The sequence below is a fragment of the Desmodus rotundus genome, chromosome 7, assembly GCF_022682495.2.
Source record: "Desmodus rotundus isolate HL8 chromosome 7, HLdesRot8A.1, whole genome shotgun sequence".
NCBI lineage: Eukaryota > Metazoa > Chordata > Mammalia > Chiroptera > Phyllostomidae > Desmodus > Desmodus rotundus.
The window spans coordinates 96438503-96871136 of NC_071393.1; the positions used below are offsets into that span (position 1 = coordinate 96438503).

General features: G+C 43.3%; 2 protein-coding genes, 1 non-coding gene and 2 pseudogenes across 15 annotated transcripts; 3 read left to right on the top strand and 2 right to left on the bottom strand.

Moving 5' to 3' along the window:
• The first annotated feature begins 3355 nt into the window (after positions 1-3355).
• MAP2K5 (mitogen-activated protein kinase kinase 5) lies at positions 3356-254112 on the top strand. Of its 13 annotated transcripts, none has more exons than XM_053928531.2 (23): positions 3356-4187; positions 10394-10442; positions 25528-25595; positions 40795-40864; positions 44690-44730; positions 45719-45786; positions 52389-52437; positions 59190-59254; positions 89229-89268; positions 101847-101915; positions 102007-102088; positions 114367-114428; positions 119957-120005; positions 148555-148628; positions 149596-149646; positions 158904-158975; positions 178950-178979; positions 198443-198469; positions 198781-198813; positions 210355-210516; positions 216029-216090; positions 219111-219156; positions 230256-230405. In XM_053928531.2, the coding sequence occupies exons 1-23, from the start codon at positions 4053-4055 to the stop codon at positions 230388-230390; spliced, it is 1539 nt and encodes a 512-aa protein (XP_053784506.1). In that variant the 5' UTR covers positions 3356-4052; the 3' UTR covers positions 230391-230405. The 13 variants fall into 13 exon arrangements, with proteins under 13 accessions (XP_053784506.1, XP_053784507.1, XP_053784508.1 ...); XM_045201535.3 differs by lacking the exon at positions 210355-210516 and adding an exon at positions 197865-197909 and having other exon boundaries at positions 3357-4187; XM_045201537.3 differs by lacking the exons at positions 210355-210516; positions 230256-230405 and adding exons at positions 197865-197909; positions 253671-254112 and having other exon boundaries at positions 3360-4187.
• On the bottom strand, positions 92449-96462 carry LOC112311573 (small ribosomal subunit protein uS4-like; annotated as a pseudogene).
• An 18301-nt stretch (positions 254113-272413) lies between the features above and the next one.
• On the top strand, positions 272414-281507 carry SKOR1 (SKI family transcriptional corepressor 1). The gene is made up of 9 exons (XM_053928629.1): positions 272414-272613; positions 272837-275051; positions 276163-276253; positions 277124-277231; positions 277753-277824; positions 279217-279291; positions 279519-279593; positions 280102-280167; positions 280674-281507. The coding sequence occupies exons 1-9, from the start codon at positions 272507-272509 to the stop codon at positions 280766-280768; spliced, it is 2904 nt and encodes a 967-aa protein (XP_053784604.1). The 5' UTR covers positions 272414-272506; the 3' UTR covers positions 280769-281507.
• Positions 281508-286250: 4743 nt separating this feature from the next.
• LOC112312029 (U6 spliceosomal RNA) lies at positions 286251-286357 on the bottom strand. The gene has a single exon (XR_002975488.1). It is a non-coding gene; the product is annotated as a U6 spliceosomal RNA (small nuclear RNA).
• Positions 286358-351197: 64840 nt separating this feature from the next.
• Positions 351198-352818, top strand: LOC112311008 (small ribosomal subunit protein eS4-like; annotated as a pseudogene).
• The last annotated feature ends 79816 nt before the right edge of the window (positions 352819-432634 follow it).

Genomic DNA, 432634 nt, shown 5'->3' on the forward strand with positions numbered 1-432634 from the left:
CTTTTCTTAAAAATCAAGTAATCAATATGTACAAGGAGGGGGACCCAAACCTCCCCATAATTTATTGATAAAAAATTGTGTATTTATTCTTACATGTTTGAATTGCAGTCACCTTCAAAGTACTCTCCATTTGATGTAATACACCTATTAAGACGTTTTCCCCGCTGCTCAAAAGTTTTTGAATTCATCGATTTTGATACCTTTTAGTGCTTCTGCCATTTTTTGTTCCACTTATTTCACGTTGGCAAAATGTTTCCCTGTGTGGACTTTTTTCATCTGGGGGAACAAAAAAGAAGTGGCTCGGGACAAGATCAGGCGAATAGGGAGGGTAGGGCGTGGGGGTCGTGCCGTTTTTGGTCAAAAACTGCTGAACCCTCAGTGTGGTGTGGGCAGGTGCCCTCGTAAATCACCCATCATGAAATGAACAAATGGGTTGAAAGAGTCTTCAAAAGATTTTTTTTTTGCTGAAGCCAAACACAGTGCCCCACAACAATGCCAGCTGGTACACTGACACAGATGGGTTCCTAGAACACTCACCCAGCAGTGGAAGTCTGTACTACAAGGTACCTGCCCTCCAGAAGATAATTCCAGTTTTGGGGGGTCCCCCCTCATATTTGAGTGTTATACTCAAGCGCCCACATTCAGCACTGAAGGCGACAAGTGGAACTCTTGAACATAGCATCATCATGTTGAGATTTCGTTAATTTGTGGTTCAGTGGGAGTCTATAATGGTTGTCTCAGTCTTGGTGGTAATGGTGGTGGAAAGGCAGAGGAGCAGGTGAGGCTCAAGACCGGCAGGAGAGGCGGATGGTAGTTACATTCCTATTGCTCAATCCACTTTGCCTCCAAAACCCACTCATTCATTCAACAAAAATTATTAAAGTGCCCACTGTGTGCCAGGTACTGTTTTAGGTGGCAGGAATATGGCAGTGAAGACAACACATACAATCCCATCTCCTCATGAGGTTACAGTTGAGTGTGGAGACAAACACATGAGTAAAGCATGTGACACGTTAAATAAGTGCCAGGAGAGAAATAACCTAGGGAAGGGTACTAGAAGTTGTGTACACCAGTGTGCGTGGATCAGTGGGTGGGGTGGTTTGGGGGCTGGTTTGAAGTTTTCAACAGTGCGTTAGGGAAAGCCTCAGCAAGAAGGTGACATTTAAGTCAAGACCTGCGAGTCCAGAGTGTGAGGGAGTGAGCCATGCGGATACTGGGGATAAGAGCAATCCAGGCAGAGCAAATGGGAAATGCAAAGGCCCTGAGGTGCGATGTCTAAGTTCAAGGAACAGTGAAAAGGAGGCTGGCGAGAATGAGGAAGAGTGGTAGGAGGTGAGGTCTGAGACTTCAGAAGTAGTGGAGTTTTGTAGGTCAAGGAAAGGACTTTAGTTTTTACTCTGATCACGTGGGGAAGCCATCTGAAGAATTTTCACCAAAGGGGTGACTTGATCTAAACTTGGCAAAGGGGTTGACAATAGACTGTTGAAAGTAGGGGCAAGGGTGTAACCAGAAGATTAGGAGAGAAATATGGTAGTTTGGACTATAGCAGTGAAGTGGTGGGAAGGGGTCAGATTCTCGGTGAATGATTCATGATTGAGAGGGAGGTAAAAAGACGAAAGAAAACCTCTCTGAATTTATAGTAGTAAAATGTAATTTTCTCATTAAAAAAGTCACTTTATCACAACAAAAAGATAAATTACTGGGTTTAAAAATGGGCAAAGGACTTGAATAGACAATTCTCCAAAGAAGATAAACAAATTGCCACAAGCATGTGAAAAGATGCTCAGCATCACTTATCATTAGGAAAATGCCAATCAAAATCACATACCCATTAGAATGGCTACTACCAACAATACAGAAAATAAATGTTGGTGAAGATGTGAAGAAATTGGACCCCTGTCCACTGTTTGTGGGAATATAAAATGGTGCACGTTGTGGAGGTTCTCCCAAAAGAAAATCAAAATTAGAATTACCACATGATTCAGCAATTCCACTTCTGGATATATATCCAAAAGAATTGAAAGTATAGATTGAGTTGGTTTTCCCCACAGTACTATGAATAAAAAAGCTGTTTTAACAAATCTCAGGTTCTTAGAAAATCTCTAGTTTTGTGGTCTATTTTCTCTAATAATAGGAAATGAACTTTCAATAAAAGTACATTGGAACCTAGAACAAATGGTTTATTTTTCACAGGACTGAAGTGCAGGTGGAAAGGGGCAGTTTCTAGAATATTTGGAGGATCTGAGTAAATGAATTTCTACCTAAGCTACTAATTTACAATAACTGAAAAGAGATCATGTGTCTCCTACAATGGAGTTCCAAATTAAATATAAGAGAAACTCAGGCAGAGAAAATATATGCAGAAAAAAATTTGGTGCTCTACCAAAGCTAACCAACAGTTAAAATATTTTTTCTCTTGCATAAACTCTATCTGTTAGAAAAAAATGACACTTCTCCCACCAGTTTATACAAAATTCAGCCCCAAAGTAAAGTGGTATGTGCACTTTCATTAGAAAGAGATAAAGGACAAACCTACACTTGCAATTTTTAAACAAATGTCTGTACAGGCGCCATGAATCAACAAAATTACACACTTTAAAATTTGAGGTTAACAAGACACTTCAGAAATAACCAAGAGTTATTTCTACTGCCTGTGACAACACCGATTGCGTAAACATTGCTATCTACTTGTCAAGTTATGGACTAGGCAGGGTATTTTTTGCAACCGTTTAATAAGAGAGGATGATGTCACTACTGCAGCTGTCTCCAGGCAGTTAAAACTCTGCATTTCTGTCCGGTATTTCCGAGCAATCGTGGGGTAAAAAACCTCACTGAAAGAGCCACATAAGCTTTGCTAACGTGGGAGAAAGTTGACAAGCCTCTGGATATGTGACTCGGACAAGGAAACAACAACTAATTTTTGTTTTGTTTTGTTTTTGCCTCGCTCTTGCTGAGTTGGTGCACAAAACCTAAAGAATGTTTTGGTACAAGGCTTGACGAAGTCTGGAGAAACAAGAGCAGCAGCTCTGGCTTTTTGAGACGTCTGTAAAGACAAACAGTACGCAGTTTTCAGCAGCCATCAGTTTACGAAGGACTACACCGCTGGTTCAGATTCCTCCTTCGTTTCTTAGAAGTTGTCATCTCGCTGCCTCCTACGACGGTTGGGAAACAAAACGCATTCACTCGGGGTCGCGGACAGTCAGCCGACGCCTTCGGGTCTCGCGAGTGGGCAGACCCAGCTGTACCCGCCTTCTGGCCCACGTGCCCGGCGCCCACGCCTCCGGGCCCGCCCCCCTCGCACGCGGGGGCGGGGCCGGCCGGGAGCTGCCCTCTTCCAACATGGCGCCGCGGGAGGCGGGTTCCGCAGCCGGCTCCGGTGGTTCCGGCGCTGAGCATTTTGGTTCCGGAGTAACTGTGCTCTCGCTGCCGCCCTTCTTCTCCGTCCGCTGCTGCCGTCGGGACGCGCGGCCTCGGGCGGCCGGGGCTGAGCCCGCGTGCGCCGCGCCCTGTGGCTCGGCTTGGGGCAAAGGACTCTCCCGGATCCTCCCGCGGAGGGCCTCCCACCCTCGGCGTTCTCGTAGTCTGGCGGCCCCGCGGCTTCTTCCTAAAAGCCTTGGACTGAGTCCCCTTCAGTCTGGGAACCCCCCCCCCCGCCCGCGCGTCGCCCTCTAAGGAGGAGTGGACACCTGCCGCTGCATTCCTCTAAAACGGCGGTTTCTCTCCGCCGATTCCTGACACCCACACTGACGGCCGAGAGCTGCACTGTCCCGCTTTGCCTTCTTTTCCCGACTCTAGAACCTCCTGACCTCCACTAGTTCCTACTGGTCCCTGCCCCTAGCTCCGTCCACACTCTAAGGGAGACATCCCACAACCCCATACGCCCGGGCCTGGGTCGGCGCCTGCGGGCCCCTTCCTGATCACTCCACCTCTCTCATACCCCTCACCCTCTGTCTGTCCTCTGCCCTCCGTCCGCCTGTCACCCCCTGGAGCCTCCGCCTAACCAGGGGCCATGGATACCCCCTACCCCCCGATGTGAGCCCCTTTAACCTGTAATGCTGTGGCTGGCCTTTGGCCCCTTCCATGCCATGGAGAACCAGGTGCTGGTGATTCGCATCAAGATTCCAAATAGGGGCGCGGTGGACTGGACAGTGAACTCCGGGCCGCAGTTGCTCTTCAGGGATGTGCTGGTGAGTGTTAATTTCAGAGTTCAAATCCCAGCGAGCGGGGCGCAGGGATCTGTGGAGGAGTCAGCACCTGACTCTGGTGGCCTGAGCTAGTGGCACTGGCCTGGCCACTCCTGGCTTCCTACGGGGTCAGTTTATATATTGCTTCAGCCACATGCATTGATTAGTCGTATGGGCTGAAATCTGGCAAATGTGCAGGGCCCTGGGGAAATAGAGATGATCAGATTGAACCCCTGCCCTCAAGTAGCTCACAGCCTGGACTGGGACACAGGCACAGAAGTACCCAACTGGGTTACAAAAGGCAGAGCCTAGAAGAGAGTTTTTCTCCAAGTGTTTTCTTGGAATGTCCCTGGCCAGATTCCATCCATATCTTTCCATCAAGTTCCGTGAACTTGGTGACCAGCAGGAAAGGGAAACAAGGCAGCTGTACCCTATCATGTTTCATCAAACATAAGATGTCGTATGTTTAAAGATAATATTCTTATATACTACTAGGGAAAAAAAAACGCTGCCCATTGAACTGTGACATGCCACACATTGTACAAAAACAGTCTGATTTCAGAGATACTAAAGGAGGGGGAAATGTACGTTTTCGAATCAGTGATGCATCCTTGCTTTCATAATAAATACTCGGGATGCGTTTGAAGTAAAATCATGGAATGCGAGAGCTCGGTGTAACCTGCTTGGAGGTGGCTTGTTGAGCCCTGTTATCTTTTGTGCAGATAGTTATTGAGGAGCAGTGAGGTGAAATGACTTTTCCAAAACTTATTGCTTGTGAGTTGGGGAGTGAGTAGCAGAGCTCAGATGTCTTCCCTCTTGCTCAGTATTTATTTCCACATACTGTAGTGCCCTTCTCATCTTTTAGCATTCATTTGAGGCAGACAGTGTATTGTGCCTATTTTATTGAATAACTGAGGTATCAAAGGCGGAGCTGAGGTACCAAGAAGCACATTACAAATACCAGATGTGTAGTGGAATTTACCTGTAGACAAGATAGGGCTGGGTGGAGTTTCTTGCCAGCGGGAGGAAGGTCTGTGATGCGATTTTTGGTTGTCAGAGGTTACCCAATCACCATTTGGTTTTTGTACCTTTGAGTTCTGGATGTTACGGACCACCCAGGCCATATAGGTTGTCAGGTGTCTGGGCCAGGCGTGCAGGGAATAGGGTAAACCAGCAGCCTCCACTCCTGGACACCAAATTTCATCCTCTTTGCACCCAGAGTTCTCCACACACTCACAGGCACATAGGTGTTCCCTCATGATAAGGTCCAGACTCCTTACTATATAGTCCTCTGGACCCATCTTGATTGGCTCATACTTGCCCAGTGTCAGTTTCAGGTCTCATCACAGCCCAGTGAGCATTTTGGGCTCCAGGCATGCCGAGTTAACCTTGAGTTCTCCCAGATGCCCACTCGGCTCCTCTTCACCTGACCAAATCCTGCCTGTCCACAGCCCAGCTTCACTCTTCCTTCTCGTTAGTCTCGGGTACTTGCCCCTGCCCTGTGTTCCCACCGCTTTGTTCTGGCAAAGCACGTAGGTTATGCCATAATTTTGTCTGTCTCCTCCACCAGATGGTGAAGTTTGGAGATGGCCATCTCTGGTTCTCCTCTGTTTCTGGTGCTTCATAGGACACTGAAATATTTGTTAATGAGGGAGCTTCATAGAGGATGCATGCAATTATGGTTTTGTGGGCGGCACACTAGGTTTTGAATTAAAAAAAAATTGGGTTTAAGACAGGGATGTCAAACTCATTTTCACTGAGGTCCTTGCGGTTGCCTTCAAAGGGCTGAATGTAATTTTAGGACTGTATAAATGTAACTACTCCTTAACTAGGGGCAAGGAGCTTGGCGCTGCTGCTGGGTAGAAACAAGGTGCGGGACCGGATAAAACAAGGTGGAGGGCCTTGTGTTTGCCACCTGTGGTTTAAGGGATTTCCAACCTTTTGGTGTCGCTGGGCCACACTGGAAGAAGAAGAGTTTTCTTGGGCCACACATTAAATATACAAACACTAATGAAAACTGATGAGCAAAAAAAGAAGGTTTTAAGTGAATTTACACTTTTGTGTTGGGCCACGTTCATAGCTATCCTGGGCTGTGGGTTGGACACCCCTGGGAGGCAAGCAGCTCCATCTTTCTGAGCCTCAGTTTCCTTACTTGTAAAATAGGAATAATGATACCTGCCTCAAAGGCTTGTGAGGACCACATGAGATTGTTTCTATGAGAGAAACGTGGGTTTCTTTCACTTATTTGAGATACCAGAAGTTACTAAGTGGAATGGTGCCATGTCTAAAAACAAACTCTGGAGCCAGACTTCTTGGGTCTAAATTGCTAGCCCTGTCTGGCTCATTTGGGCGAGTGTTTTCTGTGTCTCAGTTTCTTCATCTGTTATTTAAAAGAACAGGGACTGGGGGTATAAAGAGAGTGCCTACCTCACAATTCTGAGGACTACTGGAGTTGCTACATGTAAAAGCACTTAGAACAACGTGGAACATAGCAAGTGCTCTATAGTGGTGGGGTTAGGACAGAAGGGGTAGGGTCTGGGTCTTCTACTTCCCAAGCATCTCTCCGTTGTGCTTCAGTTCAAGGCCGACTGGCCTACAAGTAAACTTTGCACTAATGGTCCCACCACCTAGAGCACAGAGAGCCATGTGGCCCCACGCACGCTTGCTCAGGGAAGCACAGGTGCGGCAGCCTCTGTCGGGAAGGCCTGCTGAAGGGCTTGTGGCGGTGGGTGCTGCCCTGTCTCCTCGTGCTCCTTAAAGTTTTTTGCACTCGAAGCCCAGATCCTCGAGGGCTCCTGTGGTCTGTTCTCCGGGTTTATCTTATCTCTGCCTCAAGAAATTGGCAAAATACCACCAGATACATCAGCAGCTCTGGCTTGGAACTTTACAAATTAAAGCCAAATGAAACCTGAAATCATCCCCTTCATCTAACAAAACCCACTTCACCCCAGTTTTCAAGTGAGGAAGCATGAACCCCGGAGGGGAAGAATGCTAAAGTCACACGGCTAGATTTTGGCCGAACCAGACAGAAGCCAGAAAAAAAAATTGTAGTCATTGAGTCAACTGTAACAGAGATTATTTTGGGACAGGAGTCAGTAGTTGAGGCCTCCAGGCACAGCTTGGTCAAATAGCTGGGAGACCCTGGGCAAGTCACTTGGCCACTTTGGGCCTGTGCCCTTTGAGTTAATTAGGGACTGGCTGCAATGTGAAGCAGACCTAGCTGGTGCTCAAGGGCAGAAACATTTGGGTTATCTGTTTTTCAGCTCTGTGTGCTTCTCTTCTTCCTTGGAGACAGAGCCTGTAGTTCTGGGGGAGTTGTGCAGGAGTTCTGAACCTCCTGAATTGGGGAGTGCTAGGAGAGCATGTCACGCCTTTCCTCTTGCTGTTCCAATCCTGTCTCCCAAGTCCCAGCTCAGACTGCCCGCATCTGTGTGAAATTCCTGTTTATACTGAGTCCGATTTTCCTTCCTCCAGAGTCAGCAAATACTACTTGCTACTTTTATATATTTTTTGCTTGGCTGTTACCATACTGTAAGTACTCTGGATTGTTAGTGTTCTAGGTTTGTCTTTATCTCTGTGACCAGATTGTGATCTTGTAATTTTCCTAAATCCTATTTTTCTATCGCCTCAATCTGTGTGTTCTTTGTGCTCCTGATACATTGTAGATGTTTACTTATACTTTTGGCCTGTCAGATTTTTGACTGATTTATTGGAAGGAAGGAGAAGGAAAGGATGAAGAAATGATCACTGTCAAGATATTTCAACAAGTTTTCTTTGAAACCTCTTTAGGGTAGGTAAATGTTATGTTGAAAAGAAGACTGGGTTGCTTCAAATTAAATCACTTAAAATAAACTGGGAAATATGAATAAAATTGTTAAAGTGCCCTGCTTAGAGATGGCCAGTAGATACTAATTTTCAGCCTTTTTAGGTTTGACCATTATGCTTGCCCTCTTCAATTCCTTTAACAAAACAAGATGATTCTCGCAAGCCGGTTTGCTTTTTCTTTCTCCTTTCCCCAACATTAAATGCAGAGCACATGTGGCTCCTTGTTTATGTCGATGGGCGAAGGATGCCATTGCTGCCCAGCAGGGTTTTCAGCTAGTTATTAGAGATTGGCTGTTCCATGGGGCCTGCTATTCATAGGCAGGAAACGTCCTGAATGAGTTTGCTACCACTGTCGAGTTCGTATCTCAGGCCTGGTGGTCTGAGTGCCTTGAGCTCCTGGGAGTGACCAGTGGTAACCTAGACTTGGAGGATTGGGAGTAGAGTCCTCTGTTCGATTGTTTCTTGTTTTTCACCCGTACTGGCTAGAAAAGGTCCTCAGTAAGGACTGTGGAAGGCTGAAGCAAGTGAGTGAGTGGCCATCCTCCACTGGTTGTCGGTGCTGAAATTTAAGGTTTCCTTTCAAGGTCAGCTTTGGAATGTTCCAGTCCTCAGTGACTTGTTTTATTTAACAGACACTAATATGGGTACATGCTAGACAATCCTCTAAGCACTTCACAAATACCAGCTCATTTAGTCCTACTAGGTTGGTACCGTTGTGATCTTATCTTACACAGAAGGAAACTGAGGCTTTGTCACTCAGCTAGTGCGTGCAGAGCCAATGCCCAGCTGTAACCTTCTGGCTCCAGTGACACTCTCAGGCTTTACACTGATGGTCTGTCTGGTCTATTTCATACTCGCTCTACAGTTACCATTTACCTGTCAATAAATACTTCCCACCTACAGGTGTGTAGAAAGACTTAAAATTGTTTTTTCATTTATTGATTTTTAAAGAGAGAGAGAGACTTCGATTTGTCGTTCCACTTATTTGTGCACTCATTGGTAGAGTCTTGCACAAGCCCTGACCGGGGATCTAACCGGCAACCTGGGAGTATCCGGATGACGCTCTAACCATTTGAGCACCCGGCCAGGGCTAGAAAGAACTACTATTATTTTTAACATTAAATTCTTCAACAAATAATTCCTCTAAAAGTTGATGTTTCACTTGCTAAGAGGAGTCAGAGGGAAAAATCATCTCCTTTGGCCCTAAGACTGAGGGCTGCTGAAGATAGTCCCTCGGATCAATTTTATATGCAGATTATTTTGGGGGGGGGGAGCACCATAGAGTGAAGACTATTATGCAAATTGCCACTGCAGCAGAAGCTTCTAAAGAACTGCTTTTAGAAGGAAGTTGCAGCCCACACTCTGCTCAGTGCCCCGCTTGGAGGGGTTGTGGGCTCCCTGCTGAGAAATAGCCCCTGCTCCTCTCGTCCACCGGCTGCCTGGTGCCAGTCCTGGCACAGCCCGGGAGGGACGTTGTGGCAGAGCTGCTGGCGAGCGGTGCGGTTTACAGGCCATTGGGGTTGGGTGGACATGGTGGAGGGTCACGTTTCCCAGACCGGACTAGTTCTCAAGGGTGTTCTGTGCCTCTTCAGCTGTCTCTGTAGACTAGTTTTCAAGTCTTTTCAACTTCGTAGACTCATTTAAACATTGATACTGGATTATGTAGTTTAAAATTAAAGTTATTGTAGGCTAGACCACCTTAATTTTAGTGTCATTAAATATATATTTTTCAGTTGCTTAAGAGTAAAGGTTGATACAAATTGTATTAAATATAGCTTTATAGGTTTATGTCATCACAGAACTTGTTTTTTGAGCTTTTCCCACTATGAATGCAAGTCAGGGTGTTGCTAGTTACACATCAGGGATTACATTTGTTCATTGTCTACAATGTGTTAGGATAGCTTATATTAATTATATTTATAATTTAATTTTTACAGTACTTCTGTAAGTATTACTGGGCCCACATTGGGGGATAATCAAATTGAAGCTCAGAGAGGTTAAGTAATTTGTTCCCAATCACACAGCTAAGTAAGTGCAGAGCTGAAATTCAAACCCAGGCCAGTACACCCCTAAACCTCTTAGTCTTTCTACTGCAATACAGTCCACAGCCTCCTGTAGAAGAAACCAAATTAGAAAAGATTTCGTAAAGATCCTCCCCCTGCCCCGCACCCCAGCTCCTGCACCCCAGCTCCCGCCCCCCGTTGAGATTTAAGCCCTGGGTTTACATTGCTAGGCTAAGTGTGATTATGAGCTAATGTTTTTATAGTTTATGCCCACATCGTGTCAAAAATCTTTTCTAGGTTCTCATATTTCCTCTAGGATTTGCCACATGTTAGCGATAAAGAAGATGGCTAATTGTGTTTCTTTATTCTTTCTTTGTTTAGGATGTGATAGGCCAGGTTCTGCCTGAAGCAACAACCACAGCATTTGAATGTGAGTCTGGCTTGTATACTTTCTTGACTGTTTCCCTTCTGCAGTAATTTTTCAAAGGGTTTATGGGTTGCATTACTTTAGAAACTGACAAAAACAGATTATTTATGATCATCATATGGTACATTTAAATATTTATAAATTAATGCAAGTTTAATGATGATACTCAACGGGTAATATTTTCTTATTTAATCATATCTTGGGTGTGCATATTTCTATAATATAGCTTTAATTACCAACATGACCTTTATCTGCTCTTGCTCTTCACTGTAATAATATTGTGGGGTAAAATGAAACCTGTAAACAACCTGTAGGCCAATGATTATTGATTAAGAGGTTTTAATCCATTGCTGCTTGGTAACAGCAACAGAGTGGAGCTTTTCAGTGAACGTTGAATGGAATAGTTCTGTTTCAGTGGGGTTTGGCAAGGCTGCTAGATGATGTTAGCAACACTCCAGGTCTTGAGTCTCTTCTCCCACCACCCTCCACACCAAACCAGTTGGCCTAGGGACTGGGGGCAGGGGCAGGGTACTAGGAAACTGGTTTGGACACGAGCCAGGTCGGTGCAGGAAAGGTCAGAGTCTGAGTAATGTTGAGAGTTCAGTCAGCAGCTCTGGCGTTGAGAAGGATAATGGATTGTAACTGTAGCTCCGATCTTTTTTTTTTTTTGAAGATGAGGGCCACTTTCCATATGGAAAAAATATACGGCTTCTCCACACGATGGTGTACATTTTGTTCTTATATTTTAAGCAGGTGGTTAATGACAAAGAGTACATTATCCTCTGTTTTATTTGTGTTCTTTTTGAAGGACAATTTCGCAGTACTTACCAAAATATAAAATGTGTAAAACCTTTGACTCAGCAGATTCACTCTTAGGAAGCTGTCCAACTGAAAGACCTAGACATAGGTTGAATGCCCTTTAAACAAAGTGTTCTTTGTGGGATTTACGTGTTTATGTGTGTGTGTGTGTGTGTGTGTGTGTATATGTATATATATATATATATGTATGTATGTATGTATGTATTTATTAAAATCCTCACCCGAGGGTATGTTTGTTGATTTGGGGGTGGGGGAGAGAGAGAAACATAGCTGTGAGAGAGAAACATCGAATGGTGGATATGCACCCCGCCCGAGGACAGAGCCTGGAACCTTTTGATGTTGCTGCAATTAACTGAGCCACATGGCCAGGGCTGGAATTATTTTTAATAGCAAAAAATTAAAAGTAAATTAAATGCCTAAAATAACAGATTAATAAATTACTTATCCATAATTTGAATCATCAAGCAGTGGCTATAAAGCACAAGTTAAGATTTTATACATTGACATGGAAAGATTTATGATATACTATTGAATAAACAAATAATACATGTGATATGATCCCATTTTGTGAAAAAGCTAATCCGTCCTCCTTCCAACTTTATGAATATATTGAGAGACAAGGATCTGAAGTTGCCCACTACAGTGCTTTCCAGTGCTTTCCCCTAGAAAGGTGACTTGGGGGCTGGAGCGGGGGAGGGTTGGCTGAATGAGCATACTTTTTACGTTATATATTTCTCTATTGTTTGAATTTCCAGTAATTACTACATGTTTTTAAAGGCTACTTGAATAGAACTCTTAAAATAATTACTATTTTATTAGCCACACTGGACTCTGTAAACTATTGAAAAATAGCACATATATCTGAAATACATATTAGTACTGCAAGCACTTTGGACCCCTCACAGTAACTCCTTGGGGGTGCCAGGGATTTCACGGACAGTGTGGTAGTTAACATTTGGAGTACTTACTGTTGCCAGATGCTGTGCTAAGAGCATTCCGTGGGTTATCTCATTTCATTTAACCTTCACAAGATCCCCATGAAGTATTAATACTTCGGCAGACTGTTATTAGCTCTGTTTTAGTTGAGGAAAGGGCATCTCTAAGCAGCCTGCTCAGAGTCTTACAGCTAGTAAATGGTAAAGTGGAATTGCTGGAGTAGACTCCTATATATATATAAATTTATATATATATATAAATTTTTTTTAACCACTACTGAGACTTGTTTTCAGAGTTGTCATAATTTTTGAGGTCATGTGTTCTGATTGTTCTTAAGTGTGGCAGAAAAGAAGCTTTGTATTTTCTACTTCTTGCTTTCTGGTTCCCCCAAAGTGGCTCAGCATCCCTGTGCCCCACGCAGGCTTCAAAAGTTAGGTTCATGGTAGTAACCCTGATTACCTTCACTGTCATTTATTGATGGCCTCTCTGTGCCCGTCCGTGTACTACGGGATTTACTTAGACTGTTGCTCATCTTTACTACAAGTCCGTGAGGTAGGGAAATTATGCCTGGGAGGAGATGGAGCGCTGAGACATGCAGTGATTGCCAAAGTTGACTGGCTGGGAAGTGTGGAGCCCCGATTCAGACACGGTTCTGTGTGAGCGACGGACCGAAAGGTGTGTCCAGTGTGTGTTATGCGGTTTACGGAGTTTACGGTTTATGAGTGTGATGGAACAACTTTTGAAAAATTAAACGGATCAAAGAAGTATTGATGGTATTATACTTAATATTGAAAAGTATACCTAGCTCTGAGAGGAAAGAAAATAACAGTTAACTTTCTAGGTTGAAGTTCTTGGACATCTCTTTCCTTTCTTTCTCCAACACAGCAGCAGCTCTGTGCCCGTCTGCATCTGGACCAGTGTTAGGTGGAAAAAAACACCCCAAAACAAAAACCCGCACAGACAAGATAGAGAGATTTATTGTGCTTAGATTATTGAGTACTTTCCATGATAGACTTAAAATTCTAAGCTGGCTTTTTTCATGATTGTACATAGTGACCGTATTTTCTGAAACAAAAATCTGAACTAATAAGTGGAGTCTATGTAGAATAGTTGGAAAGATGTAGTTTGTAAGCTAATTTATGATGTTTTTGAGCTGTTTCAGTGGTTTATGGGTATGTTAGAACAACTCTTGAATACATAAAACTTTAATCAAAGACATATTTGTGGTAGTATATTTATTAATGAAAAGTATACCTAGCACCAATTGATTGCTTATACAAAAGAGATGGTACTGTGTTTAGTTATGTGAATGTAGCAACAGGAGAAAGGGCAGGCACTGTCAAATTGACCTGTTGTACATAAATGTAGAGAAAAGGATTTGAGAAAGTGGAAAAGAGGGAAAAGTTCAGGTAATCATACGGATTCTTCAGCTCTGAGAAATGCCGCCTCTTCGGTGAGATGTCTGGTCCTCCAGATGTGGTTGATTTCTCTGTGCACCTTTATGGGAGCAGGTTGCCCTTTGGCCCTGCCTTCTGGTTGCGTGTATATCTTCCCATTTCCTCACTAGATTTCAGTGACTCGGTGACAGGGACCATGTTTTATTTCACTCTTGCTCTCTTCTTAGTACTTAGCTTAGTGCCTTATAGAAACCCCCTTGTTAAATAAAATGGAAGTTTTATGTCTGTATTCAAATGGAATTATAAAATGCATGTGACCTAAAGCCAAGTAATTTGCTTTTTTGGATTCTTTGTGCTGTTGCCCAAGCACAGGATATAATTGGTTGGTGGTGGACAATTCCTACTCCAAATCCAAATCCCCACAGGTGACTGGGCCCCATGTCCTGAGAGGACTGAGGGTCAGCAGGGGCTGTATTCTCTCTGGCTTCTGTCCCCGGGGTTGGCTTTTCTGAGGGGACCTGGGCTGGGTGAGGGGAGGGAGGCCCATTTGTGCTGAATTTACCTCTTAGACTGATGGCCCTAAACCTCTTCTTCTTATTATTCCTTCTCGTTTTTTCCTTCCTTATGAGAACACAAATGAAAGTACTTTTCAATAGTTAAGTGTTTGACTTTTTTTAATTAAGAAGATATAGATGATCTTTAAAAACATTCAAATAGCAAAGAGTAAAGGAAAATGTAAAAGCCCTCATTTCCCCTGAGTCACTAGTTAATAGTTTCTTCTGTATCTCTGCAGAAGTTTTCTCTGTACGTGTTACATACTATATTGGAACTAGTTTCTCCTGCCTATACTTCGTAGTATACATTGGGCTACCTGCCAGCGTTAGTGTGCACAACCTCGTTCTTTTGGATGACTGCATTATACTTAATTTTATCTATGGCTTAACTTACTTAACCTATTGATGGGCCAGTTTTAAGTTTGTTACCGGTAATTTGGTGTTAGACAAAAATGCTGCAGCCAGCAGCATTGTTTTGTATCTTTTCCACATTGTGGGAATATGCTTGTGGGATAAATTCCTAGGAGCTATAACTACTGAGACAAATAATACCTATATTTTACATATTACCATATTTTGCCATCTATAATACGGACTTTTTTGCCCAAATTTTTGAGGGGAAAATAAGGATGTGCATTATACATGTGTAGAATGCTTGCATACCATGGGTATAATAATGGGGTATAATAATCCCATGTATAATATGTACAAAAACATGGGTGCATGTTATATACGGCAAAATATGGTAATAGCTGTTACCATGTTGCTGTGCTGTCAAAAAGGTAGAACCAATTTACACTCCCAGCAAAAATGTTCAAGAACGGCCATTTCTCTCTACCCTTACCGACTCGGTGTTAGCAAACTTTTTAGTCAATGTCAATTTGATAGGTGAAAAACATTAATTATTGTTTTATTTTGTATGTCATCAATTATAAATGAGGCTGAGCATTTTTTTCATTTGTAGTTTGGTCATTTGTATTTAATTTCTGTGAACTATTACCTTTGCCAATTTTTCTATTAGGTTATTTGTCTTTTTCTGATTTAAAGGCATTCCAATATTAAGAAAATTGGCCCTTTGTCTTATATGTTACAGATATTTTTGTGTAGTTTATTTCTTTTCTTTGAGGTAGTTTTGGTCTTTTTTGGTCCTCTTCTTTTTTTCCATGGAGAAGTTGAACATTTTTACATGGTCAGGTTTATCATATTTCCCTTTGTGACTTCTAGATTTATGTCAAGCCTAGAAATGTCTTCCACATTCCAGGATACTGAAAAACACTCATCCACGTTTTTTTTCCTACTTTAATGGGGTTGACCACAAACACACACGTGTGTTAATGTTGTTTTTTTTTTTAAACGGCGTGCATTTCTGTTACAAAGGGGTTTTTGGTACTATATTCCATTTATTTTGGTGAAAGTCGTCAGATGGAGATAAAACTTTTGTTTTTCAAGCAGATAGACAGTTGACCCCTTATTGGTTATTGAAAAATTCCTCTTTTTCCAGATGTGAGAATACTCCTGAGACAAAGCCACATTCCATAGCCATAAACAATCTTGCGTATTCGCATGTGCGGGCCCTGCATATGTTGTGGGGGCTTGACATTTATACAGGCCCGAAGACCCCTGCCGGCGTTCAGTTTTGTTAGCAGATGAATGAGTACACCAACACACGAGGTGATGAATATCAGCTATGCCTACCAATGAGCTCCCTGAACGTATCTGTACCTGCATTCCCCTCCTTGAGTTTTCTCTTGACAAGCTACTGCTGTAAAACGGCTGTCGGGCTGGTTGCTGGAGAGTAAGATCTTACTGGTTACTTGAGAGCCTGCATAGACACGTGCTGACTTCTACCTAGAAATGTCTTATAGCACCACTTTCCCGTGACACTCTGACCACGTATTTTGGTCATACTTGTCAGTATGAAGATGTTAGCTCAGAAAAATGGTTATAGAATAAATCTTCCCTTATGTCTGTCTTCAACCATGACCCTCCCTTTTTTTTTTTAAATCCTCACCCGAGGATGTATATCCATTGATTTTAGAGAGAGACGAAGGGAGGGAGGGAGGGAAGGAAGGAGGTGCAAAGGAAGAGAGTGCGAGACATATTTATTTGATAGAGAAACATCGATCAGCTGCCTGCTGCACACTCCCTGACCACTGGGGATCAACCCAGAACCTTTGGTGCACAGGGTGATGAGCCACCCAGCCAGGGCATGACCATTTTTATACTCACTTCTTACTGAATACAATACTCTTCTGTTTTATAAATTTCTGGAAGATTATTTTGGGTGGAAATTTTAAACCCGGTACATCATACCTCATTTTAAATTTAGCATAATATGACCATTTAAAGCAAAATTGCAATTATATGAGTTATATATGAATTATGTAAATTCTTAAGAGTATAGAAAACAATTACAGCTGATTACTGGAAAGATACTTGTAGGAGACATTCCTCATGTTCAAATAGCAAAGGCAATCTCGTTAAGAATAATTGGGCCCTGGCTGGGCTCAATTGGAGCGTCATCCTGAGCACCAAGAAGTTTTCAGGTTCAATCCCTGGTCTGGGCGCATACCACAGGCAACTGATCGATGTTTCTCACATCAATGTTTCTCTCTTTTCCCCTTCCTCCCTCTCTAAAATTAGTAAACATATCCTCAGTTGAGGATTTAAAAGAAAAAAAAGAATGGTAGGGTGGGAACCCCTTTTTGCTTTGGAGAAAAGTCAAAGTCATAAAATACATGGAAATCATAAAATATTTGGAAAATGAAGTTTATTTTCTTAAACTATATAGTAAATGTAGAAGACAAGTGGTTGCTTCTATGTAAAACTAGGTAGGTTAATGAAAAGTTGTGATTCACAATAGACCTGAGTATAAAAATTATTTAACAGGTAAGGGTTACTTGTGCATTCTAGAATTCGAGACGATTTGAAGAAAGCTTTAATTTATTGGAATTTTGGTTCCTAATATCATTGATACAAAAAGTCCAAAGACTTTTTAGTCTTATGAGAGTAGTTGTTTATGAGTAGTCTTTTCATTTTGCATGGGAATTAAGAAGCTCAATTCCTTTACTCAAGCACCAGGCTGGTTGTTTCTTGAAGGCAGTAGAAAATGCTGCTCATTTTTGAATCCCTGGCAAGCTTAGCATAGTCCATGACTGATAGTACTCACTCAGTATGTGTTTCTAGAATGCATGGGTGTTTGAAGGAATGAAGTAATAGGACAAGCGTTTCAAATCTCATCCACCAGCAAATTCTGTGAGCTCTATCTTCTATGTCACGACAGCTCAAACTCTCAGCTTGATTTAGGCCACTGTCCTATCTCACCTGGACTGGATCATTCACTGATTCCCGAGCTGGTCTCCCTGTTTCTGCTTTTGCCTCCATACAGCAGCCAAAGTGGTCCTTTTAGAAGTTAAGTGAGATCATTTAACACTCAAAATGCTCTGGTGATTTCCAACTTACTCAGGAGTAAGAGCCAAGTCCTTAAAATGCCCTACAGGGCCCTGCATTTTCTCATCAGCCCCCAACTCTGTTCCACCATTGTTTCTTGGAACTCATCTATTCCTCTCCCTCCTTTCATTCTGTTCCGTTTGCTCTGGCTTTCTTCCAGTCTCTCAGATATCCTTCTGCCTCAGGGCCTCTGCGCTGGAACACTGTTTCCCAGATACCTGTACAGCCCTCCTTCCCTGCAGTCTCTCAACTGCAGGGAAAGCTCCATGAGATCAGGTTTTCTTTTTTCTACTGCCGTTGTCCCCAGTGCTCAGAAAATTGCCTGCTACATAGAGAAGAAGGGAGCAAAGAACTGAAGGAGTCAGGAAGTGGGAGGCATGAAGCTAAATTAAACTCTTGGATATGAAGATTTGTCCACAGAAACTGACTTCTAGTCCTATTCAGATCTTAGATTCCACAACCAAGAAGGACTCCAAACTTGGCATCTTTTCTTTCTTTCTTTTTAAAATTTTATTTATTGATTTTTAGAGAAAGGGGAAGGGAGGGACAAAGGGGAGAGAAACATTTATCGTTTGCCTTTTGCACGCCCCCAACCAGGGACCTGGCCTGCATGTGCCCTGATTGGGAATTGAACCAGAGACCTTTCGGTTCACAGGTCGGCACTCTATCCACTCAGCCACACCAGCCAGGACTTGGCAACTTCTCTGGTAATTTCTCCTATTGATGTCTTTCTAACATCTACAATTATGTTTTCATGTCTTTCCTCTTGCCTTGGAAAAATGTCTTTGCTGTAGTTCTAATTGACTCTCACCTGGCACTGAAGGAATGACAAATGACATACAATATATGGCCTTAACTTTCTGTTGCTCTTTGTAGAAGCTAGATTGTTTCTCTCCAAAGCCGACCTGAGTCCTGTCACTGCAGTGGGTGCTGTTTGGCTGAGACCTTCAGTGTCTGCTGTTTACTTGGTAGGCACTGAGCTTGCCATTCTGACCGCCCTTACCTGAGGCTGCCTCTCCTCCTCTGTCGGGTCTTTATGTTCCTTCTCTTGGTTTTTCTTTTGGATTGCATGTTGCCTCAAATAAAATTGCTAACAACATATGGCCTGTTATGATTCTCTTTTCCCAAACTCTGCCATTTTGTATATTTGTGACACACTGCAGATTTTGTGAAGATTGCTTCATAATATTTGTTTACCATCTGCTGCACTCTATTTGGTATCTTGCTAGGATTTTTTCCTCCATTTTAAGTGACATTAACAAAATCCAGCCAGTACATAGACTTTCTGGTTCTACTTTTGCTTCCCTAATGTGCTGGAAAATCATATTACTATGCTCCGGGCAACTAGAGAAGCCTGGAATTCGCATTGTGAATCAGTGTATCAGATCTATTGCACCCCCCCCCCCCTTGGTCATATCTGTAATGCTTTTTTGGTCAGATGGCAAAGAACCTCCATGTATAAGACAAAGAGTTCAAATTATTTTTTCTACTTCTCTCTTAGTACCACTACTATCTGTTGTTTTTCACTAATATATTTATACTTCGGAAACTCTGCACCATTTTAGTAAGTTTTTATGATTTATCATCCCAGTTTTAGTGTACTTTTTATAGCTAATCCAGCTTGATGGGCAAATAGCCAGAGTCTCTGCTACATAGGCTGTGCATGTCCAACTTCTTATTGAAATGAGTATTTTAAGTTATTGTCATACTAAATTGCTTGGTAATGGTTTCTACTTTTTTACCCTTTATTAACTTATCATACCTGTCAAGTCATTGTCTTTATTTTTTAAATTTTTTCCCAGCTTTATTGAGATGTAATTGACATATAACATTGTGTAAGTTTAAGGTGTACAATGTGCTGATTTGATACAGTTATATGCTGCAAGATGATTACCTCTGTTCCATCACATAATTACCATTTCTTTGTTGCGGTGAGAAGATTTAAGATCTACTATCTTAGCAGCATTCAGGTATATAATACATTGTTAATAGCTGTACTCACCATGGTATACATTAGATCCCCAGACCTTGTTATACTTATAAATGGGAGTTTCTACCCCTTGACTGGTTGACATCTCTCCATTTCCCCAACCCACCCCTTTACTCTTTGTTTCTCTAAGTTTGAGTTTTTTAGATTCCACATGTAAGTGATAGTGATATTTGTTTTTCTCCGACTGACTTATTTCACTTCGCATAATGCCCCCAAGTTTCATACAGTTGTCACAAATGGCAGAATATCTTTATTTTTCATGGCTGAATATTCTGTTGTGTGTGTGTGTGTGTGTGTGTGTGTAGCCTCTTTATCTGTTTATCCGTTGATGGATGTTTAGGTTGTTTCCATATCTTGGCTATTATGAATAATGCTGCAGTGAACATGGGAGTACAGGTATCTCTACAAGATCCTGATTTCATTTCCTTTGGATATACAAGGTCTATCCTGAAAAAGTCCAGCCATTGCTAATATAATGGGAATGGTTTGCGCAACATTGATATAACCTGGCAGCCAAGGAGAGTGGACTGGAATGCTCATGTGTGAACAATGGCAACCTCACTGTACTAGTCAGTGGGGGCGGCAGATGCTGTTCAGTGAGCACGTGCACTGTGTGGCCATCACATTCAAAATGACTGAGCGAGTAGAGTCTGCATCAAATTTTGCATTAAGCTTGAACTTTCCTCTGTGGAAACTATTTGGATGATTCAGAAGGCCACAGCTATGGTAACTGGTGACTGGCAGCTTCATCACGACAACACATCTGCTCATGCATCATGTCTTGCGCAGTTTTTTGGTGAAATGTCAAATCAACCCAGGTGACTTGGCCCCACTTATAGCCCAGATGTGGCGTGCTGTGTCTTCTGGCTTTTCCAAAGACTAAAATTATCTTTGAAAGGGAAGAGATTTCAGACCATTGATTAGATTCAGGAAAATATGATGGGACAGCTGATGGCTGTTGGGAGAACTGTGTGGGGTCCCAAGGTGCCTACTTTGAAGGGACTGAGGCATCATTGTCCTTTGTACAATGTTTCTTGTATCTTCTTTAAGAAATGTCTCCATTTTTTCATATTTCATGGCTGGATACCTTCTAGACAGACCTTGTATACCCAGAAGTAGGATTGCTGGATCCTATGGTAATTGTATTTTTAATTTTTTGAGGAACCTCCATAACGTTTTTCTGTTGTTTTTTTTTTTTAAGATTTTATTTATTTATTTTTAGAGAGAGGGGAAGGGAGGGAGAAAGAGGAGAGAAACATTAATGTGTGATTGCCTCTACAGTGCCCTCTACTGGGGACCTGGCCTGAAACCCAGGCATGTGCCCTGACTGGGAATTGAACTGGTGACCCTTTGGTTCGCAGGCTGGCTCTGAATCCACTGAGCCACACCAGCCAGGGCCGTAATGTGTTTCATAGTGGCTGCACCATTTTTCATTCCCACCATTAGTTCATAAGGGTTCTCTAAATCACTACCAATACTTGTTATCTCTTGGCTTTTTAATAGTAGCCATTCTAACAGATACGAGCTGATATCTCATTGTGGTTTTGATTTTCATTTCCCTGATGATTAGTGATGTTGAGCATGTTTGCTTGTACCTGTTGTATGTTTTCTTTGGTCATTGTCTTTAGAGATAAGTGTATGAGGTCTGTTTAGAAAAAGTCTAGCCATTGTTAATATAACAAGAATGGTTTGTGCGACATCAGTGTAACCTGGCAGCCAAGGAGAGTGGACTGGAATGCGCATGCATGTATAATGATGACTTCACTGTACTAGTTATTGTACTAGTCAGCGGTAGATACCGCTGAGTGAGCCTGTGCACTGTGTGGCCATCACATTCAAAATGACTGAGCGAGTAGAGCAACAAATCTGCATCAGATTTTTGTTAAGCTTAAATATTCCTCCATGGAAACTATTCAGATGATTCAGAAGGTTTTCGGGGACAATGCAGTGAGTGCAGCACAAATAAAAGTGTGGCACAGATGCTTCAAAGATGGTCAAGAGTCTGTTGAAAGTGATCAACATTCTGGAAGGCCTGCAACAAGCAGAACACCTGAGAATGTTGAATGTGTACGGGCTGCAGTCAACAAAGATTAGAGACTAACAGTACAAAAACCAGAAGCTGATCTGGGGATTCCAAAAACTACTGTGTCTGAGGTTTTGATGCAGGATCTTGGCACGAAATGTGTTGTGACAAAATTCATTCCATGGCTTCTGCTACCAGAGCAGAAGGAACATCGTGCTGCAGTTGCTAATGACTTTATTCAAACCGCTACCAGTGAACCAGATTTCCTGAAGAAAGTCATAACTTTGAAAAGGATCGAGGTGTCATTGTCCTGTGTACATGTATTTTTTATCTTGTATCTTCTTCAATCATTGTCTCAATTTTTCATAGTACATGTCTGGATACTTTTTGGACAGACCTTGTATTCTCACTTTATTTTTTATGTTTTAAAAGATTTTATTTATTTTATTTTTAGAGTGAAGGGAAGGTTGGGAAAAAGAGAGGCATAGAAACATAGATCCCCAGGCCCACAACCCAGGCATGTTTCCTGACCAGGAATTGAACCGGTGACCTTTCACTTTGTGGGACAGGACCCTACCAACTGAGCCACACCGATCAGGGTGGTATTGTACTTCAGACATCATAGCTAGTGGTTTGTTTCGGGGCTGCCCTCAGGGGTTAGATTGCCTGGATTTTGTATTTTGGCTGGAATCATCAGTCTTTTCATAAATGCGATTACTTTTCCAACTTAGCCTCCTCTTTGACAGGAACAAGGAGTCTTCATTAAAACTAATAACCACAATTATTAAAGTAAATCAGACAGTCCCTCAAAGCGAATTTGTAAAGAAAACCAATACGTACGTAAAATGGGGTCTTTTATTGATCCTTGAGAACTGTTAATCACTGTGTTATATGAAGCCTGATTTTATCCTCAGGCTTTATTAGAATGCCTCTTTCAGCTTCTCAGAACCCTTCTCTTGGAGTCAGACCCCTTCTGGGGCAGCACTCAACACCACCACTCAAGTGGCTCTTTTGGCCTTTTGGTCTCAGCTTTCTTTTCACTTAAAGCAAAACACCCCTGTGGTGTTTCATTGCTGCTTTTTATGGAACCGCTGGATAAGAAATTATTCTGGTGGCTGACTTCCCTCAGTTTTGTGCTGAAATAATCAGTAAGCGATTTCATAGAATTCTAGAATTCCAGACTCTTTTGTTTTAAGTAGCCTTAGAGATTCAAGGCTGGTTTTGAGACTTTAGAGAACTCTTTGTTGATGTTCTTCCTGATGTGCAGAGACCATGATTTAAATGGTTCTTCTGGAATCCATCTCCTCTCTTTACAAAATATAAAAAGAATTTTCCCCTGTTTTATTAAACTCCAAGAACTTCCACATCCCACGTGAGCAGCACTTGTTTGAGGTCTTTTTCATGTTAAAATCTGAGTACGAGCAGCCCCTCTGTAACCACCATCTCTGTAGCTGGCTCTGGTGGAGGAATGAGTTGTACAAAAAGCTGCTTTGTTCAGGTTGGAAGTACTCCCAAGTTCAGGCCTTTATCAGGAACAAATCAGTTTAGCCCACATCGAAAAAGAGAATTTGAGTTGGCTTTAAAACAAAAATGTAAAGTGCTCTCATGTGAGATAATATGCAACATTATAGTCCCTTTATTCGTATCTGATTTTCCCCCTTGTTTCTTGAATTTGTAAGAAAAATTTTTGACTTAACCTTGAAAATATAAGTTTCTAGAAGCTATGTAGAAGCAAAACTAGAGTGGCATTTTTCCTCCAATTTGGCTTTACAGGTTCTGTAACTTAAAAAAAAGAAAAGAGCCCTGGTTGATGTGGCTCACTTGGTAGGAGCGTTGTCCCATGGACCAAAAGGTTATGGACTTGAACCTGGTCAGGGCACATACCCAGGTTGTGGGTTCAATCCCTGGTGGCAGCACGTATGAGAAGGCAGCTGATCACTGTTTCCCTCTCACATCGATGTTTCTCTCCCTCTCTTCCTCTTTCCCTTTCACTTTCTCTAAAAGCAATGAAAAAAAATTGTCTTCAGGTAAGGCTAAACAGAAAAAACAAGAAAGAAGGAAAATGATAGATTCCTATATATCCTTTTTATGTGAAACATTCCTAGGAATGCGCTACCCTTGTTACTGAACACGACCACTGTGTGCCTTGTATACTGAAAATAAGCAGCTTTTGGTAGCATGATGCCAACAGTGACTTTGGATAGTGTCTACCTGTGTAGATACGCAGTGTGACTCGATGATACTGATTTACATTCCGTTGGGAACTCTCTACAGGTGAACCAAGATCCAGGAATAAATGCTTTGGAGAGAAAGCCCCAGCAAGAGCTGTAGGCTTGATCACTGAGCAGGGCTGGCTCAAGTGCTGGTTTCTATCATGATGTCAGATTGCTTAGTGGCTACTGAAGAGAAAAAGGAAGTCGCATTTTGCTCTGAAATAGGCTAATTGGGAACGACAGGCTCCCTCCTAGGGTTCCCAGAGCCTGGTCAGTGAACTGGGGGATATCTTCAGAACTGCTGCTGGACAAGAGGGAGGTCTGGTGGGCGAAGAGCCTCGTGCTGAACTGAACTGGTGCTGTTTTTTCAGTAAGAATCCCCAGAGCAGGTGATATAAGCTTATTCTCTTCATGAGGAAGGATTCGTCTGTTTCTCCAGGCCTGTGATCAGTTTCTCTGCATCTGATCAAATCAGCAATTAGATACCCAAGAGTGACCAAATTAAATAAATAATACGTCTGATTTAATAAGCACACCAGAGCCGCGATATCCCAATGAAAGAGCGCTGCCCCATCCAAGTTTTCTCCGGGAGGCTGTTACTTCTTCCAGCAGTGCTGCTGCTGCTGCTGCTAAATGTTTTTGGCATTTTTCTTTCAGCCATACAGTTAGAGTCTACCGCGTAGGCTGTTCTTCTGCTGGCAGATCTTTATCTTTAGAAAGATGAAGCAGCCCACTAAATATTTAGAAATAGCCAAAAGCCATTCTGAGTTCTGCTTGACAGGTTAGTGCAGGTGAGTGATCAGGAACAGCTTTGTTTAGGGTTAAAAATGAGATGTGATGTTTTCACGTGGTCTATCTGCTAGTTCTTAAAGCAGGTTACGAACAAGATATTTCAAAATTATTTTGAATCAGAGAAGTATAGTTGAAATAAGTACATTGTTTCTGGATGTGGCTGCTTTGATGATACACTTAGTCAAATTTATAGATTCTGGTCATGTATTTTGTAGTCTTATTATCCTCTAATTTCAAGACTGTTTCAAAATACCATGAATCGCCATGTGAGAGTTCCCAGTACAAATGAAACTGTTCAGAAAGAGAAAGAGCTACTAGATAGGGCAGAATATGGGGAGAATTGTGTTAGAAATGCTTTGCAAGTTAATCTCATACAAGGCTTCCGATTTTTCCTTTTGCAAGAAGGGAATGATAAGGCACACTGTCCACATTATAGGATCATTGTGAGGTTTTTCAGGAAGTAACTTACTGCATGCGAAGCTCAAATCATAATGCCTTGTGTATAATGTCATTGAATAAATGTTAGCCATTTTTATCATGCTGTTGTGACATGTTGGCGTGCCTGGAAGAGAGGAAGGAAAAAAAGTACTGATAGAAAAGGCCTGGCCTGTCTCTGGTTTTTACAGTCCTCCCAACCAAACCTGTTTTAGTAATACTCCTAAATACATGTCACGAATGGCATCGGCCATATTTTATTTTTCAGCTGTCCCAAAAAATCTTATTGAGATTCTGATTGTATTCTCAACAAAAAAAAACAAAACAAAATGACAAACCTCAGTATCCCCCAAAATAGGATGTTGAGGATTTGGATATCAGTTTGTAAAAACTAAGTGTATCCTGTTTCCAGCTGACGTGGTTTTTGTACATTAGAAAATGCAAATCTTATTACTTGCATTATGTTGCTTTTTAAACAGATGAAGATGAAGATGGTGATCGAATTACAGTGAGAAGTGATGAAGAAATGAAGGCAATGCTGTCATATGTAAGTATATTACAAATGAGGACTATCTTAAAAATGTTACTGTAATCGAGGATGCTGTTTCTTGGCAGAGTGAAGATATAAAAGTAAATCACAGTTGCCATAACATTTTTTCTACATAGTATATAAGGTTTTCAAAGATTTCCTTATGTGAAAGTTAAGGGCATTCTTTGCAAAAGACACTTACTGATCATATCATGAACATTAAGAATAATGCATCTTAATGACTGTTGCATTAGGTATGGTGCAGACTAAATGGACTATCAATTTCCTGTATTTTTTATGCAGTACTTAAAGTAACGGCTCATTAAAAATGAACCCCTGGGCTCTAAAAAATTTTTCAAAATCTACTTTCTACTGGAGATGTCTTTCACCCTTCCAAACAGACTATAGTTATTATGTAGCTGCAGGCTTCATCCGGATACACGATTTAAAGATATACTCTCAGTTATTTTACCGCCCCCTACACCCATCCCAAGATGAACTCCTCTGGGGTTACTTATTGAATCCAAGTGATTTAAATATATCCTGAGATGACTTTTCTTTTGTGTTTTGGATTTCAGTGAAAATTTGCATTGATGTTTCAGGACTGAAGTAGATAAACAAGAGAAAAGACTACATTTTTAAAACTTTAGTTCTAAGTTTGAAAAATTCAGCTGTAATAAAGAGACATACAGCTTCCCTGAGCCCCGATTTGCGCTTTCCTCATTTTGTTTTTTTTCTTCTTATTTGTCTTATTTGTTTTATCTGAGTTTGCCATGCATTTACAAAACCGTCTCTACTGGCCTGGTGGGGAGAGCAGTGGACTGGAAGTCGGGAGAGCACTGCTCTCTTCTGGCGTCCTGGCCTTAGGCAGATCGCTTAACCTTTCAGTGCTGTCGTTGCCTCATCTGTCAATTGTGGATAATAATACTTGTCTTTTCTGTGGCACAGGGTCATTGTAATGATCAAATGGGGGAACAGCCTGGAAAGCCCTTTGCACATACAAACGTTCTATACAAATGCAAAGTGGTATTATGGTGGAAATGATAGACTTGAGGCCCTTGCTTTTCAGTGAGACTCTAAACTTAGCGAACAGCTAGGCTGTAGGTTTTTGATAGACTTCAACTTCAACCCAAGGTATTGTTTCATCGTAATGAAAACAATAAAATATCTGTGTGGGTTTCCGCCAATAGTTTTAATTTAGGGTAGGAGGAAAGAGAACAAGAAGAATGGCATGATTAACAGAGCGTTGCATTCAGAGCTGCACAGAGTAGGAAAAGTCAATTTCCCATTGACTTCCCATTAACTTCTTTGAGAGTCCTTGTGCTTTGAGAATTTAGACCAGGGCTCATCAGCACCTTGAAAGGCGGAGCAGGATGGTCTCCTGAAAGGTCTAGCACTGGTATTGATTGCTGACTCTCCTGAGAGTGTGACATGCTTATTTTTAGAAAACACACACACACAGATGGGTTCTAGTTTTTTCGTATACGTCTATTGCAGAGTACATTACTGACATTGGTGTGCTTTCATTACGTCTGAGCCCCCCTAAACCACACTTGTGTTTTAAAAAAATGTACTTTGGGGAAGATCTGGCAAATTGTGCCTTTCAAAGAATGTTGCTGCATGTGATCATAATAATAATAGTCATTTCTATTTTTTTAGGTGCCTAGTCTATGTTCTAGATACTTACAGTATTTAATTTCATTGGTTTTAATAATCACTCTGTGAGGTAGACATTATCATTCCTGTTTTTTAGATGAGGAAGCTGTGGTTAACAGACATGCTAAAGGTCATGTACTAATGAATTTGAATGTGGAATTTAAGCTCAGTTTCTCCTTATGCCAAAGCCCATAATCCTTTACTTTTTTACACTGTTTCTCTCCCATCCACCCCCTGCACATTAGTTTTGGGATCTTTCTCTGTTACCACCGCTATTAAATTCTGAATGATTCATGTTTATATAACACCTTATATAGCTGTCATATGTATTCCTTATGATTTGCGCTTATTTTCTCAAGTGTAGTGTTTATTTTGGTGTTGTAGGAAAATATTAGAGTTATGTAATTATCTTTAAACTTAAAAGTTTCTCAGCTTTGTTGAGAGTCTGAACAGAAATCATCTAGCTCATTGATCCAGCTATTTGGATTTCATGAACTAATCACTTTTTCATTTTTAGGTTGGAGGATAGACATAGGCATGGTAGGGGTTAATTTCACCAAATAAAAACATTAACACATAAACTAGTAAAATTATCTACTATTAACCATTATTTTGTTAATAAAGAAAAAAGTGGAAGTTATTTAAAAATTAAAACATTGGCCATTACATAATCTCAAAAGTAAAAATGACCATTAAAGTGAGTAAATTTAGTTTTAATGTGAAAACTCAATGCATTATTCTTTGTATTAATTTTCTACGGATGGTGAAACTTTTTTAATGAATTGGTAGTGGTCTGTGGATTGTGGTCAGTCTGATGAGGCTCAGGTTTTCTCATTAATTCACTTAACAAATATTTAGAGGTGGAACCTGAGGCACCCAAAGAATTTTAACTTAAAGTAGATCTCCACTTATCTCATTCTGAGTGCTTGAGCAAAGTATTTTTAAGTGAAAATATCCCTGAGGGATAAGTTTTAAGTCATTTAAAGCCTAAGCGGGTTTTTGTTCTTTTGCGTGTTGCGGTAGCCCTGACCGTCACACAGCCTTTGTTTGTGTTGCACCAGGCGCTGGGTAACATGAAAAACAGAGTAAGTGAATCCCTTTCTCAAAATCGCAAAAGACATTGGTTGGCTGTCATGTTGATCTGTCTTGGTTCTCATGGTTGAAATTCCTTTTTGTTCCAGTTCTGCCATCAAGAGAACCACTTGGACCTAATCTTGCAATAGGTTTTGGTTGATAGTTCTCAGTTGCCAACCTGTTATTAAAAACCCGCATTGGTCTTTATTTTTTAGGTTCAATTTGGCTCTGGAAAACTTTGCTTCCAGGATTGGGTGCTAACATACTGACAGATGACTGCGTATTTACTGTAAAACAAATAAACAAAAACCCTAACAAAACAGCTTAGTTTTTCATGCAGTCAATATTTTGCAGCCACCTTAGTGTTTCTTTAACATAGGCAAAGCAAAACTAGAGACACTTTACCATAAATCCTTTCATTATTCTTCTCCATTGATTACAAAGGTTACATGAATAAACAACATGAGTCTCTGCCTAAAGTTTATTTAAAATTGCACTGTCTAAAGTGTAACTTGCAGGATTACTTTTTTAAAACAATCCATTGGATACAAGCACTTTCTGGCTTTGGGCCAATAGTAGCATAACTTTGCTTTTTTTTTTTTATCAGTAATGTAAACAGATTTTTTTGTATTAGACCTGAAAATGTTGCCTTTTTAATTGAAAACTTATCAATTATTTAAATTGCTAGCAGCCTTGGGCTGTTAATTTTGTGTGTGCCCTAACAATGGCATGCAGCGGTTTCTGATCCATGTGACGCGCGGATATCGAACTGTGGTAAGGGTTTGTCACGGCAGTCGGTTGCCGGGTGCCATTTGAATGGTAACCAGCACAGTAAAGTCTGTCGTCACACATCAGTACCATTTTATGTAAGTTATGTAGAAGTTGTATTTTCTTCATTAGATGTATTTTTAAGAGATAATGAGAAGAAAACAAAGCTATAATAAATTGTCTTTTAGGAAAATTTAACGTAATTCGGTCTCCAAGGACATATTTAATGTATTGATAGGACTCAGCAGCCAAGCGTTATTACCGGTGCGACAGCTCTGTGCGCTTTGTTACGAGTTTGTGTTAATCAACAATCTGTTTTTATGGTGTAGTTCCTTGTAAGTTATGTTGTTAGAATATTCCACTTCTGGGATCATGGCTTTTGCTCTGCCATTATTGTGCCTTTTTTAATTTCTCTATAAAGTATTTTTTTAATTAGAATTTGAAATGCTTTATTAGGAAACAATCAACCCAAACTACATATTCTGAACACTGCATACGTGATTATTGCTAATTTTTTAAAGGACCCTGTTAAAAATTCCCTTAATGTGGTGTACATTTTTGTTTTGTTTTGTTTTCTCTGTCATTTTGTGGAAAGACTAAAGATAGTATGCTGTTTTTCTCCGTCCATCTTTTTGCATCTGTTGTTTGGTAGTGCTGGTTTCATTTCCTTATAGCATCAAACAGCAATGCTGGGTCTTGTTTACTGGTTCATCTTAAGCTTTTTCTATCACTGAGGTCCAGTTATACAAGGGGGGGGGTATTTTAATGTTAACCTCCGCTCTTGGGTGATCTTTCATTGAGAAACTCAGCAGTACATCTTACTTTTGTAAATGGATGCATACTTGTTTCTGCTCCGTCCTATGTCTAGTAAAGGATCACACCTGGTTCCCTCCATACTGAGGCACTTGTATGAGTATAGCACAATAGTTACAAGAATAATTTTCTTCATTTTGCCTATTCTGTCTCTTTATATCATTTTTTTCCACATTGCCAGAAAGGTGTGGGATGAGTTTAACTGTAATGCCTCCCATTACGGCTGAGCCCTTGTGTTTTAGTAAAGTGTGAGTATTTCCTGTGGCACGCTTGACCACAGCGCACCTTGTTGGACGTTGAGCACCGTGAGGAAGAATGCTTTTTGACCTCCATAGCACTTGGTGAACTGAGATATGATTAGCTTTACCCTACGTAGTATGCACGGCTTGGAGATTGCAGGGTTGGAAGGGAGGCTTAGAGGTCCTGTCCAACTGTTGCATTTTACAGAGAAGGAAACGGAGGCCCAGTGAGATCAGATCGAATTGGAGGTCACTTTGGTGATAAATAGGAAGGTCTAGTCACAGAGCCAGGTCTTTGGCTCCCAGCCTCTTCACTCCTGGTGGTTTCAGGAGTGAAACCACCTGTTTTGGCATCTATTTTGTTTTGGCATCTATTTTGTTTTGGCATCTATTGAGGTAATACTATTAATATCATTGAATATAAAAAATACTCTGTGAGCTTCTAAAGTTTTTAAGATTTTCTCCTTGCCTTTTAGGCCCAGTTTTACCCCCAAATTTCTTGCCCAGTTAGGAGTTGAACATTTAAGAGCTGCAGGGCCTTTGTCATTAGAAAGTTTCCTTTGAAGAGCAAAGAGATTGAAAAAGCTCATTTTGCCTTGGTGCTTTTAAATATTCCCCATATTAAGCAGGTCCTACTTTGGACTTAGGTTGTAAGTAGAAAACCAGCTCAGTCAAAATCAGCTCAGTCTTCAGTGAGCACTTGCTCCCCTAATTCAATGCCAGTTCATCCAAAGGAACTGATGATAAGGTTTTCTCCTAGCAGGGTGGAGGAATGGTGAAAAGAGTGAGAAACTGAGTGAAATAAATAAATTGCCTTAGAAATTATTTCACTTTTTTCTCAAATAATAACATGTAAGTAAAGTCTAAGCTGTAAGTAAATGAATGAGCTCATTTTAGTCAATGAATAAAGCATTTTTTATGAGGCTGATTATTTTAACTCCCTCCTCTATTTTGTCTGGGACTTTTGGATGACCTTGCACTAGTGACAAAAATGCAGCAGCCCCTTATTTAGCCCCTGTTGTGAAGTATCTTGTGGTACCTGTACTGGCAAGAAGCAGAAGCACACTCAAATTTACATCAAAACAATAGGTTTGTTATGTGGCTTGTGGGAGCAAAGGAAGAAATGAGCCCAAGCAGGCCTCAGCTGCGGTAGTGACTGTATTTTGTCATCAGTGTGGCTGTGTTTCCAGTTCAGCTCCGGGTTGCCTGTAGGTTGATTCCTCTAGGGTCCTGTGTCACCCCAGCCGCACGAAGGAGCAGAACCCTGTTGTACGTCACTTGCTCCTTGGGGACTATGGCTGGGAGGTCCTCTTCAGAGGAGATGGCGGGCCTCTGGCAGCAGGATTGCTGTGGGGCACGGCCATGGTGTAAGGCCGTGCTGGCAGCTCTGGGTGAACCTCTGTGCTCTCAGGGCCAGTTTTACTGGCAACAAGAGGGGTGGCTTCTTTATATATCTGAAAGGTAGTACAAACTTGCTACAATAAAGTTAGAGGAATTCAGTAAATTATCAACCTAGAAAAATAGATCCAAAAGGGCATAAACTGATACGTAGTTAACATACAACATTACATTAGTTTCAGGCATACAACTTAGTGATTTGACATTTACAGTAAGTGTAGTAACAAAGTTACTGTGATAATTGACTATATTCCCTGTGCTGTACACCCTGTGACTTACATATTTTATAATTGGAAGTTTGTACCTCTTAAACCCCTTCACCCTTTCTCTAATTCCAACAACCCCCTCCCTCTGGCAGCCACTAGTTCGTTCTCTGTATCTGTAAGTCTGTTTCTATTTTGTTTTGTCTTTTTCTTTTTAGAGCATATATAAGTGAAATCATATAGTATTTGTCTTTTTCTGTCTGACTTATTTCCTTTAGCGTAGTATCCTCTAGGTCCATTCAGGCAGTTGCAAGTGGCAAGACTTCATTCTTTTTTATGGCCGAGTGAGTTTCCATTGTATATATTGGGCTGGCCAAGAAGTTCGTTTGATTTTTTCTATAAGATGGCTCTGGTAGCACTCAGCTGTTTTTAACTTCATTCAAAACAATTTTGTTAGATTGTATTGTGACAGCTGTCATCAGTGTGCATTTAAAAAATAATCAAAGTTGAAGATGGAAGAAAATACACATTTTTTGACTTATTATGCTTTATTATTTCAAGAAAGGTAAGAGTTTAACTGAAATGCAAAAAACAAGGTTTGTACAGTGTGTGGAGAAGATGCTGTGACAGATAGAATGTGTCAAAAGTGGTTTGTGAAGTTTTGTGCTGGAGATTTCTCACTGGATGGTACTCCATCATCCGGTAGGCCAGTTGAAGTTGATAGCTATCAAATCAAGGCATTAATTGAGAACAATCAACATTTTACCATGTGGGAGATAGCCAACATACTCAAAATATCCAAATCAATAAAATTATTGGTGAAAATGAAACATTATCTTTCTTTTACAAAAAAAAACCATACGGACTTTTTGGCCAACCCAGTGTATCATCACATTCTTTATCAATTCCTCTCTTCATGGACACCTAGGTTGCTTCCATATCTTGGCTATTGTAAATAATGCTGTAATAAACATGGGGGGGGTCTATATATCTTTCAAATTCAGAGGTTTTTTTCCTTCGGATAAATACCCAGAAGTGGAATTGCTGGGCTGTATGATAGTTATATTTTTAATTTTTGAAGACCCTCCATACTGTTTTCCATAGTGGCTGCACCAATTTACAATCCCACACACACTGCATGAGGGTTCCCTTTTCTTCACATCCTCACCAAGACTTGTTTTATTTATTCATTCATTCATTCCTCCATTCATTCCTTCATGCAACCCTCCCTCACCCAAGGACATTTTTTCATTGCTTTCAGAGAGAGAGGGACAGGGAGAGAGAGGAAGAGAGGGAGAAACATTGATTGGTTGCCCTCTCATTTGTGCCCTGGCTGGGGATAGAGCTCGTGACCTTTCGGTCTGCAGGACGATGCTCCAGGCAGCTGAGCTGCACAGGCCAGAACTGATTTATTTATTTATTTTTTTAATAGCAGGTTAGCAGTAGGCAGGATCTTTATCAAAGTACTATTGGAACTGGCTAAATAAGCAGTCTGTTTGTAAGGCATGTCCCATTTGGCCTGCTCTCTGCATGGCCTGATGGTCCTGTTTTATTTAAGTGGCAGGTTCCCTGAAGCTACCATTTAAACTTCTGCTTTAGAAGTTTAGCAGAATTGCTGCAGCCTAGCAATAGGTGAAAGGTTAGTGTAGTCACTGCCTCAAGCTAACTGTGCTGATGACTCTGAAAGCTTCAGCTGAGAGGATCCTACAAGTTTTGGACCCATTGCTGAATACACATTCAAACTCCTCTGCAGACGTGCATTACCTCAAACTTGTCCAAGTTGAACTTCATCTGCTGTTGGCTGCCCAAACCTCTATTAAGACCATCTGGAGCTCTCCAACATCCTTTACAGTTTTACTATCCAAAACAAATAGTGTTGTCATTAAACTTGGCCAAATTACTGTCTTTTCCATTTTCAAATCATTAATAAATACATCTATCGAATAATAGTAGCCTGTACACAGGCCCCAGAGTTGTTCCCTGTCAGCCTTTCACTGAGGACTTTTCATTGTGCTTTATCATCATCTAGTTAATCCGTGACCACAGGTGGATCTCTGGTCTAGGGTCATTTAAGGAAGAACATGCACACACCGTAGTTACCTCTGCAGGGGCAGTGAGGGGAGTGAGGAGTGGGGGGACCTGAAGCCAGGTAAGCAGGTAAATCTTGTAGCTATTAATTTGGTATTCAAAACAGATTGGCTTCATATGCTGTTTTCGACCACTGGAGCAGTTCTGTGCTTCCCGAAAGGTCAGCATCGCAGAGGGAAAGCCTCTTAGTGTGAAGTATCAAAAATAACTGAAAGAAGGCACAACGGATGACACATCTGAGCGGTGTTGTAATTGAATCTGCAGTTATTTGACAGAGTTAAGATTGTTGGGTTCTTCACTGGGGAAACTAATAAATTAACTATGGACTGCAAATAGCTGGTTAGTTTATTGATTATTGCTGTAATTACTGACCGAGCCACATATAATGGGGTGTGCTTGCAGTATTGACAAAACAGGAATTTGAAACTTTTATCATTGTTAGGAAAAAACCAGCATGCTGTTCCTTATAAGTTGAAACACTGCGCTAATTATGTTGTCTGTTAGAAGGCATGCTAGGAGCGATTTAGGAGACTGTTTTGTTATAAATGTATAGAATAATAAATAAACCTTTTTTGATAGGCAAGGTTTGCCACTGAGTAATTTAGAGTGTTTGGCCAATGAGAGTAGTTATCACGTCTGCTATTAGTTCCCATCTGCCTCCTTCCCTTAAACATTTGGGGAGCACTTATGTGTAAGGCACAGCGGTAGGCATTGTGTGGCAGATACAGACCTTTTAGAAAATGTGGAAAATTGTTTATTCTTTTCCCAGAAAATTTACACAATGTGACATTTCAGATAATTTTAGGAACTTACAGATTTCCTAAGGCTCATGTATAGGCCACATGGTAATACCTCTGCATTAAGAGAAAATACTCAAGACGTGGTCTCTGCCCTTGATGAACTTTCAGAAAAAAAGCAATGTTCCTTATAATACCCCTTGTACTTATTTTATTTTACTTACATAGTACTGTAGTAATTGAGGGAAAAGGAAGGGATACTGACTCAGTCTTTGTAAATTAATTACTTAAGTTCTTGTATTTCTTTCTGTATTTGGTCTAAACATTTCAGTGATCTTGTTTAGTGGTTTCTCTGTCACCCTATTGTTATAAACACTTTTCTATGTACTATTACTTGGAAGTGGGAGATTCATGTACTGTGCCTACTTCCAGATTTTTTCCAAATGCTTTATAAGAAGGTTTCTCTATACCAGCTCCTTTGATTTTGATCTTCTAACACCTTTATGAGGTGAGAAGGGAGGTATTTTTCCCATTTTTACAGCTGAGGTTACTGAGGCATAAACAAACCACATGCCTTTGTGAAGGTCACACAGCCAGTAAACGTCCCTGAGATCACTCACTCCTTGATTTGTCATCTTATTTGTACAGCCCATTTTTCATACAGTAAATATTTATGGGATGGCAGCTATCTGGCTAAGTGCTGTGCCCGGTGGTGGAGGTGCAATGAACATATACGTAGTTTCTTTCTTAAAGGAACTCATGGTCCGGTCAGGGAGAGTAACACGAAAGGAAACAGTGCTCATTGTGGGAGGACGAGAAAAGCTCATAATTACCAGGCTGAGGGATAAATACTATGAAAAGTTTAAGTGTTACAAAGAAGGAGCATCTGATCTAGCTTTGGGGACGGAGAAGCCTTCCTGAAGAGGGAGATGCCTAGGCAGAGTAAGCTAGGATAAGGGGACTGGGAAGGGTGTTGGGGGCAGAGAAAAGAGTATAATTAAAGGCTTGGGTGAAAGGATGCCTGGTGCTTTCAGGACAAGCTGTTGTGATTCTGTGAGGCATGGGCAGTGAGTGCAGGGGGAAGGAAAGATAGGAGATGAGGTTGAGCAGGAAGGTGGGCTAGATCACGAAGGGCCCTAGCTTGAGGGGTTTGAGAAGATGCAGAGTGAATAGGACCAGTGATTGACTGAGCGTGGGGAAGAAGGAAAGAGATGCTCTGGATAACTTCTGGTTTGGAAAACTAGGTCACTGTGTTGTCATTTGCTGAGATGGTGAACCCAGGTGGCAGGAGACAGGTCTAGGGCATGAAGGAGGGGTGGGAGAGGTAGGGACCTGTTGAATTTGAGGAGCCTTTGGACAACCAGTTGGGTATGTTTTGAATCTTAGGAGAGAAATCTGGGCTGAAAATAAAGATTTGTGATTCATCAGCTCCTAATTAGTCTCAATGACTCCTCTGGTAATTGCAACCTTTGAAGTGGCTGCAGTTAACTTAAGGAGAGTCTAAAATAAGAAGAGAAGGTTGATGAACAGCTGTGGGGAACTCCAGCATTTAAAGGAGGGGTAGGGAAAGAACCACCTACAGGAAACTGAGTAGAGTGATTAGGGAGGTAGGAAAACCAGAGAGTCACTGAAAAAGAGGACGAGGTCCCTTGTCAGTACAGGAATCTTTGCATCGCGCCATGCTGCCCTGTGCATCCCAGCCTCCAAAAGATCAGGTGGCATGGCCCAACCCACACATGGTATGAATGAGGAAGCCAGCAGTCCACCCGGTAGCTCACTTTATTTAGTTAAATGTTCTGAGGTACGAGAAATAGGAGATAACTTGCCTTTTGGCTCTTAAAGGGTAAACATAACATTTCAGGTTCTGAGTGCATGGACTAGAATGAAAGAAGCATTTTTCTTGATTCACTGAGAAAACCTTTATTTTGTCTGTGAAATACAGGAGTGATGATCCTCTCAGAATAGAATAGGGTTGTGACAAATTAAATGAATAAGCATAAATAAGTAGTACTGCGCCTATACACAGTAGGTACTCAATGAGTGATAGTCGCTTCTCTGTGTGTGTTGCTCTCTCTTTGTCTCTCTCCTTTCTCTCTTTTAATAGAAAACGTGTGCCTTGTAAAATTAAACTGCTGTTTTGGAGCTCAAGTTTTTCATGTGGCAGATTTCCATGAAGAAAAAAATGTTGTAATTATTGATTGAATTGTGCTGTTAGAATTAGAATTGGGTTCCTAACAAATAGGAACACTGTTTGATAAACTTGCAAACAAAACAAAGCCAAAAATTGTACTTGCTATCCCCTAGTTGATTCTGGCCCTCTGTTTCAAATTAATTAGATTTTTGGATAACTGTGCTAAACTTTGTCACATCCTTATTAAAATTGTTTAAGGGTTTTGAAGAACATCTCAGAGGGATCTGAAACTAATCTGAGTCTGGTTTTGCAGATTCCATTAGCAATCACAAAACTGATTAATCTTTTACTCAGTTAGCTTATTGATTATTGCTGCAATTACTACATGTAACGGATTCTGCAAGGGACACCAGCAGAAAACACATTTTATAACGCTGCTGATACATTCGGTTTGAGCACAATACTGCGTACTTTTTATACATAACTATTTCTGTATTTTTAAATGCTAGAGCACTTCTCAAACAATGTTGTGCTTAATATTGTTACAGTATTAAGTGGATCACTTTTTAATTTCTCAACTACTAACAATGCATCACACTTAACAACGTGCCTTCACTAATTCTATTGCTACCGTTTAATTTCCAGCGTCACACTAATCATATGGCATAGAATAAATCTCTTTACTCTCATTTGGAGGAGCCTAAGGCTCACCGAGGTTAAATGATTGTTTGAAGGCCACTACAAGTTAATAAGCGGCAGAGTCGAGTTGGACCCCATTTCAAACAATACATATTTATCATGAACCTACTATGTACAGGGATTTGTATTGGGGGTAATGAAAACCAAGATAGGATTATGGAGAATAAGGTCAGGAAGTTATTTAGGTAACTTCAAATTATGACTTCCTTAATGTTACAGTGATTCACTTTGTTTCTTTTCTGTCTGAACCATGTTAAGCATCTTGGCATACAAGATTTAGGCTTTTGTTCGTTTGGTTAGTTGCTTTTTCAGTTTGTTTTTGTCTAGTAGAAGTCTTTGTCATCATTGTTTACATTTTATCACTATTCGGGACAAAATGGGCAAGAATCCCTTTAAAGGGAGAATATATAAAAACCTTGAGAGGATCAAGATCTGCAGCTCATTAGGTGCTGTCTTAATATTTTCTCATGTAAGTCCCACGTTAACCCTGTGGATAGATACTGTGTTCATTTTACAGATGAGGAAGCTGAGGGGCAGTGCTTCTCACTGAGATGCTGTGCTGAAGCATGGCCAGTGCTGAGCCTCCGGGGGTTGAGTCCTCTAACTCCTTCACGTTCCTGCTCATTTTACTGGGCAGCGTAGGCCTTGTGGTCCCTTAGGACTTCTCTGTTCCGGGAGGTACTGTTTGTGGCCTGCATTTTATCCTGTCCCTTAGGGAGTGCCATGTAAGCCGTAGCCTGAGCTCCTAGGCCTGGTGCCTTGTTGGTGGCCCCTGGTCCTCACCAGGCCTGTTCCTCGGAGGTCATTTGCCCAGAGTAGGCCTGCACCATGGGTTTAATTACTGCCCTTTATAGTCTGTCCTTGGTGGTGAAGTCCTTTCCTCTGGGGAACACAGATTCTCTGTTAATACAAACCCAGATCAAACCCCGTATTTCAGCCAGAAAAGATGTTCCCTGAGTTTGGAAGAATTGGAGAAAACAAAATACAAGTCCTAACTGCTTGGTTTAGAGAAACTGGCAAGTGGCATACTTAATGTCATTACGGCAACTGACTGAATTATATAGTACAAGAGATGCTTATAGATTGCTTAAAAATTCTTACAAGGATTATAAAAATATATATAGTTTACCAGTTGATTTGGCACAGGTCTGAAATAAAAGGGAAACCATTCTTTTAAAATATATGTATTTTAATCGTTACTCAAGGAAATTTGTTTTTTGTTGCTTTCAGAAAGAGAAGAAGGGAGAGAGAGAAACATTGATTGGTTGCTTCCTGAATGCCCCTGAACTGGGGAACAAACCCACAACCTGGGTATGTGCCCTGACTGGGAATCAAACCCGCAACCTTTCTGTTAAGGGATGGTGCTCCAACCAACTGAGCCATACCAGCCAGGGCAAGGGGGAACTGTTTTTTTAAATTTATTTTGTGAGGTAAATAAATAAAGTTGGAAAACAGGTCAATTTCATGCATGCAAGGTTTTATAGCAGGAAAAAAACGCAGTGCCCCTGTCTGACCCTTTGCATTGGAGGTGGTTCGTGTTCAGCCTTGACCACAAGCACTGGTTTCAGAGAACTCCATAATAATTTGTTAGATGGAGCATAAGGATATTGTCTTTGTTTTGATTTTAGGACTGTGGTAAAGTAGTAGCTGCAACTACTAACCTATTGTACATAGCAGTTAATTAAAGTAAAGCATTAACTATAGGTGAACGCCACCACTGCTGTTGTCTTGTATCAGTATAAAAAGGCAGTGATTTTTTTGACAGCCACTGATTGGAAAGTTGCTCGCAGCCTTCCAGAAGCAAGGGGGTACATGCTGTGGATCAATAACCGGCAAATTTTCCATTAAAAAGAATACCTGAGCAATGTTCCAAATAGCCACTGGCATCTTAATTTTCCATGGAAACCTCAAACACTGGTGTGCCGGGAACAAGTCATTTTCGGACAATTTTTCCAGACTACTTGTTAACAGTTATTGCTGTCCCAAAAGGTTGACAGCCTGCATGATTGATATTTCATTTACTTGTCATCACTGTTTGAGTAATGGCGAGCACTCTATTTCTGTGGTTTTAAGGAATAGAGTCTCCTGAAAGACATGCACCTTAGAATGTATTCCAGAGAATATCACGTGTGTTTATACTGTATGTATATGTCTTTACATACCTAGAAGGAGAGGATCAGTTTCCTTTACAGTTCGGAAGCCCTTGGAGAGCAGGGTACGCTTATGTCAGTCTACGTCTGTCAAAAATTCATCTTCACTTTGTTTGGGGGGCCAAGAGCCTTAGCCTTGTTAACGTACGATTTCCAAGATGATGTAGAAATAATTCTCTTTATTACTAAGGGAAGAAAACTTGATCTTGTAATAATGTAATGTACATAAGAGCAATAAGATATATGTCTGTATCTTCTAAAAAGAAACTTAAGAGTGTCAGCAAATAATGGTCGAGGAGAAATTTTCTGAAAATGTAGTAGTAGATACAACATCTACTCTACATCTGCAGGTTTTTACTATAAAAACAGCAAAGATTAAAGGGGAGTCCTGCTCTGCAGCAGCCCCTCAAACACAAAACCAGCTGTTTTCCTTGTTGATGTTTTGCCACCAAGAGCCTCACTTTGTTGTTTGTCCAGTTTAAGGACGTGGGGGCCCGGAAGCCATCTTCAGGTGAGGTGGACGCAGGCTCCCTGATGAGCTTGTTAGGAAAACTGGGAATCAGGCTGTAATACACCCTACTGAATGAATCTGTTTCTGAAGGAGTGTGAAAACTTTTTTTTCATGCGCAGACTTTATTTTTTGCAGGCAGAATTTTAAAGTGAAATTGGATCTGTACGAAAGTATTTATAAGATTAAAGCATAAAAGGTGTGTTTGCTTGCAACTGGGCTGCCTTTTTATCTAGCTGTCCTGTCATCTTTGGATGGATCGTATCTTCTTTGCTCGTCCCGCAGTCTCTGTGACCTAGATTTCCATTATCTGTGAATTTTATACACAAATATGAATACGTGTGATTAACTGGCAAAGAAGTTCAAGCTAAATGTGAGGCATCTTTATTTTGCTTTGCAAAATCCAGGGAAAAAGAATAAGAGGCGATTTGAGAAATGTCCACTAAAAATACTTTGTGTTTTTTAAAAACACTTATCATTTTCAAAATACTTCTACAGATCAAATACTAATCTAAAGTCCTGATCAACAGTTTCACTTTTAAAGATAAGTGACAGTGTGAAGGCTAACAGCACTGGGCTTTCAGTACTGAATATTCACAGTTGTCATTTTAATGCGCAGACGAGGGACAGAATGTTCTGTGGCTGATGTATATACCAGCAATTTTCAAAAGTACTGTGAGCTAAACAACCCATGAGTGCCCGTGCCAGTATTCACACATTACTGAGTAATCTCTTTCTGTGATCTCTTTGCAGTATTATTCCACAGTAATGGAACAGCAAGTAAATGGACAGTTAATAGAGCCTCTGCAGATATTTCCAAGAGGTAATGTTGAACAAATTCTAATCAACAATGATTATTTCAGTAAACTGTGTCATCAACAGTTATGTTTTCCAAAGGTTTAAATGCACATACCATGATGTTTAGCTCTTAATTTGAAAAAAAAAAAACAAAAGAAGCATTCGTTATCATGGGGATTGCAGGCTGTATTATACTTATGGCAGATAAAATATCTAATTTACTAGAGTAAATTAAACTAACTAGATTGTATTTTTGTTTTTGAAGTACATACTTACAGTCGCTTAAAGAACTCTTTGGGGGTCCACATGGTTTAAAAACCAAGGCAAATGAATGACTTTAATTTTGGGTATTTATAAATTGTGGCTCGTGATAGCAGCCAGCGCTGCTGTTGTGGAGAAGCTTCCAGGCCGTACAGAAGCTGGGGTTTGCCAAGGAGCCTTAGGAGAGAATTTTTGATAGAATGTTTGGTGCTTGGTTTTGGGGCTGGCGTTTTCTAAATAAGGGAAAGTCCTCATAAATGGGGATTTAATTGTTAAGTCTTCAAAAATATAAGCTGATGAAGGTAAGTCTGGGTGAATCACCTGTTCAAATAGTGTGCTTTTCCCTTTTAGGTTTGTCACCACTGGCCTTATATCAGCTATGAATGTGCCCCTGTATATGCACGTTCCCTCAAAATCCGAATAATGGAGAAAAAGAACCGTTTAATTACATAAACTGCTAAGTCTTCACCCATTACACGTTGTCCCCCTTGGGGTCCCCATTTTCTAACTGATGGAACAGATAAGGAAATCTCTAAGTAACTCTTCTAGAAATAACTGAAATAATGAAAGGTTAAACTTAGTTTTGTTAACTGATACTGTACAAATAATCCTGGTACGAGTTTTCCAATTAAACATTCTAGACTTTCATTACCGATAACACTCTGAAGATTGAGTGGCTCAGTTAACTGCAGGCTCTGATTTGCACTGATAAAGTCTCCAAAGGCAGCTGACTCCGCCAGCCCACAAGCTCTGGGTTCAAGAGTGGCGCCTCTTCTAGCGTTAATGTAGGCAGTGGGGTTGAGAGTACTTAGTGAATTATTAATAACAAATTACTAAAGAGCAAGTAGATAAAATTGGGCTATTGATACTGTGTCTGGAACAAGGATTATGATTAATCCAATTCTCTTACACCTGAGGACTAAAACTAAAACAGAAAAAAAAGAAAAGGAAATGTTGCCACTTTTGTATATTAGACCAATAACAAGGATGCAGATTATTTTGTGATATTTTTAGTGACTGGAGAGTTTGGTCAAGTGTCAAAATTGTTTTTCCACAAGGAATATTTTTTTACCTGCTGAAAAATTTCCATTAATTGCTTCCCTACTTGATGGCATTATGTTATAGCTCTGCTGTTACAGCAAACCCTAGTACAGTATCTTGGATAATTATAGGCCCAGTGCCGTGGGCCTTTTATTTTTCAATAAAATATTTACCGTTTATATTTAAAATCTTTTCAAGTTTTTTTTTTTTTTTTGAGCAGCCCCCGTCAGTGGCACTATCTGTCTCTGTTACTGTCTGTGCCATTGTCCCCCCTCTTGTGGTAATAACAGCCGTTTTTAGACATCTGCTCTGCTCAGGCACTGATATTGCTCTAAGTTCCATTATTTCTAATTTTCCCAACCGTTTTGCCTACTAGGTATTACTGCTTTCATTGTTTACGTGAGGATAGTGAAGTTCAGGGAGGTTAAGTAATTTCAGAATCACACAGCTGATAAGTGGTTAATGTACCCTTTGAGTAAGAATTTTGTTTAAAATATAATTTGCTGAAAATAGAAGGACATGTAAGTGAAAATATTGGTGGTAGGGGGGGTCGTTTGGAGGGGTTTGTAGGAGTGTGGAGAAGAGTAAAAGGATCCTGGAAAGAAGAAAGTAAATGAAATGTATCACACATATTCCTACGCAGAGCTTCTTAGGCTCCAATAAATTATTAAATAAAGTTCTTCCAAGCCAAATTTACATTTTCAAAATTAGGAGACTCAATCACTCTTCCCCTATGGTTTTTTTATGCATGCTATTGTACAATGTTTTTGGTTTTTTGTATTCTTTTGCTTACTTAATTACATCGTATCTAGATAAGTGAGATTATGCAAACTTGTACGATTAGGATATAGACATATTGGGTGTATTAACAGGGTCTACATAGTTGGTTAGAGGCCCCAGACCACCTCCTGTGGTCAGGCCCCTTGTTAAAAGGAATCTGTAGACAGAATAAGTGAGGAAGACAGGAGGTAAAGTTTCTGTTCTAACATCAAATGTTCTCCTCATTCCAAGTAGGACAGTTGCTTTGGATGGTAACTCCCAGCTCATGACTGAGTCCTTTCTGTTGTTAAAAAATACGTTATATGTTAGTAAGTATGAAAATTTACTAGCTTTATAGTAACTTCTGACTTATAACTTTAGGGAATATGAGGTACTAGGTTTTTGAATACTGTTTAGATTTTCAGTAATAAAGGTTTAAGAAGCCAATTGAGGAGAGAGGCAGAAGTTAAGGTAGGCAATGAGTTGATTTAATCTTTATTGTATTTTTTTCCCCATTACCATTAGTCCTCTTATACCCCCCACTCCTCAGCAACCACCACTCTTGGGGGAAAAAAAGAGTTGATGCCTGTCTCTAAGTCCTTAGTTAGCCCCTTTCTTATTAAATGAAATTTTTGGAAGCACTGGGTAGTTCAGGAAAACACTCTGAAATGTAGTCTTAGGAATGGTCCCCCAAGGACTGAGCATCAAATGTATGTGACTGTTGTTTTGTTCAAAAATTTAATTTCCATTTTAAGTAAAGAAGATTTGGAGTCATGATTTTAATGTATTTTAGGAAAACAAATAAAAATTCTTTATTAAAGTTTAGGTATATTTTCGAGGAAAATAATAAATTTGAATACACTTGAAATATATAAAATCAAAGCTACTGATGGGCTTTGTAATTGTTACTCACACGTTATTATTAAATAGCTGTATTTCTTGTTGTCAGAAACAGGAAACATACATGTACATCTGAGAGAGGAGCAAAAAAAAATCAAATTCATCCTTCCCCAAACAATCTATCAAAATTGACAGCCCCTTAACATATAATATGTAGGGCACTGTAGTTTTCAGATGGAAGCAGGCTGTAACAGGGGCAGGAAGCTTTTGTATTTTTAACATTTGATGAAGAAGCATTTGCTGAATTGGAAAAATACTAACATCTAACTCAGTATGGTGTCAGGAAATTAATGTTATTTTTCTTGGCACTGCTTTATCTTTAGACTTAAACATTACCAGATGTCAGGATTTGCGAGCAATGTTGTAAAATTAGTGATATCTCTGTATTTTAATAAATTTGACTGCTTATTGCTGTGCAAACTAATACTATTCAGACTTGAATATTCCATCTTAGAATCTCTGACAATCGTTTTGGCATTAAAAGACCTTGCTCCCACTCCTCTGCTCCCCCCCCAAAACCTAGCCATTTTCAAAGTAGTTTAAGTGATAGCAGATACACAATGTAATAGAGTGAGGAAAGGTTGCAGAAATTTGAATTATGAAAGGAATTTAATCATTTTAGCTCAGTTAACTTGATTTTTATATGTTTTAAGCAGAAATTGGAATTTGTATGAGGCGGTGTCAGGAAGCTCTTTGCATTTATAAATGCTCACTCCTGCAAGTTAAAAACCCTGGTTCATAATTCCCACTTTGGGTCTTGGGAGCCACTTTTCAATCATTTCTCTCTGCTAATTTTGGTGTCACCCTCATTTCTTTTTAAACGATTCATTTTGAGCAAATTTGTAAATGGCCCTGATGTGTTCTACAATTTAGTCAATTACTGTTTCAGCCTGCAAGCCTCCTGGGGAACGGAACATACATGGCCTGAAGGTACGAATTTCAATAATTGTTTCAGTAAAGTTAGATGGATTTGTAATGCTGTGTTCCACTTATTGAAATGTCAAATAAAACTGCACTTTCTCAAGCTCTGACAAGCGATCCCTTTTTTTTTCTTTTGCCTTTTTTTTTGTGGAAAGTGGAGGGGGATTTTTCTGTAGTAGATGCTTAATATTTGTATGTGTTTGGATACAGGGGTTTTGTTGTTAATGTATTTTATTATTTGGAATTGTTTTGCTGGTCTGTTTCTTCAGAATGATCCTGGGTACTGGTCTCCACAAAGATTCACTTAACTGAAAATGCAGACTTCGTTTCAGTAATCAATTAAGCACATAAGCATAGTGCATACAGAATACCCACCCTCTCTTCTTTTGACATATTTATGCTAAAAACATATACTATTTAATGTCTTTTAATTATCCTCTGTATTTTGAATTCTGGATTTCTGTTTAAGGCTTTACATTTGAAAGAAAAGCTGGCTTTTAGATTCAAACATTTTATAGTTAATTACTTGGACTTCATTTTTTAGTGAACATGGAACATTCTCCAGTGTTCTGCTTGGTTTTAGAGCTGGACGGATATGACATCTTGAGGTTCACTACAAACCCCTGGGTTTATTCTTAATGTGCTTTTTTGAACATATGAAGCTTGGTTTTTTGTATATGAAACAAAACAAAACAGTAAGTGGAATTTTTCTCTAGAATTGAACTCAATTCTAGACAATGAGTTGAAAATTTTCCCTATTTATCTCTCCTTTTCTCCAGCACTGTTTATTTGAATGATGACAGTAATGGAGTATTATGTAATATACAGGTTGTATAGTTCTGTAACCTATATACTAAATAGACTTGAACCATGGGTCTGTCTGGCAACAAGCTAATTAACCTTCATAGTGAAATGAGAAATTTGTGGCAAATTATAGGTTAATTAGAACTGTATCCTCAGAACAGAAAACTGATCAAGAGTCTTTCCTTACTTGCAGGTGAATACCCGGGCTGGACCCTCTCAACACAGCAGCCCAGCAGTCTCGGATGCACTTCCAAGCAATAGGTAAGGGCAAGCGAGTGACGTGTGCCCATACGCATGATTATCTGCAAAGTTGGGGAGAGGGGAAGAGGGGTGGGGGTGTCACCTCTTCTCTTGAAGACCAAAAAAATGTATATGTGGCTAAGGAGAAATTTGAGCAGTTAGGTAACCCTAGCTACATACTGACTGAAGAGAGAAAACCTACCTCATAGAGAACGATGAAATTCAGTGTGTTAAACTGTTACTTTTGGTCTATGGAGTGATTTTCCTTCAATTACCAAGTTAGATAGCAAATTCAGTGATTTGGTTATTTTATGCCTTGATGGTCTGGTTTATGAAATTTTTAATGCTTTTTCTTTTTATTTTTTTTTACCTTGGTCGTTCATCTTTCAGCAGTATCTTAATCAGAAGGGCAAGGAAAGAGTGAAGTGGTAAAACTTAGATTGACCAGCCTTGTTGCTCATTTTTGTATCTTTGGTTGCATAGGAGATTGAAGCTATTTTGGAATGAAAACAATTCCCACTAATTCATACTAACATTGCCCCACACTGTGATGGATACTACTAGAGACGTGAGCCTTTTAAAATGTGTCTTTCTGACAGGCTCGAGAACTTGCAGACTCTCCCAGTGCTCCAGTAGAAGGAGTGACCTGCTTCAGTTGATAGCATTCTAGGTCGTCTTTGTTGTACATTCAGTTACTCAGCTAGTAAACGTGTTCTAGACCACAATAAAGGAAATAATGCAATAAAGCAAGTCACACAAATTTTTTGGTTTCCCAGTGCATATAAAACTTACGTTTACACTATACTGTAGTCTATTAAATGTGCAGTATCATTATGTCTAAAAATGCACAGACCTTAATTTAGAATGACTTTATTGTTACAAAATGTCAACCATCATCTGAGCCTTGAGCAAGTCCCAATCTTTTTGCTGGTGGAGGGCCTGGCCTCGATGCTGCTGGCTGCTGACTGATCAGGGTGGTGGTTGCTGAAGGCTGGGTGGCTGTGGCAGTTTCTTAAATGTGATGACAGTGAAGTGTGCCACACTGATTGACTCTTCCTCTCACGAATGATTTCTCTATAGAGTGTGATGCCGTTTGGTAGCATTTTACCCACAGGAGATCTCCTTTCAAAACTGGAGTCACTTCTCTCAAACTTTGCCAGCTATTTTGTCGACTAAGATTATAGAATGTTCTGAATCTTTGTGGTCATTGCAACAGTCTTCACGTCATTTTTACCAGGAGGAGATTCCATCTCCGGAAACCACTCCCTTTTCATACATAAGAAACAACTCCTCATTCGTTAAAATTTTAGCGTGAGTTTGCAGCCATTCACTCACATATTCAGGCTCCACTTTCAATTCTAGTTCTCTTGCTGTTGCCACTACATCTGCAGTTACTTCCTCCACTGAAGTCTCAAACCTCTAAAAGTCACCCATGAGGGTTGGATTCAACTGCTTCTAAGCTCTTGGTAATGTTAATATTTGACCTCTTCCTGTGAGTCACAGATGTTCTTAATGGCATCTAGAAGGGTGAATTACTTCCAGAAGGTTTTCAGTTTACTTTGCCCATATCCATCAGAGGAATCACTATCTATGGCAGTTACTGCCTTACAAAATGCATTTCTTAAATAAGAGTTGAAGGCCAAAATTACTTTGATCCATGGGCTGCAGAATGGATGTTGTGTTAGCAGGCATGAAAACAACATTAATTTCGTGTACATCTTTATCAGAGCTCTGGGGTGACCAGGCACATTGTTAATGAGCAGTAATATTGGGAGAGATTATTTTTTTGCATAGTAGATCTCAACAGTGGGTTTAAAATATTCAGTAAACCATGTTGTAAACAGACGTGCTGTCATCCAGGCTTTGAGGTCCCATTTACAGAGCACAGGCAGAGTAGATTTAGCCTAATTCTTGAGGGCCCTAGGATTTTCAGAATGGGAAGTGAGTCCTGGCTTCACCTTAAATTCACCAGCTACATTAGCACCTAACAAGAGAGCTTGCCTATCCTTTGAAGCTTTGAAGCTTTGAAGCTTTTATTGACTTCTCTCTAGCTATCTCTTGAACACTTAGAGGCAATTGTAGGGTTATTAATTGGTCTAATTTCAATATTGTTCTGTGTCAGAGAATAGGGAAGCCAGAGGAGGGAGGGAGAGAGAGACAGACACACAAACACACAGACACAGGGGAGTGGCCAGTCAGTGGAACAGTGAGAACACGTGCATTTATTAAGTTTGCTGTTTTATATGGGTGTGGTTCTTGCCTCCCCCAAACAATTACAATAGTAACATCAGAGATCACTTATCACAGATCACCATGACAATACACTAATAATGACAAACTTTGAAATGTTGCGGGGATTACCAGAATACGACACAGACACAAAGTGAGCAAATGCTGTTAGAAAAATGGTGCCAATAGACTTGATTGACACAGGGTTGCTGCAAACTTCCAATTTGTAGGAAAAACACAATATCTTCAAAGTAAAATAAAGCAAAGCACAGTCAAACAGCTTGCCTGTACTTAAGATGACCCTGTGAAGGTGATTGCTCTGCATGAACGTATGAATTCACATTGGTGACTGACCGGCCAATATCAAACCACAAAAGCTTCCCATTCTTTGCCCAGGTTTTCCTGGGTTTAGGGCTATAGCCCCTATTTGCACAGCCCTTCATCAGCTGAGATGCAGTTTAGGCTTCTACTTTCCCTTCGATACCTCTCCCCTCCCTCTTAGCCCCGAGTCTTGGTTTTGGTTTTTGTGTTTTTGTGTTTTTGTCAGGGGTCTTCACTGTATAGGTAATTTAAAGTCTCTCCTTCCGACTCTATCTTTACACTCCTGTCCCCTCCCCGAAAGTCACTTCCTTGGTTGCTGTATTACAATGTTGGTGTATCTACGCATCAGCTTTCCTGCTGTGAACACACCGCTCTTAAAGTGGGTTTCCTTCTTAAACGATGCATTCTGTCTGAAAATACAGCCCGGTTGTTCACCAGTGGACAGTCTGTCTTGTGGTCATGGGGGTAGGTCTTTTAGTTCTCATCCAGGGACTTGGCCTGTAGTCTCTTTCTTCCTGCTTGCTGAGCATGTGCGCCATGGCCCAGCAGAGTGAAGGCGTGGGGACTGAAGGTCACTCGTCACACTCAGTTCAAAGAGGGCAGGGCATTTAACTACCACTGCTTCCAGAAAAGATGTTCGTGCAGGCTGACCATGAGCCTTGAGGGAAAACCAGGACTTTCCCTGGTGTTTTACATAAAATCTTACTGTGACATAAAAAGAGGGTAGAGTTGAAAAAAATTGTAAGATAGAGAAGAAGTAGGATAACTTTTCGGTTCTCTCAGATTTGGTTTTAAAAACATGAGTGAACTGGCTTGGCTTTTTAAAAAGTGTCATTTATATTCACAGAATATAGTGAAGTCTTTGGGTTGGACAGAGGCTGTCTGATCTAGTGGTTTTCGGCTTTTTGTTGCAGCATCTTCCCATAGGGCGTGACAGCCTCCCTAATAGCAACAATAGTTTGCCCCAGTAGGGGTTTCTGTCATGGGGGGAATGCAATTTGAAAAAGTCCTCCAGGTGACTTTAATATGCCACCCTGGGTTGGCCGTGTTCTGTGCCCCATGTTGATAGCTAATCAGAAGTATTTGAGTGCCTTCTTATTCATTCGGTGCTATCCTACACACTAGGAATATAGTGTGGTCCTTGTCTTTTGGAGGTTGCTATCTTATAGGCACACAGGCAAAAAAAAAATCCAAATATACAATTAATTATACTTTATAATTAGTTATAAAGGAAACAGGCAAGTTTTGAAGGGAGAGCACACTAGGCAGGAGTATGTTTAGATTTAGACTGGGTGCTCTGGGAAGACTCTCTGGGGAAGAGTGATCTTCCCCAGAAGGATGAGAAGGATGAAGCCATGACAAGAGCCAGAGAAGGGCCTTTCAGAGGTAGGGGAGAACATAGGTGAACACCCTGGGGTGGAGAAGGAGCTCAGCATGTTTGTAAGTAGGCCAGCTTGGCTGGTGCACAGGGAGGGGTGCTGAGCTGGGGGAAGGTACAGAGAGAGGGGAGGAAAGCAATAGGAGTGATGGGAGAAAAGGAGGTAGGCACGAGCCACATCACACAGGCCTTGTGTTTGAATTTTCCTCACTGAATCAGCAGACCGTTAGACGACAGGAGAGTGCCATTGCCAACTCTGTGCTGATAAGAGACTCCGTGCCTGTGATGCGGAGAATGAGAACGGGAAGCCCAATCTATTCCTGCTCTCCTTAGATGCTCGACTCACTCCTGGCCGGGTGGTCATCCAGGCTCTTCCTGGGCAGCTCTGTGGCAGGAATGCACTCTATTGGCTGGTGCAGCCCCTTCCATTTTCATGTAGCTAAATCTTAGAACGTTCTTTTCCATGAGCTGAGATTTGTCTCCCTTTACTACCTATTCATGAAGATTTGGGAATTGGACAATGAATATGTGACAGTCACTGCCCTCTGGGGACAGAGGTGGTTATAATACAATGTGCTAACTGCTACAGTAAGGCAAGCACAGGGGGTTACAGGAATTCATAGAAGGGGTACATGGCAAGTACAGGGCTGAACAGGGCTGTTCTCTCTTCTAAGTGATAACTCTTCCAATTGTCTTCCCTCTAACCATACTTCTCCTAGATGTCCTCTCTCGGTAAATGCTCCCATATCTATTCAGTTGCTTACTCCAGATGACCTGCCAGTATCCTGCACTGCCTCCCGGGCTCCCCTCAGCCCCACATTCAGTCAGCTCCTACGCTTGTAGGTTCTGCCTTCTGAGTCACTCTGGAGTCTGTCTGCTTGCCAGCACCGGGCTCTAGATCACTGCTGCAGCCTCCTAGTCATTTCCTCCCTCCAGTCTTGCCCCATCGAAGTCCCTCCTTCACACCGAATCAGAATGATCTTGCTACTGTGAGCTCTGAGCCCATTATCTCCACTTTTACTGCTTCTCACAGTCTTCAGGGTGAAGCGTACCCTCCACAGCAGGTGAGCCCTGGCCCTCCACATGTGGGTCCCCATTCCAGCCCCTCAGCCTGCCACTCCTGCTCCTTCTTGAGTGACATTCTAGGTCTGCTGATACAGAGAGGTACCCTTAATGGATCACAGTTCTTCTCTCTCCTGTTGGGTTTTCACATCTGCTGCTGCCTCTTTCCTGCTTTGCTCCTCTTTTAACCCCCTCTTCCGCCTTCAGTCTGGCTAACCTTGGTCATCTTTGAGGAACAAAGCTGTTACCTTCATCTAAAAACCATCCCTGATTATTATGTACTTGCCATGTACCCCTTCTATGAATTCCTGTAACCCCCTGTGCTTGCCTTACTGTAGCAGTTAGCACATTGTATTATAACCACCTCTCTCCCCAGAGGGCAGTGACTGTCACATATTCATTGTCCAATTCCCAATTTCTAGAATGATGCTTGGGACATAGGAGATAGTAATGCTTGAATGAATGAACGAATGAATGAATGAATGAACAAAGTAGCTAACTAATTAACTGACTTAGATGCCCTTTAAGTCTTATCTCTGGATGAAATTGTCCAAACTCCTTCAGCTTTTCTGATATGACATTATTTCTAGACCTCTCACTCTGTTATTCTTCTTTGGCTGTCTCAGTGTCCCTCTTAAAGTATCATAACCAGGTTATAATTGTATCACATTTAAATTTTAAAAAGATTTAAAAAATGAATTTTAAAAGTCACTATGACCATACCAATAAACAAAATACCAGGTCAACCGGGGCACAAAGAAAATGCCAGAATACATAGAAATACTTTTCTTTTTTTTACCGAAGTTGGTAACCAGATATTGGCATGATGAACGGAACCAATTTTTTCCTCCGCTACCTCAGAGCATGAATCGGGCTTTGCCTTAGGTGCACGACTGCCGTTAAACTGAGCTCACTAATCCACGTGGCATTTCTGGGCCGTAATTATGGAGTTCAAGTCCCACTGCCAAGGCAAGGCCTTTCCAAACGTCCTGTAAAATTAGGATGATTAGACTTTCTGCATATCTACCTCTGGTGTTAGAAGATTCCCGACGTTGTACCAAGGAATCACATATTGTTTCTTGGATGAAAAGTATTTTGTAAATGCCGTGAGTCAAAATGTTGTTATTTCAAGTTGTATGATAAGATGGAATATCTGTAGAGAAACATTACCCAGGCATTGTTTGGTTATTTCTGTTTTTACAATAATTGCAGCTATTAAATTGGGAGTTATCTGGGGGAACAGAGGGACCTAAACGTTTCTCAGGGAGAAAAGTGTGTGTTTAAGAGAGGTAGACTGACTTTGAGCAAAGTCTGTACCTTAGTGGGATTTTTGGTTTGGTTTGGTTTTGTAAATTAAGAGTAATTATATGCCACAGGCCAGTTTCTCTAAACTCATGCACAGGTGTACAGTTATTGGAAGGGTTAAATCAGGGTAATAAGTAATAGCATTTAGCACCATGCCTGGCACATGGGCATCACTCAGTAAATGGAACTGCTATTATTATTTTTTTTAACTGGATGATTTAAGGCAGCTGTTTATTTTTTGGCATATGTTTCAGCTTTTACTCTGGAACTTTCAGTGGTGTTCAAAGGTGTCAATCTTCCCATTAAAAATTATGTCTTCCCTTTTCAGCTTAAAGAAGTCTTCTGCTGAACTGAAAAAAATATTAGCCAATGGCCAGGTAGGTATCATTACAGATTAATATTTTCATATAGTAGTAACTGATTACTGTCTAGTTTTTGTATCCATAAACTTAACGAACATATAGAGTCTGTGAATTCTTTCCTGTCATAAATGAATTACATGGCTTAATTTGATTGGCAGAACAATCTGCAGCACGTTTTTCAAACTGTGCTAATGGGTTTCACTCCCGGCAGATTGAAGTACCATGCACACACCCTGCTGCCTTCTCAGTTCAAAAAAAGTTAATCAGTTCTGAACAAGTGTGTCAACCCACGGGTTGCTGAAATGGCCCCCGTATCCTGAGGTGACTATTTCTTTCATTATCTTTGGGGAGAAAAGGTAAACCAAACTGTTACTTTCTCACCTTAGCACAGTTCTTTTGTCCTGAGACTAACACTGGCTTTTCAGAGAAATAGAATAACAAGAGATTGTCGGCATTTAAAATTCCTGGGCTTCAGGAGCCCTGGTCTGCCTGGTCCACAGGCCGCCTTAAAGCTGCATGACCTAACCCACCCAGTGAGGAACAAACAGGCCTGCGGGCCACTTATTTCTCTCTAATTTTGGTTCAAGTAAATGGACACATCTGAAATAGTGTACTGCTTTTAAACATACACTGGTAAATTAAGCTACCTACAGGGTCCTCGATTCTTCAATAGCAACATAAATGCGTTTTAATGTTTGTTATAGAGGAAGCCCTTTGATAGCCTTGGAGGCAGGCGCCTGTCTACTGCGATTAAGCCTGCCTATTAGGCTCTATTGACTGAGACATCTGTGTCACTGCAAATAAAAGACTCTTATTGATTTTCTTAACTGCTGTTCACTTCCCGTCCATGTTTCGAAGGCTGAAATCTTAATTATCTCAGATGCTTATTCAGTGCCTTCACACGCTGACCTCTCCAAGCCTCATTGGCATTTCATGAATCAAGGACTTGTAGTGGAGCATGTCAAGAAGACAAAGCTGGGTCCTCATGCTTGTCCTTTAATATCACCTGTAACTTTGTGGCCTAATAGATTTGTGTGCCTTAAAACGGTGACTGTATAGTGGTGCTTCTGGAAGCCTTCCTTATCTAGCACACAGTCCCTTGACTACAGTTAGAAGAAGTAAGTGGGTGTGGTTTTGACATGCGATCATCATCCGGAGTGTGAATTCTAGTTCTTCCCCATTGTATACACAGCTGAGGAGACTCTGGCATTACATGTGTAATCCATACGGTCTCAGAATTTTGGATCGCATTTATCTAGTATTTTTAACTTGAAGCAGTCAAAGGTTTGTTTAGATTGAGGTTCACGTGTGTGCCCCTCTGGTACTCTGTGTTCAGAACCAGTATGAAACAAAACTGGACTGTAAGAAATATTGAGCCTAGGATATTTATTTATCTTCAACATCTTGTTACTAATTGTAATTTATGTATGAGTCATTTGTGTTCTTCAGCTGGAAAATATATTTCAAAATTGACGTAAATTAAGAAGCTTTAACTACATTTGTTCAACTCAGGCAATGGAAAATAACCTGTCATAGATTACCCTTTCAAAAATGAAAAAGAGTTTATTTCTACTGCAAAAATAAACATTCAGAAATGTTTGGTGTTTTAACACCAAACCTACTATCACAAACATCTTAATGTGCTCGGTTTTGAGGTTCTGGAGGATGTTATGGCAGTGATTTCTGACACTTGAAGACTGTTTATTGCTTTCCCTTGGGAATGTGATAACCCCGCATTAAATAGGGTGGCACTTTCTTTCTCTTAAGGATTAGCCTTTTATATTTTCTTTCATTTACAAAAGCAAACAAAACACCCCTCCTACCACCACCATTGGAAATCTTCAAAAATGCCTTTTTCTTCCTCTGATCCCTCAGTTTGTTGGTGCTACAGGGTAACTAAAGCGTGAGCGAGAGGGCGCTGCCGCACGTAATGCGCACAGTTGCGGGCATCCATAAATTTCTGGGCTGCGCACTAACGCCACTTGGTAGGGAAGATGTAAGTCACATTTAACGATACTTTAACACTTGAGCGTAGTTTTTTATTTTAGTGGTTTATGCTCTCAAGCATTAATAATGATTTGCCTTTCCACTAGCCTCCACTTAGATTTAATAAGGAATTCATATTAATCATTAAAAGAAAGGGACATGATTCTTCAAGATAATCAAATATTGACAGGTTAGAAATAGCTTTCAGCCTGGGTTCATTGATATAGGTTATGTGATATAAATATTTATTTCTTTTCTGTCACTCAGAGTAAATGCCACCAATTGATTCCACATTGATATAGTGTCAACAGTTCATAAGAAACATTTGACTGGCTTGTATTTTCCGATTAGTCTCTGCTCTCTAAAGTGGGATTTACTAAATCTCTCCAATTGTCTGCTCATAGAGTGTGACTGCTTTCTGAAACCATTATTGCTTCGATTTGTGAAGCAAAGGTCTACTGATAGGACTAGTTTCTATCAGACCTTTACATATAAAATAAGGATTAATTGAGCATTTTTATTTTAATGATTTATCAGCGATAGGTACTGATTCTTCTCAACACAGGCAGACAATAAACAAAGAATATTTTCTTTGCTGATCCATAATTGAATTCCATTTCATTTTCCCCATTAATTTCATTAATATTATAGTAAATCAAGCACTTTTTTAAAAAAGTTTAACGTTTAGTCTTTGGAATAGAGACACCATTTTTCTGTTATTGCTTAAACAGAGGATTCCTTTTTTTCCAGCTTTAAAAGTATTTTAAATGCCTAAGGTATTTTTGGCATGTTTTACTTGGGACTGTAAGTCAGTACCGATTGTGTGTTTTCTGCATGTGTTACTCCCTCTGTAGTTTAACACTGGCCCTTGATTTGAAACTGATTAAAAATGGTTCGGTGGGTCAATTTAAAGGATTTAAAAAGTGCACAGTTATTCCAAGTATGTGTAACTTTGACCTTTGCATTTCTAAAGTTGTTTTTCCTCATTTTATGTTTGAGATCTTGTAGGAGATTTTGTGACAGAATTTTTTTACTCTTCATAAATCAAGTGTAAATGTACTGAGAAGTCACAGATCTGACTAATTCTGATCTTGCTGCATTTTGTACTTGCATTTGGAGAACTTCAGATGCCTTTGGAAAAGTTTTTGTGTTTCAAAAAAAAAAGGAGGAAGAAAAATAGGTATTGTACTGTCAAATTAGCTTTAAAACTTAAGTCTCACCAGCATATAAAACTTAGATTCTTACAGCTCATCTTAGGTTCCATCTGAAGACCGAAACATAAATGAGACTGTGTATGTAAGTCCAAACTACAAGACTTCTCTACCCACACAAACATACCTGTTCCGCCCTGGTTTTCATGTTTGCATTTCTTCCACGGTGCCTGCCTCTCTTGCAGCAGGGGCAGGGCCCGGCGCCTGCCATTTCTCCCAGGTCGTTTGCCTCCTTGGCAGTTGACATGTAATTGTAACTCTCATGGCTTTTCCTTCCTCTCTCCACCCTCACGTCTACCTGTTAGTTTGTCTTTTGTTTGCTTTTTTAAATTTTTATTTAAAATTGATTTTGGTATATTTATTGAATAAAAATTTTATTTCACCTCTTTTCTATGTAAAGAGCTCTGTGATTTAAAAAACAGTTTTCTTCTTAGACACAAATGCCATACCTAACGAAATTGCTTTTACCTGGTGAGTGCCCTCCAGCTGATGGCTTTTCTTCCTGTGGGCCAGGGCCCGTGGGCGGAGGGGTGCCCCTCCGTGCTTACACGTGAGACCAGCTGCTGAGGTGCAGCCTCCAGAGGAGTATGTGCAAGACTGAGTTCCAGCCCTGACTGGTTGTGCTTGCCTAGTTGTGTACCCTGCTTGAATTAGGCTATGTGCTTACAGTGCTGTAAAATGTGCTTTTTATGGCGTCTGACCCTGTCGTATTTAAATGTACTCTGTGGCTTTTAAAACACCACTTTTCCATCATAATGAGCACTCTACCTGTGCTTCATTTTGAAAAGTTGGATTAATGTGCTTATCTAAACTAAAAGGACAAAATGTTATTAGCTATTTGTTGATTCCTTTAATGATTTTTCATAGTTGAAATCAGTTAAAGTAATACATTTTGATCAGAGCTAGGAAGTTCTGAAAATTTTGTTTGTAATCAATTCATGAAGTTGGCTCTAATAGTTTTCCTTTGTGAAACTTTTTTTATATCAATAATATTTATATACCATATAAAATTAGAAAAATTCAAATAAGTAAAAAGAAAAAGAATCTGATATTTCAAAATATAAAAATCTATCAGTGAGTTCATAGGTCAGGCAAAGGTCTATAGAACTTTAATAAAACAACGTAGGAACACTTTGCCCATTTTTTTTATGGATACTGTCTTTTTTAAGTGACATCGTTCCAGAATTTATTCAAAACCATTTTTATCTTGATACAACATTTACAGTCTTCCTCATTATCTGAGGTATTCCAAGTTCCTATCCTTGAATTTACTTACACAGTACTTAGCACACACATGCACACACACAACGTACAACATTCCCAATCTGTGATCATTGGGGATGCCTACCACACCTGCTTAGGTTGTAGTACTGGGAATGCTGGGATGCTGCGGGGGAGGGCTGTTTCCCTTTTCTTTCCAACATGATAGGTAGTAGAGGTAAAAATTCTATGATGTCGGGATTATAATGGTTGAAGCTGCTCAGAGACATGCCCTACTTACTCCTTTGCCTCCTTTTCCCCCAACAAAAGACCACAAAGTCAAACACCCTCCGAAGTCGTAGGTCTATTGCAGTGCATCATTGGAAATGTGTAATATCAATATGTCTTGGTGTATATATTTTTCTGAGGGGAAACTACTGGTCCTTTTACCTGGAAGGCCCTGATGGAGTAGTGGAGGTGGAGGGGACATGACCATACTCCACAGCTGCAGCCTGTTTGCCCTTCAACCTCAATGCCACTAATTCAGAATTTGTAGACTTGAGTGAAATCTCTCTCTCCTAGAAATTTACTTCCAACTGTGATGATGGTGCAGCTTGTTAGGCAAGCTAATGGTACAACTTAGGTTGTTAGAGTGTTCTTTAGAATAAGAACTATTTTAAAGGAATTAGCCTATTTCTGCCCACCAGTAGATACAGGTGTTTACATATGTATCCTTCACACCCATCCATCAAAGTCAACCCAACGGCAACTCTGCTGGTTTAGCATCACAAGTTGCTTTATGTGCTCTTTTTTCTTTTAATGCTGTCTTAAAATTTATTATTTGGCCCAGAATAATGAGGTTCTCTTCATACCACATCTTTTACACAGGTTAAAATACTTATAAAAAATATTAGTAAAATGAAGGTAGTGAAGAACAGAATTTCCCTGAAATAAGGAAATAGTTGCCAGTTTTTCCACTGACCCTAAATATAGTGATTAGCTAACAGCAAATTGCATCAGTTAGGTTGTACTGCAGTTAAAATGGGTGCAGAACTGGCCTTCACACGTATATCTGCCAGTATTCTTCTAGGGGTTCGGCAAAATGGCTTGGAAGGGAAGCTGGTTTTGTTACCTGCGCTGTACTTCTAATTACAACAGTTTTCTGAAGCTTCAGCCTCAGAAATGTATAGAAGAAAATATTTCCCTTGATAAATGAAGCCTTGCTTTGTTCAGTTGGTGGAAGTGTAGAGCGCAGCAAACTAGTTAAAGCTTTACTATAATGGTCTGAAAGCAAACTGTTTTTTTCCAGGTGATATTGAATTAAAAACTCCATCCATTTTCTGCTCATGCAAGGCAGTTCAATTCCCTGGAAATTGATTTTTTTTTCAGGGCTTAGTATGGCTTTTCCCAAGCTTTAGCTATATGGAAAATAGCACTTTTATTGAAGCCACTTAGTGAATAAAGTTGGCAGTTAATTTTTAAGCAAGTGGACCAGTGTGTAGAAAATTACTCAATGCATCAAATATAATCTGATAAATAATTATTTAGGGAGTTCTTTAGAACTCTAAAACATTATTTTGTGAGCACTAAAATAATTCACTACTATTTGCGATACAAGTGAGAGCAGTATTTGTGGTATGAAAGTTTTACAGAACCTGGGGAAAATGTGTGTGCTGTTATATATTTTAAATTATGGAAACAACTTTATTAAAATCATATGCTTATGTTTTTCCTTTATAATATTTGACTATATGTGCATTTTAAAGTGCATTATTTGGCACTTTTCTATCAGCATATGATCTCTACCCATTTATTGCTGTGTACTAATTTATCATTTCCAAGAAAAAGCTGTATGTACTCTAGGAGAACCATCAACATTACTCAGTTAGTTTAGTGTTAATTATAGCGTCACCTGAGGACTTTTCAGGGGCTGATCTATTTACAGATCGTGAATTAGATTACTGAGGGGGTGTGTGTGTGTGCGCGCGCGCGCGTTGGCTTCCCGAGTTTGACTTTGCTTATGTGCAGCGCTCTGTGGCACTGGTTACATGCAGTGCTGGAGACTGTGTTCTGATCGCTGTCTCTGACCTGACCCTTTTGAGCTATGTTATATCATTCCATTTTGACACCTTTTATCAAACTTTAATGAAATGACCCAGGCAAACAAATTGTCATTAAACTTTCCATCACTTTGTCCCCTGGTATCGTCTTTTATAAATTGGACAGCAAATGTTGTATTGATCTTCTCGTTCTTGCAGCTGAACTTGAAATGACCCAGACTGCTTGTTGTTTATGGCCCAGAGTTGCTTTTCCTTGACATTTTCATCCACAGCATGACACCCTTTTTGTTTTTCTTTCTTTCTTGTGGAGATGAATGAACAAGACATACGGTATCGAGACACTCTTGGCCATGGCAATGGAGGCACAGTCTACAAGTGAGTAGTGAATTCCATTTAAACTTTCTGTCACTTTTGCCTCGTGTGGGTCTCCAGGTTCTCCTTGGCAAAGATTTTTAAATGACCACCAGTGCTTAGATTTTATTTCCACATTTGACTCCCAAATTCTGCAAGGCATCTATTTTCTCAGGAATTGCTTGAAAAGGTGCATTTATATAGCCTTTTTTAATATTTCTGAATCTGCATCTCTCCTGGGTGAGCCATTAATAGTCCACCATTAGCAAGTGTACCTTTAACTGGCCTGAAGTTGAATATGTTTTTTTCTTTGCTCTTTAACACCATGATTTTTTTTTTTAACTTGCTACCACCCTGTGCTAGTCCCCTGCCTGTTTACAGCTGTGCCCAGTGGAAGACGAGCCTTACTGCCTTGCCCTGTGTCGACACTCTAAGTTAGTAGAAAGCCTTCTCCCTGTTGTATTTCTTTCTCTCCTTACCCTACTCCCCTGAGAGAATTTCTACACATTGATGAATATGTTAAGTTATAAAATTCTCCCAAATTCCAGTTGCAGTGATCTTACCCTAAAGGAGTGTTCATTTTCATATTAAAAAATGCTAACCATAAAAAATAGTTCTCTCGACAGGGAAGTCTTTCTTATGCAGTAGTGCAAAGTTTAAACTACATAATGTAATATCTGGTACTTAATAGTCTGCAATGGTGTATGAAAAATATTCTACCAGGAATTAAAAAATCCATACTCTGTAAGAAAGCCCCGAGGGGATAATAAAGCTTTCCTCCAGAGAGCTGATTTCCATACATACGCTAACCTTGCAACACGTTGTGATTGTGTTTTTACCTCAGATGTTTCAACGTTGATATTAATATATGTTTTCAAAGTTGTAAAATAATTTATTTTATAATTGGTTACTAATGGTTCTTGGAAGTTTACGTTCTAATCAGCCACATGAGTACAGATAAAAATTGCCCTATGGCCCTATGACCATGAAGGGTCACATCCTAAAATCCCAGACATACCTCCACATGTAGGTGCAGCCTTGGCATAGAATTAGAATCCTCAGGGTTAGAAGCTGCTTCAGAGACATCTGCTCCAATCCCACCCAGGGCTTCAGTCCTCTCTTCAAGTAAGCCAGGGTGGGAGTCCTTTCTCCTGAATACAGTCTTTTAAGAACTGACATTTACATATTTGGATTATTTTTTCCTACAGATGACTGGGTACTGTGAATGGTTGCTCTGAATGTTAAGTGCTTCCACTGTGGTAATTCAGAGAATTAAGTGATGACATATTTCTGATATAGTCCTTGGGTCTTGCCTTTAAAATGCTTGATGGCTAATGTGTCTAATAAGTTGGAGGCTGCTATTGACCTTCCCTGGATCATACTAGCATCTCTTCCCATGCAGCTCCCAGTTCTGCACAAATAACATCTCTTTGTTTTAGTCTGTTCCTCCTTACTGTTTTTTAAAAGATTTTATTTATTTATTTTTAGAGAGAGGGGAATGGAGGGAGAAAGAGGAGAGAAACATCAATGTGTGGTTGCCTCTCATGTGTTGCCTACCAGGGACCTGGCCCGCGACCCAGGCATGTGCTCTAGACTGGGAATTGAACCAGCGCCCTTTAGGTTTGCAGGCTGGCGCTCAAGCCAGTGAGCCACACCAGCCGGGGCTCCTCCTTACTCTTATCTGACTTGAATTTTTACCCTGTTCTTAAGATTCTTGGGTTCAGGGACCCCTAGAAAGGAAAGAAAGAATGTGTACACTCCAATTTCCTTCTCTTGAGTTCCCAGAAGGGAGAAGTTTTCAAAGCCTCAACCTTTCTTCTTAATGTTTTCATGATGATAGCCAGATATAATAATACAGGAAAGATTTCTAGCTACTCTTTGGATTCCTTTTATTGGCTTCAAATGGAAGCCAAAAACAATTAGACTCCTAATGCATTTCTTCTTTGTGCTATTTCGCCAAATGTTAACTGTCAAGTGTGTTTGTATTTTTGTAATTGAAGGCTTGTTGTGAATTTACTACCCTGGTTTGTTCTAGAAGGGAGAAAACACAAGACCACCAAACACTAGCAGATAATGTTTATTAGAAATAGTACTCTAATGTTAAAATTCCGATCTTTTACCTTAAAACACAGGTTTATATATAAAAAGGGAGGATACAGGGAAATTGAAATAACATGCCTACCCAGCAAAGAAAAATTAGAACAAAATTATGTTAGTATTTTTTAAATATTATTTTTAACTGTGATAAAACACGTAACATAAAGTTTGCCGTCTCAGTCATTTTTAAGTCTACGGCTCAGTGGTACTGAGTGCACTCACATTGTTCTGCAGCCATCAGCACCGTCCGTCCGCAGAGCGCTCTTCATCCGGCAGGTCTGGCCCCCTTGCCCATTAAGTAGTAACTCCCCGTTCCCCTGGTTAATGTTGTTTTTAGCAAGAAGCATGGCTGCAGCTCCTTTGATGGGGGCCACAGTATCTAAGGGAACGTCCTCCCACATTCATGCCCCGAGCCCAAGTTCCCCAATGTGCCAGAACGCTGCAGTGATGTTAGCAGTTTATCCTGAGCTCATGGAGCTACCATTTCTTAGGTTCAATATGCATTGTTTTAAGATTTAATGTTTTTGACAGTGGTTGTCTGTGGAGGGTGAGTGGCAGCATTACGATCATTTTAGTACTTTTTGTGTGTATTTGATTTCTTATAGAAAGAGGACATTTCATTTATCATATTGCCCAGGTGATTCTTAAGGGGAAAGGGCATGAAAATGCCAAATTGTATAACCACTTGTCATCACTGGTCACTGGCCTTCATTTCTTCCTGGGATTCACCCTATGCTGTGTTTATGTCCCTGGCTTTGAGTTCAGCACAAAGAAATCGTATAATCATGAAGAAATGAAGATTACTTTACTAAAGTCTCTATAAAATCAAATATTTGATGTGTTATGATTGACTTTCTCCTACACTATGTTTACCTTAATGGTGTTGACTATAAAAATTGTGATTTTTTTTTCAAACAAAATGATTACATTACAGGCTATGCTACATAAACTAGATGAAGAAAATATTGGAAAATCCACTCATTGGTAACAAAACTGCCTAATGGGCCTATTTACGTTTTTTATAAAGTATAATAAAGCTAATAAATGCAAAGCAAAAGCTTAATATTTCAGTCTTATTTGCTTCACTTGATGGGATATTGTGATTTTCAAGGGATAACCTGCAATATATATTATTTAATGGTTGATCACATCTTCATCCCTTGAGTCTGGATGTTCTCGCGGTCATGCAGTGCGGCGTTCTGGGCCCAGGCATTTGGACAGATGGGGAGTTCTCTGCGTTGTGATAGTGACCTAGGCAGATCATCTGAGGTGGGTATTTCTTGGATTACTGATTTGGGTGAAATGAATCATAAAGGAAATACCTTAGACTAAAATAGAGCCCAAGCCTAGGAGGCAGAATAATTTAGGCAAAGGAAATGAATGCACTTTTCATTATTGCTCCATTTACCAAAGTGCTGCAGGTTGTTCCAAAAAAATTAATTCAGGAGAGACACATGTTCTATTCCCCTGGGAGAGATTCGTAGTGAATTTCAAAAACTTTGAGAAAGCAGAGAGCAGTAAGTGTTGTGGTTAAGTGTGGGGGCTGCGAGGTTTGGAGCCCCGCATCTGCCACTAACTAGCCATGTGGCCTTGGGAAAGTTATATAATGTCGTCTGCCTCGGTTTCCCCATGTGTAGAACAGGGATGACAGTAATACCTGTCTTACCGAACTGTTGTGAGGTTAAGTGAGCTGACCCCTTGAAGAGGCTTACCGCTCTGACTGACCCAGAATGTCCGCCACTGGTAATGGTCCGACTAGTAACAGAAAAATCGTCCAGCCCTGTGCTTTCTATGCTTACTTGGCCGTGGGATTCTTTTTCTGAGATACACCTATGAACATCTCACAGAATTAGAGTTGTGTTGAATTAACTTTGAGAAATTCTCCGTTGTGTTATGATATGTAGTATACTTCTGTGTTTTTGTCCATTCTCTAGTCATTTCATGAATATAATTTATTATATCTTACATATTATTTTACATTGATTTTTTTGGAAGTTTCAGAGTGTTTTCTCTTGTCATAGTCAGTTTTGTTCATTTCTGTAGGACAGCTGGTAGGTTTGGAGCCCCGCATCTGCCACTAACTAGCCATGTGGCCTTGGAAAAGTTATATAATGTCGTCTGCCTCAGTTAAGCCCATTGTACCGCTGGAGAAAGCCGAGGCTCGCGTTCCTGTGACCGTTCAGTAGCAGAGCCGGGGCTCCTCACAGCACCTCTTCCTCTCGCTGTTGTTCCCCCAGGCAACGTTCCTTCTCAAGGTCAAGCAGAGTCCATTGTGTTTCCTTGTATTTTCTAGTGTACCCAGCATAGTCCTGAGGATAGAATAGATGCTTTGTACACGTTAGCTGGAATGGAATGAGGCAAGCAGAAGTTTTTACAAGCAGGTTTTAGTAAGGCTCTTTAATTGGGTCCTTCCCCTTATCTAGCTTATTTTAGACCCTTCCTAATTCAGAGGCTTCATAATTGTTTTAGAACATTAAGCTAGAAGAGTAGGAATTTCTGAACTAAGGGTATATACTTAAATGATTAATCATCTTTCAAATGTTAAAACTTTGAGTACTTAGCACTCATTAACCCAACATACTAGTTAATGTTCTCTTTTTTTGGAGAGTACTTCACATTGAAATGAAAGTACTTAACAGTCTCAGTTACTTTGGAAACATTCTCTAATAATGAAGGCCAGTCACTCAGGTTCTTTGCTCCCTCCTCACAGTTTGATGGAGTCACTTAAGCTTTGGTTCCAGAAGTGAAGTAATGTTTAACTCTTAGGACTTAAGTCATGGTAAGTCAGTTAGCCAACAAGCTCTTAAGGATCATCTTTGTATTTTTTTTACTTAATGCAAATTATTTAGGCTAAGACTCAAGTTGTCCGCTTTGTGGCCATGTATTCTAGTCTCTAGGTGTTTAAAAACAATAATGAATTTTCTACCTCCAGCTGCTTCCAGATCTAACCTGGCTTTGAGGTAGAATTTTTCAGTGATATGATGGCTAGCATATATGCTGCCTACATGGTGTTTTGAGGATTGGATATATGCCATTATTTAAGAATTGATTTGATCCTATCTAGAGACAAGAAGAAGAGGGAAGGGTTAATAATTCTCGAAGGTGTTGGTCTCTCCTCCTTTATGTCGTTTCATCTATTTCATGAGATATTTGTCGGGCAGTAGGGTGAGGATGGTCCTCGGAGATGGCAGCTGAGCTCATGCGAACTCTTACGTTGGATTCTGCCCTTGTGGTATGTATGACACTACAGACTGACTGAAACATTACCTTTGTATTTTGCCCCTGGAATTATATCAGGTAAATGGTTTATTTTATGAAAATTAGAACCTCTGGTGGTCAGTTATATAAAATGAGAAAGTACATTGTTGTCTAATTAATGCTGTTTAATAAACAAAAAATTTCAAATCATGGGAATCCTAAGGGGAAACATAATAAAAAGAGTCCTTGGTGAAAGCTATGTAGAACCACATAGTACCCAGACAGCTTTCACTTGCTCTTGTACCAGCTGACCCTAAGGTGCCAAACCTGGGCAGCAGCCGGTCTGATTCCAGCTTCTGTACTGATTGCAGCTGGACCTCTTCCCCCCAGCACTTTCTCTTCTCTTTGAAGTGCATCTTATAAATTAAGAGTACTTTTTAAATGGTCTTAATATTGACCCAAGAGTAAGGTGATGATTTGATTTATTTTAACTTTAAATTTCCAATCCAATGAAGAGCATTTTCCTTGTAGCCAAGATTATATTTTTAACAAGCAAACAAGACATCATCTAGATGCAAAATTAAATACTTATATATGGCTGGATTGCATTATAGTATCATGTGACAAGCAAGGATATTAATATTTCCAGAAAATCAATGAGTGTTTGTCAAATAAAATTAATTATGTATGCTTTCCTCTCTCCCTATCTCAGCTCTCACTGTTATAGGTTTGTTTCCTCTAACAGTATGTATCGTATTGATTAGAATCTAAAGAATGAACTTGAGCTCATGATTCCCTATACTTTTCCCACCTTTACTTCCCCCTCCACGTTCCTATAGCTTCACACACACTCATATCCATTATTGCAATGATGGATTATTGGCATCCAGGCAACATGACAGGATGTCACAGGTCACTGAGCAGAGATTTTCAGACTCTGTTTCCACCCGAATTAACTATTATTGAAATAGTTTATTGAGATTGAAGTATTGATCATTTTCTGCTAACCTTGGCTTAAGGGAAGGAAGAGGAGGTGATGGTGTTTTTGAAAGACACTAAATTTCATTTTAAAAAATCTCATTTATTTAGGCTTTTCTTCTTCCTATTTTATAGCCCCTATTGTTTTATTGCTTGGAAAAGTGTGTCTTGGCTTTATTTTTATGACAATATAATTATACTTCAGAAATGCACTTGATTACTATGGGTAACAAAATTGTTCTAGTATATTGTTTTGGCCAATATTGCTATACAAACAACTTTTCAGTCAATTGAGTCTGGTAAAAATCAATACATTATAGTAATATTTTAAGTATGAATTTGCTGAATCTAAGTATTTCAACACCATTTCCTTTCAGGGAAAAATAGTTTTAAAGTGGCAAGACTTCTAATATCTTCTAATACTTTATGTTTCTAAAAATGTCTTCTTGCCCTGGCTGGGTGGCTCACTTGATTGGAGTATTGTTCTGATGCATCAGGGTTGCAGTTCGATCCCCGGCCAGGGCACATACAGGTAGCAACCCATGAATGCATGGATAGGTGGAGCAGTGAGTCAATCTCCCTCTCTCTCTCTCTCTCTCTCTCTCTCTCTTTCTCTTTGTCCTCCCCACCCCTTTCATCTCTCTCAAAAATTACTTTAAAAAAATGCTTGCTTTATAAAGACATTTAAAGTCCCCAGCAGAAGTGGCTGTGAGCAGATAAAAACATGAGACTACTTCTGTTTTTATGGGGTGGAAGAGATCTAGTTTCCATTTGAAATCTATTCTCTGGCTGCATTAGGAGGGTATAACATCTTGCAGTATGCCTCTTTCAGATTCAGAAGTGTTTGGTTCTGGATACTGAGTTTACAGAGAAATGTGGGTAGTCCAGAGGCCACCTAGCGGAGCGTGGAGAGAACGAGAAGGGGTCTGGGAACTGTGCCTGTCCAACCCTCCTTCATTCGATTGTTGAGCCATCCTGTTCTGAGCATGTGCTATGTGGAGGGCAGTGTATTGGCTACGGGACAGCTGGCTCTCGTTGGGCCTGTGTCCAGAGGGTGGAGAAGCTCAAGGATGGGTTGTGTCCGGATCAAATGAGTGGACATCCTCACAGGACTCACAGCACTGCACCTCACCTACTGTAGGCACTTAGTGTTTCAGGGATTAACCTACAGAAGCAGATTCCTCACAAGCTAAGCAAGGATGGACACCAAGTGTTGTCCACTCACTCTGGGAGGGGGGGTGAATTCTCCCACTGTAGGCAGAACGGCATGGCTCTTTGCAGAACCGCTGAGGGAAGAACTCCCACTTTGACCCGGACACGACATGACTGCAGAGGTTACTCTTGAGTCTGAAGTTCCAAAACCAGATTCATTGTTCAGCCACCATAAAAATATTATGTCAGGTGTTGCTTGGTTTTGTTCTTTTAAATTTTACCTTACTGTAGATTCATTTATTCATGGAACAAACGCCCACTGGAGGGTTTCTCTGTGCGAAGGACTCACCCGAGCACGTGCAGCTCAGTAGGGACCAGGACGGACAAGTTCTCTGCGCCCCTGGACTCACACTAGTGGGGTAAGCAGGCAGTAATCAAGGAAATGAATACCTGAGAAAGGTGATACCAGACTTTGCAAGTGCTGTGAAGACTGTAAAGTAGGGCCTGGCCAACGTGGCTTAGTTGGTTGGAGTGTGGTCCCATAACTGAACGGTTGAGGGTTCGATCCCTGGTGTGGGTGCCAGCCAATGGGCGCTTCTTCCTCACATCAATGTTTCTTTCTCTCTTCTTTCCTCCCTTTATTCCTCTTTCTCTAAAATCAATGAAAAAATGCCCTCAGGTGACAGTTAAAAAGAAGAAAGAATATAAAGTGCTCAGCAAGGCTTATGAGAGGTGATATTTGAGCTAAGACCTGAGGACAGGAAGGAGCCAGTCACAGAGAAATCCAGGAAAAGAGCCTTCCAGGCAGAAGGAACCACTCTTGGCAAAAACCCTAAGATGAGTGTGAGCGTGTGTCTAGGCCAGCGTGGTTGGAGTCGTGAGTCGTGTGAGCTCAGGGGAGAGCAGAGATATGGGCAAGGCCTGGCTGTTCTGGATCTTCCAGACCTTGCTGAGCCCATGCTGAGAAGGCGTGGTCAGTCTGGTTACCACCCCACCTTTTTTTTTTTTTTTTTAACCAGTCAGAAAGACAAGGCTTGGAAGGGTTGAGTGGCATGCCCAAGTCAAATCAAGACTAGAACTCAGTAGCAAACATCAAGTTGTGCACGTTAAATATATATTGTTTTTATTTGTCAATTTTGCCTTAATATGAAAGATGGAAGGGAAAAGAAAGACTCGAACTCCGGTCTTCTGACACCTCGGTCAGGACTTGAGAATACTTCTCAAGCCAGGGTTTTCTGTTTCACTCTCTTGAGTTTCCCGATCTTTAACCCAGATTACGTTTGAGTGTAACATATAAATTAATAGATAATTCTGAAACTCAGTGATGTGCCGTCGCTAGTTGTTAATCTTAGAGACTTTTTAGTAGATGTTAAAACAACCATTCCTTGGCTAATAGAATTATTGCAACTTGTTATTTGGTTTACCCTTTGGGTCTCTTTACTTTCAAAATCTAGAATTTAATAATTAAATACTGAGATTAATTGTATGGTTATGCTACTGGAGGTGGTGCATTTCTTGATTTATAAGGCATATTAATTTTTTTAGCAGTTTCACAGTATATGTTAGAAAACTGTAATCTTTTGGTTGGCATATAGCACAAGCAAATATTTGTATACTGTAGCATCTAGGGTATTTACTTAAATTGCTTTTTTGGAAAATAATTCACTGGAAAGTCCAAAAGGCATTTGCTGTGTGTAACTTTCTGCCACAGTTTTTTTCATTGCTCTGTGGTTGGTTACTTTGATATAGGAGACCATGTTTCCATTAAATTGCTGCCTTACTGGAGTGAAATATGCTTAGGTCCTGACTTGTGCACTCACGTTAAATCAGAGGAATGGATGACTAAATTAGAGGAGAAATAGCAATAAAGACTTGGGCTGTAGATATTAACCATAAAGTTATTTTAATATTAATTTAGTTTTAAATGCGACTTGGTGTTCTCTAAAATTTTTATACTGTTTCTTGTCAGTATTACAAAAGAAAAAAATGTGCAGTATTATTTCTAAAAGCAGAGTTAGTGGTTTTGTTTTGTGAGTTCAAATAATGAAATAAAAAATGTTCAGACAAAATTAGAACTTGCTTTAGGGCATAATCAATATAGCATTTTAACAAGCTTAGCGTATTTGGAAAATATGTATTGTATAAGGTTCTCCAGCATACTGATTCTATTACGACTGCTAACTGTAGCAGCAAAATGTAACAATATACTTAGTCAATAAACATAAAGCTCTGATAAAACCATAATTAAGCTCTCAGAAAAGTTATCTAAAAACTATGAAAAATACATATTTACATTTCTCAGCCATAAAATGTATAGCTACTGAAGCTTTATAGTGGTAGGAAAAATTTAGTGGGAGGTAGATGTGTCAGATGACATTTAGAATGAATTTTTACCACAGACACATATACCAAATTAAGTTTCTGTACACCACTTATTTCTTCTTCTTTTTAACTGGTTTTGAAGGTATTCTTAGTGTTGCAGAGTGTAACAGCTGGGGTAAGAAACCAAAAGGGCAAATGAAAAGTTTCCCTGCTTCCCTGGAAACCTTAGTAAAATGTTCCCAGGCCCCGCCTGCCTGCGCACACTCAGGGCACAGGAGGTGCTCAGAGCCGTAGTGGCTGCATCTCCACTTCCACACTGGGCCCATTCACGCCCAGGGCGAGTCCCCCTGCAGCAAGGAATGGAGCTGGGTGGAGTAGGCATCACGCTGAAACGCAATACTTTCTTATTTCTTAATCCCTTCCTAGTAACTAATTTCATTTTGGTTCTGGGAGGAGAGCTAAGGTAAGCAGACTATGTGCAAACATATGGATTTCTGCTGGCATTTTCTAGCAAAGTATAACTACAGTTATACTTTTTATTTTTTGTCCTGGGTGCTTGTACCTTACAGATGACCCGTACGAACAAACAGCTGTCTTTCTTCTTTCCTCCTTCCCTGGAACTTGTATTTGAAGTAACTGATTTAATCCAATGTCAAAAACGTCACTTCACTGTGTGATTCTCCAGAAATTATATCTTTGGGTTTTTTCATTGCCCATGATTTTGAGAGTCTTATTTTTGTATATTTAAATCACTGGAATCTTGTTGGTGCTTTGGCTACTGGTCTTTGTAAAGATGTTAGTTTTCCTTCTACTGCACAGACCCCGCTTCCTCTCTCCTCCCATTAATCTTGCTTTAAAAAGAAGTGTGACATTGTTAAACCTTAATCTCTTGAATGGATTGGAAAATACCACCTTTTCTTGACTAATTGCAGAGGCTGTAAAGCAAAATGTTGCTTAATTTTTGAAGAGGATATTCTAATATAGTTTATGTATTTTTTGGAAGTCATTACAGGTATCTCAAAAAAAAATTGTGTAATTGCATTTAGAATCCAAATACTTTATGTTTGTTGTCCAAAATACAGCTCCTCAACATAGAGGCACAGTGCCCTGTGCAGGGAAGTCACTCAAATTCCTTCTTGTTTGGGGGTTTAAATATGACTATAATATGACTTCCCCAACTTCCAGATGGTGGAAGTTACAATGGCAGTTTGAGTGTCCAGTTTTTAAGTTAAAAGAAATAGTCCTTTCTGGTTCGTTTTGACCCTAGTCATGATATGCCCATTTCATGAAGTCTGTTATGCACAAAAGTGCACAAAATGAAGATAAAGTGCCTCTCTTCAGCCTGACAAAAGCTATTCCTTTGCAGAATGGTAGCTGCAGCGAAAGTAAATAAATGAATGGACAGCAATCACAGCCTAGTTGATGAAACTCTTCAATTAAAGCACAGGCATTTACATGGTGTAATTTCCCTAAATTGCCAATGAGCCCCTTTAGACACAACCAGTGTTCAAATTGATTTCAGCATTGATTTTGGCTGAAGCTGATAAATTTCTGCTTGTTAGTTAAAGTAATTTTGCAGAAGACTTTGTACTGCAGTATTGAAGTGTTCATTTAGCTGATGGTTAAAAGAGGAGTTATTTACAGAGGCCTCTACTGTTGTTCTGAGATGGGGCAATTCCCCGATCATCTTTTACTTTTAATTTTTTAGGCTTCAGTATACCAATCAATAGGTGATTGAAACTGATTAAAACTTATCCAACCAGCTGCCTATGGCAGTTTAATTAGAAGCTGGATGATTCTTAAATTAAAGTTGTCTTATTTTCATTGCATAGCCATCTTACAGAAGAGTAAGGGACTAACAATGCTGAAAACTTAAAGTTTGGCTTTGTTAAGGTATCTTGCAAATGTTAACTCAATAGCTATTTCTAAGGCAACTCAAAAATGTATTCAGAGTATTTTGCCTTTATAGAGATTAGAAGTAATAATATACTTACTTGCGAGCCAAGGAATTTTTTTTCAGGCAAGGGATAACCTGTACTATAATGAGATATATGAAAGAAAAGCTGTTTGTGATATGTACCTTATTTCATAAGCAAGATAAGTGCTTAAGCTTATTTTTTAAATACTATAGTACAGGATGAAACTAGCCTTCACAATTTCCTATGCATCTCCCCCTGAAAACCATTAGCTTTGAGTTTATATTTTTCTGTTTTGAGATCTGGATTAAAATCAATCTCCAATGAATTAAAAAAAAACATTTTCATATAATTACATGTTGACTTTGCAGCAATATTGTGGGCAGGGTTATAGAAAAGAGATTGTTCCTTTTTTTCCCCCCAGGGAAGCTTCCTCATACTCATTTTCTTTAGTGTGGGACAATTTCTTGAGTTTTTAATGGAAATGGGTTAATATTTCTGTCATAGGGGACATATTACATCTGGTACTACAGGGGAGAAGGGAATAAATGGCTCACTCTTCAGAGGTGCATTTACTGTTTGACCCACTAGGGTCCTATTTAGTGTTCTAGGAGAGGTAATTTAGTAAATTGTACTCTTGTGGCCTGAAAAAGTTAATGCAACTCTGAAAAGTGAGTCACTCAATCGATTCTTCCTATTGCTTTTTAAAAATCAACACTGACCATATCCAGAGAACCTTGAAGACAACTGGAGTTAGAGGATCTAGAAGCAGCCAGTTTATATGTTCACAGGGGCTTTTGGGGACAGGCAGTGGATTTGGCTACAGAGAACTTGAACCTACTTCCCACTCCAATGCTTATCAGATAAGAACCTGAAGCAGTTGTTAGCATCACCAAGCCTTCCTTTCCTTACCTACCAAGTGGGGGTAACAAGAATATCTACCCTACACATGATTTTGCAAATCAAGTAGCTTCTCTCTATAAAAAACTTTTTATAAACTATAAAGCACAATAGAATATTATTAGTAGAAGGAAGTGTTTTTTAAAAAGATTTTATTTATTTTAAAGATTTTTAGAGAGAGGGTAAAGGAGGGAGAAAAAGAAGGAGAGAAACATCAGTGTGTGGTTGCCTCTCATGTGCCTCCCACCAGGGACCTGGCCTGCAACCCAGGCTTGTGCACCAACTGGGAACTGAACTGGCGACCCCTTGGTTCACAGGCAGGCACTCAATCCACTGAGCCACGCCAGCCAGGACGGAAGTGTTTTGAAAGACATTTTTGTACCTGATTTTGGAAAGTGATATATTACTGGCTTTCCACCAACAAACTGTGAGCAGAGATTACATTGTAATGAAAACATTTCAGGAGAGAAATTGTCTAGCTAGTTAATCCTCAAGGTATTCCTATTTTCCCTACATGTATTGCCTAACTACTCCATTCCTTTCTTTCATTCTTATCATCAGGCTTTATTTCTCGTCTCTGTTTTTCCCATTACATTTTTTCAGAACCTTTGATAAGGGATCACTGTGATGGTAGCTTCCTTGATCTCAAAGGTATTTAGGCCATATATTAAAAGACATCACTCTAGTTGGTCTGGGGAGTGTTAAAGGCTTAAACCAGGCCCATCAGTTTATGGAAGAAATATGTAGGCAGTGATGACCACGTTAACTTTGAGACAGGTGTGAGAGTAAAAAGGGGCATATAACCAGAGTAAATAGAAAGAAGAAGACATGATAAAATGTAGAGTTATAGTAGCTTTTCTCTAATTAGAAATTTTTCTAACCCAGCCAAGTTCCCCATATCACATGTCAGGTTGGTTTGTAAGCCCTAAGTATGATCTCCAGTTTGAGAGAGCTGTTAATACCTGTAACCTAATAACATGTTTGGTTTGATACTTAAACTCTCTGCAGCGGTGGGGAGTGTTGTTTAACAACAAATTATTTTGCAATCAGTAGTCAAGCATCTGTAATGGGTTGTTTATGCGGAAGGAAGGTTGGCATGGACTGTTATTTGAACTAGTACAGTCTACATAAAAGCGTCTTTCTACAACTGCTGTTTACTTTGGATTTCCTATTTTAACAGCTAGAGCCTGGCTAATGTGTTTATCTATTATGGAAGGCAACAACTGTCAGTGTTGATTTCCCTGAAACCATGTGAATTCTGTGGATGGCTATTTTAGTATGTAACATATTGGTAAAATCCACCCCAAAGAAACCTGCGAAGAGAACAAATCTCTAAAACGATCAAAGCAATAAAACAAGTTTTTCATTAACTGAACCACAGCTAGTTTACATTTGGTTACTGAAAACATTTTGTTGCGTTAAAAGATGACATGGGGGTGTTAATTAATCTCACAAGATAACAAAAGGTTTTTGTTTTGCTTACGTGTGTGTGTGTATATACTCACAGGCATTTATGCACTTTTATAAGGAGAAGAAGGATACTGTTAGTTTGGTGTAGGCTTCAGAATTGTTCAGCCTTCTAATCTTTTGGGATAATGGAATACAGCTGACTCTCAGGTTCCTTTCCTTAAATAGGAGACTCAAAATGTATCACCTCTGATGAATGACCCATAGACTTGGACAGCGGTGTGGGGATTGACTGTGAAGTAGGGGAGGTGGGCTGGGCGGAGGAGGGCAAAGGGAGAAAAATGGGACAACTGTAATAGAATAACAGTAATTTTTTTTTAAATGTATCACCTCATGTTGGGTATTTATCTCCTAGTGGTGCATTTAGCCCTTTAATGTCTATCATCTCCTTTCTTTTTGTTGTAATTTTCTTTTGTGGCAAGGCTAGAAAGTGTTGGAATGAAAAAGACTTTCATTGGTTATTCTAAATTTACATAAAATCAGAGTTACTTTTTGGGGGGAAATAAATCAAATGTGATCTTACGAGCAAGAAAACAGCATCTGTAAGTTAAGTATGTAACCAATAATTTTATATCATACTGCCTTTAATGGATACCATATATTTGTAATAAGGAAGTAGATTTAATAATTAAAGCTCAGTATGGCCAACTCTTTTTATGCTAACAAGAATTAAGAACTGCATAAATAATTAAAATGGATAACCAGTCAGAAATGTTATTTTAGACCACGGTCTCTCTACTCCCAGTCAGACCTTTTGGCACAATGAGTCAGATCTCAGAGAGGTTTCTCTTTCACCTGTCTCCTTTCCTTTGTCCTGCCTTTGCTCTGCTTCTAGTGGGCATCCTGCTTGGCATTCAAAGAGCAGAGAATCAGGGAATTCACAAGCTGTCAAATTTTTGCCTGAAAAACAGAGAACTGATTTTATCACTTAGGAGAGCTGTTACTATCTCTGAAGCAAGCTAATAACACAAATGCATTTGTAACTTCTATTTACTTTAAAACAGCCTTTGCTTACCGTCTTTCTTGCCTCCTACCTGTTCTCTAAGAGACCCAGGGAGCAAAATAAAGACACATCACATTCTTTCCTGCTTACCTAGAATAAGACCATTCTTTTCTAATTACTGGTTATTTGTTAAGCCAGTTCCTAACTACTCCTTTCACCATTTTCATAACTGGAGTATTTTCTTAGGTTTCCCATTCATTTAGAGGATTGTCCAACCATTGATAGCACACTATAAATAATTTGTACAATAATTGTGTCCCTCTTTTCACAACCTTCTCCGAAGTATGCTATGTGAGAAATAGAACATAAGTCAGTGACATTTCTTCCACGTGGCATGTGAATGAATTGCCCTGCTCCCTTCACAAGAAAGGTGTTTCAGTGTTCTCGTTCTGCCATTGGGATTGAAAGTCATCATACATGCGTCTTGAGGTTCTTGCTCCAAGAAGCAAAATGGGGAAATGTGTTTCCCTACTCACTTTGATGGCCATTTTGCTAACAAATTGACATTTATAACATATTATCATTTATGCTGAAATATGAAATATTTACATTTGGGTCATAGGTCAGCCCCTCTATTCTTAAATTACATTCTACCTCACAGTCACTAGAGAATCACAGATATTCCCTATTATAAATTACTTCTCATAATTTAAAGTAACTTGATTAGGATGTTTGGAAATTAACATGCAGAATAGCACCAAAGAAATTAGATGCCTAATTTAATTGTTTGAGATTGTACGAGCTTTATCAGAAAATATATGATCAGCTCTAGGTTATTTATTTTGTGAACAGGAGTCAGCTGGGACGATTCTTATTTTTTTGGTTCTCCTAGAATTTGAAATTCTAAGCATAAATACTTTCCGTAAACATTGTAAAATACAGATGCAGTTGATTTACGCGTGACATAAACTGGTGTGGGGTCCAGATGTTGGAACGTGAACACAGGTTGTTTCTCCCTTATGTCCTGTGTGAATGTAGGACTTTAAAAAATTTCTTTTCCTTTCTTTCTTATTTTTAAAGATTCTTGAAGAAGTTCAGTTTATTCTTTGGGAATGATGTATCTTTGCAAAAATTCTCATTAGTATTTGCATGAAGGTGAGCATAACCTCTAGCCTTTTATGTACTGTACTAGGCCCATACTTAAAATTTCAGCACATGTTAGACTCAATTTTATTTGTCTCCAAGTAGAACTTTTAAAATCAGTCACGTTTTCTTTTTTTAATTTAGTCTTTATTGTATTTTTTTTCCATTACCATTTAGTCCCCTTATAGCTCCCTGTCCCCAGCAGTCACCACACTGTTGCCCATGTCCATGAGTCTTTTTTCCTTTTTGCTCAATCCCTCCACTGCGTAACAGCCCCCTACTAGCTGTCATCTGCTCTCTGTCTATGAGTCTCTGTTTTGCTCATTAGTTCAGTTGGTTCATTAGATTCTACATATGAGTGAAATCATATGGTATTTGTCTTTCTCTGACTGGATTATTTCACTTAGCATAATGTTCTCCAGGTCCATCCATACTGTTACAAAGGGTAAAATTGTCTTTTTTACAGCTGAGTAGAATTCCATTGTGTAAATGTCCAATAGTTGTTTTATCCACTCATCTACTGATGGACACTTGGGCTGCTTCCATATCTTGGTGATTGTAAATAATGCCGCAGTGAACGTGGGGGTGCTTCTGGTTCTTCTGAATTAGTGTTTTGGGTTCCTTCAGATGTATTCCCAGAAGTGGGATCTCTGGGTCAAAAGGTAGATCCATGTTTAATTTTTTGAGCTATCTCCATACTGCTTTGCACAGTGGTGTGACCAGTCTGCATTCCCACCAACACTGCAGAAGGGTTCCCCTTTCTCCACATCCTTGCCAGCACTTGCTGTTTGTTGTTTTAATGATGATGGCCATTCTGACCAGTGTGAGATGGTATCTCATTGTGGTTTTAATTTGCATTTCTCTAATGATCAGTGACATTGAGCACCTTTTCATATGTGTATTGGCCATCTGTATTTCCTCTTTGGAAAAGTGTCTATTCAGGTCATTTGCCCGTTTTTTAATGGTTTTTTTTTTTTCTGGTATTGAGTTTTGTCAGTACTTGATAAGTTTTGGGATATGAACCCCTTATCATATGTATCAGCAGATTTGTTCTCCCATTCTGTGGGTTGTCTTTTTCTTTTGTTGATGTTTTCCTTTGCTGTGCAAACAGTTTTCAGTTTGATGTAGTCCCATCTGTTGACTTTTTTCTTTTGTTTCCCTTGCCTGGGGAGATATATCCAATAAAACACTTCTACGAGCAGTACTCTGCCTGTGTTTTCTTCTGAGATTTTTATGGTTTGGGGTCTAACATTTAAGTCCTTGATCCATTTTTAATTTTTTCTTGTGTGTGGTGTAAGAAGGTGTGTGGTTTCATTTTTCTGCACTTATCTGTCCAATTTTCCCCACACCATTTATTGAATAAGCTATCTTTAGCCCATTGTGTGTGTCTGCCTCCTCTGTCGAATATTGACTATAAAGGTGTGGTTTTATTTCTGGACTCTCTATTCTGTTCCATTTATCTATGTGTCTGTTTTTATGCCAGTACCAGGCTGTTTTGATTACTGTGGCCTTGTAGTACAGTTTGATATTAGGTAGTGTGATTCCTCCAACTTTGTTCTTCTTTCTCAGGATCACTGTTGCTATGTGGAGCCTTTGTGGTTTCATATAAATTTTTGAAATAATTGTTCTAGCTCTGTGAAATACATCATTGGAATCTTGATAGGAATTGCATTGACTCTATAGATTGCTTTGGGTAGTATGGACATTTTAATGATGTTAATTCTTCCTATCCATGAGCACAGTATGTACTTCCATTTATTTGTATCTTCTTCCATTTCTCAGTGTCTTATAATTTTCCATGTACAGGTCTTTTACATCCTTGGTTAGGTTTATTCCTAGGTATTCTATTCTTTTTTAAGCAATTGTGAATGGGATTGTTTTCTTAACTTTCCTTTCTCTTAGTTTATTATCGACATGTAAAAATGCAACTGATTTCTGGATATTAATTTTGTATCCTGCTATTTTGCTGAATTCATTTATCAGTTCTAATAGTTTCTTGGTGGAATCTTTGGGGTTCTCTATATACAATATCATGTCATCTGCAAATAAAGACAATCTTACTTCCTTTCCAACTTGGATGCCTTTTTATTTCTTCTTCTTGTCTGACTGCTGTGGCTAGGACTTCTAGTACTATGTTAAATAAGAGAGGTGAAAGTGGACATCCTTGTCTTGTTCCCAATCTTAAGGGGAACACTTGTAGTTTTAGCCCATTGAGTATGATGCTGGCGGTGGGTTTGTCATATACGGCCTTTATTATGTTTAAATATGTTCCATTTGTTCCCATTTTGCTGAGAGTTTTTATCATAAATGGGTGTTAGATTTTATCAAAAGCTTTTCCTGCAGTTATTGATAGGATCATGTAGTTTTACCCTTCATTTTGTTTATGTGGTGAATCACATTTATTGATTTGCAAATGTTGTACCAACTTTGCATTCCCAGAATAAATCCCACTTGATCATGCTGTATAATCTTTATGATGTATTGCTGTGTTCAGTTTGCATTTTGATGTATTGCTGTATTCAGTTTGCATTTCAGTTAATATTTTGTTGAAGATTTTAGCATTTATGCTCATGGGGGATAATGGCCTATAATTTTGTTTCTTTGTAGTGTTTTTATCTGGTTTTGGAATTAGGGTAATGCTGACCTTGTAAAATGAGTTTGGGAGCCTTCCCTACTCTTGAATTTTATGAAGTAGCTTGAGAAGGAGAGGTGTTAGGTCTTGGAATGTTTGGTAAAATTCAGCTGTGAAGCCATCTGGTCCAGGGCAATTGTTTGTTGGTAGTTTTTTGATTACTGCTTCAATTTCAGTAGGGGTAATCTATCTGTTCAGATTCTCTGATTGTTACTGATTTATTTTTGGACTGTATGTTTCTAGGAATTTACCCATTTCGTCTAGGTTGTCCAGTTTGTTGGTATGTTTATTCATAATATTTTCTTAAATCCTTTGTATGTCTTTGGTGTCAGTTGTTATTTCTCTCTTTCATTTCTGATTTTATTTATTTGGGTCCTTTCTCTTTTTTTCTTGATAAGTCTGATTAAAAGTTTGTCAATCTTGTTTATCTTTTCAAAGAATCAGCTTTTGGATTCATTGATCTTTTGTATCATTTTTTTAGACTCTATTTCATATATTTCTGCTCTGATCTTTATTTCCTTCTATTCATGTTGGTCTTTGTTTGTTGTTCTTTTTGAACTTCCTTTAAATGTGAAGTTAGATTATTTATTTGATCTTTTTCCTGTTTTTTTGAGATAGGCCTGTAATGCTATGAATTTCCCTCTCGTTATTACTTTCCCAGTGTCCCACAGATTTTTGAATTGTTGAATCCTCATTTTCATTTGTTTCAAGGTATCTTTTGATTTCTTCCTTGATCTCATTGTTGACCCACTCATTGTGTAATAACGTGTTATTTAGCTTCCATGTCTTTGTGTGTTTTTCAGTGTTCTTGTGATTGATTTCTAGTTTCATAGCATTGTTGTCAGAGAAGATGCTTGATATGATTTCAATCTTATATTTATTGAGACTTGTTTTGTGTCCCAGCATGTGGTTTATCCTAGAAAACATCCATTTGCACTTGAAAAGTATGTATATTCTGTTGCTTTGGGGTGAAATGCTCTGAAGATATCGATGAAATCCATTTGGTCTAGTGTGTTGTTTAAGGCTGCTGTCTCCTTGTTGATCTTCTGCCTGGAAGATCTATCCATCAAAGTCAATAGGGTGTTTAAATCCGCAACTATGACTATATTTCTGTTGATCTCTCTTTTTATGTCCATCAGGATTTGCTTTACATATTTAGGTGCTCCTGTGTTGGGTGCGTAAATGTTTACTAGGGTTATATCCTCTTGTTGGATTGTTCCCTTCATCATCATGTAGTGCCCTTCTTTGTCTCTTACTATAGCATTTGTTTTAAAGTCTATTTTATCGGCTGTAAGTACTGCTACCCCAGCCTTTTTTTTCTTTTCCATTTGCATGAAACATCTTTTTCCAACCCTTTACTTTTAGTCTGTGTGTATCTTTCCATCTGATTGGGTCTCTTGGAGCCATCATATATATGGGTCTTGTTTTCTTATTCATTCAGCTACCCTATGTCTTTTGGTCGGGGCATTTAAGCCATTTACATTTAAGGTAATTATTGATAGATAAGTATGTAGTGCCATTTTATTGTTAGATTGTTTTCCTCTGGGTTTTTTCCCCTCTTTTTCTCCTCCTTCTTAAAGCAAGCCCTTTAACATTTGTTAACACTGGTTAGGTGTTAACAAACTCTTTTAGCTTTTTCTTGTCTGGTAGGCTCCATATTTCTCCTCCAGTTTTAAATGATAGTCCTGCTGGGTAAAGTATCCTTGGTTGTAGGTCCTTGCTTTTCGTCACCTTGAATATTTCATGCCATTCCCTCTGGCCTGAAATGTTTCTGTTGAGTAATCAGATGCTGGTGTAATTGATGCCCCCTTGTAGGTCATTACCTGCTTTTCTCTTGTGGCTTTTAGGATTCGCTCCTTGTCCTTAAGCCTTGACATTTTAATTATGATATGTGTCAGTGTAGGCCTCTTTGGGTCTAACTTGTTTGGGACTCTGAACTTCCTGGACTTGTGTGACGTTTTCCTTCACCAGATTGGGGAAGTTTTCAGTTCTTATTGCTTCAGATAGGTTCTCAATCCCTTGCTCACTCTCTTCTCCTTCTGCTATTCCCCTGATGCAGATATTGTTATGTTTCATGTTGTCCAAAATGTTTCATAAGCTCTCCTCATTTTTTAAAATCTTTTTTCTTTATGCTGCTCTACCTGAATGTTTTTTCCCTACCTTGTCTTCCAAATCACTTGATTCAGTCCTCTGCTTCATCTAACATACTGTTTATTCCTTCCAGTGTGTTACTTATCACAGATATTGCATTCTTTATTTCCGACTGGACCTTTTTATGGTTTCTATGTCATTTTTCATGCTGTTGAGTATCCTGATAATCATTACTCTAAACTCCGATAAATTGCTTGCCTACATTTCATCTAATTTTCCTGGAGAATTCTCTTGTTCTTTCATCTTGGGATCTGTTTCTTTTCTTTCCATTTTGGCTGCTTCTTTGTATTTTCTGCCTTAGGTGTTAACTCATCAGCTATCAGTCTGATTGGTTGTACCTAACCAAGGTGTAATCAGCATAATCACTCAGTTTAAGCAACACAGGGTGGGGCAGAGTAATTCCTGTGGGCAGGGTTGTTGCTTCCCCTCAGACTGATGCCACTTGGAGGGGAGTGCTCTGCCTGAGAAAGATGGCCCCTGCAGTATGGAAATGACTCAGCATAGGGATCCTGGTAGCTGTTCCTTCAGTTCTCTCCCCAGAGCCACCAGTTCCAGACTCTCCTCAAGCATCTCTAGTTCATTCTGCCCTCCTGCTAGAGCCCAGGGTAAGTGGCTGCAAAAGAAATTTTGTGTGTTGGCTCTTTAAGAGGCTGTCTATATCTCTAGCTGTTTCTCCTTGACAGACAGAAACCGTGCTGCTTTTCACAGGGGGATGTTATCTGGGTTCCTTTCCAGCTCTGGTACTGTAGGCTGTGAGCCCATCTTGGGGTTTAACCCCCACACTTCTCAGGGGGAACCCCCCTGGCCATTGAACTATCCCTCCAGCACTTCAGCTGCTGCATGTGGGAGCCCAGCCAGCCTTCTTGCATCTCCTCTGCACTGTGTGCCAGTCATGTTGTGGTGAATTGGCTTCTTCTGTCTGTCGGTGGTTATAAGCTTCTCATTCGGGTGGTTATTCTGGATACTTTCTGTACAATTTTGTTGCAATTCCAAATTATTCCTGGGAGGAGGTTAGTGTTGCTTCCATTCACTCTTCCTCTATCTTGGATCTCCCACATGTTTCTTGAATATCTGTTCTCTGCAAGGTAGTGCGCTTAGCAGTGTGGGAACTATAATACAGCACCAATCAATATTCACGGCCTGAGGGACACTGTTCTCAGGGTTCTGTTGCTGGCTTCCTGTCTGCACCTGCTCATATCCTTTACTGGCTCCCTCTCACCTTCCTGACTTCTGAATTTGGAGTCCCTCAAGTCCAGTCCTCAGACCTTTTCTCTATTTAATGTAAGTCCTAAGAGAGCTTTTCTAGTTCCGTAGCTTTCCATAGCATCTTCTGTTGATGAAGCCCTGTCCTCGGTCCTGAACTTTAGGCTTATATCTATCTACTTACCAGTTAGACGTCTTTTAGGCATTTCAGAATTTAGGTAGAACCGAACTCTGGATTTCCTCTGAAACCTACTCCTTTTATTGTTCTTCCACTCTCAGTAAATGGAAGCTCTGTTCTTCAAGTTGCTCATTGCAAAACCTTTGCAGTCACTCTTAATCCTCCGTTGTCTCTCAGACCACCAGATTCATCCTCAGATGTTGTTGGCTCTTCCTCACAATTATTTTAAGAAGCCAACCACCTCTCACCTCTCTTTTCCTACCACCCTATTCCCAACCTCTAGTATCTCTTGCTAGGATTATTACAGTAGCCTCCCAGTCTCCCAGTTTCTATCCTTACTTTCCTATGGTGTGTTCTCTTTACCCAGCAACCAAAACGATCTTTCTAAAATATGTATAAGCTTTCCTTCCTCTCACCATGGCTCTCATATCACTGAGAATAATAGTCAAAGTCTTCCCATTGGCCTAAATGGTGCCACACAATCTGTCCTCCCCTTTCCTTTCTAACCTCATCTCTTACAACTAGCCCCCTTGCTTATTCCACTTCCATGCACACCACACACACACTTCCACGTTACAGCCTCTGAACACACCATCTCCTCTGTCTGGGGTCCTTTTCCTCCAGATATGTAAATGTTGCACCCCTTTGCTGTTCACAGGTCACCTGCTGAGAGAGGCATCCCCTGACCTCCCCACCCTAATATAAAAAAGCATACCTCTAATTGCGGTCACTCTCTGTGTCCTTAGCTTTCATTTTCATTGCACTTCCACTGCCTGACATATTGTAGTCAGAAAAAGTGACCTGTGTGTTACAGATTTTATTGACCTGCTTTATGCTCTAGTTTTTTTAAAAAATAAATTTTATATACCTGGAAATATGGATATTCTCAGTTTGATTGACAAAGAGGTCCGTATAGGATCAGTGACCAGCCTGTTAATTATGATGTTAAGATCTTCTATACCTTATTAATTTTGATCTGATTGGTCTATTGATTACTGAGAGACATTCTCCCACTTTGTCTATGGGTTTATCAAGTTTTTCTGTAATTCTCTCTGTAATATGTAGGTCACTTTTTCTGACTGTAATACAATTAGTTTAGAAATCAATAAGTTAACCCCCTTATACATTTGGAGATTAAAATACACATATAAATAACTTATGGATCATAAAATACATTGGTGATAGAAATAAAAATATTTACAACTGAAGAATAAAAAAATACCATATATGAAAACTCATGGATGCAGCCAAAATCTTACTTAAAGGATGGGGGTTTTTTTACATACATTAGAAAAGAAAAACAATATTAATAGGCTCAGCAGCTGCCTGAAGAAAGTTTTTAAAGGGAGGGGGGTTAAACCTGAAGGAAATGGGAGGAAAGAAATACTACAGAAAAAAATATTAATGAAATTAAGATTCAAGAAACCCAAAAGCTGGTTTCTAGGAAAAACTGATCAAGTATAACAGAGAGAACACACACACACACACACACACACACACAAATTAGGATTTAAAAAGGCAAAGGGGAAGAAAGGGGGGAATAGGAGAAAGATGGTCAAAAAGTACAAATGTTCAGTTATGAGATAGATAAATAGAAGGCATGTAAGGGACAGCACGTGACCACAGTGAATTTAGGTGTGACTATTAGGTGTGACAATTTAGCAGTGACTTGCACTGCTGTGTGACACAGAGAAGGCATCAAGAGAGTAAATCCCAAGACTTCTCATCACAATGCAAATATTTTTTCTTGTTTTGCTGTCTCTTTTTATTGTATCTGTATGAGATGATGGATGCTAACTAAACTGATAATGGTAATCATTTTACAATGTAAATAATTCAAACCACTATGCTGTACACCTTAAACTTACACAGTAATGTATGTCAATTGTATCTCAAAAAATCTGGTGGAGGGGGGGATGTATTTCTAGACAGAGCAGAGATTTTAAAAATAAGAGGACACTATGAATAAGTTTATAACAACAAATTGGAAAACAGAAAATGGCCAATTTTCTAGAAAATTTTAAAACTGTCTTAAGAAAAATAAAAAACAAAAATAAACCTAAGCAATTAAGGAAATTTATTCATTCAGTCAACAAATATTTATAAAATGTGTCCAGCAGTTTCAGACACTGGAGATGTAGCAGTGAACAAAACAAGAAAAAAAAATGAAAGTCCATGTTTTCATGGAGCCTGCTTTCTAGTGGTGGGAGGCAAATAATAAATTAGATGATGGTGAATTCCGTAAAGATTCAAGAACAAGAGAATGAGCTGTTTTACATAGCATAGTCAAAGAACGAACATTGGACTTGAGGGAAGGGATGGAGCAAGCCAAGTGGTTCCGGCCTGAGGGAGGATGGTGTTTGGTGGAACAAAGTGAGCATTGTGCCTAAGGGAGATTGGGAGAAGGAGGGATTGGTGAGCTGACCGAGGTCTAGATTGTGAAGTCCTTGTAAGGACTTTTGATTCACCAGTTAGAAATACACCCAAATGGGGATGATGATAATAGCTCCTACTCATGTTACATATCAATTATATCTCAGTAAAGCTGAGGAGAAAATAAATCCTTTTTCATAAGATTATGGAATTAATTAAATGTTTGTAGAATTTCTTTATAAAATACCATCCAAGTGGTAGAGTTCTGTTTCATCCAGAAGAAATAATAATTTGTTGAATGTTTATTAAATAGAGAGCACCTACCATGGGCCAGGACTTGTACAAAGCATTAAAAAAAATGATATAAAGATGTGGTAGTTCTGCCAAGTATGGGAGACAGACTCGAGCAGTGTTTCTGCGTTGTACTCTAGGAGTTATAACAGAGCTACTAAAATCTGAAGACTAGGAAAGGACTCAAAATTTTACAGCTTATGAATTGACCCTTGAACAACACTAGTTTAAACTGTGTGGGTCCACTTATATGTAGATTTTTTTCCCCAGTAAGTACCTGAACCATATTTAATCGACTATTGGGAGTCCAAAGGTGTGGAGGACTGACTGGATGCATTGTTCTGTACCATTTTATGCATGGGGCTTGAGCATCCATGGATTTTGGTACCCATGGAGGTCCTGGAACCAGTCTCCCTCGGATACTGAGGGTGGTTAAGTTTGGGGGAAGTCAAAAGTTATACGTGGATTTTCGACTGTGTAGTGGGTAGGCACCGCCACTACCTGCTGTTCGAGAGTCAACTGTATATTAAAGGAAGGTATGTGGATTCTTTTTAGGGTAACTTACATTTTTCCTATTCATTTAACCCAAGAGGAATGGAAAATGTAAGCTGCTCATTTAGCCATGGCGATTGCAGGTGGTGTTTCTGCTGAGATGAGCACCTCAGCAGATGTGGCCCTGACCACGTCTGTCCGCGACATAAATAAGTTACAGCAGCGGGCACGAGAGAAGCATGGTAAGGAGTCTAGAATCTGAATCACGGTGTAACCGCTGCATGGCAGGTGCCTATTTTAATTCTTTGTCCTCAAAGTTGGTTCAACATGAGGTCATTCTACTGGTTTTTCTTAATAAATGATATGTTGCAGCCATTTGCCAGTCTTCATTGTCAAAGCTAACTTGTTGTCAGTCTGTTTCAGTAGGTTCTACTCTCAGAACACCTAGCTACTCTAAAAACTTTCAGTTTCTTAAAATATAATGCATGCCAGCCCTGTCTTCAATGCTTTACCTATGTTACCTCACTGAATCCTCACAACTCTGTAATGTGGGGACCGACTTTCCCATGCCAGACTTGAGACAGCTGAGACAGAGTGAGGTTTGCTAATAGTCCGGGTTTACGTTGTTGAGAAGTGGCAGAGCTGGGATCAGAACCCAGGCAGTGACTTCAGAGCCTCCGCCCTTCGCTCCGCCTGCCCAGATAGATGGGCGGTGGGTGCAGGGCACCTCATTGTCTGGAGAGGTCAGGTGTGATGGTGCTTCGCCTGATTGAAGTAGGCCAGCACCTCTGTGAGTTTGGAATGATGAGTTTCCCTGTTTAGAACACAGTGAGGAAAACTTAAACATCACTATATGATTCCTTTAGGTACTAAAATATGTGTATTCTGCCACAGTTCCAGTCTTCGCTTTGCCATTGACTAGGGTGTGAGTTTAGACAAGTTTTTTTTAACCTGGGTTTTGGGTGTTTCCACTGTAAAGGGAAAGGAGTAACCAGACAAGTCTCTGTATTTCCTACTAGCTCAGTAAATTTTCTGAATCTACTCTACTAGAGTTAACAGTTGGCATCACCGTTTTTATCAGTCATCTGGAACCAATTGTTCCAAATGAAAAAAGAAAGGAAGTATGGAAAATAAGTGTTATTCTCTTTTGCTGGGCTCTTTTTTATTTTAAATGCTCAAAAAAATTATACCAAGGTACTAGCTTTTGCCATCTTCAAGTATATTAGTTAGTTTTAAGGGCTGGGAATATTCCCTAAAGGTCTGTGTTGGTCTCAAGCAAAATGGAACACTCAAGACTAAGCACTAAAAATGTCTCATAAAATGCTTTCTCCATGCACTCATTGGAACAGGTAATTACTGTGGCAACAACAAACTAATTTGAAGTGTTAGCTGTTAATTAAAAGAATGCAGAGGTGTATAGTTGTCTTTTGGTGTAACCAGAGCCTCCATTCAAACTTCATTAATCACTTTACAGTTAATGTGTTGCAGAAGGTCAAGCCTATTGAGATGCAGTATCCGTTGAAAGTAAACAAATTCCTTTTCTCCAGGTGGAATGCCATTTGCAAAGTTAAGGGGCACACTGCACTCATACCTGGCATTGCCTTTGTCATCCACTTCTCCTTGATGATTAAATGTTAAATTGGCACTGTCATCACACTGTAAACCAAACCACATGGCATCTTTATTGCTCGAAATCGAACCCAAAATTCCATGGATGAATTGGCGTGCATCATAATTAAATCATCAAGCCTCCCCTTGTATTTCACGTGGAAATAAGAGACCTTTCTTTTGGAAAAGAGATCGGCTTTCTTGACAAGCTAATTAAGTTACCAGACTGTTCAGTATGGTGTATGTATATTAGACTGTCCGCTGATCACTCACTTATCGCTGCTGTTGGTCTCAAAAGTCCGGGTTGTTGTCCAGAGTAACAGCACTGTTCTTTTTATAAGTTTTGAATCCTTGTGCCTGCATTCAACTGTTAGTCTTCACATGTGAGTCTTTGGTCAGCGATTCTAATAGAGAGTGTTTTTAAAAGTTGAAATTGGAGGAGTCTGTGGTATACAAGAGGAAAAATAATATATCATTATTAAATTTTACATGTTATGTTACCTGTTTACATGGAATAAAGTTACTAAGTTCCTTCGAATCACATTTCAAATTAGGTTAGTCCAACAACTTCTCTGCCAGGCACTGAGGAAAATACAGTGTATGTCTTTATATGTCAATTTATTACATGAATTCAGATACATAATGAATCAAATCATAACCTGAAAATGTGGTTTCATGTTGTAAAGTCTGATGTTAACATTGATAGTGAAGTAAGTGGTAATTTGTTCTAAACCCTTTATAATATAGGGGTTCCACTTATAAAACATATCACTTTATACAAAGTATAAAATATTTTAAATAATTTAAGTTTTATAAACTTAATATTATTTATATATACTAGGGCAGTTGACATGTAGAGAAAGTCTGTAGGTACTTTTATAGATGAAAGAACTCTTTGGTAAAGTGAACAGTTGCCAAATTTTATAATCTTGCTTTTCCTTTAAATGAGATATAAATTCTCTATAATTGATCAAATAAAGGCTAAGTTTACCAAAATTGGCTCAACCTTTGTCCACTCAAGAAGGAAAAGCAGAATGAATTTTTTATTACACTCACATACATTGACATGTTTTTCCTAGCCTTACCTGAATTTGTAACATTATTATATGTGAAAAATTATAAATCCTTCTAGTTTCTTAATAACTAAATTATATCTGTAAGCCTGTCACTTTAAAAATACTTGTCAGTGATTGCACAGTTCTGTGAATTTACTAAAAATCATTGAATTATACACTTAAAACAACTGAACTTCATCATATATAATTACACCTCAATAAAGCTGTTTAAAAAGTTTGTTAGAATAACCACACAAATACTTCTGTCAAAACAACACAAAATGATATTTTCATTTGATAATAATGGAATGAGTATTTTTTTTTGTAATCATGTATGGTGATAGATGTTAACTAGACATGTTGGGGTGATTTGTTTGTAATATACATATACAAATATCAAATCATTGATATATACCAGAAATTAAGATAATGTTACATGTCAGTGATATCTCCAAAAAATAATAAAATAAATGAGCAATTTTTACTACTAAGCAAAAATTGGAAACCTGGTAAATTTTGCACCTTAGCATCTGAGGACCAGGAATTCCTGGCAAGTTAAATTACATTCCTCCCCACGTCCCCTGCCCCCTCACCACTTAACTCTAGCCAGGTGAGAGGAAGAACAGTCAGCTCTTGACTAACGTGCAGAATCTTCTGTGGAGCAAGACTTGAATTCTTCCAACATAATTTTCTTCATCCTCTCACGGTCTTGCAGTAACAGGGCTTGTTCAAGTTGTGTGCTTCCCTCTGAATTCTTTATGTGAGGCAGGTTGTTTCCGGGTATGTTCAGAATGTATAGTCCTTGCAGAACATGTATGAAAGGCCACATTTCACGGAGACACAGAAGGTCTTGGTGAAATAATGGTATTTATTTCCACAGACCTTACTCTGTTTTATGAATGAATGTATTCTAGATTAAATTGTAGTTATTTCACTGTATCTCATTACTTGAGCTTTTCTCTCTTCTGAAGCTTTTTAATATTGAGAGATGCCAGTTTTAGGAAAGGGTGAACCACATATTGGAACCTTATCACCCTGTGACTTCTTATAAGAATTTATATCTTAAGCTATAGCTAATTCCATTTTATTTTGATGAAATGTGGGAATATAGTTGATTTGTATATATAATTGAAATAAACAAAAGGAAAACCTCCCATTTGTATGGCTTTGTCTAGTGCTTAGCATGGAGCTATAGAAGACCTCCGCACACTCCCACACTCCCACTGACACACTCCCACACTCCCACTGACACACTCCCACACTCCCACACTCCCACTGACACACTCCCACACTCCCACACTCCCACTGACACACTCCCACACTCCCACACTCTCACTGACACACTCCCACACTCCCACTGACACACTCCCACACTCCCACACTCCCACACTCCCACTGACACACTCCCACACTCCCACTGACACACTCCCACACTCCCACACTCCCACACTCCCACTGACACACTCCCACACTCCCACACTCCCACTGACACACTCCCACACTCCCACTCCCACACTCCCACACTCTCACTGACACTGACTGTGCTGTGAAGGAAGTAGAGCCAGAAGGCCTGGATCTGAAGTAAGTTCTGCCACTTACTGACTTTGTGCCATTAGGCAAACTACTTAACTTTTCTGTGCTTCAAAGTTCTCATCCATAAAAGGAGGATAATAATGCCAGTATTACTTTAGAGGGTTACTTTAAGGTAACGTGTGATGAATCATTTTGTAAACCATTATGCTCACTAGAAATGTAAACTACTGATGTTATTAGTATTCTTTGCAAGTGTCATACATCCCATTGCTGCAGATGTGTTCAGGTTTACACTTACGTCCTTAACCATCTTCTAGGTTGTTTAGTGATCTCAAGTAATTTTGTTACTGTTCTTTCTCCCCATAGAGCATATCATGTCCCAAGTGGGAAAATACTAGCCGTAAAGGTAAGTGGTGGGTACATTTCATGCAATTCATGACACTCTTGATGCTTCTGCACCCCCTCCCACTTCTCCACGTTTAGCTTGAGTCACAGGCAGTCGTGAAAGGAAATGAAACGGTTTTAGGTTTGACTGGTAGGTGGCGGGAGCTGTGGCACTGCTGTGACATTCAGCTCCTGAAGATGTTTTAAGTAGCGCCTTGGCGCGGTGAGTCTTCCCAACACTGTTGCCTCCACTTCTTTCTCTGTTTCCTGCTGGGCGGCATCACTGTCTTCCTGGTCTTGCAGCTCAGAACCTTAGTAGTTACTCGCTCCTTCTTTTCCTTTATCTCCGACATCTTGTAAGTTACCATAACCTGTCGGAAATTTTCCCTGAAATGCGTCCATTTTTCACTTCCTTTCTGTTCTCATCCTCACTGTCTGGGCCTTGTATCAGGCTCACCTACCCCATACCTGGACTTTTTATAACAATTTCATCATTGTACCTCGATCTTTTTCTTCCCCTGTCCCCCTTTACTCTGCCACCAGAGTTGAGAAATTGAATCACAGATCTGACCACGTCACTGTCTTGGCACCCACCCCACCCCCCATCGTGTACATTGTAAAGGCTAAGGTGTCTGACCCTTTACCGGATTCTGAAATAGCCCAGCACCACACCCAACAGTAGGCAAGCTGCACAACCTCGTGGATGTGCTGGGCGGCTACCTAAGATACTCCTCGCCTGCTGCCCCCCGTTTGCACTTTACACCTCATCGCTGCCATACTCCAGCATCCCAGCCCTGCCCTGGCACTTGGGGCTTAATCTCTGGCATTGGCTGTTGGAGCTTCATCTTCCCCTCATTTTATCTGAGATTTTCCCAGTGGGCTCTCTTGAACTGTACCTCTGACCGAACCCTAGGCTTCCTCAGGTTCCACAGAACCCCACTTCTAACCCTCTAACCCTGGGTTCTTAGCTAACGGACTGGTTAGGCTTGCTTTGTGCCTCACCCCAACAATGAATGGGCCAGGCCCTCTTCAGATCAGCCCCTCCCACTTTACAGCCACACCCTCTGTATTACCTGTCTCTGACCTTCTGTCACGCCCTGCATCTCTAGTCTCTGGACCCTTAATAATGAAAGCTGTTATTTTTGGTGTGACTGGCATATATGCCAGGTGCTATGCTAGATGTCATATAACTATTATCTGTGATCCTTAAAAACTGCAAAGTAAGCCTGTGCATTTTAGATTTGAGAGGACGGAGACTCAGAAAGCTGAATTGTTCCAGATAACACAGTTGAAACAGCCAGGGCCAGGATTTAAAACAAAATCCATTTGACTCCAAAGTGCGTGTCCTCTGCCTCACCAGGAAGCCTTTATACACGTATTACCATTGCTCCTTTTTCTGATTTCCGTCTATCCTTTCATGGTTCATCTCCTCCATGATGCTTTCTTAGCTATTCCCAGTGAGAACTCAGTCTCTTTCCCTTACACTTATGTAGTATGTATTTCTGCATCTTTTATCTTATCTAGCAAGCTAGGAATCTGAACAATTAAATTGCAATTGATTATACCTTTTAGTAAGGTTAAACCAAAGGGAAGACTCAGTGTAGTCGAGAGTTCTTTTTCCATACCACACCTAGTACAACACCTGTAATACGTTATGTGGCATTATAAAGTCCAGTTTTAATAACTCAAGTAGCTTTAGGTGAGGAGATACAACAGAGCCCTCTCTTGGGATATTTTCTTTGATAGTCCAACCAAATAGGCTCATAGAATGCTAGAACTGAAAGAGATCTGAGAGGTCATCTGTGGAAGCCCCACATTTGACAGAGGAGGAACCTGAGGTTCAGAGAGTGCCCAGCGTAGGTACAGTAGAGCCTGTCTCTATCACAGCCTTCCCGAGCTCACCGCACCTTCCTGAGTTCTGATGCACCACCCCGGCATCAGGTTGTCTTTTCCGTACCTCCTGCGCTCCCTGTCCACCCAGAGGACACCTCAGCACTCGGGCAGTGTTTTCCTTTCTATCAAGGTGGTTGTCCTTTAATGTCAAAACTCTTAGATCATTGCCAATGATCTATTTAAAGACAGTCAACTTTAGGTAATTCACTCCAAGAGAGGGGAGCACTGCTCTAAATCAACCACAAAAACCTCATTTGGCTTGTGCATGTACATTACAATTATTCATAATTTCATACATTTTGAATTATGTTTAACCCAGGCTAACATTAAAATTCTTGAGCATGACTATATGGGTATGGCAAAGGTGTTACAATTGTTTCTGGAAAGGATTAAAGCAGGTGTAAAGAAGACACATTTTAAAAGAGGTGTTAAAGCAGAGACTTTCAATAAGTAAAAACAGTAGAGGTTTGTAAATACACAGTTCATTAGACCCGACCATAAAACTGGGCTTTACACCAAGGACTGTGTTGCGTTCACTGTGCATCTCTAAATCCTACAACGTGCTGGACGGTCGAGCCGAGCCGAGTGAGAGACGGATCTAAGAGTAGATGTGATTGTTCTGTTGACTCTTTTTTGCTCATCGCTGAGCTTTGGGCAGTGAAGGCAAAAACATGTTGCTTATATAATAGTCATAATCTAGAAAAAACAAATGTACCATTACTTCAAAACTGGTGGAGTTTTTCATTAAATTTTGGAAGTGGTTAGTTCCCAAATATGTGGGGGTTTTCCAAATAACTTTGTTATTGATCTCTAATTTAAATCGGTCATGGTCAGGAGAATACATTGTATAACTGGAATTATTTTAAATTTATTGAGATTTTTATGGCCCAGAATATAAATTATTTTGGTGTTTCCTGTACACATGAAAAGAATGTATCGTCCGTTATAAAGTGTGTTGTATAAATGTTACATTAAGTTGTCTGATAGTGTTGTTTAAAATTTCTTTATCTTATCTTTATCTTCAACTTGTCTATCAATTGTTGAAAAAGGGATATTGAAATCTCCAGCAATAATTGTGGACTTGTCTGTTTTTTCCTTACAGTTCTATTTTGGTTTACTTAAAATTTTTTGAAGATCTATTAGATACATTTAGGATTGTTATGTCCTCTGGGTGAATTGGCCCCTTTATCGTTACGAAGTGACCTTTTTTGTCCATGGTATTATTCTTGGCTCTGAAATCTGCATTTTCTGATATTAATACAGCTACTCCAGCTTTGATTGGTGTTAGCATGATAAGCTTTTACTTTTAACCTGCTGGGTCTTTGTATATGACATGGACTTCTCATAGGCAGCATGTAGCTGGGTCTTGTATTTTAATCTAGTCTGATCATCTCCACTTTTACTCGGGGCAGTTAGATCATTTACATTTCATGTGATTGTTGATTCAGATCTGTCAGATTTGATCAGATTTGGTCAGATTCAAATCTGTCATTTTGCTCTTTGTTTTCTATGTGTTCTGTCCTTTTTTTTTTTTTTAGCAGTTGTCTTAAAGTTACTTTAACTTCTTATAGTATACATTCAAGTACTATTGTACCACTTTGTAGTATGAGAACTTTATATAATATGCTTTACATAGTACGTAGTGTACTTTGCTTTTCCTCATCCTGGCCTTTGTAGTCATACATTTTATATACTCATGTTATAAACCCCAAAACACATTGTTGCTATGCTTGCTTTAGACTTGTCTTTTAAAGACATTGAAAAAGTAAGAAAATGTTTATATTTACTCACATTTTCAACAATTCCAGTGCTCTTCATTTCTTTGTATAGATCCAGATTTTCATCTGGTATAATTTCCTTTCTGTCTGAAGACCCTCATTTTACCTTTCTTTCTTTTTTTAAGTGTTGATCTGTTTTATTATTTGACTGGAAAACTAGACACTCCACCAGTTCAGGGAGATGTGTAGTTTTAATCCTCCTTTTCATCACTGGCTCCAGCCCTACATTGGCCCTTCTTGGCATTGGCCACCCCCAATGGGGACAAGAGGGAGAAGTGGAAGTGCTTGAGGGAGTCCAGGCAGACAGTGAAGGGCGGATGTTTACCACCTGCTCACAGACCCGAATGTGGAGCTGGCGAATCAGCACCTGGATGTGGTGGATGGACTTGGCTAACTAAGCCCAGTTTGAATACCTGGGTCTGTAGGTGCCTCTTTGAGAAATCCTTGATCTTCAGGCCTAGGATGTAATTTGGCTTCATCCTGGCCTCGTCCAGCACCCATACAGACCAGGCACCACAATAGGGCACCGCCTTCAAACAGACACTGTGGGGCTTTCTCATCCAGCGTCAGTCAGCAGCCCCTAGGCAGCCTTGCGGACCTTGGCCAGGGTAGATTTGGCCCTCCAGACCTCCCATTGGTTCCAAAGCCCATACTCGCCCATCAGCTTCAGCTCTTGGTCAAGGTAGAGATTTCTTGAAGAGTCTCTGCGGGGTCACATAGGTTTTGCAGCAAACCCATCTCTGGGCCCCCAGTGTGTTGGCTCCCTTGTAACTGAGAAAGAGCTCTTTTACATTTCTTATAATGCACGAGTCTTCTGGCAGTAAATCCTTTCTGCTTTTTCATATCTGCAGAATGTATATTTGACTGTGATTTTGGAAGGTATTTTTGCTAGAGAGAGAATGCTAGGTTGACTGCTCTTTCGGTATTTTAAGGATGCTATTTTACTGTCTTTTGGCTTTCATTCTTTCCAATGAAAAGCTTACTGTCATTTACAATCTTTATTCCTTTCCCTGGCCAGGTGGCTCAGTTGGATGGAGCATCATCTCATGTACCAAAAAAGGTTGCAGGTTTGATCCCAGTCAGGATTCATATGGGAGGCCCCTGATCGATGTCTCTCTCTTTCAAATCAATTAACATATCCTTGAGCGAGGATTAAAAAATAATAATAATATAATAAAAATCTTTACCCCTCTGTACATTAGGACTTACCTCTCTGGCTCACTTTAAGATTGATTTTGATGAGCTTTTAATATAATTTCCCTGATAATTCATGTACTTAGGATTTGTTGAGCTTGTTGGATCTGTGTATTTTTAGTTTGCATCAAGTATGTACAGATTTTAGCCATTATTTCCTCATGTCTTCCCCCCGACTTTGGGAAGTGAAATTGCTTATACAGGGTCCAGCAGAAGTAACGCCTGCTTCAGTGTGGTTGGTAGGGTAATAATATGGGTTTAATAAGTTAGAGTTTTAATTTGAACATTTCACCTAAAATGTCAGATGGTGTGCTTGAGTGTGATATTGTTGTGTTACAGAATCACACACTTATGATTTTGTAATAAAAAAGAGGTGTTCTTTGTGCCGGACACTGTATACTAGGTTAATTGAGGCTGTTCCACCACAAAATGATGCACTGTTGTTTGTTTTAGTCTTTTCTTTCTCTCTCTAATGTTTCATTTTTGGGTAATATCTGTTGTCAAATAGTAAGTTTCATCTTTTCGTCTGCATTGTCTAATCTGCTATTAATCTTGTTCAGTGTATTTTTCCTTTCAGATATTGTACTTTTTTTCCTTAGAAGCTTACATTGGTCTTTTTCACATATTCCATGTCTCTACTTAATATGCTCAATCTTTCTTTCACTTTCTTGAATATATAAATATAGTTACGATAACTGAATTAATCATCTTGTCTATTAATTCTACCATAGATGCCACTTTAGTCTTTTTTCATATTTAGATATTTTCATTTATAAAAAATAACATTTAAAATTTATAAAAGCATACAAAGCCAGTGAAAATAGGTTAACACGTCGCCATTGTGTGTGTGAGGGCCGAAGCAGGTGGGTACACAGGTGTTCACCGAAGTGTTTCCTGTGGAGCAGTGGCACGCGGTTTCACCCCTGGGTGGGAATCTTAGGGAGCTACTTCATCCCTGAACCTCTAAGAGTTCTTGTGTGAGCCCACTGGAAGCAGGAAGCACCAGAGGAGACAGGCACCTGCCCTCCTGGGAGACACCTCTCTCCGCAACGCCATCTGAGGTCAGCGTTCTCTGCAGTAGCCCCCTGTTCTCTGTTTGGCTGGACGGCTCTGATTCTTTCCTTCTCTGTCTTTGTTACCAATTGGGCACTGACCTCTTCTTCTCCAAGGCCATTAAAGAACTCTTATGCTGAGGAAGGATCTGATTCTGAGCTGGAGGAGGAGTTATTACTGTCAGAATCTGTTATTTTTACCTTTTTCAGGGGAGCTGCTCAAATCGATTAAGGAAGCAATTTTGTTGACATGCTTCTTCATAGGTCTTTTTTTTTTCCTGGCTTTCACATTATTCTTCTTTGTAAAGCTCTTAAATGTCCACTCGTCATCACTGCGGGACATCTTGGAGTCGGAGAACACGGGCTGGCACACGGGCACCTCGCTGTCCTCAGTCACTTTGTTCACACTTTTCCAGCGCTCCGAGCGAGGCTCTCGTCCCTGCCGAGGACTTTCTGCCTCTCACCATTGCAGGCAGACAGGCCACTCAGGGTCAGTGCTGACTGATCGCCTTTTCTTCTCATTTGGGGTTGTATTTTCTTGTGTGTGTATGTTGTTTTAATACTTATAATTGTTTTTATTGGATGCCAGTCATGTGGCGTAGGTGCCAGATATTTCTGCATTTCTATAAACATTCTTGACCTTTATTCTGAGATGCTGTTTAGTGACTTTGAACAGTTTGATCCCTTCAAGGATTGCGTTCAGTGTGTTAGATGGGCCCAGCCCAGTGGTTAGTTTGGAGCTGGTTTTCCTCACTCAGCTGAGGCACTAGCCTTTTGAATACTCTCCCCTGTGCCCTAGCAATTGCAAGGTTTTCCACCACGGCTGGTGAGAACACAAATTCTCTCTTAGTGTGAGGGCTGGAGGTTGTTTCCTCTGGTCTTTTCTTTCCCTGTCCTCAGGTATTTTCCTGACACCCATGTGCTGATCATTACTCAGCAGAAGACTCCGGGCCCCCTCTCCAGATCTCTGGGAGCTCTGTCCCTTTGCTGCTCTGCCAGTGACCTCTCGCTGCCTTGGCCTTCTCAGACTCCCAGCTCCGCCCTCTCGACTCAGGGATGTGGCTGATCTCTGCCTGGGCTCCCCTCCCTGCACTGGGGCCTGGAGATCTCTCTAGTCAGTCAGCTGGCCAGTCACAGGATTCATCTGTCTTGTTTGTCCATCTCTCCAGGATCACTGTCCTGTTTTGGCTACTGTCAGATACCTGGGAGCCTGTTGATTTTTCCCTGTTTGTTTTTAATGGCACTTCCTTTCTTGTCACCACTGTAATCCAGATGCTCATTTCGTCTCTTGTCAGACATGTGGACCAGCCTCAAACTGTTCTCCCAGAAATAGGAGCCACTGTGTATCGATCATTTCCACTGTGCTAAGCACTTTGCATCCATTTCCCTCATTTAGCACAACCACCTTCTGCTGTTGTTTCCATCACTGACCCCCCCTTTACAGGTGCAGAAGCTGAGGCATGGAGAAATTAAGTAGTTTGCCCAAAGTCCCACAACTAATAAGTAATGGAACCAGGATTTCAGCCCAAGCAGGTTTTGCCCCAAGACCCTGCTCTTAATCTCTGTACCATATTACCTCTCACCCTCAGATTTGGCCTCCCGAAGCGTAGTTCTGGTACATCTCTTTTCCACTCAAAGTATTCAAAGGCTTCACATTGTTTCCCAATAAACAGAAAGCTCTGTGGGGTGGAACTCAGGATCTTCCACAGTATGTCATCAGCCTCCTTTGCAGCGTTATCTTGTATGACCGCATCGTGCGCTGCTTTTAAGTTGAACCTGCTGCCTTATCTGAACCCGGGTACTGTTCACTTCAACAGTTTGATTCGAGTATTTTTTCTATAAGAATGCCTTCACCTGTGTCTCCACCTGCCAGAATCCTTAACACCCTCCAAGGGTTGGCTCCAAAGCTACTCTTTTGAAGTTACTTAGATACATTATGTCACATCTGCTATATCTATCTCTTACTCATTCTCTTTGAATTTCTCTAGAATTCTCTGTGTTTCCTTATGGGTGGTATCACATGCTGCCTGTAGTTTGCTATGAGTATACACGTATGTTTGCCCTATCATATTGAAATCTCCTTGTAAGTGGAGAACAGACCTTATCCTGTTTCACGTATTGATTCACGCAGAACATTGCATTGACGACCCAGTGCAGGGTGCTGTATGTAATGTGTGCAGAGTGCTAGGTGTTCGACGCATAATTTGGTGAATTATTCAATAAATAAATTTTGTTATTTTGTTTGGGTTTTTTTGTTTACTCACTCATCTCTTGAAGTAACATCTTGAAAGCAGGTTCAGCTCACATTCAAAATATCCCATAGTGTTCTTTGTATGGACCATTGCTCTCAGCCAGAGTATTTCTTAGCTTTCTTTATATTAAAGGGTGAAATGAAAGGTTAGGAGTTAGAAGTGCATTTGATCTTTTCCTGACCTTTTCCTGATTTTTGTGTGACTTCAGGCATGTCACTTGAACCTCTCAGTGACCTCAGCTGTGAAACGGGGCTGCCTGGTGTCACAGAGGGATTTCGAAGAGCAGCAAATCACAGTCCTTGTCTGAACGGAATCACCTGCGGGGCTCTGATGCCTGCGTGGGCTGATGAGGGAAATACAATTTCCCAAGTCAGTGGTCAGCTGGACCAGTACTTTGAGTAGCTCTGGAAGCAACTAGATGGGAGTCCTTGAAGATCTGTTACTGTTCCTACTCAAAATATTTTTACTTTTTGTACTTCTGAATGTTTTTTTTAAAACAAGGAAACTATATTGTCATGTTTCCCTTTTCAGACTTTAAAGGTGGGAAAATATCACTTCAGATAATTTCATAAGCAAGTAGAATTTTGGGAAGAATAGAAGTACTGTGCATTTTTATTTTATGCTACTGAATATAGAAAAACTTCTGCCTCTAATAGAGCATTTTAAAAATGATACTAACACTTTAAAAATAAGTATTTGATATGACTGTATGTACCTGACTCATGAAATGTGTTTCTAACTAACATTTTTTGGCAGAGAGTGTTGGAGGTAAGTGAGACAACTGCAAACAAGTAGAGCAGAAAACAAATAAAATACTATTAGCCATCTTGCAAAGAGAACCTTTTTATACCATGAATATATCCTATAAAAGCTTTAAAAGAATAGAGCTTAATAGAATTTCCCAGTATCGTTTATTTTCTCATTGGGAAAGGTCTGTTCAACAGGAAATTTCTTAGCATTGCATATAGCATGTACTGATTATCATTCTCGGACTGTTTTGGGTTTCTGCTGCTTTTAAACTAGCATTTAAATGGACCATTTGATTAATCATTTGTATACTGACTGTAATCCTCCCAAATTTCCTTTCTGAGTTGTACATACTGTAAAAGACAATTATGTTGGCACAGATTAAATAAGCGAATTAAAACAGAATAGCAGCTTAATTTGACCTGTGATTTTGTTCTCCTTCCCTTTAGTGGAGTGTATGCCACTCCAGCAAATAAATGAAGTCATCCATGACAGGTTGTGATGAATTGCCGTATTTATACTGTATATTTTAATAGCCTCACACTAATTTAAATTGAGCACAGAGTAAATTATAATTCAGTCACTTGACTGCTTATATTTAACTTGACAACTCATCCTTATTTGTCCTGGAGGTGTAGCGAAGAGCAGTGGGGACGCACTCAGGTGTTTCAGTCTCACTTAACCCTTTCTCCACGAAGCGGTTTGCGTTCAGAGTCTCTCCAGTTTGAAAAATGTAGCTCTTCCTAAGGAGAAAAACAGTGATAATAATGAAAACTTAGGAAGCCCATACTTCCCTTGTACTTCAAAAAGAAAATTAGGATTTCCATGCTTTCTCCCATTGCCTTCAAAAAGGGAATTGGACTTGTTTATTTTTAGCAGTTTTAAAGCTCACTCACAAGAATGCCCGAGGGGAGGAGAATTCACCTTCCGCCTCGAGAGCCAAGTCTCCCAGAAAATAGGAGAGCATTTCAGTAGCTATTTTAAGGTGGATTTTACTTTCCCTCTCAAGTCCCCAGAAATTACTTTACTGGCTTTTCTACCAATATGGAACCTCCACTGTTCTGGACTATAGCGACTAGGGAGGATGATGAAGACCTGTGAGAGTGCAATGGACTGGCTCCACAAATACAGCATTACTTGCTACATTTTAGGCCACAGTGGTACTTTCATTTATTTTGGTGTTTCTGTCTTTGGTTTTAAATCCAGTTTTAGAAGTCAAGCAATCCATTTCCTTTCTGTCTAGAAACAGCATCTTATTTAGAGGATTATGGTTGTAAGGAGCAATTCAATTAAATCTCATACCATTTAATGGCCACTAGTGTAAGACCCTATGCAGGGTGTCGGGTGTGGTGCAGGGGGCTAGAGAAAGATGCACAAGACCCACCCTTTGTCCTTAAGGGGCTCACACCACTCTTTACTCTTTAGACTTCTATTTTTAGAAGGAGAGTCAGGGATGCTAAAGAAAAATGTGGTAAGAAGAAAAGCAAAGGGCCAAGCTAGAGATAAATTCTGCTGGAGGGCCTTGGGGCTGGCTTCCTGAAGGTGGTGGCAGCATTCAAGCTGATTGTAAAAGACAGAAAAGGTGTTAAGGTCGGTGACTGTGGGGTGGAGAGAGGAAGTACACCTCAAGTGGAGGGAACAGCAGTAGCAAAGACTGGAAGTGGGGGGAAGTCGCAGGATGTGTGCAGGTCAGTGAAAATCATCTGGTTTCCCAATGAGGACTGAGCTTGTGGTGGAGAGTAGTGAGAGGAGCTAGAATAACAAGTTGGAACTAGATTGCAGAAGAAATCCTTGAATGTCATGCCAGAATTTTAATGTTATGCTAAGCCATGGGAACCCAGTTAGGGTTTTTGATCAAGGGAACGATGCGTTTACAGCTAGTAGTTTGAGATCAATTCCAGTGTGTTGGCTGGCCATGTGGAATCATGTCATTTTTAGATCGGGAGCCTGGAGATGCAGTATAGCTTAGTAGTCATACTAAGCACTGAGCAAATGTATTTTTGAAACCTTACATAAGGGGTTCTCAACCTTACTGTGCATTAGAAATCACCTGACAAGTATTTTTAGGAATACTGAGAGGTAGGTCCTACTTCAGAGATTCTGATTCCATTATGCCTATGCATCAGGGTTTATTTAAAGCGCCCTTATGTATTTATGTAAATACTTTTAAATAAAGGTAATTATAATATGGGCCAGGGTTGAGAACCACTGCTTTAAGGTAAATAATAACTTAATTCCATTTAGCAGAGTTTACTGGGTTGAAAGATTCACCGTCCTTGACATATAGTAGTGTGAGTGGTGCCAGTATCTCATAGCATAGACTTAAAACAGTAGGTGAGTTTATTTTGTTGCTAAGTTTTACACAGGAACAAAAATGTTAAGTGAATATTGTGGGCAAAATGACTGTTGACCTGGAGAAGTGTTTCTTGGCAGTTCTGTGTTACACTTACAGACTACTTTAGTGCGAGCTTTTATAAATAACCCTAAAGCATGCTCTGGACAGAAACTGGCTATGTCTTTTTTTTTCTCTTTCCCCTCCCCCAAACAGGTGTCATTACTATAAAATGTGTAGAATTATCCTTTCCTTTTTCTGTCAGGAGTTTACAGTTCATAATTCATGGATTTTCCCTCCTATGTGAGTGTACGCGTATGTGTTCTGCAGTTGTAACACAGCATGTAGTTCAGTGCTGGGTGGTGCGTAACTACACTGTCGTGGCAAACCTAGGCGTTCGGTCCTTATCTGGAAACATCTAGAGCCACAAACTGCCACAGATCTGAAAATTGTCTTCCAACTATTTTATTCTCATCACTGTCTTTTTAAGTCAAAAACAGTTTCTCTTGAGTTGGCTTCATTGAAGCATTAAGTAAAATTTGAACAGTTGATGGTCTTCTTTCTTTAAAAAAATAGTGTTTGAAATAAACTAGAATTCTAGGTTAAGTTTATAAATAGTGTTTTCCATTTCTGCATTATAAATCTGCCTCAGCAGTTGATGTTTTAAGGAGAACCGTAAAGCATCAGTACGTGCTGGAAAGTCCTCAGCGTCAGAAAGGGCCCGACACTGCCGGGCTGCAGGGCTCCTCAGAAGCTCGGCTTCCTCCTCTAAAAGAAAGGGATGAGGTGAAATAATTTCTGAATTTCCTTCAAGCTCCAACATTTTATAACATGATTAGCCAAGAAACATTGTGCAGCTGGAAGCATAAAAAAAGAAGATAGATTTTAAAAACTTCTTACTTCCTCTTAAAACTAAAAACCCTACTTTAAATGCCATTTTTACTCATTATGTTCTTCTGCTTATTGCCTTGTGTCTGAATTGCAAGGCAATTTTTTTAATGGTTTCAGGGTCACTCCTATCTTTCTCTTCTGAAAATAACCAATGTGGCCAAAATGGGGTGTATAAATTAAGGGTGTTATAACTTAACTGACTTTTAAAGCCATTAATACTGACCTTTAAGACCTGGCTTTTTCCTTGGTCCCATCAATCACTTCCCTACCACCTCCCCCAATACAAAGGGTTAGACAGATGTGGATACAGTTTACATCACTGGGGGTTATAACGGTGGGGAGGAGAAGGGGGAAATGAATCAAGGAAACACCGTATTTTCAGTTTTATATTTCATAGTGAGTATCGCTATATTTAATTAAAAGGTGAATAAATGAGTCAGTGTATTCCTTTCCACATTTAGGTCATACTACTAGATATTACACTGGAACTTCAGAAGCAAATTATGTCTGAATTGGAAATTCTTTATAAGGTAATTTTTTCTTTGTCATTTTTTCTTATAAATCATACCTATGGTATTGACTTGCAGGTTTTTAACTACTTTTGTCTTATTTTTGTTACAGTGTGATTCTTCATATATCATAGGGTTTTATGGTGCATTTTTTGTAGAAAACAGAATTTCAATATGTACAGAATTCATGGATGGTGAGTTTTCCCTTTTATAATACTTCAAAAATGATTTTTGGGGGGAGTGCTTTATAACCTGGTTTTGATATAAATGTCAATTAGAATGAAAAATAATTAAAATATACAAATAATTTTCTTATTTATACTCTGAAGCATCTTAGGAGTTTCTGGTGTTAAATATTTATAGGTGACCTATAATTTCAAGAATGTAATTTCATTTACTTTTATTGAAAATTTAAATAGAACAAATTAAATACCAGTCTGATCGGTGGTTTGATATTTGATTCTTCCATACAATCTGTCTTTACTTGCAACACAGATGTTCTGTTCTTTAATGTTTCAATAGCCAAAACAGATTTAGTTTTAAAGAAATCTATTAACCCAATGTCCTGTGTCTTTTAGAAAGAAAACTGTTAATTGCAAGACAAATTGTTTTTCAACACAGCTGTTGAGCCAAGATGTGTTTAGTTGTCTTTGGACTCTAGCCCTTTCTCTTCTTCTTTATTTTTTCATTCATTTCCAGTTTGGTAACTCTTTCTCGATCTGAATATTATGGTAAAATGCAGATTTCTTGGTACCCTATCAGTGAAATTATGTCATCATTGTTATTTTTTACCCATTTTAAATCGAAGAAGTCTTGAAATTGTACATACTTCTGCAGCGTCTGACCCATTCAAATTCAACATTTTAAAATATACTTAGTTCATTTTGGTAATTCTCAGGATATTACTGAAGCAGTTATTTCATGCTCTGCAAGACTTTTTAATTAGCCAACATTGATACCTGTAATAAAGTATATGGTGTGCTCTACATCAGTTACAGCGATGCTAAGATCACAACTCATAACCATAATGAGCAGTGTAACAATTGCAATTCCAGGAGACCGACTAGAAAAAGTGGGTCCATAGAGCCAGTACATGTTGTTATTTTATGACTTTTTATAAAATCATAAAAATGATTTTGTTCTTTTTTGAAGTATTTAATTTTTCAGTTACATTAAAAAATTTCTTTATTGAGATGGTATGTTCAAATACCAGAAAATTCACCCTTTTAATGTGTACAAATTCAGTGGGTTTTAGTATATTCACAAAGTCATACAACCATTATCATTGATTCTAAAACATTTATAAACATACTCCCTACCAATCAGCAGTCACTTCCCACTCCCCCTTCCCTCTAGTCCCTGGTAACCATTAATCTATTTTTTTTCTCTGTGGATTTTCCTATTTTGGACATTTCACACAGATGGATTTATATAATACGTGGCTTTTGTGTCTGGCTTCTTTTGCTTAGCACAGCAATTTTCAACCAGTGTGCTGCAAGAATTTTTAAAACATGCAATACCTGACTACTTAGTCAGGGGCGCTGACCTCTTTTCCCTTAGACAAATAAAAAATGACAACACAACAATCGCTCTCCAGTGTGAATGTCTTGCCTTGAACCATAAATACTTAAGTCATATAATGGAGTCACATCTTATTGGTCACATCGCATAATAAGGTTACATCTGATTGGTTTATTCTTGGTAGCAGAAATCCTTATATACAAGGCACCTGGTTTTTTAAAAAGTAACTTCAGAGCAAAAAGGGTAGCTAATTACTATTAGTATTATTTTTTGTAAATCAATCAAAATCATACCTATTTTTTTGTCCAATCAGCAAGAAATGTTTTTTTGGTGTGCTGCAGAATTTCAGTAATTAGTTTATGTGTGCCTTGGGATGAAGATAAGGTGGAAAAATCTCTGACTTAGCATGATGTTCTCAAGGTTTATTCATGTTGTCTTATGTGTTACTACAGCCACGTGCCATATAACAGCATTTTAGTCTATGTTGGACCATAAGAAAACAACAGTGGTCTCATAAGGTTATCTTGAAGCTGAATTTCCATTAAGAATTGGAAAGACATGTGGTTCAGAAGGAATTGCCTCCCCTCTGGTGGGCGCAGTGTCTGTGGGGCTGGGCAGTACATTCCCTCTCACTCACAACACTGCATGTTGAGTGCACAGACTATATCCCAGCCAGCCAGCCACTGCCCTGCTCCAGCACAAAGGACTGCCCCTCCCTGCCCTGCATATTCAGAGGGGGCTTACCACCCTCCCCAATCAAGCTGATGGGCTTCAGAGTAATTCGCTGTACATTCTCCATTGAGGATCTAAGATCCTGTGCAAGGACACAGGTCCACAGGAGCGACCTTAACAAGTCTTACATGCTACTACCACTCGACTAAAAGCCTTCTCTGGTAGTGCGGGGCTAGCCTGTGCCTGTATTTTGGAAATATTTTCGGGTTGAAATGATACAGAGCATAGATAAGTTTTATTTCTTCCATCATTTCATTGCTAGAGAGAGCCCTTTGTGCCAGATAGGATCAGTGGAACCAAATACAAATTTCTAAAGTCAGAAACATTGAGTCCTCAGTTCTATACCCTCGCCATGTTAAACACCCTCTATTTTAGTGAACACCACAAAGTTCCTTAATCTGACCACTGCTCAGCATGCAGTAGCCAAAACCACATGGCCATAGCAATCCTCTATGTTCCTTTATCTCTCCATCTTGATTTCTTTTTTTTAAATATTTTATTTATTTACTTTTAGAGAGAGGGGAAGGGAGGGAGAAAGAAAGGGAGAGAAACATCAGTGTGTGGTTGCCTCTCGCATGCCCCCTACTGGGGACCTGGCCCGCAACCCAGGCATGTGCCCAGACTGGGAATCGAACTGGTCACCCTTTGCTTCGCAGTCTGGCAGTCAATCCACTGAGCCACACCAGCCAGGGTTCCATCTTGATTTCTTATTCCTTCTGATCCTCTAGAAGGATCATTTTCATTTCCTCCCTAATGGTGATCTATGCCAGTTTCTCCTTGGTATTTCCAATCAATCTAGTCCACATTGCTGTACATTTAGCAGCATTGACAGCTTTGAGGTTTTATATTTGGCCCTATTATGAGGAAGCAAGGAGAGGGCTTGTGGGAAAGTGTTTATAAAGTCTACAGTAGTGTACAGTGACATCCTAGGCCTTCACAGTTCACTCCCCCCTCACTCACTGACTCACCCAGAGCCACTTCCAGGCCTGCAAGCTCCATTCATGGTAAGTGCCCTGTATAGGTGTACCACTTGTTATCTTTTATGCTGTATTTTTACTGTTCCTTTTCTATGCTTAGATACACACGTACTTTTGATTGTGTTACAGTTGCCTACATTGTTCAGTACAGTAACATGCTGTGTAGCTTTGTAGCCTAGGAGCAATAGACGACACCATACAGCCTCAGTGTGTAGTGGGCTGTGCAGCCTAGGTTTGTGTAAGTGCCCTTGGCGACGTTCACTGGGTGAAATCGCCTAATGGTGCATTTCTCAGAACGTACCCCGTCTTTAAGGGATACAGGACTACACTTCATTCCTTTTCATGACTGAGATTTTGTTTAATAATGTATTAGTTGATGGACATGGGAATGTTCTTAGTTTTTAGCCTCATGAACATTGCTGCTGTGTACACTTGTGTTCAGGTTTTTGTATGGACATGTGTTCCGTTCTCTTGAGTATATACCAGGGAGTGGAATTGCTGGGTCATGTAGTAACTCTGTATTTAACTTTTTGAGGAGCCACCTGTTTCTTTTTATTTCACACCAGTTTGCATTCACACCTGCCGTGCATAAGAGTTTCGGTTTCTCCACATCTTTGCCAACACCTGTTACTGCGTGTCTTTTTTATTATAGCCTGGTAGATATAAAATGGTATCATATTTTAGTTTTGATTTAGACTTCCCAATGACGTTAACCATCTTTTCATGTGTGTATCTTCTTTGCAGAAATGTGTTCATATCCTTTGTCTATTTTCTTGCATGGGTTATTTGTGTTTTTATTGTTGAACTGTAAGAGTTCTTTATGTATTCTGGATATCAGGCTTGTATCAAATGTGGTATTTGCAAGTATTTTCTCCCATTCTGTAGGTTGTCTTTTCACTTTCTCAACAGTGTTCTTTGATTCACAAAACGTTTTAAATTTGATGAAGTTCAGTTCACCCGTTCTTTCTTTGGTTGCTTATGCTTTAGATGTCATAGATAAGAAACCATTCTTTAATCCAAGGTTGTGAAACTTCACACCTGTTTTCTTCTAAGAGTTTTATAGTTTTAGCTCTTACATTTAAGTCCTTGATTCATTTTGAGTTAATTTTTGTTGTATATGGTGTGAGCTGAGGTCCAAAGTTATTCTTCTGCATGTGGGTATCCGGTTGTCCCAGCACCATTTGTTAAGGTTATTTTTACTGAATTTTCTTGGCCGTCTTGTTGAAAATTAATTGACCATAAAATGTATTTGTGTTCCTTCAATTCCGTTCAATTCTATTTTTTTTGTTCTTGTCTCAGTACCACCCTGTATTTGCTCACTTTTACTTAATTACTCTAGATCAGCAATTTTCCACCTTTTTCATCTTATGGCATAAATAAGCTAATTACTAAAATTCTTTTGGCACACCAAAAGATACATTTTTTTGCCTCACGAACAACAAAAATAGGTATAATTTTAATTCATTCACACCAGATAACTATTGTTGTGTTGGCTGTTGTCATTTTTTTAATTTGAAAATCTAAGGGGAAAGAGGTCAGTGCCCCCAACTAAACAGTCAAGGGTTGCGTGCTTTAAAAATTCTTGCGACACACCAGTTGAAAGTTGCTGTCCTAGATGATTGTAACTTGTGGTAAATTTTGAAATTGAGTATTCAGGTTTTATAATTCTTTTCTAAATACTTTATTGTGATGTTATTAATAATTTAAACTTTTTTAATTTCATTTTTGGATAGTTCATCACTAGTATAAAGAAATACAAATGATTTTTGTATATTGATTTTATATTCTCGTACCTTGCTAAACTCACTGAATTCTGATAGCTTTTTGAGGATTCCTTAGGGTTTTCTGTGTAGAACTTCATGTAAATAGAGGTCGTTTTGCTTCTCCCTTTCCAATCTGGATGCCTTCTTAAAAACATTGCCCTGGCTAGAAACTTCAGTGCCGTGTTGAGTAATAGAAGTGGTGAGAGCAGACACCCTTCCTTTCATTGCTGACCTTAGAGGGAAGACTTTCAGTCTTCCACAATTTAAGTATGATGTGGTTTGGTAGATGTTCTTTACCAGGTTGTTGAAGTCCCTTTCTCTTCCAACTTTGTTGATTATTTTTATCACGAAAGGGTGTTAGATTTTGTCAAATGCTTTTTCTGTGTCTACTGAAGTAGACATGTGTGTTTTGTCCTCTATTTCATAATTATGATGTGGTATATTAATTGATTTTTGCATGTTGAACCAATCTTGCATTCCTGGTCATGATGTACAATCCTTTTTATATGTTGCTAGATTCAATTTGCTAGTATATTTTAAAATTATATTTATTTAAATTATATATATATTTTACATATACATATATTTTATTATATATAAATATATAATATATAACATGTAACAATGTCTGGATTTATTATAAACATTTGGTATCTTTGCAAACATTCTAATGATTTCTTTTTTTTAATTTTTAATTTTTATTGTTATTCAGTTACAGCTGTATGCCTTTTCTCCCCATCCATCCACCCCGCCCCAGCCTAACCCACCTTCCTCCCCCCACTCCACCCTTCCCCTTGATTTTGTCCATGTGTCCTTTATAGTAGTTCCTGTAATCCCCTCTCCTCACTGTCCCCTCCCCACTCCCCCTTGGCTATTGTTAGATTGTTCTTAACTTCAATGTCTCTGGTTATATTTTGTTTGCTTTTTTCTTCTGTTGATTATGTTCCAGTTAAAGGTGAGTTCATATGGTATTTGTCCCTCACCATCTGGCTTATTTCACTTAGCATAAGGCTCTCCAGTTCCATCCATGCTGTTGCAAAGGGTATAAGCTCCTTCTTTCTCTCTGCTGCATAGAATTCCATTGTGTAAATGTACCATAGTTTTTTGATCCACTCATTTGCTGATGGGCACCCTGGTTGCTTCCAGTACTTGGCTTAAATTATATTTTTAAATTTAATGTATTGTTAAGAGATATTGATCTGTGACTTTCTTGTAATATTGTCTGGTTTTGGTATTGGGTAATACTGTCCTCAAAGAATGAGTTGGAAGGTGTTCCCTCATCTTTTGTTTTTTGAAGAGTTGTGAAGGATTGATGTTAATTCCTCTTTAAACATTTGATAGAATTCACCAGTGAAGTCACCTGGTCCTGGGAGGTGGGGGTTGTTTTCTGTTTTTGTGGTTAGTTGGCCTCTGTTGCCTATTACCAGGATAAGTCCCAGCACTAGATTGAACAATGCTTTACTCACATTTAAAAAAGAGAGACAGAGAGATCAGCTTCAGTAGTGAGTGTCAGTCCATGGCCGTTGGCAGCATCCCCCCAGTAGCCTCTGCAGACTGTAGGCCCCTACACGCCCCGCTTGTTCTGGGCACTCCCACCACGCTCCTGTGGAGTCAGAAATGCTGAAAGCTGGGGACATGCCTGAGGATCACTGAAATACACACGTAAGCAAGACAAAGGAGTACGTATTGAGTCTGAAACTGGGAAAGATATTCCCAAAGAGGTAGCCCAGCACAGGCCATGTGGGCCCTTTCTCTCAGTAAGCAAGTGTTCTAGGTCGAAGGCTCATTCCTCTGTGGCCTAGCAAGGTTTGAAAGACTGTGCTCATAAAACTCTTTTTAACAGTTTTTCTTTAAATTGTAGTATAATACCTGGACAGTATATTGCAGTATAATACATATGACATGATTTACCCTATTAACCACTTGTAAGTGTTTAGTTCAAAAGCACTGAGTACGCTCACATTGCTGTGCACCCACCACCACCCTTGGTCTCTAGAGCCTTTCCATCTTGCAGGACTGAGACTGTACTGTTAAACGCAACTCCTTATTGAATTAGTGTTTAAATTAGAGTGTTTAATTCAAATGAGAGTGTTTTCTGTAAGACTTTGTCTTTCATGTTCCTCTAGACCTCCATTACCACCTTCTTTTATGTTAAATATTTTCTAATATAGCGTTTACATTCTCTTTTCTTTGACTATATTTTTTGAGTTTTATTTTTGGTTTCTCTAGAGATTGCAATTAACATTTTAACCGACAACATATTTCAAATTACTACCAACTTCCTTTCAATATTGTACAGAAACGTTGCTTTTGTATAGCCCCATTTCTTCCCTATCTTTGAAAAGTCTTACACGTATGCATGTCCTAAATTCCTAAGAATATGTTAGAGCTTTTCAAAGCCTCTATGGACATCCTATTCCCCAGCTTTTTCTTTTAATGATTTTGGTTAGCTGTTGTTTACCTCAACTGTTATCCACCACTTCAGTCAGTTACAAAGTTAATCAATTGCTTTTTACTATTTTCAACAAATGCCCCTAAGGAAAAAGCTTTTTGTACTAGGCAAGCTCCAGGTCAGATGGAATAAAGACAGAATTGCAAGTGGTATCTTCCAGGGGAGTGATGTGACATGCCTTCTCATTAAGTCAAAGCTGAATCCACTAAGAAACGCCCAAATGCATCTGAGAATATGTGCACATGTATTTGGATTACTATCATGGGAATAAATTGTTTTCCCAAAAACCCATGTTGCAAAGAAAGAAAGGGCTTTTTACTTTTTCAATTAGCAAACACTAAGAGAGCTTCTTCTGAAATTTTTGCTTATCGGTTCAGATTTCAGTTTTGTTATTAATAATAATTATGGTTATTTTAGGGAAACTGTTGCTTTTTGTTCATTTTTTTATCCTACATGCAAGATGCTACTTTCTACTTTAGACCCTTATAGGATCAGCACATACCTTACCCCGTGAGTCCTTTTGGTGTAGTTGCGTGAAGGTGATAGCCCTAATTCATCAACAGAAACATGTAGTTGTTTGGCAGCTGAAATTGGGTTTTTGCTAACCTGCTAGCACTCTTCCTCCTGGTTCCTGTGGCAGATAGTGGCATACAATGAAACAATGGGCTAGGGATGATCTGAGGCCAGGGGACACTGGGAAATGACAGGTCGCAGGTAGCAAACCAGTGACTTTGGAATCATGAGCAAACAGTTCAAACTAACTTTGCCACAGATAAGTGAGTTTCTAAATGCCCAGAATACCAACATCTCAGCTAAGATTAGACTATCTTTCTGAGTACACAAGGTCTATCCATAAAGTATCCAGCCATATAATATGAAAAAATACAGACATTTCTTGAAGAAGATACAAGAAACATTGTACATAAGACAATGACACCTCAGTCCCCTTCAAAGTAGGCACCTTGAGACCTCACACAGTTCTCCCAGTATCTCTTCCACCATTCAAAACATTCTGCAAAATCCTCCTTGGAATCACCATCAACTGCTCTGTCGTATTTTCCTGACTCTCGTCTGTGGTTTGAAATCTCTTCCCTTCCAAAGGTGATTTTAGTTTTGGGAAAAGCCAGAAGTCATAGGGTGCCAAATCCGGGCTATAGGGGGTCTGAGTTACATGGGTGATTTGAGGTTTCACCAAAAAAACTCTACGTGAGACGTGATGCATGAGTGGGCATGTTGTGATGAAGCTGCCAGTCAGCAGTTGCCCATAACTGCAGCCATTTTGGTTGTATCGCATCTCTCAGCCAATGAAGAACATTGAGGTAGTACTCCATATTAATTGTTTGGCCTGGAGGAGCGTACTCATGATGGACAACACCTTCCCGATCAAAAAACACAGTTAACATGGTCTTGATCTTGCTGCAACTTTGCTGTACCTTCTTTGGGCATGGAGAACCAGACTGCTTCCATTGGGATGACTGGGCCTTCATTTCTGGTTCATAGCTGTAGATCTACGAATTCACCTCTGGTTATGACCTTCTTGAGGAAATCTGGTTCATTGGTAGCGGTTTGAATCAAGTCATTAGCAACTGCAGCATGATGTTCCTTCTGCTCTGGTAGCAGAAGCCACAGAATGAATTTTGCCACAACACATTTCATGCCAAGATCCTTCGTCAAACTCTGGGACATAGGATCTTTTGGAACCCCCAGATCAGCTTCTAGTTCTCGCACGGTCAATTCCCGGTCTTTGTTGATTGCAGCCTGTACACGTTCAACATCCTCGGGTGTTCTGCTTGTTGCAGGCCTCCCAGAACATGGATCACTTTCAAGAGATTCTCAGCCATCTTTGAAGTGTTTGTGCCACACTTGTATTTGCGCTGTACTCATTGCATCGTCCCTGAAAGCCCTCTGAATCATCCAGATAGTTTCCTCAGAGTAATGTTCAAGCTTAACACAAAATTTGATGCAGATTTGTTCCTCTATTTGCTCAGTCATTTTGAATGCAATGGCCACACAGTGACATGCTCACTCAGTGGCGTCTACTGACTAGTTCAGTGAAGTTGTCATTGGCCGCGCATGTGCATTCCAGTGCACCCTCCTTGGCTGCCAGATTACGTGGATGTCACGCAGACCATTCTTGTTATAATAACAATGGCTGGACTTTCTCCAGACAGACCTCTTGTATGTTATAATAGCACATTGCAGTGGGACTTTTTAAACTATAAAAAGTTTACATGTGATTCTCAAGCTATGTGATGTTGTAGGGAAACCTTTTAGACCTTTGCAGTTCTAGGAGTTCAAAAGCTCAGGTCTTTTCTGAGCTCTGCCGTCGACTGACTCATGGTCATGGCTAGAATACTCACTTCTCTGGGGCTCAGTTTCCTCCACCTGTCAAATAAAGTCATTGCAGTGACCTTTAGTGCCCCTCCAGCACTAATGTTTGATGAATCTAAAAATTGTCTTTTGGGAATAGGCCTATAGGATAGATATTACTCAGTAGAACTGAGTAAAAATTTAACCGAAAACCTTCTGCCACTGGTAATCTAGTAAGAGTTATTTAACTGTACCAAGAGAACTCATCAGGCTTACCGGGAACTCTTCTGAATGGATCTGCCACATCTTTTTTCTTTTCATTCATTCATTCATTCATTCATTCATTTTGCCTCTGACAGTTATCTCTGATAACTATGTCAAGGACAGGATGGATCTGTGATGACACAAAGCCAGGTGTAAAATTTCCCTGTATGGATGGCTAAGGAGAGTGGGATGTAAACGAACATTTACAAAAACCAGTGAACTACCTCAAAATAGGATTCTCTTTTCACTTGTTCTACTGATAATGGTAGTAATATAATCTTTGGCTTTTTGTTTAGCTTATTGAATATTGTCCATTCAGCTAATTATAATTAAGCCCTGATTTATATCCTATGTAAAAATAAATTTCCTCTTAGGACTTACTAGTATATGTGAGTGAATTTACACCTCCTAGTTTTGGGCCACTCCAGCTATTCACTTCATAAGGGATTGGTGCAATAAACAGCCTTTGTCAGTATTTCAAACACCAGCATGTGAAGTTTGATCTTCTTGAGACTGTTCATGCTTGCAACTGCCAATTCATCTGAAAGATCAATGAGAACATAACATTTTTTTCTACCATACTTTAACTTTTATTGCATGTATAATAAAAATGCTATTTTAGTAAGTAAAGATGGTTCGGCTCACTGTGGAACTGTGTTTTTTCAGTGTCTTCCCAGTAGTACCCAGAGCCAAAGCACAGGTCTTAATCATTAGAACTGTGGTTTTCCAGTGTCTGTCAGAATCTGGAAACTACAAGGCAAGTTAACTAAAGAAGTGATCATTTTCCCGCTTTAAACAGGATAAATACAAAACCAGTAGCTTTATTTATATATTTTTACAGGAAAAATTACTTAATATTTTTCTCTGACGTTCAGCTTTAGAAAACCTTGACATATAAAATTTTTCTTTTTGCAAAATAGACAAGTTCATTTCAGGAGAATAACGTCTTCCATGCTAATCCTTTATGAAGTATATTTTAAAATCATCCGGTAGTATAGTGTAGTATAGTAGAGGTTAAAAATCCATATTTAACCTCTGATAGAGAAAAGTTATTTCTCAAATATCCTGGCTAATTCCACTGTAAACTGAAAGACCATACACCTCAATTGGACTGAAAGGAAAACTAGTACATATTGTTAAAACAGTGCTCAAGTGATCACATCATTAATATGAGTAAAGTAGTGGTTCTTTGAATATCTTCCTAAAATTAATGAGTGTACACAAATTTATACTTTCAAGTATAAATATTGAGTATTGGTGTCTTTAAAATAGTTACCGAGGAAAGTTATGCAGTTATTTCAGTGATGTTATTGGTGCTGTGAATGGTTTGCTGTCTCTTCTTACTAAATTACTCTGAGAGCAACTGTGCTTACCTGGTGAAATTCATGGTGATTTTTATTTATTTATGTATTTATCTGTAAGATATTTATTGAATATCTCTTATTTGCTAGTTGTGCTAACTTCTGGGTTGATGGAAATCAAAAAACAAGCAAACAGCATGGCCCTTGCCTTTATGATGTCATTCCTAATCTAGTGGTTTTGATTTTTAGAATCTGCTAGAAGCTGAACCGGTAAAGGTTAAGGGTATTAGTGAATACCATTTTAGTGAAAAATGGTATGACGTAGGAGATTGGTTTTTCTCTTTTATCCCATTAAGTGGTTTTCAAAGAGAATTTCAAAAAATAAAAATAAAACAAAACCCATTTTGAACTGAGATCTTTGGAAGACATCGGTGCTTGTCTTGGTAACTAATTTAAAGGGTTATGTTCATTTAGGGAGATGTTAAATGAGTACTTTATTAGGTTTTGTGTGCATTTTGGACCTTATATTCACCAACTTTGTTTGGTTAATGGAAAATTGAAGGTAGGGTTCCAGTTTACATTTGAGAAAACTGACACGGGCAGATACCTAAATGTGGCCGTCCTATTGATCTTCAGTTTTGTGTATGTATTTAAATTTACATAAAGTTCAGTTTCTTAGCCTGCTGTTGACTCGTTTCTTCAGTATTGCATGTAAATCATTATACACTTGGGAATAAAATGGAAGTATCTAGTTATGCTTCATCTGGAAGTGTGATTATGTTATAAATCACAGGTGGCAAACATAAGGCCCACCAGTCGAATCCAGCCCTCCACCTTGTTTTATCCAGCCTGGCACCTTGTTTCTACCTGGCAACAGCACCGAGCTCCTTGCTCCTAGTTAAGGAGTAATTTATACAGTCCTAAAATTACATTCGGCCTTTTGAAGGCAACAGCGAGGCTATTGTGGCCCTTGGTGAAAATGAGTTTGACACCCCTGTTTATAAATAAAATTGGACAAAAACCAGTTTTACCCCAGACATTTAATGCATAAGATGAGAAAAAGAAATTCTTACAAAGAATGCACAGAGGAGGAGCCCGGTGCACTGTTCCAGTCATTTCACTTGTAGTAACACAGCATGTTTGTCTCTGCAGGGGGATCTCTGGATGTGTACAGAAAGATTCCAGAGCACGTCCTCGGAAGGATTGCAGGAGCTGTGAGTACATGGCTTCAACCTCGTGCAGTCTGGGTGATTTCATCTCTAGTCAAGCCTGATCCTCCTTATATCCTCGGGGTGTTCTGGGTTTCTTCAATTCCTATTGACAGCGAGGGTCTTCTTAACCTTCTTTTCCTATCATGTCTGTGCTTTCTTCTTTTCATAGACCAACCCGCAGTAAGTACACGGTCACGTGACATCTTTCAGGCTTACAGGTACTCTCACCTGTTCTACTTTCATGTGTTTGCAGGGACCTTAGTGCTCTTGCTCACCAGTAAAATTTCCATGTTCTTCGAAAAGAAAACCAGTTTTTGGACATTTTATAATTATAGGCATATTAGAAAATACTTTTAAAGTCTTAAGTTATTAAAATAAAACAGTGTATAGGAAAATACTACTTTATTCTTAAAGATTTTCACAGACATTTTATGCTCTTGGGTTTTCATTTTTTTCACCCACTACATCTAAGATTATTTTCTTTGTGATTAAAAGCAGTTTTCCTATTTTCCATATTTGCTAATAAACTGATGAAATATAACAACTAAACTAAATTACTATATAAGCCCCAGATCTCCAGTGTGGAATAATGTAGGCTGAACAGTGTCTAAGAGAAGTCTCTGGGTGGTGTAATAGTAAACAATTGCTGAACTAAAGGCACTCTGATAACGTAAGCAGTTTAATGCAAAGTGATTATACCATGTACCATTTAATTAAATGGCTGATTTTCACATTCGTTATACTTCAGGCTGTCAACTCAAATCCTTTAATCCAATGTGGACACTTATTTAGTTTTAGTTCATTGTAATTCACAGCTTTCCTTTTTTCTTTCTAATTATTAGTGTGAACTGCCCAGGGTGATGAGAACTTCCTTTTTCTGATGCTATTGCTGTTAAGTAGCTTCTAATCTACACGTTTAGGCAGATTAGTTTAGTATGAAATTTGAGTACTTAAATCACTATTGTAGGTGAAAATAAAAATGTTTCCTTTCCTCTTTTAATCTCAGGGGAGAATGAATTCTTTGTGGCTTTTGGCAGTTCTTGGCTCTAATGTTTAATAACACATATAATAAAGGAGGGGGAAGGTGAGGATACCAATTGAAAATGAAAAAAAGTGTAGGAGTTCTGTATACTCAATTATTTATTGAACTTGGCTAAAGTAGGAACCTGCCTCCTTCAGTAGAGGAGCATGCCTTTCTTGGACTTCATAAAGCTTGCCTTTGTCTGTGCAGGGCACCCACACAAGGCCACTGGCCTTTTAAGTTCTGCTGGAGTGGGGAGCCAGGGAAGTCAGGGGGGAAAAAATAATAATAACAATAATCCAGTTTCAAATACAGGGCTTACCTATGGGTAATTGAAAATAAGACAAACGTTATTTTAGCGAAAGGCATTTAAAATAAGTGTTAGCCCAAAGCATTGTTTACATTTGCCCTTACATTTTTAAAGGAGCCTTTTTTTCTTTCTAGAATGTGTCCAATTGCTCCAACTTTTATGGCTCATCAGGTCATAGTCATGAAAACTGCCTGCGCCCTGAGTAGGAAAAATGCTTTTGATAATTGCGCTCTTCATCTGCCACTTTTTATAAAACTCTCCTGGGGCCTAAGCTTGTGAATGCCTGCAAAGTGTATTTTTTAATGTAATTTGAGGAGGCTACAAACTTGGATAACCCTTTGTTGCTGCTGACAAAAACCAATGGAAGAATTACCAGTCAAAAAGTAAGACTAGCAAATCGATGATGGGTCGTAGGCCATGATTTGTAAAGTCAGTGTCCTCTTAGCCTGACTGGGTTCCTGGTATCCTTGCTTATCTCTCCTCTTATGTTCTGAGGACAGCTCAGCATCATTCCCTTCAGTTCTCCCAGTGAGGCCAAGAAACCACAGTGGGCACCATTTTCAAATCAGAATCAATGGAGTTATAGAGAAGAGGGAAATAGGTGTGTAGTGAATACTTTCTTGTGCCAATCATTGATAAATGTTTTACCTACAAATACTGTCATTCAGTCTAAACAGCAACTCTGCAAAAAAGAAATGTAGGTTATTGTACCTATTTATACATGTATAAGATGAGGTTTAGAAAAGTTAAATAACTTGCCCAGAGTTATCATATGACTAGTGAGTCATGATTTGAACCCAGGGCTGTTTGACTCCAGGCCTCATGTTCTTTCACTCTACTTTCCTAAGAGAATGAGAACAAAGAAGAGGAAGGAGTGAAAGGGAGAACAAGGTTAAAAAGAAAAAAAAAGAAAGAGAAGAAAAAAGGGAAGTATAATATGAATGAGAGAATAATGGAATAACGCATGCTGTTGCCTCAGATTCTTTTCATGTCTTAGAAACACATCAAGGCATCGCTCGCTCCACAAACTGACTTTACTTTTCAAAGCTCTGGGGCTCATTATAGGATGGACCCCTGTCAGCCTTTATGATATGTGGTTCAAATTTTCTCTTGTAGGACGTATGGCAAGAGAATATTTTTCCCAGAAAAAGAAATCTACGTAAACTGGCTGAATTGAGCCTTCCAGCTTGCTCCATGATTTTTATTCACTTTGCATCTGAATTTGGTCTCCTTTCTGTCCAAATGCCGCCCTGTCTTTCCCTGGCACCTAACACATTTTATTTTTCCGCTCATTGCTGAAGCAGTGACATTGTGTACTCTGTGTTGATTGAAGTTGTCCCTGAGAAGACGTGCACTTGACACGTCAAGGAGTGAGTGATTGACGGCAGATCTAAGCGCTTTCGGTGTCAAGGCTTTGCGGAGCCACCGTTGTGAAGCCCGGCCTGTCGTGCACCGAGAATACCCGCTAGATTCCCATCAACAGTCCTCTAGCTCCCTCCCCTTTGATTCTCATATGCTGATACAGGAGAATGTAGTCTGTTTTGACAAAGTTGGAAGAATTATATTTTTTAGTCTTTAGCAAAATTTATAATTTTAGCTATCTTTAATGGGAAAGGTTTATAATATGTAATGAAGCTTATAATTGAGAAGTTTAACCCTACTTCCAGAACTCAGAAGACAGTTACCTCATGCTAAATAAGATGACCTTATTCTGCTACTCAAAAAGAAAACTATTTATATTATTGATGGTATTTTTTATAAGCATTTAAGGAAATATTTTTGTCCTGTTTCCTCCTTTTGTGTTCAAGTTATCATTATTACTGTTTTGGTATTTTCTTTTTTTATGGCCTTACTGTTTAGAAAATGTGTGTTTTATTGTAATGCCACTTATCCTAAACCCTAGAAGAAGTTATTTGCTGTAAAAATACATTCTATTCCCCTAAAATAGGCAAACGTGCAATTGCTTATACTGTGTTAGGAAATCTTTCAGCAGTACATTCCACTCTATGAGAACAATTAAAATATGTTAACTTCTGCTCAGCATTAATTGACATAGAATTTATCTTCTTCTAGACCTTTACTATTTGGAAATCGGGTTTCTCCCTTTGCATTTCTGGTTTTAATATTACTCGTAATCGTTCCTGACCGACTTAAACCCTGGCTTCCTCAGCCCCCAACCCTCTTGTCACCACTTCAAGAGCTGTGGCTCACTCAGTGACTTCTCCTAATGCGAGCTCTTCCTGTTCTTACAGTCCCGACCCACCTGAAATTTCTTACAGTGATAGGTACTTTTAAATTCTTACAGTAAATTTGAGTGATAGGTGTTCATTTATTGTATCTGATACCTAATTATGAATAGCCAGCCTTGAAATTGGCAAGCCCACACTCATGTACGTACAGTCAATGGGCATAAATAAAAATATGTGCATCTCTTTTTACAACGATTTCTATATGAAGGTTTTTAAAGCTTTTAATGGTTAAATTTCCCACCTAGCAGGTAGCACTTGTAACCCATGTACTTAGGGTCTTAGAAATACTTTATTTTTCCAGTATCTTATTTGACTAATTTTTTAATTTATTGGGATGGCATGGGTTAATAAAATTATACAGGTTTCAGGTGTACAATTGTACAGTACATCATCTGTATGTTGTATTGTGTGTTCACCACCCCGTGACTAATTATTCTTAACGCAGGCTGTTAAATTCTGAAATCTAAATCTAATTCAGTCGTTTATCTTCTCTCTTTACTTCCTTGACTTGCTCTTTCAGCATCACCTACGCAATTGCACCCTGTTGCTCGCATCAGCCAGATGGGCTACTTTGTTACTTCTCACCCCAATATCATTTAAAACATTTTTGGGAAACTTTTTATTTTGAAATTATTTAAAACTTTCAGAAACTTATTATGGTGAGAATAATACAAAGAATTCCCACAGATGCTTCACGTAGACTCCGCAGTTGTTAACAGTGAACCACCTTTCATTTACACACACACAGTTGACCCTTGAACAACACAAGATTCTAGGGGCACCAACTGTTGTGTAGACAAAAATCTGAGTATAACTTAAGTTGGCCCTTCATATATGTGGGTTCCCAACCGCAGAGCGAAACTACTACGTATTTTTTCCTTAGACATTTGAGAATAAGTTACAGCCATCATGGCCCCTTGCCCCTAACTACTTCAGGTGTACATTTCCTAAGAACAAGGACGTTCTCTTAGATTATCACTATACACTGATCAAAATTAGGAAATTAGCATTGATACATTACTATTATCTAATCAACATTCCTTATTCAGATTTGCCAATTGTCCAGTAATACCTTTATAGGCCAAAGGGAAAAAATTTCTGATTCAGCATCCAGTCTAGGGCTGTGCGTTGCTTTTAGCTGTCCTCTGTTTTTAATCTCTCTTAATCTGGAACAGTGTCTCAGTGTTTCTTTCCCGACCTTGGTATTTTTGAAGAGTACACTGCCCAAATACTTTGACTATATATTCTTACCTTGGCCTGAATGCTTTCTCCTCTTTTTTTTCACATCAGTTACTCAAAGCCCAGCACCTTGGTAAAGCTTCCTGATTACAAGCAGGAAAAACAATCTCTTTTTTACCCATTGCCTTAGTTAGCCAACTTTTTTAAAATGTCCCTTTTTGGTCATAAATGTCATGACCTGTGAAAAAAATTTACATATAGAAGTATAGAAAAATAAAAAATGAAAGTCTTCGTCCCTTTTTCCTGTCCCTCTCCACGGAGAACTTAGTAGATGTCCTTCCTCGTCATTTTATGCGCGTACAGTTAATCCTCGCCTTTCTCATACCTTATACTCAGAACACTGAAAGTCCAGTAAAGGGAAGAACCTGAAGCTTGTACTTTGGCATTCTCACAGAACCTGACACGGAAGTGAGGCTCAGTGGGTTGGGCGTCATCCCACAAAGCTCAGTGTCGCCAGTTCAATTCCCAGTCAGGGCTCAGGCCTGGACTGTGGGCCACGTCCCCGGTTGCGGGTGGGCAAAAGACAGTCGATAGATGTTTCTCTCGCACATTGATGTTTCTCTCCCTCTTTTTCTCCTTCCCTTGCCGTCTCTCTGAAAATAAATAAATAAAATATTTTTTTAAAGAATTACACTTGATAAGATTATATGTTTCATGTACAGTGTTCCTTATGAAAACCATCATTGTGTTGTTTTCTCTTTCTCAATTTTAGGTTGTTAAAGGCCTTACCTATTTGTGGAGTTTGAAGATTTTACATAGAGGTATGTACTGCGCTTGCAAACTTGGACTTAATGCGAGTGGGGTGGGGAGCTCTACAGATCCCTTGACTTTTAAAGTAAGTGATATGGTATTTAAGCCAGCCAATATATTTGGTAGTCAAAAAGTTTCTTTCTTTTTTTCTCACTCAAATGCTCTGAATTAGATTATAAACTTGGTATTGTATTTTTGTGGATAATATTTACCAAACAGGTAAAAACATATTTCATGTTATCTTAAAATGACAGTATCTTATTTTTCTTACTTAACTCAAGTTAATGCACAACCCTCACTTCTGTACAGTTGCATCCCTTCTTTTTAACATTTCAAATATCATCATACACAGTTCCTTAAGACATTGTTTCACATACCTTGAAAGTATGTGAACCTTTAAATAAGGAATTGGTGAAAGGTAAAAGCATCAGAAATTAGTATCCTAGTCTGTTAATGGAATCTGTGAGGAGAATAATCAGATAACTGTTGAATGTTGCAAAAGGAACCTCCCTTTGCATTTTTTAATGTTCCCAAAATGTCTGAATTCATTTGGAACAAGCTAATAAGTGAGATACAAATTACAACAAAGCAACTTCAGGGCCTAATGTTACTAACAGTACTGCTTAATTTTCCACATCTGTTCAGCCTAGCTTAATGCACATTTAGGGAAGGCAACAGCATACACATTAGGTGTGATTAAAGGAAGTTTTTTTTGTTTTTTGATTCTTTTTTAAGAAAAGGTATAAACTATAAGAGAGCGAAAACAACTGAAGTCTTCAATTTTAGTACCACATCTGTCACTAAGGGTTGTTTTTTGTTTTTCATATCTTGGTGATTCCAATTTCTTAATTCCTCCTTCCTTTTTTGATGAGGATATGTAGATTTTGACAAAATATCAGTTCAGTCCTTGAAGGTATTTATGCTGATTAAATGGAATCGTAAACCAAATTTTTCTTTAAAGCCAGCCCACCCTATTTCTAGAGTGTAGTTGGTGCAAAATGTAAATGTAGGGAAAGTTAGTATTACCCTTCCTGGGTATGAACAAGCATGTTACACATCTGGCGGGTGGGAGAAAAATGAAGCATTTTCACCACCCAGATGAAAAGAAATGGCATTTCACGTAGTATGACGTGTATTGCTTCTACTCCCTGTATTCCCACATCCACACACTCACCAACTCATAAAGTGGTTATAGCCATTCTAATAGGAATTAACATGGTGGTCAGTTCTTGTCATCTTACTGATTTTTATGGGCATCTGCTCTTCATTGACAAAGGAACTCAAGGAAGTCATCAGTTCTCACTCAGCAGCAGAGCTTTTATTAGGAGGACCGTGCATGGACATGCAGTGTTGTTGTTAAATTGATCCTAGGACCATCCTTCACTCTGGACATACAGCACGATTCTGGCTTATACTGAATCAGTGAGGAATCTTAGCACTAAGAACTAGAGTAGGCGGGAAAATACTATTTAGTTATTCTGCAATGATTTTTTATTTTTCTTTTTTAAAATCAGAAATCAGTAGATATTGATAAATAGATATACCTCTAGAATTTCCTGTATCCCAATTATTTGGTTTTAGTTTTACTCTTTGTTTTGGAGAAATAATTGAATTTTTCATTTGAAGTGGGTTCTTCATAGTCATGTTTCAGATGGAGTTATGTCTGGATCTAAAAGTAAACTCTAAAGGGTTGGTGAGATTTCCAGAACTGCCACCCTATAGTCACTGTGGGCAACTGTTGTTGCCTAGAGCCCCTCAGAGGCAGGTAGGGCCCTCTTCCCAGCTCCGAGGCAGCTTGGACTAAGAAAAGGTTCTTTGATTAGTGACAGACAAGGGCCGATTTGACTGACTGAGAACATGGAGCTTTCATAAAGGAATCCTGAGCTTGTACTTCTCTTTCCAGTTTATGCTGACCGACCCAGTTCCTTCAGAGGGTAACCCACAATAAAATGCCCGCCAGGGGCTGCGCAGCAGAAGTGGTAGTGGGCCAACCAACCCTCTCGAGGGGTTTTAGTTGTAGATAAATACCTGTGAGTGAATGTGCAACTGCGTTTGTCTAGATGGAAAGACTAACGAATTACAGCGCAAGTGAACGGTTATTCCCCAGTAGTTATGGGCACCCAACTATAGAAACGATACACCGTGGCAATATACCTCATTAAATATATGTTTAGCCTTTCAGTTTCCTAGTTATTTGTGGAAACTTCTACCTTCTGGATTTAAAAGCATGTGTTTTTATTGAAGAGTAGAATAAGCTAAGTTTTCTTGAAAACTTCTGTAAAGCGTTATAATGAGAAATTTACTCTAGATTGAGTTGTTAATTTAGTATCTTAGAGGATTTTGTCCATATTTAATAACTTGAATTCCATAAAAATAAGATTAAAGATGCCTTTTTTCCCCAAAAAGCTATTTAATTTTTTCCTTGATTAAAAAATTGTAGCTTTTTAGATCAGTTCAATCAGGCAATTAAAGATCAGAGCTTTAAGTTCAGCTAAGGCAATTACATAGGTAATATACTTGTTTATACACTTTTGCTGTATAAGCTCATTGCTGTACCTTCTTAAAAGCACATATACTCAGTTTTGCTTTCTTTAAATGAATGATGATGAGAATTATAGCTAATATGTGTCACATTGTCAAATCAAAGACAAGTGTCCTTCTGCAAAAGGAAGAACCTGGTACAGGCGCTCTTAGAAGATAGGAATGAAAGGAAGACAGCAAAAGAGAATTACTAATGAGGAATCTAAGCCTCTTTCTCCTTTGTCTTTGTCTAAGTACCTCTGTTCTCCTCTGACCATCATTTTCTTCCCTGCAAAATGCTTCTCCTGAAAAACAGGGTCTTGTACTTACAAGCACAGATTTTAAAAGGTGAGAAGTAGAGATGTATTGAGTTAACTAATGAGAAAAGAGAACATACTATTTCTCACATTTAAATTACTTCCTTGGAATACACTGTTCCTATATTTTTAGCTGTTAAAGAATATATATACATATATATTTATACATATGTAATATAAATATACACACACACACACAGTGTATTGTGGGATTTATAAAACATAGTTGATGACTGCCAAACATGCTGTTGAAAATCAGGTCTTTCCTGTAGTGCATTTCCAGTGAGGATTGTAAAGTCGGATGAAATCTGAGCACCAGGCAGTGACAAACCACCCGTCCCATGAGGCTTATTAATCTGGTACGGTTTTTTTATCTGATGGCGTATTACGTCAGCTGGTAATATTTTAAAAATTGAAGTAAAACAATGACTATTCATAGTGGATCATCAAATATTATATTCAGTCAGGTTTTACAATTTGTGTTTTTAAGAATTGATTGAGTTGATATATATGAAATACTTTATGAACTATTAGATAACCAGGTATATTTTTTATTATAGAGTAACTATGAATCAATCACTTTATCTAGTTAATAAGCATACCCCACTCCCAAATCAAGCCAGGGAGAGAGTTTATTATACTTTGTATTATGGTGTCCCAATTACAAAACTATTTTCTCTAAGATAAACTTCCATATATCACATGAAGGCATAATTATTATTTTATTTTTAATTATATTTTATTAATTTTGCTATTACAGTTGTCCTGATTTTTCCCACTTTGCTCTCCTCCACCCAGCACTGCTCACTCGCTCAGGCAATCCCCCCACCCTTGTTCATGTTCATGGGTCATGCATGCAAGTTCTTTGACTACTCCCTTCTCTATACCGTACTTTACATCCCCATGGCTATTCTGTACCTACCTATTTGTACTTCTTAATCTCTTTACCTCTCACCCATTCTCTCACACCCCTGCATCTCTTTATCTTTAACCTTTGTTATTTTAATTATGATGTCTCTTGGAGTGGGCCTCTTTGTGTCCACCTTATTTGGGACTCTCTGTGCTTCCTGGACTTGTATGTCTGTTTCCTTCACCAAAGTAGAGAAGTTTTCTTTCATTATTTTTTCAGATAGATTTCCAATAGCTTGCTCTTTCTCTTCTTCTGGCACCCCTGTGAAGCAAATGTTGGATTGCTTAAGGTTGTCCCACAGGCTGCTAACACTATCCTCATCTTTTTGTATTCTTTTTTCTTCTCGTTGTTCTGATTGGTTGATTTTTGCTTCCTCATGTTCCAAATCATTGATTTGATTCTCTGCTTCATCCACTCTACTGTTGTTTCCCTATAAATTGTTCTTTATTTCAAGTAGTGTATCCTTCATTTCTGACTGGATCTTTTTTATGCTGTTGAGGACCTCACTAAGTTCCTTGAGCATCCTTATAACCAGTGTTTTGAACTCTGCATCTGATAGATTGCTTATCCCCATTTTGTTTAGTTCTTTTTCTGGAGTTTTGATCTGTTCTTTCATTTGGGCCATATTTTTTTGTCTACTTATTGGCCTCCCTGTGTTTGTTTCTATGTAGTAGGTAGAGCTGCTATGACCCCCTGTTTTGGTAGCATGGCCCAATATGGTAGGTGTCCTGTAGGGTCCTGTGGCACAGCCTCCCCTCTCACCCAAGCTGGGTAGTTGAGGAGTGCCCTTCATGTGGGCTGAGTACACCCTCCTCTGATAGTTGAGCCTTGGTTGCTGTTTGCTGTTGGTAGGGCAATGAGAAGGATTACCTAGGCCAGTCAGCTGCAAGGACTGGCTGTGACTACCGACAACCAACCTCCACCCTCCATGGAGGATCATCTGTGCAGGGGCAGGGTGGTGGTGCTCTGATGTGGTCTGTAGCTGTCCACTGGGTGTGCAGGCTCTGGGGTTTCCGGGGTGGTGCAGGCCAAGGTCAGCCCCCACCAGTGTTTTGCCCTGGGCCACCCTGCCTGAGGTGTAAAGCAATCTGAGATGACTACTACTTGTGCTGGGCTCAGAGATTTCCCGGTGAAGCCAGGCTGTGAATCTAGGCTGATAATTGTGGGCCTGGGGCTCACTAAGGCCAGCTGCTGCTTGTTTGAGAGGATTTAGGAAGTTGTGAAGCATGAGCCAAGACCAGCCGTTCACATGGGAAAGCAGCTTGGGTGGTCCCATATGTGGGGTGGAGTCTCTGGGTATCTCTAAGATGGGTCAAACAGTGTTAGCCAGGTTGATGGAATCTTAGTCTGCCAGCTCAGTCTGGATGGAAGTTGTCACACTTCCATTCATCTCAATCTGTCAGTTCTGAGTGATGGTTCTCTATTTTAGTTGTAATTTTATTGTGGTTATGTGAAGTGTCAAGCCATGTCTGCCTACACCACCATCTTGACCGGAAGTGAAGACATAATTATTAAAAATGTTTGAAACTTCTACCAATGTTAACTACTGTGGGAAAATTATCTTTATGAAAAATGCATATGTAAGGCCTGTAAGCATAGCATGTACTGACAGGGTAAAAACAAAGAAAATGAACAGTGAGAAAGTCTGTTAGGCCAGATCTGACATTACAGCAAACACTGCAGCTGAACTTCAAAACATACATCGCCACTAATGAGGTGAGAGCCCTGCATATTAATACACCTACGGCTCCAGTCATAGCCGTCATTACCCATGTCAAACATAAATGCAAGATTAACACCTATGCCATCTCTTTGGAAGAGGTGAGAATGCCCCAGCAGTAACTGCTCTCTCTTTCCCTGAGGATAAAAAATAGAAATGGAAGGGTAGTGAGATTAGAACTTAGATTAAGAAAATAAAATTGGCAATCAAGCTGGGGCAATCTTACACAGATGGAAAAGTTTATAGAAAGAAACAACCTAGATAGTTGGTGTCCTGAAAATTCTTTATATTTATGAACCTGGTGAGTTTCATTTCTTTTCTTTTTAATTTTCATTTATTGACTTTAGAGAGATAGAGAGGAAGGGAGAAAGAGAGACATAATTTGTTGTTCCACTTATTTGTGCATTAATTCGTTACTGCTTGTATGTGCCCTGACTGGGGATCGAACCTGCAATCTGGGCCTGTGGGGATGATGCTCTAACCACCTGAGCTACTCAGTGAGGGCTCATGTATTTTTTCTAATAAAAGACCTTTGTAACATTTTTTTATACATTAAAAAAAATTATATTATTCTGAAGGCAAATGCTACGCAAACAGATTGTGTTCAGAGAAACTAAGTGTTATGGTTTCAACATGAATGTTTGAAATTTTATCTTCTACTCCAGGCTTTACTTTGTATAAACCTGTCCTCACACAGTACCTTGAAAGCCAAAACCAGTATTGTTAGTTCATTTTTTCATCTGGCAACTATTTATTGTATACCCAGTATGTACCAAGCACTGGTGTGAGTACTTGGAATACATCAGTATATAAAACAAAAGATTCCTACAATCATGGAAGTTATGTTCTAGCAGGAGTGGGTTATGGTTGGGAAACAGCCCATAAATAATCAGTATAATGAAAAAGTAAATACAGTATGTGTTAGAAGGTGGTTAGTAATATGGAGAAAAGAAAAAGTAGATCAAGCTTAGGGGAGGCAAAACATGGCTTGCATTGTTTATTAGGTAGACCTCGAAGAGGAGAGGAGATTGGAGCAAAGATTCGCAGGAGCAGAGTTACTCATCAGATTAGGTGTATGGTGGGGAGGAGGACAGTAAGAGAGCAAAAGACACCAGGTGAGATGAGCCTGGAATGCTTATGGAACAGAGAGATGGCCAGCGTGCCTGCGGCCAAGAATAGGGCAAGGGTAGACTCAGCTGTTAGGAACTGTGGCAGTCAGTAATCCAGGTGAGTTATAGAGGCTCAAATCAGGGAGACTATCATGAAGATGGGAAAAGTGGTCAGATTCTGGATACATGAGGTCTGTCCAGAAGGTATCCAGCCATGTACTATGAAAAAGAGGCACTTACTGGAGAAGATACAAGAAAGGTCTCCTTCAAAGTAGGCACCTTGGGACCTCACACAGTTCTCCTAATCGCCACCAGCTACCCTGTCATATTTTCCTGAATCTCATCAATAGTCTGAAATCTCTTCCCTTTCAAAGGTGATTTTAGTTTTGGGAAAAGCCAGAAGTCGCAGGGCGCCAAATCTGGGCTGTAGGGGCGCTGAGTCTCCTGGGTGATTTGATGTTTTGCCAAAAATCTCTGCACAAGACGTGATGCATAAGGGAGCAGGTTGTTGTGATGAAGTTGCCAATCAACAGTTGCCTGTAGCTGCAACATTCTGAGTCATCGAAATAGTCTGTGAAGCATCGTTCAAGCTTAATGCAAAATCTGATGCAGATTTGTTGCTCTACTCAGTCATTTTGAAGGCAATGGGCCACACAGTACACATGCTCACTAATGGCATCTACCACCCCTGTGACTAGTGCAGTGAAGTCCTCATTGTCATGCATGCACGTTCCAGTCCACTCTCCTTGGCTGCCAGGTTACATCAGTGTTGTGCAAACCATTCTCGTTATATTAACAATGCTGGACTTTTTCCGGACAGACCTTGTATTTTAAATATAGAGTCAATAGATTTTCTGATGGATTGCTTGTGGGTCTTAAGAGAAAGAGAGGAGTCACTATTGTTTTAACTTTTAGCAGAAGTTCAGTGTGTTTTAAAAATATGTTTTCCACTTTTTTCTGTTCAAAGAGAGACCTTTGGCCCTGGCTGGTATGGTTCAATGGGTTGGGTGTCATCCTGCAAAGTGAAAGGTTGCCGGTTCTATTTGGTGTCACGGCACGTGCCTGGGTTGCAGGTTTGGTCCTCAGTCAGGTGCACTCAAGAAGCAACTGATCAATGCTTCTCTCTTACATTAATGTTTCTCTTCCTCTCTTTCTCCCTCCCTTCCCCTCACTCCAAAAATAAATAAAACCTTTAAAAACAGAGAGAGAGACGGTCACTAAGATTAAAGGAAAATAGTATCAAGTGCTGACAAGAATATAGAGCAACTGAAACTCTCGTACATTGCTGGTGGGAATATAAATTGGTACAGCCAGTTTGGAAAATAGTTTGGCACGTTTCTTGCAATGTGATCCACCAATCACCCTCCTGGTGGCTTCATTCCTAATGCCGCAAACTGGAAACAACCCAACTGTGATAGACTGATACAATGGAGTACGGCTCAGCAATAACAGGCCACCCATTGCTGATGCGCACAGCATGGGTGAATGTTAAATACTCTATGCTGAGTGAAGGAAGCCAGACTGAGAGGGCAACCTAATGTGTCATTCCACCTACGTGACATTCTAGAAAAGGCAAAACTATAAAAATGGGAAGTACACCAATGGTTGCCAAATGATACAGGAACAGGTAACAATAAGCTATGACAGAATTGGGCAGAAGGATGCTGGAATTGTTCTGTATCTTGGTTTTGGTGGTGGTTATACAACTGTACACATTTGTCAGACCACATAGACCTGTACATCTAGAAAGGGTAAATTTTGCTACCCATTAGTCTTAAGTCAATCAAACTTTTTTTAAAAAAGGAAGAGCCCTGGCTAGTGTAGCTCAGTGGATTGAACACAGGCCTGTAAACCATAGGGTCTCTGGTTCAATTCCCAGTCAGGGCCCATGCCTGGGTTGCGGGCCAGGTCCCCAGTAGGGGACACGTGAGAGGCAACCACACGTTGATGTTTCTCTCCCTCTGTTTCTCCCTCCCTTCCCTTCTCTTTAAAAATAAATAAATAAAATCTTTTTTTTAAAAAAAGGAAGAGAGCCCTGGCTGGGTAACCCAGATGGTTAGAGTGTCCTCCCAGTAAGCCAAGGTTGTGGGTTTGATCCCCACTCAGTCAGAGCGCATACAAGAATCAACCGATGAATGCATCAATGAGTGGAACAACAAATGAGTGTTCCTGTCTCTCTCCCTCTCCCCACCTCCTTCCTTCCCTCTCTCCCTCGCCCCCTTCCTCTCTCTAAAATCAATAAATTTCAAAAACAGGAAGAGAAAGAAGGCATTCTTAGCAGTATGGTAGAAGCTGTACTTTGGGAAGAAATTTCCCCTTCCAAAAAGAAAAACCATTCTTTCAAAGGGTCTCAGTAATTCTGTTGTTAATCACCGTATCTCACAGTTCCTGAAAAAATCCTACCTAGGTTTGGTCTAGCAGCGCAGCAGTTTGAAAACAAAGAAATCCTTCATGATTTAAAGGACATTTGTAATGTCAGAAAAAGAGAGAGAGGGTGGGAGGGAGAGAGAGAAATTTCAAAGTTGCTGTTGTCACTGGCCAGCAGTTTGGAGTATCTGGAAATTGCACGCCATTTTCTCTCCTTAGTTACACAATTTTTCCCCTCAGATAGTATTAAAGAACAACACAGGTGCAGCACTGGCTTGGACGACTTAAAAAGCTCAGTTTCTGAGTAAGAATGAAGCTTTATTTGAATTTCCAGTTCAGTCCCAATGACCGACTGCCTCCTTGTGTGACCTGGAAGAGCAGGCTGTTCCTGCTTTCTGGGCCTCCGATTCCTCATATGCAGTGAAGGGATAGCTACATGGTCACTCAGGTTCCTTTAAGCATCAGGATTCTGGATCGTGTGATTTGTGACTAAAGGAAGTTTGACATGTTGGCAAGATAAGAGAACAGCAAATTAGAGAGGCATATGGGAAGAAAGAAAAAGATTGAGAATAATAATGAAAATAGTATTTATTAAGCACTTATTCTATATCAGGCACTGTTCTAACTGCCTAACATGTACAATCTATTTTGTGTCCCTTCAAAGTGGAGATTCTAGGAAATATGAAGTGTAGAACTGCAGATAAGAGACTGAAATGCAAACAGGTGGAGAATTACAGCAGTGTGACTTGGCTAAGAAAATGGTTGCTTCCTAAACCAGAGCCACGTAATTAAAGCAGAAGACATTTTTAAGGGGAAAGGGTTTTAAACTATAACGTATACTGAAAATAAAGTTTTATCATTAACAAAGAATTATTGAAAGGACATGTAGAATAATAACTTAGATGGAAAGCAAAAGCATTCTTTTTTTAAAAATCTTTTTATTTTGAAATGATTGTTGATCCGCAAGAAGTTGCCCCCAAAATGGTACAAGAAAGTCCCCGTGCAAGGGCGCCCTTTTTCAGGAAGGAGTTTGGGAGAAAATTGGAAGCTGACAGTCCAGAAGAGTGTAGGCAAATAAATGTTACACGTATTTGCTGATGCCTTTTAAATGAGGTCAGTAGAAATTTTAAGATTTAAAAAATGTTACAAGAGTATTTGTATTACATCACCAACTCATTTTATTAGACTTATTAAATGAGAGAAGAGGAATGATATGGTAGAAGTAAAACCTTTTAATTAGTTTGGAAAGAAATTGGGATGTCAAGGTGGTAGTGTTAAAAGAATACCCTAGTCTATGTAAAAGTTAAGATTTGTGACAAAAATAAATTCAAGGAATGATCATTTGCTGGGTAAGGTGATCCTTTAGGGAGAACATTGTTGGAAAGCATTGCTCTCAATAGAAAAGTAACCTGATTAACTTTGAGTAACTTATGAAGAAATGAAATGTGCACAAAACTTGCATAACAACCTCTTTTGCAGAGATTTAAAGTTTGTGCTTTCTCATAGGTTATAGTGAGTTTTGAAGTAACCTAAGCCATATTTTTGCCATCTGGAGCACCAGACACAGTTTTTTAAGAGGACTGATTAGTGTTTGAACAACCCAAGTCATTTTGGAAGGAATCATCCGCAGCTGGTTTTACATTGCAGCACAAGAGAGCTGGGTGGCGTGACTCCCTCCCTGAGCTTTGTGACTACTTCTTCCAGCGTGCCTGGAAGCGGGGCGTTCCTGTTAAGCAAGTGCTCATGCTAGGAGCACAGCTACACCTTGGCTCCTGGTTTTACATCCTTTAAATGCTGTCCTTTAAATGTGATTATTAATCACATGCCAATGCTGTAGGAGATCACCACTTATGAACATTTGTTTTTGAAAAAAATAGACTTGGCCCATTAACTGAGGTAAACAAACTAGTTTAATGACTGGGTCATTGGTTTTTCTGCAGCGTTGACTGTCCACACAATGAATGTCTGTGGAAACAAAGCCTCCATCCCCCCATTGGTTGTTCGTTCTGTTTGTCTCGGGTAATCACTGAAGGTTTCTGCATTTGTGATAATGATTTTCAAAAGACGTGAGACCCTGTGTGGTATTACCAAAGTGTTCTTTTAAAGAATGTCTAGAATATGTGAGGAACTCTCAAAACTTAACAGTAAAAAACAATTAAGTTAGGAAATGAGCAAAAGGCATAAAGACATATTCCACTGAAGAGAACCTACAAATGGCAGGTAAGCACGTGAAAGGGTGTTCAGCATCGTTAACCATTGAGGAAATGCAAACTAAAATCACAAGGACATTATTACTACACACCTACCAGAGTGGCTGAAATAAGATAGTGACAACACCAAATGCCGTCGAGGATACAGAGGAATTAGATGACCAATGCGTTGTTGATAGGAATGTAAAATGATACAGCCCCACTGGAGATCAATTTGCATTCCTTAAAATCGAAACATGCACCTACCGTGCGACCCAGCATTTGCACTCCTGGGCGTTTATCCCAGAGAAATAAAAGACTTAGGTTCCCACAAAAACCGAATCGTATACAAATGTTTATGGCACAGCTTTATTCATAATAGTCCAAAACCCAGATGCTCTTTAATGAGTGAATGGTTACATAAACTGGGGGCCATTCATACCATATGATACTACTCAACAATAAAAAGGGAGGAATTGCTGATACACATAACCTGGATGAATCCCCAGGGAATTATGCTGAGTGAAAAAAAGTATCCCAAAAGGGTACGTACTATATGATTTCATTTTTCTAACATTCTTGAAATGATAAAATTGCAGAAGTGGATTGCAGATTAGCCGTCTCCAGGGGCTAATGAGAGGTTGAGGGGGTGGGAGGAAAGCAGGTGTGGCTATGAAGGGACATGGTAATAGACACAGTCTCTGTCTTGGCTGCGTGAGCGTCAGCACGCCGTGACGTGGGGACGGACAGAGGGTGTACAGGGTGCCTGTGTTACTTCTCAGTAGCATCTGAGTCTGCAATTGTCTCAAAATAGAAAGCTTCATTATAAAAATATGTGATCTTTCTATAGTTTCTATATTTGGGCAGTCTGCTTAATTAGGAATGGTTGTCCTGGACTTGGTCCCCCCCAGCCCTCCCCCCTAACCCCCCACCCCCCGTGCATCTGTGATAAAATTTGTCATAAATGTCTAAGAGGATGAGGAACCCAGGGGAATTACCATGCAGGCCACCTCTTCCCATTCTGAAAATGAGGATCAGTAAAAGCCGTAGAGGAGAGAGAAGAAAAGAGGTCCTGTGCTATACAGGGAAGGAATGCAGATGGGAGAGGGGTCCTTGGTGCCCCTATAACGTCCCCCAACATCGTCTGCCTTGCTGGGCATCGAGATTAAAGCAGACCATATGATCATTGTGTATTTGACTCATGGGCCTTTATGGTACCCTCACGTGAGCCCCTCACCTTTTTGGTGACCCCTATTCAACCATCCAGCAAGATGCATTCTGCATGTGGTCTGCTGAATATTTAATTCACCAGACTCCACAGATAGCTCTGATTATAGCTTTGTTTCTTAAGCAAACCTTGACGTTTAGGAGCTCATCAGAAGGGGAGGGAGAACAGCTGTAGGCTGAGCCATGTCTTTTGGCAGAGATTGGAGGCCACAGTTAATTTATGGCAATGACTATATGCCACATGCACACTTTTTGTAGTGTAGCTTAATCGAAAGTCATCCTTTGTTCTCCTTTCTAGTGGTAAAGCAAGATATTTATCCTCAGATAGAACACTCTGCCTAAGAAGGTTTAATAGTTAGAAGACCTCTCTAAGGCTGTCTCTTTCTCCAAAGGCAAGGTTTAAGGTGATCAGCACCATGGAAATCAGATCCATTCCTTTGCAGTTGGAGGATTGAGTTCCTTCTGGATTAGGTGCAATAATAAGTATTGTTATTTTCATCCACTGAGTGCCTTCTATGTACTCCTGCAGCAGATCTTTTATTTTATTTAAGCTTCATGATAACCTTGCAAGGAAGGTATCGTTGTACCCTATTTTTAGCTGAGAAAACGAAGTCTCAAAAAGGATTAAAAAAAAAAAAACAGAGTCATAAGAAAGGCAATAAAGTGCTTGGTAGCCTAACAGAAGAGCTCTAGCATTAGGGTCAGCAGTCCCAGATTTAAGTGCTGCTTATGCCTCTTAATTGAATTCATTTATATGACCCTGGGTCAGTTCTTTAACCTCTTTGAGTCACAGTGTTGTATCTGGCATGTAATAGCTACTATTAAAGTTCAAATAACTGCTTCTCAAGAGAAGCAGCAAGAGATCAAGAGGATAGTTAGAACCTTCCCCAAACTTTCCTTCTATAACTGCTTTTCTGTGAGAAGCAGAACAATCTAAAAACCTGTAAAGGTCAGCCAGCTCTTCAGTGCCAAAGCTAGAATAATAACCCAGCCCATAAATTCAGATGAGATTTATCTCATAAATATAATGCAGTTTGTTAAGGTGTAAGAGTTAGTTGTGTGGCCTTGGGCAACTAATTTCATTAATTTGATTCTCAATGTATTCACCTATAAAATGGGTTTAATAGTATCCATCAAGGGTTATAATGGTAATGAAATGAGTTAAGGCATGTGATAATAATGCATTCAGCCCAGTGCCTGGCATGTAGCAAGTGCCAAAGAAGTGTTGTCTGCTATAATTTTTATTGTATCTGTTTGCCAGAGCTGGTCTTCTGGACATGCTACTCCAAGTCAAATCTACAATCAAAATGTATCTTAAATTTATGTATGCATTTAATGTAGTGTCCCAATGGATTTTTTTTTTGTTCATTTCCTTTTTCACTGAAAAGCTTTTGTAGTCAGTAGGAGCCTTAAATTAGTGATATTTTAGACTCATGGGAGTAGGTTGTCCCAGAGCTGGGACAGAATGTAGATTCCCTCTGACTCCCCGGAGCTTGCTCCACCACACCTGGTGTTTCCATAGACAGACCAGAAGACGTACATGTAGCCAGGTAGGAGTCTAAGACCCCCCATGTACGCAGGGAATTTCTTGTACTTGCAGGGAAAGGATTGAGGAAGGCAGAATGGAGAAGCCCAGGCCTTTTGCCCTTGTTCTCAGGCTGGAAAATGCTGCACGTGTTCTGCCTTTATCATACATGAGGGAGGAAAACCATGTTTGTCGCCTCCATTCTCAACTGAATCATGAGACTCTAGACAGTAACAGCTATTAAGGATGGCTAATTATGCTACTTAATTTTATTTAAAGCTTTTTGCAAGAATATTTGGATGACCTACCCTTTATTATGTAACGGAATGATTAGAATAACTTTTATATTGCATTGTGGTTTTCTCTTAAGTGTGTTCCTGTTGTGCACAGATGAATTTGTAATGCAGAATGTCAGCATAGTCTATATTTAATTGTACCTGCTGTTCTCATTCATTAGAATGCAATCCCCAAGAAATAACTAGATAGATATATTAGTTGTTGGCTTTTCATAAGATAATTAAGCATAATGAGAGAAGGTTGCTGAAGCACCCCGGCACAGTGCTAGGAGAGATTGCTAAGAGTGGAGACCTGCTAATGTGTCCTCTGGCTCCTGATGTCCTCAACACTGTCAGCCTTGAGAGTGGCTTCCTGGCATTCAAGCAAAACAGTGTAATTGCTGTGTATAGGGGAAAAGGTGAAGTTCATTTCTGTCTTCTAAGAATTGTACCATGCCCATTTCTAAAAGCACTCGGTGTGACTTACACATAAAGCACAGAGCAAACTAAATATTTTAAATACAATATAAGATGGAGACCGAAGGGGAGCAGAAGTGGGAGATGCCACCAGCACCTGATTGGAATAGATCACAGCAAAAAGAGAACCCTCAATTTGCATGGTTTTCCTTTCCTGAAAAGAAAGGGTGTGTAGAAGCATGTGCAAAGTCATGATCTTCTTTGGAACTCCTCTTGCCGGGAAATTGACTTATAGGTCCCTACACAAAGCATGTTGGGTAACTGCAGCTGTAGTGTTGTGAAAGCTTTTATTTTTCTGTTTTGAACAGCGTCCTTGGCACCCAGCCATATCCTGACCCAGGGTAGCCTCCCTGTCTGCCCCAGATTGTGGTGGCGGTGGGGGCTGGGCATTGGGCAGAGGAGCCTTTTGTAAAGAGCTGCAGAAAGCACAGGCTCTGGCCTTTATTAGTGAGCTTTAGCTTGCTGCTGTTTGTGTGGGTTGTTTAATGGCTAATTGATGCAGCGTGTGTGTAGATAGAGTTTCCTACATGAGGCGGTTATGGGTGGCAACATGGGTTGTCTCAACACGATACCAATTTCCACAGTCAATTTGGTCAATTCAGTGAAAGAAAAGAAAAAGAATCAGTCCAGCCTGAAATCAGTCAGAGCAGTTACTGGAGGTTATCGAGGCATCTAGGTTCTTGACGAAGTTTGTCATATTTGAATCAGTTGTTTTCCCACTTGTATACATAGCCTTAAGTCATTTGGGGAAATAATCTTAAAAATACAATAGTGACATTTTAAAATGTCCTTCTTTAAATATTTATAATCACCAGGCCATCTAGTGTATGTCAGTTTTGAGAGGGAATAACCCTTTTACCATTGATACAATAATGTGTTATCAGTGTAATTAATTGGTGTTTCATATTTTATTACAGAGTAGCAAAATGACCACAGTGACCACAAAGCCCTGGAAAACTTTGGAAAGTTAATAAGTCAAATTGTGTTTGAGGCTGATTTTTTAAAGAGATTTATTGATATGTAACTAACATGTCAAATTAATCCATCTTTGAGTGATTTAGGGATTTTTAATAAGTTACAGAAGTGTACGAGCATCACCGTAATGCATTTTAGAACATGTTCCCCACCCCAGCGAAGAACCCCGGTGCCCACGTGCGGTCAGTCCCTGCTCCCAGCCCTGACCCCGGGCGGGACTAGTACTCTGTCTGACGGCATAGATTCGCCCTTTCTAAGGCATTTTTTTGTAAATGGAATGAACCAGTATTTTCTTTTCTATCTCACTGCTTTCCTGCAACATAATGTCTGCGTTTCCTCTGTGTTGTAGCGTGTGTCAGCAGTGCATCCTTTTTTTTCAAATACCTTTTTATTGAGGTGTAGTTGACATGCAACATTGTATTAGTTTCAGTGTGCAACATAAAGATTCAATGTTTGTATATATTGCAAAATGGTCACCACAAAAAGTCTAGCTAATATCCATCACTATACGTAGAATTTCTTTCTGGTGATGAGAGCTTTGAGGATTACTCCCTTACCAACTCTCAGATACAAGGTACAATGCTATTAACTACAGTCACATGCTGGGCATTACATCACCGTGACTTAATTTATCTTCTGACTAGGTTTTCACACCCTTCTCCCCCCAGTCCTCACCTCTGGCAGTCACCAGTCTGCTCTCTGTATCTATGACCTTGATAGTGTTGGGGGGTTTTTTGGTTTGGTTTGGTTTGGTTTAGTATTTTGTGAGGCGTTTACGTATAGTTATTTGCCGTTCTCTGGTTGACTTATTTTACTTAGCATGATACCCTCTAGGTCCATCCACGTTGTCTCAAGTGGCAAGACTTCGTTTTTGTGGCTGAATAACATTTCATTGTGTATGTATACCATATCCCCTTTGTCCACTGCCTGTCAGTGGACACTTGTGTTGTTATCATATCTTGGGTATTGTAAATAATGCTGCAGTGGCCATGGTGTGCCTACGTCTTTTGGGTCGGAGTTTTCATTTTCTTTGGATAAGTACCCAAAAGTGGGGTTCCTGGATCATGTGGTACTTGTCTTTTTAATTTTAAAAAATATTTTTTATTTTTCAATTACAGTTTATGTACAGTATTAATTAGTTACAGGTGGACAACCCGTGACCAGACATCCACATGACCTACGTAGCGATCATCCTGGTAACTCTACTACCCGTCCGACACCGCACACAGTCATTACATTTTGCCTGTGTTCCTGTATTGACTGTGTTGCGGTGCTTACATCCCCATACCCATTCTGTGACTACCAACTTCTTTTTTCTTTAATATATACCAATTTCTAATCCGTAATCCCTACACCTTTTCTGCTCATCCAACCAACCCCCATCCCCATCAAAATGTTCTCTGGATCTATTTATGTTCTGCTTGTTCACTTATTTTGCTTTTTAGACTCCACATTTACGTGAAATCATATGGCATTTGTCTTCCTCTGTTGGACTTACTTCACTCGGCACAGTATCCTCTAGGTCAGTTCATGTTGTTGCAGACGGCAAGATTTCATTCCCTTTTTTTTTTTGAGGAACCTCCAGACTGTTTTTCATCGTGGCTGCACCAATGTACATTTCCACCAAAAAAGGTTCCCTTTTCTCCACATCCTTGACAATACTTGTTATTTCTTGTCTTTTTGATAATAGCCATTCTCACAGGGGTGAGGTGATACTCACTGTGGTTTCGTTTTGCATTTCCCTGGTGATTAGTCATGTTGAGCACATTTTTATGTGTCGGTTGGCCTTTGTATGTCTTCTTTAGAAAAATATCTATTCACATCCTCTGCCCACTTTTAACTTGAATTGCTTGGGGTTTCTTGTTATTAAATTGTATGAGTTGTTTATGTATTTTAGATATTAACTGTTTATCAGATAAGTATTTTGCATATATTTTCTCCCATTCAGGAGGTTGCCTTTTCATTTTGTTGATGGTTCCCTTTGCTGTGAGGAAGCTTTTTAATTTGATGTAGTCCCACTCGTTTATCTTTGCATTTGCTGCATTTGCTTTTGGTATCAAATTCAAAAAATCATCGCCAAGACCTCCTGTCAAGAAGCTTATTACTGCCTATATTTTCTTCTCGCTGTTTTATCGTTTCAGATCTTACATTCAAGTCTTTAATCCGTTTTGAGTTAATTTTTGCTTATGATGTGAGATAGTGCTCCAGTTTCGTTATTTTGCATGTGCCTGTCTAGTTTTCTCAACACTATTTATTTCCAATGGGGAAGAAACTGTTATTTCCCCATTGTATATTCTTGGCTTCTTTATTGTAAATTAAGTGCCCCTATGTGCCTGGGCTTATTTCTGGGCTTTCTATTCTGTTTGTTTGATCTGTGTGTCTGTTCTTAGGCCAACACCATACTGTTTAGATTACTGTGGTTTTTAATATAGTTTGAAATCAGGGAGCATGATGCTTTCAGATTTGTTCTTCTTTCTCAAGATTGCCCTGGCTCTTTGGCGTCTTTCGTGGTTCCAACACATTTTAGTATTGTTTGTTTTATTTGTGAAAAATTACATTGGAATTTTGATAGAAATTACACTGAGTCTGTGGATTGCTTTGTGTAATATGGACATTTTAACATTAATTCTTCCAAACAATGAGTACAGATTATTTTCACATTTATTTGTGCTTCAGTCTCTTTCATCAGTGTCTAATAATTTTCATTGTACAGGTCTTTCATCTCCTTGGTTAAACTTATTCCTAGATATTTCATTCCTTTTGATGCAATTATATATGGAATTTTTAAAATTTCTCTGTGGACGTTGAACCATCCCTGTGTCCCTGGAGTAAATCCCACTTGATCCTGGTATGTGATGCTTTTAATGTGTCATTGAATTCGGTTCGCTAGTATTTTGTTAAGGATTTTTGCATCTATGTTCATCCGCAATATTGGTCTGTAATTTTCTTTTCTTGGTATCCTTGTCTGGTGTTAGTATCAGGGCAATGCTAACTTCATAAAATGGAAGTGTTTGGAAGTGTTTTCTTCTGTTTTCTGGAAGAGTTTGAGAAGGTTTGGTATTAATTCTTCTTTCAATCTTGGGTAGAGTTCACTAGTTGAAGCTGTTAGGCTGTGGACTTCGGTTTATAGGGAGTTTGTAAATTACTGGTTCAATCTCCTCGCTAGAAATTGGCCTGCTCAGATTTTCTGTTTCTTCATGACTCATTCTTAGAAGGTTATATATTTCTAGGAATTACCTATTTCTTCTAGGTTGTTCATTTCTCTGACACAATTGTTGTTGTCTCTTATAATCCTTTGCATTTCGGTGGTAACAGTTTTAATGTCTCTTTTATTTCTGATTTTATTTCATTGAGCATCCTCTCTTTTTTGTTGGTAAGTCTAGCTAAAGGTTTTTCAATTTTGTTCCTCTTTTCAAAGAACCCACTCTTGGTTTCACTGACCTTTTTTGTTGTCTTTTTTGTCTCTGTTTCATTTATTTCTGCTCTGATCTTTGTTACTTCTTTCCTTCTACTAAGTTTTGGCTTTGTTATTCTTTCTAGTTTCTTAAGGTTGTTTGAGGGGTTTTTCATCTTGAGATAGGCACTTACGCTATGAACTTTTCTCTGAGAATCACTTTTGCTGCACCCCATAAGTTTTGGTGTGTTGTATTTCCAATTTTATTTGTCTCGGTGTATTTTTTATTTCATTTTGATTCCTTCATAGGCTTATTGGTTGTTGCATGTTGTTTAATCTCCACATATTTGTGAAATTTCCAGTTTCTTGAAATTTAGGTATAATATCATACCATTGGGAAAAGATGATGGACATGATTTGACTCCTTAAATTTCTTAAGACTTACTTTGTTGCCTCCCATATGATCCATCCTGGAGAATGTTCTATGTGCATTTGAAAAAAGGTGTGTTCTGTTGCTCTGGGGTGGAAGGTTCTCTGTATATCTGTTAAGTTCACCTGGTCTAATGTGTCATTTAAAGCTGATGTTGCCTTATTGATCTTCCTGTGAATGATCTTTTATTTATTGATGTAAGTGGGGTATTAAAGTTCCCTACTATTATTGTAGTGCTATTTCTCCCTTTAGGTCTGTTACTCTTTGCTTTATATATGTAGGTAGTCTCATGTTGGGTGCATACATATTTAAAAATATTATATCTTCTTATTGGATTGATCCCTTTATAAATATGCAGTGGCCTTGTCTTTTATTACAATCTTTCCATTTCTCCTTATTGTGGAATAATAGTTTATTATATGGGTAGATCTCATTTTGTCCATCCATTTACGTAGAGCAACTTTTGGATTATATCCAGTTTGGGGCTGTTGTGACTAATGCTGCTATTCACATACAAGTCTTTATTTGGTTCTATATTTCCGTTTCTCGTGAGTAGATACCTGGGAGTTGTTAGCTCCACAATTATATGTTTAAATATTTGTAGTCACAGTGAATCAGGTCATCTAGTACACATCAGTTTTCAGAAGAAATTACCATTTACCATTATTACATAGTGTATGATTAGTGTAATTCACTGATATTTCACACATTGTTAAAGATAGAATAGGAAAGTGATGACAAAGGTTGATTTTTATTTAGTTACAGATTCCTGCAGGAAATCTATTATCTTCCGCATGACACACAGACTCTATTCATACTTTCTTGTATTCTTCCCACTCCCTGATATTTTTCTAATAATCTCCTAAGCCCTTCAAATTATTCAAGGGAACTGCATCATAACTACCTGTGGTCTGTGTGGCTGTCACTGCTGTAATTCAAATATTCGTCACATCATCATTAAAAACTGAGCTCACTGTGAAGTCTCAATGAAGGAATGGGAAAATGTTGCGACAGGACACACCTGCTGGGTTGGGTATTGTTCACCCTCCTTTGAACAGCACTTACCATTCTGGGGGAAGCCGGCCTTCAGGTAGCACTCGTGTGATGAAAGTGAACTCTGTTTAGCATGTGGGCCTGGTCCAGTACTAGGTGAGCTACATGCTGACTTTCTAGGGCAAGAGGCCTTGTCATAAGCGGTTCTACAAAGCAGTAGCTTCCAGTATATATAGCACATTCAGGTTTGCAAAATGTTTTTTCCATTTATTTGATTCACTCAACAAATCATTGAGTTCCAGATCCATGACCGGCCCTGCTAAGCAGCCTGTCTCTGTTCACTCCCACAGCAGCCTTGTCACTGTAGGAAGATGAGGTGCTTCCCTTCACCTTCTGTATCACACGTGCACACACAGGTTCAAGCACAGATCACTTTCCGTGTCATTTCTGCTTCCCCCGAGAGGCTCTGACCAACAGGAATCTAGTCTGATTCCTAGAAAAGTCTCTGTGCACACAATGACCGAATTGTTTCTAAGATGGAAGATAAAGAGCTGATATGAAAAGTGGGTCACTTTGCACTGTACCTTTATCTCACTTCCTGCAACATGGCATTGACCTCTTGGCCAAGATAGATTAAAACCAAATAGCAAATTAGGGAACATCGAAACATGGTATTTCATATGTAATACAAAGGAGATTAGAGTTAATTTAGTTCTTCACTATAGGCTTATGTTTTACGTTAGACAAAGCTTACTTCTTCTAGTGGTGTGAAAAGAACCTGTAATTCCAGGATTCTACACACCTCATTTGTATTTTCCTTGAGAAAATGTCCTAGTTAAAATCAATGCCCTAGTATTCATTTAAGCTCCCTTGCCCTCAATAAAACTAATTGATAAACCCTAATAATTAATGGCCTGATTAAAGCAAAATGACTTACATCTGCCCTGATGATTGCCATTTATAATCAGTCACTTTAATGACTCATCTTTTCTCCGCTTTGCTTGCAGAAGAAAGGCTACGATGTTTTCAAGTGAGCTGAGTGAGAAGCTTGCATGCCTGAGATTGTTGTTGTTTTCTCTAACTTGAGATTGCATTAAAATAAGCGTGAATACAACTACTTCTTTAAAAGTACTCCCTCTCCCTTACGTGTTGTGCTATTGTCCATGGCTTTGAGTGACATTGAAAACATCCCCTCCCCCTGTACAAGGAAACGAAATTAAATTATTTGAGTGTTCCTGGAGCTATTCTTCAGCGTTGTAGCATTTGTGTGTTTTAGACAAAAATTTGGAAATAGTAAGTTGAGTGGCTATATACTAGGATTGTTTATTCCTCAAATATCAGCTGGAATATTTTATTGGGATAAAGTGAAACTTAAATCACAGGAGTATCCTCGTTCCAACATTGAAAAAGATTTCATTTGCCTAATGTTCTGCCACATGAATTCAGGTTTAGGCTACCTAAATAAAATCCTAATATTATTTGTACCCTATCTGTTTTGAAAAAGGGTTTCAGGCAGCTTCAAATATGAGGTCAAAACAATGAACAAAAGGCAAAAAATAAGAATTTTAAGATAAAGGGATATTTTCACTTCTGCCTAGGAAGGAATCACTGCAGTGGGACTTGCCCTCCACCAGAAATAACTGAGAAACTGGACAAAGCCCATGAAACATCTGTCTTCAGACATTCGATCACAAGCAGTGCAGGACTGCGGTCCCTGAGAGAAGGGAAACGGATGGGTGAGCTGCGTAGCCACCCGAGCTTCCTGCCTGCAGACGATTTCTGGGCTGCAGCATAGGGAGAGGAAATTCATACGTACCCCAAAGGTCTTCCTGAGGTGAAGAAACAGAGTTTAGAGATCAAGAAGGCCAAAATGACTAGAATTTATGAGGAAGAGTCCTAGAGAGGCGGAAACTATGCAGGAAGAAGAACTCACAAAATTGTATCAGAATCTCCTTAAGTTTTAGGCCATATATCAACCTATGGGTTCATAGGATGAAATCTTACAAATCTAGACAATGAACTACTAGCTGAGAAAGAAAACTGGGGGGGCAGCTATAAGCTAAACAATTTTCAAAGCTTACACAGGTTGGGAATTTTCAGAATTCCAACCAGCAGGAGTGGAGAGACCTTGTTGGAGCATTCAAGAGAGACTTCAGAAGGGGCATGCTCTAATAGTGGGGCTACACTAGCCCTAAAGCAGGGGTCACTATCGGTTGTGTGTTAAAAAAGAGCTCTGAAATAAGATTCAAAATGACCTAGCTATCTGCAAGTAAGGTTACTACCTGCCAGTATGTAGTAAATACATTGGACAACCATAAGAAGGATCACAACTAACCCCAGAACAAAAAACACCCAGAACTGCCAGAAAATCAAACTGTATGGAAGTCTGACAACCAAGGATTTAAAGAAGCCACATTCATCCAGACGAGTAGGGGGGATGGAGACAGGAAGCTGGGGCAGAGACAATGTGGTGTGGCAGTAGTGAGGTGGCTGGTGGAACAGGTGGTCCCACATTCACATGTGGTGGATAAAATCAAGAGGGATACCTTGGTAGCAAGTGACCGTAGCCCCAGGCCAGACCACGCAGCCCAGGGTTCCAGGACCAGGAAAATAAAGCCTCATAACTTCTGACTGTGAAAACCAGTGGGAGTTGGAGTGGCAAAAGAAACTGCCGGTCTCTCAGGAAAGGTCATTTATAGAGCCCACATAGTCCTAAAATGAACACAAACCCACCCACTCTGGGAACCACCACTGGGGCAGGAACTAGAGGGGCACCAGTTGCATATAGGAAGGGTGTGAAGTGACTAGAAATGGAATGAGTGCTGAGCAGTCCTCAGTGGCATTGTCCCCTCTCTGACCCCTGCCCCACATACAGAGCCACAAAGTGCTAAAGCAGGTCATCCCACCCTGGCAAATACCTAAGGCTCCACTCCATACAACTTACTAGGTGTGCTAAGACAGGGCATTGAAGCAGCTCTACCTAATACACAGAAACAAACACAGGGAGGCTGCCAAATCAAGGAGACAAAGAATTATGACCCAAGTGAAAGAACAGAACAAAACGCCAGAAAAAGAAGTAAGCAGAAAGGACATGCCAACCTATCAAATTCAGAGTTCAAAACACTGGTGATAAGGATGCTCAGAGAACTCACTGACTATGGCAAAAGCATAAAGGAAAAAATGTAGGCTACACTAAGTGAAATAAAGAAAAATCCACAGGGACCAACCATGAAGAGAAGGAAACCAGGGTTCAAATCAATGATTTGGAACATGAGGAAGAAATAATCAACTAGAACAGAAAGAAGAAACAAGATTTAAAAAAAAAAAAAAAGAATAAGAAGACTCCGGGAAATCTCCAAAATTGCCAACATCCAAATTATAGGGATGCCAAAAGGAGAAGAGGAAGAGCAAGAAATGGCAAACTTATTTGAAAAAAATAATAAAAGAATACTTCCCTACTTTGGTGAAAGAAATAGATGTACAAGTCCAAGAAGCACAGAGTCCCAAACAAGATGGGCAAAAAGAGGGCCACACCAACAACATCATAATTAAAATGCCAAAGGTTACAGATAAGGAGAGAATCTTAAAAGCAGCAAGAGGGAAGCAGAGAGTTACCTACAAAGGAGTTCCCATAAGACTGTCAGCTGATTTCTCAAAAGAAACCTTGCAGGCAAGAAGGGACTGTCAAGAAGTATTCAGTGTGATGAAAAGCAAGGACCTACAACCTAGATTACTGTACCCAGCAAAGCTGTCATTTAGAATGGAAGGGCAGATAAAGTGCTTCCCAGACAAGGTAAAGCTAAAGCAGTTCATCATCACCAAGCCCTTATTATATGAAATGTTAAAGGGACTTATTTAAGAAAATGAAGATCAAAACTATGAACATCAAAATGACAACAAACTCACAAGTATCAACAACTGAATCTGAAAAACAAAATCAAGCAAACAACTAGAACAGAAACAGAATCATAGAAATGGAGATCATATGGAGGGTTATCAGTGGGGAGGGAGTAGGGGGAGGATGGGGGAAAAATTGGTAGGTACATAATAGACAAGGGGAGGGTAAGAATAGTATAGGAAATGGAGAAGTCAAAGAACTTATATGTATGACCCATGGACATGAACTAAAGGTGGGGAGGGTGGATTGCTGGAGGGAAGTGGGATACTGGATGGAAGGGGCCAAAGGGGGGAAAATTGGGACAACTGTAATAGCATAATCAATAAAATATACTTTAAAAAGAAATTATTCATTAATGGTGAAATGTATTTATTCTGAAGTATATGTCATTAAGTATGGAAAAGATGCAGCTCCTTCTCAGGCCAAATTCATGCTTCTCTGGATGAACATGTTTGCCCTTCTGCTTAATAGAGGTATCGTTCATTCACCATTTGCTCAACAAATATTCTTTCTTGTCTGCACCAGGCACCATTCGATATATAGTAGAGAACAAAACAGATCGAGTCTCTGCATTTATGGAGCTTCCTTCTCTCAAAAGGGGAGGACTGTGAGGGAAAAGATTTATTTATGCAGATATGGTGTGTTGATGGTGCTAAATGTTAAAAACAACATTGAAACAGGACAGAGGGAAAGAGGTATCTGGGGTAGAGAGGTTCTGCTGTTCATGCTGGGTGTCTGGGGAAGCCTTCTCTTAAAAAGGTAACATTTGAGCAGAAACCTAAAAGGAATGAAGGAGCATTCCAATCTTTATTCCGTGTGTGTGTGTGTATGGAAGTGGAGTATTCCAGGGATATGGAACCTCAAAGCAGGAGCATGCCTGGCAGGGAAAGGAGTAGGGAAGAAGAGAGCCAAAGGTAGTGGAGGGCCAGCTCAGGAAAGGCCTTCGACATTATCATAAGGACTTTGCATTTTGCATTGAGTTGCAAAGCCCTTGGAGGTTTTAGGGAGAGAAGTGGTATGATCTGATTGGCTTTAATAGGATCACTAGCTGCTGTGTTCAACACCAATAATAGCAGAGCAAACGTAGAAATAGGGAGACGGGTTCAGCAGCCTTGTTGAGGCATGAGTGTGTAGGCCTATCAAAAATGCTTCCTCATAATCATTACACTGGTTTTATAGTTCTACTTACTGGGTTTTGGAAATTATTTTTATTCAGCTGGTACTTTACTCAAATACAGCTTAAATTTGCTACAGTAGCAATAGAAATAATTTTCTAAATATAATGAAATATACCACTGTTATAGCTTAGTTGATTACCAATGGAAAATAACGATACCGTACAATCATAAAGTGTTTGAAAGTTTAAACAGCAATTTTTATTCATTATTTCATCTAGTCCTCATAGTTTTTTTAAAGATCGCCGCAATGGCTGTTACCTCCCTACAGAGGTGGAAACTGAAACAGCACATGCCAAGTTTGCGGCAGGGCACCCAAATAACTAAAGCCCAGCTCTCTCCTGCTTATCTGAATCCACTGGATTTGTTTAAAGTGGTCAGTTCCATTCAAATGATGTCTCAAGATGTTGGTGGGAAGTGGGATGCTTAATATAGCAAATTTAGTATATTGGAAAAAACATCAGCTAGTGAGCAAGATACTATGCTTGGAAGGGATGCAGTCAAAGATGTATAAAGCATGTTCCTACCCCGTGAACTTACTACTTGGGATGATTACACTTGTAACAGTAAATATGATAAGTGACTGCTAGTTTTAAAAAAAAGTCATATACTCAGTTTCAGACAAATGGTACAAACAGTAAAATAGTAAATGCTTTACAGTTCAAAGGAAGTAGTGATTTTAACAGCCGGGGTAGTTAGGGCAATAGAGGGGCAGGGCACCCGAGTTGAAGTTGAGCAGGATTCCCTTAGAAAAGATTGAAGAAGAGTTTCTAAACAGGGGGTGGGGGTGGGGGTCAGGGGACAGGAAAGCATGTAGAATGAATAAAGGCTTCGCAATGGAGCTTTTTGAGTTGCTTGGGGATTGTTTTTATGAGGCAGTGATTAGTTTGGTCAGAAAACAATGGTTGGTTTGAGGATAACTGGATGACTACCACTTTTCATACATAAAATATTCCTGAAAACTAGGCTAAGAGGTGAATGTATATATGTCATACAGGTGAGTTAAACAAGATGTCAGAGGGCTGAAAAATCCAGTTAAGTTCTTATTTACCCTTTCTATACAATTTAGCAACTTTATGGCTTCATTCTGTCTGTCTCTATTGATCCACTTAAGTCAAATATGTGTCTGATTAAAGCTAAAGATTTGTTAATTTTAGCATAACTTGTGATTTCCAGGCAGCTCCTCCCAGGAGTTTAAAATATTCATTAACTGTGTCCATCTGACGGGGTGGCTTAAGAGTGGTTTAAGGGTGTCAATATATCAAAGAGCAGATTGTCAGAAAGAAAAGTATTCAGCGTTGAGGGTCTATAATGAGAATTAGGTTTGGAAAAAAAGACCAGGCTATGAAGAGGCTAACATTTCTTTCAGTTCTGCAAATGAGTGTCTGCGGTGGCTGTCTATGATTTATATGTATTGTGCAAAATACTGGGGCACATGTGAAAGCACAGCCCTATTAAGTAGTTCACATATTGGTGGGGGCAGGGGGAGTGTCAGAGAATATTTAGTTTCCTCCTCTAGGAGAGAAGTGATGTAGTGAAAGTGCTGTATTTAATATGTTGGTGGTGTGAGATTTAGACTGAAGTTGAGGGAACTGAAGGCAGAAAAATTGTTGGCAAAAGAGTTTGCACATGCTTGCGTTTAGAGACCACCCCCCACCCCGCAAAAGGAAGTATACAGTGTGTGTTATCTGAAGGGCATGCTCCAGAAGCATGTTCTATGTCTACCCCCGATCACCGAAACAGAACCATCCACATGAAGTCACACTGTTTGTTCATGTGTTCCATCGTTTATTTTCCCCCCTACTCAACAACTATTTATTACCTGTGTGCCGGGCACTCTTCTAGAGCCTGGGGACGTAGTAGTCAATAAAAAAGTAAGCTCTGCCTTCGTGGAGTTTACATTCTACTGTCTGTCAGGCAACACTAAATAGCTAATGTATGAGACAGTACCTAGCATATTGACTGTCACATAGTAGGTAGGGTGCAGTAGTTGTTAATTACAGAGTTTGAACTTGAAGTTTGAGTTAAGTACCTACTCTTGACAGGCTAGTTTGTTGGGACCCTCTTGCAGAATAGAGGGGAGGAGGAGATTAACTCATTTGCAGATTTTTTTTAAGTGTTACCATTAAAAAGTACACGTCCCTTGTTCAGTTTTGGGGTAACTAAGATTATATGCTATATTAAATATAACAAGTGTGTTCCTGACCACTTTTGCAATTGAAGATGAAACGGTGAAGCAGGTGCTGTTCTGTGCCATCAAAAGCAGTGTGCTCTGGTCCTGCTTGCATGGTTTTTGTAGGCTCCCTGAATTCCTGAAAAGGCTCATTGTTGTCACTGGCGATGCTTCACAGAAACCCTTTGTGTCATTATTTAGCAACTGACTGCCTTGGCAAAGGCTATGTCAATTCTTTTGTTAACTCTAACAGCAGTCCAGAATGAGGTAAGGGAGGAAAAGGGTAAATGAAACAAAGACCGATAGGTGCATGCACACATATACACATCTTTTAGATCAATTTTTGAGTGTCATCTGAAGAAGCATTTGTCACATAAAACCAGGAAAAAGCAATACTGCATTTATTTTTTCATTGTTTTGTTCAGCTATGACCTGTTACCAGCAACATACAAATGCCTTTTTTCCTTGTTGGCTTCCCTTTGGCCTTGCTGTTTATTAAATGGGACTAATAGTTTCACACCAAGAGCAAAATAAGGCCTTTTGTGCAAATTCTTTGTAAGATCACATTTTCTTTTCTACCCACTTTTCCTAAGAAGCAGGGGATAGGATGATGGGTGTATTTACTGTTGTTGGAAGCCAAGATTTTTGACTTTCATTTGAAATAAACCCTTGCTTCTATAGAAACCCAAAATAGTTGGAAGTGGAGTTAGGAGCTTGCATTTACTTGCCTCCAGACAAAATGCTCAGCATTAAATCTGTTACTAGAACTCCAAGTTGAACACATGATGTCATTTCTGCAGTATAGCATGGTGTGCGTGTGCTTAGTTTTACAACAAGCACTGTAGATACGGAATTAGTTATGTGGACTTCTCTCATCCCTTTTTAGATGTGAAGCCCTCCAATATGCTAGTAAACACGAGAGGACAGGTCAAGCTGTGCGATTTTGGAGTTAGCACTCAGGTAGGTCTCTTTTTCCTCCCCATCTGCTCTCCTCTCCGCAACACCCACTTGTCATTTTCAGTCGACTCTCTGGATTGAAAAATCACCTAGCTGCCAGACAAACAGAACTCTGCGTCTTCTCCTCGGCTGGGAGTGTGTTATTCATTTTTAATCTCCGAGCGAGTTTCCTTCATCAGGATATGATTGTTCATTGTTTAATGACAGTAAAAACTGCTGATATTGTAATTACTACTTACGAATAGCAAACTTCATTGATATGCAGCTTTGATATGAAAGCGTTTTGGCCAGACAAAAGGGAGGGCAGAGTGGGAGCTGTGCCTGGGGAGCCCAACTGGCCCACAATAAAAATTAATATTGGGAGCAACAATGGTGGAGGGCCATTACAATGTGCAGCACAAATTTTAATTAATTTCCATTTTGGGCCTCCCCCGAGAACCCCGGTGATAGTGACCCATGAGCGTGCTGTGATGTTGATTTGAATTGCAGCCACCTTTACTCCCAGCCAAACACGGAAACCAAAGCGAAGGTCATCGTTGTATTATGAGTTGTCAAAGTCTGTTATCCCTCCAGCGTATTTAGTGTTCGTTCCGTTCTAGTAATGCACGGGGCTGCCTTCACATCGTGAGCCATTTGACTAAAACATGAGTGTGTTCAAATTCTACTTCAAATTGACTTTTTATATACCAGGCGGGTTTGGGGTACTAAAGCGATAAGCATCCTGCTTAAGTGGATTGTTTAAGGTTATCTGCTGTAAACCGTAATTCTGTGCTTGTGTAAATTGGAAATCACATTCAAAAGAAAAGAGAGATTTAGCCATTTTTAATGCCTTTGCAGATAAATTTGTTCCCCTTTACATAATTTTTAGTTGATTTGTAGAAATGATGATTGTAGGTTAAATGAGGAATAATTGCCCATTTTATTTCCACATTATCTTTATATTCTTCTAACAGACTGTTTTGTCTCGTAGCTGGTGAATTCTATAGCCAAGACGTATGTTGGAACAAATGCTTATATGGCAGTAAGTAAACTTATGCAAAAATAACATTTAAAACCAACATCTTTATGTACGTGGAAATGTATAATTCTTGAATTAATTCCACAGCCTTAGCCTAACAGATCATAAATTACAAAGTCAATTCAGTCATGGCTCGATTTTTAAGCCTTTCTAAAAGACATTAGGATTTGTATAGGAGCTACAAACTTACCCGACTTTGTCGACTTAACTGGTTGGCTCAAGTGTGAAATCGCTGAGTTTTGAAGTTTAATCCAACAGAAAAATTGCACCTTATAGCATATTGGCTACTTTGCCACATTGCTTATTTAATTAATCCTCAAGTATACCAAATTGTCAGTCAATAAGATTGGTTGTTTTTTCCAGGAACGCAAACATGCTTTGTCACCAGATCAACATTAAATTATTGATGGGACCAACTCTTACTTATGGATCTCTGACTGTAATGGTTTAGCAAGCAGTTCTCGTTAGGACTTTCACATCTATATTCTATTTATTTGTTGAGTTCATGACTACTATAGGATAACTTACTTAGTTCCACTGAAATAAATCTACCAAGAATAAAAAGTAGAAGCGTGGAACTGTCTTCAAGGACCAGTGTGGACTTGGCTTTGACCTTATTCATACCTTTCAAGAAAGGAAGTTATTTGTGTCCATAAAAATGTTTTTGTTTATTGATTTCCACAGTCACATCAGGAGTTGGGGTTCAGGGGAGAGACAAGCAGGAAGTTTATCTAGTATCATTTTTGGAGCAAAGTTTTAACATCTTAAGGTGTTCTTTTTTTTAATTAAGGGTTTTATATTTATTCAGATAGCCCATTTCATTTCCAGTAGTGTTTTCTTATATATCAAAAAGTTAAATCGTGTTAGTATGGGTGGAACCCAGGATTCTGTTCTCAGCAATCTTTGTTCGTATATTATCTTGATAAAAAATCTTAATATTGATCGAACCCTGGATCCTATTCTCAAAACAGTACTGATCATTTTTTTTAAATTGAGATACCAGAATAGTTAATTTTTGTCCTCTATTATTTTTTTAAAAAACATATTCTTTATCATTTTTCTAGATAATATGAAAAAATAGATACTAACCTCTAAAGTCATCCTATGTGTTTTTATAAAACTTAATCACCCTCCTGGCTCTACCAGGTTAGCTGAAATTGGTGAGCCACCTTTACAATGAACAAAACCCTGCCAAATGCCACAGTTTTGGTCTTTGAAAGAATTTGGAACTCTGTGATTTAAAAAAAAAAAAAAAACTATAAATGAAATAACTTCTCAAATACCCATCGTGTTCTTAGTAGTTTTAAATTGCTCTAATAATTAAATTGCATTACATTTGAATGTACAAATTCAGATCACAATTGTCTTTCCCAGGTGTACATTAAAGAAATTACTTTTTCATTTTTGTTTATGGATGAATGTGATGCATCCATCTGTTAATTGAAATGTGAGGATTAAAATTATGAAACGCTAGCTCAGATTGGCAAAGCTAAAATTGCTTTGCTTTGCTTCTTGGGTGAGTGAATTCTAGTCATCAGCTTTTTAGCGCGAGCTAAAGAAAGCTTAGGATACCTAGGAGGCGAAGGGTAAGAGCCTGATAGTGAGCTTCGCTCAATTCAGCAGGTTACTGCAGGCCACATACTTTCCTAACTGATGCGAGATCAGAGGTTGAGAATGGGGGAAAGTAGAAATAATATTTATTCTTCTGTTACGGGTATGTATCCCTACCTTTTGTCTGCTGGCAGTCTCATGAGGGAGAAGGGCTGGGCTTTTTTTTTTTTTAAACCACAGTTGGTTCCCATTTTTGCTGGTCTACTTTGTAACTTTGAGTTATACATGACAGTTTCTTCCAGGTGTCCGTGAACTACCTATAGTTCTCAAGCCAAATTCAGCTTACTGCTCGCTTTTGTAAAGAAAGTTTTAACACAGTACTGCCCTTGCTGGATAGCTCAGTTGGTTAAGAGTGTCATCCCGATATGCCAAGATTGCGGGTTCAGTCCCCCATCAGGGCACATACAAGAATCAACCAGTGAATGCACAAAGAAGAACAGCAAATCGATGTTTCTCTCCCTTTCTCTCTCTCTCAAAACCAATCGAAAAAACCACACGGTACTGTATAAACAAACACAAATGAGGACACGTAGAACCAGGGAAATCTGAATAGATGCTGTAATTGCACCGGCATCAGTTTCCTGGTTGTGATATTGTATTATAGTACTACCATTAGGGGGAACTGGGTGAAGCATACACAGAATCTTCCTACACATTACATATATCTGCATATATGTAACATTTTAATATATATTTTAATATATATATATATTTTTTACTTGTGAATCAATAAGTATTTCAAAATAAAAAGTTAAATTAAAAAACAACAGCTTTATTGGAACACGGTCATACCCACTTGTTTGCAGATTGCCTGTGGCAGCCTTAGCCCTCCAGTGGCACAGTGGAAGAGTTGTGACAGTGGCAGCGAAGGCCACATGGCCCACAAAGCGACAAATATTTAGTATCTGGTCCTTTACAGAAAGCGTGTGCGAGCCTCTGACCTGTGCCAGTGAGGGCTGTGTCTGACACTGAGCACCCTCAGCCAGCCAGCATTGAGTAAGCACCTTCTCTGCTGTTAGGCGCAGTGGGGCCACTCTGCAACCCACATAAGCCATGGGCAAAGTAGGAACTTGGTATCGTATGTGGCCGTATTATGTGTGACGTGAGGAAGATTTAAGTTGTGCCAGAAACACATGAGAGAGTAAGAGGAGTACAAGGTATGAACTTAATGCTTCAAGCTGTGTGTGAAAATGGCACTTGCAGGAGAGAGATCACTGTGGAAAGATGAGCAGCGACTCAGAAGTAGGAGGTTATGTGTCATGGGTAGGGGGAATAGGTGGGTAGAGGACAAATAATGAATTGTGGAAATTATAATTAGAGGTCATCTGATGTAATGCCTTCGATCTACATCCATTGCCCTCACTTTATAATTTATACGTACTTCTATACAGTGATGATAATAGCAAAATAATAGCAACAATTTACACTATGTGCCAGTTGCTCTTACATATATTAACTTTTTAAATCCTCACAACAGCCCTATGAGGTAGGTAATACTCTCATTTTACAGATGAAGAAGTAGAAGGATAGAGAAGTTAGTGACTTACCCATCAGACTGCAGAGACTAAACCCTTCACTGCTGTGCCTCTCACTGTGCATCTAAGTAACCTGTGTTGCCCCAAATCTAAAGCATGATCTTCGCGGGGCAAGATTTATGTGGCCCAGTCTCTGTACCGCGTCCCTCATACAGTGCTGAATGAATGAATTCCTAAATGCTGCATTTCACACGACTCTTTCACTAATTATAAGCAAACCAGTTTTTTCATGTTAAGTATCTTACTTTCATTATAGGGTAGAGAAGACCCCAAATTACTCAGCTACAGATAGTTAGGGTGCTCAAATATTGAAAAGGAAATAAACCAATTCCCAGTCAGGGCACATGCCTGGGTTGCAGGCCAGGTCCCTGGTGAGGGGCCCCCAAGAGGCAAACACACATTGATGTTTCTCTCCCCTTCTTTCTTCCTCCCTTGCCCTCTCTCTAAAAATAAATAAAATCTTAAAAAAAAAAAGGAAAGAAACCAAAAGAATAGTCCTGCATGTGCAGATGACTTCATTCTCCTATAACCGGAAGTATAAGATACAAGAAAATGGTAACTACTAAAATGACAAGGAGGCTCTTCTAAGGTCCTGAAGCATTAAAAAATCATCATAACAACAACTCATGGGCACATGAGCAGTGACCACGTAGGAGACTTGGAAAGTCATTGACTGGCGAGGGGACTGAGACCCCGAGGGTGAAGGGGCGCGTTCAGGGACACGGCACCCTTCAGAGGCGGCTGGCTGGCGTCTACAGACTTTTCAGTTCAAAGAAAAGTTTCCAACTCCACTTTGAAAAGACTTTATTCAGAAGGATTACAAAAGAGATCCAGAAGGCTTTGGGGGCTTTTATTAAATTAAACCATTTCTCATAAATTCTAATTACTAAAAAGGTTACTCTATTTTAAAGATAGAAGTCCCTGAAACTGTAACCCGCTCTTCAGTCACTGTGATTTGCTTATTGTAATTTTTAAATCACATATAAAAGCTTGACAATTTTATGAATAACTGAAGATTTGAAAAAAAAAAAAATGTTACCCAGGTATGTGTTTCTTGGGATCAGACAGTCAATCTAAATGACTTTTTTAATCTCCTGAACAATTTTTCCCACCCAGCCTTTTTCTGTCCTTGGAAATTATCTTTACCCGAATAAGCCCTCCTGTGCCCCTTACATAACCCAGCTCCACTGGCCGTGCACGTGCGGTGGTGGCAATGGCAGCGGCGATTGTTGGAGGCGGCTCACATTTACCGAGCTTCCCCCGTGACATGTGCTGAATCCAGCACATCACATGGACATTTAATCTTCACACGAGCCCGTGAGGAATACATGTTACTATGACTGTTGTTTTGCAGGTGAGGAAACCAGGGCTGGGGTCACCTGAACCAGCCCAGGGTCTGGGTTGGTGAGTACTGAGAGTCAAGATTTCATTAGGACACCAGCTTCTAGTCTCCTGTATTAGAGTTTAGGTTATTTGGACCAGCTCTTCTACTGAAAATGCTAGTTAAAATAATTCTTAAATGATGTCAAAGCTAAAAAGATGATGGAAACTCTCAGGACAACTTTCAGACGGAATCCTGCAACAGAGGAGAAAGCAGAATATTGGAGCACCAAAGCTACTTATTCCTGAGGGCGTTTTCCTGTACCACAGCTGTGCCCTAACACGGAGGGTCCTTCCCATATGGAAGCCTGAAGGACTTGCCCTCCGTGTGAGAGCAAATCAGAGCTGAAGCTGCCTCTCCTCTCGCAGTTCCCGTGAATGGAAAAGAAGGCTTCTTGGACATAGAAAAGGAGGCTAAAAGGGGAGAGGGGGAGAGCTGTAGCCATAGACTAACTCTGGCACGGATCTGCACCCTGGGGATTTGTTTACGTGACCTGAGTTGGAAAAGGAGCTTGCGTCATGCTTAGAACTTGGTTTGAGGAGGGCATACCCATCTTAGGCCTCAGACAACCTCTCCTCAATGTTTTTTTTCAAGAGCAAACTCTAGCAATTAGTCAAAGAAAACCAGGCACACTAGGGAACAAGGCAAAATGAAAAAGAACCAGCAGGAGCAGCAGACAGCAAAAACAGCTGCACACACACTTCGACCACAAATTAAGAGTGATGTAGTAGAACCACTAGATTAAAACTTAACACTCAGTATTTGGTAGCACGCTGGACATAGCAGAAGAGCGAACTGGTGAACTGAGAGACAGATTGTGTTACAGCAGTCTGACTTCAGAACCCTCGTTCAACCAGTGTGCCCTGCTGCCCACACGGGGATCTTTTCAGCCTAAAAAAACCCCCATAGCTTGGTAACATGTTTTGATTTCATACTAACCTAAGGTATTTGTGTGTACTCCCATAGTTTTCTGAGTAGCTTAACGAAACAAATTCCTGTATCAGAAGAGATAAGGGGTGTGCCTTGGTATCTTCCTGCTTTGGGCAAGTGAACCCCAGGGCACTGTGCTGTAAACAGGGACAGTTGTGGAATGAGTTAACTGAGTGTGGGTCAGGGGTAAATGCCAGGTCACAGGGGGTAGCTGAAAGGAGTGAGTGGCATGCCCGCTCGGAGCCACTGCCCTTTAAGACCCTCTGTGAACTCTGCTTTTTATCTCATCATCACTCCTTACTGTTACTGGGAAGGACAGATCAGGGTTTGGTCACCTGGACACCTGCCCTTCAGTGCAGAGGCCCTTCAGATGAGAGTTGTGTTTTCCCTATTATTTAGCTTTCCGTGTCAGGAAGTGACCAGCTTTAGCTTGCTAACTGCAAAGGGTCCATCACAGGTCTTCTACCAGTAGTGCCGTACCTGAGGGTTGGGTTTGTTTTGCTTTAAAGGGGAGAGACAGACCAAGCCGCCTTGGCTTCAAGTGTGAGGACAGCTTTGAATTTTCCAGCCTCAGGCCACCAAGTCCTGGCTTCATAAATCTAGAACGTACTGGAGCCTAACTTGTGGCTGTCAGATTCAGGGGCCTGAGCGCATTGCCGGTCCCTACCCTCTGTGTGAATTCTTTAGGGTGGACCTGGGGAGCTGGTTTTGCTGAGCACGTGTCCTCGAGTACCGCATCACAACAGTAATCTTGTTTTGTTAGCTTCTCCTAAGAGTAATGTCTCCGCTGAGAGGTTGTCAGAATCGTGTCCTTAAGGAGCTAGTTCTCTTATTTGCCACCTGATATCTGTGACCATTATCACGTTTTTCTTTTTTAATTTAATTTTTCTGTGCTTTATTTTCAGCTAACAGATTGCACTTGTTTGGTAGTTCAGTGAGCAAATCTTATGAATGTGTTTAATATTACTGTTGGTCCTGCCAAAGTATTTTGTGTGCGGGTTCCACTTTTATTTGTTTTGCCTGTACTCTGCCTGAAGCACTATATACTGAAAACCGTCAGCTAGTGGAATGAAGGAAAGAAAGGCAAGGAAGAAGAGACTGGGAGAAAGGCCACATTTGGTTGTTTCTTTAAGAATTCTCGAGGAGTTTAGGACTTTCATGTTTGCCAGAAGTTCTTGATGGGCATGAATGGCAATATGAGGGGAGCTACATTAGCAGGGAACATCCAGTAGTAATTAGTTCATACGTAAAACCGAATGTGCAGTAAGCATGTAATGCACGCCTTCAGTCGGCACACATTGGTCGTGCACCAGCCAGGTGCCAGGCATGATGCCAGCTGTGACATGAATCAGACACTCTCCTTGCCTCGTAGGAGAAACAGACTAGCAAATGGATGGTTACAACACAGTGCGGTAAATTAACATTAAAGTTACAAACAACTTTTTAATGAAGTACGGCGGCAGGAATTTGTAATGCTCCCTGAGGAGTAGAGGAACTTTTCACCAAAGAAAGGTGGCCCCTGACTAGGGCCCATAAGAGAAACATTCACTAAACAGAAGAGAGGAAGGTAGGTCATTGCCTCTGCAGGGAGCATGAAAATATTTAGTGACTGGAGCTGAGTGTACCAAAGAATCACCCAGAGAAATTATTTTTGAAATGAAGATCCCCAGAGCCGCCCCAGAGACTCTGATTCTGGAAGTTCATTTGTAATAAGCACCTCAGGCAGTTCTGTGATGGCTAGTCCGAAGTCTGCATTTTGAGAAATACCGACCAGATCCATACTAGCGTGTGGCTTTTCTGACTCCTGGTTCTGGGGCAGTTTGCCACGCTGGAAAGAACCCTGATACTGCGATCAGACACACCCGGGTGTGTTCCTGAACAACACAATTTATGGCACCCCATAGCTGTAGACTCTGACAAGTCAGTTAATTCACTAAGCTGCAGTTTTTATATCTATAAAATAAGAGCGATATAAGTAACTTTGCAAGATTTTTCCGAAGTATGGAGTATGCAAAGTATCTAGCTCAGTGTTGGGCACATGTTGTACTAGGTGGCAATTGAGAGATAACTATTGCTGTCCTTATATACAGCCTATAAATTAAACCTCTGTGCCCCATTTTTCTCGTCTGTTAAATGGAGATGATAATAGCACCAATCTTTGTATTTATGAATTTGAAGTAAGACATACATGAAAAGCACTTAAAATGATGCCTAGCAAATGGAAATTCTTCAATAAATGCACAATGATATTCTTGATGAAGATGATGGTGTTCCTCCTATAACTAGCTGCCCAGTTCCATATGAATACATCCTAGAATCTATTGAACTAGCAAGAATTGGATAAATGAGAAATGATGGGTGTGGGGGATTAGAACACAAAGGAAAAAGTGGTAGGGGATTGGAATGACCATGTCTATTAGCAGCTGGGAGAAATGGTCACATGATCTATGGCCCTTGGGAAGAATCATTCTTGATAGGAAAGGGGTTTTACAAATTAAAGAAATAAATAAAGGAAGGGAAATAAGACAATCCATCTTCTTCCTCAGGGCAGGGTTTTATGCAGTTTTATAGAAAGTGGTCCCAGGAGAAGGCAGGAGTACATCAAGGTAGCCTGGTAGGTGGGAATGGGGGGGCAGTTACAAAGTTTTGGGTCCCTGCTAAGCCAGCTCCCCAAGATGCAGGACTGTGCCAACTCACCTGAGAGCATCTGGCCCTCATCTTGCACACCCCCGGCGTAGCTGCTGCTGGTGAACGGTGGACGCCCACTTCCTCCTTCTCCAGTGGAGCAGGCTGACCCCGACCCTGTTACTCTTAAAGGACTTGCATGAGATGTCCTGAAGGATGATGACTGCGGTGGCTGCCAGAAACTCCTGGGACAGTACAAAGAATATAATGCTGTCCTGAGGGGTCCAAGAGATGTGGGTTATGATCCCAGCCCTGCCCCGCTGAGCTCTGTAACCGTAAGCAGCCATTCCACCTCCGTGAGACTTACTCATTTGTTCCTGTGGTCATTCAAAAGACTGCTGTGAAGTACCCTACTGAACGCCCAGTCCTGGCGGGCCAGGGACAACGGGCAGGCGGCGCCCACCTCAGTAGGAAGTCATTCTGTTGAAGTCGAGACTGCATGTACCGATTTTCTAGACCAGGTATTTGCTACACACCTTGAACGGAGGACCTCCATTCCCAAACAGACCTTTCAAACTGTTCATTCATATCAACAGACACCCTGATACATGGAATAAAGTGTTAAACAGGTGAATCTGGGCAAAGGAAATCTGAGTGATCTTTGTACTCACCTTAATCTTTCAACTTTCCTAAAATCTGAAAGTATTTCCAAATAAAAAGATTTTAAAATTTTAAAATGAAAGAATTTCTAGGGATCCACACCCATCTCTCAAAATGCAAATAAGTGATAGCATATAATGTTGTGTAATCTGTCACTCCACACCCCAGACCTCCTACCTGTGGAGCGAGAGGACCTGGATTCCATCTGGGCTCATCCCCAGCCTAGGACTTCGCCTCACTGTCTTCACTAATCTGAATCTGCATCTTCTTCACCTGTAAAATAAAGATAAGGTTTTCCTCAAAGGGACTTTGTGAGGATTCAGTGAGATCATAATTACTTATAATCTATATAATTTCTATATATTATCTACATAATACACATGTCATATAAAATTACTTTGTTCTTCATAATGTGCTATGCAGATGTGGCTGCCGCGCCATAGCTGAGTCCATGCCCGTGCGTGCGATTCCTGGAGGAGCTTACACCAACTCACAAGCTCCCTTCTGTTTCCTTACAGCCTGAAAGAATTTCCGGGGAGCAGTATGGAATCCATTCTGATGTGTGGAGCTTAGGAATCTCTTTCATGGAGGTAGGTATTTTGTAAGTACATGTTTCTGTGTATATCTGTAGCAATACAAGGGAGGACCCCCAAAATGGAATTATCGTCTGGAAGGTGGGCCCCTTCCAGGTGAGTGTTCTAGGAACCTGTCTGTATCAATGTACCAGCTGGCATTGTGAAATTGTGCTTTCAGCTTCAGCGAAGTGTTTTTGAAGATTCTTTTAGGGCATTTGCCCATTTCCTGATGGGTAATTTACAAGTGCACCTGCCCACACCATGCTGAGTGTTCAGCAGTTTTTGACCAAAAATGGCATGACCCCTATGCCCCATCCTCCCTATTCACCCAGTCTCGCCTCTAGCTACTTTTTTTGTTTCCCTGGATGAAAAAATTAAAATCTCCAGTTACATATACATGTGTGTCCACAGAGTTTAAAGTTGTAACTTTGATATCCTTGCAAGGCTTGTGAACCAACTATTCTAAAGTGCTGTTTCTCGCAGATCACGTGTATAAAAGTTAACCTGGAGTGCTTCTTAAAAAGACAGCTTCCCAGGCTCCATCCAAGACCAATTAAGTTCATGTCTCTTAAGAATCTGCATTGTTAACATGTTCCACAAATCTGGAGACACTGTGTTCTTAAAGGGAGAGTTCAGAAAAATTCTGTGATGCTCGCCTGGCTGGAATGCATATATAACTTCCGAAGGTGATTACTTTAAAGACCACAGCCATACTCATTTGGATGTATAAGTTCTATATGGTTGTTTAGAAAGAAAAAAGCCACCTTGTTCCAACATAGTCATATCATATGTGGAGGGATGGGGTATGATCTGATCTGGGGGAAGGTAATGGGTATGTATTTAACACAACTTAATGTCTTCACTCTTTATAGCCGTATTTAGAATGGGCTTTCTCTCAGTGTGCTACCTGTAGCCCCACTAGAATTCCGTGGAGGTTTCTAAACCATGGCCCTTGACCTATAAGGAAATGCATATAGTTTATATTAGGAGAACATGTGGACCAGCGTGGATTACAGTAGGACAGAGTCGCATACTCATAAATGCTTCCAGAACTGCTTCTCACATACATTGACTCGGGTAAAGGAAGTCTTTAAAAAGTAGAAAGGACTGCTTAAATAATAAGATCGTGGATAGGGTTGCATTCACACTTTCATCACCTTCCTTCAGTCAAGTACTTTTCCTGTGATTTTCGTAACGCACGAATGCAGCTGAATTTGTGAGGAAATATCTTCAGATTCAGTTCACCGGCACTATAGGAAAGGAAGCAAAAATGAAGTAGTCAATGTTTGTTAAACCATATTCTTCTACTTCTTCATAAGAGGTCATCTAAGAGAAAATTTGATGTGTGTGCATCAGCTTATTGGTGAGCCGTAATAGTGGACAGGTGCTCAAAACTGAGTCTCCCAACAGAATACTGAAGGGATTGTTCCATTAGCCTGTTCTGGGGGAAACTAGTGCTTTTAATATGTGGGGCTCAGGCCTTGCTGTTACGTAACTTCCCTTTGCACGTGTTAAATCATTGTCACTGAATGTAGTTAATGACCAGACAGAGTGCGGCACATCTGTGACGCTGCGTGGGTAGAGATAAGAATCCTGAATTAGGAGTGGAAGACCTGGACCGCAGTTCCAGCTTTACCGCTGGTTTTGGAGGGGCCTGTGCGAGCCTCACCTTGGGCCTCAGCTTCTTTATCTGTAAAGTAATGATCTCTAAGCCCCTTTCCAGACTAATGTTCTTTGACTCCGGGCAGTCCGCTATCATCTCTCTTTAGCCTGCTGCGACAACTCTAGAGCTGTGTGACTAGACAGTGGTAGGCCCTGGCAAGGCATGACTGCAGAGGTGTAGCAATACTGTGAGAGAGCATAACTAATGGATTTAAGGTCTAGAGCACGTATAACTATTCACCATTCACTCCGTCCACAGCTACCTTTCGTGTATTGAGGTTCTGCAGTGCCTGCTGATAGGCAGTGCAGATAGAGTAGTAAACGGACACTCCAGACTTGACTCTCATGGAGCCGCATGTGGTGAGGGGTGGGGTGTGAAGTGAAAGACAAAACATTTGCTGTTCCACCGACCCATGAAATCACTGGTTGATTCTTGTATGTGCCCAGAAAGGGATCAAACCCACAACCTTTGCCTATGGGGACAATGCCCTAACCCACTGAGCTCTCCGGTCAGGGCCTGTTTATCCTCACTTTTAAAAACAAGATTCCCTTCCTATGATTTCACTCTGAAGAATATAAACTTTCATTCATTCAATAATTATTATTTTAGCAATTATCATGTGCTAGGCCTTGGGGAGTGGCACGTGCAAAGCTGACAAAAGCCTGCCTGTGACAGAGAAGACAGACACCTAACACCCAGAACAGTGTGACGAGGCTTCAGGAAGATGTGTGTGGAGGGCCCTGAGCCATGGACGGGTGGGTGAAACAGTTCTCAAAGGAGTTGACCATTGAGTTGGGTCGGTCTTGAGGGGAGGTTGCCATTGGGAGAAAGAAGGAAAAGGTGGAGGAGGCCCTCCCCATCCCCAGCACTCTCTAAGGTGGCTCTCTGTAAACCCTTCAGGAGAGATCGCTCGTCAAAGTATGCAAGGTCTCAGGCCATTTTACTGCCTATTTGTGTGGAGGCCTTCCTCCAAATGTTTTAACTCAATCAGTTTATTCCTCAAAGGTGCTAGGTGTAAAGAAAAAATAGGATAAAACTATAGGAAACTAAGCAAAGGAGTTTTCCTAAAATTACACAAGAATCAAATAGAGGCAAAATGGGAACTAGAATTTTCTACCTCCACCTAGCAACCCCCAACCCCCACCCCAGCAGTTTCATAAGCTCTTGACCCACCCCTGAGGTTTGGTGATGCAGAAATCAGAAGGTTGCCTTCATTGTTTTAAACTCCTAACATAACAAGGCTCACCCCTGCTTGCCTGCTTCATACTGCCTCTTCCCTTGTTAATGTGCTGTCACTGTCCCCATGGGGAGTCATAACAAGGCCTCTCGCCACACTCTTTCATAAAAGATGATGCTACACGCCACTAAAATGTGCCATTTAAAAAGTCACAGACAGGTACATTTGTGCCTTAAGCAAAGAACCTTTAATATCAGGCTGTCTTTTATCTAGGGACAGAACTGCCCCATCTCCTCAGTTCAGCATCCCTCTGTTCATGAGATAAAGTGGGTCTCTTCCAGAATCTTGTCAGCTGTGTGTAATATTTGGAATTGGCAGAAGTAATATGAAAATGGAGATTACCCTTTAGAAGGGAAAAAATGAGATTATTCAGCTTGACTGGAGCAGGGAAGAATTTGGCCCCTTTCTATGTTTTTGGCTGATGGTTTTCAACTCAGATCTTTGAATGTGTTGCAGTTCTCCTTGTGTGGATTAGTTATGGAGTCATACATGTGGTTTGGTGGGCTCACACTGTAATGGGGAAAAGAACCCAACTGGACCTGAACCTTTCCCTTGAACCTTCGTGACAGGAATTCGTATGGAAATGCAGAAGAAAAAAGAAGTAAGACCCACTAACAAGGGTACAAAATTCCTGAAGTAGGCAAACAGGGAGGATTAATCCTGCCCCCGGATTTTTGACTCTTCTAGAAAGCTCGTAATGGTTCAGTTGACTCGGTCTATTCACCCTGCTGGTTGCTACTCAAGACTTCAGAGCTAAACTTTAAAATGAAAATGAGTTTGGTACACACTATGGGCTTTGTTTTACCAAGTTTGATGATTTAATTTAATTCTTCAAGGTGGACAATACCTAAAAGATTTTAAGGCACAATTTCTTAATTTCGTGGGCAGCTCAGCATTTCTCTTTTATCCCACAGTGTCTTGCGGCGGGAGTCCCACTGTTGTGCTTCAGTAATTAGTCGCCCCGTGGACATTTTTGTGTCATTTGAGTCACAACAGATCTGTAGGTGGGAGGTAAACAGCCACAGTTGTAAAAGCTAGATTTTTAGTTGGCCTTTCCTTGAGTCAAAACATAAGTGAACAGTACACCCTTCCCTAGCCTTGCATTTGCAGTACCCAGGACGATGCATATACATTTAAAAAGGCACCAGGCGAGTCCTGTAATGTTCTTAGTACACTCTACAAGTTCATGTTCTGGCGTATTGTTCTGTCTGGTGGGCAGTTAAAACCCCTGTTAAGATCGGCGACAGGTAACCTCCTGCCAGGCGCTTCCGCAAGGGTCCCACGGAAGGTCTTCAGCACATGCGTTTTGCTCTTTTCACTCGGGTCCTTGCTCTTTCCGCCTTTGTTTGCCTTCTCTCTCTGTCAGTCTCTCGAGTCCAGGACGTAGAATGATCCGGCTCCATGTGTTTGGTTAATTGGAGTGCCATCTAGTCCTCCGAGACCCCCCTTCGGCACGATCCCTGTTTTACTGAAGCGGTTCGAATGGTGTGTTAAATGAGGAAAGCAAGGCCCATGGCTTAGAAAAATATCGCTAGGTAGGTGAAGAGCACACTCAGAGGACCAGAAAAGGTCGTCGTCGTCAACGTAACGCCATCTTCTGAAGATTTCTGTGGGTTCTGTTATTTTGACGGGGAGAGTTTTTCTTGTGAATTTTAGAATTACCTTTACCAAATTAAAAATAAATCCACGGAATAACTACTGTGCCATTCACTGTACATGGAATATCCTTAAGATTTAAATACCCATAGTTCATGAGTCCAACCCTGGTCTCTCCAGCTGAAAATACCTTCTCCTGACCTTGCCCCACATCTTTGCTGCGGCACGTGGATTTTCCATTTTGTGTGGCAATTATGTCGTAGCTCCTTATGATGAGGGTTCACGTGCCTTCCTCTAACTCCCCTGCACTCTCTAGCGCAGTTCCACTGCCCTCGTGGGTACTTACTCAAAAAAATCTTTTTGGCTCAGTTTTTTTCCATACTTTTATAATGGTTTTAAAGCAGTTTCTGAAAGTAAAGATCAGAGTTTAATATTTGATTGGAGCCATTAACATAAGCGCTCATAAATGTTTGCTAAGTATATCACAAATGTTTTGCATTTGAAGAAGGGTTTTCTGTTTGCCAAAGGAGCAGACCTGGATTCATCTGTCACCTCTGCCAGTACGAAACTACAGGTCCTAGGATAAGTCATTTGAACTCCTGAGCCTGTGGCCTGTCTTTAAGTGGAATCTTACTTCAGAGCTTCTAGACAATGGTCACAATGAGAAAATTGAGCCATTATCCCCCCTCTTGAAAAGGGATTACCTTTGGAAATGTTTCTGTTTGGTTCAAAAGGACTACTAATTTGGTGAAAGCATGGAATGCATGTTTTAGCTTCCATTCTCACCTAAAACTCCAATAAAAATAACCATGAAGGAATTTTTTAAGGCTTAGTATCATAAAGGCAGAGCAAAAGGGAAGGGAGACAAAAGCAACCAAATTTTGGATGTGGGGAAGCAGACGAACCCCAGTAAACAAGTTAGCAGAGGCGAGAGTGCTGAAATACCAAGCAGCAGTAAAGAAAGTAGGAAGCTCTGGTTTTCGGCAGAACTCCCCGGAGTCTCAGGAATGGTGGGTCCAGATATCTGGACCTAAGAGTGCATGTGGGACCAAAGAGTAGACAATTGTTCTAAAGTCGGCCGGAGAAACAGTTACTCTGTTTGACCCACAGACTCTCTCCCTAACTCAGCACAGCAGACAGTTGCCTCTCCCCAACTCTAACACAAGACTGGGCAGAGGGGTTTTCCTTGAAAAGAATAAAGTGAGTGACACCAGCCCTGACTGGTGTGATTCAGTGGGTTGGGTGTCGTCCCGCAAAGCAAAGGTTGCCAGTTGATTTCCCACTGGGGCACATGCCTGGGTTGCGGGTTTGATCCCTGGTTGGGGTGTATGAGGTACAAGAGGCAACCAAATGATGTTTCTCTCTCACATCGATGTTTTCTCTACCTGCCCTTTCTCCCTCCCTTCCCCCTCACTAAGAAAAATAAATAAAATCTTTTTTTAAAAAAGTGCTACTTGGCACTGTGTAGAAGACTGCATCCCATTCCTGAGTACAGACACATTGAGTAGGAGTTTGGGTTTTAAATTGAGATCTCCTAGCCTTCTCACCACACCCTGTTCTTAGGCCTCGCAGCCAAGATAACCTGTCCGGCAGGAGACTGGAAGAGACTTTCTGTAGTGGAATCTGACCGAGTCTTAAAGACCTAGACATTGGAGGTCCCCCGAGGAAACAGCCCAGCTAGACCGAGTCACCTCAGCCTGCAGGCTCCGCCAAAGGGCGCAGTGTTTCCCATCGGATGTGCGTTGGACTTGCGGCGCCTTACTCTTAGCAAGGTACTTGCTGAAAGCCTTTAAGGCGAGAGCAGAGACCTAAAGTAAAGAATAAAATAAAATAAAATAAAATAAAATAAAATAAAATAAAATAAAATAAAATAAAATAAAATAAAGTAACTTGGAGGGCCTTGCAGAGACAAACTCAAATGAATTACTATGATGTTCTCGGAGAGGTAAAACAGATATCGCACCCAGGAAAGTAAGAATGGGACTGCGGTAACAATGGGACTTTCAGAGAAAAACAACAAACAGAGAAATTAAAATTAGGGACCTAGGTCAGTAAGTCTAACATACGAAAAACAGAAGTTTGAGGAAAAAAGACTAGAGAAAGCGGAGGGGAGGAAATCACCAAAGAAAATGTTTTCATTTTAATTTTTTTTTAATTTTTATTGTTACCCAATTACAGTTGTATGCCTTTTCTCCCCATCCCTCCAACCCAGCCCAGTCATTTTAATTTTATAACATGAGAAATATTTATATGTCATTTGAGATTGCCCTCCTCTTAGTATTCCCACAGCAAAAACAAAAAATCCAAAACCTAAATTTTTTTCTAAATGACCTATATCAATGCTTTGGCCCAGAGAAAGTTTTTTGGGAAGAATAGTAAATTTTTAAATTTTCTATAGATATAACAGAATTTTTCCCAAACAAAATTTAGCATTAAAAGTACAAACAGTAGGATACAACTATGCTGTCCTTTGGAAATGTTAAAAGCTGTGAACACACCTCATTTTTTTACATTTTGCCTTTGTATATATTGTTTAATGGATGTCTGGTAAGACTCATTAGATACCGAGAAAATGAAGTGTCATCTACTTTTACAAACACATGAAGTTATGTGAAGTGAAAATAAAAGTATTGAAAAAATGGCGTGGCTCACTCAGCCCAGTACAGAAGTTTCTGGAGAAGTTTGAGGAAGAGCATGTGATTTTATTTTATGGTACCATTTCCAGATTCAAGGGCTGTCCTCATCCCACTTCCTGAACTGTTCAAGTACTCAGACTTTGGATGACCAGATGTATTGGCACCGCCACTTACTGTCAGTGCGGCCCTGGCCGAGTCACTTGGTCACTCCAGCTGGCAGCTTCTTATCTGTAAAATGAAAGTAGCGTCAGAACTCATCTCCTTCTCCAGTACTTATTGCGCAAGCACTGTTACGTGTTTGTGCTCAAGAGCATTATGTGCCCGACGCTTTAGTAAGTGCGAGGGGTCCAGTGGTAGTGAAACAGGCATGCTCCTTTTCCTTATTGAACCCGCAATGTCATGAGGGACGCGGATGATAAACAGCAGTAAACACATTTTTTGAAAGTGAGCAGTCTTCAGTGTTCTCAGCTCTTTTATAAACACTTTCCTTTAACTCTAACAACCCCATAAGGTTACTTTGAGAAGTAAGCTTTTCTTTGAAATAACATCCTCCTCTGTGTATTGGGTGTTTACCAGGTGACAAGAATATGGAGCATTATCTAGACTCGATTCCTGCCTCCTAAATACAAATACAGAAGGACCCATTGCCCCTCTCCACAAAAAGGACGTGGAGACACAGCTGTGTCTAGTGGTCTACAGCTGCGGCTTTGTTTGCCTCTCCAGCCCTTGGTGATTACAAACCTGGGCTGAGGGATGACGGATGGCTCTGGATGTCCCGTGAGCAGCTGCTGTCAGCTTCTTGGGACCATAAAAACTTGGCATTTGCTGTGATCCACTTAAATTCTGATATTTTCTCCTCTTCCTTTTACAATTATTGTCAATATCATGAGTGGAAGTTGAGTCTTATTATAGTATGTTCAGTCTGCTGCTCCATCTAGTGAAACATCTTACCTGTTGGTCCGAAATTTCTTCGGAAAACCATCCAAAGGCAAAAGGATCAAGGCTGAAAGGGTCCAAACACCGAGGAAATTGCAGTGGAAGATTGTATAGGAAGGCGGGCAGGAGTGGCAGACCTGATCTCGGGCCTCCTTCCCCTGGCCGAGGAATGCCGAGAAATAGAGCCTGGACCGGTTTCTGTCACTCCTTGCTCCTCATATACATCCCCATGTACATCCCCTTTTTGTAATTCTGTCTTCACTTCGCTTTTTTCATTGTCATTCCTGGTTTGTTTGGTTTTTTTGTCTAAAATTTTTTGTAACTTATTGCAAGAAGGAGCTGTTAAAATGACCATTGGAAATGATGGATTGAGTAGTTCGGCCCTTTGCAAGGTCTGTGAAGGGATTCAGCTGTCTCAGATTACCGTGCCTAAATGTGCATTTTCCAAGGCTGTCAGCGGCTGTCGTGAGTGTGAAAGTGGCGGACAAAGTGAAGAGTTTCCCACTGAATGAGGCATTGTTGAGCCTCTTTGTGCTCGAAGCTGTGGGGAACAACCGTGAGATTAACAAAACAAGATGGAACAGGTGCTAGCAGTCCCCGCTAAGCATTTTATTATTTTGATGGATTTCAGACTGATTTAAAAGTTTTTCCAACAGCACATGTCCAAATTGTGTATGCACACAAACACACAATTTGGACTTTTAAAGAAACTATTAAATCAACAGTTTTGATATGAAGAATAAAGAGAAGACAAAGCAAGCACTTGACAACCCACATTCAGATGTTTGAAGGCTTGTCAGCAGAGAAGAGGCAAGCTGCTGCTTTATGACTGGCAGGCTGAACTTTTTATAGCTAACAACTACAAAAAAATCACATGGGTTTCTATTCAATATAAAGAATTATCTAATGGATAGATCCCTATAGACCCTTCCTCCTCTCAGAGTGGAATCATTGCCTTTAGAGGTAAAACTGACCCGTCCCTTGGGGGCATTTAAGTATTGACTGAATAACCACTTGTCTCATGGTTTTTGTTATGTTTGAAAGGGGAAAAATGCTTTGTAGAAGAGACAAATATAAGGTTAGACAAGATGCACTCATTTATTTGTTAGCTACTCAGAAAATTTTTGTTGAGTGGCTCTTATGTGGCAGGTACTGTAGTAGTTACCCGGGACAGTGTTGTGAATGAAGCTGACAACATCCCTGCCTTCATGGAGCCTACATTTTACCCAAGGGTGCTTGACAATAGTAACTTGGTAGACAGAAGCAGCCTATCTCCTAGGGGTAACTGAGTGAGGTGGAGTTCCTTTTGAGTTGAGATCCAAAAGATAAGGGGCCAGTCTTCTAGTGATATCTATCAACTGTGAAATTCCGTGAGTGCGATAATTTGGGAGACCCTGCTGCTGCCTTTGAAATACCCAGGGCTAAAAACCACTGCTCCCAGAATTCTCCCAACACGCAAAACCCAGTGACCTGGAGTTGGCTTTAAAGAAACACTCAAAGATCCTCCAGACCATATTACATACTTTGGTTCTGAACTGGGTAATAGCTTTCATATTTCTGTAGCATTTACCTAGAAAATTCTTTTACACATTTTGTCTTGTATTTAGAGACTAGAATGTTTGTTGATTCTTTTTTAAGTAGAGAGTTTAGAACTCGTTAATCAGATCCCTCCCCTTAGCAGTGCAGAAGCTCAGCCCAGAGAAGGGAGGGAATGTGCCTGCAGTTAGGGCACACAGCTAGTACTGCGCTGAAGGGCCTGGAATCTGGACTTCCCGTGGGAAGTCTAGTGCTCTTCCCTCTTATTCCTGGCTGTTGGCATCTTGCTGGGTGTCATTCTAACAAGAGGATAACAACACAACATTTTATGTGTACGTAACACTTAACAACCATTTCATACTCATTATCTCATTTGAGCTTCCTCCCACTGTGATGGGAAATGACTGAAGAATCAGTAGTTTAAGGCACCCAGGATTTTTCCGTTGTGTGAGCATCAGTGTTCCCATTTTGCAAATGAGGAAACTGAGGTCCAGAGAAACTAAAGGACTTTGCTAGAAAGTCTAATTCACTAAAACACGTAGCAGCAGTCACGTATTTTGAGTCTCCTTCCTCCATTATGCTATGGAAAGGAAGTAGATCAAGTAGTTTGAAAAAAGAATATGTAAAATAGATGTGAATGAGCAGGAAGTGAAAGAACGTAAAGGACTGGTTTATCGTGACTCTGCTCATCAGTCAAGACTGCTTGTCACAGGATCGCTGCCTACTCTGTCCCTATAGGTGGTTCGGGTTCACTATATTTTGAAATGTACAGTTGGTGTTGTTTTTCAGAAACTAAGGCCTAGGTGATTTAAAACAAAATACAAAAATTAAGCTAATCTTTAATATTTTGCTATAATTAAAAAAAGTGGGTAGGTGAGAATCCATCCAGACGTTATGTAGTGCTACCCTGTGTTGGCAGTAAGGATACAAACAATGCCCTGAGAAGCTTCTTGACCAGTAGGGAGGAAGGTCAGTTCTGTTCAATAGACAGAAGTGCATAGGACTGGGCAGGGAAAAGGGAAGGCTGACATCAATGTCAAAGAAAGCATTCCAGTTATCTGTTTCTCTTAATAAACTGCCTAACATGAGTGGTTTAAATAACAACCTTTTATTTACTTAGGATTCTGTGGGTCAGGAATCCTGGCAGGACTCAGCCATTCTGCATAGCATCCCCAGGGACCGCTGGTGAGAACACAGTCTGACAGTGGTTCAGAATGGAAGGTCCAAGATGACTCTTCCTGCATGCATGGCGTGGTGGTGGGGATGGCCATCCAAATCTCTCTCTCTCTCTCTGTTTCTCTCTCTCTCTCTGGCTGGAGCAGCAACATATACAAAGCCAGAACTATGAGAATATTACCTGATTATACTCCTTGACTTTGAAATGTCTAGAAATAGAAGTGTAGACTAGGTTGAGCTCAGTAGACTATACCCTATGTACCCTAGCACTGATGTTAGGTACCCACAGCTGCATGACTCCAGGGGGCAGTTTAGAAGTGGAGACACCCCCCAAGCTAGGTCTCTAGAGACTGTTAGAATTAAAGCTGCCCACTGTCAGAGGACACGGGTCAGCATTACGAAAACATATTGAAAGGGTGTCATGTCGGAATTCTTACTATGAATATCAAAATGGTTATTAAGCACACGAGATGGATTTGGGGCTGTTAACTCTAATCTTTTCCCTTCTTACAGCCCTTTAGTCTTTAATCAGAAATAAGCCACCTAAATTAATCATAATGCTTAAATATGTGCAAGTGATTATTCTAAGCAGTGGTGTGTAAGAGGGCCCTGTTAGTGAAGACTATCAACCTCCAATACTGAAGAGTGTGTATACTGTGGTCATTAAGGTATTGTAGCATAGGAACAACCCAGCTGTGCGCCCCCAGGTTGTCCAGGCCCTAGGAGACTCCACCATCAGCAGCGTTATCATAATCAACAAATGCTTAGTGTCCATCTACTGCAAAGTACTATTTCTGGTGTCATAGAGAACATATCTCAGCTTATGACTTCAACAGTTTACAACTTACCTGCCGGTAGAGACACGGGAAGATGTAGAACCCTGGGAACTGTCGCCAGATGTGGGGTGTGACACACTGCAGGGAGCGGTGTGAATTCTGTCCTCAAAATTGTCTTCTGGGACTGACTCCTGAAAGAGGAGGAGGAATTTGAACCAAGTCCTGAAAGATAGGTAGCTTGGAGTTCCACCTGCTCATCTGTTACAGCATCTCAGGTTCCAGGTAGGGAAACTGCCCTCGGTATTGCATTTTGAGTTGCGCGAAAATTTGAAGAACATTCCTTTTCCTGTTGGAAGAGTAGGATGCTTGCTTTCATCTGTCATGACTAAAGTGTGTCTTTAATTCAGAGTCTCTCACGGAATTTCTTCAGTGCGCAGAACACCATCAAAAGAGACCTTTGCGGTTGTTTTTAAGTGACTTTTTGGAGATTTAGTTGTATACAGCTGTTCTAATTAGCATCACCCTGGGTAAAGCTACTAATGGAAATCAACCTGGAATGATTAGAGTGTCTTCAAAGCTTTGACAGAGTGGATCTCTTTAAATGGTGGGGAGTTTCCCCCGGTTTTTAAAGAATCAGGTAGCTGCTCCTCATATTTACTGTGGCCTAGACGAAGTTATATATTGCATTTAAACCATAATATTCAACCAAAAACATAATTCAGTCAGAGTTTTTGGTTTAATATAGTACAGATAGATTGATATATACACACATACAAACACATAAATACATACATGTATACATAACACACACACATACATACTTGTTTTTAAGGAAAAAAGTGATGCGATTAAAATAGCATTATGGGAGAGGAAGGAGAATTATGTGTTCTGGGACAGCAGGGTTAGAAAGACCAAGCGACGTTTTAAAGATTCAAACAATAGCATTTAGCATGAAATCTCCTTTTTATCATCCTTACCCAGCCATCAAAATGAAGAAAGACAGTGTCCAGCTGTAGCAGTAGTTTGGTAGCAGGAGAATTAGAAGTAAAGGTACTGGTGCCTGAGGGGTGGGTCATGAATTAATAATTGCTGTGTGGCGGATGAGCCCCGTCAGAAGAGCTGAAAATGAGGAAGTTGCCTTGCAGAGCGCTATCAATCACTCAGTGACCATAACTTCCAGTAATTAGTGTATTTTATGGGCCTTTGCTTCAGTGGCTCGAAAGCACAGACGCCCCAGTCACAGCTAAACTTTGCCGGAGTAATATTCCAGGATGATTTATCCTCCTGCTGCACTGGGATATAACCCTATATTAGGTGAAGATTGTGAACTAAGCTGCAATAAAGTGTAAGTTTAGGTACAGTTTGCCCAGGTTGAGACCTCAATGCATCATGCTTTCAGCATTCATGGGTAGGCTACAGCAAGCAATCATTTTTAACAGTGAAACAAATAAAGCAATTAAAGGAACAGCGTTAGGATATTGTACTTGTGAATTACTGTTGCCCTCTCCTCATTTAAGTGTCCACTGTAATAAGCCCGTTTCTAATTTTTTTAAAAAACCCTATTAGAAACATTTATTTGTAATGACGTCTGTTCTCTATTATTAGTAGTAGTAATCTGTAGGACAGCATGTAGGACCTTCTGAATGATGGAGAATTGCTTGATTTATTTCATTGTGCTGCTGTGTTTAGGCTCCTTAAGTTAAAATAAATTCTCTTTTTATCAGTGGACTCGGGTGAGAGCAAGTAGGAGTAGTTCTTTTGAAAACGTCGGCACACGGAAGAAGCACGCCTGGTGGGAACCTCACGTTTAGGCCCTTTCCACACAAAGAAAACGGTATTTTCGAGCTCTCAGGAGCACTTGGCACTTTCTGCACAGGCATAAGGAGTTATTTGCGGGAGCTCACCCACCGCACTAGAAACCTCTGGGGCCTTTGCAGACGGGGGCCTCTGCCATTGCTACAACATCTGTAGAGCCCAGAGTTCCTAGTAATCTAACAAGCTTTGCCACCAACCTGCAGTATGACCTTGGGCAAATTAATTAAGCTTCTGGTGCCTCCGTTGGGCCATAATTCTGTTTGTGTTAAAGAAATCCTGAGAGTTTATAGGGAAGTGTTATGTGAAAAGAAGAATAAATTGAATAAGGAAAAGACGTGCATGGTTTCACTGTATTCTTTTTAGAGTACAATGTTTCTGCGCCACTTTTAACGCTGGTGCCCTTGAATTTCCTTAAATAGAAAACAGTCACAAGCTAATTTCCTCAGGCATGGGTGGAAAGGTGTGCACAGTTTGATGCTTTCGTTATATTTATTATCACATCTTTAATTTGCAACGTATTATAATATAATACAAGTTAAAACAATGATAGTAAAACAAACTAATTGTCTTTAATTAAAGTGAATTAGGTTTTGATTTTAATATATTTGATGTAGTGAGAACTGATAATGTAGAAGGTCCCAAAGGTTATTAGGGCATATTTCTGTTGGGCCTGATGGTGTTAGTAATAACCCTCTTCCTCATAGTTCTAGACATGAACAAATATGCCACTTCATCAGTCTCTGTTACTCGCACTTATGCCCCTCCGCAGGGGTTGCAGATTCCACAAGTTATCAGCTAATGGCGTTATACATTAAAAATTGAAGCTTTTCTCACTCCAAGGCCTTTCAAGGCTTTGTTCTTAAGCCCTAGACACTTTAGAGTGCAGCTGCAAACTATAGGCAGAAGATTAAATTAATTTGTAACTCTTTTTTTTTTTTTGGTCCTGCATTACTAAATCCTCCACATTTAATTGAAACCCTACTTCAACACGCTTTGTGTTTCTGTGTTCTTTGTTGTCACTTTAACCTCCGAAGTACTTTAACACTGGTAAATTGCTGTTATATCCTTGGGATTGTTTTTAAAGCATTCAGTAAGAGGACAGTGAAATTGATACATGAGAAGAAAAGTAAAATCTTAGGGTAGATTTTGAGGTATTTAATATTTATTATGGTTCTTCGCCAGCATAGTTTCAGCTGATTTAAACTCTCTCTAGGACTGTGAAAACTGGCCTTGGGATGATGTCTTACCGAGGGAATTTTATGTAATCCAGTAGTTAAGTCTGATTTTTTTAAGTTTCCCTGTGTCTGAACGTCCCAAAGTAGCTGCTGCATTTCTATAAAATGAAGGTTTAACCGCAATGCACAATCTAAATGCAAAGTCCTTAGATGGAAATTTAATTGTGTGAAATGTACACAAGGTAATTAAGAACAAATTTGAGAACATTTCAGACTATAAAGTCCTCCTTCAGCTAGATCATTGGCTATATTGAAAATGCTTATTTTCAATTTGCAGTTATGCCAAGAAACATAGAATATGCCTAAATTAAGAATAAAAAATTCAGTGCTCTTCAGCATAACAGTAAATTTAACACTACTCCCACACTGTTGATGTTCTAAGTGGGAGACGATCCCCAAAAACATACCCTGAATTTCTGGGTTGTGTCCTGCGTTGACTTTCTGGCCACAGCGAATGTGTTCTCTTTATCACTTGCGACTGAACGGCGGTAAGTCCTCTTATTACCAACACAGGCCGTTTTGTTGCTTTGTAATAAATATCCTCACTTTAACTTTTCGTTGATATACAGAGGTTTCTGTCGTGCATTATTATGTATTTGGCAAATGTTATGATCACACCTGCATACATACATGTGTTAATTAAGTTAGAAATTCCAAACATACTCAAGCGCTAGTAACTCAAGAGCATTTCATAAATTATGGTTGGACAAATCAAAGATCAATAACAGGACACTAAGGAACAGTCCTCGTTTTCAGTGAAATGTTAGCGTTTAATGTTATTGAAATGTATTCCCAAATGGTAAATGCTGTCAGAGTGTTCTTTTTCTGCCTTTTACATAGTAACCTGCCACAAGAAGCAGAGTAGCAGTTTGCTGAGTCTTAAGTGTTTGGAATTACAGTGTACTTTTTATTTAACATTAACTAGAATCCTCTCCCTGCCCCATCTCTCCCTCCACGTCCCCCCCAAAATAAATAAATAAAGCCAAGTCTTTCCCAGTGCAAGCTGGTCCGCTCCTGGGAGTGAAAGGGGGTGAGACCGGGGTGATGAATTGCTGGCACTTACGTGAATCCACAGTTTTCAATGCACTTTTTTTAAAAACTGGACTTAAGCTGCCTGTATTTAGATGCTTCTTTTGTAAAGATGATAAAGAGAGCAAAGATTTCTATTGGCTCAGTCCTAATCTGTTTGCTTTGTTGTGATTTTTTTTTCTTTAACTGTTAACCTATTTATAAATCTAAATCTACATACAGAGGTCATTGGTTGGCTGAACTTAAACCATTTTACTCAGTAAATTTAATTAAGAAAATACAGTGCACCTCATAAGCAAATGAGTTTTTTCCTAGTTTTAAACCAAACCACCCTCTTGAGTGCTGATTGCCTTGCCCGACCCCTGGTGATACAGAAACAGGCAAAATTAAAAAGGACATTAAAGCTTCATTAAATCTGAAACACATTTAGTACAGTGACATATCTGCAGGCCATTTCAGGGAAGATTACATACCCTCTTTTGTAAGTTTCCTAATTTATAATACCTTGACAATAGAAACCGGGGAAATGCAAGTAGATTAATAGACCAGTAGGGGTAAAAGATACAGAAGAGCCCCGGCTCACCTGTCTCTGAAACATTCAGTCATTGCGTGCGTGCTGACTCCTCCCCGTGAGGGTCCCGTGTTTATTTTGACTTGGCAACAGCCTCTTGAAGACCCTGTTCTTCATGCAATCATATCTAAGAACCCTGTTCCTTTTTCACCTTCTCCTAATTGAACTTGACAAAAGGGTTGTAGGGCCTGGCTATATATTTCCTTCTCTTTGCCACAAGACAAATAGTGTGGAACCTAAACACTGCAGCTGCATTAAACCTGGAAGGACAGGGACAGACGTGGAATGCAGCTCCCTCTCTTGGGGCCTTAAAACGACTGCTTTTGGTGCCAGCCTAATCGTGCCGCTGCCAGTTTGCACTGGTGCGGAACTGGAACCCTTGACCTGCGCTGGAGCAGCCCAGTAGTGACACTATGAAGAGAGGAAATTATTGTTGTGTTGCTTTGGTCAAGGTCAAGGAACCATTCTCTGTCCTTTGACCCAAAAGAAGTTAGACCTGCAAGATATCTTAGAGAAGTCCTCCAAGGACTGTGGTTGACAAGTCGGACTGAGGAGGTCAGGAAAGTGCATACAAGTCAAAGCCAGTCCCACGAATGATGAATTCACTAGTTCAGTCAAGCACGGCCACCTGTTCCCAAGCAGACTCGTACTGGGCGGCTCCCAGCTGGCCAGCCGGCACTGAATTTTCTCTGTGTTCTCCTGCATAGTGATACCTCACACAGTAAACGCATGACATCAGCCATCCTTGTTACTTCGTACCAGTCGTGATAGAGGGGCCCAAGTAGATGAGGGCATGTTCACAAGCCCACCCACCGTAGCCTGGCCTCACCATGGAACTGTAATGACTTGAGAATGTGGAACTTTGTGCTGAAATGGGGAAAGTTCACATTTTTCCCCATATTCCACTTTTTTTGTTAAGCCTTCTGTTTATTACCTCTTAGTTCTGTAAACTGCAAGAACCAGTGCTAGTTTGGCACCTGCCGCCTAGTTCAGACCTTGACTGTATGTATGGCGGGCACGTTTCTTCCACTGGTGAGTTGTGTGGGCCGGGTTCTCCCATAGACCCTCATGGCGTTGTTCAACCTGTACCCAAGCAAATGGCACAGCATCCACAGGAAGGCTTGGGACAGAAGGTTCCCAGTGTTTTCCAGTAGGTAGGAAGCTGTCAGCTTTTTAAATGAGAGATGCTTCTCTTGGTAGTGTTCTAACTCCAAATGCAGGAATATGCAAAACTTGTGACTGCAGCTCAGTGTGATGGTAGGTCACAGCCCTAATGAGCTGTCACCGCCTGTCAGTTCAGTACAAACTGGCTCAAATGCCCAGTCCACCGGTCACCACCTCAGTAGACCGCGGCAGCTCCTTCTGAACCATCCTGCGTGCTCTCCTTAGCCAGGAACACATTGTGTTTACAACATAAAGTAAATCAACGGCCTGCTTTGTGGGGGTGGAGTAGGGGCCGTGGAGAACTGAGTCCCTCCCCTTCCTAATTAATAACAGTACATAGACAATAAACATAGTCACACAAAACTAAAAGGAGTTTGATTAACATTCATATTCTCTTTCCCTCACCCCATTTTGTGATGTTTTTGTTATTTATACTTGAAGGGAGTAACGATATCCACCAAATGAAATAATACTTTATATCTTCAAAGTCATTGAACTCTGAATATACAAGAAATGAGTACAAGGTAATAAAACTTATCAGGTAGTCCATATATGTGTATATATACATCCAAATGAGTATTGGCCCTTTTAAAGTAGTCACCTGACATGTTATATGGTTTATTCCTATCACATTGCTGTTGTTCAAACTGGTTTTAGAACTTTGAAAATTAAATCTCAGCCCCTTTGTGTCTATCCTTAGTAAGGAACAAAATACTTATTCTTTGAAAGTGGAGTTGGGTGCACCCCTGTGTTCACTGCAGTGTTATTTACAGTAGCCAAGATTTGGAAACAGCCCAAGTGCCCATCAGTAGATGAGTGGATTAAAAAAAAGCTGTGGTACATTTACACAATGGAATACTACTTGGCCATAAAAAAGAAAGAAATCTCACTTTTTGCCACAGCATAGATGGACTTGGAGAGTATTGTGCTAAGTGAAATAAGCCAGCCAGAGAAAGACAAATATCACCCTAAGGATTGCACTTAGATGTAGAATCTAATGAGCAAAATAGAAAGAGACTTTATAGATAGAGAACTGACAGCTGTCGGAGGGGAGGGAGATTGGGGGGGCTGGGTGGAAAAGGTGACAGGATTAAGCAAAGAAAAGAAAAACCTCATAGAAACAGACAACAGCATGGTGATTACCAGAAGAAAAGGGCAGGGTGGGTGGAGGTAGAAGAGAGTAAGGGGGAAGAAATAGTGATGGAAGGAGACTTGACCTGGGGTGGTGAACACACAATACAACATACAGATGACATATTATAGAATTGTACACCTGAAACCTATATAATCTTATTAAACCAGTGTCACCCCAATAAATTCAATAAAAAAAAATTTTTTAAGTGGAGTTGGGTCTCGGTAATACCCATAAGCTATTCAAACTTTTGTCAACAAATAATTTACACAACCAAAAAGGTGAGGGGTATAATTTATCTTGGGATGGTCCAAGATATGCAATTCTAATAAAATGAGGTAGGGTTCTCCTGTTAAATCATTCTAAACATAATTCCAAAAGGAGGAGCTCAAAAATGTTTAGTAGTATCAGTGTCTTTGAAATAAATGTACAATTTCTCAAGATCTATAAAAGTGGTATAATATGCTGTAAAGAACACTGGATTAAGCTGCAAGGTTTGGGGTCAGTCCCTTGGTTTCTACTGATGAACTGTGTGCAGACTTCTTCAGTGGGACTCTGGGGTTCTAATCTGTAAAATGGGTTGATGCTCTCTTGGATCCACTGCAGCTTCCAAGTTCCCTGATGTAGCAGTTCTACTTTGAAAGTAGTTACAAATACATATAAAGGGTTTTAGGCATGAGGATGGGCCACATTATGCAGTTGCAAAATTTTGCCACTATTTTCTTTAAGTGAGACATAGTGTGTTTGGTAAATCCAGTCTTGTTGCTTTATATCAATCCCATTCCTGGTCGAATCATTTTGTTTTTACAGGTGAGGATCCAAAGACCAAAATTAAGTGACTGGTCCAGAAACACATAGCAGTTTACAAATCAAGCAAAATTGGAAGCACTAAGGATTCGCTTTCACAATTTCAGACTCTGACCTGTAGTTCTGACTTCAATCTCACTCAAAATGACCATTTTCCCACTTGTAGTAGCTTTTTCCTTCTAACTGTAGATAGAAAATGGATGAAAAAGCTAACAAATAGATGGAAATAATGGCAAAATTTTTTATTTCATGTGTTTAATTTTCCATTTTGTACAACCCTTCCTATCTGTTTACTTGTAATTGAAAGTGGTTCCATTTTACAAAAAGAAAAGCCAACAGCCTCCTTCTACAGTTTTACGACTCTGTGTGGAAGAAACTGTCACACACGTAAACGTGAATAACGCCCCGGTAGCCGAGAGTGTTCCTAACAGAAGCCATGTCAGGGTGATGGTTAGTTGTTAAAATTAGAGTGTATTACTGGGGATGTAACATTGTCCATAGAAAACATTCACTCTAAATACAACTCAATGTAATTACAGTAATACTTTAGCTTGTGTATTTGAGGTTGTGAGCTCTTTATATTTGCCAGATGCAATTCTGAAATTTAGTACTTGTCTGTCTTAAGGAGATCTGCCCTGCATGCAAATCTATAACTAGACAAATATTATTTCCTTTCCCAGCTTGCTCTTGGGAGGTTTCCATATCCTCAGGTAAGATTGTTCATTACTGCCGTTTGCCACTGTGACATTCATTCCTATGTATGAAGGTGCAGGGAGCAATTGTGAGCATTTGAGCCACATACAAATAAATCTGTCCTGTTAAATTGAAAAGTGATATCTTAAAGGCGTCATTTAGAAGTCTCTATTGATTTTTGATTTTTTTTAAACTCCAGATTTTTCCCCCTTTGTTAAAGGTTGAAAGCCCCTCCTTTGTGTGACATCGGTGGCGGGTTCCCTTCTAACCTTGCTCCGTGTGCTCATGTTTAGATTGGGAGAGGGGCACAGCCTGTTCTTGATACACCGTTTGAGCCTTTACATTCATTAGAAGTATTTGAATTAAAGGATTGAGACGAAGGGTAAAAATATCTAAATAGGCAATTATTTTTGATAAACAAATAAACGGCCCCCAGTTTCATGGGAGTGTGATTTTGAACATAATCTTTTTTAAAAATTTGCCCCTTCCTCTCCACGTATCTAAGAAAACAAACTATCCAATTGCTGGTGATAACCTTTACAATTTCTTTAAGATTTTTATTATAGATGAGTGCTAGCATTTAAAATATAAAGCTATTTTGTGGTTTGAAAACGATTCCCCAGTGTGTGTGGAGAAGGAAGTGAAATGTCTGCGGGGATGAAAAATGAGCGGTTTGACTGGCTTCCTCTGGCTGATGCTCGCTGTTTCTCTGGCAGCGTGGTCTGTACAGGCCAGAGTGCCTGGAGGCACGTCTGATTTAAAGGTGGTGTTGGTCTCTGCTCTTTAAGCATCTATTAACTTGCTATTATTATGCAAATAAGTGTTGTATTACACATACTAATTTATGCATGGTTAGATTATGCAGATGAATCACAAACATGGTTATTGAATAATAGGATGGGATTCATTCTCTCTACCATCTTTTTAAGCGATTTTAAGCAAATTCTCTTGGTACCCATGTGGACATATAAAGACCCTTCACTCGCTGAAATGTCTGTTTTGTATCCTTTTTCTTTTACAGTTAAAGCCATCGGATAAGAAAAATTGTCCAAGTTGTTGGATTCAAGAGTGTTTAGCTCACTTCTCAGATTTATAGGCTTCTTTGTTTAAACATACTCTTTTCCTTAAAGAGAACGTCCACACCGCAGTGCTCGCCTGGCTCGCACGCTGGCGTTTCACTGAGGCTCCGGCGTGTGTAGTGGCTGCTTAGCTCTAGGTAGCCCATCAAGTTAAAATCACATTTTCAGGATTTATATAGCCCATTAGAATATTTATCTCTGTAAGCCTCTTATTCTGTCAGTAATTTTTAAACAATTCACTGTTCAGCCAATATGTGAAACTCCCTAAAATTCAGTAAATCCAAAGAAGAGGCCATATATACATCTTTCACACAAGTCATAGTGGAAAACTTGCAAGCCATCTAGTAAAAATGCCAAAGATTGGGAATATACCTATATTCTTGAGGTTCCCAATTAGCAGTGAGACTGGGTAAGTGACGGGTCTAAGAAACATATTGCCATTGCGTGTGACAAATGGAGCATGTGCAGACTGGTAAGATTTGGGAAGAGGCTATATACATACCTTTGCTATATCACCTGCTTGAATGTCTGAGTAGAAGGTGGAAAATCATGGCACACTGAATTCCTTAGTTAGCAATAACCTTTATGCCAGAGAGAGAGAGAGAGAGAGAGAGAGAGAGAGAGAGAGAGAGAGAGTGTGTGTGTGTGTGTGTGTGTGTGTGTGTGTGTGGCAGGGGCAGGGGGAGGGGTGGTGATCCTTGAATCACAGTAGAATATTGTCACCAAATTGGGACTTTTACTTCAAATAGTAGAAGCGGCTGTGATGCCATCAGGCCTATTTCCCAGATTTTTCAACGGAAGTTGGTGTGTTTCATTGCTAGAATCAATAATGACTTTTGGTAGAGTTGGCATTTATTTTACAGGCTTTGCACTATAGACTGAAGATAGGGAAAGAGTACTTTATAAATTCCTTTCTCGACCCCTCTCTTTTGCCATCAGATAAAGCACTTGAAGGAAAACATTCATTTTTATAGTATTACAGAGACTGGGCTATGAAGTAATACCTTCTCTGTGGTCCATATTACCCCATTTGAACCCCCAGCTACCCCATGAGATAGCCTCCCCTCATAGATCGGGCAAACAGAATGGCTGATTTCTCACTACTGAACTGCGGAGAGTTTGGTGCCACTGAATCCCAAATGGAGTAGCCCGTAGTGAATAGTAGACTCCTGGGATTGGGAGCGACCTCAGGCATCACTGAATTAAACCTCTCCACAGTGTAAGAAAAGCAAATATCCACACTGCGCTTGACGCCCCCAGTGATAGGAAACTCAGTACTTTCCAAAGCAGCCATCGAGTCAAAGCAGTGTTGTTTCTTGAGCTGGGAGCTGCCTCATCCCATTGGTTGCCCTTTCCCGTCTGATTACAGGAAGTATGCAGATTAAATGAGATGGATATAAAACCACTCGGGGAAGAACATGGGGCCACCCACTGGTCTTGATGTTGGGCTATAGCACAAAACAGTTTCTAATCATCAACCAAGGGTTGCAGAAGGATGTGCTGAGCAACCTGCCAGCTGCATTCGGAGCTGAGTGTGAACTGAGCAGAGGTGAAAGTAGGGAGGAGAGGCCAGCTTCACGACTCTTCTTCCCCCAGCCCAGCATCAGTGCTGCTGACAGCGTCGTTAGCAGCGCCTCTTCCTGCCGCTGACACAGTATATATACCCAGTGGGGACACAGCTAAGGTGGGGGGAGGGTGTTGGAAAGATATCAAGGAGAGTCAGTGGCCTGGGACCAACATAAAGGTTAAAGGACTGGATTTCTGTTGAAATAATCATTCTATATGAATTTCATTGTTTTGTGGGTTGGGTTTTTATTTGGTATTTGAGAATACTATATATTTTAGTTTCCTTTAGGCCTTAACGTTGCATAACCTCATTGGCATGCACTTTAGAACTCTATAGAAAAAAAGTGGTATAAAGAGCCACTAAAAATGCAATCTGGTTACTGTAGCTTATACTGGGAAGAACAATGTCTTGGATTCACCCAGCACCGTCCCCATGGAGCTCCAGAGCTCTTTCTGTTATGTGACTCTGGCAGTACCTGCAGGGACTGTTATTCCCAGGCTGCAGGTGAGCGGACTGAGGCTCAGAGCGGCAACACACACTGTCTCCGTGATGAATGGGTACGCACAGTCAGGCCTAGGATTGCAGGCAACTAAACCAGATGACTGGCTCTGTGTACTCTGGTTGGGTATTCGTACCACTGCTCTTCCCCCTCGGCCCCACCAAGCCTTCCACTTCTCTCGTTTGCCTTCTCTGCCCTAGGGAGGCCTCTTGTGTAGATGAGAAATGCTGAACATCGGGGGGTCGTGCCATTGTAGATGATGACAAGACCATTCCCTAGAGCCCTTTTGTTTTTCTTACTGTGTGTTTAGCAGAGTGACAGGAGGGTCCGGAGGGCCTCCGAGTGCTGACTGACCCCAGTGCCAGTAAATTCTGGGTGCCTGTGAAACGTACTCTGCAGTAGGATAAAGGAAAATTGTGTTTGCAAACATCTTGCAACCAGATGTATCTCAATTTCTTGAACAATTTAGCTTTAATAGTAATTGGTAAGGTGCGCGGGTCTGGACAAGGACTGGAACTGTGCGTAGTTAGTTAATCATGTAGATCCAGATTCCGCTGACTTAAAAAACATGATGGTAGGCAATGGTTCGTTTAATGACACCATAATTCAGCAGAAATGAAAAAGATGGTGTGCTAAAAATCATCATCCTTCATTCAAACTTTACAGTAGTTCCCTGCATTAGGATGCCAGTAAATCCATTAAGGAGACTTCTCAGGGGATGCACCAGCTCTGGCATTTGGGAATTTGGTAAGCAAGGTGCCACAGGAAAGTGAAGATAATACAGATACAAATGTAGTTAAAGTACTTTTGCAAGTATAAAAATGTTCTTCTTTTGGCCATATTTCCTGATCTTGGTTAATAAATTATATCAAAATGACCTGAAGTTAAAAAAAGGAAAAAAATCTGAGCAAATAGTGCCCCTGGTATTGTAAAGCTTTGAATGTTTTCACACCCCATTAATTTATTACTTCTCTTTCTTCATCTTTAAATTTCATTTTTTTTTCAAAAATTCCGACTTCCCGCTGCTGCAGTGATTTTCATCTTGTTGTTAATTTTCCCTGCTCCATATGGAGCTCCAGACATTTCACCTGGAGGCTGTACTAGATTTTGCTGTAGTGATCGTACTTCCGGAGGCCAAACTGTCATTTAGGGTTCCTGGTGCATCTGTCTGCGCCAGGCTTTTCACTGGCATGGGAGAGTGCGAATAACAAATTGGATGCACCTGAGATTCAGATGATTAGTGTGTTTTGTGAATCTCCACAACTTGTAAGCAGATAGCTCTGGGGGGGGTATGGGAGGGCTAAACAGCAACTGTGGGTGAATCTGTACTCACACCTTACATTTGGGGCTTTGCAAGGGAAGTGCAGACATCCTAGGCCGTCTGAGTGCGGGGAGAGTAACAAATATTTCATCCTGCCTTGTCATTGATTAGAAAAGAGCCTTTAATTTCATTTCACCCCATGTTGTGATTAATTTGCATTCTTTGTCAGAAGTTAATGGAGTTTTTTATGGTTCACTCTGAAATCCTTGAAGACATCAGACTTGATCTGATGTTTATACAACCGCCAGCGGAATTTTTTCATTTGATTGATGGCAAGCTTGATGTTATTCCAAACGGCTTTTTAAGCTGTTTTTAAGAATTATTTGAATAAAATGCAGGCAAGATATTGTTGTAAGATCAAGATTATCTGTTAAAAATCTGTTTCAAATGAAGAAGATAAGTAGTAAAAAGGATCAAAAACATAAGAGATATAGTGAATAGTGATGTTATTTGTTAAAAATACATTAAGGATGGCATTCAGATAAATTGTTGCAATATGTAGAGATCACTTTTATTTAAAAAATATACCATCATCTAGGCAAATAGAATGATTAAGACTAAGGTAAAAGGTAAGTCTTGATGTTTAGGATTAAAAACCTTTACTGCCAATCGGCTAATTGTCATTTATTCCGCCAGCTCTTGCCACCACCGTACGAAATAGAGAGCTACTGTTCTTTAACTCAAGCAGACAGGGTCTGTCAGGCCTGTTAGCTGAACAAAATGATGACATATTACTCATCTCAATAAAGAGGCATTCTTAAATCCCAATACAAATTAAACATAAGTGGATAATAGAGGATTTTGAGTGAAAGACATCTATTCTTAATAATATAACGACTGACCTTTTCCACAAGGCAGTACAGAAATTGTACTATTGTGGTTAAAAGCAAAATACCTCAGTTATTCATGAGTAAGAGAAATGTGTTCATACCCCTATGTACTATGTATCAAAATATGAGAGAAGCTGTAGGTGGCATTTGCTCAGAACCCCTGCTACAAACAAGGAAGTATGTGTTGCAAATGCTTCTTGATTACTAATAGCATTCGCTTGATTTGGGGGCCTTGCTTCGCTTCAGCAGACTCTTGCTTTGCTGTGATTGCTGCCAGTGAGACTTACTCACAGGCCAACAAGGTACTTGTCTGAGCATTTCATTTAAGGCAGATTAATTTATTTGCTGTATCTGAAAGTTTGCTAAATAATTGGGTGGTTTTAATTGAAGTTACTGCCTTCTGATCCTTGTATTAACATGATCTAAGGTCCTTTTTATTATATGCAATCCATATTATTGACCAGATTTGCCCTGTTTGCATTTAAATGTAAGCAGCTTGTCAGAGAGAAAATATTTTGTTTAACTTGGCTTGGAAACCTGCTATTTTAATGTGTTTTTTTTTTCAATTGACAGACTGTCTTTTAAACATTCACTTATTTTGTAGTAACATACCGTGCTCTGGAGAGAGTATTTACCTCATAATAGAGTAGAAAGCATATGATCGGAAAACTATTTTCAGATATTTTAAAATATTACTTTAAAAAAGCTAAGGTCAAAATACTTGAATTTTTACACTGTATTTTGTTCCTGCTTTAAAAGCCTTTGACTACAGTGTTAGTAATACTAATTTCAATTAATTTAATATTGCATATAGTCGATGTTAAATTTAGACCATCGCTATCACTATCACTATCCTGACCTATTAATGTACTAATCATGTCTGGACCTACAATTGCAAAATAATACCCAAAAAGTTTGCCTCCTTTGAAGAGAGGTGTTTGGGATCTATTCTTTGTTGCATGACTGTTTGAAGTTCAGAACATCAGGATTTTAGCAAATTTTAGGTATCCACGTTTTTGTGTGATATCTCTAATCAAAGAAAATAACAGCAATGAGTAATACCCCAAATTTCACATACTCGTCTTTACTTGACAAGCGTCCAGAAGGGCAATATGCAGGCAGTTTGTTTCCTGAGCTGATCTCTACTCTGAATGTTTTAATTCATGGCTGATTTTTGTCCTCGCTCTCTAGGATATAAACACTTAAAATGTGCTGATATTTTAAGCCATAGAGTCAGAGTTTATGTTCCGTAACATGCAGAGGTGAAATTTAAGTGATATGAAGATGTTTACTTTTACACATTTGCTTCTTCCCAGGAATCCTTTAACTGCCATGTCAAATTCTCCCAGTATCTGTCTCATGCTTATCAAGAGGTCTCATAATTTTATTTGCTTATCCTATGCCAAATACAGGAGGTAGGTTCCTAGTATATCTTTATTTTTTTTAGTATATTTTATTATGTTATTACAGTTGTCCCACTTTTTCTCCCTTTGCCCCCCTCTGCCCAGTACACCTCTTCCCTCCAGCAATCCCATCCCTTGGTTCATGTCCCTGGGTCGTGCATGTAAGTTCTTTGGTGTCTCCATTTCCTATGTTATTCTTAACATCTCCCTGTCTATTTTGTACCTACCAATTATGCTTTTTAATCCCTGTACCTTTTCCCTCATTCTCCGCTCCCCCCTCCCAATTAATAACTCTCCAAATGATCTCCATACCTATGATTCTATTCCTGTTCTGGTTGTTTGCTTAGTTAGTTTGTTTGTTATTTGTTTAGTTTTGGGGGGATATTTTTGGTTTTGGGGGGTTTTTTTAGATTCAGTTGTTGATAGCTCTGAGTTTGTTGCCTTTTTAATGTTCGTAGTTTTAATCTTCTTTTTCTTAAATGAGTCCTTTTAACATTTCATGTAATAATGGCTTGGTGATGATGAACTGCTTTAGCTTTACCATATCTGGGAAGCTCTTTATCTACCCTTCCATTCTAAATGATAGCTTTGCTGGATACAGTAATCTTGGATGCAGGCCCTTGCTTTTCATCACTTTGAGTACTTTCTTGCCAGTCCCTTCTTGCCTGCAAGGTTTCTTTTGAGAAATAAGCTGATAATCTTATGGGAACTCCTTTGTAGGTAACTCTCTGCTTTCCTCTTGCTGCTTTTAAGATTCTTTCTTTATCTTTACCCTTTAGCTTTAGTTTTAATTATGATGTGTGTTGGTGTGGTCCTCTTTGGGTCCAACTTGTTTAGGATGCTCTGTGCTTCCTGGACTTGTATGTATATTTCCTTCACCAAATTAGGGAAGTTTTCTTTCATTATTTTTTCAAATAAGCTTTCAATTTCTTGCTCTTCCTTTTCTCTTTCTGGCATCCATATCATTCGGATGTTGGCACATTTGGAGATGTCCCAGAGTCTTCTTATTCTCTTCTTGTAATTTTGAATTCTTGTTTCTGTCTGTTCTTGTTGATTATTTCTTCCTTATATTCCAAATCATTGAGTTGAATCCTGCCTTCCTTCCCTTCACTGTTGGTTCCCTGTGGATTTTTCTTTATTTCATGTAGTGTAACCTTCATTTCTTCTCTTATGTTTTTGCTGTCCTCGATGATTTCTTTGAACATCCTAATCACCAGTGTTTTGAACTCTGCATCTGATAAGTTGGCTATCTCTGTTTCATTTAGTTCTTTTTCTGGGGTTTTGTTCTGTTCTTTCATTTGGGCCATGTTTCTTTGTCTCTTCAATTTGGCAGCCTCCCTGTATTTGTTTCTGTGTATTAGGTAGAGCCGCTTTGACTCCCTGTCTTAGCACACCCATCTAGATGAAGTTGGCTTCTTCAAATCCATAGTTGTTGGACTACAAGTTCAATTTTCTGGCAGTTCTGGGCGTTTTTTGTTTTGAAGTTAGTTGTGATTCTTCTTGTGGTTGCATGAGGAGGCAAAGCGTGTCTACCTACATCTCCAACTTGACTGGAAGTCCCGTAGTATATCTTTAAAATAGAAATGGAAGAGAAATCACCCCCAAAGTGTGGGTAGCTTAGGGATGTGAGATTTTCCATGAAAGATAAATTACTTGTTAATACCCCAATTGAGGTATATCAATTGGGATAGTTAGTCAGCTATGTTAGTGATTTCAGTCTTTTTTTTTTTTTTTAAGCAATGACCCCATGGTTTGATTTTATAGCACCTTCTAAACTATTGTATGATGTACATCTCAATTTACTTCAACATATATTTGTCATTGGGCCTCTACTCTGTACCTGAACACTGTGCTAGGCACTGGGCATACAGAAATGAGACAGACATGGTTGCTACTCTCAAAGAGTCTAATCCATTGGGGGATGGGAGGGGGAAGCATAGACAAATAACAGTTGATGTAAAAGGAACCCTACAAGAGGTGGTATGCTATGGCCTCAAGAGGAAGAGGTCAGCTCACTTCAGGAAGCCATGAGGGTTTCCCGGAGTGGCCGAGGCTTGAGCTGAGGCTCTGAGGCTACAAGGATGGGAAGACACTTCCCAGGCATTTTAATCAAAAGGAGAATCATCTAGTCAAAGACGAAGGTCTAAAGCAGCATGTTGTATTTGGTGTCTTTCTAGCACTTCAACTCAGTAGGGTACTACTACTATCATTCCCTTCACTTCCCTAGCAGTTTAGGAATTTATGTAAATACCTTTTTTAGCAACACTGGGAGGGAAGTCAGAAAGGGGAGGGAAGAACGGTAGTGGAGAGAGATGGTGTCGCAGGATGGAGATGACAAGTGTAGCAAAGACCAGGTAAGGACATTGGGTTTGAGAATTTCAGGAATCCCTTTGAGATGACAGGGAGCCAGCTGAGGTTAGAAATCACTGCATTTTAGGACCTCTGTCCTTGAGGTCCGTTGGCACATGGCTCTGAGAGGTTCCCGGCCACCCTCTGTGAATTTGATTTGGCACACTTTCTACACTGCTGGAGGCAGGGGTGGGGGCAGGAGTGTCATGATTAAATAAGCTAATGCCTAAGAGAGCACTTTGAAAAATAAAGGTGATAAACAAGAGCAAGGTAATATTATTATTATTTATATTTCCAGAAAGTACTTTAGGGATTTACCTGTGTAACTCTGAAAATATATGACCATGTCTCACACCAGGTAGGACTAAAATAAATTACTTTTCTGATCCCATAAGAGCCTTCCTTTACAGCCTTTCTTTTTTGAGTTATAATTTATCATTCACAATCACAATCATAGTATATGGAATTATACCCAATCTAGTCATTTTTAGTTCAGTAACTGGGAACCATGATTCTTTTACAATTTTTAAATAATCAGTTTAGCCCAGAAATAGAACTAACATTTGAAATGATACACCTGGTGCCCAGGTTGGCTTTCAGGTGGTGACTGTCACCTTCTCTTTCTCTTGGGCTCCGTGATCTGGGAGGCCTTCCATTATTTCCCCTTTGGTCTTGTTGGTAGTGTCCGCTACTTCATGGAATCATAGAATTTTAGGATATAAGAGATATTACAATGATCTAGTCTAACTCCTTTATTTTATAGTGGGGTAAATGAGGGTCCATAGCCATTAAATTACTCACGCTCATGATTACCAGGTCTTCAGCAGCAGGGTCAGACTGTCCCCCCACATTAGAGGGACAGTGGGGAGAGAAAGTGAAGGAAGGCACCCAAGGGCTTTGAGCCCGAATGGCCACCCTTATTTTTATACACCCATCCATCCAGTCAAGTACTGCCTCCAACTGGTGTGTTTGCAGAGATGTAAATTACTACCTCAGGATGCTCCATGCCTGCCAGGTAATTGCTGATGGGTATGGGTCCCTGGGGGGGAAGTGGTCCCCAACAGTGGGTAGTAGTAGCAGAAGACAAAGACATCAACTTTTATTGTACTCCAGTGTTTTACTTATCACCATTCAGTATAGCAAACTTGGGTAGATTTGGGACTGGGAGGTTCATTGACAGCCGAATTAAAAAGGGGGCAGACCCAGCCAAGCTTCGTTTGAGCACAGATTACTTTTTAGATGTTCAACAGTTCTGGATTAATGCTGGGGGTGGGGAGAGGATTCTTCTTCAACTAAAGTGTTCATGATGCTAAGACCCCAACCTTCTCTAGTGCAGTAAAACAGACATGCTAAGTTCATTGAAAAATCAATGATTTGCCTGAAAGGAGGAAAGAGCTGAGATTAGAAAGGAGTTTAGAGCTAGAGATTGCCCAGGACACACCAGATGGAAAGAGCGTTCCAGGGACCATGAGGAGGCAGTTGTCTGTTTACACACAGAGCCAAGGTGTCGTCTCTGAGGAGCTGTGGGGAACTGCGGTAGCCGGTTGGAACCAAGTGTGGACTCCTACACTGTGGACACTGTCAGGGCCTATAGATGGTGACCATCAAGAGAGACCAGAGGGGTAATGAGGCTTGTCGTGTTTTCCGACCAGAAATGGGTTGCAGAGAGCACTGTTCTAGGCGCGAGGAGACCTGGACTGTAGCCCTCATTCTAGTTTGGTAAAATACAGTGAAACCAAGGAAAGTTCCAGCCAAAGGCCCCGGTCCAGACCCTGCTATTTGGACAGTGCTGTGCCTCCTCAGTAGCCAGGCAGCTGGAGACACTCAACGACTCAGGGCAGAGGGAACCAGGAGGCAGCAGGTGACACACCCAACAAGTCACTAATTAAATTATTTTTTTAAGATTTTATTTATTTTTGGAAAAAATGGAAGGGAGGGAAAAAGAGAGAGAAACATCTATGTGTGAGACAAACATCAATCGGTTGCCTCTCTCACACCCTCAACAGGGGACCTGGCTTACAACCCAGGCAAGTGCCTTGCCTGGGAATCAAACCAGTGACCTTTCAGTTTGCAGGATGATGCCCAGCCCACTGAAATACACCAGTCAGTGCTGCAGATTAAATCATTGTCAGTACAGTATTTGCCAAACAATGTCGTCAAACATATTATGGTTAAAAAAATAAAAATTGCCTGTCAGGAGAAGCTGTCTTAGAAGTCTACAGTGCCCTGAAACTAGCAAATTGTATTTTGTCCAAATATCGAGTGGCATTTAGAGAGTGCAAGCCCTGAGCTTATGTCTTAGTTCTGCCACTGAGTCTCAGGGGCTTTAGTTATTTGGTTTAGTGGTTGTATCTTACCCGTCTTCTGGGTCCTAGAGTCTAGTGCAGTGCCTGGCGTAGAGTGAGTACTTCAGAGATACAGCTGCATCACAAATTAATGACAGTTTACCTTTTTACATGTCAGCATAGCCTATTTTAGAATCAGGAGGGACTAGAATCAATACACATCCTTAGACAGAACTAATTAATAATTTTGTTGCTCTCTTCCATGTCCATGCTCCCACTCGACCCTGCCAGCATTAATGCCTGAAGCTTCCAAGGAGATATGATCGTTGTCTTCAGATATTTGAGGGTTCTCGTAGGAGAAAAGATGTGGATTTGTACTGTTGGGGGTAGACTGAACAAGAGATCAGAAGACTTAAGCTCCCCGTCACTTTGACACATTCAGACAGAAGCCTGAACAAATCAGGAGTAAAATGTAGAAGGTGTTCAGGGATCGGACAGGGGTGAGGAGCTAGGTCAGATTAAAATCCTTTTAGGCCACCTGGCCAGTGTGGCTCAGTCAGTTTGGTGTCACCATGTAAACTGAAGGGCCACGGGTTTGATTCCCAGTCAGGGCACATGCCTAGGTTTCAGGTCCAGTCCACAGTTAGGGTGCATCTGAGAGGCAACCAATTGATGCTTGTCTCTCACATCGATGTTTCTCTCCCTCTTTTTTCTCCCTGCCTTCCCCTCTAAAACCAATAAGCATGTCCTTGGGGGAGGATCTTTTTTTTTAATCCGTTTAAGCTCCAAGTGTCTGCGATTCTGCTTCAGTGTTGGCCAGTTCTCTCCTCAGCTAAACAATTAAAAGGCTGATGTAGTTCTTCTGTCTGTTGCAGGGGAAAGGCAACAGGGTAGAAACTTCATCCGACTTGTCTAGATTCTATAATTGGTTTAACCATTCACTCATTTTGGCTCTCAAATACTCTGTCAGTATAAAACACATAAGAAATAAAAGAGTACTGGGAAGAATAATTCTTTTTCAGTCCAAGATTTTTGTACTTCCCTGTTTCTCTCAGTTAAGCCAGCTACGTGATACGGCTATCAAAAATGTGCATGCACTTGTAGAGTCCACAGCTTTCTACTGAATAGTATATAGTGTCCAGAACGAGATGATCTAAGCCAGTCAGTCGGAGGTGTGTTCAGGCATGGATGTCATGCTGGAAGGCATTTAGAGAAAGGTGGCTACAGTGGTGGAAAATGTGAAATCATGGGTCCTTCCAGGCAGCTGGGTTCAAGGAGCAGAAAACCCAACTCAGTTGCTTCAGCCACAAGGGCAGTTTATTGAATTTCATAATCAAAAAGCCTAGTATTGCTAGTTTTGGTAGAATTTGATCCGACAACTCACTTTTGGCTCTAAGGAGGCTTCTCCCTTCACAGGCTGAGATTGGCTGTTGGGTGACCTGCTTCCTGGTTTACTAGGGAAGAGCATGCCTCTTTCCCTCACGCGTAACCAGGGGTCCTGGGTTTCAGTTCGATTGGACCCATTGAACTTCCTGCACCCAGGGGATTTTCGATGATGCTAACCAATTAAGCTGTAACTACACAGCTCACCTGAAGCTGGGGGTGAAGTTGTCTTCCCGTGAAGCACATAGGGGCTGCGTGGGGGAAGAAGAATGTTGTCAGAGTGTCCTTGCTAATGGAACGGGGGAGAAAAGGCACAATGAGACATAGCTAATGATCATAGAAAAGAGGATGTTCGTTCAAGAAAGAGAATATTGCAGAGATGTGACAACTGTCTTCAAATATGTGAAGAGCTGTCATTAGGAAACCTGTACCGCTCCCGACCACGTGCACATCTTCCAGGAAGACAAATTCGGACTCGAAATAAGGAAGAACTTTCCCACAGTTTCAGCTGCCCAAGGTGGAGTCATCAGACTCCCGTCACTAGACGTCTGCTAGCCCAAGACAATATGCCTGTCTGGCAGGAATAGTCTAAAGTGGGTTTCTTTATGGGGCAAGGAATTGACCTCTGACCTCTAACATCTTTCTGGGTTCTATGGCCTGTGGAGGATGTAAGCTAATGAAGAGGCAAACTAAATGATAACTCCAGAAAACCATTTCAGTTTGGTGCATCTAAAAACAAAATCTTGTGCTACTGCAGATTTATTTGACCGTGAAAGTGGAATGGTCAACAAGCCTTTCTTAGAAGAAACGGCGCCTCCCCCGCCGTCACCCTCACATACACGCAACCGCTAAACTAGATTCCGAAATGAGGCCACCCTTTTTTGGAACCAAGAAAAGTTTGATAAAGCAGATGTCTAAAATCTTCTTCAAAAGGAAAATGGTTAATGGGTTCCTTTGCCAGACCTTGTACCATTCGAGAAAAGGTTAATTTTGTAGTTCACATTGATCATTTTGAACTGTGGTTCTAAGGCTCCTGCTTTTCTCACAAAATTTAGGTTCTAAACGTTAAAACTTGCATGTGCCCTGAGGATGATTTACTCCGGCTTCTCCACACCTGTGTGAAGTAGGACATGAGCTATGTCAGTTTTAAATACTCAAGGGCTGAGAAAAGAGTGTCGCCCGGCAGTCGGGGCCCTTCTTCTCCACTCACTGACTGGCAGACCCCCCAAATGAATCACGTCACACCGCACCCTGGTGCTCTGGCTGCTGCGCTTTGTGTGGAAACGCATTGTCCTCGGTGCTCGGGAAGCTTCAAGAGCCAGGTGATGTCATTTATGGTCCCATCTGATTGGTGCCCTCCTCTGGGCATCTTAGAGCCTTTCTCTCCCACCCAGCTCTTGGTTAAGTTCAGGGATGTAGCCTTCAGCCCTGCAACACTAGTCCCTCCCGAGCGCAGCACCCACTGGAGTCTGACATGTCGTAGAGAGAAGGTGCCGAAGTGGGTCTCGGGATGTGGGGCTGATCGTGACTTTCTTACACCCTGTTGAGTATTCTCTGCTAAATCCTCTCATGGCTGACTCTTATTTTAAGTCCTTTTTGTTTGTCTAAGTGAGTCTTCTTACCTGGTCTCTGGTTGTGCACTGTACAGACATGCTAACAGACTCACAGACACGATGAGGACGCGCACCATGTCAGAGGCTGGGCCAGGGAGGTGGGGTGGCACCAGTGAATATGCCTGTTCGTTTTGTATCATGAGAAATAATATATAGTGTTCATTTATTTCATCGCATAATCAGTATCTAAAAATGTCAGTTTGCCAAAATTCCCATTTGTAGTTAACCGGAATAAATTTCATTCTCTTTTTTTCAAAACACTCTTCTGTTTTGGAACTCTTGCTTTAAATTAGTGGTACAAAGCAGTGTGTATGCAGATATTCAGCTTGTGGTCATGTGGAAGTGGGTTTTTTTCCTCTTATTGAAGACTGTTTGAGATTTGGGCACTATTTTTGTGTGTGTTGTTTGCAGGTTATGATAGATTGGAGGTGGTACGTTCCTAAGGTTTAGCACCCAGCGCAGTGCCAGATAAGAGGAGATCGAGTGCCAGTACTGTTCTCCCTCAAGTAGGAAAAAGGCCATGGCACCTGCATGGAAAGCTCTGCCTTTGAGGGGTCTTCGGGCTCCTCTCACTCACCCCTCCACCTTGTAGACTTGAACCCTAACGGAGCCGAGTGACGGGAGGGCCCTTCTAAGGCCACGGGGAGTTCCGGGGGCCGGAATTCCAGAGGTCTTTCTGACTCCAGAGTTCATTCCTTTTCCCTGCACTGGGCAGCCTCCCAGGTCAGCCGTCTGTTACAGGCCATATCCTGTCTTTGACCCTGGGTGCTCCCCTCTGAGCCTCAGTTTCCCTAACAGCAAAATGAGTGGTCAAACTAGGTCGTCCGAGGTCCCTTCCATTTCAAAAATGCTTTAGGTCATTCCTCGCATTTAGAATATGAAAGTCTTAGTTCACCTTAATCCCTGTTTATATTTAGCTTCATGCATCTGATTTGAAGGGGGAGCCTTTGCAAAATAGCTACAATTCCTGAAATTTGAAGTTTAAAAAAAGAATAAAGAAGAGGTCAACGCAGAAAGCTAGAATGTGATGTCAGAAGCATAACAAATAAAAATGATTTTTTTTTAAATTCCAACCATAGAATTTAATTTTATATCTCTTTTTTCTATTTAAGAAAAAAATAACACAAGCTTGAAAAGCAGTAAATATGTAAAGAGAAAATTTGTCAACTGATATTGGAAGATCCGACCTAGGTCACACATAAAGCTCTCAGACAAGAGCTGCAGGGCAAGCTGTAATTTCAGAGAGTGAAGGAGGAAATGAAAGCTATCGCGGTGTCGTCTCGACATTACACAGGTGGATTCATTTCAGCTTTCTGATTGTGCTTCCAAATATAATGTGGAAGGGCTGGTAGCCAAGTTGGTTTGACCACTATCTGTGCAAAATACCTTTACAGATAGAGAAGCATAACGTGAGACTTCCAAAGTTGCTTTTTATCACCAGAGTGAAAGCCCCTTGAGAAAACTTTTGCATTGGCAATTTCTTTTCCAGGCTCAATTTCCAAACTCTTAAGTCATGTTATAGGAGCTTTTCTAATTGCCAATTACGTAGTGCTTGCAAGTAATACATGATAAATGTTACTGCAGTAACATCCTAATACCTAACTGATAATTTGCCTGTTAGGAAGCCATTCTTCCCCCTTTTAAACACATGAGGGTCCGTCTTACATTAGAATAAGGCACAACTAACCCTTGTGAATGTAGTGTAAAATCTTGGATCTCAGGGCTGGCAAAAAGAAAAAAGCTATGTCCAGAAGGGGGAAGAGGTTCATCTAATTAGTGTATCAAAATGCTACTGGTTCTAGAGACTAACTAGCAAAGGGTTTGACTGGAGCAATTACTATTCATTGTCCCAAAGTACTAGTTAGACATAGAAAACTCAACACAAGCAAAACGTACAAGCAAGAACGTGGACTTGGACAAGTTAGTTATAAACAGCATTTCATATGCTGTGAGGTGCAGGCAATACGTCAGCCCTAACAATGTTATTGTGTTCCTCTGAACTCTGCTCTCACAGCTGAGCATCTGGAAGGCAGACCCAGAATAAAGAGAGGCATCCACGAAACTCGCATGTTATACTGAGTGCCCTTAGCACCACTTTCAATGTGCTGTAAAACTAGGGGCTTCACTGTGTCTTGAACTGTGCGCCAAAGCAGAGGCAGTGACTGGAGGGTGACTTCGTTTGGGTCTGTTTTATGGTTGCCGCGCCTGTCCTGCAATGTGATCTTGGAAAAGGTAAACAACAAAGAGTTTAGCGGTGAAAAATATGCCTAATATAAATGCAGTCAAGTACATGGCAGATCGGAATGTGAAAAACAGGACTGTGGCATTAAATTTTCTGGCCGAATTAACAGAGGAACAGAAGATAGCCTTTAAGGCAATATATCTGAGACAGAGAAAGGAGACAATACATCTGACGCTATGGGCTGCGTGGCAGTCATATAAAGAAAAGCACAGTAGCTTTATTTAATTGAGAAAATGAATCAATTACAATGATGTTGCATCATCAAATTCTTATGAAATAGAAGATATAAGTCACCACATTGTGTAACAGTGGTGAAAAGTAATTGAGTATCTTAAGCATTTTGAATCAATTTCAGGTACTGGCACTGCTACCTTAATACAAAATTTATGAAGATGATTTCGTATAATATGTTACTATCAAAACTGTGTAATAAAATCTGGTAACAATGTCTCTCTTTAAAAATCTGGGCAAACAGTGTAGTTATAAGATCATAAAAAAAAAGACTCTGATATTTCTGTTTCTCCCTTTCTTACAGTAAAGAGCCAGCATTAAAATAGTACAGTTTTGTCTTAAAGCATGCATTAAACCCACAAAATTAGGAAAGGTGGAGGCCTTCTCCAAGACCTCAGTTCATAAGGAAATGTCCTCCTTTTACTCATTTTGTTCCTATCACTCATGGCATTGGGAGCAATGTCTCATAATCCCTTCCTGAATTCATGTTGAAACATCTCTCTCAGAATGTTTGCCACATGTTTTCCTCAGAGAATGTTGTATTCCCCATGACTGTTGGAAATTTGTAAAAAACATTCTCTTTGAGGTCAAACGGATTTTTGATTCTTTGTTCATTACGAGTAACTCTCCCGTTGAAGTAGATTTATCTTACCACGAGTGGGAGCAGGGCGGAGTACCCACATGCCCTTAAAAATATATAAAAGCAAAGTTACCTGGGCTTTTCAGGACTTTTTAAAAGGTGGTATAGCTTGTTACTAAAATCCTTAACCACTCCAGAGTGGTAGTTAAACAGCTCTGTCTTCCTTTTTAATATAAATCTTCACTCACTCACAGAGCCTTATCCAGAAGTTCTCATTGACTAGAGCCAGGGTGTCAAACTCATTTTCACCGGGGGCCACATCAGCCTGTGGTTGCCTTCAAAGGGCCGAAATAATTTTAGGACTCTGTAAATATAACTACTCCTTAACTGTTAAGGAGGTGAAATTACATTCGGCCCTTTGAAGGCAACCTTGAGGCTGATGTGGCCCCTGGTGAAAATGAGTTTGACACCCCTGGACTAGAGGATCAAACAGCAATAACTGAGATAACATTAAGTAGACTAAGACTACACCTGAAACTAATATACTACTGAATGTCAACTGCAATTGAAAAAAAATTTTTTTTTAATTTTTAAGTAGGCTAAAAGCCAGTTAGCCTGGGACAGAGGTGTTTGGGAGCAGTGTCTGGGGAGAGAAGGGGTGACAAAGAGCCAGGAGCTGTGATGGTGGACACCGTGTTCAGTCAGTGCTATACACGGAACAGCACTTTCTAAAACACTCAAGCCCTAGGTGCAGGGGTCTGCTGATCAGCCATACGGATGGATGCACAGGAAATGAAGAAAGCATAGCTTCTGTCTTTCAGAAGCTTACAGTCTAGTTGAGTAAAACCCATATGCCAGAATTGAGAATTCATCAAATTCACCGTTCCAAGTATATATTAACTCTGATTGTTTGTAAGTCATCCTGTGACCATAGGCAGATACACTGGAGATGCTGCAGAGAAAGGAACACCGGAGAAGACCCAGCACAGCCACAGCCTGTTCCTATGGCCCCTCCCTCTGAGCGGCCCAGTTTTCCCATCGCAGAATAGAGATGATCGTCCCTGCCAACCTCAGGGTGGCTGTGGAGGTCAAATGGGGACGTGTGTGTGAAAGAACTTGCAAAGGTACCATTAAAAACATAGGGGACTATTACTGTTTTCCCTATGTGGTACCCACTGGTTGCCGCTCAGTTACCCCAGCAACCCACTGACCGTCGGTTGTATTGCATTTCTGAAATTTTTCTTCTTAGGAAATTTATACCTGGGACTCCATTTTCATTGAGCTTGTAGTAACTGCAGGCATGGGGGAGGTGCACCGAAGTGTTTAATACTTTAATTACAGTGGATGTTTTATTAATTTGGTGTCACATTTTAGTGACTTTCTAAGAGAGATGGTTTGTTGGTATTAGATGTGTGAGTGGCCTGCCTTTAGAATGTTGATTAGGAAAAGGCATTTGTTACCGCACTGTACTTGATCCCCTGAAAAACAGTGTAAAACTTGCATGGATTTTATTTTCCCAGAGAGCTTTGCCGCCCTGGAAACAGGCTGAAGGAACTTTGGAAAAGGTGGAGTCTTCACCCCACTCCTGAGTTAGAGACAAATACTTCAACCACATAATTAAAGTTTTCTTCACAAAATAGGGGATTGTGAGCAAACACTGGCAGGAATCCAAAATTCTAATTTCTGACTATGATTTAATTTCAATTTTAAATAAATCGGTTTTTAATTTAAAAAGAGTGAGCTTCATAACATTAGCAATGATTGCAACATTAAACCCAGTGTTCACAATCTAGCAATATAAAACATTATTTATATCTGAATCGTAAACAGCCTTTTGAAATGGATTATGGTTTTCCTCCCTATTCTAATACAACCTGGAGGGTACTAAAAAGTGTTGTGTGAAATTAACATTCTGCTGACTTTCGCCTATAAATGAGAAGCGAGCTATTAACATTTGTGTATTTTCATTATGTAAATTGTGTTAACACATGCCCACAAATTGCCACCAGCAATGCAATAATTTTCTCTCAGTGATCATAATGTGTCCAAGTGAGTCATTTTGATTATGACATGCTAATTACATATTGCCTTTTTTCAGATTCAGAAAAACCAGGGATCTTTAATGGTAAGCTTTATGAGTTCAGAAAAAAATTCACTTTTCTTTTTCCTGATGGCTGCTTCCTTTGCATGCTTGAATGCCTTGTTTTAAACTTAGCAAATTGCATTTTGAAGAAAATGCAAACCTTTAACTGCCTGTATTAGATTAGGTACCATTAGAAATAATAGAACATCCTGAGCATCAATGTTTTTATAAGAGTTTGCTGTTGTTGATTAATCTTGCTATATTTTATTGCATTAATGATTTTTTCTTTCCACTCCACTGTAAAGATATTGCATGGAGGCTAATACTTTTTCCTCTCTTCCTTCCCATTGCAGCCTCTCCAGCTTCTGCAGTGCATTGTTGATGAGGTGAGGCATCGTCTTATGTGCTTTCACTCCTAAAGTCATTCCTAATGGTGTGGAAAGCTTATATTTTGTTTCCTAATGAAGCACAATGCCCAACATCCTCGGAGCAAGTTGTGCTGCCTGGCTCTGGGCTGCGTTACGTGGACGGGCCCTGTCCTGAGTCTGGTTCTGGCGGAGAGTCCCACAGGCTCGTCCTCGGGGCTGTCAGATGCCCTGCAGACAAAACGTGATAACGTTAATGTGTCCTCTCCCTGGCCAGATGGGTATGGAGCCGGAAATTAAAGTGGTACCATTTTTTTTCCGTAACAGATATTTAAAGTCATTCAGTAGGCAAGGGTCAGAGCTGAAAAGCAAATATAAGCCAGATAAAATTTGTCTTCCTTGCTTTATTTACCCAAAGCCTATCAGAGTGATAAAAATTGTTCAAAAGCTCCAGGTCGACAGTTCAGCTGTAATTCCCTAATCAGGCATTTTTCCCAGAATACACTCCTGACTTCTTGCACTTTGAACTAGTATTCCCACATGCTAAGTCATCCTGCCTCTGGTCCCCCTTAGCCGATTTCCACTGTCCCTTTGCCCTCGTGGAGCTGATATGTCTACCTTTCTTTCTTAATCAAGTTTGTCTGCTTTTTATTCTGACTTTAAATTCATTTCTTTTCCTGTAAATTAGTCTTACAGTACACAAGGCTCTCAATTAAACAATAATGTTTTTTAAAAACTTGAGTTTTTCTAGACTTGGGCTTGCCTACTAGCAATGTTTATTTTTTAACTTTAATTTTACAATATTTAAAACACTTGTAATGAAAGCGATAAATGAGTCAAATAGGAAAGTTTGAAAGAAAAAAAAACAAATCGTAATTCATAATTATTCCTCTCAATTAAACATCTGTATAAGCAGTTATGAGATTTGGGGGGAAAAATAAAGATCCTCGTAGGAAAAAAATAAATGTGAACACATATCCCAATAATAGTAAGAATGGGGCTCTAAGATCCTTAATGGCTGCATCAGTCAGTCCGTATACCCCCTGCAAGCCATAAGCCGTGTTGGTGCAAAAATGAGGGCATCGTCCTGAAACGAATGGAGCCCCCGTTATCTCAGATATCAGATGGCCTTCTGGATCTCACAGCTCGTCATATCTTCTGTCACCTGAGATTCCAAAAGCATCCTATCCCCATCAGAATCCTCCCAAATAAACTGATTTTCCTGAGGTCCCCCCCCAGGATCGCTTAAGAATGTGCCCAGGGAAACTTGGCCTGTCTGGTCAAGTGCACAGCCCGCCGTGCTTCCGGGGCTCTCCTGTGCTGGGTCTGCCAGGCCCCTGGCCATCAGACCAGTCAGGTACAGATGTTCTTCACCAGTAGTTATACATGTATTACTTACTGGAGAGCTTGTCTGAAGGTTTTCTAGATCAAATGGATATTTTCATTTCTTATTTAAAGCAGCAGTAATTGATACTAAATTTTAAGTATTTTACTTTTTTGATTTGGGCAAAATCCTGAAACTCTTGAAACTATCCTAGGGAGACGTTCTGTCTAAGGCAGGGAGGTCTGTGTGATAAGGGACAAGGGTGTGGAACTTAAATCATATGTGTTTCTTTCTCCCTATATAAAATTATAACTTAGACACCTATTCTTACTTCCTCTAAAACATGAAAACATCTGCCCTGGCTGGTGTGGCTCAGTGGACTGAGCGCTGGCCTGCGAACTGAAAGGTTGCTGGTTCAATTCCCTGTGCAACACGTGCCTGGGTTGCAGGCCAGGTCCCCAGTTGGGGGCGCACAAGAGGCAACCACATATTGGTGTTTCTCTCCCTCTCTTTCTCCCTTCCTTCTCCTCTCTCTGAACATAAATAAATAAAATCTTTTTAAAAAATAAAAATTAAAAACATGAAAATATCTTATTTATGGGAACTTGGAAAATTCACATGGTCTTCACCAAAACAAACATAAGTTGGTCTTGCACCTGAGCTGATTGATATTCAGTGTAAGAGCATTAGGAAGGGGTGGCCGGATGACCTTTAGGCAAGGTGCGTCAGAGTTTCTAAGAAAGAGAGGGGCAGTGGGGCCCCTTCATCACAGTGCCTGTCGCATGTTCACCAGGTGTCTCGTCACTGTGACCCAGGGTTTCTGAAGGGCGGTCCCAGGGCCAGTGGCTTGGTGTACCTAAGGCTCTTGCTAAAAAGGTACCATGTCTTCGGACTATAAGACGCGCCGGACCATAAGACGCACCTAGGTTTTAGAGGAGGAAAATAGGGGGGAAACCCCACTCTACAGCTGCCAGCCAGGTAAGCTACATTCAGACTGTAAGACACACCTCCATTTTCCTCCCAAATTTGCAGGGTGCGTCTTATAGTCCAAAAATATGGTACATGCTTGCAGCCAGATTGCTGAATTAGACTTTCCAGGTGTGCAGCCTATGAAACCACATTTTTACTGGCTTCCCAGGTTACTCTGCACAATTAAAGTGTGAGGACCTCTTCCATAATGGCGTTTTAGGCTAAGACCAACTGTCCTTTTAGATCCCAGAAGGCGGTGAATTATCTTCATTTGCATCTGACTTTTAGGGCTCTTATTCCTGAGTGAATACAACCTGCCAGGATTTGAGCCATTTTACTACTTGGGCATCCATTGTGAAAAGGATGCTATTTCCATTAGAGAAAAGTCAGATCAAAAAGTATCTCCTTTAAGGGAGCCCAATTCAGACAAGATGGATGTATTTGGAGTCATATACAAAACGGCAAGCAAAGTCCAGTGTAACATACTTCATTATTATGTGAATGCAGCTTGATCTCCTGACATAGCCTGGCAAGGCATAAAGAAGTAGTAAAACAAGGCCAAGAGGGCAGGAGCCAGCCCTGGAGCGGACAGAAGTGAATGTCAGAGCCACTCTGGGACTCGGGAGATGGAATTGTGGGGCAAATCCAGAGTCAGACACCAGATGTCCAAATAGATAACGCCAAAAGTTTAGCAGAAGAGTAAGAATCACGAACATGAAACTTGGACCACAGAATAGGAACTAGAAGGGTAGCCAAGGTAATAGGAGAATCAAGTTCCAATCAGAAATCTGGGCAACCCAGTTTACTTTTGGTGGGTGGAGTTTAGTCTGGTTTGGGGCTAACTTACTCAGGATATGACGCCATCTTATGCCTCAGAGTTGCTTCTCTTGGAAGAACTTCTTACTTTCAAACCTCAGGTTTTAATCGGGCCTTCTCCAAGTCCCTGAATACCTGTCACAAAGAACTTGGGTGTATTGTAAGTGATGCGTGTCTGCGTGTGCTGTGACGCCTTCACCACCTGATGCCTTTGGAGAACAAGGTGGCCCTATTGTAAATAACTGCAGTTTACTACTTGAAGCTCTAACAACAATGAGAAAATTTGCATTTTTAGAAAGAGATGTTTCTAAAATGTATTTGCTCTTGGCAGCCTGTTGACAGAGTGTTGAGTATCATTTAACCTTTTCTTGACAACTCAGGTCCGTGGTTTGAACGTGGTACTTTGATGTATTGACACCGTCCAGAGCTACAGAGTTGTGTGGGGCTTGCCTCGTTCTTGCACTGAATCTCACCAGCCATTTGCCTGTGTGTTTGGCCTCGGCACTCAGTGACGCGCTGGGCCCCTTGAAGTGTGTAGAGCTATTTGCTCCCAGGCTAAATGGCCCTACGTGGCTGTGCTGCTCTGCGTGGTGGTTTTCCTCTGTTCTCTCCTGTGATTGCCTCTATTTTCTACGGTCACCCCTCATTCTTGTCAGTGACTACCTACTGCCCCAGTGATCTGACCATCTGTCTTCAGTCTTTGCACTCCTAATAATGACCTTAGCAAAAATAAGAGTGACAAATGAAATCAGATACCTATAGAATGGTCTCCATATCCATGATTCTGTCTCTGTTCTTCTTGTTTGCTTAGTTTGTTTTTTATATTCAGTTGTTGATAGGTATGTATTTATTGCCATTTCATTGTCCATAGTTTTTATCTCTTCATGGTTGCCAGATGGGAGGGAGCTGTGGGGGGAATGGGTGAAGAGGTGAGGGGATTAAGAAGTACAAACAGGTAGTAACAGAATAGCCATGGGGATGTAAAGTACCATATAGGAAATGGAGTAGCCAGAGAACTTATATGCTTGACCCATGAACAGGACCAATGGTGTGGGGATTGTCTGTGGGAGTGGGGGGTGCTGGGCGGAGGGAGGCAAAGGGGGGAAAGTTGGGACAACTATAATAGCATGATCAATAAAAAATAATTTTTAAAAAAGAAATCAGATACCTAAGTGGTATGTGTAAGGTCAAACACACTCATCTGAGAAGAAAGATAGTGCTTAACCCCTTCTTTAATGAAGTAAGATTAAAGTGGGCTTCTGTTCCTTCATTCAGCAAATAGTTATCGAAAACGTACACTATGTGCTCAAGTTGTACAGGTCTTGGTCAGGACAGCTTCCAAGCCTACAGAGACTGCACTAACAGGCAGGGCACCCAGGCCAGCTGCAAACTGGGTCTGTGAGTCAGGGTAGGAAGGCAGAAGTACATCCCAAATCCTGGTCCAACACGATGTGTTGGGACTCAGGGGCTGTGTAGCTATCTCACCCTCTACCCAGCCTTTGGGCTCCCAGTTTGTCCCACAACACAGGGCTGGCCACACTGGTGGTGTGGCAGGTGGAAGTAGAGCAGTGGTGTCTGAGTCGCCAAATCCCAGGTCAGCTGGAGCCAGTGTGGGGGTGATCAGTGGATTGAGGTGTGGGAATTGCAATGAATAAAGTGGGACTCCCCCCTTGACCTGCCCCCCAGTAGTTCATAGCCTTGGAAAAGATATGGACTTGGAAATGGATAATTATTTCATTGTAAGGTGTGTGCTACACAACCCTAAGACAAGAGGGTTAGCTCAGTCAGGACAGTTTGTTCCGGGGGTGGATTAGGAGATGCCCCTCAGGGGAGGTGGCATTTAAGCTAGGACCAAAAGGATGAACAGAAGTTTACCAGGTCAAGAAAGGAAAAAAGTAAACGTCAGAAGGGCTTCAAACTTTCTCGTGAATCATTTTTGAGTCCGGAGATGTGTTTGGGAATGTTTGGGTTGTCTAAAATATGGCAACCAGAAAAATAGGTTATTACTCTAAGTATATATCTGTATCGAGCATATTACAGCTAAAAATAAATTTCTAACATCTGTAGGTGCTTAGCAGGACAATTAGCAAATCCTTGATTTATACTTCTGTTTATTCATTTTAGTAGTAAAAAGTGAATTCAAATAAGTCATGTTTTATACCTGATCAGAAGTATCTTCTACATGAAAGTGTTGATTTCCTAGTAAGAACTAACTGTAAGATTTGTGAACTACCAAAATGGTTCTGGAAGAAAAGCAGAACCTTAGTGGTCAGCAATGACCTACAGTGCCAGAAATATAAACAAATAACGGGCTTGGTTGTTTAAGGTGCTAGCTGAATAACTCTAAGTTATACTGCCTGTGCTTCCCTGATAAGGATAGAAAGTAAGTAGGGTTTGGTCTCAGGAATAGACATATGGAATAGACTTGTGAGCCCAGAAATTAACCCATATATCCGTGGTTAATTGTTTTTCATATAAATCTCACATTAATTCTACAAGGAAATTATGGACAGGTGCTCAGGAATCCCGGAGATCTGGTAATGGGGGAGATGATGATGGCCCAGAGGGCTCTGCGGAGAAGGGGAGCCCGGAGGGCCAGTAGGAGTTAGCCTCAGAGGTACCTGAAGCCCCTGCAGGAATTTACTGTGGCCGCAGTGCTTGGCGGAACATTAAGAGATGAGACAAGAGCCACATTTCGAAGGATCTTTAACACACACCATGCCTGAAGGCATTTCTGGGCAGGGTGGGGGTTAGGGGAGGGCTGAAAGTTTTCAGCAGAAGATCAACAGAACCAAATTTGTGTTGCAGAAAAATCACTCTGACAGGGTTGTGGAAGAGGGATTATTGGGAAGGGCAGGTAGGAAGCTAAAGTTCTGGTCAGAAATTATGAGGGCTTTAATTAGGACAGCTTTGGCATGCATGGAAGGTATTTAGGAGATGGAGTAAGCTGGATTTGCTGAGAAACTGGTGAAGGGAAGGGGGAGAGGCAGGGCCAGGGATGAAGCACAGAGCGAGGACTGTCGGCCTGCAGTGAGATGGGGCACACACACTTCCTGGGAAGGTGATTAGCATTCATAGGAGAGCGCCAGGTGCCTCATTCAAAACTATAATCCCTGTTTCACACCCAATTATAGGAAGTTTATCAACTGGACTCTAAGTGCCTGAGCTTTCCGTCTTCCTAGGGCTGCATGTAATATACAGTGGTCATTCATAAGTACCTGTTAAATGAAGTTGATGTGTAATTGTAAGAACTTACGGGTTGTTTCTTCAAGACCTCAGAAAAACAAATTCAAGAAGTAGAACGTGACGAGGAGGTACTTAGCTAATGTATGTGGTCCTTTATCAAAATTTACAAGTCTTGCCTTAACTTACTTGGTTTACAGAACGTTTCCCAAGGTTTCCTTAGGTCCCGTTGCTTCCCACACACTCCACATCACCAATGAGGAAACTGAGTGGCAGTGGGACTCTTTGTACTGTGTTATAATTGACCTTGGTGGCAGCAAAAAGGGACAGCTGAACATTTTGGCATCAAGGGGAGAGATTATTGTATTTTAGAAGTTATAAAAGCAGACAACATAGGAAGCACTGCAGACATGCCCCAAGGGCGTAGGTATACTGCAACACAGTTCATTTTCACTGCCTGTCAGAGTACTCCATGTCTCTAAGAAAGAATTGAGTCCTGCTCTGCATATTCTGTTTAAGTTAGCAGGGAGGAGCTTGGCCCCATTTAGAAAGACGGATATATACAAAAGGCTAGGCTCTTGAACCACTGTTGTCTTAACAAATGAATTCGTGCAGAATCACTCATGGCCTGGTTAGCTGAGAGACCGCTGGGCTGTGAACATAGCAGGTGCTCTCTGGGGCTGGGGCGTGGGAGCATAAGAGTGGTTGCCTAACAGTACCTCCCTGGGATTCAAAAAGGAGCAGTAACCTACTCAAGGGAGTAATATTCACGCAGTTACTTGGCGGTAATCCTGGCTTCTAAAGTTAGCAAACAGTAGACTGGATGCCGCCGCCGCCCCCGCCCCCCTGTGTCCTGCTGCTCCCCGCACCCTGAGGATGGCCTGTTTCTTTCACGACACTTAACTGCAGGTTTCCCAGCGAAACGAAACTTGCCGGCCTGAGCTCTCCAAAGACCTGTGCAGTGACTAACGCTCTGCCATTGGCACAAATGATGTGGGATTTCATGATGTTTGCAACTTGTATGAGTTAATGACTGAGGCATTAGAAACCTGATAAATTAATCCAAGTGGATACACAATAGTCTTGTCCTCCGGTGAGATTAGCTAGACCCTGTCTTGGAAATATATCATTGGGAGCCTGAAAACCGATATTCCTCTTTTATGTAAGGCAATCTTCAGAAATCTAATACCTCCTTTGAAAAGTCCAGTATGTTTAAATTAATGCAGTTTGGCTGGTTTGAAGATTGAAAATAGGTTAGCATTAAGGCCATGATTTCTTTAGTAATTACTTTTTCTATTGATAATAACCGTTTCTTTAGAAATGACATTAACATTCTACCAAAACACAGCAGTAATCCAAAAGTTAATGTTCTGTTCATTTATAATTATATTTAATTCATATTTATGAGTTGTTGGGAGGGAGGAGGAAGAAAGGAAGTGAGTTTTAAGAATGTAACAGAGGAAACAAGTTAAAAGCAAAATTTCTCCTGATAGTCTGAAGGATATGCAAAGTCAGTTAAAATGGGAAAAATTAATTTCTTAAGTAGTTATCAGATTTTTTAGCTACTATTGAAAAAAGCTGTATTTTATTATCTGCTAGCATCAGTGAGTGGATCCAGTGGATAGATGTCCCCGTTTCTTCTTTTTTACTGAGCCAGGTATTAGCATAAATATCCCTATGACTTTGATTTCAGTAAGTCAATTGGATTTGTTTTTCTTTCTTTTTTTTCAACCAAGAAAAATCCTGCATCCTTAGGCAGTCGCTGAACAAGTAGCTTTGTGTTGTTTTCTTTGAATTGTCCATGAAGCCTGATGTATTATTAATGAATTAATTTCTTGGGGGTGGAGGCCTATGAATAGCATTCTGTGAATGGGCAGTTGCCTGGCGGGGCCGGTTTTGGCTGCTGTCATTTAACATGTGTTGCTCCATTGTGAAGTCTTAGCCAGCCGTAGGACAATGCTCATTTAATCCACCATGATGGGACCTACACACCCTGAGCCCAAGTTGGACGCCAGGGTCAGTTACCCAGCAGCGCCGGCTGGGGCCCTGCTCTGCCTCACTGCCTAGTCACTGCAGTCATTTTGCCTACCGCTAATTTTCCTAGACCGGGGAAAACGCATCTGTGAGCAGTGCGGATGTTCTCAAAAGGGATTCCAAACGGGTGGGCTGGGGTGCTGCTTTCATTCCAGAATGGAGGCAGCATTCCAGGGAGTGTGAGTTCCTTCCTTCCTCCTGGAAATGAAAGCGTCTGGGCCCACGAGATCCCTGATGTTCGGAGGTCCAGGGTAGCAGATGGCATTATGATTTTCCAAATCCTGATGAACATTCTAACTGAACTTGTTCATTTCACAGTGTGTAGTTCTGTTTTTTTCCACTTCCTCTCCCTCCCTCCCGATCTCCCTCTCTTTGTTCCTCCCACATTGACTAATTTTAAACTGAGGTGGTGTCTCCTTCAGCCAACTTTAAATTCCCTTCTCTCTGCGTGTACCGTATGGAACCAGGAAGGGCACAGTTTCACATATACTTCTCAGCCTTGGAGTCACCGCTGGCGTAACCTTCTAATTCGCTTACAGAAATGTGTAAGCAAGTACCGCCTTCCCTCCTACACCATGCAGCCACTGGGAGTTCTGCTTTCCCCCTTTTCCATAGCTGGCAGTGCAGGTTGCGAATGGCAGTAATTATCTTCACCAACAGTCCAGTGAACATTCCAGAGGATGTGCACTGTGGCGCGTGGACTTCGGCTTTCCCTGAGTTCTGCCTGACTTGGGAGTGTTGTGGCTTGTTGGTTTTCCAGGACACGGGCCTGCCAGGTGCTTGCCCTTGATCAGTGCGTGGCTGTAGTTCAGATGTTTCAGTGCTCACCCCTCACCTGTGAAAAGAGGAATAATTCCTTTCATTTAGGAAACAGATGTGGGTTCCTTTTCTCTTCCAGATGTTCCTCTTTTTTCCTAATGTACTGCACGATCTACCTTCCACATTGCTTTTAGTCAGTACTTCTGCGCACAAAACCTGGTGAAACACCAGCGTGTATATTAACATTATAATTTAGGTCCTGAATCAAACGTGTAGCTGGACTTCTCCTGAGGAAAAAAAAAATTGACCTTACCAGTGTATGAAATTCAAACACTATATAGGGACAAGGTAAAACCACAGGTAGGAATTGCTGAATAATTACCTTTAGACCAGCCTGAGCACAGGCGTCCCACGAGGGTGAGCTCATTTAATGGTTCCTAAAACTCAATCTCGTGGATGTCAATGGTCATGCTTGATTATTTGCAGGAGTGTTTTATGAAAAAGCAATAGAAATACATTGGGAGGCCACAGAGAGAGAGGACAATAACGGATTTTACTTTTGTAAATGAAATCCCTTTGGCATGAGACAAGCATGCTTTTTGCTGCCTGCCTATGCCATTGAGAAGGGAGACGTGTGTGGGTGTCAGCGTGTGAGAGGGTGTGTGCACTTTTCACGTAGGCGCCTCTAATAACGCTGCGCACGATAGCTTATGGCAACAAGAAACCTGAAATAAAGAGAAAAATAGATGTTCATTGGCTTTAGAAAGGAAGCAGTTTTGCAAATACAGTTGAAAAGATGGATGCATTTGCCCTGACTGGTTGGCTCGGTTGGTTGGGCATCATCCAGCAAGGCGAAAGATTGCAGGTTCGATTCCCAGTCAGGGCACATGCCCGGGTTATGGGTTTGGTTCCCAGATGGGGCATGTGTGAGAGGCAACAGGTTGATGTTTTTCTTTCGCGTTCTTTCTCTCCCTGTTTTCTCCTTTCCTTCCCCTCTCTCTAAAAATCAATATCTTTTTCTTAAGATATTTTTTTTAATTTTTAGAGAGAGGGGAACATCAATGTGCGGAAGATACATTGATCTTCTGCCTCTTGCCTGCCCCCCACTGGGGACCCGGCCCGAAACCCAGGCATGTGCCCTGACTGCGAATCAGACCGGTGACCTTTGGGGTGCATAGGCTGGCACTCAATCCACTGAGCCACACCAGCCGGAGCAATATCTTTTTTAAAAACGTTTTTTAAAAGATGAATGTATCTTCCAGTTTTCTACCTATTTATTTTCAAGGAATTTTATAAAACACCAAGAACTTTGCCTTATGTTTAGAAAATGTCTGAGTAAATGTGGGTCTTTTAAATGACAAAAAATTGGTAGACAAACTGATGGCCTAGTTTTGATATTAGTAACAACGTTTGTTCCTCTTCTCTCGTATTTCAATATTGAGGAACTTCTAAAACATATTTAGGAGAAAGCGAAAATGGGCAAAGTCTTTATCATCTCAAATTTCAGTTACCTAGGAACAGATTCCTTTAGCCCTGTTCATTTAAATGCGTCGTGTTATGCCAGCATATGGTTGCAGTGTTCACTGGGCCAACAGCTGGTTCTCCCTTGATTTAAGGGTTTATAGATAAGGTAAGGTAGGTGCTGAAGTGGCAGAAACTCATGCCTTCTCTTCCTGGTTCCAGGTCCATCTGAGACAAGTTAAATGAGCTGCTACTGTCAGCTCGGACCCAGTGGACAGAACTTCACACCAAAATGCCCACACATGTAATTTGTCACATCTGGCAACCCGGAGCACGGGGCCACCCAGTGTGGAAATTGAATCATCTTTCACTTTCTCTGCTCAGGGCTTGGTGTGGAGTGGGATGAGTAAAAGGAGGCTTTCTGGTCCCCAGCGGAGGAGGGTCTGCGGCTTTCTTTTCTGATGATGTCCACCTGCAGGCCTTCCCAACCTGAAAGCCTCATTCCCACCCCAGTGCTGTTCCTTCCGCTGCCCGACAGACCAAACGCACACACAGTGCGAGAATACCCATTGCTCCCTCACAGAGCGGCCACGTTTGTGAGTGAGTGTCTTTAGTAAGCACTGATGAAATTTTTATAAATCTGATGTGTAGTTATGGTTTACTCATATCTTAAACCAGGCTGTCTCGTTCTCTGACCGACCAGGAGTACCTGTCCACCTATTTCCCACCTTTCGCTCTCTGATAAGATGTGACTGCTTTTTTTTCCTGGCAATAGTCTGTTATAGCAGAAACATACAGATATGAACATTGAGGGCTTTCAGAATATTAAAAACTGAGCTAATTTCCCAAATCTACCGTTGGATTACACTTTGGGCAGCTGGATTTGGGGTTTGTAGATTAGCTTCTGCAGGTATCTTTAAAGGTGAGGGTCCAGGGGTTTTTTGTTTTGTTTTATGCTTGGGGTTTTTGGTTTATGTGTCTTTTTTTTTTCCAAACAAACTACGTTTCCTCCCCAGGGGAGAGCAGATTTGTCCTCTGGACTCTGCCAGTTGTCTCACAGCGACGTTGAGGCAGTGAACAATGGAGAACCGAAAACCAGTGTGGGGTCCGACAAAGCAAAATGCCGTCTGCCTGACAGGAAGCTACTGGAATCACAAGTGACCTTTGATCCCAGCCTTGTGGGTGGATTGCAGCGACCTAAGAAAGCTGTTCCCATTAGTAGGAATCCGCATGGGAATGACCAGAAATTGTTGGGCCAGGCCAAAGAAACATCACACTTGAAAGATTTATTTTTTAAATATTAGAGCATAACTCTCAACAGTGGTCAGGCTCCAGGTGTTCTGTGATGTAACCACCTGTTGGTTGGATGGCTCGAGACCGTGAAGTCTAGAAATGGGCTATTTTTAAAAGTTAAGAAGGCTTGCCATATTTTATTTAACTAGCCAGGCTGGTTTAATCTAACCACAGCACAGCTGACCTTAGAATTCAGCAGTGTAGCCAACACCCTGATTGAAAAGTTGCCTTTCTATCTTCCTTGTGTTTTGCTGCTAATAAATCTAAAATCTTAATTTGAAGGAATGTCTGTTTTGCACAAGGAGAAGAGAACAGGACACAGATTAAGATGGTCATGGTTCCTTCACCCCCAGGTGTTGTCTAGAGTGACGAAGGAAGAAAATAGGAGAGCAAAGAAGGTGTCTCACAGCCCCCACACTGAGATTTTGTTCTCATCCCTCTCCTCTCTGAACTCGGGTACCAGCCAAACTGCATTGGACCCTCAGTTCTGCCCAGCACAGGCTGAGGGCCCAGCCTTGGTGCTCTTACTTGGCCACTTCCTCCCTCTTGTAGGGCTGTTTACTAGGAATACATGTCTTAACCTCCGAACAATACACAAATTCTGCCCTGGTGGTGTGCCTCAGTTGATCGAGGGCCAGACTGTGAACCACAGGGTTGCAAGTTCAATTCCCAGTCAGGGCACATGCCTGTATTGCTGGCCAGGGCCCCAGTAGGGAGGTGCCTGAGAAGCAACCACATGGCAGTGGTATTTCTGTCCCTTTCTTTCTCCCTCCCTTCCCCTCTGTCTAAAAGTAAATGAAATATTTTTTAAAAATGCACAAATTCTTTGAGGATATGTATTCAATATCAATCATCCCACAATGCCAGGCTCAGTACCTTTGACATGGTAGGAAGTCAAGAAAATTGTTGAATGAATGAAATAATTAAGTAATGAATGATTGCATCATTTTTACCCAATTTTCCATCTCTGCCCTATCAGTGTTTGAATTGACCCCACATCATTGTCAATCAATTATGAATTAAAGGCAAAAATTAAATCCTCGCGTAATTTTTTAAGCAAAGGTCCCTTAACCTTAACATTTTTCCACTTATTATGCCAAGCTTCTTCCTTATATAGCCAAGCTCCTCTAAGAATCTGGACCTCACTAGAGGTTTTGAAACTAGCTCCTAACCTTTCTCTTTTTAAACTTTCCATTCTGACATCACCGTAGATTCACATGCAGTTGTGAGAAGTAATACAGAGAACCCCGCATAACCTTCACCCAGTCTCCTCCGTGGTAACCGGCCCGTGAGTGTAGTACAGTACCAAAACCGGGAAGCCAGCGTGGGTTCAATCACTAATGTAACACAGATTGTGTGTAAACAGCAATGACACAGGTCCTTTCAAAGCCAGGAATCATCATAGTTTCAAAAAAACTGTGTCTCTAAAATAATGTTCTCCCCTTTAAGTGAGTCAATTCAAAACCATTTTTCTTATTTATGTTTTCTGCATTTGGAGTATTCAACGTGCTTGCCTGCTCTCGAGGTCACAGGTGTACTTGTGGGCACATTTACTCTGCAAGTGAACTCGGAGCAGCTGTGGTTGGAATTGGACCTCCTTCTCCCTCCCCCCTCCCCACCTCTTTGAGCGCCCAGGTACACACACACACTCGGATTTCCTGCTGCTTGCCTTTTTTTTTTTATGCCTGAGTACCTTGCTGACAAGTGCTAATAACAAAATACCCAGAGAGTCCAGTCGAAGTTAGCATACATTAAACATTCTGAACTTGTCCTTTTGCTCATAGATTGTGCATAATTAATAATTAAACAGTTTCAGTTGTAATGGGTTGACCTTCCTGAACTGTTCATTATTCACAAGGCAAAGGCATCACTCAAACTTTTTTCCCCGCTGTCCTTCGCTGCTCTCTAGCGTGCCGCCTGCTTGTGTTCCTGGTGCTTAGCAAAAGGCGGCGACCAGGTGGTCACTGAAACCTCAGAGACTTGGAGACGTCCTCCTTGATGGCCAGAATCAGTTAAGGTTGTGTCCACTGTCTCATACCATATCTTCATGCTTAGAAGCCCATCCCCAAAAAGCCCTTAAGGTGAAGTATGGCACCCAGCGTCTTAAAGTGAGTGACTGTTACTAACAATTTAGAGTCTGTTTCAGCTGGTCCTGAGAGTTATTAGTGTAACTGCTTCTCCAATTTATGTTTTTATTTTTGAAATATGTTTCTTCATCTGGCCTGAACCAATATTTCACAGAGAACAGTTTTGATAAGTGGCAGTGACTAGCGTCCTGGCCCATCTGAGCCCGTGGCACGGTTCTCAGTGCCCCCCCTCGCCCTGTGCGGACCGAGTGCTTTCCCTGCCTGGGAGCGTCTGTGAAACTGGAGCAGCTTCCCCATGAGCCTCCCACCCTCCTTCATACAGATTTGAATTACATAATGGAACGACAGGTTCTTGGAAGTTTTTCACTTGCTTAAAAATGAAAAAAGTATCCTTCAAAAATCCTCCAGCGTCGTGCACACTGTCAGGTCTCTGCATGTTCCTCCCTCTGGAGTGCTCACAGCCGCGTGCTGCTCCGGCGTTGGGGGCTCTCAGAGGACTCCTCTGCCCGTGTTTCTCTGTGGCACTCTGACCGCCACCACCCCTTGTCAGTTTTCGGTATCAGAAAATTCTGCTTTGAGGGATGCAAGAGCCATAGACTAAAATGAAAAGAAATGGCTGGCGTTGTGTGTGTGAGATTAGAATCCCGCCCCGTCCCTCCCCCAACCCCATCTCTGATGAGAGATTCTTCCCAGGCACCACTGAGATGAGAATCCACTCCCTGGTTCGGCAGACTCGACGTGGGCTGGCGATTTCACGAGTGAAATAAATTATTCATGGGTACCACCCAGTGCTCCTTAGTTTTATGTTATGAGGAACTTAACAGGCTACAATATCAGGTCTTAAATAAAATTAACTGTCCATGCAAAGATGTCACATTTCCTCATTTTGTTTCTCATCCATGTTAAAATGACATCTTCATCAAGTTGTCTAGTCTATAATTCATTAATTTACTCGTGGTAGCATACCTTGAAATAAGGCCCACATTAGCATCATGTTTTATACCAGAATCTTCGTAGAAAACCGGTCCAGAATTTTAACCATCTTGGTAAATATTCAGCCACATCGAGGCAGTAGGCTTTCCTTTCCCTAAACATTACATTTTAAAGCAGCTGTTATTCCCACACTTCCAGTACTGCAGCCACCAAAAACATTTCAGGAATGAATGACTTAGAAAACTAACAACCTGAGCAGAGTCCGTAATTTTGTAACTCAGACTTGGAAGTCTCTTTTTATAAATAGTTTTTGTTTGAGACAGTGAAACATCATGTCTTGAAGTGGGCCTTGTCAGACCGTGCAGGCCTGGCGATACAGATGGCTTCCCTAAAACGGGCTGGGCTGAAATTGATACCGTGTTTTATTTTTGCTCTTCAAGCCGATGAGACTTCTGTGACCATTTTATAGTACCTTTATCGAAGACTTGTCATATTATCGTGTGTCTTGTTTCTGTCGAGCAGACGATTTCATCGTCCCTCCCGTTTCCATGTCCTCGCCGTGTAATGCTGCATGTAATCCTTTGAACTTGGCAAGATTTTATTTCATTTTCCTTTGTTTTCCTTTCCTCTCGGAAGCCTTTCTCTACTGATGAGAATTTTAAGTTTACAATTACTAACCTTCCCCTCCTCTGGATGAATAGAGTACATTCAAAGAGGACAGATAGGCAAAAACTAAGAAACATTTTGTTCACATTTCTTTTCTTTTAACCTCTTAGGGAATTTTTTTATTTTTATTTGTATTTACTTTTTTTTTTTTTTTTTTTTTTTTTTTTGCTGCTTTGACCCCCTCAGTTCCTTTTGATTAAGTTGTATTTTCAAGCAGTTTCCAATTCTTTGAATTGGAAACAAAGCCTTAATAAGAGTTCTAGTTAATCTTCTGTCTTGTAATTACCGATCTCATTTTTCTGATAATTGGCCACAGCAATTATATGTATATTTACTAATCACATAGGGGCTGTACGATTGTATCTATCTGCCACCATTGATAATGACACGCATATTGCAGAGGTGCTTTTATCATCTTCTTTTTTCCACTACATCAAAGCCATTTCCTCTCGTTCTCAATAATGAATACATGCATGCATTTGACACAGTTGTGTGCTAGAGAAATTGTTTGGCTCCCACCAAATGCCGCATGCTCTGAGTTTCTTGCCTGCAGCGCTGGAAGGTTGTATGTAATGATATATTGCTCATCCAAATGGCCAAAGCACTCCAAAGCACAGTGAGATTAAAATAAGTCATTCCTTTGTTAATTTAAATAGGTGCATGTATCATACTTTGCAGGGCACTTTGTGTAGGGATGTCAGGGAGGAAAAAAGCCGCCGAAAGGTATTTTTAATAGCAAATGAGAATAGATGAGAATGGAGTCATTTGCAGCTGCCTACTGTATGTGGCTCTCTTGTTCCAACCGTAGGTCTAATGAGACGACTGTTGAAGTACTCTGCAGTATAATTTCATTACATCCTGAGCCGTTACACTATAAACACAGTGGCGCGCTCTGTCATTCTTGAAAAAACTCCTAAATTCTTAAAGCCTTCCTTTGCAAATGGTGATGGGGTTTGCTCCCTGTATTGCGCAGTTGTCGTCTAGCATTTGTTGCTGTGTGGTTTTCTGCTCTTTACAGTGACGCCACCTCCTCCCCAGTTCTGTTTGGTGGTCAGGGTGGGAGTTTTTCATTATGTCCTTAACGCACTGCCTTCCTCCTATGACAAATTTGCCTAGACTGGCAAATAGGCTGGAAATCTTTTCCAGGAAACAACTTTCCCTAAAAGCCTTTCTATTAAATTTAAATATATATATATACACGCATATCTGGCCCAAATGATTCTGTTAGGGGCAAACAGTTAAGAGCAGTTGAATATATAAATAAATGTAAATAAAAAGGAAAGTGTAAATAAATAGCAAATCCAGTAAAAGAAACAAAGGTCAACACAAGAATAATTTAACAGCTCTTTGTTAATTACAAGACCATTTGTGTGTTACTTAAATAATCATTAATTTCTCATTTACACTTTCTACCTTCTTTCCTGCCCTGTGGCTATCATTGTCCTTTTTTCACCTCCCCTCCCTCTTTGTGCTCCTGTTTCTCACAATCGTAAAATGCGTGTGGCTTTAAATTTGGCATTTTACCTAAGCATATGGAAGACGGTGCAGGCAACCTTTTTAATTGGATGAGGCCTTATTTTTGTTCCCACTGGCTGGTGAATCTTTGTTATATATTCATCTTCAGACTGTTACTTTGGTGGGGGGAGGAAGGGCATAAAGAAAGAAAAGGAATTGTTGTGACTTTTGGTGACTTGTTTTTCCTCCATCCCAGGATTCACCCGTCCTTCCGGTTGGAGAGTTCTCCGAGCCATTTGTACATTTCATCACTCAGTGGTGAGCCTGTTTGCAGACATGCCATGCCCTCAATGTAAATGATACATGCCATTAACTCGGAGGCTCCGTGAGACCTTATGGCTCTCCCTGCTTCCTTTTGGAGATGGGAGGGACTTCAGGGCCTTGGGCAGATGGGGCGGCAAAGCTGAAGAAATCGTTTAAATTATGTAAACATTATTTACACAAAGGATTGTACTTCAGAGACATTTTCTGTTTTAATAAACTGAGAATCAGGCTACTTCTTTGAGTACAGATACTGCTGCTATCCACTTTTTATTTTTGTAAGAAATACACAATTTTATAGCCCCCAATGAGCAGACATGTGAAGCTTATTTTTATTAATGTAACCTCAAGTTACCCATAAAACTGTCCGTCACTAAGTGGAAGCAGCATAGTTTATTAATTTATTGGATTTTCAGTAAATAACTTTTATCTTTGATTGTATTTTAAACGCGATACTGATGTCCCATTTCAATGAATTTTGATGTTTGAAAGACTATGAAAACATGGTTCTATTGGGTCCACTTGGACCATTAAGGACCTGAGAAGAACCACAGGATTTGGGTCAAAGGGGCGCTCGGAGTCTCCAGGCAGCCCCTTGTCATCTTACACCTGAGGAAACAGGCGTTTTTCTGCCAAGGGTTCTTTTTCAGCCTTCTGCCTTTTTCCTCCCAGTAAAATGACTTTTCCTTTATTAGCCCTTCACATCATCCACCTCTCCCCTGTTCGTTCGGCAGCACGTATGTGGCCTTGGAAGGCCCCGTTGCTCCACTGCCCTCCCCGTGCCCTCGCCCTCACCCCAGCACAGGGAGAGAAGGAATCAGGAGCAGAGGGGTGACCACCCCAAGGCAGGAGACAGAGCCAGCAAGAAACTGACCTGGACATGCTGGAGCTCCTCCATAACTACCTTCGCTTCTCTTTTCTCCCTTCACCGAATTCCTCGTGGCATCGCCCCTTCCAAGTCGTGTCCACTGGTGGAAAGTGAACCCCTCGTCCTGTGGTGCCACAAAGTGGCGCTAAACCGAAACGGCTGCACACTGTCCCCGTCCCTCCCCCGTGATCCATCTGATGCTTACGCTAAAGTGAAACCAAGAAGTAGTCCTCAGTCTAAATGTCAAGCTTTATCACCTTTTTGACTAATATGTTACCTCTTAATAAAAATGTCTCATACAGTTTACATTCCATAGAAAAATATGTAGAGAAGAGATTTTTCCCCCTGACTTTTGAAATTTTATTAACAGTTTCTATTTATTTAAAATACTTACATAATACTCTGTAAGTTTTAAAAACTGTTTTCACTCTACAGACACTTTTTTCCCAAATCATGCCATGTTGGGAAAAACATACATGCAGGGTAAACACTGGAATCCTGACTTCATTAGTATTACAGCCATTATTCAGAAATACGCATTAGTCTTTCTCTCTTAGTTTCCCTTGCATGAAATTCCTAGAAACATACAGAAGCGCATCCTGGGAACGCCCCATTTAAAATGCAGAACTTGAAAGACAAACCGTGCGATTCCTAAACTGCCCGGAGAGCCTGGACCACGCTTCTCTCTGTCCCACTGTGTGGCCCGAGACCACCCTGGGGGTGGGGCCGGTTCTGAGCAGACAGGGATAAAAGCAGATAAAGCTTTGCCTCCCCTGTCCAAAAAATTAATCAGCTGTTATATAAAAGTTTTATGGAGACAGAGGGAGGTATAACCTGTGTTGAAATTTCCACAGATGTCAAGCCGAAACAGAAATGATAGTGGGTAATAGCCTTGTTTTCCCAAGAGATACAGCTACTTTGGAATGTCAGATTAGGGCTGTTACCAACTCCACTGGAGAGACAGCTTGAATTCCTTGCTAATGGATGCAGTATTTGAGAGGTGCATATGGTTATTTATAGGGAAGGCAAACGTCCTTGATGCCATTTATGGTTCATAGCTAGGGTTCTTGTTTACCATATGATCATTAAATCTCTCCACTTAAAAAAAATACTGTCAGCAAATGTGAAGATTGTATGAAGGTCAGAGGTTGCCTTATAGAAAGAACAGCCGCCTGTGATTTTCGAGCAGAAGCAGCAACCTCTCTTCATGACTTCATCCCACAGACACACGGGGTTCTGTACAAACAGTCATCTCAGTCTCGGGTGGGGGCTTCAGCACGCAGCTAAGTGCATGCTGCAGCTACTAATTATACCTATGGCATGTAAGATAAGACATATTTTGCATGAGCAGTGTGATTCATTAAGCAGTTTAAACAAACTTAACTTTCCCACAACTGTTTAATGAATTTGTCGACTTGCATTGTAGCCAAAATAAAGTCGAGATAATGCAGTAATAACCCATTTGTAATTTCTGTGGCATTATATAGATTCCTGACCTGTTTTATATATTGTTATTTGGAGTAACAATGATGGAATGAGATTTTTTCTCATTTGAGCTAACAGTCACGTGTCTTTTATTGTGTTATCCCAATTACCAAAAAAGAAGTATATTGTTCCCTAAATTTAAATTTGAAATTAATTGACAACTGAATCAGGAAGAGAATATTGCTGCTTTTTTTCACAGTGGTTTTGAAAATAGAAGTAGGATACATTTAAATTCATTCTTTATCTGTATTGCAAGAGTAATTTTTAAAAAGTCTTTGTATTTCTGATTCTTGAGATCCCCCCAAATCTGAGTAAAGGCCAAAGTAAAAGAAAGGGCACCCGCACCCTAGTGCAGGCGCGCCCCAGAGACACTGCGGGCTGGGCCCCAGCCAGACTGCGCAGCACACAGCGCCACAAGCAAGTCGTAATCTTTTTGCTGGTGAAGCGTCTTACCTTCAGTTTGTATAAAAATGCAACATCTGTGAAACGCAATAAAGTGAAGCACATTAAAACGAGATGTGTCTGTACTTTGGCCAAAAATTGAACATGACAAATTTTAATAACATCCCAGTTCCAGGACAAGTAGTCAATGATGGAAATTACAGCATCAACTTAGAAGTGATCGAGGTAATAGGCGTTTTTGTGTTTTTCTTTTCTCTTACAGCATGCGAAAACAGCCAAAAGAAAGGCCAGCACCTGAGGAATTGATGGTGAGTAAATTTTTTTAGTTATAATGCATTAGAATTCTCCATTTATATATCTATGCTTAACATTCTGTTAAAAGGACCAGGATGGAATTTAAAACATCCACAGGTTCTGGAGATGCAACAGTATTTACTTAATTTGGGTAGGTGCATTTGAAGCTCAGCTCCTCACATAGCAGTTTTTACTTTTTAAAAACCCACCGCCGGTTTGGAAGTTAATGCAGAGCTCTTTTCCTTTGCCTCCCGCTCACGGGTCGTAGGTTACTCCAGGCTACGCCTCGTCCTCAGTTGCTCTTACAGCCTCTCAGCATTCAGAGGACTGGGCACAGAGGAGATAGTCAGCATATGAAGTGTTTAGTGCAGCCCTACAGGAAATTCTGAATGTGGCGTGGAGCCCTCTTGGATTCATGCAGAATGAAATTAGATTGGCTGCAAAAGATCAAGCTAATGCGAATCTTTGGTCTTTCCTCAGAAAGAGACACTATGAGGCTGTTGGCGCTCTGTTCTCAGCTCCAGGGCCACTTTCTTTGATTGCAAATGACAGTTTTTAGTCCAGCAGGGAGAGGAACAGAGGTGCTCCTAACAATTCCCAAGCGGTCATTTATTTAGTGCAGATTGTTGGTTTGACAATGCACAGGCTGTTAAAGCAACGTTAGACTCGCGCATTAGTAAATAATAATTATAGTCTGCTCTTCCTAATGTTCCGCACACCGTTCCGTCTCAGATTATCACGGTCAGAGCAAATCCCACCCAGCTTCCTTTCACCACTTTAAACAATACGCATTTTAGAGATGCGGCTCAGAAGTTTTCCTCCTCTGTATGTTATCCTCATGAGCACCTGAGCACGCAAACTTCTGTATCTGCAGCTTTCAGCCCCAAAATAAAATAGTAGTCTGCGTCTTTTTCGCCATGAGTGCTGTCCAGGAAGGTAGTTTTCTCCTTCCTATCACCCCTGGAGCAAAATTTCTTTTTTCAGGGTAGTTTCAAGTTAAAGAAAGTTCACCCCTAAAACCTCTGTGCTTTGTAGTTGTACAGGTTTCGTGTCTGGAATAAACTGGTCTTGGTGGGGGTAGAGGGTCTCTTTGAGGGTTGGGAAACCCTTGCAGTTAGTCACATTTGAGGAAACCGGGAACGGGTTCTAGAGATGGAGACCCATTTACCTTGTACATTATTACGCTACGGCTGGGTAGCTCGGCTATTAAAACAAAGGAATAGGGTTTCATAAAACAGATAATGCTTGTAGGTGCATGATTCAATACTGCACTGAGTTGGCCACTTACAAATAAAACATCTGCAGGTGGTATAGGCTGACGTATTTACTGGTAAGGATCGCCATTCTAGGGCGGCAAGTCATAAAGATACGGTTAGGGTGGGTCCTCCAGTGCCTAAGCACACGTGTGCGCACGCGAGTGTGGGGGCGTGGGGAGAAAGAGAGACAAGGATATGTATCTCGATATATCTCTTTACAACTATACATCCTGGTGTGTGCTGTCCCACATTTTTAATTAATAAGTATCAATAAATCAATAAAACACAATGAAAATTTAGTCACAGGAAGCAGCATCCTATACTTAATTTAACATTTCTAGTGCTGCTCACAGTCTGACTTAAATGAATGGACTCCCTCAGGTGTAGCAGTAGTGACGCTCCCCCTGGCTTAGAAAGGGCTCCGTGGAGAGGCAGGAGAGGGTGAGTGTGTGTAAGGCCCTGTGGTCAAGGAGGTTGTGCCCTGCCCACCTCTGGCCAAAATAGTGGGCTTGTAGGGGATGGGAAAGAAGTGGATTGTCCCTGGCTTGAAGAACCTGAGTCACATCCCAGGGACCCAGTCTTAAGGAACCAGTCTCTTTATTCCTTCTAGCATATTAATGGCTTTAATTTTTCCTTTCCCCTCTCTGCCTGCAACTATTTGATGGTGCTCCCATCTGGAAGCTGAGAGCATCCTCTGGAATGCATGAACTGTAGAGCCCATTTGTCACTGTGGGTGGGGGCCTGCCTTTCACAAAAAGAGCAGTTTATCTCCCAAGCACAGTAACTCCAGGCAGCAGGGTACCAATGTGGTCTGCACAGCGTGGGCTGCATCGGCTGTGAGACCTGCAGGATTGTCGAGGTTTCCCTATGGGCCTGCGTTTTCCAAAGCAAAGGAAGAAGCTCAGATGGGTTGGGGGGTATACTGAGAGTTACAGGTTCACCACTGGGAGGCTTTTAAGTGAACTCCGGTGTGGCCCTGGCCACTGGTAAACGCAGCGAGTCCCTGCCTGAGTAAATCTGACTGCAGGGAGGTGTGCGCCGTGCACACAGTGGGTACTCAAGCAGTTGTTGTCATTCGATTTGGTGGGATCATCTTACATCTAGAACACCCAAGAATTACAATCATTGCCTTTGCAGGTTTTGACCATGTCAGTCTCAAAAGATGAAAAGTACAACTCAAGTTTAGTCTCTTGAGGCCACTAAAATCCCAGCGTTAGAATGAACTTGGTTGTTTAGCTGCTCAGTTTTGTCTGTATGGTGTGGCTGTTCCTAAGATGATTATAGGTTTTTATGTTCTAATTGGAAATATTTTAACACTGGACCAAGACATTTCCTCAACACTTAATTTTGGGAAGGCAGGGGTCCGTGTGCGCCGGCGCACTTTTCTGGCAGAGCCGTTGAGATTGAGCTACGTAAAGAATTTACTGAGAAGTTTTATCACCAGGATCCGCATCATCTTGAGAGATCTCAGAACTAGGCACACAAGTGAATTCAGCGGATGTCTACACACCACACGTGCAAAGTCTTATGCCAGACCCAACGGAAGATACCAAGAGCAGCCCTGTGCACGCAGTGTTGCAGGGGATACAGCAAGTACACAGATAACTCCGTAAAGGAACTGCTGTGACGAACTGCACAGGCTGTGGGGATCCGTCTGGGGAAACGGGGAAAAGCTACGTGGAGAATGTAACGTTTGAAAAGGGCCTTTGGAGGGTGGATTGAATTTTAATAGAGAGTTTTCAAGAGGACAGTCTAGGCAACGCGTGCATGTGTGGGAGCTCCAGACCTTCAGAGCAACGTGAAACCTCTGCTGTCTGCTGGACTAGAGATCCCTTCGGCATTGGACTCGTGGAGTCCCACACCCACAAAGCCAGAGTTCAGAGAGACAACATGCTCACTGCCAGCTAGGCGGTCTGTTCAGACATTCCCTTTCTATGGGAGGAGCCCTAGTGTCCAGGCCTGAAAACTTCGACCTGACATAGAAGCCGCACAACCGCCCACACATACCTTTTTCCACGACTGAGTTCTCTGGAGTAGACTCCCATTCGAGTATAGGGAAGTCCTTCCTCCTGGGAAGGATCTGGCCTTTCTTCAGTTCTCCTAAGGGCTGTTGCACAAATCAGGAGTCGGCTTTAAACCTAGCACAGGAACACCCGCTGTGCGGGCAGCCAAGGACATTTGGCGTGCTGGCACAACCAGACGGGCGCCCACACCCCCGCTGTCTGCTCCTGAGAGACGGACGCCATTTTGAAAGAACCCACTTTCAAATCCCCCTGATGGGCATCGCAGGAACACCTTGTGTCAGCGCTGCCCCAGCCCTGTGACCTGGGTCCAGCAGACTTAGCGTTCTCAGGCTGCGGCAACTCTGTGGAGGGGACAGGCAGAATGTTCGGAAGGCTTCAGACAGCCAAGCAGGGATGGCACTGCTCCTGTGAAGGAAAAAAAAAAGACAAAAACAGCCTCTGCCAGTCAGAGAGGACTGGTGAAACCGTGAGAGAGGGGAGGGCGATAATGCAAAGGTGGTAGAGGAATTCTCCCAAAACGCCTACAGTCAGACCGAGGGAAGCGAAAACATAAAAATCAGACCCTTAAACTCGGGGACAGAAACAGCCTAGGTGGGAGCATTGAGATGGAGCGGTTCGAGTCTGGCTTTGCTATCAGGGTATGTGTTTAAGTATTTTTAAGTAAAGGGACCCAAAGAGAAACACTGTAGTATGGGCCACTTGCTGTGTGAGCCATAGACCCCCTGCAGAATGGGTCTTCCTTTCAGGCAGGCCGTGACTGCAAGGAAAGCCCCCACACTTCCCTTCCCTTAGCGACTCCCAGTTCCCTCCCACTGCAGTGTCTTCATCTGCAAAACAGAGGGGTGGACTAGGTCCCCAGTCCTTGACCTGGGGTCTCTGACCTCAGGAAGTCTGTGAGAGGCCCTGAAATTACATCCCAAATTCTGCATGCATGTGGGGATTTGCATTTTTTTCTGAAAAGAAGGATTCATGGCTGTCATCAGTTTTTCAAAGGGACCATGACCCTGAATGATTGCGAAGTTCCCTCGCTACCTTCCCATTCTGTTAGTTAGAGCTGTCGAGCTAGGACCAGACAGCAGGCAGCTCTGGAGAGAGGCATTCACTCGGAGGCGACTTGCTTGGCGTGGGGGTTGGAAGGGAAAGGCCTGGTCTGCTGGACTGGGCAGTGCTTCCCACCAGCTGTCAGGAGCCCTTTAACCTCCCAGCCGATCCTGACTATGGGCCTTGCCTTGAACAGGGAGGGTGTGGGCTGTGGACACCTCTGCAGTTACAATGGGGGTTCAGAATACTATAGATCCTTGTATGCATTTAAAGCATTTCCAGAAGCTTTCCATGTCTAAGCTCTATTTAATGGAATCTATGCATAGTAAGTAATCAGGTCAGAAGAAGCAGCACCCGGTTTGAGATCAATCGCTGGCTAATACTTTATCTAGGCCACTTTATTATCTCATGCTGATCCGATTCCCATTCTCCTCCGCCTTTGTGGCACGCACTTTGGCTGTGGTAAAAGTACGTGTCGCATACATATTAAAAACATATACCCATTCTATCTGTATGTAAATGCGCGAGGCACAGCTGGATATTGCAGAGGAGTTTGATTTACTAATAGTTATTATCTGTTCTAGCTGTTCAGTGGCAGAGAGAATTTCAGAGAAACAAGCTGGCGCAGGAATTGTCTTTATGCTATTACTACACTGCGTTAGTAATTGTTTAAAAACATGGGTTTCCTCCTTCGGTTCTAATAATGCCTGTTATTTTGTGCGTTTCCTTGCATTCTGGAATAGGGTGTCCTCGTTTAGCACTTTCTCAAGTTTGGTTTTCCGTTCAGGCTCCTAAGAAGAAACACAAAGTGCAGTTTGCAATTAAAATTTGACGTTTTACTTAGGAAGCAAGTAGATGGCGTGGCTGGGAACACATGACACAGAGGGTCCCCGGGGGAGGGGGCCAGTTACGAGCAAAGGATCACTTTCAGGTTTTTCCCTTCTAAAGCCAGCAGCTGCAAACTTGAAGGCGTCTCATTTCTCAGAGAAGGCTTTATGTGTAAGAGGTGGTATTGTTTGGGGGCTAATAAACACCAAACTGCTCCAGAAAAATCTGTTTAAACATTTAATTACTTGCAAAGAGATGTTAACTTGTTTAACTCCTCTAAATTAAATTGTCACTGGCAGCTTTTCTGCTTACCCAAACCTGATTGTAATTACATTTTCAGATAATTTCGTCGGTTGTTCTCTCGGTTAATCAAAGTATGTGGTAAATTGGACATCTATGTGGTCCCTTTTAAAAATTGGAGAAATCACCACGTTAGATTTTGTCCCTCCACTCAAATTCCAGTGTGACTTTTGGGCTTACACCCAAATGGCTTCGTTCACCTTTGTTAGACCTTCACCTTTTGACCAGTCTGAAAGACAAAATGCACTGGAAAATGAAGGAAATTGTTTTATTCAGTCTGTTGCAGTGGGGAGAATGTTTGTTCATGAAGAATGTCTCAAAGAAGGGGGAGGCAGGTAAACAAGGAGGTCGGCGGTCAGTCCCGGGGAGGTCCTGAGGAAGGGTGGAAAAAGGTCTTCTCTCTGGGCAATCGGGGTGGTCCTTTGTGGTGGACAAAAGAGTGGGGCGAGTCCCTACCTGTCACTCCTTCTGGGAGCACAGAGGCCCGGATAAAACCCAACAGTATCACCGCTTTCTAGTGAATGGAGCAAAGAGGAGTTTCCACTGATTTTGGTCCAGGGCCCACACGTGCCCTAAGCACAAGAATGAGGACAGCCACATTTCTCCAGCTCCCTTGCACAGTGCTCATGGATCACTGTGCTTGCAATCCTGACTTTCTAAGATACTAATGATGGTTTAATAAGCAGTTTTGAACTTGGTTGTAGTTGATTACATTTAGCTATTGCCTATGTCATATAGGTCACATTTTAAAATAGACTGTTAGGGCCAGACTCACACATGTCTCTTGTTGCCCACCCTTAAAGATATTTTTGCTTTTTGTTATTCATCTGGAGGTGCAAATCAGCTCATTAGTACGGCACCCAGAAACTGCAGGGAGAAACCCTGGCTGGGATTATAACGGAAGCGTGGGACTCCACATAGGGGCCAGTTGACAACCATGTAATGATTTTCTTTCTATTATTTTCAAGTTCTGAAGGCCATTAAAATCATCTGTTTATGTCTGCTTATAAATAGGAATCCACTAGTAAGAAGTTGACTTTAGCTTTTTAATTGCACATAATTACAACAGCAGAATCGCTCGCTGTCTGGACGCTTGAGATCGCGCTAAATCAGACAGCTTTAATTTGAATTTTTGATGACACGTTAGCACTTCAGCAAGAACAGAGAGATTATAACCCCAGAAAACAAGCTTTGTTTTTCCATAAACATGACTGCTTAATCTTTTCACAAGACTTCAGCAAATAAACGTGTGTGAGGGTTTGTGTACATGCACCTAGAGACAGACACAGATAGATAAAATCTGTCATTCCTTGATCACGGCAATCTGACGGTTTTAATTTCCCAGCTAAGGATAACTTTCTTCCTCCATCAGTCAAGTCAGGGCTCTTAACATAGTGATGATTTGCCTGCTTAAGACTGCGGTTGTTTGAGCTCCTGCCTGCAATGCTGCTTTCCCGTCTTCCTGGGCCGGCGGTCATCTTCCCAGCGTCGAGTTTCAAGGCACAATGAGGCGGGGTCACCTTGACCTCGAAGTAGTTTGGTTACCCGGGACGCAGTATAGTGGATCCATCAGGTCGCTCTTCGACGTCGTGCCACCTTCACGGGGGCTAAACTGCCCTTTGGAGTACGTCAGACATTAGTCCCTCGCTGGTGCTACTGGGCTCCTGGGCAGTTTCTGTGGTCCTGCTGTGGCCTCCTCTCCCCTGTCCGTGAGGGTCTGCGTCCTCCGCCTGCGTCTCTTCCCCGCCCTTCCCCTTCACCGTGCGTACTCTGCTCTGAAGCCCTCAGAATTTCTTGTCTCTAACTTGGAACAGCGCTTAATTACATGAATTACATATTCACCTTATATTTACAAGTGGGTTCATGTAGTACAGTGGTTTCTAACCCCAGCAACTCATCAGAATCGTCTGAGTAGGTTAAAAAAAAAGAAAAAAAATGTCTGGATCCCAACCCCAGTCAGGGGATCTCTGGCATTTGGACCAGGGAGAGGGTACTTTTTTACTTGTTAAAGCTCTGCAGGTAGTTATAGGGAGCCGGCAGAGGTGAAACTCACTGACTTAGTGCCTTTTTTTGCCAGCTAGAGTATGAGTTCCTTGAAGGTAGTTCACTATCTCAGAGCTTGCTGCCTGACTTGGTTCTGTGCTACTGGCTTCTATTCAGGTGAGGTCTCTGCTGTAATTAAGAGACACCAGCACTGATTACACTTTTCACGTGCTATTCTCTCTAATCCATTTCAAAAAAAAAACACCTCACCAGACTTTGAATAGGTAAAGACAAAGGCACTTCCCTTGTTCTCCAGAAACTCACAGAGTGACACTTAGGAGACCGACCAGAAAAGAAGCAAGCCACCCCTGGGCTCTGCGATGTTCGGTGGAAGTTAGGATGAACACACCAGAATAAATACACGGTCAATGGTTTCTGTTTGGCCGCCTTTTAGGACAGGTCCTATGGTAAAATAATTTGGTGCCAAAATTAAAGAATCTCTACGATCTTGCAGTGTTTGCAGGGATAATTTTTCAAAGCATTTATCAACCAGCACAGCTTGGGCCTGACCAGTCAGAACAGGCACTGGGAGTCAGCTCTTCTGCCCTGGAAGTCTGGGAAGAGCAAGAAGGTGTCAAGCCCGTGTTGCTCCGCAGCATCTGTGGGCTTTGGCTTGAGTTCTGACCACCACGACTACCAGAGAATTCACCTCCAATAGTTGATTTCGAATCGGGAGGTAATCAGAGAGCCAAAACCCAGAGGAGGCCACCTGGCCAGCACCGTCTCTGCCTGGGTAGATGGATGGCAGGGGACCCCGAGGTCTTTATCTAGCAGCACGTCAGATGCATGCCCTCCTACCTCCCCTGCCCCCCAGCTCTTAGGAGTAATGGATTAGGTTGAAAAAGACCAGAGACATTTAGCCACTTGTCAGAGAAATAGAAAAGGATCTTGAAGCCTGGTCTCTGTGATTTGGGAATTACTATTGAAGACAGCAAACTTGTTTTCCTGTGAGTACACTCCAATAAATAGATGCAATTCTTGTCAATAATTAATGAGTATCCAGGAATTTCAAGGGCTGAAAAAATCTCAGAAGCTTCCTATTTACAGTTGCAACCAGCTGGATTTGTGTAATGGGTTGTTTGCTTTTTAATTTGTAGCAGTTTTGAGAGAGACCTACGGGGACCGTAAGTCTTGTGGTTTCAGTTATTTTGGGGGGCCAAACTATCTGCCTACAGATAGTTTGAGGTTCACTTGGCCATTTGGAGACAGCAGAAAGGCAGTAGAGACATTTGGGCCTTCTGTCCTCTACTTAATTTTCAAGATTAGAATTAAATGTTAGGCCTTGGTCTACCGAGGGACATTTGCCGGGGCATGGACTAGTTTCTTTCCAGTATCCTGGTTTACCGCTTCTCTGTTCTCCTAGTATAAATGGTCACTGACTCCGAAGTAGGAGAATAGGTACCGTTTGTTTATTCTTGCAAAGGTTCCCTTGACACAAATAAAATTGGAATTTTCAAATGGAACCCGATTAACTCTTAATTGTATACCAATAGCCTGCATGAGTCTCAGCCCCCTCAAAAGGTTTCTGAGTGGCCTGCATCTCTTTTGAACTTGGGGGGAGGGGGATTCAATTAATAGCAGGACTTTCTAATTGTGGGATTGGTGTGGGGTTGACAAAAATTTGTATAAATACGGTACATTTTTCCACTTAAGAGGGCTGTGCTGAAACATTTTTAATTGGATTTTCATGGTGATTGACAGCATCTGATTATGACAGTAACTTTATTTGGCTGGACTGCTTTAGCCTCTGGTTCAGATTTTTCCATCAAAGCTCCTTTTTATCCTCTGAATCCCCAGTGGAGCAGCAGTCATTGTGGAAGAGCCTTTTAGCACCTTTGTTGTCACCATCCCTGGTGACGATTGGGCCCAGCTGGTAGTAGATAAGAAAATGTTCCTTTCACAAAGAGGCTGTGTCTCCCGCCTCTGCGGTTTCAATAATTTTAAGAGCGCCCAAAACCTGTTGAGGATTAGAAGTAGCTTTAGATGTGAAATGAGTGTTAAGTATTAGTAATCGGGAGATTAGGGCCCCAGGGACAATGAGAGATAAACAACTGCAATTAAGGCAAATCTGCCGATGTAAACAAAATTTAGCAGAAACAGATGCCCTAACCATTTTGGGGGATTGATTTGAGGGCACCAAGGAATCGATTTTTGTCTTGTTTACACTTTCAAACCCCTGTGATATACTGGAAGGCTAAATATTTCATACAGCCTGATTTTAGTTAATTTTTTTTCCAGCGCCTCACAGTAGGTGCCTCTCTCCTCGCAGTGACCAGGCCTGAGTTGATTCAGCGTTCACAGGGAGCAGCTAATTGTCTATGAAGGGCCCCCATGTTTAAATGGGCTTGACAGGAATTTAAATTTTGTTTCAATCAACCCCTGTGCTCACAGTCTGCTCCAGTTTCTAATTTTTAAATTAAACATGATTTTTTTTTTTAAGCCACAGTCTTGCCTCTGGAATACATTGGCGAAGGCCATTCGGCCACCCTGGAATGCCCGTGTATGCAGGGCCTGAGGCTGGAAAGTCCTTTCCCCTAAACAAGCTTTCCCTCCCCTGTCAGGGAGGTCGGTGGAGCTTTGGCCGGGCACAGTCCCCTCCCTGCCTTCGGAATGGCCCCCTCCCGGCCCTCCTGTGCAGGCACCAGCGCCGCTTCATCTGGAAAGTGGGTTAAGCACCAGAGGAAGATGCAGGCTAGCTTTTAGGCAGCTGGCTGAATTACAACTCACTGCACGTCCGGCGCAGATGAGTTTTTCAGCCGTTTCTGCTGTTGTGAGACAGGAGAGAACACGCTTTGAGTGTCACAGTGCGCACCTCGGCACGCACTCGCCATTTTCGTGTCGCCCTCTGCGCAGAGCATCCCACCTGAGGCTGAGGAAGCGGTGTGTGTGTCAGCCCTGAGTCCTGACCTCAGCCGGCTGACAGTCTAGCAAGGAAGGTGAGGACGTAAACAGCCAAGCACAGGGTAGAACGTCAGACTCGCCAAAGGCCCTGTCTTGCCACTGCCCACCTTCCCCTGCCCCTTCCACCTCATGGCACTCCCTTCCACGCACCCTGTACTCTACCTTTCTAACGGTCCCCAAATGCTTGAGACATTCTTGCATGATCGGATCTCTGCTTGGGCTTTTTCCTCAGCCAGGAATGCCCTTTCCCCGTGTCCACATGGTGAACTCCCATTCAGCCTTCAAGACCCCACTGACTCAGCCCCTAGGAAGCGCTCCCAGGCGTGTTTCAGTAGGGTTGATGATTTCCTGTTGTTATGTGCCCTCCTTCTGGCAGGTACCTCTGTTGGTGCCCTTTTCACACTTTGAGGCAGTAGCTTGTTTGCATAACTGGTAGCAGCACATAAATAAGACCAGGAGTTCCTGGAGGACAAGATCACATCTAATTTATCTGCGTAGCCTTAGCACACAGCCTGGTCCTGAGCCCCAAGTGGACAGCTCACTAAAGAGTTACTAAGTTGAAGTGATACGGATTTAACAAGTAAAAAAAAGTTCTGGGAAGGCAGGATTTCTTTCAGCCAGAGTTTTCTGGAGAGACTTTGTGAATGGGGTAACAGATGAACCAGGCCTCGCAGGCTAACACTTGGGTACTTACGTGAGTGTGTTACTTTCCACACCCAGTGTGAGGCACGGCTTGGATCATGGGGAAAAGTACCAGACCCTCCACTGTCCACACCAGCCAAAATCCGTACCACAACGTCTTCTCCGAACGTACTCCGAAGAAATTGGTGTAACAATGGCATGCAACTTGGATAAGCTGCAGATAAATTCCGAAAGTCTTCTGTTCTTTAACCTTTAAAAAGATTTATTATAGAAAAAAGATTAAATAGTATTTTTTAAACACTGAGCTTGTAGAGTTTTTTCAAATAGTTATCTCATTTGACCTTCACACAACCACTATGAGGATTTTTCTTATTCCCATTTTACTGACGTGTTAAACTGGGGCTTAGAGGTTACTTGAGGTGCCGGGAGTCACGCAGCCAGGAAGAACACGGACTGTTCTGCATTCCCTCAGAGCTTATCTGTTGTGCACGGTGGGCAGGGCACTGTTACCGTGGTTGTGAGAATTTCAGTTCAGTGGGACTATTTCTTGCCATCAGAAATACACTAAGTGCAGATACCGCGCAAAGAAACGTGTAGGGCTGCAGTGCTCAGTGTTTGTGACACCAGGACGCCGCTCTGGGATGATCGTTCATCACTCCTGTGGCCCTCTGTGCAAGCGAACCGAACAGGGGGAGAAGTAATCACCAGCAGTTTGCTCCTGTTCTGTTAGCTGGTTATCTGAGGGGAAGCTGTGGGAATTTTTGTTACTGTTTTTTTGGTTTTGTCAACTTCCAGCAAACACCGAGGGTGGAGTATGTTCTGTCTGCCACTTACCCTGCCGCAGACCTGCTCTCTTTCCAGTGCTGCCTCCATGGTTACGGAAACAAGCAGCTTCCAAGGCACATTGTTCCCCATGTTTGGGAGAAATTTTTTTTCCAGCAAACTTTACGGAGCACATTCTATGTGCAGAATGCATTGCTAGGTGCTACAGTTGCATACTACCCAACGATGGACCAGAGACTGGTGGTGGTACCTGAGCTGTTTCTTGAACACCAGGTAAGGAGTTTGTGCCAAAGTATGAGTCAAGCCTGTTTCAAAGTGTTCTGTTTACTTTGGCTGATTTTTTTGTAGCAAAACTTTCTCACCGAAGGAAGCTACGTGCTGATGGACACTGTGACATAGCTGCTTATCTTGTCGGAAACCAGTAGCAAACAGTTCCCAGAGCAGCTGCCTGAGTTGCACAGCTGCAGGGGACCCAAAGCTGGTCAGACACTAGCCTCCCCTTCCAGAGCCTGCCACGCGGTGAGGAAGTACAGCTTTCCCGCAGCCGCTGAATTTCCTGCAGCCAGCATGGCATAAGGCACCGAGAAGCTGTTCGATCCAAACGAACTACGTGAAAGACAGCCTGCAGAATAGGGAGAGATATAATCGCCAATGAGGAGCGAATATCCAAAATACAGAGAGAACTGATACGACTCAGCAGCAAATAAGTAAATAATTAATTTTAAGATGGGCAAAGGATCTGAAGAGACATTTTCCCACAGAAGTCATATGGATGGCCAGCAGGTGCATGAAAAGGCGCTCAACATCACTAATCAGAGGGAAGTCCAAAGAAAAACCACCTCCTGCCTGTCGGAATGGCTGTCATCAAAAAATCAATAGCAAATGTTGGCAAGGACGTAGATAAAAGATTGGAGCCCTCATGTACTGTTGGTAGAATTGTAAACTGGTACAGCCACTCTGGAAAACAGTATGGAGGCTCCTCAAAAAATTTAAAACAGAACTACCACATGACCCAGCGATTCCACTTCTGGGTATATATCCAAAGGAAATGAAAACACCGTCAAAGAGCTATCTGCACCCCCACGTTTATAGCACCGTTATTCACAGTAGTCAAGTTGGGGAAACAAGCTAAGCATCCATCAGAGGATGAATGGATGAAGACGTCACACACACACACACACACACACACAGTGGAATATTACCCAGCCGTAAAACAAGGAAACCCTGCCATTAATGAAACAGGGATGGACCTTAGCACTGTGCTAAGTGAAGTAAGTCAGAGGAAGACAAATATCGTATGATCTCACTTACATGTGGGATCTATTTTTAAAAACACTCATAAAGAACTTGGTGGTTACCAGAGGTGGGGGAATCGGATGACGGTGGCCAGAAGGTACGAACTTCCAGTGCAAAGTACTAGGGATGTACTGTACTTCGTGATGGCTGTAGTCAGCACTGCTCTGTGGCATATTTGAAAGTTGAGAGAATAAAGAGAGTTCTCACTACCAGGAAAAAAAACTTTCTTTTGTATCTGTGTGAGATGATGAAAGTTGACTAAACTTATTGTGGTAATTATTTCACAATATATATAAGTGAAATCTTACACTGTGCGCCTAAAACTTAAAACACTGCTGTATGTCACTTGTATATCAATAAAACTAGGGGTCGGAGAGCTAAGTGAAATAGAAGGCAGACTGGGGAGTGCCTGAAGAGACAAAGTAGTTGGGTCACACAGATTAGGGAGCCCAACAGAGTTCAGGGTCCATCAGGAAAGCAGCCAGGAAGCAGACCGAGGCTGGAGGACAGCCCGCGGTGTCCGCACCAACGCAGGCTTCAGGGAGTGGGAGCCGCGGGAGTGCAGGCACTGCCCCAGCCCCACTCATTCTGTGGTCAGGGTGGGAGAACTGCAGAGTGGGGAAGGTTTGTGTCAGACAGCTGGCAGGACAGACTCTGTCCCCTGAGTGAAGTCTGGAGAGGCTGGGGATAGGCTCTAGGACTTGAAAATGACTCTACCGTGACCATGAGACAAGAAGCAACAGGGTAAACTGGAGAGAGCATTGATGTGGGTATGAGAAGACAGGATTTCAAGTAAAGTCTCTGCCCCTAAGTAACTGGGTGATCAATTTATTTAGCTTACCTGAGCCTCAGCTTCTTCATCTATAAAATGGAGGTGGTGATACCAACCTTGAACAATTTTTTTTAATTAGATAAGTTGATTAAAGTGTGTTTGTAAACTGTGAAGGGCTAGACATGTGGAACCCTAAATCATCCAGCCACTTTGGGTCATGATTGTCTTGTCTAATGTTCTGGGCATTTCTGACTAGTAACTTCTTGGAAAATAGATGTGTTTAGTGTAGCTGAATGTCACTTAGAACAAAGTATATGAATGTTGGATGTTTACAGCTGGTGTCCAAGAAATCGGTCATTTCTTAGGGGTGGATGGACCTCTGTGGATTATTCCTCCCAGACATTAGAAAGCCTTCACGTTTTGTGTCTGTCCTGTTATTGGTAAGATGTAAGGAGCATCTTTTTGGACGGAGTTATTGTGAAACAGTCAATTGTTCAAGAGGTATTTGTTGTCTGCCTCTGTGAGGTGCTGTGATGGGTTCAAATGGGCCAGAAGAAACGTCAGGTCCTGAAGGAGCAGACTAGACGCGCCCACAGGAGCCATTCAGAGAAGGCAGGATGGGCTGTGTGCTGCTGGTTTGCACCCGCACCCCCCGCCCACCGTGAGTGCTCAGTGGTCAGGGAGGCAGCTTGGCTCCAGCTGGACCTGGAGGGTTGTTAGAATCTGTCTGAATACAGAAATTAGAAAGTGGTGGCTCAGCAGAGCCAGCTCCTCCCATCCCTCCACCTCTCCTTTATTAGCTACTCATCTTCAGACATGTTACTGACTCTCACACTCAGGCTCCTCGCCTATAAAAATTGGGTCTCACAAAGCAGATCATTTAAGTAAAAGTGTGTTATGCTTAGCACAGTGTCTGGCATAAATAAGTACCCGATGAATGGTTAACCAGTAGTATTATCATCACCACTGTTTGTAGCAACAGAAGGTGTTCCAGGAAGAAGCAGCAGCACAAGCTGAGACCAGAGGAAATGAAAGGGGTAGAGTTAGCTGGTGAGGTGGATCCAGGGTCTGGCAGGGCTTTGCACACCGGAGAGGAAAGCGGCTGCAACACCGCGTTGCTGGCCCGTAAGCAGAGCAGTGGCTATGCGAGGCTGCCACGACAGGTGGAGGGCTGGTCTCCACCTGCTCCACTGGACCAGATGATCCGGCTGGAACTGGTTTATGAATAGGGATGTCCTAACGCTCTGGCTCTTTCTGAAATTCCGTGAAGGTCTCCAGCCAAAAGAATAGGAAACTGAGTTCAGAGCCCGTAGCTTCTTGGCAACATGTCACTTGTCTCTCTTTCTGCATCTTCTTCTCAGTGTCCTTTCTGTCACTCTCAGGGAAAATCATTAGTATGCTAATCTAGCTAGCCGTCATTTTAACACTGACCTTTGCTAACCTGCCTTTGCAATTTCAGGAACTATGCTTGACTTCTCTAAAAGTAACCTTAAATTGTGGTCTTGTAAGAATTCCAGAGCTGTATCCTTCACTCCTTCTTCTAATGAGGTTATGACCAAATGCTCATTATAATTGCTTTAGACTCCTTTTAATTTTCAAGCTTATTAATCATAAGAAGAGTTATTTAAAATTGCATAAATTAATCTTAGATTAAAAGCCCATCAAAGCCTTGAAACAATTAAGAATAAGTAGGATTTCCCTGGGGCAGCAAGTTTTATTTTAATATTGTAGTCAGGTGGATATCAGAACCTTGAAGTGTGGTAGTGATTAATGTATGCAAAATTTAAATGAGATTTTTTTAAATGGCAAATCTAAATCACATATTGACCTAACTGTAGGCTTTAACTGCATTGTCTGTCATATACGGAAACTGTTTACTAATCAACATCTTAATTACAGTGTGTGCTGGCAGACCCTAGGACAAATAAAATCTAGTGTTTTAAAATGTCGCTGCAAAGTCTGTTACCCGAAAATCACAAGACTGCTTTATTGGGAAGAATGGAGGGATGAGAAAACACAGAGCTAACTTCCTGCAGCGACCAAAGACTTGGCACAGACAGGCCTTACGTGGGGGCTGCCTGGGGGCTCCCACCACGCTCCCAGGCCCCGCCCTCACCCTGTGATTCCCTGGTCTGCAGCAGCACCACTCCCTGGAACCGCAACTGCATCTGCTTTGAAGCTGATGTAGTTTTAATTAGGGAAGCGCTTCCCTTCATGTGCTTGAGCCCTGCTTGCCGAGTGTTGTTTACTTGAACAGTGTGCAGCCCTGGGGTCCCTAGGGCCCCTCCTCTTCTGAGGTATGGAGGTATTTCCAGAAATTGGATTCAAGCTCGGCCACCATCAGCAGCCTTTTGTCTCGTCTTCTTGCCGACCTCCTGGATTGCCACCTGGTTAGGCGAGCAGTCCCCAGGATGGTGGCAGGGGGCTGCCCCAGTTTGGAAAGAATTTCCCTATTTTACAAATGCTCTGTCTCATATTGAAGGAAGATGGATAAGGGGGGGTACCCTGAACAAGTTCTTTTGCCCCTTGAAACTTCAGTTTCTGCCTCCTGGGAAAGGGTCCTAGTGCCCAACCCACGGTCCCTGCAGATACAGACAAGGCGAAGCGCAGGCAGCACTCAGCAGGTAGTTGGAAAAGAAGAGGTTCCCTCAAAATGTTTGCTCCTGCCTCATCACTTTCTACAAGTAGTTTTTAAATTATGGCTAAGCATTCAGGTGGTATATAAGGATACACGATAAGAAGTTAATGTTCCTCCCACCCCCGCCATGGCCTCCAGCCCCACACTCCAGAGTTAAGCACTGTCAATAGTAGTTGGTGTTTTCACCCAGAATTTTTAATGTTACTTTCTATACCTTGCTTTTTCACTTATGTCTTTGAGAATTTCCCGCGTCATATAAAAGCCTACCTCATCCTTTTAAATGGCTACGTGGCATTCCATAACACGAATATGCCATACTTACTTAACTGGGACCCTGTCATAGAACCTTTTGACCATTCCCAGATCTTTGCTGTTAAGGCAGCGACCGTTCCCATCTACACCTGTCTTTGTGTGCTGGCAAGAGAATGCCAGTTCCCCTCACCTCCCCTGGTGTTAAATTACCAGACTTTAAACTTTGCCAATCTGCTACATGGTAAATGGTGTCAAGCTGTAGTCTTAGTTTTCTTTTTTTCCTCTAAATTTCTAGAAGACTATTCCAAGAACCTGATATCTCTCTCTTTTTTTTTAAAGATTTTATTTACTTATTTTTAGAGAGGGGGAAGGGAAGGACAAAGACAGGGAAAGAAACATCGATGTGTGGTTGCCTCTCGTGCGCCCACTACTGGGGACCTGGCCCAAAACCCAGGCATGTGCCCCAACTGGGAATTGAACCGGCGACCCCTTGGTTCACAGCCCGCGCTCAGTCCACTGAGCCACACCAGCCAGGGCTGTAGTCATGATTTCCATTCTCTTATTTTAAGTATGAAGTTGAGAACTTTTCACATGCTTATTTGCCATTTGTAATTTTTATCCACACACTTTGCTCATTTTTCTGTTGGATAGATAGCTCTTCCTTCATCTTTTTGAGCCTTGATTTCCCCACCTAGAAAGTGAGGGAGGTGGGCACACAATCTCCGAGGCCCCTTCTGCCTCGCTAGTCTGTGGTCCAGGCTGAGTGCCCTGTGGGCAGCTTTTACGCTTGCAAAGGTGCCCGTCTGCTCGTGACCTTGCTGAGCCAGCGTTGAGGTTGCATAGCCAGTGACTGGGGGTAAACTGCAAGAGGGCCGTTTTCTTCTTTTCTTTAGTTGTGTATCTTCCTCTCTTAAAAAAGCAGGCTTGGAAATTACAAGGCAGAGAGCTGGGATTGAACTTCCCTTAAAGCTGCCTGTGGACATCAGGAATATTTATTTTCTCTCTTTGTTTTAAGCCTGGGAAGACTGCGTGGTTTTCTCAACACTGTCCTGATGGAGCCCTGACCAGCAAGCGTGCAATGCCCCTAGCCCTAATGTGCCATTAATGATAGGTTAATGTACAGTATAATGTTTTGGGGACTACGGGTTTATTACACTTCTGAGTGTGAGGTCTTTCCACAGAGCGCCCAAGGTCCCATTGCATTATATCATGCAATAAAAACACCCCTTTCATATCACACACTAATAAACTGTATTTGAAATGCTGTCCGAGGGCACAGCCGTCTTGTCTGTAGTCTGTGTGCGGGTGCAACAGTTGGGATGCCTTTTTCCTGTTTTGTGATTTAGTTACATGGAATTCTGAACCCAGGGAAGACTGTTCATTCTTGTTTTAAAGGGGGAGCGAATTGGGTCTTTAGGCCTGAGGCTCAACAGAGGCACTGCTCAGTGAGCGGTGAGGGTCCATACTTAATACATGGAGAGCAAGGCCCCTGACTCTCCACTGCCCATCCGACCACACGCACACAGCTGTCAGGAGAGATGGTCCGGAGTCTTCCACACATGGCAGTGCACGTGTGTTAGGTGTCACACAATGTCCTTGGAAACGGACTGTAAGTCCTGCCGAGTGCAGGCCGTTGATGGTCAGACTACGGAGCTGTTCCCACAATAGCCTCTGTGCTAGGAATTTCTCACGCACAGTCCTCCTACGAAGCGGGCGCTGCTCTCCTTGGTTTACAAGAGACAAAGTTCACAGAGCCGGGGGCAAAGCTGCACCCTGGAGAATGAAATCCACAGGCTCCCAGGAGCCCCTCACACTGAGAACTCTGATCACCCAGGAGGTCAGAGCGGCGGCCGGCCGGGGCAGGCATCGTCTCTTCAAACGCACACAGCCCCGTGCTCTCGCTAGCCACTCAGCCCTTCCTGTGAGTCGTTGAAGCAGATGGTTTTCCTCTCAACCGTTTGCTGGCAGCAGCAGAGCTGATTTTGAAGGTTGGGAAACTATGGAAAGGAGACTCTTCTACACTGAAAAGGAAGAGGGCACGAGAATTTAGGGACGAGGCAAAGACTGAGATCGGAGCATTTTGAATTGCCTGTTCCATACTTTTCCCCAGGGCGGCCCACGGGACCTGTGCTTTGTTCGGCAGGGGTTGCTTCTCCCGGTTGAAAAGAGTGGGGGAAAAGGGACAGCGTGAGGTCCAAGAGCCTGGGCTCAGGCCAGCCCCGCAACTCTGGCCGGCAGCCCACTCCTCACAGCCTTGGAGCTCCGTTTCCTGTTTATAAAATAATGTCTACTTCTGACAGGGCTGGGGATTGTATGAAATAATGCAAATAAAGGACATCATTAGTCCCAGGCACAGGGTTGGTGCTCACACTGTCAGCTATTGTATTGCTGCTAATACCATATTATGACAAAGGACACACGCTTTGGAGCCGACGTCCAGTTTGAATCCCAGCTCTTCCTTTGCCAAATCACTTAAATCACCTGAACCTTGTTTTCAAATTCACAAATTGGAGATAATAACAGTAATGCTATCCAGCTACTTCTTGGGGTGGGTTATGACACTTGAATTAAGTAATGGCCTTGAAAGTACTTTGTGGACTCAAAAACCCTACTCAAGTGCTGGTATCTATAAATACATCTATTTCTCTCTCCAAATCAACATCAAGCATTTATCTTTGAATAAATACTGGGTTGGCCAAAAAATCCGTGTGGTTTTTTCCATAAAATGAAAGACACAGTTTTCATTTTCACCAGTCACTTTATTGATCTGGATATTTTGAGTGTGTCGGCTCTCTCCCGCATGGCAGAATGTTGATTGTTCTAAATTAACGTCTCAATTTGATCGCTATTAACTTCAACTGCTCTACCCAACCGTGGAGCATCGTCCAGCGAGAAATCTCCAGCAGAAAACTTGGCAAACCACATTTGACAAGTTAAGTCACAGCACCTTCTCCATACAAGGCACAAACCTTTTTTTATGTTTCAGTTGCCTTTTTACCTTTCTTGAAGTAATAAAGCATAATATGCCAAAAATGTTGCATATTTTCTTCCATCTTCAATATTAAGATGGCTACACAAAAATTCATTAATTTTGATCATCTTTTTTAATGCACACTGATATGACAACTGTCACAATACAATCTAACAAAATTGTTTCAAATGAAGTTAAAGACAACTAAACACTACTAGAGCCATCATACAGAAAAACTAAACAAACTTTTTGGCCAACCCAATATAAGGACAGCTATTAAAAAGATTGATCTGTTCCTCTCACCACCAGGGAGCATGTCTTGGACAAAACGTATACTTACAATAGCACAAGTCATATCCCACGTCCTCATAACCACAGAGCAGCAGAGCGGAGCGTGAGCACTGTCTGCTCACCTGAGTGGGTGCACGGGAACCGGTACCTGCCCGAGCTGGGCAGTATTGCTGAGGACAGTGACAGAAAGATCAGAGGACCATGCCGAAGGGCTGAGTTGGTCTGGGGAGCCAAGAAAATGATGGGAAGGAAAAAACAGAAGTTGCTGAGACTGTCCTGCAAAAGAGTGGACCTTTTGGCTCTAGGCAAAGTTCCCTTAATTGTTAGGAGAAAAGTATTTAAGTTTTGAAGATAATTAGTTTTTCTTCTCAGGGTTATAGTGTTGGACTAAGTCTTTTTGTTTTCAGAACACTTAGGTGAGCCTCTGAGGGGTTAAATCGGTCTTTAGGACTACCAGGACTTGAAAAATGTTACCCTGTGTCAAGAAAACCAGAAGTGACAAGTTCATTTAAAAAGCCCGGTTTGTCATTGTTTATCTAATTTTCAGAGTTGACACAGAAAATTAAACCAGCTGACACTCACTCTCTGACCGTCTCCCGAGCTCATTTCCCTGGTCCTTCCCTACCTGACCTTTGCAAGTACAAAATGCTCCAAACCCCAAAATACAGCACTTCCCACTGAGTTTCCAAGTTGCCCTGCAGTCATGCCAAGATTCGGTCATAGGATGTCATCCACAATGTTACTAGAAAATAAAAAATCCAAGATGAGGTCATAAATCTGCCCTGTGAGGTATTTCTTTTCTTCCTCCACGTTGACCATAAATCTTAGAAATAATCAAACTCTCTGCAAAGGAAGCCAAGATAAACTTGGGCCCTACGTGGCCCTGTCTGTCTGCCCTGCATTCAGAGGGTCTGAGTGCTCGTCTGCCCAGCGGCATCGCACGCTGCAGAGGGGCAGCTGGGAGGGGTGAGGCCCCTCGCCGTGCCGGACACCAACACTAACACTCGGGCGCACGTCTGTCGTGCAGCAGCGAGGTGAATAAGCTGTTCCACGTAAGGAAACACTCAAATAACTGAAGTTTATTCTTTTTTAAATCAGAACTTTCCAAAAAAAAAAAGTATAGGTAAGAGGTCTCCTTAAATGCATGACACGCTTCCTGTCCTCTGAAACAGACGGTGCACATTGAGATTTAGCTTTTTCACAGAATTTCTTCGGCTTGTCGTTATGGACACTGCCCGTCGGCTGGGTTCCGCTCTGCCCTGGGTGACCCCAAGCTGGTTTTCTGTTTCGCTGTGTGGTGTTGCCAATAGGTGTCACTTCTTAATTCTGCCCTTCTTCCTGCAACAGACCTCCCTGCTTTCTCTGTCACTTGACTGTTTCTTTTCTGCTTTATACTGGGAAGCCAGATACTAAGCTTATTAGCATTGAGTCTGAAATACCAGAAACTTGGCTTGAATTAAGGCCCGAGGGACTAGCTCAAAGAAAAGTGTTCCAGTTTTAGTTTAACTTTCAGATTTTTAGTCTTAGCTAAGGATATCAAATGATGGGGACCTGTCGCTGTGTAAAGTGCCGCTAGGTTTGAAACCAGGCCGTCTCCCTGAGTAGGAAACAGACCGCTGGACGATGCTGCCTGTATTGAATAAACTGCCCGAGTTTGAAACAACATGACCACCTTGCTCTTGAATCGGTAATTCGGGTAGGCTTCAGATTGTTAAAGTTTGTTGTTCCTGCGGGGGCAGCTAAGCCAGGGAGATGCCAGGGGACGTTCTTCGGCTCTAAAAGCCAGTTGCAGAGTCAGGCGCGCAGAAGCCTCTCAGTACATCCACACTGAACTTCGTGGCCTCTAAGTCTCTGTAAACTGCCGCAGAACTACCGGAGAAGCAGGCTCGTGCGAGAATCCGCTGTCCTTCTCCACGGTGGAAACCGACTTTGGCTCCACAAGGGAACCAGCTGACTGGGGACTCGGTGAAGTGCGCGTCCTCAGTCCTTCCGCTGCGCCTGCGCCCAGGGACAGCGCCTCACAAGGCACAGGGCGCCGCGTTCAGCGCCACGAAAACGCATTTCAGGCTTCCGTACATTTAATTTTCCTCCACATTACCTTGCAAACCACAGTAAATCAATAACAGAGTAGTTAAGTACCACATGTTCTTTGTGTTTTGTTTTAGAAAATATTGCTCAAGGCTAAAAGTGGGCTGTACTGATGATTTTTATTTGCTGCCGAGACTCAAAGTGATCAGAATTTTCAAACGCTTTGCTCCCTTTTGCGGCCCCCCTTCCAGGGGCGGGCCGGGCAGCTTCAGACGGGAACCCCGCGTGCTGACAGCAGCAACTCCAGGCGGACGGACGGACGGGGCTTTTCGGGCCTGCAGTTAGCAGACCAGGCTGACAGCTTTGGCCTTGGGTCTGCTCTTACCTCAAACTTTCTGGAAGGGCGGCCCCAGCCCGCCCCTTGGGCATCGCGCACTCACCCCAATAGGGACCCATTGCGTTGACTTGAGTGGGACTCACGTGATGGGGGTACCATAGCTTAAACCAGTAAAAATGGTGGCACTTCAGTTCAAGTCAAGTGCCCAAAATTTTTCTCTCTGATGGCTTTAGCAATTTTTTGTCTGTTTTTGTTGTTGTTAATTTAATAGCAACAAAAAATTTCCACTTTGGCCTCAGTCTTCGAATGGTTTTTTCTCCTTATTAAGAAACTAGAAAAGCTTTTACTAAGGTAGATCTTAAGAGGCAGCAGCTTTTACTCAATTGGATGCTTCTCAAAGTCAGATGAGACAGTGAATATGAAATGCTTTGAAGAGTTAAAGGTGTGACGCCAGGGCTCAGAACCCTGTGACTCACCTGCCGGGTGATACTGTGTCAGTGCTTGTTGGCACCTCCCAGTCACCACGCTGGTCACCCTTCCCACTGCCCCCAGCGCGTGCACGTGGGCGCTCTCTCTCTCTCTCTCTCTCTCTCTCTCTCTCTCTCTGGTGTTGAGTCATGACTCTGCATTTTCAAATATGCTGACCTCGTACCATTCATATGGTGTGTCATTAATTTTAAGTTTTTACCAGATTTGTGATTATGTATTCTTTTATCATTCCTGGTGCTTCCTTGTGTCCTCTCATTACCAATTTTGTCAGGGGATAATACACTTTGCTGTTTTTAAAGAACCAGTGTTTTATTGAATTGGTCATTTCTTGATATCTTTCTATTTAATTCATTCGTGTTTTTATTACCTGTTTTATGTTTTCTTTGGATTTTTGTTCTGTTTATAATTTATTGAATTGGATAGTTAGCTCATAAATTTTCAATCTTTTTTCCCTAATAATCTGTATAAAGCTATAAATTGTCTCCTAGGTATTACTTTAGCTGCATCTCACAAATACTTATATGGAGTCTTTTTATTGTCATTTGCATCTAAGAAATTTCCAGTTTCAGTGAGGATTTCTTTTTTGACTCAGGAATTATTTAGAAGTATTTGTTTATTTGCAAATGCTCAGAGGTTTTTGTTGTCTTCTGGTTGCTGTCTACTTTTCGTGCACCATGGCCAGAGAACATGGTTCGTATAATATCAGACCTTTGTTATTTGTTGAGCTTCCCATATTACGTGGTCAGCTTTTTTCTCTTCTTGAAAGGAATGTGTATTCGCTAATTGTTGAATGTACTGTCCTGTTTACATCCTGTAGATCAAACGTGTTGTGTTAGTCAAATATTTTATGGCCTCCCTACTTTCTACCCGCTTTATCTATCAGTTACTAAAGGAGTTGTGTGGAAATATATTTTCTTTCTCCTCGCAGTTCTGTCAGTGTTTGTTTTAAGGTGGGGATGGTAGGTACTTATGTCAAAATATCATTTTATTTCAAAGTGTTTCTTTTATCTTTATGTGATAACTCTCTATCTCTAATATATTTTGCTTTAAATTTTATTTCTGTTTGATATCAGTATACCTATGCTATGTTCTTTTCATTAGTATTTATCTGCTATGTGTTTTACTATCTCTTTGTTTTCATCATTTCTGTGTTGTTTTATTTTGAGTGAATCTAGGCATTTTGTTGCTGTTTTTAATTTTATCTAAGGCTTTCTTTTAATTGATCAGTTTAATCATTTATATTTATTGCTTATTGATATACTTAAATATTTTCTATATCCATTTTTTGCTTTCTACAATACTTTTGATTTTTTTCTTTACTCTCACATTCATTTTTTTCTTCCCTTTTATTCTTTGCATTGATTTAGAAATTATATTCTATTTCTAGCTACTTATTGATCATCCCTGAATTTTTAACTTAATTTAGCAATACCTAAGGTGAATCACTAAATATACCCTCTTTCCAGACAGTAATCAGCCTTAGGCTCGATCTCTTCCCTTTCTGTTAGCTAGAACTAGCTTCAGCTGCATATGACAAAAAGCAAACAACAGCTGAGATAAGACAGCAGGGTATTTTCCTGTCACGCAAAAGAAGGCAGGAGGTAGAGCACCCAGACTAGTTGGGCAGCTCCTTCTATCTCACCAGCCAAAGGGCATCTGAGCCCCAGCCAGCAGCAGTGAGAAAGGAAACCTTGCCCCCTCTTTTAGGGACAGTTCTAGGAATTGGCACACAGCCTACGTGCTCACATGACGTTGGGCAAAAATAGCTGCAAGGGAGGCAGGGAGGGCAGTTGCTTTGCTAGGTGACAGTGTTCCTTGTTACAATCAAAATTCATATCACTAAGGAGGAAGAGAGAATGCCTGCTGAGAGGCACTAGCTGTCTCTGCCACAGCCCCTCTGTCCCCAGACATGAGGACCTTAAAAGTATCAGATCAGCCCCTTCCTCTTACCTGTAATGACAGTTCAGGATTTATTGTCACCTTGTTTTGAGATCTTTAAAATTAATAATTACTATTGTTATCATTTTACATAATGTTTGTTTATACGTATGCATGTGTTTGCCACGTATTCATTCCTTCCTGCTAGAGTGTCCTACTTCTCCTCCTGAGTTCTGTTTTGGGCTGCTTTGTTTTGTCAGAGGTACGTTAAGAGTTCCATCAGTAAACGTCTACGGGCGGTAAAACTGAGTTTTGTTCCATGACTGCGTTCACTTTGCCCGGACTCTGGATTGGGTTTAGAGGTTTAGGTTGACAGTTTTCCCAGGGCCTTGAAGGTGTTGTGTCGTCCTCTGGCTTCTACTCCTGCTGGTGAGAGTCGGCGGAGTGCCTAGTCCCTGCCCTTTGTGGGCAACATGTCTGTCTCTCCGCTTTTGACATCTCTGGTGTCGGTACTCTGCAGTTTCTCTGCAGTTCTGTAGGCATAGAGTTCATCATACGTAGTCTGCTTGACGATCATTATGATTTTTGAGGACTCCAACAAGGCTTGGAGTCCTCAGCCTTGTTGGAGCAAGGCCCTACTCTCCGCTGTGCACCCTCTGATCCCGACTCCCCTGGGCATCTTCCCAGCTCGAGACTGGCATTCCCCCTACTGTCCCCCAGGCCTGTCTCAGGGCTGGACTCAGAGCTTCACGCCTCTCATTGGTTCTCAGAATTTCCTGCTGTTATCTCTCTGGATACTGCCCCTCTCCAACTACGTGTAGCCTTCTCCCAGTCTTTCCTCTGCACCTTACTCGTTAACATTTCAAACACAGTTTTTTCTCTCTCTCTACTGCAGTCTGGGTAATTTTCTCAGACTATTCTTCCAGCTTACTGGCTCTCCCCTCAGCTCTGTCTAATCTGATGCCTGGCTCATTCACAGAGAGTTCCTTTCGTTTTTTCCCAGTGACTGTAGGTTTTATTTCTACATTGCGTGTGATTAGTTTTCAAATCTCTATTCTCTTTTCCATAATGTCTTGTTCTTAGTGTCTCAGTTTCTCCTTTTGTGTCTTTAATCTTTTTGACTGTACATTTTTTTACATTTCTTTCCAATTTCTCTTCTGTTATCTCAGTTCTGAGAGCTCTAATCTTTCTGTGTGTTGTATCTGCTGATCCTTGTCCATTATGAATTGTTTCCTCACGTGTTTTGGAATTTTTACCATAAGCTCATACTGAGTGAGGCTTATTACTGTGGAAATGACTGAAGTTCAGAAGCTACTGCCCCAGAATGGTTTCCTGTGTGTTTCCGAGAGGCGCTTCAGAGCAGCGCCAGGTCACGATCAACGTCATAACAGTGCATCAGCCTGGGTGGGGTTCTCAGACCTACGAGTACATGAGGCTCGGCGTCATTTTTGTATTTGGGGGCGACTCCCCTCAAAGCCACCTTACATCCCCTTTGCTGATAGGCGGACTTCTAGGTTACCCCGCCTGTGGTCCCAGCTTTGTTCAGGGTCTCAGGGCTGCCTCCCCAGGGGGGTCTTGTCTCCTCCTGTTTCTTCTTAGTTCCTCGTGCTGCCCGGGTTCTACGCGCCTGGACCCAGTAGCTCCCCTTCAGAGCCACAAGACTTGCACTCACACACTCACAATTCCGGTTTGCAGTTCCCTCTTTATTTTTAGCACTTGCAGACTCACCCTCTTTTTTATGAGTTCAGCTTTGCTTTTAACAAATGTCCCGTTTTATCTGTCATGACGAGGGTTTTGTAGTAGGAAGGCTTCTGGGCCGTCTCAGTCTCACATCATCTCTCCGTTTACTCCCTGTCAGAGTCACTCCATCCTGCTTTCTTCAGCACACTTACTGAGCTCCCCTCGTGTGCCAGAAACCGTGCTGGTTCTCACTGTCTCTTTCCTGCCCTCTGTACACTCACACACCCACGTACACACACACGTGAACTCATGCACCTGTCTACAGCCGGGGTCTCAGAGCTCAAGTCCCCGGAGGTAAACAAAAAGAAAAGAGTGGGAGAGAACCCATCCTTCTGAGCCCTCCATCTTTAAACCTCACCGCTCCACAGCCACTACCCCAACGACAAACCTCGAACATCCAGGCACCTATAAGCGGCCCCATAGTCACTGCTTGGACCTGCTGCAGATTCAGCCTCTCGGGCGAGTCCTCAGCCTTGTCGGAGCAAGGCCCCTACTCTCCGTTGTGCACCTTCTGATCCTGACTCCCCTGGGCATCTTCCCAGCCTGAGGCCGCTGGAGGAGCTGGCATCCTCCCTGCTGTCCCCCCAGTCCTATCTCAGCTCCCTGCCAGGGTACACCTCACAGTTCCCTTGAATGGGCCAGAGGCACCACCCTGCCTCTGAGATAGCTCAGCCCTCTGACCATGGCTCACTGGAGCCATCCCATGCCCCTCCCCACAGCACACTGTGCTGGTCCTGCGGCTGCCCTGCCGGCACAGCCCTGCAGTGCCTCACAGAGACCTCGGGAACACTGTGTTCTCTCGATGGGCCACTTCCTGACCAATTACTCGGTGTAGGAACACATAGATCTGCTCAGATGAAAGGTAGAGAGCTCCTTGACCTCCTCAGATGCCTGTGTATAGTCTAGGATGGCTAGAGGTAAGCAATTTGCTGCTAATAATTGAATATTTGGGGAGAAACATCTATTTCTGTAGCAGTTGTGAAGAATAAACTCAAGGTTGATTGAAATGGCATGTCACAGCTGCAAGCCATTTCTGAGGTCTTAAAAGAAAATGAAGGGCTGGAAGAGACCCCCTGCCCCACCTCTAGCCATTGAAAAGCTTTAGAAAGTCGAAGCTGGGAAAGCACAGTCTCAGAACAGCCTTTGTCTCGGAAAGCTCTGCACCCTGGCATTTGCCCAGTTAAGGCAGGCTAGGTAGACAGGCGGATTCCACACGGGCTGCAGAGACAAGGCTCCTGCCCACCTTACTGCCAGGCCCCCAGATGGGTTCTGTGCGGAGAAATAACAAACACCCCTCTGGCTGCCCAGCGTATGTCTGTGAAGCACCACCTGCAGACGGGCCCCTCATTTGGTCCTCACAGCCCGCCCCAGAAGGAGGAGAGAACAGTGGTATTTATTTGGTGGGGGTAAGGAGGCCAGCACACAGCTGCCCGTGCTCAAAACCAACTGAGGAATAAGGCTCAGAAGGTGACAGAATGGAAGCATTGGCTTCGCTTCTATAAGGAGCTGGATTGAATGGTGCTCGCCTGTGTGGCCCAAATGGCCTCACTGGGAATTTCATCTGAGTCCCAGTAAGAGGTGAAGAACCGCAGGCCCCATCGGGTTCAGAGCCTGCCTGGAGAGCTGGCCAGACCCAGCCCTCCCTGCAGGCTGGTGTGACCTGCTCAGTCCTTCCTCCCAATGTTGGCTCCCCTCCTCCCTGGCGGCAGGGCCCAGGAGTGTGATAACACTAATCCTTCGGTGCAGAAGGGTGGAGCCAGGGTAATGGCGGCTGCCCCCCCCCCCCCCCCCGTAGTCTCTCCTATAGGGGAGGCACTGTGGCCCTTCCCAAGCCTCCCCGACTCCTGGGATGGTGAGAGGAGGTTTGCTGGTTCCTTGCATCACCCCACAGAGGGGCAGAGAAGGATTTTTATTGAGATGCCTGAGCTTCTCCTGCTGAGTCACTCCTGGGGGCCCCACCTCCTTCCTTGACTCCCCCTGCTGCTGCTGATGAGCCTGGAAGGAAGAGTTGACCCGAGGGAGGATCACGTAATTCATATTATGAGGGCTTCCGCCACCCTACCACTCGTCAGCAGTTTAGCAGACACTGGGCGTCTGGGCGCCCTTCCATAAACCTCTGAACTTCTCTAACCAGGTGCTGTGTCCTGGGTGAGCAGGCGTCAGGTAGTTGTGAACCTTTAGCCGTGAAGAGCTTTCTAAATTGTGTGAAAGTAATGCGGAGCCTCCGTATTACTGTAGAAAAAGGCGGGTGATTTTAGCACGAATGTGATGGTATTTCATCGTAGACACTTCTTTATAAAGGCACCCCCGAGACCTCGACACTTTGAGTTGAACATAGATGAGTGTGTATGTTATTTTTTGATTATATACAGATAAAAATATTCCTTAACAATTTGGATCAAACACCTGTAGAGGCCCCACCCACCTCCTCCCCTCTGACTCAGTGGGTCTCAGAGGTCCCATCTAACCCTACCTCCTGCGTTATTGCTGAGTAGGGACTGAGTGTTCCCCCTGGCACTAGGGCTGGAACCCTAAAGGGACGTGCAGAGAGCCTTCGAACGAGGCTTGCAGGCCCACCCAGGGAACATGAAGTGATGGGCAGCGCAGTGACACGGGCACCCCCCCCTCACCCCAGCCTCACAGGCACTGCCCCTGCCCCCTGTTTCGGCAGCTTGTTGGGCCACTTGTTTTGGACTTGGCTGGTGTGTGACTGGCCAGGCCTGATCTCCTAAAACAGCCTGGTGGGTCCCTAACAATTCTCTGCATGGCATTCTCTCCCCTGCAGAGTCCTCGGTGGGAGAGGAGGGTGCTGGTGGCCTGGGGCTGTCCCTGAGGGAGGGGCGTCCTGTGGTCCAGAGAGGGCCCCCAGGGTCCAGAGCAGCCTCAGCTTGTGGAGCTTTCTCCCTAGGCCCCCCGACCCCGCAGGTGATGCTGCTCAGCCCAGCATCAGGCTTCCGGGGACGCGCTGTCACGCGCTGTCACGCGCTGTCAGTCCACCCAACTTGTCTTTGGCGGCTGCACTGTGCTTACCCCTCAGGGGGCTCCCGGTGTAGTGTTAGGGTTAGGTGGGCTCAGAGAGCGGTGCCACACAGCAAATATGTGCATGCTCAGGAGGGGCTTGCCAGGCGTTCGTACAGTCCCGTCCCTAAGAGATGGCATCTCCTGGGAGGCGACAGGTAGAAAGGCTTCTAGAATAAAGACCACCCAGGCTGTGCTCTGAGGGTGGGCCATCCTACAGGGCAGTGCCAGCCCCTGGCCCCGACACCTAGGAGAAGGGACAGTGTGGAGACTAAGAACACGGTTGGGCTCTGTGGCCTTGGACAGGTTCTGTAATCTCTCTGTGCTTTACTTTTCTCATCTATAAAATGGGGATAATTTTAATAATTAATAGAGCTGCTGAGTGTTGAATAAGTTACTTGACGAGCAGTGCCTGACCCATACAACTTTGAACTGGGAGGACACAGGTAGGCCTTTCTGCCATCCTGAGTTCAGTTTATCAGGTAAAAATTACTTGGTGAGCACCTATAACGTCCTAGATACTCTCTTTAAAATGTAGACATTTGAAACTCACTGTCCCGACCTCAGAGAGCACAGTAGTGGTGTCCCGAGTGCGCGCTCTGACTCGGCCACTGGCGGGCTCTGGAAGCTGCCCTGCGAGGTGCCCTGCCTTGGCACCTCGGTTTCTTTTGTATAAATGGGGGTTCGAGGTCACGTGCAGAGGCCAGGCAGCCCGAAGGCACACAGCAGGTGCCTGGGGAACAGGCGCGGACACCCAGGACACACAGCGCTGCTAGGCCGCGGGACCACTAACTGAGAGCCTGCTCCGTGCCAGGCCTTGTGGCCACAGTAGCAGGTTATTGAACGGCTTCGGTGCGTGGTTTTCTTCAGGAAGTTATCTGAGAGAAGTGTGGAGACCCCAGATATGTACGTTTCTACTTGGGAAGAAACTCGAAAACCCACTGAGAGCAGAGAGAGAGATGTCAGCGAACGAGCACTGGACTAGGAGTCCAGACACCTGAGCCCCAGCAGCGCTTCCCACCACAGCGGGTGGGCACGTGACACACACACACCCCACCCCCATCCCTGCCTCCTTCAGTAGACAGGTAGGGCGCTCCCACTCGGGAGGCACTTGGCAGTATCCTGCCGTCAGTCACCAGGAAGGTGTCTCCTGAAATGAGGGGGCAAAAAATGCAGGACATCACTGCGGAAGGAGGGTCAGACCCCAGTGGAACTCTGGACGCCGTGCCCAGACGGAGGAGAGAGTGTGCGGGCCACTGCGTCCCTCTTCACGGGGTGCTGGGTTCTCACCGGCACCCTTCACTGCGCCATTCTCAGCCCCACACGTGGGGGCGTCTGCACCAGGTGACTCCAGCTGTCTTCGGTGGTTGTTGACTCGTGTCTTTCCCCCCCCACCCCCGTGTCCCACTTTTGGATCCATCCAGCCTCTTACAGCCCCATCCTTCCCCTTCATTATGGCCCCATCTTCTGTGGCGAAGTTTGTGGACCATAATACTCCAACCCGCACCAGTTTAATTGTCACAATTGGCCCTGAGAGAATCGAGGAAATGAGCGTGGCTCCTGCTGCCTGGTGAGGAGGCCGGCGAGATCATCCCGCGGCTCCAGCCTGGCACGCACCCCGCCAGCCTCTGCAGAGTGGCCGCTGACACGCTCTCTGCGTGGACACAGGCCCGGGTGTCCGGGGCAGTCACCTGGAGTGGGGGTGCTCCTGACAAGCAGCATGTGGGTGGGTGTGCTGGCTCCAGGGAGGCCATGCTCGACTCCCGCGTTCGCTGTAGCATGGCAGGGCTGAGAGCTCGTCCACACCGACTTCCTCTGCCTGGGAGGGATGTGCATTTCACCCACGTGCCACAGGGGCCGGAGCCCTCCTCCCCGGGCCTTCACGCCTCCGGAGAGGGGCCTGCGAGGCCAGCCTCTGGTCGCAGGTGCAGGTGAACACAGGGTGGAGCTTGGCAGTGGGAGTCAGGGGACTCACAACGTGAGTCCAGCCAGCCATTTGCTTCCATGACCTCGGATGGGTCCCTGAGTGTCTGCCTCCTCATCTGGTAGGTGGAGGCGCACAGCTGTGTGCACCTCCAGTGAGAGTGGGACGTAGTGTAGGAATCAGGACAGAGCCCTTGGCAGACACCTGGCCCGCAGCACTCAGTCCACGGTGCTGCTGTCAGCCCGGGTGCTCCCGCTGTGCCGTTTCCAGCCACCTGCAGACAGGGTTCCCCGGTTAGCCGTCAGGGTCTGTTCGCTTGCGCGCTAAGCTCCTGCGGAATCCTTGCACTGCACGTCACAGAGCGGGAGGGGGTCAGCCATACTCCGGGGAGGAAGGGGACACAGGGCTTCCAGGGAACACAGTCCAGCCCTGAGAAGGTACCAGAGTAGAAACCAGGAATCTGAGTTCAGCCCCAGCACTTAACCAGTCACTTCACCTCCCCAGGCTGTTTCCTCTTCTGTGAAATGGGGCCTGCCACTGCCACAGAGCACTCTCCCAGTGTGGCCAAGGGACAGCGCTGGCTCTGTCCTGCCTCTGGTCAGGCAGGGCTGAGTCACGTGGTACAAATAAGGTCAGGGGAGATGGCAACTGGATGTCGATTCTCCCACCTTGCCGCCCCAGGTCAGCCCAGGGAGAGCCCCGGCAGTGGGTTGGGGTTACAGAGACTTCTGATCCAGTCCCAGCTCGGGGAGCCCAGGCAGGTCAAGCATTTCCTCATTTGTAAAGTGCCCACCCACGTGACTGTGAGGGGCTCACGGACCCTGCTGCAGGCAGGGAAGCTGCCAGGCCCAGGTACCGTGGCCCCGGGGTGTCCTGCACTGTTCTGCCATGCCCGCGCTGCTTTCCTCCGGCAGCTGTCTCTACCCCAGCTCCCTGCACACCGGCTTCTCGGTATGTTCCATATGTGGTGGTCCATGCTGCCAGCAGCCCCCAAATTCACATGTTACCACCGGGGTGCCTCCCCTCTATGTCTGTCTGCCCCTTTCTGTGATTCCCCCCTCACTTCTCCCAAACCAGTCAACAGTAGCTAGGGACAGAACCTCTTATCCAGGCCACTCCCTGGCAAGGTGGGGTGAAGCATCAGGGATACGCAGGAGATGGGAGTCACCTCCCAGCCAAGGAGGGCAGGAAAGGGACAGAGTCTCCCCCAGAGCCAAGGATGCTCACCCTCTCCTCCTCCCTCCCTCGCCTCCCAGGGCACTTGGGCAAAGTGCTTCCCTGCAGTGCGGCCATCAGCCTTCCCAACTGGAGGAATGCCTCCACTCCCCTCCCGCAGTTCCGCTCTGCTTGCTCCCGAACAGATGATAGCAGAGATGGAACATATGGGCCCCAAAGTCACCGGGCATTCTGGGAAAGTGACACCGCTACCCTGGGCTTGGCGGGAGGGGCCCCTCGGCTCCTGAGCACAGCTTCTCCCTTTGTTCTTCACAAGGGCACAAGGTCACCTCTCCTGAGCCTCCTGAAAAGGAAATGCACACACTGACTTCAGGAAGAACTCCCTCTGCCTAGGCAGCACTGTAGGAAGGCAGGTGGAGGCTGGACATATATGGCATGGAGGGGGGGCTTCTGCCTCCTATGGGTCACCCACCCAACCTGGTCTCTGCCTCCCCTTCCCAGCAGCGGTCTGAACCAGGCCCCTGCTCCCTTGGGGTCCTGCAGGTATGTTCAGAGCCCCCACAGAGTGACGTGGGCGGATCACAAGAGGCGCCCAGCTGGGCTCCAGGCCCAGCTCCCCCATGGCCTTGGTGAGGCCCTGCCTTGGGCTTGGTGCCCTCAGCTCTCTGCAAGCTGACTTTCCTCCCCCTGCACCTCCGACAGGCTCTGTGCGCCTCTGAGCTAGACCATGCAGGGTTGTCCAGAGACAGTTTTCCGTGCCCAAACTGGGAAAGCTGGTCAGCCCAGGGCGAGGAAGCCTGACATCTGGGCACCTCAGCCATCTGAGCCCTGGGCCCCCACCCCTCCCAGACATGCAGTGAGCTCTTTTGGAAGAAGCTCGGAGCTTCGAGCCTTTGGCCAGGGGCTGGCCAACCTCTGGGCCTGCAGCTCAAGACTGGCGTGGATTGGGAAAGCAGCCCTGAGGGCCCAGCTGGGAGCTCAGGAGGCAGGAAGAGACCCAAGAAGGGGACAGAAAGCAGATACGGAGCAGCGCAGCTGGAGCTGGAAGTCTCGAAGGGAGGGAAAGAGCTAGGGAATGAAAGGCACAGGGAGCCCGTGCTCTCCACTCACCACTGCAGCTTCCTGAGTCTCAGGCTTCCGCTCTCGGTCAGGGAGGAAGCTGCCAGGTGTTCATTCCTTAGCAGAGAAGCCTCTTGGTGAGAAGGAGGGAAGAGAATGCTTTTCTGATTTCTTTCCATCTTTGACCTGTGGCCAGCATGGCCCCGTGGCCATCCCTGCTCTTTTCTGCCTTCCCTGGGAACTCCCAGGGAGCCCTCAGATTGTGAGTGTAAACCTTGATTCTTCAGGGCAGCAGGGGAGGGCACTGGCTAAATATAACCTGGCTGGCCTGTGGGCTAACTAGGTTAGAGCCCAAGACGGCCCGTGGAGACAGTCCCGGCCCCTCCAAAATCCAGCCCCCAACTCCCCACCAGGAACCAGAGCGGATCTGCACACACCAGCACTTCCCTCCTCCCTCTGACACACCTGCCTTCCCTCCACTCTGAGGTCGTGACCTGCTCATAGAGGGTTAGACAGTGAGAGAAACTGGGAGGGATTAACACAGCCTCTGCAGAGTGACCTGTGGCCCCCAGGCAGCAACTGGCCTGGAACACCTGCAGCTCAGGAGCCAGGCCTTGGCCAGCCAACTGTTGGAGCAAGGCTGGGCCAAGGAAGGGCAGGCCAGTTGCAACATCAGGAGAGGGTAGCCAGGCCTTGGTCACCAGCTGTGCAGTGGGGCCGATTGCTCCCTCCGTGCCTCACAGGGCTGCTAGGGACAGGAAGCAAGACCCAGGCCGAGGCAAATACAATGAAGCACAAAGTCTGGGGACTGCCTTTCACAGCCTACTCCTCTTCTCCACAGGGCCACCCGTTCATCGTGCAGTTCAATGACGGAAACGCCACCGTGGTGTCCATGTGGGTGTGCAGGGCACTGGAGGAGAGGCGGGGCCAGCAGGGGCCCCCCTGAGGCCTCAGAGGGGTGCTGAAAGCCAGGACTGGTCGCCAAGGGGAAAGCCCGCCTGTCACGCCACCCCCTTCCGTTTGCTGTCTGCAGCAGAAGAGCTTTGCTGGGCCCAAGCCTCCTTGCTCTGACCCTCGGCTGTGCTGGCAGATGCCCTGGCCAGGAGGAGCTCTCGCCTCTCCAGTCAGGAGGAACTGATTGTGGGGAGGGTCGAGGGTTTGGAGGCATCGAGAACAGAGGCTTCCTTTGCCGCTGCCCCTCTTCCTTCTTGCTAACAGTTTTTTGTAAAAGGTCAGGTGCTGTCAGCATCGCTGATGGGAATAAAAGTATTACTGCTTTGTGACTGCCTCCCCCATGAGGGATGTACTGTTCAGGGTGTCTGTCGCTCATCCAAGGCTGGAGGTGGGGCAGGGGCTCCCACATCAGCAGGGGTATGTGGCAGCACCAGCCCACTGACAAACCCAAAACCCAGGCGCGGCATCCTAGAGCAAAGTCCCTCGGCAAGGAGCCAGGGCTGGGCCCACGTTGCGTGCTCCCTGCAGGACTGGGGTCTGCCCCACACAAGAAGGCTGGCTGTCCCACCAGCAACAGAGGCTCCGACACAGTGATCTGACCACAAGGGGTGGGTGAGTGGGACCCAAAGCACAAGAGTTGGAAAAAGGCCCTGGGGCAGGGGGATAAGTTCTGAAAGGCCCTCTTCCACCTTCCACTCCCGTCCCCCAACACCCACCCCTCTCTACAGCAAGCTGCCCCCAACACCCTGCGAACCTCATTCATCTCGGGCCCTTCACAGCTATCCTCTCAGGTAATCTTCTCAACTGCCTGCCAGGTGAGTGTGGCTACCACCCCCACTTCACAGACGTGGAACGGAGGCTCAGCGAGGCTCAGGTTTCCGCTTGGAGGTCTGAGTGAGGCCCCAGCCTGTCCAGAAACCGCTGATGCCACACCCACCTTGAGAACCTCCTCTGCCGCCTTATCTCCGCCCTCCCGGGGCCCGAGGTATATACTGGGACTTGACCGTGACTCCTTTCTCTCTCACACCCCACATCTAGCCCACCTGGAAGTCCTGTTGTCTTCACCTTCAAAATGTATTAATTCCACCATTTCCCATCCTATCCAAGGCCCCATGCCTGGACCACTGATGGCCACAGCCTCCTACCAAGCCCTGCATCCCCTACCCCCTGCCTGCAGTCTAGTCTCCACACAGCTGCTGGAGGGAGCCAGTTCAAACAAGATGGATCATGTCCTTCCCAGTCGCAGAACCTCCAGGGGCTCCTCTTTCACTCAGAGGACAAGCCAAAGGCCCAAGACTGGCCTGTGTGCCGCTCCACAGTCGGCCCCACCATCTTGATCTCAACTCCCATCCCCTCCAGCTCACTCCACTGCAGCCACCTGGCCTCCTCACTGATCCTTGAACATCCAGGTGCACCCCTGTCAGGCCACAGAAGAGACAGCCGACTCCCCGGAGGTTCCTGCCCCTCCGTGGAGTAGGGCTTTTACTGGAAAGCCACTGCCCGGCCCCGGGACATTTGACAGGAGCCATGTGACTAGTCGATGGAATGAGAGCAGGTAGTAGGTTGCTTTCTGGCCAACAAGCTTAGATGCAGATGTGCCTTCTCCGCTACCAGCTTCTCCACTTCCTATTACATGAAAAACATGCCTGTGGCAGGAGTGGGGGAAGGCTGAGCCACGAATGGAAGGGGCCTGAGTCCCTGACCCACTACGTGGAGAACAGGCCAGCCAGGGAACGCCGGCGCTGGCTGGTGCGGGTGCTGGCCCCACACCACTTTGTCGGGGTGCCAGCATTGACATGGCCTTTGTCCTTGCAGCAGGAACACACTTCCCCCACGCACCCACCCACCCGTCTCCCTTCTGCACCCCTGAGATCTCTGTTCAAATAGCACCTCGGTGAGTCCTGCCCAGACCGGTGTGGCCCAGTGGGTTGGGCACCATCCCACAAACTGAAAAGTCACCTTCAATTCGATCAGGGCACCTGCCTGGGCAACAGGTTTGGTCCTGGTTCAGGCTGTGCAAGAGGCAACCAATTGATGTTTCTCTTGCATATCATTGCTTCTCTCCCTCTCTTCCCCTCTCTCTAAATGTAAATAAAATCTTTTAAAAATAAAAATAAAATGGCAACCCTCCCACAACTGTCCCTGGGACTCACGCTCCCCTCGCTGGCACCATTTCCTCCATTGCTGTTACCAAGTGACAAACCACTGATGTCGCAAGTCCTCCTACCTCCTGTCTCCTCACTTCCCCACCCCCATGTACGCTCCACAAGGGCGGAGATGCTGGCGTTTGCTTCACATGGTAACCCCAGCACCCAGAACAGCGGGCCTGGCCTCGCAGGAGCCCAATAACCGTTCGCCGGCTGAGTGGCCAGAGCGGCGGGGCTGTGGTTTCCAACACAGGCTCAGTCATTGCCCATGAGGGGCCCGCCCTAGGGGAGGCATCATTTTGTTTTCTCAGGCAGTCAGGGGTCGTCATCGTTTTAGCAACACTTTCCAAGGCGGCACAGGCCTCCTACTGCCCCGGGCCTCGGACCCTGTATCTGTCTCCTTACTGAGTGGTTCCGGGGGCTAGGGAGGTCACAGGGTTGGATGAGTTGCAGGGCGTGCCAGGCCCAGAGGGTCCCGGCCAGCCCGGAATGTGAGCCAGCCACCACGCAGACTTAATTCTGGCCCTCACTTTGAGAAGATGCGCCCAGCAGACCTGTCATCCCCGAACCCCAAGCCAGAGGTGGTGGGGAAAACGAGCAGGTCCCTGCCAGCACTGGGCTGAGGGCCTGCTATCAACTCCTTTAATCTTCACAGCCATCCTCGAGGGAGGTGATGTTGTCTGGCCCATTCTACAGATGCAGAAACTGAAGCACAGAGAAGCCAAGAGACTTGCCTAAGTCACTCACCAAGTAGCAAAGCACAGTTTGGCACTCATTACCCCACCCTTAACCACAGCTTCCGAAGCCAGCTCTCCAAGCACTACCTCTGTGCGTGTGAGCACACACACTCCCGTCCTCTAGCAGAGTTTGCATCTCCTGTGGGCAAAGATACAGCTTTGCGACGTCCAGACAGGGGCCCCTCTGATGGCCATGCGGAACACTGCTCCAGAGGGCCATCGAAGCCCTGGACCAGAGACTGATTTCCAGGCTGACCTCAGACGGCGTGTCTCCGCCTGAGCTGCAGCTGCCTCATCAGTGGATGCGGGGGCTCCTCCCAGCCCTGAGGCTCTGGAGCAAGAGCTCCTGCCCCTGGGGGCCACGGACCCTGTGAGCGACCTGTGAAAGTGACAGAGCCTTGCCCCAGAGTAACGTGCACCCAAAGTGCACACACACACAGAGTTCTGTTCACAACGGATTGTGGAGCCCCTGCTTTGGGGCAGCCCCCCAGAAGTCTACATTTCCCTCCGTGTGAAGATTTTGGAAGATGGGGAGGTGTGTCACCCCTCAGGGGTTCTGCAAAGATCCCTCTGGCTGGAAGGCGGGGCCCTCTTTGGCCTATTTAGGCTCAGTAATCCCTCCAGCCACCCTTGGCAGCCCTGAGGCCAAGCTGTTGGTGCCTTCAAGGGTCAGGGGAGGGCCGAGACCTGGAACACAGACAGGAGTGAGCACTTCCCTCTGCCCAGAACACCACACCACCCATCATCCTCACTCTCGCCATGCAGCCGGCTCCCACACCTCCCTTCAGGACTCTCTCCAATAGCATTTCCTCTTGAAAGTTTCTTTATTCCCCCTCTGGGTACAGGACTGGTGCATGGAAGGCACACCAAGGGGTGGAAGAGCTGGTGGGATGGAAGGAGGGGCCCTCAGGCGCAGCTCCCCTGCCCCAGGGCAGCCCCATCCTGTTCTTGCTCCAACTCCCCACCACCCCATGTGCCTTCTGACCAGAGCCTCCTGGGGGCCGGACCCCCATGGAAGGAGCCTCAGGCCTCTCAGACCTGCAGGGGAGCCTGGAGGGGACCATTTCTGGGACAGGAGCGTCCGTCCTCACAGGCCCCCAGGTCACATTGAGAAGCAGGTGCCACCCTGGTTTGGAGGATGGAGGCCCCTCAGCCCACTGTCCCTTCCTGGATCTGTCCCTTGGTTTTCTTACCTGGCAAATAGTTCCCAGAATCCAGGACTTTGGAGACCCTCTAAAAAGGCAATGGGGACCGAGGGAGGGCAGGTGCAGCCCTTGTCTCCCAGGTGTTGTTAGTCCTTGTGGCCCAGAACAGTGACCAAGAGCCCCGACCTGAGGCTCAGCCCAGTTGGGGTTGGTGAGGCCTAAAAGGTGAATTGGGCACCTTAACCTGGCTGAGTGGGGGAAGCTGCCAGTGTCCTGCTGGAGGCCAAGGCCCTGACACCTTGGGCTCACGCTGAACAGACCCGCAACTTTCTGGGAAGGCATGTGCCTCCAGACCTCTGCGCACTCAGGGCTGAAGGCCAGAGAATGTGCTCAGCATGAGGCCCCAGGGTGGGACTAGGCATGCCCCTCTACCACACGGGTTGGGAATGGACAGCTAGTTGGGGGAGCCCGGAGAGGCTGCCACGCTGCCTCAAAGACATCTCCATCCCTGCTGACTGCTGCCCAGGTTCCCCGCTGGAGTGCCATCCATTAGCTAAGTCTGGGCCCTATCAGGATGGAGCCTCTATTCCCACTGTGGAGCGAGGCTGGGGAGGGAGAGAGCATGGCCCGGGATGGGGCAGGGGGGCAGTCCCGGGCAAGCCTTCGCAAGGGCAAGAAGGGAGGCCACGCTGATGCCTCACAGTTGCGCAGGCTGCCAGCAGTGTCCTGCAGCCACACTGCAGCCAGGTGGACGCCCAAGACTGTACCTGACCAACTCCCAACTTCCACATCCAGGGGTCAGGGTGTTTCCACTTCAAGCAGCCAGAAAAAGCTCCATCCAAGGGCCGGAGAGACCAGCACTGGCTCCCAAGGCTACGTGGGGAAGGGAGTGGGTATGGCGATGTAGGGAGGAGTTAGTGGGGCACCCCAGGCAGGTGGAGGAAGTCCGTGGCTCAGGAGGAGCCCGGAGCCTGGACCCCTGTGGGCACTGGCCACTAGCAGTGGACGAGGGGACCAACAGGGAAGCGGGAGGAGGTCAGCCAGCCCTTCCGGGCTAGGCTGTTTCTATGCCACTCTCTGGCTTTGTCATGACTCCTTTCTGGTGGGCAGCAGGTGTGTCCCTGATCCACCAGAGACCTTCATAAACTAGGGTGCAGGCAGAGGGGTGCGGCTGGCAGTGGGTGGGAACCCTCAGTGGAAGGCCAGGTGGAGTCCCCAGAGACAGCGGGAACTGGCACAGCCACCGAGATGGATTATAATGTGGTGCGAGTTTGGGGGTTGTTGGGGGCAGGGAGCAGCAGAGCCCGGGCCTTGTAATGACAAATTTTCTGCTGAACAACTACAAATATTCACTGTGACTTTGGACAGAGTCTGAAAAAGACTTCGTTTCCTCCCTTGGCGGTATCATTTGTCTTGTTTTGAAGCCGGGAGATTGCAGGCACGAACTTATAGACTAAAGTTTGTCTTAATTGCTGCGGTGTCACCACCTCTCTGGCAGATAACAGCACTATGAACGAGTCGATGGGGCTGAGCCCTCCAGGTCCTTCTTCTAAAGTGAGACAAATTTCCCCCCTTCAAGCCCAACAGTCCATTGGCAGCTCTGTCATTTATTTATCTCCCTAACAGTTTGCATTAACTTGCAAGGGATAAAAAGTCTCCCGCCTGCAGACTTAGTTAAAAAGATCCAGTCGGGGAAGTCAGGCTGGGCTGTGGGTCCTTCCTAAGAATTTGCTTTTTGTTCCCCCCCTTCTTTGAGGGGGGTCCTGGGGGTCACAGAACAGCAGTGCGGGCACTTTGCACCGGGAAAGGCAGCGAGAGCAGTAGGGTGGGTTCACAGAGCCCCCGCATCCAGATCGCTGGGGTTCTGAGAAGGAAAACAAATACTACTTATTGTCTTGCGACATCGCCCACCCTGGGCATGGTGAACTGTCCTCACCCTTGCCTCATTTGGTCCTCCCAGCCCCATGCAAAAGGGGTACACAGTTACCCCACCTCTGTCCCCAACTCCACGTCCCTATCACAGAGGGTGATGCTCTGCTCCCTGAATGAGCCAAGCCCTCTCTGCCTCTGAGCCACTGCACAGGCTGTTCCCTGCGCCCAGCGCACCCTTCCCTACCATCCCACTGTCTCCTGCCCAACTCCTACTCATCCTCCAAGGCTCAGCTGAAATGCAGTTCCTCTAGGGAGGTCTTTTCAGCACCCCACCTGGCCCCCTGTGGGCCCCAGGGTCCCCCATCACTGCCCCACCTCCCTGTATTGGCCTTCTCTGTTTTCTTACACCATCTGTCCGTCTGTTTATATCATTCCAGTGAGAGCCCCAGGAGGGCAGGAGCTGGGTCAGAGCCTGGCATTTGGCAGATGCTCCTGAGAAATAGCAGTTAAATAAATGGAGGGGGGAGGGCGGGGCTTCAGAGAACTCGTGACTGGCCTCCACCCTCCCTAATGACTGCTGCAAAGATGGGGTGTGTCCTCTTTAATTTCCTCTCTACTGTTTTGCATTTTTCTAATGTGACACAATGAACATGTATCATTTTTATAATAAAAATATATTTTTTTAATATTTTAAATCTCTTAGTCAGCTGGCCGTAGGAGAGGCGGCATCCAGTGCGAGTCTCTGCCACCCACCCCGAGCGCCTCTCCCCCACCCCACAGTGCCTGGGGTCCCTTTCAGGCAGCCCTGTGGGGAAGGCGGTGGAATGCAGGGAGGAAAGGCCTGCACCGGGAGTCACACAGCCTGGCCCGAGTCCTCACCCCCCACTGACTCATCACTGTGTGACCCTGGACAGGATGCCCAACCTCTCTGGGTCTCATTTCCTCATGGGTGAAATGGGGCAATGGCAGTGTCCTCCTCCTGGGTGTCGGTGTCATTACGAAACATCCTTGCTGGTGACCGTGACGCGCACAAAACACCTCCAAAGGACTGGTTTCCTTCCCTGTGCCCCCGCCAGGCACCCCCGCCCCCTACGCACAGACCCACGCGCTGCCACTCCTCAGTCCATGTGACTCCCACTTTTTCATCTGCCTCTCACCCTCCAGGTCTGGAGAAAAGGACAAAAGATGAGGACATGAGGAGTGTCACCTCCAGCCAGGGCCTGGCACGTGTGTTCTGGGCTCTAATGGCAGTGCCTGCAGGTGACCACACCGGTCCCCACCAGTGGACCCTCAGCCCCCACCCAGGGCTGCCTTGGCTTCCCTGGGGGGCCTGCGCAACTCAGTGCAATAGCTCCAGGCTCAGGCAGTGACTCAGCGGGCCGACGAAGCGGGCAGAAGTACCCTCCCGCCAACCCCAGCACACGGATGCTCTCACCGTGAGCCATCCGTCAAGTTCCCCACACGCACTCCATCTCCCAGCAGCCTCTTCTGTTAGAGGCATCTGCAGAGGGTAGAACATGACCGCCCCTGCCCCCGCCCCCGGCCCCGCCCGAGAGGTCCACATCCTGATAACTAGACACTGTGAATATACCCGTATTATATGGCAAAGGGGGATTAACGTCGCAGATGGAACTAAGGTTGCTAATAGCTGACCTTAAAATAAGATTATCCTGAATCATCCAGGTGGGCTCAATGTAACCACGAGAGTCCTTGAAAGTGGTAGGGGGAGGCAGGAGAGCAGCAGCAGAGTCAGAGAGAGATCTGAGGATGCTCCCCTGCTGCCTGCGAAGATGGAGAAAGGAACCAAGGCCAAGGAATGCAGGCTGCCCCCCGGAGCTGGAGAAGCGAGGAGACAATTCTCCCTGGGCCTCCAGGAGGAATGCAGTTACAGCGCCTTGACTTTAGCCCAGTGACCCCCACTGCCAACTTCTGACCTCCACAATTGTGAAATAATAAATGTGTGCTGTTTTAAAATGCCACAGTAGCCCTGGCTGGTGTGGCTCAGTGGATTGAGTGCCGGCCTGCAGACCAAAAGGTTGTCGGTTCAATTCCCAGTCAAGGCACAAGCCTGGGTTGCAGGCCAGATCCCAGTTGGAGGTGTGAGACAGGGAGCCAATGGCTGTACCTCTCACGTCAAGTTTCTCTCCCTCTCTGTCTCCCTCTTTTCCCCTCTAAAAATAAATAAAAACCTTGAAAGAAAGAAAGAAAGACCATAGTAATTTGTTATAGCAGCAATAACAAAATAAAAGACTGTTTCCTCTCCACCTCCAGCCCACTGTACCAAATGCTTTGGAACAAATGCTTCCATGTGTCCATCCCTTTGCAGCTTACAAAGCCCATGTTCCAGGCCCCCATCCTCAACTTTCCTACGAACCAGCCTGCCCACGCTGACACACACTCTCCCAGCCCATGCACCCAGCACCACAATCTCTATTCTTCAAGAGTAGGGCTCCCTCTGGCCTCCAGCTCCACTCCCCTCCCCATTCCATCTCCAGGGTTCAGCCTCCCTGAGCCCCAGAGGCTGGGCCCTTAGAGCTCCTCATCAGTCCTGGGCACCAGGTAGAGTGGGCGATGCCCCCAGGGCCTCTCTGAATTATCTGCAGGGCCCAGCACAAGCACTGGAAACAATATTTATTCAACAGAACTTCTTCAACCCCTCCAGCATGCCGGCAGCTGGGGACACAGCAGCAACTGAGGCAAGCTAGTCCCTGTGCACTGGAGCGGACACTCCAGCATGCGAGACAGACAAGAAGGAAGCCGGTAATTTCAAGTGGGGACAATCGCCATGAAGGATAAATAAAGCAGGTGAAAGGGTGGGGAGGGATGGGGTTGGGGGTGGGGAGGCAGCAGTGGTGTTGGAAGGAAGGTCACTTTCCTATTTCCATTGATACCAGCTCAGGGAACTTGAGCCCCTACTGTGTGCCGGGCACTGGGCAGGGCCCCCGGCATCTCTCATCTTGGTTAGTTCTCCCAACAGTCCTATGATGCCAGTGTGTCAATTCTATGGTTTAGGAAGCTAAGGATCTGCCCTGGCTGGTGTGGCTCAGTGGATTGAGTGCCGGCCTGCAAACCAAAGGAAGCTAAGGATCAGCGAGTTGAAGTGATTCCCCAAAAGCAACACATCTAGTAAGTTGTTGCCTAAGATTCAAACCCAGACCTGTCTGAAGTAAAGGCTATTTCCTCAGCAACAGCTGCCTTCATGTAAGATGCAGGCCGTGTTCTCCTAGGACTCTCACCCCTGTAAGAGAGACAGAACACCCACGGTCGCTCCATCCCAGGCTGGTGTGGGGACAGAGGCACGTGCCACAGTGCGCTGTACATCAGAAGGTGGAAGACAGAGTGAATTGTCAATGGGGAGGGGGAAATGGGGGAAGTCTCAACCGTTTTTGCTGGCGACTAACTGCTTCCTGAATGCTGAGCAGTTACAGTGAACTTCCATTTGCACCTTCAGAGGATGGAGGCCAGGTGGCCCCTCTCTGAGGAGACCTGATGCAGAAAGGAGGGTAGCCATTTCTACAGATCAGAGAAGATAGGAAGGTGCGGAGACAAAGTAGTAGAGAGAGTGATCTTTTCAACAAACAGTGCTGAGACAATCGGATATCCCTGAGCAAAAGACTGGCTTTGGATCCTCACCTCCCATCATACACAAAAATTAATTCAAAATGGATCATAGCACTTCTGTTCAAGATGGCGGCACAGGTAAATACGGCTCGCCTCCTCGCACCACAGCAAAATTACAGCTAAACTATAGGACACCCATTGCTCAGAACTGTCAGAAATCGAGTTGAACAGACGTCTGGCAACTACAGAATTAAAGAAACTACATCCATCCAGACTGGGAGGAGGGGCACAGACACGGAACAGGTTGGTCCCACATCCATGTGGTGTGGATGAAAATTCAAGAGGGATATCTCATATGTAAGGAGCCCCAGCCCCACAACCCAGGGTTCCAGTGCCAGAAAGATAAGTCCCCATAACTTCTTGCTGCAAAAACCAACAGAGACTGAGTCGGTAGAAGAAACTTCTGGAGTCCCAAAAAGTTCCCTTTAAAGAACCCACACACAGACTTATTCAGACTCACTCCCTCTGAGCTCCAGCACGAGGGTAGCAACTTGAAAGGCACCACAGAGAGAAAGTGAAGTGTCTGTCATCAAGGTGAGAGCTGGGGTCTCTAAAGATAAATAAAAAAACTTAAAAAAAAAACAAAAACGGATCATAGGCATAAATGTAAGCTAAAACTACAAAGCTCTTAGAAGAAAATATAGGAGTAAATCTTACAACCTTGAGGTCAGATATGACACCAAAAACACAAGCAGCAAAAAAATAAAATAGATAAAGTGGATCTCATCAAAAATAAAAGTATTTGTGCTTCAAAGGACATCATTAAGAAAGTGAGAAGACAACTCAAATAACATATTTGCAAAACCTATACTGATAAGGAGCTTGCACCTAGAATATATAAGGAACTCCTTTAACTCAATAATAGCATTACAGATAACCCAACTGAAAAAGTGGGCAAAGTCTTCGAATAAACATTTCTCCAGAAAAGATGTACAAATGGCTAATAACCACATGAAAACACACTCGAAATCATTAGCTACCAGAGAGTGCAAGGCTAGACCACAATGAGATGCTATTTCACACCGCTAGGATGGCTACAACAGAAGAGAAATAGTAACGAGTATCGTCAAGGATGTGGAGAAAGCAGAGCCCTCACTGACTGGTAGAACTGTGAAGTGCTTCGGAAAAACAGTCTGGCGGTTCCTTAGAAGGACAAACACACTCACCGTATGACCCAGCAGCTCTACACCTAGATGTAATTAAAAATACAGCCACACAGAACCTGTCCGTGAGCGTTTGTAGCACCATCATTTATAACAGGCAAAAAGTGGAAGCAACCCAAATGTTCATCAAAGGATGAACAGGCAGAACGTAAGCTCTCCGTACAATGGAATATTATTTGGCAATAATGAAATGCTAGGGCTAAAAATGAGGACAACTGTGACTGGACAGCAATTAATAAAAAAGAAAAAGAAAAGAAAAGAAAACGGGATGAAGTACTGATGCTACAACATGGATGAGCCTGAAAACAGTAAACCAGGTGAGAGAAGCCAGTGACGAAGGACTACACATTCCATATTTCCATTTATATATAAAATGTCCAAACTAGGCAAGTCTATAGAGGCAGGAAGTAGTGCTTGCCTTGGCCTGGGGAAGGTGGGGAGACAGGGGTGATAGCGAGTGGGTAGGGGGTTTCTCTTTGTGGTGGCGAAGCATCCCCAGAGTGACATGATGGTTGCACACCTCCTTGAATATGTGAAAAGCCACTGAATCACACACTTCAAATAGGTGAATTATGTAGTGTGTGAATCATACCCCAATAGAGCTCAGCCTGCCCCGGCAGCGGACGGGACTCCAACAGCGCTCAGGGGCTATGCTGACTGAGGTGATCTGCAGCTGGCAGGGAAGGAGGCATCAGCTTGTGCAGGGCTGTGACTAGGAGGAGGGTTTCCGTAGCCCTGAGAATGAATGCCTCCTTAAATTCGGCACCCTCGGCGCCTCACTCTAGTCCCAGGCCTGGCTGTGTGCCGTACACTTAGCACCTTATTTCATCTCTATCACATCCCTGAAAAGCCCCCCATGCCTGCTTTACAAATGCAGGTTTGGAGACTCAAACAAAGCAGAGCTGGGAGTTGAATGAACCGAGGTCTTGCTGGCTCCAGAGTCTGTTCCCCTACACTGCTGAGTGGAGGAGGAGGCCCTGGCAAGGAAGCCGCTTGCAACCAAGGAGAGCTCAGCAACCTTCCCGCTGCTCCCCCCCTCCCCACCTACCTGCCAGGACCCATCCCCACCTCCTAAGAGAACAAGCCTTCAAGGCTCTGCCTGAGGACCCCTGCCTGAATCTGTGTGGAAGGTGGGACTCCCAAGACCTCCTAGGCATCACCAGGGAACACAGAACCTTCTACTCTGGAAGAACCTGATTGGCCAGCAGACACCAATGGCACCATTCAGTCACTGCGGGCAGCAAGTCATCTGGGACCCAGGCTGTTCACTCACTCATTCAACAACCACGTTGAGTTCCTACTAAGTATTAGGCAGACAAAACATCCCAGGGGGGATACAGAACACTCCCAAACAAATTACTAATAAGGAAATATTAACCAGTGAACAATCCAATAGTGAAAATAAAGCAGCATGAGACAGGGCGTATAAGGGGTCCAGCCAACAGGAAGGCTCAGAGGGGTGCCGTGCAGCACCCAGGAGCGGCCTCTGCAGCTTCTGAAAGGCAGGCCCTGAAGACAGAAGTCAAGGCAGTCTGCTCTGTGCAGCAGAAGCTTCTAGATGCCTTTAAATCTTCTTGATGTGTTTTCCTGAGTTGGTTAGAAATGTCAAGGTGCCCCAGGGTCTTCTCTGTGCTGAGAGAAAGCCTGGCTAAACTGGGGCTAACAGGAGGGGAGCCCTTGGGCCGGCAGGTGGGTGGGTGGTGTGGATGAGCTAGGATATGGGCAGGGACCCAAACTAGAGGCTTGAGGGGGTAGGGGGTCCTGGGAGCAGCTGAGCCATTCACCCGTCCTCTTTCCCCAAAACTTCTGCTCAGGCCTTAGGGGCTTGTATGTCCGGTTAGGGGTCCCTCCTCAGTCCCTCCCAGCCAAACTTGCCTCCCCAACAGCAGAGAGAGCCCCAGGATGGGCAAAGCCAGTCCCCCATGACCTCTGAACCACTCCTAAGGCCTCCCCCAAGAAACCTGCACCCAGCCAGTCCTCCCCTCTCAGGGTTCCGGAAGAAGGCTGTTCATCTGTAGTGCCCTCGGTCCTGGGCACAGTCAATCCTTCACCTCCACAAAGTGCCAAGCAGTGTGTCCATCCTACAGATGCAGGTGTTGAGGCCAGGGTAAGGTCCATGGTCACTCAAGTGGTCAGTAGAAGAACTGGATCTGGGCCTAGACTTTTTTCGCTCCTTTTTATGCCCCAGGAATGAAGAGTCCTCCCCACGGAGGAGCGCTGGCCTGGCCTCTGATCCTAAAGAGCCCGTCCGGGCTGCTGGAACCTGGAGTCCGTGGCCTCCTGCCAGTCCCCGGCCTCGCCCGGCCTCAGTCTTCCCCTTGGCACCTAGAGCGAGGGGGCCCGGGGTTCTGAGCACCTTCCAGCATGCTCACCTCTGCTCTGGGGCGGCCTCAGGCCTCGCCCAGCCGCTTTCACTCGCCTGGGCCTGGCCACAGCGCGGGCCTCCAGTCTATCTGGCTGTCGGATTAATATCCAGATATTAAGTAAACAATAAATTAGCAAAACTACAAGAAAATTTTACAGCCCTTTGCATTTGGTAATCATTGAGTGTTAATTAGAAATTCATTACAATTAAAACCCTGCCTAAACAGGGCCTGCGCGCCTTAATTACATCTGATTTTTAATTCAGAATACGTGTTTACACAGTAAGCGCTACGTACCCCATGATTATCCCCAATCCTCTTTATACTGTACTAATTATGTAAATTAAACCTAATTAACTGACGAAAACTGCCGTTAATTCAACTGGTAAAAGATATGTGCTTTCGGAGGAGGCGCGGCCGCCCAGCCCCAGCCCCAGCCCAAGACGGAGCGGGAATGGGCGCAGGACGCTAGGCGGCTTGGCCCGGTCGCCTGGGACGCGGAGGCAGCGCAGTCCCCGCTCGGGTGGGGGGAGCACGTGATCCAGAGCTCGGTCCTCCGACTCTAGTGCCAATAGCAACGGATGAAAGAGGGAGAATCTGGGCTAACGGAAGTCAGTAAGGCCAAGGGCACCGACTTCCCTAGGCTCCCGAGGCTCTGCACAGGGCCATAGGACCCAGAGCCCCCTCTGATGAAGAAGGGTTCCGCCCTGTCACATCTGAGCCTGAGTTCAAGCCCCAGCGCCACCTGGCACTGGCTGCCCGCACCGGAGCAGTGACCTGGCTGAGACTGCGTGCGTCCTCCGCACGGGGCGCTGAGAGGGGGGCTGATGACGGCGTCTCCTGGTCCGCCTTCCCTTCCCACATGTGGCCCAGCCGGCAGGGTGCAAGGCACGGTAGTTAGGGCCTGGGAGACCAGCCTGCGTCCCTTATTGGCGTAGGAACCTGGGTTGGCTTCCACTGCCTGGCCCTCAGTTTCCTGCCTGTACAATGGGAATAAATAAATGGCAGCTACTTATTGCCTGGGTCATTGGGAGATCCAGCTCTGAAAACTGTTACGTGCGGTTTGTGCTGATACTAACTAACTGGACGCTGGTCCAGAGCAGAGCCCAGGCCCGACCCCCGAGACCCGTTCCCCAGAGACCACTACCCCTCCCGTGAGCGGTGGCGCCTCCCCAGCCTCTCTTCCCGTGCCTTCCGTCTTTCTGCAGCTCAGACCTGCGTCTGAGAGCTGCCTGGGTCGCCGACGCCACAGACGGGCTCAGGGAGCTGTCCGCAGCTTTGTGCTAAACCGAGGCACAAAAGAAACTGCACGCCCCTAGAGCAGGAAACCAGAAAGGGAACTTTTGTCCGAGAGGTCCCCGGGCCCCGCGGACAGGGCGCTGAGAACGCCCTACAGGCCGCCCCGAAGGCGTTGTTGGCCCTCATAGGACAATAGGGTCGGGACAGGCAGGCCCTGGTCCGGGGACCCTGTCCATCCTCTTTTCTGGCTCTGCGATCGTTGATCGTTGTCAACCATCACACCGGATTCTGAGATGCCTTTTAAAAAATCATTAGGAGGCCAAGAATAATTACCGAGTGGGATTGTAATTATGGGGTGGGGGAGACTGAGGGAGGGAGCAGGGAAGAGCAGGTGGAGGCTGAGGGTAGCTCTCGGACTGGGAGGGAAAAAAGGTTCCTGTTTTTCTCCGAGGGAAGAGGGGAAAGACAAAGGCAGAGTTAGAGCGGGACAGAGGGGCCAGACACAGAGAAAAGAGCTGAGCAGGCTCTGGGAGAAAAGAGAGAAAGGCAGGGAGATCCAAGAGAGACAAAGATGAAAACCGAGGGAGGAGAACGAGCAAGAACTCTGCAAAGAACACAGAGCCCTCAAACTTGGGGGCAGTTTTCAGAGATCCGTTAGCCAAGGAGAGGAGGCGGCAAACGAGTCCTCAGGCAGGGCCTAGCGGCCCCCTCTCTCCCAAGGCGAGGCCTGAGTGATCCGCGCACCCCCAGAGCTTTTTTCCAGGGCCCTTAGGAGCCAGCGGAGAAAAGAAAAACGAGAGGCGAGAAGTGGAGAAGGGGCGATGAAGCCCAGAGGAGCTGGAATGCGGGAGCGGAGAGGGCCTGAAACCTGGAGCTAGAAGGAAAACGAGGGGGGCGGGAGTGAGGGCGTCCCGGAGCTGCTGGCCACGGAAGATTTATTGCGCCGCCCCGGGTTCCAAGGACGCGCTAAACTCACCGCTGCTGCCAAAGTCGGTAACCGCAGTGGCCGCTGCGCCCCCTGCCCGGCAGCCCACCGCGCCCCAGGCCATCCCTGCCATTATTAACTTCTGTTTCATTAGGGTAATTGTTCAAACTTGGGCTGGACAGTATGATTAATTACAGTTTAATTAATGTGTCCATTAAGGACACTTAATACCACTTGGGGGAGGGGAGGGCCAGAGGGTGCCTGGGTGCGGGAGAAGAGGTAGGGAGTGCGACTGATAACTCAAATGAAGTAGAGCCGGCGATTAAGAGACGGAGAATACGCGGACGCAACGGAGTCGTGGGAGAAAAGAACGGTGAAGACAGAAACCAACAAACAGAGGGAAGAGGATGGAGAGACACGGAGCTGTGAGAAGAGAGAATACGCCCAGGGGTGTCTGCAGCGGCAGAGGGCTAGACCCCCACCACGGGGAAATGAACTAGTAGGAGAGCTGGAGAGTTTAGCAATCAACTAGAGGGCATTCTCTCTGTCCAAGGTGCAGCCCCCCACCCCGCAGGGAAAAAAAAAAAAAAAACCTAGAGTCCAACTGCTCAGTGCAGGAGGCAGGAGGTCGCTGCTCCCCAGGCTGAAGCTGTCCTGACGCCTCCGATCGAAGAGACAAGCGGGGGCCGGGGTAGGGGGCGGGTGGAGTTGGTTCTGCCCCTTCCCAGCGGCCACCCCGCACCCCCAACTCCCGTGGTTTCTGCCCCAGGACCCTGGTAACCCTACATGCTTTCCAGGGCCACTCTCGGGCTCCACTGCCCGGGCCGGAAAGTGCGGTACCCCTCCCTGCGAATCTTCTGCCTGAACCGTCCTTAGCCTCGGCATCCAGGCCTGACCTGGCCCGCTCCTGGCCCCTAGATGAGAAGCACCTTCCCACTTCGTTCTTGGGGACAAACTTCGCGGCCCGGGGCCCTTTCTCCCTCCTGGCCCCTTTGGCCAGCGCGGGCCTCAGGTGCTGGGCGCAGGTGTGCGACCGCTTACCTGGGTCGCATGGGCCGGGGACTGTGGGGAGGCGGCGGGCACGGCGCGTGGCCGGCAGGCTAGCTGGCCCCGGGAGGGCGCAAGTGACTGAGCGGGCGGTGGGTGTGGCGCCCCGGCTCGCAGCTGTCAGGAGTGCCCGCCCCGCGCCGGCCTCGCCACTCGCACTGTGACCGCGCTGTGCCCGTCGCCGCGCCATGCGCTCCAAGCTTCATCCTCCGCTCCGGGCCCTTCCGGGGCCTTGGGGGCAGCGGCCCAGGGCACAGGTCTCCTCGCCCCCGGCTCTGGTGCCCCACACCTGCTGAGAGCCCGCGTCGCGCGGGAGGGGCTGGCGGGGCCGCGGGTGTGAGCGCGGGGAGCCCGGGAGCGCGGCTGTGCGCGCGCGCGGGGAGGGGCCGTGCCGTCACCCGGAGAGCCCGGCGGATCCCGGACTCCGCCGCGCACCTCCGTTCACCGCTCGCCCGGCTCCAGCCGCCGCCGCCGCACGGTGAGTATCCGCGTCTTGTCGCCCCCCCGCCCCCGCACCCTGCCCCTAAAGCTTCCTTCGTTTAGTACCGATTCGGGTTCTTGTGGCTGTTGTTATTATCATACCTAAAGACTCCATCACCTCACTCCCACCGCTGCCCGCCTCTCACCTCGTCGCCCTCTCCTAGCTCACCCCTCAAGCCCCGGGAGCCGGCGAGGGCTCCCTGGGCTGCCTTAGCCGCTGCTCCTTGTCGCTGCGCACAGCCCTTTGGCGGGGCTTTCTGCTTTGGTCCTCGAAATTTGGTTCCTTTCTTATGTCCCCCTTCTCCTGGCCCCAGGACCCTGGGCCTCCTCCTTCCACTCGGGAAAACTCCACGGGGACCACAGACCCTCAGCTTGAGGAGGACACCCGGGGCTCGAACGGTCCCTTCATTGCATGCGGGCTGGGCACACTTGCCTGCCGATTTGGGGAAACCGAGAAGACATCGTCATTTCCCAGGACCGTGGATCCCGCCACCCCCGGACACCTCCCCAGCCCACCAGAGAGCCCTTCAGGGGGGCGCGGGGAATGTCTTGCCGACCCCTCCTCTGGGGAGTTAGGACAGGGGTTTTGCCTCCTAAAATGTTACCGAGGGACCTCAATGCAAAAGGAGGGTCAACTTGTTTCCATTCGATCCACAGAGATAGGGATGAAACAGACAGATAACAGATAAATAGCTTGATACTTGAAGAAGGTATGAAGACAGATGGGAGAAAGAGGAGGGAGCTGGGAGAGACAGACAGCTGAGGGACGATAAGATCGACAGATGAGGGACACCTAGGCAGAGAGGGAGGGAGACGGACCGTAGATTTCAGTCTTCTTGATGAAGGCTTTTGAATTCGGATTCCCTGTCCGTCTGGAGCTGCCCCTCTGAAAGTGGGGTTTTATTTCCCACTGAGTTAGATTAGGGGCCCTCAGGCTGGACTGCCTGGGCCACGGGAGCGCCCGCAGCAGTGGGCCGGGTGGGAACGTTTGGTGTCTGAAGACACGTGGCTGGTCCCGGCCACCTGGAGATCTCCACTCATCAGTCTCCCAGTCCTCCCACTGGTGAGGTCCGCAGGCACAGCTGCCTCCCTCCTTCCATGCGAGCAAAACATGGAAACAGCAGCAACTTTTGACCTGGAACCTTGTAGTGGCTTTGGATACTGGCCAGGATTCCCCTCAACCCGTAGGAGCCGGGATAGCCTGGCACAAAGGATACTCAGAGAGGAGTCGCCACCACCTCCACTACCACCACCACCACCACCAAAAAAAGGAGGAAGCCCAGAGCCCAGAAAGACTGCACTTGGCCTGAGCAAGAACTTAGGGAGTGGGCAGTTAAAAGCGAAGAAGTGGTCCTAAGAAACTTCCTTGAGAACCTCTACGTCTTATGCGCTGACCCGGATGGAAACCAGCTTTGGTCTAGAATGCAGCTAAAAATGCAGAAAATGTGGTTAGAAACTGCCTGACCCTGTTCCCCCTGATGGCTGCAATGGAAACCATTTCTATTTCCGAGCAGAATCTTTCTGCCTAACGAACACGGGACTCCGGAGATGAGAGGAGAAGCTCGGGTTTGTGGAAACAAGTGCTGTTATCCCGGGGAGCTGGCTTGGCACGAAGTTGTGTGACCGGGGGTGGGGGTGGGGGCCGTCCTGGGGTTGGGCGCGCACAGTGTGCTTTGGAGAGAGCCGGGTTCAGCACCGCGAACAGCGGTCTCCTCAGACTCTCCCCCAACCCCCTCCCTCACAGCCTGGAGACCCTCCCCCTTTTCCTCCCGCTCCCCACCCCCGCCCCCTGCTGTCTGGAGCGGGGCAGTGACCGCCCCTCCCCCAATCCCTCCTCGCTCGGCGCCCGCCCGCTGGCTTGCACTACTGAGCAAAGGGGAGGCCGGTCCCCGAAGTCCAGGCTTCAGGACCTGGGCGGGTAGGGCAGGCTGAGAAAGTGCTCAAAGGCGCACGGATCTCGGCACCGGGAAGCTGGGTTTTGGCAATGTCTTTGCTGTGTGGCCTTGGGCAAGTCACTCTCCGTCTCTGGGCTCCACTTTCTCCCCATTCCGAAAACGGGATTGCGTTCCTAGCTGCCCGGGCACTCCTGAGGTCTCAATTACCCCTTTCTGCTCCCCCAAACCCCGAGGGCTTTTGTTCCAGTGCCAGCACGCATCTGAATAACAAAAGGCGCCCGTCTAGGGGGCGAATGAGCTTGGACTCCCCATTGCCAAGATTCCCCCGCGCGCCCGACACGGTGCGCCCTGCTGGGCGGGCCCGAGCAGAGGCGGCGCTGAAAATGGCTCATCTGCTCTCTGCTTTCTCTGTTTCGCAGGAGCGGCGGCATGGAGGCTCTCACCACTCAGCTGGGGCCGGGTCGCGAGGGCAACTCCTCGCCCAACTCGAAGCAGGAGCTGCAGCCCTATTCGGGCTCCAGCGCTCTCAAACCCAACCAAGTGGGCGAGACGTCGCTGTATGGGGTGCCTATCGTGTCTCTGGTCATCGACGGCCAGGAGCGCCTGTGCCTGGCGCAGATCTCCAACACCCTCCTCAAGAACTACAGCTACAATGAGATCCACAACCGCCGTGTGGCCCTGGGCATCACGTGCGTGCAATGCACGCCGGTGCAGCTGGAGATTCTGCGTCGGGCTGGGGCCATGCCCATCTCATCGCGCCGCTGCGGCATGATCACGAAGCGCGAGGCCGAACGCCTGTGCAAGTCCTTCCTAGGCGAGCACAAGCCACCCAAACTGCCCGAGAACTTTGCCTTCGATGTGGTGCATGAGTGTGCTTGGGGCTCGCGTGGCAGCTTTATTCCTGCGCGTTACAACAGCTCGCGTGCCAAGTGCATCAAGTGCGGCTACTGCAGCATGTATTTCTCGCCTAACAAGTTCATTTTCCACTCGCACCGCACACCCGACGCCAAGTATACTCAGCCCGACGCCGCCAACTTCAACTCGTGGCGCCGTCACCTTAAACTCAGTGACAAGTCGGCCACAGACGAACTGAGCCATGCTTGGGAGGACGTCAAGGCCATGTTCAATGGCGGCACTCGCAAGCGGACCTTCTCGCTGCAAGGAGGCGGCGGCAGTGGTGCTAATGGAGGGTCGGGTGGGCAGGGGAAAGGTGGCGCAGGCGGCGGCGGTGGAGGAGGTCCAGGGTGCGGTGCGGAGATGGCCCCAGGCCCACCGCCCCACAAAAGCCTGCGTTGTGGTGAAGATGAGGCTGCCGGGCCTCCGGGGCCGCCTCCTCCCCACCCTCAGCGGGGACTTGGTCTGGCAGCTGGAGCCGGCGTTCCCGCAGGTCCTGGAGGGCCTGGCGGAGGCACTAGTGTCCGTAGCTACCCGGTGATCCCCGTGCCGAGCAAGGGCTTTGGCCTCTTGCAGAAGCTGCCCCCGCCGCTCTTCCCTCACCCCTACGGCTTCCCCACGGCCTTCGGCCTCTGCCCCAAAAAGGACGACCCGGTGCTCGGGGCCGGTGAACCCAAGGGCGGCCCAGGCACCGGGAGTGGCGGGGGCGCGGGCACAGGTGGAGGCGCCGGCGGCCCAGGAACCGGCCACTTGCCCCCGGGGGCTGGGCCCGGCCCAGGTGGAGGCGCCATGTTCTGGGGTCACCAACCCTCCGGGGCCGCCAAGGACGCTGCGGCCGTAGCTGCAGCGGCCGCCGCAGCCACTGTATACCCGACGTTTCCCATGTTCTGGCCGGCGGCAGGCAGCCTCCCGGTGCCGCCCTATCCAGCTGCGCAGAGCCAAGCTAAGGCCGTGGCGGCCGCTGTAGCGGCGGCAGCGGCAGCAGCGGCGGCGGCTGCGGGTGGCGGCGGCCCCGAGCCCCTGGACGGTGCCGAGCCGGCCAAGGAGGGCGGCCTGGGTCCAGAGGAGCGCTGCGCGAGCGCGCTGTCCCGCGGGCCACTAGACGAGGACGGCGCGGACGAGGCGCTGCCACCGCCCCTGGCCCCGCTGCCCCCGCCTCCGCCGCCCGCGCGCAAAGGCTCCTACGTGTCGGCCTTCCGGCCTGTGGTCAAGGACGCCGAGAGCATCGCCAAGCTCTACGGTAGTGCCCGCGACGCCTACGGCGCGGGTCCCGCTCGGGGGCCGGGGCCGGGGCCGGGCTCGGGACCCGCCGGCGGCTATGTGAGCCCGGACTTTCTGAGCGAGGGCAGTTCCAGCTACCACTCCGCCTCGCCAGACGTGGACACTGCCGACGAGCCCGAAGTGGACGTGGAGTCCAACCGATTCCCCGACGACGAGGGCACCCAGGACGAGACCGAGTCTGGCGCCACCGGCGCGCCCAGCACAGGAGGCGGCCCGGACGGCGACCAGCCCGCTGGGCCCCCGTCTGCCACCTCCTCGGGCGCCGACGGTCCCACAGACTCTCCCGATGGCGGTAGCCCTCGCCCCCGGCGCCGCCCCGGGCTACCCCAAGCCAGCCGGTCCGTATTTGGGGACCTGGCGGCCGACGACGTGGTGCGCAGACCTGAGAGGAGCCCGCAGAGCAGCGGCTATGAGCTGCGAGAGCCTTGCGGGCCGCTGGGGGGCCCCGTGCCGGCCAAGGTGAGCCCAGCGCCCGCCCCACTGGTGGCGCCTCCTTGCTTGCCCCTCGGCACCACGGGGATGTGGGGCCGGCCCTGGCCGGGTAGGGGACGGGAGTTTTGTTCTGAGCGGGCCCTGGAGCAGCAGGCCTCGGCTGTTCTGAGTAGGCCCAGCTTTGAGAGCGCGGGGCCCCCTTTGGAGCTGGGCGCGCTGGGACCCCCAGATGAGGGTTTCGGAAGATGGGGGCGAGGGACGGGCCTGAGAAACGCGTCTGCTGTGTTCTCATTGATGGGAATGAGGAGGAGACAGGCAGAGAGCGTCAGTCACGCAGAAGCAGAAAGAGACAAAAGGGGTCTGGAGGAAGAAAGCAAAGGAGAGAAAGGGACCCAAAGCCAGAGAGGAGCGCGGGTGAGGCCGTACCCGTAGCCCGCCCGTCCGGGTGGGGGCCCGAGCCCCGGAGGGAAAGTAGCGGGTGGGGAGAGGGCGGCCTCTCCCCCAAAGCCGGGCCATTGCAGAACGCGGCCCCGGAATCTTCTTCCGCCCCGACTTGCAGTTGTCCGAGTCTCTTCCAATTCCCGCCTGGAAGACCTCAGGGTTCGCGGTGGGAAGCTGTCGAGACGGGGTGCGGGGTGGGAGAGGGGCTCTCGGCGTGGTGGGGCCGCGGGCTCGGGTGGGAGGGGGGCAGCTAAGCCGGAATTGTTGGCCATTTGAAAGTGGGTGCGTACGCTTGTGTATTCACATTCGGTCCATTAAAACACGAATCGTTAGCCAGTTGCGAAGGGCGTCATTTATGCCTGGGGCCGGGCGCTGGAGGGAGGAAGACGCCGAAAAGGAGGCGGGCGAGAAGAGCGGGGGCGGCTTTGAATGGCCCTTGTCTCGGGAGCCGCTTCGTGTGTTGGATAATTTTCTCGAGGGCGCTAGTAATTACCCTGAAGCCACCACAGTGATGCAGCCCCCAAGGGTGCGAGGCTGTGCCACGTGCGTCACCGCCGCCCGGGGCGCTCCAGTCCCGCCCGCTAGCCGACCTCCGCCGCCCCCCAGCTTTCCCTCTCGGCCGCCGCGCACGGCTACGCGGCTTCCCGGCCGCCTCCAAGCGGCCCGCTAACCGCCTGTCGTTTCTCGGCCGACGCAGGTGTACGCGCCCGAGCGGGACGAGCACGTGAAGAGCGCGGCGGCGGCGCTGGGGCCCGCGGCCTCCTACCTCTGCGCCCCCGAGGCCCACGGTAAAGCCCCCAGCCCCTCCGAGGAGGTCGCTGGCCAGGACAATGGGGGGACCGCAGGCAGAGAGCCGGGGCCAGGGGAGGTCTGTGAGGGAAGAGGAGGGGAGAAAAAGGCAGAGAAAGCAAGAGAAAGAGGAAAACGGAAGGACAATGAAAGAAAAAAAGAAACTAAGCGAGAACTTCCTACAACTTCCATCGTTGGTTTACCTAATAGCAACAAACCTTCTCCAGCACATAAACACAGCTCCCGTACACCTTGTACACTGGTTAAAGCGTTTTTAAAGCCGAGCCTGGCACCCCTTTCAAGTGCTTTCACTTATAAAGCAAGGGGTTTTGACTGCGAGGCACCCCCATGTTCAGGCTGGGTCCGGTGAGTGGAGAGGCGCTAGGCTGCGCGCTCGCGTGCACCTGCAGGCGCTGCGGCAGCTGCGGCCCACGCTCGAGGGACCCAGTGGCTCGCAGAGGCTGAGGGCTGAAGGGATCCGGGCCAGGCCAAGCCCAGGAGTGTGTGTCCCCCGCCGCCACCAGTCCGCAGTCACAGCCTGGGCCGCGTTCGCGGCGGCCACGCGCGCTCGCGGTGCCCCAGTATCTGCGCGCGATGTAGGTCGCTAGTCCCTGGTGGGCTCGGCTGTTCGTATTGCTCTTTTCTGAGGGGCTGGGGAGGGGGCGTGGAGCCGGAGAAAAGCAGACCGCGCGCGGGGGAGGGAATGCCGGGCCCAAAGCCTGAGGGTGCGAGCCCGGGCGCACAGCATGGAACAGCGGCGGCCGCGATGCTTTTAATTAGGACTCGGGCGCCCGGACTGCGGCAGCTCTGGCCGTATCGGGGTCACGGTTTCTTTGCCTCTCCTTGAAACTCGGTTTATTGCCTTTAAGAACCAGATAAGGAAGACAATCACTCGACCGCCGACGATTTGGAAACGAGGAAATCCTATCCAGACCAAAGGAGTATCTCCCAGCCAAGTCCTGCAAATACAGACCGAGGTGAGCCCTAGGAACCTCGAGCACCAAGCCCGGTCGGGAGTTGGTGTCCCGGTCGCCCAGATTCCCACCGGCCTTGGCTTGTGGGCACGGTTTTCGATCAAGCGTAAGCGGCTGCGGGTCCTCTTCTGCGGCCGGCAGATAAATATTGAAACAGCCCCGGGGAAGGTGCAGGCCAAGTTTCCTGAGTTGCTTACTTCCTCGGGGTGGGGGTGGGGGGCTCTTCCGGGTAAGAGAAGAAGGCATTGTAGAAGGAAGTGAAAACAGGTGAAAAGGCACCTCCTGCCCTCAGATAACCTGTCCACCCTGGGGCTCCTCCAATGGGCCACTCTCTGAAGTTATGGCCACATCCCTAAAACGGTGGCTTGCAAGGTGGGTAGTACTAGATGCCTGTCACTGTCTCCTCTGTGGCAGAGTGTTTGGAGTAGGTCCCTGACTTAGCCCAGTTCCCAGGAAGCTCACTCCTCCCCTCCCAAGGCCTGTGTCCCAGGCCAGGACACCTCTTACCTGCCCTTGTATCCCAGGCGAAGATGGGCTCACCCTGGATGTCACGGCAGCTCAGCTAGTGGAGAAGGATATCGAGAACCTGGCCAGAGGTGAGGTTAAGTCTCTGAAATGGGACTACACTGTGCTGGAGCTTTTCTTGTAAAGGGGTGTTATTCACGCAGAAGTGTGTGTGAGAAGACAGGGCTCTCGGGGGATTGGTTTTCACTGCGTGGAAAGGTGATCCCCTGGGCACCTTGTCCTGGCACAGAGGTATGTGTGGGAGTAAGGGGTGACTAGAGGGAGCCAAACCCCCAGAGGTTCACTGGAAGTTTGGGTTCTAAAGCCTGGTCTGTCTGAATAGCCCAGTGAGAAGGAGAAGTGCGTGAAGACCCTGGGAGCCTGATGCATGTGGACAATCAGACAAGACCATCTGGGTCTCCCAAACTCACCCGAACACATGGCTTCTGAATAGCAAGATTCCTAGGAAGCATTTACTTTAGGAATGTCTAAGAGGTTAACTTTTCCCTCTTGAATTAATGCATAACCACTCACCCCACCCTAAATGGGGTGAAGATGCAGCTTGCTTGGAGCACAGGAGCCTGGGGTTGTTGCTCAGCCTGCAAGGGGTAGAGTGTGACTTCAGGCCCAGGAGAAGGGAGCCTCTAGCCCCACTTTGCTCCTCTAGCTCACATTTTTGTGTTTTGAGCACCTGCTAGGGAAGGGCTTCTCGGAGACCCTCCCCACGGGGAGGACCCAGGTACCGATAGCTGCAAAGTCGGGGGAGCTCTCTGCCACTTCTCTCGAGCTGATTTCTGAGGGCACTCACAGGGCTTTCCACGCCTTCCTGCTTCTCTCTCCCCACACCAGTCAGGATGAGCTTCGAAACTACTGTGGGGAGAGAGGAAAGCATTGGTGGCCTTCCACTCTGCATAGTTACAAATTTTCCATGATTTGCAATTACCTTGAAAACATCCGTGCTTTATATGAGTGTTCTTAGCACAGACTTGGGGTCTAGGGATGTCCTGAAATTGTAAGCAAAATGTTGTGAGTATATGTATTTTTCCAGGGCTGGGGGGGGGGTGGGGTGGGGAGGGGGTCAAGGCTTTGACCAGATTCTCCCTGCTCTGTATTATTGAAGGGAGGGGTTAGGCCTGACTTCTGAAGGGGTAAATCGAGCCCTACTGGGCTAGCGTCTAAGATTAGGGAGTTAAAAACAACATAAAGCAGATGCCACTCTGCTTAGTGCCTTGAGCCAGGACCTAGAAGCGGAGAATGCATTCTACCAACCTATCTGATTCTCATGGGCCATTTATCCCCTAGCCCCTTTTCCTCACCCAAATCCTTCAGAAGCAAATGGGTAAACTGAGTGCTGTGGGCCTCCACCCACGGGCTCCATCACCCCAACTATCTCAGAACTATCGGCCAGGGCAGGGCCTGCGGCCTCTGGGCCCCTGAGCCCCGCACACCTCCCTCCTTCACGTCCCACTCTCGCCCCTTCACAGACGAGCTGCAAAAACTGCTCCTGGAGCAAATGGAGCTCCGCAAGAAGCTGGAGCGAGAATTTCAGAGTCTCAAAGGTACCCCATCTTGACCCAACCCTGGCCAGAACCTTCTTCCCTGGTGCCCAGCCAGGTTCTGGGCAAGGAGCTGCCCTGAGCTCCTGCGGGAGCCTCGGAGCCCCCTCTTCCTGGGGTTTCCCACGAGGCCAAACACTGAAGGGGGTGGGGGTGGGGGTGGGGAGTAGGGAGATGGGGCCCAGGGAGGGGGCTGTGCTTAGCAGCTCTCACTTAATCAATCTGCACAGATAATTTTCAGGATCAAATGAAGAGGGAATTGGCTTACCGAGAAGAAATGGTGCAACAGCTGCAAATTGTCAGAGGTGAGACGGGAGTCAGGCGCGCGCGCGCGGCCCTACCTGCCTCTCGTCTGGCAGGGGCCGCAGTGCTGCCTCAGTCATCTGGGTTTAAATGGAAGGTAATTTAACAATTTTTTTTATTTAATATCCTTTGTAGACTCTGATTAGCCTCAGAATGGCAAGCGGGCCCAGCAAACGGCTTGCAGGCATCATTACATGGAGTGATTGAACTTCTTATCGCGGCAATTTCCATGGTTTCTAAATTAAAAATCGAGGCGTAAAATTACCTGGGAAGTAATGCCTAAGTTTGCTTTAATTTTGGTTAGATCCGTCTGCTTTTAAGCACTATCCCAGGCCATTTTTTTCCCTCCGCCAGTCTGCAGTTGGGAACGTTGCTGTCCCCGCCCTCAGTCCCTCCAGTCGTTGTCGCGAAGGGCTGAGAGCTGGGAAGAAGGCGAGGCCGCGGCTGTGACCCCGCCGCCTGCCCGAGTGTAGGCTCCTCTCCTCACCGGCCCCTCCCCGTGTCTTCCAGACACTCTGTGTAACGAACTCGACCAAGAGCGGAAGGCGCGCTACGCCATCCAGCAGAAGTTAAAAGGTGCGGGAGCCTTGGAACAAAGATAGGAGTGGCGCCAGCCCCCGGCTGTGCTGGGGGGTGAATGAGGGAGCGAACGAGTGAATGAGTGAATGGCGGGGCTAGAGAGAGAGGGGGACCAGGTCTACATGGATTAGAAGTTGAGAGGAGGAAAATAGGATGTGTTTCTAATGAGGAAACGGTTTCACAACGGGTGGGATAGAAGAAAGGGCCCCTGAGGCTCTGGGCTTTGGGAAGCCTGCCCCCGGGTCCAAATCTGGCCTCAGGCAGATGTCCCTAAAATGGGGCTATTGGACCGGAGCAGTGGTTTTGAATGGCCAGGGTCTGTCTTCTACGCCCCCCCCCATGTTCTTCCCCGTCTTCTTCTGATTCGCCCCCTTGAGAACCCCTGAGCAGCCAGTAGAGGGTGGGGGAGATCCTGGCGGACAGAGGCGGGGGTCGGGTGGGCCGCTCAGGGGGAAGCCACACAGGTGAGGCACCCGACGCGGCTGGCCTGGCTGTCTCCGCAGAAGCCCACGATGCCCTGCACCACTTCTCCTGCAAGATGCTGACTCCCCGCCACTGCACGGGCAACTGCTCCTTCAAGCCCCCGCTGTTGCCCTAGGGCCGGCCCGGCCGCGCCCACGCGCCCTCAAGCCATGCTGCTCTCTTCTTGTAAATACCCGCGGCCGAGGCGGCCGAGAGCGAGGAACAAGCCATTCGGACCGGACCGCTGTAAATACAGCCTCCCGCCTGCCCGTCCTGCTCCCGGAAGCCTGGGCCTGGCCCGCGCACCCCCGGGCGCCCCGGCCCGGGGCCCTCGTCTCCGTTTCCGAGTGTAAATACCAATTTCGCCCCACGGTTGAACTCCAAGGCATTGGGCCTCATGGGGTTAACTGGACAGAAGGGGATAATAAAGGGGAGAGGGGGGCCCCTCTTCGCCCCTGTACAGCCTCGGACCCCAATTGTGATTACAATGTAGCAATTTCGCTGGCGCTGGCCCCGCGCTCCCCGTCCCGTCCACTTCTGAAACTTGTTCCTAATGACAAAGTGGCTATGTGCAATGGATATAAATGTACTGTGAGTCTCTTGGTTCAGTATTGAGTTTACCTTAATTTATTTATGCCGTATGTTATTTTGCTTCCTTTCCATGGACCTACTTCCTGTCCCGTTTTACAGTCCCTTTGGGTTTTGCTTTGTTTATTTTTTGTTGTAATCTCTTGATGTAACAGCACTTTAAAAAAAGGGCGACAACTGACTCACGAGATGGAGACCACCTTGAGCCTGTTTGAGGAGACCACCCTGTATCCGTGACTTTTGTTTTGTTTTTAATAATAAAAAAAAAATCTGTCACTTCCTGAGGCAGTGGAAGTGGGGGCTGGGCCTGGGGGAGTGCGGTCAGGTGGTCGGAGACGAACTAAGGGCTGCGCAACAGGTGGAGCGTGGGAAGAGCAGCACGGGTTCTGGGGCGCCTGGGCTGGGAATTGCACCCGCTCAGGGGGGCGGCAGCGAGCATATGACCTCGCCCCCGGTCCTGGAGGCGCACCCCACAGGGCAACCCCTTTCGGCGTTTAGGGCCCTCCTTTGGTCCCACGCCCGGGTAAAGAGGACGACGACAGCATGGTTCCTGGAGCCGTGGTCTCTGACTCTTCTCTCGAGCGCTCTCGGCGGACGGAAGTGTTTATTCGTGTCATTTCTAGCCTGCCCCACCTGGGAGGTCACCTCCAGGGCGCTCAGAGACGGGGCGCTGCCCGGAATCCGGGAAGGAGGGTTGCCAGAAGGCGCGGACACAGCAGACCTGGTCCTGGAGGATGGGGCTGGGAGGGGTAGGCCTGGAAAGGCTAGAGGAGACTCGACGGCGGGGCACAGACGCTCCCCGACGGGAAGGAGCCTTGGAAGAATTTAACACACCGTACCTTTTAGTACGAGTGGGTTTGAGGACGTGGAGGGTGAAGCCTAGCAGCCGCAGAGGTCCAGGTCGCCGAGCTCGCCAGGCCCCGAGGGGATGGGGGTGGCAGGGCGTACCGGCCGCGGTTAACCAGGCCTCACCTGACCCGGGACCTCAGTTTCCACAACGCACCTGCTGGTGGGGCTACAGGTAAAGAATGGAAACTGCAGCGCACTTTTTGCAGTGGGGGAACAGGAAAGTGTGAACGCATTGGGAGAGGGCACAGTATTGGGAACCACGCAGGCCTGGCTTCCAGTTTCACCTCCTTGGCTGACTAGCGGGGGTGCCCTGTTCCTAGGCCTCGGATCCGGCCCTTGTAGAATAATATGCAGGCCCCTCTCTCGGTGGAAGCGCTCTGGAAGGGAAGCAGAGTGCAGGGCAGCAGCGGCCCGCGGACCCCGCCCTCCCGACACACTCGGGCTCTCCGGGTGCGTGGGTCTCCGGGAAGCGCGGGGCGCCCGGCGCGGAGACCCTGGAGACCGGCGTGCGGGTCCACACCGCCCGGAAAGCATCTGGGGCCGGTAAGTTTGACGGTGGGTCGTCTAGAGGGCCTGGAGCGTAGCTGGCGAGCAGGGGTGCGCGCTCGAAGCCGCCAGGAAGGGTTGCAGCCGGGGAGCCCATCGCGCGGTCAAGGCAGGTAGCCAGTCCCCAGGGCATCCTGCACTGGGGGCCGGAGTCCTCCAGCCCCAGGTTACTACGAGGGCTAGACAGAGAGGGCACCTGAGAGAGAATGGTGGTGAGGGCGCCAGGTAAAGGTGAGGCGTCGCGGAGGGAAGTGGCCCCGGGACGCACGACTTCCTGCAGGGACCCTTCAGGGCGTGGGAACAATTCCTATGAGTGGGGTGGACCACATTCGTCTGCATCGTACCGACGGTGAAATCAGGGTCCAGAGAGGAAGCGATCGCGTGCTCCCGGCGCGCGGGGGGCGCTGGGGCCCCGCTGGGCCGCGCCGGGGTTGAGGGGTGCGCGCGCCTTCCCCCCTCGGCGCAGCCGCACCTTTGGAAGCCGCGCTTAGGTGCTTTCTCGGTAAATGGAAAAACTGACTACCCAGGCCGCAAGTTCAGTGGCTGCGGCCCACACAGAGGACCCTAACAAACACTCCTTTTCACCTTTCCTTTCCGAATTCCCCAAAGTGGAGGGGGAAAGCCGTGGGCGGCGGGGGCCTTGACGGAAAGGGCGCCCCTTTCGGACCGGAATCTCCGCGAGCTGGAGGTGTAGACGGATCCGACCCAGAAACTCTGTCGCAAAAACCCTCCTGCACTCCCTTCAGAAGTGGTTTGTTCCCCCCAAAATGTTAATAACCAAACGATTGGTATGGATGTAATTCTCAATAATTATACGAATTATTGCTGATTGCGGGGCTCGTAGCTACTTTAATTAGTTTACCACATTCTAATTAAGTTAAATGAAACATTAATAGGGAAAATATGCTTTAAAAAAACTCAGAATTTTTTCGTGTATTTCTCGCCACAATGTTGCCACCTTGCGACGTATTTTAGGCATTACATCCAGGGTCCGAAGGCCAAAATCTGAGGCGCCTTGTCTTAGGGAGAAAAAGTGGGACTTGGAGAATTGGGAACGCGCTGCGGGGCACAGAATGTCCTCCCAGCAGTTCTTTCTGGGTATTTAGTTCCGCACCCCGACCCCCGGCTGTGCCCACAGGAGGTGTGACTCTGGTGTCCGAGGTCAGGGGGGTAAAGAACCAGATAAACCATGTGCCTCCAACCCCCTTTTTCAGCAGGGGAACTTCGGTCCCCTGACAGGGAGGTGCTGTGGGACAGATGGTCTCTGTCATCACCTGTCCCAGCACATCCAGGGTGAGACACTGAGCGAACCGAAGCTAGGGGAGCCGGTGGAGTCAACATCAGGTTGCTTGATTTTTCACTCCCCTGGGAGAAACCAGTAGGTTGCTCCCTACCTCCATTTCCTCTGTAAATTGGGGTAACCGGTAGGCAAAAGACACCTGGAAGACCCCTGGATTCCTGGGACTAATCCCTGTGTTCCCATGAGACTTGGTTCTTGAGGCTAACAGGGTTCGTTCATTCGCCTGAGTTATGCTTGGTTGTGTGTCTGTTTCCCATAGGGCTTAAGCACCCCTGCAACGAGGACCGAGACTTGCTCTTCCTCATGACCTCCAGCACAAAGTCCGGTGCCCCACAGGTGCTCAAGAGTTGTCTAATGAATGGGTTCTAACTCTGTGGTTCATCTAGGTGCTGGAAATGTCTGAGGGAAAGAATCCCTAGATGCTTCTGGTCAGTAGCTACAGGGAAGCAATTAAGCTCATTTGCATAAGATTAATTAAGCACACATTTACTGCTCAGAAGATCCTTCATCAATAGGATTAGTTTGGGGGGCAGGTGTCAGGTAAGTGATTATCAACCTAGAACAGGAAAACTTCCTCTTCCAACTGCATCCCCAAGAGGGTGCTCCTTCGCTCTCTCACATTTCGCCAGGTCACTGGGCACATACCAGTCCCAGCTACCTGGATCTAAAGTATAGCCTTCATCCTTCGCAAAAATACAACTCCTGCCCTGTAATTCAGAACACTGATAAAGGCAGCCTGGACTTGCATATGTTACCATTAATTCTAAACATCCTTATCACCCACTCTCCACTCCCCACCTGGCCTACCAAGGTGCTTAGTGTTTGGTTAACTTCACAAACTCTATAGCTAGAGTTCCTGAGTCTCAGTTCCCTCTCTGCCACTGACAAGTTGTGTGACATTGGGCAAGTTGTTGAATCTCTCTGTGCCTCAGCTTCCCTATCTATAATATGAGGCACAAAGAATACCTACTTCACAGAACTGTGCATAGCCGGGAGAGCCAGCCAGCATTCTGGCTTTTCCGGGACTAGGAATTGCCTGTCTTTCCTAATTTCTGCTCCGAGACTGGTCATGCCAAGAATGATGAGTTTCTTCAGAAGGAGAGAGAGCCACACCAACATTGGTTGTCTCCTTATTTGGCATCCCAGAAAGAGACATTTAAAACCACTCACCTAATTGCTCAAGTGGCCTCCAAAGAAGAACCACAGGCACCTTTGGAGGAAGAAAGGAAAACCAAAGATTGTCCTCTAACTCCATGCATTGGAAGCCATGAGCGGAGGAGTAGGCGCAAGGGGGAGTCCCACAGACAGACCCCTATTCTCAGCTGTTACCTCAGAAGGATCATTTCACCCCCACTGAAGAGAGCAGAAATGGATCCTGGATCGAACACTGCATGGCAGCTCCAAGCGCCCACCGGGAGCTACCCTCCACTGCCCCTCCTAGACACTGGGGCTCTGCCTCTGACTGCCTGTTTTGACTGTCCTGGCACAGAGGCTGGGAACTCTGCCACCACTGGAGGCCCTCCGACTGGGCTCCCAGAGGCTGCAGGGACCACCCAGAGGACTATGTGCATGCTCAGGCACCATCAAAGATTAAGCACCAACACTTTTCTCCTAGGAAAAAAATTGATATTTCAATAAAACGTTGACAGTCATCACAGGAAACATGAACTTTGTTGGACTTTTTTTCCTTCTCACTTTACTAGTTAGGAGTGTGATTTTTGCGATTGAATTGTCCGGGGGTAGGTCTCCCATCTTTTCAGGTCTGTGTCTTTAAACATCTCAGGCCTTGCCTCAGCCGCTTACTAGTTACATAACCTTGCCCAGGTCACTGTAACTCTCAGTGTCTCCTGTAAAATAGTGACAGGGCAAGGCTGTCAGAAATATTAAAATGAGATATTAGTGAAGCCCTTGGCACGTGTTATATGCCCAATGAGAAGTAGGCATCATCATCATCATTATTATTATTAAGGTTCAGGGGCAGTATAAGGGGTCAGTCTTGGTCCAAGTTCCTGTTTTGGATCGCTTTATGTGCACCGTAGCACTAAAGTCCTGTTATGTTTTTGGACCTGTCATGGATCAACTTTGGTAAGGCCATTTGCTTAGGTGTACGAGACGGCAGAACTCAGGATAATGCAGAGGAACGCAGAGGCAAGATGCAAAAGATAAGGCTGGGCTTCAAAGGCCAGATGGGAAGGCACGCAAACAAACGAATCTACCCACCATCCCTCTTCCCTTCTCCTGGGACTAGTTTCCTTCGTGACAAACAAAAGAACCTGTAAGTGAACAATGTGTGCATCCAGAAGCTTACTGTGCACCCGGGTAAACCTCTCAACACAAAAATATGGAACGCTTCACGAATTTGCGTGTCATCCTTGCGCAGGGGCCATGCTAATCTTCTCTGTATCGTTCCAATTTTAGTATATGTGCTGCCGAAGCGAGCACGGTTGTAAGGCCTTGTTACAAAATATATAAAGTCCATGGTGTCAAAACTTTTACACTTATGGTGGCTATACTGTGTACTTTATTTAGACTCCAAAATGTTTAACTTACAGTTTCCTGTATAATGCCTACTGTAATTATATTTTTGTGATTATTTTCCTGTTAAATCTAATTGTCTTCCTAACGCTGTTCATTATATATGCAAACGAAGGGACCATGGGAAATTGGCTCTCCAACGCCCGACCTCTCAGCGGCCCTCGGAAGACACTAGCAGTCACGCTAGGTCACGTGGAGCGTGCCGCGGCCCACCTCTTCCGCGCCAGTCCAATTAGGCGCGGAGGAGTCGGTCTGGAGCTCCTCCCCGAGCGCGGAGGAGGGAACGCGGCGGCCGAAACGCGGCAGCGCAGAGGCCCCGAAACTACGTGGTGCAGCTTGTGCGCGGCGCGAATGCACTTTTTTAGGCTAGAGGCTATATGGTGCCTCTGAAATTCCTACAGAATCCTGGTCCGAGGCCCCGAAACGTTTTCGAGATGCTGTTCGGGCTGGTCCATCCCACGCGCCTGGACCCGTGACCCTTGGGAGAGCTGGAGCCGTCGATCGTGAACCGGAAGGGGCTGCGTAGGGGCGACCGCCACCTTGGGATGGGCCAGGGCGCGCCGCCCCTTCCCCTGGGGTTCTCAGGGCCAGCGCTCCCCGCCCCGTACCCCCCCAGGCTTTCCATTGTGTGACTCGGAGGACGGGGGGGGGGGGGTGGCTGTCGGGGAAAGGACACCACCCTTTGATCCAGCACCGGGACAGACCCTTACTGCCATTCCCGTTAATGCCAGTAGTAGAAGAAGTTGGGGTTCCGATGCAAGTCTGGTTTCAGATACTGATCTTTTCCCTTTCACTGTGGAACTCAGAAAAGATTTGGGACCAGGAGTGCGGTCTCCTTTTTACCTCTTAGGCAATATTCCCCAGGCCTGATCAGCCCCGACTTTACTTCCTGCCTTCATTCGTTCACCAAATGTTGAACACCTGAGATGTCAGCGCTGGGGCCACAGGGGTGAACAAGTGGTTAGGGTTGCTGTGGAAATGGAGCTTCCATTCCAGCAAGGGAGCCAGGAAAGAGCATTCTCAGGGCTGAACCCGGCTAGAAAGAAAAAACATGGGGCGTAGAGAGTGAGTGGGGAGTGAAGGCCGCCTTAGTGGGTGGGCAGGGGACATTTAAGCTGTCATTTGATAATAGGGAGACAGCGTGAGAGTTCCAGGCAGAGAAAGACCTTGGAGCCACCTGAGTCAGTTTCACCCACCCGGGCCAGTCTTTAAGGGGAGGCGGCTGTGGAGGTATTTCGTGCACTGTGGGAGTGGAGGGCCCCATTCAGCCACAGCCAGGGAGCTCCGGGCCAGGCTTCTGGGGACTTTGGAGGCCCCTCCCCCACCTGTCTTTAGTGAAATGGAAATCGGGCTCAGGCTGCCCAACTTCTCATCTGACCTCTCTCTAAGCAGTAAGTGAACGCAAATCTCAGAGTGCTAATATGGCTTTTATTGAGCGAAAAGAGCTAATTTGGGCAATGATGTTTCCCTCAGATTTACAAAAGGGAATTGCAAATAACGGAAAAGCGTATTAGCATTGATGGGAGATGATGCTAATCTTCAATTACATTTATTTGGAAGGAGAGGCTTTTCGACACAGTCGATGCACACACGTGTCATGGTGACAGGTACATCCTGTGGGTTCATAACCGCCTTATTGCAGAAAGCAGCAGGAGATGGACCAGGATGTTCATTTCTGCCACACGATCGTGTTATTTTGAGCCAGAGGTGGGTTTTTTGTTTGCCTGTTTGTTTTTTTGTATTGAGCAATTGTGGTACAGAGGAGAGAGCTGAGTTGTGGTTCCTGTCCCTCCCTACACCTGTCTGTGACCTTGGCCAACTGCCAGGCCCTCTCTGGTCTTCTTTTGTCTCCTGCAAAGTGGGGAACTTCTCTAGAGATTATCTTTAGCATCTCTTTCAGCTTTGAATTGCTGTGATTTTTGTAACTGGGTAACTGAAGAACTTTTTTTGAGACTGTAATTAGCAACATGTAAAAATTCAACCTTCTTTTGTTTTCTATTCTAGAAGGGTGGGGAATGCTGGTCATCCGTGGGGCATGAAAACCCCAGGAATAGTCCACAGGGGCTGTTGTGGACCGAGGGTCTGGTCCTGCTGAACCATATAACACTTGCCCCTGAGCCCTGAAGGCCCGTTGTGGAGGAGGCGGGTGGGAGGCGAGAGGGAAGGAAATGGGTTTTATGTGGCATGAAGCTGCAGGAGAGGAGATACATGGAGGGATTCAGTGAGGGTCAGCCAAAGGGATCATGACTTCCAGGGAGGTCTAAGCTCCCAAAGACCCCCCGAGGGGACAGATGCTAAAGGAGTGTATAGGGGCCAGAGAGGACTGACACTGGTCAGCAGTCTCAGCGCTTCGGGTTAAGCAGGCTCCTGCCAGCTCTCAGAGCTGTTGGCTTCTCTCCACTCTGTACTCTTGAGGCTGCCCGAGTCCCAACAGCCTTCCCTGAGTATCCTGAGCTGCAGCACCCCAAGAGATGAGAAGTGGTTCTCCTGATCCTGTCTGAAGTGGCACTTCCCACCACTCTAGTGGGAGTGGACAAAGCCAGCTTTAATTTGATTTTGAACAATGAAGAGTTGTGTAGTTTCATAGAGAAACTATGTCAGTGGAGACATGAGATCTTAGAATTCTCTAAAGTGATGGTATTCTCCCTGCAGCCAGAGAACATCGAGTGTTTTCATATATCATTTCATTTGAAGTGAGAAGGTCAAGGGACTCCCATCAGCCCCAGTAGAGGGAAGAAGAAGCAGGGACGTGGAGAGACGCAGCCTTGGCCTTCTCCGTACTGGGAACTCTGGGGGTGAAAGGCATTGGTGGCTTTCCTGGATTTTAGGGCAGGAACGTGCCAAGTTCACAGGCCCGACACAGAAGCTCCAACGGCCCAGACCCACACCCTAGGCTGCCAGAAGCCCCTCTGAGCAGCTCATTCTCTGATTTAAGCCGTGTCATTGTAACATTTTCCAGTGTACTCTCTCACCTAAACCACTTCAGCATGAATGAGTTTTTCCAAAGTTTCCTCCTTTGCCTCCCAGGAAAGGGGGTTGGGAGGAGAGGTGAGGCAGGTAAAACAGGGTCTGTGAGTCCACAGCTCAGAAGGTGGCCTGAGGGAAGAGGTGGGGTCTGCTGTGGCCAGCAGACCACTCATGTGAGGACTCAGAGGGAGTTTCTCCTGAACTGTGTCCTGGAGTTCTTGCTTTTCTGGTTTGGCCCCTACTGTGGTTAGATCAATTATACTAATCCATCCCAGATTCCCAATCGCAGTGGTGCCCTTTAATCCTGCCCATTCCCCAGTTTGCATCTGGAGGCAGTGCATAGCCCAGACCACGCCTTTCACTATTCCCCAGATCTCTTCTCTGTGCGAATCTGGCTGCTTTCCCACCTGTAGGATGAGAACTCAGCTGCCTGCTTAGCAGGGCTATTTGAAGATTAAATGCAGGATTGAATGGGAAAGGCCCTAGCATGTTAGATGAGCTGATTCATGTGAAATATTATTAGACTAGGTCTTGGGCATGTGGGAAGTACATGGTAGGTATAAAAATACTCAATACATAACCACTTCCTTACTCCCCTTTTCCTTTTCTGAATTTTGCAACTGTGGATGAAACACAAGTTTTTGAAAAGTAAAAAAAACTCCCCACCCCCTTTTACCCACTATGGGTACTTTTTTTTAGCTACAATGAAATTTTCTTTTCTAGTACCTCATTTTCTTAGCGTTTTTTATTTCTCCTTTTCTTAGCTACTATGAGGGCTGTTTTCACCCAGAAGTCTCTAATCCTTTGAGTCTGAGTTACAGAAGAGCCTGGTTAAAATGCAGTTATGTTGCCAGAAAGGGACACCACATAGACTCGCTGACTCCTGTTCACTCAGCTGCATATGAGTCCTTGCCCTTTAAGACCAACACAGGGTCTTCTGATGTTCTACTTCATTCCAATGTCTCCAAGACAGGTACAGGGGAGTTTATGATTTTTGTTTTACTGATGGGGAAAACCTAGGCCTAGGGGGGCAAAGTGGCGCAGCTGGTCAGTCACACTGGAGTTTGCTCTCTGATCTCTCTCAGCTCTTTGCACCTACATGAAAATGGAAGTACAATTTCAGGGGTCCGGGAAACTCTAAAATCTCTCTTTCTGTTGGGAAACTCTAAAATCTCTCTTTCTGTTGTTGTAAAGCCTCCATTGATGCCTGATTATTTTGAGCTGTTACTATATTAAGGGTTCACCACGATTTAGTTTAAGACTCCCTTCTCTGTCAATCCCAGGGTGGCCTAAGAGCGTGAGGTGTTTAGGTTTAGGTTTTAGAAGGTACTCTCTGAAAGAGGGTCCAAAAGAAATGCCAAGTCCAAGTTCAAGATCTGCCAGCATCTTGGTGGCTCTGTCCGTTTCTCTTTGTGAGGTTGCAGGGTAGGAGAAGAGCGACACCTTGTCCAAATCCTTGCTGCCCCACGTCACGCTGACAGCCACTGTGGTGTGGGGCAAAACTGCAATGGCTTTGAGCCAAGAAGAGCCATATTTATGGCATAGCAATAAGCCTCAGTTCCCTCATCTCTCAAATGGAAATAATGATTTCCCTTTTTGCTTTCATTGGGTCATGAAGCCCCATGGGAAATTCCAGTGTGAAGTGCTTCGTGGCAGAAGGTAGGAATATTGGCTTGTTAGACACCCATTCTAGCCCCAGGCAGTTAAACGCTTCCCTCACCTGGTGAGTGAGGCTTGTGTGCATCTGGAGCAGACCTACAAAATACAAGCACCAAGATGAACCATCACATTGTATTAATATTTTCACACCACTTAACTCTCATTAAAATGTACTTTGCTGAATTTAATATGTGATTTCAAATGACACAACATATTAAGTGCTTAATATACTAGAAATTATGAAACTATTATCGTCGATGCCACATGAAATAATTAGACTGAATTAAACTTTAGCAGCCAAGTGAAGGAAAGACTTCAACTTATAATGTCTTAAAGTAGCTTAAGCCACCACTGTAATCCCCAAAATAAACGTCCAGAAATTAGGATCTTTAAATAAAAACTGAAACCTAATCTCTCCCTACTCCCAACTGTTCTGGGCTTTGGGGGTGCTGAGTGTTGTTGCCTTGGGGAAGTGAGGGGCTCTGGGACCCACCCCGGGCAGGGTGTTAGGGGCAGGGCTCCAGCGTCCTCCTCCCCTGGCCTGGTGGGAATGACTCACGTGGCTAGAGTAAGGAGGAAGGCCTTCTGCCGAAGTGACAAACTGGTCTTCTTTACCCCAAATTAGTCTAATGACAAATTAAAAATGAAAAGAAAACCACCTTATTTAACACTCATTGAGTGTTAATAAAAAGGCATATAAACTACCAGGCATTTTATGTACACATTCTCATTTAATCCTCATTATACATCCATGTTGTAAACCACTGTATTCAGATGAAGAAACTGAGGCTCAGAAAGATTAAGTGAATCTTCTATGCCTCACACTCAGACCCACAGTGTCCACCCCGCATCACGTGCGGCCTCATTAGAGTTCGTGCAGCGTGTGTTTGTGTGTGCGCATGCGCGCGCCACTTTCTGTTTTAATAGCGATTCAGCAACCAAGCACATTAACCCAAAAGCTGACAGCAACTTACGGCCTATCTCTTCCAGTCATGGAGAGTACAGACCCTGACTTAAGAATCTCTCTCTGAACAGGGAACAGCCTGGCTAATTACGCAGGACATTCTCTGTGAATATTTGATGCTAATTCTATTGGAAAAGAATGAATTTATTATCTCCCAAGTATCCTGACATATGCCTACGTGTAGCTGTTATAAACAAGTCAACTTATTAACAAGAGGAAGGAATACTTTCTTTTTTAATTTTTTAATATTTAAAAGATCTTTATTATATTTTTTCTATTACCATTTATTCCCACTATAACCCCTCCCCCACTGCAGCCACCACACTGTTGTCCATGTCCATGAGTCCTTTTTCCTTTTTGCTCAGTCCCTCCACCCCCACGCTCCCTCAACCCAGTAGCTGTCATCCTGCTCTCTATGAGCCTCTTTATATTTTGCTTGTTCAGTTTGTTCACTAGATTCCACATATGAGTGAGATCATATGCTATTTGTCTTTCTCTGACTGGTTTATTTCACCTAGGATATTGTTCTCCAGGACCATCCATACTGTTGCAAAGGGTAAAATTTTCTTTTTTTTTTACAGCTGAGTGGTATTCCATTGTGTAAATATCCCATAGTTGTTTTATCCATTTGTCTACGGATGGACACTTGGGCTGCTTCCGTATCTTGGTGATTGTAAATAATGCTGCAGTGAACATAAGGGTGCTTATGTTCTTTCAAATTAGTGTTTTGGGTTTCTTTGGATATATTCCCAGAAGTGGGATCTCTGGGTCAAAAGGCAGTTCCATATTGAATTTTTTGAGGTATCTCCACATTGCTTTTCACAGTGGCTGCATCGATCTGCATTCCCAAGGAATATTTTCTATCATAGGGAATACTAATTTCTTGCCTATTTAAGACACTATGTCTCAATTACTCTGATATCAGCTTGAAAATACTGATTCTGGGTTGTTTGAAAAATATAAATTTGAATGTGGAGACTAATATGTTATCATTTACTGACCAGCAAAAATGATTTTAATGGAAGCAGGAAAACTAACCTCAAGCAGATACATGATTTTATTTAACCAAAAACATATACTTTCTTTAAGTGTCAGGATTAGGTTCTGCCTCATATACTAGAAAACCAAATAACAGTGGCTCTAAGATGACAGAGATTAACTTCTCTTTTGCATGAGATAACTTGTCTTTCAAGGTCTTAGGGCTCTACTGTGGCACAGGGCCAGGCTCTTTTATCCTTCAGAGCGATGGCCCCAGGTCCAAGGCGGTTGCTGGAGCTCCAGGTTCCAGGCAGGAGGAAGGAGGGAGGTGGCAGAGGCAAAGGACACACATAAGTGCCCTGAATAAAATCTGCAACTAAGAGAGAAGGAAATGGCAAAGGATGGGCAATGGGTCGTCCTTGGTGCACAACCTGGCGTGCAGGTAGCAGTCGGTCAGTGCCACTCTTAGTTGTTGCCCTTCTGCCTTCCTGCAGAGTGTCAAGAAGGAGAAAGGTCAGTAATGTTCACTAATAGCACACAGGGTTCCAGCGACCATGCTGGCCATTAACCCGATATCTCATGCAGTTGTCATAATCCTGTGCGGGCGGCATGGCAGCGGGTCAGGGAAGAGGGGTTGCTGTAACGTGGGGCGACCCTCTCTCCACACATGGAGGTAGGAAGTTGGAGGAGGAAAGTCGGAATGTTTGTAAGAGAAGCCCAGGGGTTCTGGGAAGGAAGGGTCTAAACATCCAACACTTGTTCTTTGAGATGCAAGTTATTAAAAATTTTCAGGGTATTAAAAATTTTAGGTGGTGTTGACCAAGGTCCACTGGCAGGAAAGTGAACACTGTAGCTTTAAAATAAAATAAAATACCCATGAGTGAAGAAAGGAAAGAGATTTAAAAATTAAAAAGGTAACAATAGAAAAATTGGCAAAGAACTTGAACAGGCACTTTACAAATGGGAGTTCCAGATAGCCAGTGTGAAAGCGTACTCAACGCATTAGTCACCAGGGAAATGCAGAATAAACTACCTCCTAGTGAACAGGGAGAAGTCTGTTAGTACCAAGTGCTGGTGAAGAAGTAGAAGGGAGGAGATATGAAAATACATGGCTGGTGGGGGGCAATCGATGCCACCACTTTGGAAAATCATTTGCATGTCTTCTAAAATCTAAGATAAGCTTACCCTGTGACTCATTTGTCCTATTTCTAGTTACAAACCCAGAGACACTCGCGGTGCACGTGCGCCGAGTTACAGGTGAAAGAGTGTTCAAAGCGGCATCATTTGCAGTGGCCCCAAGCTGGAAGCAACTCAAGTGCCCATCATCAGCAGGCGGATACATACATTGTGGTGTATTCATGCAAAGAATACCCTGCAGTAATGACAATGAGTGAAGCACAGTTACATCCAGTGCTACGGGCTGAATTGCAGCTCCCACCCCCCAGTTCATATGTTAAAGTTCTAACACTCCCCCCCCCCCGCCCCGCCTCCCCGTACTTTGGGGTGTGACCAGACTTGGAGACAGGTTACATCGGTAATTAAATGAAAATGAGGTCAAGTGGGTGGGCCCTAATCCAAGATAACTCCGGTTCTTACAGAAGGAGGGAACTTGGATGTAGAGAGGTACAGCGGGGAAGATGAGGATGCAGGGAGAAGGCGGGCTGTCTGCAAGCCCAGGACAGGGGCCGGAACAGACCCTTCCCTCGTGGCCTTCAGAAGGAACCAACCCCATGACACCTTATCTCGGACTTCTAGCTTCCAGAGCTGTGAGAAAATTAATTTCTGACATTTAAGCCATCCATTCTATTGTACTTTGTTACGGAAGCCCCACACTAATACTGTATTTTGCCGTGTATAATGCGCACCCACGTTTTGTGCAGATATACACAGGATTATTATACCCATTATTATAATACCCATGGTATGTAATCATTGTACCCATGTATAATACACATCCTTATTTTTCCCTCAAAAATTTGGGCAAAAAAGTGTGCATTATACATGGCCAAAAATGGTATATCCAGAAACATAGGTAAATCTTATAAACAGGATGCTGAATGAAAGAAGATAAAAAGAGTATAGAGAGAGTTATACCATTTATATAAAGTTCAAAATGAGATAAAACTAAACTATATTGTTTAAGGACACATATGTAGGTGGTTAAATGATAAGAAAGCAAGGAAGAGGTTGCCCCAGATGAAAGAAAGGGTAAGGAACACATGAAGGTTTCTGGGGGTGGCTGGAATGTTCTACTTCTTCACTTGGGCGCTGGTTACTCAGGCATTCTCCCCATCATTACTCATTGAACTGGACCTTTATGTTTTTATGTGTGATAAACTTCCCAGTGTTTATAATAAAGTGTTGTACAAACAAGAAGAAGAAGGAGGTGGGGGAGAGAGAGAAGAAGGGGAGGACAGAGGAAGAGGAAAAAAGGGGGAGGGGAAGAAGTAAAGTGAGGGAACCAATGGGCTGACCACCTGGTACCAAGAGGGCTGGTCTGAGGGTCTGTGAGACCACAACTGTCTGTGAGCGGAAGGCCTAAGAGTAAGGTACGGCCTGCAAGTACATCACCTGAGCCCAGGATATCAGGAGGAACACCCTCCCCGGAGATGCCTTGGGACCTTTATAATCTAGAGAAAGACACTGCCCTTCTCTGAGGTGTGTTTCTTCTTCTTTAGACTGAGGAAACCTCACTAAATGTAAGGCTCACAGTCTTGCTAATTCAGGTCTCTGCTCAATGTCACCTCCTCCAGGATGCCTTCCTTAACCACACTTCTAACAACAGCACTCCCTTTCATTTTTTTTCCCATTTATTTTTCTTCTCAGTACCTAACACTGGTGATAAGTGTTTATCACTGAAATTATGTCAAATATTTATTTGTGCATGAGGAGCAAGATTTTCGCTGTTTACCACTGTATCTCCTGTGTCTAAAACAGCATTTGGCACATAGCAGGTGCTCAGTAAATATTTGCAGAGTTACAAAGATTAGAATGCCCTGGAGTGCTTGGCACCAAATAAACACTTAGAGATGTTAGTTTCCTCCTCCCCTGTTAGCCGAGACCGCACCCACATTTCCCAAGGCTGCAACCAACCAGGACCTGCCCCAGCTGGGACTGAGAAAATGCCTACACTTGCCTCTCTGGCCATTAGCACTATTTGACTTTAGGTAACTGTCAGAGGCCTCAAAGTCCTCAGGTCTGGGGACTCCTGCGTGGTGCCGCCTCACCCCGGGCCACCACTTTGACCTCGACCCAATGTGACCCATTTCATCTGTCCCCTCCTCACACCCCTGCCAAGAATCACCACCTGTCTGCCCCAGGGGGAGGGTCCTTCCCCTCAGGGTGGTGCAGCTGCCCCTGATGACCCAGACTCTAGATGCTGACTGCACCTCGGGCAGGTGTGTGGGTCGTCTCCTCCCTTTGTAGGTTACTCTCGTGGGCCCAGAGCAAGGCCCCGCAGACTCCCCAGAAAGCCTTCTCCCATTGCTCCATTAGCATTCATTGCGCTCACTTCCCTGTTCTTGCCGCCCAGTGCCTGTATTTAACGTTTAGTTTCTCTGCCTAGTGTCAGAGTTAGTCTTCACTTACCTGCCCCCGCCCTGCCCCGCCCTGCCCCGCCCTGCCCCGCCCCCGCCCAGACCCTGAGCACCTCCCCAGGGCACAGGCCAGACCTCCTTATCCACCTCGCAGCGCTTGGCACCGCACCTGATGTTTAATATGCACATTTTCGGGAAAAAAGCTTCTCCTATTAAAAATGACAGATTATAGGATTTTAGAGTTAAGGTGACATAAGAATAATCTTCCTTATTATAAACCATCTCCCAACTTCCCAATTTAAAAGCTAATTAAGACATAGAAAAAGACAAAAACTTAGAGCCTTTCAGAAAAAGTGGCAAACTGTTGGCAGGGCTCCAGGAGGAATGTTCCTTAATGACTAGCCGGTGGGCCGGGGCCAAGTCACACAGGCACGCATGCGTTGTCTTCCACCCTGGCCCAGAACCTCCCGACAGAAAGCCCGGCGGAGGAAGGTCCTACCTCACTCACTGTCCTGGGTTGCTCCGCCAGAAACCTGGGCGGCACCTCCTGTCCCGCAGGTAGGCTTTCTGAGGTGGCCCTTTCTGTTGGCCTCGCTCTTCCATCAGACTCAGTCTGCCCATGTCTGCCTGGAGACCAGCTCTAGGCACCTGCAGGCACAGAGCAGGGTGGGCCATCCAGGTGTGCTGGCGGAATGCGCAGATGCTACAGATAAAAAGAGTGTGGTTTCATTTCGCTATACCTTATCTACTACAGTTACATGGATGTATTCTAGTGACTAAATTGTATTCACTTGGTTGGAGGGTCTTTGGCTGTTAGTAGGGGAAGGCAGTGCATTTGTATTTACTCTGGCAAGTTTGGTCTGATTTTCATGGTTGGGCTTCATTTTCTTGTTTTGGTCTACGCTTCCTCTTTTTTATGTTTCTTTAGCTTTTTGCCGTCTGTGGTATGCACAGTGATTTATTTGTTTTTATTTTCTGTGAGTTGGAAAGAGTAGCGCCTATTGTTTTAATTCTGTTGACACCTTCAACATTGTGAAAACCTTTCTTGAACCCACGTTTCTCTAACTATCAGACCCCAGACGTATCTGTCGTTTTTGTCTCCTCACAAGATAAGGTGGGGAGTTTCCCAGCTCTCTACTTCCATGCCTCTCCGTTAAAGGCTCGGGTTATCATATCTCTTTTTAAAAAACTATATAGGTCTTGTTTTTTCAAAAATTGGTTTTGAATTTGACATTCAAGTTTTCACCATGTTTATGATAATTATTTAAATTGAACTCTCTATGTTTACATGGTTTCCATATACATGGCATGCTTCAGTGGCTGTGGCTTCTCAGATTATCCTAAAACACAATGGCTTAGAACAATAATCATTTATTATCTCTTGCAGTTTCTGTGCATCAGAAATTTACACAGGGTACAGGCGGGACGGCTTGTCTCTCTCCCACATTATCTGAGGCCTCAGCAGGAAGACTCAAAAGCTCAAGTCTCCAGCATGGCATTGGCATTCTGAAGGCTGGTTCACCTGCGATTGGTGCTGGCTGTCAGCCCGCTGGGGGCCTGGCTGGGGCTACTAACCAGCACCCCCACACAAGAGCTCGTGTGTCGCCGCGCCTTCCTCACAGTATAGCAATCTAGTAGCGGCTGAGTTCTAAGGGCAAGTTTCATACACACACACCCAGAGCGAGAGCCAGGTGGAGGCCATAGTGCCTTTGTGTCTAAACTTCAGAAATCATTCAGTGTCGCTTCTGCCGCATCTTGCTGATTGGGGCAGTTCCAGAGTTCTGCCCACATTCAATGGGAGCATGTCAACTTCACTCTGGAAGACCAACATGTGGAATGCTCATACTTACACACACGTCGTGTGCCTATTTTTAGCCTAAAACTAAAAGGCCTTTCAGAGTGAGAGGCAACGAGCATTTATTTGAGATCGAAATGAATGGTCTTTCAGGGACCATTAGTTCAGGCAGAAGTCCAAATGACGTTCTGATGACAAGACAACGGTGATAGTATTTCTGAGGAAGGGAAGGGGACAGTCACACCAACAGAAGGAAGGCGTTTCCATTGGTGCAGACAGTATAACATAGTGACACCAATTCTTTTTTAAAATTTATTTTGAGAGAGAGAGAGAGAGAACCATTCATCTGTCATTTCACTGACTGATGCATTCATTGGTTGCTTCTTGTATGTACCGTGACTGGAGAACGAACCCGCAACCTTGGTGTATCGGGGCCCCTCCAACCCACTTAGCCACCTGGCCAGGGCCGGTGACACCAGTTCTAAAAAATGTTTTTAGTTTTCAGTCTGGTAGTCATCAGTCTGGTAGTCATGACATCTGCTTTCTCATTGCCCTTGCCAACGGTTCTCTAAGACACAAGGTTGCCGTAGACCCAGGTCGGGGGTTGCTCGGCCCTGCTTTGACATTCCGGAAGTCTGAGGCGGAAGATGTGCGAGGCAATTCCCCTGGCTGGCGGCTGCCACGCCATTTAAAAATGTCCATTTATCATACATTTAAACATAATACATACACAGACATGTGTGTTGCTGTGGTCATGTCTGAAAAACACACTGCATTTCCTTAAGTCTTGATTTTGCATTATGTTTCGGTGTTGATTTTGCATTATGTTTCAGGCAGTTGGAGTATATATTTGAGTAATTTTTTCAGGAAGATTGCATGAATGAATACATGAAAGCATCCATAAAGTCCTAATGTGTACCATGTAAAACCACCATCGACTCCCTTATTTTAAAAATTATAAAAGTAATATAGCATCACTTTAAATAATTCAAACATTGCCAAAAAAGAACCTCTCAAAGGTAGTGAAATCTTTAATAGCCCCACCTAGCATATATTGTTATTACTCTTTTTTAAGAAGATTTTATTTATTTCTAGTGAGAGTGGAGGGAGAAAGAGAGATAGAGAAACGTCAGTGTGTGAGAGAAACATCGATGGGTTGCCTCTCGGCCGGCAACCCAGGCATGTGCCCTGACTGGGAATCAAACCAGTGACCGTTTGGTTCACAGGTTGGTGCTCAATCCGCTGAGCCACACCAGCCAGGGCTATTACTACTCTTAAGAGGGATCACACTATCCATATTGTTTTTTAACATGCTTGATGGAGTGGATTCCCCTTCTACCGCACTTCTGTAAGTGACCTGAGTGTTTCTTCCTGGCAATCTTGAGTAGCAGGACCAGTTGGATCTGCTCTGTTCATCTGAAATTGTATGATGCTTTCATCCTGGAGTAGCAAACCAACTGTACAGGATATTCTGGGATGGCAATCTTCCACAGTACAATGGATGAGCCCAACCAACAGCAGAAACATTTAGGGACCTACACAGGAAGATCCAGTCCAGCTCACCTCCCTCCTCACTGCAGCAACAGCCGGCTTTGCCTCCGTTTGCACGTTCACTTCAGCGTTCCCGGTCTTCAGGGTGCCTGTTCTCTGCACTCATCTGTGAACTGGTTGTAGCGTCTTACTGAGTCCCAGTTCATAATTAGTTAAATAAAGTCTTTAACGTGTTCATTTTGTATTTTTATGAGTTATTATTTTACTTTTTTTTAAAAAAGCTATCCTTTAACAGCTCTTGAAATGTTGAGAAGTGATGTATTTAGCATACATGGCAAATATGATATAATGCTACTTATGAACAGTAGAATTTAAATATGTGGATACAGTATGATTGGAACTACATTTATCATTCTTAAGGGGAAAAAAGACTAAAAAAGACAAACCAAAGTGTTTAGACTGCTTGATATTTGTCATTATTATATCTTCCAAAATTTTTGCAATCCAGGATGATGCTACCTCCATTACATAAGTCCAGTGAGGCTAAAAGTGAAGCTTTTGTTTTATTAATGGAGTATGATGGTTTTATGGATCTTGAAGGACTGGAGAGGGGCATCCAGTCCTCTGCATAACCCCTGGGGTCAGCAGCAAGTTCTGCTGGGGAGTGAGGAGGCATATGATGGTAGTAATAGAAATAATAATAATGAAATAATGAGCATGTACATGGTCCCAGATATCTAATTTAACCTGCACAATAACCCTTTGAAGTAGGTACTATGGTATTCCCAGTCAGATGCAGAAACTGAGGGAGTAAGGAAATTAAGGAGGTGAGTGAGGTCATTTGCCCAACTAGTACGTGGTCAAGTGGGTGTTGAAGCTCCGGCTAAGACCCTTGCTGCCCTGTGTCATGTGAGAAACATGGGGAAGTGCCCTCACCCTCACGGCTCAGTAGGGTGGGCGTCCCCCCACAGAGCGAGAGCCGAAAGGTCCTAGTTTCAATTCCCAGTTGGTGCACGCCTGGGTTTCGGGTTCAGCCCGCAGCCAATCAGTGTTTCTCTTTCCTCCTCCCTGCCCCTCTCTCTAAAAATCAATAAATAAAATCTTAAACTGCTGGAAAGGCAGTCCTGGGACCTGCTTCTGAAAAATCACCCCACTGCCGAATCCACGGCACTGTGACTTTCCGATTTTACCCTTACAGGGAGCTTTAAACTGCAGGTTGGGGTCTCCTTGCCTCTTGGTACCTTCAGGTGGAAATCTTGCCTCAGCCACTAAAACTCACAGTTGGTGACGTGAGCTTCACTTTGCTCGCCTCTTAAATGGCCATCCTGCAGCGTGCTTCCTTTGTTATGACAACGCTGCATTTCATCTGAGTCCTGTGCTCCCAAAAGGCAGCGATGATTAAGAAACCCCCTCCCTCTTTAAGTTCTGGGGAAATAACTAACCGCAAAGAACCACCTTGCTCTCACATATTCCAAGAAACTAAACCCCCTTCGTCCTTTCTTCCTATTACCATAGGACTCTCTGAGGACTCCCTTGCTTCCCTGTCTCTCCAAACCTCAGTGCTGTTTTTCCCGGAGACCTTCCTCATTAATGAACAGTCTCCATATTGGAATAGTCTGAACAACATCTCCTTCATCGTCTGGCACCTTTTGCTTTCAGAGTTACCAGAGGTGGCTGTCAGCGTCGATTGGGTGGGTACCCAGAGCCCCAGGTTCCAGTCTCGACTCTTCGGAGACTGGCAGGCGGCAGGCCTCGGTTGAGAGCTCATCAGGGCCCCTCGCTTGCAGGATGCTGAACCGCTGAACCCCGCGCGGCAAGGCGGCGCCCGCGAGCAGCTGTAACTTCTGCACGCCGCCACCAGAGGGCGGCAGCTCCTCGCAGGATGGCCCTGGCCTCGGCACTCCTACGCTCCCGCAGAGCCTTTAAAATACGCTTTGCAAGTGGACGCCACGCGGTGTTTTCAGCCCTCCAGATCTCCTTAGTCCCCGCTCCCGCACCTAGATAGACGTCCTCTGCTGAGATCCTCGCAAGATTCTTGAATTCGAGAGCGGGGATGGGGCTCAAAAGCCAGCCTGCAGCCTGGGGGCCTCTACTGCTTATCTGCTGACAAGGTCCCTTCCCCTCTGGAGGCCCTCTGGCCGCCCTCTCGAGACAGGAAGAATTCCTGAGGCAGCTGGGGAATGGGGAAGAGAGGCAGAAAGGAGGAGCCCCAGGAGTGCTGCTTTGGGCGCAGCACTTAACTTGTCCCGTCCAGCAGCTCGTTGGAACACTGCAATGTCCCCTTATAGTGGGGGAGGCACTTTTCTCAAGGCCCCCTGAGAAAAAGGGATTACCCCCTGGTTGCACAGCTAGTAAGTGGTAGAATAGGACAGGAACTCAGTTCTCCAGGCCCCAAAGCCAGAACCCTTGGGGTGACAGGCAAAGTCAGCAATCGGCAAATTAAACTTGGGCCGCTCCAGAAAGGGGCCTAAGGCATCTCAGGATAGAGACCAAAACGCAGAGGCTTAAAGGTTTGAGTTTTATGTATTGACATGGTAAGATGATCTTGTTTCCTTTTTAAAGTGTGTATGTCTATATACACATTTTAAAAGCAAATATGAAAAGAAAAGCCAAACTGTCCACAGTGGTTGTCTCTGATGGTTAGAATAGCAGTGTTACCTGATGGGACCTGGCCCAGAGCGGGTCTGCCTTCAGCCAGCCAGTAGTGTGTGGGTTCATCATGTAGGAAAGACTTTACAACATGAGTCCATGTGATTTTTAGAGGACGTTTATTAAAGCTGGGAACAGTGAAACGAGGAAGGGCTTAGTATAGAAGAAGCAACAGGTGAGAGCCTAGAAAAATCAGAGAAAAGCGAGCCTTGGAGACAGGTTCAGGGGCTTAGCCCGGCCCAGCTAATGCTACCCATTGCTCTGCTGGTTGCAAGTCTTGTGGGGGCCTTTAGAGCTTAGGAGATTCCAGCCTGTGGGGGAGGAATAAGGGGAAGGTGTGGGGATGTTCCAGAGGGAGAGTGCATTCTGGGTCCTTTGTCTTGAGGGTTTTTATCTCTGTATTGCAGGCAGGAATCTTAGGGGGAATTCTGGGGGGGTGGGATGCCTCAGCAAAACATTCATTAGTTTTCCAGGTGTGCTCTTTTAGGGTAGTGGTCTCTACTGATTGGTCAGTGCCAGGGCAGGGGGTCCTTCGTCATTGCAGCTGGTCCTGGAGTTGCCCACCTGGGTTTGCTGCTTTTCTGGGCCGGGAGCTGGACTACAGCAGAGGCCTAGACGTTACCTCTAGGGAGGTGACCTTCTGATTCTGGCTGCAAATTGCTCTGCCAGTTTATTCAGCCGTCTCGGTTTGCCCATTGTAGTGTCTAAGGGATTTTCCTAGCTTCTTACTCTCCTGCCTCAGCAGTAGTAGGAATAGGATTTTCATTTTCTCTGTACTGTTCAAATTATTTGTTACTAGCATATGTAAACTAGAAAGAAGAAGAATGATTCAGTAGTTCTGTTTGACAAAAAGTAATACATACTCTTTAAAGAACTGGAAAACACAAAAGAGAATGAAGAAAATAAGGTCCATCACCCATGATCCTCCCCCCACAGGTATGGATGTTTTAATTTCCAGTCGGTTTCTTTCCCTACGAAATGTAAGTAACAGCACTAACTGTACAGGAGTGTTGTGGAGGCCGAGTGAGAGAATGTATATGCTAGCTAGCATTCCAGAAGTGTTAGCTACTTTTCTATATCACAAACTCAGCACCATACTGTATGTCTCATTTATGTGTTTCTGTTTTCACTTACAACATCACTTCATGAACAGTTTCTCATGTCAACTATTCTTTAAAAATTATATTTTTAGTGATTGCACATTTCATTCTATTTAAAGTACAATGCATTTAACCTGTCCCCTATTGTTGAACCTTTAGATTGTTTCCAATTTTTGCTGTTAAAATAACAGTGAGATTAACATCTTTAAACATCTCTCCTTGTCAGCATTTCTGATTACTCCTTTAGATGGATTTCTAGAAGTAGGATTACTGGGACAAAGGGTGCAAATATTTTTCAGGCTTTTGATTCAGGTTACCAAATTGCTTCCCAGGAAGATCTTGCCAATTTGCACTCCCACCTGCAGTGTGTGAGAAGGCCCGTTCCACAGCACACAAAGGAGGGATTTTGGGGGGATGAGTGAGATTTGATTATGTTGTTGGACTGAGGAGAAGCAGTCCTGTAGGGAGAGAGAGTCTAAATTTCAGGAGAGACAGGGGATGTCTAAAGGAGTGTGATCCCTGGGAGAAAGGGACAGGATGTTGGAGCACGTTTGTAGGGCTTGCCTTGGACTTGAGAAGGGGCCACTCGTTTTCCGAGACTGGTGGAAGGAAGCGTTATTGGATGTGGATAACGGTCAGTGCAAGTGGGTAGGTGCGGTTCAAGAGAGCTAGTCCTGTGGGGGTCCCTTTAGAGTCGTCAATTCAAGGGTTAGGGTGAGGGCTAAAGGGGGGGGTGCGGTTTGAGGAGAGGGATGCAACTTTTTACTTAAGGAGAGTAAAAGGGTTACAGTGAGTTGAAGTGGTTGACATTTTTTGTGGTGGCACCAATTTTTTTTTTTTTTTTTAGGGAAAGAGAGAGAAACATTGACCTGACTGGGAATCAAACCTGCAACCTTGGCATATCAAGATGGTACTCCAACCAACTGAGCTACCTGGCCAGGGCCTATGGCACATTCGTAAGGGCTGTGGGGGGGGGGGTCACGGTGTACTATCTCTACAGGGTGTAGCCATCTGGGAAAGAAAAAGGTGCCTCCTTATTAATTTAAACCAGATTTTTCCAAACATGTGTTAATAGTAGAAAACAATGTGGTTGAGGGATTCGAGGTAGAGAAAAATTTATGAATTTCTGGATTTGTACCAAACTTTCAAGGAACAGTTAATTCCTATTTTATGTGACTTTTTTTCAGAAAAGTGAGAAAAGCTGCCCAAATTATGTTATGAAACCAGTGTAATCTTGGTTCCAAAACCAATAAGGACAAACCAATGACTGAAAACAAAAATAGGCTCATCTTACCTAACATCTAGCTAGAAAAACCCTAACTAAAATATGAGCCGCCCTGGCCAGGCGGCTCAGTCGGTTGGAGCACCGTCCCGGACACCAGAGTGTTGCAGGTCGGATCCCCGGTCAGGGCACGTACTAGGTTGCGGGAGGCGACTGATCGATGTTTCTCTCTTACATTGCTGTTTCACTCTCTCTCCCCCACTCTCTCTCAAATGAATGAATACATCCTCAGGCGAGGATTAAAAATATATATGTGTGAGTTAACTAACACAATTATATATTCTAAAAAATAAATTTTGATGAAGTAGAGTTTATCCCAGGAACTCCAAGTTGCCTCAACATCAGAAATCACCTCCTTAATAAAGGACAATTGATGAAAGAAAGCATTTGGAAAAGTCCATCACGTATTTATAGTTAAGTAATAACTTAGCAAACTAGATACAGGAGACACACCCTTAACTTGCTAAAGGTTATACAGCAAAAACTGTCATAACACTTAATGAAGAAACTTTAGGTGCATTCTCTTTAAGGTCTGGAATAAATAAGGGAATCTAACTATCCTGTACCACTTGGTATATAATAATGGACGTTCTAGACAAAGCTACTGGTGAAAAAAGAATAAGAGGCATAAGGGTTAGATTAGAGATCAAATTATTATTATGTAAAGATAATATTTTCATTTGCTTGAAAAATAAAGAGAATCAACAAACAGAGTGTTAAAACTCTTATTAAGAGAATTCAATAAAATCATTACATACAAGATTAAGAAACCTAAGAAACCCTGGCTGAAAAACTCAGTGGGTTAGAGCATCATCCGGATACGCCGAGGTTGTGGGTTCAATCCTCAGTCAGGGCACTGAGTTTCTCTCTCTCTAAAAAAATCAATCAATAATTTTTTTTAATTTTTATTGTTATTCAATTACAGTTCTATGCCTTTTCTCCCCATCCCTCCACCCCACCCCAGCTGAACCCACCTCCCTCCCCCACCTCCACCCTCCCCCTTGGTTTTGTCCATGTGTCCTTTATAGTAGTTCCTGTAATCCCCTCTTCCCACTGCCCCCCCCCCCGGCTATTGTTAGATTGTTCTTAACTTCAAATAAATTTTTAATAAAAAGATTAACCTAAGAAAATAAATCCATAACACTTTTCCTCACCAGCAGTAAACAACTTCTATTCACAGTAACAAAAAAGCGTATACAATATTGAGGAATGAACTTAACCAAGAATATACAAGAAACCTATGGAGAAAATTTTAAATCTCCAATAAAGGGTGTAGGAATTAACCTGAAAAAATGGAGGGAAGTTTTATGCTCTTAGATGGAATGACTTAATATTATACAGGAATCAGTTTTTTATGAATCAGTCTATAAATACAATAAAATTCCAATGAAAATTCCTTGTGTACTTTCCAAGAACTTGATAAACTCATTCTAAACTTTATATGGACAAACAGGACAAAGTCAACCTTAAAAAAGAAGAGTGAGGAGCAGTGGGCTGCAAAGCACGTGAAAAGCTGAAGAAGCAGAGCAACAACACCGTCTGGCGCAAGGGCAGACCGACACGACCTGGGACAGAAGAGGAAACCCAGAGTCACACCATGAGTAAGTACGTGGTGGGAGGCGTCACACGTCAGTGCAGAAGGGGCAGATTCAACCAGCTTACTCTAAGGAGCAAATAAAGCAGTGTGCCTGCCTGATGCCAAATAAGAAGATACACTCTAAATGACAAAAGACCTCAATATGAGAAAAAAAACTCTAAAGTTCACAGAAGAAAATATGAGAGTATCTCTGAGACCTGGGCTGGGAAAGGGACTCCTTCCGTGAAACCACGGAACCACGAACCAGAAGGAAAAACCATGAACCAGAAGGAAAAAATGATAAATTTGATGACAGCAAAATTAAAGGGTTTTGTTCAAAAGAGGATACTATGGACAGACAATAGGTGATAGAATGGGATAAGATATTTGTAAATCCAAAAATGATAAGGGATTCATACATAGAATACACAAGTAACTCATGAAGACCGATAAACAAAAGAAGAGACTTTTTGGTCTAGCAAGTGACGAGCTTGGGAGTCTGCATTCTGTCTTAACAAGGGAGAAGCTGAACAAGTCGAAAATAACCCTTCCTCTGTATGTCAGAGAATCAGGGACTTCCACACCGCTCTGTCAGAAATGAAGAGTTCTATGAGGCAGAAAATCAGTAAGGACAGGGCCGAGTGGAACAACATCGCCCATCTGGTGGCTGCAATTGATGTCCGTAGACGATTTCAGCTCGTAACTGAAGGATACACTTTCTCCCCAAATTCACACAGAGTACTCGACAAGATACACCACATTCTGTGTGATAAAACACACCTTAACGAACTTAAAACATGGAAATGATACGATGTCTGTTCTCAGCAGGCAATGGAATTGAACTAGAAATCAGTAACAGAGACGGTCAGAAAACATGAAGACACTGGAGATCAAACAACACGTGTGACACGTGGGTCGAAGAAGATAATTTCAAGAGAAATTTAAAAATGTTTGGAACTCAATGAAAATGAAGCTGTGACTAATCAAAAACTGTGAGACAGCAAAAGCAGCACTTAGAAACGTACAGCATCGCTGCCTAAGGAGAAAAGAAGGAAGATCTAAAATGTTCGAAGCTTCCATCCTAGGAAAGTCGGAAAAGAAAAGCAAATTAAATCCAAAGTAAGCAAAAGGTAGCAGGCCCTAAAGAAAAATGGGCAGTTTATCAACAGGCAATTTATAAAACTGGTAACCTGAACAGATGTAGGAAGAGATTTATTAGGGATTAAAGTCATCAGTAATCAGAGAATTTCAAATAAAGACAACAATGAAATCACCTTACGCCTATTAGACTGGCAAGAGTTAGAAAGCTGGAAAAAGCCACGTGCTGAAAGGTGTGTGGAGAGGCAGGCTTCTTCATGAGTTGCTGGCAGGGATGCAGAACAGGCCACCTTTCTGGAGAGCCGTTTGGCCCCACGTAGAGAGTGGATGTATGCATAGCCAAGGACCCTGTGAGTCCCTCCTCAGTGGGTTTACCACACAAGTGGTCACAGAGGCCCATCGGGGGATATGGATAGAATGTTTACGGCTGTGTCAGTTCCCAAAATGGGCAATCATAGACAATCCATTGTCCAACTGTAGAGAGAAGGTGAGTAAAACGTGGAAGGTGCATACGATAGAATACAGCAGGATCTCGAACAACGTCATTTTGTTCAACGTTGTTTCATTGTAGTGTTGATGAGATGCTACGGAAATCTAACTCTTGTTTAGTCAGTTAGCATATGTTAAAACTTATTTTGCTATATCTTGTTTTACTCTCTCAAAGACATTGAGTTTTACTATACTACCCAGTAGTTAGAGAAGCAAGGGGTATAGCAATGTGAGTGGACCTTAAAAACAGTGCTGAGTGATAAAAGTAAGAAGCAAAATGAGATAAATAACTCAATGCCATTTACATAAATTAAAATACAGACACATACTTTTGTAATTTATTGAATATATGCATTTTAAAAATCAATTTAAAGAATGCATATGGGGGCAAGGGGAGATGAACAGGAAGGGCACAGAGGACTTTTAAGGCAGTGAGAACAATCTGTAAGATACCAACACTGATGGATACACGTCATTACACATCTGTCCAAACCCACAGAATGTACAACACTCAGGGTGAACCCTAATGTAAACTATGGACTTCAGGTGGTTACGATGTGTCGGCGCTGGTTCATCAGTTACAACAAATGTACCCTCTGGTGGGGGTGCTGTAAATGGAGGAGGCTCTGCCTGTGTGGGAAATCTCTGTACCTTCCTTACTTAATTTTGCTGTGAACCTAAAACTGCTCAAAGAAAAATAAAGTCTTTTAAATGTTTTCTAAAAAGTAAAATTTGAGGAATGCATATACACGCAACTTGAAATGGTTCATAAACCTAAATCTAGGAGCTAAGACTGTTGAATCTCTGGAAAAAAATAGGAGCCCTGGCCAGGTAGCTCAGTTGGTTAGAGCATCCATCATCCCATACGCCAAGGGTGTGGGGTTTGATTCCAGTCAGGGCACATGCAGGGAACAACCAATGAACGCATAAATAAGTGGAACAGCAAATCGATATTTTTCTCTCTCTCTCCCTCTCTAAAAAAAAAAGAAGGAAGAAAAATCATCAATAAATAGGGGGAAATAAGATAAGGTAAAGAATATAAGATAAAGAATTTTGTGCCAGTCATCAAGTTATTGCTTCTCAGCTCCAAATTCACCCTTCTTTGTCTGTGCTGAGATAATGGAGGTGGGCTGGGTAAACATTTCACCTGTGACTCTGGTGTGGTTGTGGCAGGAGAGGGTGTTGGAGAGACTCTGGAGGAGGAAGGCGTTTTCTCGGCCTGTTTCCCATGTCCTGCAGCCAGTTCTCCTGCCCTGGGCTCCTGCAGGCCACAGCTTTCTCCACTGCTTGGCTGTAGTTCTCCCAGCACCCAATTCTGGTAGCACACAGCACCCAGCTGTGCCCACCTGCTAGAAGCTTCCCTCAGCACTTTTCAAAGTGGTATGCCCCAACACGGCACGTGACAGTGAACTGCTGCCCCCAGAACTCCTCCGGTGACTGTGCAGCGAGTTCCAGGGTATGGCAAGTCCCCAATACCTGAGACGGCAGATTTCTAGTATCCACCGGTGAGCCATGCCGTGCTCTTTCCAGCAGGCCTGGAGCTCCTCCTCAGGCAGGCTCCCTCAGCCCCGCCAGGATTGGCTGTCCTGCCTTTGCTATTTCTGTATTCGTCAGACTCATCTTTAACTCTTATGAGTCGACTCCCCATTACTGCAATCTTCTGTTAATAATTCTCCTGATTGGACCCTGGCTGATACTGACTTATACCCAGAATATCTGAAGGAACCTCACAACTCAATGATAAATAAAACAAACATCTAAAAACAAACAAAAGATTTAAACACCCCACCAAATAAAACATATGGATGCCAGATAAGCACATAAAAAGATTTCCAGTATGATTAGTCATTAAGAATTGCAAATTAAAACCACAATGAGATGCTACTACATCACAAAAAACACTCAAATCAAAAATATGACAATACCTACTACCATTAAGGATGCAAAGCAACTGGAACTCATATATTGTTGGTAGGAATGCAATAAAAAGTGGTTCGTTACTTTAGAATATAGTTTGGCAATTTTGTGTAAAGTAAAATGTAAACTTATGGCCCTGGCTGGTGTGGCTCAGTGGACTGAGTGCCAGCCTGCGAACCAAAGGGCTGCTGGTTAAATTCCCAGTCAGGGCACCTGCTTGGGTTGTAGGCCAGGCCCCCAGTAGGGGTTGTGAGAGAGGCAACCACACACAGGTGTTTCTCTCCCTCTCTTTCCCCCTCCCTTCCCCTCTCTCTGAAAATAAAGAAATAAAATATTTTAAAAAATACACTTATGAATATACCTCATTGTTTTAATTTGCAATTCCTTAATGACAAATGATGTTGAGCATCTTTTTATGTGTGTATTTGCTATCTGTTTATTTTCATGATGAGGTAGGTGTCTGCTGAGATGTTCTACCCATTTTTAAATTGGGTTGTTTGGTTTTTTACTGTGGACTTTTAAGAATTCTTTTTTATATTTTGGATACAAGTGCACTATCAGATATGTGTTTTATAGATGACTTCTCTCAGGCTGTGACTTTTTCACTCTCTAACAGTGTCTTTTGTAGGACACATGTTTTTAATTTTAATAAAGTCCAACAAATTTTTTGTTTCATGATTCATGCTTTTGGTGTTACATCTAAAAATTCATTGCTAAACCCAAAAGCTACCTGATGTTGTCCTAGCTTCCTCTGTAACTTTTATAGTTTTGCATTTTACATGTAGGTCTAGTGAAACTGGAAATCTCGCTGTTCATACGGCCTGTCACTACCAGAACCAATCAGTAGAGACAAGGATTGAGTCTGTATGGGAGCTTTATTCAGATACCTGCGATCTGAGAAGACTGCAGTTATGTGCCTCAAAAACCATCTTAACATCTCATGTTACCTTTTTCTAAGAGGAAGAAAGGGTACATAAGGGGTTTGGAAAAAAGGCTAATCAGATAAGAGTTGCAGTTTGGGGGTGATTTTCCTAGTACTCCTTTATCTGTTGGTCAACAACTCAGATACCATGTCCATCACTTGCAGACCCCCTGGGGCACAAAGGTTGAATTTCTTGTAGACCTCCTGGAGTCATACATTCCAGTTCCTGGAACAACAGCTTTCCACAACTAAAGTTGACCTCAACAAGGAGTTTTGCTTACCCTCCTTTGGCCTTCCAATAGCCCACATAATGGGGTTTACCTGATTCTCAAGCTCTTCTAGCCAGGGTTGTTTTCTTCCTTCTTCCCATGGTTTCATAAGGAACTGCCAAGTGTGCTCTGGAGGGACCTGTAGGTGGGGCTGTTGTTCTTCTGGAGAGAAAGTGATTTGAGCATGGAGTTTCAACGAAGATCTCATCCCAGAAGAGAAAGACTGTATCTCCCAGAGCACATTCTAATGGCTTCAAGAAAAATGGGCTTTCGGGCTTCTAGAAATTTCAGTTACAGTTCAGTTAGAAGTGTATTGACCATGGAATGTGTCACTTCAGTATCAATGAAAAAGGTCTACAATTTGTCCCCCCACTGTTACTTTTACCCAAGTTCTCAGACTCTGACCTCCTTTGCCCTCACTTGGGGCACTCATTTTTCCGGTGCCCTTTTCCCTTGCAGTATGATTGCCCTGCCCCAGTAGGGGCTTGTCCTCCACTGAATTTGGTTCCCTGACAGGTTGGAGAGACCAGTTCAGGTTCATCTCCTTCTGCTCCCTCAGCCAAGTAAGGAGGAGGACCCCACAGGGCTAGAGGTGCCGTGGGGACCCTGACCATGCTCACAGCAGCCATCCTGATCTTCCTGATCCCGCTCTTCTGAGCTTCTACTATCTGCCACAGGCAAATTCCCTCTCTTCTGGATCATTTTCCCATTTCCTTGATCTTTGGCAAAATGACTCTAGTTGCAGTATAGTACAGTAGTTTAAAGACCTGCTCAGCGACCAGCATTCTTCTGAGTCCGGATTATACATAAGCCAAGCAGTATTACAATAAAAAGCCATTTTCTTAGGTTCATAAGCACAGGTTTAAAGGGCTATTTCTCAGAATGGAGGCACCCCCCCATTCTACCAGACAGAGCTCTGTAATATCATACAAACAACATGCACCTTAATTCTGACTGCTATTCTTAGTTGTGACCCAGGACTACAATTCTGTCAGACAGAGCTCTATAACACCACACAAACCAGAAGTCACCTTAATTCCTGACGGCTATTGTAAGTCACAACCTGGGACTGCAGTTCTGAACCAGAAAGTGTAGTGATTCAACCAAAAGTGAAGGTGACGGGGAGTGCTGAGAATCAGAGAAGAGACCCCAAGTGAAATCACTTGGCAGGTACTAGGGAGTCTCCAAATCTGCACCCTGGTGCCCCCCAGTCCAGGCACCCAATAGGACTCCCCGTCAAATACTGAGACTTACAGGAGAATCTGGAAAGCATCCCACCAGAGTCACTAGAAAAATGAAACCAGAAAATTCAGAGTTTGTGTTTCCTGTCACTACCAGAAACAACAATTAGAGACAAGGATTGAATCTTTATGGGAGCTTTATTCAGATGCTGGCAATCTGAGAGGATGGCAGTTATGTACCCTCAAAAACCAGTTTAACATCTCATCTCAAGCTGACCTTTTTCTAAGGAGAAGAAAGGGTATGTAAAGTGTTTGGAAAAAAGGTTAATTGGAGAAGAGTTGCAGTTCAGGGGCAATTTTCCTAGTACTTCTCTATCTGTTGGTCAACAACTCAGATACAATCTCCATTCCTTGCAGACTCCCTGGGGTGCAAAGGTTGAATTGCTTGTGGACCTTCTGGAGTCCTATAGGTCATGCATTCCAGTTCCTGGAATAAGAGCTTTCCACAGGCATTAATCACTTAAGCCTATTGACTAAGGCTAAAATCTTAACTCTTGAGATCCCATATCACTAGGATGAATTTTGAGTTAATTTTTTAAAAAATGGAAAGCCTATGTCTAGATTCTTTTTTCTTCTCTATGGATATGTGGTTGTTCCTTTGTCAAAGATCGGTTGACTATTACTTAATGTAAATTTTACTTCAATAAAATTGACTCAAAAATACATGCAACTAAAAAATACATAGTTTTCAAAACTATAAAAAAGTATGTACTTTAAACACAGTAGTGGGATTGCAAGGTCAATGAGAGGGTGTGTGGTTTGCCTATAAAAGAGAGTGAGTGAATGAATGAAGAGAAACAAGTAAGGAGCCTGGCACAGACCACTGATGACAATTTTTGCAGATTAATGGCTAAACTATTCTTTCCTTCTTTGTGGGCCCCAGGCAACTTGGCTGGCTACAGAAACTACATTTCTCAGTATTACCACCCCCTTATCTCCTCCCCTTGCTATTTGCTGCATGTGATTAAGTTCTCACCATTAGGATGTGAGTAGAAGTGACAGTATGATTTCTAATTTAATATTCTTGAAGATACTTGCTCTGTACTCTATCCTTCTTTCCTTCCTGCTCATCAGAAATGGTCACAAGTGGAGCAGTCTTAAAAGCCATGTATTAGGGGACTTCCAATCAAGACAGACATGTAGGTGAACATGACTCAACTCCTCACACATCCACAGCAAAAACTACAACTAAACTACAAAACAACTATCACCCAGAATCTTCAGAAAAGCAACATATGGAAGTCCAACAACCAAGGAATTAAAGAAGTCACATTCATCCAGACAGGTAAGAGGGACAGAGACATGGAGACATGGGACAGGTGGTCCCACATCCACGTGTGGTGGATAAAAATCAGGAGGGACACCTCGGGAGCAAGGGATCCCAGTCCCACACCAGACCACCCAGTCCGGGGTTCCAGTGCCAGGAAGATAAGTCCCCATAACTTGTGACTCTAAAAACCAGTGTGAGCTGGGGCAGCAGAAGAAACTGAGAGATTCTCAGGTGTTTCCTCTAAAAGGGCCCACAATAGACTTAGGACTTACTCAGATTCACTCCCTTTGGGCTCTAGTACCAGGGAAGCAGCTGGAAGGGAACCAGTAGCATACAAGGAGAAATGAAGTGTCTGGCATCAGGGTGAGTGCTGTGGGACAGCATCCCCCTGGACAAAACTCCAGAAGCCAGGCATCAGCATTATCCCTTTTCCGAGCCCTTCCCCACACAGCCACAGAACAGCAACGCCATATTGGAGACTCCATCAACCTGGTTCACTCAGGTTGATTACCTAAGGCTCCATACCATCCAACTTACTGGTGTGCTTTTCTACAATAGGCTGCACTAAGACAGGGAGTCAAAGCAGCTCTGCCTAATGAATAGAAACAAATACAGGGAGGCTGCCAAAATGAGGAGATAAAGTAACATGGTCCAAATGAAAGAACGGAACAAAACTCCGGAAAAAGAACTAAACAAAATGGAGATAAGCAATCTATAAGATGCAGAGTTCAAAACACTGGCTTTTAGGATGCTCAAGTAACTCATTAGGTACTTCAACAACATAAAAAAGGCCCAGGCAGAAATGAAGCTTACACTAAGTGAAAAAAAAATTTACAGGCAACCAACAATGGAGTGGGTGAAGCTGAGAATCAAGTCAATGATTTGGAACATAAGAAAGAAAAAAATTCAATCAGAACAGCAAGAAGAAAAAAGAATTTAAAAAATGAGGATAGTTTAAGGAGCCTCTGGGACAACTTCAAATGTATCAACATTCAATTCATAGGGGTGCCAGAAGAAGAGGAAGAGCAAGAAATGGCAAACTTATTTGAAAACAAAATGAAAGAAAACTACCTAATTTGGTGAAGGAAATAGACATGCAAGTCCAGGAAGCACAGAGAGTCCCAAACAAGATGGATACAAAGAGGACCACACAAAGAACATCATCATTAAAATGCCAAAGGTTAAAGATAAAGAGAGAATCTTAAAAGCAAGCAAGAGAAAAGCAGAGAGTTACCTACAAAGGAGTTCCCATAAGACTGTTTCCATAAGCTGATTTCTCAAAAGAAACTTTGCAGGCAAGAAGGGGCTGGCAAGAAGTATTCAAAGTGATGAAAAGCAAGGACCTGTAACCAAGATTACTCTATCCAGCAAACTGTCATTTAGATTGGAAGGGCAGATAAAGAGCTTCCCAGACAAAGTAAAGCTAAAGGAGTTCGTTATCACCAAGGCATTATTACATGAAATATTAAAGGGACTTATTTAAGAAAGAAAAGAAGATAAAAACTGTGAACATAAAATGGCAATAAATTCACAACTATCAACAACTGAATCTAAAAAAGCAAACTAAGCAAACAACTAGAACAGAAACAGAATCATAGATATGGAGATCGTTTGGGGGCTTATCAGCTGGGAGGGGAAAGGGGGTGAATGGGGGAAAAGGTGCAGGGATTAAGAAGTACAAATTGGTAGGTACAAAATAGATAGTGGGATGTAAAGTACAGTAGGAAATGGAGTAGCCAAAGAACTTATATGTTTGACTCATGGACATGAACTTGGGGGCAGGGGGATTGCCAGAGGGAATGGGGTGTCCCAGGTAGTGTGGGGCAATGAGGTAAAAATTAGGACAACTGTAATAGCATAATCAATAAAAAATATTTAAAAAGATGTATTGAAGATAGTGGAGCTGCCTTGCTTGTCTGGGTTGCTGCCTGTCTTCGATGAGCAGATGGTCACATTGGAGAAGTCAGACCATCTTCCTGGAAGGAGAGACGGCATCAGTGCCTGTGGGAATGGCCAGAGTGCGGATAAACTGGGGCTGAGTGAGATCAAGAATTGTTCCTACCTGAGCCATGACTGGTGTGGCTCAGTTGGTTGGGCTTTGTCCCGTGCAGTGAAAGGTCACTGGTTCAATTTCCAGCCAGGCCACATGCCTGGTTGCAGGTTTGGTCCCTGGACAGTGTGCGTACGAGAGGCAACGGAGCGATGTTTCTCTCTCTCTTTTTTTCCTCCTTTCCCCTCTCTCTGAAAATAAATAAATAAAATCTTTTAAAAAATTGTTCCTCCCTGGAAAACAGCCTTTCCCATCCAAACCTCCCATGCTTCACTCTTAACAGCTATGCCAATAGTTCTGGGCCTGGCGTCCTAGAGATCCAAAATCTATTCTGAAAAGCCTTTGGCACGTGTGGCTTTCTCTGGCCTCAGAGGGGATGTATTCAGGTTCTGCTTGTGGTACAGGACGAAAATGAGCGGCACCCTCCTGCTCACCCTTCCGCCAGCCCATGCAAACGTCACGACACTGGATTCCTGGGCACGTAAAGGAGAGGGGCAGTCGTGAAGGAGTCAGAGGTTTAGCATATAGTTTGCTACTACAGCCAGGTCCGTGCTTAATCACTATATTCTGGTGTTCTATTAGAAGTTATTGACTGCCACCACCACTCCCCAAACTGAAAAGTACGTACCACAGTGACACTTATAACTCCCATGAAGTTAGGGTTACAGTATTGTATGCTTTTTGAACCTTTTTGTATTTGTTTTGTTTGGGTATGTCTCTTATAAGAGGCAAATAATTGTTTTAAAATTTTTTTATCAATTGATTTTAGAGAGAGAGAGATAGAGAAAAATATTGATCTCTTGTTCCAGTAATTTATGCTTTCATTGGTTGAGTCTTGCATGTGCCTTGACCGGGGATCAAACTCGCAACCTTGGGGTGTCAGGGTGATGCTCTGACCAGCTGAGCTACCAGCCAGGGCTTGACTAATTTTTTTTTACCTAAACTTTGATTCTTTGTTTTCCAATAGGTGGTTTAGCCCATTTACATTTATTATTTAAATTATGTATTTGGTTTTAGGTAATCTTGCTTGTTATTCATGCTCGTTTATGATTCTAATTACTTTTCTGTCTTTTATTGTGCAGATTGTGTTTGGTTTTACTTTTATCTGGCTGTGATTTAGAAGATAGATATCTTATTTTTAAATTCTACTAGGTTTAAGTGTTTTAAAAGATGTTTTATTTCAATAAGACACAAACATCTTTATTATTAAGCCTATTCAAAGCCTAATAAAGTACTTCTAAGAAATATATTTATTCATGTCTATATCTTAGCAAGCCACCTCCCAATGGGATGATACAGATTTTTTGGCTCAGGGGTAGTATGGTTAAGAATTTTAGACTTGGTACAAAATACATATGTAATTTATGACACACACTGCTACTCAGAATCCAGCTGTGCTCTTCCTCAGTGACCCTTCTAAATTGCAACTGATCTTATTATTGGTTTTATTAGAATTTATCGATAAGGTGGGAACTTTTGTTTCTCAGCCTTATTTACCCAATGACATCACATTCTCCTGTACATAATCTGTCTTTGAGGAACAGTAAACATTTCATAGACAGTAAAATAAATAGCCTCTCATACATTTTCGGCATGATATTTATAATTAATTAATTTATTTTTATTGTATATTTTTCCATTACCATTTAGTTTCCTTATGGCATGATATCTATTATGCACTTTGTAACATATGAGTTGTAAAATCAGCCCTTGAAAATATTTTTCAAAACCTTGTCGTTTTATAAGGTAGGTACATAAATATAACCAACTTGATTTTTTTAAATATGAAGCTTCATTTATTTTATTTTTTAAGTATAAAAAAATTATAATAAATATAAATATTTTATTATTCATGCTATTACAGTTGTCCCAGTTTTTCACCCTTTACCCTTCTACACCCAGTACCCCCTTCCCTCCAGCATTCCCTCCCTTAGTTCATGTCCATGGGTCATGCATATAAGTTCTTTGGCTTCTCCGTTTCCTATCCTATTCTTAACATCCCCCTGTCTATTTTGTACCTACCACTTATGCTTCTTAATCCCTGTACCTTTTCCCCCCTACCCCCTCCCAGCTGATAACCCTCCAAATGATCTCCATGTCTATGATTCTATTCTTGTTCTAGTTGTTTGCTTGTTTGTTTTTGTTTTTTTTAGGTTTAGTTGTTGATAGTTGTGAGTTTGTTGTCATTTTACTGTTCATAGTTTTGATCTTCTTTTCCTTAAATGAGTCCCTTTAAATTTCATATAATAAGGGCTTGGTGATAATGAACTCCTTTAGCTTTACCTTGTCTGGGAAGCACTTTATCTGCCCTTCGAATCAAATGACAGTTTGCTGGATAGAGTAATCTTGGTTACAGGTCCTTGCTTTTCATCACTTTGAATACTTCTTGCCAGCCCCTTCTTGCCTGCAAAGTTTCTTTTGAGAAATCAGCTTATGGGAACAATCTCATGGGAACTCCTTTGTACATAACTCTCTGCTTTTCTCTTGCTTGCTTTTAAGATTCTCTCTTTATTTTTAACCTTTGGCATTTTAATGATGATGTTCTTTGTGTGGTCCTCTTTGTATCCATCTTGTTTGGGACTCTCTGTGCTTCCTGGACTTGCATGTCTATTTCCTTCACCAAATTAGGTAGTTTTCTTTCATTTTGTTTTCAAGTAAGTTTGCCATTTCTTGCTCTTCCTCTTCCCCTTCTGGCATCCCTATAACTTGGATGTTGGTATGTTTGGAGATGTCCCAGAGGCATCTTATATTATTCTTGTTTTTATTTTTTGTTTTGAATTCTTGTTTCTTCTTGCTGTTCTGGTTGAATGTTTATTTCTTCCTTATGGTCCAAATTGTTTATTTGATTCCCGGCTTCCTCTCCTTCACTTGGTTCCCTGTCAATTTTTCTTTATTTCACTTAGTGTACCTTCATTCTTCCTATATGTTGTGGTTGTACTCAATGAGTTCTTTGAGCACCCTAAAAACCATTGTTTTGAACTCTGCATCTGATAGGTTGGCTATGTCCATTTTGCTTAGTTCTTTTTCTGGGGTTTTACTCTGTTCTTTCATTTGAACCATATTTCATTGTCTCCTCAATTTGGCAGCCTCTTGTGTTTGTTTCTGTGTATTAGGTAGAGCTGCTTGACTCACCGTCTTAGTAGCATGGCCTATTATAGAAAAATCACCTGTAAATTGTGTGGGGTGGAACCTTAGGTAATTGTCAGGTGGGGCAACCCACTTCACTGGTTTGTTGCTCTTTGTGGGGGGAAGGCTGAGTAAGGGGACTGTGCCACTGCCTGGCTTCTGGAGTTTTGCCAGGCACTTGCCTCTTTTCCAGTCACTTCACCCACTTCCCTTATGTGGCTGGAACCCTTCCGGCTTTTGCCCTGGTGCTGAATCCCAGAATGAATAGATTTGTATATGTTCTAAAACTGGGCAGGCCTTTTAAATGGAATCTCTTGAAAATCCAGCAGTTTCTTCTACCGCCCTAACCCCCACTGGTTTGTACAACCAGAACTTAGGGGGAAGTATCTCCCCAGCACTGGAGCCCTGGGCTGTGCAGTCCGGCCTGGGGCTGGGATTGCTCGCTCCACAGGTGTCCTTCCCAATCTGTATCCGCCACACAGCAATTGTGGGAGCTCCCATTCTGCCACCACTGCCGCCTCTCCGTTTCACACTGCATCTCCTCACCTCCCTGCCCGTCTCCGTGTCTCTGCCCCTGCCACCCGTCTGGATGAATGTGACTTCTTTAAATCCTTAATTGGTAGACTTCCATACGGTTCAACTTTCTGACAGTTCTGGGTGTTGTTTTGAGGTTTAGTTGTAATTTTCTCTGTGGTTGTGCAAGGAGGCAAAGCGTGTCTACCTACACCCCCATCTTGACCAAAAGCCCTTGAAGCTTCATTTTAATTAAAATTTATCTTTTCATAAATTTCATTTTTCCCATGTCTTCACACCACAGATGATATTAGGAAGGAAACAAATACAGGCTGTTGCAGAATAAACCTGTGCTACTCTTATTTTACTATAGTATTTAAAATTACAACGGAACTCGAACACACATGTCCACGTGACAATGGTTATGACAAATGGCACTTGCACCATCAGGTTGCCTTTGACTTGGCCATCACCACTGCCACAAGACTCCTAATACTGGGTCGGCCAAAGCGTGCATTTGTTTTTTTCCACACAATGGCTCTAGTAGCGCTTAGTTGTCTTTAATTTAATGGAAACAATTTTGTTAGATTGTACTGTGATAGCTATCATATCAGCATGCATTTAAAAAATGCATCAAATTGGTGAATTTTTGTGTAGCTATTTTAATATCGAAGATGGAAGAAAATACACATTTTTGGCATGTCATGCTTTATTACTTCAAGAAAGGTAAAAACGCAACTGAAACACAAAAAAAGATTTGTGCCGTGTGTGGAGAAGATGCTGTGATTGATCGAACGTGTCAAAAGTGGTTAGCGAAGTTTCATGCCGGAGGTTTCTCGCTGGACGATGTGCCAGGATCGGGTAGACCTGCTGAAGTGGATAGTGATCAAATCGAGACATTAGTTGGGGATAATCAATGTTACACCATGGGAGATAGCCAACATACTCAAAATATCCAAATCAATACAATTATTGGTGAAAATGAAAAATGTGTCATATTGTATGGAAAAAACTAAATGGACTTTCTGGCCAACCTAATAGAAATTATTCTCAGGCCATGCTCTTCCTGCGCTTGCTAGGTGTGGATGCTGTCTTTGCGTTTGATGCATCTCGCCTGCCTCCTTCCGTGTTAAGAATTTTCCTATGGGTAAAAGAAGAAGAAAATAGAAGTGAGTGTAAGAGTCACAGCTCACAGGCACCGAGATCATTCATTATCTCCCCACTACTATCTGTGGTGCCGCTGACAGGGCCAATGGCCATGAGCTGAGGCTGAGATAAGCTGTGGGTCGGGCACTGGTTGGGGTCGCTCACTCAACCAGCCTGTCTCTGCCTCTCAAGAAGGAGCACAGTGATTCAAGGGAGGGAGCGTGCTTTCTTGTATTTGAATGCACTGTGAGTTTTCATAGTTAATTAGTTAATTAATTTTAAATTAGGAAATATTCCTGGCAATCAAAAAAACATAGTGAATGACAAAACAAAGAACAGTATACTCTCCACCTAGCTTAACAGATAAAACATTAAAGATCCAAAGTTAAAGCCTGAGACAATTTAGTCTCTCTGATTTAAATAAAACAAAATAAGCCAGCCCCCCGAATTCCCACTTTTACTGAAGTATAGCACACATCTCCTAATTTATTTTTAATGAATAAATCATTTCCAAAATTCAGCTTGACCCACCACTTGTACATTTCCTGAGACGGCTTCGCCTCCGATGACGACAGGACAAATCGTTGCAATAATACGACTGCTGGACATTCTTTCTTGAGCCATCAAACTGATGAATGAAATATTGTCTTCTGACTTTCTTCACTGTACGGTGTTATTTCCACACTTTTTTGTTGGATATATAAATTCCAACAATTCATTCAAAAATACAGAACTATAAGTAAAAAGTCACTCTCTTATCTACCCCTGCCCTTCAGTCACTCACGACCTCTCTTCCCAGAACAGGCAGCTCTGGCCAGTTTCCTGTGCGTCTTCCAGAGCTATTCTACACAGTCCGTGAGTTTCATATGTATACATATACATGAGACAGACAAAAGTACACACATACATACATATCTATCAGTTAGGCTGCATAAAACAGAAAGGCCACTATCCTGGCTTAACAAGTACATGCTTCTGTTTCTCATTAAGGAGTCTGGGGGCGGGCAGTCAAGGTCAGACAGCATTGTCATGACCATCAATGTCCCAGCTACTCTGCATCTTTTGACCGTCAAACTTAATGTGGCTCTTGCTTTCCTGTTTATTGTCTCACAGTCACAAGTTGACTGCCTCACCTGCATGCTCACATCTGTATTTCAGAAATCAAGAAGCAGTAGGAAGAAAGAGGGAAAGTTATGCTTGTATTAGAGCAAAAACATCCCCAGAGGTCTCCAGCTGTCTCCCATTTATATCTCATTGGCCGCAGTGGCGTCACCTGGCCACTTGGAAGGAGACTGGGAAATGGAACATTTTATCTGGGCCCGTTGCCACTCTCAACAAAATGTCTCTCAGCAAAGAGGGGCAGCAAAGAATTGCATACTCTATCCACCAGTCCTACTTTGCTTCCTTCACTTTTGTGACTCAACATGCTTTTCTTTCTCAGAATACAGACTTGCGATATCAGTTAGATTCATTTATTTGCTTATAGTCATTTAGCAAAGAAGAATGTGTTGCTCACTTAGGCAGAAACTAACTGCCTTCCAATATCCATTTCAGCTGTTTTTGGAACCACTGATTTTTAGACAGACACAGGGCCACCTAGAATAAGACCAAATTTCCAAGCAACCTGTCAGCAAGGTGTGGCCATATGACGAATTTCTGGCCAATGGGATCAAAGTGGAAGTGAAACGTGCAACTTCCAGGTCCTCTTTGAAGAGGACACATGTGTGCCCTCCCCTCCTTTGTTCCCTTCCTGCTGGAGGCACAGTGGGCTTGTGGAGCTCCCTCATGCAGATGAGATGCTGCAGGTAACAGCCTCCCAAACGACAACCTAACTAATACCTCCAGCAGGGTGCCAGGCACTGAGCCAGGGCCCCAGGATACAAAACATGATAAATTAACTGTCTGCCTTCGAGGGGCTCAAAATCCGTAGGGACGACCATTGTGTAAACAAGTATCTGAAACCATACGGCCGGCGCTGTGGTGGGCGCAAGGACCTTCGGGCCCAGCAAAGCCAATGATCTGTACGGCTGCCCTGCACTCGCACGCGGGGGTGTTTGCCCACTTATGCGCAGGTCACCCCACCTGCCCTCCACCCGTTCTTTTTTCCAGTCACCTGTCTCTCCCACACAGTTAGTGAGGATCCTGAAGGTCTTTTTTGTAAAGAGTTATGCAGGACCCGTTCTGATGTACTGTCCTTAGAATCAAGCCAATCAGCACGGCACCTGTTACTATAATTTCAACAGATGCCAGTTACCAAGACCATCCACACACATGCAATATAATGATGAAAGTTCATATTCAAAACACGTAGTAAATGTTTATTTGTGCCCATTGTTAGGTTTTCCTAGATAATAAAGATTATATTCACTTGATAGTCTTTTTCAAGCAGTCCCTTCCACTTCCAAGTCGGAAGTGACACAGCCCACATCACAGCCAACCCTGGGGAAACGCAGGGAGAGAGAGGAAGGACAAGTTCGGGGTTTGCTGTAGGCACTCGTGATGCTATAGAACAAGGACCTATGGTGTTCAGGTGGGGACTAGACTTATCGGGAGGATCACTTCATAAATTATATAAATGTCTAATCACTATGTTGTATACCTGAAACTAGTATAATACTGTATGTCAACAGTAATGGGAAAAAATGAGCTAGAGTATGTTTCCAGACAAAACCAAACACTAAGGGCAATCCCCACCTGTGTATGCCCTTGTCTGGAAGGCTAGGGGGTAGGGGTGGGGGAACCGCCAAGGAGGCCAGCAGGCTTTGCTTATCTCCCAGAGATGCAACTCATTATCTCCATCTCTTTCTCACTTACCGCTTGAACAAAATTTTTTAAAATTCCTGCTAACAGTAAAGAAAAAGCCAAGGATGCAGATTATGGCAAGAACATCATCAGGGTATGGAACTTTCTGTTTCATTTAATGAGAGATTGTAGGTGTCATGTTAAGAAATTAAATAGTTCACATGTTGATCTCCATTAACTAATATTAAATGTTATTCATAAAAAATTCAGCAAATGTATTTAGCTTAAATCATTAAATATCAAACTTCTAACAAACTTAGGTAGTTAAACTTAATATTAATGGAGATGAACAGGGAGAGAAGAGGGCAAGGTGGGGAAAGAAGGGAGGGAGGGGCATCTAAAGAGCCCTGGAACCTGGAGAAATTTGGCCCTGTTCTTGGCATGGGGGTGGGAAGGTACAAAGAGTCAGATCCCTCCGTCCCCTGTCCTGAGGCAGGAAACTTACTGTCTGTTCAGGTAGATAAGATACACAACTGCCAAGTCAAAGAATAGAATGGGATGATACTGCAAGCAAAGTCACCACAGGGATATGATATGGCAAATGTTGAATAAACAGCCCAAATAAGAAATATGTATTCTGCTCCCGCCAGATAACTCAGAGCATTGTCCCGATGCACCAAGGTTGTGGGTTCAATCCCGGGTCAGGGCACATACAGAGTCCTGGCACAAAAAAAAGAAGAATGGGAGTTTCTCTTCTTTCCCATCCTCAGGGTACACGGAGGATGGCTTACGAAGAAGCAACAAAGGGAGGCAGCCCCTTAACCCCAAGGTGAGGGATGTGAAGGGGAGGCAGTAATGACTTTCTAGGCAGTGCACTGGAGGGACTGTAAAGTGAAGGGAACATAAGGATAACCGAGCAGGGAGAACTACGTCATCCACAGCTCAGGACAACTGACCCACAGCTCAGGACAACTGACCTACAGCTCAGGACAACTGACCTGCCCTCTGCTGGGATTCTGGGTGAAGATCCTTCCACAGGCACTAGGCAGCTGAGCTCCTGGAAGCAGCAGACCCAAGAGAGGAGCAGCTCCCCCGCTGGTGTTAGATATCATTGAGACTCATTACACTCTCCGAAGCTGCTCAGATTACCAGGCAAAGTTGGCTCTGACAAACTTTGGAGAAGGAAGGCCTGTCCTTCCAGGCGGGCCTCTATAATCGGACTCTGGAGAAGTCCGCCTCCCTATAAAACACTACAAGAGGAGGCAATAGCTAAGCGGTTGCGGGACTCTGGCTTAGGATGAATGAATTTTGCCCCCTAGAACTGAGTGACCTCCCAGTGCCTAGATCTTTCACCCCTAAATTGGGAATATTAACAGTGACACCTACCTCATAGGGTGTTGCAAGAATCACAGCCCGCAACTGGTAGTAATTATCATTCTTAATATCAATAATTATTATTAACACTACTTCTCTCCGAATTGTTGCATGGATTGCAGTATGTCCAAATACATAGATTTTAAGGGTCCCCTGAAGCTGGTTAAGTAGACTGGTTAAGGGTGGAGGCTCTTGGTCTGGCTGGGTTAATGGCCAGGACAGCCGCTTAATTACTGTGTGCCCTTGGGCAAGTTACTGAACCTTCCTCAGCTTCTCCCTCCTCAACTGGGAGGTAAAAAAATAATAGTGCACATGTCACCACCTGGAAGGAGGCTGGATCTGGCTTTCTACAGCCAGAGTACCTGTGCTGTCCAAAGGGCCTGGGCAGTGAGGGAATATTTGTTTATTAATAGGATATCATGTTGTTATATTAACAGCACCCACCTCAAAGGGTCGTGGAGTGCTTTATGTCAGTACCTGGCAATAACTATGCAGATTATTATCACCTCCGTTTTGTAGATGAGGAAATTGAGGCCCAAAGAGGTTCGCAGACCAGACTCCAGAAGCAGGCAGCTGCAGGGCTGGCACTGGAACCCAGGGGTTCCGACAGTGTCCCGCAGCTGCCCAGCCTGGGAACTAGACGACACTACCCCTCCCCCACCAGCTCCCTGGGAACGGAAAGCTGGCTGCCCTCCAAGACCCAGGGGCCCTGGAGCCCTGGCCCCGCTTCACCCTCCCCCATCCCCAGAACAAAGTACACTTGCCGCGGGAACATTCCAGCCCACTGATGGCCAGGCAAGCGCGGCGGCCACGCCCCCAGGACTGCACCCGGCGTCTGCGCCTCGGGCCAAGCCCCCAGTGCCCCCTCCCGGCCCCTGCGTGGGCCTGCCGGTGCAGACGTAATTGCACCGGAGGAATTTTCTCTCTCTCTCTCTCTCTCTCTCTCTCTCTCCCCTAGCCTCGGGGACACAAGCTGAAAGGCCTAGGGAAGCGGTGGGCGGAGCAGATGCCGTGGCGTTCACTTAGTGGACTGGGCGAGAGCTGCATTCTCGGTGGCGCCAACGCTGGGCTGCGCTGGACCCGGCCAGCCCCCCCATCCTCACTTTACTCCTTTATATGAAATTAATGCGTATTTTTGTTAAGAAAATGAGGACAAGTAGAACTAAGAGAAAGATCTCATGAATCCTACCACTCTGAGACAACTGTTACTAATTTACGTCCTTCCAGACGTCTCTATGTCCCAAAACACAGAGGTATAGTGACATGAAAGGGTTCGTGCCATTATACTGTTGGCTTTTAATGCCAGACTTTAGTTTTCAGGACAGTTTTAGGTTTACAGAAGATCGAGGAGAGAGTGCAGCTCCCTTACACCCACTGTCGCCGCCCTCACAGTTCTGCCTGTCATGAACATCTTGCACTAGTGTGGTTGACTTGGTAACAATAGACGGACCCATACTGGTGCATTATTATTAACTCAAGCCCGTAGCTTCAAGGCTCGCTCTTTGTGCTGTGAAGTTTAGTTTTGATAAATGCATGGCGTCATGTACCCACCATGACAGTATCATAGAAATTAGTTTCACTATGTTAAAAAGCCCCTGTGCTCCTCCTGTTGTCTCTCCCTCTCCGATTGGTGCAACTACTAATCTATTTACTGTCTTTCTAGTTTTACCTTTTCCAAAATGTCATATAGTTGGAGTCAAACAGGAATTAACATTTTCAGGCTGGCTTCTTTCACTATGCTATGCTTTTAAGATTCTTGCAGTTCTTTTTCATGGATCAATCGCTCATTTCTTAAAAAAGATTTTATTTATTTATTTTTAGAGGGGGGGAAGGGAGGGAGAAAGAGGGGAAGAGAAACATCAATCAGTTGCCTCTCTCACACACCCTCAAGAGGGGGTGCCTGCTGGGCAACCTACCCAGGCATGTGCCCTGACTGGGAATGGAACCCGCAGCCTTTTGGTTTGCAGATAATGCCCAGCCCCCTGAGCCACACCAGTCAGGGCCAGTTGCTCATTTCTTTTTACCACTGAATAGTATTTCATTGTGTGAATGTATCACAGATTATTTATCCATTCACCTTTGGAAGGACGTCATCCTTGCCTGCAGTTTTTGGCAGTCATGCGTAAGGCCGCTATAAACAATCACGTGCAGGTTTATTACACTGGTGTCTAGCTCGCTTTTTTCAATTATGTTATGCGTGGCTCTTGGTATCATACACGTAGACACAGAACGTCATCTTGATGGTGACGTAAGAGTTTGTCACAGTTTATTTCACCAGCCCCTGTTGTTGAGCATACAGATTGTTGTCCCGGATTCTGAACTCCTAAACACCCCCCATCTAGCTGGTCTGCATTTGACAGTGTCTTGTAGTTAAGGCTGGGCTGCCTAAGCCCTGCATTTGAATCTCAGACACCCCACTTACTAACTGTGCGACCCTGAGCAAAGTTTTAAATTCCTTATGCCTTGGTTCCTCTTCTATAAAATGAGAACAATTGTCCTTTTGAGAATTAAATGAACTGATACCTGTAAAGTCTTTAGAACATTTGAAAAACTGCTACATGTAAACCCATAAAATACAGTTCTTATTATTTATTATCTATTGAACACCTACTGTGTATCCTGAGTTAAGCATTGTGGAAATTATCAAAGATGAAATCATAGCCCTGGCTGAGTGATTCTGTTGGTTGGAGCGTCGTCCCATACACCAAAAGGTTGTGGGTTCGATCCCCAGTTGGGGAGCATATGGGAGGCAAACTATGGATCTCTCTCTCTCTCTCCCTATCACTCTCTCTCCCCCTTCCCTTTCTTCCTCTCTCTCTCTAAAATCAATAAACATACCCTCGAGTGAGGATTTTTAAAAAAGTCGAAATCATATGTGTAATCTTACCCTCAAAGAACTATGGTTCAGCTCCCGCTGAACCAAAACATAAAGCACAGTAATACTAACCCTTTGTTTTCTCTGTGCTTTGTGTTCTTGAAATGAATGTTTGGAGAAGAGATTGAATAGGGCATTTTGCCCAGGGTGGACTGTGAGTTCCAGGGTCATAGTAGAAGAATGAGGGAAGTAGGAAGAATGAGAAATTGAATTAGATTAAGGGATTTGCATAAGAGTCTGGGTGACGATGGATGACCATCAATGGATGTTGAATTTATTACTTTTTCTGTTGAAAATTTATTATATGATTAGATGATTCTTCTTTAACTTGTTCATATGGTAAGTTTTAATGATAATTTTTAAATTTAAACCAACTTTACATTCTTGGAATAACACAGACTTTCAGGGTGTATTTATTATCTTTTGTGTATTGAATTCACTTTGCTGTTATTTCGTTGAGGATTTTTTGCACCTGTGCTCATTAGTGAGATTGACTTATATTTTTCCTTTTATTTATTATCCTTGTTAAGCTTTAGTAACAAGGTTATGCTGGCCTCATAATTTGAGTTTGGGTATGTTTCCTCTTTTTTTGTTCTATGGAAAGTATGTGTAATAGCAGTATTTATCTTTCTTAAATATTTATTAGAATATGCCAGTGAAGCGTTCTGGGACTGGAGTTTTCTTTGTTGGATGATTTAAATTATAAATTCAATTTCTTTAATATATAGAGTATTGTTCTGATTTTCTATTCCTTGTTTTGTTGGTTTTTGCAAGTTGCAGTTTTCTAGAAAGTTTTTCAACTCACTTAAATTTTCAGTTTATTTAAAGATATCAGGTTGTTCATGATTTTGTCTTTATAATGTCAATTGAATTTGTAGCAATGTCCTTTTTCATTTCTAATATTGGTAATTTATACTTTTACTCTTTACATCCTCCACTTCCTTAGGGGCTTTATATTTTATTAATGTTTTCACAGAAGAGTCTTTTGACTTTAATCATTCTTTATATTGTAATTTTGTTTTTTGTTACGTTCATTTCTGCTCTTTGTGGATTCCTTTAAACTTTTAAAATTTTAATTCGTTGAAACATAGAGTTACTGTATGACCCAGAATTCCACTTCTAAATATAGCCAAGAGAAATGGAAAGAAACAGTCCAATTTATCATTTTTCATTATATAGTTAGCCCTCTATTTTGGTTCTGTTTTTAAAATCTTTGCATCCTGCAAGGTTGTGATGATGTTGTCTTATGTTTTCTTGTAAAAGTGCTTTTGTTTTTCCATTCATATTTATCTCTGCAGTCCGTTGGAATTATTTTTTGGTGTGATATGAGATAGGGAACAAATTTGTTTTCCATATGGACATCCAATTAGCCCAGCACTGTATCATAAAACATCTTCCTGTCCCCAATGTACTTCAGTGTTACCTTTGCTATCAATTAGGTGATCAAATAAGTATTAGTCTGATTCTATTTATTGGTTTATTTGTGTTAGGACTGATGTATGTTGTCATTGTATTTCTGCCTTTAATAAACTTGAAATTATATACTCTTGTAATTCTATTAGAGGCTATCTCAATGATGACAAGTAAATCTGTGACTTATCAAAGTCTAATATTACTTGGTAGTTTTAACTTCTTCCCAAATAATGTAAGGAATTTAGAACACTTTAACTCTATTTATCATCCACCTCAACTTATATGTAATTTTTTAAATGCATTTTATTTCCATATACGTGTATATTTTATACCTCAAAAATATTCTTATTGTTTTGGGGAATCAGTAGTCAATTAGATATATCTACATATGTGCATATTTTGTTACTCTTCATTTCTTCCTATATCTCTGTACTTTCAGCTAATATGTTCTTCCATTTGCCTGAAGAACATCCTTAATGTTTCCTTAGAATCATATCTGCTGGTGACAAATTCTCTTTAATTTTATTTGTTGGAAAATGTTTTTATTTCATCATCAGTCTTGAAGAGTATTTCTGCTAGGTATAGTATCAACACTCTGATGATATTGCATTAAATTTTGGACTTCTTTGTTTTGTTGAGATTTTATATACCATTCTAATTATTACTTCTTTGAAGGGAAGGTATCTGTTTTCTGTTCTAAGGTTTTCTTTGTGTTTGAGTTTATGATTTGTCAAGGTTTGGTTATCTTTCTTACATCCCCTTTGGGAGTTGGTGGGAATTCTTGTGTCTGAGACTTGATATCTTTAATCAATTTTGGAAAATTCTCAGCCATCATCTCTTTAAATATTTTTTCTGCCTCATTTCTCTCTCCTTTATGTATGGGACTCCAATTACACATATGTTAGACCTTTTTTCCCCTAAGTTTGCATTCTCTTTTATGACATAAATTACCAACAAGGTCATGACCTAGGAATAAAAAATTAAATAAAATCTCAGAATTTAAAACCAAGAAACAAGCTAAATCACACATATTTTGATCAAGAAACTAATACTGTGATATTACCCAAATTACCCCAAAAAGTATACATATGGTTAATTATCACATTTCATATTTCAGAAAAGAGGCATTAAGGATTCATGCCATAAGTTTACTTGCAAACACATCTAGTATGTTGAGTTAAATAGTTTGAAACATTTTTCAAAGAAATAGCACCTCTTAAAATTCTCCTTTTCATATCTGTTTCATGGATTAACTAAAACATCCTTATTTCTTAAGCAGTTGGTGTCTTACTATAAAGAAAGGTGTGGCAAATCCAGATCCGAAGTACTCAGTCATCATAACTAGTAACCGTCCCTTGTTTTCCATTGAAAATGGCAAACTCTTCCCTGGGCCCTCTTCCTAGCGGCTCCTGCAGACCACAGAGTTTGTGAACCCCCGAACGCTCCATCCCAATGTTGCGCTGCTGGAAGCCCTGCGAAAGGCATGGAGACCTAAAGCGGAGGAAAGCTAGGTCTTCTTAATGTATTGCTTGTTTTTACTTACATGTTTTATTTATTTTTGACTCTTCATGCCATCTGGATATTCCTTTAGTTCTAGTTTTAGTACATTAGTTCTCTCCTCTGCTTGGTCTAATCTGTTATTAATTCCACACATTGAGTTTTTATTTGGTGGTTATGGTATTTTTTCATATCCAGAACTTCTATTTGGTCTCCTTTTATGGTCTCTAGTTCTTTAACAAAGTTATGAGGGAATACAAAGAATTATTCAGCATGCTCACAAGCAGGTAGACTTTGGCCCTAAGCCTGGCTTAGAAACCACCCGAGGAGCTGCCGGAGCCTACTGCAACATGGACGGTGTCCTATGAACAGCTCCCTATTGACCAACAAAGAGCTTCTTAGTTATGGAAGGAAGTTCCAAGGTGAATGGACAGCATCCTACTTGGAAGGCGGCCACTCTGATTGAAAAACGGTCAAAACAAGTCAGCTCAGTGGACTGAATTGCCTGCTGTTTGCCCCTATGTTTGAGTTTTTATTGATTCACGGGCAGTGGTCAATGGCCTGGCCATATAGTCAGGCAGAAGGGCAACAAAACACTGGCCACATAATGGGATGCCCACATGGAGCATAGCCCTATGGAAACCACCACGGGAGTTTGAGAGGTGTGTTAAAGCAGGACACATTGATGCCCATCTTGTTTGTGCCTGGATTGTAATTTAAATGGTGACGGAGTGATGATACTTGGATGTTAATGCCATTGAAAGAAGATTTTTATTACTTACATTTCCTGAGAGGAGGGGGCGTGTTAATGCCGCACAGGTTCTCAAAGAAAAGCACCAGTGTTGGTCAGGAGCCAGAAAGCAATGAGATGAAGGCCTAGGCCAGAGCCTTTATTTGGGTTTCCAAGGGAAAGGCAAGGCAGGGCAGGGTGAACAGCTTAGGATTGGTTAGTTTGAACAGTTCTAGTGGGCTTTGGGGCATAAGAGCTGTTTCTAGTTGTCTGGTACCTGCCCTGGGTTGGTTTAGGGCAGGGGGAATATTGGCTTGGCATGTGAGGGTGACATAAGGAGGTGGTTCAGAGTATGAACTCTTGATCATAGGGGAGGTGTAAGCAACTTCTGCCGTTAGTTTGGCTCTGTGATTAATGGGTGCCAAACAGACAAATACAGACTCTAAGAAAACACAGAACACCATCAGAGGAAGCTGTTTGCAGGATCAGGTCACTGGACCCAGAGGGTGGCTATCCTGGTGTACTCACTTGAGGTGGCCACCTAGGTTTATGAGCTGAATGAACCCTGGGGGGCTGCAACAATGCAGATATGGGCTGATATAGTCACCCTCCTTTTGTACCCCCTGAGACACAAAATGACAATAAGAACTGAGTGGCAGAGACTGCAGATGGCTATGAGGACAATTCCCTGTGGAGAAAGCTCTGAAAAGAGCTGGCAAGTGGGACTGATGCTGGAGGCTGCAAAAGGGGCCTGACAAGACCAAGACACTTACTTTGGATGGGGTCTTGCATACCTAGTGGTAGATACACATGCCCAGAGTACTAGAAAGGAACCGGAACTGAAGATAATGCGGCAGTCTAGAACACCACGCTACATTTCTTCAGCCCAAGGACATGCTTTATAGCCCCTGATGTTCAACAGTGTCAGAGCCATATCCTCCTCAGAGTAACAGTTTGACAGAGAATTGGAATGGACAATTAAAACACTGGTTGTCTAGCATGGGAGGAGATACAGGCCTGAACTGCTGGCTTACATGCCTCCATGAGTATGTGCTCACACTCAACGTAAGGGGTGCCAAGGCAGTGTCCCCACTACATAGACTCCTCTGCTTTTTTGGTGGATTTGGGAATAGGATGGGGTGGGGGAGGACGCTGGTATAACTGTACAGTTCTTTCTATGGGGAAGGATGGTGATACAATTACATGTTGTTCCCCACGTGACTTCAGCTTCTTTTTCCTACCTGATAAAATGGTCCCAGGAACAGGGCTGCTACTATGAGTTCCCAAAGAAGAGATGATCTGTAAGGACTGTGGATGAAAAAGGGGCCACATACTGAACGTGACAGGCTCAGGGGAGGTCAGGAGAGTGGCCCTCACAGAACCAGTGACCTTCTGCCTTGCGGGACAACGCCCAACCGGCTGAGCTGGAGCCACACAGGTCAGGGCCTGCCTATTGTCCTTTTGCATCTAAGATAACATGCATCTGGAATGTCAGAGTAATCTCCTTTTCCTCTCAGGGCACTTCCACCACACCAGAGCATGAGACCACAGAACCTCTCATTGCTATCTTGTTCCCAAAATGCCATCTCTATGTGCTGGGATGTTCATTGTTAACTATCCCGCACCCACCAATGTAAAAAGTGTGCGTCTCTCCATTCTACTCTTCGTCCAGGCTCGGCTGCTGCTTCCCTGCTTTGCTGTCTCCTGCCTCCCTACTCTAAGACCACCCACCCCTTTTATCTCCTCCTTTGATTCTAATGTATAAAATAAGCTGTAAAACTAACATTCTCCGGAGCATTTTCTCAATCCATTGAGATTTTGCTTCCTGGCAATTGTCATCAGCTTGGCTCAGACGCATAAAAATTCTCTAGGTTTGGATGTTTCTCACATCCACAAGAGGAAACATAAAGATATTACAATATAGTCAGAATTCCTGGGGACTGAGGAATAGAATAAATAAAATGAGTCACTATCATAAACCGGCTAAATTACTAAAATCAAGTAGGTTGAGGCAGGAGGAAATGATCTTATTCTTGTTTTAACAAACTTGGGAATTTAAACTTTTGAACTTTCCAGTCTCGCATTGATAGGTGGATGTGCATAAGACCGCCAGGTAACTCTCTGATTACCCCCTGCCCCGAAGGTGTCACGTATCCAGACTACCTGACGTCCATTCCCCAGACCACTGGACAGGACCAGACCACCTGGCGCTCAGCATCAGACTGCTCGACGTCTGTCTGCCTGATAACCATCCTGGACCGGTCCTGGGGCTAAGGATGTAGTACTGATTACTCTCAAGAATGCACGATAAGAACTCTTAACTTTTCTTTCTTCTTCAGAACATTTCTGGATATTTGTCCAGCTATGTTTCCAGTTTGCAAACCCTAAGACCTTTGAATAAATCTTTATCATTTATTTCTAGCCAAAGCCTCCAGACTTTTTAAATTCATTTGACAGGCCTGATGAAACAGGTTATTCCTTCATCTGATCTGGCAAAATTGAGGATAACAGTGAATGCAGCTATATTGCTTAGTGGTAGAAATAGCCCAAGAGTATCAAGAACAAATCGGTAGTTACAAAATAGTCACGGGAATGTAAAGTACAGCATAGGGAACATGGTCAATAATACTGTAATAACTATGCGTGGTGCCACGTGGGTACTGGAATTATTGGAGGGATCACTTCATAAATTATGTAAATATCTAACCACTATGCTGTACACCTGACACTAATTTAAAATATTATTGAATGTCAACTCTAACTGAAAAAAAAAAAAGAAATTTTTCTATCAAGAAAAAAGAAACGTCCCACTAGTTTTGTACCCACGAAGCCCTATCCCAGATAAATGAGAGGGAATGAAAAGGAGGCACTTGCCAGACTAGTCTGGTGGCCTATGATCTAGTCCAGTACGGTGGCCCAGCCTAACATCCCATCTGAAAGTGGAGAGGTTTGGGTATGAATAAAGAGACAAAGGAATAGTAGCTGAGGGTAAAAAAATAAATAAATAAGCTCAGTGAGGGAAATCCAATATTACATTGACGCCTCAAATGAGTCTCAGAGCACACCAGACACCTGAAGAGCAAAGCCGTGTACTTTGGAGACTACTGCCGCTCTTGGGACCTGCCACGATGGAATGGAAACCTGCAAACCGGAGTGACCTTGCCCTTGGACACATTTTGGTCATATACTCGTACCTATTATGATAATGGACTAGATTAATGATTGATCAGTAACTAAAGGGAGCTCTAGTAATATGCCAATATCTTTTCTTTCTTTTTTTAATTTTTATTTATTGGTTTGAGAGAGAGAGAGAGAGAAATCAATTTGCTGTTCCACTTGTTTACGCATTTATTGCCTGTTACTTGTATGTGCCCTGACCAGGGATTGAACTCGCAACCCTGGCAGGTGGGGACGATGCTCTAGCTGAGTTGCCCAGCCAGGGCTCCAATATCTTTTTACTCTTATTTTCCAGGTTACATCTACCATAGTGTGAAAATGCTATAACATTAGCATTGTTGGCAGGTTAATAGTACTGATAGTTATGGTCAAATGTATTAGGAAATTGAGTTAAAAATCTTCTTATCCCTATACCCCGCTGGCTCCTCTAAATATTAGGCATATCAATGTTGGACTATTGCTCTATATGTTACATAAATGTTCCACCAAATTTAGGTGCTCTGACAGGGTTGATCGTTTTGTTACAAGGGAGCCATGGCCTGGGGGAGGGTTGTGTTTATAAGAAAGAAGTTGTCTGGTCTTTGTCCTCCTGGGTTCCTGAGCAGAGCTTCTGAAACCCTTGGAATTTCCCAAGAGATCAGAGTGTCTTTATGTTCTTGGGGATCACACCTGAGTTGGCGCTAATGAGGTCACTCAGGGTGCGACCTTAGATAGCTTCAGGACCCTGCATGATTTGACCCCTCTAGATATCAGCCTGATCTGCCAATTTCCAGGGAGAAGATGGGACCTGGAGTTCAAGTTGGGTCACATGACCAGTGATTCACTGAAGCATGCCGATGTAATGAAACTCCAACAAATGCTTGAGATACTGTAGCTCTGTGGAACTTCACGGTTGGTGGACACACGGAAGTTCCAGGAAAGTGATATGCCCTGACTCCGCCCAGAAAAGGCACACGGCCTCTGCGGCTGAGAACTTCCCAAACTTGCCCTGTGTGTCTCTTCACGTGGCTGCTCCTTTATAATAAGCTGCAGTCATAAATACAGTGATTTCCTGTAAAGTACAGCATAGGAAATATAATAATATTGTAGTAACTATGTAATAATCATATCGTCAATAATATTGTAATAACTATGTATGGTGCCAGGTGGGTACTGGAAATATTGGGGGGAACATTTTGTAAGTATTTGATTGTCTAACACTGTGCTGTACATCTGAAACTAATATAAAGTAATCTTGAATGGAAACTATAACTGAAAAATAACATTAAAAAAATATATAGTGCCCTCTTGAGTTCTGTGAGTCATCCTGATAAAATAGTGAACCTGAGGGCCTCATGGGAAACCTCAGATTTGTAGCCAGTTGGTCAGAAGAGCGGGTGGCCTGGTGTCTGAAGTAAGTAAGGGCTTCTGGGGAACTGACTGCGCCGTCAGCCTGTGGAGTCCGATGCTAACGCCGGTGGTTAGCATCAGAGCCGCATCACTACACCAGCCGGGGTCGGAACAGGCTCCGGTTTTTATCCCTAGCCCCAAAAGGCTGACAAATACTCTGCTCGGCTTCCCAGTCTCTCAGTTGCCTCTTCTGGACCCATCAAATGCCCCCTGCGGAAGGGTGACGCTAACAATGAGCTTACCTCTCCAGACTTCCTTGTTCTGAATTTTGGCCCTTTTCTCTTGTGGTCCCTCGCTTTTCATGTGCTGTCCAGATTTCCTAGCTGTCCTCAGGTTGGCCTGCATTATCCAGCCTCCCGTTGATGAAAACATAAACCGCTCTTTTCATAGATTTTTTTCTTATTTTTTAATTGTAGTTAAATACACATTAAAATAAAATTATCATTTATCACTTAAACCATTTTAAAGTGAATAATTGAGTGGCATTGTTATACAGTCATCACCACTATTTGGTTCCAGAACATTGTCAGCACCTCCAAAGGAAACCTCAGATCCATTAAACAGACATTCCCCGTTCTCTATCCGTCGAGCCCCCGGCAACCACTAGACTGCTCTACGTCTCTATAGGTTTGTCTGCTCTGGGTACAAATGGAATCACACGGTACATGGCCTGCAGTGCCTGTCGTCGTCACTTAGGACGTGTTCAAGGTCACAGATCTCTATCTGTGGTGTTTTGTTTTCTAAATATTCTACAGTTACTGTTTTCATTTCCTTTTGACACAGAAGGCATGTAGAAGAGTTTTCTAATTTTTGTTCTATTTTTTACTATTCATTGTCAGTTCTGGTGCATTGTAGTCAGAGAATAGGACTGATTCTATTTTTATAAATTATTTTCTTTGCGGCCTATTGTACTATCAAATTTTGTAAGTATCTCATGGGGGCTTGCAAATAAGAAATAGTCTCTATATTCAGGAGATATCTATAAATATATATTGTATATCTATTTACCTGTCCAGCTAGTTAGCTATCTATTACCAATCTTATTAAATATATTAATCAAAATATCAGAATCACAACTTAAGTCTTCTCTCTCTGATTTGTCAAGGTCTGAGAGAGGTGAGTTAAAGCATCTTACCACAATTTTATTTCTGTATTTATTTTGGCATTGCATTCTGTAAATTAATCCTTATAATTTTTCTATTTTTACTTTAAATATCTCAATGCTATTATTTATTATAATGTTGCTTAGCTTTGTCAAAAAAACAAAATTCAACCTAGTAAATTTGTAGGTCTGGTCAGCTTTATGCAGCGATTGGCGAACTGGGCCGCATCCCATCTAACAATTGCAAGGATACCCATGGGAGCTGTACCAAACGGGAGGGCTGTACAGGAGAACGGGAGGGCAGGGGAGATATCGGGGAAAGAAAAGGAAGGATTATTGGGGGCTAGACACTCTTTTAGGGGGGAGGAAGGAGGGGAAGGGTTTTCATTACGTAGATTGCCTCTTGTTTTTACCGAAGACAGAGAGGGTCCATGTCACAGATAACCTTACTCGTGCTGGATCAGAAAGTTCCATACTGTTTGACTAAGGTTGTGTTTCTGGGAGGAGTTGAAATTGCAATTAGATAAGATATAAAATCTAGTTTTGGTATCATGGGCTTTTAGCGTGAATGATGCCATTTTGGGCCTGTGGGGTTTTGTTTTTTTTTTCCTTTAACAGCTTGAATTCAACTTGTTAACAAAATTTTTGCCCATTTTTTTGTGTGTGTTTGCCCACAATATATTTGTTCTTCCCTTAATTTGAACCTTTCCAGGTTCTTTTGTTTTGAGTATGTTTCTTGTTGGTAATATATAAATGGCCTTTATTTTCTTTTAAAAAGTGAGTATGTGTTAGTTTCATTCATCCTCATATCAGATAGGGTTAGTCTACTGTCATATTTTGTGTTCTCTGATTTTGTGCTTCTGTGTGGTCTGGTTTTGTTTATTGCTTTCTGGCAATTTGGAAGATATTCAGGCTTTTTAGTTCTATTTGTGGTTACCTTTGTTACTTTAAATATGTTTAACCAATATTTCTCCATTTGTCATCTTTGCGGAAGAAACAATATCATTTACTCCCTCTTAAGGAAAATAAGGACGTTGGTGATTTAAAAACAAAAACAATCATCCTTGCAGCTGGTGTGGAAAATGGTATGGTAAGTCTTCAAAAGCATTTAAAAAATTACCATGTGACCCAGTAATCCCACTTCTGGGTATATATCAGAAGCAATAAAGCAAAGGCTCAGACAGATATTTGTGCGCCCGCGTTCAGACAGCGTCATTCACAGCAGCCAAAAGGTGGAAGCAGCCCGAGTGTCTATCAGCACATACGTGGATAAACAAAATGTGGGATTTGATTATTTTTCAGCCTTAAAAATGAGGAGCTTCTGACACACGATACACCATGGATAAACCTCGAAGACATTATGCTAAATGAAAGAAACCAGTCACAAAAGGACAAACACTGCATGATTCCTCTTATGTGAGATTCCTAAGGTAGTCAAACACTTGGAGACAGAAGGCAGAGCAGTGGTTGCCAGGGGCAGAGGGAAGAGAACATGGGGAGTTAGTGTTTAATGGGGTCAGAGTTTCAGTTGGAAGGATGAAAAGGTCTGTAGATGAGGAGGGTGATAATTGCACAACGATGTGAATGTACTTAATGATGTGGAATTGTACGTTTAAAAATCATTTAAATGGTTAATCCTATGTTATGTACATTTTATCATAATAAAAACAAACAAGCATCAATTCTTTTCCTTCTATTCTCTCCCGTTTCCTTTTCTAACAATGATTTTGATTTTTGCCCTCCATAACCTATTGTCAACAGCAATGAAGAAAAAATTGTGTAGATTCGTTTTTCAAAATAACTGTAACAATTGTATTATTTTCCTGGTAAACAATCATGGCAGTTACATATACTTGATTATATGTTTAAATAGATGTAATGCTTACCACCAGTCTTTTTATACCTCAATTCCCCCCTTGGAGGTTCTTAATTTGGATTCATCTTTTGGTTGTTTTTTTATATCTTCAAGTAGAATGATCGATATTTTGATGGTAGAATGCATCACAAGAATGTAACTTCTTGTGTGATGTCTTCGGAGGAGGCCTGGGGAACAACTTCGCTGCTGTTACCAGCTCCGGGGTGCAGCATCCACCATCCCTTTCTGGTTTTCCCTCAACTCTTGGCTACACCTTGTCAATAGTCCCTGCACTGAACTTGTCTCAGTTACCCCCTGAGGGGGGGGGCTTCTGTTTCCAGCAGGGGGTGTGACTGATGCAGCCTCTGCCTCCCTCCATGTCCCTTTTTGCTTTGGCCATCCCTTACTCTTACCCCTCCCCATTCTCCCTCCTTTCTTCTCCCTTTTGAAGCTAGGTGACAGGCAGGTACATAGGTTAGTATATCTTGCTCCTCATCTGGTCTGTGGCCGCCTGTGTCCCTGGGTGGTCAAGAACAGAGTATTCCTTCTTTCTGCACTGCTCCAGACTCTGGCTGACTTTCAGAATGTGCATCCCGTCGTCCAGCCCCAGAACCCTGCCCTCACCAGCAGCCCAACAAAGCTCGCAGTTCTGTCCTATGCTTTCTTCCTTATAGAAACCCATTTTATTTCCTAGTCTGACACCTTGGGAGGGTGAGTGAGACCAAATCTGTTACCTCAGTGTCTAGATGGAGCATTTGGTTCAAGCCAAGGCATTATGAGCTGCATTTTTACTGCTTTCCCAATCCTTGTGTGCAGATTTTATTGTGCTAGGGCTTTAAATGTAATAAACAAGGAGAGAGAAAAAAATTTTTTTAGGTTGCTCTGGCTAAAGACTGCAGTCTAAAAAAATTCCTAACAGACCCTTGTAAGTCCTGTTGCTGGGTAGTATTTGTCCAACAGACCTGGAACAGTTTAAAAAAGGAGTGGGGGTTTGGTTAACATTAAAGAAACACAAAGATTTTTCATCTGGCTCCGGAGGAGACCAGAGCCACAGAGAGAACAAGAAAAGAAAGAGGGGATTGAGCATTTTTGCAAACAAATGATAAAACTGCCTTTTAAAGAAGTGGGGGCAGGGGACCCCTTGTCCAAACAAGACATTTGCCAGGGTAGGAAATCATTTCTGCAATTGTTTACAATGCTCAGGCAGCCCGTCCAAAGTCAACATGGCCTGGGAGCGTTGCCCTGGGGCCTCCTGCTCTTTGCCAGCCTCCTGCCAGCTCGGGCTCAGCTATTTCTGGGACTTCGTTCCCTCCCTTGAAAAACAAACTGTGGCCCTCACTGTCATCCCCAATAAAACCCCCAGTTTTTGCAGCCTTAATCATGTTTTCCAGAAGAGTTGTCCAACTGGGGGCCTGGATGCAAAGTGCTGGGCTTGGGAGAGCCAGGTTGCGGGGAGGGGACCTTTCATTTGCAAGGTGCCAAGGTGGAAATTTCCACTGCATTCCAAGATGGCTTCACCTGTGGCCAAGGAAACCTATTCCATCTTCAAAGAGGAGACCCTGGCTAATGAACGTCCTGAAAGTTATGTCCTTTCCCGCAGGTTGTTCCAAAAATCCAGAGCAAAGTTTGCTTTTACTAAAAAGCACCGTGATTATTAGTAACAACCATTTACATCTAGATAGTACTTCAGTGCAGAAAAGACTTTCACTTATCTCATCTTACTTGATCTCCACCATGAAAAAAGGCATTATTAATCTCATTTTTTTAATTAATCCATTTTTTTGTTTCTTGTTTTGTGTTAATCATGCAGTCACGTGGTCTGCAAATTTTAAAGTGAAAACAGTCTCCCACTCTGTCTCCATCCTTCCATTCTCCACCTGCCCACAGGTAACCACTGTTGTTCATTCTTCTGTATCTTTAAGAGATGTTTCTGGCATATGCGAGCTTCTTGGAGTCGTGCAAGGGCACAGGCTTGCACTGAGGCACTGACACAGAAGGGTCCCAGGCACTCGTCCCAGCTCTGCCTCTCACTGCTGTGTGGCACTGTGCCTGCCACTCCCCTCTCTGCGTCTCAGTGTGTCATTTGTGAGAATAACAGTAGTAATAGCTAACCCTCATTAGGCCTCCACGTGCCTGCCCCTGTGCTAAGTGTTTTCACATGCATTCGTTGAATTACGCTCACCACAACCCTGGAAGGAGGCATTATTCGCCCGATTTATCAATGACAAAACTGAGGCATGGAGAAATTAAGTAACTTGCCCAGGTCACAGCCACTTAGAGGGACAGTCTGAAGTTTATGAAGCTAAGCGATCTAACATTAGCGCTCACAGCCACGTAAACCACTGTGTTATTATTAGACTGCCACTCATCGATGATATTGACAACCCTGAATGATGGCTTACAGCGGGAGGCTGGCCCGGAGGGGCTCCGCCCAAGTCTGGTATCTACAGTCCTGTGGCCAGTTCCTGTGAAACTCTGGCCAGGCAGCTCTGACTCACTCAGCCCCATTTAGATGGGATGGCAGACAGCTGGCATAGAGCAGGAGACAGCAGGGTAAGGCTCAGACAGGAGCCCCGATGTCGGCCCAGTGCCTCCTTCTCTGTCCCTCCAGGAGCATTGGGACAACTCCTTAAAAACAACAGTTTAAAATTTTTATCAAAAGTCATAATGCACATACTTTAAAAAGTCCATAGTACTCAGAGGCTTATAACAAGACAGCAGGCATCCAGAACAACCACTTTTAAGCCTTTGGCTACTTCTTCATATATTTATCTCCGTTATTCTAAATCAGGGGGTTACTTTTTCTGTAAAAGGGCAGCGTCTTTCTGTAAAGGCACATAGTAACTATGTTCAGCTTTCTGGGCCATACAGTCTTTGTTGCAACTGCTCAACTCAACCGTAGCTAAAACACCACCACAGCTACCACATAAATCAGTAGGGGTGGACCTGTCTCAACACAACTTTATTACAAAAGCAGATTTATTTACAAAAATGGATTTAACCTGTGGGAAATAGTTTGTCGACACCTGTTCTAATTGTTTAAATTCCTATTTCTTCATTTTCTTAATTTGCATTGCTCATTAATTTTCTATTACACTAGACAAGAATTTACCTCTCTTAGACGGCTCCCCTCCCTGCAGTTCTTTGTCCTCTTAAATTATCTGCTAGGGTTGTATTGTCAGTTAAATCAATATTCAGTGTTTGCGTTATTATGACTGATAAAATACTGTTCTCTGCTGAGTCAGGCAGTATGCCGTGTGACATTTCCTGTCTCACACAGCTTTTGTTTTTACCTGGAGTGGATAACTATCTCGTTCTTTTTTCATTTGCGTAGTTTCTTTGACCTTCAGCAGCCTCCCTGAGACAATTTTCTACAAGGTTAAACAGATGGTGCGTCTATTTCTTTTTTCTTCTCGTGTCATTGTTTTACTGGAGCCCTCTAGCCTCCTGCTTCAGTGTGGGCAGGGTCCTGAGCAAAAAGAGCAAGCTCAGGGAGTCTCGGCTTGAGCTCAGCTCTTGTTCTAAGACTTCTTTACTCTTAGAAAGAAAGAAGAAATCCACTGGGTCTCTTTGTTAGGTCACTTTTTCTCAGATCCCATCTCTTCTTCTCTGACTTACTTCCTCATTTTGCTGGAGCACATTCTCTAGTAACTTCCTATGAAAAAGTATATAAGACATAAAATTTTGAAATGTGATATACCTGAAAATATCTTTAATTTACCATGACTCTTGAAAGATAGTTTTGCAAGCTGTAGAATTCTAGACAAAAATCAGTTTTTTTTTCTCAATATTTTGAAACATACAGGTTGTTAGAAATCTGAGATATATATAATTTTTTAACTTTTTGGGTAGATATTTTTATACTATATTTTTTAAAAGATATTTTCACTTATTTTTCAAGAGAGGGGAAAGGAGAGAGAAAGAGAGGAAGAGAAGCGTCAATATGAGAGAGAAACATTGATTGGTTCAGTACATGCCCACACCAGGGACTGAACCCGCAACCCAGGCATGCGCCCTGACCGGAATCCTTCCGGTCTATGGGACGACTCTCAACCAACTGAGCCACACCAGCTGGGGCATAATATATTTTTGATTCTTAATTCTTTGTGTACAATCTGTTTATTCTTCTGAAGAAGTTTTTATGCACTTCTCTTTATTCCTAATGTTCTGAAGTTTCAACACGATGTGCCTTGGCAAGGCCCAATTTTTAGTCGTTGTGCCAGGCACTCAGTAGACCCTTTCAGTGTGGACATTCATGTCCTTCAGTTCTGAGAAATTTCTATGTAATATCTCTTTCTTAACTTTCTCCTCTCTTTCTTAACTTTCTCCCCTCCGTTTCTCTATTCTTTCTTTCTGAAACTGAAATTCGCTGTCTTTTCTTTGATCAATCCCTTATTTATTTCTATTTTCTGCTTTAATTTTTTAAATAAACTTTTGGAGTAATTTCCTAGACTATATCTTTCAACCCTTCTATTCAAATTATTTTCATTCTAGCTCCCATATTTTTTATTTCTCGACACTGTCTTGTTCTCTTTTGCTTTTTATAGCATTGTATTCTTTTTACGTGTTCACAGTATCTTCTTTTACTCTTCCGAGGATATTATGTATGGGTGGGGCTTTTTTATTTGTAAATTTTATTGTTCCCTGCGTTGTCCCTGTTTTCTCCAAGCTTCTATTTTTGTGTTTGTTCTATTCTGTCTTTAATGTTGAAGCCTTTCCTCAACTTACTGGTAATCTTTGTCTATTCTTATTAAGGAATGAGACACTGAAAAGCTTTATGGAAGTCTGAGAGGGCTGCCAACTGCTGGTCCTCACTAAAGGAGATGGAGCAGGGAGAGGATTTGGGGGAAGAAACCCCTAAGTGTGATTACCAGCTAAGTCTCCGATTCACCTCCTGCGTTACCTGGTGCCCTCAGTTACGGAGCCTTCTTGGGTTTCTCAGTTACTGGCTCCTTCTACTCTGATAAGCCAGGCAAGGCTCCTCGGTCAGCTGTACATTCTCCCCACATGACGACAACTCTTTTCCCCTGTTGTGTCCATTCTTGTGCTCTTGTCCTCGTGGGCCTCGAGTTTGTTCTTAGTACTATGGACAAAAAAAGGTGGGGGTAGTATTCTATGGAGAGTAACCTCACAGCAAGATCTGACCTTAAATTCCTAACTGGGCAGGTCAGTAAACTTTTTTACAAAGTTTATCTTTGTTTTAAGCAAGCCCCGTCCATTGTTTCTATGCATCTAGGTTAACACACCTTAGAAACAAGCCTTATCGATTTTCCAAGAGAGCACATAATTTTAACCACCCAGTAATCCAATCCCTGCCTTGCTTTCTGCCATCCTGATGAAATCTTCCTTAAATTCCCTCCTGCTTTCAAATGCAAAAAAGAAGCTGCAAAATTGTTATTCCTTAGAGTATTTGAGATCTTGCTCCCTGGCATATGTCATCAGTTGGGCCCAAATAAACTCCTATAAAAATTCTCTACAGGTTTGGACGTTTCTTAGGTCAACATTACAATGTCCCCTAACTGATCTTTTGATTTCCGTCCTTGACTTTTTACAGCCTATTATCCACCCACAAGCAAGAGGCTGCTTTAAACAGAGAAGTCACAATACCAGAATGTGGACATTCCATAGGACACTGCCCTGACCTCTTGATAGTCAACGCATGATAAAAAGAGGCACAGGGGATGGGATTAGAGACTGTCCTAGATTTCAATACTTAGGAGACATACGAAAAATTGTGCCCTGGCTGGGGTAGCTCAGTTGTTTACAGCGTTGTCCCCATATGCCAAGGTTGCGGGTTTGATCCCTGGTCAGGGCACATTGTTTCTCTCTCTCTCTCTCTCCTCTCTCTCAAATCAATTAATAGCCCTGACTGGTATGGCTCAGTTAGTGGGCCATCATCCCAGAAAGCAAACGATTGCCAGTTCAATTCCCCGTCAGGGCACATGCCTGGGTTTTGGGTTCCATCCCCAGTCAGGACATGTATGAGAGGCAACTGATGGATGTTTCTCTCCCTCTCTGTCTCCCTTCATTCCCCTCTCTCTAAAGTAAATAAATAATTATGAAGTCAATACGTAAAAAAATTTAAAAATTACAATGCATAATTCTGAGTTAAACAAACCAATTGTGAAAACATTTTGGGGATAATTAGCAACATTTGAATATTGATATGAAAGAGTCATTAATTGTTTTGTACTGAACACAGTATTATGATTGTGTAGAAAATGTCTGTTTCCTAAAGATGCGTATTTAATTATGATGAAATGGTATGATGTCTGAAAGCTTGCTTTCAAAAACTCAGAATAAAAAAGATGAAGCTGTCCCGGCCAGCATGGCTCAGTTGGTTGGAGTGTTGTCCTGTAACTGAAAGGTCGCCAGTTCGATTCCCAGTCAGGGTACGTGGCCAGGTTGTGAGTTCAGTCCCCTGTTGGGGCATGTGCAGGAGGCAGCCAATGGTATTTCTCTCTCACATCAATGTTTCTCTCTCTCTCCCTCGTCCCCTCTCTCTTGAATGAGAACAAAATAAACCTTTAAAGAAGAAGAAGCAAACACGACAGAATGTTAACAATATTTAAATCCAGGAGGTAAGTATGTATTATCCTGCTTTCCCTACTTTTAACTATGTTTGACATTTAAAAAAGGGGGAGTGTGAGTAATATGCTATTTAAGCCTTTCCATGGCTTCCTACCTCCTTAAAGTAAAGTCCAAAGCTCTTATTATGGACTTCAAGGCTCTGTGAGATCTGGCCTCAACTGCCCCTGAACCTCAATTTCACACTGGCCTCCTCACTGTTCTTATGGAAAACATCACTGCTTCCTCGGGACCACTGCATTACTGTTGCTTCTGCCTGGCACATTCTCTCGGCTCCCCCAGAGCCAATCAGCCACTCCTCTGCCCCAGAAGAACTTTGCTTTGGTGTCAGCCAATCAGAAAGACCTTTCTTATCTAAAATAACGTGTCCTCTCTTTTGCATGGCATTTCCCATGCTTTGGGTTGTTTTTTTTTATAGCATTTATTATTACCTGCTTTTTAAAAACTGTGGTAAAATGTACATAGTGTGAAATTTACCATTGAGCCATTTTAAAATGTGCAATTTGATGGCATTAAGCACATCCACACTGCTGTGCAGCCATCACCACCACCCATCTCCTGCACTTTTTTGTTTTCCCCAACTGAAACTGCACCCATTGAACACCAACTCGCCGCTCCCCCCACCCCCGACCCCTACTGACCACCATCGTACTTTCTGACTCTGAATTTGACTACTCTGGAGACCGCATGTAAGGGAGTCGCATGGTATTTGTCCTTTTGTGACTGACTTATTTCACTTAGCATGTCTTCAGGGCTCACCCATGTTGCAGCATGTGTCAGAATTTCATGACCTTTCATTTCCTGTATTTGTTAATTTGCTTCTTATCATTATTATCTCCACACCACCCCCAACTCCTCTCTCACTAGAAGGTAAGGTCTGAGGACAAGAGCTTTGTTTGTTTTGCTCCTTTATCTTGTTGACGTAAGTCCAAACCTGTAGAAAATTTTTATGAGTTTATTTGAGCCGAACTGACCACATATGGCAGGGAGCAAGATCTGAAATGTGCTGGAGATGAAAAATGTTGCGTTTCTTATGGGCATTTGAAATTAAGGAGGGAACATAAGGAAGAAGACATGAAGTTGGGAAAAAGCAAGACAAAATTGGATTACAGATTAGTTACGATTCTGTGCTTTCTTAAAAGTGCTTATGACTTCAAAGGGTATTACTCTGGCACTTCAAAGGTGTGTTAACCTAGATGCACAAGAACAAACTGGACAGGGCTTGCTTAGAAACTTTTACTAAAAATGCTATAAGCCGGGGGTCTGACTACCCACCATGACCTGTCCAGTTAGAAATTCATGATTTATTACACACCCTCATTTCATCCACAATCTAGAGCAATGCCTGGGTACAGAGTAAGCATTCAATAAATATTTGTTGAGTAACTCGCCTCCTGTTGGGGTAATTTCCTTTTTTGCACAGAGCTGGCCTTCTTCTCCGAGCAGGACTTGTACATTCAGCAGGCAATTCTTAGCCCCCACTGTGCTGAGCACTCTGGGAGCCAGAAAGATAAGACAGTGAAACCCATGCGGCTGAGAGGGTAAGAGTGATTGAGGGGGTGTCTGTTTTCATTGAAACTGAGTCTGAACAATACCGTTTGAGCTCTTGGATCCAGCCATGGCTGAAGGCAAAGATTCATTTCCTGGAATTCAGCTTCCTGAGCCAATACATTCTCAACTCCTCCCTGATCTTTGGTTATCAGTCTTACTTTGATTTGAGTTGGATTTCTGTCACATCTCACCAAAAGATTCCTGACCAATATAAGGGAGATGAACAAATGAAAATCAGGTACAGAGAAGCTTCTTGTGAGGTTAGGAAACTCAGAGCTATTACGCAGGAACGGGTTCAAGGACCTGGAATCTTCGTCCTGAGAAAAAGGAGCCTCTGGGAGATAGGGCCATGTCTTTAGATAAGTAAAGAGCTGTCATATGGGGAAGGAATGAAATTTAGTTTAGATGATGCAAGAGGAAGCACCAGGGCCTGCAGACAAATGTTTCTAGGAAAAGATGTCAGTTCAGTGGAAAGAAGAATGTGGAGGCCTCAGGAGTAGCCCAGAGGCACAGTGGTGACTTGGAGTGAATGAGCCCAAGCGTGGGACTTGAACAGTGGGAAAAGAAGGAACACCCTGCATGGGTCTCATTTTTGATAACCCTCAGTTTCCCTCTGTCTGGAATTGGAAACTCTCTGCCTGTGCTCACCGACGCAGGCAGACAATAAGTTTGTCACATGGAGTTATTAAACAGGCGGCCCCTGCGCCTTGCCCTCGACCCAGTACTGATGTCCCAGAAATTAAGTACAAGATTGTCCACAAACACAACGGACATGGGCCGAAAGTCATACTGGCCCACAGGTAATAAGAGAAGTGGAGTTTTTCCAGGGATTTTGAAAAAAAAAGTTTTTCTTATTAGATTATCCTTTTCTGTAAAACAATATCTGGAACTAAAACATGTGCTGTGGGCCCTGGTCTGTGTGGCTTGGGTGGTTGGAGGGTCATCCTGTAAACCAAGAAGTCACAGGTTCGATTCCCAGTCAGGGTACATGCCTGGGTTGTGGGCCAGGTCCCCTGTGGCAGTGAGTACAACAGGCAACCGATCAATGTTTCTCTCCCTCTCTCCCTCCCTCCCTTCTTCTCTCTCTAAAATCAGTAAGTGGGTCCTTGGATGAGGAGAAAAAAAAGACACATGCTTTGGTTTTGTTAAGAATTGTTTTTTTTTATTTGAAGAGGCTGGGTCATAGCCCTGGAGAGTTTCTGCACAGGAACGGCAACATAGTCCTAAAGTAAAAGACGCTCCCAGCACGCTGCTACCCTGGCACCCCACACCGTTCCCGTGGTGATGCGGGGGGTCTGTAAAGAGGCTTCCGACCTTCACCTGCCCGTCTCCTCAGGTCCCTCAGACCTTGCTTCTGGACCAGCACCCGACCTTCAGAAGGTGTCTCTGGATCAGAAGAAAAGCTGTAGTGACGGCACGTCCATCTAGCAGCACAATGGCGTGACAGGAGGAGTGTGGCCTCTGAAGCTGGATGGAACTGAATTCAAATTCTGACTCTTCCTTGGATCAGACACTCAGTTTTCCAGAGTCTTAATTTCCTCACTTATAAAAGGAGGATATTGATGCTCTCTTAATGGGGTATTTTGAGGATTTTATTTATTTTTTTAAAGATTTTATTTTTTTATTTTTAGAGAGAGAGGAAGGGAGAGAGAGAAACATCAATGTGTGGTTGCCTCCAATGCAGCCCCCTACTGGGGACCTGGCCTGGAACCCAGGCATGTGCCCTGACGGGGAATCAAACCAGTGACCCTTTGGTTTGAGGGCCGGTGCTCAATCCACTGAGCCTCACCAGCCAGGGCTATTTTGAGGATTTAAAAGATGATTGTAGTATGTGTTCAGTATAGAAGATGGATAATAATTGAAAGAATAAAAAATATTTAAATAATAATTGTTAGAAGATCAAAGGGCCTTCAAAATCCAAAGGGGGCCCTCAGGTGGTTGGTTTTCAGGTACAGGGAGAGGCTAGAGAGAAAGAGAGTGAGAGCTATTGCTGGGAGAAGGTCAGAGAGTATAAATAATAGTTGGAGATTTTCAAAGCTTTGTGTGGGAGATCCTGCTACTTACCCCGCCAAATCCATCTCCCTTTCTTCCCGGGCAATCAGCTACATTACATTTCTCAGCCCCACTTGCAGCTACGGGTGGCCACGTGACCACCCATTTGTGAGTGGTAATGATGTGTGACATTTGGGAGCTCAGGCCTTACGATCATGAACACGTCTCCTCCTCTGTTCCCTCCCCACCAGCTGCAAAGCAGAGGAAGCTGCAAAGCCAGTTTCATAAATGGACTCTGGAGACAGCAGAGCAACAACTTGGAAAAAACCTGGGTCTTATCCGTGGGGAGTTGAGGAAGAAACTTTTCTCTACCTTTCAAGTTTCTTTCAGCTGGTCTAGTAATGCAATTTACACGAGGCAGCTTAATAAGAGAAAATAACCAAATTTCTTTTCATATGTATACATGAAAACCCTACATACAGAGAGAGTCAGAAGAGGTTCAGAGACGGAAAGGGAAACGAAGTGTATGCCAGTCTGGCTAAGGGTCACCTCGAGACTTCAGAGGGGAGGAAGGTTATTTGCAGGACGTTTGCCTTGCCATATAGATGGGTCAAAAAAGGTTATCCCTGTTAATTTTTCATTATGGGCAAGACCTCTAGTTTAAATTCTTCTAGGTAGTTAAACGGAAGAGGAGGTGCAGGCAGAAGTTTCATTTAAGCCCACAGGGTTTTGGTTGCCTTTAGCTTAAAATATTCTGTATACCACAGAGGCTCAGCTTGGGGTGACTCATTCTGAACTCTTAGAACAGACTACAGCAGAGCTGCGAGCCCTCGTGGACTATTGATTATATGAGGAAAAAAATAAACTCTTTTGCTGCTGAAGCACGGTTCTATCAGATCTCTTTGTTACAGCAGCTGAGCCTCGCCCTAACATCTGGTATGGACCAGCTTGGGTGGGGCATCTACTGCCCAAAGTTAATAAACAATAGGCAGTTGTGGTGCAGTGGGAACAGCCCTAGTGTCAAAGGAAAGAAACTGGGTTGCTCAGTGAAAATTATTACTATTTTGTGCTTTGCTTTTTAGTTGACAAAGATTTCCTCTGTGAGACCGAATTCCCTCATTTGTAAAATGGCAACCACAGAAATATGAGTGTAAGTTCAAGTTTCATAAACTGTCAAACGTCATCCAAATGTGAGGGCCTCTCCACCCCCTGGGCAGCGGAGGGCACTGGGCCTGCCGTACCTGAGCTGAGAGGCTAGCGGGGGTCCTGGGAAGAGGGGCTCAGGTACGAAAGTGGTTAGAGTCTACTGCCTGGTCTTCTAGACCAGTCGGCATGCAAGAGGCCGGCGGTGGAATGTAATCCTAGCCAAATAATTGTAAAACTGCAGAACTACAGATACAACAAGAGCCGATATAACACCTCACATTACAAAGAACAATCCTGCAGAGGAGGCCTGCACGGAAATAACAGCCGCGGCAGTCACGAGGCCGCCTTCTGAGATAAATGCTGGAGTTTGGCTCTAAATGCCAACATCCTTAGCTAATCTAAGTAATGCATGAACAGGAAGAATTTGGTGGCTGGGAGCCCAAGTGCAGTTGTATAAAGAACTCTTAAGAGCAGTTTGTAACCTCCGAGCAGCAGGCCCTAGTGCATGATGGGAAATGTAACATTTAATCAAATCTCGGGCGCAAGGAGCTGCCGAGAGGGCTGGGGGTGGGGGCTCAGGTCTTGGCAAGAGGCAGGCTGCTAAGGGGCCTCTGGCAGGGTCTCCACCACACCACAGATGGTTTTCGTCTCTGTGGTTATTTTGTTCTGAGAGAGATCGGCCCCTTCCAAGTCAGGAGTCCTGGATTAGAAGGTCCACCATCCTATCGTTAAAGAGGCCAGGAGGGGCTCAGCCAAAAAGGGGGAAAGAAGTCTCTCTTATTGAGAAGGGAGGCAGCGTCTTACCACTGATGGTCCTGTGAGTTTTTGAACTGGAAAGACCTTTTAGGGAGATATCTCATCCACTCCCCTCCTCCCCATTGCCATCTTCAACACTCGTTTTACAGTTGAGGAAACAGAGCCAAGAGTGGGGAAACAAAGTTCCCAGGGTCACAGAGCGAGTTAGAATCCTCGGACATAATCTCCTCCAATCCAAGCCACCCCACTGGTCCCCGCCTTGTTATTTTACAAACACTGATACTGAGGTGCAGAGAAAGTGACAAACTCAATTTCAGTGTAGAAGGGGGAGGAGTAGCCAGGTTTCCTGGTCCAAATCCAGGGAAATTTGACCTCCACCATTCAGCATCCATCTTCTCAGCTGAGAGTGATGATTGTCAAAGGCCTGTCTCCTGTTCTGGCTCACTTGTCTCCCTGCAGCTGTTAGCAGCTGGGGAAGGGTCCCGGCAGGATAGGGAGTCTCTGCAGCCCAGATTGGGTCTGATGACTGCCCTTGAACCAATCAGCGGTGGCCGGGAGGCAGGAAAATTGCAGATGATGACAGCTCCTACAATAAGCAAGTGGATGGACCTAAGGGGAGGTAAGTCCCAGGGGAACGGGATGCTCAACAGGCAGTTCCCACGGCCTTCTCCTGCAGCCTCCTTGACTTCCACTCTCCTCGTCCGTAAAACAGGAACAGTAATTGTGCCCTACCATAGGGCTGTTATGAAAAGTAAACAGTGTAATATATGTAAAGTCTGCTTTACATAAGCACCTAATAAATACTAGCACATTTTTCCCTTTGTTTTTTTCAGGAGTATTTCTAAAATTGGAAGCTATCTCCTACACCAAAGATGGCAGAAGAGAAAGTGAAAATTTGGCCTGAAAACTCCAGTTTGAACAGAGTGACCTGATCCAATTTTTAATTTTTATACATCCTGCTGGCAGCTGGGTGGAACACGATCAGAAAGAGAGGCGGGAGCAGCAGCAGGGAGGATGGTTAGGAAGCTACTGCAATAGTCTAGTCCAAGCAAAAGGTGTGTGTGCCTTGGTCTAGGGTAGAGACGGAGAAGGAGAAGTGGGACTGATTTGGGACACCCTGAAAGTAGAGTTGACAGCACTCAAAGGTGGGGAGTAAAAGGCAGGCACAAATCAATAATAGCTCCTCAGTTTGGGCCTTCATTAACTGCTTTTAAAATTATTTTCATTCTCTTTTTCAAGGGTGCTTTCTTGATTCATTTTTATTATTTGAAATATACATTATGCTGCCCCAAGAAGCATCTGGAGCGTGTAGCAGCTCCAAAGCACTGGCTGCTAGATAAGCTGACCCGTGTGTTTGCTCCTCATCCGTCCAGGGTCCCCACAAGCTAAGAGAATGTCTCCCTCTCATCATTTTCTTAAAGAACGGACTTAGGTGTGCTCTAACAGGAGAAGGAGTAAAGAAGACCTGGAGCAGCTGTTATTAAGAGTGATGGCAAGGTCCGAACTGATATAACCTACCCTGCTGCTTTTATGGATGTGACAGGGTCAGCGTTGACAAGACCAGAGAGAATCTGATCTGTCACACCAAGAGTTGCTTTGCACTTGAGGACACCAAGTACAAGATGTGCAAAATGAAGATCTTTGTGTGGACACAAAAGGAATCCCTCAACTGGTGACCCGGGATGCTCGCACCATTCGTGACCCTGGTCCCCTCATCTAGGTGAATGACACCATGCGGACTGATCTGGAGACTGGCAAACTTCTGATTTCATCAATCAAGTTCCACACTGGTGACCTGCGTATGGTGACTGGAAGTGCTAACCTGGGAAGAATTGGCATGATTGCCAGCAGAGAGAGACACACCGTTCTTTGGATGTAGTTCATGTGAAAGATGCCAATGGCAACAGCTTTGCCAGCAGGTTCTCCAACATTTGTGTGATTAGCAAAGACAACAAACCCTGATCTCCCTTCCCCCGTGGAAAGGGTGTCCGCCTCACCACTGAGAGAGACAAGAGACTGGCAGCCAAACAGAGCTCTAGGTGACATGATTGGAAGAGTCTTCCTGTTTAATTCCAGGTAACACAGCATGAAAAAGATATATTATGTTTATTTTTGAATAGTCAACAATTTCACATAATACACAATAAAGACATAAAAGGTATGTATAGTGAACCCGTGGACATGGACAACAGGGTAGGAATTGACTGTTGAAGTGGGGGACAGGCTGGGCGGAGCAGGGGAAAGGGGGGAAAATTGGGACAACCGTAATAGCATAAACAATAAAATATTTATTAAAAAAAAGGTATATAGTGAAAATTCTCTCTCCCCCAAACACGAGTCCTCTCCCCCCTCCAAATTATAAATGTAATGTATATCATTCCAGGGATATTTTATGCAAGTAGAAGAAAAAACATATTTGATACACACATATATGGGTCACACACACACGAAATAGTTTCCCTGTTTATATAAATAATATTATACACATTTTTCTGCACCTTGTTCTATTTAAGAATACAGCATGAAGATTATTCCTGCCTTAATTATCGATTGCTGCATAACAAATAACCCCACAACTTGGTGGCTTGCAACCCCAGCCTTCCCATCTCGGTTTCCGTAGGTCAGGAACTGGGTGCTGCTTAACTGGGTCCCCTGCTCAGGGCCTCTCGCAGGCTGTTATCAAGGCATCAGCAGGGTTTGCAGTCTTCTCGAGGTGCGCCTGGATCAGAGGCCAAGCTCAGTTATGAGGTTGTTTGCAGGATTCAGTTCCTTGGGAGCTGTTGGACCCAGTGGCTTAGCTCCTCTCAGGTCCTGGACAGACATCCCTCTCCAGCGTGGCATCTTATGTCTTCAACTGAGTGTGCTGAGAAAGAAGAGAGTGCAGCAAGTGGGCAGTCCCAGGCTCTCAGAGTTTACTCTTGGAAGTGACAGCCATGCTTTTGTCATGTTCTAGGTGTTAGGATAAGGCATTAGGTCCAGCTGTCCCCCCCCCACCCCAACCACCATGCACAAGTGTACACATTCAAACACACGGGGAGGGGGGGCGGGCATTACCCAAAGGTGTAAATCCCAGGAGGCAGGGATCAGTGGGAGCTATTTTAGAAGCTGCCAACCACAGTTTTCCAGCAGTACATGATGAAAAGCATGCTTGGTCTGTTCCAGCATTGATCAGGCCTTTGTCCCTTCAACCAGGGCTCTACTGTCTTTTACCCCCAGTGACTGGGAAGCGCATAAGAATAGAAGTCTCATGTGTGTGGTGGGTGTAGCTGACACTTAGATAATACTGTGCTCTTGTGTGTGCGGGGGGTAGAGAACAGTTTCTCAGTTCTGTCTTAAGAGTACACTGGGTGATAAACTGTTCCTTGTTCTTATGGAACTGTGGGTACTTTGAATGAATGTTTTGAAGATTTTTGGAACTCTAATTTGGAAGCGATTGTCACCTGGGACAGAAGCTGTGGAAAGGGCCTGGACCAGGCTGGGTTGAGCACACACAGTATACATACCCAGTCCCCTGACCTGTGCTTGTCTCGGGCTGTTCTGTATGTCTGTAATTGCCCTGCTGTTTGCAAAGAGCAAGACAAGGGCCTTGCAGGGGTGGGGGGTGGGGGGGAGTTCCACCAGAGGAGAGTTCCCACTGCCAGTCATCCTGGGAGGAAGTCTGTCCTGGGGCCGAAGCTGGGGACTCAGGGTATGGGTGTTTGGTAAGTCTGTCGGTCTGCCTGTCTGTCTCTCTCTCTCTCTCATTGAGGGAAGACATCCTCCAAGAACCCCACAGGTGGAGTTGAGCTGGACCCTGCTGTGTGGAGCGGGATGGGGCTAGACAGAGAGGTGGGGACCTGGGTACCGGCCTGGGATCTGTGGGCTCTGAGAAAAACCACCTTGGTCAAGGTTGTGAGGATTTCTGTCATTTTACTCGTCTTCCATGGTCCCCGGATTCTGTCAGCTCCTGCCAGAAGCTGTGCCTGGTTTCTATTAAGTATCATGCAGGGAGCAATGGGCCCCAGCCATGCTTGGGGCTGAGTGGTGAGCTCATGGGTGGCAGACACCCATAGAGGGTGGCCATGTCCAGCAGGGTGAGAGTCACAGAGCGTGTGGGCACCTATTGAGGAAGCTGGAGGGGATGAACACAAAAGGTGAGCTCTGGGGCTCGTGGAACCCAGCCCTGAGGGGCTCCCCACAGTAGCTGGGAACTCTGCAGGGGTTGAGTTCCCATGTGGGCCAGGGTTCAAAGCAAATTGCAATTTGAATATTTAATGGAGATAAAATATTATCACTGGCTGGGGAAGCCTGAACATAGTCATTCTATTAGATGCTATAGTAGTAAAAATAGATAATACCAATAACTAGTGTGTCAACATTTTAATATAACTTTCAGCTTAACAAAGTATCTTTACACACGCCCATCTCTAGTTGGTCCTCAAATAATTCTACAGGATGTGTGGTCAGGTATTAGATTAATTGTTCTTATTAATTATCAGGACAAACCATATCAACGCTCCATACTTATAAATCAGATGTAGTTAAATGTCAACAATTTCTATGGCTCAGCCTTATATTATTATAAAATTACAACTATGATGATTATTATAAATAACAAAAACAGGTACCATTTTCTCAAAAAATATTATGCATCTGGCACATTGCTAAACTCTCAGCACATTCTGTCTCATTCAGCTCTCACAGGAACTTGATGGATGGGTACTCTAGTGGACATCGCAGCGTTCCTCCTGCCCCCCATCCCCTTAGAGTCCACCCTCCCATTCTCAGCTGCTGGGAATGTTGGCTACTGATGTCTCATAGCTCCTTTCCTCACTGGAAACTGCCCTTGGCCACAGGTTGCTGCCTCCAGCAACGTGAGGCCAAGCGCCCGAGGGCAGTCTTGCAGGCAATACCTGGCCAATGAGGAAGTGTAAGGGCCCGGCCTCCTTGCCTCTATCTGGGTCACTCTGAAGGGCCTCCCCAGTCCAGAGCTCCCCGTAGGATGCGCTGAGGTCCCAGGTGCAACCACACTGGGAATCAGCTTCTGTCTCTTCCCAATCCTGTCCTCTCACTTACCTACAGCCGTGTTTCCCAAGAGTACTGCCTGATAAACCTTCTGCGGACAATTCCCCATCTCAGAGTCTGCTTTTAGGGAACCCAAACCAAGGCAGTTAGTTCAGAAGGGGGGGGGTGCTGGGAGGCAGAAGTGGGGTTTGGAGAGGGGTCCTTGCCAGGCAGCTATCAGTGAAGACCCATCAATGGTAGAGAAGGGTGGTTAGTCCCTGGCATACCGTAACTTCATGCTTGTTAAAGCTCCCTGATGGTAACTGGGGTGAGATGTGGCTGGAAGGGGGTCACTGGCTTGTGCAGTGTCTCTGGCAACTGAGGGAAGTAGTGAGTCTAAGGACTATGGACATGAATGACTGTTGCTGAGCCCATGTGATTTACTAAAGAGCAGCAATGACAGTCGCAAAGTGAAAAATCACCAAAGCAAAAGGCAAAAGCCAGAGGGCCTCCTGGGCAACATTTAAGGAAATCCTTCCTGGAGAGGGATGACCGACCTTAGGACTTGATGGTTAGAGTAGTAGAGCTCCAGAGTACGTGTATTTCTGAGTCCTGACAGGCCTTATAGGCCAAGGTCAGAGTCCTATTAGGACAGGGGTGGGACCCTGAGACTTGGGTATATGAGTTAATGCAGTTGAGAACCTTGAACTCTCAGACTCTTCTGAATGCGATGGGCCTGCCGAAATGACCCGCTTCTTGTGGACAGACAGTGGTCCCCTTGTGGGAAGACCACATGTGGTTTCAAATGAAGCGGGTGCCCTACAAGATAATGCTTGTCTCCCTCAGACCTCTAGCTCCTTCTGACTCTGATGGACAAGAATCAAATCCCAGTAGGGCTGGGCTGCTAAGAGAGCAGAAGGACTGTACCCTGAGGGAGCTATGTGATCTGACTAATGCATTCCGGCAGGAAGTGTGAGCAGACCTGAATCCTGAGGGACCAACAGAAGGGAAACTTGGACAAGAGCAGGTATCGATATGGAAGTAGTCTCCCAGGTTACAAGATTTAATACCTTGGCAAGGAACCCAGGAGTCAGTGCTCACATACTTTAAAGATGGATCTTAGAACGTGTGGGAAAAGCAGTGGCCCACACGAAGTGAGGTAGCAACATCAGAACCGCCGTGGCAGACAGTGGAGGAAGAGGTCAAACAGTGCAGAGAGGTGGGCATACAGGAGTATTTAAGTACATGTTTTTAAAGAAAGGAACAACAGGCCAAAACGGAGTCACTTTTGCCGAACACATCACCAAATCAGAACTTAATAACTACCTGATTGCAGATTTAGCCTCTCCCAGGAGCGAAATTTTAAACCAATCATTCTGGGATTTCCTGATTAGAGGTAATCTGCCTGATAAGGTCCCCTGCCTTCCCTTCGGGAAAGTGTCCTTGCCCGAAATAACCCACTCTTCTTGTTATTTATTTATCAAGTACAGTTGACATTCAATATTCTTTTATATTAGTTTCAGGTGTACGGCATACTGGTTAGAGAATCATATACTTTTTACAAAGTGTTTCCCTCGATAAGTCTAGTGCCCACCTGGTACCCGCGCACAGTTATTACAGTGTTATTAACTGTATTCCCTGTGCTGTACTTTACATCCCTGTGGCTACTCTGTAACTACCAATTTGTACTTCTTAATCCCTTCACCTTTTTCACCCAGACCCCAAACCCCCTCCCGTCTGGCAACCAACAGTCTGTTCTCTGTATCTATGAGTCTGGTTCTTTTAATTTCTTCGTCCCACCCTCTTTCTGCCTATAAAAACCTTCCATTTTGTATAACTCCTTGGAGCATCCTTCGAATTGCTAGCTAGACAGGATGCTGCCTGATTCGTGAATTGCTTAATAAAGCAAATTAGATCTTCAAATTTAATCTGTTGAATTTTATTTTTTAACACAAAGAGGGCCAGAAACCCCACCAGCCAACCCTGTTCTGTGGGAAGCCCTAGAGAGCACTCTGCTTCTGAAGCAGTAAGGAAGGAGCTGGGGCGGGGGCGGGGGTGCGGAGGACTGGTTTCACTGACAGTAGAAGATGCTCTTACAGGGATTATAGAATCCCAAAGTAATAGAAGTCAGGTGGCAGAGCTTAACCTTTAGAGCTCAGATGGGCACAATTATTGCAATGACCAGCCAAATAGGAGTGGCATTCAGGAGAGCCTGACCCACAGAGGGCTATGGGTATGGTTACAAGAACACAGGGTTCCTACAGGCAGAATAGGTGGGTGGCCAACAGCATGTTGCTTAATTTAGACAATCAAAAGAAGTCAAGGATGGATGATTGGGGGCTAAAAGCAGCCGCCCCCAGTAAAACATCAGGATTCCTTACCCCGTCTCTGGACCTGAGCCATTGACTAAATGACCTGCGACATCATGCCAAATTCAGTTGTGTTTTCACCAGTTCTTTTCAAAAAGGATCCATGCCCATTTCGTTGTGTAACTAACTGCGCACGAGCAAGGGGGAACACCAAGGACAATGAAGAAGGCTGAGCCCAGGATCTGAACTGACACTGAGCGGGAGGGCGTGAGGACCAGGTGATAATGGCACCCTGGCCCAACTCTGGCTCACAGTGAGTTCACCGGGGCCATGAGTCCACTGCGGTCAGATCACTGCCTCTGAGTGTATCCTTGGAACGGACATGCTTAGCTGTTGGAAGAACCCCAACATTGGCTCCTCGACCTATGGAATAAGACCTAGTACAGTAAGGAAGGCCAGCTGAAGTCTCTGAAATTGCCTCTCACCCGGATGGTAAATCAAATTCAAGACTGTTTGCCCAGGAGAATGGCAGGAATTAGTGCCACCCTCAAAGGTGAAAGAATGCGGGATGGTGGACTCTGTCGTGTTCCCGCTTAATCCACTGGGTAAAATGTTTCATGACAGTAAAACACCACAAACTTCACCAAGCAGTAGCCCCAGTTGTTGCTGTCATGCTAAGTAGGTATCTTTGCTGAAGCAGATCAACACAGCTTCTAATACCTGGTGCCTGTTTCTTGCCTCATTTTCTATCCCTATCAGAAAGGAAAATAGAAAATTCACTTGGAGCAGACAACAGGGCACATTTGTGCTTTGCATCAGGGCTATGTTAACTTTCCCGCCTTCTATTGTGCTGTAGTCTGAAGGGACCTAGACCACCTGGAGCTTTCACAGAACATCACGTTAGTGCACCACATCAATGACATCACGTAAATGAGATCAAATGAGCAAGAAGTGACAAGTGTGATGCATTCACTCGAGGGGGTGGGAAATAAGTCCTGCGCACATACAGCCCAGACACATCAGTGAAGTTTACAGAGATCCTGTGGCCTGGAGGCGTCCCCTCCAAACGGGAACATTGCCAGCACAGGTGAGTCTGAGCTGGTATGAAACCGTTCCCTGCTATCACAGGTAAGTTGAGGGGACATGACACAGGGCACTAGAAGTGTCTACTATATCCTCAGAGAGGTTAAATAAATTGCCCCAAAACACAGAGCTAGCAAGTGGTGGATCTAAAATTAAAATCTCAATCTGTGGGACTTCAAAGCCCATATTGTTAACACCTGTAGGAGGCTGGGAATAGAAATTAAGTGGCCTTTTGTTGCATTTTGGGCTCCTGGATAGAAGGCTCCGAGACACTGGTGTGCAGGAAGTTTATTGGGAAGTGCTCTCAGTACCAAACCAGGGTAGTAAAGAAGGCAGGACCGGGCAGACCAGTTGGGCTATGGGGCATCTGTACAGAGGCCTCAGATGATCCCATAGGTGGCCCTGGAGCTGAGGTGGCTCCGCAAGTCGTTTCCTACTGGCAAGAGGGGCCACGCCTTTACCTTCCGGCAGGGAGGCAGTCTTTGGACTGCCTCAGAAACAGGAGGTCACCTTTAGAAAGGTCCTTTCTGGGCCAAGGGCAAGTCCCCAGGGTACTCGGCTGAAAGCCATCAGCCTTCCACACATCCAGCTGCTAGGGTAATGACTGCGGTAGCCCTGGCCGGGGGCTCTGAGTGACACACCGCAGCATCCGTGACACCTCTCCAGGCCCCCACAGCTGGTGGCTGAGCAGGAACACAAACGGAGGTCCTCTGACTCCAGACCTAACGAGGTTAGCCCTGCTTTTCCAGCTCCGTGACATGCTCCCCTATCTCAGGGTGCACAACAACCGAGGCAGGGGCTGCAGCTGGGGGTCGTTGATTGGAAAGAACAATAACCCACTCAAACTTGGTCAAATCAGAGGGAGGGGGCTGTGAAACAGGAATCTCATGGACATCCGACCAGACAAAAGAAATTTCACTCATTCAAAAATACTTAGGCGGTTCATACCATATTCCAAGCTCTCTCTGAGTGCTAGAGAAACAAGAAAGTAGCAAAGCTCCTGCCCCATAGAGCTTCCTTTCTGTGGAGGAGGACGACAGGGAAGGCCTCCAGGCCTGGTCCTCCAGGGCACTAGCAGCTGTGCCTTCTTGAGAGGAAGGGAAGAAAAATGTATCTCTTTTCTTTTTGTAAAACGCCTACAAGAAAATAACTCGTAGTTGGTTTCTCATCTGATTATCGGCCATCTGTAAGTAAACCAGGAAGGAAACGTTGGTAAGTCCTTACCTCCAGAAGGAAGATGGATGGAATGAAGGAATGAAAGGAACTGTAATTTCCTTTCCCTCCCTCCCCCTCGCTCTCCTTCCATCTCCCTCTCTCCCTTTCTTTTCATCACTTTTTCATTTGCCTGGCGCGCCCAGGAGGTAGCCGCTCTATCTCCCCGCAAGTGTGGGGGACGGCTCCCACGTCATCCTCAGCTCTGGTCGCAGGCCTGGAACGCTGGGACTTCCCTGCCCTGCCTTCTCTGCCCCTTCCCTTGAGAGACTCCTCTTGCTGTCAGCTGAGAAGGGAGAAGGAGGTACTTGGAGGTTCTATAAAAGGGGGCGTATGTTTGGGGGACTTGGGGAAAAGACAGTCATTTTACAGACTTTCATTTTTTCCTCCACACAGGTCTGCAGTACTGGAATGTTTTATATACCCTGGGTGATCTGTGCACTGCGTGTGTGGCTGTTCCTGCTGTGAGGTTCTTTATCTGTTTGTCTGTTTCTCTCTCTGTTTTTGTTTTTGTTTTTGGCATTGCAAGAAGATTCTGGCTGACAAACCAGTCCTGGCTCAAGACTTTTCAGAGTAAAGACCTGTTGCACCCCAGCACCTATCTGTGGCCAAACTGTGGAGGTGGTCAGGCTGCCCACAGGCACCCGGGCCTCTGCCTGGGTTCTCCCTTCGTGGGCATGTCTCTCTCCTCTCTCACTGAAACCCATTTTCTTGAATGGCTCTGATTACGATCGTGGGCCGTCCCGCTGAGGACAAGGTCTGTCCACGCGGGCTTTCTTTCCCGGGCCCTCTGTACTTTATGCGGAACCTTCTTGCTCAGGGTGCAAGGCTCTGCGTTCTGAGAGAGGGACACGCAGAAGCAGCTGATGAAGCCGGTGGTCTGGTGTCGGCAGACTCTCCCTGACGGTGACTTGTGAGTCCTTGGGGGAGAGCCAGGCTGGCTTTGGAGCTTTGAGTTGCTCCTGCCCAGCACCCTATGCCCGCTTTTCTGGAGACAGCACCAGTTTGCCCTCGTAACTGACTGCTTTTTCTTTTTAATTGTTGTTCTATTATAGTTGTTACCTGACTGCTTTTTCACCTGACGTTCCTGGTGGGACTCCCGCATCCCTGGCCAGGGGTGGGCCGTGCCACCCCAGTTAGGCCAACCAGATAACCTCTTCTAGAAAGTTGACTCTTGAGTGGATGTTATTAAAACAGAGAATATTTGGGGCCAATTCGTCCTAGTTCCGGTAACCATCTGCTGTCTGCTTCCCCAATTCCTGGCCCTGCCTTCCTGCGTGTTCGCCCGGAGCCCCGCGCTTCAGCCTTTCCTTCCCCTTGTGTCGCACCTTTGATGAAGTACTTTCTGACCCCGCGCCTCCCGCAGCTGGGCTGCTGCCGGTTCCACACGCCCGCCACCAGCCTGCCCTATCCGACCAGAGCCCACACAGCCACTCCCAGGCCTCCGAACCAGTCCCCCCCCACAAGGCCCAAGGTCTCACCCCGCGCTGAGCTCCCAACGCCTGGTGAACAAAAAAGTACTTTTTGAGTAAGTTCCCCAGAGTCAATCTCTGTTACTTACTTACCATCTCAGATCCCTGACTAACATGGCACCCATGCTACCTAGGTCTTTCAGGTCCCATTTTCTCCCCAAACGATGGTGAGACTTTTCAGTGTGTGTGTGTGTTGTGCTCTTGCTAACTCTGCATCTAATTTACGCTGTGCACGTGGACTGGGCAGTGGTTGAGCAGTCCAGGCCCAAGGCTGGGGGCTAAGGGACATGGGGGGGTCAGATTCCTACCCGGATTCCTGAGCAACACTGTCAAACCAGGATCCTCCCGCTGTGGAAGGGGCCTGTGGCCCATCCAGGCTGAGCATGAAGCCACAGGCTGAACACACTGCGTCTTCTGGAAGTGCCAATTTGAAGATTTTATGGGGGTGGGGAGACATGTTTTTTATTTTATTTTAAATTAAATACATATATATTTTGGCATAGAATATAAGAATCTGCAGGCATTTTTATGAGCACACAAGTGTATTCTAAGAAATTTCCTGCTGGCAGGAAGCCAGTTCCATATGCATCTCTACACCTCCTGGCAGTGTACATTCTCTTCCGCAGCTATAAAGGGTTCTTTGGTAGAGATTCAGAGAAACACGGACCAGTGGTGTTAGGGGTTTGGATTGCACTGCGCAGACTCTGTGCAGATTTCTTTTAGGGTTGAGCTGGGAATGGGGGCCTCTCAGAGTCCTGTTATACCTCACAGCTTTTCACAGACCCTTGTTAAAAATAGGCAACCTTGTTAAAAGTCATTCACCAAGGAAAGACAGTCCCTGCTTCTATGAGGAAAGGCAGGAAGCTTAAAATCAGTGTGGTGGGTCTCACAACATAAAGAAAAGCCGAATCTCTCCTTTGTTGGGCCCAAGATTCTAAATGTATGGATTATGTTATGGGCATTTTCCACATTTAAGCATACAACCACAAGGCAAAGATGATGTTTTCCCACAGTATAGATGAAGATACTGGGGCTCAGTGAGGTGGAGTAAGTAACTCAAGGTCACACAGCTAATTCGGCCTTTTTTTTAAAACGATAATTATTCTTGTTCCACCTCCCCTTTTGAGATTACACTCATGGCCAGAGTGGGAAACACATTAAGTCCACAAAACTTCAGCCTGAATGGGTTTATTGTCTGCTGCCTTCCTCCCGACGGGAGGCTTCTGCTTACCAAAAGGACCCCGGCCACCTGGGGCTGGGAGTGCTGGAGAGAGGCCTGGAGAGGAGGCAAAGGGCTTATGACAATTTTCCCCAATGACCCTGCACTGTAGAGGTTAAGACTGTGGGCTTTGAAGGCAAACAGCTGGATTTGAGACTCCGCTCTCCTACTTATTGTATAGATAAAAGGGGCAGGGCAGGGGGTACAGAAGGAGAGAAGCCCATCATTGCCAGCAAGCCACGGGCTCTGGAAGCCACAGTCGGGGTCAAAACCAACTCTGTTCCTAGTGTCTTGACAAAGAGGAATGGCAGTTGCGACACCTCCCACAACGTCTGATCAAGCGGCCTGCAGAATGTTACCAATTACAAAGAAGCTAATGGCAAAGGGGCAGTGCATGGGCTTGGCAGCCTGGCCCTGGCCCAAACTGCTGCCCAGCCACTTGCTCTCATGACCTCATCTTGACCCTAAGTGTCCATGCTGTAGGTGTTTCTACCTCTCCCCTGACACTGCTGACACAGCACAGGGCCAGGACCGCAGAACTTCCTTCCTGGACTCCCGAGTTGAAGGCTATGGGAGTGACTTCTTACCAAGGTCCCTTTGGTGGTGAAAGTCCTGTGTCCCACCCCCAACTTTCCTAGGACATCCTCTATAGCTAACCACGCAGATAAGTGTGCTCAGGCCAACGGGTTAGATGGCTCCTGTGGCCAGGCTCTGAACCTGTTACTGAACCCAAGGGGTTTGTGGCTTGTGGGGGCTCTATTAGAAATGAGACATGGCCTGTTGGAGGGTAGTTTTATTTACTTGCAGCAAGTAAAGGAGACAGGAGATTTATACCCACAATTCTGCCTCCTCAAAGAGAGGCTTAACCATTGCTTATACATACTATTTGGTTAGTTACATGTTGATTTTTTCTTTGTAGTTGGCTACTTTCATCTGGTTGAGTTCCTGTCAGTTCATCCTGTTTACAGCTGCATCTGCAAAATACTATGCTACATTTTAACATTTAGCAAGAAGTAACATTTAGAACTGGCCAGACCTTGAGACCCTTGTCCTATCTAACAAATCCTCTAACCCTGAGCATGAGACTGTGGCAGCTGGGGATCTGGGACTGTGGAACCCTCTACACTGAGGAGCCAGAGTTGGCTACTTTATTGCCAAGTTAAAAAAAAATTCTTAACTTTCTTTCCATTATATGTTTCTTTTGAAGGAAGAAATTCCACTGTGGACTGTAACACTGATCACTTTGATGCTGTGCAGAATGCCACCTGCAAATACTCAGGTCCTTGAGGAACCATTAGAATTTTTGCTCCAGGACGGCAGAGGCTCTGTCTTAGAGGCACAGGTGCTCTGGCCTGGAAAGGCCCTTGGGGGTGGTCTAGTTCAGCCCAGAAAGGGGAAGGCTTGTTTCAAACCCCACAGTCAGCAGGGCCTGAGTTGAAATGACCCATGGAGGGAGGAGCTGCAGCTATCTTCTTGCTGCTACATGTTTGCTCCCAGCATAAGGCTTTACTCATAGTTTGCTCTAAAAAAAAAAAAATGTGATGAATGAATGGATGAAGGAATGAATTGATCACTTGGGCCCTGGAGCTGGTTCTCCTGTTTCTCAATTAGGTGATTTTTCCTTGACCTGGTCTCACCTCTCAAAGGGTGACTTTGACTGGGAATCGAAGCCAAATGAGTTGCCCAGGTGACAGCTAAGCCCCCCAAGCTGCTCCACCTGGGACCTGACCACCTGGGGCTGCATCTTGGTGTCCCCATCTCCTAACACAGTAGCCTTTGCAGAGAAGATACACGGAGGAAATGTGCCTAGTGCGTGGATCTGTCGAAAGGGTATGTGGATGAGATGTTCTCCCTTCCTAGCTATCTCTCCACTTGGAGTGCATGGACGCAATAGTCCTCATTGGGAGCTCCCTAAAGCAGACTCAAAGACAAGAGTTTGTGGTAAGTACCTTTTGGGGAGATGATCCCAGGAAGTCAAGGTGAGGGAGTGGGAAACTGAGACAGGGAAGGCAGGAAAGTCACCCCTTTATTAAGGAGCATTGATGAGCACATTATTCCTCTGGGCAGCTAGAGCTCAGTCCCACCAGGAACCCTCTGAGAGGCCAGAAAGCTGTTATCCATCAACAACTGTTCCTCGCTGGGACTATTGAGTCCTAAGTTTACATCTGGGACTATTGATGTTCCACACTGTCATCCTGCCGCAGGCTCCTGCTTCTACAGAAAGCCCTCAGACAGAGAGGAGCGAGCTCTGGGGGAGAAAGCCTGTGAATGCGAGAATCTGTTCACCACAGCTATAGGTGACCTCCAGGGTGGGCCGTGGGGATATGGGTACGACACCAACTGTCTGTGCTAGAGGGGTGTCTACACCCCCACTCCCTCGCCACCAGCCCAGGCTGTCTACAGGTACTTGTGCCTGGAAGGTTATCTGATGGGCACAGCCTCGTCTGTGACCCTGGCCTCAATCCCAGCCAGGTAGCTATCTCCCTACAAATAGTTCCAGGATGTTCTATGGAGCTGATGATGGTCCCAACTGCTCCAAGGGGCTGGTGGGTGATGAAGATAAAGCACACCCTCCCCTTATATTGCTGAGAGTCTTCAAGGGGGCGAGTGAGTCAGGCACCAAGTGGAGAGCACAACCTAGAGGTGTCAGTGTCTGTCAGTAACTCACTGGGTGACCCCGAACCAATCTTCTGGCCTCTCTGGCCCTTAGGTGGCTCTTCTAATAATACAGATGTAAGTCATTATGGCTACGATGCTCTTTGACTCACCTGGCATCTCGTAGCTTCCCTGTATACTTGAGGCAGGTATTTTTAACCCTAATTTTGAGTTGAAACTGAGGTCTAGAGAGGGCTAGTGACTTCCTTAAATGACACAGCTTACAGTGCCAGCACAGGCCCTTTATTTTGCCCTTCTTTAGCTCACATGAACACGTCCCCAGGGCCAGTCTTTGTGAATTATGGTAAAGCAAACGGAGACAACGTGTTGAGTGACATGGTGACACTTAATGGGGAATAACCCATTACCTTTAAAAAACATTTTTTTCCTACAGAGAAACAAACACAGAGAGGCTGCCAAAATGAGGAGACAAAGAAAATGGCCCAAATGAAAGAACAGAACAAAACCCAGAAAAAGAACCTAACAAAATGGAGATAAGCAATCTATAAGATGCAGAGTTCAAAACACTGGTTTTTAGAATGCCCAAAGAACTCACTGGGTACTTCAACAGCATAAAAAAGACCCAGGCAGAAGTAAAGTTTACACTAAGTGAATAAAGAAAAATTTACAGGGAATCAACAGTGGAATGGATGAGCTGAAAATTAAATCAATGATTTGGAACATAAGGAACCAAAAAGCAATCAATCAGAACAAGAAGAAAAAGGGATCCAAAAACACAAGGAAAGTCTAAGAAGCCTCTGGGACAACTTCAAATGTACCAACATCTGAATCACAGGGATGTCGTAAGGAGAAGAGAAAGAGCAAGAAATAGAAAACTTATTTGAAAATGAAAGAAAACTTCCCTAATTTGGTGAAGGAAATAGACATACAAGTCTAGGAAGCACAGAGAGTCCCAAACAAGGTGGATACAAAAAGGACCACACCCAGAACATAATTAAAATGGCAAAGGTTAAAGGTAAAGAGAGAATCTTTAAAGCAGCAAGAGAAAAGCAGAGAGTTGCCTACAAAGGAGTTCCCATAAGACTGTCAGCTGATTTCTCAAAAGAAACTTCACAGGCTAGAAGGGACTGGCCAGAAATATTCAAAGTGATGAAAAGCAAGGACCTACAACCTAGATTACTGTATCCAGCAAAGCTATCATTTAGAATGGAAGGACAAATAAAGTGTTTCCCAGACAAGGTAAAGCTAATGGAGTTCATCATCACCAAAACATTATTATATGAAATGTTAAAGGGACTTATTTAAGGAAAAGAAGCAGGTGAAAACTATGAACATTAAAATGTCAATAAATTCACAACTATCAACAATTAAGTCTAAAAAGCAAACTAGGAACACAACTAGAGGATGAACACAGTCATAGATACAGAGATCATTTGGAGGGTTATCAGTTGGAAGGAGGAAGGGAGAGAATGGGGGGAAAGGTGCAGGGATTAAGAAGTACAAATTAGTAGTTACAGAATAGACGGGTGAATATAAAGTACAGTAGAGGAAGTGGAGAAGCCACAGAACTTATATGCAGAACCCATGGGCACGAACTAAGGGGGGGAGGGGTTACTGGAGGGAATAGGGCATTCCAGGTGGCAGGGGGCAAAGGGAAAAAGTTGGAACAACTGTAATGGCATAATCAATAAAATATGTTTAAAAAATAAAATAAAAATAAAAACAGTTTTTTCAATCTTAGTGGAAGCATTTATTCCTCCATTCATTTTTCATGCATCTGTACATTAAACAAAAATCTGTGAAATAGAACATGTTTTAGGCGGAATGAAAGGGGTGGGTAATAAAGAAAGGAATCAGCCGTGACTCTTGCCCTTCAGAAATTGCCTGGAAGACAGACCTGGCACGACCATAGAAATAAGTCACTTATTTATTCCTTTAATTTGTGAAAGTTTTTCAGTTTTCCAATAATCCATATGGGAAAAACAAAAGCCTATAAAAGACCTTTTCTGTAGTAATCAAAACAGTATGGTACTGGCACAAGACTTAGATCAATGTAAAAGAATTAACCCCAAAACGAACCCATGCATATGTGGTCAGTTAATCTATTACAGAAGAAGGAAGAATATACAATGGGGTAAAGACAGTCTCTTCAACAAGTGGTGTTATGAAAACTGGACAGATAACATGCAAAAAGATGAAACTAGATTGCTCTCTTATACCACATACAAAGAAACATCAAACTGGATTAAAGACATAAATGTAAGACCTAAAGCCATAAAACTTCTAGAATAAACCATAGGCAGTAAACTCTTTGACATCATCTAAGCAATATTTTTGGACATAGGTCTTCTAGGGTAAAGGTAACAAAACAAAATAAATAAATGGAACTACATCAAACTAAAATGCTTTGTACCACGAAGGTACAAACCATCAATAAAACAAAAATGCAACTTACTGAATGGGAGAAGATATTTGCAAATGATTTATCCAATTGGGGTTACCATCCAAAATACATAAAGAACTCATGCAACACATCAAAAAAACAAACAATCCAATTTACAAAAGAACCCAAAGTCATGAATAGACATTTCTCGAAAAGACATACAGATGGCCAATGGGCACATGAAGAGACGTTTAATCATCAGGGAAATGCAAACCAAAACCACAATGAGATCACCTCATCCCTGAAGGGGTTCAAAACAGGCCTCCCCAAGATGGGCTGCTCTGGTACGTGGATTATTTTGACCTGAAGGCAATCAAGACCCTGCGGGCTCAAGCGAAACTTTTGCCTCTCCCTTAAAGAATGTAAACTGGGGGCCTTGCCTATAACAGGAGTTACTAGCAGAGATAACGTTTAACATCTAATTGCTGAACATCTGCTCTTCTTACTGTCCTGAGGATGACCTCCCTCCTCTCTAAAGCCTCATGGTGCCTCACTTCCTCCTCAGCTCAGAATGCCATCTATACCTCATTTTAACTTTCTGTACCTGAACTTCTCATGTGTGTGGGGGTCTCTGACTCTCTTATGTATATGGGGTTCCCATGTATACATATGTAATTAAATTTGGTTATTTTTCTCTTGTTAATCTGTTTCATGTTGATTCAATTATTAGACTGGCCAGAAGAACCTAGAAGGGTAGAAGTGTCTTCCTCCTCCACACACCTGTCAGAATGGCTAGTATCAAAAAATTAAAATTAAAATAAAAACAAAAAAATGAAAGATAAGTAGTGGTGAGATATAGAGAAAAAGGAACTCTTGTGCACTGTTGGTAGGATTGTAAAGTGGTGCAGCTACTATGGAAAACAGTATGGAGATTCCTCAAAAAGTTAAAAATAGAACTACCATATGACCCAGCAATCCCATTTCTGGGTGTTGATCTGAAGAAATCAAAAACACTAATTTGAAAAGATATATGCATTCCTGTGTTCAGTTGCATCATTATGGACAATAGCTAAGAAGTGGAAGCAACCTTGGTGTCTATTGATGAATGGATAAAGATGTTATATAGACTTCCAGTGAAGATGGCGGCATAGGCAGATGTGGTTGGCCTCTTCGCACAACCACATTAAAATTACAACTAAAATATAGAACAACCATCACTCAGAACTGTCAGAAATTGAGTTGAATGGAAGTCTGACATCTATGTAATTAAAGAAACCACAACCATCCAGACTGGTGGGGGGGGGGTACAGACGCAGAAGAGGCTGGTCCCTCACCCACCTGTGGTGGATAAAAAGCACAGAGAGTCCCAAACAAGATAGATGCAAAGAGGCCCACTCCCAGACACATCATAATTAAAATGCCAAGGTTAAAGATAAAGAGAGAATCTTAAAAGCAGCAAGAGAAAAGCAGTTAGTTGCCTCCAGGAGAGTTCCCATGAGACTGTCAGCTGATTTCTCAAAAGAATCCTTGCAGGCTAGAAGGGACTGGCAAGAAATATTCAAAGTCATGAAAAGCAGGGACCTACAGCCAAGATTGCTTTATCCAGCAAAGCTAAAATTTAGAATGGAAGGGCAAATAGCGAGCTTCCCAGACAAGAAAAAACTAAAGGAGTTCATCATCACCAAACCATTATTATATGAAATATTAAAGAGACTTATTTAAGAAAAAGATCAAAACTATGAACAATTAAATGGCAAAAAACACATATTTGTCAATAATCGAATCTAAAAAACAAACTAAGCAAAGAGAAGAACAGAGACATGGATACAGAGAGTGTTTTGATGGTTGCCAGATGGAAGGGGGTGTGGGGGAATGGGTCAAGAGGTGAGGGGATTAAGAAGTACAAACAAGTAGTTACAGAACAGCCACGGGGATGTAAAGTACACCAGGGAATGGAGTAGCAGAAGAACATGGACATGAACAACGGTGGGGGGATTGCCTGAGGGAGTGGCGGTGCTGGGTAGAGGGGAACAAAGGGGGAAAAATAAGGATAACTGTAATAGCATAATCAATAAAATATAATTCCATTGTGTCATAGACACACAATGGAATGCTGGTCAGACATAAAGAGAATGAACTCTTGCCATTTGTGACAACATGAATGTACCTATAGGGTATTATGCTAAGTGAAATAAATCAGACGTAGAAAGATAAATACCATATGATTTCACTTACGTGTGACTCTAAAAACAAAACAAAATAGACACAAATTCATAGATAAAGAGAGCAAACTGAAGGTTGTTGGTGGGGTGGGGGCGTGGGTAAAAGGGTGAAGGGGACTCAGCAGCACAAACTGCCAGTTATCGAGTAAGTCACAGTGACGTGAGGCACAGCACAGGGAATACAGTCAGTACCCTGTAATGACTCTGTACCGGGGCAGATGGTTGCCAGCCTACTGTGGTGGCCACCTTGTGAGGATGTAAATGTCTGATTACTGTATTGTACACCCAAAACTAATAATATAATATTACATGTCAACTATAACGTAATAATACATTTTCAAAAAAGAGGCGGAGGGGGCGTACATGAGGTAGGGGAGGGGGTTGGAGCACCAACTGTGGCAACTCATAGTTGTGTTGAGGGTCACGTGTGTGTGTGTGTGTGTGTGTGGGTGCGGGCACATGTGGAAGGGGTGAGTGCTCCTAAAGATCAGAATCCCCCCTGCCACATTCCCCATCAGGTTTCCCCAGTCTCAGGAACTTTGTAATCACATCCAGCCTAGGCCTTAACCAAACACAGCATTCCACCACCCTGGGTAACCTCTTTGTTTGATCTTCCCCCTGGAGACACAGGTCAGGAGGAAGAGAAGGGGGAGGGAGGCAAACTGCAGGGAGTGAGCATGCGGGGAGTTTCCTCTGAATCTTCTTTTAATTCAGGAACTGAAAACAAGATGCCATTTCCCTAGGCTTCCTGAGTTAGCGCTACCCTGCATTAAAGGAGCTCAGTCACAGAACCCCGGAGCAGGGGCCACCTTGGAGGTCACTAGTCTACCCCACTTGGTTTACAGAGACTGGAGAGGGGAAGTAACTTCTTTGATGTTACTGGATACAACAGGGCAGAAAGGATAAGCATTGCTTTAGGTAGCTGCTCACAGAGCATGATTTCAGAAGCTCTGGAAAGAGGCTTCCACTTCACAGGCTTCCCCACCAGTTGCTGATGATGCCTAGCCGAAGCTGTCCTGCCAAGGACCCAGCCTTTTATTCCACCATCAGAGATCTGCCTAACAAGCAAATGTACCAGGGAGACATCTTGGTAAAGGAGACTCATTTATGCTAGGGTGTAGATGACTGATATCATGGTTTTTGACACCAAGAAGTTTAGGTAGAGGGGTCGAAGATATCGGAAAGACACTGGATCCTGCAAAGGCAAGAAGTAATGGGCCCAGTTTAGAGAGAGGAGAGCACAGAGCTGGGAAAGGCATCAAGGAGAAACTTTATACCTGCTTCGTAGGCCCTGGGTCCTGTGCCTTATTTTTTCTTTCCTCTGGAAAGGAAGCTGTGAGCTTTCTAACATGTCAAATCACTCTTCAAGTCTAATCCTGTTGCCTTCTAGACAGAATGTGTTTTAGATTTATGTTCAAAGTGCATCTAAAGGTATCAGCCGGGTCGTGCCTGTCAGCTACCCAGGTCTGGTGGGTGCCTCAGCCTTCCTTCCCAGCAGCACTTCCTTCCTCCGGCCCTGTGGGGACCAGGTCCTTCTCTGGGTGAGGTTTCTGTTTTGTCTTGTTTTGTTTTTGAATAATTTACACTCCCTGCTTTATGTTTCTCATCTCTTCTTATCTTCAGTATGAACATAGTTCTAAGGGCATTTTTCATTCCTGAGTGTTGTAATCGTTGTTTATAATTTGAGTTCAATTTCATCTTTTTCTTTTTTAGTGTTTTTTAATGACTTAAGAAATACATACTCATTGTAAAGGATTAAAACGTAGAAAAGTGTGTGAAGTAAAAAGTGAACATCGCTTTATCGCTATGTGCTGCCAGAGGAAGCCACGTGTAGCATTCTGGTGTGTAGCTTGGTTTGGGGTTTTTGTTGTTGTTGTCGTTTGCTTTTATTTAAACAAAAAAGGAATTATATGCTATATCAGCAGTTCTCAAAGAGTGGGCTTATGACTTCCTGAAGGTCTCTGAGATCATTTCAGACTGTTGTTCACAAGGCCAAAACTGTTTTTATAATAATACTAAGGCATTATTTGCTTTCCTCCCACAGTGTTGACTTTTGCACTGATGTTACAAAAAGCAGACATGGGTGAAACTGCCGGGGCCTTCTGTGAAGGTGTTGTCACCAAACTGTTGTGGATGTCCTCGTATCCTTCACCAACACACGCTCAGGGTGACGGAACTGCCACTCTCCCCAAGAACGCCCTTCATGATTAATGTGGTTACATTTCATCCCTGGAGTCCCGTTCCTGTCGAGATTCTGTGTAACGGAGGAGACGGACGCACAGACACTTCAGCGGCAGGCCCGGGTGCGGTTGCTTCACCTGCAAACTGAACTCAGTTTTCCCCCTGAAACACTGTTTTTACTTGAAATAACGACTAACAAGTAAACTGTGGTGGTTCAAATTTGGGAATTTTTCAGTTCTCAAAAAACGGATGAAAGGAACCTGTCACTTCAGGGAAAACCGGCAGTTTTTATTACTAGGGATGAAATTCAAACTTCCAAGTGAAATTTAGAATTTTTTTTAACAAAGAAGAAATTAATGCCACATCCATTCGCCACAATTCTCCATTATGAGCTGGACAGCTTCCCAACACTTAGACTTTAGTGATGAGATTGGTGCTGATAACAACAAATGTGATTTTTAAATATTATTAATAAAATGTGTCAATATTACAAAGAGCTACATCTCTCAAATGACCAATGCATGATGTTTCAAAACTGTGCATGGGTAAAAGAATCATTCAAAGCGAAAAGAATCATTCAATGGATTTTGATGTAACAGAGTAGGAAAAGTTCACTGATACGGTTTTAGAATCCACATTGCAACAATCATTTAAGAGACTCCCACCTGCCCTGGCCAGTGTGGCTCAGCTGGTTGGGTGTCATCCCGCAAAGCAAAAGTTCGCCAGTTCGATTCCCAGTTGGGGCACATGTCAGGGCTTCAGGTTCAGACATGTATTCCGGTATTCCTGTACAATTCTTGCATTGATGGACATTTAGATTGGTTATAAGTTTTCATTATTATTTGTAATGAACAATGAATGTCCTTTGTACTTCATCCTACACACTTTTGCAAGTATTTTGTAAGACAAATTCCTAGAATTGTTGAATCAAAGACCATGTAGGGTAAAAAAATTAATAGACATTCCAAATTACATTTGATAAAGGTTATCATTTTATTTATTTTTTCTTTTAAATATATTTTATTGATTATACTATTACAGTCTTTCCATTTACCCCCCTTTATTCCCCTCCACCCTGCACCCCTCTCTCACCCGCATTCCCCGCCTTAGTTCAGTCCATGGGTTGTACATGTAAGTTCTTTGGCTTTTTCATTTCCTATACTATTCTTACCCTCCCCCTGTCTGTTTTGTACCTACCAATTATGCTTCTTATTCCCTGCACCTTTTCCCCCATTCTCTCCCCTCCCCCTCCCTGCTGGTAAACCCCCATGTGATCTCCATTTCTGTGATTCTGTTCCTGTTCTAGTTGTTTGCTTAGTTCGTTTTTGTTTTTATAGGTTCTGTTGTTGATAGTTGTGAGTTTGTTCTCATTTTACTGTTCATATTTTTGATCTTTTTTTTCTTAGATAAGTCCCTTTAACATTTCATATAATAAGGGCTTGGTGATGAACTCCTTTAACTTGACTTAACTTATCTGGGTAGCACTTTATCTGCCCTTCCATCCTAGATGATAGCTTTGCTGGAGAGAGTAATCTTGGATGTAGGTCCTTGCCTTTCATGACTTCGGATACTTGTTTCCGGCCCCTTCTTGTCTGCAAGGTTTCTGTTGCAAAATCAGCTGATAGTCTTATGGGAACTCCTTTGTAGGGAACAGTCTCCTTTTCACTTGCCACTTTTAAGATTCTCTCCTTCTCTTTAATCATGGGTAATGTAATTATGGTGTGCCTTAGTGTGTGCTTCCTTGGGCCCAACTTCTTTGGGACTCTCTGAGCTTCCTGGACTTCCTGTAAGTCTATTTCCTTTGCCAGATTAGGGAAGTTCTCCTACATTTTTTGTTCAAATAAGTTTTCAATTTCTTGGTCCTCCTTTTTTCTTTCTGGCACCCCTATGATTTGGATGTTGGAATGTTTAAAGTTGTCCCAGAGGTGCCTAAGCCTCTCCTCATTTTTTTGAATTCTTGATTCTTCATTCTGTTCTGGTTGAATGTTTACTTCTTCCTTCTGGTCCAAACCATTGATTTGAGTCCTGGTTTCCTTCTCATCACTGTTGGTTCCCTGTGCATTTCCCTTTATTTCACTTTTCCTAGCCTTCACTTTTTCCTCTATTTTGCAACCATGCTCAACCATTTCTGTGAGCATCCTTATTACCAGTGTTTTGAACTCTGCATCTGATAGGTTGGCTATCTCTTCATCACCTAGTTGTATTTTTTCTGGAGCTTTGATCTGTTCTTTCATTTGGGCCATTTTTTTTTTGGTCTGGGAGCACCTGTTATGTAGCAAGGGGCAGAGCCTTAGGTGTTCACGGGGGTGGGGGGGGGCAACCCACCTCACTTCGTGGGGGAGGGGTCTGAGAGGGAACAATGACGCTTTTTCAGCCCTTTGCCGGCTTTCAGTCACTTCCTCCACTGCCCACAAGCGAATTGGGCCCTTCTGGTGCTGATTCCTGGGTGGTGGTTTGTGTACGTTCTAGGGCTCTGTGCGTTTCTCCAACAAACTCTCCTGTGAGGCTGGGAGTTTCTCCCACCACCTCAACCCCCACAGGTTTTTTCAGTCAGAGGTTTTGAGGCTTCATTTCCCCACAGTTGAACCCTGGGTTGCCTGTTTTGTCTCCCTCCCAGTTGTTCCTCCCAGTTTATCCGCACTCGAATGTGGGATCACCCGCTCCACCAGCCGCTGCCTCACCTTGAGTCCTCTCTGCCCTGCTGCCATCTCCGCCCCTCCTACCGGTCTGTATGAATGTTTCTTTTTTAACTCCTTGGTTGTTGGACTTCCATACAGTTTGATTTTCTGTCAGTTCTGGTTGGTTTTTGTTTTTAAATTTGTTGTCCTTTTGGTTGTGTGAGGAGGCACAGTGTATCTACCTATACCTCCATCTTGGCTGGTGAAAAAGTTATCATTTTAAACTTCTATCAAAAATGTGCAAGAGTGCCCATTCTTGTCTTCTTGTCTTCCTAAGTCAAGTATTTTATGTTTATTCTTGCCCTTTTTGGACTATTTTGCCTTAAAAATTATGATGAGCTTACAATGAAAGAAAGGATAAATTAACAAAAGCCAAGTACAAGGTAAGGCTGTGGGGAGAGATTATATTAGAAAGTTAGATAAACGCAAGACATGATAGCTAAGCCGTACATTTTTTCTGTGCTCTACCAGGCAACTAAGGCAAAAAGCATGGTATTTATCTGTCATGCCTTGTCTAATAGCAGAGATTCAATGAGCACCCAAAAGGAGAGAGATCTATTCTTAACATTTATGTGCTGAGCATTTCCTCGTATGAATTTCCCCTCTTTTTCCTTTAATTTTTATTTTATTTTGGTTTATTCTATTTTATTGAGAAACCAATACATTTGTATGGTTTGAAAATCTGAATAATATGAAAAAGTACACACTGAGAGGTATCACTTTCATTCCGTCCCCATCCACCCTGTTCCCCTTATCCAGCAGGTATCCATTTTTATTATCCATTTTTATTTTATTTTTATCCACTTTTTATCCATTTTAATTTATCCTTTCAGTGGTTTAGTGCAAATTCATGTAAATATAAATATACTTTTAATTGCTCGCCCTAAAAGTAACATTCTCTAAACAATGGTCTACACTTCCTGCACCCTGTTTTTTCAATTAAGAATCTAACCTGGAGATAATCTAATATCAATGTATTGAGGAACACTCTCCAATAGGGGAGCCTACTAGCCACATGCGGTTATCTAAACTAAAATTAATAAAATTAAAGTTGCCCTGGCTGCTGTCGCTCAGTGGATTGAGAGGGGGCTTTGAACCAAGGGGTCACAAGTTTGATTCCCAGTCAGAGCACATGCCTGGGTTGCAGGCCAGGTCCCCAGTAGGGGGCATGAGAGAGGCAACCACACATTAATATTTCTCTTCCTCTCTTTCTCCCTCCCTTTCCCTCTCTCTCTCAAAATAAATAAATAAAATCTTTAAAAAAATTTTTTAAATTAAATTAAAATTAAATTCCTTAGCCGAACTAACCACATTTCAAGGGCTCATTAGCTGCATGTGGCTAGCGGCTACCATTGGACAGAGGAGAATATTTTCACCGATGCAGAAAGTTCCTTTGGAGAGCACTAGTTATGAAGAACCACAGTATCTTTGATATTGCTATTATGATATATGGTGGTTTTAAAATATAGCCACAAATCCTTAACTAGCCTTCTCTTTAAGAGATGGTGTTTAATCTCCACCCCCGCTCTCCGCCTTGAGTGTGGGCTGGGCTTTGTGACTGGCTTCTAATGAACAGCATATGGCAGAAGCCATGGTGTGTAACTTGTGAGACTAGGTCACAAGAGCACTGTGGTTCCTCCCTGCTTTGCTCTCTTGGATCACTCACTTTGAGAACAGCCAAACGCCATGTCCTGAGGACACCCCACCAGTCCTGCGGACAGGTCCATGTGGGGAGGAACTCAGGCCTCTCGCTACAAATCGGCACTGCCCTGGCTAGTGGTCTAGTTAGCCAAAGCATCGTCCTGTACACCAAAAGGCTGTGTGGGCTAGGTCCCCCGTCAGGGCACATGCCTAGGTTGCGGGTTCGCCCCTGGTTGGGGCGTGTATAGTAGGCAACCAATCGACGTTTCTCTCTCACATAGATTTCCCTCCCCCCACCCCACTTCCTCTCTCTAAAATCCATAAACATATCCTCGGGTGAGGATTAAAAAAAAAAAACACAAAAAAACCTCACTAAAGCTCAAGGCAAGTGAGTGAGCCACATAGGATGTGGAGGAGCCTTCAGCCCAAACCAGCCTTCAGATGAACACAGCCCTGGACAACCCCTTGACCATCTCAGGACAGGCCCTAAGCTAGAACCACCAGCCAAGCCACTCCTGACCACTGAGGCTGTGTGAAACAGTCAATGTTTGTTACTTTACTAAGTTTTAGGGTAATTCGTTAGCAGCAGCAGATAACTAATACACCCCAGATGGCTGAGGTCATGCATTTTTATTTTAATTCTTACGAACTTCCTTCACAGAGGGTAACCTCCATTGCTATTCTACAAGGACACCGAGGATCACAGTAGCCTGTGAACCTCCATTTCCTTATCGGGAAAAGACAAGCTTGGTGTAAAGAGCACAAAGCCGGGGTTCAAATGGAGAGCTGTTATTAATATTGTCATCGCATAATTAATTTAACAATATAACTATCATTTATATCGCTGTCAGAAGCACTGGGCATCTCCTGTTTGCCCCTCTATAGCCTCCCCTCATCTTTTCCATTCTCTTCGGTGCCCAGGAGACTGACCTTCACAGCTCTTGCACTCGAGCTTCTGGGAGGGGTTGGCAAGTTGGAAGTGCGGGTGAGAGAGAGATAGGAGCACCAGCGGCGAATGAGGAGAGAGATGGTGTTTCCATTTCCTGTCTGCCCGGTTACCATGATTTGACTTTGTGCCTCTGCTTAAGGCCACAGCCCCCATCTGAAGACTTTCTCTGTACATTTCCCGTCCTGTCACTGGTCACCACGCCCTCCCCTCGCCCCTCTAGGAGGAGGGTGGTAAAGGCTCCTCACTGTTGCTAGCCCCAGGGTGCTGCACTTCTGTAAACAGTCTCTTCAGTAAACTTTCCTCCAATTACACTGATCCCCTGCAGGATCCTGAGTCACACATACAGCTTAGAGATGATGTAGAATTGTTAGTTGTGGCTGTTTTTAATCATGACCCTGGATTTTTAAAAAATGGTAAAAATCTGAAAGATTGCTAAGAATCCAAATAGATACAAGATTGAGTTGAGAGTAATCTCGAAACACGATTGTTGAGCCTATCCCGAGTTGAATTTTCTGGCAAATGTATATACTGTAGGAATGGACAGGACCTTGCTTCCCTCATAACAGCAAAACCCAGGACCTCCAAGGTCAGCTCTGGAGGAGCCTTGCTGAGAGCGGAGAGCGGCAGAGTGGGAGGAGGAGGCTGGCCCAGCCCTGACTTTGTTCTCCAAGTGGACGTTTCTTACGCTCAGCCCCACTCCTCCGGCTCACAGGTCGCTGCTGCTTCCCTTTAATGCTCTCTCCTGGAATTGCAACAACAGCAACAACAACAACAACACAACTTTATAAATATTTAAGAACAAAAAGGAGACAGCCTGAGCAAGAACCACCCAGTGAAGCAGCTTCCAAACCAGCCTGGAGGATTAGGAAGTATTTTCGCTCCTTGCCTGGCTAACTCTCTCTCAAGGCTTTCACATCTGTCCCACCCCATGGGATTAGCACACCTTCACAGGCACCTTACGTGGGCATTGTAAGGTTGTTCAAGTATGCATCCATGTAAAGTGCCTGGGACAGTGTTGGCACCCAGTAGGTGCACTTTCCAATAGCAGAGGCAGCAGAAGCTGCAGGTGTTAGTGAAGAAGATGGGCGTGGAATATCTAGGGTTGGAATTTATGCCAGGAGCCGATGTCTAAAGCACCATCCCAACAGTGTCTGGGATAGACTGTGATAAAAGCATTAAAATCCTGATGTCCACACAGAGGTTATACAAATAGTTGGCCTGTAGTTGACTCTTGTCAGTCCAACAAAGGGGGGTGTGTGTGACAGATTAATAATCAAAAACTTAAGTTATTCTAATTGCTGACTCTCTAGAACCCAGTCGAACATTCCCATGGCTCAGGTTTATTCTGAATCTCAAGTAGTATCCAGTGTGGTAAAAGAGGGGTAGGCTGGGGTGGGTGAAGGGGACAAGGCTTGCCCTGACTCTAAATGGTCCTAATTGGTAGCTTCTTAAGTTTTTATACCTCAATGATACTATTTTGTATTATAATTTCTGACCTGTTTTCTCAGTGTGGGCTTTTAGCAACCATGTCTTATTGCTTAGAAAGTGCGAACTGTGACGGACATGTATTGAGAAGTTAACACATACTGGCTGATTAATAATGTTTGGCCACAGCATGGGGACCCACTCACGTTAGAGTCACTGGTGGTCCTGAGATACCCTCATGCATAGTTCAGGAATCAGGAGTTTGAAGAATCACTGGTTCTTCGTGGACATGACCTGTGGAAGCTGCACTAATGCTGCTTTCAACAATCTGGGGGGAGATAGGTTGACAGTGACCTGCCCAATAAATTTACATCGACTCTCAGGACAGTGTGGACGCTCTGCTGGAGTCCCTGGGGAAAACAGGAAAGGCCATTTCTTACCTCAGCCCCAAGTAGCAAGGACCTGGGTCCGTAAGAGGGACCAAAGGGGACAGGACGCTGATCCTCTCCTGGCCTGTGATAGACAGAGCTGGGACCTGGCAGTCCCCCAATGATGGGATTTTCTGTGGAGCCCCCACTTGCCTGCTTCCTCCTAAGCTTCCCTGTAATAAAGTGGAGCTGCAAAATAAAAATAAGGTTTGGCTAATGGCCATAAATGCTTTCTCATCTTCCATTTCCCCTCTTTATCATCAACGGCTGCTAATCTACTATAAACTGGGTAGCCAGATGTCGAGCCTTGTAGTAGTTGGGTATGCTGGTGGAAGGAGTCAGTTTTGGAAAACAGCTTATTTTACTCTTGGGCCCTGAAGGCCCATGTGGAGCTCCTTTTGAGGAATGCTGGCTGCTTGACTCTGCTACCATGGAGCAGGAGCGGGCAACAAACCCGGCAAGAGCTGGCTACAGTTCAAACAGCCAATGAGACAGTCCCCAAAAGACACCAGTAACTAACTGACCCTCTCTTTTGTGAGTCTCAAAGAGTGGCATCCATGCAGAGGAGTCTAGGGAGGAGGCAGAAGCCTACAGGGCTGTGTCCAGAGAGAAAGCAGTGAGCAGATGCCCCAGGATAGAGCAAGGCTGTAGAAGTAAGGGTGGAGGTAGAGGTGGTTTTGCTGTCTGATGGTGGAGCCCCAAAATCAGAGGTGATGGGTGCCAAGGGCCATTAGGGAATGTTCCAGGCATCAGAGCTGCAGTGATCTTGAAAGACCTCTAAGCCAAGTCCTGCTTACCCCAAGGCTGTTTTAGGAAGAGATATTCGTTCCCTCCCTGAGGGTCTAGGTGCTCCCCGTGTGTGTGGCTGCAGGGCTGTTTCTGCTTGTTTGGGAAGGCGAACTATGGAGAGGTAAGGAACTCAGGCTAGCTCTAACTAGAGTACCCTTACTTTCTTGATTTTTTTAAAAAAATTAACATTTGATCTATGGAACCTGGAACATATATTAAAATTTACTCGAGAGGAGACATACTTTTGAGCTGAGGTCCTATTTTCCAATTTTTTTCCCTTTCATTTCAGGTCTGGCAGGAGGTTTTTATACGCCTCCCAGGTGTGGGGAGCAGCCACTTTGTAGTGCTTGTAAAGAATGAAATGGGTTTTGAAAAAGTTAAACAAAATTCCTTTCCAAGATTCTGTTAGCTTTAAAATTCCTATTCAGAGTGTCAGCTAGCATGACTTTTAGATGCTCAGTTCAAGGTCATCGAATTCCTCTCCCCTCTCATCTCTGCCTTTTCGACCCTTCAGCTCTGCCAACTCCCACCCCCCTTCTCCTTCTTCTCTTCCTCCTCCTCCTTCTTCTTTTTTATATTTAAGTCATTTCATCCATTTGAAATAATTTTTTTGGTGGACGGTGTGAACTATGACCCAATGTTTGTTTTTCCCTATATTAACCACCAATTTCACCCATATTGATTGTTGAATTATTGAATTTTTTAAATTTTAAAATAAAAAATTTTATTCCCATACGCTCCCCTTGGCAACCTCAGCTCATCCTCTGTATCTGTGGGCCACCCACTTCTTTCACTGCCTGCTCAGACTGCCGTGGCTCCCCCACTCCTGCCTTTCTCTGTGTTCTTCTGACGCAGGTAATACTTCCCAGTGCCAGACGTCATTACACTGTGTGGACAGATAAGAACCTGAGGTGCTGGCATGAGGGACAGAGCAGGGCCCAATGAGGACATTCACTGCCAGCTGTCCCGGGGAAGTGCATAGAGAACACCCACAACAGTGTACCCAGGAAAACCAGAAAAGAAAGGCTTTGTAAATAATCCCAAAAGAAATTTACAAATGGCAAAAGATACCAAAAGTAAGGTCAGAAGGCAATAACAGAGTGGAGAAAACTATTTGCAAAAGACCAAAGGTAAATGTCCCTCCTATGCAAAAAGTACTCCACGATTCAATGAGAAAAATATGAAAAGCCCAGTAGAACAGTGGTTTGAATAGCTAATTCACAGAGGAGAAAATGCAAACCTCCAAAAGAAATAAAGGATGACTGACCTTACTTCAGTCAGAGAAATGCAACATAAAGCAATGAAATGCTATTTTTTGCCCATCAGATTGGAAAACACTAAAAAGACAGATCGTACCCAGTAAAGAAATGGCCACACTTACACACTGTTCATGATATATCAACTGGGAAAAAAGCAAGTTGAAAAACTAGATACATAGCATAATTCAGTTTCTGTACTTTAAAAAAGCACGACAAGATAGGGAATGAGCAGTGGGTAGGCCGATTTAAATTTGAAGAAAAAAAAATAAAGAAGTATACACAGCAAGTTTTTAACCCAGGAAGTAAAGAGTGAGGTCTTATGTGTCTTTGTATAGTTCTTTCTTTTTAAACATAGTTGGATTATGGGTGATTTTGATTTATGTGTTTTTACTAATTTTCAACCAAATTATAAAATGTGATATCATCGCAAAGATGTCTGGGGTAACTGATCCATCTGTGGCATGCCTGTTTTGCTTAAGGCACTGTACGAGGGGATTTCTACACAATAGTTTATTTTTCCTCACAACCTGCTATGAAAGATACTATTGGAACCACTTTATGGAAGAAGTTGAAACTTCAGGAGCTGAAGGGACAGGCCCACGGACTCTGGCTGCGGTTGTGGCCAACAGGCAATTCGAGGTAAAGCTGTGCTCCACATAGGTGAGCACCCAGGTTGTCCGAAGGAGTGGACTTAAAGTCTCCAACCTGTTGAATCCCTTTGGAATCCATAAACAGTCCTTAAAAACTGGGTCTCGTATGAAATGTTAAAGGGACTTATCTAAGTAAAGGGAGAAGATCAAAAATATGAATAGTAAAATGACAACGAACTCGCAACTACCAATAACTGAATGTAAAAACATAAACAAAAACAAACTAAGCCAACAACTAGAACAGGAACAGAATCACAGAAATGGAGATCACATGGAGGGTTATCAGCAGGGAGGGGGAGGGAGGAGGGGGGAAACGGTACAGGAATAAGCAGCATAATTGGTAGGTACAAAATAGACAGGGGGAAGTTAAGAAGAGTATAGGAAATGGAGAAGCCAAAGAACTTATATGTATAACCCATGGACATTAACAAAGGAGGGGAATGATGGTGGGAGTGGGGGTACAGGGCAGAGGGGAATAAAGGGGAGAAAAAATGGGACAACTGTACTAGCATAATCAATAAAATATTTTTTTTAAAAAAACTGTGTCTCAGTGTATCCTTCTCCAGCTGTGGAGTTCCCTCCTTATAGCTTTTGTGTTCATAGAACTGTCATTCCCCAGCCGGGGACAGAGTGAGGGTGCAGGGCGAGCGGGGGCATGAGGTCCCAAGCACTGGAGGGAACTTCGCCTCCCATCCACTTCATCCTGGATTAAGCAATATCAAGTGATAGTTCAGATCTATCAATTGCCCACATTCTCAACAACACTTTCTTTTGCCACCTTTTTTCAGGACACATTCCCAGCGGGGAAATCCCCAGGACACCCCTTCCACAAAGGAGGCAGTGCTTGCCCAGGGCTGTGACAAGGGCCAGACCTCTGGTGAGGCTAAGTGTGCGTATAGGGGAAGGGGTGCTGCTCTTTCATGCTGGCATTAGGGAAGACGGTGGAGTCTGTGTAGGTCCAAAACTGCCACAGGAGCTAGAAGCAGGGGAGCAGGTGACATCTGAAAAGGGAGGGGGTGAGGAGAGCAGAAAAGCCAGTAGTTCTGAAATGAGTCTGCATGGAGTATTACAAAAGCTGGGGGTGGGGGCGGGCGCTGCTTGGGAGCCACAAACCAATCCGGAGGCGTGCTGTGAAAGAGACAGCTAAACGCTTGAGACAGGTGCTTGGCTTGTGCTTAAGTGACACTAGTGTGTGTGTGTGTATACAGAGTGAAGTCCTGCAAGTCCTGATGACTTGATTCAAGTATTAAGGCATCTGTTCCACCCTTTGAATCTCTCCACCTTACAACTGAAGAATGTTCCCTCCTCCCCAGTTCCAGCCCCCAGTGCAGGCCACTGTCCCAACTTTGCTAGGGGATGGGAAAGTTTCTTTTCTGTCTTTCTTGTTAAAAATATATATTTTATTGATTATGCTATTACAGTTGTCCCATTCCCCCTCTTTATTCCCTTGTGCCCTGCCCAGGTCTGCCCACCAAATCAGGTCTGCTTTCCTTTAGCTCAGGGGCCTTCCTAAAGTCTCTGGGCATTACCAACTTGTGGCCTTCAAACTTTTTAAGCTGCAACCCTCACCAAGAAATACATGTTACATCACAACTTGGTACACAGGTGCTCCCTGGAGTGCATGCATGCACACACACACACCAAAAGAGAAGTTTAACATACAATGTTTAATACCTACCTGAATTACCTGTGATGCACTTTGATAGTTTCCCATTCTATTCTTTTCTTTTTCATTGCCTGAAATCTCTGTACCTGCTTGCAACTCACTCATTTGATGTTAAGACCAATGGCTTAAGACCAGAGGTTTGAAAAATATCAAGACAACCAAATTATGCAGACATTTTGGAGAAATGTCTATTCAAGTCTTTTGCCCGTTCTTAAACCAGGGGTTTTGTCTTTTTATTGTGTTGTAGGAAGTTTTAATATATTCTGGATACAACTCCCTGATCAGATACATGACTTGCAAACATTTTGTCTCCTTCCGAGGATTGTCGTAGCACTTCTGTTGATACCATTTTTTGATGAACATAAGTTTTTAATGTTGACAAAGTCCAATCTATCCCTTTTCCCCTCATGTTCTTGTGCTTTTGGTATCATTTTCCAAAACCACTACCAAATCTAAGACCATGGAGATCTACCCCTATGTGTCCTCCTAAGAGTTTTATGTTCTTACTTTTAGGTCTCTGATTCATTTTTGAGTTGGTTTTAAAATACGGTATGAGACGGAGTTCAAACTTCATTCTTTTGAATGTGGATATTGAGTTTCCCCTCCACAATTTGTTGAAGAGACTCTTTCCCCACTAAATGGTCTTTATATCCTTTGAAACTCAATTGACCGTAGGTGAATGGTGTATTCCTGGAATCTCAGGGTTTTTCCATGGATCTCTATGTCTATACTTAGGCCAGTTCCACACTCTTTTGATTACTGTGGCATTATAGTACGTTTTGGAATCAGGAAGGGTGATTCCTCCAGCTTGGTTCTTTCCCAACAATGTTTTGGTTACTGGCAGTGCTCTGCAATTCCATATGAATTTTAGGATCGCTCTGTTCATTTCCACCAAATATAAAGCCTTTGGGATTTTGAAAGGAAATGCACTCAATAGGCCATTTTGATAGGAATACATTGCTTTGCATAGTATTGCCATCCTACCAATATTCTGTGTTCGAATCCATGAACCTGAAATGTTTTTTCATTCATTTAGAGCTCCTTTACTTTCTTTCAGCAATGTTTATAATCTATGCCGTACATCTCCTTGGTTAAATTTATCCCTAATTTTTTAAAAAAAATTAATGAAGTACTTTGGGGAAGAATTTTTAGATTTACAGAAGAAATTTAGCAGAAAATATGGAGAGTTCTGATATACCCTTTTATTTTATGTTTTTTGATGCGATTATAAATGGAACTATTTGCTTAGTTTCATTTTGGGGTTTTTGATTGCTAGTGTATAGAAATAAACCCGATTTTTGTGTATGGATCTTGTACCCTGCAGCTCTGCTGAATTTGTTTATTAGCTGTAACTGCTCTATTAGTATTCGACCCTTGCTCAAGTCCATATACTTTCTGCCACCACCGTTTAATTGTTGAGTATCTGGGACATTCCCAAGGTCCTGCTCCTCCTTAGGGCTGAGATTCAGCCCAGCCTAGCACTTTCCCGTTGGTATTTATTCAGAGCCCAGTTCATTTCCTTAATTGAACCAGGGAGTTTTTTCAGCATAATTTGCAGGCAGAAATTCCAGCAAGTTCCTTCTATAAAGCTTTCTGTCCACCTCTTCCAACTCCCCAATCTCCACCCCTCCTTTTTGCCCCCATTTAACTGTGATCATGAGCCCAGTTGGACTCCACCCCACCCTGGCCCCCAGCTCTGACTGCCTGGTCACGGAGATAACTCGAGGTAAATTAAAACCCAGGACCCTTTGCCCAGGACCTCCCATCGGGAGCAGAGAATCGCAGAGGGCACCCAATCCCTCTGCCTGCCCCCCATGCCCCTGCAACCCTGGTCTCCTTCGGCACCAACTCAGGCCTCCCAGAGCTCCCAGAGCTGCCCTGCAAACTCAGACCCTTTGCTTGCCACAGGCTGCCAGGAAAACAGGCAAATTCAGCATACAAACCAGGATTATTTTAGGGGTGGGGGGCGTTGTCCAGCTGTATTCTGCAGTGGGGTGGAGGTGCAGACTGCTCTGTTTTTGAGCAGAGTTGCTGTTAGGCTCCCTGGTCAAGGGAAGCCACAGACTGTGCTCTGCCCCCGCTTGGAATGCGGCCAACATGTTCAGAAAGGCAGTCCTAAAGGTGGAACTCAGAGAAGCTGTGGGCAGAGAGAGGGGTGACAACTAGGCCTGAAGTTTGAGTGGGTGGGGAAGGAGGGAGGAGGAGGAGCCACAGGCCTGATGCCCGGTGAGGTTGCCTAGGTGACAGGGAGGGGGTGGGGGATGAGGGAGAAGTGGTTGAGTGGGCTGAGTGGATCTGAGCATCTCAGATCTTAACACCATCTAGTAGCACCCGCAACTTCTGCTTCCTATAGCTCAGCCCCTACTGGCGGAAGCAAGCAGGAGTCCTGAGTGGAGGGAGAAGTAGAATGTCAGCTCTGGGAAAGGACTTGCCAAGTCTCCCAGTCCAGTGACTTTCAAGCAGGTTTGTAGCAACAAATCCTTGTTTCAAAGGAACTCTTACCCAGGACTCCAATATGCAAAACAGACACCTAGGGGGCTGCTCTCCCCATCCATCCTCCCCCGCACTCCAGAGTTGCACCTTTCGGAACGTGAAAATATCTGGTCTGGGCCCAAACCTTCATTGTACAGATGGGAAAACTGAGGTCCTCGGAGAGGCACTGACTTCCTTAAGGACACCCAACAAATTGAGTTCGTGGCAGAACTAGGATGGAAAACGGCTTGCCAAGACCATAACAGAGCCAGCAGAAAGAAGCAGAACGCTTGAGGGACAGGGAAACCAATGGAGGCAGAGGTTGTCTTAGAAACCTGGAACTGCCAGCTCTGCTAGCACAACACAACTCCCTCGTTTTACAGAGGAGGAAACTGAGCCCAGAGAGCGGGTAGTGGCTCGTTAAAGGAGCGATCCTAAGAGGGAGTAACATTCTCTTAGAAACGTATTTGAAAGTTTGGCTGTTGGCTAGCTCCGTCAGTGTTTAATGAAATTCCCAGGTGCCAGATGGTGCAGGGGAGGAGCACGAGCCTGGGAGTTTCATCCCCTCTGTTACAGACAAACCCCATGTCCTTGGGCGATTTATTTTTAAAGAGCTGAAGGATCATCCCCTGGTTTGTAAGAGGGCCAGAAGAGTAATAGGATTAAATGGTGCTTCAGGCTGTTTTATATGGTTTCTAAATGTAAGGGCCACCTTCTTTAAGGGGAAAGGGATAAGCACCCTGTTCCTTAAAGATTGAATTTGACAGTGGGTTTTTCAAAGGCCCTTTATTTTTCTTTTCCATTTTCATGGCTAATTATAAAGTAACACATGGCCATTTCAGAAAATGTGTAAAGCACAGGGGAAGAGAAAAAAAGTAGAGAATAAAATCTCCCGTAAACACATCACCCAGCAGCAACCCGTGTTCAACATTGTCATACATTTCCTTTCAGTCTTTTTTCTATACTCTTTTTCCTGGCACAGAAGAATTACATTGTAATTTTTAAAAATAATTTTGCTTAATGATTAATAAAGCAGTTTCTTTTATCCAGTATGTCATGTCTGGCTACTGGAAAAAATGCAAAAGCATACCAGGAGGCAAAAAGCACAATTTTGAAGAGACAAAGCAAGTGTCTGAATGGCAAGGATATTGGAATTACCAGACTGGAAATTTAAAACAACTATGATTAATATGCTAAGGATTCTAATAGATAATGTAGTATGCGTGCAAAAACACAAGGGCAATGTAAGCAGAGACAGGGAAACTCCAAAAAGAATAATGCTAGAGATTAAAAAATAAATAAACAAATAACTGCTGTCACAGAATTGAGGAATGCCTTTGAAGGCATTATTAGTCGGCTGGACTTGACTGAGGAAAGAATCTCTGAGCTAAAGGATCTATCAATAGAATCCTTGAAACCCCAAAAGCAAAGAGAACAAAGACTGGAAAAAAAATAAGAGTATCCAAGGACTGTGAGACAACTCCGTGAGGTGTAACATACATGTAATGGGAATACCAGAAGGAGAAGAAAGAGAGAAAGGCACAGCAAAAAATATTTGAAACAATAATGAGTCAGCATTTCCCCTAAATTAATGTTGGATACTGAACCACGGATTCAGGAAACTCAGAACCCAGCTCAGAAGATTAGAGAACACTGAGTAAGATAAATAATATCCAAACAACAACAACTTCCATCTCAGCATATCATTTTCAAATTCCCGAAAAATCAAAGATAAAGAAGAAATTTTGAAAGAAGCCAGTGGCAAAAACACCTTAACTATAGAGGAACAAAGATAAGAATTACATCTGACTTCTCAGAAACCATGCAAGCGAGAAGAAAGTGGAGTGGAATATTTCAAAGGTTGAGAGAAAAAAAACCCCAGCAATGTAGATCTCTGTGTCCTGCAAAATTAGTCTTCAAAAGTGAAGGAGAAATAAAGATTTTATCAGATTAAACAAAAATTGAAGATATTTGTTGCTGGTATATCTATCTTGCAAGAAATTTTAAAAGAAGTTCTAAAGGAAGAGAGAAGGAAAATAATACTGGTGAAAAACTCATATCCACATAAAGGAAAAAAGAACATTCAATAAGGAATCAATAAAGGTAAAATAAAACTTTTATTTTCGTGTTCTTAATTGATCTAACAGATAATAGGTCACTGAAAATAATAATAGCAACAATGTATTGAATCATATATGCTTATGTATACATTTTATGTATATTCTTATGTATGCTTATATGTAAGCAAAATGAATGACAATGGTACAAGGAACAAGTTGAAGGAATTAGCATTATTTTGTTATTATAAGAAACTCACACCACCTGTGAAGTGGTATGGTGTTACTTGAAAGTAGACTTGGATTGGTTGTAAGTGCATATTGCAAACTCTAGAGAAACTACTAAAAAATTATTAACTGATATATTAAGAAAAGAGAAAATATGGAATCATAGACACTGCTAAATTAAAACCACAGAAGGTTTTAATTTAGAGAAAAAGTGGAAAACACAAATAAGAACAAGGAACAAAGGCAACAAATAGAAAACAGTAAAAAATATTGTAGGTATTAATCCAACTATATCAATAAGTCTTTGAGTATCAGTGGTCTAAATGCACCAGTTAAAAAATAGATATAGTCACAGTGGATCAAAAAACATGGCCCAACTATAAGTTGTGTATATGAAACCTACTTTAAATATGAAGACACATAGGTTAAAAGTAAATGGATGGAGAAAAATATATCAAAAGCAACATAGGAGTAGCTGTATTAACTTCAGGCAGTGCTGACTTCAAAGTAGGAAAGTATCCATCATAAAGAAGGGCATCCTATAATGATAAAATGGTCATTTCTCCAAGAAGACATAATTCCTAACAGGTATGTGCCTAAACAGAGCCTTAAACTGCATGGGGCAAAACCGGATAGAATTGCAAGGATAAATAGATGAATCTACTACCATAGTTAGAGATTTCAAAACTCTTTCTGTCTATTAGAAATGGCCGGATTCGGCAGGCGGAAAATCAGTGAGGACATAGTTGAATTCAACAACACCATCAATCTCCTGAGTACAATTGACAGCAGGAGGCTATTTCATCCAACAACAGCAGAATAAAGATTTCTCAAGCTCACATGGAACATTCACCAAGCAAATAAGATAAGCAGCATTCTCCCCCTCCTTTTTTTTCCTTTTTCTTTTTTTGCTCTGAAAGAGTTTCTATAATACAGATAGGAACGATCTGTTCCCTTATGATTTTGTGAAATTCTCCCATGGAACCACATGGACCGGTATCTTCTCAGTGGACAGATCTTTGGCTATCGTTTCCATTTCTTTTATTGCTGATAATTTATGTTTTCCTGTTTCCATTTCATCTGGGTTTCAGACTTATCTGCATAATGTTATTCCATAGTCTTTCATAACTTCCAAATCTCTTCTCAGTCAGTATATTGTAGTTTGACCATTTTGCCCATCTACATAATGTTTATTTTCCCTCCCTTTGTTACACTTGATCAAGTTTGGAAAAGTTTATCTATTTCTTTAAGTCTTTGCGAAGAATCTTTTTAATGTATTAATTAACTTCTTTCTATGTTATTGCTTTCTACTGCAGGATTTATGATTTTCCTTTATTCTACTTTCTTCCTATTTTGTAGGTCTGTTTTCCATTTACTTTTTTACTGGGTTGAATAGTGTCCCTCAAAACTGATGTCCATGCAGAACCTAGAAATGTGACCTTATTTGGAAATATGGTCTTAGCAGATGTAATCAAGTTACGATGAGGTCATATTGAATTAGGATGGGCCCTAAATCCAATATGACTGGTGTCCCTGTAAGGAAAAAGAAATCTGGACCCAGAGACAGACGCACAGGGAGAACACGATGTGATGATGGAGCGGAGAGCGGAGTAATGCGTCTGCCAACAAGGAGTGCCGAGGATTGTCTGCAATCACTGAAAGCTAGCGCGGGACAGGGAAGTACCCTCCCCTAGCGCCTTCAGAGAGAGTGTAGTCCTGCCAACACCTGTATTTCAGACACGTAGCCTCCAGAACTCTGAGGCAATACATTTGGCTTGTTTTGAGCCACTAAGTTTATGGTGATTTGGTATGGCAGCCTTAATGCTGAGTTCATTCATCATTAGTATTTTTTATTTTGTAATAATTTCATGTAAGTCCACATATCTCCTTGAAAATTAATTTGACTGAATCCTAAAGTAGTACTTGATTCAATTCTAATTTTATTATGATTTTTCTCTTCAACCCATTAATTATTTATACCTGAGCTTTAAAATTTCTACATGGAGCCCTAGCTGCTGTGGCTCAGTTGGTTGAGCGTCATCCTGCAAAGCGAAGGGTCGCTGGTTCGATTCTGGGCACATGCCTGAGTTGTGGGTTTGGTCCCTGGTCAGGGTGCATGTGAGAGGCAACCCATCGGTGTTTCTTTCCCTGGCTCTCTCCCTCCCTTCCCCTCTCTCTAAAAATAAATTTTAAAAATCTTTTTTAAATTTTCCACACGTACACAAGTTTCTATCCATTTTATATTGTTGTTGACAGCTACATTTATTTCTGTATCATCAATAAATGTATTGCATCGATTAAACAAATTTTTGGAAACTTACTGTACAACCTAATACTCAATTTTTGTAAACTTGTATTGTGTTTGAAAAAAACCCCAAGCATTCTCTGTTGGGTTCAGAGTTCTACATGTATCTGTTAGATTCATAGTTGTTAATTAGTGTTAAAGATTAACTGACTAATAAACACAATCTGTTTTCACCTTATGTTTAGGCACACGACTAGGCCACATTTCCTAGCCTTTCCAGCAATAGACGTGGCCATATGACTGAGTTTTGGCTAATGGACTGTGGGCAGAAATTATATGTATCACTTCCAGGACCAGCTCACATGTAATTCTCCATTCTCTCTCTTACGTGACTGTTGGCTGGATCTCAACATCCAGGTGACCTTAGAAGCCACAATTTGAAGTTGGCAAAGTATCTATCAGCTTGAATACCTGTGGAGCAGAGACCCCACGACCCAAGACTGGACTTCACACAAAAGAGGAATAAACCTCTAGTGTTTAGAGATTAAGCTCCTGATATTTGAGAGTTTATTTCCTACAAATGTTAATGTGACCTAAACTAATACATTTTTACTCTCAGATATTCCCTACCTTTAGACTTTTTGTCTTATTTGTCAGATATGAGGGATGCACATTAAAGGTCTCTCATTATAATAAAGAAAGATTTATGAATTTCTCTTAGTAATTCTATAAAATCTTTATATTTCAAAGCTATGTTGTTGGGTGCATACAATCTCACAAGTGTTATAACTTTTGGCAAATTATTCTTTTTATCAGTATGAAAAACATTTTTGCTAATTATTTGCCAGGTATTTTTTTCAACTTTCCTGTGTAATTTTTCAAAGTGTATTTTCAATATAAATAAATATATGCTGTAAATTTTAAAATTCAAAATGAAAACTCTCTCTTTTAATAGGTGAGTTTAACCATTCATATTTTACAGTTACTGATATTCTTGCACTTATTCCTGACCACCTTACTTGTATTTTCCATTTCCATGCTTACTCTCAGTTTCTTTTATTTTTTCCCCTACTCTCTCAGATTTTTTTTGGAAACATTAACTTCTATCTATTCGACTTTTTCATCTACTGATTTTAAAGCTGCATATTCTATTCTAGTGGCTAACATTCATTCTTTTATTGTGGAAAAATGTGCATGAAATGAAGTTTACCATTTTAGCCATTTAAAAATGTACAGTTCTGTGGCAATAAGTACATTCTCATTGTGATGCAACCAACACCGCCATCCATCACCAGAACGTTTTCATCTCCCCCACTAAGCATTAGGTCTGCATTCCCTCCCCGCCAGCCCTGGCGACCATCACTTTACTTTCTGTCTGTATGAATTTGACCACTCTAAGTACCGTGTATGAGTGGAATCATGCAATATATGTACTTTTGTGACTGGCTTATTTCACTTCACGTAATGTCTTCAAGATTCATCCATGTTGTAACATGTCAGGATTTCCTTTCACTTATAAACCTGAATAATATTTCTTTGTAACACTAATTTTTATAACAGCTTTATTAAAATATAATTCATATACCATAAAATTCACCTTTCCAACTGCACAATTGAATGTTTTTGGTATATTCATATACTTGTTCAACCATCACCACTAATTTCAGAAGATTTTATCATCCCTGAAAGAAACCTCATAACTCTATATTTAACATCTGGAGAAACTGCCAAACTATTGTCCAGAGTGGCTGTGCCATTTTACAATCTCATCGGCAATGTATGAGGGTTCCAATTTCTCCCCATCCTCACCAATACTTATTATATCTCTTTTTCAGTATAGCCATTCTAGTGAGTGTGAAGTGGTCTCTCATTGTGGTTTTGAATTGCATTTCCCCGTTGACTAATGATGTTGAGCATCTTTTCATGTGCTTATTAAAATTCATTTTAATACACATTTGCAAATATATTTTTAAATAATTCATTGATATGTATGTTCTCACCTGAACAAGGCAAAAATGTTGACGACAAGTTTTTTTAGTTCCCTCCACTTTTTGTGGGATATTCCTTACACAATTTTACTTTGCTGACATCTGAAATTTTAGTCCCAGGTTGTTATTTTATAACTTTTTGGGGAAGTTCTTATTAAGATTTCTTAAATTCTTTGTTCACCTTTGGTTTTTGTATGACACTGTTTCTTCTTGGATTTATTTTTTTCTTAACAGAAGCACAACCTCTAATTGTTTTTCTTTGTTTAGTTTTGTTTTCAGAAGGAATCTAGAGAGGAAGAGGAGAGTCAACTTTCTGAGTACTTTTATATCTGAAAATGCCTCTATTTCATCCTCACATCTAAATAATAATTTGGCTATTAAATAACTAATTTAAGTGTTCATTACATTAGCATTTTCAAGATATTGAGCTGATGTTGCCAAAAAGAAACTTGACATCATTCTTTTGTAGTAGATGAATCTGATTTTTTAAATGAGTATTTAATTTAGATTTTCTGCTTTATCCTTGATGCTCTGAAATTTCACTATGATTAGTCCATATATGGGTTTAAAAATTACCCTATTGATACCTGGTAGATCCTTTCAACCTGAAGACATACTTTTTTTTTTTAATTCAGGCGAATCTCTGTTGTTATTTCTTCAAATATTGTCTCCTCTCTATTATCTCTGCCCTATATCTCTGGAACTCTTTTTAGATACATATTGGCACTTCTGAATCTGTTCCCTGTGTCTTTAAGTCTTCTTACCATCCCTCTCTATTACTTTGTGCTGCATTCCAAAAGAATTCCTAGACTTCATCTTCCAGTTCCCTGATTTACTCTTTTCACTGTGTTCATTTTGCTATTAGCCCATCTATTTTTTAATTTCAATAATTGTATCTCTTATTACAAAATCTCTAATTTTTTTTTACAACCAGCTATTCCTGTTTCATGGATAAAATACTCTTCTTTATCTCTCTCAGGGTTTATACTGTGTTTTTTGGACCATAAGCTGCACCTAGGTTTTAGAGGAGGAAAATAGGGAAAAAATTTTTGAAGCAAAAAATGAGGTAAAATATTTAATAACATAAATAACATAATATTTCACCAATGTAAATGTAAGCTGCATTCAGACTATAAGGCGCATCCCCATTTTCCTCCCAAATTTAGGGGGGAAGTGCATCTTATAATCTGAAAAATATGATAATTACATTTCTTTTTAAGTCTAGTTCTGGTAACCCTATTTACTCTCTTTCCTCAGACGTACATTTATCTGTTGGATCTATGATCTTTTTTAAAAAACACAGTATTTATTGCACAGTGCACGTATTTGGTGATTCTTGACCATATGTGCATTTTTGCAGTTGTAATGTCTTGTTACGCTGACGGCTGCCTCTGGTTGAGCTGTTTGCTTATAAGGAGGGGCAAAACAGCTGCTGGAACTTGTATTCCTTACTGTTTTGATGGGCAGGACCTGCTGCTGGGTGGGAACCTCAGCAGCTGGTCTTCTAGGCTTGGATGTTTTTCATTCCTCCCACACTCTGACAGCTACTCAGTACACGGCCCTTCTTCAGTAATCCAAGTACTTACGCCCAAAGCTCTTACCCGCAGAGTACACGGAGAAATGCAAGGCCCATAGGCCCGGCTGCTCCTGCTACAGCTCCCCTGTTAATCTCTACTGGGTACTTTTTTGTTTTCAACTTCCTCCCACCACCCCTAGACATGGAACACCTTGGTGTTGCTCCCTGTGTGCTCTCAGTCTCACTGAGATTCCTACACTTTTAGACCATAAAGAAAGCCCCTACTTGTTTTTGAACGTGTAGCTTGTCCTTCTATCATTTCTAAGATTGTGAGTAGGCTCAGTCTGGTTATATATGTATATATATTTCTGTATTTTTCTGTATCTTACTCATCTATTATTGTATTAAAAACATATTTTAAGATATGCAAATATAAGGGTGTGTGTGTGTGTCCTAGCTGTGACTTCTGACAGGGTCCAGAGGTGATGACATTTTAATATCAAACGGTATACACTTATTGCCCAAATCTTGGTTCCTAAATACTATTATCCACTTTAGGTAAGGCTTCTTTGGAGAAATGACTGATTGTAGAACTGAGATGTGGACAGTAACATATAAGCCTGGATCATTTTTTGCTTCAGATAGTATGGAAGTGCCTTAAAAATGATGGGTTTATTAAAAACACACACACACACACCCCCCAGAGTCAGCTGAATAAGCTCCTATTGGCATTGGCCAAATCTGGGACAATTTGAACATCAAAATAAATCATGATATAATAAATAATAATTCATAGAATAAAACTAAATAAAATAAGAATCCATGCTGATATTAGAAAATGAATAAGTAAATAAATGGTGGAGTCCCTGGCTGGCTGGCTCAGATGGCTGGAGTGCTGTCCCTATATGCCAAGGTTGTGGGTTCAGTCCCCAGTCAGAGCACGTACAAGAAGCAACCAATAAATGCATAAATAAGTAGAACAACAAATCAATGTTTCTCTCTCCCTTTCCTCTCCCTCTAAAATCAATAAATAAAAATTAAAAAAAAATAAATAGATGGAAGAGAAGAAAAAGTTCTTCCTTAGGGAGGACTTACAACTAATAAGTGAGGTAGGATTGTTGGAATCAGAAAATCACCATTTGGCAATCACCATAGTAATAAATCTTTCAAATAAATACCCTCCGCAGATGCTAAAACAAGTGGGTAAAAATTTAGCAGGAAATGGGCTATTTGTATAGTGCTGAAGCATCTCCCCACAAGATGCTTGTTAAAGGGAAAAGCACTTTACAGTGGAGAAAGCTGACAGGTCACCTCCTTAATCAGGTGATCAAAGTTAACGTCACCAGTGCTGTGACAAGGAGGCATCCTGTGTCTCCTAATTGGATAAGGACACAACACAGTCCCATCGCGTTTCTGACAAATCGGTGTAACCAAAATCTAATCATGAGGAAACATCAGACAAACCCAAAGTGAGTGACATTCGGCAAAATAACTGACCAATAATGTTAAAAAGCACCCAAATCATAACAGACAAGAAAAACAGTAAGAAAGTGCCCTAGATTGAAGAAGACTAGAGAGACATGACAACTGCAGGGAGCGTGGGGTCCCAGACTGTGTCCTGGACCAGAAGAAACATTTCTTTCCCATTTGCTATAAAGGACGTTGCTGGGACAATGGTGAAATGTCTATGGATTAAATAATAATATATCATTATTGGTTTTCCGATATGATTATTGTTATGTGAAAAGGCTTTTGTTTTTACAGAAAGTACGTGAAGTATTTAGGGATAAACAAACCACACACACGCACAGATGAACATATTTTTATGTCATTAAGAACTTTGCCATGAATATTCATTGTAGGGCTGCTTAATACTCCACTGGCTGGGTAGATTGTAATTTACTTAGTTATAACCTTCATGTTGGACATTTCGGTATTTTCTAATTTCTCCCTATGATTAAAAAATAGGGAGAAATGAACACCCTTATATTTAATACTCTGTCCACTTTTCAGATTTTTTTCTTTGAATAAATCTGTAGAAGTGTTCATTACTGTCCAGGGGTATGTCCAAGGATTCTTCATACCTACTTCATTCATACAAATTGAAATAACCCAATCATGTTTATGCATATTCTCATTCAATTAAAAGTTTTGCTAATTTGAGGGGAATTATATTTCAAATTGATCATTAGAGAGGATTTTTTTTCCTCTAAGAATAGTGTATTTGGTCTCTGGCTGGTGTGGCTCAGTGGATTGAGTGCCAGCCTGCGAACCAAAGGGTCACTGGTTCAATTCCCAGTCAGGGCACATGCCTGGGTTGGGGGCCAGGTCCCCAGTAGGGGGGGCATGCGAGAGGCAACCATACACTTATGTTTCTCTCCTTTTCTTTCTCCCTCCCTTCCCCACTCTCTAAAAATAAATAAATATAATCTTAAGAAAAAAGAATGAAACTGTGAGGTTTAAAAAAAAAGAATGGTGAATTTGGAAGTGTTGATTCCTGGTCCTGAGGGATTCGTGACAGTTGCACATTCCCGTTGAGGGGAGAACAGCGAAGCTGTTTGTAACTCCTAAGAAGTAATAAGTAGTGATTACCACACAGTCAAATCACTTGTGACACATCCACATTGCCGCATGAGATTGAACCGACAATTTATTTAGACTCCTAGAATGAGGAAGCACAATAACCCCAGGGAAGGGAAAAGAGTGGGTGACAGGAGGAGGTAATTTCCTTGCCTGATTGTTTACTTATTTCCCTCCTGCCCTCTTCACTTCTCCCCTCTCCTCCCTTCTAAATATATATATGAGTAGCTAACATATTGTGTAATATATACATATAATGTGCGCACTATATATAATGTTAAATATTTTTAATATAATGTTATACAGCATAGTATAATACGATCCATGATAATATAATGTATGCATGCTTTTGCCCGGCATGAAAGGGAGTCGGAGATAGGAGGCCAGCTGTCTCTCTTCAGGGGCATGCACTCTAGCGAAGGCAACCACATTCGATTCCAGGGCAAGGGGCTAAGCCTGGCTCCACTCCCTTTAAAAGCATCCTTGCATTGCCCATTAACCTGAACTCTGCCTTCTCTCTGAAACCCTCCTTGCTTTTCTTCCTCAGCACCTTGCCATGCCTGGAGTTCCCTTCACTTACTGCCCCTCATCTAACCTAATCATTCTTCGAGGCCCACTCAGATGCCACCTGTTCTAAGAAGCTTTCTCTCACTCACCACTTGTAGATGCAGTGGGGTCTGAGCTCTCTCTACACTCTCCACCTCTCCCATGGCACTTAGTTCTTCAGACTTGGCACCGCAGCTATTGTTGTGCTGGTCATGTGTCCTCAAATAGACTGTGAGCTTCTACAGGGCAGGACCAGATCCGATGCTTCTCTGTGTCCCTATGTCACTTATCACAGCTCCTGGTATAGAGAATGTACTCTGTGAACATCCAGATAAGGGAGTGAATGAACATATCCCTACAATATCCTTCAATTTCAGTTATTCCACATCCTCTGCAATGTGCCCAGTATATATACAAGATTGGTCTAAGTGTTAGTTTAGCATCTTTGAGCAATTGCACCCAGGTCGGCCTGTGGACCACTTCCCAAAGACAAAGCAGGAAAGGACACCAACAGAGAATTAAGAGTCTGGGTTTCTACCTGACTCTTGGTTTCTACCTGGTTGCTATTGAGTTGTGTGGCCTTGGAAGTTCATTTCTTCCACCCTGGGCTTTGCTGTAGAATGGGAGTTGGGAGTGATCTCCAAGGATCTTTCCTTCTTACACTCACCCTCTGGCACAAAGTGTGCCTACTGCCCTGGCAACTCCTGAAAGCCCTCGGTATTCAGAGACTAAACGAGAAAAGAGACAAAGCTGGAAGCTGTTGGACGAATATAAGCTTTCTATTTTTTTTTTGTAGCCTTTGGAGTTTCAATATAGATATTTTTCCCATGGATACATTTTTTCTCTTAGGTTTCATAAATTATTTCACCTACATACATGGGGTTTTAAAAAGTAATTGTAAGTATGAAAGGCAACCTTAGGCATAGCCCCAGAGATTAGCTGTCAAAATATAAAGAAGATGAGTCCATTCTCTATGGAAATATATATGTGTGTGTGTGTATTCATATATATGCATTCATATATATGCATACATATACATTTCATATATGTATGCATATACATGAAAGGGCAGGGAAGTTTATACACCAAACTGATAATCTGATAATAATGGTTTCCTCTGGGGAGGCAGGGAGGGTACTGGGATCAGGAACTTTAGGACTTTAGCCTTAGCGAAATGTTGCTTACCTAAGTGTTGCTTGGGCTAAAAGGACTTCAGCCTTAGCAACAATGTTCAATTTTTTACAAGGAGAAACTATTCAGATATTATCTGCACAATTAAAAATTATTAATAATCATCCATTGAAAGGCCTGAGTGCTGTTGACTGCTGCACTGCCATAACTTTGGGTCTTGATACGTGTATGAGTTTACCTCTTTTTTAAAAATTATTTTCCCACTTTTCTGCTTGTCATTCTGTCTTCTGTCTAAATATGAGGATAGGAAATAATTAAGTTTCTAGCAACAAGAGATTAGTTAAATAAAAATGCTTCCATTCATAAGGATATTCTGCAAGCATTAAAATTCCTACCTCCTAAGAGTACATATTTTCATGGAACAAAAGCAGGTAAGTGAAAAAAGAATCAAGAATCAAAACTGTGCACACAGCACAGACTTAAAGAGCACCACCGTGGCGAGTGCAGTCGGGGAGGAGTTGCTGGCGGACATACATCAGACCGGCTTCTGAGCTTCCTGGCCGCCAGGGAGGGGAAAGAAAAACACAACTCCTTCCATAACGCTTCTTAGCAGAAAGAAAGATGCGTACCAGTTATTTGGAGGGGGAAAACTTGCCATGAAATTCTGAACATAATTTAATGCAAGTAGTATTTTCGTCTCACGAGGAAACCAAGGCTCAGAATGAGTAAGTAACTGGCCTAGTATCCCATAGCCAGTAAGTGGTATGGCAGGAAATTAAATGGTGCTTTCCCATTTTATGACCTTATTTACTCCTTGCAACAGCAATAAGAAATAGGTGTTATTGTCCTCACTTTACAGATAAGGAAGTGGCGGCTCGCAAGGATTCATGCGCCCAAGGGCACAGAAGAAAAAGGCAAAACTAAGATTTAGACCCATGTCTAGGACTCCCGCTGCAGGAGGCCACGTCGGTCCCTGCAGAGCCTCATCTCCCACCCTTGCACCCGTCCAAGACCCTAATGCCCAAACCCGCACTGCTTGCTGTTTCGCAGACACATGGTCTTTTCACCTATTAACTCCCAGTTACTGGAATGCTCTTTCACCATTGCTTTTCTTCAAAAAGTATTTTTGTCCTTCAATATCTAGACCAAATTTCACCTTCTTTGATCTCCCTTATTTTTTGTCATAAGTTATTCATAATCATAACCTCATTTGAGCACTTACTGAGACATACTGTAATTTTAAATTTTTTAAAAACCCTCACCCAAGGACATTTTTTCAATGTTTTTAGAGATAGAGGAAGGAAGAGAGAGACAAAGAGAAAGAGAGAAACATTGATGTGAGAGAGAAACATCAATGGGTTGCCTTCTCATACGTGCCCTGACTGGGGATTGAACCTGCAACCTGGGTATGTGCCCTGGTTGGGAATGGAATCTGCAATCTTTCAGTTTTGGGACAACGCTCCAACCAACTGAGCCACACTGGCCACGGCAAAGACATACATAAGACATAATTTTATATTTACAAATCTATTGTCCTCTCTAGATTCTGAGTTCCATAAGAATCTGGATTTTTTTTTTCTGTCATCTCTGCATACCCAGAGCCTAGAATTGCAACTGGCACATGGTAGGGATTCCATAAATATTCTATAAGGGGATGTGTAATACATATGAACTTGCCCTTGTTCAGAGTAGCAGAGGGCATACAATGACTTAGACTTTTTAAACTAGTAAGAAGGATAATAAAAAATGTTCTGCCAAACAAAAGAGGAAAGGGAGGCCCAGAGAAATTAACTTCCATTAGTTTCAACCAAGGTTCTTTTTGTAAAATTTAATTTGTTAGGAGCTCAGTGTATTTTTAAATGTTTAAAGTACCTTAATGCATGATTAGAATTTTAATAATTAATAACTTTAATATCTATGATTGATAAGCTATTTAATTTCTAAACCTGATACCTCTATTTTCTCATAAAGCGAAATGTGATGGGATTACTTTCAGGATGGGCGTGCCCTCCTTGGTTCGTCATTGAGAAAGTCACAGATGGTCATAACTGTTTCCTCCCTTTATGGGCTCCTGTCCAGCTGAGAGATTGCTTGAAACACTCTGTAGTTATTCAGGGTTTCCAAACCTGTCAATGTCAATTGCTTTTGCTCTTACACTAATAGATATGTTGTCACATGAAAATATAATGCCCATCTCATGAAGATATGGAAAATTACTGTGGGTGCCTACAAAGACTTTCAGACTAAGGATACTTGCCCTCTGTGATAGTCAGGATCATAGCAAGAAGAATTCACCCCAGATGGTTCAAATGAAGACACATAATAGGAGATCAGGGAACCAACAGCGGATGTTGGGCACTCAGAGACTAGCATCTAAGGGCGAGAGGCCTGATGGAACAAGAGGAGTAAATAGTGTCATGGAGCCCAGTATGAGCTGGCCTTGGAAGTAGGGACTATGAATCAGGTGCTATGGCCATGGAGGGAGGCAGCCACAACCGACAGGCCATCACAGTAGGGAGAAGGGGGAAGAAAAAATATGACCTATATCTCTTCCTGTCCCCAGTCTCCTGGCAACCAGAAGCGAACTGGCGAGGGCAGCTGCAAGGTGCATCCACAGGGCTGGACTTTGGGGAACAGAGCAGGGCAGAGAATAGGTCTGGGTGGGATGTGTGTGTGTTGCCAGGGCGCAGAGGATGGCTACCCAGCACACTGTCTGAGGGCCGCGCTGGAAAAACCTACACATGATGGATGCGATCAGACAACCCTGGGTAGGTGACCGATAGAGTTGAGTGCACCCGGGACTCCAGCCACAGTGCTTTGGATTTCATTTCCAGGAAGCAGAACTGGGATAGGATTGCAATTAAGAAACTTGACTGAGCCCTGGTTTGTGTGGCTCAGTGGATTGAGTGCCAGCCTGAAAACCAAAGGGTCGCCAGTCCAGTTCCCAGTGGAGGCACATGCCTGGGTTGTGGGTCAGGTCTCTGGTGAGGGGCACACCATAGGCAAGCACACACTGATGTTTCTCTCCCTCTCTTTCTCCTTCCCTTCCCCTCTCTTAAATAAATAAATTTTTTTAAAAAAGAAACTTGATTGAAACTTGATTGCATTGTACTCAGTCTCAGAGTTGTAAGAACTCTCAGCAGGAGTGTGGACAGCTGGGGTGAGGTCTCAGAGGACTGTCTTTGGCCATGTGTCTCAACACTGTCAGGGGAGAAGGTGGACTCACCATCAGTCCTCCTGCCAGCCTGCCCCCAAAGACAGATGGGTGCTTCAGACTGTCACAGTGACACCTGCCATGAAGACCACTTGCTGTGTCCCATGCCTCTGAATCCACACCAGCCAGATAGCCTGCATTTAGCATTTGATTTCCCATCTTTCCTGCAGAGAATGTGCTGAGCAACCCATGAAGGGTTCTGATTCTCTTGGCAGTTATAGCTCATTGTAAATTAATAAATTGGTGTTTGGTGCATCACATGAACTTGGAAATTCTGAATCAGTGTTCATGGTATTGCTTCCCAACCACCTTTAATTCTATTCCACAGCTTAGTCACAGCCAGATTCAATAGTCAAATGTTCAGAGGACACCAAGCTCTGGTGCAGAGGACAAGACCCTGGAGGGAGGGAACTACACCAGGGCCTTGCCTCTGGACAATCGGCCAGCCTCACCAGAACACACCTTTACTTCAGTTCTCCAGCTGTGTTGGGCTGCTCACAATCCATACTCCACCTGACTTTTCAATCTTTGGTCTTATGAGACTTTAGAACCCAAAGCTGGCAGGGGGCTGTAGACCAGCCATAACAATACCCCAACCTTTTTTTTTTTTCCTAGAGAAGAAGGCAATGCCAGAAAAAGGGAATGACTTTCCCAGCATCTTAGCAAATGTTGGTGGCTCACCTCAAATCCTTTCTCATAATAGGAAGGAACATGGTAGATGGGTGGATGAATGGATGGATGGATGTATGGATAGGATGAATGGATGAAGAGATGCATGCATGGATGTATGAATGGATGGGTGCATAGAAGATACATGGATGGCTACATGGATGGCTGCGTGGATGTATGCATGGTGCTACGGCCGGGACTACTACTCAGTAACACTCTGTTGTGTTATGGTAGAGGCTCTGGGTGCTCTGTGCCACCACTGCAGCCATGAATGCTATTTCCATGCGTATTCACAATGGCCCACCTCAGGCATCTTATCCCTTTTTTGCCTCAAATCTTTCTCCAAAACTGCAGAAGCCCCCTCAGTCTAAATGCAGAGCACCCTTCGAGTGCAGAGGAGTCAACATCCCCAGGGGTAACCTTCTGCCAAGGAGGATGGAAATCAGGACTTAAACACCCCAGCCTCCCAGCCTTTAAAGGAACAATTCTGAGATGCACGCTATGTGATTCCTCAGAGTTTTGCCAGCAGGACTGAGGCCCACCTGTCCACAGCAGTAACCAACTCACAGCTTTACCAGCTTAATTCCTTGTCTTGATCTCTCCATTCCCTCACTCCTGCTTCCTGGGTTATGTCCCAAAAAACTATCTGCACTCAAGTCCTTGTCCCTGGCCCTGCTTTTAGGAGAACACAAATTAAGACACTGGTCAAACCGGTCTACTTTGCTTCCCTTCAAAGGAAGACGCTGTCATTTACTCACGTACGTGTGCCTTCCTTCATTCCAAATCAGAAATTCAAGGCTCAGAGTGGCTAAAGAACCTTCCCAAACTCACAAGACAATAGGGGACGTGCTCTGCTGGATGGATACTGATTCACAATCATGGAATCTCATAGCTGGAAGGACTCTCAGAATCATTTAATGTGGTCTTCTCAACCTATTATTACCCTCCCAGGAGTCTTTTTAGAATTTTTCCCCCAATTACTGCCCCCATGAAATTTGCACACCACATAGATGGATTTGCACACCAATCCATTTATGCACTGTGTGTGTCTGTGTGTCTTGTGTTTGGTTAGCTATTCTTTCAGATAGTTTACATGTTTATCATTTCAGCACTTGACATAAAAATCGATGGATTAAATAACTTTGTGGAATGAAATAGTAAAATATGAACTATTTCTATTTAATTCTCAAAACCCAAGTCACACCTAAAAGCACTGTGAAATAAACATCAACAGTACCCACGAGGCAGCCACTGGCAGCCAGCACGCACGCGCAAGCCATCCCTGGTGACAGGACTTTTTGACGGAGCAAGCGTTGAAGAGAAAGTCCTCCAACCACAGCCATCATTTTGCTGCAGGCATTTTTTCTATCTTTCACGAACTTAAATGCCAATGCTGTTCATTTGATACCAAAGAAAACCTGATGAGGGAAATAAACACTGAGGAATAAGATTTTGCCTAATAGGGTTGAGCTTTGGAGGGTGACAAACCATTCTAATATCTAAGGTTTGTTTGCCTCTCCAAGAACCAATTCCCACCCCCTTGGGTGTGATGAGAATGCACGAGGTAGTCCCACACCACCCGTTTACTGGTTAGAAGGACACTGAGACCCGGAGGAACGGCCACACTGTGAAAACAGGCAGAGCTGTGATGAACACCAGCTCTTCCAATTCTGAGCCCAGAGCCCATTTTTATATCACTCCAAAACTGTGCACACCAGTCAGTATGAATTGGGCCTAGTCTCTGCCAGTTTCAGCCGGTCTTTGTGCTCTCTGGCCTTCCATTTATGTTGGAAAAAAAATCTGCATTTCGCTGTGGAATGTACGGTGATTATTAAGCTGTGTGTTACAGTTGCTCCTCGACCCAGTTTCCTCTGTGGCATATAAAAGCAGAGAGCTAATTATATGATAGTTATTACCTGGAAATTATATGTTTATTGGTTTTCCACTAGTGGATACTACTATTTTTGAACTTTTCATTGTTCTGCTCAGTGACAGGAGTCACACTGTCTCTACTCCAAATGTTCCTTCCAATCTCATGATTAGCAGGGGTCTTAAATGGAGCCACTGCCGGCAGCATGGGCCGCCTTGGGGGTAGGGAAGGGGGCATGTTGACTCAGTCCGTGCAGGAGGCACCAGGAAGTCTCCATCGCCCACATTCACATGCACCTCTCTTCTTGACAGGAGCCTTTAATAATAAAGTGCTCAGCATCCTCTGGTCTAAATGAAGCACATTCCTATCTCTGCCCTTGGATACTGGGAATAGTATCCAATAGGAAGGGGCCTCATCTGCCACCGGATATATTTATCTACCCTTCAATTATGTGCCTTGGTTAATTGTCCCTTTTCTACCAGCTCTTACGACAGAGATCCTGAGCCCCGTCTGTAATTATAGTGAGGAAATATTTCTTATGAGCTTTTAAAAGGGGAGCCTGAACTGGGTCAAAGCATGGAAGGTGGCAGGTCAGAGAGCAAGGGTCAATGTTGGCTTTATTTACCTTGATGAGTTGGTTTCCAGGGTCTTTGAGTGCTTTCTGCCACTTCAAGACCCCTGCCTGAAATTCCACCACCAGCTCCTCATCCTATTGTTATCATTACAATTAAGATTGATAGACAACATCTGTGGAGGATTTTTCCAGTCTACAAGTTGCCTTTTTCATGAAATGCCCCACTTACCTTCTCTGCAAATGCTGAGAGAGGTTAGGTAACTTGGCTGTGTGCACTCAGCCATTAAAGTGCATCATCTTACCCTCTGAAGGGGCCACGGGGCAAGCTGCTGCCGGTTCCATTTTTGCCTCCGTGCAGGTAAAGAGGCATCGTGCAGCACTGGTGGCTCTGTATGTGTTTTTTATTCACAGTAGGATCTCAGCACTTAGCACAATGCCCAACACATGGTTAGACACAGGAAATGTTTATTGAGAGTGAATGCATGCATCTAGCCCAGAAATTTACAGGATTACTGTTAATTTATGGGCCCTCTCCCTGCTCAGTACATTCTCACGTCCATGCCTTTGTTGATTATGCCTGATGGAATAGCCTCCTGCTTATCCAAGTGTGACCAGCAGCTTTGCATGGATTCTACTAACTTAGGAACCCTCTCCAGGGCCACTGACCCATGGGGATTCCTTCTTTTTCTGTACTCTTCCAGCCCTGCTCACCCAAATCGTCACTCCACTAATTCAGCCTTGCTGTGAGGTTGGAAACCAATTAATTACCTGCCAAGCCACCTCATTTAAAAGATGAAAAAGCATGTCTACAAAGGGAAACAGCCTTGCCCAAGCCCCAGATAGCCCAGTGAGTCAAAGGCAGCATCGAATCCATAACCCAGGTCTTTTGATTATCCGTCCAGTGTAAGGATAGGAAATAGGTTGCATCACAACATCAGCTCTGCTCAAGCTTTGGTGGCTGCCCAGAGTGATGGACTGAGAAGGCTTGTGAGAGAGCAGCCGGCTCGGTGGGGAAGAGTGCTGCGATGGTCACGCCACGTCTGCCAGGCTGTGGGAAGGAGGAGTGTGTAGGATGGAGAGTCACTCACACGGCAACATCTGGGACCCTGGTTAACCTGACCTGAATCCTCCAATGCAGATGACAGGGCTGCCCCTTCACTCTCCCAAGTCTTAGTGAATGGATCTGGGGCAGCAACTTGTGCTCACATGGAAAAGCATATCACCATCTGAAGGTCAGGGCCTCTCACCTGCTCTGCTTGGTAAGAGGGATGTCGTTTGGCCTGCCCTTCCCCACCATCGTGCCCTAACCCCGCAGCTGGTTTCAAAGCTTTGAGAGTGTGTTTGTATAAAGAGAAGAACAACCTTTAAGAGATGGCAGCTCAGTAATGAAATTTTAAAATTCCAGCAGAGCCCAGAAAACCGTATTTGAAAGGAGGGAGAAGGTTGAAGGAAAAGACGAAGCACAAGGACAGTAGTAACGTGCAGTACCAACTCCACCGAGAGAGAAGCAGATCTGCAAATTAGGAGACAATTAGGAAAATGTTTCTTTTCTTCCTTGTGGGTTTGGAAGAGTGCTTGTAAACACAGATGCCTATGGGGGCAACACAGATGATATAAATGAGTGTATCGGTGTGGGGAACGGTGGGCACTGTGGCTAATTGGGAGGGGATGTGTATTATCTGTTGGAACAATTCTTCACTGGTTAATCAGAAAAAGAAAGAAGCCTATCTGGTAATCGCAGGGTCTGGTAGTGGGGGAGGGGGGTTCTAAAGGAGATCGGTGAGATCTTCCCAACCTCTCTGTTTTGAGGACCAGAGTACCACTACCTCTGTGGTCTGCCCTACGACCCTCTGGACATCGTTCCAGACTAAGTAACTCAGACTTAAGGAACTGTACTGCTGGGGTAGGAAATGTTTTGGGGTGAGATAAAGCCCTGGGGTTTGAAGGTGGGGTTTCCTAAAAAGTAGGAGCAGATTTGCAAGGCAGAGTGGACAGATTTGCAAGGCAGAAGTACACAGGAGGAAGCTTTCTCAGAGAAGCATGAGACATAGGGTTAGGGACTGAAAGGCCCCACGTAGGGCTGAGCTGCGCAATGTGGCAACCCTGGGGGCTTGTGGTACCCACAGACATACCTGGGACGAAGAATTTAACCTTGGCACTGTCTCTCAATCTATGGAGGGAAAAAAATTAGCATGCATGCTTAAATTTTTTTCCACTGCTACATTGATATTCTCTGTTACTCTCTACCCCCCGCCCCCAGTTTAGCCTTGTATGATGATGCCAAGGGGAATAAAAGAAGGGAGCAGAAGGGTGAGTGTGGCCTGCCCCCTTTAGAAAAGCAGCTTGCCCTTAAGGGGACCATGAGCAAGGTTCCAGGAGGTCCCATTGAGCTGCAGGGAGGAGTGCATAGTGCTGGAGGGTCCCTACTATGAAAACCCCTCCTTTCTGATACCCACTGGAGGACTGTAATCCTGGAAGGGCAAGCCAAGGAAGCCTGGAATAACCCAGTTCAAGCAGCCTTCCTGATCTCCACTCTAATCCTCAGATAACAAAGGCCCCCTGCTCCCTCCCAGCACTGCTGGGTGACTCAGTGCAGTGGAAAATAAAATGCTTGGGAACACAGAGCGTCCTATAAATGCAAAATATTATTATGAACCCTCCCTCCCCAAACACTTTCACCTTCATGAAATGTTTTCAAGGCCCAGTCAGAACGATTTCAGTTATAAGATTATTAAATGCACCCAGCCTGCTAAGCAAACTTTAGAAGGAACCCCAGGCCCTGGGAAATACCAGTCTTTGCACTGGCCTGACCTTTCCTCCTGGGGAGGAGAGAAAGTGTGAGCCCCTGGGAAGTGTATGGGCTGGGGCTTCTGGCAAGCCTGGGTTTGAATCTCAGCTTCACAGTGGGATTTACCCTCTCTGGTCCTCAGTTTCCTCTGCTGTGGGATGGGGTGATGACATGTGGCAGCATTGAGTAGTCCCTCTGAGTCCCTGCAACCTTGAACAAGATAAAGTAGTGTTACAGGCGCTTTATGCCCAGAGGGGAAGGAAGGAACGTCCGCTGGATTCTCAGATGATATTTACACTTTAGATATAATTCAGCTATTTCCCCAAGGGACAGACCAGGGACAAATGAGCTGTGTCCCTAGTAAGACAGCATTCCTTCAGCCCCTGAGAGCCTTAAAGGTCAAAGGTCAAGGCCCAGAAAAATGGCTGTATCCCAGGACTTGGGGAGTGGAACTGCTTACCCCCTGAGGCTCCCTTGGTATGGTCACTGGGTACTGCTGACATCTGCACCTCTCAGTACTCTCTCTCAAGCAAAGCTTCCTGGTGACTTGAATATCTGCAGCCCTACTCAGTGCAGAGGCAGTGACACAGCAGCAAACAATTTGCTTCTGTTTCCTAGTGGTTTGTCCTCTGGGACACAGGAAAGATCATGGCAACTGCCAGCATTCAGGCCTACCTAGCAAGGCAATGAGAGCTCCTGGGAACCCGAAGGTTCGGAACCACTCCTCCTTAAAGAGATGGCCTCCACTTTGTCTACAGGATAAAGTCCAAGCCCCGGAGCCTGCATCTGAGGTGTCCCCGCATGGCTCAAGCCCACTGGCCCCAGCTTGTTGGTAACCAGGGCCTCTCCAGCCCATAGCTCACACCCTCACATAGTTCCTGCCTTTGCACACCCGTCTCCCCACTGCCTATTTCTACCAGCTCACACCTGCCTGCTTATCAATGTCTCTAAGAAAACTTCCCCTTCCCCCCAGAAGAGCAACGTACTCCCTTCCTCACATTCTTAACTCTTAAACTCAGCTGATCCACCCACACCTCATACCCCTGACAAGCATGTAAAAGCAATCAAAACAGAAGCAGGCCTAGCACACAACGAACTCAGTCCTGGGAGCCCCTGGTGGGCCATCTTAACCCATTGGTTGTGGGGAGGTCACAGGGGAGAGACAGGGGTGTAGGGACAGCAGGGGATACTCAGGCGATTTTGATCAGTCTGGCCTCCTTTGTTCCTCAGATTTGGGGGGCCCTGAGTCCTTTATTTTGGCCGCCTGAGGACTTTTATTCTGGCTCTGGACTTTGGCTTTCTGCATAGATCCCAGACTTCGTCCAAACTTCCGGTTTTGTGGTCTAACTATCTACGATGGGGAATTCCCTGCCCCAGCCTCCGAGTCTCAGGTGTTCCCCCAGGTTTCCAACCTCAAGGGAGGAGTCAGGCTGTTCCTCTGTGCGCCTTACCTTTTTGTTCTGTAACTTATCACTTTGTCTTGTAACTATTTGTCTTTATGACCGAGCCCCCTCCCTGGACTGTGGGTGATTTGAGGGTGGAAGTATGGCAGAGCGGGTGTTGAAACCTATTTCATAAATGAATTCATGAATAAATTATGGTCACTCTCATGATATTTTAATATTAGTACGATATCACTATAAATAATATTTCAGTGCAGTGAATTATATGGAAAATTTTTATCATCCATGACTTCCATTTCAAGTCTCCCATGAGAGAAGATAAAGAATCTGTGCCTGTCTGGCTCCACTTGGAATCAAAAGAATACTTTACTTCTTTCCCTTGTATTTTTCTGACGCCACTACTTAACTGGGGGGCTTGTCCACCTCAGTACCTACAGCTTGAATTTGGATTTAGTCTGTTACTTGGTTATGCATTTTGAACTTCATCTTAAATTGGTCATGGCTCATTGCTAAATGCTTCACATCTCATCTGTTGCGTTGCCTCTTTTATTACTTCTATAGGTTGTGAGTTAGGATAATGAAGTCAAGATAAAATCACCCCAAGCCATTTGCAGCTCTGGGAAGCTGGCACAAGGCTGTCAGAGGCTGGCCAGGTGCCACTAAAAGGAGGAAATGTTCTTCTGTGTTGCCAGCCTTATCGTGACTCCTACCCACTTCTTGCCAAATTTTTAGGAAAATGATGATATACTCCCCTGGAGCTATTCTGTATATGTGTATAGACGGGGAGTCTTTCAACAAGTATTTTGGCTATAAATACCTCTGATGTTTTTCCATTGGATTAAGTCTGTAACTTGAGCTTCATATTGTGAAATACTGACATTGAGATCATAATCGCTGTGCATAGTTAAGGTGTCATTGTCATCAGCACCAGCCATTTACACCATAACTGAGGTTTTCAGTATATGGAATCGGATTCGGGATGTACTTGTGAAATAATAATTGGAGACTTTTTTTTTTTTAAACCATGAATGTGTTCTTTCTTTTTGTGGATGAGGAAGAGTGAGAATGGGAAGAGCTTAGGAGAAGCTGGAAGGTAATCACAACACTATTTTTTTAAAAATAAGGATTTTATTTATGTATTTTTAGAGAGAAGGGAAGGGAGGGAGATAGAGAGGGAGAGAAACACGGATGTGTGGGAGAGACATCAATAGGTCGCCTCTCGCACCCCCTGCCCACTGGGGACCTGGCCCACAACCCAGACGTGTGTCCTGACCAGGAATCAAATCAGCAACCTCTCACTTTGCAGAATGATGCCCACCCCACTGAGCCACACCAGTCAGAGCTACATCTCTGTTCTTTTAAATACTTACTCTCTATCTCTTAGATACCAATTTAGATAACAACTCAACTCAAATCATTCAATGTATTTGTTCATGTATGGTGTCTTTATTATTTGGTAGAAGGGTTTGTCTTTCTGGCATAGACAAACTGAATTTCAAATTCTTTTTTAAGTGTTGAGAAGATATAGCCATAAGCATATCTTACTCACTCAATCAATTAGTCATCAATCAGCAATGCTTGTTGAGCATGGATTTCATGCCCAGGCCTGTGTTTGGAAGGATACAGAGAGGAAGAAGGCACTGTTTTATAGTCTAGTCAGATAGTCCAGGGCTCAAATCCTAGTCCTATAAGTTAGTAGCAAAGTGGAACTCTAACAAGTGACAGAATATCTCTGAGCTTCTGTTTCTGTCAAAATGACGGTGATAACACCTACCTCGCAAGGCTGCTGTAGGAATTGAAGGAATTAGTGTATTTGGCAGGGTGCATCTACAAATGTTAGCTCTCTTACCCTTCCCTTAGTCTTTAGCCCAGAGAAGCTCCAGTAGGAGGCCTGTGTGAGGGCCTTATTCTCAAGGTCAAGGGCTATTACCTCTCTGGGTACCTCAGAGCAGACCCATGGTGGCTGGCTCTAAACAAAGGCTATAAACTGGCTTCAAGCTGGCCAAAGCCAACCTGGGACACTTCTAGTTTGTCTTGTGTGTTGTTAAAAAAGGGAATTCATTGCTAATGTTTAAACATCAAAGATATCCATCCAACCCAGAATGCTGGGATTCTTCCGAAAATCAGAAGATTCTGGCCTTTGACACTCAGTTGGAGCAGACCAGAAGCTACTCCTTTGGATGGTCAAGTGCTCTCCTGACTGACTGTGACTTCTCACAGGGAGACGAGCTGTGGTGAAAGGGCACTATTTAGTTCAGATCCAGATGGAATTCAAAGGTTAAGAAAAAGAACCAAGTCAATAATGAGGAGATAGGGCAGCACAAACCCTACTAGAATCCCCCAGAAAAGTAAAGCTTAGTTCATTCGTTCACTCATTCATTCACTCATTCGTTCATCATGAATATTATTGAGCACCTCGATGGGCAAGCCACTGTATCCACTACAAAAGAAAACATTTACTGAGAAGCTACTATGTGTCAGGCTCCAACATGAGGCAACAATGCACCGGACAGCCCCCTACAACAAACGATTATCCAATCCAAAGTGTCAACAGTGTCAAGGCTGAGAAACCCTGAAATACAGGCATTAGTATGGAAGAACCTCATAAATGTGATGTTGAGTGCAAAAAACAAGTTGCAGAAGAATATATAGTATAATACTCTTTTTAAAAGTTCAAAGGCAAGAAAACAAAAAGAACACATCATTTAGAGAGTCACACATATATAGCAATATTATACTGAAAGCAAGAGAAATAACAACAACAAAAAAATCAGTTTCTCTGGTGGGGAGATTGGGGGATGGGCTCGGGAAGGAGTGTACAAGAAATGTAATCTATAGGAATGTTACAGGAATTCTTAAAGTGGGAGATGGGTTCATGGTTATTGGTCTTATGCTTCATAGCTTACATTTACATTATATATTTTTAAAGTATGAAGCACTTAAATATTAATATATTTAAAATATATCTAGTATATATTTTTAAAATATATACCACTGGGGACTGAGTTTATAGGGAGCTTTCTCTTTCATTTTTGAATTTTTTATCTTTCGTAATACATATGCAAATGTTTGTACTGGGAAGAAAACAATAAGGAAAGAAACAAAGAACAAATATATTAAAGTTTTTTCCTTCACAAGGGTGGCATTTCTAAACTCTTGGGTATATGTATATCCAAATACTACCAGAAGTCATTGAGTCTATGATACCATCAATTATAAGATGCACCATCATTTTATGTGTGGCTAAGAATGAAGAAAAAATGCTGCCAAATGAACAAGGACATCATTCTTTCTTACCACTTAGACTTTTTAACTCCATACTTATTGAAACAGCTCTCCCACACTCATTTAGATATTTGCTTTTATTATATATCACTCATACATAAAGAGGGAAATATAGACAAATCAATTGGCCAAGGCAGTCCTGAAATATCCTTACATTCCAAGGCCAACTGTCTTATCACTTTGCAGCTGACAGTAAATAATTGATGTCTGTGCTTTCCACACAGTCCTGTCCGCTCTGCCGCCAAGAGCATTAGCCACGCAGCCTTCCGTCAGCGTGCTCCCTGACTGTCTCCGGGATTTTCCTCCAAACCCTTGCTCCCATTCTGGTAATCGATCTTACCCAGGGTCAACAGAGGTTTTCGAACAACAGGCAGGACTCATGTTCTTTCCTCAAATGGTTTGTCAGCAGAAACACTGATGGTGTACAACAGGCTGGTCACACCATGGGAGACCATAACCAAGTTCTCACCTGGCCCACAGCAGCACTGTGACTGCTACCTGGCCAACAGCAATTAAAAGATGCCGTTGATTTCTACAGGGTCCTCAATTTCAGAGATGCTATAGTGTGAAAACCATGTACACATGAGGAGAAATTGCAGAAAAGGAAATGTTACCTTCTCCCAAATGCATCTGTGACCAAAAGTAGAAAATAATAAAGAAAAAAAAAAGTAAAGGGCAAGTGATTGCAGGCAGGTCCCAGACCTTCAAGGTCTCTTAAAAACAGAGATGTACTACCAAGAGCCAGTATTGGGAGCAGTCCCCCTGCGTACAGGTGAGAGAGGTGGGGATTATCTCTGGGGAACCTAAAAACAAAAATAAACCCTTTTAAGAATTCCTTTGCTTTTGATTATCACCATATGATGGCAATTCTAGACAATGTCAGTAATAATATTATCCTCTCTGAAAAAAAATGTTGTGTTGATCTAAATTCTAAACAATTGCAGTCATTTATTGTTGAGTGTTAATTATAAGTAAATGAACAAATGCTTAAAATTAATATTATGATTACATGTCCCTTAGTACACGTTGTATTCTACATGGAAGTTAATTCAGAGAACTCTTAGTTCCACAGTTGGCCACGTCACACATGTAAGCAGACCCAGCTACATCCTTTCACTTCCAAAGCCATCTTGAGCTCACTTCGGACCCAATTCATGTCTAACCCTGGTGGTACTACATCCTCCTGCATTTAAATGTTGCATATGCAATAAACAATGACAGTCCCATACATGGATGTAAGAACTTGGCTTACTTCTATTCTGTCATTCTATGTGACCACATGTTTTTATTTATGCTTAAAATTTAAAACATTGAAACAGAATAAGAACTACAAGGTAGAGTGTTTTTATTTAGTAAGCAGAAATTTTAGTTTGCACATGAAATAGTTAATGGTTTTGAATGATACCTTACACAGTATTTGTAATTTATTTCTCTTTTATCGTTAACTGTTTAAATACTAAAGAACAAATCAAGAAAATGGAAACTATAATGCTATTATCCACTACTAAAACAAATTAGTAAGTAGATATGTTTTCCTCTTTAAAAAGAAACACACACTAATGTAATTATTACTCATTGGTTTTCTCCTTTTTTGAACTATAGTTTTACTTTTTCCTGACACGATTGCATATGTGAAGTTCAATAAAGGAAAGTTTTTACTGATTCTGGCCATTAATATTATTTGTTATTTTGTTATTCTCATTGAAAAAAATTATGTCATGTGGAAGAGGGGAGTGTTAAAAATGACCAGACCTGTCCCAGCCTGAAGGAGCGTAAGGCGATATGGCAACTACATGCAATGTAGCATCCTGGATGAGGTCTTGGAACAGAATAAAAGACATTAATGAAAAACCAAGGAAATCTAAACAGAGACTTTAATAATGATGTATCAATATTGATTCATTGTTTGTAACAAGTATATTATACTAATGGAAAATGTTAATGAGGAAAATACTGGGTGTGGAGTATATGGGAACTCTCAATGTCTGTAAATCTAAACCAATTTTAAAATTAAAAGTTTACAGCCCTGGCAGGTAGCTCAGTCAGTCACTACATTGTCCTGATAAACCAAGGTTGTGGGTTCAATCTCCAGTCAGGGCACATATCAGAAGCAACCAATGAATGCCTAAGGAAGTCGAACAACAAATCAGTGTTTCTTTCTCTCTCCTTTCCTCTCTCTAAAATCCATTTTTTAAAAATTAGAAGTTTACCGAAAGCAAATCAGCTCCAGCGTCAAATGTGCTGGGTACATCATTGCTTAAGGTAACCAACACCTAAGTATTGACGTTCGCCAACCCTTGGGTCTCCTACAGTCCCTTCCAGTGACCTTGTCTTCAAGCTTTCCTTGTAGTTCCCCCTTAAGCCCCCCTTCTAGGCCATCAGCCTCTGAGTTATGACTTACCGTACCGTGTTCTGAATTTCTGTCCTCCAGTCCAGCTGTTAACAAAGTGTGACTCGTGGACCCCTATTGATCCCTGAGACTATTCTAAGGGGCCTTTCCAAACAATTTTCATAATGACACTAAGATGTTACTTGAGGTTTCCCCTAGACTGACATCTGCACTGTTGGTACAAAAGGGGTGAGGGGCAAAGCTGCTGGCGACATCAGCGTGAGTCAAGGCAGTGGCACCAGACTGCCCTTACTGATAGTCACCACGTTCTTCACCACTGTGCACTCTCATTTTAAAAATCCAGATTCACTTAGAATGTCCTTCATGGAGCAGTGGAAGTATTACTTTTATCAAATCTTGACCCTCGGGTGCATGTCTTTTTAATACTGTCCTGTATGGCGAAGTGGAAAGTATGAGTAAAGAAAGCACTTCTATTAAATACTGAAGAACAATGGCTGTCTGGAGGAGAAACATTTGTGCAATTGTTTTGAGTTGCAAACTGAATTTCCTGCTTTTTTCATGAAACCCCATTTTTACATGAAAGAACTCGAGACTGCCAAAGTGTGGTTATTCAGACCTGGATGTTCGTCAGACAGTCTCTTAAATGTAAACAAAGTGAGCCCGTCACTTTAAGGAAAACGACTGATAATATTGGTTGCCAGTGATAAAATTCAAGTTTTTAATTAAAAACTAGAATTTTGGAAAATCTGTGTTTGCCATTGAGAGCTTGACAGCTTTCCAATACTTAAAGACTTTTCTGATGAGATTAGTAGTAATATTAGCAAATGTGATTTTTTACTATTACGTAATGAACTATATCAACACTTGAAAGATCTGTCCGACTCCATGAGCCAATATTTTCCAAATGACAAAAGCATAATGTTTGAAAGTCATACATGAGTGAATCGATCCATTCAAAGTACACGTAAGAGTAGGAAAAGTTCATGGATGTGGCTTACAATCCGTATTGCAGCTAACCTTCAGATATTATAACTTCCAAGTTTTAGAATGATAGCGAAGAGGAATATCCACAACTATCTGAAAAAGCTATTAAAATACCTCTCCCTTGTCCATCTGCATATCTGTGTGAGGCTGGCCTTTCCACACGCACTTCAACCAAAACAACACACCGCAACAGGGTGAAGGCGGAGGCAGATGTGAGAATCCAGCTGCCTTCTGTTGGCCAGACATCAAATGGACTGTATTTTGTTGTGTATAATGCGCACTTTTCCCCCTCAAATTATTGAGGGAAAAATAAGGTTGCACATTATACATGGGTAGTACTAATTCTGTATTTATATAAATGTTTTTAATTCTTTTACTTATGCTTATATGTTAAAAGTGTAACTCTAGAAAACAATAACAAAATCCGTATTCAAAATAATACTGTGGACTATGATAATTGATTTTGTTTCTAAATATAAATAAATAAATAAATAATTGAATGAAAAATTAAAACAAACGTTTATTTCCTGAAAGTTTGGGCCAAAAACGTGGGTGCACAGTATACATGGCAAAATACAGTATTTTCAAAAATCTAAAACAATGCCACTTCTCTCACTGCTTTTTTTGTGTGGAAAACAATTATTTTTTCATAAACTATGTTAAAATAGAATGAGTTTGTTATTGTTATTTTTAAAAGAATAAAAAATAAGTATTTTAAAATAGTCTCAGTTTCAATTTTTAATACTGTTACATATCAACAGATTTAATCCACATAAACAAAAGTTCTTGAGTCCTCAATCATTTTTAAGACGGTAAATGGGCCCTGAGACCAAATGGTTTGGGGACAGCTGCCCCAGTCTAAGACAGATCTGTTACCTCTACCTCCTCTCCTGTGCCAACCTCCGGAAGAGCTCCAGTTATTTAGTGCCTTCTGTAAGCAAACACGCAGTGCCTTCTCTTTATAAGCAGGATGAAATAATTATGAAATTCGTGTGACTTGACGTCTCTGCTTTCAACTTCTGGTCTCTAGCGAATGTCTAAGTAGATTTTTTCCATATTATTTTCTCCCTTCTTCTTTCTTTGTATTTTTTAATTTAGTAAACATTAGAGAACACCCTTTAATAATAAATAAAACTAGGTAATTTTTATCATACATTTACCTTACCCAGACACTATACCTTATATGAGTTACCATTTTTATTCTTTAATAACCATATGAGGCAGGTAGAGTCCCACTTTACAAGTAAAAAACTAAGGGATAAATGAATGAAGCGACTTGCTCAAGACCGTACAGGAAGTGAGTGATGGAGTCAAGCTGTGACCCCAGTCCTGGTGGGCTGCAGACCTGGTGGGTGTAGCCCCTGTCTTGCACACTCCTACAACTGCACTTGGGGAGGACAGGAATAAATTGATAAGATATATTCCTTGTTGTTTAGGAGCTCATAGGCTAGTAGAGAAGATTAAACAATTTTGCAAACATTTGATCTTTTAAAATTTATTTGTATCCTGTCTTGCTCAACAAACAAAATTTAAGAGCTTTTGTCATTTACTGCCTGATTCTCCCAAGAATTTGGGAACATTAATAATCATTCACTTAGAATTTGCCATGTAATGAGCAGAGCTTTGGAGAGAAGGGAAAAAAAGACAAAAATAGGCCTTTGAATGCAAGAACTTACAGATTATTGTGTATTGGGTGGGGGGATGGAAAGGCTCCCAAATCACTACAATATTGGGGACAATGAGGCAAGTTCAATAAAAGAGGCATACCATCTAAAGTGATGACAGAGATTGCCACATGGAGAGAGCATATCTGACTGGGGCCACCAGGAAAGGCTTCTTAGAAGAGGTGGCATCTGAAGGGTAGGATGAGTCGAGGAAGGAAGAGATGGTAGGAGATGGGAAATGTAGGTAGGCAGAAGGATGTGCAATTGCTGAGCTTGGCTTCTCTGGAAGCAGATACAGACAGAGTGTATTGGAGGTCAACATTTATGAAAGGAAGGGAGAAGAAGCAGGACTGGGCAGAGGAAGAAGTGGAATTGCAATTCAGGCTTGGCAAAGCCTAAGCCAACCAGGTAGGGAATTCTGCAGGGAGGCATGCCTGGCAGAGCTGTCCTGGGTCAGGTTGCAATGGCCAGGCCTTTGTATCTATCTGCCTATGTACATCTATACACACATACATGTAACCAAGAACCTAAATCAAGAAACAGAATAAGACTAGAAGCCCTTTTTGGTCACCATCTCACTCAGTCTCACTGTAGGGCAACTATAGACTGCCCTGGGGCATGAAGGCAAGACGAGGTGACTGCAGCTGAGGTCCAACTTGCTAAGTGAAAGTAACTTGATCACAGCTCTCCTTTGGGAAGGAAAACCCTGTGGTGGCTTGTGGAACAGAGAGATTCAAGGCCAACGGTGTAAGATCATCCTTGGGTTGTTTGTCTAGCTGTTCGTCTCTGGGAAGGGTCCTGCCCTTTCCACATGGCAATGGTGGTCCATCATGGACGGTGTTTGGCACAGTGGGACCTTGTCCTCAAAACACAATTGAGTGGTCCAAGGGTGGAAGGCCTGACCTGGCTGGCCAGTCAGAGTTCTCTTGCATGGGAATTTAGAATTGAGCCTGGGAGATTCTAGTCCTTGTCAGGTCTGGTATCTTGAAAGCAGATGTACAACTTCAGCTGCAGGCCAATGGCCATGATTTCTACCAGGAGGTCTGAGGAACAGGAGAAAGATGTGCAGGCTAAAATCACCAAGAAATTTACAGAAAGAGGCACCAAAAGAACCTCTGTGACTTTTCTTGTCCTTGACTCTAGCCTTTCTTTCTTTCTTTTTTTTTTTTTTTGAGGTTTCATAAGTCATCCCTATAATCTTTCAATGAGTCTTCCCTTCCAGTACTTTTTCTTTTTTAAAAAAATTGTTGTTTCCATTATTGGCCCCATTTCCCAAAAAGTCCCAACTGGGAGACCAGTTAAGATCTATTAGACTAAGAAGCCGCAAGAGTCTTAACAAAGGGGCCAGCAATGGGAATGGAAAGACAATTGATTTCAGAAACATTTAGTTTGGCAGCAACGTAAATGAGGAGGGGACAAAAAGGAATGAAAAATAAGTATTGTGATGTTTCATGACTGGGAGAGTGGCAGCCCCAGAAACCTGAGGAAAGAGTGAAAAATAAAATGGCGACACTATAGTCACGCCGCTAAATTACTAAAATCAAGTAAGCTGAGGCATGAGGAAACTATCCTAGGAACTTAAACTTTTGAACTTTCTAGTCTTGCTTCAAGGCTCGGACATATCCCAGACCTCCAGATAACCATCTGATTATCCCCTGAAGGACTCACATATCCAGACTACCTGAAATCCACCTGAGATCCATTATCCAAACCACCAGACAGGCCTAGACCTCCTGGCGCCCATCCTCCAGACCACCTGGCATCTATTGTACAGACTCCCTGATGTGTATCTGATAACTGTCCCGGACCAATCCTAGGGCTAAGAATGCAGGACTGATTATTCTCAAGAATGTACTAAGAACTCTTTTCTTCTTCTTTCCTTCTTCTTCTCCTTCTCCTTCTCCTCCTCCTCCTTCCTCTTCCTCTCCCCCTCCTCCTCCTCTTCGTCGTCCTCCTCCTCCTCTTCCTCCTCCTCCTCCTCCTCCTCCTCCTCCTTCTTCTTCTTCTTCTCCTTCTTCAGAATACTTTGCCTAGTTGTGTTTCCAGTTTGCAAATCCTAAACCCTTGAATAAAACTATCTTTATCATTTATTTCTAGTCAAAGCCTCTAGACTCTTTATGAGTTTGTTCGACACTGGCAGGAAAGCAGCCCTAGGAACCAAAATAACAGAGAAGTCAAGAAGAGGAGCTGACCTGGAAGTGGGCGTGGCTTGGCGACTGTAGTGTGGCTGTGCTGGCAGGTGCTCCACAGCACCTCATTTCACTCCGGCCTTCCTCTCGTCTGAACACCATACCTGCAAACAACCCTCCTACCTCCGAGAGAAACACATGCTCTTCCTCTCCCACCCCCAAATTTTCATTATTCCATTCTTGTATATCTAATCATCTAGTTTAAGGAACAATCCACAGCCCTGGCAGTCCAAGTCTTCAATTCCATCCATTCATTGATTTCATCACTTATTCCTATGACATTCAGCAAGCATTTGTAGAATAACCACTATGTGCTCAATACTGGGATATGAAGATGAGGCAGTAAGTGTCCCTGGAGCACAACCTAACAGGACAAAAAGCCAGCTATAGTAGAGTAATGCACAAAGACAAAAAAGCCCACAATCATAAATGTACAGCTTGGTGGATACTCATAAAGTGAACGCATCCATGTAACCAAGAATCTAAATCAAAAAACACAACAAGACCAGCATCCAGAAGCCCCTTCTAGTCATCACCCTATGGATGCAAAAGGGACCACATACTAAACCTGACAAGCTCAGGGAGGCCTGCACGGTGACCCTTACAAACCCAGAAACGTAAAGAAACTACATAGGAAGGTTTGAAATTAAAATTTCTTAACTAAAAGTGAGTCATAATAGGGAGTCCTATCCGAGGCCTGTATCTTCCTTGATAAAAGTTAATCTTTACCTTAACCAAGCGTGTCTGTAGTCCTTTTGCATCTACAGTGACATACCTTTGGAATGACAGAGTAATCCCCTTTATTCCAGACCCCACAGGGCACAGTCACCCGCCAGAGCCCAGATGGTGGAACCCTCATTGTTACCTTGTTCTCCTGCGCACCATCTCTATGTGTTGTAAAGGCCAGCTGTTAACTATCCTGCATCCACTCATATAGAAGAGGTATTTGTCTCTCCATTTTGCTTTTTAAAAATTTTTATTTATTTATTATTTTTTTATTTTTGGATTTAATCTTTATTGCAGTTTCCCCCCATTACCATTTAGTCCCCTAATTGCTCCCTCCCCCCAGCAATCACCACACTGAGTCCTTTTTCCTTTTTGCTCAATCCCTCCACCTGCTAACCTCCCCGCCAACACCGCCCCACCCCCCACTAGCCCGTCATTTTTTATCCTATCTCAGAGATTTCCCTGCTTTGACTTGTCCTGCCTCCCTAATCTGCCACCAATGGATTTCAGGTAACCCTCCTTACACCTCTTCCTCGAACTGTAATGTGTAAAATAAACTGCAGTACTGCCGTTCTCCAGAGCACGTTCTCAGTCTGTTGAGATGTTGCTTCCTGGCAATCGCTGTCAGTTTGGCGCAAATAAATTTATAAAAATTCTCTACGGATTTGAATGTTTCTTCCCAAAGACATAGATGAATTTGCAAAAGCCCATTCTAGCATCTCAAAAGGTGGGTTGGAGGGGTTGAAACTAAAGACAGAGAAATTTATTAGGAGGCAACAGCAAACATTGATCCATGCAAGAGATAGTGAGGCCTGATTGGAGACGGTGCTGGCAAAAGGAGAGGAAGGGTCAGGTTCAAAGTGTTGTGATAGAAATGACCTTATCCCCTCCCGCAGAAATTCACATTACGCATTTACTCTTCAAAACCATTGTAATTTGACCCTGAGAATTTCCAGTGACTTCCTTTATAGTGTGTGTGTGTGTGGGGGGTGGCTTCCCTTATATAAAAGTAACAGAGACCTAATAAGTATAAGCAAATGCCTCCATCCTCAAAAGGAGTTGCAGCTCGATGCACTGTGGCTTTTAAAAGAAGGGAGTGCTTTGGTTATCTTCCTGGATTACTTAAAAACAATAAAACCGAACTGGACCTTGTAATAATAGACTAAAAATACTTCCTGAGGATCTTGGGCCTGGAAGAGTCTTTTTGCAGCTGAGGACTGCGCAGCGAGGCACGCTGGCACAGCTAGTGGCGCCCTCGCACTCTGGCTAATTTCACAAACACCCACACAGGATTATAGGGAAATTTTTTAAAAAGCAATAGAAAAAAACCTGGATAATTGCTATTCATGTTTCTGCAATCCTGACACAGTAATAACTTGCCTGTAAACACCTCCCTTGAAGAATTGGTTAATAGGATGTATACTACATAGCGAAGGAAATTGTTCATCCCACAAACACTTTAAAAATGGGCCACTGATTGCTTCTTGTGAACTGTGATGACTCTAGAAGACTGGAGAGAATAAAGTGACAACTCTCTTAAAACGTTGGATGGAGCAGATTTATGTGAAATAGAAATGTGTGCTGGTCATGGTTGCCTCATCAGCAAAATGACAGCTTGGGCAAGACCTGTGGGTTGTTTATCTTGACCTGTGACTCCATGGACCTCTCTTGGCCCCATATCTCCCCTGCTTTAACTAGAGCTTCTCTGCTTTCACCCATTTACATAGTGGGTTTCCGTGTAAGATTTTGTTTGATAAAAGGGATGGCAGAACTAAAATAGAGTTGGAAAACCACTGAATTAGATGACCTCCAAATGCTTTACCATATGCCTGGCTTGTCAAAGGTGCTGAAGATGCAAACATTTTTTTCAAAGTACAATCCTATCCATTAGACATTCACCAGTACGGCAGTCTCCCTCTTACCTGCGGTTTCACTTTCCGTAGTTTCGGTTATCCACAATCAACCACAGCCCAAAAACATTAAATGGAAAATTCCAGAAACAAACAATTTATAAGCTCTAAATTGCACACAGATCTGAGTAGCATGACAAAATTTCATAGTCCCGTGCTGTCCTGTGAATTGTGCCCCCCGCCGTCAGTGACTTAGTAGCCTTCTCAATTATAGGATTGACTATCCTGCAGTGTTTGTGTTCAAATAACCTTTACTTAAGGTTACTTAATAATGGCCCCAAAGCACAGAGTAGTGATACTGGCAATTTGGATGTGCCAAAGAAAAGCCATAAACTTTATCATAGGTATATATGTATAGGAAAAAAAACATACTCTGTATAGGGTTTGGTAAGAGTCACAGTTTCAGACACCCACCGGGGGTCTTAGAATGTGTTCCCCTCTAATGCGGGGGAACTACTGCAGGAGGCGTTAATGTGAATACGGGGGACATGGAACAACATGTATAATGTTAATGATAGTCACACGAGAAGGCCTGAAATGGAGGTACAAATCAGTGTTCAGGAGATGATTCTGGAAGTGTTTTAGAGAAGGTGACGTTTATATGAGTGTTAAATGAAGACTATGATCTCACTGGGCATAGAAGGGGGTTATTATAGGCAGAGAGATCAGCTTGAGCAAAGTTATGGAGGCCACAAGAGGGGGTGCATGATTGGAGAACTGCAGGTAGCTCATGTTCCCTTCCTACTCAGGGAGGGTGGCTAGAAGTGGCCAAGAGGGATGCCGAAGGAGCAGCTGAATAGAGTAGAGACACTCCCCCAAACTCCCAACCCTGCCAGCTCTTTTTGGGTTGACTCTGAATTCTGCAAGTGGTGACCAGCTAACAGTAAGGTTGTTTAATTATTGACCACACCATTTCAACATTTTGCAATTCCACATTGTTACATAGAAGAGGAATATGTTGATTAGACGGTGGGTGAGTCTACAACAAAAGCCTAGGAAAGGAAAAGTCACAGCTACCTGCACAGGCAGTGCTGGCACCACGCTCTCTCTGAGAAAAGGGAGCCCCAGCCCAAGGATGAGACCTGCTGAGATCTGGCCAGAGTCAGGAGGTCAGGATTCTCCTCCATGCCAAAAGGATTGCTTCGGACTGCCAGGGCCCTTCAGCAAAGAGGACTTTGTGTTGGACTCTGAAACTGATTCCTTTGGGAGAAGGAAGTCTTCCAGTGCTGAGGAGGCCGTCGGATTCCCCAAGACGGGCAAGCAACTGAGTGTCTGAGGGTAGGGAGCCCATGGGTGAACTCCTGGAACAATTCAGATTGATGGTGGCTGGGTGGTGGGCCCAGAGAAGTCAGACCCCAGACACTGTGGCATGCAAGTCTAGGTGAAAGATCTTTGAACCTGCTTGAATCGGAGGGAATGAACTGCCTTGCAAGTTAGATAAAGGAGCATTTTAATGGTAACAAAGATGGAGCCAGAAAGTATAGGGAAAGCAATTTTTAGCCTCCTGGGATTCTTGTACCATTCTAGGAAAGAAAACTCTCAATAATAAGCCACTGCCCTGGAAATTGGATGCTCAAAGTCAATTTAATTTGATTTAGAAAGATAATGAGATGCTATATTTCTGGCATCCAAATATTGCAGTGCAAATGCTTGCTGCTCGAATGGCTTTACAATGGGGAATAAGGCCTGTGTTTGGGAAAGATCACTCTGGTGATCGCAAGGGGATGTATTTCAGGAGGGGTGATGGACTGTGGGGGGACCAGTCAAGAAGCAGTTATGGTAGTCGGGTGAGGGGGCAGTGGGGCAAAGACAGTAGGAATGGAAATCTACAGTGGGTTCGGGAGACATCTCAGAGGCAGGATTGACTATTCTTTGGCCGCCAATTAAAAATAATAAATGCTAAGAGGGAGTAGGTAAGGATGACATTAAACAGTGGTTTGCAACTTGGCTGCACGTCAGAATCACCTGGGAATCTTTGCGCCTCCCTTCCCCCCATGCCCAAGCCACACCTCAGACCAATTAAGTCTGAATCTCTGCCATAGTATCCTACACAGGCGCAGGTATTTTTCAGCGTGGCCGAGGTTGACAAGCACTGCACAAAGAGTTCCACCTTCGGAAATAGAGTGAATTGTGGTGGTCTTAAATGAGATAGAGAACAAATAGTTCTTTGTGGTTAGGCTATAAAATAATTGGATAAGGGAAGGAAGAGCAAGTTCAGGCAGAAAATAATGAGTTTGGTTTGGGACGTGCTAACTGCAATTAATAGCCTGATGTCCCAGAGGAGAAGGCATGTCCCATGAGGGTGGGTGGGTGAGCCTTGGAAAGGGTGGGGAATCACTTCTTTTGAAAGAAGGATAGGTAAAGATTTAGAACATCTTCCATGGGGAAGGAGAAGGTTCTGAGTGAGGAAGAACAACAAAAGAATATGTGTCAAGCACTAGCAATGAGAGGTCAACTGAGATTACTCTGCATTAGCTATATTATTAACCCAGCATTAAACCTGTATTTGAATTTGACCAACAAACATTCATCTCAATCCGTGGTGTGCTGGAACCAGCTTGTTCCAGTTTGCAAAAGCAAATGGTCGAATTAATAGGAATGTTACCAGTTATTAAGCACAGTCATAATTAAAATTAAAATGCATAAATTTGAATGCATTAAATGCATTATATTGAAAACAATAGTAATAAATACTCACTAAATAATTATTTTACTACATGTCACTATTATCAGTGCTCTTGAGGTAATGTACGTCTGTTGTACGTGTATGGTAGAAACAGTGTATGAAATGGGCCCTGGCCACGTAGCTCAGTTGGTTAGTGTCATCCCAATATACCAAATTTGCAGGTTTGATCTCCAGTCAAGGCACGTACAAGAATCAACCAATGAATACACAGATAAGTGGAACAACAAATCAATGTCTCTCTCTCCACTTCCTCTCTCTCTAATATCAACAAATTAAAACAAACAAACAAACAAATAAAAGACATAATGTATAATAGTGTCTACTATGCATCTTTTTCTAACTGTGCATTTGCTGACTTCACATAGACAGCTTAACATTGGCCATGAATAGAGTATTTACACCTCGGGAATTGGCAAATGCTACACATTAGGACTCTCATCCTAACCCCCATACACAGAGACAAAGCCAATTGTTAAACATTTACCTGTGTATAATTAATCTTAATTAATTCCATAAATATGTATTTCTTGACAATGTCCTAGCACCATGGCATCCTCTGGACAAAATCAAAGAATAGTAACAGTTAAGTGTAGAAAAGAAGTCAAAGCCCTGACCTATGTGGCTTAGTTGGCTGGGTATTCTGCAAAGAGAAAGGCCATCAGTTTGATTCCCAGTCAGGGCACATGCCTGGGTTGCAGGTTCGATCCCTGGTCAGGACCTGTGCAAGAAGCAACCGATTGATGTTTCTCTCCCTCTCTTTCTCTCTCCCTTCCCCTTCCTCTAAAAATAAATAAATAAAATCTTTTTAAAAAAGGAAGTTGGAAAAATCACCAAACTGTAAACCTTTAGGCCCAGCTCTACTTTCGGCTCAGGCACCAACCGGCGGTGTCGGTTGTGTATCCTCTCCTCAAATTCCTGTTGCAATTTAGACTTACACAATGTGGGCCCGTGTATTAGTTATGAAACTTTTGTCTAATAGATTAAATCAAATTGGTGGTAGAGTGAATGTAATTGGTAATTACAAGTTGGTAAGAGAAGCCAATTTGTGCTAACTTAAGCTAACGTGGGTATTTATTATGAGGACACAGAGTCGTTTCATGGAATAGCAGTAAGTAGCCAAGTCTCAGAAAAGAACTGGAATGCTGTCAGAACTTTCTCATTTTCTACCATCTCCTTCTTTCCTTTTTCTCTAACCGTATTCTGGCTTTCTTTCCTCCACAGACCATGGGGCAGGAATCAGCACGAGCAGATATCGAGCTTAGAAATCCTGTCCTTACACCAGTCACACTGACAATGGATCTCTTAGTCTTGATTCTGAATTCCCAGGGAAAGGAGCTTATTGGCTCCACTTGCCCCAGGTGGCCAGCCCTGGACACATCAGTCAAATTTTCTTCTTCTAGCCCTGAATGGTAGGGCTCAGTTGGCCATTGTTCCAAAAAGCAAAAAGGTCGTTGGCTTGATTACTAGTCAGGGCAAATGCCTGAGTTTCGGATTCAGTCTTCAGTTGGGGTGCCTACGAGAGACAACTGACACAGAGGCAACCGATGGATGTTTCTCTTTCACGTCCATGTTTCTCTCCCTCTCTTGCTCCTTCCCTTCCCCCCTCTCTCTGAAAATAAATACAGAAAATCTTTTTCTTCTTTTTTTAAGTTTCTTCTTCTCTAAAATAAGGCTGAGGGAGACATGGAAGCCAAACAGAAAAAGGTCTACATCTCTAGGTCCATTTTTTTTCCTTAGGAGAAAATGCATCGTTCGTGCCTGGAGCTCACTGAGTGCTGTAAAGGATGACACCTGTGTCCTGAGACGAGCTGTCCAAATCTCTACAGGAGCCTTCATTGTTCTTACTCCAGCCTAAGATAAAACCAAGAACTCACACATCTGTGTCATCTCTGGCAGAGACATGAACAGCTCCAGAGGGCATCAGGCAAACAAAAAACATTGGCCTAAGTGGCAATTTGTAATTTGAATGGCTCCATGGCTTGTTATGGTGTGGTGGGAGATATTTTCATCTAGTGCTGTTTGCTGTTAGGCTGAATTTCCCAACATTCATTGTGGAGTGTCTGTGGCTGGTCAGTATAGTCAATGTTTAGGGCTTGCCTGACTTCTTAGTTCATTAACTTCTCATTGACCAGCTTGGTGTACAGAAGGAGAACAGAGCACAAATCTGTGGACTTGAGCAGAAGCCAAAGTTAAGATTGGGAACGGTGCATTGTTTATCATCTTCCAGTATAAGACTGTAAACAGCTGAGGGCAGGGCTCTCTAGAATCGAGCCTCTGCATTATCTTGGCCATCCCATAGTTCCTGACATCAGGCCTCACATATATTGGACTTCGATATTTTTTTGGAGGAAAAGACCTGTTCCCAGTTTTTATAATTTATGAAACATAGAACACCTCTCAGTTTTGAGTCGTGGAAAACAATAGGAATTTATGCAGTTAATTCTGCCCCCACGCTGATCAAGGAAAGGTATATTATGTTTACTGATTACTCAGCAAACATTTCTTAAGAACTTTCTTAGGCACAATGAGGCAAGCCAAAAAATTATCAAGCCCTTTAAGGAGGCACGTGTGATCTGCTTGTGGGTGGTTGATGACTAGCTTTGTTATATTTAAACAGTATTTGGATTACCACTTTTCAGGAAATTCAATTACAATACAACATGCTTGGCACTGAAACTGTTGAGACCATAAATGAATCTGTCTCTGATGATTCAGAGGGCATATTTGTACCTTCTTTCATTTAGCGGATTTTTAAAATATCGAGTGTCTGTTAGGTGTGAGGCCCTGTTCTAGACCTCAGAAATACAATGATAAACAAGATACAGCCCCCACTCTCCAGGAGTTTGCCGGTGTAGTTGGAGAGTGGAGGATGCAGGGGAAGAGGAGCGGGCTGATGGGTCTGGGAATGAGGGATTTCTGTGCTAAAGGGGCAGGGCCCTCATGACTGGACTGCCCAGAGAAAGGGTGTGTCACCTAGATATTTGGATGGGGTGTGGCCCAGGAATGTCCTCTGTTCGGTGAAGGTGACATCTTACATTGAGATCACAAGATCAACAGCAGTTTACAAAGAGAAAATGGGGAGAGGTGGGGAGGACAAGATGTTCCAGGAAAGGGGAGCAGGCTGGACACAGCTGAGACGTCAGGAACAGGACTGCTCTTGAAGGTCCAGCAGGGCCTCAGGGCTGTGGTTTTTGTGTGTGAACGTGCGAGTTGTTACTGTTCTTCCTGATATTACTCCCCAACCCAGACATTTGTATGTTACAGTTTATTTCATCTTCTATATTGTATCTCATACTCACCTATGAAATATATGTTGCACCTCCATTTCACAGATGAGGGACCCGAGGCCAGGCAATGTCACATGGCTCAGCAAGGCTTAGGGAGTCTGGGCTGTGCTCACCAAGCAAGCCCCTTCCCTCCCCACAGCTGCCTGAAAAGGTGTCTGGTTTACATGCCCTCACGACTCTGGGGCAAAAAGTTATCGGGAAACTGATGGAGGTGTGAGGTACTGAATTTCGGCACTCCTGCAGAGTAATTAAGCACGCAGGTGCTAAAGCTGACAGACCTGGCCTGAAATGCCAACTCTGCCACGAGTTAGCAGTTATATGAAGTTGGGCAAGTTACTTAACTTCCCACTGATATCTGACCCTAGTTCTACCAGCTTCCCCAGCAGGGGTGGTGCCTCACAGCTCCAGAGTCTCACCCAGTGCCAAGATGGGGGTGGGAGGCAATGTCTCCTCATCAGATGCGTGGTACCACTGCGACAACCATTGGCCCTGCCCACTTAGTCCCTTAGGCCCAGCAATTCTCTGTTACTTCTGTCGCATTGGAGATTTGGGCATCTTTTGTGAGTCTGCTTATAGTCGTCCAGCCTAGACACAGCCAGCAGCCATTCCATTCAGGGGATTTGCTACCTCCCAGTAGGCAGAACCAGACTCTCCTTTGATCTGGGACCACCCCCACCAAAGAACTTTATTTTTGCCACTAAGTACTATCTACATCTGCAAACAGCTTTCTTCCCTTCTTTCCTTTGCAAACCCTCTAATTTTCCCTCAAGATCCTTGGGTTTGGGGGAAACAAAAGCTAGAAAGCTTTGCCTGCTTCTGCCTTCTGCTCTGCCTCAGACTTTCTGAAGGGCTCATATTCCTCCCTCTGCTTAAATGAGAGGAATGGAGAGGAGCACAAATTGGGATACGAGGGGAACAACACAAAATCTCGTTATACAGACAAGACATGACTGAACTACAGGAATGGGGTGGAGATAGAAGAGATGGATTCAAGAGATGTGTAGAGGGAAGAATCATTAATTTTTGCCAACCAGTTCAAGGTGGGAGTCACAGAACGCATGCCCAAAGTAGCCCTATGTATGGTCAGGTCAATCAAACAATGTCATCAGTAGTTGTCATTTTAAGTTGACCTTCAGTTACCCGGAAGTAAATTAGTTGATTTGTCATCAATTGACTGCACACTCAACTGAAAAAAGTAGAAATAAATATGTACATTTTAGATAAATTAGCCTGAATGATGAGTAGATGAAAGTTCATCATATGAGTTCTTTTGTATATGTTTAAAATTTTGCATATTAATATTAAAAAATAAATCAATAAATTTATTTTAAAAGAATCTATTGCTAAAATACACATCAACTTTGATATTATGACAAGAAATATTGGAAGTAGTGTTTCAAACTCAATATGAAAACTGTATTCTACTAGTTAGAAGTTCTGCATAATCCTTAGTTCTGATGTGATACATTTGTGAAACTTGAGAAAGTCTCTTGGTAAAGAATAAAACATAAAGGCCAAGAGAACAAAAAATAAGGGTTAAAAAAACCTCTAAAATTGTAAGGAGCCATGTCTGTGTTTTCTTAGAAGTAAAACTAAAGCCAAAAGGAATAGGAGATTATCAGAACATGAGTGTACTTGGCTGTATTACCCTTAGCATCATGGGTTAATGGGGAGTAAGGGGGAGGCAGAGCCTGAGGGGATGGAGCTAGAGAAAATGACCCTGCCATCAGACTAACCCCCAGAGGAGCGGCAGCGGTCCAAGACAGTGTCCAAAGGGACATGCAGTACTCAAGAGTCAGACAGGCTGAAGCACCTTTGTTCTGGGTCACCACTTAATTCAGAACAGGACCGCAGCCAGAAGTTGGGGGTTTAGAGAACTCTGACCAGGCTGACAAATGTGGGCAGAGTGTCTCATTCTTGTGGTCCCAGGATCAAGGCAGGAAGTGGGAAGACAATAAGGACACAAGGCAGATGCTTAGCTATGTGTGGTCCTGAGGCTCTTTCTGCTTGGAGGAAGGGTGGACAACTCAGATAACTTCAAGTGATTTTAAGAATGCACTGAGAAAGGCATTTAACATCTCTCTACTTTCCTTCTCTGTCTTTAACTGTAGGCCCTGACTACTGAATGGTTTCCGTGAGACCATGGTGTCTGCTACCGCACGCCCTTTGTTTACTGTCTTCTCCAGGCTTCTGCTCCACTGTCTGCCTCCTTCTGTCTTAGAGTGGCTTCCCTAGGAAAAAAAGACTCCCCAGTAATGCCAGCAGCAGCATGAATGAGCACTTCAGCACTGTAGGGGGATAAGGCGGCACATCAATCACAGCATCCCCTATAACTTCTGTCTGTCCTCTAAGTAGTTCTGGTGGGTCCACTGGTCACTCTGCTGTAGAGAAGATGCTTGCTTGTCAGTACTCTCATGCCTCTACCCTATACACTTCCTCATTTCCAGTCTATAAAGACAGCCAGTGCTGACTTGGGCCTTATCATCCATCTAATCAGTTGGGGGGGGGTGTTGCAGAGCTACCGGACTCAGAGCAAGACAGCTTTCTCAGAAGGGCCTGTAAGAATTGTGTCACATTCCACCAGTGAGATAGCTGTTGGGGAAATGTGCAGCTGATGCCCAGAGGCCCCAACAAAGTTGCAGAAGCTCACTTGAAAGATCTGTGGCTGCTAATATTCTCTACCACGGTCAATATTGACTTAGAACCTGTGGGGAGTCAAGGCCACACACAGAGGGATGGATCATCTCGAGCTGAATGGGCTAAGGAAGAATTCTAACTCCACAGTTTACTCATTTTAGGTAAGTCATTGGCCCAAGCTTAGTCAGTATTTAGTTAGCACTTAGGCAGCAGAAACTGTGCCCAGAATTGGTGAGTCCCTCTTTGGGCCTCATGTTCTTCTTTGTAAAAATAACAGTGTTAGAGTAGATGATGCCAACAGATTAAAATGGTGGCCATATTTTCAGAAACAAACATCCAAGATACACAGTGTGCCAGTGCCAGAATATTTGATATTGAGCACGCCCCCAGAACACCCAGGATGTGTGATTTCACTGTACATCTACAGATGGACCCCATCCTCGTTTCCCCAGACATGCCGCATAAGATGACTTGATTATTAGAACCAAGGGTAGAGGCTACATAAATTATAGTCTCCTATCTTGTTAATCTTTAAAAATCATTTAAGTGTTTACCCTCTTTTTTTTCTTTGGATTTTTTTAGAATTTAAATGGTTTGAATTTAGTCCTGAACATTCCTTGAACATTCTTATTTAAACAAAGCCCAGCTATAGTGATTACACAGCCAGGTGTTTTCCAACCCCTGGAGCCTTTGTAACAATTTTATCTCAGAGCCAAGCTTCAGTACCTGCTAAAAGTTTAGCATTTTGAATAGACTTTCGGAGATCGGTGCCAGAGCTAGTTTTCTACAGAACCCTACAGTCCCTAGCAGTTCAGGTAGATCTGATAAGGTGGGGCCCCTGACAGCACCCTAATCACTTGCACACTCTCTCCCCATCACAGAGCCACCAGGGCTGATTGTTGGGGGGTGGAGAGGGCTGAAGATCAGAGGCGCAGGACTTGGCTCGCGGTTGTAAACAGCACTCCTAGAGACTTAGGAAGGGGGTCATGAAGGTGAGTAGTGACTGTTTAGTGCAGATAAGGCGCTGTCCTAAGTGCTGTAAAAGATACAAAGGGAAGGGAAGGAAGTTAAAAAATCTATTAAGCATTTGTTTTACATTAGGCACTTGTATAATACTAACTTTCAATAATAATAATAACAAGTGCTTTGCAACACTGTGTGCTTAGTGCTCTGTGTTGTATTTTATTCGCTCGTTCAACACCATTTGTTTTGGCATCTACTAGGCAATAAGTGCTGAGAGACATAAGTAGACAAAAAGCCCTGCCCTGGAGGAGATTTCATTTCGGTGGGAAAGACGGGCCCATAGATGTAATAAATGAATGAATTAATAAGAGTGTTAGAAGATGACAATTACTATGGGAAATAATAGAGGTGGATTAAGTGGATCAGGAGTGTCCACATTAAGAAGGCACAGAGGGGGCTTAAATATTAAATACTGTATTTTGTCATGTATAATGCCCACTTTTGCCCAAATGTTTGAGGGAAAAATAAGGATGCATATTATACATGGGTATAATGATTACATACCATGGGAATAATGAGGTATAATGATCCCGTGTATAATGTGCACAAAAGTGTGGGTGGACATTATACACGGCAAAATGCGGTAGGTGGTCCAGGTAGTCCTCCCTAGGAAGGTGACATTTGAGCCATGCTTAAATTGAAGGAGGTGAAGGAGTGAGCTCTACAGATACATGGGGAAGAGCATCCCAGGATGAAGGAACCACCAGGGCAAAGGGCGTCTGGTTTGGCTACCAGGTTGTAGTCACTTAGGAAACCAGGCTGATGGAGGCTG

What these genes read in the sequence shown, in the direction of transcription:
- MAP2K5 (XM_053928531.2), top strand. Translation starts at nt 4,053, where the DNA reads ATGCTGTGGCTGGCCTTTGGCCCCTTCCATGCCATGGAGAACCAGGTG. An exon ending in TAGGAATCTCTTTCATGGAG is followed by an intron (nt 158,976 to 178,949) that starts GTAGGTATTTTG and finishes TTCCTTTCCCAG; the next exon opens with CTTGCTCTTGGGAGGTTTCC. An exon ending in TGCAGTGCATTGTTGATGAG is followed by an intron (nt 198,814 to 210,354) that starts GTGAGGCATCGT and finishes TTTCCTCCCCAG; the next exon opens with GGGAGAGCAGATTTGTCCTC.
- SKOR1 (XM_053928629.1), top strand. Translation starts at nt 272,507, where the DNA reads ATGTCTTTGCTGTGTGGCCTTGGGCAAGTCACTCTCCGTCTCTGGGCT. An exon ending in CTGCGCCCCCGAGGCCCACG is followed by an intron (nt 276,254 to 277,123) that starts GTAAAGCCCCCA and finishes ATTGCCTTTAAG; the next exon opens with AACCAGATAAGGAAGACAAT. An exon ending in TATCGAGAACCTGGCCAGAG is followed by an intron (nt 277,825 to 279,216) that starts GTGAGGTTAAGT and finishes GCCCCTTCACAG; the next exon opens with ACGAGCTGCAAAAACTGCTC.